The sequence below is a fragment of the Odocoileus virginianus genome, unplaced genomic scaffold (genome assembly GCF_023699985.2).
Source record: "Odocoileus virginianus isolate 20LAN1187 ecotype Illinois unplaced genomic scaffold, Ovbor_1.2 Unplaced_Scaffold_8, whole genome shotgun sequence".
Lineage (NCBI taxonomy): Eukaryota > Metazoa > Chordata > Mammalia > Artiodactyla > Cervidae > Odocoileus > Odocoileus virginianus.
Genome location: NW_027224270.1, coordinates 1,363,526 through 1,940,241, shown reverse-complemented (window position 1 = coordinate 1,940,241; position 576,716 = coordinate 1,363,526). Strand labels below are relative to the sequence as shown.

The window sequence follows — 576,716 nt, the reverse complement described above, 5'->3', positions numbered from 1 at the left end:
TGATCCAACTGTCTATTTGTTTGAACATTTAGTTTAAATATTTAATGTAAAGAACAAAATATTGCAAATGAACAGGGCTAGGTGATGAGTACACAGGTGTTTTATATTATTTTACTCACTTAAAAGACTTAAAAAAGTGCCTAGGCATAATTTTTTTTTAAGTAAGCTTTCTCTACTAGGAATTTTTTAAAAACCAATTATTTTTTTCAAACTGTTACCTCCCATGTGGGTATGGCCTCCGAAGCTTCCTTTTTCTATATAAAGACAATTAAATTCTTTTAGATCTCACATGCTTTTTGTTCTGAATAGAGCCTGTTTTACTCCTGACAGAGACTTCTCTTCGCTGACCTTGCATTTGGAAACGAGTACCTTGAGGAAATAGCATGCAGTACTGCTCTGCTGGGCTACCCAGAGCCCCTTCCCAGGGAAGGACTTCTTCCGCAGGCTCCTTGTAATGTTGCTGAACGACAGTCAGCCTTCAGCCCTCTTTGGAAGTTGCCTCTCTGAAGAGAGTTGCCTTGCCCAAGTTCAAGTCCCCTTTTCAGGGCAGACCATTTTCATTGACTTATCGACACGAGCAAGAGGCTGAACCCTCTGCTACAACCCAGACAAGTCTAATGGGCCATCTCAACATCACCTGATGTTTCAAGGTCATCTGAGGCATTACTGTGACTTCATTCCAACCCAGCTTCTCCCCTCTTCCCTGTTTTGCTTCATTCTTCACAAATGGTGACTCCAAGAGCATTCCTTAATAAGCTTCTTCCTTGCTGATTTACATTATGCCATCTACCTCCCATGAAAGCCACTATAACCAGGGGCAGTGCAGCATGTTGGAGAGGGAACAGATATTAAAATCAGACATGCTTATTTTAATCCTAGCTCAGCTCTGATTTCACAACTTGGACAGCCAGAGTCTTAATATCTTCATGTATAAAAAGAGGATAAGATTGTCCCCATAGATTTTTTTGAGAATGTAGTTAAGTTCTTGACAACTATAACAATGTTGGTGTTGCTATTATTAAAATCAGATCATATCCAGAGTTTTCCAAGAGCAATAATTCTCTCAATCAACCTCCCTCCCTTCCTCTTTTCTGCCCTCCCTGTCTTCCTTCTTTAACTGAAATCATATGCAGGACCCTAACACTTAACCTCTAAAGGACGTCTGCAGAGCTCTAGGACTCCTCAGAACTCGGTAGTAAAACCATCAATCCAGAAGCTCTCTAAGGTACTAGATCTGATATTTCTGAAAGAAGAAAGCTAATCATGACACAGTGGTATGTCACAAGCCAGACATTAGTGGCATTAAGCGTCTGATGTATTTCCCCACAACCACTTCCCTGAGAAAGTAAGCACATACCTTTATCAGAATAATTTGAACCTGTTGAAACATCTGTATGCATTTCAATATATTCCTTACCTCATCGTTGTTAAAATTCCTTTTAGAGAGGAAGATATGAATCACTTCTTAGATGTGAATCATCACTTTCACTATTTTAGTTAAATGTTTCTTTGGGCTCCACTATGAACAGATGGGCTTACAAGTTAGCTTTTTTTTTTTTTTTCTTCCATTTATTTTTATTTGTTGGAGGCTAATTACTTTACAACATTGCAGTGGTTTTTGTCATACATTGAAATGAATTAGCCATGGATTTACATGTATTCCCCATCTCGGTCCCCCCCTCCCACCTCCCTCTCCACCCCATCCCTCTGGGTCTTCCCAGTGCACCAGGCCTGAGCACTTGTCTCATGCATCCAACCTGGGCTGGTGATCTGTTTCACCCTAGATATACATGTTTCGATGCTGTTCTCTTGAAACATCCTGCCCTCGCCTTCTCCCACAGAGTCCACAAGTCTGTTCTATACATCTGAGTCTCTTTTTCTTTTTTTGCATATAGGGTTATCATTACCATCTTTCTAAATTCCATATATATGTGTTAGTATACTGTAATGGTCTTTATCTTTCTGGCTTACTTCACTCTGTATAATGGGTTCCAATTTCACCCATCTCATTAGAACTGATTCAAATGAATTCTTTTTAATGGCTGAGTAATATAGCTTTACTTTATAATTTAAATTTTTTTTTAAATACTCAAAGATTACAGTTCTTTGTTTTCTTTATTAGATTTAAGGTTTATTTGTTGAGTACCTCTCCAACAGGTCTTAGTCGTGGTGATACACACGTCACAACTAAGACCTGTTGGCAGCATGTGAAAAAGCAGAGACATTACTTTGCCAACAAAGGTCCATTTAGTCAAGGCTATGGTTTTTCCAATGGTCATGTATGGATGTGAGAGTTGGACTATAAAGAAAGCTGAGCATTGAAGAACTGATGCTTTTGAACTGTGGTGTTGGATAAGACTCTGGAGAGTTCCTCGGACTGCAAGGAGATCCAACCAGTCCATCCTAAAGGAGATCGGTCCTGGGTGTTCATTGGAAGGACTGATGCTGAAGCTGAAACTCCAATACTTTGGCCACCTGATGCGAAGAACTGACTCATTGGAAAAGACCCTGATGCTGGGAAAGATTGAAGGCAGGAGGAGAAGGGGACAACAGAGGATGAGATGGTTGGATGGCATCACTGACTCGATGGACATGAGTTTGAGTAAACTCCAGGAGTGTTGGTGATGGACAGGGAGGCCTGGCGTGCTGTGGTCCATGGGGTCGCAAAGAGTCAGACACGACTGAGTGACTGAATTGAACTGATTGAGTACCTATCATCTTCTCTACCGGTGATACTTACTAGTCCTCAAAACAATCCTTTTAGGTTTATTACCCCATTTCAGAAATGCAAAAAGTATAACTCAGTAAGGTCAAGAAACTTTCCCAAGGTCACAAAGTTTAAAGAAGAAAGGTATAAATTCATAGGATTTGAACTCATATATATTGACACCAAGATTTACAACACCTTCACTGTGCCTCTCTCCTTCATAAATTAAATATTTACTACTATCCACATGAAATAAGAAAAAATGATTTAAATTCTAAAACAAAATCTATAGTCTTAAAATCTAAAATCTTAATAACACTGGATTACTATAGCTGAATTATGGTTGCAGATAGTTGTGACTGCTATTTTTTATAATATAAGGGCTGTGAAAGTTGCCTAAAATTGAAAAATTTTGTGGTATTATATATATATTTTTCTATGTATCAGTTCAGTTCAGTTCAGTTGCTCAGTCATGTCTGACTCTTTGTGACCCCATGAACCGCAGCACGCCAGGCCTCCCTGTCCATCACCAACTCCCGGAGTTTACTCAAACCCATGTCCATCAAGTCGGTGATGCCATCCAGCCATCTCATCCTCTGTCGTCCCCTTCTCCTCCTGCCCCCAATCCCTCCCAGCATCAGGGTCTTTTCAAATGAGTCAACTCTTCGCATGAGGTGGCCAAAGGATTGGAGTGTCAGCTTCAGCATCAGTCCTTCCAATGAACACCCAGGACCGATCTCCTTTAGGATGGACTGGTTGGATCTCCTTGCAGTCCGAGGGACTCTCAAGAGTCTTCTCCAACACCACAGTTCAAAAGCATCAATTCTTTGGTGCTCAGCTTTCTTTATAGTCCAACTCTCACATCCATACATGACCACTGGAAAACCCATAGCCTTGACTAGATGGACTTTTGTTGGCAAAGTAATGTCTCTGCTTTTTAACATGCTGTCTAGGTTGGTCATAACTTTCCTTCCAAGGAGTAAGCGTCTTTTAATTTCATGGCTTCAATCACTATCTGCAGTGATTTTGGAGTCCCCAAAAACAAAGTCTGACACTGCTTCCACTGTTTTCTATGTATAGGATTGTATAAATTAGTTTGTAAAGTTTGTGTGTGTGTGTATGCGTGTGTGTGTGTATGTGTGTATGTGTATGTTTCTGTGTGTGCCAGTGAGAAGTGCCACGTAATTCTGACATATTGCTCAACCTCCCAGGTGTGATGATGAACTGCCAGGTATAGTAAGAACGTTTACACCATCTCTTACATTTTACATGATATGACCTTTAAACCAAAAATTCCTAAGAAGTCACCATTTCTTAATATGTTGGAATAGCTGCTGTGTAACTTAACCCTCCCACCATATATAACTCTAAAACTGGGTGAAGTTTATGTGGTAACTGTTTTTAGACCATGCAGGAGTGTGATCCTTAAGAAAGGTGTAACACAGAAGGTGAGCCCCACATTCCTTCAGCTTTTTGCCTGAAGGTACTTTCCAGACCAGAATTTGAGGAGGTAGAAGTCAAACTGGAAGATGATGGTGCCACTGAGATGAGGTGGTGAAGGCTGGAGTTCAGTCCAGCTGAAGCAGTGTGGTATCTCCAAAAAGGGAACTCTGAAGAGACAAGTTCCAAAAGTCTTTGTGGATTTTTTTCCTTCAGACTTTTTGTCATGAACTGGGCTATGTATGCACATAAGACCCCATAAAGTGTAGCAGAAAGTGGTTGATGATGGGCAGAGAGCTGAATGCGAATACCACTAGTCACACAAATCTGGTAAAAGTTGGCTATTTCAATCAGTCGGAGCAGAGAGACCTCACTGAGTTTATTAAGCATTCCATTAAGACCTATATTGGAGAAGGAAATGGCAACCCACTCCAGTACTCTTGCCTGGGAAATCCCATGGACAGAGGAGACCTGGTGGGCTACAGTCTATGGGGTCGCAAAGAGTCAGATACAACTGAAGTGACTAAGCATAAGACCTATATTAGTCTGCTTGGGTTACCATAATAAAATGCTACATGTGGGTGGTTTAAACAACACAGACTTGCTTTCTCACAGTTTTGGAGGCTGGAAGTCCAAGCTCAATATGCCTGCAGGATTGGTTTCTGGTGAAACACTCTCTCCAACTTATGGATGGCTGACTTGTGTCTTCACAAAGTCATTCCTCTGTATGCACACAAGCCTTGTCTCTTCCATTTCTTATAACCACACTAGTACTATTAGATGACAACCTCACCTTTATGACCTCATTTAATCTTATTTGCATCTTAAAAGTCTCTATCACCAAACACAGTCATGCTAGAGATTGGGCTTCAACATATAAATTTGGGAAGAGCACTATTCAAAACATAACATGACCCTCAAATAATTGTACTGTAAGATAAAAGACCACATGCCCAAAGCCAATCTTCATGGAAGCAGGATGACCAGCCATTAATTTAACCACTTTTCAGATCTAAACCAATATTGTCTATAGAGGAAATCAATCCAGATTCCCTACCTACCTCACATTATCTGTAATAATATATAAGATTACTATACATGCAAAATATCAGGAAAATGGGTCCCATGACCAAGATTAAAAGCAGTAAATGTAGGTGCAGTTAAGATGACCTTAATGTTGGAGTTAGCATACAGAAATTTCAAACAGGTATATTAACCTTTTCAAGAATTTAAAGGATGGTATGGAAAAAATGCATTATAGAGTTCTAATACAGAAATTCAAACAATAAAAAGAACTGAATAAAAATTACAGAAATAAAAAATAAATGTAAAACAAAAAATTCACTGGGTGCACTTAAAGAAAGATTATGTGCTACAGAAGTAAAGATCAGTGAGCCTTAGGATAGGTCAATAGAAATTAACCCAAAGAGAAGAGAGAAAGAAATTAACAGAGCACTAGTGAATTGTGAGACAATATCAAGCAATTTATAGAGGTGTAACTTTAGTTCCATAAGAAGAAGATACAGAAAATAAGACCAAAAATACTGTCAAAATAATGGGCCCAAAGTTCTCAAGTGTTAGTCTCTTACTCAGGTTCGCTCTTTGCGACCACATGGACTGTAGTCTGCCAGGATCCTCTAGTCCATGGAATTTTCCAGGCAAGAATACTGGAGTCGGTTGCCTACCTTTCTCCAGGGATTTTCCTGATCCAGGGATCGAACTCAGGTCTCCTGCATTGTCAGCAGATTCTGTACTGTCTGAGCTATCAGGTAAGCCCAAAGTTCTCAAATAGGTTGATCAATACCAACTTAAAAACCCAAAGAGCTCAGAAAATCTTAATATGAATAAATGCATAGAAAATCACACGTGTGGTCATTGTAGACAAACTACTGAAAATCAAAGATAAAGAGAAAATCTTAAAATGAGCCAGAGAACAAAGAAATATTTTATGTAGAGCAGCCATAGAAGAAATTTTTAAAAATGTTTAAATACCATTTAAAAGTACCATTTAGAGAGGTTTCTATCTCTCTAAACTCTTGCCTTAAAAGGGTCCTTAGACGGAAAACTGGAGCAAACATGAAGCTGACTGTGTGTCTCTCCTCTCAAGGATCACAGCCCTGTACTCTCTGAAAGCTTAAAATACTTAGGGATGAATTGAACAATGACAACAAAACCCAACTCCACTAAACTGAAAATTATAAAACATTATGGAGATAAACGAAAGTGGTTCTAAGTAAGTGGAAAGATATATCATGTTCATAGAAAAGAAGTCTCAAATTTATTAAGATGTCAGTTCTTCAAAATTCAGCAATCGACTGAACACAATCCCGATTGAAATCTCATTAATCACGTTTTTTTGGTAAGTTGGCAAGCTAGTTTTTAAATGTAAAGGATATGCATAAGAACTAGACTAGTCAAATTGATGTTGCAAAGGAATAAGAAATTTTAGGGACTCACAATATCTAAAATCACGAGTTACTGTGAAGTTTCAGTAATCAAGACAGTGTATAGGAAATGAGATCAAAAAAAAAAAAAAAAAGGAAATGAGATGAATGGAATAGAGTTCAGAATCTCAATATACAGAGTTAATTGACTTTTGGCAGAGATGTCAATGCAGTTCAGTGCAGAAAGGATATCTTTTTAGAATTGAATTAGCCAGAAAAGGATATCTGAAAAAACTGGTCAAATTTGTTAAAATTATTTTTAAAATTAATCTTGACCTCTACCTTATACCATATATGAAAATCTATTTTTGTAGCACCATAGACTTAATGTGAAAGCCAAAGTGTAGAAGTTCTAGGAAAAATAAAAAACGTTTTCACAATTTTGGAGTGGTCAAAAAACAGTAAAGATAAAAGATGAATAGATATAATTGGACTTCTTCAATTGAGAAACTATTCCATATCAAAAGACACTCTTAAGGATATGAAAAATCCCAGCAGAAAGGATTCATAATACTTATATTTGATGAAGGTCTTATATCCAAACTATATAAACATTTCTTGCAACTTAAAAATAATCAGCAGCTCAGCTTGAAAATGAGCAGAGGTTTTGAGCAGACACTTCATAAAATGTAATATTTGAAAAACCAATAAATACTTGAAAGGGTCCTCAGTAGTCACTGGGGATATGAAAATTAGAACCACGAGATGTCGCTGCACATTGACGAGAATGGCTTTAATTAAAAAAAAAAAAAAAAAAAAACGGGAAATTGGACTGAACCAAATGTTGCTAAGGATATAGATCCCTGGAATTTTTGTATTACTGGAACCAAGAAGATTTTGCTAGATATTGTTGTTGTTGTTGTTCAGTCATTAAGTCCTGTCCAGCTCTTTGCAACCCCATGAACTGCAGCACATCAGGCTTCCCTGTCCTTCACTATCTCCCGGAGTTTGCTCAAACTCATGTCCATTGAATCAGTGATGCCATCCAACTATCTCATCCTCTGTCGCCCCCTTCTCTCCCTCTGCTCAATCTTTCGCAGTATCAGGCTCTTTTCCAATGAGTCAACTCTTTGCATCAGGTGCTCAAAGTATTGGAACTTCAACTTCACCACCTGTGCTTCCAATGAATATTCACAGTTGATTTCCTTTAGGATGGACTGGTTGGATCTCCTTGCAGTCCAAGGGACTCTCGAGAGTCTTCTCCAACACCACAATTCAAAAGCATCAATGCTCAGCCTTCTTTATAGTCCAACTCTCATATTCATACATGACTATTGGAAAAACCATAGCTTTGACCTTACAGAACTTTGTCAGCAAAGTGATGTCTCACTGTCTAGATTTGTCATAGCTATTCTTCCAAGAAGCAAGTGTCTTTTAATTTTGTGACTGCAGTCACCATCTGCATTGATTTTGGAGCCAAGAAAATGAAATCTGACACTGTTTCCACTTTTTCCCCATCTATTTGCCATGAAGTGATAGGACTGGATGCCATGATCTTTGTTTTTTGAATGTTGAGTTTTAAGCCAGCCTTTTTCACTCTCCTTCACATCAAGAGGCTCTTTAGTTCCTCTTCACTTTCTGCCATTAAAGTGCTATCATCTGCATATCTGAAACTGTTGGTATTTCTGCCAGCAGTCTTGACTCTAGCTTGTGCTTCATCCAGTCCAGCATTTCTCATGATGTACTCTGCATATAAGTTAAATAAGCAGGGTGTCAAATACACAGCCTTGATTCACTCCTTTCCCAATTTTGAACCAGGCTTTTGTTCTCAGTTCTAACTGTTGCTTCCTGTCCTGCATAAAGGTTTCTCAGGAAGAGACTAATGTGGTCTGGTATTCCCATCTCATTAAGAATATTCCACAGTTTGTTGTGATACACACCATCAAAAGCTATAAATAAAATATGTATATTTATATATATTATTTTTACAAAAATATCATAGCAACTTTATTCAGATAGCCCTTGCTTGGAGAATGAATAAGCTAATTGTAGAATACTGGATGTAATAAAATATTTGTCAGCAAAATAGGAATTGAACTACTCATACACACAATATGAATGACAAAAATGCTATGCTGAGGGAAATAAGTAGACACAAAAGTGGACAAATTGAGTGGTTCATTTACATAATGCTTGTAGACAAGCCCTCTGGTGGTAGAATAGTACATTGATTGCTATTATAGTGTCGTAAGTTGAGGAACTTGACTAGAAGAGGGCATCACAGAAATGTCCAGAGTGCAGAAAATGTTCCATAGCTTGACTGTGATGTTCAGTCCTTAGGTGAATATATTTGTTAAAACTCACTGAACTGTATGATTATCATCTGTGCATTTCACTCTATATACATCTTTCTCAACTGAAATATAATCATAGGGGCCATTGCCCAATTTAAGCATCTGAGAGTATGTACACACAGAAACACTTCTTAATTTTATTGATATCATCAGTCTTGGAGGAATAATGTCATAAGGTAGCTGGCTTCTCCAGTTATTCTTTTCTAGTTACCAGACCATGTATTTCACGGCTTCTACTCAGTTCAGTCAAATCATGAATTATTCTCAATGATTTATATGTTTTCTCTACCTCCAAATTCCTCATGATACATAGCTTGATGGAGATAATGCAACCATTATTGTATGATTATATTGGATCTCAACTTGTACATATGCACATGCTAAGAACATTTTTTCTAGTCAGGACATATAGATTAATCCCATTGTTTTTATTGGATGTGGAGTATGTCACAGCTTGGATATATCAAATGTTATTTAATTCTTTCATTTAGCTTGTTGAACTTGTTAGCATGTTTTATTTTTTGATACTAAAGCTAATTTTGCAATGAACATTATACTTGGTTTTGTGGATTTAACTTTTGTTTCTATAAATTCCACACTTACTATAATTTTTTACTTACTTTCCATATTTTTAGCAATACTTTAAACTCCTTGAAGGCTGACACATATCTGTAGTAAACTGTTGAATCCCTAATTATTAGCCCAGGACTTGGTGAATAGTTGGGGTGATAAATAAATGTTTGCTGAATGAATAATAGATGAGTGATATGTATTCATATACCTATTTGTTTACAAGTCTTAAATAGCCATTGACTAGCTAGGTAGTCCAGTACATTTAATTTCAACACTCTGAAATGAAAATCCTTTGAGGAAAGACATGCCACGTGTATAAAAAAAATTACTGCAAGGAAAGCCTCAACTCAATATGACCAATTTATTTGCATAATAAAAAGTGAAAGGATGAAATAGCAACCACAGATTAAGCAGAGAAACCTGAGGAAAAGCTACTAAACCTAAATAAAAGCTAAACTTCAAATTCATTGATAGATGGTTTAAGTGAACTCCAGTCACATTAATGTGAGGAAGTATTTATTTCAGCTCAATTCAGTTTTAAAGGGAAGTATTTGGAATCCTTGAATAACAGGGTAGCTTGGGTAAACAAGGACATTTCTTTGTTTTGTGTAGTTCAGCCAGAAATGACAAGGAAAAGGGTGACTTCTGAAATGTGACAAAGGGACCAACAGGTGATGTCTTTAACCCAGGTGCCTTCAGTAGGAATGTCTACATGCTTGTAAATGTATTTGATTTTCCCTGGGGCTTTGCAATCATGAGGCGTGTGGTGTGTGTGGGTGTACTTATGTGTGTGGGTCCATGCCTGCTTCTACGCTTTCAAAGCATTAGCAAAGTAGTGAAGATAATTAATATTTGTTGAATTAAACAATCATGTGATCAATTACCTAGAGCCAGACAACCTGAAGTGTGAAGTCAAATGTGCTTAGGAAACAAAACTATGACAAAAGCTAGTGGAGGTGATGGAATTCCAGTTGAGCTATTTCAAATCCTAAAAGATGATGCTGTTAAAGTGCTGCATTCAATATGCCAGCAAATTTGGAAAACTCAGCAGTGGCCACAGGACTGGAAAAGGTCAGTTTTCATTCCAATCCCAAAGAAGGGCAATGCCAAAGAATGCTCAAGCTACTACACAATTGCACTCATTTCACACAGTAGCAAGGTCATGCTCAAAATCTTCGAAATTAGGCTTCAATAGTATGAGAACCGAGAACTTCCAGGTGTACAAGCTGGATTTGGAAAAGGCAGAGGAACCAGAGATCAAATTGCCAACATCCATTGGATCATAGAAGAAGCAAGAGAATTCCAGAAAAACATCTACTTCTGCTTCATTGACTACGCTAAACCTTTGACTGTGTGGATCACAACAAACTGTGTAAAATTCTTCAAGAGATGAGAGTACCAGACCACCTTACCTGCCTCCTGAGAAACCTGTATGCTGGTCAATAAGCAACAGTTAGAACTGGACACGGAAAAGCAGGCTGGTTCCAAATTGGGAAAGGAATACAACAGGGTTGTATACTGTCACCCTATTTATTTAAATTCTGTGCAGAATACATCATTGGAAATATTGGGCTGGATGAAACACAAGCTGGAATTAAGATTACCCAGAGAAATAACATCATCAGGTATGCAGATGACACCACCCTTATGGCAGAAAGCAAAGAAGGAACTAAAGAGCCTCTTGATGAAAGTGAAAGAGGAGAGTGAAAAAGCTGACTTAAAACTCAACATTCAAAAAATGAAGATCATGGCATCTGGTCCCATCACTTCATGGCAAATAGATGGAGAAACAATGGAAACAATGACAGACTTTATTTTCTTGAACACCAAAATCACTCCAGATAGTGACTGTAGCCATGAAATTAAAAGACGCTCACTGCATGGAAGAAAAGCTGTGACAAACCTAGACTATATTAAAAAGAAGAGATATTACTTTGCTGACAAAGATCCACGTAGTCAAAGCTATGGTTTTTCCACTAGTCATGTATGGATGTGAGAAGTGGACCATAAAGAAGACTGAGCACTGAATAATTGATGCTTTTAAACTGTGGTGTCTGAGAAGACTCTTGAGAGTCCCTTGGACTGCAAGGAGATCAAACCAGTCAATCTTAAAGGAAATCAACTCTGAATATTCATTGGAAGGACTGATGCTGAAGCTGAAGCTCCAATACTTTGGCCACCTCATGTGAAGAGTTGACTCATTGGAAAAGACCCTGATGCTGGGAGGGATTGGGGGCAGGAGGAGAAGGGGACGACAGAGGATGAGATGGTTGGATGGCATCACCGACTCAATGGGCATGAGTTTGAGTGGACTCCGGGAGTTGGTGATGGACAGGGAGGCCTGGCGTGCCACGATTCATAGGGTTGTAAAGAGTCGGATGCAACTGAGCGACTGAACTGAACTGAACTGAATGCCCCTACTAGTCCTTGTTGTGCCATATGGATGCTGCTTGCAATTGCTCCATGTATTATCACTTGTCTAACCCATTTTATCTCTGCCCAGGTCAACAAGCTACAACATGCCATGCCAGTTCAATAAGGATGCATAAAACTACAGCTAACCATGGAAAATATCACTGACCCTTAGATGGAGACCTCTATAAGGACTCTAAGACCTTGAGACTAGCAAGAGGGGGAGGCCCAATGCCCCTCGCCATCCCAGCTCAGCAGAAAGTAGCCAGAGAGACCTCAACGCCCCTATTCCCAAAGAATTGGGCCTCCCATCTCTTGAGGGGGGAATGTTAGGTAGTTAGACTAGGAAACAGGAGTCCAGAATGGCGGGGGCTAAAAGACAAGGAAGGGAAAGCGTGAGGACCTCAGGTGGACAAACAGCACTGGCTAGCCCAGTTTACATAGGGCAGGTCTAGGGGGAGAAAAAACATATAAAAAGAGGAGCCAAAGGGCAGGGGGTCCCTCTCCTTGGGAGCTCTCTCCCTGTCTCTCTCCCTCTCTCTTCTCTTCACGTTTTTTGGGTTGGCATGCCCTCACGCCTCAGGGATGTAGTTTCCTTTAATTTCTAAATAAAACTGATCTGTTTGAGAATTATAACACGGACTGTCCGAGAGCTGTGACGCACCGAGGGTTTTAACATCTGTCACTTCAAATCTTTGTTGTGATGAGACAGAATCGAGGAGATTATGCTCCCCGGACACTCTTTTTGGAAACCTCTGGCCATCCTGCCTGTTACCCTCTTAATGTGTATATGCCTAATAATAGAGCATCAAAATAGTTGAAGAAATAGATGAATCTGTTAGTATGGTTAGAAACTTTTAACTATAAGGGTGACATCATTTTATTAATAATTTCTGGTTCCATAGGCAGAAAATCAGTAAGAACATTGTTGAACTGAGCAGCACCATCAGTCAACTGGATCTAACTGACATTTATAGAGCACTTCATAGAACAACAGCAGAATATATTTTTTCTCAAACTCACAGAGAAAGAACATTCACTGAAATAGATCATATTCTGTGTTATAAAACACCTTCACAAATTAAAAGAGTAAAGATCATACAAAAAGAAGCATTTATTGAGAACTTCCTGGCAACCCAGTGGTTAGGTAGGACTCTGCATTTTCACTTCTGTAGTCTGGGTTCAAATTCCTGGTCAGGGAAATAAAATCCCATAAGTGTTGAGTCATGGTCAAAATAATGATAATGTGACTGGTTCTATTATAAGGTGAATACTGGCAAAAAGGAGAGACATTTAACTTCTTGAAGACAGTGATATTTAATATCAAAGCATAGGTATGAGCTTATTAAGGTAAAACTGAGAAGAGATGACCAACAAAATCTAGACAAAGACATCCACAATAGTTAGGGGACAGATGGTATGTTCAAAAAACTAAGAAGTTCTTTATACAGTTGGAGCGAATAATTGAAAGTTGATCAGAGATTAAAATGAAAGTAAGCTAGAAATGAATCATAGAGGGTTTTATAAACTGATAAGAAGATTAAAGTTTTTCCTAAGGACAGTGAGAGGCCGTTCAAGTATTTGAGGAAGAAAGACACATGACTGTATTAATATTTCTATTCCAGGAAAGACATGCTGGCTGGAATATGAAGGATGGACTAGATAATGTAAGACCATAAGCAGGGAGGGCATCAGTTTTTGTATTTTGGGAAATATTTAATAAGAAATGATGATGATCTAACCGAGGGAATAGAGAAAGATTTAAAAGGGGACATATTATGGACGGGAGTCTCTGAATGTATTACTTCTAAGTTAGTGAAGACAATTTCCTGTTTTCTAGCATGAGCAAGTGACTGAATTTATATGACCCTGGAAGAGGAGAAGTTTTCATAAGATGATAAAGACTTGTTTTTCTTCTTAATTTATTTTTTACTGAAATATGTTGGGGTCCCTTAATGGACCGGAACCTGGTGGTACAGAGTCCACGATAAAAAAGGTAAAAGAGAGAAAGAGAGAGAGAGACAAAAAAAGACCCGGGGACCTAAGCTCTAATGGAACAAAGGTGCTTTAATGATTTTTCTATGAGTATATTCAGGCTGCAGTACAAGAAACTTCTTTCGGGAATGATAGAGATCAGAAAACCAAACATACAGCAACCGTTACCAAGGGAACAAGGGGTAATGTTAGTCACAAGGTCAGGACACAATCCATATCTCAAGAAAGGGGAACGAGACTAAGCAGTTTTGTCCTAAAGAGAATGTTTACTAAAGGAGACCCAAGCCTGCCTCACACAATGACCTCAGTCCCTGGGAGCAGCGTGCTGTTCCGCTTGAAGAGGGACAGAGGACTCATGAGAGACAGCACGTAGGAATCCTCCTGTCAAACATTCCCTGACAATTCCCCCTTATTTATTTATAATATTTGTAAGAAGAGTTCTGACCATCAGAGTTTGTTCAGTTTTGACAATCTTTGCATGAAGGCAACAGTAGACAACAAATATAATTGTTAAGACAATCACCAAAATTATAGTTCTAGACCCAATGCTATGAGTAAGGCTTTGAAACCATCCATGTGGGTCTAGCCCAGATAATTGATCAGCTAATTGTTTAGCTAAAGTTCCCATACTAGTGGAAGAGGGCAGATTATTAGAAAAGGTTTCACATATTTCTTTTTTGTAATAACTGTACATTCAGAAAGGCATTATCATATATGTTTTAAAAATGAAACTTGATTTGTTTCCAGTTGTAGCCACTATTATAGAAATGAACAGGAGTAACATGAAATTGAGTAGAATTTCAATCACATTTTAGCATCATCTGTTTTTGTACATTTGTTCATTGATCTCCAACCCATTTGATGGCTGTTCTCAGTTCTTGTATTTTTTTTTTTTTAATATCTCATCTATTTGAGCCTGAGTGGCCCACATAGTATGAGCATCTTTAGTCCAATTTTGGATAAAATTATGTGTTTGAATTGAGGTTTGTAAAGTAATGCTAGTGATGGCAGCAATGGTGCAAATAGTTATTAATCCTATAATGCCAAAAATCAGCCATCCAATGAATCGTTTAGATCACTAGAGCAATTTAGTAAATAACTGGGAAGCAAGTCTAGCCTTGGGACCTTCTTCCCAGGGCCATTGGAGATTTATTGGTAACCATAGATTATGTCGAGATCGAAGAATCAAAAGGGAGTCATTTTTTAAGGAAATAGAGGAGTTAAGACAAGTATATAATTTACAATTTATGCAAGTTACAGAATGTAAAGTCTTATTGAATTGTAAATTTCCTATAGCTACAACAAAAGGAAGTGGAACATAGGCTTGTATAAAATATGATTGATTATAGTGAAAGAAATCATTGCTATAGCTATGATTGGTCCCTGTGGAATGTCTGGTCCAAGTCCCAAGTTCTTCGGTGTTTGCAGCAAGTTTTCAGATGTCCCATTGTTTAGGCCCAATCTGTTTATCAAGGATGATTCGAGGACGAGGTGGGGGCCATTCCATCGTCAAGCTAGCCAAGAAGTCCTCTGTCATGGTAATGTTCCATTGTAGTATTAGTAACCTTCCATGTTACTTGAGTAATATAATCATACATAGTATTGTTAATATCATCTGAGCAGTTCAATAACCACATACTATGGGGTCCCCAATTGACAATTGTATGATTAGCTATAAACATTAATTTTCCTGATTTGGCCTGACATTTGTCTTAATGAACAGGAATATATTTAAAGTTCTTATTAGTAAACCCTTTGCATAGTGTTCTTTGTTTTTTCTTTAATTCTTTTCCTAAAGTTTTAGTAGTATAAACATGATTCATGGACAAAGAAAGGGCAGTAAGTAATCCAAGAAGCATCAGAAAGTCCTCTTTTGGAGGCAGGGGAAGGCCTAAGTTTGTCGGCTAACGTTTATGCATAATTCTGTTGTGCCCATACACAAAGGAAGGATTTCATAACCTAGAAAGATATTAATTAGTTTTTCTTTTTCTTCAGGATGAGAGGGCCCCTCCAAGTTTTAAGGAGGAGGCATATGTGTTGACTCATTAGTGGATATGATTGGTCTTATATCTGTCCATTTTACAACCTACAATAAAAAAGGGGGGTTAGGTATATAAGCCCAGTAAGTGTGATCAATCAAGTCAGCCTGAGCGGGGGAAGCAAAAGCAAGCAAAGCAAGCATAGCGAAGAAAAATATTTTTAGGATTTTGAGGCATTCCCTGTTGAGAAATCAGGTTTTCAGTTTAATTAGTAAGGGTTTTTATCTGTCCCCAAGTAGGGAGATCATAAGGTCGATGACGTCGAGTGCGGCGTTTTTTGGAAATTTTTAATGTCGCCATGGCTTGTATTGGAATTCTTTCTTCCTGGGTTTTTTGCTGTTTCATCTCTAGTCTGAATGCTGGGGGCCCCCTTAGGTTGAATCTTCTGAAGAGGAAGTCATGTGAGCTCGTTGGATCCATCTGGAGAAATAGAAGCATATCCTTTCCCTGTAAGATTAGTTTCTTAGATTTCCATTGATTAGTTAACCCATCTTGATATCAAATGGGCAAAGGAAAGGTGTCCTATAATGTTTCAAAACTTTCTTTTTTGTTTGTTTGTTTTTTTGTTTTTTGCTTTTGTCAAAACATCTCTTTGTGGTAAGTTTAAAAAGTTTAAAACAAATAAGGCTATATTAACAATAGTTATAAAAAGAAAGGAAAGCGATAATGATGAAAACATTCTTAGGAAATATTTCAGTCCAAAAGAAAAAAAATCATTCAGAAATCTGTTTGGGACTGGTATTTGGCTGTGGTTTGTGTTATTTGGGGCAAAGGATTAGGAGTAACCATTCAAATATTTTTTCCTAAGTGAAATTATTGAAAAGGTGATGCAGAACAACTTGACAAATGAAATGTTGCTCACATCCAAATATATTTGACCTTGTCCTTGAAAAAGAAATGCAGCTTAGCAACTGTTGAATCTCACTGTTCAGTGTGTTAAAGAGGATGACTACACTTCCAAGACAGACCTGAAAAGAAGGCAAACATTCCACATTTCTGATATTCTTAGGAACAAATAATCCATTCGGGAAATGGTGTCTTTTTTTATGCCGTTTTCGCCCTGCTTTAAGAATCCTACACATTGGGAACAGAAATAAAGTCACACCAACAATAGTTATAGGCTTAAAGACTACATTACACCAGAATCTAGTAAAGTTTGCTCTGGACAAGGAAGACAAAAGTGTTCCTGTGTATTTCCTCTTATTTAATTTTTTATTTGCAGTTACAGTGTGTAATGTGTTTGTCCAATCATGTCTTGTGTTTGTGGACTATAAGGAATGTCTGCAATCTGTTTAATAGAGAATGAATGTAAAAATTGTTTGAACTGCTTAGAAATATAGGCAGAGTCATTGTCTGTTTTTATAGAATTAGGTGTTCTCATTATCGTGAAGTAAGTTGATAGGTGGGTTATAACATGTTGTGTAGTCTTACCTTAGAGAGAGGCGTTGCCCCTAGAAAAGAAGAATTTGTATTGATCGAGACATGTAAGAAGGAAGAGGAAGAAAGTTCAGGACAATGAGTTACATCAATTTGCCATAAAATTTTCTTTCATTTGTCATAAGCCTTTTTAAAATTCCAGCACTAAATATCTTTAAAAGTTAAAAGGCCAAAACAAAATATGATAGCACAATAAACAAATGCAATGTTTATTTCAAATAAACACATCATACTTTGTGGTTTTCATTGTGATCCACCTAAGCATTTTAACTGCATTTTCCAATATATTTGCAGTCTGAATGTATCTGCTGACCAAAGTTAATTCTGTTAAATATTGTTTTCCCAGAATTTTTCTCTTGTTTCTAATTTGGTTTAATTTGGAGAAAGAACATTTGCTGTAGCTAGAACGACAATGAAAAACTAGTCTAGTAAAGCTTATGTAAATACTACTTTATTCTATAATAAATGTTTCAACAATTAAAAAAATATTTTTGTATTCATCATTTTATTTGCCATTTCTTATATCTTTCTATTAAAAGCATATATTTTACTTTTCTATAGCAACCATGAAATATCTTGTATGTTAGCATTTTATAGATCATTGAACATATTTATCAAATCATATTATATTGTATATACATCCATTCCAGTACAAATATATATTTATATTCATTAACAGCTCAAAATCTCTTCAGCTCTTCTGCAAGAAAAACCCCTTGTAAGAGTAAGCCAGTGTTCACAACAAAGGAAACTATAAGCAAGGTGAAAAGACAGCCCTCAGATTGGGAGAAAATAATAGCAAACGAAGCAACAGACAAAGGATTAATCTCAAAAATATACAAGCAACTCCTCCAGCTCAACTCCAGAAAAATAAATGACCCAATCAAAAAATGGGCCAAAGAAATAAACGGACATTTCTCCAAGGAAGACATACAGATGGCTAACAAACACATGAAAAGATGCTCAACATCACTCATTATCAGAGAAATGCAAATCAAAACCACAATGAGGTACCATTACACGCCAGTCAGGATGGCTGCTATCCAAAAGTCTACAAGCAATAAATGCTGGAGAGGGTGTGGAGAAAAGGGAACCCTCTTACACTGTTGGTGGGAATGCAAATTAGTACAGCCGCTATGGAGAACAGTGTGGAGATTCCTTAAAAAACTGGAAATAGAACTGCCATATGACCCAGCAATCCCACTCCTGGGCATACACACTGAGGAAACCAGATCTGAAAGAGACATGTGCACCCCAATGTTCATCGCAGCACTGTTTATAATAGCCAGGACATGGAAGCAACCTAGATGCCCATCAGCAGACGAATGGATGAGGAAGCTGTGGTACATATACACCATGGAATATTACTCAGCCGTTAAAAAGAATTCATTTGAATCAGTTCTAATGAGATGGATGAAACTGGAGCCCATTATACAGAGTGAAGTAAGCCAGAAAGATAAAGACCATTACAGTATACTAACACATATATATGGAATTTAGAAAGATGGTAATGATAACCCTATATGCAAAACAGAAAAAGAGACTCAGATGTATAGAACAGACTTGTGGACTCTGGGAGAAGAAGAGGGTGGGATGTTTCAAGATAACAGCATCGAAACATGTATATTATCTACGGTGAAACAGATCACCAGCCCAGGTTGGGTGCATGAGACAAGTGCTCGGGCCTGGTGCACTGGGAAGACCCAGAGGGATTGGGTGGAGAGGGAGGTGGGAGGGGGGACCGGGATGGGGAATACATGTAAATCCATGGCTAATTCATTTCAATGTATGACAAAAACCACTGCAATGATGTAGAGTAATTAGCCTCCAACTAATAAAAATAAATGGAAAAAAAAAAGAAATTTAAAAAAAAAAAAAAGAACAAGCCAATGTTCAGCAATTAACGCTTTAAAATCCTAATTCATTTGGAAATGACCCAGCCATTCAACAAACTTCTACTACTTAGTTCAGCACAACTCCAGCAACCTAAGTCACTCTAATCCCAAGAGACCACTCCAGATTATAGAGAATAGATCATTTTATCAAAAATACAATTCTTTTTAATAGAGCTTATCTAAAAGTTTTCATCTCATCTATATATTTATATATATATATATATATATATATATATAAAGAGTTACCTTTTTGTTGACAATCTTATCTTACCCCAAACCAAGGCATAACAAAAGTATTATATAATGTTGATGACTCAAGACATGTCCCTACTAGATTAACAAATAATTATATTGAAATCACATTCACAATTAAATAAACATTATACCCAACATTGAACACCCTTCAGTTCATGTAAAGCTGAATCCAAATAGAGCCCATTAACTCCACACTATCTAAAAACAAAAACATACATTGAGACATAGATAATTTTAGATACATAGACATAGTTCCCCTTATGAAATTTAAAATATCTTTTTGTTTTATTTATTTATTTTGAGCTCCACCAATTTGCTCATTGCTGGAGTCTTAGATAGAGTGGGCTGTGTATCCCCAGGACATGATAAGAGTTAACTTAAGGTTTTTTCTTAGGCCTATTTTTGTTTCCCAGGCAGAACTGGAGTTCCGAAAAAAAAAAAAAATATATATATATATATATATATATATATATTTTAACAAGTTAACCTTTCCTTTACTACACGTGCATCAAGTACCGGTTTTGCAATTTCAATAAAGATTTTATTTTCATCAGTTTTCACTGGAGTCTAAAGAATATCATAGCCATTCAGTGTCAAAAATATCCTTTCTCCTTTTTGTAGCTATAGTATATTATTAATGATATATGCATGAGGGAATTATTTTGTCACATAGGACGTAAAGCCTTGGCTACAAAATTTTGACAAATGCTAGGACTATTATGGAGACGGCAATGGAACCCTATTTCAGTACTCTTGTCTGGAGAATCTCAGGGATAGGGGAGCCTGGTGGGCTGACATCTATGGGGTCGCATAGAGTAGGACACGACTGAAGTGACTTAGCAGCAGCAGTAGCAGGACTTCTAAGCATACCTTGAGGTAACATAGTCTACTGAAATCTTTTATGAGGCCCGATATGATTAGGATAAGGGAGAGAGAAAGTTAGTCTCTCCCGGTCTAAAGGGTGTAAAGGCATATTAAAAAATCAATCTTGTGAATCAGTAATAATAATGTGCCAATTTTGAGGAATAGTAATAGGTGATGGGATCTCTGGTTGCAATGCACCCATAGGTTTCATAAAAGAATTAACTTTTTAAACTCTGTTAAGAGACACCATTTGTTATATTTCCTTTGTATAACAAAAATAGGAGAGTTCCAAAAAGAGCAAGATTCTTCAGTATGTTTCCATTTTAATTGTGTGTTTATAAGTTCTTTAGTAGCTTGTAATTTTTCTTTTGTAAGGGGCCATTGCTTTGTCTAAATAGGCTCATAAATTTTCTCAGTTATTTTAATAACTGTTTTGTTTGTAAAATGAGCAGTGGCCCCTAGGAAAAATGTGGAATGTATATCTGAGTTTGTCATTGCATAAGTAAGTCCCTTCCTATTAGATTAAAGGGTACATTTATCACATAAGGTTTTAATGTTGTAGGTTGGCCTTCTGGTCCCTCACATGAGTATATTTGAACACTTTGATAAACTTCTTGTACTTTGGTTTGAGAAATTTCTGCAATTTGGCAAGAGACCTTTTGTATAGGCCAGGATTTGGGCCATAAATGTTTGGAAATAATAGTAATATCAGATCCAGTGTCGAGGAGACCAGAAAATCTTTTACCATTAATTTTGATATTTATATTTGGTCGGGCATACTCAGATACTAATGATGTCCATAAAGATTGTTTTTGATCTGTACTGCCAAACCCACCTGTCCGTACATTATTAGAGGAATTAATAGAAATGTAAGGTAAAAGAAGTAATTGAGCAATTTTGTCCCCCTTTTTGAATTGTCATAGAATCTGAGATGACATCAGAATTTGAATCTCTCCTTTATAATCTGAATCAATTATTCCAGGGTGAACAGTAATTCCTTTAGAAGTCAGACTAGATCGGCCAAGCAAAAGACCAAAAGTTTGTGGGGGCAGGGGTCCAAAAAGTCCGGTAGGCACTCTAGTAGGGACTGCTTGAGGGTAAAGGAAAAAATCATTTAGGGCTGGTATATCGATGGCAGCACTGCTGGATGTTGAGGGTTTGAGGGAAAAGATAGAATTTGCCCCTGGTTTTTGTTGTAGGGGACCTGGGGGGCCCCTGTTTGGAGTTTCCTGGAATAGGTTTTCCTTCAATATCAAATTTAAATTTACTGTCTTTGGCCCAGTGCATTCCTCTGTGGCAGCAAGGGCAAATTTTTGGAGGCTTTTTATTAGCCTTCTTAGGGCAGTCCCTTTTTAAACGGTTTTTATCTCCACATGTAAAGCATCCTTCATTTCTCTTTTTAAAGGTAGTAGCCATTGTCTCAACCAGCATTTGCATTTTTTGAGTTTCTGATCCTAGATTTCGACAAGCCTTCAAATAATCAATAATAATCCTAGTCTGACAAATTGCAGCTATAGCTCTTTGACATTTCTGATATGCATTCTCATAAGCAAGTAATTTCTCTAGCTGTTTTTTTTTTGTTTGTTTGTTTCTTCTCCGATTACAGTACGGGAAATAGCAGCTTCTAGACTAGCTTAAAAATTAATGTAACTTTTCATTAGGTTCCAACAAAGAGACTTTTGGAGTTGCGACTGTTGGCAGAGGAGAAGCATTTGGAGCAGCCAGGGCAGGGCTAGCAAGACAATTTTGAGATATTTTGTATTGTTTTAATTGAGCCTTTTGTAAAGTTTAATCATTTCAATTTATATGTATATAATAAGTGTTTTGTCTGTTGCTGAATATTGGAAGGGCTAGAATATACCTTGAAATGGCAGAATTACAGCTTTAATAAGAGCCCATAGGGGCTAGAGATCAATTGGAATAGTTTTTCCTTCTTGGCTGCTCATTTAACATTTTCTTTGACCCGGAGCCAAATTTATAAGTCAAAACTGCATTTATCAGGAAACTAAGGATTATGTTCAACTACTGTTTGAAGGCAAGCCTCTATTCATTGGCGTGAAACCAGAAGTCCCTGAAATGTAAAGAAATGGTGAAGTAAAGTAGAAAAATAATGGGGCTGGCCAGCCTTTTAACCCATGCCTTAGTACTTACCGACCTCAATAGGTCCATGAGTCACTCCGCCCGATATGCCACGTATACCAGCGTCCCTGTTCCTTGGCGACATTTGCTGGGGTCCCTGAATGGACCGGAACCTGGTGGCACGGAGTCCACGATAAAAAAGTAAAAGAGAGAGAGAGACAACAAAAGACCCGGGGACCTAAGCTCTGATGGAGCAAAGGTGCTTGAATGATTTTCCTATGAGTACATTTAGGCTGTGGAACAAGAAACTTCTTTCGGGATGATAGAGATCAGAAAACCAAACATACAGCAACGGTTACCAAGGGAACAAGGGGTAATGTTAGTCACAAGGTCAGGACACAATCCATATCTCAAGAAAGGGGAACGAGACTAAGCAGTTTTGTCCTAAAGAGAATGTTTACTAAAGGAGACCCAAGCCTGCCTCACACGATGACCCCAGTCCCTGGGAGCAGAGGGACAGAGGACTCATGGGAGACGGCTCGTAGGCATCCTCCCGTCACACATCCCCTGACAGAAATACAGCTGATGTACAATACTATATAATTTAAAGATACACACTATTATGATTTACAGTTCTTAAAGGTTGTATTTCATGTACAGTTATTATAAAATATTGGCTATATTACTTGTGTTGCACAGTATGTCCTTGTAGCTTATTTTATACACAATAGCTTGTACCTCTTAATCCCCTACCCCTATATTGCCCGTCTTCTCTGCCTTTTTCCCCACTGGTAACCACTAGTTTTTCTCTATATATGTGACTCTGTTTCTTTTTGTTGTATTCACTAGTTTGTTGTATCATTTTAGATTCCACATATCAATGATATAATATTTGTCTTTATCTGACTTATTTCACTCAAGATAACGCTCTCCAGGTCCATCCATGCTGTTGCAAATGGCAAAATTTCATTCTTTTTTTATGGCTGAGTAGTATTCTCTTGTGTATATATTTCATAGCTTCTTTATCCATTCATCTGTTGATGGACACTTAAATTGCTTCCATATCTTAGCAATTGTAAATAGTGTTGCTGTGAACATTGGGTTACTTGCATCTTTTTGAATTAGTGTTTTCATTTTCTTTGGATATATACCCAGGAGTAGAATTGCTGAATCCTGCAGTAGTTCTATTTTTAGCTCTTTGAGAAGCTTCTATACTGTTTCCCACAGTGGTTGTACCGATTGACATTCCCATCGACAAGGTATGAGGGTTCCCTTTGCTCCACACACTCACTAGCATTTGCTCTTTGTGTTGTTTTTGATGGTAGCCGTTCAGACAGATATGAGGTGAGGTCTCATTGTGCTCTTGATTTGCATCTCACTGATGATTAACAATGGGCCTGTTGCCGATCTGCATGTCTGCTTTGGAAAAACGTATATTCTGGTCTTCTGCCAATTCTTAAATTGTTTTTGTTGTTGTTGAGTCATATGATCCGTTTATAAATGTTCAATAGTAACTTCTTGTTGGTCAAATCATTTGCAAATATTTCCTCCCATTTAGTAGGTTGTCTTTTTGTTTTGTTGGCGGTTTTCTTTGTGGTGTCAAAGCTCTTACATTTGATTAGGTCCCATTTGTTTATTTTTGCTTTTATTTCCTTTGCTTTAGGATCTGTATCCAAAAAAGCATTACTATGATTTATGGCAAAGAGTATTGTTTATATGCTCCCTTCTAGGAATTTTATGGTTTCCAGTCTTACATTTAGGTATTTAACCCATTTTAAGTTTGTTTTTGTATATAGTGTTAGAGAATGTTCTAATTTCATTCTTTTACATACAGCTGTTCTAGTTTTCCCAGCGCCACTTATTGAAGAGGCTTTTTTGTTTTTTTTTTAGTATTTATTTACTTATTTTGCTGTGCTGGGTCTTTGTTGTGGCACGCAGGATCTTTAGTTGCAGCATGTGGGATCTAGTTCCCTGACTAGGGATCAAACCCCAGCCCCCTGCACTGGGAATATGGAGTCTTGGCCACTGGACCACGAGACATCCCCCGAAGGGTCTGTCTTTTCCCCACTGTGTATTCCTCTGTTGTAGACCAACTGACCATAGTGTGTGGGCTCATTGCTGAGTTTTCTGTCTTCTTCCACTGATCTATGTGTCTGTTTCCGTGCTGCACCATACTGCTTTGATTACTGCAGCTTTGTAGTATTCAGTTCAGTTCAGTCAGTTCAGTCACTCAGTCGTGTCCGACTCTTTGCAACCCCATGGACTGCAGCACGCCAGACCTCCCTGTCCATCACCAACTCCCGAAGCTTACTCAAACTCGTGTCCATGAGTCAGGTGATGCCATCCAGCCATCTCATCCTCTGTCATCCCCTTCTCCTCCTGACTTCAGTCTTTCCCAGCATCAGAGTCTGAAGTGAAGTCAGTGAACATGATTCCCTTACCACTGTTCTTGTTTCTCAAGACTGTTTTGGTAATTTGGAATCCTTTGGTTCCATATATAAAATTATTTTTTCTAATTTTGTGAAATATTCCCTTGCTATTTTGAAAGGAACTGCATTGACTCTGTAGATAGCCTTGGGTAGTATGGCCATTTTAGCAATTCTTCCTAAGAACATGGTACATCTTTCCATCAGTTCGTGTCATATTCAGTGTCTTTCATCAGTGCCTTATAGTTTAGGTAAGTTTATTCTGAGGTATTGTATTCCTTTTGATGCAATGGTAAATAAAATTGTTTCCTTAATTTCTCTTTCTGGTAGTTTGTTGCTAGTGTACAGAAATGCAGCAGATTTCTATATATTAATTTTGTGTCCTGAAATTTTACTGAATTCATTGATGAACTCTGGTAATTTCCTGGTAGCACCTTTAGGATTTTCTACATAATATCATCATGTCATCTACAAAAAGTGACTGTCTTACTTCTTCCTTTCTAATTTGAATTCCTTTTGTTTCCTTTTCTTGTCTGCTGTGGTTAGGACTTCCAATACTGTGTTGAATAAAAATGGCAGAAGTGGACTTACTGGTCTTGCTGCTGGTCTTAGAGGAAATTCTTGCAATTTTCATCACTGGGTGTGACGTTAGCTGTGGTTTTTTCTTATACGGTTTTCATTTTGTTGAGGTATGTTCCTTATGTGCCTACTTTCTAGAGAGCTTTTTTTTTTCAATCATAAACCGATGTTAAATTTTGTCAAAAGCTTTTTCTACAGCTATTATTCAATTTGTTATTGTGGTGTATCGCATTGATTTGTGGATATTGAAAAATGCTTGCATTCCTGAGCAAACCCCACTTGATCAAGGTATATGATCCTTTTAAATGTATTGTTGGAATCAGTTTCCTAGTATTTTGTTGAAGATTTTTGCATCTATGTTTATCAGTGATATTGACCTGTAATTTTCTCTTTTGTGATATCCTTGTCTGGTTTTGGTATCATGGTGATGATGGCCTCATAGAATGAGTTTGGAAGTGTTCCTTCCTTAGCAGTATTTTGGAATAGTTTCAGAAGAATAGGTGTTAACTCTTCTCTAAATGTTTGGTAGAATTCCCTTATGAATCCCTCTGGTCCTGGACTTCTGTGTATTGGGAATTTTTAAATTACTGATTCAATTTTAGTACTGGTAATTGGTCTGTTCATATCTCCTACTTCTTGGTTCAGTCTTGGGAGATTTTACCTTTCTAAGAATTTTTCCATTGTCTCTAAGTTGTCCATTTTATTGACATGTAGTTGCTCATAGTAGTCTCTTATGATCCTTTGTATTTCTGTGGTGTCAGCTGTAACTTCTCTTTTTTAATTTATAGTGTTATTGATTTGGGTCGTCTCTCTTTTTCTCTTGATGAGTCTAGCTAAAGATTTTTTAATATTGTTTACCTTTCCAAAAAACCAACTTTTAGTTTCATTGATTATTGCTGTTGTCCTTTTAGTCTCTATTTCATTTATTTCTCCTCTGATCTTTGCTAATTATTTCCATCTACCCCCAGGTCTTGGGGTTAATGCCAGACTACCAGTTGCAGGGCCCAGGAGTCCCAGAGCTGGGGTCAGGCCACTGGTGGTGGTGGGGAGGAAGAAATTGCAGACACAGTTAGGTGTGACGTCTGTGGTGTCATGTTAGGTGTGATGTCTGTGGTGGGCTGAAGCTTCTGTTAGCCCACTGGTGTGGAGGGCGAGAGTCCAACTGGTCTTAGATCAGGGGCTGCCATGCTGTGGGCAGACTGGACCCACAGGCTGTGGGGTTGTGACTTTCTTGCCTCTGATGTCTGCCCTCTGATGTGTGAGGCTGGTCCAGAGGCTGCAGCTAGCTTACTGGGGAATAGGGCCGAGGCCCAGGAAATTCTGGGGCTGTGCCTGCCCACTGGTTGGTGCTGTGTCCTGGGTCCTCTGGTGGGCAGAGCTCTGTTTCAAGGTGGCTCTGGGCTCAAGAGTTCTGTAGTCAGTCCATTTACTTGCTTGGCCTGAGGCCTCTCAGCACTGGTGCTTTCAGGCTTCTGGGTCCGGCCAGGTCTTGGCTTTAAAGAGCTAGAGGGAGGATTTCACAATGGTACCTGCCGACACCAAGGGCTGTGGTAGAAGGAACTCCCAGGAATGGCTGCTGTCATGTCTATGTCCCCAGGGTGAGTTTCATTTTACTCCTGTGTCTCCTGGAGAGGCTCCAAGACCAGCTCCAAGATGTCTGACTCAGGCTCCTGTGAAATTACTGCTTTTGCCCTGGGTCTCAGAGCATGTCGGATTTTGTGTGCATTCTTTAACAGTGAGACCTCTATTTCCCCCAGTTCTTAGGACTCCCCAAAGTGAGACCTGCTGGCTTTTGAAGCCAAATGCTCTAGCTGTATCTCTTCCCACTGCAAGACCCCTGGGCTGGGGACCCGGATGTGCAGTTCAAAGCTCTGCTTTAGGAGGAACTGTGGACTATATCCTCCAGTTTGTGGGTCACCCTACTAGGAGTATGGGACTTCACTATATCATGAGCCCATGCCTCCTACTCATCTTGTTGTGGTTCCTTCATTATACCTTTAATTGCAGAAGATCTTTTCTGATAGGTTCCAATCTTTTTAATCTATGGTTGTCCTACAAGTAGTTATGATTTTGCTGATTTCATATACTTGTAGGAAATCCAGAGATATTTAAAGGGCCATTGAATTAAACTGCTTACTCATGAATGAAGCTCAGGAAACATAAGTGAAAGGGAGATAAACTAGCTTAAATTCATCAGCTTATATGGTGGGACTGAAAATATAAGAATGTAGGAGATTATTAAATACAAGTCTGTAGAGGAAGAAGAGAAGAGGGCCCAGGATAGAACACTTAGGAACAGACATTTTACAGAATATCAGAATAAGAGAAGACTTCAAGATAGAATTGAATAGAACATGCCAGAATGGTAGCTAGAAACTAGATGAGATTAGTATCTTCAGAGACAAGCGAAGAGTCTTCCAAGAGGGAATTTGTAAGAAAATATCAAATGTAAAAAAGGACCATGTTGAAAATCTCTCTAATATCAAGTTAGTTTTTCTGAGCATAGCAAAAGCAGTTTTGGGTGGAATTGTGGGGTTAAAGCCAGATTTTGATGCATTTTGAAATGAACTATAGGATAAAGGGCTTCCCTGGTGGCTTAGGGGTAAAGAATCTGCCTGCCAATGTAGGAGACATGTTCTGTCTTTGAGTTGAGAAGATCCCCTGGAGGAGGAAATGGCAACCCACTCCAGTATTCTTGCCTGGGAAATCCCATGGACGGAGGAGCCTGGGATTGCCAAGAGTCAGACACAGCTCAGCAATTAAGCAACAAGAAAAGGAAGAAAGTACACATGAGGACCACTGGAAGTTTGCTTCTCAAGGAGTAAATGGATGGAGAGAGATAGGCTGGCAGCTGGAATCTAGGGAAGTTTTCTTTTTAATGCCTTTAAAATGGACACTGAAATATATTTAAATCCTCTTTGGAAGGTGCCTGTAGAGAGAAACAGTGAATTTTAGGAGTGAGAAGTGATCCCTGAGTAAATGGAGAGCATGCCATTCAAAAATAAGGTAAAGGAATTAGTTTCAAGCAAGCTTAAATAATTCTGCCCCATTTTAACTGTTTTAAGTGACCATGAAAATATTTTTCAGGTTACATAACATAAATTGTTTTATATATATATATGTATATATATATGTGTGTGTGTGTGTATATATATATATATATATATTTTTCTAACATAATTTAAATAGAAGAGTTCACTGGCCCAGGACCTGTGGGAGTGGGAATGTCAAAGATTGAGGAAGATAGAGATTTTCAATAGTTACTGTGAAGAATGGGAGAAAAAAATGAATAGGTAAAAATCAAAGAATTATTGTTTATGCTAGGGTGTGGGGAAAGTCTGAGTGTATTGCATGAATTTATAGTTTTACCTAACTGTATGGTCATGTGTAATGGACTAAATATCTGTTTTCCTCTCAAAATTCATGTGTTGAAGCCTTAATCTACCATGTGACTATATAGCAGCTAGGACCTTGGAAGACGTGATTACAGTTAAATGATATTCTTACAAAAGAGGAAGAGATCATTCTCTCTCTACCATGTGAGAATGGAATGAGAAGGCGGCTGCCACCAAGTCAGCAAGAGAGCTTTCATCAGAAGTCAGACCTTGAACTGGGCTTTACTTCTAGCTTCCAGAGCTATGAGAATATAGACTTCTGTTGCTTGAGATCCCCAGCCTGTAATACAGTTGACCCCTGAACAATGTGAAGGTTAGGTGTGCTCGCCCCTGGGTTCTCACAAATGCATGGACAGCTTTACAGTCCGCTCTTTATGTCCGTGGTCCTACACTCCACCTATTGAGTCAACCAAAGATCATGAAAAACTGTAGTATGTATTTATTGGGGAAAAAAATAGATATAAATGGACCTGTGCAGTTCAATGCCATATAACCATTCTACAAAATTCAATCACTTAGATGTAGGAATGAGCAGATTCATGGCTTGATCCAGAGCTGTGATATTGCCACATTGGTACAACAGAAAGATACTGTATAGGTATTTGAGATTGTTAGCAAAAATTTACATGCTGTGGAAATATATAGGAATTCTTCATCCTCTGAAATGGCATGAAGATTATCTTAAGTTGAAAAGTCTGAACAAATCCCCATCTAAATTCCTTTTGCTGATATTGAAAGTTCCTCCTCAGAAATATAGGTGCCATAAATCTCCTCTCTGGGGGATATACCAGCAAGAAAAGAAGCTAATCATTAACACCAGGATGAGAGGATACATAAGCAAACATTGTCACAAAGTTTCATACCTTCCATTTGTTTCCCTAAAAGGCCATTTGTCTACTTTCCCCTAGTAAGTTCAAAGAATGTTCAAACTAATGCATAGTTGCACTCATTTTGAGCAGGCGAGATAATGCTCAAAATCCAAAAGCCTTTGAGTTACATTTCAGCAGTACATGGACAGAGAAATTCCAGATGTACAAGTTAGATTAGAAAAAGCAGAGGAACCAGAAATCAAATTTCCAGCATCCATTGAATCATAGGGAAAAATAAGGGAATTCCAGAAAAACCTCTACTTCTGCTTCATTGACTACATGAAAGGCTTTGAATGTGTGGATCACAGCAAACCGGGAAATTCTTAAAAACATGGGCATACCACTCCACCTTACCTCTCTCCTGAGAAACCTGTATGGGGCAAGAAGCAACAGTTAGAGCCAGACATGGAACAATGGACTGGTTCAAAATTAGGAAAGGAGTACATCAAGGCTATATATTGTCACCTTGCTTATTTAACTTATATGCAGAGTACATCATGTGAAATGCTGGGCTGGATGAATCACAAGCTGGAATCAAGACTGCTGGGAGAAATATCAACATCCTCAGATATGCAGATGATACCACTCTTAATGGCAAAAAAGTGAAGAGGAACTAAAGAGCCTCTTGATGATAGATGAAAGAGGAGAGTGAAAAAGATGACTTAAAACTCAACATTCAAAAAACTAAGATCATGGCATCTGCTCCCATCACCTCATGGCAAATAGATGGGGAAACAGTGGAAAGAGTGACAGACTTCATTTTCTTGGGCTCCAAAATCACTGCAGATGGTGACTGCAGCCATGAAATTAAAAGATGTTTGCTCCTTGGAAGGAAAGCTATGACAAACCCAGACAGCATATTAAAAAGCAGAGACATCACTTTGCCAACAGAGGTCCACACAGTCAAAGCTGTGGTTTTTCCAGAGGTCGTGTGTGGACGTGAGTTGGCCACACAGAAGGCTGAGTGCCAAAGAATTGATGCTTTCAAATTGTGGTGCTGGAGAAGACTCTTAAGAGTCCCTTGGACAGCAAGGAGATCAAACCAGTCAATCCTAAAGGAAATCAACCCTGAATATCCATTGGAAGGACTGATCCTGAAGCTGAAGTTCTAATACTTTGGCCACCTGATGGGATGAGCCGGCTCCTTGGCAAAGACCCTGATGCTGGGAAAGATTGAGGGCAGGAGGAGAAGGGGACGACAGAGGATGAGATGGTTGGATGGCATCACTGACTCAATGGACATGAGTTTGAGCAAACTCTGGGAGACAGTGAAGGACAGGGAAGCCTGGTGTGCTGCAGTCCATGGGGTCACAAAGAGTCAGACATGACTTAGCAACTGAACAACAATCTCTAGGTGTTCAGAAAGCCACTTCTAATGTGCTCTTCTGTATGCACATGACTGAACTTTGTGTTTTTCCTGTTATTCTCTCTTGTTTGTTAATTTGCAGTCATCCAATTATTCTGACCTAAAATAGTAGAAGAAAAAATTTTCTCCCAATAGAGAGGGGAAAGTGTTGAAAGGGGAATGAGGGAAACATTAATAAGGCATTATGCCCTTCTTCCTATTTATGAAAGATCTACTTTTTCCCCACACAGTTCCTCATGAAGAAGAGACTCTTACTGCTCTGACGAGGCTTACCTGCTTCTTTTATTGTCACAGCAATTGGTACCAAGCAGCTGTGGGGAGCTACACACAGAACCACTCAGACTGCAAAGTGGAGCTACTTGCAAACGACATTGGAAAATTAAATAGGCAACCAGAATTTTCAGAAGTTTGTTTTAAAATAGCATTGCCTGTAAATCAATTGATAAACATTATGCTTAAAGGGTTATTTGACAACTGCTTTAGCAGAGGTTGAGAATAATCTGCAACTAGTTTAAAAACAATTGATTCAAAGAAGCAAGTAATTATGCTCAGAGGTTAAAGTGCAGTAGGAGATTTCAAAGGAGTTCAGAGTCCAGTAGAAAACTGAACCAGTAAGAGACTGGCCAAAATGCCATGCATTTTTATGGTTTTATCAGGGTATTCTGAAAAATGGTTAATTATATATGATAAATATTTATTTTTCTATTTCTATAAGATCTAAGATAAATAAGTGCTGTCAAGCATGTGAAGTGAATGTAGTATCTCTGACCATTATGCTTTTTTGGGTGTCTCTGAGACAAAACCAAATGAGTAGCTTCTCACAGGATTTTGTCTTACTAGATCTTTTTTTCTGCCTGCATGAGCTCCATTCTTTGCAGAACATCCCTGAACAGCACAAATCACAAATGTCTTCACTTGCTGGCTGAAAACTTAAATTCCTTAAATAGAACTGAAAATCTTCTATATCATTATCAGAGGAAAATGTTAATTAATATGTAAATCCTGTCTGAAGGAACATGTTGAGGCAAACGTCTTCATATTAAATTGCAACTTGTCAAAACTCATCACATGTAAATGGCTCATCTTACTATCATTTCCTGTTTGGCCATGAAGAAAATTTTCAGGAGGAGGGCTTTGAGCAACTGAGAAAATGCGGTAGAAGTACTGATATGTTGTGAGAAGCTGGAACATTAATAAAGCATTCCCAAAGTGCAGTGGCGCATTTCCATCTTTCAATAGCAGGATGTGATACAGGAGGTAGAGGGTGCTGGGTGCTTAAAGCAGGAAGAGGTACGCTGCCCCCATGGAGCAGCAAGGAGAAATACAGAGCAGGAAGCTCTTGATGCAGAAGCTATGCTTTGGAGAGTTTCCAGGTTTATACAGAGCTGCACTTGCAAGGGGGATGTGTAAAAGCTGTTCTGAGGGGCCTTTCTCCGTAATAATTGTGCCACTCAGTCTAGTGTAAGCATTACCACTGATTAACACCGCCTGTTAAAGACACCAAACTTTTGCAAGCATAGCCGCATCTAATACAGGAAGTTCCTTTCTTAAAGCATCTATTCCTTCAGGTGCATCTTAGCATGGGTTATCACTTTAGCATAAACGCATATAAATCAGTGTGTCCCCAACGTACATTCATTGTCCTTTTTCTATTAACTGTAAGCATAATGCAAAGCTCCAGCTGTGTTAACGTCTTTCATGTTTACATGTCTCTTGTCACCTTAAAAACATTCTTTTTTAGATGAGTGCTTTATTGATTACTAGAAAAATTACTCACTACAAACAGTGGAAGTCCTTTTGTATTCCAAATAATTATTTAATCATATTTACTGAGGACTTAAGACACATTTTTGACTTCCCTTGTGGCTCAGATGATAAAGAATCTGCCTGCAGTGCGGGAGACCTGGGTTCGATCTCTGGGTTGGGAAGATCCCCTGGAGAAGCAAAAGGCTACCTATTCCAGTATTCTGGCCTGGAGAATTCCATGGGCTGTATAGTCCATATAGTCCATGGGGTCACAAAGAGTCAGACACAACTGAGCGACTTTCACTTTCACTATGACACATTTAGCACTGTGGTGTATGTTAGAAGCAGTTAGGAGAAGTATAAGACATCATTCTAAACTGCATGACATATGCTACCTCAGGAGATGATATAAACTTGAAAATGAACAATAATGTAACTCAGCTAATAAAACGTTCACAAGTGCTGTATAAATAAGAGAAAATCCCCATCCCTACATAACAGCTTGTACTCTGTATACACACACATGAATTCTTGCTCCATTAAAAACAGATATAGTTCCCAGAACGTCAAACTGCATACATGCCCATATGTTTGTATACAGCAGACTTCTTGCCTCAAGTGCCTACCTCGCTGTCCTCATCTTTATCATATTTATCCTTCAAACCCAGCACATCACTTATTCCTGAAGGCCTTCTGGGGGTGAGAGGATGGTTCAGGCACTTCCAGGTTTTGTCTGCAGATACTGTTGGGCCCATGTTATGTGTCCTTAGGCAGTAGTCTTCATTTTCCTCTGAAATAAGAAAGAAGGAAAAAGAAATGTGTCTGTCAGTAAGAATATCTGTGAAGTTTGTGACAAGGTAATGAAGTTAAAAATAAGTAGCTTTGGTTTCCTCTGAGTAGCAGCTAGCCCATTTGTTTAAGGAAAAAGGTACAGTACTTTTTTATGTACAAGGAACTCTCCTGGAAGCTTTATGTCTATTATCACCTTTAATTATTATAATAATCCTGTGATTAATACTATTATGCCTGTAACTATATTATTAAGAATTGTTTCATCATCCTGATTTTATAGATGAGGGATTTTAAACACCATGTTTAAGATTAATCTGGGTTGCAGATTGTAAACCTGGGCAACAGACTTCCTCAAAAGTGTACCTGTAAAGCATGGTAAAGACTTAGAATTTCTGTTGTGGAATTCTAAGAGGAAAGTGATGAAAGCCTCAGAAAATTGAAGAGCCAAACTCATTGGAAAAGACCTTGATGCTGGGAAAAATTGAAGGCAAAAGGAGAAGGGGATGACAGAGGATGAGATAGTTAGATGGCATCACTGACTCAATGGGACATGAATCTGAGCAAACTCCAGGAGACAGAGGAGGACAGAGGAGCCTGGTGTGCTGCAGTCCAGGAGGTCGCCGTGAGGCAGACACGACCTAGCGACGGAACAGCAACAAGTGATGTGGCTGAGACCAGAAGCAAGCAGTAACAGATCTCCTCAGACTCTCTGAAGTTTATGACACTCTCTGTACAGCATCAAAGGGTGCGCCTGGAGGCGAATAAACGGTTAGGGGTTAGTATGCGGGCTGGGAAAATGAGCGTGAAGGAGACGGCATGAGGTGGTTAGGCAAGCGAGTGAGCAAGGCTGAGTAAGTGTGCAGAGAAACTGACTGTAGCTAGGAAGTTAAACACGGCGGCCGGAACACACTTGTTTATCTCTACTCCTTCCAAGAGCCGCTAAAAGAAATAAAATACGACCTTACAAAGATCAAAAGGAGAAGATAACAGCAGAGAAAGAGATGTCAAGAATTTGGGAAAGATGAAAAATGAGTGTAGAATTGAGTTAGAAGAACCAGCCAAAGCCAAACTTAAATCCCAAGAAGGAGGTCAGAGTGAACCAGAGGTAAACACAGTCTCATTACCAGCTTCCCTCATCGAGAAGACAGAGGGGTTGCTGAGGAATTCTCACATAGTTTTGGATGATAAGATTATGAGCATTTTCAAAGTTTCTGTGATGATCAATCATTACTTTCCTTAAAGGAGAAAGAAAATTTCCAGAACACGATTTCAAAGGTGGGATGGTTTTAGACGGTGGCAAAATTCAGACAGTAATAATCAGACCAGGCTGTGGAATAGGGACAGGGTGCCTTCAGTTCAGTTCAGTTCAGTCGCTCAGTCGTGTCCGACTCTTTGCGACCCCATGAATCGCAGCACGCCAGGCCTCCCTGTCCATCACCAACTCCTGGAGTCCACCCAAACCCATGTCCATCGAGTCGGTGATGCCATCCAACCATCTCATCCTCTGTCATCCCCTTCTCCTCCTGCCCCCAATCCCTCCCAGCATCAGCGGTCTTTTCCAATGAGTCAACTCTTCTCATGAGGTGGCCAAAGTATTGGAGTTTCAGCTTCAGCATCAGTCCTTCCAATGAACACTCAGGACTGATCTCCTTTAGGATGGACTGGTTGGATCTCCTTGCAGTCCAAGGGACTCTCAAGAGTCTTCTCCAACACCACAGTTCAAAAGCATCAATTCTTTGGTGCTCAGCTTTCTTTATAGTCCAACTCTCACATCCATACATGACTACTGGAAAAACCATAGCCTAGACTAGACAGACCATTGTTGGCAAAGTAATGTCTCTGCTTTTTAATCACCATCTGCAGTGATTTGGGAGCCCCCCCAAAATAAAGTCTGCCTCTGTTTGCATTGTTTTCCCATCTATTTGCCATGAAGTGATGGGACCATGCCATGATCTTAGTTTTGTGAATGCTGAGTTTTAAGCCAACTTTTTCACTCTCCTCTTTCACTTTCATCAAGAGGCTTTTTAGTTCCTCTTCACTTTCTGCCGATAAGGATGGTGTCATCTGCATATCTGAGGTTATTGATATTTCTCCTGGCAATCTTGATTCCAGCTTGTGCTTCATCCAGCCCAGCGTTTCTCATAATGTACTCTGCATATAAGTTAAATAAGCAGGGTGACAATATACAGCCTTGTCATTCTCCTTTTCCTATTTGGAACCAGTCTGTTGTTCCATGTCCAGTTCTAACTGTTGCTTCCTGACCTGCATACAGATTTCTTAAGAGGCAGGTCAGGTGTGCCTTAAACTTGAATAATTCAGGGAATGTAGCACATTATCAACATGTACATTAAAACTGATCAAGACAATGGTAGAACTGAAAGCTGTGAGAAAGTAAGTCTGGGAGACGGAGAGTGGGAAGGAGACTGATAGCTGATGAAGGGCTGTGAACTGGGGAAAGCACAGACCCGCAAACCATCACTTTTGTTATTTCTGAAGTTATCCCTGTTTTGGATAATGAAACATTTACTATTTAACAAAAGGAGCAAATGCCATTCCTAAACAATATAAAGACCTGGGCTGCAAAGCTGTCTCCTTGGTATTTTTTGGCAAGTCCTGAGGAGGTCTCCCCACACAAACTCCAAACCAGCTCCTATGTATTCTTAAGCATTCACATAAGTGAAGAGCCTGAAAAGCAGTATCTGGCTTCCCAGGTACACCTTAGGCTTGCTCTAGCACTTGCCTTTCCAAGGGAGGCATTCTAGTATTACAGTTTCATCCCTGTGTTTCATAATTTTGGATTATCCTCATCAAGAAACATGAAAGTGGACAGGGACATGAAACAATACATTCCTGAGTATACCAAGTGAACCAGCACTTTTAAATAAGAAGAAACACTGAAAGGAAACATGTCTTCACTTGACAATGCATCTGTAAACTTGCATAATCTCTGGATAATTCAAGAAGAAACACACACCTCTTAAACCCAAGTTTCAAGGACACCATTAGCTCGCTTCACTCATAACTTACTCAGCTTTTCATGTTTTCACTTTCCACAAATGCTTTCACAACTTCCACTTTCACCAAAGTGTTCCTCCTTACCAGATCTCTCAGAGCTTACTCCTCTTTTCACCTAAGGGCTTCTAGCACAAGCCACCTTCTATGTGTATAACGATGTTTTAACCTGAGTTTACTTAACAAGAATGTATTGCAAATACAGTTTTCAGTGCCATGCTGTACACCGAGAGGTTTATCAGAATTTTATTAATGCAGACAATGGTAAACAAGGGGATGGAGAAGCAAAGTGAAATAGAAGTATTTAGAAGTAAAATGAATATTATCCTGCTTTTATTAGGGAATAATTGACTAATTATTGATTAATAAGTTGGCTGTTTATGAAAGCTACTAAATAAGGCGTATGCATGCTAAGTCACTTTAGTCATGTCCAATTCTTTGGGACCCCATGGACTGCAGCCTGCCAGGCCTCTCTGTCCACGTGATTCTCCAGGCAAGAATGCTGGAGTGGGTTGCCATTTCCTTCTCCAGGGGATCTTTTCGACCCAGGGATCGAAGCCACGTTTCTTATGTCTCCTGCATTGACAAGCAAGTTCTTTACTGCTAGCACCACCTGGGAAGCTGAAAACAAATGACACTAACTCCATGCACTTTAGCAAATACCTGTAGTTTCTTTAATCTGACCTATTTCCATTCATACATCTATATCTACTTTGACCTCAGAATGTGCCTTTATGTAGGTTATGAAATACATGTGTGTTTAGATGCTTCTAATTGGATTAGTGGTGGACTCCAGCTTTGAAGTGGCTTTCCCCCAGTTAGTGATGATGACTTAAGTAATGTTGGTATCCACTTCATCTATTGACCATGAATATGATGAGGACTCAAATCAAACTTTTAGAGTCAGTATTGAAATTTCAATAACATGGATAATGCTGAATGTCATTTTTCTAAAATGCATTTAATGCCTTGTTAAAAGATGCTATGAGGATGTTTGCAAACTTTACAACTATGTAAAGTTACTAAAACTGTTGATTATTTTTTTTAGCAGTTGTTTGTCTTTAAGTTAGGTGGGACAGACCTAATACCTGTGTCTTATGATCAATGAGCATCACAGTATCTATAAAACAGCAGAATATTCCATGGATTTAATCAGATTGTGTGTGCCTTCCCTCCATTACCTTCTATCTTTTTAAAAGATATCTTTTCTCATTTCTCTCAGTGTATAACTTCAAGACATCTCAAGAGCTGCTGTTGCTAAGTCCCTTCAGTCGTGTCCGACTCTGCACGACCCCATAGACGGCAGCCCGCCAGGCTCCGCCGTCCCTGGGATTCTCCAGGCAAGAACACTGGAGTGGGCTGCCATTTCCTTCTCCAGTGCAGGAAAGTGAAAAGTGAAAGTGAAGTCAGTCACTCAGTTGCGTCCAACTCTTAACGACCCCGTGGACTGCAGCCCACCAGGCTCCTCCGTCCATGGGATTTTCCAGGCAAGAGTACTGAGTGGGTTACCATTGCCTTCTCCATCTCAAGAGTTAGAATCTTATCAACAAAATACTTGATAGATAACTCTTATTTTAGTGCTGAGAATGTGTTTAAAAAAAAAAAGAATAAAGCAAAACCCTAGAAGAGATAATAAGGAAAACTAAAGCAAATGTGTATACTATGAGAAAGTAGAAATTCCATTTAAGGAGGTAGTAAGGGAATGAGTTAGTGGAAGCAGGAACAACAGGACCGCACTGAGGAGGATCTGGAAGTGAATAGTGAAAGTTCAGTTTCTATTGTTGGCTCAAGCAATGAGGCGACATCAATCAAGGGGCACTTGGAAAGCAGGATGGTCAGCTTTTCCTGGGAACTGAATTTTTCTCTTTGGTTATCCAGCTAAGTCAGGAATGTACACATAAACTTGTGACAAGTGTTCAAAGTTATATTACTCAGCTGCTTCCCAACATTAGGAAAAAGTCTTGTTCAATCCAGACAGTTGGGGGACGAGCAATCCCTTGCAGTCTTCAGAGATTATGCCATTATTTTTTCTGCCACTGTGATTCACACATATCAGAGGCTCAAAATAGTTCATAAGAGTTTTATACAGACAGATTAGGAAGACCTGTGGAAAACAGAGTAATCTTATCTTGGTAGAAGGCAAGAAGGCAATGTTTTCTTGATTATTCATTGAGGTTACTCTTTAGCTAGTTCTAGTTTTAGAGTCAAAAATTGAAACAATACTACTTTCTGCCTTTGATTCATCTGTCTATTTATACTATCTATTTCTTTATGCTTTAAATACTCTGTAGGTTCATCATTTCCCCCTTTTAACCATGATCTTTCACCACAGAAAATGGGTCTGCATTCTTCTACATAAGGAGACTGGCATATTTTTGAGCTTTTTACTTGGAAATAATTTAAGGCTCAATAGAAGCTGTAAAAATAGTAAAGAGTCTTATGCACCTTTCACCCAGCTTTCCCACATGGTGACATCTTCTACAACAGAATTTAGTACAATGTCAAAAGAAAGAAATTAATATTGGTACATTCCTGTTAAACCAGATTACAGACTTTATTCCATTTTTACTGATTTTTAAAATTTCGATTTTTATGTGCTTGTGGGTATAGTTCTGTGCAATTTTATTGCATGCATAACACATGTAACCACCCAATCAAGATATATAGCTGTTCCAGCCCTACGAAGAGCTCCTTCATAGCATCTCTGTATTCTCACCTACCTTCACCCACTCCAAGTTCCTGCCTCTGAGCTGTTCTCCATCTCTGTGGTGGACTAGTATGTTAAGCATTTTTTATGTGTCTATTTACCATCCATATTATCCCTGTGATGAAATATCCATTCATGTATTTTACCCATTTTACAACAGAATTGTTTAGGTTTGTTGTCTTCAATCTACTCTTGAGTTTGGAGAGTTATTTATCTAGTCTAGTATATAAAAATATGTTGAATATGGGGTTTGCAAATATTTCCTCCCAGATGTGCAGTTTAGTTTTTCATCCTCCTAAAAGCTAGAACAAAAGTTTTTTATTTTGAGTAGGTCCAACTTATGATTATTTTCTTATATGGGATCATGCATTTGTTTCATGTCTAAGAAATCTTTGCCCTCAGTCCAAGAGATGTTCTTCTGCTTTTTTTTTTTTAATCTAAAAGTTTCATAGTTTTGCTTTACATTTAAATCCATAACACACTTGGGATTAATGTTGATACATAATATGAAGTATAAGTCAAATTTCATATTTTTGTCTATGATATTTGGTTGTTTCAGTACTATTTACTAGACGACTATCCTTCCTTTACTGAATTGCTTTTGAACCTTCATCAAATAAATTTATTCTTTCATTGAAAACCCTTTTTTATATTTACAGTTTGAACCTCTGTTTTTAGTTCTATATTTATTTAGAGTTTCTGTGTCTTTGTAAGAAATTTCACATTTGTCATGATTCTTTTATTTTTTTCTATCTCTGGTAATTCTTTATGTTTAGAAATCTTCTTTGCCTGATATTGATAACACCACATCAACTGACTTAATCTTCTGCTTATGTGATATATCTTTTTTACCTTTTGCTTTTCATGTTTATGTCATTATATTAAAGTATATGGATTGTAGAAAGCATAAGCCTGGCTATTAATATTCTTATATACAGTCTGTCAATCTCTGTCTTTTTATTGGTGTGATTAACCCATTTAAACTTAACATATGTATTGTTGTTTTTGCATTTACCATAGTGTTAATTTTGTTATTTCATCTTCTTTTTGTTCTCTTTTTCCTACTTACAAACCATTTTATTTTTTCTAGTGATATTAGCTATATTTGTTTGTACAATTTTTTAAAATAATTGTTCTATGAATTCCAGTATCCGTTACTATCCTATCACAGTCTGCTTAGACTTGATATGATACTAAAAAAAAAAAACCTTATCATAGAAAAAGTGCATTAATCTCCCCCATTCTGTATTCTCTTTTCATTTATTTTATCTTTATGTATGTAAATCCCACAATATAATATATTTTATTTAAATAATCACTTGCCTTTCAAAAACAGCCACCTGTTGCTCCTGAGTTTAAATCCATGGTGAGTGCAGTTGAGAGATTAGAGTGCCTTTCCCCAAGCCTTGATTTGTAGGATGGTACTCTATCATGGACACAGCATCCGGAGAATATTGGGATCTGATTATCCTTTCAACTCATGCAGCGGTGGTTACATACCAGAAGAGACAAGCCAAAATGATGGGCCACTTCCCCCACCAACACCAAGTATTTAGCCTCTAGCATGAGCGTGTCACTCAGAAAGAAGCTCACCATTGTCCCCATTCTCCCAGCTCCAGATCCATGGCTCAGGAATTTTCCTGAGTGGAGAAGCACATCATGAAACAGATAACTCCTAGTATCTTCCCTGCAAAGCTGACTTCATTCACAACAGGGCATGCAGAGGTTCGAGCTAAAAGGAAGAGCAGTGAAGGTCACGATGAAAGGCAATGGGAAGAGATTCAGAACACAGAATAAACTGCAGGTTGGCTAGTTTTCAGGAGACAACCAGGGAATAAGACATCTCCTTCTCCTACCCTGTTTAAGTTTTATCACAATTATATCTTTATACATTGTGTGTTTTCTAACATAGGCTTGTAATTATAATTTTATGATTTGTCTTTTAAATCATGTAGAAAATTTTAAAAAGTGTTGCAAACCAGATGTCTTTTAAGTTTATCTACATCCTTACCTTTAACAATGTTCTTTATTTCCCCATGTGACTTTGAGCTGTTGTCTAGTGTTCTTTCATCAAGACTTAAAGCTCCCTTTAGCATTTCTTGTAAAGTCTGGTCTAAAAGCAAAGAACTCTCAAAAAATCTGGGGATGTCTTAATTTCTTTGCCATTTTTGAAGGACAGTTTTGCCAAAAATGGAATTCTTGCTTGACAGCTTTTTATAAAAACAATTTTGAACACGTCATTTCACTGCCTGTTAGCCTCCATGGTTTCTGATGAGAAGTTGGGCGTTAATTTTATTGAAAATTGCTTATACATGATCAGTCACTTCTCTCTGCTTTCAACATGTTCTGTTTGCCTTTCTTTTGATTTAAATGTCTTAGTGTTGGTCTCTGCATTTATCCTACTTGGAGTTTGTTGAGATTTTTTTTTTAATGTGTAGATTCATATGTTTCCTCAAATATGCGATGTTTTCAGCCAGTGTTTCTTCCAATGCTGAGTCACTGCGGTCATGTCCAACTCCTGCCCCATGAACTGCCCACCTGTTCCTCCGTCCTTGAACACTGGAGCGGGTTGCCATGCCCTCCTCTAGGGGATCTTCCTGATCCAGGATTGAATCCATGTCTCTTATGTCCCCTGCATTGGCAGGCAGGTTCTTTACCACTGAGCCACAAGGGAAGTCTTATTTCTTCATATATACATATATATATATATGTATATATATATATTCCTCCGCTTTTATCTCTCTTCGCCTAGTACTTCCACAAAGCATATGCTGATTTTCTTAATGGTGTCCCGCAAGTCCCTCAGATCCTGTTCACTTTTCTTCATTCTTTTTCTTTCTGGTCCTAAGACTGGATAATTTTAGTTGTCTTATTTCCAAGTTCACAGAGCCTTTGTACCTGCTCAAACCTACTATTGAATCCCTTGGAAATTTTTAAATTTAATTTTAGTTACTGTATGTTTATCTCGAGTTTTATTTGGTCCCTTTGTAAGATTTCTATTTATTGATATTCTCCTTTCACTCACATACCAATTTTAAGATTTCTTTTAGTTCTTTGTCTGTGGTTTTCTCCATCACTTTTAGTATATTTAATGCAGCTGATTTAACTCTTTATCTAGTAAGTCAAATGCTGGGTTTCCTCAGGGCCGGATCTATCAACTTATCATTTTCCTCTGAATGGGTCATACTTTACTGTTTCTTTGTATGTCTTGTGAGTTTCTTTTTTTCTTTAAAATTAGGCATTTTGAATATTAACATGTGAAAATGTTGGAAATCAAATTCTCTCTCTATCCCAGGGTTCTCTGTTGTTAATTACTGAAGGCTGCAGGGATCCAATTGTCTGGTGACATTTCCAAACCACTTTTGCACAGACTGTATTTGGTGTCGTGTTTGGACACTAGAGTTTGCTCATTATTTCAGCTGTCAGTCAGTAACCTGGCAGATTTCTTTGTTGGAGCCAGGATGATGATGACAAATACTACTGTCTCATTCTCGGCAGCTCTGAGCTTGGTTACCGCCTCCCCTCTGCCCGAGCCTCTGTCTATGAGCAGAGGGCAGAGCTGTCAGCGCAGTGAGCCTGCAGGCCTCTCGGGTCTGTTCTGATCGTGTCTCTGGCTCCGGGTCCTGCTCCTGCCTCAGGAAATGAGCTGGCCCTTCTGAATATTTGCCTTTCCTTCTGCAAATATTTGGGAAAGAATTCTTTCCCAAAATAATCATAAAGCTCACCCTCTTACTTCCTCCTGATCTCTGCTCATTCACCTCTTCGGAGACAACTTCCTTATTACAGACATCCCCATCTGGTCAGCCTTCATTACTTTGCCTTGCTTTGCATTTCATGATAGCACTTATCACTTTTTAACATATAACCATTCTTTATTGCTTTCTTCATCCACTTTAACGTAAACCCTATAACAGCAATACTTTTGCTTTTCACGGCTGTATCACCAGGGTCTAGAACAGTTCCCAACATGTGAGGATCCCTCAATACTTACTTTAAATGAAAAAATTAATAGAAAAAGCATCACTCATTAATGGATAATTTTAATTTCTCTCAGTTATCCACATCACTTATTTATTCTTGCTGAGACATGGTATAAAAAAGAGAACTAAGAATTTTTAAGAAAATGAAATTCTTGAAAAATTGAACTTGTATATTAGAAAATTTGAAAAATAAATAACTTGATGCATATTTTCTGTTTTACATTTTCATGCACTTTTCTTATTTTTAAAATAATTGATTGTTCAAAGTAAAACAAAATTACTTCATGTTTAAAGTTTTGTAAGAACTTTTCCTGCAACATAATATATGTGTGCACTTATTTGATCACATTACATGTCACGAAGAGAATTGTTACATTCAAATCTGGTCATAACCACATATCTGTCATATGTAGTGTTCTAGTTTTCTTTAACCCTACCTTAAACCAACTCTCTCTATGATTTTTAACTTGTCCTTGTTCTAAGTACTAATACTTCTGAAATCACAACTTTGGTTGTTAGCTGTAGCTTTTAAATCTACAACAGGCCAAGTGTGTGACTGTGAAGCATAAGCCTGTCTGTGTCTGCCCACAGCCTGCCGCGTGCCCTCAGCACGTGGCGTCCGGCACGAGGCTGGAGAATGGTGACGGGCTCAGCATCAGATGAGCACCAGGGCCTCAGCGCCGCTCCCTGAGGCTCAGATTGCTCGTTTACAGAATTAGAAGACAAAGCAGGTGCTCTCCAAGTTCTCACCCTTCTCACAGTCTTCCTTCTAGGAGTGATGGCTGGACCTAGAAAAACTTCTCAGGAAAGCGAACCTTGTTTCCTGGTACCCCAACTCACTCATGGGTAAGTAAATGACTCTCCAGGACCTTTTCTCAACCCTGCATCCTAGACATTGAGAAAACAGGGCTTTGTTATGGAATTCCAACCATATCACATAAATATTAAGTACATCTGCATTTACAATATGACACAAAAATTCAAAGCAATTAGCTACTCTTCCTATAACATATGTCATTTCTCTGGAAATTTTCTTATACATTTTTGAGATAGTTGAATTATCTGAATGAATAGGTTTCATTTTTCCTTCCATGTAGGGACCAGACTTTAGTAAAGTGTTCTCAACTAGAACTTTCCTGAGGGCCACACCCAGAACAAGAAACCCACAAAGAGCGTTTCACATGCATCAGAAAATTTGCTAAATACTGTCTGGACAAGGACACTGTTTCCAAGGCTTATGCATGTTAGGGGAGACATGAGCAAACACAAGCATGTCACAGTCAGTGTGATGTTTTCACAGAAAAACTAGCGTCATGAGTCACCACCAAATGTACAATCAGCAAGTGGTACCTGCAGCTGGTTTCCACTTCACGCCGGGAAATCCCAAATGCACGGTCTCCTTCCACACGGACGGCCTGCTGCCCTGGACTTCTGTCGTTAGCCACTGTGGCAGCGGCAATGGCAAAGTGCGAGCTGGTTCCCCTTGCTCCAGAAGCACCAGCGTCAGACCTGTGGCGAGGAAGGTGGCTTTGAAGCACAGGGCCCCAGTTTCCACAGTGCCTGATGCTCCGCCCACCACAGAACGGCCTCTGCGTAGTCCTCCTTGAATGTGGTAGGGTACTGTATAATAATTCATAGGTGGGGGTTTTGGGGGGAAGCTAACTCCTTGGATAAAGCTTCATTGCTCTTCATTTTTTCTCTCAGAACTTTCCACCACTTGCTCTCAGGGGCTTACTGCCATGGTGTTTTATCCAATTAATTCTAAAAGCTATTTAGTGACAGCTAAACCACACATTCGTATACCCTTCCTATTTTATATGCTATGTAAACTGTTATACTATTATTTGATGTATATACCTTTCTATTTTTGCAAATGTGAACTAATCTTCACAATATTTCTTTGTGGAGAGCAGCTATCATTAACTCCTTTTATAATATAAGGTTTATAAAAGAATACTAAAAGGGCCAAGGTACCTGTGGGGAAACTTGGTTTTCATTGGTGTCCTTTTGCCCCATGAGCATAATTACCATTTATTTCTGGAAAAAAATGATAAAGTATGAAATGTAAAAACATATTCATAGGGAAAACAGGAGCACACATTAGAAGGAAACCTGTCCTAGGAATTCTGGTTACCCAGTTCTGTGGCTGCGACCTAGGGAAAGATGAGCAAGTGGGATGTGGACCTTTCATCAGTCCCTTAGTTTTCTAATCAGTTAGTTGAGCCATTTTTAGTTATGTTTTAGAAACTTAATTCAAATTGCCTTAATTCAAACTTGTTTTAGAAACTTAATTCAAACTTAATTTAATGCAAATGCTAAAGAAGTAATTTATTGAATTGCATTAAAGAAACATGAGCAGTTTCAGGTCAGTCAGGGTGACCAGATATCTGAATCCAGATATCATTTTCAGGATGCTCTCTCTCTTTCCGTCTCTGTCTGTCGCTGTCTCCCCTCACACGTATACACTTTTCCCGTGTACCCCATCTCCCCGCAGCAGTTGTCAACAGTAGCTAAAGATTACACAATCCTGCACCTTTCACAAGGCCATCGGAGAAGCAGTTTCTCTTTTTTCATACATAGATTCATACATAGATTCATACATAGATAACGTTCCTGGACTTGTGTTGTTTGGCTCAGCATAGAATCTCGGCAACATGGAACATGGTGCGTAACCAACCCACCCCTTGAATGAAGGAGAGAGTGGATATTATCCATCTTCACCTCAACCACACACACTGAAACTAGGGAAGGGCGACATCCTCCAAAAACCACCAGAAGAAGAGGGAGACGTGAGCGCCTGGCTTGTGCCCACCGGTCCCTGAGGATCAGCGTGGTGTCCTCGAGAAGCTGCGACCCCAGAGGGGGAATGCCAGACCTCCCCGGGTGCTGGGTGGACTGTGGAGGATTACAGAGAGCATAGCACTGTGGTCTGTAATTCAGGATTTTTACCTTCACACTTTTGAACTTGTCCCTCAAAAAGCGCAGCCTCATTCTGAAACTGTCCCAAGCACTCTGGATGGTGCTGTGAGCTGCCCCAGAGATGAGGCTGAGCGGGGACGACGTTCCGAGACGGACGGGGGTGATGGTCCCCCCGAGACAGGAGGAGCTGTGCCGCTCGGGACGTCCGAGGGCAGGAGCGCCTGCCAGGGGGCTGGTCAGAGCCGGGACCTGCAGGCGGGGGCGGCGGGGGGAGCCTGAGGCAGGCGCTCCTGCCAGGGACGATCACCAGGCCTGCTGCTCGGAAGCCACTTTGGGAGCAGAAGGAAAAAACCTTTGTCCCCTTCCTCCCTACCCCCCGTCTAAACTGGGCTTTAGTTTTAAATCCTTTACTCAGGAGGCAAAACCCACCACCACAAAAGAGCATTTCTTGGCAGCTAGAAAGTCCGGTTCACAGCTGACCTACAGGCAGCCTGTGGTGTACTCCTGGGGAATTAATACCTGCTTTTGGATAATAAGATATGAGATACTAGTAACTGATCTCAGAACTGCTGAACATTCTTTTGCAGAGTTGAGTTTCTTAAAGTTCTTCATCTTTTATTTAGCCTTATTATACCATTATGGGGCTTCCTCGGTGGCTCAGTGGTGAAGATTTGCCTGCAATGCAAGAGCCCCAGGAGATGCAGGTTCGATCCCTGGGTCAGGAAGATCCCCTGGGGGGAGGCATGGCAACCCACTCCAGTGTTCTTGCCCGGAGAATCCCGCGGACAGAGGATCCTGGCGGGCAGTAGTCACAAAGACTTGGACTGAGACAACTGAGCATGCATGCCGGCTGGCATTATACCATGATAAGTAAACGCAAGGGCCTGGCAAAGGCTGAGACCATGGTTATTTTTAAATACTATGCATTTTATTGATATCTAATTGATATATAGATACAGAGCTCAAAGACTATTTCTATGTATTGCACTCCACAAGAATCAAATTCATTCCATTAATCACTCACTCAGTTAGTATTTCTGTATCCTCTGTCAGCGAAAGATAAAATAAAAAGAAAAATTTTAACTTATATTTCTGATCTGATTGCCATCTAGTGGAGGAAAGAAGTATGTAAATAAATGTTTAGAAAGCAATTATAACAGGAATAGTTGCAAAACATTATCTGCAGAAATCCAAGGGAAAAAGCTGCCTTTGCCAGAAGGATTTGAGTAAAGCTTTACTGAAGATTTTATTTGATCTAAATGAAGAGAAAATGTGAAAGTTAGTCATGTCCAACTTGTTGTGACCTCATGGACCACAGCACACCAGGCCTCCCTGTCCATGACCAACTCCCAGAGTTTACTCAAATTCTTGTCCATTGAGTTGGTGATGCCATCCAACCATCTCATCCTCTGTCATCCCCTTTTCAGATGAGTCAGCTCTTCGCATCAAGAGGCCAAAGTATTGGAGTTTCAGTTTCAGCATCAGTCCTTCCAATGAATATTCAGGACTGATTTCCTTTAGGATGGACTGGTTGGATCTCCTTGCAGTCCAGGGACTCTCAAGAGTCTTCTCCAACACCACAGTTCAAAAGCATCAATTCTTCGGCGCTCAGCTTTCTTTATAGTTCAACTCTCACATCCATACATGACCACTGGAAAAACCATAGCCTTGACTAGATGGACCTTTGTTGGCAAAGTAATGTCTCTGCTTTTTAATATGCTGTCTAGGCTGGTCATAACTTTTCTTCCAAGGAGTAAGCATCTTTTAATTTCATGGCTGCAGTCACCATCTGCAGTGATTTTGGAGCCCCAAAAATAAAGTCTGTCACTGTTTTCATTATTTCCCCATCTATTTGCCATGAAGTAATGGGACCAGATGCCATGATCTTAGTTTTCTGAATGTGAGCTTTAAGGCAACTTTTTCACTCTCCTCTTTCACTTTCATCAAGAGGTTCTTTAGTTCTTCTTCACTTTCTTCCATAAGGATGGTGTCATCTGCATATCTGAGGTTATTGATATTTCTCCTGGCAAACTTGATTCCAGCTTGTGCTTCATCCAGCCTGGTATTTCTCATGATGTACTCTGCATATAAGTTAAATAAGCAGGGTGACAATATATAGCCTTGACATACTCCTTTCCCAATTTGGAACCAGTCTGTTGTTCCATGTCCGGTTTTAACTGTTGCTTCCTGACCTGCATACAGGTTTCTCAAGAGGCAGATCAGGTGGTCTGGTATTCCCATCTCTTTCAGAATTTTCCAGTTTATTGTGATCCACACAGTCAAAGGCTTTGGCATAGTCAATAAAGCAGAAGTAGATATTTTTCTGGAACTCTCTTGCTTTATCCATGATCCAGCGGATGTTGGCAATTTGATCTCTGGTTCCTCTGCCTTTTCTAAATCCAGCTTGAACATCTGGAAGTTCACAGTTCACATACTGTTGAAGCCTGGCTTGGAGAATTTTGAGCATTACTTTGCTAGCGTGTGAGATGAGTGCAATTGTGTGGTAGTTTGAGCATTCTTTGGCATTGCCTTTCTTTGGGATTGGAATGAAAACTGACCTTTTCCAGTCCTGTGGCCACTGCTGAGTTTTTGAAATTTGCTGGCATATTGAGTGCAACACTTTCACAGCATCATCTTTCAGGATTTGAAATAGCTCAACTGGAATTCCATCACCTCCACTAGCTTTGTTTGTAGTGATGCTTCCTAAGGTCCACTTGACTTTGTATTCCAGGATGTCTGGCTCTAGGTGAGTGATTACACCATCATGATTATCTGGGTCATGAAGATCTTTTTTGTATAGTTCTTCTGTGTATGGTAATCATGTTTCAAAGTGAAATATGAAATAGTATTTCAAAGCACCAGCTAGGAAATTATGATTGTGTATTTTACCAAGTAAATGAAGAAATAAGGCTACTAGGTCTTAAAAATGTGCAGGTTAAATGCCAGATGAATGGTTTTGAAAATACATTTAATGGATTAAAAGAATATTTAAAATGCTTGATATGTACTTCATAAATACGTGGTTTTCTCCCAAAGTTTGACATGATCTCTTCCTAGATACTGTGAATTAAAATCAGCAGATTATAACTTAGTTTATGTTTACCTTTGTAGCCTCTGTTCCTTCTCAGTCACTATTATTTCCCTTGCTTTATTCTCCAGAGCTTTGTGGCAAGCAGAGAAGCAAAGTTCCATTGCCTAGTTGTTATCATTTAAGAAATTGTTACTAAGTAAATAACGTTTTCACCTCATTTGCTGAAAGTTACTATGTCATAGGCACTGTACTATGTAACGTACAGATATTAACTTATTCTCTTTATTTATTTTTTATTTTTTTTCCATTTATTTTTATTATTAATTCTCTTTAAATGCTTCCCCGGTGGTGCAGTGGCAAAGAATCCGCTTGTGAATGCAGGAGATGCATGAAACGCAAGTTCAACGCCTGAGTCAGGAAGATCCCTGGGGCGGGAAATGGCACCCCCTCCAGTGTTCTTTGCTGGGAAATCCCGTGGACCAAGAAGCGCGGCGGCCTGCGGTGGAATGAGTCAGACAGGACGGAGAGAGTAAACAACAGCCTCAGCAGAAGTGCCATGAGTGAGGTAGCGTTAATGGCCTACTTTTTAGTAAGGAGACCAGAGTCCATCGACTTTAACGAAGGACCGCACAGCTCGTGGGGCGTGGCGTCACCTCCCTCGCGAGGCTCTGTAACTTGGGGTGATGTAAACCCTAGGAGTCAGGGATCGGAAGCTGCACAGCAAACGCTGAGAGTCTTGGCTCTGCTTTCTGTGCTTCTGCCCGCGGCGGAGCCCCAGCCTCGCCCTCCGCACGCTGCAAGGCCCCGGAGAGCTCGGGACGCGCGCGGGCAGGGGCGTGCAGTCCCGGCGCCCGCACATCACACCGGCGCCCCGCGCATCACACCGGCGCCCGGCACCTCGCCTCCGGAGGGGCCTGGCCGAGGCTGGCGCGGTGGCGGGCAGGCTCAGGGCCCGCTTGCGGTGCCGTCTGTGGGGCCGTCCGCAGGACGGCGGGGTCGGACGACTCCGTTCTCAGGCTGACCGAGGCCGAAGGCGTCCTCTCAAAGAACTTCTGGCTGGAGAGCGTCACAGACGTGGAGTATTCGTCGTGAATAAACTGAAAACTCCAAAACGAATCATTTGTTTTGAGATGACTGTTTTAATACTTTCTTAGCTTGAGAAGAGTAAGTGTGCTCTCCCAGATGTTTCTCCCAGTTCATAAGATGCTTCAGTTTCAGGGTAAGTCTTCATGCTTATTTTCCCCAAACATCTAAAGACATGGCTAAAACTAATATCATGCAAAAATATTTTTGGTGAATCACAGATCAGCATAGATCCCAGATAACCAAATATTAACCTACCCTTCCATAGATAGAGTGTATTCCTGAATATGGAAGCCAGGGCATCTTGGTTGTTTATAAGCCTTTTCAACAGCTTATTCATTCTTCTAAATGATCTGTATATATGAGCCCCAAATGATCCTTCGAAAACACTAAAGAAATTGTGAAAACATAATTTCACTTCATTCCTAAGAACTTTTATTAACATGCAGTAAGATTAAACACCCTATGAACTCGCTTGTATGTGGCATCTTTAAAAAGCCCCGAACTCTTGAAAGATCAGATTTGTGGTTACCCGTGAGAAGTGGACTATTTCCTGCTGCATCAGTAAACAGAGGATATCACAGTCATGTGCGTTGGTGAGCCCCGAGGAAACTCAGGATGTGAAAACACAGTATCCCAGCCTCAGATAGGTGATGCGCATCTCAAAGGAATGGTTTCAGTGAGCCAGACTCCTGCATGTTCCCACACAAAGAAAAGTGCTAAATTCCTTAACACGGGATATCTGAATTTCTTTAATTAACAACAATCTTTGATGTTCAGAATACCTGTCCTTTGTCGCAAAACTTCCATGCGATCTGTCTCCTCCCCTCGCCCCCTCGGAGCAGTTCTCTCGGGTTACCCGGGATGCTGCCCCAGGCTTTAAGTCCTAAAAATTCCCACTGAATAAAACCTAACTCTCAGCTATTAGGGTGTGAATATTTCTTAAGTCCACACCAGAGGTGGGGAGTGGAGGGAAGGAGCGCTGCATGAAAGTGAAATGCACAACCTTCTCCTTTACAAGCATCAGAGACGGAATGCAGAACACTGTGACTTGAAAGTTCAGAGAGTAGATGGAAGAGTTTTTATCACAAGGAAAAAACATTTTCTTCCTTTTTATATCTGTAAGAAATGATGGAAGCTAACTAAACATATTCTGGTAATTATTTCACAATATATGTAAGTACAGTCATTGTGTTATACACTTTAAACTTAAAAGTGCTGTATATAAATTGTATCTCTAGAGCAGTGGGAAAAAAATTAAACACAGTTTTTATCAAGTCTCTGATACATAAAGAGTTGATGGCAGATCTGCCAATTAGGTACTGGGCTATACACAATACGACAGTTTATCTGGTTTAATAAGATACATGATAAAAATAATAGTAGCACCAGTGAGGTAACAGCTGGTAGCTCTCATTACACCTCCCACTCTTATACTGGGTGTTGCAACCTGAAGCTAAACTCTTGAATGTTCCCCCGCTTCCTTATTTAGTTGAGCACCCACCAGCTGTTAGATAGGAATGGTAAACAGTCAGCGGAGCCTGATGGCACGAGCTCTGGGAGGACAGCTATGAGAGGTGGAGGTCCAGGTCAAGTCTGGCCAACTTGCTCTACGACCTTGGGCAGACAGCAGGCCTCTCTGTGCCTCAGTTCAGTTCAGTTCAGTGGCTCAGTCGTGTCCGACTCTTTGTGACCCCGTGGGCTGCAGCACGCCAGGCCTCCCTGTCCATCACCAACTCCCAGAGCTTGCTCAAACTCATGTCCATCGAGTCGGTAATGCCATCCAACCATCTCATCCTCTGTCGTCCCCTTCTCCTGCCTTCAATCTTTCCCAGCATCAGGGTCTTTTCCAATGAGTCATCTCTTCCCATCAGGGTGGCCAAAATATTGGAGTTTCAGCTTCAGCATCAGTTCTTCCAATGAACACCCAGGACTGATCTCCTTTAAGATGGACTGGTTGGATCTCCTTGCAGTCCAAGAGACTCTCAAGAGTCTTCTCCAACACCACAGTTCAAAAGCATCAATTCTTCAGTGCTCAGCTTTCTTTATAGTCCAACTCTCATATCCATACATGACCACTGGAAAAACCACAGCCTTGACTAGATGGACCTACCAGGTTCTAAATCTGGTGGAGGCCAAATCTAAAGGAGGCCTGGTGACCCTGCCATCTCTACCTCTAACAAGGGTGAGATTGAAGCTCGGTGCTTAACATGAAAAGACACTGCAGTTATAAGATACTAGCTTTTTTCTTTTTTTGAGTAGCCATAAATAACTTCATTTTATCCTTCTTTCTTGATGAGGGCAGATTCTCCATCAAGGTAGCGCAAAATCACTAACTAAAGGTATGAGTTACCTATTGCTATGTAACAAACCATCACAAAGCTTAGCAGTTGGCCACAACCACCCCCATTATTATCTCACATAGTTTCTGAGGGTCGGGCACTGGGGGGCGCCTTACCTGGCGGTTTCTGGCTCGGGATGTCTAGGGAAACCACAGGCTGGCTCTCAGACAGGGCTGCGTGCATGACAGTGTTTGGCCAGAGTTAAAGGATCTGGTTCTAGATTCTCTCACATGGCCGTTAGTAGGCCCTGGATCCTCAGCAGCTGCTGACCAGATAACACAGTTTCTCAGTATAAGGCCCTTTCCCCTCCATGGCCTTAAGATACGGCAGCAGGCTTCCCCCAGCTGGAGTGGGAGAGACATTTCATTAGCGGAAGATCCTCCAAGGCAATCCATGTTGCAAATGGCAAACTTTCATTCTTTTTCTATGGCTCAGTAGTATTTCGCTGTGTCTATCTTCTAAAGATTCTTTATCCACTCATCTGCTGGTGGCCGCTTAGGTCGCTTCTGTATCTTGGCCATTGTCAATAATGCTGCTATCAACATTGACGTGCATGTATATATTTGAATTAGTGTTTTCATTTTCTTCAGATATATACCCAGGAGTAAAATTTCTGAGTCATACATAGTTCTATTTTCAGATTTTTGAAAAACTGCTATATGATTTTCCACAGTGGTTGCCTCCATGGGCATTCCCACCAACAGTATACAAAGTTCCCTTTTCCCTATGTCCTTCCCAACATTTGTTATTTGTACTCTTTTTGATAACAGCCATTCTGACAGGTATGAGGTGATATTTCACTGTGGTTGTAATTTTCGTTTCTCTGATGATTAGTCATGTTGAGCATTTTTTCATGTACCTGTTGGCCTCTGTATGTCTTCTTTGAAAAAATGTATATTCAATTCTTCTGTCCATTTTTAATTGGACTATTTGTGTTTTTGATGCTGAGTTATACTAGCTGTATGTATATTTTGGATATTAACACTGTATCGATTAGATCATTAGCAAATATCTTCTCCTATTCAGGGTTGTGTTTTCACTTCATTGGTGGTTTCTTTGGCTGTGCAAAAGCTTTTAAAGTCTAATTAGGTCTGAATGTGATTCTGATATATTTCCTTACCAAAAACATCTGATTATTTTTAGTCTGTTCCAACCGCTTAAACCCTGACAATGAAACTAACTTTATCTTTGGGAGAAACATCTTAATAAAAGTATCTATCCACTGGCATGGTATTTTTTTGTCATCTCTCATTAGGGCATGTTTATGACCGACTCCGTGGACATGAGTTTGGGTAAACTCCGGGAGTTGGTGACGAACAGGGAGGCCTGGCGTGCTGCGATTCATGGGGTCGAAAAGAGTCGGACAAGACTGAGTGACTGAACTGATGGACTGGCTGATGACATGTCATAGATTTGTAACAGAACGTATCTCTGATTAAATACTTTCCTTCTCAATTCTCTGAAAATTGAATAACCCATACAGAACCTTATTTTATTTATACATTTATATACATTGTTTATTACTTCCAAGCTCTGTTGGACCTTATCTCATGTTCTAAATAGCAGGGCAACCAAGAGGAAATTGAAATTTCTATTTGATACAAGTTTGTATGTTCTGTATTTATATGAAACAAAACAAAGTTTTTATTTTAAGAGTTGACAGCAGTTGGGGAAAGGACTATCTTTGGGAAAAATATCCTTATAAGTCACTTGTACATCAAAGAAGATTACTGTATAGATAGATATATGGTATAGATATCATTGATATATATAGATATATGAATATTGGTATGTAATTTATATGATATGTTGAATTCAGGAATTCTCTGTTGTAATTCTCTTTTTTTTAAAATTGAAGTGTTGCTGACTTACCATGTATAAATTTCTGGTGTACAGCAAAGTGATTAATTATAGGTTATTTCAATATAGTTCCCTGTGCTATGTAGTAGGATCCTGCTGTTTGTTTCATACATAGTAGTTTGTTTTCTATGTCTGTGAGTCTGTTTCTATTTTGTAAAGAAGTTCATTTGTATCATATTTTAGATTCCATATGATATCATATGACATTTGTCTTTCTCTGTCTGACTTATTTCACTCAGCAGTATAATCTCTAGGTCTACCCATGTTGCTGCAAATGGCATTGTTTCATTCTGTTCTCTGGCTGAGTACTATTCTACCGTATATATGTACCATAACTTCTTTATCCATTCCTGTGTCGATGGACATTTAGGTTGCTTTCATATCTTGACTATTGTTAGTAGTGCTGCAATGAAATTGGGTTGTATGTGTTTTTTTGAATTATTGTTTTCTCCAGATATATGCCCAAGAGTGGAATTGGAAGATCATATTGTAGGTAATTCTTTTATTTTTAGCTTTTTAAGTAACCTCCATACTACACTCCACAGTGGCCGTTCCAATTCACATTCCCACTAACAGTGTAAGGGCCTTCGTGGGTAGCTCAGCTGGTAAAGAGTCCGCCAGAGGGATCAGGTAGAGAGGGAGGTGGGGGGGGGATCGGGATGGGGAACACATGTAAATCCATGGCTGATTCATGTCAATGTATGACAAAAACCCACTACAACATTGTAAAGTAATTAGCCTCCAACTAATAATAAAAAAAAAAAGAATCCGCCTGCAATGCAGGAGACCCCGGTTCGATTCCTGGGTCAGGAAGATGCTCTGGAGAAGGGATAAGCTACCCACTCCAGCATTCCTGGGCTTCCCTGGTGGCTCCGTTGGTAAAGAACCTGCCTGCAGTGCAGGAGACCTGGGTTGGATCCCTACGTTGGGAAGGTCCCCTGGAGGAGGGCCTGGCAGCCCACTCCAGCGTTCTTGCCTGGAGAACCCCATGGGCAGGAGACCTGGGTTTGATCCCTACGTTGGGAAGACCCCCTGGAGGAGGGCATGGCAACCCACTCCAGCGTTTTTGCCTGGAGAACCCCATGGGCAGGAGACCTGGGTTTGATCCCTACAGATTGGGAAGACCCCCTGGAGGAGGGCATGGCACCCCACTCCAGCGTTCTTGCCTGGAGAACCCCACGGACAGAGGGGCCTGGGGGCTGCAGTCCAGGGGGTCACAGAGTCGGACACAACCGAGCGACTGAGCCCACAGCAGTGTAAGAGGGCTCCCCTCTGCTGGGCTCCTTTATGAAACACTTTAGAGACTATTCTTGAGAAACTTCAAAGATATTTCTTTCTGCAGAAGCTGGCTATAGATAAAGTGACAAACATTGAGTTGCTTATTTCCTTCCCTCTAATCATTAATGAGAACCAGTGAATGCCCTTCAATTTCTTACTTTCCAGGGAGATGCTTGAGAAGCAGTGAAAATATCAAGACTGTTCCCATGTGAGCCTCCCCGGAGGAGGCAGGATAGGACATTGGCTCAGTACCTGGAGGCACCCACAGCCAGCCTGGAGACACAGAGCAAGTAGAGCTGGAGCTCTTTGTGAAACAGCTGAAGAGGCATATCTCAAATCATCGTAACAGCAAGCAGTTTCTCTTTTTCTACTTCTGCATGTTCATTCTCCTTTCCTTTCACAACTGATCAGTTATAATGATATATGTGAAAATCGCAGCAGATGGAGAACTTTATCATTCTTTTTCTACAGCTGCATAGAGGTCACAAAGACATGCCATTATTTACTCAGCACATTCCTTGGTAGAAGCACTTGGTGACTTTTAATGTAATTATCAGCAAGCAATCATAAATATATGTATTTTCATTTAGTGACAGAAGCATCTTTGCAGGAAATTACTAGATATGGCATTGCTGAGCTACATAGTAAACACATATTTAGTTTTTTGTTAGGTATTGCCAAGTTCTTCTCCAAAAGAGTTGCAACAGTTTTGTTTCCACCAGAAATGCATGAGAGTGTCTGTTTCTGCAGTATTTAGCCAAAAGATGTAGTCACCCTTTTTAATATTGCTATTCCTCATGTTTGGGAAATGTATCTTAGTGTGATTTTTCAAAAACTTTATGGAGGTTCTTTGTAGTAAGAGTTCATTTATTTGTTTATTTGTTTATTAGAATATAATTGCTTTACAATGTTGTGTGAGTTTCTGTTGAACAGCAATGTGAATCAGCCATATGTATACATACATATATATGGTAGTTCTGTGTTTCATTTTTTAAGGAACTTCTGTTCTCCACAGTAGCTGTACCAATTTACATTCCCACCAACAGTTTGAGAGGGTTCCCTTTTCTCCACACCCTTTCCAGCATTTATTGTTTATAGATTCTTTTTTTAAATATTTATTTAAGTGTTTAGTTAAAATATTTATTTTATTTATTTGTCTTAGTTGCAGCATGCAGGATCTTTTGTTTTGGCATGTGAACTCTTAGTTGCAGAAAGTGGAATCTAGTTTCATTACCAGGGATTGAACCTGGGCCCCTTGCATTTAGGAGTGCAGAGTCTTAGCCACTGAACCACCAGGGAAATCTGGTGATCCCTGTTTGTAGATTTTTTAAAGATGGCCATCCTGGCTTGTGTGAAGTCAGTTCAGTCTCTCAGTTGTGTCTGACTCTTTATGACCCCATGGACTGCAGCACACCAGGTTTCCCTGTCCATCACCATCTCCTGGAGCTTGCTCAAACTCATGTCCATTGAGTCGGTGATGCCATCCAACCATCTCATTCTCTGTCACCCCCTTCTCTCTTCCTGCCTTCAATCTTTCCCAGAATCAGAGTCTTTTCCAATGAGTCAGTTCTTTGCATCAGGTGGCCAAAGTATTGGAGTTTCAACATCAGTCCTTCCAATGAGTATGCAGGGCTGATTTTCTTTAGGATGGACTGGTTGGATTTCCTTGCAGTCCAAGGGATTCTCAAGAGTCTTCTCCAAAACCACATTCCAAAGCATCAATTCTTCAGCGCTCAGCTTTCTTTATAGTCCAACTCTCACATCCATACATGACTACTGGAAAAACCATAGCTTTGACTATTTGGAACTTTGTCAGCAAAGTAATGTGTCTTTTTAATATGCTGTTTAGGTTGGTCATAGCTTTTCTCCAAGGATCAAGCATCTTTTAATTTCATGGCTGCAGTCACCATCTGCAGTGGTTTTGGAGCCCAAGAAAATAAAATCTGTCACTGTTTCCATTGTTTCCCCATCTATTTGCCATGAAGTGATGGGGCCAGATGCCATGATCTTAGTTTTTGAATGTTGAGTTTTAAGGTAGCTTTTTCACTCTCCTCTTTCAGTTTCATCAAGCTCTTTAGTTCCTGTTCACTTTCTGCCATAAGGGTGGTGTCTGTGAAGTAGTAGTGTGTGTGAAGTAGTGTGAGGTAGTACCTCATTGCACTTTTGATTTGCATTTCTCTGATAATTACTGATGTTGAGCATCTTTTCATGTGCTTCTTGGCCATCTGTATTTCTTCTTTGGAGAAATGTCTGTTTAGGTCTTCTGCTCATTTTTTGATTGGGTTGTTTGTTTTTTTGATATTGAGCTGCATGAGCTGTTTGTATATTTTTGGAGATTAATCCTTTGTCAGTTGCTTCATTTGCAAATATTTTCTCTCATTCTGAGGGTTGTCTTTTCATCTTGTTTATGGTTTCCTTTACTGTGAGAAAGCTTTTAACTTTGGTTCCACTTTTTCATTTTTGTTTTTATTTTCATTATTCTAGGATGTGGGTCAAAGAAGATCTTGCTGTGGTTCATCTCAAGGACTGATTCTTTGTGTTTCCTTCCCGGAGTTTGACGGTATCTGGTGTTGCACTTGGGTCTTTCGCCTGTCTTCACTTGATTTTTGCGTGTGCTGTTAGACGTGTTCTAACTCCTCTTTCACGTGCAGATGTCCACATGCAGGGCAGTGGTGCTGCCCGTCTCCTGGGGCCACTTACTGAGGGGCTTTCTTCTCTCCACTGTGTATCCTGGCCTCCTTTGTCACAAATTAGGTGACACAGGGGCGTGGTTTATCTCTGGCCCTTCTATTTTACCCCATTCATCTATATTTCTGTGCCAGTTCAGTCTGTCAGTCAGTTCAGTTACTCAGTCATGTCTGACTCTTTGTGACCCCATGGACTGCAGCACACCAGGCCTCCCTGTCCATCATCAACTCCCAGAGTTTACTCAAACTCATGTCCATCGAGTCGTGACTCCATCCAACTGTCTCATCTTCTGTCGTCCCCTTCTTATGCTGCCCTCAATCTTTCCCAGCATCAGGGTCTCTTCAAATGACTCAGGTCTTGGCATCAGGTGGCCAGAGTATTGGAGTTTCAGCTCCAGCATCAGTCCTTCCAATGAATATTCAGGACTGATTTCCTTTAGGATGGACTGATTGGAACTCCTTGCAGTCCAAGGGACTTCTCAACACTACAGAGTCTTCTCCAACACCACAGTTCAAAAGCATCAATTCTTCAGTGCTCAGCTTTCTTTATAGACCAGCTCTCATATCCATACATCACCACTGGAAAAACCACACTTTAGATGGACCTTTGTTGGCAAAGTAATATCTCTGCTTTTTAGTATGCTGTCTAGGTTGGTCATAGCTTTTCTTCTAAGGAGCAAGCGTCTTTTAATTTCATGGCTGCAGTTACCATATGCAGTGATCTTGGAGCCCAAAATAATAAAGTCTGTCACTGTTTCCCCATCTATTTGCCATGAAGTTATGGGACCAGATGCCATGATCTTAGTTTTCTGAATGTTGAGTTTTAAGCCAAATTTTTCACTCTCCTCTTTCACTTTCATCAAGAGGCTCTTTAGTTCTTCTTCACTTTCTGCCATAAGGGTGGTATCATCTGCATATCTGAGGTTATTGCTATTTCTCCTGGCAATCTTGATTCCAGCTTGTGCTTCATCCAGCCCAGCATTTCTCATGATGTACTCTGCATATAAGTTAAATAAGCAGGGTGACAATATACAGCCTTGGCGTTCTCCTGCAAAAGTAGGAAGTCAGGAAATACCTGGAGTAACAGGCAAATTTGGCCTTGGAGTATAGAATGAAGCAGGGCAAAGGCTAATAATGGCTTTTGCAAAAGAACACACTGGTCATAGCAAACACCCTCTTCCAACAACACAAGAGAAGACTCTACACATGGACATCACCAGATAGTCAATACCAAAATCAGATTGATTATATTCTTTGCAGCCAAAGATAGAGAAGCTCTATACAGTCAGCAAAAACAAGGCCAGGAGCTGACTGTAGCTTAGATCATAAACTGCTCATTGCCCAATTCAGACTTAAGAAGAAAGTCTGAACAAGTGGCTGAACTGGAGCCCATTATACAGAGTGAAGTAAGCCAGAAAGATAAAGACCAATACAGTATACTAACACATATATATGGAATTTAGAAAGATGGTAATGATAACCCTATATGCAAAACAGAAAAAAGAGACACAGATGTACAGAACAGACTTTTGGACTCTGTGGGAGAAGGCGAGGGTGGGATGTTTCAAGAGAACAGCATCAAAACATGTATATTATCTAAGGTGAAACAGATCACCAGCCCAGGTTGGATGCATGAGACAAGTGCTCAGGGCTGGTGCACTGGGAAGACCCAGAGGGATCGGGTGGAGAGGGAGGTGGGAGGGGGGATCGGGATGGGGAATATATGTAAATCCATGGCTGATTCATGTCAATGTATGGCAAAAACCACTACAATATTGTAAAGTAATTAGCCTCCAACTAATAAAAATAAATGGAAAAAACATAAAATAACGTGGCCAAAAAAGAAAAGAAGGGGTGGCAAGAATAATCATGGTGGCAAGAAAAGATCTTCATGGCCCAGATAATCATGATGGTGTGATCACTCACCTAGAGCCAGTCTTTGTGCCAATACCATACTATTTTGATTATTGCAGCTTTGTAGTATAGCTTGAAATCAGGGAGCCTGATTCCTCCAGCTCTGTTTTTCTTTCTCAATATTGCTTTGGCTATTGAGGATCTTTTCCACACAAATTGTAAATTTATGTTCTAATTTTGTGAAAAAGTCACTGGTAATTTGTTAAGAATTGCAATGAATCTATAGATTGCCTTGATAGTATGATAGTATGATATTTTTACTATGTTGATTCTGAGATGTCTGGATGTCTCCAGATCTCTTGCCCACTTTTTAACCTGGTTGTGTATTTTCTTATTATTGACGTTCAAGAGTTCTCTGTATATTTCAAATATAAGTTCTTAATTTGATACATATTTGTAAACATTTCCTCCAAGTCTCTAGTTTGTCTTTTATCTTTTGAAGGTATATATTTCAATAAAAAAGCAGAAATCAGCAGCATTATCAAAATTTGCCCTCTTTGGCCATACTATCTACATAGACATATGTCCCTATAAACATTCCAGTATTAATTAGGATTAGATATTTTACAGAGCCATCATGAACGGAGTCTTTTTGTTGTCTTTGGAAAGAATATAATTTGGCTTGAATCTCATTCAAGAAAATGCTACATCCAAAGTTACCTAACAGAAACTTTTGTACTTACCTTTTTTTTTTTTAATTAGTTGGAGGCTAATTACTTTACAATATTGTAGTGGTTTTTGTCATACATTGACATGAATCAGCCACGGTTTTACATGTATTCCCCATCCCGATCCCCCCTCCCACCTCCCTCTCCACCGGATCCCTCTGGGTCTTCCCAGTGCACCAGCCCTGAGCACTTGTCTCATGCATCCAACCTGGGCTGGTGATCTGTTTCACCCTAGATAATATACATGTTTCAATGCTATTCTCTCAGATCATCCCACCCTCGCCTTCTCCCACAGAGTCCAAAAGTCTGTTCTATACATCTGTGTCTCTTTTTCTGTTTTGCATATAGGGTTATCATTACCATCTTTCTAAATTCCATATATATGTGTTAGTATACTGTAATGGTCTTTATCTTTCTGGCTTACTTCACTCTGTATAATGGGCTCCAGTTTTATCCATCTCATTAGAACTGATTCAAATGAATTCTTTTTAATGGCTGAGTAATATTCCATGGTGTATATGTACCACAGCTTCCTTATCCATTCGTCTGCTGATGGGCATCTAAGTTGCTTCCATGTCCTGGCTATTATAAACAGTGCTGCGATGAACATTGGGGTGCACGTGTCTCTTTCAGATCTGGTTTCCTCAGTGTGTATGCCCAGAAGTGGGATTGCTGGGTCATATGGCAGTTCTATTTCCAGCTTTTTAAGAGATCTCCACACTGTTCTGCATAGTGGCTGTACTAGTTTGCATTCCCACCAACAGTGTAAGAGGGTTCCCTTTTCTCCACACCCTATCCAGCATTTATTGCTTGTAGACTTTTGGATAGCAGCCATCCTGACTGGCGTATAATGGTACGTCATTGTGGTTTTGATTTGCATTTCTCTGATAATGAGTGATGTTGAGCATCTTTTCATGTGTTTGTTAGCCATCTGTATGTCTTCCTTGGAGAAATGTCTGTTTAGTTCTTTGGCCCATTCTTTGATTGGGTCATTTATTTTTCTGGAGTTGAGCTGGAGGAGTTGCTTGTATATTTTTGAGATTAATCCTTTGTCTGTTGCTTCGTTTGCTATTATTTTCTCCCAATCTGAGGGCTGTCTTTTCACCTTGCTTATAGTTTCCTTTGTTGTGCAAAGGTTTTAAATTTCATTAGGTCCCATTTTTTAATTTTTGCTTTTGTTTCTAATATTCTGGGATGTGGGTCATAGAGGATCCTGCTGTGATTCATGTCGGAGAGTGTTTTGCCTAAGTTCTCCTTTAGGAGTTTTATAGTTTCTGGTCTTGCATTTAGATCTTTAATCCATTTTGAGTTTATTTGTGTATGGTGTTAGAAGGTGTTCTAGTTTCACTCTGTTACAGGTGGTTGACCAGTTTTCCCAGCACCGCTTGTTAAAGAGATGGTCTTTCCTCCACTGTTGTACTTACCTTCTATAATATTGTGATTTATAATAAATATGTGTTTGATCCTTATCACCGTTTCTAGCATGCTGCTGCTGCTGCTAAGTCACTTCAGTCGTGTCTGACTCTGTGTGACCCCACAGATGGCAGCCCACCAGGCCTCCCCCATCCTTGGGATTCTCCAGGCAAGAACAATGGAGTGGGTTGCCATTTTCTAGCATAGAGTTCCGAAAACCCCTGGAATTTCCTAAGGGATGAGAGCCTTTAAGGTGTCTTGTGCTGTTAATGAGGTGACTTTTGGAGCCCGCCTAGGAATGGGATCTGGTTCCCATGAGCCCCTGCCATGTAACGGGGGGATTGGAACTTGCAGTCCTGTCCCCTCACCTCTGGGAAGAGGAGATGGGCTAAGAGTTGAATCAATCACCAATGGCCAATGATTTAATCAGTCAGGACTCATTTGATACAAAGCCTCCATAAAACTCAAAAGGACAGGATTCAGAGAGTGTCCAGGCTGGTGAACACAGAGGTGCTGGGAGGACGGGGCCCTCGGAGAAAGCACAGACGCTCTGTGACCCTTCCACACACCTTGCCCTCGGCACCTTCTCCATCTGCCTGCTCCTGAGCTATATCCTTTTATGGTAAACCAGTGATCCAGTAAGGACATCAGCTCTCCGTGCTCTTTGAGCTGCTCCAGCAAAGTAACCCAACCCAAGGAGAAGGTCACGGGCATCCGCAACACGGAGATGATGGGTGAGAAATGCAGGTAACATCCTCGGCTCTCAGACTGGTGTCTACAGTGTAGGTGTGTATGGTGGGGAGGGCAGGCTTGTGGGGCTGCATCCTTAACCTGTGGCATCTGATGCTATTTCCAGGTGAATAGCATCAGAATCGAGTTGAATTCTCCGATGCTCTGCTGGTATGCAAGAATTATTTGTTTGGTGTGGTGACCCATGTTGGAATTGGGCCCGGGGAACTGAAAAGGTCTTCCTCTTGATTTACAGAAGGTTGGGAATGATGTCAGTGTTGTGGGTTTTTCAGTAGCTATTTTGGCAGATGTTGTAACAGAGAATGGGCCTCCTTTTTTATTCAAGGCTTGATCCTGCCAAGTTTATCTTTCCCAGGCCACAGATCTTTCTTTTCTGCTTGGCTCAGAAGTGCTTCAGCCAGTCCAAAGAAGTATCTGCTCAGTAGCTGCGGCAGATCAGTCTTTTTAAAGAAATAAAATGTACTTGGGCCCTCTGCTTCCATTGTTGGAGGCAGGAATCTTATGACTAAATCAGTAATCAAAGAAGTTGCTATTTCAAACACATATTTTCCCTGAGCACTGGTGTCAAAGGGGGTCATGGAAAGTTTTCCTCTCTCAATAGGTTAAATCAGGAGAGTAAGATTTTACAACAGCCAGAAATGGGCTTTGTTTAGCACACATTATACTTCTGTTTAAAAATAGTTTCAGTAGATCCCAGGAGAGTCCATCTGGGGGTACAGAGATTCTCTAAGTAGTCTTAAAAGTCTATGTCTGTTCTGAGGCTGTGAGCCATTCATCAAGGTAGACCTGGGGATGCTCCTTAGCCCCGAGGCTGGGGTTTCAGGGCAGTTGCAGGAATTCTGAACTCACTTTCTGGATTTGAGAATTTGATAATCAAAAGGCCTCGTCTACCCTGTAAAACTATGATCTTAACAAGCTACGTGCTTGCAGTAAATACAGTCTGTATTTTTGAATAGTTCTATGTACTGAGAGATGTGTTAGGTGCTGGAGTGGGATGGAGCAGTGAATCTATTTCTCACTTCAGATGTCTGAGAGGTAAAGAGAGTAAGGGGTCTGTAATTAGCCAGAGCTTCTGCCGCATCAAGTGCTTGACCCGTCTGTGACTCTGGTCAAGTTATGAGTATTTTTAAGCTTCAGTTTTCTCCTACTGAAAATGATATAATAATATATAGTATATTAATATGTTATGAATAGTTATATTTATATAAATGTTATTATATGAAATTATATTACCATAACAATTATTTAATAATATAGAAAATAAAATGAGGAGGATAACCCTCATGGTGTCTCAGGAAAGACTAGATGAGATAACGCTTGTAAAATTTATAAGTAAGATTTATAAAGCATTTAATACTGTGTTTGGCATACATCCAACCCTCAGTAAAAATTAACCTTTATTGCAATGGAGATTACAGTCTTGTCAAAACCGTAATAAACATAGTCATTAAATAAGAAACCCATGATACCTGCCAGAGGTGGTCATGTCTGTGATGCTGGGAAGGACTGAAGCAAAGAGGAGAAGGGGCGGCAGAAGATGACATGGTGACGGCGTCCCTGCCTCTGTGGACATGAATCTGAACAAACTCTGGGAGACCGTGGGGGACAGAGGGGCCTGGAGCGCTACAGTCCATGGGTTTGCAAAGAACTAAACGACTCAACGCTTCTGTGAGACTTCAGGAAGGGCAGGATCAGCCGAGAGAGCCTGGCTGCAAGTCCCTTGTGCGGGCCGGCGTCTCATCCTCGCTCGGCTCCTGGGTCAGAGCGGCTGCCGGATAAAAACGCGCTCGGAGGCCTCGGGCCCTTGAATCACCGGGAATCTGAGCGGCAGGATCCACTCTCAGTGAGCAAGCGGGCCGGCGAGGAGAGGAGCGGAGTGGTGAGGGAGCTGAGGCGGGCGGGGCTGACCGGGATCTGTCTGCTCAGGCTGCGGGGCGTGGTGTCAGAGGAGCCGCGGCGAGACCGCAAGCCTTTGGGAAGGCAGGAGCGTCCGGACGCGGAGGAGGGACTTCGTTTCACGGGCCTTGGGTGGGTAATGGAAGCAGCCGAGCAGGCAGCAGCAGGAATAGAACCGTAGGAAGAGTAACTTCTCCTTGTCGTCTGCTGCTGCTGAGTCGCGTCAGTCGGGTCCGACTCTGTGCGACCCCACAGACGGCAGCCCACCAGGCTCCCTGTCCCTGGGGTCTGCAGGCACGAGCTCTGGAGTGGGCTGCCTTGCCTTCTCCAGTGCAGGAAAGTGAAACGTGGAGTGGAGCCGCTCGGCCGTGTCCCACACTGAGCGACCCCACGGACCGCAGCCCAGCGGGCTCCCCGTCCCTGGGGTCTGCAGGCACGAGCTCTGGAGTGGGCTGCCATTGCCTGCTCCAGTGCAGGAAAGTGAAAGGTGGGAGTGGGGCCGCTCAGCCGTGTCCCACGCTGAGCGACCCCATGAACCACAGCCCAGCGGGCTCCCCGTCCCTGGGGTCTCCAGGCACGAGCTCTGGAGTGGGCTGCCATTGCCTGCTCCATTGCGTGAAAGTGAAAGGTGGAGTGGACCGCTCGGCCGTGTCCCACGCTGAGCGACCCCACGGACCGCAGCCCAGCGGGCTCCCCGTCCCTGGGGTCTGCAGGCACGAGCTCTGGAGTGGGCTGCCATTGCCTTCTCCGCTCGTCCTCTGTAGAATTCTTAAAATGTGAGGCTGTAAGGAAATCCTGCTACACACATGTGAGACAGAGGAGAAGACTCCAGGGATAGAAAGGAGACTGGAGGTGGGAATTCTCGCAGTAGTTCAGCTTATAAGTAACCTGACACGGTTTCATTTAGCCTTCAGGGAGGCGCGTCCCTCCTCATTTCACCGGCAAGGAAACCGAGGCTCAGAGCCTGCGTTGATATGGGACGGCACCATAGTGCAAAGCAGGCTCGGAGCCAGTTTCCAGGCTCCAAGGCTTATTCTTTTTGATAGGCTTTAATAATTGATTGACTATGAAATATCTAGGAAGAAATGAAAGGTTTCAGATTGATTCCATATGACTGGGAAAATGTTAACATTATTGAAAACAGAGAGCCAGTTTGCAAAAAATACTGAATTTAGCTTTCAGTTTATTACATTTGCAGAAACAGTAGGAAACCAAGTGCCAATACCTATGAAGAGAGGTGGGTCTGGAGTTCAGAGAACAGACGAGGGCCGCATAGAAACCCGGGGAAGTCGATGGAAACAGTGCTGGCGGGTTATGTGTCCTAGGCGCAAAAAGGGAAAGCCTCGGGACTTCCCTGGCCCTGCCGTGGTTAGCACTCCTTGCTTCCACCACAAGGGCCCAGGTTAGATCCCTGGTTGCGGAGCTAAGATCTCCAGGCCAAAAAAGAAGTGATGATAATAGTAAAGCCATAGAAAAGGGTCAGGAAAATCCTAAGGACAAGATTAGAAATTGAATTCAGTGAAGAAGACAAAAGTTGGAGCAAAAACAGTGAACAATTGAAATAAGGAATGTATAAGTAAAAAGAAGTAGGCTCTACCAAGTGCCGTGGAGCTCCAGGAGGCCAGGTGCTTGTTTGCACAGACGCAGCGGGAAAGGAGCAAGTCAGCGCGGGGTGAAGGTAATCGGAGAAGCTGATGAGCCTGGGAGAGGGCGATGCAGGCTGCAGCGCCGGCTCTGTTTTCCTGTGACCTTAGGAAAATCACCGAACAGCTGCAGGACTCGGTTTGTAAATTTGTGAAATGAGAGGTTTAGTTGAGATGATTTCCAAAGGTCATGCTCAGTGTTGACATTCTAGGTGAAGAGAAAGTTTCAAAGTATATAGACAAGGTTAGGTACACAAGTTTACAACATTCATGAATGCATGCAATGTCTATTATGCCTATGTAATTTATTATGTCTATGTATAGTGGGGCTGGGGAGAAAGTATGATCTCTAGCATAAAATTAGAGAATTTAAGAGATGTTCACAGATAACTATAAGCTAGAAAGTTCACACAGTATAAGAAAGAATTAAGAGGGTGGTTATGAAAGCTCAGACAAAAAGAAGAAAGTTATTTTCATCCTGGAGAAGGGAGGGGAATGGTGAGGATGGTAGAAGACCCAGCAAAGAGCTCTCAGCAGCCTTCCAGTGTAGACTCCAGTGAAGATTAAACTGAGAATTACTCAAAAGCAAGGCAAACTTTGTAGCCAGGACATGGAAGCAACCCAGATGCCCATCAGCAGACGAATGGATGAGGAAGCTGTGGTACATATACACCATGGAATATTACTCAACCATTAAAAAGAATTCATTTGAATCAGTTCTAATGAGATGGATGAAACTGGAGCCCATTATACAGAGCGAAATAAGCCAGAAAGATAAAGACCATTACAGTATACTAACACATATATATGGACTTTAGAAAGATGGTAACGATAACCCTATATGCAAAACAGAAAAAGAGACTCAGATGTATAGAACAGACTTGTGGACTCTGGGAGAAGGCGAGGGTGGGATGTTTCAAGAGAACAGCATTGAAACATGTATATTATCTAGGGTGAAACAGATCACCAGCCCAGGTTGGGTGCATGAGACAAGTGCTCGGGCCTGGTGCACTGGGAAGACCCAGAGGGATCGGGTGGAGAGGGAGGTGGGAGGGGGGACTGGGATGGGGAATACATGTAAATCCATGGCTAATTCATTTCAATGTATGACAAAAAATACTGTAATGATGTAAAGTAATTAGCCTCCAACTAATAAAGATAAATGGAAAATGGAAAAAAAAAAAAAAAAGCAAGGTAAACTTTGGCCTGGTGACCAGCCTAGGGCTGAGTGAGGTGTAAATCAAATCTGAGCTATGCTACTTACAAACCTAATGGTCTGCTGTTCACTTTCTCAGTCATGTCCGACTCTTTTGGCCTGAAGGACTGCAGCACGCCAGGCCTCCCTGTCCATCACCAACTCCCGGAGATTTGCTCAAACTCATGTCCATCAAGTCAGTGATGCCATCCAACCATCTCATCTTCTGTTGTCCCTTTCTCCTCCCACCTTCAATCTTTCCCAGCATCAGGGTCTTTTCAAATGAGTCAGCTCTTCGAATCAGGTGGCCAAAGTATTGGAGTTTCAGCTTCAGCATCAGTCCTTCTAATGAATACTCAGGATTGATCTCCTTTAAGATGGTCTGGTTGGATCTCCGTGCGGTCCAACGGACTCTCAGGAGTCTTCTCCAACACCACAGTTCAAAAGCATCAATCCTTCGGCACTCAGCCTTCTTTATAGTCCAACTCACATCCATACATGACTACTGGAAAAACCATAGCTTTGACTAGATGGACCTTTGTTGGCAAAGTAATGTCTCTGCTTTTTAATATGCTGTCTAGGTTAGTCATAGCTTTTCTTCCAAGGAGCAAGCATCTTTTAATTTCATGGCTGCAGTCACTGTCCACAGTGATTTTGGAGCCCAAGAAAATAAAGTCTGTCACTGTTTCCACTGTTTCCCCATCTATTTGCCATGAAGTGATGGGGCCAGATGCCATGATCTTAGTTTTTTGAATGTTGAGCTTTAAGCCAGCTTTTTCACTCTCCTCTTTCACTTTCATCAAGAGGCTCTTTAGTTCTTTGTTTTCTGCCATAAGGGTGGTGTCGTCTGCATATCTGAGGTTATTGATATTTCTCCCAACAGTCTTGATTCCAGCTTGTGCTTCATCCAGCCCAGTGTTTTGCATGATGTACTCTGTATATAAGTTAAATAAGCAGGGTGACAATATACAGCCTTGACGTACTCCTTTCCCAATTTTGAATCAGTCTGTTGTTCCATGTCCAGTTCTAACTGTTGCTTCTTGACCTGCATACAGGTTTCTCAGGAGGCAGGTAAGTGAAGTGAAGTGAAGTCACTCAGTTGTGTCCAACTCTGTGGGACCCCATGGACCGTAGCCCACCAGGATCCTCTGTCCATGGGGTTTTCCAGGCAAGAATACTGGAGTGGGTTGCCATTTCCTTCTCCAGGGGATCTTCCCAGCCCAGGGATTGAACCCAGGTCTCCTGCATTGCAGGCAGACACTTTACCATCTGAGCCACCAGGGAAGTCCATAGAGGCAGGTCATGTGGTCTGGTATTCCCATCTCTTTAAGAATTTTCCACAGTGTGTTGTGATCCACACAGTCAAAGGCTTTGGCATAGTCAATAAAGCAGATGTAGATGTTTTTCTGGAATTCTCTTGCTTTTACTTTGATGCAGTGGATGTTGGCAATTTGATCTCGGGTTCCACTGCCTTTTCTAAATCCAGTTTGTACATCCAGAAGTTCTCAGGTTTATGTACTGTTGAAGCCTGGCTTGGAGAATTTTGAGTATTACTTTGCTAGTGTGTGAGATGAGTGCAATTGTGTGGTAGTTTGAGCATTCTTTGGCATTGCCCTTCTTAGGGAATGAAAACGGACCTTTTCCAGTCCTGTGGCCACTGCTGAGTTTTCCAAATCTGCTGGCATATTGGGTTCAGCACTTTTACAGCATCATCTTTTAAGATTTGAAATAGCTCAACTGGAATTCCATCACCTCCACTAGCTTTGTTTGTAGTGATGCTTCCTAAGGCCCACTTAACTTCACATTCCAGGATGTCTGGCTCTAGGTGAGTGATCACACCATCGTGAGTTTCTCAGGTCGTGAAGATATTTTTTGCATAGTTCTGTGTATTCTTGCCACCTCTTCTTAATATCTTCTGCTTCTGTTAGGTCCATTCCATTTCTGTCCTTTACTGTGCCCATCCTTGCATGAAATGTTCCCTTGATATCTCCAATTTTCCTGAAGAGATCTCTAGTCTTTCCCATTCTGTTGTTTTCCTCTATCTGCATTGATCACTCAGGCTTTCTTATCTTTCTTTGCTATTCTTTGGAACTCTGCAGATGGACATATCTTTTTTCTCCTTTGCCTTTCGCTTCTCTTATTTTCTCAGCTATTTGTAAGTCCTCCTCAGACAGCCATTTTGCCTTTTTGAATTTTTCTTGGGGATGGTCTTGATCCCTGCCTCCTGTACAATGTCACAAACCTCTGTCCATAGTTCTTCAGGCACTCTCTATCAGATCTAATCCCTTGAATCTATTTGTCACTTCCACTGTATAATCATAAGGGATTTGATTTAGGTCATACCTGAATGGCCTAGTGGTTTTCCCTACTTTCTTCAATTTAAGTCTGAATTTTGCAGTAAGGAAATGATCTTGGGCAAAGCTTAAAACTGCCAGCTTCAGTTCCTTCATTTATAAAGTGCAGATACTATCTGTAACTACTTCACTCATAAGGTTACTATAGGGAATATATAAGATAATACATTTGAGTTAATGATCAGGCTGTGATACTAAGTGCTCAGTAAGTGTTAGTCATTACTCTTTTACTAAAGGGCAGATATAATTAGACCATCTACTCCTGCCTAACTCTGAGGCCTGTTATGGTAGGCCACTAAACTAGACCATCAGACCCAGGTCTGATTTCTGGCTTTGTATTTAGTTTCTTAATATGGTGGGCTGGTTCTGTATTGGGGTAACCCTTTAATCCTTAGACTAAGCTCTTTAGTTTTGCCTCAGCTTTCACTTCCTGCTTGTACTGAGTTTTTAGATCATCCAGGAATGAAAACTCAGGGTCTTCTTAGTGTTTTTCCGAGCCCATGTCCTTTTCCTGGGCATGTAAGTGGCTTTCTAAATTCCCTCGTGCACATAACCACTTTCAAATGCCCAAACTTTGCAAAGAAACCATCTCCCTGACTGTTCCTCCGTGTCTTAGGGGAGTTTCTTACATGTTTCAGTGAATTCTTAGCTCTTGTTAGCTGCTGGTTTTTCTGATTATTTTAGTATTTTCAAGCAATGCCCACCACCTGTATCTATGTCCTCCCTAAACAGCACTACTCAGAAAATTGCCTGAGGACAGCTTTAAGGATCAAATATGGGTCTCTGTAATAACCAAATACATATGCAATTTTATGTAAGAAATATGATACTTGTTTTGCACACATCACAGACATCAGAATGATTTTTTAAATAATGGGCAAAAATGTTTAACTTTACACAGATACTTTTCTTGATCTTCATTTGTACCTACAAAAGTGTAACTTTTCTTTTACCATTGTCTGTAGGTGTAGGACAACCTTCCCTTCTAGGTCTTTGGCTGGTCTCATAACTCAATTGACATGAGACAGATTAACAGGAGAAAAGTTTTTATATGTGCAGGAGCCACCATGCAATAAGCCTTAAAGGAGGGAACTGGCATTAAAAGCTTTTAAAATTTTTAGATGAAAAAACAACTTATGAAGAATTGACAGGCAGAGGAGTTTGTGATAGGGGTGGTGAATGGTGAAGAAGTAACAGGTTTATTCACACAGCTTCCTCAGCCCCACATGCCCTCTTCCCATACAGGCAGGGCAACTTTCACATGAGCAATTTGCTTTCAGCGGAACAAAGGAGGGTCTGAGTGTCCTTTTGCACTAGCTGTCTCTCAAGGTACCTTTAATTCAAAATCATATGCCAACATCACATATTTTGGGGGGACATATTCTGAACCTCCTCACCACCAGGCTTAGTAGTTTTCTAGCATGAGTAAGAGAAAATTAGTATTTTATTTCAATGTTTTATTTAACCTTTTCATATTACACAATTTGCTGAAAACATTTAAAATACCAGTGAGACAAAAACAACTTTAAAAAAGAAAAAACACACAGACCAAATACCTCTTCTAGCTGAGGTATACTGCATAAGATTCATTGTCAAATCACAAGTTTTTGTTACTCAATTATACAACTTGGAAGCATATCAATGATACTCAGTCACTCAAAAGAAAGACATATATCCAGTTTATATGAGAGAAAGAGAAAAGGAGAGAAATGTACAACTACCTGAAAGAGAAGAGAAACCAGAAATGCCAAAGTTAAGTATTACTTAAATTCTAGTGCAATGTGAGTTGTTACCAATGGGATTTAATTTCCATATTTATTACTGAAAATAACTAATTCAAACCTATCTTTTCAAGAGCTGGCAGATTGTTCATTTCTTCCCCTAAGATCTGGGAAGCAAACTAAGGGCAAACGTCCTGCACAATGTCAAAAACCAAATATCCAAGCAGTGTGTTTTGTTTCCTGGGCAGATGTATGAATACATGGAAAGACTGAAGTACTTGTACCCAGTCAGTTAAGCGAATGCTGTGTGCGGTTTTAACAAGCCCAGTGCTGAAAAGACAGCTGTGGACAGGCAAGCGTAACTTGCAAAAATGAGCAAGACCTCTAGTCTCTCAGTTTCATTTCTGAAAACACTATCAAACCCCACAGTCCACAATCATTTTGAAATTAGTTTGTTTTGACTCATAACATCTAGTGCTGGAGTTTAAAGACATATTATTTACACTTAGAGATTATTTTGCAAGAAACCATAAATAGTTCCTCAAAGGAAAGAGATTTATAAACAGATTTAGTAAACCAGTTCATAAACTCACTTAACACAGTTAAGTAATATTAATCAGATGTTTCCATTTTTAATTCCATTGCTTTCAGACTATAGGACTTAAGAAACCCAACAATGTAAGGCAAGCGTATCACACTTCAGCTCCATGGCCAAACCTAGCTTATATAAGGAGACCATTGGGACTGTGAAATATTTTAATAGAATATTATTCATGATACTATTAATCACACTGAATTAAAAATGTTATTCTAAGGTATTATCATATTAAGAACTATAGCCTATGGGTATTTGACTTTGGCACCTAAAGAAACAAAGCAATTTTTAAAAGGGAAAGAGCATGTCTAATGTTTATTTTGCTTATTCCTTTCTAAATTCAGTTAAACATATTTGGCCAACATTTAAGTGCTTCAATTTTAAAGATTTCTTTTTATATTTCAACTAATTTGGAATGGTAATAAAAAATTAGTATTTTACTTGCCGCATTTCAACTTTAGTTTTAAGTTGTACTCTTTCTCCAAAGAGAAAATAAAACCAACCTACTTGTGTGTGGTTCAGCCTATCAGTCTTATAATGATTCCATAATGAGACAGTACTATATAACTGAATCTTCATGATAACATCCATAAAATAATCTTGAAATATCTAGTTTTTAACTAGATAATGGATCCTAGATTTTCACTAGTAGATACTTGATTCCATTCAGATTCTGTTCTATAAATTTTCTAAAACCTGTAATTTTCAGTTTACTCTTTTCTGAAACCATCTTCTTTGATTATAATAAAAATGAAAGGTTTTTAGGAAGTTGGGCATATTATAAACATCTAAAAATTTACTTAGTAATTCAAAGGCAATGAATACAATTTATATTTAGACAAATCATTATCTGAAAGTATATAACTTATGTTTAATTTTACTTTCCCCCTCTTGGTGGAATGGGAAAATGGAAAACCTGTGTGCTTTAGTCATCAAAAAAAAAAACCACCTTCACAAGATAATTGAGAGAGTTGCCACATATATATTGTTTGATACTTTTTGGATATCATCTTTTGGTTTCAACATTATTAATCACAAAAAGTAACCATTTCACTGACATTCAGTAAGTAAAATACATCTCAGTTTGTATGCATTCTAGGTTGGACAACATCAGTGCAGTCACCATACTCCAGCTTGCTAAGTGGATCAATCAAATGCATATTATTTTACTACACAAAGAGCCTCACCCACCAAATTCAATTTAGGGACAGAATTTTTATTAAACTGATTACCAACATTTTTCTTTATTATTTGTTGAAATTCTTTTCTTCAGCCATTAAAAGCAAGGATAAACTTCCTTTGAAGTTTCTATTTTTCATCAGTATTCATCCAAACAAATTTCAATAAAGGGTGATAAACCTGCATTTCCCTTTATGTATATCTAGTTTGGAGAATACAACTATGAACAAAAACAAGAAAAAAATAAAAATTAAAGCCATTATTTAATGATGACTCTGTGAAAGGCATGAGGCACAAATTCCCAGGTAAATTTTAATTGTGTCTTCTCTAAGACAGGTCATTCAGAAATGAAAGGCAAGTGACATTCCCTTTAGTACACAATTTGTAAATGTGGAAATAGGAATCGTTGTCATGATTATTTTCTGTCTCTGTTAATGAGTGGCTCTAAAAACAGTCTAATGATTCATAAAACTAGGTAAGCAACTCAAACTTTATAAATGTATGACAGATTATAAGCTGCTGGCACTGAAGTGGTGGGTTTGATATGGACAAGTATGCCGTTTGCCTTAATCTTTTGGGTACCTTGGCTTTTAATGCTTTGTTCTGATACTCACGCAGAAAGTACATAACTTCATTTTAGACAGTAAGCTGATCTAAGAGTGGAAAGTATGCAGGGATGGAGGAAATTCCACGTTATATGTATGATATAAACGGCTCTATAATAACAGATGCACAGCCATTCAAGCTCTGCAGGGGCCGTGCGATCGGACTCTCCAGCTTCTGCTTGCAGACTGCCAGATCTAATCCTTCTCGTCTTCATTACTGACAGCATAATCTGCCGAAACTGTGCCCTCCTGCTACTGTGTACTATATTAAGAAGGACATACCAGTATCAATGCAGAAGTGAAATAAACGTGTAATAAATATTAACGTCAGATGAAATAAATTCAGCTCTGTGAAATTTGGTTTTCAGTTTGCTGACAAAATATTTGCTTCTTCCCAAGATTCTTTTTAGTTTGGCATTGTACTATACTAGCTAGAATTTAATTCATACGAGTGTTTTTACTGAGTTTTCAAATCTGGAATACTGTGAATCCAAAATATGCATGTATGCCTTTTTTAAGAGGTGGAGAGTCAATATAATCCTCATGGGCTGTCCCTGCCAGTTTCGGCTCTTACCCACTTTGAACCCGTTTTTCACTTTCGTCCTTCATAATTTCCTAACAGAGCATCCAGAGGATGTCTCTCAGCCTAAGCAGGACTCTGGGTCTCAAACGCCGCTCTGAAGGAGCGTGGAGTAGATGATTTTGGTAATCTGTAGGACAGCGGCGTGCAGCGTGTACTGTGTGACCACCGCGCCGAACCCCTTGTAGAAGCCCAGCAGGCCTTCCTCCTGCCTTATGGTGCGGACGCAGTCTCTCATGCCCTCATACTGCGTGTTAATCGGGAGCACCTCATATCCCAGGTCTGTGTTGTCGATGATCGTGCGCGTTCCCTGCACGTGCAGGCGGTGCAGAACCGTCTCCAGCGGGTACAGCGTGACGTCAGAGCAGAGGCTGGCCGCGAAGTTGGCGATGAGCTCCGGAAAGTAGGCGTCCAGCATGCTCTGCACCGGGCTGGCGCTCTCGGCGAGGTGGCCGTCGTAAGGCTTTCTCTTCAGGACGAGGAGGACGAGCTTCTGGACGACCGAGCTGATGACGTAATGGAGAACCCCGTGCAGCACCGTGGGGAAGACCAAGGACAGGAGCGGAAGCAGGCGCTTGCTGTGAGGCACGCCCAAGCCGATCGCTCTTCCAATCCCCTCCTTCACACACTCCAGAATCCCGGCGCCGTCTCGGATTATCTCACTCTGCGATGAAAAGGAGGAAACAGTAGAAGTCATCAGCTGCTGCTTCTGCCACAGAGGATTCTTTTCAGGTCCGTTTAAGTCCCTTTTAAATTAATGTACTGACTAAAGGGGAGAAACATCAATGGTTTGCAAATGACAAACATTATCTAGGCATTAGATCCTTTTTCCAAATAAAATTTCACAAAACAGCAGCGAAACTGGGAGTTATTCCAATTGGGGAAGGGAGACAGGGGAAGAGACGTGGCAGGGGACACACCAGGTGTCCCCACAAGAAGCTCCCTAGGACTCATCCCGAAAAGCAACAACGACTATACATGAGGAGGCACAGTGCTTGAGTGGAAGGCATGGCTTTACCCCTGGCTCCAGTAGGACTTGCTGGCTCTGTGATCATGCGCACGTGACTACTTCTCCTAAGAGAACTACTCTTCTACAAAAGTGGGATTAGGCCGACCTTTATGCACAGAGCTGCTGGGAGCATTAAACGCAAGAAGGCCTGGTGCACAGAAAGCCTCAGGAGATGTTAAGTCACTATCATCTGCAATGTCTCTACTTTTTATAATTATGGGATGTGTATAAGAAGTTGTGATACTGGTTACAGAGGCGCAGACAGGCAGAAAAGCAGTTCCCTGGTGGCTCAGTGGTAAAGAACCCACCTGCCAACGCGGGAGACAAGAGGTTCGATCCTTGCATCAGAAAGATTCTCTGGAGAAGGGAGTGGCAGCCCACTCCAGTATTCTTGCCTGGAGAATCCCATGGACAGAGGGGCCTGGCGGGCTACAGTCCACGGGGTTGCAAAAGAGTTGGACACTTAGCGACTAAACAACAACAAAGAGGCCAATTTGGCCGCAACAGTGACTGAAGAGAAGAGCAAAGAGTGAAGTTAAAAAGGCATTCTGGGGCCACAGCATGACACGTGCAGACTCTGGTCTTCAGTCAGATGGGAAACAACTAGCTGCTCTGACGCGTAAGATGGGTAAGGAAATTTGTGTTATGCTGGCTGCCGTGCAGAGGGGCATGAGAGCGGAGGCTGAGAGACCAGTTAGAGAGGTGACGGTGGGTTGGAACAGCAGGCAGCAAAGGAAATAAAATGCTTCAACTGTGCTTTTATCATAAAATTACAGCCAACAGGAATTCCTGGTGGACGGGATGTGGGTTATGGGAAAGAGAAGACAAGGATGAGCTCAGAACCACCGGCTAGAGGCGCTAGAGGGACAACAGTCCTCTCGCTGGGCTGGGCTGCACTGCCGGGCAGCAACTGGGCGGCGGTGGGGGGAATCCAGAGTTCAGAAATGTGGCATCTAGGGTGTGAGCTCCAAGCGCAGTTTACAGTCTAGACTAAAAGGAAAAGGTCGGAGCCGGACACATAACTGTGCAAGTCTGCAGTAAAGCTAAACCATGAGACCAAGATGAGCCCGCCTAACCTCGGTCACTTCCCTGCCTCAGTCTCCCTTCCCACTCCAGCCTGCTGTAACACAGCCGCCAAAGAGATCCCACTCAGGACCTAAGTCAGATCATGTCATCCTCCTGCTCAAACCCACCACCGACTCCCCGTCTCCCTCAAAGAAAAGCCAAGCCGCCACAGTGGTCTTCAGTGTCCTGCATGCACTCGCCCTTTCCCAACTCAGACCTCACCTCCTCCTGCTCTCCTGTCCTGAGTCAGCTCCAGCTGTACCGGCCTTCTCTTTGCTTCGCAAACACAAGTCGGATGCAAGCCTCTCGCAGGGTCTTTGCACCCGCGTTCCCTCTGCTTAGAACGCTCTGCTCCCAAATACCCGTGTAGTTCTTATGTTCACACCTTTACTCAAAGGACTTTTGCTTCTGAGAGAGAACTTTCTGGATCTTAAAAAAATATTAATCACTTCTCTCTACCCATTACACCTCTTAATTTCCTTGTTTTATTTTATCTTCTTTGGCACTTAGCACCATGAAGTATCCTTTTATTTATCTTGTTTACTCCGCTGAGAAGTCTGAAATTCATCTCAGAGAATATGAGTCAACATGGATCCTTACTCAGCAAAAGGATATGAGCGTTGCAACTTAAGAACACTAACCTTGCATTGAGTATGTAGAATGGCCTTTAAATCCAGGAAACAGAACAAGGAATCTTAGTAAAAGACAAGTCACTAGGAAGTTGATATGTAAGAGCTTCAGGAAGTGTCCTTTAGGAGATCTATGCATAAATGTGTGATTTTCAAGGCAAAGACTGTTCTCAAAGAGATCTGAGCTCCCCAGACAGGCAATCCTACCCCCGCCCCTCACCCCGACTATGAAGTAGGAAGAAAGCAGCTATGTGACATGAAGGGCTGGGAATGGGGGCCTATCGGTGGGAGCCATCTCAGATACTCCCTGAAGTCAGAACTGAGGACAGGATGACTGATTAGTTACAAAGGATGAAGGAAATACGAAAATCAAGACTTCTCTACTTTTTAAACTCATAGAGATAGGAGAGTTAAAAGGATTCAAGGGAAGGATTCAAGGGAGTACGTGGTACGGAGCAGAGGGCCTCGGACTGCGCCCTGGAGCACAGAGAAGATGTGGTAAAGGCGGCGCTAAAAGCGGGGAGGGCGCTCAAGAGAGAACCGGGAAATCAGGCGGCAGGAAGGAAGCAGCAGGTGGGACCCCGAGCAGGAAACACATCGGAGATTCTGGGTTAAAAAAATCAGAATGAACAGCTAGTGAGCTAGGACCTCTACACAAATAATTCATTTAATCTTTGTAATTCAGTTAATAAAATACTGTTCCCATTTTATGGATGAGAAAAATAAGATTTAGAAAGGTTAAGACATCAGCTCTAAGTTACAGACCTAATTTAAGCAGAGACACGACTATGATACAGGGCTGTCTGAAGCGAACACTTGCTTTCCCCAAGATGTCACCCTGTTTGTTTTCCTTCATTATCTTCCAGATATTGCTTTCCTTATCTTTGAAATGATGTCATCTTATAGTGACAACTCTTTAAGCTGCAGCCCCATACAAGGCTTATATCATTTTCACACTGTCAAGTGCAAGGGGATAGGAAATACCTGGGTAGCAAGACATTAATGTCAAACAATAATTCTACAAAATACATAAAGTCGATGATGTGGCTAGAAAAGCACCTGAGTGGAAAAAGAGTAATTTTAAGAGGTAACGCTGATCCAGTGAGGCTTTTACAGAGAAAACTTGTACACGCCAAAGACAGAAATACGCTAGAGCATCTGCCACTGGAGACGGAAGACGGGGGGCAGACAGCGGGACTGTGTGCAGAGGGTAAAGGAGGCTGGCTCAGTTCTAAGTGTAGGAATGTACGTGAGAAAGGACCCCAATTCAGTGTACCTGAAGCGCCACCACGTGGTTAGAAACAGTGAGACAATGTAGAATGGGAGCAGGAGACTGCTTTAGCTTCTGTAGTACACAGCATCAAATGCTCCCTAAAAGGAGTATGTAAAAGGAATGCTACCTACTGGTAAACTAGCTATGGGAACTACTCTTCTAACTGTTTCATGTTCAAGCAGTCATTTATTATCTGACAGGCCATAACCATTTGACTTATACATAAGCATCTTAAAGAGTTGGGGGGGACTCTGTAGATTTTTTTCTTTTTCGAGAAAGACATAGGCTGGGTTCTGAGACATCTGAATCGAGAGTACAGCTGCCTACCATAAGGGATAAAAAGGATTAACACTAGAGGCGCAAATTAACTTTGCAAAGAAAACTGACACACAAGCAATGTACCTAGTATATGATCTCCGATATATGTATGGTATCTGTGAAAAACTTTGTTTAGGATATTGTCTTAAATTTTTATTACACTATCGGACATACACAATGTACTGAATATTCCAAAAGACATTTTTAATGAAAAAAGTGACAATAAAAAAGAGCTCACCTGTACTGTTTCAATTAGACTTGCTGAATAAAAAGGCATTGCCACTATGTAAGTTAGGCTGTAGAAATTAAAACAAACTTATCAGTACACTGAAACAGGAAGCTTACACTAGATTTTTTTAATACCTATTTTAATATATCAACATAATCTATATCAAGCTTGAATAACAACTTCAAGGTTTTCAACTATTAATACCTATAGCCTAAAGATACTTCAGAGACCTATAACGTAAGATGCTTTACTCAACAATTAGAGATGAAAATCTATGTATTAAAATAACACAGAGACAGCCTGCAAGAAAATAACTTATTTTGGACCAGTAAAACGTAGGCTTGTTTATGATTCACTATTGGAACATCTACCTGCACACAGCTAATGTAGCCTATGAATCAGATACTTCAAATTTAGGATGAGGAATCCATTCCACTGCTTGCCTTTTTAGTGACATCTGAACAAGGCTACTGTTCTGCTATTGTCCTATCTATTATCATTATTAATTCCCAGATTTCCCACCCAGCAGAACTAAGCCAGTCTTCCATGGTGAGTGAAGTCCCCTTTCATTATTAAAAAACAATATTGTACAGCTTTGCAAAGTTGCTTCCTATTGCCACTGCTGAGACATACAACTTTGCAAGCCTGCAAAATATAGTCACTTAAAATGATGTCAAGGTGGGACTTACCTAACCCCATGGGCCAGGTCCTGGCAAGTAGTGGTTTTCAAGGTGAATGGAACATCACTAAGTAATAATGTGCTGGAATGTCCCACAGAGGGAGCCAGCAAGCTGGGGGGTTTCCAATTCACAATCTTCAAGAAAAATTAAAAAGTGAAGAGTAAAATTCTAATCTATAAAGATGGTCAGTGGTGTAATGCCACTAAGTGCCTTTAGGACGACATTTTAATAACACTAAGGTTTCGAGTTTGCTCATCACCATACAAATAAATTTGTATGTCTGCTTACCAATATAATAATGATAATAATTATAAGAATAATAATTTTCCTGGCAATTCAGGTTTAACAAGTTGACAATTCTTGCTAACTTCCTAAGAACACAAAGAAAAATTAAGTTGTGATTTCAGCCTTCCAAATTAGAAAGATTTGAAAGATAACATACATTTCAGGATTTTATTCCTAAACTTTGTTAATTTTCTTATTAAGTTTTAGTCCCATAAACATTTCTTTTGCTCTTATTTTCCTTAACTTTAATAAGCTTTTTTAAGTTCTAACACTATAGAAACTGGTTAAATTTCAATACAAATGCTGCTTTTGATACTTACGATTTCAATAGAAGGTGTTCTCCTATTTGTTTAGGATTCCATTTATGTGAAATCTCCCTAAAAAAATAAACAAAAGCCATGCTATTTAAAATATCCTGAATTAACCCAAGTTTCAAAAAGTTAATCAATTTTTAATTTTTTTTAAAATCTGTAGCAGGAATATATTCTGATGGTGAACAATTTTCTTTCTGGGACCTGTCAAACAATTACAGTGGGTTGAAAAGAGAAAAAACATAGGCGGTCTTTCTGTATGCGCTGACAAAGGAGTAAGCGTTGTAACTGATGATAGAAATGGACACAGGGGAGCTCCCTGGTAGTCCAGTGGTTAGGACTCTGTGCTTCCACTGCTGAGGGCCTGGGTTCAATCCCTGAAGCCATGCAGTGTGGCCACAAAAAAAATGGCAGACAGGAAAACGAGGGATGGGGAAGGGAAAGGCAGACAAGGAAACAGAATAAAGGAAGAAAAGCTTAATTAACTGTAGCGCTGAATGACACATTTGTGTAGCACCTAATTTTCAAAGTGCCTCTACTTATAAAGATGGCATTACTTTTGTGATCTTTATTATATTCTTTTTAAGCTCCTGCTGTATGCCAGACATTGTGCAAAGCACTTCACATATTTTTTTATTATTTCTAATAAATTATTTCTAACCCTCACAATGAACCTATAACCCTCATTTCATAGATGAGGAAACAGGCTGAGATGGTTCGTAACTTACCCAAAGCTATGCAACTAGTTAGTGGTGGAACTGGGTCTAAACCCCGGTCCATATGACTTGAAGTCTATACTATCTGCCTGTACTGCCTCTCATCTCACTTGATACAAGAAGGAATCCTGTGAGATAGACAGATATTGCCTTGTATATCTTACTGCCTTGTAACACCTATAATAAGGTATTGCCTTTTGCTTATGAGAAAAAGAAAGGTCAAAAAGATCACAGGGATATGTTAAAAGGAGAGGGACAGAATGCCATGTCTTGGACCAAGGTCTAGGACTGTGTGCTTCCTGCGATTTAGGTTACCTTGGGAACCCGAAAAGAGAAGAGAGGCAAGCTGAATGAAGGAGAAAAAGGGAGAAAGTTATATCAAGAGTAAGAGAAAACATGGAGAATAAAGGGGAAATCAAGAAAGGAGGCAGAAAAAATGAAAAGGCAGACAGAGAGGACGGAAGGGGGGGGAGCGAGGAAGGCGGCGTAACAGAGAAAGGAAGACGTAAAACCAAGCGGAAGCTGGCGGCCACCAGCTTGCCCAATTACACTGGCGCACATACAACACCCTACAGGCAGAGCCGGAGCCTGAGAAAAACATTTTCTGCTTGAAATGAATAAACATGACATAAGGAGACAAAGGAATACATCTTATATTAAAAAGGCAAAGGAAGCCACTAATATGAGTGTTTTAAAAACAAACTCAGTACGCTTATGGCACGTGTGATACATGAATATTTCTACATTTTCCTAGAGACTGAAAGGTCCGCAGAGAAACTGAGAAAACAAAACCACCATCTCTGATTTATAAGACCTCAGAGAGTGTTCTGGGTCACATTCTGATGCAATTATTACCAGGATACAATACTAGCTCTGAACAATTGTAGAAAAGTAGCTGGAATGACATTTAATGATTACGACAAAAATTCTAAAAAAGACTAGGCTGCTTATCTTCCTGACTTTATGATTATAAAGTAAAATATGCTAAAAGGTTTATAAATCTATTACTCTTGCCTGTGTGCCAAGCGGCTTCAGTCCTGTCCTACTCTCTGCAACACTGTGGACTGTAGCCCGCCGTGCTCCTGTCCGTGGGATTCTCCAGACAAGAATGCTGGAGCGGGTTGCCATGCCTTCCTCCAGGGGATCTTCCGGACTCAGGGGTCGAACCCACATCTCCTACATCTCTTGCACCGGCAGGTGGATTCTTTACCACTAACACACCTGGGAAGCCCTCCATTCTCTTACATGGCCTTGGCACCTGGGAAGCCCTCCATTCTCTTATATTCTCAAACAGGGTTACCACAGGTTATTACGATGTTAATTTTGAGCATTTCATTAACATTATGGATACGTGCGTCTGTAACGTGCCTTTCTGTAAGGACTGGGACACATTTGCTTTGAACACTAATTGTTGTTCAGTCACTAAGTCTTGTCTGACTCTTTGTAACCCATGGACTGCAGCATGCCAGGCTTCCCTGTCCTTCACCATCTCCTGGAGTTTGCTCAGGCTCACTGAATACTAATTACTGCTGCCAATTCTTAAGATCATTAGGATTAAGGTAAAAACAGTGAAAAGAGAAATTTAAAACGAAGTAAAAAAAAAAAAAAATAAGACACTCTTCCTGGTATCTATTCCTTTATAAAATGTGTAAAACTTACTGCTACAGCTCTAGAAATTTAAACTAGCACATTTAAATGCTTCAGGAAAAAGGGTAGTGTAAAAATATACTTCTGATTAAACCTTTTTATAGTCCATCACCAAGTACCAGGATATGTAGCTATTTTTAATTCACTATCTTCACAAGCAAACACTGCCCTTGAAATGAGCAACAAAATTAAAAAGAAGTGACTTGCTTTTTATCAAGACTTTTTATTTGATGTACACACACTCCCATACACAATCAATATAGAAAAGCAACAGAATTTTGAAATAACAGCCTTTATTATTGTGCAGCCTTTACTTTAAAAAAAAAAAAATTTATTTACTTATTTACTGGCTGTGCCGGGTCTTGGCTGCTGTGCTGGTTTTTCTCCAGTTGTGGTGTGCAGGCTTCTGATTGCAGCGACTTCTCTCGCAGTAGAGCACAGGCTCTAGAGCAGGTGAGCTCGGCAGTTGCAGTTCTCCAGCTCTAGAGCACGGCTCGGCAGTTGCGGCTCATGGGCTCTAGAACACCAGCTCGGCAGCTGTGGCTCGCCAGCTCCGGAACATGGGCTCAGCGGTCGTGGCTCCCGGCTCTAGAACACTGGCCCAGCAGTCGTGGTTTGCTGGCTCTAGAACACCAACTCAGCAGCTGGCTCCCGGCTCTAGAACACTGGCCCAGCAGTCGTGGTTTGCTGGCTCTAGAACACCAGCTCGGCAGCTGTGGCTCGCCAGCTCCGGAACATGGGCTCAGCAGTCGTGGCTCCCGGCTCTAGAACACCAACCCAGCAGTTGTGGTTTGCTGGCTCTAGAACACCAACTCAGCAGCTGTGGCTCGCCAGCTCTAGGGCACTGACTTGGGAGTTGTGGTTTGCTGGCTCCAGAACACCAGCCTAGCAGCTGCAGCTCGCTGGCTCTGGAACACTGGCCCAGCAGTTGTGGTTCTCCAGCTTTAGAACACCAACTCAGCAGCTGTGGTTGGCCGACTCTAGGGCATGTGGGCTCGGCAGTTGTGGCTCGCCAGCTTTAGAACACTGGCTCGGCAGTCGCGGTTTGCCGGCTCTAGAGCACGGGCCCAGCAGTCGTGGCTCGCCGGCTCTAGAACACCGGCTCAGTAGTTGTGGCACACAGGCTCAGCTGCTCCACGGTATGTGGGATCTTCCCAGGCCAGGAATCGAACCTGCGTCTCTTGCACCGGCAGCAGATTCTTTACCGCTGAGCCACCAGGGAAGCCCCCAGCCTTCACTTTCAATTGCTTCTTACTGTCCCATGGTCAGAGAGTTACCCTCTTTAAGAAAAAACATCTAACCCAAGTCCCTCATCTTCCAGCTCCTTCTTTTCTTCTCTCCTCTTCCCAGCTGACTGTCTAAACTTGCTGTTTCCATGCCCTAACTTCGTACTCATCACTGAACCCATTCCAAACTGGCTTTCGTCCTATTATTCTACAGCTCCTGCCAAGGTCTCTGTGACCTCCGTCCACATCACTAAGTCAACGGGCATTTTCAAGGTTGTGCCTCATTTGACCTTGCAGCAGCCATCATGCACGTGTGTTCCCTGCTGCTTCTGGAAGCCCGCCCCCCCCACCCCCCCAGCTCCACGGCCCCAGACTCTCTGGTTTCCTCCTCTCTTCTCGTCTCTACTTTTGACTCCTGTGCAGGTGCATTTTTCTTGACTCAGTGATTTACGCACGAGTTCCCAGCCCTTCTTTTCTTCTTTATATGTTATACTCCTTCCCTAGGCAACCTCATCCAACAGGACGCTTCAGGATCTCCCAAATATGCTGTCTTCAGTTTAGACTTCTCTCTGTGTCAGAATGAACTTGTCCAAAATCAAACTTATGATTTTTCTTTCTTAGACTCTTTCAGTGTTCCCTAAGTGAGAACTGTTAATCAGAAAGGAAATCTACTGAGCTGGAGAAAGACTTCACTGTATTTAAAATGGAATGTGATCAAGGTCAGTGAACTCAGAGGAGTCACTAGGAGAAAGAGACAACAGGAGAAGGAAACAGTAACATGTGCGGCCACACACGTGAGGAGTCAGCCAAATGGGTCCGCCAGAGACTCAACGACACAGGGAGCCTTGGGTGGGGTGCTCCTTACGTCAGTGATCTGAGAAACGCCACAGGAAAGGAACGGCCACTTCAGGGTAGAGCAACACCAAGTCTGACTGACTCTGCCTCGGGGAAGGTTTGGGGAATGCCTGGGATGGATCTGGGCAGTAGACAAAGGAAGATCACAGATGATGACCCAGGGTTATAGTCATTTTTTTTTTTTTAGAAGCAATAAATACTGAGAAACTATAAGCTTGGTGACTTAATAAACATTACAGATTTATTCTTTTTCTCAGATGTGATCATCATCAGTATAAAAAGACTAAATGTTGGTGAATCAGTACTGTCTCACCTAGTGATCACCATGCAATTCAAGAACCTCAGTCTCGAAGACCCTAGAGCCCATCCTCAAATGCTAACTTCTGTGAAATGCTTTGGCTTACTACTTCTTACTGCTTTGATCCTTTGTCTGGTATGACTTGGTTTTCCCCCAAGAAAAGTCAACCTTGCCCAAGGCAGTCAGAATTAAAAAAAGAAAAAAGAAAAAAGGTTTATACTCTAAGAATGGCTTTATTTGACATCTAATTGTTGCTCAGTCGCTAACTTGTGTCCAACTCTTTCGCAACCCATGGACTGTTGCCCACCAAGCTCCTCTGTCCATGTGATTTCCCAGGTGAGAAGACTGGAGTTGGTTGCCTTTCATTCTCCAGGGGATCCTTCTGACCCAGGGATCAAACCCGCATCTCCTGCACTGGCAGGCGGGTTCTTTACCACTGAGCCACCAGAGAAGCCTAACATCCAGTTACATAACCCAAAATTCTAGAAGTCACCCTTGACACCTCCTTGTCCATCACTGACCAACTTTAATCCATCACCAAGTTCAATCAATTTTACCTAAATATATCTTAAAATCATCCATTTACACACATCTCAAAGATACCATCCTGGTCCTAGTAACTGTATTTCTTTCCTGGGCTGTGATAGCTTACGAACATGTATCCTTATATCCATTTTGGTCCTCCTGTGGTCTTTTCATCTCCACTTACAATGACCCTTTAAAAACATGCATCTGATTTTGTCATTGACACCTACCTAAAACTCTCCAATATTCTTAAAGTGGTCTATAAGTTCAAGCACAGACCGGCTCTTGCTCTCCATTCTGCTCTGAGTTCAGACTCTATGAGTGTTTCCCTCAATTACCAGGGCTGCCCAGGTGGCTTGGGTGGTAGAGAATCTGCCTGCAATGCATGGGATTTGCATTCAATTCCTGGGTCGGGAAGATCTCCTGAAGGGCATGGCAACCCACTCCAGTATTCTTGCCTGGAGAATCCCATGGCTAGAGGAGCCTGGCAGGAAACAGTCCATAGGGTCACAAAGAGTCGGACACGACTGAATGACTAACACACATTCCCTCAGTTACATGAATTCTTCGCATTCCCCCCGCCACAGTCTGCACAAATTAGTCTGTGTCTCCTGATTGCCATTCAGATCTCAGTTTAAGTGTCACTTTCTTAGCAACATTGTTCCTAACCCTCTAACACTCTCATGGAACCATATTCTTTTCATTTAGAGAACAAATCTCAATTTGTCATTGTTCATTCATTAGGGGGATTATTTTACATAACATGTCTCTTACACTAGATCCCAAGTGTCATGGTCAAAGGTACCTTTTGATTCTTCTCCTCACTGTATGTATACCTTTCTAGCAAGTATTTAGCACATAGTAGGGATCAGGAAATATGAGCTAAATAAATAAATGAAATAATGAGTGAGATTTACCACCAAAACTTAACCCAAGTAGAATATCTCAAAGATAACCTTTTGTGTCTTATTTAATAAGACTGAAAATGACCAGGAGAAACATATACCCACACAACTGATGTGTCTGCATGCCTACAGAATGAGAAAGTTAGATAACAAAATTGTCTTCTCATTCTCATTTTTCTTTTCCCTTCCCTTAACCTGAAGTTAAAGTCACTACTTCATCTCTGCTTTAGAGAAATGCTGTTACATCCCTAAGGTTCCAGAACTGAAAAGTAGTATTTGCGTGTGCACATGCATGCTAGGTCGCTTGCTTCAGTCGTGTCTGACTCTCTGCAACCCTGTGGGCTGCAGCCCACCAGGCTCCTCTGTCTGCGGGATTCTCTGGGAAAGAACTCTGGAGTGGGCAGCCACCCCTTCCCCAGGGACTCTCCCGCCCCACAGACCAAGCCCGTGGCCCCTGGGCTCCTGCGCCGCAGGCAGACTCTTCACCACTGGGGAAGCCCGAAAGCGGCACAGCCAGGAGCAACAGAGCTCCGACTGCAGATGCAGAAGGCTTTACGCTTTGTAACACAGAAACCACTGGACTTTGTTAGGTTTTTATTCACCTCGTATTTCCCGAATTCCTACTACGTGCTCAAAATCAGGTATACAGTAAGGGGAAGAAACAAAGGGAATCCGTGACCCTAAGGGCTGGGACCTAGTGTGAGGGACATAGGTTAAAATAAAACAATCCCACTAATGAATGAATGATGACAGGCTGAATCTTGTGTTTGTAGGAGAATGTCAAGGACATTTGATGACAAGCACTACATTTTGTGAACTTCCAGATGTTCAAGCTGGTTTTAGAAAAGGCAAAGGAACCAGAGATCAAACTGCCAACATCCGCTGGATCATGGAAAAAGCAAGAGAGTTCCAGAAAAACATCTATTTCTGCTTTATTGACTATGCCAAAGCCTTTGACTCTGTGGATCACAATAAACTGTGGAAAATTCTGAAAGAGATGGGAATACCAGACCACCTGACCTGCCTCTTGAGAAACCTGTATGCAGGTCAAGCAACAGTTAGAACTGGACATAGAACAACAGACTGGCTCCAAATAGGAAAAGGAGTACGTCAAGGCTGTATATTGTCACTCTGCTTATTTAACTTATATGCAGAGTACATCATGAGAAACGCTGGGCTGGAAGAAGCACAAGCTGGAATCAAGATTGCTGGGAGAAATATCAATAACCTCAGATATGCAGATGACACCACCCTTATGGCAGAAAGTGAAGAGAAAAAAAGCCTCTTGATGAAAGTGAAAGTGGAGAGTGAAAAAGTTGGCTTAAAGCTTAACATTCAGAAAACTAAGATCATGGCATCTGGTCCCATCACTTCATGGGAAATAGATGGGGAAACAGTGGAAACAGTGTCAGACTTTAATTTTTTGGGCTCCAAAATCACTGCAGATGGTGATTGCAGCCATGAAATTAAAAGACGCTTACTCCTTGGAAGGAAAGTTATGACCATCCTAGACAGCATATTAAAAAGCAGAGACATTACTTTGCCAACAAAGGTCTGTCTGGTCAAGGCTATGGTTTTTCCGGTGGTCACGTATGGATGTGAGAGTCAGGACTGTGAAAGCTGAGCGCCGAAAAATTGATGCCTTTGAAGTGTGGTGTTGGAAAAGACTCTTGAGAGTCCCTCGGACTGCAAGGAGATCTGGTCAGTCCAACCTAAAGGAGATCAGTCCTGGGTGTTCATTGGAAAGACTGATGCTAAAGCTGAAACTCCAGTACTTTGGCCACCTCATGCGAAGAGTTGATTCATTGGAAAAGACCCTGATGCTGGGAGGGATTGGGGGCAGGAGGAGAAGGAGATGACAGAGGATGAGATGGCTGGATGGCATCACTGACTCGATGGACATGAGTTTGAGTAAACTCCGGGAGTTGGTGATGGACAGGGAGGCCTGGTGTGCTGTGATTCATGGGGTCGCAAAGAGTCGGACACGACTGAGCAACTGAACTGACTGACTGACTGACTACATTTTGACATTATGTGTGATATAAAAAGCAATGGGGTAAAATTATTAAAGGTCAGAAATTCACATTTTTTTAGTGTGAGAGGAGCAACTTTTAGCTGATGAAATGTTTTTGTTTGAAACATTTAGCAAAGCTATGTTGAAGGAACTTCAAGGCTATGCGGTCCTTTGAAAGCACTCACAGTGGCAAAAAGCCTGATGTCAGTCTCTCTGTCTTTATTTCCTTCCCTATAAAGACTGAATCTCAAGTCTGAGATGCCCGTGGCTGCACCTTCAGCTCCCTCAGCTCCTTGTCAATCCAAAAAACTAACCCTGCCAGGGGCCAATTCTGGACTAACAAACCATTTGGTCTTTAACTCCACCCCTGGGGTTTACTGTTGATAAAGAAAATCAGAGTCCTCGTAAACAGCACCTAAACAAATTTATGGGATCTCCAGCATTATCTCTTAACGTTATCTCCACAGACCCCCTGCAAAGTCCCCCTCTGTCCCCAGAGCTGTGACCCCCAAGCATCTGTCGCTGCTCTTATGCTCTTTTACTTTGACCCCGTGCTCATCCTTCTTCCACCTCACCCTGTTTCAGGGAGAAGAGAGACCCATAAGCAAACATTCCGAACCTTCCTACCGCCTCCCTCCAGAAGAATCCACTGTTCTGATTCCCCTCTTGGCTTCCAGGCCACCACTGTCCTCGAGCTTACTGCCACTGCCACATTTGTTCTGTGAGCATCTCTTTCTACACATCCACCCACCCAACCACCCCCACACAGAGCCCAGGATTCTGTCCCTGGTTCACTCTGTCATTTAATCTACACTTTCTCCTTAGGGAAATTCACCCACCCTCAAGCTTCAACTGAACATTCAAAGCCACGCCTCCAGGTTCAAATTTCCCTGAACTCTGACCCATAGTTCCAGCCTCTTCCAGGCGTGTCCCGTGGATGTCTCAGACTCCATTTATTGAGAGTTGCTTTCCTCATCTTTCCCACTACAGCTTACTCTTCTTTATGATTCTCCAACTCAGTTCCAATCGAGAAATCTGTCACTGCTGCTAAATCACTCTCCTACAATCCCATTCCCAATATTATCAATTATACTTCAGAAATGTCTGTCCAGCTTCTGTTCTGTTCCATAGTTGAGACCCTTCTCAATCTGGCCTATATTACCATAACAGTTTTCCATAAGTCTCTGTCTGTGTCAATCCTTTTTCTAAACATTGCCACTTGAATATATCCTTGATCGAATAACCTGTGTATTAAAAACAAGAGAACAATCCCCTACTTTAGATTTCCAACTCTAGAGACAATAAAATCTAAGTCACTTATCAAAGGCAGAACCACGCTTTAGTCTAGTACCTCGGCTTTTCATCTTATCCTACTCCACACATGCTCAATACTGTAAGCACAAGACACTTCTTACCACTAAGACCTTCCAATTTCCATAAAATTGTGGACGCTGTCACCTCGAATTGCTCTCCTACTCTGCCAAGTTATTTCCTACTCATAATTCCAGATCTAGCTCAGACTTCAGGTTTTAAAAAGAATTTCTGCCGATAAATCCACGTAAAGTGTCCCGTGGGCTCCAAAAGGGGTCTGTTTAATTATAGCATGAGCCACGATGTGGGCTTCCCTCGTAGCTCAGTTGGTAAAGAATGTGCCTGCAGTGTAGGAGACCCGGGTTCTATCCCTGGGTCGGGAGGAGCCACTGGAGACGGAAACGGAAACCCACTCTAGTATCCCTGCCTGGAAGAGCCCACAGACAGAGGAGCCTGGCGGGCTACAGTCCATGGGGTCGCAAAGAGTCAGACACGACTGAGCGACTGAACTGAACTGAATACATAGCAGTAGGAGCTGAAAGACATATCTCAATAGAGACTAGACCAGGAAGGGTTTTCTCCATCACATACCAATTCCGAAAGACATAATTATTTATTCTGTTTCTTCTCTTCGCTACTTTAAGCAAGTTTTCAAATTCAAGGTATTTTTAGCAACTATTATTTTTTCATATTTTTAATATGAAGTTAATAATGAAAAATGTCAAAAAAGGTACCTTGGTAAAGGTGTGAATTCACTGATTATTCCCTCTGCTCCAAGTGTGATTCCCTGCACAATAAATGTACTTCCCATTCCTTTCCAAAGGGCCCTTGGTCCCTAGAATGACCAAAATTTATTATTATTTCTGTTAATGCCTAAAAAGGAAATACAAAAGTTCTTAATAAAACTTGACATTAAATGTTTTCTGCTATTTTCCAGTAAGACATTATTCTAAGAACATTTTAGTAAAGAATGACAAGTAAATTACTTCCTTTCTTTAATATTTGTTGTGTGAGCTAAATTTAGGCCAAGATAAACACTCCAAATTAATTATCTCTAATATGGATTAAATACCTTTAATATTTAACTAATTTTGGCAAAAGTGTGAAGTTACTGATTATTCAGTGATATCAAAAGGTATCATTACCCAGTTAAGTTACTTTCAGTATAAGAGTTATAGTATCTTCAGTAACTAAAAGATTATTTCTCACCTGGGTTTTGTTGAAGCTGTACATAATATTGATGACTGTAAATGGGGTGAGATGATAGTGCCGAGCATGGTAGTTAACCTGTAAAAAAGATATTTTATGATTATTTTCGGTTATTGTTTTGTCAAGAAATAAGAGCATGAAAGATACACAGTGGAGTCATAGCATAAATAAAAGTTCAATTGTAAAGTCAGCATGAATTATACAGAAGCAAAATTACTTTAGAAAATGCTTTAAATAACTTAAAAGTAAAGAACATGTGCTTATACACACACAACCCTGAAAGACCAATGTATAATATATCCAGGCTTCCCTCATAGCTCAGTTGGTAAGGAATCTGCCTGCAATAAAATACATAGTAAAGAAGGCTTTGTTGTTTGATATTTATGTTTCCTTAAACATCAGCATGAAATCCACTGCGGCAAAATGCTCATCCACTGAACACACAGGAACCATGAAGAACTCTGGGAACAGATTTCTGTCTGCCATGGCAAGCAGTAACAAGTTATAAACAACTGGTAAATTATGAAATCAGTATGGGGGATCAGAACTAATACTTAATAAGTGACATAAAAAAGTATCAGAATGCATCATACACTCTGAAAGTATTACTTTATAAAACATTTTTAAACATCACTCATATATGTATACACTGGATCACAATGCAATATTGTCACAATGTAAAAAATGTGTCTAAAATTCGCTCTTCTAGGGCATATACACTGTTCATGCTACTTAAATACTGAATTCTCTCTATATGCTTACATTTTGGTGCTAAGCATAAAAAAATTTTTTTTTAAAAACTCGTTTATCTTTTCTAACTCAATTTTCAAAGAAGATGTTATACTATAGGTGCTTTTGCCAGTGTGGCCCATTAGCCCTCAAAAGCCTTATTATCCTTTCAGGGGATAGACATGTTCAAAATTATTTTCTTGATACTAAGGCATCATTTTCCTTTGTTATTGTGTTGACATTTTCAATAATAGTGCCAAAGCAACAGTGGGTAAAATTGCTAACTCTGGCATAACTGAAGGCAGTGGCACCAAACTGTATTTTTGTACTTATTGTATTCTTCATCTGACTCACGTGTGAAGAGGCAAAAGCCACTTTCCCTAAAAGATGCCCTTGGTGAAGCAGTAAGATATACTAATTTTATAGAATCTTGACTCCTGAGTACACATCACCTTTGCATAATGAATACACTGTCATAAGAAAAAGAACTTGTCTGATGGAGCTGTGAGTCTGAAAATAGTCACTTTTTTCCACGGAATACCTTTTTTTTTTCTGGAAAAACTAATAAGACTATAGTTACTTGGGACAAACATATTTTTAAAACTAAACAAAGTGGCTCATTGATTAGAAAACAAGAATATTAGCTGCCAATGATAAATTTGAGCCTATGAGCAAAAATTAGAAATCTGGAAACCCTATATCCACTATCATGAACCTACCAAAACTCAAACACTTTTCTGGTGAGATTTATAGTAATTATAATGGTGGTGGTGTTTTAATACATTAAAAGCAAATGTCATAACATTTAGAAGATCTATATAATCAGTAAATCAATAGTTTTCAATTAATCAAGGCATGATGTAATAGAATCACACATGGGTAAAAAGAAACCCATTCAACATGAAGGACAGATCGACAGGTTTTAATGTAAAAGAGTACAAAAACATTTAACCTGTGTGGTTTCAGATTTCACAATGCAAATAACTTTATCTGCCAATTATCTGAAAAAATATAAAACTCCCATTTTTAAATACATATGCATATAAGGCTAGGCTTTCTTGTTTCTTTCAAAAACATGTGCTGCAACAGACTGACTGCAGAAACAGATGTGACAATCTGGCTGCCTTCTATTATGCCAGACATTAAAGATATTTTCAAAAAAAGTTCTATAAAAATGTTATTTATGCTAATACCTCATCAATTTATTGTTATTTTAATGAATTAAACATATATATATGTATATAAACTTTCCCAGTTTGGGATTCTGAAATGGCAAATATTGGTAGATATAATCCATATAAACAATCATTCTTTGGGGATCTCAATAAATTTTAAGACTTAGCTTTCAAAGAGCAAAAAGTTTGAGAACTGATATATTATACATTTTGGTATACACATGGAATAATGGTTACATGGTCTCAGCCATTTATCTGAGGCCTATACGTCAAATCAGGGTCAGGATCACTGTTTAGAAAACCACATAAAGTACATTTACCTGACACTGGCGCCGCAGAACGATGCAGGGATGCGCCAGTACGTTTTCTGTAAAAAGACTATAAAAGGACAATTCATATTTACAACACATGTAAAACTGAATTTATTCTTAAGGAATCATGTATTACTTAAGCGATACATTATTCTAAAAAGTAAAAAAAATACAGTTTTCAAATGTTTCGATGTGTTTACAAATCACCGTATCAATAACAAGATTCAATATGAAAAAAACTAAAGTCAGATTTGCAAACTGGTAAGCAAAGAAACAACATATAATATGTACAGTATAAAGATGAAATTATCGATACACTTGTAGGCCTGATATGGAAAACTTACTTCCTAGACAATTTAAATGCCCCTTCTGCTTTCTTTCAGAGGATGTGCTGTGAACAAAGTTCTTATCAAAAGAGCCATCCACCCTATAAATTTTGGCGTGGATGTACTTTGCACTTAAGTTATAGGGATTTTAATGAACATATTAGGTGAAACCTAGATGCTCTGCTCTTTTTTCCTAACATCAACTCTATCACATCAACACTAGTTGAATCAAATGTCACAAAATAAACACTAAAGGTGTCTCAAAAACTATATTTACACAATATTTTACAGTATATGGAAATGTTGATTCTACAGATGCTATGCTGCTAAATATCTTGTCATAATTCTGATGTTTAGGAAAAAGATTCAATGCAAAATTACTTGTTTTCAGGGGGGTGGGGGAGATAAGATTACATTTTATTTTTTGGACAGACACATGAAAAGTTCTTACAATATTCCTTTAAATTATTTTGTGTTTATAAAATTGAATGAATTTTTACTATCCTTATGGGGGAAAATTATAGGTTTTAAATAATTTTTCTGCACAGAACTTTTTAATATTTAACTACTGCTCCAAAAATCAACCTAAAGGAAGTAATACTAATTATTTAACATTATAAAGAAAAAAACTTTAAATAAAACTTGAATTAAAAATCTTTAGACAAAACATTACCTTGCAAGTCCAATACCAAATCCAGCAAATCTATTCAACTGCTCTAAAATAGAAAGAATAAGATTACTCATAACCATTATTTAGGTTTACCATAAAAAAGAACAAAAAATATCTTTTTACTAACATGATATTCATTTAAACTCCATGTCCCCAAATCGAATTTTGACAGGGGCCAGGAAGGTCATTTGAACGAGTGAAGAGCTCCATTGGAGCTTGCCGTAAGTTGCAAGGGGTAGACTCCCTAACTGCTTTTCAACTCCAAATCATTGTTGCCACATGGAACTCTGAGTCCAGGGTTTCAAAGCAGTGATTTTCCTAAACAGATACTCCTTTTTATACAGTACCTTCCAGTTTTAAAATACTGGCAACTATTTTAAAAAGGGTTAATTAATTTCATGTAGACGAGATCGAACATGTTCTGCAGGTAAACGCCAGGGGCTACTAGCTTTCCACTTCCAACTTTTTTTTCTAGTGAAGACTCTGATAACTTTCACCAACCACACCTCCCGTGTTGTAATCAGTCATTCACTGTTGACTGTTGGAAAGTTATCTGTGTTAAATCAACAGTTGCAAGCAAAACATCTCATGAAGGTAATTAAGTGAAAGAGCACTTAGGGCAGCTAAAATGGGAAAAAGAGGCTCTCCTCTCTCTCTTCCCAAGTTTTAAAGACTTTGATGTGTTGTTATTTAGTTGCTTAGTTGTGTCCAACTCTTTTGTGACCCCAGTGACTGTAGCCCACCAGGGTCCTCTGTCCATGGGATTTCCCAGGCAATACTGGAGTGGGTTTCCATTTTTCTCCAGAATAGTTTGATAGTAGCTGCTTAATTCCTGGAGAAGGATATGGCCACCTACTCCAGTGCTCTCGCCTGAAAAGTCCCAGGAACAGAGGCCCCCTGACACCCTACAGTCCATGGGTTGCCAAGATTCGGACATGACTGAACGACTGAACACGCAGCTAAACCAGGTCTCTCTGATACACTACTGTGTACATACATGCTGCTGCTCATGGCACAACTATAGTCTGATCAGGAGGGTTTACAGCTGGAAAATTCCTACCCATGTGTCAAGAGAGAAAACAATTTTTTTTCTAACTGAAAAACTTAAAATCATAAAAATGAAATATCAAACCCCGAGAGACTAGACATTAAATTTCAGCTATAATATTCACCAGGGATTTTTCTCCCATTCTCTTCTCGCTCCCCTCTTCTCCAATCCCTCCCTCTCATCTCTGCTCTTTTGAATGAAGTAAAGCCCTCACTATTCCCTGAGAGCCAGAACATGACCATGTAAACAATCTCTGGGGAAACCACCATTGCCTTGAAAAACGTACAAGGGCAAAGGCTTCTTTTGCCCAATTAAGATACTTTCCTCCTTTCATCTTTTCCCTTTGTGTTTGTACAGGTCCTCCAATAAACTAACAAAAAATACCGCTGACATTCTCTGAAAGGTGTCAGGAAGGTTTACTAGTATTAACTAAGTCTCCCAGGCGTCTATCCTCTTTGCAGAGTTTTTCACCAGCCTCTTAACTGCTGCAAAACACCCCCCACAAAACCCTGGATATTAGAGATCTCCTCATTTTAACCATCAACGCATAAATTATGAAAAGATAAAACGTTAGCTTTACTGCCTGAGAAGGTAACTGTGAGGCAATCACATATGCATTTTGAATAATTTATAACTTTCCAGTACTCCTTCTGGGACCTATGGGAAAAAACAGCGCTAGAGTGAAAATCTAACTGTATATCACTGATCCTCCATCTATCCTCACTGGATGATAGTACAGTCTGTTCCTCCCCATAACCCAAACCAAATAAATGGTACTGTACTTCCTAGTCAAAGAAATGAGACTAAAATTTATGTCTAGAACGTACATAATATTTAAGGGTATGATCTATTATTCTAACACTTTTAGAACGGGAACATGCAGCAGCCATTATCTCCATTTTATGAATCCAGACTATATTGAAAGTATCTAGATCACATAGAGTTGCAATTAAAACATCTTTGTCTTCTGACAAGGAGGCCTGGCGTGCTGCAGTCTATGGGGTCGCAGACTCCGACACGACTGAGCAACTGAACTGAACCGATCTTCTGACATTGCAAAGAATAATTATGTCTTGATTCCAAATTCTTATCTTGAAAATGTCTTAAGTGTTTTTCATTCTTTAGTGGAATTTTTAAGTAAAAAAAAAAGAAAGGAGGAGGTGGGAAAATACAGGAGTAGTTTGGGATCTAGAACACGAACACAACTCCTGTGATTACAGGGAAAAAAGAAAGATTGACTTTCAGCCTACTGTGTGGTCCACACTGTATCAGGCATTACTGACACCTCATTTTGTTCGTAGGTTTTTTTTTTTTTTTCCCACAAAACCCTTAATTATTCTTCTATACACTGTAAAGATGAGGACAGCAAGAGACCGCAGAGATTAAGAAAGTCTCAGATTTCAAGAGTGGTAGAGAAAGCTCTGAGCCGAAGGCCGCCTAAGGTCTCGGAGAAAGTTATCTGCACAACGCAAAGCCACCACTGATCAATGGAATCAAGGTGATAGAGCGGCCGGTCAATCAGCTATTTCTCACGTGAGTCCCGATAAACAGCAAGCCAGTCTTCTTTGTGGATTCTGGGCATGGGAGGTAGCATGCCGAGACCTTCCGTGATCGCTGCCACGCAAGGATAAGGCAAGCCTCTCCAGAAAACCCTGGGGCAGGGAGAGGGCGGAGGCCCGCTCCGGGGGCAGAGGGCAAAAGGAGCGCCTAGAGGCGGCGCGGCGGGTCCGGTGGGCGCGACCCCGCGCGGGGCCCCGGCCGCCGACTACTGTCCCCGCCCCTCCTACGCCCGGGGTCCCTCGGACCTCACCCCCGGACCCCACCCCTGTCCGCCCCTCCAGCCCCCCGAGACCCCCAGGCTCTCACCGTCGCCTCCCAGCCGCCCCTCAGGCGCCCGCCCCCCAGGCCCTCACCGCCTTCCCTCAAGCGCTCGCCCGCTTCGCGCCCCCCAGGCCCTCACCGCCGCTGCGCGCCGCGCCGCCCGGGCAGGGCCCCTCCGCCGGGCCCTCGGGCGGCGTGCCGGGGGCGGGCGCGCCGCGGGGCGGGCTGCCCTCGGCCCAGTGCAGGTTGCGGCTCCCCGGGATGTCTGGGGGAGAGGTCACCCAGCGGCTCAGGTCCGACGCGGACCTGAAGGACCTGGCCGGAAAGGCGCCGCCAAAGCCCGGCTCGTCTCGGGCGCCACCCCGGTAGCCCAAGCCGTCGAACCCGTCCGGGCGCCGCGGATGCATCGCGCACGGGGCAGGAAGTGGCCAGCCCGCCCCGGAGCCCGCCGCCACCCGGGCCACACAGCCTCTTCCAGCGGCCGCGGCGCCCCAGCAGCCTGACACCCGGAAGTCACGCCGGCAGCCCGGACGTGCAGGGAGCACGTGACCCTGCCACTTCCTGCGGCCGCGGGAGGCGCGGTTGCTAGGGAAACGCGGCAGCACACAGAGCGGCTGCCGGCGGGGAGGATGCAGGGAGATGGGAGCATGCCGGGAAATGGGAGGTGCTAGGGGTTTGGAGGGAGACCTGTGACCCGGCGAGAGGAGCCTGCAGCGAGATGACGCGCGGTGGGCGTCTCAGCCGGAAGTTCCTCGCCCCTCACAGGGGCCCGAGATCTATTTTGCCCTGGCTAATGCCCCGCCAGCTACGAAGGAGCTCTTGGAGGTTCCAGTTGCCGGTGGCCACAAGGTCACACCTGGCTTTCCCTCCCCTACTTGGCGCTCTGAGTGAAATCTACTGAGATGCCTGGTTCGGCCCAGTGAACCCGGAAGTGTGTGGACGGCTGGAGCAAGCCTTAGAATAGAAGGTCGCGGGAGAAAGCCCTCCTAGTTCCTGCCCTCCTGGCTCCACCCCAAGAGTACAAACTGTTCTCCAGGACTTAGGAGTTAAGCATCTTCCTTTGCTAAGGCCACAAAACGACTACGAATAGTTTTCTGTAGTTTTCTTTTTTTCTCCTTGTGCATCTGAATTAGTCTGTGCTTGTGTTCAATCCCAAGCAATGCTGTTCAAAATGGAGACCTAGTTGAAAAATTAAGAGGACTTGTAAAGAGTCATCTACTACCTGTTTTTATTAGCTCCATGGGCTCTTTCGGCAGCATGTGTCTCCCTAGATCTCAACGAGCCCAGCATGGGTTCTTCCTCGGTCCTTCTTCCCCCTGGCCGCCCAGGATTCTGAGGGCTTTCAGAGGAGAACTCTGACGCGCTATTCTCAGTCTTCCACAAGCGAACCTTTTTTTCAGAGTGATCATCCGCTTCGTCTTGAGTGGACTGACATTCTTTAGTTGTAATGTGGCTGGGAAAATGTATTCCTTAGTAAGTGTATTCAGTATTACACCAACGCTAGTACCTAATTACTGGATATCTAATATCCAGTTAGTTACTGGACGTAATAAAAAATATATCTGTGTTCCTTAAGAATGGTGGCTCAAGATTGGGATTGGCTCAGGTCCAAAGCTTATTTATTAAAAGGAGGGAAAAAAAGGCCCCTGTGTGTGTGTGTGTGTGTATATATATATATATACTTTTAAAATAAAAACAAGGGCATCTCACAACTTCACATCTACGTCACCGGAGAAAGGATGCCTTATTAAAAGGAGGATAGATGGGTAGCCACTTAGAGAAAGAAACAACAGCCTCGCTTCACAACCTCCTGTTAAATGAATTCCAGCTGTAATATATTGGTTTTTGTTTTCGTTTTTTAGTTTTTGAAGATTGAATATTGGAAGAAAATACTTGGTGAATATTTTTCAGATAGTGAATTGGAAAACTTTCTTAAGGTGGCAGCAAAGTCAAAAGCAGTGTAGAGAAAGAGTAATCAATTTAACCATACAACATTTAAATTTCTACATGAGGTAAAAAAAACACAGTAATCAAAATTTAAAGACAAACCACAAACTGGGGAAACGACAGTTTAACATGGTTTGGACAGTGGGTTACTTTATTGTAAAAACGAACTCTTTATCAGTAAGGGAAAAGCAGTAGAAATACAAGCAAAGGACATGAAGAGGCAATCTATTTTTAAAGAAATACGAATGGGTAATACTTAAATGAACAAGTATCTGTGTAACAGGAGAAAGGCAAATTTGAGTTATAACCATTTTTCCTCTATAAAAATAACAATGTTTAAAAGGGCAATCCACAATATTGTGCAAAGTGAGAAAAAAGTAGCTCTTATTCATTTCTGGAGTGGTATAAAATATAACAACTTTAAGTGTGTGTGTGATTGTGTGTGTGTGTGCGTGTGTGTGCGCACGCTCAGTTGTCCAGTCGTGTAGAACTCCTGTGACCCCATGGACTGTTCTCACCGGGCTCCTCTGTCCATAGAATTTTCCAGGCAAGAAAACAACTTATGTATTTCTATAGTTTATTTGGCTGTTCTAGGCTTACTTGCAGGGTGTAGGATCTTTGATCTTTGTTGAGGCATGCGGGATTTTTAGTTGTGTATGTAGGAGCTAGTTTCCTGACCTGAGGTCCAACCTGGGCCCCTTGCATCAGGAGCTTGGAGTCTTAGCCATTGGACCACCAGGGAAGTCCTAAAATATAACAACTTTTCCATGGAGGGCAGTTTGGCAATATGTATCAAAAAAAAAAATAAAAATAGTCATAGCTTTTGACTCCTAAATCTTAGGAAACAAACATAGGGTGTAAATGTTTACTTATGGACATATTCATGATATAATTGCTCACGATAGGAAAAATTGTTAGGATTTCAAATAGCAAGTAATTATTACTAATAATTAAAATGGTGCATCCCCATGGTTCTTTCATCAAAATATATTTATTGAGCACTTAACTGTACCAGGTACTATTCTAAGCAATGTGGATAGAGTAATGAATAAACAAGATAAAGTCCCTACATTGTTGAACTGACATTCTTATTGGGAAGCAAATAACAGATAAATTTATCATGTGAAATAAACAACATCTACATTGTCAGGTAATGATATGTGCATTATATTTTAAAACTTAAATGATAGAGGCAGAGTTTTTAGATTGGCTGGTTAAGGAAGCCAATAATCTTTGCAATAATCTTTAAAAAGACATAAATGAAGTGAAAGAATGAGCCATGTGTGACTATCTTGGAGAAACTTTTTCAAAGCAGAGCTAGGTATAAGGTCTGATGACAAACGAGGTACCAGTGAGCAAGGATTCAGTGAGAGCTGAAAGGCCCGCAGGGGCCGAGTTGGACAGGGCCTTGCTGGTGATAGACAAGCATTTAGGTTTTTTTTTTTTGTGGGGGGGGGTGGCCTTAATGATGTTCTAGAAGGAGAAACCTGGCTTCCTTTGGGGGAAAGGTGAAAGTCTCTTCTACTTGGTAGGAAGTTGTAAGCTGCTGATGTAAGTGATAGTAGTAATTTGATCTAGACTGATAGTGGTGAAGGAGCTGAGAAGGGCTTGAGGCATCGTATTGAATGATGACATCAGAGGTAGACAGCAAATGACAAGCGAATGTGTTCATATTAGATTAAAACTATTGTTCATGATATGATTTCACTTTTGTAAAAATAACAACAAAGACACACACACAATAAAAGGATATATGTTATGTCTGGGTGTAGGTTTACTAATGTTTTATTTTTTTACTCTCCACTTTCTAATTGTTCTAATATAGCATTTTATGGTTTTTGTTTTTGCTAAGAAGAAAAATTATTTTAGAAAAAAATACACTAGATTTAGTTATGGGACACGGCAGTAAAGTTTTTTTTTAGATTATTAAATCTGTTCATAGCAGTTAACAGTCTCTAGGGCACTACCAGGCTTCCCAGGTGGCTCAGTGGTAAAGAACCCACCTGCCAATGCAGAAGATGCAGGAGACTCGGGTTCCATCCCTGGGTTGGGAAGATCCCCTGAGGAGGAAATGGCAACCCACTCCCAGTATTGTTAGCCTGGAGCCATGGACAGAGGAACCTGGTAGGGTGGGCTACAGTCCACAGGGTCGAAAGAGTCAGATGTGACTGGCGATTCAGGATTCATGCAAAGCACTAATAAAGCCCTTCCATCATATATTTCTTCAAAACCTTTCTAAAATAATAATGTTGAAAAGGTACAGAATGCAAGGCTTCAAACTAGTTTAAGAAAGACGTCACTCAGAAATTAATGTACGTAATTCTCTGTAGCATTTAAAAAGAATGGCCAATATGTCTTTTATGAGAATATCAGTGTAATATTTTTTGGTTCTATGTTTTGTTAAAACAAATCACCCCCAAACAAAGCAGCTTAGAACATTTATTGTCTTGTAGTTTCTGTAGTTTGGGAGTCTGGAAGTGGCTTAGATTAGTGGTTCTGGCTCAGGGGCTCTCATGAAGTTGCAGTCAAGACTTCAACTTGGGGTCCAGTCATTTTAAGACTTGACTGGGCTTGATCGGAACAGGAGAATCCATTTCTAAGGTATCTTGCTCCGCTAATTGTGGAATTCTTGCTGGTTTGATATCAGAAGGGCTCTGAATACCTTGCCACGTGTATCTCTCCATAGAACTTCTCGAGTGTCCTCATAACAAGACCTCCTAACTCCTCCTCAGAGCAAGTGATCGGAAACAACGGAGACAAGCCACAGTCTTTTATGACCTTATCCCACCTCATCACTCCTGCCGCGTTCTGTTATCCAGAAGTGAGTCCCTAAATCCAATCCAAGGGGAAGCGGTTTGGCTTCCTCTTTAGAAGGGAGGGTTATCAAACAACTCATGTCCATATTTTGAAGTCACTACATTTAAACCATCATATAACAATTAATAGATGGAAGATACTGTAAGCACTAAACATTAATAATTAGGAACATTTTCACAAAAACATTAATAGAATCGTATAGATTAAAATGTTTACCTTGTTCCTTAGTAAATAGATGTGAAGGATTTGGTTTTTGGAAAAGAATCATGATAGAAATATTTATAACCATGAAATAGTTTAATAAATATTTTGAGTCCAATTATCATTCACCTGGAACTTCTCTGGTGGCTCAGAGAGTAAGGAATCTACTGGCATTGCAGGAGACCTGGGTTTGATCGCTAGGTCAGGAAGATCCCCTGGAGAAAGGAATGGCTACTCAGTTCCTATATTCTTGCCTGGAGAATTCCATGGACAGAGGACACTGATGGGCTAGAGTTCATGGGGTCACAAAGAGTCGGACACGACTGAGCAACTAATTTTTTTTTATTATTATTCACTTAGATGTGAGTCAAAATGCAAGTGAAGCTTAGCAGACTATTTTGACAACTTTCAAGAGTTGGCAAAATATTCTGCTAAACAGAAGTATACAACAAGCAGGTCATTCATTTCTATTAATATTTTCACTCAGGAATTCTGACACTCAATAAATTCAGCTCACAGGATGAAATGAAAATCATCTACATTTCTATTCAGGAATTCACCCAACACTATTTATTAAGCATGTACTATGTTTGAGTCACTGAATTAGGTTCTGTGATGCAGCTACCATTTTTGAGGATGGAATCTGAAGATATTTAAAATATTTTATTTCTAATGTATTATGTAGACTAATAAATAATTCTCACAGTAAGTTTTAACATGTGCTAAGACAAGCCCGCCTGCGCTTGCTTCCTTTATGTAATCTTCTTGGCTCTCTTGCCATTTAGTTTTCCAAATGAACTTTAAAATCACTTCATTTTTCACTCTCTCCTAAAATGCACACACACATTCACACATTTTGAGCCTTGAAGTGTAGTTGCATAAAATTTATTTGATAACCCTAAGAGGTTTTTTTTATTTCATGAAATATTTCTTTCTTTACACCACTAAGTGTTCTCTTCCAAAAACATGTTTTTATTTGTTGCGATCATGTATAGTTGAGGATCTAACTGGATTTCCCAAGCTCACAAGAGTGGAACATCTTTATTTTACTTTCCTTTTTGAGTGATTTCTTCTTTTTTTTTTTTTTTAACTGTTTATTTATTTATTTATTTTACTTTACAACATTGTATTGGTTTTGCCATACACTGACTTGAATCCGCCATGAGTGTACGTGTGCTCCCCATCCTGAACCCCCCTCCCACCTCCCTCCCCATCCCAGCCCTCTGGGTCATCCCAGTGCACCAGCCCCGAGCACCCTGTCTCATGCATGGAACCTGGACTGGCAATTTGTTTCACGTATGATAATTTACATGTTTCAATGCCATTCTCCCATATCATCCCACCCTCGCCCTCTCCCACAGAGTCCAAAAGACTGTTCAATACATCTGTGTCTCTTTTGCTGTCTCACATACAGGGTTATCGTTACCATCTTTCTAAATTCCATATATATGCGTTAGTATACTGTATTGGTGTTTTTCTTTCTGGCTTACTTCACTCTGTATAATAGGCTCCAGTTTCATCCATCTCATTAGAACTGATTCAAATGAATCCTTTTTAATGGCTGAGTAATATTCCATGGTGTATATGTACCACAGCTTCCTTATCCATTCGTCTGCTGATGGGCATCTAGGTTGCTTCCATGTCCTTGCCTATTATAAACAGTGCTGCGATGAACATTGGGGTGCACGTGTCTCTTTCAGATCTGGTTTCCTCGGCGTGTATGCCCAGGAGTGGGGTTGCTGGGTCATATGGCAGTTCTATTTCCAGTTTTTTAAGGAATCTCCACACTGTCTTCCATAGTGGCTGTACTAATTTGCATTCCCACCAACAGTGTAAGAGGGTTCCCTTTTCTCCACACCCTCTCCAGCATTTATTGCTTGTAGACTTTTGGATAGCAGCCATCCTGACTGGCGTGTAATGGTACCTCATTGTGGTTTTGATTTGCATTTCTCTGATAATGAGTGATGTTGAGCATCTTTTCATGTGTTTGTTAGCCATCTGTATGTCTTCTTTGGAGAAATGTCTGTTTAGTTCTTTGGTCCACTTTTTGATTGGGGTTTTATTTTTTCGGAATTGAGCTGCAGGAGTTGCTTGTATATTTTTGAGATTAATTCTTTGTCCATTGCTTCATTTGCTATTATTTTCTCCCATTCTGAAGGCTGTCTTTTCACCTTGCTTATAGTTTCCTTTGTTGTGCAGAAGATTTTAAGTTTAATTAAGTCCCATTTGTTTATCTAAACGTAAGACCAGAAACTATTAAAATCCTAGAGGAAAACATAGCAAAACACTCTCTGACATAAACCACAGCAGGATCCTCTATGACCTGCCTCCCAGAATATTGGAAATAAAAGTGCTTTCCTTTTGGAAAATTGAGAAATGGCCCTACTACTTTCTCACACTTCATTATTTTAACTTGAATTATAAAAACTATAAACATCATCTAGTTTAAAATGTTTTTGGCCGTTTCATTTTGTGGCTAAGGGAAACATTTAGTTATTTCGGTACATCTTGTTTTAGGGCTCAGTATCAATTCTTTCTGTGCTGCCCTTGTGGCTCAGCTGGTAAAGAATCTGTCCGCAATGCGTGAGGCCTTGATTTGACCCCAAGGGCTGGGAAGATCCCCTTGAGAAAAGAATGGCTACCCGCTCCAGTATTCTGGCCTGGAGAATTGCACAGACTGTATAATCTGTGGGTTTGCAAAGAGTCAGACACAACTGACAGACTTTCCCACAATCACTCACTCATCAATTTTTACCTTTTAGTTCTTAATTTTGATTAATGTCTAAGTGAGCTATCCTTTGGTTAATTTTGAATGGTTTAATCTTAAAGAGTAAAAGTAGGGAGATTGTGAATACTTTCTTATTCACGTTCATTAGTTATCTTTCCTGTAGAATTCTGTGGATAGTGGCTTTTTTGTAAATGATTTGTAATACCTTTTTAGTTCTTAATTTTGATTAATCTCTAAGTGAGCTATCCTTTGGTTAATTTTGAATGGTTTAATCTTAAAGAGTAAAAGTAGGGAGATTGTGCATACTTTCTTATACACTCATGTTCATTAGTTATCTTTCCTGTAGAATTCTGTGGATAGTGGCTTTTTTTGTAAATGATTTGTAGAATCAACTGACTTTTATATTAAAGAATGTTTTAACTAACCTGCTTTTTATTTCTTTGAAAGTAACCCATTTAATGCTTTGTATTTTTTATACTTTTAACATTTTTCCTGGATCTCTTGAAATAACTCACCAAACTATTTTTAAGTGCAACAGTCTTTACATATTCATCTTATTTGAAATATGGTAGGCACTCTTGATTTGCTATTTCAAGTTTTTTTTTCTTTTGTCTTGAATAAGTTTCCCCCATACTAATTTTTTAATATTTTTATATTTTCTCTCTTTTGGAAACATGTACTATGTGAGTTAGCACTCTAGGATCTGCTAAGAAATACCCTTTACAGTCTCTCTCAATTTCACTTTTGTTCTTATCCTAACTAACTGCTTTATTAGGAGGATGTGTTTCTGAGAAGCCTGGGATCAGAACTGCTTTTTAAGTTATTATTTTCAAATGCTTTATTTTTGCAGTCTGTATTATTACCATTTTTAGAGTATTTCTAGGTTCACAGCAAAATTAAGAGGAGGGTAGAGTGATTTCTTATATACACTCACCATTTCCACTAATGGTTAGTCACCCCCATCATGAATGCCCTAATCAGATTGGTAATTTGTTACAAGTGATGAACCTATATTGACACATCATAATCATAATCACCCAAAGTTGATAGTTTATATTAGAGTTCACTCTTGAGGCATTCTATGGATTTGGACCAATAATTTTTGTTTCAAATATCAAAATGTAGCTTAAAATATTAAAAGACTTATTTGGTGCCTATTATGAACAGAAACAATTCAGGATGGATGCATTTCATCAGGATTAGTTAAATTTTCTTTTGAAGTTCTTAATTTTTTAAGGCGATTTATTTCACCAGGACAATCCCTGTTCCTTAGCTTTAAATTGAATCAGAATTGCTCTTAGTAAAACCTTTGCGAACTTTAGTAGAATATTTGAAAGTGTTCACCTGTTACTAGGCTTAGAGATTTTTGTAAACATATATTTCTTTTTGGGGGGGATACTCACCACTCCAGTATTCTTGCCTGGAAAATCCCATGGACAGAGGAGCCTGGTGGGCTGCAGTCCATGGGGTCTCAAAGAGTCAGACACGACTGAGCGACTTCAATTTCACTTTCACTTTCACTACCTTTAAAACCGAGCATTTGTTTGTGTTTAAATTTGCCCCCTTATAGTTGGCATGTATGGAACCACCTGCCTTTCTTTAAAATCCATGATCCTAATCGAGAAGGATCCTTAGATGCAGAGTACATCATGCAAAATGCTGGGCTGCATGAAGCACACGCTGGAATCAAGATTGCCAGGAGAAATATCAATAACCTCAGATATGCAGATGACACCACGCTTATGGCAGAAAGTGAAGAAGAACTAAAGAGCCTATTGATGCAAGTGAAAGAGGATCGTGAAAAAGTTGGCTTAAAACTCAAAAACCACTACAATTGTAAAGTAATTAGCCTCCAACTAATAAAAATAAATGGAAACAAAGAAAAAACAAACTCAGCATTCAGAAAACTAAGATCATGGCGTCTGGTCCCATCACTTCATGGCAAAAAGATGGGGAAACAGTGGCAGACTTTATTATTTTGGACTCCAAAATCACTGCAGATGGTGACTGCAACCATGAAATTAAAAGATGCTTACTCCTTGGAAGAAAAATTATGACCAACCTAGACAGCATATTAAAAAGCAGAGACATTACTTTGTCAACAAAGGTACCTCTCATGAAAGCTATGGTTTTTCCAGTAGTCATGTATGGAAGTGAGAGATGGCCTATAAAGAAAGCTAAGTATCGAAGAATTGATGCTTTTGAACTGTGGTGTTGGAGAAGACTCTTGAGAGTCCCTTGGACTGCAAGGAGATCCAACCAGTCCATCCTAAAGGAGATCAGTCTTGGGTGTTCATTGGAAGGACTGATGCTGAAGCTGAAACTCCAATACTTTGGCCACCTGATGCAAAGAACTGACTCATTGGAAAAGACCCTGATGCTGGGAAAGATTGAAGGCAGCAGGAGAAGGGGACAACAGAGGATGAGATGGTTGGATGGCATCATCGACTCAACGGACATGAATTTGAATAAGCTCCGAGAGATGGTGATGGACAGGGAAGCCTGGTGTGCTACAGTCCATGGGGTTGCAAAGAGTCAGACACGACTTAGTGACTTAACTGAACTGATTTGAGAAGGACTTGGGTGAATCTCGAGTTCCATGTAAAACTCAGGAACAGCATTTGACTAGAAGACACAGCCACATCTGCACAGTGTGCACACTGATTTTATTTATTTTTGCCACAGAGGAGAGGTGAGGCTTTGGAGGAAGCATTAAAGCATTGGCAAGGCATTTCTTGCTGCGGTTGCTGGCTGGATATCCAACTTACATGCACAGTATTTAAAATAATTCATTACCACTGTTTTGTGATTTGCTTTACAGTTAATAAAGGGCTCACACATGCTTGCAGCTATTCACTAGGAAATGAATGCCCGCAATGGTGACAGTGGGTTGCAGAAGGCAGAACTGCACTGGCGGGCCCTGATTGGCTAGGCATGGTCAGCTGACTCTAAAGAGGCCAGCCTTCCCTTCACTAATGCTGAAGAACCTGCAGTTGAATGGCTCTATGAAGACCTACAAGACTTTCCAGAACTAACACCAAAAAAGATGTCATCTTCATTATAGGGGACTGGAATGCAAAAGTAGGAAGTCAAGAAGCACCTGGAGTGACAGGCAGATTTGACTTTGCAGCACAAGATGAAGCAGGGCAAAGGCTAACAGAGTTCTGCCAGAGAACGCACTGGTCACAGCAAACCCTCTCCTCCAACCACACAAGAGAAGACTCTACATGTGGACATCACCAGATGGCCAATACTGAAGTCAGATTGATTATGCTCTTTGCAGCCAAAGATGGAGAAGCTCTATACAGTCAGCCAAAACAAGACCAGGAGTTGACGGTGGATCAAATCGAACTCCTTATTGCCAAATTCAGACGTAAATTGAAGAAAGTAGGGAAAACCACTAGACCATTCAGGTATGACCTAAATCAAATCCCTTATGATTATACAGTGGAAGTGATAAACAGATTCAAGGGATTAGATCTGATAGAGTGCCTGATGAACTATGGATGGAGGTTCGTGACATTGTACAGGAGACAGGGATCAAGACCATCCCCAAGAAAAAGAAATGCAAAAAAGTAAAATGGCTGTCTGAGGAGGCCTTAGAAATAGCTGTGAAAAGAAGAGAAGTGAAAAGCAAAGGAGAAAAGGAAATATATACCCATTTGAATACAGAGTTCCAAAGAATAGCAAGGAGAGATAAGAAAGCCTTCCTCAGTGATCAGTGCAAAGAAATAGAGGAAAACAATAGAATGGGAAAGACTAGAGATCTCTTCAAGAAAATTAGAGATGCCAAGGGAACATTTCATGCAGAGATGGGTTCAATAAAGGACAGAAATGGTATGGACTGAACAGAAGCAGAAGGTATTAAGAAGAGGTGGCAAGAATACACAGAAGAACTGTACAGAAAAGATCTTCATGACCCAGATAATCACGATGGTATGATCACTCACCTAGAGCCAGACATCCTGGAATGTGAAGTCAAGTGGGCCTTAGGAAGCATGACTATGAACAAAGTTAGTGGAGGTGATGAAATTCCAGTTGAGCTATTTCAAATCCTGAAAGATGATGCTGTGAAAGTGCTGCACTCAATATTCCAGCAAATTTGGAAAAGTCAGCAGTGGCCACAGGAATGGTAAAGGTCAGTTTTCTTTTTTTTTTTTCCCCATTTATTTTTATTAGTTGGAGGCTAATTACTTTACAATATTGTAGTGGTTTTTGCCATACATTGACATGAATCAGCCATGGATTTACATGTATTCCCCATCCTGATCCCCCCTCCCACCTCCCTCTCCACCCGATCCCTCTGGGTCTTCCCAGTGCACCAGCCCCGAGCACTTGTCTCATGCATCCAACCTGGGCTGGTGATCTGTTTCACCCTTGATAATATACATGTTTCGATGCTGTTCTCTCGAAACATCCCACCCTTGCCTTCTCCCACAGAGTCCCAAAGTCTGTTCTGTACATCTGTGTCTCTTTTTCTGTTTTGCATATAGGGTTATTGTTACCATCTTTCTAAATTCCATATGTAAAGGTTAGTTTTCATTCCAATCCAAAGAAAGGCAATGCCAAAGAATGCTCAAACTACTGCACAATTGCACTCATCTCACATGCTAGTAAAGTAATGCTCAAAATTCTCCAAGCCAGGCTTCAACAGTATGTGAACTGTGAACTTCCAGATGTTCAAGCTGAATTTAGAAAAGGCAGAGGAACCAGATATCAAATTGCCAACATCTGTTGGATCATGGAGAAAGCAAGAGAATTCCAGAAAACATCTACTTCTGCTTCATTGACTATGCTAAAGCCTTTGACTGTGTGGATCACAACAAACTGTGGAAAATTCTTAAAGCAGATGGGAATACCAGACCACCTTACCTGCCTCCTGAGAAACCTGTATGCAGGTCAAGAAGCAACAGTTAGAACTGGACATGGACCAACAGACTGGTTCCAAATCGGGAAAGGAGTACGTCAAGGCTGTATATTGTCACTGTGCTTGTTTAACTCATATGCAGACTACATCATGCAAAATGCCGGGCTTGGTGAAGCACAAGCTAGAATCAAGATTGCTGGGAGGAATATCAATAACCTCAGATATGCTGATGACCACACTTATAGCAGAAACCAAAGCAGAACTAAAGAGCCTCTTGACGAAAGTGAAAGAGGAGAGTGAAAAAGTTGGCTTAAAACTCAACATTCAGAAAACTAAGATCATGGCATCCAGTCCCATTACTTCATGGCAAATAGGTGGGGAAACAGTGGAAACAGTGACAGACTTTATTTTTGGGGCTTCAAAATCACTGCAGATGGTGACTGAAGTCATGAAATTAAAAGATGCTTGCTCCTTGGAAGACAAAGTTATGACCAACCTAGACAGTATATTAAAAAGCAGAGACATTACTCTGCCAACAAAGGTCCATCTAGTCAAAGCCATGGTTTTTCCAGTAGTCATGTGTGGATGTGAGAGTTGCACTGTAAGCAAAGCTGAGCACCGAAGAATTGATGCTTTTGAACTGTGGTGTTGGAGAAGACTCTTGAGAGTCACCTAGGCTGCAAGGAAATCCAACCAATTCATCCTAGAGGAGACCTGTCCTGGGTGTTCATTGGAAGGACTGATGTTGAAGCTGAAATTCCAACACTTTGGCCACCTCATGAGAAGAACTGACTCATTTGAAAAGACTCTTATGCTAAGAAAGATTCAAAGTGGGAGGAGAAGGGGAAGCCAGAGGATGAGATGGTTGGATGGCATGACAGAGGCAATGGACATGAGTTTGAGTAAACTCTGGGAGTTGGTAATGGACACGGAGCGCTGGCGTGGTGCAGTCCCTGGGGTCGCAGAGAGCCTGACAACAGGGAGCTTCTGAATTGAGCTGAACTTCCTTGCCGGATTCTGATTGGCTAGCCTTGGTCAGCTGACCCGAAAGTGGCTGGCCTTCCCCGGCGGGCCCTGATTGGCTAGCGGTGTTCAGCTAACCCTAGAGAAGCTGGCTTTCCCTCTCTGAGCACCTCCCACCGCGTCCTTAGCAACCTGCTGGTCTGAGAGCCGCGAGCCCTGGGTGAGTTGCTTCTGGTCACTCGGGAGCTGAGGTTACAGTCACATCCGCCACCCCGGGCCCGCCCGGAGGTCCACAGATGGGGGCACCGAGCCTTCCCCCTCGGGTTCCTTGGCCCTGGCTGTCTGGAGGCGCTCGCTGCCGCGCTCCCCGCCCAGGCTCGCCAATAGGACCCCCGGGCACCCAGGGGATCCCTGCAGCAGGGAGTGCGGAGGGGCCGGGGATGGGGACGTGGCTCTATGCTGGGCAGCTTTCCAGTTGCTGTCAATCAATCGGGGAATTCTTTTAGTTTACTCTGCACTGGGACTTCCTTGTCTTGCGGGAATCCTTAGCTCTGAATCCTGCTTTCCACGCTGGGCAGTTTCCAAGTCCCTACAGACTTGGTGAGATGCGCCGCCCCCCGCCCCTCTCGCAGACTCTTCGAGATTTCTAAAAATTTCAAAAGTTTCGCAAGTAAGGGGGCCAGGGGAGAATCCTTGAGAATGTGAAATGCAAGGATTCTTTTAAAAAGCAATTAATCTTGAGAAAAGGGCACAAGTTATCTCTTAGGAAGAATTTCTAGGAAGAGGTAAGATGATGGTTGGAGAAGGAAATGGCAACCCACTCCAGTATTCTTGCCTGGAGAACCCCATGGACAGAGGAGCCTGGTGGGCTACAGTCCATGGGGTTGCAAAGAGTTGGACAGGACTGAGTGACTAACACACAAGGTGATAGTAGGATCTCCCCCCCCCCACCCCACTTTTTAATCTTATCTCCACAGTGTATCTGAATGAATTCTATCTTTTTGGTTATCTTTGGTCAATTAACCATTGTTTCTTTCTTAAGGTTAGAGTCTAAATCTTGTATTTTCTAGTGCCCATTACCAAGCCAAAGGCTTAGAATAATTTTGTATACTTCTTGGAAATTGTTTTTTAAAATATACCTTTCCAAGTTTATTTCAACTGGAGCTTAAAAAGTACACTAGGGATTAATGTTAAAAACTTAAATTCTGAGTCTATGCTAGATAGGTATGAAACATATCTAATTCATACTTAAGTCTGACTATTCTCTAGATCCTGCTACTGAAAGCTCAACCTCTCTTGTACATGGGTGAGGAATCAAATCTGAGACTAGAGTTTTGAGTGAAGTAGAAAGGCTAGTTTTATTACTTGGCCAGGCAAAGGGTGAGCACAGCTGGCTCTTGCCTTGAAAAACTGTTTTTCAACCCAGGAGGATTTGATGAAGGGTTTTATAATGATGGTTCAAAGATGGGGTCTCTGACAATATTAGGGTTTGAGTAGGGTTTTGTTGTTCAGTTCACTAAGTCATGCCCAACTCTTTGTGACCCCATGGACTGCAGCATGCCAGGCTTCCCTGTCCTTCACTATCTCCTGGAGTTTGTTCAAACTCATGTCCATTGAGTTGGTGATGCCATCCAACCATCTCATCCTCTGCCACCCTCTTCTCTTTTTGCCTTCAATCTTTCCCAGCATCAGGGTCTTTTCCAATGAGTCGGCTCTTCACATCAGGTAGCAAAGGTTTGACGCTTCAACAGGGCTTGCAGGCCCTTGGTCTCATCTTAGGAGGTCAGGTCTCCTAATCTTGATGAACCTCTCTGGTCCCTTTAATCGTGCTTCAGGTGGTTTCTTGGCTGGTCCTCCCTTGATTAGCAACTGTTGAATCTGACCTTTGAAACTCAGGAAAGGTCCTGAAGACTGGAGTCTTGCCTACAAGAAATGGGGGCTAAAAGGGCCTTGGTGCCTGGGGTCTCAAGGCCCCGCTCAGCTTTATCCAGTGTCAATGATGTTTATAGAGCACTGGCACACAGCAGAAATCCAATACAATAATTCAGGGACAGTTATATCCATTTTTGCCATTCTTCCACAAACCATTCATCATGTGAGTAGTTTGCATCAAAGCCAAATGACTTCCTATATTGGGCATCATCCTAAATAAAGAGGGAAACTGAGGCAAGCTGGAATTACCAGCAATTGAGTTTATTTGGGAAGAGCAGAGGAATTGTAATTCAAAAAATGCCAGCCATAGCAAGCTACAGGTGAGTCTCCTGAGGGTTTGGCATGGGCTGTATTTTTGTGGAAAGAGTCCAAAGAGGGGGAAGTCCAGCCAGAGTCCGATCAGTACATTCATGGACTGAGAAGGGGGAAAGATTCTTTGTGGATACTCATTGCTCAGGAGACAAGTTCTGATTTTTTGTCAGTTGGGCATTTATGGAAAACAGTCTCTCAGTTCTTAAGTTTTATTTTCCTAAAGGTACATGTGTGAGATTCTCTGGTTCCATTTTTAGAACGAAATCCTTTCAGTGAGTAAATGAGATTTAAGATATTTAACCAAGTCAGAACAAGACTGTCATTTAAATGTCAACTCATTGCAGGTTTCTTGAATAAATGACTGATGAGAAGTGAATGAGAATAGTTCATGTTTAGACCTTAATGGTACCTTTCACTTCATTTTCCTCATCACCCAAGGCTTTCTAAATCATATGTGAATATTTTAACCACTTCAGTTTTCAGTGTTTTGAATATTACTATTTCATGTTAACTATGGATTATATTTATTTATTATTTCTGGGAAAATGTTAAGTACTTTATTTACTGGTACAAAGATAAAAAGACATGAGGTAGTTATGAATCGTAGTTGAGGGACTTATGTGTGCGGGAAATGTTCCTGTACTTGAATTGAGTGTATACCCTCCAAGCCTCTGTTCTGATTGGATATTCAGTCTTAGTTTCTGTTAAGCCTGTCTCTACCCTGGGGTTATACAAAAGTCCTGGGTGCTCATGTATCGGCAAAGCGCTGGAGGGGCACCACAGAACATTTGGCCAAATGTTGCATCCAGAGCATCTCCTCTGTTTTGTCATCTCTTTTGGACCACAGCGAGGCCAGCAGAAGATTTTCCTACCCCTTCTGTGCCGTGGGGTCCGGTTCATCCACACTTAGTGCCCAGACATTGCTTCTGTGTTCCTGCGGTGCTGCTGCAATAAAGGAGTTTGCTCCGAATGACCTGTAACCTCCATTCCAGTCTCAGGAAACATCTCTCGGATCAGGTAGACTCCAATTAGGGTCTTTCCTTTAGTTCAGTTCAGTCACTCAGTCATGTCCAACTCTCTGTGACCCCATGGACTGCAGCACGCCAGGCCTCCCTGTCCATCACCAACTCCCGGAGTTTACCCAAACTCATGTCCATTGAGTCTGTGATGCCATCCAACCATCTCATCCTGTCGTCCCCTTCTCCTCCTGCCCTCAATCTTTCTCTTCATCAGAGTCTTTTCCAATGAGTCAGGTCTTCGCATCACATGGCCAGAGCATTGAAGCTTCAGCTTTCAAGGGTCTTCCCTTGCCTGGTGTCACTCGGGCCTATTGAAGGAGCCCATGTTTGGCAAAGCAGAGCAGAAAATTTGTTCATAGATCAAGGAATGGGGATGGCAGAGATCATGCCCTAAAGACGTCTTCTCCCCCACGGACGAAGCTGGAAGCTTTCTGAGAGGTGAGAGGTGTGTGTGCAGAGTGCTAAGCCGCTTCAGCCCTGTGTGACTCTGAGAGCCCGTGAAGCGCAGTCCGCCGGGCTCCTCTGTCCATGGGATTCTCCAGGCAGGAACACTGGAGTGGGTTGCCATGCCCTCCTCCAGGGGATCTTCCCGACCCAGGGATCGAAACGCACGTCTCTTACATCTTCCAAATTGGCAGGCAGGTTCTCTACCCCTAACAAACCCGCCTGGGAAGAGGTGGGTAGCCATCATAATTCAGGGAAAGGGGTGGCGAGTTTAAGAACCAGCCGGAGCGTGCGCCGGCCCTTGCGCTCCTTCGCAGCTGGGGTAACGGAGCCCAGCATCGCAGGGGCCCCTCTGGGCAGAGATCGGAACACGGTCATGAGGCAGAGGCCATGCGCCCACCCTTGGTGCTCATCTGGGCGGGCTCTGCCCTCATGGTCCCGCTGGAAAACCTTTGGGTCAGTGTGTTGTCGTTGCCTTGGGCTTTTCTGGCCCAGGCTAGCCCTGTGGTTTATGCAGCCGTCTCCTTTAGTTTCTGTTAAGGAAGCACGTAGGTGAGCATTGATGATGTGATGTAGAAAAAGAAAGAAGGGTAGCCTCTGTGTCCGTATGGGTCTCTCTGTGACGTCGCCACAGTCCCCACGACCTCTGGGAGCCTTCTTCCTCCTGCAGGCCACCCCGAGCAAGCTCTTCAGGATACTAATTGTGTGTGTGTGTGTGTGTGTGTGTGTGTGTGTGTGTGTGTGTGTAAGTAAGGAAAAAGTCAGTGCCTTCAGGCAGTTTCACCTTTCTGCCTTGGAGAAATTCGGATAAGAAAGAAAGGGAAAAACATTACTTATTTCCTCAGAATAGAGAAGTACCAATTAGATGGGAGAGGGGTTCTTAAAAAATGCATAGAGGTTTCACATTTACGAGGCATGGAGGATGACCTACCACCCATAATTCTCTTTTACAAATTAAACGTCTTTAATCTCTTAATTCGTCCCAAAGGGACGTGATTTTACGTGTGCTCCCTTTGCCCTCATGCTAAAACCAGACGGAACACTATGGGATCATCCTGGGAGAAAGCCCATCTGTGTCCCCCATTCTTGTTTGCAGCAGAAAGGCTTCTAGCGTCTGGACTTTCTCTGCCTTCTGAGGCACAGACCGAGGGAAGTGCTCATCAGGGGAGCGCGGGCTTTTCGAGCATGAAGGCTTGTTCCCCGTGCCTGGGCCTGCGATCAGCCTTTCTCTGCTCCAAAATCAAGCTTCTCAGTCTGGCCTCACTGTGTGCAGGGCACACACACTTGGGTTTGACAGCAGCGGGGGTGGAAGAAGCGAAAAACGATCAGGAAATTTATGTTTGGAATAGTTACTCTGGCAGTCACGTAAAAGGTGAGCCTAGAGGAAGAGAGATCCGGAGACTGGAAGGTAAGCAGTCACTGTGTTCATTTAAGACAAAGACAACATCCTGATTTAGGAGAAGAGGAGGAGGGATGCAGAGGAGCCTGGATCAGCAGCGCTCTCGTGAAGAAAGGGGTGGGGTGACTGGTGGCGCCTCCCAGTGACTTGATGGTGCGTGAACTTCCCTGGTGTCTCAGCTTGTGAAGAATCCGCCTGCAATGCGGGGTATCTGGGTTCGATCCCTGGGTCGGGAAGATCCCATGGGGAAGGGAAAGGCTGCCCACTCCAGTATCCTTGCCGGGGAAATCCCATGGACAGAGGAGCCTGACCGGCTACAATCCATGGGGTCACAGAGTCGGACACGACTGGGTGACTGACACGTGCGTTGAACTGGAGAAAAAAACTGAAGCAAGGTAGGCCCGAGAGTCGCCATGATGTGGTTTCTTAGGGCTGGGAAGCTGACAGGCGGACCCTAAATGTGTAGCTTTAGACTTTTTTTTTAAACACTGGGGAGCAATACCTCTATGTTGTCTGAGGTGTTGTCGTTTTACTCCTGTTAAGCGTCACTAAACCTAACTACTGTACTCTCTTACCGTCGGTCACCGAGGCAAAAGTTGCATGCGGTGAAAGGCATTCATGCCCTGGTGCAAGCCGGCGAGTGCCCCGGTGCCCGCTGCCGCAGCCATCACCGCACCCATCACCGCACCCGGGGGCTGACACTACCGGGTTTCCGCCCTGGAGTTGGTCGTTCGCAGCTGGGGGAGTCTCACGTGGGCCGTCGCCTGTGATTTCGCCTACATGTCGGCTGAGGCTCCGGCCTTCTGAGGCCTTGACCACACGGACGGCTCGCTGCCTTGCCTGCGGTTCCGGCGTGCGGTCAGCCGCGGGCGCGCGGGGCGCTCCGGGAGAGCTGCCGCCGGGGCTCGGGCGTGCTCTCCACGGGCTGCTGGGCTGGGAGAGCGCCGCCAGGAGCCCGAGGAGGACGCTGCAAGGACCGCTTTGTGGTCGGGTATCCGAGAGTACGATCCTGCTCTGCTGTGTCGGTCAAGTCCCCGACTTAAGCCCAGAGGCGCGGCAGAGTGGATTCCATTCCATCTCTTTGGGGACGGTGACCAGCCCCGTTACACGCAGGGCAGTATTGAGAACGGGAGGTGCTGTACCGTTCTGAAAACGGCACTCTGCGTTGATACGTGCGTACACCCGTGTTACCCCCAGTGTTTTACCTGTCTGTTCAGCCCCTACTCTGGCCCCATTCTCACGCGCTCTTGGATCAAAACCATGAAATAGTTTTGCCTGTTGTTGAACTTTGTTTATGGCATCACGCACTATGTACACTTCTGTATTTGGCTTCTTTAACTCAACGTAATCTATTTCTGTTGCCTGTTGCAATAGTTTTTTTTTTTTTTTTTTTAATTCCTGGGGAGGAATCCTATCACATAAACAGATCACAAGCTGATCCAGTCTCCTACTGATGCATGTTTCAGTTGTTTCCAGTTTGAGGCTATTGTGAATAATAATCCTGTAAACATCCTTGTACATATCTTTTTGAAACATTTCTTTTGGGGTGAACTTTCTGGATCAAGAGACAGGTGTATGATTACTTTTCTAAGATGGAAATAGATTTCCAAGATGTTTACAGCTTATTTTCACTCCTGTGGCAATGTATGAGAGTTCCATAGTTCTACACATCACAAAACCTAATATTGTCAATTTTTAAAAAATGTTAGCCATTCTATTTGAACATAAAATATAATTGTGAGTCTAATTTGAGCATTCTTGAAGATGAATGATTTTGAGCATACTTGATTTTTTTCCCTCTCAGATTTTGTTCTGTGTATCATTAATTTTTGTTCTGAAGTCTCTTCCACTTTGGGGGAGTATATTTTCTTATTTTTCTTATATCTTATGTGAGCTAATTTTTTAGCTTTTCTTTGTTTGAGGTAAGTGCTACTTTTGTTGCATTTCACAAATTTTTATGTGTGATGTTTTTATTATCATTTAGTTTTAAGTGTTCTTGAAATTCTGTTATGTTTATTCCACAGGTGACTTAGAATTGCAGCCTCCACAACATAGAGTTTTAATTAATTTTTTTACTTTTAATTTGATTGTGTTTTGATATCAGGATTATCTACTCATATAAATTACCTATTCTTGGTAATTTTGACTCGCTTTAGGCTAGAGTTTTTAGAAAATTGTACTTGTGCTTGGGAAAGATAATATTCTCTGATTAAATGCAGAATCCTCTGTGTCCATCATATATTGTTTACATCTTCTATACCTTTGCTGGTTTTCTTTTTGTTTCCTATTGGACTTGTAAACAGTTAAAGCATAGCTTATACAATGTTTTGCTAATTTACTTTCTCAGAGTCACGCTGGCTAACTACTTTTTTGTCTACCCATATATAACTAATTCCTAGTAATTCATTTCCCCCTGTAGATTAGCTCACAGTGTTTTCCCTTATTTCTTAGATTTCAAGTTTCCTTCTTAGTCCTACAAAGTTGCTTTAAAAGACAGAATCCAAAGTCTATGTTAAGTAGTCATCTTTTATGAAACTGAAACCCATATCAGTAATTTTTCTATATTATTTATTGATACGTCTTTTAAAATTGAATGAAATCTATATTTTGTATGTGTATTCTTGAGGTTTTTATGTAGTTCTTTTTCAAATATACTGTCCTTTTTCCCCATGTTATGCCTCTTTTTCCCTTTTCTTATATTTTTGTTGGCTGTGTATCAGTCGCTCAGTTGTGTCAGACTCTTTTGCGACCCCATGGACTCTAGCCCACCAGACTCCCCTCTCCATGGGATTCTCCAGGCAAGAATACTGGAGTGGGTTGCCACTTCCTTCTCCATTTGTTGGGTAGGACTACCTATAAGATTTTGAAGAGTGACAATATTATGGATATCCTAGTATTGTTCTTGGCTTTTTAGATAAAGATTCTAAATTTTTGTTGTTACTTATCATGTTTCTTTCAGATTTTCCTAGGCACCTTTAATTAAATTGAGTAGAACTGTTAACTTGTAGAGTTTTTATTTTATAACCATGAGTGAAAACTGGGTTCAATTGAACTATTCTTTGCCATATACAAAAATATTTTCTTTTTTTGCCTTAAATCCATCAATGTTATGGCTTATAACAATAGATTGTATACTATTACATTATCTTTGCTCTTTTGAGGTTGACCTTTCTCAGTTACAAAGAACCTTTCTTTTTATTGGTGTTGTTGGATTTGGTTTCCTTGTAGTTTCATCTAGGATTCTTACAGGTGAGATTTCCCTATGAATTTCTTTTCCCATACAGACCCAGATCTTCTACCTTGGATAATCTTAAAATGTATTTATATAGGGATCTGATAAGACTGTTGAAATTTTAAAAAGGCGTAAAGCAGTAACTTTATAAAAACACCTTATAAAGGTTTTCTGGAGAGAAAGAATGAGCATAAGAATAAAAGAAAATGATAAACTAAATGATTGTATTAACCTTTTTAAAATAGTTTTTGTTCAAGTGTTAGGGTTATTCTTTTGGTATTGAAATAGTTAGATATTATGTCTATTTTGGTTTATTAACATTTAAAGAAATAGATATATACTATATCTATGTAAATATAGTTGCTTTGTAATTTTTAATTAAATTTTGTGAAAAAATGATAAAATCTATGTGATTGTCAATCAGTACTTATAAAAATTTTATTGTAGGAAATTCCCTGGTGGTCCAGTGGTTAGCACGTGGCACTTTTACTGCTTGAGGCCACGGTTCAATCCCTGGTAGGGGAACTAAGATCCTGCAAAACACTTGTTATGACCAATATATATATATATACATGTCTGTATGTGTGTGTGTGTGTGTGTGTGTGTGTGTGTGTACACATGGGCTTCCCTGGTGGCTCAGATGGTAAAGAATCCACCTGCAATGTGGGAGACCCAGGTTCGATCCCTGGGTCGGGAAGATCTGCTGGAGAAGGGCATGGCAACCCACTCCAGTGTTCTGGCCTGGAGAACCCCATGGACAGAGAAGCCTGTGGGCTGGAGTCTGTGTAGGGTCGAGAAGAGTTGGACGTGACTCGAGTGACTAAGCACAGCACATATATGATTATAAAATCTTTAGTCATGCAGAGGAATTGAGAGCATAGTGGATGAATCTTCATTTCCTTATAACCCCAGAGTTAATTAACAATGATCAATTCTATCCATACCACGTGATGTATTAATTATATAAATTTTTATGTCTAAGGTGTTTATTGTATTTACGTGATTAGTTAGAGCATTACACAAAGAACAAACACTCATGAGTTGTACTCTTCACTTGACTAATGAGTCACTAACAGAAGATGCTTTATATATGAGGAAGGTGAAGCATCTGCAAGTTAAGCAGTTTGCACAGTAACAGATGCAGCCTGTGGCACTGGAGACAGAATTTAAAGTAAGTTGATTCCTGTACTGGCACATCTATCCACTACCCCAGACAAGCGTCTGAGGAGGAGACGTCACAGAGGCAGGGAGACAAGGCAAGGGGGAAATGTGATGAATGAGAAAGACTTATTTCCAGAAGGAATGGTGGAATCAGTAACTATAGAGCAGGGATCAGGGAGACCAGTACAGAAAAACTGATAGTGGAATTGTCCACCTGGAGATCATTGTCAGCCTTGGAAAGATTGTCTCAGGGTGGGGATAACAGAAACTAGATAGCAGATGTGTTTTGTGAACTAAAATAAATTTAAGGGTAGATATCATTTAATATAAAAATCATGTCTGAAGTAGAAAGCAAAAACAAGCTATTTACTTGCCCAGTTCAGATAAATACGCAAGATAAATTTTCAGTCTGTTTAAATTATTGAGAATCATCTCTGGAATGTGGTAGAGAAGGCGTGCCTTCTTGCAGAGCATGCTCTGTAGCGGGCGCTGGATACATACACCAAGAGACTGTATCAAGAGCAGAGGCCGGAGCAGGGTTTTGAAATAGTTGATGTCAGTAATGATTTTTTTTAACTTTTCATTTCAGAATTGATAGACTTTATTTTAAAAGATCAATTTCAAAGTCTTTTGATCTAGCCTTTAAGCTCAGTTTTATTCACCTAAGATTTTGTTTGCATTTCAGTCCACAAATTCAGTCAGTACTCTGCATTTTGGGGTACCATAGAGAATAAAAGGATATTTAAATCTTAAAGATCTATTTACCTTATTTTTTTTTTAAAGTTCATTTTTACACTTATATCAGAGTTTTCTGATTCAGGAAAAATGATGGCTATTCCCTGACAATGATCTAAATGTGGAATGATCCAATTTAGCAGTCCGTTTGAATCTCTACATTGAATTGTTGCGATTTCCCAGCAGAGTCAACCAAGTGCGTTTTTGTATTTGATAGCAGAACACTCGAAAGTATGTGTCCTCGTTTTCATTTTCTCTTCCTCTCTTAAGGTGGTCTGGGTGTTGCTGCGGAGAGGCAGTGGCAGCCCACTCCAGTGCTCTTGCCTGGAGAATCCCAGGGACGGGGGAGCCTGGTGGGCTGCAGTCCATGGGGTCGCGAAGAGTCAGACACGACTGAGCGACTTCACTTTCGCTTTTCACTTTAATGCGCTGGAGAAGGAAATGGCAACCCACTTCAGTGTTCTCGCCTGGAGAATCCCAGGGACGGGGGAGCCTGGTGGGCTGCAGTCCGTGGGGTCGCGAAGAGTCGGACACGACTGAGCGACTTCACTCTCACTTGTCACTTTTACGCGTTGGAGAAGGACATGGCAATCCACTCCAGTGTTCTCGCCTGGAGAATCCCAGGGATGGGGTCACACAGTCGGACACGACTGAAGTGACTTAGCAGCAGCAGGGTGTTGCCGACTCTAGTCCTTGGACTCTCTAATTGGTAGAAATAGGTTAAGAGGCCGGACGAGGAACTCAGGTAGCAGGAGGAAATCGAAGTAGAATCGGGCGCCCTTGCTCGCCCCCGCGGAGGGCGGGCTGGTCCCCTCCGAGCGGTGGCCGAGAAGGCAGGGAAGTGTAGCCTGCTGCAGGGCGGCTTGGGGGCCGCTCACCCCGGAGGCTGTCCTGGGGGCAGCGCTCAGGCACGGTATGCTTTTCCCCTCGGCCCCTCAGATGGTGGTTGATTTGTGGCCTTTTTGTATCTAAGGTTCATCATTTGCCCCAGCTGTGTGGCACGCAGTTATTTTTAGCCCGTTCTAGTTTCTTTGTATTCTGTTGAAGGGCGTGTTTGTCCAGGTGCGATCTCTCCGGGAAGGATGTCCAGGTTACTAAAGACCATGAGAGAAGCCGCTGTTTGTCTCTTTCTGTGCAGCTCAGAGTCGCCGTCACCGCATGGAGCTGTCTTGGGGAGGCATGGAAGGTCAGCTCTCCCCTGGGGGTTTAGTAATGGTTCAAAAACCCTTTTTATCAAAGAGTATATTGGATGCTGACTGTTTTGGCTTGACTAATGATTAATATGTGTGACTCTGGTTGTAGTAATACAGTGCAAAAAGTCCTGTTGCGCATATAATAATAATAATAATAATAATAATAATAATAGCAACAATTCCTTGTTGATGAGTTCAGGTTTTAGAAGGTACTGAGAATTTAAGGAATATTCTTAGGAAAATTTTGTGAAAGTTGATGACATTTATATATAAATATATTTTTATTTTTTTGTGGGGTCTAGAAGGGAAGTCATTTAAATCTTATTTTCTTTGTTTATTTACCTGCCTGAGGGTGTAATTCCACCATCTCTACAGCAGACATTTCTGAAGACATTCCTTTTTTCTTTTTGGAGCTTTGAGATTATTTGGTTACTGTTTCTTTTTTTTAGCCAAAAGCAAGAGTAACAATAAAATAGCCTTATCTCCCTGGTATATCACAGTCCTATTCAAATAGTGGCTCATAAACTAGCGTTGGTTGAGGACTTTTACTACCAAGCTATGCTCTTCTAAGAGTAAGTTTGTCTTTTACAGCAATTTGGTGTTTTCTACCCATCCAGTCTGGGGAGGTCTAATCAACAGGGTGTTATGGAACTTGTATGCTGAGTAGATGGTGCGAATACCCACCACTTTTACCCACAGATGTGAGGACTCTTTGGACAATAGGTTCAGCCATCAAGGGAGAATTTCTAAAATAATTCTAAAAGTCTCTAACTTTTGCAGTTTCAAAAATTATGACTAATACTAGTAGGTCCTGTGAAATGTATCAGGAAACACCTAAAAGCTCTAGGTCAATATGCCATTGGAAGGACTGATGCTGAAGCTTCAAAACTTTGGCCACCTGATGCCAAGAGCCGACTCATTGGAAAAGACCCTGATGCTGGGAAAGACTGAAGGCAAAAGGAGAAAGGGGCAGAGGATGAGATGGTTAGCTAGTGTCATCACTGACTCCGTGGCCGTCAGTTGGAGCAAACTCGGGCACAGTGGAGGACAGGGGAACCTGGTGAGTTGAGTCCATGGGCTCGCAGCGTCAGACATGCCTTGGCAACTAGAGAGCAGTATGCCCAGCACAAGCAGATTAAGATCCATTTGTCTTCAGTTCACTTTCTCATAAATTATTGTTTTTTCTCTAAGTGCCTTTTAAGGTGGAAATAGTCAATGAGATGTTAACTGTTTAAAAAAAAATTCCTGAATATATCACTCCTACTTGGAAATAGCTTACATTTTACATTAAAGTTAGGCTAATTCTGAATGCCATCCCTGTAATAGCTCAGGATAGTTCCTGACTTAAAAATACATCTGCTCTATGTTCTAATGGACATGAATTAATTAGAAGCAGTAACAGATATTTTCTATTTATGATAGACTCAATATGCCAGCAAATTTGGAAAACCCAGAAGTGACCACAGGACTGGAAAAGGTCAGTTTTCATTCCAGTCCCAAAGAAAGGCAATGCTAAAGAATGCTCAAACTACCACACAATTGCACTCATCTCACATGCTAGTAAAGTGATGCTTAAAATTCTCCAAGCCAGCAATACATGAACCATGAACTTCCAGATGCTCAAGCTGGATTTAGAAAAGGCAGAGGAACCAGAGATCAAATTGCCAACATCTACTGGATCATAGAAAAAGCAAGAGAGTTCCAGAAAAACATCTATTTCTGCTTTATTGACTATGCCAAAGCATTTGACTGTGTGGATCACAATAAACTGTGGAAAATTCTGAAAGAGATGGGAATACCAGACCACCTGACCTGCCTCTTGAGAAACCTATATGCAGGTCAGGAAGCAGCAGTTAGAACTGGACATGGAACAACAGACTGGTTCCAAATAGGAAAAGGAGTACGTCAAGGCTGTATATTGTCACCCTGCTTATTTAACTTATATGCATAGTACATCATGAGAAACGCTGGGCTGGAAGAAGCACAAGCTGGAATCAAGATTGCTGGGAGAAATATCAATAACCTCAGATATGCAGATGACACCACCGTTATGGCAGAAAGTGAAGAGGAACTAAAGAAGAAGCCTCTTGATGAAAGTGAAAGAGGAGAGTGAAAAAGTTGGCTTAAAGCTCAGCATTCAGAAAACTAAGATCATGACATCCGGTCCCATCACTTCATGGCAAATAGATGGGGAAACAGTGGAAACAGTGGCTGACTTTATTTTTCTGGGCTCCAAAATCACTGCAGATGGTGATTGCAGCCATGAAATTAAAAGATGCTTACTCCTTGGAAGGAAAGTTGTGACCAACCTAGACAGCATATTAAAAAGCAGAGACATTACTTTGCCAGCAAAGGGCCCATCTAGCCAAGGCTATGGTTTTTCCAGTGGTCATGTATGGATGTGAGAGTTGGACTATAAAGAAAGCTGAGCATTGAAGAATTGATGCTTTTGAACTGTGATGTTGGAGAAGACTCTTGAGAGTCTCTTGACTGCAAGGAGATCCAACCAGTCTATCCTAAAGGAGATCAGTCCTGGGTATTCATTGGAAGGACTGGTGTTGAAGCTGAAACTCCAGTACTTTGGCCACCTGATGCGAAGAGGACTCATCTGGAAAGACCCTGATGCTGGGAGGGATTGGGGGCAGGAGGAGAAGGGGACGACAGAGGATGAGATGGTAGGATGGCATCACCAAGTCAATGGACATGGGTTTGAGTAGACTCCAGGAGTTGGTGGTGGACAGGGAGGCCTGGCTTGCTGCAGTCCATGGGGTGGGAAAGAGTTGGACATGACTGAGTGACTGAACTGAACTGAACTGAACTGATGCCTATTTATTGCTGTGTATTTCCCCATTACGCCTCCAGGTCTACCTTCTACCTTTCTCTTTGCCCTGAGCCTTCCAGCATCTACTTTGGTTTAGTAGATGGAAGCACAGGTAGATGCTTGGAGTGCAGTGCTGGGGGCTCCCTCTTGGCACGCTCAGGTCAGATGCATCTCTCCATCAAAGGCCAAAGATGGTCCTTGAGCACCGCCCTCTTATAGCTATTCATCCTGGGTCCTTCTGCCCATCAGTCCTGAGAGTAGTAATGGTTCCCTCTCTTCTTGCCAGCCCCTGAGAATGGCACATCTTAGACTTTTCTAAACTTTATGTTTTACTTGAATAACTCTGCTCACACATTTGGAAATATCTCTTTATTTAGTTACCCCCATTTAAGGGTGCTGTCCACTTCCTTCTAGAACCTTGACTAATGACCCAGTTTAAAAAATTAGCTATCTTAAAAAATGAAATGCAAAATAATTCAATATAAGTCTATCCATTTCATTACTTCATTATGTGTCTGACTATGCCACTAAACACAAAATAGTATGACCTAGTTTTGGTCATACACTAATAAAATGTGCTCAGAAATATTTCACAAGGGTAATAAATGTAGATGTGAGAGTCAGCAGAGAAAGCATAATCAAAATGGCAGAAAAATAGACATAAAAAGAACTTTACAAGTGATTTAAAAAAAAAAACAGAAAGCATAGTAATCTAATGTTTATCACAAGCACTTAGATAAAGCTTATTATATGCCAGGCTCTTTTCTAACCAATCTAAGTATTTTTACTTGTTTATTTCTTCCAGAAATTCTATAAGGAGGTACTATTCCCAGTGTACAAGTGAGAAGACAGATATAATTCAGTAAATCAGTCTGGTTGTATTCTCTTTACTATGCTGCACTGTTCTTTTAATGGTTTTGCCAATTAAACTGCTAAAGTATAACAAAGACTGAGCATTATATGAAAGGGTTGGTTTATAATGGTGACAAAATATAACTAACATGGACTTCAAAGCTGAATTTGACTCCTAGGTCTGAATTTTAAATTTAAGTTCTTCCTTAATATAGTTTTACTTTTAAGCCTGATTTTTCTCCTTGCCACTCTTTTCCCATTAAATCATGAATTTGCATGAAATGTATTACTGGGTGCTGTGAGTGCATTCGTATTCTAATATAAAATTTAATATTTCTCTTTAGGTTTATGATCTGTCAACATGCCTAACAAATCACCTGTGATTGGTAAATCTGGAGTAGTATCTTCCTCTTATGAAAAATCAAAGTAAGTTTGAAAGAAAGTTTCATATTATTAAAGTAGAAGACCCATATATATCGTAGAATTTAGAAAGTTACAGAAAATTGTGAACAGTAAAATATAATTACTCGTAATTCAGTGTTGTTGTTTAGTCCTTAAGTTGTGTCCAGCTGTTTGTGACCCCATGGACTGCAGCCCACCAGGCTCCTCTGTCCATTGGATTTCCCAGGCAAGAATACTGGAGTGGGTTGCCATTACCTTCTGCAGGGTATATTCCTGACCTAGTAATCAAACCTGCATCAGCAGACAGATTCTTTACCACTGAGCCACCAGGGAATCCCTCATAGTTAAGTAACAAAGAATACAAATGCTAAGGTTTACTATTCTATAAATTAATAACTTTGTAATGATTTTTTGTAAGATCATATATTTAAAAAATTTTGAATTCTATATTTCTTAAACTAAGCCTTGTTCTATAATCATAGTCTTTTAAGTTGCAGTACCATGAAATGCATAAGAGAAAGTATTCAATAACTACTGAATGATGAAGCATCTTAGTTATTTCTAAGCCCTTTGCTGTTTCAAAGTAAGCCACAGTAGACTATTTTTGCACATATCAAAGTATTTCTTTGGGATAGGTTTCTGAAGTGAAGTAAACTTTTACTAGACCAAAGTTTGTTAATTTAAAAATGGTTTGGGATTCTGAGAAATCTAAGAGCTTCTTTAGTTATGCTGGGTCCTTGTTGCCGTGCTCAGGCTTTCTCTGGTTGTGGTGGGCGGGCCCCTCTTCACTGCAGTGAGTGTGGCTGTGGTGGGCGGGGCCCTCTTCACTGCAGTGAGTGTGGCTGTGGTGGGCGGGCTCCTCTTCACTGCAGTGAGTGTGATTGTGGTGGGCGGGGCCATCTTCACTGCAGTGAGTGTGGCTGTGGTGGGCGGGGCCCTCTTCACTGCAGTGAGTGTGGCTGTGGTGGGCGGGCTCCTCTTCACTGCAGTGAGTGTGATTGTGGTGGGCGGGGCCATCTTCACTGCAGTGAGTGTGGCTGTGGTGGGCGGGGCCCTCTTCACTGCAGTGCGTGTGGCTGTGGTGGGCGGGCCCCTCTTCACTGCAGTGCGTGTGACTGTGGTGGGCGGGCCCCTCTTCACTGCAGTGAGTGTGGCTGTGGTGGGCGGGGCCCTCTTCACTGCAGTGAGTGTGGTTGTGGTGGGCGGGCCCCTCTCACTGCAGTGAGTGTGGCTGTGGTGGGCGGGCCCCTCTTCACTGCAGTGAGTGTGGCTGTGGTGGGCGGGCCCCTCTTCACTGCAGTGAGTGTGGTTGTGGTGGGCGGGCCCCTCTTCACTGCAGTGAGTGTGGCTGTGGTGGGCGGGGCCGTCTTCACTGCCTGAGTGTGGTTGTGGTGGGCGGGCCCCTCTTCACTGCAGTGAGTGTGACTGTGGTGGGCGGGGCCCTCTTCACTGCAGTGCGTGTGGCTGTGGTGGGCGGGGCCCTCTTCACTGCAGTGAGTGTGACTGTGGTGGGCGGGGCCCTCTTCACTGCAGTGAGTGTGGCTGTGGTGGGCGGGGCCGTCTTCACTGCCTGAGTGTGGTTGTGGTGGGCGGGCCCCTCTTCACTGCAGTGAGTGTGACTGTGGTGGGCGGGCCCCTCTTCACTGCAGTGCGTGTGGTGGCGGTGGGCGGGGCCCTCTTCACTGCAGTGCGTGTGGTGGCTGTGGTGGGCGGGCCCCTCTTCACTGCAGTGAGTGTGGTTGTGGTGGGCGGGGCCCTCTTCACTGCAGTGAGTGTGGTTGTGGTGGGCGGGCCCCTCTTCACTGCAGTGAGTGTGGCTGTGGTGGGCGGGCCCCTCTTCACTGCAGTGAGTGTGGCTGTGGTGGGCGGGCCCCTCTTCACTGCAGTGCGTGTGGTGGCTGTGGTGGGCGGGCCCCTCTTCACTGCACTGAGTGTGACTGTGGTGGGCGGGGCCCTCTTCACTGCAGTGAGTGTGACTGTGGTGGGCAGGGCCCTCTTCACTGCACTGAATGTGGTTGTGCTGGGCGGGCCCCTCTTCACTGCACTGAGTGTGGTTGTGGTGGGTGGGGCCCTCTTCACTGCAGTGAGTGTGGCTGTGGTGGGCGGGGCCCTCTTCACTGCAGTGAGTGTGGTTGTGGTGGGTGGGGCCCTCTTCACTGCAGTGAGTGTGGTGGTGGTGGGCGGGGCCCTCTTCACTGCAGTGCGTGTGGTGGCTGTGGGCGGGGCCCTCTTCACTGCAGTGCGTGTGGTTGCGGTGGGCGGGGCCCTCTTCACTGCAGTGAGTGTGGCTGTGGTGGGCGGGGCCCTCTTCACTGCAGTGCGTGTGGCTGTGGTGGGCAGGCCCCTCTTCACTGCAGTGCGTGTGGTTGTGGTGGGCGGGCCCCTCTTCACTGCAGTGAGTGTGGTTGTGGTGGGCGGGCCCCTCTTCACTGCACTGAGTGTGGTTGTGGTGGGTGGGGCCCTCTTCACTGCAGTGCTTTGCTTCTTTCTGCTGCAGGGGTTTCTGTCTCTGTGGAGCAGAGGCCCTGGAGTGCGTGGGCTTCAGTCACTGTGGCGTGTGGCCTCAGTCCTCCCAGCTCGTGGACTTGGAGCAGGGGCTCAGTCGCTGTGGCACGTGGGCTCAGTCCTCCCAGCTCGTGGACGTGGAGCAGGGGCTCAGTCGCTGTGGCGTGTGGGCTCAGTCCTCCCAGCTCGTGGACTTGGAGCAGGGGCTCAGTCGCTGTGGCCTGTGGGCTCATCCTCCCAGCTCGTGGACTTGGAGCAGGGGCTCAGTCGCTGTGGCGTGTGGGCTCAGTCGCTCTGCAGCTCGTGGACTTGGAGCAGGGGCTCAGTCGCTGTGGTGTGTGGCTCAGTCCTCCCAGCTTGTGGACTTGGAGCAGGGGCTCAGTTGCTGTGGCGTGTGGGCCCAGTCGCTCTGCAGCTCGTGGACTTGGAGCAGGGGCTCAGTCGCTGTGGCGTGTGGGTTCAGTCCTCCCAGCTCCTGGACTTGGAGCAGGGGCTCAGTCGCTGTGGCGTGTGGGCTCAGTCCTCCCAGCTCGTGGACTTGGAGCAGGGGCTCAGTCGCTGTGGCACATGGGCTCAGTCGCTCTGCAGCTTGTGGACTTGGAGCAGGGGCTCAGTCGCTGTGGCGTGTGGGCTCAGTCGCTCTGCAGCTTGTGGACTTGGAGCAGGGGCTCAGTCGCTGTGGCGTGTGGGCTCAGTCCTCCCAGCTCCTGGACTTGGAGCAGGGGCTCAGTCGCTGTGGCGTGTGGGCTCAGTCCTCCCAGCTCCTGGACTTGGAGCAGGGGCTCAGTCACTGTGGCGTGTGGGCTCAGTCCTCCCAGCTTGTGGACTTGGAGCAGGGGCTCAGTCGCTGTGGCGTGTGGGCTCAGTCCTCCCAGCTCGTGGACTTGGAGCAGGGGCTCAGTCGCTGTGGCGTGTGGGCTCAGTCGCTCTGCAGCTTGTGGACTTGGAGCAGGGGCTCAGTCGCTGTGGCGTGTGGGCTCAGTCCTCCCAGCTCGTGGACTTGGAGCAGGGGCTCAGTCGCTGTGGCACGTGGGCTCAGTCCTCCCAGCTCGTGGACTTGGAGCAGGGGCTCAGTCGCTGTGGCACGTGGGCTCAGTCGCTCTGCAGCTTGTGGACTTGGAGCAGGGGCTCAGTCGCTGTGGCACGTGGGCTCAGTCCTCCCAGCTCGTGGACTTGGAGCAGGGGCTCAGTCGCTGTGGCGTGTGGGCTCAGTCGCTCTGCAGCTTGTGGAGTGCTCCTGGACCGGGGATTGAACCTCTGTCCCCTGCGCTGGCAGGGGGACTCCTGGCCAGTGTAGCACCAAGGAAGCCCAAGAAGTTTATAAGAACTTAAAGAGCACAACAGAGTTTATAATAAAACTTATGTGTTGACATGTTTCTGTTTGTTTCAAATATTTTTCTTTAATAAAGAATGTGTGCGTGTGTGCTAACTCACTTCAGTCATGTCCAGCTCTATATGCCAGGCTCTTCTGTCCATTGGATTCTCCAGGCAAGAACACTGGAGTGGGTTGCCATTTCCTACTCCAGGGGATCTTCCCAACCAGGAATTGAACCTGGGTTTCCTGCATTGCAGGCAGATTCTTTACCAACTGAGCTATGAGGGAAGCCCCATGATCAAGACAATCCCCAAGAAAAAGAAATGCAAAAAGGCAAAATAATTGTCTGAGGAGGCCTTACAAATAGCTGAGAAAAGAAGAGAAGCTAAAGGCAAAGGAGAAAAGGAAAGATACACCCATTTGAATGCAGAGTTCCAAAGAATAGCAAGGAGAGATAAGAAAGCCTTCCTCAGTGATCAATGCAAAGAAATAGAGGAAAACAACAGAATGGGAAAGACTAGAGATCTCTTCAAGAAAATTAGATATCAAGGGAACATTTCATGCAAAGATGGGCTCAATAAACGACAGAAATGGTAGGGACCTAACCAAAGCAGAAGATATTAAGAAGAAGTGGCAAGAACACATAGAAGAACTATACAAAAATGATCTTCACAACCCAGATAATCAGGATGGTGTGTCCCCTAGAGCCAGACATCCTAGAATGTGAAGTCAAGTGGGCCTTAGGAAGCATGACTACGAACAAAGCTAGTGGAGGTAAAGGAATTCCAGTTGAGCTATTTCAAATCCTGAAAGATGATGCTGTGAAAGTGCTGCACTCAATATGCCAGCAAATTTGGAAAACTCAGCGCTGGTCACAGGACTGGAAAAGTTCAGTTTTCATTTCAATCCCAAAGAAAGGCAATGCCAAAGAATGCTCAAACTACCACACAATTGCACTCATCTCACACACTAGTAAAGTAATGCTCAAAATTCTCCAAGCCAGGCTTCAACAGTACATGAACCGTGAACTTCCAGATGTTCAAGCTGAATTTAGAAAAGGCAGAGGAACCAGAGATCAAAATGCCAATATCCACTGGATCATTGTGAGAGCAAGAGAGTTCCAGAAAAACATCTGCTTTATTGACTATGCCAAAGCCTTTGACTGTGTGGATCACAACAAACTGTGGGAAATTCTTCAAGAGATGGGAATACCAGACCACCTGACCTGCCTCCTGAGAAATCTGTATGCAGGTCAAGAAGCAACAGTTAGAACTGGACATGGACCAACAGACTGGTTCCAAATTGGGAAAGGAGTACGTCAAGGCTGTATATTGTCTCCCTGCTTATTTAACTTCTATGCAGAGTACATCATAAGAAACACTGGGCTGGAGGAAGCACAAGCTGGAATCAAGATTGCCGGGAGAAATATCAATAACCTCAGATATGCAGATGACACCACCCTTATGGCAGAAAGTGAAGAGGAACTAAAGAACCTCTTGATGAAAGTGAAAGAGGAGAGTGAAAAAATTGGCTTAAAACTCAACATTCAGAAAACTAAGATCATGGCATCCGGTCCCATCACTTCATGGCAAATAGATGGGGAAACAATGGAAAACAGTGAGAGACTTTATTTTTTGGGCTCCAAAATCACTGTAGATGGTGACTGCAGCCATGAAATTAAAAGATGCTTACTCCTTGGAAGGAAAGTTATGACCAACCTAGACAGCATATTAAAAAGCAGAGACATTACTTTGCCAACAAATGTCTGTCTAGTCAAAGCTATGGTTTTTCCAGTAGTCATGTATGGATGTGAGAGTTGGACTGTAAAGAAAGCTGAGCACTGAAGAATTGATGCTTTTGAACTGTGGTGTTGGAGAAGACTCTGTGGTGTTGAGAGAAGTCCCTTGGACTGCAAGGAGTTCCAATCAGTCCATCCTAAAGGAAATCAGTCCTGGGTGTTCATTGGAAGGACTGATGCTGAAGCTGAAACTCCAGTAGTTTGGCCCCTGATGTGAAGAACTGACTTATTTGAGAAGACTCTGATGCTGGGAAAGATTGAAGGCGGGAGGAGAAGGGGGTGACAGAGGATGAGATGGTTGGATGGCATCACCGATTCGAGGGACATGAGTTTGAGTAGACTCCGGGAGTTGGTGATGGACAGGGAGGCCTGGCTTGCTTCAGTCCATGGGGTCGCAGAGAGTTGGACACGACTGAGCTGAATAGTCAGTTAACAATGGAGTGATAGTTTCAGATGAACAGTGAAGGGTCTCAGCCACACATATACATGTATCCATTCTCCAAGCCCCCTCTCATCTAGGCTGGCACGTCGCATTGAGGGTTTCCCGTGCCATACAATACATTTCTGTTGGTTATCCTTTTTAAATATAGCAACGTGCACATGACCTTCCCAAAGTCCTTAGCTATTGCATCCCCTTGGCAACCAAGAGTTTGTTTTCTAAGTCTGTGAGTCTTTTTCTGTTTTGTAAGTTCATTTGTATCATTAATTCTGTCTTTAATGATTAGTCATTTTTGTAATTTGGTTAAAAATATCTGTTTATACCACAAGATCAGGTGGATATTGTTATAAATTATTTTTTTAAAATCTTATTGTTTTTTTCTTTTAACATATATGGAAATGACTTTTGTTAATGTTGTTAAGTGAAGGTCCAATTCCTCATTTTTGTGTGCATACCAAATTGATTAGTACCATGTATCAAAAAGAATATCTTTCTTCCCTATTTTTCTAGCACAACTGTTACATAAATCGAGTCCACATATAGTGGGTATGTTTCTGGGCTCTCTTTTCTATTTCACTGGTCTATTTGTCCCTTATTATTTTGGCCACACTGTACAGTTTGTGGATTCTTAGTTCCCTGGACAGGGATTGAACCTGGGACCTTTCAGTGAAAGCACCAAGTCCAAACCACTGGACTGTTGGGGACTTCCCTGTCCCTTTTTGTATTAATACCAAACTGGTTTAATCACTGTCATTTAGTGATAATATTTAATAGTCAATATGAAACATTTTCCAAGTTTCTTCTTCAGTAATAATCCTGATATTATGTCTACTTAAAATTTTTATTTTATCGAGGTGTAGTTCAAAATAATACCTGCTGGCATAGAATATAGTGATTTAAAATTTTTGGAAACTGTACTGCATTTAAAGTTATTGTAATATTGGCTATATTCCCTGTGCTGTACAATATATCTTTGTGGCTTATTTATTTTATACATAGTAGTGTGTACCTGTTAATACCCTACCTCGACCTTGTCCCCACCTCCTTCCCTCTCCCCTGTGGTAATTGCTAGTTTATTCTCTCTACCTGTGAGTCTCTTTCTGTTTTGTTACGTTTATATTTTTTGCTGTATTTTCTGTACTCAAAATATAAGTGGTAACATAAAATTTTTGTCTTTCTCTATCTGATTTATTTCAGTAAGCCTAGTAACCTCCAGGCCCATGTTGCAAATAGGAAAGTTTCATTCACTTTTATGGCTGAGCATTATTCCATTTAATGTTTATATCACATTTTTTATCCATTCATCTGTTGATGAACACTTAGATTGCTTTCATATCTTGGTTGCAGATACTGCCGATGAACGTTGAGGTGCTTAATCTTTTCAAATTAGTGTTTTCATTTTCTGCAGATGTGTACCTAGAAGTGCAATTACTGGATCATATGGTAATTCTTCTCCAGTTTTTGAGGAGCTTCCACATTGTTTTGCACCATGGCTGCACCAGTTTCATTCCCAGCAACATTGTATAAGAATTCCCTTTTCTCCACATCGTCATCAGCGCTGTGCAGGAATTCCATTTTCTCCACATCCTCATTAACATTGTACAAGAATTCCCTTTTCCCCACATCCTCATCAATGTTGTACAAGTATTCCCTTTTCCCCACATCCTCATCAATGTTGTACAAGAATTCCCTTTTCCCTACATCCTCATCAGTGTTGTGCAAGAATTCCCTTTTCTCCACATCCTCATCAACATTGTACAAGAATGCCGTTTTCCCCACATCCTCATCAACATTGTACAAGAATTCCCTTTTCCCCACATCCTCATCAATGTTGTGCAAGAATTCCCTTTTCTCCACATCCTCATCAATGTTGTACAAGAATGCCGTTTTCCCCACATCCTCATCAATGTTGTGCAAGAATTCCCTTTTCCCCACATCCTCATCAATGTTGTACAAGAATTCCCTTTTCCCCACATCCTCATCAATGTTGTGCAAGAATTCCCTTTTCCCCACATCCTCATCAATGTTGTGCAAGAATTCCCTTTTCTCCACATCCTCATCAACATTGTACAAGAATTCCCTTTTCTCCATATCCTCATCAACATTGTACAAGAATGCTGTTTTCCCCACATCCTCATCAACATTGTACAAGAATTCCCTTTTCTCCATATCCTCATCAACATTGTACAAGAATGCCGTTTTCCCCACATCCTCATCAACATTGTACAAGAATTCCCTTTTCTCCACATCCTCATCAACGTTGTGCAAGAATTCCCTTTTCTCCACATCCTCATCAACGTTGTACAAGGATTCCCTTTTCTCCACATCCTCATCAATGTTGTATAAGTATTCTGTTTTTTTTCACATCCTCATCAACGTTGTGCAAGAATTCCCTTTTCTCCACATCCTCATCAACGTTGTACAAGAATTCCCTTTTCTCCACATCCTCATCAACGTTGTACAAGAATTCCCTTTTCTCCACATCCTCATCAACGTTGTACAAGAATTCCCTTTTCCTCCACATCCTCATCAACGTTGTGTAAGAATTCCCTTTTCCCCACATCCTCATGAACGTTGTGCAAGAATTCCCTTTTCTCCACATCCTCATCAACGTTGTGCAAGAATTCCCTTTTCCCCACATCCTCATCAATGTTGTGCAGGAATTCCCTTTTCTCCACATCCTCATCAACGTTGTGCAAGAATTCCCTTTTCTCCACATCCTCATCAACGTTGTACAAGAATTCCCTTTTCTCCACATCCTCATCAACGTTGTACAAGGATTCTGTTTTCTCCACATCCTCATTAATGTTGTATAAGTATTCTGTTTTTTTTCACATCCTCATCAACGTTGTGCAAGAATTCCCTTTTCTCCACATCCTCATGAACGTTGTGCAAGAATTCCCTTTTCCCCACATCCTCATCAATGTTGTGCAAGAATTCCCTTTTCTCCACATCCTCATCAGTGTTCATTATTTGTGGTCTTTTTGATGACAGACGTTCTGACAGGTGTGAGGTGACATTTCATTGTGGTTTTGATTTGCATTTCTCTGATGAAAGGTGTTAAGCGTCTTTTCATGTGCCTGTTGGCCTGTATATCTTTTTTTGGAATAATGTCTACTCAGGTCTTCAGCCTGTTTTTTAATCAAGATGTTTGTTTATTTTTGATATTGAGTTATATGAGCTGTTTGTGAATTTGGGTTATTAATCCTTTATCAGTCATGTCAGTTGCAAATAGTGTCTCCTGTTCAGAAGATTGTTTTTCACTTGGTTGGTGGTTTCCTTTCTTAAGTGAAGCTTTTACATTTAATTAGGTTCCATTTGTTTATTTTCGCTTCTGTTTCCTTTGCCTTAGGAGAAATATCCAATAGACATTTGCAATAGTTTACACTGAAGAGTTTTCTATGATTCCTTCTAGGAGGTGTGTTTTTTAAATTTTTACTTATTTACTTATTTTGTCTGTGCTGGGCCTTCTTTGCTGTGCACGGGCTCTCTCCAGTGATGTGAGCGGGGCTGCCCGTCGCTGCACTGCCTGGGCTTCTCATCACAGCGGCTTCTCTCGTGGTGACTCCGCCTGCAGTAGCTCTAGATCATGGGCTTTAGAACACGGGCGTCAGTAGCTGAGGCACATGGGCTTAGTTGTCCCAAGGTGTGTGAAATCTTCCTGGACCAGGGATCGGCCCCGTGTGCCCTGCATTGGCACGTGAATTCACATCCACTGTACCACCAGAGAAGTGCTCTTCTAGGAGTTTTATTTATTTATTTCCAGTATGACATTTAGGTCTTTAATCCATTTTGAGTTAATTTTGTTTATAGCATGAGAAAACATCTAATTTTAATTTTTTGTGGCTGTCGAGTTTTCCTAGCACCATTTATTGAAAAGACTGCCTTTTCGCCTTGTATATTCTTGTCTCCTTAGTCGTAGATTAGTTGGCCATAAGTGTGTAGGGTTATTTCTGGGCTTTCTATTCTTTTCCGTTGATCTGTGTATCTGTTTTTGTGCCAACACCATGCAGTTTTGATTACTGTAGCTTTGTGGCTTTTATCTAAATCAGATCATGTGGCAGTTCCAGCTCTATTCCTTCTCAAGATGTGTTTGGCCATTCAAGGTCTCTTGTGTCTGCATGCAAATTATAAAACCATTTGTTCTAATATTGTGAAAATTGCCATTGGTATTTTGATATGGGTTGCATTGAATCTGTAGATTGTTTTGGGTACTATGGTCATTTTCACAATATTAATTCTTCTAATCTATAAACACAGTATGTGTTTGTGTTGTCTTTAATTTATTCCATCAGTGTCTTATATATTCCCAATACAGGTGTTTTACCTTCTTAGTTAGATGTTATTTTTTATAGAAGTACTGTCTGTCTATTCTTAGATTTATTCCTTTGTATTTGGTATTTTTGATCCCGTTATAAGTTTTATGCACATTTTAAAATACATATCTAGCTATTGCCATTAGAAGGATAATTGATTTTTGTATATTGATTTTACATAGAGATACTGCTAAATTCTCTCATTACTTCTAAGCATATTTATCACAGTCTTGATTTAAAAGGAATGCTATAAACATTTTGTGATTAAGCATGATTTGTTTCAAACTTTTAACACTTAAGTTGTATTTTGTGTGTGTGTGTGTGTTTTTAAAATCTCACTAGGCTTCATTACTATTTTAAACAGTTAATTTCCCTTTATATTTTATTTATGGTTCATTACTTTCCTTTTCATTATTTGTTACTTCTCAGACTGGTTTTTCTTTTGCCAGATGTATAACTTTTTGAGTTTTCCTTAGTGAGATTTTTTTGTTGTTGTTAGTCTGAATGTCTTTTTATTTTATTCTTGAAATAAATGTTATTTTTGAAAGAAATTTAAAACTGAGTATGGAATTATCCTTGGTCTGTTATCACTTTCGTTGTTTTACCCCCCAGTACATTGATATCATTCCACTACAGCTTCCATTTGTGCTATTGGGAAGTTAGTTGAAATTTTGATGCTATCTCTTTAAAGGTTAATCTGTTTCCCCCAACTTTGGGTGCCTTAAAAAATTTCTTTTTCCCTTGTATTCTGCAGTTTTACTCTGATGTGATAAATTATTTAAAAAAATTATTCTACTGGATTTCTTATAATCTTTGTATCTGTGGACTGTGTCTCTTTCATCATTCCTGAAACATATTAGATATCGTTCTTTCAGATATTACCTTTCTTTTTGTGAGACACTTGATGGTGTGCATATTAGACCATCTCATTTTATACTTCATGTCTTTTACTCTTGTCCTCATTTTCCATCTTTTTGGTTTCTTCTATTGTATTTTGAATAAATTATTCTGATACATGCTCTGTTTTCCACATGAATAATTCTCTCTTGTTACCAGTTTATCCACTCAGTTTTCAAAAATGTATCTTAAACTTCTAGCCATTCTTTTATCTTTATTCAAATCTTCTATGTCGATTTATAGTTTCAGGGTTCCAGCATATATTTTTGAGCATATTGTGGATGTAAGTACCGTGGTTTTGTAATTTGTTGATAAGTCTAAAGACTGAGGTATAAATCTATGTTGAGATTGATCATATATATTTCTTTTTCTTTTCTTTTCTTTCTCTTTCCTTCTCTGCTGAGCAGCAAGGTGGCTTTCTCTACGGCTCCCTGAGGTTGGAAGAAGAGGTTAGGATTCATCCTGATTGCTCTTACCTCAGATATTTAGTCAGACAATGTGTAGAGAGTCTCCTGTAACTTTTCAGCACCTTGAAAATCCTGGATTTTTTTTTTTTTAACCATGCAGTCACTTAGAAAACAGTTTGTCCTGTATCAGCGGCCTCTTACATCAAAGTGAATCAGAGTCTCCCCCTGGGATCAGCTCTTTGAGATGAGGTGGAGACCTATGTTGCGTGAAGGGATGTTACCTTTTTTTTTTAAATATGTTGCACGAATTGTCAGACCTCATACTGGATTTGCTTCACTTATTTTTCCTAGAAACAAGAGCTTGGCAGACTTAGTGTGGGATCTGTTAAAAAATGCACGTAGGGCTCCATGTAAATCCTTTAAGTGAGGTGCTGAAGTCCACACATTTCTGGACCAAAGAGAAGCATACAATCTTGCAGTGGATTATTGGTTCAGAACATACTATTTTGTTACTGTTTTATTTTATAACTAAGAAATGTTTTATCGAGGTGGACTATGGTCTTTTGCATTCTCTCCTTCATTTTAGAGATGGAAAAGACCGAAAGATTTTGAAGACTTGTATCAACTATACACATTTATTAGCTGACTGGAAAAAATTAAAAAGAATATAAATCTTACATTAGGAAGATTTAGTCAAATTATTAGATTATTTTACATCTGTCTCACAGAAGTTGCTTGACTTTTTTTTTCTATACCTGGGAGTTATATTCCTATAGTCTTCAAAGCTTTCTGAAATGTTAATAAGCCTGAAAATTTTCTCTTTTAGTAATGTTTTTGATACTCTAAATATTTAAATTTTTTATATATTTATAGTATATATCTATAATGATTTGATATCAAATACTGTTATATATATAAAAATCAATACAAAGATATAAATACTATTTAATAAGATATATCAATATACTATTGTATAATTAATACAGTATACCTCTGTAGTGTGGGCTCTAATTTTGTGCTGTACGCAGTAGGAAGAAACTTTTCTGTACTCCTCTTTATGCACTGGTCACTGTTTATTTGATCTATAGTCCTTATTTTTCGCTTGTCTGAATTGCTGTAATCCTTTAAGTGAAATTCTAATGGTTAAGACCTTGCAATTAGGTCTATTACTTTTAACCTAAAACATCTATGCTTGTAGCATTTGGGTTGGCTGCAAATGATTTAGGCAGAAATATGAATCTGCCTGCAATGCAGGAGACCCAGGTTCTATCCCTGGGTGGGGAAGGTCCCCTGGAGGAGGGCATGGCAACTCACTCCAGTATTCCTGCCTACAGAATCCCATGGACAGAGGAGCCTGGTGGGCTACAGTCCATGGGGCCACAAGAGTCAGACATGACTTAGTGACTAAACCACCAGCATGGTAATTTAAGAGCTGGTTGTCCATAAAGAGCGTGGACACGTTCAATATAATTTCCTTTAGGCTGTGTTGCCCCAAAAGAGATCAGCAGGTACTTATGAGATTATCTGCATGAAGTATATAGGGTCTTGCAAGAGCTTAGAGACAACAATCCTCTTATACTTGGGTGTACATCATTTCTTGGTTAAAATCTCTAGACAGCATGATAAAAGAAGAGGATTCAGATCTTAATATTGATATGAAACATACAAGTTCAATTCAGTGACGTTGGAGAAAAAAAGGAAAATGAGACAAGAAATCTTGATATATTACCAACCACTCCAGTCATTCAATCACAACTTTCCTTAAAGAGACACAGTGAAGAGTCTTGTCTATACTTGACATTTGGGATTAATCAAGAGAGATTTTAAGGAAAAAACGCATCCCAAAATAGACCGTAATGTGGATACTCAGGAGGGGAAGTCACCTCTTCCGTCCACTCCTGTCCAGCATTCCGCCTGGTGGAGATTCACCCAGAGATGCTGACTCATTCCTACTTCCCAGCTGTGCTGCCAGCCTTCCTGCTCCACATGTGAGGGGGGGGGCAGACTCAGCATTTGGGGGTGTGAAGGTCATGCCGGCGTCAAATGGTCCGAGATTCTGCATGATGTCTGTGTCCAGTGCAGGCACTAATCATGAAGACCTTCATTTTGGGAAATGATTTCAGAGATCGGATTTCTCCTAGCCCTCAACTCAACTGTCAGTCATTCATAGCTTAATAGAGAGGAAAAAGTGAAGCCATTCCCAGGTATCCTGCAGTGGTTATTCAGTCTTGAGTCTTCCAAAGTCCTGGGAAGCAAGTTTTCCTACAGTTATCCCTTTGTTTTAAATCTCTCTACATTTGGGCAGGTTCTCGAGTCTTTTTCTCACCATACTGTTCCCTCAGCACAGTCACCAAAGTACCAAACTTTTCTTTCACCATGGAAGGAAGCACATCACATCCCAAATGCTGTCCTTTACCCCCTTTAGGCTCACAGAAAGCTGTTGAGCTGTTGTCAAGAATCACAAAAAAGTGATGGGCTAATGAAATATGAGTCTCTCTTCCACAACCTGGCATTTGCCTCAGAAAGGATATCACTGAAATTTAGTAGGGTAGCAGCAATGAAAATGGTCCAAGGAACTGCCAGTCAGTACTTCAGCGGGTGGCAGCCCGTGCTAGTATTTGCCTCTTTATGATAAGCTGTGATCTCCAATACAAGGACTGCTGATAGTTCCTCCTCCCATTCCCGTTTTCTTCTGCAGTGATAGAACTTGTAGCTGGAAGCATGAGCCATCTTTGAAGACAGTTCTCAGCTTCTCCTGCTGCTGGGTGCGGTCACGGGGGTAATCCTGGCCAATGAGGTCTCAGCAGAAGTGATATGTACCACTGGCATTTGGTGCCTTTTTAACGTGTTTATTTTGGAAAAAGTCACATAATATAAAGCTTACTATTTTCACCGTATTTCACTGCACAGTTCAGTGGCTCTATGCACATTCGCATTGTTGTGCAGCTCCTCCGTCATCCGCCTCCTGAACTTTTTGCTTTCCTAAACTGAAACTCTACCCATTAAACACTTCCCCCTCATTACTTACCCCACCCTCAGCCCTTGGCATCTCCCCGTGTAGTCTCTGACTCTGTGAGTTTGGCTGCTTGATGTATCTTGTATAAATAGTGGAATCAAACAATATTAGTCTGCACCTAATGCCTTGGACTGCAAGGAGATCCAACCAGTCCATCCTAAAGGAGATTAGTCCTGAGTGTTCATTGGAAAGACTGATGCTGAAGCTGAAACTCTAATACTTTGACCACCTCATGTGAAGAGTTGACTCATTGGAGAAGACAATAATGCTGGGAAAGATTGGGGGCAGGAGGAGAAGGGGACGACAGAGGATGAGATGGCTGGATGGCATCACCAACTTGATGGACATGAGTTTGAGTAAACTCCAGGAGTTGGTGATGGACAGGGAGGCCTGGCGTGCTGTGATTCATGGGGTTGCAAAGAGTCAGACATGACTGAGCGACTGAACTGAACTGAACTGAATGCATGTTGGAATGCATTTTTAAGGTTAACTTAATATGTGTCTTACAAATAGATTGTTCCTTCTTTATTTTTTATCTCTTGTACTGTACAGTAGGTTTTTAATAGTTATCTGTTTTATATAAAGTAGTATATGTATGTCAATCCCCATCTTCCAATTGACCCCTCCACTGCCACAACCCCTGGCAAGCATAAATTTGTTCTCTACATCTGTAACTTTGTTTCTGTTTTATAGGTAAGTTCTTTTGTATCATTTTCTTTAAGATTCTACATATGATATTTGTCTTTCTCTGCCACGTAACCCAGTATAATTTCTAGGTCTATCCATGTTGCTACAGATGCATTATTTCTTTTTATGACTGAGTAATATTTCATTTGTGTATGTGTGTGTGTGTATGTATATATATATATATATACACCATATATTCTTTATCTACTCCTCTGTTGGTGGATGTTTAGGCTCCTTCCACATCCTGGCTATTGTAAAGAGTGCTGTAACGAACACTGGAATGCAGGTATCTCTTTGGATTATGGTTTTATTTGGGTGTATATGCAGGAGTGGGATTGCTGGGTCACATGGTAGTTCTATTTTTAGTTTTTAAAGAAACCTCCATACTGTTTACCATGTGGCTGTATTAATTTATATTCTCACAGACAGTGTAAGAGGGTTCCCTTTTCTCTACACCCTCTCCAGCATTTATTGTTCATAGCGATTTTTTATGGTGGCCATTCTGACTGGTGTGAGATGCTACCTCATTATGGTTTTGATTTGCACTTCTCTAATAGTTAATGAGCATCTTTTCATGTGCCTCTTGGATATCTTTGGAGAAATGTCTATTTAGGTTTTCTGCCCATTAAAGAAATTTCATGTATTTTTTGGCTCCACTGGGTCTTCCCTGCTTTTTGCACAGGTCTTCTCGAGTCGCAGTGAGTGGGGAATCCTCTGTGTTCCAGTGGGCAGGCTTCTTGCTGGTGTGGCTTCCCTTGCTGTGGAGCGTGGGCTGTAGGCACTCGGCCTTAGTAACTGTGGCCCACAGGCCCTAAGCGTGAGTCAGCTTCCGTAGTTGTGACACGTGGGCTTTGCAGTGTGAGCTCAGTATCTCTGGCTCAGGGGCCTAGTTGCTTCATGGCGTGTGGAATCTTCCCAGACCAGGGATTGAACCCAGGTCCCCTGCATTAGCAGGCAGATTCTTAGCCACTGCACCACCAGGGAAGTCCTTCTGCCCATTTTTTTACTGGGTTGTTTGTTCTTTTTATATTGAGCTGTTTTATATTTTGGAGATTAAGCCCTTCCTCTCTGCCCAGCTCCTCTGTCCATGGGATTTTCCAGGCAAGAGTACTGGAGTGGGTTGCCATTTCCTTCTCCAGGGATCTTCTTGACCCAGGCGTCACACCCAGGTCTCCTGCATTGCGGGCAGATGCTTTACCTACTCTGCCACTGGGGAAGCCTGTCAGTTGCTTAGTTTACAACTATTTCCTCCCATTCTTGGGATTGTCTTTTCATCTTGTTTATAAGGTTTCCTTTGCTATGCAAAAACTTAGGTTTAATTAGCTATCATTTGTTTATTTTCATTACTGTAGAAGTTGGGTCAAAAAAGGATTTGCTGTGATTTATGTCAAAAAGTGTTCTGCCTATGTTTTCATCTTAAGAGTTTTATATTATCCAGACTACGTTTAGGTCTTTAATCCATTCTGAGTTTATTTTTGTGTATGGTGTTAGAAGTGTTTTAATTTCATTCTTTTACATGTAACTGTCCAGTTTTCCCAGCACCACTTATGAAGAGGCTGTCCTTTCTCCATTGTATATTCTTGCCTCCTTTGCCATAGACTAAGTGACCATAAGTGCGTGGACATATCTCTGAGCCCTTTAATCCTGCACCGTTTGTATATATTTATGTTTTGCGCCAGTGCCATACTGTCTTGATTGCCGTAGCTTTGTACTCTAGTCTGAAGTCAGGGACCAGATTCCTCTAACTCCACTTTTCCTTCTCAAGATTGCGTTGGCTATTCAGGGTCTTCTTATGTGCCTTTCTCAAAAGAGTAGTGTATTTTCCTGTTCCTCACCATGTCTCCCTTTATTTTTTTAGCTGGAATGAGGATGTGATTGCAGCAGTTGGAGCAGACATCTTAGGCCATGAAATAAAAGGTGTATGTTGAGAACAGCAGAGTAGCCAGGGGTAAAAAGTCAGAACTTCCGATTCCTTGGAGCTGCCGTATCAAGCCTGGGTTCCTTATCATGGTCTGCCACATGAAAGAGAAATGAGGTTCTATCTTGATAAATTTATCATTATTTTGCAGTTCTCTAACAGTTAAACTGGTTTCCTTACCCTTGATATAAATATTTTAGGTGTTTTCTCAGTCGAATTTTCTAGAACAAAGCCTCCAAGCAGTGCTCCATAGCTTTGGTTATCATGTCAGCTTTTTTCTATTGCCAGATGACTCATTTATTGTGCAACTCAACAAGAATTAATTTGTTTTTAGGCCTTGATCCAGTTAGATAAGTATGGAAGAGCTGGCTATAATGCCAGCATCCTGGGAGATTGTTGTAAAACACAGTGAATCATTTTCTTGCTCATGTACAGTACTGAAATATTGTCACTAATATTCCTTCACTGACCCCCACTGTGTTCACTCAAACTTGCTGATCCCAGGCCCTAGCATCTCTGTCTCCACTTGACTCATCTGGTCCTTAGGGTTCTCTGGCAGACATGCATCCAAGTTATAGAAGATGAACAAGTGTTGCATGGTTCTACTCCATTTCCTTCTTGGAAATTCTTTTACCCTTACAATTTTGGTGAGATCTTCCTGAAGGAGTGTCCTTGATTTCATTAAACCATTATTTGTGGCATCCGAGGAAGATTAACTCATTTTCAAAGGAAAAGTCAGATTCGTCTTAAACCATGCATTTATCAGTCATTGATTTTTGCTTTTCTTTGGCTAATGGGAGAAAAGACAGAGATAAAGTTTGAAGTTCTTTTCCAAGCAAAGGAATGTAGGCAGAATCTGTCTATCTGTAGTAGTTAAATATGTCAGCTTGAGTACTGTTACCTGTGTGAATCTGTGTGTGCGCGCTCAGTCGTGTCTGACTCTGCGACCCTGTGGACTGTAGCCCACCAGGCTCCTCTGTCCATGGGATTCTCCAGGCAAGAACACTGGAGTGGGCTGCCATTTCCTCCTCCAGGGGATCTTCCCAACCCAGGGATCGGACCAGTATCTCCTGGGTCTCCAGTGCCAGCTAATTAATCCTTTTGGTATCAATAATTACACTTAAAGAGAGATGACATTAAACTTTAGAAGTCTAGATGTTTCTCACAGACAACCTTGAGTGTTAGCATTGAGTGTTAGCAAATGCAGAATAGAATGGTTATAAATAGAGGACCATTCGTTTAGAAAAGGAACTCGGTTTTTATTCTTGTGACTATTTTTCAGCCTTCAGTTTCTCCTAAATGGCTTTCTGCTCAGCACTCAGTCTGTGTTAACAGCCCCCTTCCCCCTCACCTGTTTGGCATTTTCTTTATTAATAACTACTAAGGAGGAGGGTTTGCATTTTCAAGGCTTAGACAGTATTCCATTTGCTGAGACTGAATCAAACTTTAAGACATGAAGAAAAACAAGGACCTAATACAAACATGTCAAACCATAGATATTTTTAGAACTGAACCTGAGGCCTGTATTTCCGACTTCATACCGTAAAACCTCTTGTATATCCATACTGTAAAGGTGCTGCAACCAATTACACAGGCATCAGAAATGACCAAGTGTATTTTCAGTGTCTCATTTCAAAAGTCCAGATTGAAGATCAGTGCATCAGGGCTGATAAATTTGCAGAAGATATTTATAGAATAAATCTAAATATGCCCATATCACCAACTCTCTATTTATGCCCCTCAGGTTACTAAATCTGTCCCTGAATTCCTTATACATTTAGTTGTATCATATACATACCTGAAAGGGCCAGACAATTCTTTAATTATGCTGGTACTTGTGGGTTTTAGGAAGCATCAGCCAGGTACTTATGGGTTTTAGGAAGCATCAGCCAGGTTAATTGTTATTTAAAATTTCAGTTCCATTTTCTTCACCTTCCCAAAATACCAAACTTACCAAAAGTATAGCCAGATTGTTTGTTGATTTTATTAGCACTATGTTTAAAGCATGTCGTGTTTATTAGTTCTAGATTCTGGGTTTTTTTTTTTTTTTTTACTTATTTATCTATTTGGCTGTGCTGGGTCTGAATTGCATCATGGATCTTTGGCTGCGGCACGCGCACTCTTAGCTGTGGCATGTGGGGTCTAGTTACAAGGTCAGGGATCATCCCCACGCCCCCTGCACTCGAGTGTGAAGCCACTGGGGGAGTCCCGGCACACTGTTTCAGCCAGTCAAGCTACTCGTTTACAAAACCTGCACTGACTTCCTGAGCATTATCTCTAGTGACGTTTTCTTTCGCCCTTAGTCTTCATCTCTGCAAGATGTACATTTTTGACCATGCTTTTCATCTTCAGTCTATTCTTCTTTGGTATCTCAGTCTAATATTGTTTGTTTGCAAGGAACAGGCGCATGTTCAACTTAAGCAAAAGAAAAATGCAGTGAAAGAATGTCGGGCTGTTTTGTGGAACGCAAGAGTGGAAGCCATAGCCAGACCTCATTTATTCATTCACTAATTAATATGTGTTCTCCAGGAGACATTGGAGATAAAATGGTCAGCAGATACAGTCTCTGCCTATACTAGGCTATAAACTCAGGCTGTATATGAGCAAATAATCCAACAAACATGGATCAGGTTTACAATGGCAAACAAGTACCTCTGTGCTTTGTGGTATTTTGTTGTCTTGAATGACAAGAAAGCTACCTCATGGCTGTACATAAACTTTCAGCTCTGACATCGCCTAATTAATGTATTATCTAATTACTGGTAATTACTAATTATCAAATCCCTGGAGAGAGGGTTTAATTGGCCTGCGCTGTGCTTAGTCGCTCAGTTGTGTCCGACTCTTTGCAACCCCATGGACTGTAGCCCACCAGGCTCCTCTGTCCATGGGATTCTCCAGGCAAGAACACTGGAGTGGGTTGCCATGCCCTCCTCCAGGGGATCTTCCCAACTCAAAGATGGAACCCAGGTCTCCCGCACTGTGGGTGGATTCTTTTCCATCTGAGCCACCGGAGAAGCCCAAGAATACTGGAGGGAGCACCCTGTCCCTTCTCCAGGGAACTTCCTGACCCAGGAATTGAACCGGGGTCTCCTGCATTGCAGGAGGATTCTTTACCAGTTGAGCTACTGAGGAAGCCCTTTGGTTGGCCTAGTGAGAGTCAAATATCTCTTGTGACTCTGTGAGCTAAGGCCAGGGCAGGGAAGGATGGAGCCATGGTGCTGATATGGAAGTTGGACCCACTGACTGAGCAGGGACTGTGAGTCATGAACAATTCTCATAGAGTTTACACCCCAAGTTGTATACGTGTTTGAATTCCACCATACTATTTCCCTGAATCTCCTATCATATTTATCATTCTTCCCCTCTTGCCTCCCACCCATGGGATTTGTCCAAAGATCTCCCTTGGTTCTACCTGCCCCCCCCCCCCCGCCCCAATACTCTTCCTCTTGAAATGTCATGGCTTTGAATACATAGATTAATCCAAAGGCTTTATTTCCAGATCTTATCCACTTCCTAAAGCCTGCCTCACAAGTTCATCTATATTGTAGACCTCTCCACTTGGTGTCCCACAGGGGAGAGAATATATGTCCAGAATGGCACAGGTTATTTGCCCAAATATTTCCATCTAATTGTCTTGATGCCAACTCTCTACTACTAATCGTGTTGACTCAGAGCCTTAAGATTATCTCTGTGTCCACCCTCAAAATTTCTTTTCTCGCGTCTCATTAGTCATTGAGCCCTTTTCATTTAGCTTCCAACTCATATCTCACATTCACTTATTTTTCCTCAGTATTGTTTCCCAGGCTGAAGTTGAGACCTTTATTACTTCTTATTTAAATTGTTGAAATAATTGCCCAACTGTCTACTAGTAGCCAGTCCTCACTCCAGACTATACAAGGTTCGACTTTCAGTTTAGTCATCCTAAAGCATTGCTGTAATCTCGTCACTCTTCTCCTGGATATTTCTCTTATTTATCAGATAAGACTCAGAAGTCTCTGTAAAATATAGAATTGGTACCCACTGCAACTAAGAGAATCTAAAATAACAATAACAGAAGTTTATTTGTCTGAATGTTGTCAGTCTAGAGCTGGTATGGTGATCTAGAAATTAGATTCCTTGTAACCAGCTGGTCTGATGCATATGACTTACTCTTAGGGGCCTTTCATGTTCTATCATGGCTGCTGAGACTCTGGTGATCACAGTTGTGCTTCATGTGGCCAGAATAGATGAAAGGCAGAAGAAAGGTTTGCATGCATTTTCAAGAGGCTTCCCAAAACTGATTTTTACTGGCTGAAACCTAGACATATGTGTATGTCAAACTGCATGAAAGAGAACAGACATTGATGTACGTAGCTATAAGTCTACCACAGACTCCCATTCAATGTCATTTATACTTGTCTCAACCTAACGGAGAGTGAAAAAGTTGGCTTAAAGCTCAACACTCAGAAAACTAAGATCATGGCATCTGGTCCCATCACCTCATGGGAAATAGATGGGGAGACAGTGGAAACAGTGTCAGACTTTATTTTTTTGGGCTCCAAAATCACTGCAGATGGTGATTGCAGCCATGAAATTAAAAGACGCTTACTCCTTGGAAGGAAAGTTATGACCAATCTAGATAGCATGTTAAAAAGCAGAGACATTACTTTGCCAACAAAGGTCCATCTGGTCAAGGCTATGGTTTTTCCAGTGGTCATGTGTGGATGTGAGAGTTGGACTGTGAAGAAAGCTGAGCACTGAAGAATTGATGCTTTTGAACTGTGGTGTTGGAGAAGACTCTTGAGAGTCCCTTGGACTGCAAGGAGATCCAACCAGTCCATCCTGAAGGAGATCAGTCCTGGGTGTTCATTGGAAGGACTGATGCTGAAGCTGAAACTCCAATCCTTTGGCCACCTGATGCGAAGAGTTGACTCATTGGAAAAGACCCTGATGCTGGGAGGGATTGGGGGCAGGAGGAGAAGGGGATGACAGAGGATGAGATGGTTGGATGGCATCACTGACTCGATGGGCATGAGTTTGAGTGAACTCCGGGAGTTGGTGATGGACAAGGAGGCCTGGCATGCTGCGATTCATGGGGTCGCAAAGAGTCAGACATGACTGAGTGACTGAACTGAACTGAACATTTCCATCTTCATTACCTATCTTGATTTTAAGCATTCTGTTCCTCTGTGCTAGGTTCAAATCATTCTTTTTTGTTTCTACTTGTGTTAGGGTAAATTTGAAGTAACTATAAAAAGAAGTCTCTAGTTTCAGAGATTCAAGTATGATAGAAGTGTATTTATCTGATGTATGAACCAGTGGGTCTAGGCTGACTGGATAACTCTGCTTTTAGGGTCAATGAGAAACTCAGGACCCTCATTATCTTATAGTTGTATTCATCTTCCTAATCAAAGCCAGTCAGCACCATTTTTGTCTTCTAGTCCACTGGAAGGGGGAAATGGTTAATTCTAGGGAAGGTGGCCTGTCTTTAAGTTAGAGGTGACCTGAAATTTGCATATGTTGTATCTGCTCACAAACTACTGGTTTGGTCCTGTGGCCATACCCAGCTTCCAGAAAGACTGGGAATATAGGTGTTGGCTGGATGGTCATCTGACCAGGAAGAAGCATAGACAAGATTTTGAAAAGACAGCTTCCATTCTGTCACATTCCAGTACCTGTCTGCACGTCAGGGTAGCTCAAGTGACATTTCTGCAAAGAAGCTTATTCTGAACATTTAACCCCAAACCATGATTCTTATAACTAATAGTTATCCAGAGCTATTTCTATGCCAGGAACTAGACAATGTGTTCCACTTTAACACTTTTGAAAATTCTGCCAGTTTTGTCCTCATTTCCACAGATGGAAAATTATAGCTCATACAGATTAAATGATTAAGCAAAGATTATGTCCACAAGTGGTACTGGAATCATGGTCTGTACTTCTGAGCTCCACTCAGAATTGTGTCTCCGAGTGGAGTCCTGGGCATCCCCTTTGTGGCGCATCACTTGTGATTTGTCTCAATTCCTTCCTGGACCGTGAGCTCGTGAGGCCAGGCCTGATTCTTCTCTTAGCCCTCATTGTGTCTAGAAAAATACCTTGTATGTGAGAGGCTTTCATTAAATGTTTACTGAACGAATGAATTGTCAGCTTAAAAACAGTTCTAAATTCACAGATAATGTAAATGAAGAATCGTTTGGATTGGATATCCATGCAGTCTGAAGACATCAGTATGTTTCTTTTATGTGAAAATTGGCATGATGACCTTACTGACAACCTGTTCCACAGGACTGTGTCTACACACTTACAGTCAATTACATTTGTCTTTGTGAAATCCTTTGATGTTTTGAAGAAATTGGAATGTATGAAACTAAGATGTATTTTCTTTTAAAATGCCCCTATTTACTTTATCAAGTTCTCTTTTGCTTCTTATCATGGGTTGTTCTTATCATTAAATAAACATTCATTTGTATAACAACCTCTATTTGTATTGGGAAAAGAAATAGTTAAAACAGTTGTATTTATTTCCCATTAAATATTTATTGACATGAGCTGCTGGAGACCAATTAAAGTACTTAATATCTGTATAGAAAGCTGGGAAGCATTAGCTTTCCATATTTTTAATGATTCATTACAGGCCACAGCCATATTGAAAAATAATTGATAAAACCAAAATTATTTAAAAGTATAATCTAAGCATAGAAATTGAATTAGATATTTTCATCCTGAGGCTTTACTCTGCTTTAGAAATAAAATTACAAAAATGCATTTTCCTCAGAGCCTATATATAAGGTGAAATAAGTATATAATTTCAAAAAATATATCTTTAACTTGTATTTGAAACCCTAGGATGCTGTCTATGTGTGTGTCTGTGGTTCTATGGTTGTTGGTAGGGAAATCTACTCAAATGAGATGGTTTAATTTGAGTTTCCCTATTTTGTGATGTTAACTGTGGTTTCACATAGTTATGGATTTCTTCTCTTGTCAGTTACCTGTTTAAGACTTCTGTTTCTATTGCTTGGGAGTTCCTTTTGTATTCTGGTTATATTATGGATATGAGCCCTTTGTCAGTTACATGTCTTGAAACTATGTTCTACCATTTGAAGATTTGCCTTTTAATTCTCTTATAATGTCTATATAGATATGCTTACAAGTAGAGGTGGTAATTAAATATTTAACTATTGAAAATAGTGTGAAGATTGATAACTCAGAATAGTATGCAGCTACTAAATACCAGGCTTATGTACAAGAATTTTAAGAAATTACAGCATCAGTTATCATGGAAGGGATGGGAATTTGTCAAAGACATTGTTATTTGTTGTGTACATCCATACTACTGCATAATAGGATCAGTTGAACTTGAGTAATGTCTGAAAAATTTAACAAAGAAAGCATGCTACAGTGCTGCTTACGTGGTTCTATTTGTTAAAAAGAGTTCACATAGCTTGGTTGGTTTGTGAGCATTGATCTTGGCTGTTTCTGATGGGTACAGTTGGAGACAGTACTGTTGGGAGGCCCCCATGAATGTTCGGTTTGTTACAAATAGCATTATTGCATCAGTACTTTAAAAAAAATCTAATTTCTAATGAAATTTAGAAAAATTTAAATGGATTAAGAGGCTATCTTATTTTTATTCCCATACCCCTCTGTACAAAGGGGAAGATTAAGTCTGTTTTGGACTCTTTGTGCAGAGTAGGTCCATGTTGATCAAAGACGTCATCCCAGATGACTGTTGAGAGTTTTCAGCTAACCTGTACCATATCCATCTAAGCACAGATTTCCAAGAGCAGGAGAGCAGGAAGTTAAGAATGAAGTTATTCATTTCAAATGCCCAATTCTAGCAGACTGTGATTTCTAACGCCTCAACTTGTCCACTATTTTATTATAGGCGAGGTTGTTTGTTAGTTTCATCATGTACCCTAGTTCCAAGGTTAGTGCCTGAAGCTAGGCACTAGAGGTAGTGAATGCTTACTGATTGGTGCATACTTCGGGGTGGTCGTTAAAGAGTGTGTCATTTCTTTAATTGTTCTTCACTGGGTTATCTATTTGGGTCTAGTTTGTAGAGCGCCATGCTTTTATCTCTGCTTACCCTGTGACTGTGCAGCACTGTGATCACTGTTGCATGCACCTGTCTTCACAATAGGACTGTGAGTCACTCGGGGGGCCGAGTCTGATTTTTATTCATGTCCTTTTCTATATCCTACAGAGCGGTTAATTCAGTAAAATTATAAATACAATAAGTTGTTGAAAAATGTGCTTTATTCTCTCAGATCAGTGCTTTTAATAGTATGACTCCAACAATTATTTTATCACACAAGCAACTCATTGATTCTCCTATCAATTTTGTATTCCTCTGATATCACTTTGACCCCATGCTGTTTTAAACTCTATGATATGTCATTATAATCACTTTATTCATTCTCTTGCATACAGCCTCAACTTTTCTCACTTCTTTTTAAAATACTTGTCTACTCTATCTACACTTTACCCATGGGATGCTTCCCACTCAAAAGACTTTGAATACCTTATGTGTGCTAATGACTCAAAATTTATATATTTAGCCTGAACCTTTCCTCCAAGTTCAGACTCCTACATCTAACTGCTTACTCTGCATCTTTGTTTGGATGGCTGTGGTCATCTCAAAACATGTTTAGCGCTGAACTTATTCTTTACCCTTACCCAAATCTGTTCCTCTAGCAGCCTTTCCCGTCTTGGTAAAGAGCAGCTCCATCCTTTCAGTTATTCTGTTCAGTCGTGACTCCTTGTGCTTTTCCTCTTATGCCTACTTCTCATTGGGCAGGCTGGTTGGAGCTAATGTCAAAACACACCCATTATCTGGACACTTCCCTTTAATTATTTTCTATAATTCTGATCCAAGCCAAATTGCCTTTCTCCTAGGTTTGTGTGTGCTCTTACCCTTGCTACCTGCCCAACCGCCAACTCTCAGCACAGCATCAGGATGAGCCAGTTAAGATATAAGTTGGATTATGCCACTCCTCTTATCAAAACCCTACTGTAGCTTCCTGTCTCATCCAGAGTTAATTTGGCTCATTGTCACCTCTCTGACCTTACTACATGCATCTTTTCTCTCCTGCCTACATTTCTTCAGCCATAGTTAGTCTGATTCTACTTTCTTGGAGGAAATAATGTTTTAGCTTAAATTGAACCAACACTGAAATACGTGAGGAGATAAATCAAGTTTCAGCATAATGAAGCGATGCTGGATTTTACCTATAAAGAAGACGTATACCAATATGACTTCTGGCAACTATGACACAGGTTTTTCTTTTTCAAGGGGCTAAAATCTCTTTAATATCATGAGAATTATGTTTCTCAACCAAGAGTATGATAAGATTAATCTAGGAGGCGTTGAGATACATATATATATATATATATACATATGTATATATGTAATATGTTACATATATCTACATATATATATTATTTTACTGATTTTTGTGTGTGTGAAACCTTCTCATTAAGGTAATTTTTAAGGAAATAGATAGCACTGGAAGTTTGATTAATTGAAATTTGGAAGTCATACCTGTAATTACTGTCTTTTTCTTTTTTTGGCTTAGGTCACCATTTTCAATCACAAAAGAATTCATCTTGAGATTCAATCAAACAAAAAATCCAAAAGAGGAGGAAGAACTATTGGACATAGCTAGAAAAAACATTATCAAATGTAAGGTAATGACTGTTTGATTACTTAGTATGTGAACTTTCTCTTCCAGTTGGTGAATGATTACATGTTCTAAAATACTGAAAGAAAAAATAAGGATACATATTTCTTTAGTTATAAGTATACATAGTCAAAAATACTAAATGCAAATTAAAGTTAAAGTTTATGACCAAATTATTCAATGTCAAATGGCTTTGGATGAAAATTATTCATAAAATTATTGGGGAATACAGCTATCGACACTAGTCCAAGAGTCCACATCAAAATATCAAAGTCTGATAAATAAATATTTATTTATGAAAATTCTACATTTTACTGAAAAAGTATTAACAAACATATCTTGTGTTTTTTTTTTTTTAAAAAAGGACAGAAAGGCCTTCTAAACATTCACTATACATGCACAAAATATTCTGTTCTTTCTCTGTAACAAACCATTCACCTAACCTGTTAAATACATTCTTTAAGAATATATCATTAATTCACAAATTTTCAAACAATATAAAAACAAAATAGAATGTAAAATAAATCTTTGTTTTATCTTTTCTTAATTAGACACCATTTAAGTCTTGACAGAGAAATAATATGCACATGATTTTGCTATAATAGTAAATGATTGGTGAAATAAAAACTGCACAAAACAAATGGATAAATCAAGCCATCCTTTTCTGTGGCAGTTATTTCCCAGTATTTTACTCATGGTTGACCATATGTTTAAATTTTTAAAAAAATCCACGGTAAATGTTGATTAGAAAAAAGAATTCAACATCCATTCATGATTAAAACTCTTACCAAAGTGGGTATGGAGGGAGCATATCTTAACATATTAAAAAGCCATTTATGATAATCCACTGGTGGCTCAGACAGTAAAGAGTCCGCCTGCAATGTGGGAGACCTGGGTTTGATCCCTCGGTTGGGAAGATTCCCCTGGAGACAGGAACAGCTACCCACTTCAGTATTCTGGCCTGGAGAATCCCCGTGAACAGAGGAGCCTGGCAGGCTACAGTCCATGTGGTTGCAAAGAGTCAGACAGGACTGAGCGACTTTTACTTTTCATTTTCACAGTCAGTGTAATACTCAGTGGTGAGAAACTGAAAGCCTTACTGCTAAATCCTGGAACACAACAAGGCCGTCCACTCTTACCACTCCTATGCAGCATAGTGTTGGAAGTTCTAGCCTTTGCAGTCAGACAAGAAAAGGAAATAGAAGGTATCCAAACTGGAAGAGAAGAGATAATACTGTCACTGTGTGCAGATTACCTGATACTCTCTACAGAAAACCTTAAAGCTGCCACACAAAAACTATTATAAAGGATAAATGAATTCAGCAATGTAGTAGGGTACGAGATTAATACATAGAAATCTGTTACCTTTCTTTACACTAACAAGGAGATATCAGAAAGAGAAAGCAATGGGAAAAAAGCGAAGCCATTTAAAATTGTGTTTAAAAAAATACCCTAGAAATAAACATGACCTAGGTGATGAAGACTTGCATGCTGAAAACTATAAAACATTGGTAAGGGAAATTGAAGATGATTCAAAAAATGGAAAAGTATCCAATGCTTTGGATTAGAAGAATTAGTATTGGTAAACTAGCTATACTACCCAAAGCAATATACAGATACAATGCCGCTGCTGCTAAGTCGCTTCAGTCGTGTCTGACTCTGTGCGACCCCATGGACGGCATCCCACCAGGCTCCCCGTCCCTGGGATTCTCCGGGCAAGAACACTGGAGTGGGTTGCCATTTCCTTCTCCAGTGCGAAGAGTGAAAAGTGAAAGAGAAGTCGCTCAGTCGTGTCTGACTCTTAGCGACCCCGTGGACTGCAGCCCACCAGGCTCCTCCGTCCATGGGATTTTCCAGGCAAGAGTACTGAGTGGGGTGCCATTGCCTTCTCCGAGATACAATGCAATCTCTATCAAATTACTCATGATATTTTTCACAGAGTTAGAACTAAATCCTGAAACTGATATGGAACCACAAAAGACCCAGAATTGCCAAAGTAATCCTGAGGAAAAAGAACAAAGCTGGAGGTATAACCCTTGCAGACTTCAGACAATACTACAAAGCTACAGTAATCAAAACAGTGTGTTATTTGCAAAACAGACATATAGATCAGTGGAACAGAAGAGAGAACCCAGAAGTAAATACACACACCTATATTTAATCTTCAACAAAGAAGGCAATGATATACAATGGACAGTCTTTTCAGCAACTGTGTTGGAAATACTGGGCAGCCATATGTTAATTAGCAAAGTTAGAACATACCCTCACACCATAAACAAAAATAAACTCAAAATGACTTAAAGACTTAAATATGAGCCATGGAAGACTTAACTATAAGACATGACACCACAAAACCCCTAGGAGAGAACACAGACAAAACATTCTCTGAAATAAATTGTACCAGTGTTTTCCTAGGTTAGTCTCCCAAGGCAATAGAAAGAAAAGCAAAAATAAACAAATGGGACCTAATCAAACCTAAAAACTTTTGCACAGCAAAGGCAACCATTCATAAAATGAAAAGATAACTTACAGACTGGGAGAAAATATTTGCAAGTGATGTAACTGACAAGGGATTAATTTCCAAAATAACAAACAGCTCATGAAGCTCAATATTAGAAAACAAACAAACAAAAAACCCCCAAACAACCCAATCAAAAAATGGGCAGGGACTGAACTAGGCTTTTCTTCAAAGAAGACATACAAATGACCAACAGGCACATGACAAGATGCTCAACATCACTAATTATTAGAGAAATGCAAATCCATACTATGATGAGGTATCACTTCATGCTGGTCAGAATGATCTTCATCAAAAAGTCTACAAATGCAGGAAAGAGAGTGGAAGAAAATGAACCTTCCTACACTGTTGGCAGGAATGTAAATTGGTGCAGCCACTGTGAAAAATGGTATGGAGTTTCCTTAAAAACTTAAAGTAGAGTTACCATATGACCCAGCAATTCCACTCCTGGGCAGGTATCTGGAAAAGATGAAAAGTCTAATTCAAAAAGATGTATGCACTGCAGTGTTCATAGCAGCTCTGTTTACAAGAGCAAAAACATGGAAGCAACCTAAGTGTCCATTGACAGATGAATGGAATAAGATGTGATATATTTGTGTGTGTGTATGTGTGTGTGTGTGTGTGTGTGTGTGTGTATTCATATGCATATACATATACGTATATATATTGCTAAGTTGCTTCAGTCATGTCCAACTCTTTGTGACACTGTAGACTGTAGCCTGCCAGGCTCCTCTGTCCAAGGGATTCTCCAGGCAAGAATACTGGAGAGGGTTGCCATGCCCTCCTCCAGGGGATCTTCCAGACCCAGGGATTAAACCTGTCTCTTACATCTCCTGCATTGGCAGGCAGATTCTTTACCACTAGTGCTACCTGGGAAGCCCCAAACTGTGGTACATCCATACAATGGAATATTACCAGTGATTTAAAAAAAGAGCTAGCAAGCTATCTTCCTCCATGAAGAGTCAGGGAGGAAATTTAGACACATATTGCTAAGTGATAGAAGCCAGTGTGAAAGGTTTGATACTGCCTAATTCCACCAAACAGCGCTTTAGAAAAGGCTCGTGGAGAAAGGCTCATGGTTTTCATGTAGACAGTAAAAAAATCAGGTTGCCAGTGCTTGCATCAGAAGAGAGCCCTAATGTAAAGGATGGACTGCAGTTAATGATAAGGTATCAATATTGGCCCATCAAGTACAGCAAATGCACCTTACTAACACAAGCTCTTAGTAATATGGGAAGCTGTGGTTGTGCTGGAATGAGGGGATGCATGAGAACTCTGTACTTTCTGCTCAGGTATCTCTGTAAGCATTAAAACTACCCTGCTAATTCCAAAAAATAAACTCGCAAACAACAAGTGCTCAACACATTTAGGGGCATTTTGAGTTTGTTTCTTATTTTGATTAAAACTGCTTCACCTACTTTCCCCTGCCCATTCCTTTTTTGTCCTGCTTTTCTGTTAATGTTTACCAAAAAGTTGACCTATATAAAGAGGAGTAAGCCAAGGTGCCTTCCAGAGTAATTCCTTTTTGCATATGAAGGTAAAGTATTCTTCGTAGAAAGTGGGAAAATACTTCCTTCAGTTATTAATCCAATTAAAAATAGTGAGTGCTAAACTAAAATTACCAACCAAAATACCAAAGGTGAGCAAGACAAACATCTCCAACTTTTCCCATGAGAGGAAATCCTCTCTGCCCATATTACGAGCAAAAGAGTCCTGGGAACGCAAAAATCAAACACGTTGATGTACTGGAACCAATAATACCAGATGTGTTCCTAATGTCAGGAACATATACCACAAGTGAAACAGTGATAATATTGAGAACTAGGGTGATTGAAGAATTGTGAATCCTTGAGAATGGAAGATTGGGGAAAAACATCATTAAAGCTTTCCTTGCAGTGAAGTGGATTAGAGGGACCATCAAAAGCCCAGAAAATAGTGTGTATAACGTCACAGTCGTAAGGACAGCATCGTGTTGCAAGTATTTACTGTAACCTTGTAGTAATTCTGATGCTACATTGTCATAAAAAGTGAGGTGCCCAAAGAGTGCAGGTATAAAGTAAGTGAGAAAACTTAAAGGAATCGCTGTACTGGTTACATCCTGCATCCATTTCTTAGAAGGGCTTTGAAGTTCGCTGTTGTTTTTTAAAATTAATTTATTTATTTTAATTGGAGGCTAATTACTTTACAATACTGTGGTGGTTTTTGCCATACATTGACATGAATCAGCCATGGGTGTACATGTGTTCCCCATCTTGACCCTCCCTCCCACCTCCCTCCCTATCCCATCCCTCTGGGTCATCCCAGTGCACCAGCCCTGAGCACCCTGTCTCATGCATCGAACCTGGACTGGCGATTCATTTCACATATGATAATATACATGTTTCAATGCCATTCTCCCAAATCATCCCACCCTCACCCTCTCCCACAGAGTCCAAAAGACTGTTCTATACATCTGTGTCTCTTTTGCTGTCTCGCATACAGGGTTATCATTACCATCTTTCTAAATTCCATATATATGTGTTAATATACTGTATTGGTATTTTTCTTCCTGACTTACATCACTCAGTATAATAGGCTCTGGTTTCATCCACATTAGAACTGATTCAAATGCATTCTTTTTAATAGCTGAGTAATATTCCATTGCATATATGTACCACACTTTTCTTATCCATTTGTCTGCCAATGCACATCTAGGTTGCTTCCATGTCCAAGCTATTATAAACAGTGCTGCAATCAACACTGGGGTACATGTCTCTTTCAATTCTGATTTCCTTGGTGTGTATGCCAAGCAGTGGGATTGCTGGGTTGTATGGCAGTTCTATTTCCAGTTTTTAAAGGAATCTCCACTCAGTTCTCCATAGTGGCTGTACTAGTCTGCATTCCCACCAACAGTGTAAGAGGGTTCCCTTTTCTCCACACACTTTCCAGCATTTATTGTTTGTAATAACAAACTATATAACAAAAGTATAACAAAGGTATAAAAGTATAACAAAAGTAATAACTTTTTGATAGCAGCCATTCTGACCAGCATGAGATGGTACCTCATTGTGGTTTTGATTTGCATTTCTCTGATAATGAATGATGTTGAGCATCTTTTCATGGGTTTGTTAGCCACCTGTTTATCTTCTTTGGAGAAATGTCTGTTAGTTCTTTGGCCCATTTTTTGATTGGGTCATTTATTTTTCTGGAATTGAGCTACAGGAGCTGCTTGTATGTTTTTTAGATTAATTCTTTGTCAGTTACTTCTTTTGCTATTATTTTCTCCCATTCTTAAAGCTGTCTTTTCACCTTGCTTATAGTTTCCTTCATTGTACAAAAGTTTTTAAGTTTAATTAGGTCCTGTTTGTTTATTTTTGCTTTTATTTCCATTACTCTGGGAGGTGGGTCATAGAAGATCCTGCTGTGATTTATGTTAGAGAGTGTTTTGCCTATGTTCTCCTCTAGGAGTTTTATAGTTTCTGGTCTTACATTTAGATCTTTAATCCATTTTGAGTTTATTTTTGTGTATGGTGTTAGAAAGTGTTCTAGTATTCATTCTTTTACAAGTGGTTGACCAGTTTTCCCAGCACCACTTGTTAAAAAGGTTGTCTTTTCTCCATTGTATATTCTTGCCTCCTTTGTCAAAGTGTCCATAGGTGCATGGATTTATCTCTGGGCTTTCTATTTTGTTCCACTGATCTATATTTCTGTCTTTGTGCCAGTACCATACTGTTTTGATGACTGTAGCTTTGTAGTATAGTCTGAAGTCAGGCAGGTTGATTCCTCCAGTTTCATTCTTCTTTCTCAAGATTTCTTTGGCTATTTGAGGTTTTTGTATTTCCATACAAATTGTGAAATTATTTGTTTTAGTTCTCTGAAAACTACCGTCAGTAGCTTGATAGGGATTGCATTGAATCTATAGATTGCTTTGGGTAGTATACTCATTTTCACTATATTGATTCTTCTGATCCATGAACATGGTATATTTCTCCATCTACTTGTGTCATCTTTGATTTCTTTCATCAGTGTTTTATAGTTTTCTATATATAGGTCTTTTGTTTCTTTAGGTAGATTTATTCCTAAATATTTTATTCTTTTCGTTGCAATGGTGAATGGAATTATTTCCTTAATTTCTTTTCTGTTTTCTCATTGTTAGTGTATAGGAATGCAAGGGATTTCTGTGTGTTAATTTTATATCCTGCAACTTTACTATATTCATTGATTAGCTCTAGTAATTTTCTGGTGGAGTCTTTGGGTTTTCTATGTAGAGGATCATGTCATCTGCAAACAGTGAGAGTTTTATTTCTTTTTGTTTTTCCAATCTTGATTCCTTTTATTTCCTTTTCTTCTCTGATTGCTGTGGCTAAAACTTCCAAAACTATGTTGAATAGTAGTTGTGAGAGTGGGCACCCTTGTTTTGTTCCTGATTTTAGGGGAAATGCTTTCAATTTTTCACCATTTAGGATAATGTTTGCTGTGGGTTTATCATATATGGCTTTTTCGTATGTTGGGGTATGTTCCTTCTATGCCTGATTTCTGGAGGTTTTTTTTTTTTATCATAAATGGATTTGGATTTTGTCAAAGGCTTTCTCTGCATCTATTGAGATAATCATATGGTTTTTATCTTTCAATTTGTTAATGTGGTGTATTACATTGATTGATTTGCAGATATTGAAGAATCCTTGCATCCCTGGGATAAAGCCCACTTGGTCATGATGTATGATCTTTTTAATATGTTGTTGGATTCTGTTTGCTAGAATTTTGTTAAGGATTTTTGCATCTGTGTTCATCAGTGATATTGGCCTGTAGTTTTCTTTTTTGGTGGCGTTGAAGTTCACAGTTTATGGGCAGGATTGAGGTGTGCAGAGGAATGAAAAAGTGGTTGGTATGGCATAAGCATTTTCTTTGGAGAGATGAAAGTGCTTTGGTTTACAATCATCTGTAGTATTTGAAATCTGGAAGTACTGTTCTGTATAATTCAATGTTAAGGGACACGAGGTGGAGCATTTTTAATTATTACCACAAGAGCAAAAGTCAGCATAAAGAAAAACGACAAACTCCTTGTGCAGCCGAGACGGCCTGTTTTAGGAGGAAGTGCAAGAGGGACCAACATTTAACACAGACGATCATCAGTGTGTCTCCATCCAGATGCCAAGCCCACCATAGCCTCCAGATAAAGATTCTGAGACAGCAGCAGGAAGCTGTGTTAATGGTTAAAAGAGATGATTACATAGCTCCCAAATGTTCTGAATTACTGAGGTGCTTGCCACCACCACCTTTCCAGGTAGTCCAAATGCAGAGTCCAGGATCTTCGTAAGATGTCACCATGGTCTGAATACACAAACTAATCAGGAGATGAACTGAGTGAGAAGCCGGGAGAGCGACTGTCAGCAGCAAGAAACTAAATGCAAGGGTGCCAGAGTGAGCCACAGAGCCAAGCCAAGGGCGCCACTCCCCGTGATGGCACGATCGCAGCGAACACTGAGAGGCCACGTGGAGCACCGGGGACCTCTGCGTGCGAACTCCGTTGCTTTCCAAGGGCGCCACTCCCCGTGATGGCACGATCACAGCAAACACTGAGAGGCCACGTGGAGCACCGGGGACCTCTGCGTGCGAACTCCGTTGCTTCGATTATGAGTATTCCTCAGCCATAAAAAGGAATGAAGCAATACCATTTTCAGCAGTATGGGAGGACCTAGAGATTATCACCTAAGTCATCCAGAGAAAGACAAATATCTTACAATAACATTTATGTGTGGAATCTTAAAAAAAATACACAAATTAACTCAGTTACAAAACAGAGTCAGACACACAGACATAGAAAACAAATTTGAGATTATCAAAGGGAAAAGTGGTGTGGAGAGATAAAGAGTATGGGATTCGCAGATACACATTACCATACATAAAATAGGTGAACAAGGACTTACTGAAGAGTGCAGGAAACTGTACTCAATATCCTATTATAACCTATAACAGAAAAGAGTCTGAAAACATATAGAGAGATGTATATATATGTGTAACTGAGCCACTTGGCTGCATACCTGAGAGTAAAACAATATTGTAAGTCATCTATACAAAAAAAAAATGATAGAGGATGAATAAATTAGTAAATGTAGACAGTGAAAATAAACCTATACTAAAATTTAAAAGCCGTGCACTTTTGTTTGCTTCTTTTATCTTCCCGATAACAGAGAAAACTGGGCCTCAGGACCTTGGGCATGGGGACGCATGTGCACCTTCCGTCTGCATGGACCCAAGTGGTGTATCTGGCTCAGTGCAGAGGACAAGTCCAGGATGGTATGTCCGCTGACCTAGCACTTCCCAGTCACTCTCAGTGGTATGGATTAGCAGTGAAGGTATAATTTGGCGGCTGTAATATTTAGAAACTGTGCAGGAGCCAAGGAAGATTTGCCTTTCTTTTATTGAAATATCTGACCATGTTTCATTATGAAAGTTCCTCTTGTAACTTTGAATTTATGAATTTGGCTGCTCAACTTTTTAATTACGAAATTGTTTTAAAAACTTTTGCTCAGCAGAGTGGTTATTGCTTTTTTTCTAAAATTAGTAGCTAATTAAAAAGTAATATAAAATGTCATTTAGTGATTTTCAATTACAACAGGCATTATACGTTAGAGAAACTTGTTTTGGCATTTTATAACTCTTACTCATAAAACATTAACCAAATGGCCATTTCTTTCTTCACTTGTTTTAAACAGCCATTTTACTCATTACCTTTTCATTTATCACTTCTTATTTCCATGTCGCCTTTTAAACCCCCCTCCAACCAATCTAAAAGAGAAATTAAGAAACATTATTTTTCAGGAAATAAAGTTCCTTCTATCATTAACCTAAATTTTATGTGTATGCCTTTTAAAATGAGTTTAGAATGGTATCCAGATGAGGTCAGGGAGTGTTTCCCCATGTGAATTGGGGTTTGTAGTGCTACCTGGGAGCTCTCAAGCAGTAGGGAGAATAAGAATGATTCTGTGTCTAACTTGCCTTTGTGGCCCTTCATCACTGCTGTCCACAGCCTGGCCCTGTTAAATGTTTTAAATGATCCTGAGGTCAGCAGACTGGGCTCACCAGCAACCACTTGCTCTTCCTCGTCACTTAACCTCAGTTTTGCCCGTTAACAGTTGCTCAAAACCTTTGCCCAGGGACATTCTTGGAGAGAGTCTGAGTTTGGTTCAAGATCCCCATAATAAAGAAAATATTTCAATGAAGCGAGTCACATGAAGCTCTTTGTTTCATGGTGCTTGTAAGAGCTATATTTATACTGTATTACAGTCTATCAACTGTGCAATAGCTTGTCTGAAAAATGCACCTACCTTAATTAAAAAATAATGCTTTTGGAAAAGTGGCACTTGCTAGATGTTTGATTACTAAAAACCTTCAATTTTTTTAAAAAAGAAAAAACCCTGCAATATCTGCAAAGCACAATAAATGAAATGAAGTATGCCTGTAATGATGTGAAGTGCAGTTTTCTGTAGGGCCTTAACTTTACATTCTTCATCTCTCAGCTCCATTGGCCTTATTCCCTCTGCTTTTCTGTTTATAGCGTTTCTGTTGACACTTCTTTGTCATCCAGTTCTGTCCGATTTCCCCACTATTATATAATGCTGGCGGTAAAGAACCTGCCTGCCGACGCAGGAGAGGTAGGAGATGCGAGTTTGGTCCCTGGGTCGAGAAGATCCCCTGGAGGAGGACATGGCCACCCACTCCAGTGTTCTGGCCTGGAAAGTCCTGTGGGCAGAGGAGCCTGGTAGGCAGCGGTCCACGGGGTTGCAAACAACGGACAGGGCTAGCCGACTGAGCACACACACACGCACATGTGCCCTGATCTCTTTCTGTTGGCTGGAAGAGCTGGAGCGCCTTCCTAGGGCGTTTCTCTCTCTCTCCTCCCTCTCTCCCACCCTCCCCCTCCGCTGTAGTCTCAAGGGGCCGGATTGCCTTTTCTGATCTGGCCTTGGAATCACGCAGCATTCCTGAATGTCCCTTACGATGGGCTGAAGCAGTCACAAGGCCTGCTCAGGTCCAAAGAGAAAGGGCATAGACCTCACCTCTTGATGGGAGGGATGTCCAAGACAGTGAATATTTTAAAGCCACAGTGTGGTTTTGGTGACTCAATTGTAGCATGTAGAAAAACAGCAAGATTTATAAATCATGTTTCTACTTGTTAATATTTCAGAAGCTTTAAATATGCTCTATGCTTCCCTGGACCATGCTTCCTTTGATTGCGATCATCTGCCTGCCTTATTTTTTGTTGCGGAATCAGTTTTATACAGACTCTGCTGTGATGCATTCAGAAAGGCATACTTATACTCAGTTGAAATCCAGCTGGCAAAGGTATGTTTTAAGGTGATTCTAATGTGTTTTAATTGCTACATGCACTACGTCTGGTCACATGATACCTGCTTCAGGATCTAAACAGGCCATTTGGTTTTATTACAGAATATTCTCTTGTTTGGTAGTTTATTTTAATCTCTAAATGTGGATACTACATTATTACTTGATATGCAAATGGAGATAGTTGGAGAAAATACAGTTTTGCCAACTATGTAAGAAAATTACATTTAATTAAGAAATCAAGTTTGTACTTATTTATGAGTGTATATAGCTTTCTCCTATCTATTTTAAGGGTTGCTGAATGCCAGTTTTCCATTTAAAAATGCTGACTGATATACTCTTAAATTGTTGCCCGATTTGAGAAGATGGATTGTTATCTCAGTATTCTATGTCATTTTAGAACCATAAGATGGAAACTATATTCATGTAGCTCATGTTTCATAAGGTCCTGGAAGACAGAACGTTCTACTTCCTGTGATGATCAGGTTGCCTGCTGAAAAATTTATTATTAGTCAAAGAAATTTAGCTTAACTGGTGGTTTTATTGCAAGGAAAAACCAGAAGAATAATTTCTTTATGAATAAAGAAAATATATCTGTATGTATATACTTTAGTTGACATATATGTATATACATATAATTTGAAATTAAGCACAGTATTATTTGCAAAAAATATATTTTCCCTTCTTTAATTTTGATTATGAAATTTTGATTATATTAGAAAGCAGGCATGAAGATATTCATGAGTCATCCAGGGCATTTTGGAAGACACTGTATTTCAGACCTTATAAATTAAGTCTAGATCCTCTCTGATATGTTTGGGGGTAAAAGATTTATGGACACCAGACAAGAAACAGAACACATAATAGAAAATGAACATGCAAAGAACTGAGGCCTTGCATAGAACAGCTGGGGGCAAATAGACACGTAAAATTACAAAGTCCTCTTCTTCTTTCTTTATTTCCCAAACTCTTCATTATAGGGATATTTAAGAGCTTCTATTTATATAATTATTTTGGGATTTCAAAATATAATGTATGTGTTACTTGTATAGAAAGGGTTGGCACTCAGGCAGTTTATGATGGAGAAAGAGTGGAGAGAAAAACATAGATCGTGTGTCACTTTTTTCTGCTTTCCTCCTCATGCTCCTTGGTGACCTTTTCCCATTTCTTGCCTTTTATATTTCTGCTAGCAATAAAAATGGCTATAAAATAAAGTTTTAGTCATTGTGTACATTGCTTATAATTTACATATACCATGGATTCATTTAATTTAAAAAGATTCCTGTATCCTCTCATCTGAGTGGTTAGATTATTTGCATTGCACAATAATTGGTGCTTTAGATGTATTAGACAAAGTAACTTGTTTAATCTTCACAATAATCCTAAAAGGTAGGTGCTATTATTATCCACCATTCCACAGACTAGGCAAAGAGACTCTAACTTGATTACCCAAGATCTCAGCAGAGAAGATTTTGAAACCCAGGATCCCATGGACTCTCAGCCATGATTCTACTCATTTACCTTGGCTCCCAGATTTACTAGGTTTCCCTGGTAGCTCAGCTGGTAAAGAATCTGCCTGCAATGTGGGAGACGTGGGTTCTACCCCTGGCTTGGGAAGATCCCCTGGAGAAGGGAATGGCAACCCACCTCAGTATTCCTGCCTGGAGAATTCCATGGACAGAGGAGCCTGGTAGGTTGCAGTCCATGCGGTCACAGGAGTCAGACATGACTGAGCTACTAAACCTACCTACCTATCACATTTGCTCATCTGAATGCTTACTTTTCATTGTTCCAGATGGTATGGATTAGCTCGTAGAAATCAGCATACTTTATAAGTGCCTTTGATTTCAGGCAAGAAGGCATTTCAGTTATCCACCTTTTATTTGCAGGAATTTCATTATATATCTACTAGTCAGTTGGATGCTTCCTTTTTGATTTTTTCTTGTTGACAGAACTGTATATTTAAGAGTATTGCCGTGGAGGCATTGCTCACCTTCATACATAGCGTTTTGTTTCTCTTCTGACAAAGAAATACATAGCTCAGACTTGGGAAAAGACAGAAATACCTGATTTCTAATGTTACTTATTTTCACATTTTGTGCATATTCTTCTCTCATCTCAGTGTAGAATCTTAACTACTAAAGTCTACTTATTAAAGTACCGTTAGTTTAATATATACGCAAGCTACATACGTGTATATAAACCATATATAAACTATAATTTAATGTATTTTTTTAAACATAATTGTTATTTATCTATTTTTGGGTACATTGGTTCTGGGCTTCTTTGTGGCTCAGACGGTAAAGAGTCTGCCTGCCAATTCAGGAGACACAGGTTCAATCCCTGGGTTGGGAAGATCCTCTGGAGTAGGGAATGGAAACCAGCTCTAGTATTCTTGTCTGGAGAATCCATGAACAGGGGAGGCTGGCAGGGGCTACGGTCCATGGAGTTGCAAGGAGTCGACGCAGCTGAGCAACTAACCCTTCCGCCTTGGCGCTGGGTCTTCAGTGCTGTGCAGACTTTCTCTAGCTGTGCTGAGTGGAGGCTGCTGTCCAGTTGCGACGTGCGGGCTTCTCATCGTGGCGGCTGCTCTCGTTGCAGAGCGTGGGCTCTCAGGCGCGTTGGCCTCAGTACTTGTGGCATGTGAGCTCAGTAGTTGCAGTACCTGGGCTTAGTTGCCCCCGCAGCACACAGAATCTTCCCAGTCCAGGGACTGAATCCATGTCCCCTGCATCGGCAAGTGGATTCTTAACCACTGGACCACCAGGAACGTCCAGTTTAAACGTTTCAGATAGGAATATGAGCAGAGTTCTTCAAGCTTCTAAAAAGAACATGGAACACATAACCAACTATTAAAATGTAATACATAATAAATATTATTCACCATTTCTCTTTCACAATAAGATAACAGTCAGAGAAATGAAGATAAGGGCTGAAAAGAGAAGGGAAGGGGGTGAAAGAGTAAAGGAAGAAGAGATGGGCAGACAGAGAGAAATTGACAGGCGGAAATTTACTCGCGGAGGCAAAGCTTAAGTTGTCAAGCTGCAGAGAGAGTGTGTACACCAGTGAAACATGAGGACAAATGCACAGAGAGTTCAGAATTCTTCAGAGATAAAGAAACGGCAGGTTTTTCAATAAAAGCCTAGCTTTTCAGAATATTGCAGTTGAAAGCTTTTAAAAACCATTTTCCAAGTATGGTTATATAAAGTTTTGCTTTGAGATCAGGGGAAACTCATGATCAAATTGCTATATAATAGAGCAATTATGCAAACTCATATGTTTGTTGATCACATATTTTTCTCTTTTGACCCACATTAAATTTTTAAAGTATTGTTTTCAGTATCCTTCTCTGGTCCCTTCAAAATCTTAGATTATTCTTCTTCTGGTGAATTTATTATTTCTGACTTTAATATTCTCACCTAGACTATTGCAGTATTCTTTTGAATGGTCTGTTGATTTCCACTTCCTTTGTATCTAACTTCAGTCTTTTGGAGAAGCATAGTACTATATCAGAGTGGTTTATATGAAGAGATCCCTTGGCATGACATAAATATTTTATTTATTTATGAATATGTACTGTAAATCGTGCATGTTTATAAGTTATGGACACATTTATAAACATTCATGGTGCATTCTCAAAATTTATTTTGATGATTGAAATTTTTGATAAAAATATTTGGAAATCACTGCTGTCGAAAACCCCATGGACGGTGCAGCCTGGTGGGCTGCAGCCCACGGGGTTGCTGAGACTCGGACAGGCTGAGCGACTTCACTTTCACTTTTCACTTTCATGCATTGGAGAAGGAAATGGCAACCCACTCCAGTGTTCTTGCCTGGAGAATCCCAGGGACGGGGGAGCCTGGTGGGCTGCCGTCTGTGGGGTTGCACAGAGTTGGACACGACTGAAGTGACTTAGCAGCAGCAGCAGCCCATAGTCTGTGTTTTTTTTTTTTTCTTACTTTTCATGAGGTCTTACCTTTTTTTGGTAGATATTTTAATTCTGTTGTCTATGTGAAACAGTTTTAGCTATACATGTATTTTAAACTTCTCAGAAGTAAGATACTAAGTTGTTCATTTAGTAGTGATATTGTGTGTGTGTGTATGTTTGTGTGTAGTTTTATGAGGGAATCACACTATGCGCAGGCAGAATATTTCTCAAAACCGTTACAGTCCAGCAGACACATAATACACATTCATATATAACTGAAACAAGGCACCGTGCATGTTTTCTCTTTTATTTTAGAATCCCCTTTCATTGATTTCATGACTCACTTAAGGGGCATGCCTTACAATTTGAAAGATACTGTTCTAAAGGATATAGAACAAAATAGCATTCAGTATCAGTCATTATATATAATGGAGAAATGATTTATAAACCTTTTTTTATTTTTTGCTGAGCCAGTATTTCAACCTTGATATAAATGTTTTAAAGTTATTTCAAAAGCACATAATCTCAAGTGAATTTGAAACTGTTTCATCAAAAACAATGGTAATAGTAAAATGGTTTATTATCCTTATGGTTTTTAAACATTTATTGATGCAACACAAAAATCATTTTTCTTTCTCTTTGACAGATTGGCTATTTGGTCTTCTTACGACTTTTTATACATTTCCTTCATGGTCACCTGGAAAATTTTAAACAACATTTACTTCGGCTTCAACCATATTTATATGGTAGGCTGTCTTTTATTTTCTATACTTATAAATGTTTTATGTTACATTTTGAGAAGCTCAGACTGTCACTCTAAAGAGTATAAGCTGTATTTTATTTTTTTGTGAAAGGTGATAGGTGCAGTTTTGAGAGCACAGCTTCTGGGCAAGACTGCATGGGTTTTATGTTTAAATTTCCTACTTAACTAGGCATCTGACCTTGTCTGTGACTCAATTTTTTCATCTGTAATAGTATGTAGCTTACTGGATTTCGAAAGTTAAATTTGTATTTTAGTCAGGTAACCCTAGTGGTGATGTAGATGCCGGACTGGGAAAGGAGAGGGTGGATGCAGGGGTCTGTTAGCTATGATGTTAGAACAGGCAAGAGATTAAAGCTATGAGCTTCTACAGTGGGGATGGATAGAGTAAAATAATTTTGAAAAGTATTTAGAAGATAAAGAAAAATTGGACTTGGCGATCACTTGGATCTAAGCTGTATAAGGGAAAGTGAGCAATTTAGGATGAGTCTCAAGTTTTACCTATTGACTAGTAAGGTCAAGATAATGGTACTCTGAACTTAAACGATGCTCCCAACTGGGTATATACACCCGAGTGACCTCCAAATTCAATATGTCCAGTGTTTCTCCAGAATCTTTTCAGTTCAGAGTGCCATTATCTTGGCCTTACTAGTCAATATGTAAAACTTGAAATAAGTCAAGCCTGGGAATCACTTATTTCAGAGGTATTAACATGGATCATTTAACAGTCATCACTGTTAATCTGGATGAGATAAACCGGGAATGTGAGGTGGTGGCGGGGAGTCATTTATTCTAGGAATAAAATCTTGGGGAAGGTAAATGGTTAATAGATCATTGGAGTAACAGATACCAACTAGGAGAGGAGAATGAAGAGAAACAGGAGGAAGTGATATAGAAATCAAAACAGGAGAGATTCAAGGTCACCATTATCGAGAGCTATAAAAGTATTAAACAGTAGGAGGTCTGAAAGTGGTGATGCATTTCTGCAGTCAGAAAGTCACTGTTCTCCGGAGCTGTCCCTAGTGGAAGCACAGCTCAGACTGGGGGGAAATAGAGTGAAGGGAAAGTTCAAGTGTAATGACAAAACGGCGAGCTGTTTTGAAAAGCTGAGCTGTGAAGGAAGAAGAAGTGTGCCAGTGGTTCGAATGAAAAACAAGGTAAATAGAGGAGATGAATGTATTATGGGATAAGAGGTCAAGACTCAGGGTACTAGGAAGGGCGTGCAGTTTGATGGGAAGGCCGTGGAGCGGGGAGTAGGAAGGAGCAGGGGAGGGTTTGGACACAGACGTGCGCAGCTCTGGGCTGGCGGCACAGCGATCTGTCCCTCGCTTTGTCTTCTTCATTTACTGTAAATCTCGTAGCTCCTCACAGTGCTCAGCGTAGTGACTCATCAGCTATTCAGATATTTGTGGCAAATACATTTTGAAAAATTATTTACATGAAACCTCAGGTTCTGACATTAGCTTGTTACTGTTGACCTATCTCAAGAACACCATCATCTTTGCTTCATCTGAGGATAGAATCCCCTATCCACCCTCTTATCGCATGCTGTTTGGTAGAGACCTGCTTAGCCTACGTGTTCATCGTCAGCAGCAGGTGGGTCTACCCAAGGCTGTGTCACTGCTCTCCACCCATATCGCCATCCAACGGAAGAGTGGTTATTCCTAGTTTTTCCACAGTATTGATGGACTGAAAGTTAAAGGTCGTTTAAAAGTTCGTAAAAAGAGCGACACAAAGATATTTCTGTTAAATACCACATTGTCTTATGCGAAATGGCATAATCATTGCTGTCATTAAACTATGTACTTGAAAAATCAATAACAACAACATCTTGAAAAGAATTAACCTGGAATATTGGTTTAAAAGCAATGACATCAATTGCAATTTCAAAATACCCATTATGAAGAGTATATATTCTGATTTGATTCATTTTCAGCTGGAAGTTTCCAGGCATTGTTGTACAGTAACTATACTTAATTGGGCATTCAACCATTATGTAGTTGATGTTTTGAATTATATGAACGCTTAGGTATGAATTATTTACCTTGTAGTTTTCTATTATACCACTAGGGGTCACACATAACATTGTTAATCTTCAGTAGTTGGGGAAATAAACAGCAGTTTCAGCCTCTCAGTACTGAATTTAATTATATTTTAATAGCTAAAAGACAAATGAAACGCAGTGCGAGATGTTAATGAAGTATTTCTCACAAATTATTTTTCTTACGCTAGCACTTTCTTGCTCCAAAGAATTATATTGCAAGTACCCAAACATCTCTTCAAATGTGCAGTGCATTCTGAAAATCATGGAAATTATATGTAACAGAGAACTCCCTTCTGAATCAATTTTTAGCCCTGTGAAAGGCAAGAATACAGATTCTGGGATGGTGAGTATATCCCATGCGTGCTAACTGCTAAGTTGCTTCAGTCGTGCCCAACTTTCTGCAACCCTATGGGCCGTATAGCCCACCAGGCTCCTCTGTCCACGGGATTCCCCAGGCAAGAATCCTGGAGTGGGTTGCCGTGCCCGCCTCCGGGCGATCTTCCCAAACCAGGGATCGGACCCAGGTTGCCTGCGTCTCCTGCGCTGGCAGGCGGGCTCCCTACCACTAGCGCTACCTGGTAAGCCCAAGTGTATCCCAGTGCATGGCAAATCAGGTCACACTACTGTGATTAAAAATTACTGCTTCACATTTCAGTAACACGGCTGAAGATGCACTTAGCTGGGGAGAGGAATGAACAGTACTGACACTGAAGCCGTGCAACCGGAGGCGTGTTTGCACTTAGTAGGACAGCGGTGGAACCTCAGTATCCACCACTGCTGCTTTAGATGGAGCAATGCCTTCCTACCTTCTTCCTTATAGAGTCCATCTCAGCTGATTAATTAAAAACTGCAACTTAATTTAGATTGACTTTTAAATTAACTTTTTATGATATTACATTTTTATTAAAGGGACAGTGTGTAAAGTGCAGGCTATTAATGAAAGCAAGTGTAACACTTTTATGCTCCATAATTCATGTGTAATAACATTTAATATGCTATTAAAACCAACTGAAATTTTTTAAATGGTTCAAAATTGAGGGATTAAAATAATCCTTGGTATATGACAAAACTTTTATTTTCCAACTCAAAAATTAGTGATCCACCTTAGGAAAAACTATCCGTCCCAATTGTATATAATTTCGTGGTATGTAACGAGTTACGTACTATGCAAACAGAACCCCAGTGCTCTTGTCCCTTGTAGACTGATGCGCTTCAGAAGACAGACTTCATTCTTTGTGACTTGCAATGTCTTTACTTCCCTTTCACGCATGTGTTCCGAAAGAAAGCAGCGAACACGTCAGACCTTGATTCTTTAATTATTATTTTTTTCGGCTATATATACCTACTATTTTATAATTTATAAAAAGAAATTCTGTTTCTCTAATTCTTAAAAAAGGAGAAAAATACATTTAGCATAATGCTAGTTGGAACAACAAAGGAAATTTTAAAAAAATGTTTTTAAATAGTTTTGCTTGTGAGTTGCCTCATCGTTTCCCCATGTCTCCTTTGGTTCTTTTATAAAACTACTTAAAATTTAAATGTATAAGGAAGAACATTCAACCACATCTATGTGTGATTTTTCTAGGAGTTAGTGTTTTCTCCTGGGCTCATAACTTGGTGGAGGACCATTTATATAAACAGTGACATATACACTAAGCCCTTCAAACCATTTGGTTATTCTTACTAATGAACACAGTTTGCTTCATGCATAAAAGGAGCTTGTTTTACAGTTTAAAATATATTTTAATAATTTAAATATATAACCTAAGATATTGAGCAACAGAGAAACTACTGATTATGAAAAGGAAGGGCCTACTCACCAACTGACTGTGTGGTCCAGAGTAGGTCCATTCAGTTCAGTTCAGTTCAGCTCAGTCGTGTCCGACTTTGCGACCCCATGAACCGCAGCACACCAGGCCTCCCTGTCCATTACCAACTCCCGGAGTCCACCCAAACTCATGTCCATCGAGTCAGTGATGCCATCCAAACATCTCATGCTCTCATCCCTTCTCCTCCTGCCCTCAATCTTTCCCAGCATCAGGGTCTTTTCAGATGAGTCAGCTCTTCACATCAGATGGCCAAAGTATTGGAGTTTCAGCTTCAGCATCAGTCCTTCCAATGAACACTCAGGACTGATCTCCTTTAGGATGGACTGGTTGGATCTCCTTGCAGTCCAAGGGACTCTCAAGAGTCTCCTCCCGAACACCACAGCTCAAAAGCATCAGTTCTTTGGTGCTCAGCTTTCTTTATGGTCCAACTCTCACATCCACACATGACCACTGGAAAAACCATAGCCTTGACCAGACAGACCTTTGTTGGTAAAGTAATGTCTCTGCTTTTTAATATGCTGTCTAGGTTGGTCATAACTTTCCTTCCAAGGAGTAAGTGTCTTTTAATTTCATGGCTGCAATCACCATCTGCAGTGATTTTGGAGCCCCCAAAATAAAGTCAGCCACTGTTTCCACTGTTTCCCCATCTATTTGCCATGAAGTGATGGGACCAGATGCCATGATCTTAGTTTTCTGAATGTTGAGCTTTAAGCCAACTTTTTCACTCTCCTCTTTCACTTTCATCAAGAAGCTCTTTAGTTCTTCTTCACTTTCTGCCATAAGGGTGGTGTCATCTGCATATCTGAGGTTATTGATATTTCTCCTGGCAATCTTGATTCCAGCTTGTGCTTCCTCCAGCCCGGCATTTCTCAGTGATGTACTCTGCATATAAGTTAAATAAGCAGGGTGACAATATACAGCCTTGAAGTACTCCTTTTCCTATTTGGAACCAGTCTGTTGTTCCATTAAACTCTCTAAATCCCTGTCTGCGTACCTTTAAAAGAGATGCTACCTTAGTCATCATATTTGCCCTAACTAATCTACAGTGCTGTTGTGAAGACTGCAAAAAAGCATGTGCTCATAAATTAGTAAGAGACATGCAAATGTAAAGACTAGTTATTGAAAAACATACTTAGTAACTCACTTAGGCAGTTAAATATAATAATTCTCATCTAAGGCCGTGATTATGTGACAATAATTGTGCTTAATTATGTAGTTAATAGTGCTTAACTTAATGTGGTGGTGATTTGAGTGTTTTTCCTTTAGTCAAATAAGAGACTGAAACCTTGGCAGCCTGCATGTCACAGTCGTGAGGTGCATGACTTTCAGGGTCGATGCTGCTTTTCCTTAAATAAGGCTGTTCTTGTCGGTCTCGGCAGGCACACACAACAGGGAAATGGAGGCGTGCTGTTTTCAGACAGTTCAGATCCAGCTTCAGGTGAACTGAAAGGGGCAAGAATGTCGGCGCATGAAAAGAATGTGTCTGCTTACGACGGGACAAGCCTCTAAACCTCTGCGCTCTTCCGCCTTTTAGAACAGAGGCGCAGTTTCAGTCTTTTTAGATCCTATTTCAGCTCCATGCACGACATTCTATGGAGAGAGTGTAGCAGATTGTAGCCCATCAGACTCACTGCCCTCCTCTTCCTGCTCCCATTGCCTCCTCACGTAAAGAATGCAGAAGCTAGTGTGGCCACAGCGCTGCCGAGAGTCGCTGGTTCGGCGGACTCGGTGGTTGATGGTCTACTTCAACGTTTCGCCCAATTTCAGCCCAATTTCTCTAGCTTAAGTTTAACCTAACCTCCCCACCTCAGCTGAGTATTTACCCATTCGATAGCCACCTATCTCAACTTCTGGGGAACAAAAGTGGGGAAGAAGGGAGAAAACTGGGAATGTAAAAGATAACATGTGTATTCATCCTGTCTCTCTTCTTTATCATTCATATGCTATAGAAGAGGATTTGTGGAGTTATTTCTACAGCTCTTAACCTCCAGTAATGCTCCAGGGCCCATGACAGCATATTTTGGCCACTGTAAAATACTTTGTTTTTAATGTGTTTATAAGCATTGGAGTAGAAACTTTTCAAAGTGCTATTATAAAACCACTTAAAAAAGGAATTCTGTGGGATACAAGCATTAGGATACACACGATATAGGTGCTGGTTCTTTATAAAAATAGGAAATTTCCTTTCCCCTGCTGCTGGAACCTGTTTCTCCTTTTAATGTTCTTTCAGGCTGATCCAGACACAGGGTTTCCACTGACTTTGACAAATGGTACACTTTAATTGGCTCTGTGCATTGCAGAGCCAGAACACTGGATTGAGTTTTCCACTCTGTCCTTTGCTCACCAGCAAAGCTGAATTTGTTAAGCACAGTTGTCACACAATAATAATAACATGGTTCTTTGGAGAAGGTAGATTCAAATTCAGCTAAAATGCAGTAGACCATTTACTAACTAGCTGCATCCACCCTAAAGCACAAATAGTTTTCTGAAACCTTGGAAACATACAGGATTTACATCCAGATGTATTAGCAGTCTCATCCTCCAGTGCTTTAAGTACGCAGTAAGCCGAAAGCATTATCTCAGTTTGGAACATTCTGCGTTGCACTGTAATTATAAATGGTCACTAGGAACTGGGTTAGCCTGAAACACAGGGTCTTTAAAATCCGGAGCGTCACCCTGTGGCTCACGTCCGGCTGCTCAGGCGACACGTCTGTTTTGAGAGGTCCTCTCACGGGAATGACAGCCATCTCCCAAATGCCGGAAAACGGTGGTGAAATTCCAGGTGCTGCCTTTGAGCAGTCACGGTAGAGCCCGTGCTTCAGAGTTCGTTTTTGTTATCAGAGTCTGGTCAGACCCTCAGAGCTTCTCAGACTTGCACAAAATTCAAGCTGATGTGGTTGTCTGAATTCCCAGCCAACAGCACAGTGGCAGCACTTTGGTAGGCGGGCTTCACACCTGTGTGAGTTGGGTCTGCGTTGTGGCATGAGAGAGCGTTCCCTGCCGACGCAGACTCTGGCTGCGGCAGGGGCTCTGGGGCGAGCAGGCTTCGCGAGTTAGTGCACGGGGCCCTCTAGTTGTGGGATGCGGACTCAGTACTTGGAGAACGTGACTTCATCACTCCAAGGCATGTGGGATCTTAGTTCCCCGCCCAGGGATCGAACCTGCCTTCCCTGCATTGCCGGGTGGATTCTTAACCCCCAGGGAAGTCCTCACCGTAAGGTTCTGGAGGGCAGGTGTGGAGATCTACGCAGCCTCCTAAGGGAAGCCTCGTATATAAGCTTTCCTACTTGTTAAAACTGCCACCGGCCCACCTGGAGGGACCGGCCTCCCTCTCAAGTCTTCCTCCCCTTGTCCTTGGGTATGGGGGCGAGTTTGCAAACCAGCGTAGCCCAAAGCTGGGCGGCAGGGCAGGGGGAAATGCAAGAACTATAGGAAGTGGTTGGAAAGCCCGCTGACCTCGAAAGAATAAGTTCCAGTTCTCTGGGAGTCATTTAATGCAGTGCTCCATGCTTGATACTTTTTAAAACTACAATAATATAATTACAAAAACTAAAAAGAAATAAATGTACAGGCATTAATTTTTTATTGGACTGAAAATAAAATTAACAGCCAAATTTTACGTTTTAAAATACGTATTTTAATTTATGTACTCTAGTTAGCAGTTTGTTTGCAGATGGGAGTTATCTGCCAATTGCACCTTGGGTGGGACTGATTTGGTGTAAAAGCAAAGAGCTCTACACCACCTACCGCTCTCAGAGTATTGCTCCCTCTTCATCTAGTACACTGTTGATATACATGATGATGGTGTTAAATCACATCCTCATCATCATTATATTAATTCATTCTAGTTTGACAAATACATTTTTTCTTTTGCAAAAAGTAAAAAGCAGGGAAGGAAGCTTTAGCAAGATTATAGAAGGATCTAACACATAAGGATAAGAGATAACCTCACTTATCTGGAAAGTTCCCAGGTATGGCAGGTTGGGGGAGGCACAAGAAACAGGAGTTCGCTTTAGATCTGATGCTGCCAGAAACAGGGGCAGTTCTGCTTGGGTTTTTTGTAGGGGGCACAGTGACTTTCTGTGTGTGCTTAAAAAAAATGATCAAGTGGCTTTGTTTATTTATCAGAGTAATGTTGTCTGAGTCACAGATATATACTCTGTGAGTTTATATCCAGCAGAATAAAATGACCTGCCTGTGAGCAGCAGACCAGTCTGCAGTCATATTGATGTCAGCTCAGTTCCAGGAGGCAGAGGCTGCTTTTTTCGTTTTTAGTGATAAGTAAAAACGGTGTCATACAAAATTGAAAATCAAGCTGAAATCTTCTTCAGGATCTAAATCCTGATCATTTCTTTACCAAACGCTTTTGCAAGTGTCCTCTGGTGACGGTACATAAGTTTGTTAAAGAGAATTTTTGACCTAATTGAATAGTCTCTGTAGCCACACAATGTAAACGATTTGAAAAAAAAAAAAAGGATCGATTGTTTTTATTCCTGAAACCATCCACAAGGTTCAGAACGTATCTGCCACACACGTGTTCAGAGTGTTTGCCATATGAGGGTTGTCGGGCGTCCAGGCCGAGACTTCTAGAGCGATTTGAGAAAAGAGTTTCAGTCATGTGGGCTCCACGTTGGGGGGAGACTCTACCACAAAGCAGAACATTGAGTTATTTGGATGAAATATGTATATTAACTGAAATCCACACATCTTAGTCTGATGTCTCACATTATTTTAGAACAGGCTTTTTGGGCAGTATTCTAACATTCTAAACCCTGACTGGTCTCCATTTGCTCTTGTGGATGATGGTTCCCTGAGTCAGTAACCTTGTGCAGAGACTTTAACCTACTCCTGCCTTTATTGCCAGCACCTGAGTCCCAGACATAATGTAGATTAATACACATCTGTGAGACTTAACTAAACAGTTGACTAGACTAAAACGTCTTTGTTTAAAATTTATGTATGAACTTCTGGCCTTTTATGAGTGCACAATATGAAGTTGTAGTCTTGATGTTATTTCAAAGAGTAAATGAGAATTATAAAACTGTTTGTAATCTTTAAAGAGATTTTAAAGTGGTTTTTTTTTTTTTTGGTGCACAAAAGAATAAAATACTGGCTAAATTAGTGATTTGAGTACATATCACAGGATGTGTATTTGAATCTTTACTGTTGACAAAAATTCAATAGGAGTGTTACGTCTAATAACTGTTTCTTTTCATATGTGAAACGAATCGCCAGTCCAGGCTCAATGCATGAGACGTGCTCGGGGCTGGTGCACTGGGACGACCCAGAGGGATGGGATGGGGGGGGTGTTCAGGATGGGGAACACATGTACACCCGTGGAGGATTCATGTCAATGTATGGCAAAACCAATACAATATTGTAAAGTAGTTAGCCTCCAATTAAAATAAATAAATTTATATTTTAAAAAATAAATAAAAATAAATGGACAAAAATAAAAACTGTTTCTTTGTACCAATTACTTTAGTAGAATCAATTAAATCTTTGAAACTGTTAGGAAGAATTTTAAGAAAAAAACAGTTCATTCGAGTTCTGATTTTGTAGGCTTTTAAAATAGTTTCTTAGCAGACATTGACCATGTCAAGTTAGGCAATACTTTGGTCCTTAGAGTGAAAATGAGCATTAAAAAATATTTATTTATTTGTTTATTTGGCTGAGTCTGGTCTTAGTTGTGGCCCTTGTGGTCTTCCTTCTGTTGGGGCACACAGACTCTCCAATTGTGGCACACCTTTTTAATTGAAGGGTAATTGCTTTTCAGAATTTTGTGGTTTTCTCTCATACAACGAGAATCAGTCTTAGGTGCACCCAAGACCCATCCGTCCTGGACCTCTCTCCCATCCTGCCCCATCCCACCCTTCAGCCTGTCACAGAGCACTTATTTAACTTACATGCAGAGTACATCATGTGAAAATCCATGGCTAATTCATTTCAATGTATAACAAAAACTACTGTAATGATGTAAAGTAATTAGCCTCCAACTAATAAAAATAAAAATTAAAAAAAAAAAAAAAAAAAAAATATGGGGCTGGATGAGGCACAAACTGGAATCAAGATTGCCGGGAGAAATATCAATAACCTCAGATATGCAGATGACACCACCATTATGGCATGAGGCAGAAAGAGCCTCATGATCAAGGTGAAAGAGGAGAGTTAAAGAACTGGCTTAAAACTCAACATTCACCAAACTAAGATCATGGCATCTGGTCCCATCACTTCATAGCAAATAGATGGGGAAACAATGGAAACAGTGACAGACTTCATTTTCTTGGGCTCCAAAATCACTGCAGATGGTGACTGCAGCCATGAAATTAAAAGACACTTGCTCCTTGGAAGAAAGGCTATGACCAAACTAGACAGCTATATTAAAAAGCAGAGACATTACTTTGCTGACAAAGGTCTGTCTAGTCAAAGCTATGGTTTTTCCAGTGGTCATGTATGGATGTGAGAGTTGGACTATAAAGAAAGTTGAGCACTGAAGAATTGATGCTTTTGAACTATGTGTTGGAGAAGACTCTTGAGAGTCACTTGGACTGCAAGGAGATCCAATCAGTCAATAAGGAAATCAGTCCTGAATATTCATTGGAAGGACTGATGTTGAAGCTGAAACTCCAGTACTTTGGCTGCCTGATGCGAAGAGCTGACTCATTGAAAAAGACCCTGATGCTGGGAAAGACTGAAGGCGGGAGGAGAAGGGGACGACAGAGGATGAGATGGTTGGATGGCATCACCGACTTGATGGACATGAGTTTGAGCAAGCTCCAGGAGATGGTGAAGGACAGGGAGGCCTGGCATGCTGCAGTCCATGGGGTCACAGTCGGATATGACTGGGCAATTGAACAACATTGTACGCAAGGAATCCATGTGAAAATAAACATATAAAGCTCAGATCAACTATATCTTCTTATAAAAATGTGTTTGAGTAAATTGTTCCACTTGGTGTAACATGATGTAGAAAAAAAAGCGTTTAAAATTTATTTCCATGTTTATTCAAGTCAAAGAATTCTTTCTCAGACATTCTTTAATATTTCACTTTCAGGAAGATTTGCAACTTAATCAGAAAGGATATGAAATTAGCCACCTGCTCTGGCACTCTGTTTCTGCCTGGACTTGTGTTCAGAAGAACAGTCCCCAGTTAAATAAGGTGCTTGAACATCTCATCTCTCATAAAACACAGTTTCAAAAGAAATCCTGGTAAGTGGAATCCTATAAATCCAGAGTAACTCATGGAGAAACCTTTGTGTTTAAATGTTAAATAACCTTTGTACTTAAATGTTAATCACACCTTAGTTGACTATGAAAAAAATTTATAATCTCAGTTCCAAAGACAAGGGCAGTTTCTATATTTTGTATTAGTTCATTTCATCAATAAATTGTTCTCACCTTTTTTTGGCTAGATGAGCATACTCGTATTGCCTTTTGTCTTTATTGAAGGAAATTTGTTATTGATAACTCCATTCCCACATTTTTAAGCATCTTTTACTTTTCAAGTTATTTAACAACAGTGAAGTACAGATTATTATCTGTGGAGGAATGTACTATGATTCTGTTTGTTTCCTTATGCCTTGTTTGTAAAGTGTAACAGAAATGACTGTTAAGTGTTAATTTCCTCCTATACATATGGTCATTTGAAAAGGGGAAAAAGTTAAATTACTATGAAAGAGGGCATGAGTTCAACTGAGGAAAGAAGAATTTTAAAGGAGTATTTCTGAGGAAATTGATCAAAGGATATCTCTTTCAGTAGGTGAGGATGATCAGAGAATTTGAATTATTTGTCCACTGCTAACAATCAATAATATGTCACGCCAAAACAATTTGCAAATTCATATATTTTTCTTAAAATTAATTACAGTTTTTAAGCCTCTGACAAGCCCACTCTGCATCAACCAATTTGTACAAATTTTGTCCATTTCTTATGGACAAAAACTATTTTCCCAGTTTCATTTGGATGTTTCTGGCGATTCTAGATCAAGTAATGATTTCTGGAGAATAGCTTAGAGCTTGTCTAATTTCCTTGAAATAGCCTATCAAGACTCTAACTTGATATAAAAATAAATTATATTTCAATATAAAAGTAAATATTGCATAACATTGTCAAGTTTATTTTCAAAATATTGTAATAATTACCAAATAAACATGTTTAGATAAGTGCAGTGGCTGATTAAGAATCTAATTTTGAAAATCAAGAAATTATTTCTTTTACCAATTTTCATTTTCACTATATCAATATTGATTAATTTTTCAGTGATTTCTCTGTGAAAGTGAAAGTAGCTTAGCTGTGTCCACTCTTTGTGACCACATTGACTAAACAGTCCATGAATTCTCCAGGCCAGAACACTGGAATGGGTAGCCTTTCCCTTTCTCCAGGGGATCTTCCTAACCCAGGGATCAAACCCAGGTCTCCCGCACTGCAGGTGGATTCTTTACCATCTGAGCCACAGGGAAGCCCAAGAATGCTGGCGTGGGCAGCCTGTCCCTTCTCCGGCAGATCTTTCTGACCCGGGAATTGAACCAGGGTCTCCTGCATTGCAGATGGATTCTTTACCAACTGAGCTATTAGGGAAGTCCTCAGGGATTTCTCTTTAAGATTTTTTTAAAAACGTAGAATTTTATAAATTTAGGGGCTTGGGGGATTATACATGATTATTCTTACTTTACAGATGAAGAAACCAGGGCCAAGTTCGTAGACTTCGTGGTGACTGGAACCAGATTTCAGGGCCCAGCATAGCATTCTTTTCCGTGTATCATCCTGCTTTCATTCTGGCTGCCTTGGGAGACTGTTTTGAGGCATCATGTCACTGAATCCTGACTTTTCTTTTTCTGGGAGGACATTGTGGAAATCAAGGGTGGGAGGGAAAGGCAACCATCAGACAGTGCTGAATGAGCAGAAGAGTACATTGAAAAAAATAGTGAGACACAGTGACTGTAATGGGAGGGAAAAGGTAATTTTTTCAAAGAGCGCTGCCAAATAGTTTTGTGTTTTTCATAGTTAGTGTTTTTAAAAAATTAATTCACTTGTTAATTTTATTTTTGGTTGCACTGGCCTTCGTTGAGATGGGGGCTTTTCTCTAGTTGCAGGATGGGGACCACTCTCCAGCCGTGCTGGGGCTTCTCGCCGTGATGGCCACTGCTTCTCTTGTGGCCCCTGGGCTCCGGGCCACAGGCTTCAGTCAGTTCAGAGTCGTGTCCGACTCTTCGCGACCCCATGAACCATAGCATGCCAGGCCTCCCTGTCCATCACCAACTCCTGGAGTTTACCCAAACTCACCTCCATTGAGTCTGTGATGCCATGCAGCCGTCTCATCCTCTGTCGTCTCCTTCTCCTGCCGTCAGTCCTTCCCCAGCATCAGGGTCTTTTCAAATGAGTCAGCTCTTTGCATCAGGTGTTCAAACTACTGGAGCTTCAACTTCAGCATCAGTGCTTCCAATGAATATTCAGGACTGATTTCCTTTAGGATGTACCAGTTGGAGCTCCTCGCAGTCCAAGGGACTCTCAAGAGTCTTCTCCAACACCACAATTCAAAAGCATCAATTCTTTGGTGCTCAGCTTTCTTTATGGTCCAACTCTCACATCCATACATGACCACTGGAAAAACCATAGCCTTGACTAGATGGACCTTTGTCAGCAGAGTTATGTTTCTGCTTTTTAATATGCTGTCTAGGTTCCAAGGAGCAAGTGTCTTTTAATTTCATGGCTGCAGTCACCATCTGCAGTGATTTTGGAGCCCAGAAAAATGAAATCTCACTTTTTCCATTGTTTCTCCATCTATTTGCCATGAAGTGATGGGACCGGATGCCATGATTTTAGTTTTTTGAATGTTGAGTTTTAAGCCAGCTTTTTTCACTCTCCTCTTTCACTTTCATCAAGAGACTCTTCAGTTCCTCTTTGCTTTCTGCCATAAGGGTGGTGTCATCTGCATATCTGAGGTTATTGATATTTCTCCCGGCAGTCTTGATTCCAGCTTGTGCTTCATCCAGCCTGGCATTTCTCATGATGTACTCTGCATATAAGTTAAATAAGCAGGGTGATAATATACAGCCTTGACATACTCCTTTCCCAATTTGGAACCAGTCTGTTCCATGTCCAGTTCTAACTGTTGCTTCTTGACCTGCATACAGATTTCTTAGGAGGCAGGTCAGGTGGTCTGGTATTCCCATCTCTTGAAGAATTTTATACAGTTTGTTGTGATCCACACAGTCAAAATCTTTGGCATAGTCAATAAAGCAGAAGTAAATGTTTTTCTGGAACTCTCTTGCTTTTTCGATGATCCAGTGGATGTTGGCAATTTGATCTCTGGTTCCTCTGCCTTGTCTAAATCCAGCTTGAACATCTGGAAGTTCTTGGTGTGCGTGTGGTTGGAGCCTGGCCTGGAGGATTCTGAGGCTCTAGCAGCTGCGGTGAGAGGGCCCACTGCTTGCGGCGAGTGGACTCGGTAGTTGTGGTACCCATGCTCAGTCGCTCCACGGCCTGTGTTATCCTCCCAGACCAGGGACCCGACCTGTGCTCCCTCTGTGGGCAGGTGGGTTCTTATCTACTGTGCAACAGGGAAAGCCCTATGTATGGTTTTTTAAAGAAAAAAATTAATCTTTCTTTTTAAATCCTGTCTCTAGTAAACAAAAATAACCCATTGACATTAAACATTTTTGTCTTTTTAAGTTAGCAATTTGACTATTAGGCAAGTTTTCTGTTAATTATAATGATAACATTATACCACATATTAAAATAAACTTTTCTTTTTAAAAGTATTTAAGTTATTTATGGGACCACCTATGTAGTTTTCAAGAAGTTATAATTCCAGAAAACCAAACTGTGATCTAATCACCAAAATCAAGCCAGAAATGCTTTTGCATTTCTGGAGAAACTTTATTATTCATTTTGTGTACTCAGTTTAGGTACATGTGAAAAATTTTAAAAATGGACTAAACATCTTTAGGATTATGCAAGATACTGAGGCTTCAGACCCTGATAGTAAATTAAGACTCTGTTAGGAAGGGGACGACAGAGGATGAGATGGTTGGATGACATCACTGACTCGATGGACATGAGTTTGAGTAAACTCTGGGAGTTGGTGATGGACAGGGAGGCCTGGCGTGCTGCGGTTCATGGGTCGCAAAGAGTCGGACATGACTGAGTTGAACTGAGGATTTGCTTGACCTTAGAACTGTGACACTTGGTAGAGGATATCTTTGGTCAGGGCCTGAAATTCAAAGGCAAATGACTATTAAGAGAAGTAACACAAGCGATTTCATTTTCCATGCATGTCTGTACAGTATCACACAATAGAAAAATGATCAGAGATTTAACATGCAGAGGGAGGCCATTTAACTGATGAGTCAAAAGAAATTTCTTAATTAATAGTGGCAAAAGTGCTCGGGCCAATAAGGGTGAGTGGTTCTCATCTGCCGATTTCTGATGCTGCCCGTCAAGAGGTAATTCATCACATATGTTCCCACCTGACTTCTTATAACCCCCTTTATAAAGATCATACCACACAAAAGGAAAGAAACAGAAATGAGTGGTTTCAGCAGAGGCTGGAGAAGGGCAGTCCCGAGATGCGTGAAAAGGCCCCAGGAGAGACTCACAGCATTAGAGCAACCTGTGATCAGTGGCCGACAGGGACAGACTGAGGAAAGGAAATGCAGGAAGAACAGTCAGTTATAAAGCAGGGTGAAGAAATGGAGAAGACAGGAACGCGTGAGCCCCTCCAGTGTCCCACACCCGCCTTCACGCTGGAATTTTGGCCGCCCTGTGCCGCAGATCAGCTGCTGTAAGGCAGCGTTCCATGTAATATGGTTAAACTTCACGTGATGCTTCTTACTCTGAACGCTGCACCCTGTGGTCTGGCCTTTTACAAACTGCACCACTTACTCTGGGGAGATAGCTCAAGCCAGCACAAAAGGCTTTCTCATCCAACACGAAAATAATGAATTGTGTTTATAATTGAATTATTAGCCAATAAGGACTGCTGAGAAATGCAGCATGGCATTTCAAAAGAGTGATGTAACCTATAAAATTTTATCTCCCAAAGCAAAATAGCCGATCTAATCGCACTGTGAACGTATTCCGAAAATGCTTGACAATTTAAAATTACACCGACATGGCAAGCGTTTTCCAGACGCGGCGTATTTGTGTTTGTATCGAAATAAATTGAACGAAGAAAGCACTGCCCAGCAAGGCCTTTACTTCTGGCCTTGTTGCTGACCTCCACAATGTCTGTCTCCCTGAACCCTGGTAATTATAATGTCATGTGACCGTCTAACCAAAGCCATCCAGATGCAAGTTTTCACCACTAATCCTCTTCATTCTTCATGAGCTGAGATGTCAGGGTAGGTCCTCAGTCTTCTGATTCATTGCCTGGGTTTCTTATCAATTCTTTAATCCTCTGAGCTAAATATAAACATTTATCTGTATCAGAGATAAATATACAATTTATGCTTTGCACCCTAGTGGCACAGTGAGAGAAACATTCAGCTTCAAATCGTAAGGCCTGAGTTTTAATCTCTGGCTACCTATCTAATATTGATTGGCTCACATAACCCCCATGAACAGCGTCTGTTCACGTTAAACAGAGGTAATAACCATCACAAAGAAAGGTAAGTAACGTGAAAACACTTTTTATACGAAGTTTCCCCATAATACTTCATTTCCTGCCAGTTCAGATCTGAATGAATTTTCCCTGACGCCTACCTACTGAATTGCTGTCTCCATGCCTGACACGTGTCCTCTCCTCAAGTTAACCGAATTGGACACCGGACCCCCTTTCAGGGCCCTCTCCGCGCTCTCCCCCGCCGCTGTCCGACGGGCTTCGGGCCCTTACTGTCATGACTGCTCGCTTATTAACTGGTCTCTTCGCCTGCAGTCTACCATGCTCTGCTGCTGGGGTTACAGCATAAATACGATCGTACCGTTCTCCAGCTTCGCAGTATTTAATAAGCACTGTTTTTACATGGCACAGGGGTCGCAGCTCCAAACAGGGTCTCTTAATTTGCAATGATTAATAAAAAAAGGAAACGCGAGAAAACAAGAGCAAGTGCAAAGACTGAAAGAAAGATCTTGCTGCTGGGATTAATTACCCCCGGCTGGCCACACAGGCAGACCGCGTGTCTGACTGACTGGATGGAAGCAGGCAATTAGGGAGCACCTAGATGCTCAGATGAGACAGCCGTCGTGGTCTGTCGACACCCCTGTCGACGTCCCTTCATTCCCCCTGACTTCCTTCCCCGGCGTGCCGGGACTGAAGCTCTGCGCCCACAAGAAAGAACCCTTTTAGCAGACAGGCTAAAGACCAGATCCTTCTGTAGCTCATCTCTTCTGAGTATCTTGTTCTTTAAACAAGTTTTCCTAAGTGGTCAAAATCAGGAGAGAAATTCTTACTGCTCTGTTTTCCCTGTGCGGTGAAGATGAGACGGGTTTGTTTATGCTAATGTTCACCGTCTTCGCCCGTAAATGTGGTCTTTAGTGTCCAATAACGTTATGGTTAAATCATTACTTAAAATGTTTGTTTTTCTCGAAGAATGGTGTATGTATTTAATTTTTAGATCCTATTTATAAAATAATGTTGACTTACTAAAACGTGTCCTTCCCACTCACTGTCAGTCATTTAACACTGGGATTTTCCATTCTTAAGCTGTTAAATGCTATTCCTTTCTTGGCTGGCTTGAGTCAAGTTCTGAGTGTGGGTATAGGTGACTATTTCATGAGGAGAGCCCCGGGTTACACGCAGCCCTTGGCTGAGTATAGCGTCTGCCACTGTTTTCCCCCTAAGAAGTGTAAGTCCATTTTGTGTAGAAACCGATTGCTGTGCTCACAGTTGTTTTTTTTAAATTCCCCTCTTGAAATGTCTGCATGTTGCTATGCTGTCCCCTACCTTATCGTTGTCATGAGATGGTCAAAGCCCGTCTGCCTCCCTTTGTTTTGTCTGTTTCATTTTCAATCCAGAACCTTTTAGGAATATCTTTATGGTTTGCAGCAAGGAGGTGGATGCCTCCTCTGACGTCTCATTGAGCGATCTTCACATGTGTTCCTAACGCCTGCCTCTCTCTGCCTAGGGTTTTTCTTTCACACATATATGCCTACCGTTACATTTTAAAACAATTTTTGGGCCTCTTGGCACTGGAGACATTTTCCTTCGCTTGGGTCACATTTTCTTTATAGCTTTAAAATCCTTAAAGTTTCTCTTTTTTGTGTGGTACAACAGATTTTTGTTTCTTTATGTCTGGTCGTTTCGATAGGAATTCAATATTAATGGATCTCAATTTGCCAAGGGTTGTCTTCCTCTAAATTATTGAATAATTTTTCAAGTTTGCTCCCTTTTAAGTGCCTTTTTTTTTTTCTTTTTTTTGTGCTCAACAGCCTTCATTAGGAATTTGAATTATATTTTTATAAATTTAATTTTTGGCACTCTCTCTCTCTCTCTTTTTTTTAACTCTTTCGTCTTTCACCTCAGTGTCAAGGCTTTTCATTGTTGTGTCTTCCTTGGCTTTATTAAAGGTGCCTGAAGAGTCTTGTAAAAGTGTTTTCTGGCTTCTGTAAGAGATCGTTTTCAGAAGCATGATCATCCCTTAGTATTCAGGCTGATCTTCTCTTTAGCTCTTGCTATAATGCTTGGTTTTTTTCTTTTTTATTGGTCTCAGGTAGGGCCTCCTCTTCCATTTTCTGTTTCACTTATCTCAGAATAGGACAAAATCATACACATTTGTTATTTTTAAACCGAGAGGTTTGTGTTCACAGTGCATGTTACAGAGGTTAAAGGCAAACGTCACCAGGGACCCCTGGCAGTCTCCTGCTGCCTCTATTCAGCCTCTGAGGAGGAGGCACCCTCAGCACGCTCCGTCCCCCTGTCCTGCACACGTTTGCCACGGGCACTGTTTTCTCTACCTTTTGTCTTCTGAAGGTTGCTATCTCTGCATAAATATGGAGAGATGAGGATAAAGAAGCATAGAAATATCGACTCCTTAAAATTCAGTATCTCCAAGTATAGGATTGGCTGCACTTTTCCTATTTCCATGAAAAACATGATCGAAAGTAGAGATAATGTTTTTCCTTAATTTTTTTCTTTTGACTTACTTTTGGGAATCAGGACTGCTGAGTTTCGTGAAGTGGTGTGTGGCTCCACCTTCTTGCTGTTCTTATTCCAGTTCCATCAACGTTGTGGTTTTTATATTTTGCAGGAAGTTCCCTGTAAGATAGTGGCATCTCTTTCATTCTCCATCTTCAGAGGTGTGGGTTGTTGGCGTCGTCAGTGCTTTTTGAAATGTCTATTGAAAGTTTCAAGTAACTCTTTGTAAGGACTGCAACAGGGAGACAATTTAATTCTCTCCTTTAAAATAATAATTTGGTCATAGGAGAATAAGGAGAACCTAGGCAAAAAGTTGAATGCTGATGTTTCTAACCTTTCTATAAGCTGGTATTCAGATGGATATCTTTTTATGAAGTCTCTAGTTTTTTTTTTGTTAGTTGGTTTATATTAGTCTAGAAGGAGACCTGGACTAGGGTCAGACTTGCTGAAGTCCAGCCCCAGTCTGGTCACGTTTAACTCCGTGTAGTGATTCACGTGAATTTTAAAAGCTAGCACAACATTGTAAATCAACTACATTCCAATAAAAAATTTAAAAAGAGAAGAAAAGAAGCTGAAGAAGAAAAGCTAGAAAGTACATTGAATCAAGTGACTGTGCTATTTTAGACAGCCAGTAAGCTTCTGCCTCCATTTCTTTATTTACATGTTTAGATGGACATTTATAATATTTATAGATTACACATGTTTAATTTCATGGCATGTGGAGGTAAGTCAGTATACTGGTTATTGAGACTTGGTCTGCTGCAATGAGTTTACAAAAAGCTAGTGCTGTATTTAAATGTCTAACCTAAATCAATTTCGAAATTTTCTATGTGCCTCAATTTTCAGTTTTGATTTTTTAACAAACTTCAATTTATGTTTTGCTGCTTTTATTCTGTTTTTGTCAAAGGCATTTTCCCATATTGAAAATTTTGTGATCAACAACATTGATTGAAAATAGTGTGTTTCTGGTAAAGCTTTTTTTTTTTTTTTAACCATAGGTGGCTAACACTGATGAATCTTTTTTCAATTTGTATTTTAATGAAACCGCCCAAGGTTAGTTACAGTTTTCCAGACTTAAAAGGGAACAGGAGAAACAAAACATTTGACTCTGAGGTGTATTCAGGGGTAAAGTTTTGTGAAGTCTGAGGCTATCCCCTCCTTCACTTGACCTTAGTTTGAAGCAGGGGCCATGAGTATCTGGGGAAGGACTCAGTCTTTGTTCATCTTGGAGAGCATCTAGACCTTTTCCTTCAGTCATCATAGATAAAAAAAAAGTTACTGAACTCATATCTATTGACTTTGAAATAACAGTATTGCAGTAATTCAGTTCAGCTCAGGCTTTTGAATCCAGACATTTTATATAAAGTATTTCCTTTAAATTTCATAATAGTCTCTGAAAAGTAGGTTTTGCTACATTTACTTTATAGATGAGTAGATTAAGGTTTAGCTGAGATATGACTATTGCCCTATGCCATATATCTAGTTAGTGATAGAGCTAAGATTACATCTCTAATTTTTTTACTCTAAATTTCATGCTTATAAATATTGTTTAAATGTACCAGTTAGGCTTTAGTCCTCCTGCATGTAACAGTAACCTGACTACAATTGCATTACCAAATAGGGCTTTGTTTTTTACACATAACAAGTAAAGCACTACTGAGACAAATACTTCAAGGAATCCCTGGGAGCCACGCCTCTCCTGGCTTCCTTTTATTCCATCCTTAGTGAATGACTTTTATCCTCATTGTTGCAAGACGGCTGCTCTGCCTTCTGGTGTCAGGTGTGAATGCCCAGGAAAAGGATGAGCAAGGGAGGAAAGAGCACCTGTTACCTGAATTTAAAATCAGTGTTAGATTTTATGGAAGGCCTTCATATTATGCTTCCTCTTATATCTCACTGACCAAACCTATACTTAACGCCATTCCAAACGAGTCTGGGGAGTCACTTGTTCAAAATTAGATGTATTTGGTATAATTCATATATAACAAAATTAAAACAATTTGTGTATACAGATCTATGTACACCTGTGTAATCACTACCCCAGTCAAGATGTAAAAGGTTTCCATCTTGTGGAAGCAATATTCATTGATCACTTTGCCATTTTGAACAAAATTGACGTTTACTTCTGAAAGGAAGAAGGAGACAAGAGAAACTAGGTGTGCAATAGGCAGCATTGTAATACTAAGGCTAAATATTAATGTATTTAAATAACGGCTTAGGAAAGCAAAATTGAAAAAAAATAGGAAAAACACATAGGTGGGAGAAGACTTACATTATCAGTTAACCTAGCTAAAAACATGAACTGAGACAGGTTTCCCAGATCTGTTTGACTCAATTTTTAAAGTATTTTTAAAGTATTTTGAAAAGATCTTCAATGTGTCAAAAATTGTGGTTCAGATTAAGGAGGTAAATTGTGAAAAACTTTGAGATCTGTAAAGCATCATTGAAATGCAAAGAATTATCTTTTCTCCATAGTTAGAGGTGTTTCCTTTTGAAAATCATGATGAACTTGACTTGCTGACCTAAAGTATCACAGTTGTGAAATTCAAATATAATTTTAAAATATATTGACTTTTTAAAATGATTTATGGTTGTTGTTCAGTTTCTAAGTTGTGTCTGACTCTTTGCAACTGCCATGAACTTGCAGAACTCCAGGCCTCCCTGTCCTTCACTCTTTACCAGAGTTTGTTCAAACTCATGTCCATTGAGTCAGTGATGCCATCCAAATGTTGTCCCCTTCTCCTACTGCCTTCAGTCTTTCCCAGCATCAAGGTCTTTTCCAGTGAGTCAGCTTTTCACATCAGGTGGCCAAAGTATTGGAGCTTTCAGCTTCAGCATCAGTCCTTCCAATGAATATTCAGGGTTAATTTCCTTTAGGATGGACTGGTTGGATCTCCTTGCTGTCCAAGGGACTCTCAAGAGTCTTCTCCAACACCACAGTTCAAAAGCATCAATTTTTTTTTTTTTTTTTTGGTGGATACCTGACTGACTCTTTTTTTTTTTTTTCCATTTATTTTTATTAGTTGGAGGCTAATTACTTTACATCATTACAGTAGTTTTTGTCATACATTGAAATGAATTAGCCATGGATTTACATGTATTCCCCATCCCAGTCCCCCCTCCCACCTCCCTCTCCACCCGATCCCTCTGGGTCTTCCCAGTGCACCAGGCCTGAGCACTTGTCTCATGTATCCAACCTGGGCTGGTGATCTGTTTCACCCTAGATAATATACATGTTTCAATGCTGTTCTCTTGAAACATCCCACCCTCGCCTTCTCCCAGAGTCCACAAATGTGTTCTATACATCTGTGTCTCTTTTTCTGTTTTGCATATAGGGTTATTGTTACCATCTTTCTAAAGTCCATATATATGTGTTAGTATACTGTAATATTCTTTATCTTTCTGGCTTACTTCACTCTGTATAATGGGCTCCAGTTTCATCCACCTCATTAGAACTGATTCAAATGAATTCTTTTTAATGGCTGAGTAATATTCCATGGTGTATATGTAGCACAGCTTCCTCATCCATTTGTCTGCTGATGGGCATCTGGGTTGCTTCCATGTCCTGGCTATTATAAACAGTGCTGCAATGAACATTGGGGTGCACGTGTCTCTTTCAGATCTGGTTTCCTTGGTGTGTATGCCCAGGAGTGGGATTGCTGGGTCATATGGCAGGTCTATTTCCACTTTTTTAAGAAATCTCCACACTGTTCTCCATAGCGGCTGTACTAATTTGCATTCCCACCAACAGTGTAAGAGGGTTCCCTTTTCTCCACACCCTCTCCAGCATTTATTGCTTGTAGACTTTTGGATAGCGGCCATCCTGACTGGCGTATAATGGTACCTCATTGTGGTTTTGATTTGCATTTCTCTGATAATGAGTGATGTTGAGCATCTTTTCATGCGTTTGTTAGCCATCTGTATGTCTTCCTTGGAGAAATGTCTGTTGAGTTCTTTGGCCCATTTTTTGATTGGGTCATTTATTTTTCTGGAGTTGAGCTGGAGGAGTTGCTTGTATATTTTTGAGATTAATCCTTTGTCTGTTGCTTCGTTTGCTATTATTTTCTCCCAATCTGAGGGCTGTCTTTTCACCTTGCTTATCGTTTCCTTTGTTGTGCAAAAGCTTTTTAGTTTCATTAGGTCGCATATGTTTATTTTTGCTTTTATTTCTAAAAGTCTGGGATGTGGGTCATAGAGGATCCTGCTGTGATTTATGTCGGAGAGTGTTTTGCCTATGTTCTCCTCTAGGAGTTTGATAGTTTCTGGTCTTACATTTAGATCTTTAATCCATTTTGAGTTTATTTTTGTGTATGGTGTTAGAAAGTGTTCTAGTTTCATTCTTTTACAGGTGGTTGACCAGTTTTCCCAGCACCACTTGTTAAAGAGGTTATCTTTTTTCCATTGTATATCCTTGCCTCCTTTGTCGAAGATAAGGTGACCATAGGTTTGTGGATTTATCTCTGGGCTTTCTATTCTGTTCCATTGATCTATATTTCTGTCTTTGTGCCAGTACCATACTGTCTTGATGACTGTGGCTTTGTAGTAGAGTCTGAAGTCAGGCAAATTGATTCCTCCAGTTCCATTCTTCTTTCTTAGGATTACTTTGGCTATTCGAGGTTTTTTGTATTTCCATACAAATTGTGAAATTATTTGTTCTAGTTCTGTGAAAAATACCGTTGGTAGTTTGATAGGGATTGCATTGAATCTATAGATTGCTTTGAGTAGTATAACCATTTTGACAATATTGATTCTTCCAATCCATGAACACGGTATATTTCTCCATCTGTTTGTGTCCTCTTTGATTTCTTTCATCAGTGTTTTATAGTTTTCTATGTATAGGTCTTTTGTTTCTTCAGGTAGATATACTCCTAAGTATTTTATTCTTTTTGTTGCAATGGTGAATGGTATTGTTTCCTTAATTTCTCTTTCTGTTTTCTCATTGTTAGTATATAGGAATGCAAGAGATTTCTGTGTGTTAATTTTATATCCTGCAACTTTACTGTATTCATTGATTAGCTCTAGTAATTTTCTGGTAGCATCTTTAGGGTTTTCTATGTAGAGGATCATGTCATCTGCAAACAGAGAGTTTCACTTCTTCTTTTCCTATCTGGATTCATTTTACTTCTTTTTCTGCCCTGATTGCTGTGGCCAAAACTTCCAAAACTATGTTGAATAGTAGTGGTGAGAGTGGGCACCCTTGTCTTGTTCCTGATTTCAGGGGAAATGCTTTCAATTTTTCACCATTGAGGGTGACAAAAGCATCAATTTTTATGCCCTTAGCCTTCTTTACAGTCTAGTTCTCACATCTGTGTATGACAACTGGAAAAACTGTAGCTTTATCTCTATGGATCTTTGTCAGCAAAGTGATGTCTTTGCTTTTTAATACACTGTCTAGGTTTGTCATAGCTTTTCTTCCAGGAGCAAGCATCTTTTAATTTCATGGCTGCAGTCACCATCTGCAGTGATTTTGGGGTTCAAGAAAATAAATTCTGTCACTCTTTCCCCTTCTATTTGCCATTAAGTGATGGGACTGGATGCCATGGTCTTAGTTTTTTGAATGGTGAGTTTTAAGCCAGTTTTTTCACTCTCCTCTTTCACCCTCATCAAGAGACCCTTATGTCCTCTTTGCTTTCTGCCGTTAGAGTGGTGTCATCTGCATACCTGAGGTTACTGATAGTTCTCCCAGAAATCCTGATTCCAGCTTGTGAGTTATCCTGCCCAGCACTTCGCATGACATACTGTCCATAGAAGTTAAACAAGCAAGGAGACAACATATAGCCTTGACGTACTCCTTTCTCAATCTTGAAACCAGACCATTGTTCCATGTCCAGTTCTAACTGTTGCTTCTTGTCCTGCATACATGTTTCTCAGAAGCCTGGTGAGGTGGTCTGGTATTCCCATCACTTTAAGGATTTTCCATAGTTTTTTGTGATCCACACAGTCAGACTCTTTCAGTTCAGTTCAGTTCAGTCGCTCAGTCGTGTCCGAATCTTTGCGACCCCATGGACTGCAGCACGTCAGGCCTCCCTGTCCATCACCAACACCCAGAGTTTACTCAAACTCATGTCCATCGAGTTAGTGATGCCATCCAGCCATCTCATCCTCTGTCATCCCCTTCTCCTCCTGCCCCTGATCCCTCCCAGCATCAGGGTCTTTTCCAATGAGTCAACTTTATTGCCACAGTATTGGAGTTTCAACTTCAGCATCAGTCCTTCCAATGAACTCTTTAGTGTATTCAATAAAGCAGTAGTTTTTTTTTTTTTTTTCCCTTGCTATTTCTATGATCTAATGGATATTGACAATTTGATCTCTGGTTCCTCTGCCTTTTCTAAATCCAGCTTGTACATCTGGAAGTTCTTGGTTCATGTACTGTTGAAGCCTAGCTTGAAGGATTTTGAGCATTACCTTGCTAGCATGTGAAATGAGTGCAATTGTATGATAGTTTGAACATTCTTTGGCATTGCCTTTCTTTGGGATTGGAATGAAAACTGACCTTTTTCCAGTTCTGTGGCCACTGCTGAGTTTTCCAAATTTGCCAGCATATTGAGTGCAGCACTTTCACAGCATCATCTTTTAGGATCTGAAATAGCTCAACTGGAATTCCATCACCTCCACTAACTTTGTTCGTAGTGATGTTTTCTAAGGCCCACTTGACTTCACACTCCAGGATGTTTGGCTCTAACTGAGTGACCACATTCATTGTAGTTATCCATGTCATTGAGACATTTTTTTTGTATAGTTCTTCTGTGTATTCTCTGGAGAAGGAAATGGCAACCTGCTCCAGTATCCTTGCCTGGAAAATCCCATGGACAGAGGAGCCTGGTGGGCTAAGGTCCATGTGGTCACAAAGAGTTGGGCATGACTAAGGGATTAACACTTTAACACTTTTCTGTGTATTCTTGCCACCTCTTCTTAATCTCCTTAGCTTCTGTTAGGTCTTTGCCATTTTTGTCCTTTATTGTGTTCATCTTTGCATAAAATGTTCCCTTGATATCTACAATTTTCCTGAAAAGATCTCTAGTCTTTCCCATTCTATTGTTTCCCTCTATTTCCTTGCATTGTTTACATAAGACTTTATGTCTCCTTGCTGTTCTTTGAAACTCAGCATTCAGTTGGGTATATCATGCACTTTTGTTTTGTTTTCATTTATTTTTATTAGTTGGAGGCTAATTACTTTGCAATATTATAGTGGGTTTTGTCATACATTGACATGAATCAGCCATGGATTTACATGTATTCCCCATCCCAATCCCCCCTCTCACCTCCCTCTCTACCTGATCCCTCTGGGTCTTTCCAGTGCACCAGGCCCCGAGCACTTGTCTCATGCATCCAACCTGGGCTGGTGATCTGTTTCACCATAGATAATATACATGTTTCGATGCTGTTCTCTCAAAACATCCCACCCTCGCCTTCTCCCACAGAGTCCAAAAGTCTGTTCTGTACATCTGTGTCTCTTTTTCTGTTTTGCATATATAAGGTTATCATTACCATCTTTCTAAATTCCATATATATGTGTTAGTATGCTGTAATATTCTTTATCTTTCTGGCTTACTTCACTCTGTATAATGGGCTCCAGTTTCATCCATCTCATTAGAACTGATTCAAATGAATTCTTTTTAATGGCTGAGTAATATTCCATGGTGTATATGTACCACAGCTTCCTTATCCATTTGTCTGCTGATGGGCATCTAGGTTGCTTCCATGTCCTGGCTATTATAAACAGTGCTGCAATGAACATTGGGGTGCATGTGTCTCTTTCAGATCTGGTTTCCTCGGTGTGTATGCCCAGGAGTGGGATTGCTGGGTCATATGGCAGTTCTATTTCCAGTTTTTAAGAAATCTCCACACTGTTCTCCATAGCGGCTGTACTAATTTGCATTCCCACCAACAGTGTAAGAGGGTTCCCTTTTCTCCACACCCTCTCCAGCATTTATTGCTTGTAGACTTTTGGATAGCGGCCATCCTGACTGGCGTATAATGGTACCTCATTGTGGTTTTGATTTGCATTTCTCTGATAATGAGTGATGTTGAGCATCTTTTCATGCGTTTGTTAGCCATCTGTATGTCTTCCTTGGAGAAATGTCTGTTGAGTTCTTTGGCCCATTTTTTGATTGGGTCATTTATTTTTCTGGAGTTGAGCTGGAGGAGTTGCTTGTATATTTTTGAGATTAATCCTTTGTCTGTTGCTTCGTTTGCTATTATTTTCTCCCAATCTGAGGGCTGTCTTTTCACCTTGCTTATCGTTTCCTTTGTTGTGCAAAAGCTTTTTAGTTTCATTAGGTCGCATTTGTTTATTTTTGCTTTTATTTCTAAAAGTCTGGGATGTGGGTCATAGAGGATCCTGCTGTGATTTATGTCAGAGAGTGTTTTGCCTATGTTCTCCTCTAGGAGTTTGATAGTTTCTGGTCTTACATTTAGATCTTTAATCCATTTTGAGTTTATTTTTGTGTATGGTGTTAGAAAGTGTTCTAGTTTCATTCTTTTACAGGTGGTTGACCAGTTTTCCCAGCACCACTTGTTAAAGAGGTTGCCTTTTTTCCATTGTATATCCTTGCCTCCTTTGTCAAAGATAAGGTGTCCATAGGTTCGTGGATTTATCTCTGGGCTTTCTGTTCTGTTCCATTGATCTATATTTCTGTCTTTGTGACAGTACCATACTGTCTTGATGACTGTGGCTTTGTAGTATAGTCTGAAGTCAGGCAGGTTGATTCCTCCAGTTCCATTCTTCTTTCTCAAGATTACTTGGCTATTACTTGGCTATTGTATTTCCATATAAATTGTGAAATTATTTGTTCTAGTTCTGTGAAAAATACCATTGGTAGCTTAATAGGGATTGCATTGAATCTATAGATTGCTTTGGGTAGTATAGTCATTTTGACAATATTGATTCTTCCAATCCATGAACATGGTATATTTCTCCATCTGTTTGTGTCCTCTTTGATTTCTTTCATTAATGTTTTATAGTTTTCTTTATATATATGTTGAATAGTAGTGGTGAGAGTGGGCACCCTTGTCTTGTTCCTGACTTTAGGAGAAATGCTTTCAATTTTTCACCATTGAGGGTAATGCTTGCTGTGGGTTTGTCATATGTAGGTTTTATTATGTTGGTTCCTTCTATTCCTGCTTTTTGGAGAGTTTAAATGGATGTTGAATTTTGTCAAAGGCTCTCTCTGCATCTATTGAGATAATCATATGGTTTTTATCTTTCAATTTATTAACATCATTCACTTTTGCTTCTCTTCTTTTCTCAGCTATTTGTAAGGCCTCCTCAGACAACCACTTTGCCTTCTTTCATTTCTTTCTCTTTGGGATGGTTTTGGTCACCATCTCCTATGCAATGTTACCAACCTCCGTCCATAGTTCTTCAGACACTGTCTTACAGATCTAATCCCTTGAATCTATTTGTCACCTCTGCAGTGTAAGAAAAAGGGATTTGATTTGGGTCACACCACTACGTCTAGTGGTTTTCCCTATTTTCTTCAATTTAAGCCTGCATTTTGCGATAAGGAGTTTATGATCTGAGCTGTAATCAGCTCCTGGTCTGGTTTTTGCTGACTGTGTAGAGCTTCTCCATCTTTGGCTGCAAATAATGTAATCAACCTGATTTCGGTATTGACCATCTGGTGATGTCCATGTGTAGAGTCCACTCTTGTGTTGTTGGAAGAGGGTGTTTGCTATGTTCTCTTGGCAAAGCTCTGTTAGTCTTTGCCCTGTTTCATTTTGTACTCCAAGGTCAAATTTGCCTGTTACTCCAGGTATTTATTTACTTCCTACTTTACATTCAATCCCCTGTGATAAAAAGGACCTTTTTATGGTGTTGGTTCTAGAAGGTCTTCATAAAACCAGTCAATCTCAGCTTCTTTGGCAATAGCGGTTGGGGCATAGACTTGGATCACTGTAGGGGCTTCCCTGGTGGCCCAAATGGCAAAGAATATGCCTGCAATGCAGGAGATCTGGGCTCAATCCCTGGGTCAGAAAGATCCCTTGGAGAAGGACAAACTGAGATCATTCTATTGTTTTTGAGACTGCACTGAAGTAGTGCATTTTGGACTCTTTTGTTGACTATGTGGGCTGATTTAACTGATTAATGGCCTATGAGTCAAGGCAGTATGTAGCTCTAGGCACAGATAATTTTACATTTACATTATTATCAGCTCTTTGAAATTTGAATAACAATAACATTAAATGTATAATTTCCTGAAACTGTTAGAATATATGTACACTTATGGTTAATAATATGCCAGCAAATTTGGAAAACTCAGCAGTGGCCACAGGACTGGAAAAGGTCAGTTTTCATTCCAATCCAAAGAAAGGCAATGCCAAAGAATGCTCAAACTACCACACAATTGCACTCATCTCACATGCTAGGAAAGTAATGCTTAAAATTCTCCAAGCCAGGCTTCAGCAATACGTGAACCATGAACTTCCAGATGTTCAAGCTGGTTTTAGAAAAGGCAGAGGAACCAGAGATCAAATTGCTAACATCCGATGGATCATTGAAAAAGCAAGAGAGTTCTAGAAAAACATCTATTTCTGCTTTATTGATTATGTCAAAGCCTTTGACTGTGTGGGCCACAATAAACTATGGAAAATTCTGAAAGAGATGAGAATTCGAGACCATCTGACTTGCCTCTTGAGAAACCTGTATGCAGGTCAGGAAGGAACAGTTAGAAGTGGATGTGGAACAACAGACTGCTTCCAAATAGGAAAAGGAGTACATCAAGGCTATATATTGTCACCCTGCTTATTTAACTTATATGCAGAGTACATCATGAGAAACACTGGGCTGGATGAAGCACAAGCTGGAATCAAGATTGCGGGAGAAATATCAATAACCTCAGATATGCAGATGACACCACCCTCATGGCAGAAAGCAAAGAGGAACTAAAGAGCTTCTTGATGAAAGTGAAAGAGAGTGAAAAAGTTGGCTTAAAGCTCAACATTCAGAAAACTAAGATCATGGCATCCAGTCCCATCATCACTTCATGGCAAATAGATGGGGAAACAGTGGAAACAGTGGCTGACTTTATTTTTGGGGGCTCCAAAATCACTGCAGATGGTGATTGCAGCCATGAAATTAAAAGACACTTGCTCCTTGGAAGAAAAGTTATGACCAACCTAGACAGCATATTAAAAAGCAGAGATATTACTTTGTCAACAAAGGTCCGTCTAGTCAAGGCTATGGTTTTTCCAGTGGTCATGTATGGATGTGAGATTTGGACTATAAAGAAAGCTGAGCACCGAAGAATTGATGCTTTTGAACTGTGGTGTTGGAGAAGACTCTTGAGAGTCCCTTGGACTGCAAGGAGATCCAACCAGTCCATCCTAAAGGAGATCAGTCCTGGGTGTTCATTGGAAGGACTGATGTTAAAGCTGAAACTCCAATACTTTGGCCACCTGATGCAAAGAGCTGACTCATTTGAAAAGACCCTGATGCTAGGAAAGATTGAGGGCAGGAGGAGAAGGGGACAACAGAGGATGAGATGGTTGGATGGCATCACCAACTGATGGACGTGGGTTTGGGTGGACTCTAGGGGTTGGTGATGGACAGGGACGCCTGGCGTGCTGCGGTTCATGGGGTCGCAAAAGTCAGACATGACTGAGTGACTGAACCAAACTCAACAGTTCATAAATTCTCATATGATTTCCCAGTTGTATGTATATGTGTGTGTGTGTGCATGCACACGTATGCTTAGTTACTCAGTCATGTCTGACTCTTTGTGGTATCATGAACCATAGACCACCAGGCTTCTTTGTCCATGGGATTCTCCAGGCAAGAATACCAGAGTGGGTGCTTCAGGGGATCTTCCCAACCCAGGGATCAAATCCAGGTCTCCTGCATTGCAGGTGGATTCTTTACCATCTGAGTCACCAGGGAAGCCCTCCTAGTTGTATAATTATTTCAAATCTTGGCAGTCTTCCATTTAATGTGAAATACAAATTTATTTTGATAAATTGCACTTTTTATAAAAATACTGAGCTTTCAGAGTATTTTGAAAGACCATTTTTTAACTCTCTCTTTTGAGAAGAAAACTCTCTTTTGAAATTCACCAGTTGGAATCAGTTGCAAAAGGTTAAAAATCAAAACCTATTGTGAGATCTTGGGGACACTCTGAGACCAGTGCCTTAGATTGCTCGAAATGCAGGATCTATAAAGAGAAGTGATCATTTGTAACATTTTTTGCTCTCAGTTTTGTCAGCGCACTATTGTGAACTCAACATCTGTCCCAAGGTGGCCCTTTTTTGTAAGCATTTGCCAATGACAAACAGCACTAGTCTTTATTGAAAATAAATGTATCTAATCGTCCACAGAAGTAATTTCTTCTGGCCTATCACCTTTTTCATTAAAAGATTATTTAGTATTATTTTAGACTGAAGTCTTTATTGTTTTCTTCATGAAATTTACAGGTTGGATTTAACCTTGGCTTTGCTGGTCCTTGGGGAGGCTGCCAGATTAAACATAGATTGTTTGAAAGCTTTCATGGACCTAATGAGAGATTTTCTGTTAAGCATTACATCTGTTCAAAATCGGGTAAGAGTATATTGTTAATGAAGGTGCACAGAAAGACCTACATTGAAACAAATTTTACTTCTGACCCTATTTTAATTGTACATTATATTAGGACTTATAATGATTATGAAAGAAAGTGAAAGTGTTAGTCGCTCAGCCCTGTTTGACCCTTTGGGACCCAAAGACTGTGGCCTGCCAGACTCCTCTGTCCATGGGATTCTCCAGGCAAGAACACTGGAGTAGGTAGCCACTCCTTTCTCCAGGGGTTTCTCCAACCTGGGATCAGACCCAGGTCTCCTGCATTGCAGGCAGATTTTTTACTGTCTGAGCACCAGGGAAGCCCCTGTAATGAGCCTGACTTTGTAATAATAATTTTAGTTAAAGGTGGAAGTAAAGCATGTTTACTATACATCCCAGCATAAATAGATAGAGATACAGAGATAGTATATTGTACTCACACACATGCATGAACACAAAAGGAATTTTAAATTTTATTAGCAAACATGGCATCAGATAGTCATGGTTTAGTTTCCTATTTAAAAAAATTTTGCCATTACATGTTATTAAGATTTATTAACACATTTTAGTGAGGATGAGGTAACTGTTTCTCTGTTGTTGAACTTTGAGCTTATTTCTAAATCAGTTAATTGCGTTATTCACAGTTTAGTTCAGTTCAGTCACTTAGTTGTGTCCAACTCTTTGCGACCCCATGGACTGCAGCATGCCAGGCTTTCCTGTCCATCACCAACACCAATTCACAGTTAATTACAAATAATATTGAACTGATAGTCTCATACAAAAAATCTTTACCTGCATTTATGAATATTTCTTTAGAATAGATTTATTACCAAATGATAGACTATATACTTTCTTTTAATACTCTTAAAGCAGCTGTTCAAATTCCTCTCTAGAATACATAACTTTCTTGCTTTCCTATGAAAAAATATATAAAAGTGTACATACAAATTGAACTATATACAAAACAGATTCTTTTACAATATGAAATGGAGAATAGTATGTCATTGGATTAATTGACAATCCATTCATTACTAAGGAAATTGAAATGTTGTACTTTATATGCTTTTTAGTAATTTTTTATTTTTTGAACCTTGTCTCATGCAATCTACCCATGGAAAACTTGCTTTTAATGAGTGCATTTTAGAAATATTAGTTGATTATGGTCTTTTAACAACTCTATACAAACTGAAGATATTTCTTATAAGTATGATATGTAGTTCTCATTATGACAGAACACACTTTGATTCTCTAATAGCTGTTTTCTCATTTTAGGATAAAAGCTGCGAGGTCGATGACTTTTCCTGGGCCCAGAATGTAGTCTCCATATACATAAAAATTCTTGCAGAAATCTGCTTATATGCAACCAATTCTGTTTTGAGAAAGACTGCTTTAATTGGTTTCTGTGACTGTAAAAGCTCACAGAAAGATATTTTACTTGTGGACAAATCACAAGAGCCGGAATTGAAGGAAACGAGTATTTCGGGTCTTTTGGAATATTTCTCTTCAGAAACATCAGATTGTTGTAAGTAAATTGTTTTTCAACTTGAGAAATATTTTTAAGATCTCTCTCTATATATAATAATAAGCTTTTTATGTACAAAATGTTAACATTTTGAAGTGGGAAGGTAATTTCAAATTCACTAGAACTGTCTACAAATTTAGGAAGTCTATTTTATAAGATGGAAATTTTTGATCAGTAATTTTAAAACAGTTGAAATGTACCCTAGGGTTTGTTGATTTATGATTCAAGTTACATTCCTTGGAAATAGGAGATGACCTTAGGAAAACTTATAAAATGTGTGTAAAGTTTGTTTTACTCTTGTTCCATTAGGCCATCTCATCCATCTTCTCCATTTTCATTTACTGTTTATCTTGTTCTTCCCAGACCCCAGAGCGTTTCTCTTTAATCGCTCAGATATTATAGTACATTCTTCACATCTCGCATTTTATGCTCAAAATGTGCCTGACTTGTGTCTCAAAACTAAGTTTATTTTTCTACTGTTGCCTATGCATATTATTAGAATAAGATACTTCTGTTTTTAAAAGGGCACGCCAGGGACAATATAATTCAAAAGCATCCTTTCAGGTTAGCTAGAACTCTTCTTTGTGGATATTGTGTAGTCTGTAATCTATATGTTATTATAGTCTCTTAGGTATATGTCTCTCACTTCCACTAAATTTTAAGATAATTGAGATGGGAGATTCGTGTCTGAATTATATTCGTATTAACCCAGTGTTCACCATGGTATTTAGCACATAGTAGGTGGACAATAATGATAGTGAGTTTATTGTGTAATTAAATAAATCACTGAATTTCAAAGATAATTGCAAGATAAGGAGGCAAATTCATTGATTTTGAACATGTGTGAATATAATTTTAAACAGTAAGACCTTGGTCACAGATAGTTCCTTTCTAAAGAACTTGCTTGCTATTTTTAAAGTACTTTCAATACAGTTCTGGTTTAAACAGTAGATTGAAACTTACTTTGAAGTGTAATTTACTTGACTTTTGCCCACTTTTTAAGAAGATGATGCTAATTTTCTACTAGTGCCAATTTTAAATAGATTTTTAGTTAACAGATAAATTATACTTCTCTCTTGTTTATAGTATTGATCAAGTGAACAGGTATTCACTTCTCTCGCAGTTCACATTTTTTAATATATTTAGAATGGTCGGAAGTCTTCCTATATAGCAGCAGCTCAACAAATGACTTTTAACTTGCCCCTGCATAGATTCATGTGAAACTTTTGGGCCTTCAGGTTTTTCCCAGCTGTGTAGAATTAGTTCTTTCTGCTCTTTTCCTGCTCTGTTCAGTGATGGGTACAGACGATCCAATGTGTGTAGGATCTGTATTCCTAGAAGCTTCTGGGCCTCCCTCTGACCATGAGCCCTGAGCTCTGGTAAAACCTCACAACAATAGGGTTGCATGTTTCTGTGGATCCTACAACTTTTCTTCTTTTTAGCAATCTGATTTTTTTTTCAGCAGATTGATGATTTCAGTGCATTTATTTGTTCATTGTTGATCTTTCTTTGATGCTTCTTATCACCTCCCGATGACTTTGATAGCATAGGAATAGAACATGGATGACTTCTTGGAAGAGATTTTTGCTTTTCCATTTATTATTTACAGCTTCATATTCCTCATCCCCCTGAGCAATACACCCCAAATTTTCCTAGTTCAAATATTGGCCATGTCCCCTATAATTGTTTCTCTACCGAGAGCAGACCTATTGAGAACTTCTTTTGGCAGTTATTTGTGCTTTTTTTCTTCTGAGCAGTGCCTATAGAGAACGATCTGTGAGCTTGGACTTGCTGAGGTCCAGTCATCCTTGGTCATTGCTTTCTCTTCTTTATAAATCTCAATAAGCACACTTGTTTCTGGTTGGTATGAACTCAAACCAGTGGAAAAGTATGATATCCAAGAAACAGCAGATTCTGATGTGTGTCCCTAGGTGACATCGCTGCCTAGATACTTGTCCTGTAACTGATAGTTTTATGAAGGTATGTACTTTAATTGTGTCCTGAATAATTCCTGTAGGAATTTGTAAATTTCACTGTTGGTATAATGTACAATGTGGTTCTATCCATCTGTAGTGTTTTGGATCAAGGAGCCTTCTCTACAGATCACATGGTGTCAGCATTTTAGTCTTAAATGGCAATAAAACAGAGAGAGAGAGAAGGCAGTTTCTAACAGACTGCGGTCTGAAGATGGTACCCTGAGGCTATGGTTGACTCTTTTGCTTTCGTTGATGTTTTTCTTATGCTTATACTTGAACTTAGCATTGAAATCATTAAACAGCATTTTATCAGTATTTTCTCAACCCAAGTGGGAAAATAGATGTTTCGAGCTGTGGAATACCTTTAAAGATTCTATCTGCAGTAAAGAGGAGAGACATAGCAAAGTTGCTTCCTCTGCAGTCAAAAGTCAGTACATTTTCTTTGACCTCGAAGTTGTACAAACCATAAATAATACTAGTGGTGTTTGCCTCATTAACGATTCTGAGTATTTTGAAATCACGAATACTTGAAGCATCTTTGTGCTTTCTTGTGGGGAGTGTTTAAAGTAAGTTGATGATGATTGTTTTGCTGAAGATGTCTCAAGAGTGTCAGAAAATCCTGCAGTTTTTCCCATCTCTATCAGAATCAGAGAATGCACTTCTACTGGACATAAGGTTTAGGTCTCTTCCTTGTGCTCGTACTGAATATCTGGTCTTCCTGCATCAGTCAGCACGGTGAAAAGTCATTGCTTTACATGACTGTTCACATGCAGAGCCACATATGTCACCAAAGGAGAGGGCTTACCATTTTTGTTGATGTGTTTCATTATGACTTGATTCTTTGCAGTGTCGCCGATTGATTCTCCCACAGAGGGAAAATGATTGTCTGGTTTGTCCTGTGTGCATGATTGTTGATAATGATCGCCACTTTATCAGACCACTGAAAATAGGTGCCTCCGAAAGTAATGTCATCCGTGCAGGCCTTGTCAACATGATTACTGGAGAGGATAAGACTGTCTTTTTGGAAAGTGACACAGAGAACAAGGAGTGCTTTTTCATTTAATTGAAAATAACTTTTTTTTTCCTCATAATTTTCCCTTCAAGTAGGTATATTTTTTGTTTAGAGTTAATGAATCAGTTCTGGAGTCGTGCATATTTGTATTTTAATTCTGTCACTTGTATCTCAAACTTGCTGGCAAGTTTGAAGGTCACTATTGGTAAAAGGTTTTGCAGCATATACCTAGAAAAGACAGTTTTGAACTAGAAAGCTATGAGGGAAGTTGAAAAATGTTAATTTATTTAAACACACAGAATTTTTGCCTATTGAAATTATGACTTTAAAAAACACTTTGTCCGGATGGGTAACAGAGTAATAATCATAATGGATATTTGCAAAACTCTTACTATGTGTCAGGCATTGTTCTAGACATGTAGCATGCATCACCTAACACATTAACCATTATAACAAGACTGGATTGTAGATATTCATAGTATCCCCTTCCGGTAGATAAGAAAACTGAGGCACTAAGTGTTTATTTTTCCAAGGAAATTTAGTCTCACGGTATATGTGAGACTTAATCTAGGAAGTCTGTCCTCAGAACCTGCACTAGTAACTACCTCACTGTGCTATGCTAACTAGGCTATTTGACCTTTTGAATGACGTGGAAAAAAACGAATCCATTTTCATGTTGAAGAATATGAAAGAGATGACTGAGAACTTCTGTCTGACAGTCCTTGTCCTACGGCAATGCTTATAAAAGCATTTCCAGACTTTCTATTGTGTCAGTCCTTATTGCCAAGATACATTCCCGGAGCTTGTTTCAGAAATTTGGATTGAAAATACTAAAAGTAAATCCAGGAATAATCTGTATTATTAAACCACTTCTGACTCTGTATTTTGAGAAAACATAGCCTATGTATTTTTCTCTAAGTTAAGTTCAGTTCACTCGCTCAATCGTGTCCGACTCTTTGCAACCCCATGAACCGCAGCACGCCAGGCCTCCCTGTCTGTCACCAACTCCTGGAGTTTACTCAGACTCATGTCCATTGAGTTGGTGATGCCATCCAGCCATCTCATCCTCTGTCGTCCCCTTCTCCTCCCACCTTCAATCTTTCCCAGCATCAGGGTCTTTTCCAATGAGTCAGCTCTTTGCATCAGGTGGCCAAAGTATTGGAGTTTCAGCTTCAGCATCAGTCCTTCCAATGAACACCCAGGACTGATCTCCTTTAGGATGGACTGGTTGGATCTCCTTGCAGTCCAAGGGACTCTCAAGAGCCTTCTCCAACACCACAGTTCAAAAGCATCAATTCTTCGATGCTCAGCTTTCTTTATAGTCCAACTCTCACATCCATACATGACCACTGGAAAAACCATAGCCTTGACTAGATGGACCTTTGTTGATAAAGTAATGTCTCTGCTTTTTAATATGCTGTCTAGGTTGGTCATAACTTTCCTTTGCCAAGGAGTAAGCGTCTTTTAATTTCAAGGACGCAATCACCATCTGCAGTGATTTTGAAGCCCCCAAAATAAAGTCAGCCACTATCTCCACTGTCTCCCCATCTATTTCCCATGAAGTGATGGGACCAGATGCCATGATCTTAGTGTTCTGAGTGTTGAGCTTTAAGCCAACTTTTTCACTCTCCTCTTTCACTTTCATCAAGAGGCTCTTTAGTTCTTCACTTTTCTGCCATAAGGGTGGTGTCATCTGCATATCTGAGGTTATTGATATTTCTTCCAGCAATCTTGATTCCAGCTTGTGCTTCATCCAGCCCAGCGTTTCTCATGATGTACTCTGCATAGAAGTTAAATAAGTAGGGTGACAATATACAGCTTTGATGTACTCCTTTTCCTATTTGGAACCAGCCTGTTGGTCCATGACAAGGGGGTAAAATGTCCTCATCAGAGGAAAATGCTTTTCCTACTTGTCACAGACCTTTATGCATCCAGCCAGTGAGTCCTTATAGCTGATGCTTTATATATGACATTACAAAGAGGGAAGCCCAGCTCTGTGTTTGAATATGGTGTCTAGCGTATACACTATATACGCCATCTTCTATGTCCCTACTTTGGTTTTTAGAGTGATAAAAGAATCCTGCAGCCTACCAGGCTCCTCCGTCCCTGGGATTTTCCAGGCAAGAGTACTGGCGTGGGGTGCCATTGCCTTCTCCAGATAAAAGAATAGCTTTTAATAAAACTTGATTATCTGAAATCTGTTCTGTGAAAGTAAAACTTGAAAATGATCTATCTGGTGGGAAACGGGCAGCAGACCCGGGTTTGGTGTGTCTCATAGAAGAAACAGACAGTGAGTGATAGAATCAAGAGTGTCACAGAGGAGTAGAAGCCTCATCGGTCCTCACCTAGGACACATCCAGACCATTCGCAAACAGTGTATGGCCACCTTCTGCTCAGAAGTCAGCTGAGGTTTGAGTTCCCTGTCTCCCAAAATGGGTCATTCCACTCTTGAACCCTGTGAACGATTCTTCCTTATATCATAGTGAAATCTACCTTTCCATGTTTTCCAAACTTTTGCTTAAATTTTGCTTTCCAGAGGCAACCAAAAATAGTCTATCCCATTTCTCACATTCATGTCCTTCAGATATTTGAAGATAATTGCTTTGGTTCTCTTTCTCCATCTCCACTCTCTCATCAAATCCTATGTCTTTACTTACTGCCGAGTTCCTATGGTAACTTTTTGTAATGAATGAAAAGCATATTTTAAATATGGTTTATAATTAACATGCGTTTGCTGGAAGGTGGTAGTGTTGTTAATTTTGTCTGAATTTGTAGTTATTTATCCTAGTTCAAAGTATGAGGTGAAGAGAGGTAGGTCCCAAGTATTTTTCCATTCAATGTTGTCTCAGAATGGAGAAAAGTAAATATGACATTTTCGCCTTTCATTCTTTTGTTGAGAACTATTTTCTAAAACTGGTTTTACAGTGATGATAGTGAATGAAATACATGTCACAGTTGTAAAATAACCTTGTATGCTTCATTTTGATTCATTTTAACTTAGGGAAAAACATTAGCACAGAGTAATATTTCCTTTTTAAAAAGTAAATGAAAGTTAATTGGAATCTTAGAACCAATTGAAACTTTTAATGATACTCTATTAAATCTTCAATATACCTCTTACCTTGGTGAAGGTTATCCACAAAAATACTCAGTAATATGGTCGTGTTTTTATACATGGAAAGTATTTAACTCCTTTAATAACCCAAATACAGGTTAGCCATCAAATTCAGACAAATATAAAATTATAATTACAGTACTGGTTATATTAATATATTTGTAAAGCAGTTAGACAAATGTATCCATTTGTATTTTTAATTTTTAATTTTATTTTATTGTGGGAAAAGCACTTAACATGATACCTACCTTCTTAGAATTTTACATATACAATGTGTTATTGTTGACTATAGGTAGAGTGTGGTAAACCAGTTCTCTAGAGTTTATTTACTTTGCTTGACTGAAACTTTATGTCTCTTGGTTAGTAACTCCTTGTTTCTACTTTCCCTTGTCTCCTGGAAACCACAGTTTCACTCTTTGATTTTATGAATATGACTATTTTATATTCCTCCTATAAATGAAATCATGCAGTATTTTGTCTTTCTGTGAATGACCTACTTTGTTTCACATAATGTACACAAGATTCATACGTGTTGTTACGTATAGGAGAACTTCCTTCGTTTTTACAGCTGGATAGTATTCCACTGCAGAAATGTACCACACTTTCCTTGTCCACTCATTTCCTGATGGACATTAAAGCTGTTCCTGTCTCTTGGTTATTGTGAGCAGTGCTGTGCTAAAGATAAGAGCGAATGTCTCTGTACGAAATGTAAGAACTGTATATCCTTTCCTTTGGATATATAGCTGTAAGTGGGATTGCTGGATCACATGGTATTCTATCTTTATCTTTTTGAGGAACAGTCCAACTTTTACATAGCACCTGTTACAATGTTTCTTCAAGAAAATTAGAGATAGCAAGAGGATATTTCATGAAAAGATGGGCACAATAAAGGAAAGAAATGGTATGGACCTAACAGAAGCAGAAGATATTAAGGAGAGGTGGCAAGAATACACAGAAGAACTATACAAAAAAGATCCTCATGACAAGATAACCACTGATGTGATCACTCACCTAGAACCAGACATCCTTGAATGGGAAGTCAAGTGGGCCTTAGGAAACATCACTATGAACAAAGCTAGTGGAGGTGATGGAATTCCAGTTGAGCTATTTCAAATCCTGAAAGATGATGCTGTCAAAGTGCTGTACTCAATATGTCAGCAAATTTGGAAAACTCAGCAGTGGTCACAGGACTGGAAAAGGTCAGTTTTCATTCCAATCCCAAAGAAAGGCAATGCCAAAGAATGTTCAAACTACTGCACAATTGCACTCATCTCACACGCTAGCAAAGTAATACTCAAAATTCTCCAAGCCAGGCTTCAACAGTACATGAATCCAAGAACTTCCAGATGTTCAAGCTGGATTTAGAAAAGGCAGAGGAACTGGAGATCAAATTGCCAACATCCGCTGGATCATCAAAAAAAGCAAGAGAGTTCCAGAAAAACATCTACTTCTGCTTTATTGACTATGCCAAAGCCTTTGACTGTGTGGATCACAATAAACTGTGGAAAATTCTGAAAGAGATGGGCATACCAGACCACCTGACCTGCCTCTGAGAAATCTGTGTGCAGGTCAAGAAGCAACAATTAGAACTGGACATGGAACAACAATTAGAACTGGACATGGAACAACAGACTGATTCCAAATAGGGAAAGGAGTACATCAAGGCTGTATATTGTCACCCTGCTTATTTAACTTATATGCAGAGTACATCATGAGAAACGCTGGGCTGGATGAAGCACAAGCTGGAATCAACATTGCTGGGAGAAATATCAATAACCTCAGATATGCAGATGACACCACCCTTATGGCAGAAAGTGAAGAAGAACTAAAAAGCCTCTTGATGAAAGTGTAAGAGGAGAGTGAACAAACTGGCTTAAAACTCAACATTCAGAAAACAAAGATCATGAGATCCAGTCCCATCACTTCATGGCAAATCACTGCAGATGGTAACTGCCGCCGCTGCTAAGTCGCTTCAGTCGTGTCCAACTGTGTGATCCTATAGACAGCAGCCCACCAGGCTCCTCCATCAACAGGATTCTCTAGGCAAGAACACTGGAGTGGTTGCCATGAAATTAAAAGATGCTTGCTCCTTGGAAGAAAAGCAATGACCAACCTCGCAGCATATTAAAAAGCAGAGACATTACTTTGTCAACAAAGGTCTGCTTAGTCAAGGCTATGGTTTTCCAGTGGTCATGTATGGATGTGAGAGTTGGACTATAAAGAAAGCTGAGCGCCAAAGAATTGATGCTTTTGAACTGTGGTGTTGGAGAAGACTCTTGAGAGTCCCTTGGACTGCAAGGAGATCCAACCAGTCCATCCTAAAGGAGATCAGTCCTGGGTGTTCATTGGAAGGACTGATGCTGAAGCTGAATACTTTGGCCACCTGATGCGAAGAGCTGACTCATTTGAAAAGATCCTGATGCTGGGAAAGATTGAGGGCAGGAGAAGAAGGGGATGACAGAGGATGAGATGGTTGGATGGCATCACCAACTCGATGGACATGAGTTTGGGTAAACTCCAGGAGTTGGTGATGGACAGGGAGGCCTGGCGTGCTGCAGTCCATGGGGTCACAAAGAGTCAGACACAACTGAGCAACTGAACTGAACAGTTACCATGTTGCATTCCCACCAGCAATAATTTTTTTTCCCATTTGAGTGAACACATGTTGTATTTGCTTTTTGTGGATAATGGCCATCCTGACAGGTGTGTGGTAGTATCTCATTGTGGTTTTAATTCACATTTCTCTGATGACTCCTAATATTGAGCTTTTGTTTGTTTGTTTGTTTACCTATTGACCATTTGTATATCTGTTGAAGTCCTTTGTTCATGGTGATCCACCTTTATGAAAGTTATTTTCAGTCTGTTAGGTAAATCATATAGTGCTGTCTCACTGAGGTTTGTTCCTGGAGATTTTTCTTTTCTTTTGCTTGGAATTCTTTGCTCAGTTGTTCAGTGAAGAGATATATTACCAGAGCAGGGTTTTCCTGCACCTGTGACTTCAGGCTTGACTGTTTTTGTGCATTTTGGGCAGCACTGAGTACTACTTGTGGTGCACGGGGCTCTTCATGGAGGCACGTGGCTTCTCTAGCTGCGGCGCCTGTTTAGGTGCCATGATCATAGCTCTTTGACTGTTTGTCACTCTCCTCTCTTACCCTCATTAAGATGCTCTTTAGTTCCTCTCCACCTTTTCAATAAGAGTGTTGTCATCTGAATAGCTGAATTGTTGCTATTTCTCCCAGCAATCTTGATTCCAGCTTGAGATTAATCCCACTCAGCATTTTGCATGATGTACTTTGCATATAAGTTAAATAAGCAGGGTGATAATATGCAGCTGTGGCGTACTCCTTTCCAAAATTGAACCAGTCCATTGTTCCATATCCCGTTCTAACACTTCTTTCCTGAGATTTCTTGCATCCAGGTTTCTCAGGAGACAGATAAGAATTTTTCCGTCTCTTTAAGAATTTTCTATAGTCTGTTGTGATCCTCAAAGTCAAAGACTTTCTTGTAGTCAATGAAGCAGAAATAGAAGTTTTTCCAGAATTCCCTTGCTTTCTCCATGATCCAACAAATATTGGCAATTTGATCTCTGGTTCCTCTGCCTTTTCTAAATCCAGCTTGTATATCTGGAAGTTCTTGGTTCACATACTGCTGAAGCATATAGTTTGAAAGGTTTTGAGCATATCCTTGCTAGCATGTGAAATGAGGATATTTGTATGGTAGTTGGAACATTCTTTGGCATTGCCCTTCTTTGGGATTGGAATGAAAACTGACCTTTTCCAGTCCTATGTTTTCCAAATTTGCTGACATATTAAGTGCAGCACTTTAGCAACACTTTAATCTTTTAGGATTTGAAATAGCTCAGCTGAATTCTATCACTTCCACTAGCTTTTTTTTGTACTAAAGCTTCCTAAGGCCCACATGACTTCACACTCCAGAATGTCCAGCTCTAGGTGAGTGACCACACCATTGTGATTACCTGTCATTAAGACCTTTTTTTGTACAGCTCTTCTGTGTATTCTTGCCACCTTTTATTCATCTCTTCTGCTTCTGTTAGGTCCTTACCATTTCTGTCCTTTATCATGCCCATCCTTGCATGAAATGTTCCCTTGATATCTCCAGTTTTCTTGAAGAGATCTCTAGTCTTTCCCATTCTATTGTTTTCCTCTGTTTCTTTGCATTGTTCATTTAAGAAGGCCTTTTTATCTCTCCTTGCTGTTCTCTGGAATTCTGCATTCAGTTAGGTATATCTTTCCCTTTCTCCTTCTCTCAGCTATTTGTAAGGCCTCCTCAGCCAACCACTTTGCCTCCTTTCATCTCATTTTCTTCGGGATGGTTTTGGTCACCACCTCCTATACGATGTTACAAACCTCCTTCCATAGTTCTTCAGGCACTCTCTCTACCAGATCTGATGTCTTGAATCTGTTTGTCACTTCCACTGTATAATCATAAGTGGTTTGATTTACATCATACCTGAATGGCCTAGTGGTTTTCCCTACAATCTCCATTTCTAACCCTGAATTTGGCAATAAGGAGTTCATGATCTGAACCACAGTCAGCTCCAGGCTTGTTTTTGTTGACTGTATAGAGCTTCTCCATCTTTGGCTGCAAAGAACATAATCAGTCTGATTTTGGTATTGACCATCTGGTGATGTCCATGTGTAGAGTTGTCATTTGTGTGGTTGGAAAAGGGTGTTGTCTGTAAGCAGCATGTTTTCTTGACAAAACTCTGTGGCCTTTGCCCTGTTTCATTTTGTACTCCAAGGCCAAACTTGCTTATTTTTCTGGTTATCTCTCTCTCTCTCTCTTTTTTTGGATTCTAATCCCCTATGATGAAAAGAACAGCTTTTTTAATGTTAGTTCTAGAAGGTGTTGTATTAATAGGTCTTCATATAACCGGTCAGCCTCAGCTTCTTCAGCATCAGTGGGTGGGGCAGAGACTTGGATTACTGTGATACTGAATGGTTTGCCTTAGAAACCAACTGAGATCATTCTGTCTTTTTTGCGATTGTACCCAAGTACTTTATTTCAGACTCTTTTGTTGACCATGATGGCTACTCCATTTCTTCTAAGGGACTGTTGCCCACAGTAGTAGATATAATGGTCATCTTAATCTAATTTGCCCATTCCTGTGTGTTTTAGTTCACTGATTCCTAAGATGTTGGTGTTTACTCTTGCCATCTCTTGCTTGACTACATCCAATTTACTTTGATTCATGGACCTATCATTCCAGGTTCCTATGCTGTATTGTTCTTTGCAGCATCGGACTTTGCTTTCACCGCCAGACACGTTCATAACGAAGCGTCATTTCCCCTGTGGCCCAGCCACTTCACTGTTTGTGGAGTTATGTTAATAATCGCTCTCTGCTCTTCCCTAGTAGCATGTTGGACATCTTCCAAAATGGGGGGCTCATCTTCCGGGTGTCATATCTTTCTGCCTTTTCATACTGTCCATGGGGTTCTCCAGGCAAGGTACTGGAGTGGGTTGCCATTCCCTCCTCCAGTGGAAGGACCACGGTCTGTCAGCACTCTGCACTATGACCCGTCCATCTTGGGTGGCCCTGAACGACATAGCTCAAAGCTTCATTGAGTTACAAAAGCCTCTTCACCATGATAAGGCTGTGATCCATGAAGAGGCCTGTTACTATTAAGGGCATCTCCAATTCCATTTAAGAACAATTCTGTTTTAAAAAAAAACACAATTTTGTTTTACTCCCCTCTGTGACATTTAACACACTCTAATTTTAGTAGTATTGTAGGTATCTTCCTTTATCAGTTCAGTTCAGTCGCTCAGTCATGTCTGACTCTCTGCAACCCCATGGACCGCAGCACGCCAGGCCTCCCTGTCCATCACCAACTCCCGGAGTTTACCCAAACTCATGTCCATTGAGTCGGTGATGCCATCCAACCATCTCATCCTCTGTCGTCCCCTTCTCCTGCCCTCAATCTTTCCCAGCATCAGGGTCTTTTCAAATGAGTCAGCTCTTTGCATCAGGTGGCCAAAGTATTGGAGTTTCAGCTTCAGCATCAGTCCTTCCAATGAACACCCAGGACTGATTTCCTTTAGGATGGACTGGTTGGATCTCCTTGCAGTCCAAGGGACTCTCAAGAGTCTTCTCCAACACCACAGTTCAAAAGCATCAGTTCTTTGGCGCTCAGCTTTCTTTATGGTCCAACTCTCACAGCATTTATTTGTCTCACTCATCTCTCCTTTAAATGCATTATTGATCAATGCATCTAAGGGTAGAAATTTGCTGGTTAGTTTGGTGAGTAGTAATTCTCTTCTCAACAATTTCTATTTTGAAGCCAGGTTTCTTTAATAGCCCAATACTTGGGCAATCCTTGTACAACTGTAATTTCATTCCTTTCTCATTCATTCAATGTTTGCATTAGACTGGGGTAAACAGATATCACTTATCAAGATGCAAACTATTAGAAATTCCCTGGTGGTCTAGTGTTTAAGATTTTGCACTTTCACTGCAGGCCACACAGGTTTGATCCCTGGTCAGGGAACTTAAGATCCCATATGGTGCTGCAAAAAAAAAAAAAAGTAAAATTTTTATGGATTTATTATCTTAATTAAGAAAAGGGAAGCTTTTATTGCTCAAAGATGTCATCAAGATTCTGTCTCTTGACATCTTTGTATTCTGACAGCTCAGGATGTTGGATTTTCATTCCTATGCTTGTTACCTCATTATTAAAAGGTGACATTTGGGCTGTAGACATCACAGATCCACAGAGCATTGCAAAGCAAAAGGAAAGAAATGGAATGATGCTGACTCTCTTCTAGAGTTCGTCTATCTTATTGTAAAGTGAAAGATTTCCAGAAGGACATCAAAAGACTAGCCCGTTTGTGAAGTTGTCAGGCCTGGGTACCCTTGTCACCACTAGCTACAAGGAAGGTTGGAAAGGTAAATGTCTGGTAGGGAGCGAGACATTCATAATGGCTCATGAGAATTCATTCCCAAGATCTGGGTACAAAATAGGATTCTGTTTTTAAGGAAGTGTTGCCAGGTATAGCATGTAGGGAGGCAGGCAACTATCTAATGACTTTCTTAGGAAGTAGAAAAGATGGCAAGTTTGTGCAGTCAGCACAACATACCAACACAACTTACTATTTTATCATCTGTAAGTTTTAGTAGTCATAGTGTTAGCAATTTTGAATAGTCATCGTATCTACTATTTTGAGTTTACTGTCTTGTTTGGTTACATATCCAATGTCAGAAGGACTTTGTATTTGTTTGATATTTATAAAAGTTGAAAATTAGTTTGTGTCACATTAGTAAAAAACTTGTAAAGTACATTGCTTTTACATTTGCTTGTTTATTTTGTGCTATTTTTGTTTTGACCTAAATATGTTGTACATATATTCTTAATAAATATGAAACTTCTTTCTTCATGTTGATCCTATACATTAATTGAAAATTTCTGTCCTTATTATTGAAAACTCATGAGTTGTCCTTTTTTGGAATACTGAACAACTTCAGTTATATTTGTCTAACACTATATTTTCAATTTCTCTTTTTATGATAACTTTACAATTTTACCAATGAAATTGTTTTGCTTTTTCATTTGCTCCAAGTTCATATTTTCTTTGTTGGTTTTTAGAAAAGAAGTATCACTCAGAAGCTCAATAACTGTGTTCTTTGGGGAATGTTATGATGTTAGACTTGATCCCAATGCTTCTGAGCTTTGGGCAAAGTAGTGATAAATCTAAATATAAAAGTTTATGAGGAGTAACACGAATTCTACCTCTGCTTATGTGGTTTAAGTTCTTATTATTTTTGTTAAATCTGCGAATAGGATGTGAAAGTCTGGACCGCTTTGTGTTCCTGCGCTCTGTCTTTAGATGAAATCGTCGCTAAACATCTCTGGCTTTCGGCTCCCATGTCTGCTTCATATCAAGAATGTTTCTGATGTAAAAAAAACACTTGTTATACATTTGTATAAGTGTGTGTTTACATGTGTGTGTGTTTGTATGAGTATAGTGTCTAGGTGACATGTGGTAAGGTGGGTTAGGAATGAACTATCAACAAATTATGTTTTGATAAATAATTACACACTTGGCTTCTTAAAAGTTTAAGTACTGCATAAATACCATAATCTCATATCATAAGTTCAAAAAGGAATTTCCACATGAATTAACCTTTAGAATAACTGGAAGAAAATACAGTGTAGTCGTTTTGTAACTTTCAAGCAGGAAAGCATTTTGTGAACAACACGGAAGTCATAAATCATAAAAGTCATGATAGGAAGATAACTACATAGAATATATAATATTTATATAATATATATAATCTATAATACTTATATAATATAATATGCATATATATATATGATATTTGTACAGCCCACCAGGCTCCTCTGTCCATGGGATTCTCCAGGCAAAAATACTGGAGTGGGTTGCCATTCCCTTCTCCAGGGGATCTTCCCAACCCAGGGATCGAACCCGGGTCTCCTGCATTGCAGGTGGATTCTTTACCACTAAGCCATCAGGGAAGCCCACATAAAATAGAGATAATAATAAAAAGAAATATCATTTGCCATCACTATTGCCATCTTCAGTTTTCAGTGGTTTCAGAACTTGTTAGAGGGCCACAACTGGACCAAGACTAAGTCTGAACTTGTATTTCTTTCCCTTCCCTGGCTGCCTTCCCCTGTGATCATCACGTAAATCCATAGTTGGGAACTTCAAACACAGCCTCCTAAAGCTACAAACGTTCTCAGAGGAAATGTCTGCACATCCAGTGTGAAACCAGAGCTGTCGCGTGCAGTGGGACGTTTTCCATTTTTTCACGTTAGTTCTCCAAGGCGGGGATGAGCAGACTACTAGTGGACCTGTACCCGGGCCGCGCTGAGCCGGAGCCCCAGACCCGCCTGGAGCGGCCAGAAGCGCGGGGGCGCCCCGCCTCCTCCGTCCGCTGCCTCCGGCCGCCGCTGCAGGGGAGCGGGGGGCCTCTGTCCGACGTGGGAGAAGTAGAAATTTCAGGTCTGAGGCACGAGACGAAGGGCCCCTGCGATCCAGTGTTCTGAGACTTGTGCTTCGACTTGTGTTTCCATTTTGCACACTTCAGATGTGAGCTATTGAAGTCGCTCAGTCGTGTCCGACTCTTAGCGACCCCATGGACTGCAGCCCACCAGGCCCCTCCGTCCACGGGATTTTCCAGGCAAGAGCACTGAGTGGGGTGCCATTTCCTTCTCCAGAGGATCTTCCCAACCCAGGGATCGAACCGGGGTCTCCTGCATTGTAGACTGACGCTTTACCGTCTGAGCCACGGAGAAGTGCTTGTAATTTAAGATAATACCCGATAAAAATGGAGAAAGCTAACCATTTTCTTCCTTGTCAACACTGCTTCTAGCAATCAAGGCATAGTCTGTAGCGACTGTAGAAAATAATTCATTGTGGAAATGAGACCTCCTCCTCTAAATTTGCATGAGGATCTTCATAAAGTCCTAAATATAATGAAGCGTTATTGTAATTTTTGAAAATGTTATTGCCCTTCTCAGGAAGTTTTGCTCTCATTTCTACAAATGTATCTTCATTTTGTTCTGTACATGTAACTGAAAGATTCCTACTGTCTCATTCTCTTTATTCCCTAGTATGGTTGCTACTGTTTCTTTTGGTTGTGATAGGCTAAAACATGAGCTGGATTTTTTAGTCAAAAGCCTTGCCTATGTAAAAATCATTAGCTATCCAAATAAAGGTGCTGAGACTCTCATGGAAACATCTCCCACGTTTTTAAATCATAAATACAAAGAGGATCCATTTGATCCAGTGGTTTAAGATCCATCTGTAGCTGAACATAGCAGCAAAAGGCCCGTGAACTAGAAATCATGCAATATTTTCAAAAATGTTCATGGTGCTAAAATATACTCCAATGTACCATCTTAAAAATAAATTTCGTAATAATATATCTTAGCAGAAGACAAAAAATAAGATATATTTTGGCTCCCCATCCAAATTTAATTAGGAAGCAATGTGTATACATTAATGAAAATTAAAAAAAAACAAAACTAGGTACTTATAACTTCCATGGTTGTAGCAGTTAGAATTATATTAAGCTCTTCCAGAGAGCTTCAGACCTTTTTTTTCTATCGTTTAGTCTTGTCCAGAAACGCTAATACTCTAGCGTCACTGTCTTCTTCACCCAGCTCTCCCATCTATCAAGAATAGCCTGGTAGTATGTTCAAGGATACAGAAATCCCTGATTTAATCTAACACATTAATTCTGTATGAGGTCCAGGTATTTCTTAAAGGTTTTGAGTGAGTAGTTATTTCATTCAAGATATCTCAAGTAGCTGCTTATTGGAAAGAATTCTAAAAGGTCCCCATGTGGAGAGAAGCGTGAGAGATTTAGAAGATGTTAGAAAACAGCATGAAAGCTGTTCATTGCAGATGAATCAAAGTTCACGGGTCTGGACTTGGTGTCAGGTATTTGGGGTTACTCTCAGCTCAGCTGTCAAGTTCTAGATGACATTAGGTACCTTGATTTATTTCTCAGAATCTTAGTTTCCTTAAGATTACAGATTTTAAGAATGTTTGCATGTAATATACTCATAAACATTGTCATTTTTTTTAACTTCCAAAAAAGATCTTTGCTGTTTCATTCTTTTATTGTTGTTGCCTTTCAGATACAAAAACTTATGAGGATTAATTCCTTCTATTGAGATAGTCCATTTAATTGAATGCAATCGAAAATGAATCCAAGAATGAGAAGCCTGATATTACTTTAATTATATGAATCATGAATGTTCTGACAAGCAAATGAACTACTCTCTTCTTTGGTACCCAATTGTAACTCCAGAAGATAGTTATTTTTAATGAAAAATTTCTATAATTGACTATGAGAAGAGATCATGAAATTTAAGGAAGACAGGTTCTAATCAGTTCCTTAAATATTTGTCAACATTTTGGCATCCTACTTGTCATTACATTTCAATTAACTGTCATAGGCTAATAAAAGCAAAAGCTAACTTTGCTTTGTGCTTTTTATCATACTTACAACAAAAGAGGGCATATTAGTAATACTTTGCTTCTCTTTGGTAGATTCTGTCGGATACTTGCTTAAAAAGTGTAATGATATAAAATAACTCTTTTATCTAAATTTATTTGGGCTTCCCTGGGAAAGACTAGAGATCTCTTCAAGAAAATTAGAGATACCAAGGAAACATTTCATGCAAAAATGGGCTCAATAAAGGACAGAAATGGTATGGACCTAACAGAAGCAGAAGATATTAAGAAGAGATGGCAAGAATACACAGAAGAACTGTACAAAAAAGATCTTCACGACCCAGATAATCACAATGGTGTGATCACTCACCTAGAGCCAGACATCCTGGAATGTGAAGTCAAGTGGGCCTTAGGAAGCATCACTACGAACAAAGCTAGTGGAGGTGATGGAATTCCAGTTGAACTATTTCAAATCCTGAAAGATGATGCTGTGAAAGTGCTGCACTCAATATGCCAGCAAATTTGGAAAACTCAGCAGTGGCCACAGGACAGGAAAGGGTCAGTTTTCATTCCAATCCCTAAGAAAGGCAATCCCAAGAATGCTCAAACTACTGCACAATTGCACTCATCTCACACGCTAGCAAAGTAGTGCTCAAAATTCTCCAAGCCAGGCTTCAGCAATACATGAACCAAGAACTTCCAGATGTTCAAGCTGGTTTTAGAAAAGGCAGAGGAACCAGAGATCAATTGTCAACATCAGCTGGATCATCGAAAAAGCAAGAGAGTTCCAGAAAAACATCTATTTCTGCTTTATTGACTATGCCAAAACCTTTGACTGTGTGGATCACAATAAACTGGAAAATTCTGAAAGAGATGGGAATACCAGACCACCTGACCTGCCTCGTGAGAAACCTGTATGCAGGTCAGGAAACAATAGTTAGAACTGGACATAGAAGAACAGACTGTTTCCAAATAGGAAAAGGAGTACGTCAAGGCTGTATATTGTCACCCTGCTTATTTAACTTATATGTAGAGTGCATCATGAGAAATGCTGGGCTGGATGAAGCACAAGCTGGAATCAAGATTGTTGGGAGAAATATCAATAATCTCAGATATGCAGATGATACCACCCTTATGGCAGAAAGTGAAGAAGAACTAAAAAGCCTCCTGATGAAAGTGAAAGAGGAGAGTGAAAAAGTTGGCTTAAAGCTTAACATTCAGAAAACTAAGATCATGGCATCTGGTCCCATCACCTCATGGGAAATAGATGGGGAGACAGTGGAAACAGCATCAGACTTTATTTTTGGGGGCTCCAAAATCACTGCAGATGGTGACTGCAGCCATGAAATTAAAAGACGCTTACTCCCTGGAAGGAAAAGTTATGGCCAACCTAGACAACGTATTAAAAAGCAGAGACGTTACTTTGCCAACAAAGGTCCGTCTGGTCAAGGCTATGGTTTTTCCAGTGGTTGTGTATGGATGTGAGAATTGGACTGTGAAGAAAGCTGAGTGCCTAAGAATTGATGTTTCTGCACTGTGGTGTTGGAGAAGACTCTTGAGAGTCCCTTGGACTGCAAGGAGATCCAACCAGTCCATCCTAAAGGAGATCAGTCCTGGGTGTTCATTGGAAGGACTGATGCTGAAGCTGAAACTCCAATACTTTGGCTACCTCATGCGAAGAGTTGACTCATTGGAAAAGACCCTGATGCTGGGAGGGATTGGGGGCAGGAGGAGAAGGGGACGACAGAGGATGAGATGGTCGGATGGCATCACCAACTCGATGGGCATGAGTTCGAGTAAACTCCGGGAGTTGGTGATGGACAGGGAGGCCTGGCGTACTGCGATTCATGGGATTACAAAGAGTCGGACACGACTGAGCGACTGAACTGAACTAAACTGGTGGCTCAGCAGTAAAGAATCTGCTTGCAATGCAGGAGATGTGGGTTTGATCCCTGGGTAGGGAAGGTCCCCTGCAGAAGGAAGTGGCAACCCACTCCAGTATTCTTGTCTGGGCAATCCCATAGACAAAGGAGCCTGGGGGGGCTACAGTCCACGGGCACACAAGAGTCAGACGACTTAGCACCTAAACCACCTCCACCACCAGTATTTACTTTATTTATAAACTGATATTGCCATTTGTTGAGGGATGAGATGGTTGGATGGCATCACCGACACAATGGACATGAGTTTGGGTAAACTCCAGGAGTTGGTGATGGACAGGAGGCCTGGCGTGCTGCAGTTCATGGGGTCGCAGAGCGCTGGACACAACTGCGCGACTGAACTGAACTGACCACCATTTGTTGCTTGAGGGACTTGTGGAAGATGTGCCGAAGGACTTGCATAATCAAATATATTCTAAGTTTCTATTATTATATTTTGTATTAGCCTCTGTGCTTATAAGTCACATACTTTTTTAAAAAAATATTTTATTTTGGAGTGTAGTTGATAAAAAATGCTGTGTTAGTTTAAGGTGTACCACAGAGTGATTCAGTTACACATATATTTACTCTTTTTCAAGTTCTTTTCCTATGTAGATTATTACAGTATGTTGAGTAGAGTTCCCTGTGCTACCTAGTAGGTCCTTACGGCTATCGATTTTAAATGTAGCAGTGGGTATGTGTCTATCCCAAACTCCCAATCTGTCCCTCTCCCCTCTGGTGACAATAAGTGCATTCTCTAAGTCTGTTTCTCTTTTGTAAATAAGTTCATTTGTATCATTTTTTTAGATTACACATACAAGCGGTATCATATATTTGTCTATGTCTGAATTACTTCACTTAGTAATCTCTAGATCCATTCATATTTCTGAAAATGGCATTATTTCATTTCTTTTAACGGCTTAGTGATATCCTATTGTATATATGTAGCACATCTTTTTATACATTCAAATGTTGATAGGTGTTTAGATTGTTTCCATATCTTGGCTATTGTGAACATAGGGGTGCATGTATTTTTTTTTTTTTTTGAATTATAGTTTTGTCTGGGTTTATGCCCAGGAGTAGATTGCATGGTAATTCTATTGTAGTTTTTTAAAGAACTTCCATGCTGTTCTCCATAGAGACTGTGCTAATTTATATTCCTGTCAATAGTGTAGGAGGATTCCTTTTTCTCCACAAACTTCTCCAGCATTTATTGTTTGTAGCCTTTTTTAATGATGGCCATTCTGACTGGTATGAGGTGATATCTCTTTGTAGTTTTGATTTGCATTTCTCTAATAATTAACAGTGTTGAGCATCTTTTCACGTGCCTTTTGTTAATCTGTATATCTCTTTGGAGAAGTGTCTACATTGGTCTTTTGCCCATTTTTGGATTAGGTTGTTTTTTGTTGTTGTTGACTCACATGAGCTGTTTCTATATTTTGGATTTAATCCCTTGTTGCTTGCATCATTTGCAAATACTTTCTCCCATTCTGTGGATTGTTTTTTCATTAAGTTTATGGTTTCCTTTGTGCAAAAGTTTTTGAGTTTAATTGCCATTTTTTTGTTTTTATTTCTATTACTGTAGGAGATGAATCAAAAAAGATATTGCTGTGATTTATGTCAGAGTGTTCTGTCTATATTTTCCTCTAAGAGTTTTATAGTATCTGGTCTTACATTTAGGTCTTTAATCCATTTTGAGTTTATTTTTGTGTATGATATTAAAGAATGTTTTAATTTTATTCTTTTACATGTAGCTGCCCAGTTTTCCCAGCACCATTTATTGAAGAGACTGTCTTTTCTCCATTGTATAGTCTTGCCTCCTTTGCTGTAGATTGATTGGCCATAGGTATATGGGCTTATTTCTGAGCTTTGTGTCCTGTTCCACTGATCTAATTATTTCTGTTTTTGTGCCAGTACCATATTGTTTTGATGGCTATAGCTTTGTTGTACAGTGTGAAGTCAAGGAGCCTGATTTTCCAGCTCCATTTTTCTTTCTCAAGATTGCTTTGGCTCTTTGGGATCTTTTATGACTTCAGACAAATTAAAAAAATTTTTGTTCCAGTTCTATGAAAAATTCCATTGTTATTTGGATAGGGATTGTATTGAATCTGTAGATTGTCTTGGGTGGTATAGTCATTTGGAGAATATTGATTCTTCTAATGCAAGAATGTGTTATATCTATCTGTGTCATCTTTGATTTCTTTTATCAACTCTTACAGTTTTTGAAGTACAAGTCTTCTGCCTCTTTAGACAGGTTTATTCCTAGGTATTTTATTCTTTTTGATGCAGTGTTAAGTGGGATTATTTCTTGAATTTTTCTTTCTGATTTGTCATTGTTAGGGTATAGGAATGCAAGAAATTTCTGTGTGTATTAATTTTGTATCATGTAATTTTACCAAGTTCATGGATGAGCTCTAGTAGATTTCTGGTAGCATTTTTAGGATTTTCTATGTATAGTATCACGTCATCTGCAAACAGTGACTGTTTGACCTCTTGGATTAAAAGTTGGATTCTTTTTATTTCTTTTTCTTCTCTGATTGCCATGACTAGGACTTCCAAAGCTATGTTGAATATATGTAGTGGGAGTGGACATCCTTGTCTTTTTCCTGATCTTAGAGGAAATGCTTTCAGCTTTTTCCCATTGACTGTGATGTCGGTTTGTTATATATGGCCTTTATTATGTTGAGGTAGGTTCCTTCTATGCCCACTTTCTGGAGAGTTTTTTTTTTTTATCATAAATGGGTGTTGAATTTTGTCAAAAGCTTTTTCTGCATCTATTGAGATGATCATATGGTTTTTATTCTTCAGTTTGTTGATGTGGTGTATCACATTGATTGATTTGTGAATATTGAAAAATCCTTGCATTCCTGGGATATATCCTGCTTGAGCATGATGTGTGATCCTTTTAATGTTTTAATGTATTGTTGGATTCACTTCTTCCCTTGTGGCTCAGATGGTAAAGAATCCGTCTGCAGTGCAGGAGACCTGGGTTTGATCCCTGGGTTGGGAAGATTCCCTAGAGAAGGGAAAGGCTACCCACTGCAGTGTTCTTGCCCAGAGAATTCCAAGTATAGAGGAGTCTATTGGGCTACAGTCCATGAGTTCACAAAGAGTCGGACACAACTGAATGACTTTCACTTTCATTTTGGATTCAGTTTGCTTGTATTTTGTTGAGAATTTTTGTGTCTTATGTTCATCTGTGATATTGGCCAGTAATTTTGTTTTTTGTGGTATCTTTGTCTGACTTTGATACCAGGTTAATGGTGGCCTCATAGAATGAGTTTCAGATTGTTCCTTTCTCTGCAATTTTTTGGAATAGTTTCAGAAGAATAGGTATTAACTCTTCTCTAAATGTTTGATAAAATTTGCCTTTGAAGCCACCTGGTCCTGGACTTTTATATTTTGTTGGGAGATTTTTTTTTCCTTTTTTCTTTTTTTGAACTTCTAGTCAGAGTTTCCATTTCAGTGCTCATAACTGGTCTGTTCAAGTTTTCTGTTTCTTCCTGATCCAGAGTGTACTTTTCTAAGAATCTGTTTATTTCTTCTAGGTTGTCTATTTTATTGGCATATAGTTGCTTGTAGTCTTTCATGATCCTTTGTATTTCTGCAGTGTTCATTGTGATTTCTTCATTGCTAATTTTATTGATTTGAGTCCTCTCCTTTTTTCTTGATGAGTCTGGCTAAATGTTTATCAATTTTGTCTCTTTTTAAAAAATCAGCTTTTAGTTCATTTGCTTTTTCTATTGTTTTCTTCATCTCTATTTCTGCTCTGATCTTTATGATTTCTTTCCTTCTACTAACTTTGGGTTTTATTTGTTCTTCTTTCTCTAGTTGCTTTAGGTGTAAGTTTAGGTTGTTTATTTGAGGTTTTTCTTATTTCCTGAGGTAAGATTATATTTTCTAAACTTCCCTATTAGAAATGCGTATGCTGCATTCATCAATTTTGCATTATCACACTTTTTGTTTTCCCTTGTTTCTAGGTGCTTTTGTTCCCTCTTTGATTTCTTCACTGACCCATTGGTTGTTTCATACCGTAGTGTTTAGCCTTCTTATGTCTATGGTTTTTAGTTTTTTTCTTGTAGTTTATTTCTCCTGCATTGCAGGCAGATTCTTTTACCACTGAGCCACCAAGGAAGCCCTTGAAGTTGATTTTAATCTTACAGTGTTGTGGCTGAAAAAGATTTAGATTTTCTTAAATTTACTGAAGCTTGCTCTGTGGCCAAGCACATGACCAATCCTGGAGAAGGTTTCATATGTGCTTGAAGAATGTGTCTTCTCCTTTTTTAAATTCTCTACACATATCCATTACATCCGTCTGGTCTGAGGTGTCCTTTAAAGACTGTGTTTACTTATTGATTTTCTGTCTGGAAGATCTGTCCATTGTTCCAAGTGGAATGTTAAAGCCCCTCACTATTATTGTGTTGCTGTATATTTCTCCGTCTGTGGCTGTTAACATTTACCTTATGTATTGAGGTGCTCCTATGTTGGGTACATATATATTTACAATTGTTACATCTTCTTCTTGGATTGATCCATTAATCATTACGTAGTGTCCTCTTTGGTCCTTGTAACAGTCTTTATTTGAGTCTATTTTGTCTGATATGAGTATGCTACTCCAGCTTTCTTTTGATTTACATTTGTAAAGCATACCTTTTTTTAATCTCCTCACTTTCAATTTGTATGTGAAGTGGGTCTCTTGTAGTCATCATGTATATGGGTCCTGTTTTTGTCTCCATTCAGCCAGTCTGTGTCTTTTGGTTGGAGAATTTAATCCATTTACATTTAAGGTAATTATCAATATGTATGTTCTTATTGCCATTTTGTTAATTGTTTGGGATTTGCTTTTGTAGGCCTTTTTTCTTCCCTTCCTCTTTTGTTCTCTTTTTATTTGATGACTTAACTTTAGTGCTTATATTCCTTTTTCTTTTCTGTTTGTGTATTGTCTATTGAAGATTTTCAGTTTTTAGTTCCCTTGGGGTTTTGATATAGCAGTCTTTATATAAACAAAATTGCTTTAAGTTGCTGATCTTTTAATTTCCATTGCATTTCCAATATGCTGCATTTATACTCTCTTCTCCCGTTCCTGGTTTTGATGATGTATTTGTGTGTGGGTGATTTCCGAGCCTTTGCTCTGTGTTTGCCTCTTCCAGTGAACTTTTCCATTCATAATTAGTTTCGGGTTGAAGCCTTTCTTTTCTACCCAGAAAGATTCCTTTGTTGCAGAGTTGGTGGCATTCCTTTGGTGGCATTTGTTGTAAAATTGACCTGGTGGTGCTGAATTTTCTCAGCTTCTGCTTGTTCATGGAGCTTATGACTTCTCCACTGAATCTGAGTGAGAGCCTTGCTAAGTGAATTGTCTTGGTTGTAGCTTTTTTTCTCTCATCACTTTCAATATATCAGGCCACTCCCTTCTCACCTGCAAAGTTTCTGTTGAGAAATCTGATGATAACCTTACTGGAATTCAGTAGTATGTAATTTGTTGCCTTGCTCTTGTTGCTTTTAATATTTTTCTTTGTCTTTAATTTTTATCAGTTTGATTACGGAGGCTTGGTGTGCTCCTCCTTTAGATTTACCCTGCCTGGGGCTCTGTGCTTCCTGGAGTTGGCGACCATTCCCTACTTCCCCAGTGGTTCAGACGGTGAAGCGTCTGCCTGCAATGCTGGAGACCCGGGTTCAGTCCCTGGGTTGGGAGGAGCCCCTGGAGAAGGAAATGGCAGCCCACTCCAGTACTCTTGCCTGGAGAACCCCATGGATGGAGGAGCCTGGCAGGCTATAGTCTATGGGGTCGCAAAGAGTTGGGCATGACTGAGCGACTTCACTCACTCACTCACTCACTCCTTTCCTACAGTAGGGACGTTTTTGACTAGTATCTCTTAAAATATTTTCTCAGGTCATTTTTCTCTTTATTCTGCTTCTGGGACCCTTATTATGCAAACGTTGGTTCATTTACTGTCCCAGTGGTTTCTTAGGCTGCCCTCACATCTTTTACTTTTTTCCTTCTGTTCTGCAACGGTGGTTTCCACCATTCTGTCTTCAGCTCACATATCCATGTTTCTGCCTCAGTTATTCTGCTATTGATTCCTTCTAGTGTATTTTTCATTTCAGTTATTGTATTGTTCATCTCTTCATCTTCACTATCATTACTCTGATTTCTTTTTCAAGTAGATTGTCTATCTCACTTAGTTGTTCTACTGGCATTGTATCTCATTCATTCATCTGGGACATATTTTTGCTGTCTCTTTTTGTCTGATATTCTTTGATTGTGATTTCCATTCTGCGGGCTATAGGATTGTAGTTTTTACTCCCTGGTGGATGAAGCTGTCTAAGAGGCTTGTGCCCACTTAGGAGGGATTCGTTCCTGCCTACTGGTGAGTGGAGGTGGTCCTTGTCCCTCTGATGGGCAGGGCCATGTCAAATGTTGTGTTTACTGGGCACCTGTGTGCTCAGGAAGATTTTAACCAGCCTGTCTGCTGATGAGTAGGGCTGTGTTCCTGTCCTGTCAGTTGTTTGGCCGGAGGTACCCCAGCACTATTGGGTGGGGCCAGGTCTTGATGAGAAAATGTGGCCTCTAGAAGGACTCACTACCATGCGTACTCCCCAGAACTAGTGCTACCAGTGTCTTCATCCTCACGGTGAGCCACAGATGTCCCTGCCTCCTCGGGATGCCCTCCATTGTTAGCTGCTAGGTCTAGCCCAGGTTATTAGGAGGTCACTGCTTTTTTCCCTGCGTCTAGATGCTTGTGAGACCTTTGTGTGCCCTCCAAGTGTGGATTTTCTGTTTCCTCCAATCCTGTGGAATTCCTGCGATTAAACCCTGCTGGCCTTCAAAGCCAGATTTCTGGAATCTCCTTCTCCTCCCATGCCAGACCCCCAGGGGCTAAGAACTTTCACTTCTGTGGGAGAATTCTCCTGGTATAAATATTTTCCAGTTTGTGGGTTGTCCACCTGGCAAGTATGGGATTTGGTTATATTGCAGTTGTGCAATAAAAGCATCTCATGGTTTCTTTGTCTTTGGATATGGAATATCTTTTCTGGTCGGTTCCAGCTATTCCAGCTTTTGTTGTTGCTGTTGATGGATGTTCAGCATTTAGTTGTGATTTTGGTGTTTTTGTAAGAAGAGATGAGTTCACATCCTTCTGCTGCAACGTCTCATCTCTGTCCTCACTTATGATCACACATGCAAGCGCATTTAATGTGTGTGTGTGTTTAAAGTGATAGACACGTCATTATCATTATTATTATAGCATAGCACCCTGAAAAGAAAGAGTTAACCTATAATTTCTGTTTATTCTACCACACATCCAAAATATATCTTAAATTTTCTCCTCATCTCTATCTCTATTTTTAACTCCTTTGAAGTTCAGGAGTTTCCAAGACTATCCTCACTTCTGAAACTACCAGTGAGTTGTGAGGTCCCCAAGACAACCCTCAGGTTTCATGATTTGTGGAAGAACTCACCGAACTCAGCACAGCCATTTTACTTATGTTATGGTTTAAAATAGCGAAAGGATTAAAATCAGCTAGGGACGTGATGCGCAGGGCAGAGCTCTGCCAAGCACAGAGCTAGCCATTGCCTTTCCCAGGGGAGTTGTGTGGATAGCACTTACTTCTAGAAACAGTGTACGACCATTTGCATAGAGCATTGTCACCCGTGGACGGTCACCAAGCTTTGGTTTCCACAATTTTTATTGAAACTCAGTTACATACACCTGGCCATTCTCAGTCTCTGACCCTTCCAAAGGCCAAGTTGATAACAATGGCCTAAAGCTCCCAGGTTAACATTCTTATCTGACAGGACATTCCAGGGCATTAGAGGTGACCTCCCAGAAGCCAAGCGGCAAGATCATTGTGCAGCTTAACAAATCTCAAGTCTGTGCAGTTGTCACTTTGCTTATAGATTAACTTTGTTGTTGTTTAGTCTCTGAGTAACATCCGACTCACTTGTGACCCCATGGACTATAACGCACCAGGCTCCTCTCTCTGTGGGATTTGCCAGGCAAAATACTAGAATGGGTTGCTATTTCCTTCTCCAGAGGATCATCCCTACCCAGGGATTGAACCCAGGTCTCTTGCATTTCAGACAAATTCTTTACTACTGAGCCAGAGGGAAGCCCATAGATTAACTGCAAAAAGGTAAAAATCTTCCTGCCTTCCTTACACTCCTTCTTTTCACCAAGAAGCCAAAGATTTTTTAAGACATAAAGTGGGTCAGTTCCCTTTTTGCCCTTAAATTCTTTATTAGTTTTTTATTACACGAAGAGTTAAATGAAGCTCCTTTCCATGGCTTACAAATTGTCCGTGATTGTTGAGAGTGCCCCTCTGCGAAGGCACGCTGGCCTGGTGTTGTCTGATGGGGCCTCTGGTGTCTCGTCCTCCTCCATTCTGTCCTTTCTCCTGTTTCTCTAAACTTCCATGCTGTGCTAAGTCTGTAGCTTTTGCACTTTCCGTCTCTTCCACTGGGAACACTTTCCCCCAGCTGCTTGGATGGATGGCTCTTCTTTATTTATTCCATCACATTTTAGCTTGAACATTGTGTCCTCGTGGAGGTCTTTCTCTCACTCTGACAGCAGTAGTTCTCTCTTCCTAGTCGTTGTTGGTCTCATTAGCAGCTATTATTTTTACAATAATATTGTTCTGTTTACTTTCTTAGTATCTGTCTTTCTGCACTAGAATTAAGTGTCCCTAGAGCAGTAACGTTCTCTTTATCTTCGGTACAGAGAGCAGTGTTAACACATAGCACTGACTCAGTGAATACATGTTAAACAGATGGCTGGCTCACTCACTGGTCCTTCCACTGTTTCTTGGCATTGATCTAGCTCCTTCCACGCTATGTAGCATTTTATAAAGACGATGTTTTAAACTACATCTTGCATTCAGTTTACCCTACAGTGATACATTTGATTCTGTGGTGCCAAGTTATATTTGTCAAAACTTCAAAGGCTGTATTCTTTTATAGTCATTCATATGAGTAGAAATATTCATATTTCATATTCATCGAATGTGACATATAAATATCTAGACTGCAGTTAAAGGCTTCCAAAGAGTTCAAACACTGAAATAAAGCATTGCTACAAAGAAAGGTTCAGAAAATATTGGTTTTCAAATGGTATAATTTCTCAGTTTTTCAAGGTTTGTTAAGAATTTTGTTTTGCTTCAGTTTGATTTCCAAGCATACTGTCTGCTTAGCTGCAGACAGAGACACATTTTCTCTCACTACATTTCAGGTAACATCTTTGATAGCTGCCACAGGGTCACTCAAAGGAGAACAGAAAAGCGCCTTGTGCTGCAGTCTTGTCCTTGGATGAGAAGTTTCCGAGCAGGCATGCTTCTCAGCCAGTGTCTAAACGTCCATGTGAGAATGCATTCCTCTTTTCATAACAGTTGTAGCGCATCCCATCTGTCTTGATAAGAACTTTTTTCTTCATTAACTGTCAGTCAGTTGGATGTCACAGATTCTCCCGACAAATACCTATAAGCAAAACTTCACTGTTGTTTAAATCTACAGGGTGAACAGCTTACTTTTAAAGTCATCACTGGCATTTGAAAACTGAGTTTTGAGAACACAGTTATCAGAATGTATTTCATGGTTTGTCACTGTTGAAACACACCATATTCAGTTCAGTGATTTTAAGGTTCTAAAACATTGTTGCTCAAAAAATAGTCGTTTAAAATGTATGAAGGAAGGTAATCTGCATGTGTTTCTGTTGATCATTGTGCTTAATGTAAAGAATCTAGGAGTTTAGAAATAAATTTATAAATGGGTTAAAATCTACAGTATACTTTATCATCTTGCTAAAAAAACTGCTTTTTTATTTCTGAGGTTCAAACTTCCAGAATTATTCATTAAAAGCTCATAATTGTTTCTCTACTTATATTGAGTTCTGGCCTTATTTTTATGCTAATGACTCACAAATCCATAATTTCAATTCTGTTCTTTTACTTGAATTATAGCTCTGTTTTTACAACAAGCTATAGAACACTGAATATCAGATTCCCCTCACCCATCATCATGCCACATTAATTTATCTCCTTTCTCTCCAAACTGGCTTTTCTCTATAATCTAATTTCTGCAGGTGGTTTCATGATCGTTTGTTTCCTGAGTGTGAACATGTACATGTCCTTCTCCTCCATAGCATAACAGTCTTATGAGATCTATTCCACGATGTCTTAGCTCTGCCCTTCACTCTCCGGTCTCCTACTGCTCATGACAGCAAAGCCCTAGATGACCTCATTAAACTCCCATATTGGTTTCCCAGTTTATTGCTTGAATAGACATAACATTTCTTAGCAGTGTGAGAATTTCTTTGGTGTAATAAATAAAGGACAGAAATGGTATGGACCTAACAGAAGCAGAAGATATTAAGAAGAGGTGGCAAGAATACACAGAAGAACTATACAAAAAAGAACTTCATGACCCAGATAACCATGATGGTGTGATCATTCACCTAGAGTCAGATGTCCTGGAATGCAAAGTCAAGTGGGCTTTAGGAAGCATCACTATGAACAAAGCTAGTGGAGGTGATGGAATTCCAGATGAGCTATTTCAAATCTAAAAGATGATGCTGTGAAAGTGCTGCACTCAATATGCCAGCAAATTTGGAAAACTCAGCAGTGGCCACAGGACTGGAAAAGGTCAGTTTTCATTCCAATCCCAAAGAAAGGCAACACCAAAGAATGTTCAAACTACTGGATAATTATACCCATCTCACACGCTAGTAAACTAATGCTCAAAATTCACCATGCTAGGCTTCAACAGTAGGTGAACCATGAACTTCCAGATGTTCAAGCTGGTTTTGGAAAAGGCAGAGGAACCAGAGATAAAATTGCCAACATCCATTGGATCATTGAAAAAGCAAGAGAATTCCAGAAAAACATCTACTTCTGCTTTATTGACTATGCCAAAGCCTTTGACTGTGTGGATCACAACAAACTGGAAAATTCTTCAAGAGATGGGAATAACCAGACCACCTGACCTGCCTCCTGAGAAATCTGTATGCAGGTCAAGAAGCAACAGTTAGAACTGACATGGAACAACAGACTGGTTCCAAATTGGGAAAGGAGTACGTCAAGGCTGAATATTGTCACCCTGCTTATTTAACTTATATGCAGAGTACATCATGCAAAATGCTGAGCTGGATGAAGCACAAGCTGGAGTCAAGATTACTGGGAGAAATATCAATAACCTCAGATATACAGATGACACCACCCTTATGATAGAAAGTGAAGAGGAACTAAGGAGCCTCCTGATGAAAGTGAAAGAGGAGAGTGAAAAAGATTGGATGGTTGGATGGTACCATCAACTCAATGGACATAAGTTTGCACAAACTGGGAGACAGTGAAGGTCAGGGAAGCCTAGGCATGCTGCAGTCCATGGGGTTGCAAAGAGTCAGAAGTGACTTAAACTGAACAACAGCATCGCACTGCTGATGAGAGCCAGGTGGAGACTGGCATAATCTTATTCCATAAAGCATGGCCTCTCCAATTCAGGAAAGTACTTTTCTTTACAATCTCACCTTCTATTTCATTCACAGGAAAGGAAGGTGCAGTAGAAGGTAAGAGAACACAGAAAAGAAATGAATTTAGAAATGAGAGGAGGAAGGCTTCTGTCTAAAATTGATATTTGAGAACAGAAAGTGTAAGTTGCAATCAAGAGGCTAAGTTAAGCAGCAAATTCTTCTGAAAATACATTTCTTCCCTCATAAGAATTTTGCCAGTTAAAATCAGTGTACTGCCATAGTTGGAATTATATCTGGGAAGTCATGTCTGTAAGATGGTGGAACAGGAGTTCCTCGGCCTTCATCCTTCCACAGACAGAAACAACTTGGGCAAACATCTGTGAACAAACGCACCTTTGGGAGGACCTCGGAACCCGAGTGATAGGTTGGAAAACGCAAATGCAGCCCAGGACTCAGGAGAGCCTCTTCAGGAAGGCAGGCTGGGCGTAGGTGGCCGGCCGTCAACACTGCTCTGACTGTGGGCCTAGGGTCTCTGCTGTCTTCCTGTGAGCTCAGCTCCTCCCTGCTTGTCTGCAGTCCTGCTGCTAGCCCCACCCACCAGAGGGCTTGGGAGGACCCATGCTGGCCGTGCCCCGAGTCCCAGGCCCACTGACTGAGGCCTGCCTGTTAATCTTGAAGCATCTCTGAGACCTGGTTCTAGCCTCACTCTACCATGGCCCAGAAGCAGTTCTGTGCACGCAGAACCCACCCAGGGGCCTAGCAGGAGCATGCACACAGACCTAGAGGAGCTAAATCCATCCCTACTCCGGATAGCAGGCCTGAGACCTGTGGACCCAGCTATGGTCCCATGACCAGCTCCAGCTCTATTCCACGTGATCCTGGAGATGCTCCCACCCATTCAGGGACCCGCAGGAACCAGGCCCAGTCAGGTCCCCCAGTAACAGGTCAGCTGACCCCAAGCGGAGAGGCAGCTGTAAAAAGAGAGGAGGACAGAGAGGATCTTAAATGGAGCTACCATAGAGAGTTCATGAGAGAAATGGGTAAGGTAAAATAACGGAAGATAAACGAGCTCAGATTAAATGGTAGACATTTGAGCAAAAGACTAATGTTGTATCTGCTCAGTAAGGTGTTATGTTTCAGTTCAGTCACTCAATCGTGTCCAACTCTTTGCGACCCCATGGACTGCAGCATGCCAGGCCTCCCTGTCCATCACCAACTCCCAGAGCTTGCTCAAACTCATGTCCATTGAGTCGATGATGCCATCCAACCATCTCATCCTCTGTCGTCCCCTTCTCCTCCTGCCCTCAATCTTTCCCAGCATCAGGGTCTTTTCCAGAGTCAGTTCTTCACATCAGGTGGCCAAAGTATTGGAGTTTCAGCCTCAGCATCAGTCCTTCCAATGAATATTAAGACTGATTTCCCTTAGAATGGACTGGTTGGATCTCCTTGCAGTCCAAGGGACTCTCAAGGGTCTTCTCCAGCACCATAGTTCAAAAGCATCAATTCTTCAGCATTCAGCTTTCTTTATAGTCCAACTCTCACATCCATACATGACCACTGGAAAAACCATAGCTTTGACTAGATGGGCCTTTGTTGGCAAAGTAATGTCTCTGCTTTTTAATATGTTGTCTAGGTTGGTCATAGCTTTTCTTCAAGGAGCAAGCGTCTTTTAATTTCATGACTGTAGTCACCATCTGCAGTGATTTTGGAGCCCCCAAAAGTAAAGTCTCTCACTGTTTCCATTGTTTCCCTATCTATTTGCCATGAGATGATGGGACCGGATGCCATATCTTAGTTTTCTGAATGTTGAATTTTAAGTTTTTTCACTCTCCTCTTTCACTTTCATCAAGAGGCTCTTTAGTTCCTCTTCACTTTCTGCCATAAGGGTGGTGTCATCTGCATATCTGAGGTTATTGATATTTCTCCCGGCAATCTTGATTCCAGCTTGTGCTTCATCCAGCCCAGCATTTCACATGATGTACTCTGCATATAAGTTAAGTCAGCAGGGTGACAATATACACCCTGTGTGTGATGCTAGAGGAATTTTTATCCAAGTTGAGGCTCATGTGTTACGTTCCCTTCTATTATTCTAAGTATGATATAGTCTTCATAGCAGAATTGTAATAAGTAACTAGAATATGGACACATATTCCCAGGTATTCTATTTATCATAACAATAATAATTATTATTAACCTGGTTATGAAATCCAGATTAAATTAGGAAAAGTTGAAGATCATGACTTTTCAGAGTGTGTTTATCTCTTTATTCAAGAAGGGCATCGATGATTTTCAGAGTCAGTCTAGCTCTCACCAGAATACCTTCCATCTCTCTTTCTGAACCTTTTCTTCCTCTTAGTCCTCTTTCTTGCTTCACGTATAGTCAATATCCTCATGGTGCTCTTTGGTTAAGTTAAGCTCATATACCATTTGAGACATGCATTATTCTCTAAATTTATTTATCCCATCACTAAATTAGAGTTCTCTTTTCTTGAATAGTATTGCATAGCAATATATCATCTAGGTAAGATATAATTAAGATAAAGAGAAACTTTGTCCTCTTTTCTGTAAGAGAAATGCATATTTTAAAAGTATAACTTGGTAACTTATTTAAATTGCTAATTGGTATATAATTTTTAGAAGGAGAAGTGTATTAGACTTTTAAAAAACCTCTTCTGAATTAATTACTCCCTTCCCCTATTTAATTTGATTTATGTATCTATTATTTAAAAAAATCTCCCAGCTTATAATTATATCAGTAGTTTTTGTGTGCTTTTCACATTATTTTTAAAGCTTTTTTCTTGCTTCAGATGCCATATTTCATAGAGTTTGATCATTTTTATAACAGGCAGGATTTTTCTCCTATTTCTCTGATTTATAATGAAAATTCACCATGGTGGTCTGTGTTTATACTGCCTTAAACAAATTCCTCTTTATTTGAATTTCAAAAGTGTGTTTACAGTACATAGTTAAGAGTTTATCTTTTAACTTTTTAATTTATGAGGTATAATATCAGTTAGGTGTAAGTAACTTTTCACATGGTTAGAAGTTTTTAAATCATCTGTGAGATGTTTTAAAATTAAAGGAGTAAAAGTAATCATGGGTAAAAAAAAAATCCAAAGCTCAGAATTTAAAACTTTAAAATATTAATAAAGTCAAGTGTCTTCTTTTTTCACAATAACATACATTAGTAAGATGAATAAGATGCCTTTCTCCCAAAATATTTCTTTTTAAACAGATGATCAGGTGAAATGGGCTGGACGCTATGGCCTAGTGTACAACCTGGTGAAAATGTCGTGGGAACTCCGGGGAGATAAAGAGCAGGATGGTCTTAGGAACAAAATATGGCAAATGTTACAGAAAACCAAGGACAGTGAGAAAGACAGGCGAATCTGTAATGCAGTTAATATTGCTCAGGTAAGATAATATGCTGGGTAATCAATAGGAAATTTTATCACCAGGAAGCATTTGTCCTTTATCTCTGAATATCCATAATCAGTGTGTATCAGTGATTCACAATTGAGAACACAGTTTTTAACATATAACACTGACCTAATTTTAGTTAAAGAAGAGAGTTGGCAGTCTTCTGATTAAGCAGCTTCAAGAAAGGAGTTAATTTTGGGGAGGAGTAATTGTTCTGCTTTGGGCTTGTGACTTCACAACACATCTCTAACTAGGCTGCCTGCACATTCTAATTTGTCGAGGTTAGCCTGGGTCTATGCCTAATTTTCCAGCTTTCTTATTAGTAGTGGATTAATTCATTCTTAAAAGTGTTTCAATTTGGATAATAAATTATTTAGTTATCTTAATTTATAAGTTTACCTTTCCAGCATCAGACAATATAAGTCACAAATTTGGACTCACTACATCTAATGTCTTTTACTTTAAAGTTAAAAATATATTTTACAAATTCTTGTTTTTTTCCATTCTGTTTGAATATATATGTAAAATCATTTTGAAACTAGCTATCCATTCTTCATAAAATACAAATACGATTTTCCAGTGATTTTTTTTTATCTATGTGATACCTGTGATATTTCAAAACTCCACCATTTTTCTCCCCCCTTCATGTCTTATTTTGAAACAGGTTAATTTGTTATCCTAAAGTATGCTGTTTTTCTGTCCCTGAAAATTTCTGGTTCTTTCTAGCTTTCACAGATGCAATTATCCTAACACTGTTAATATCCTGTTTTCTAATAATTCAGGGTGTGAGTTGATGTTAACAAGAAGAGCAAATAATGATTCACTCTGCTGAATTGATTGTCCAAGTGTATGGGTAGGCCATTATTGCTCTACAGAATATCTATACTTCAGATCCTTATTGGAAAACAGAACCTTAAACTCTTTGTTTTTGAATTATACATCTGATCTGGAGTAATGATCTTTATGGAGGACAATATGAAAACACATAGTCCATTCTTTTCCCTAGATTTCTAACTTTTTTTTTCATAGATAAAGACAATCAAATTGCTGCCCTTTTAAACTACATTGTTTTGGATTTCATGGACTTGCTTTTATGCAGTTTGCTCCAGCTTTTCCTTGGTTTTGGAGTGAGGAACACAGGAAAAAGAGAAGAAAAACAAAGACAATTATTGTGCCTATTATAGTGATGACCACTATATCACCCAGTATTCTCTTTACTGGGTTATAGGAAATAAATCCTCCGTGTGCTTTCTGAACCTTATTATTGATTCTGTATAAGCTACTTGCTGAAGCTTAAAAAAATAGTCAAATTTTTAGCCATTTTCTAAGAGAAATAGAGGATGATTAATTCATATTATTCAGTCTTATTATATTCTTTTTTTCCTGCTTCCATGATTCTTTCAATTATTTATGTTATTATCTGATTTTGTACCTATTTTCATATGCCACTTCATATCTCAAGTGGTTTATATTGTAACTACATAAATAAGCTAACTCAAATTTGTCATTTCAGTCATTAGAATTCTATTTATATGCCTGTTTTCAAAGCCAATCACTTGGTGTAAGATAGCTTCTTTCTTCAAAATTTTACTAAATTTCTATAGATAATTGCATTTGAAATTCATAAGTCAGTTAATCAGACATGGCAAATATTTTTTAGATGCTAGATCCAAGTGAAGACCTTATTACTCAAGCAGTCAGTTCTGAGAATGAAGGAATAAACAAAAGCTTAACCACTAGATGTGCTAATTAGTTTTTGGTGCTTAGTGAGACTTCCAAGGGATGCTTTCATTCATTTTAAATAGTCAGTGTGTGAGGAAGGCAAGTTTTCCTTACAGAAAAATTTAAATTAGAAATTTGTAAAAGCAGTTATATCAATTTATGTGTAATACATATTTAATATAAAGCAAACTTAATTTGTATTAGGTAGACTAACAAAAGGTATAATTTACTATAGGTCTGTTTCATATATAGGTTAACTAGAGAGAGCTAGACATATTTGAATTACTAAGCAATATAAATAATGATATAAATGATAAATTAGAAAATATCTAGTTGGTTAAATATCACTTAGTTTAGTTTGATTCTCTTACTTAATATTGAGGTATATGAGTATATAAAGTGAGAAATTATATAAAAGTTCTCACCAAGAACAGTAAAAAATATGAAGCAAATATGAGTACTTACTAAATTTATTTTATCATACTCAATTCTATGGAAGAAGCAAGGATGTCCAATAAATAACCTTTACACAGTAAATTTTACTGTTTCATCCAGAAGACCTATTCTTTAGAAAGATAAGGATTAGTACAAAAAGAATATTCTATATGTGACTGGCTCCGTTAAAGTTCATGGCATAAATGGAAGTTCACATAAATATTTGGTCTCTTTTTTCCTCATTAATATAAGAAAAAAGAGACCAAACATTTTTCCAGTGGTCATGTATGGATGTGAGAGTTGGACTGTGAAGAAAGCTGAGCACTGAAGAATTGATGCTTCTGAACTGTGGTGTTGGAGAAGACTCTTGAGAGTCCCTTGGACTGCAAGGAGATCCAACCAGTCCATCCTGAAGGAGATCAGTCCTGGGTGTTCATTGGAAGGACTGATGCTGAAGCTGAAACTCCAATAATTTGGCCACCTCATGCGAAGAGTTGACTCATTGGAAAAGACCCTGATGCTGGGAGGGATTGGGGACAGGAGGAGAAGGGGATGACAGAGAATGAGATGGCTGGATGGCATCACCGACTCGATGGACATGAGTTTGAGTAAACTCCGGGAGTTGGTGATGGACAGGGAGGCCTGGCGTGCTGCAATTCATGGGGTCGCAAAGAGTCGGACACAACTGAGTGACTGAACTGACTGACTGAACTGACATTACTGTTTTAGCAGTATTTGAGCTGGAAACATAAATGATGAGTTACATGAAATGATTGAAAGGGGGAGGGTCAAAGGACATCTTTAAGATAAGGACATGGTAGGAGCCAAGAACAAATAAGGACCTTTTAAGAGAAAGTCATTGGTTTACTTTCTCTAGTTGAGGAAGAAAGTTTGGACTGTGCAATATGAGGCATTAAATTTGAAACGTGTGTTTGGGTTACCAAGGTAAGGTCTTAGGGACTAAAGGATGATTTTATAAAACTGTAGATCTTAAGAAAACAGTCTGAGGAGAAAATAGGTTGTTCTTACTGGATTTTAATTGTTTGGTAATTTTGCTTTGGAACTTGTGGTACACTGTTAGAGTAATTGTCCCCAATTTATTCAAGGGTCCCTATATCCTATCTTTCTTTCTACACTCAAATTCTTGGCTTGACCGGGTGACCTAACTTAAAGAATACTAATATTATATAAGTAGAGATTTGAAAATGCGTATATATTGGTGCTTGCCCTTTCTTGTTCTCTGGGACCCTGTAACTGATCTGTAAATAAATCAGAGTTAACCAGGTGTATGAGAGAACGTGGCAGAGATGAGCCATCCTAGTTTTTAAACGTCCCCATCTCAAAACTGGCTGGTCCCTGACCAGCTGATTTTTCCAGCAGGTCATGTATGGATGTGAGAGCTGGACCATAAAGAAGGCTGAGCAACCAAAGAATTGATGCTTTCAAACTGTGGTGCTGGAGAAGACTCTTAAGAGTCCCTTGGACTGCAAGGAGATCAAACCAATGAATCCTAAAGGAGATCAGTCCTGAGTATTCATTGGAAAGACTGATGCTAAAGCTGAAGCTCCAATCCTTTGGGCCACCTGATGTGAAGAACTGACTCATTGGAAAAGACCCTGATGCTGGGAAAGACTGAAGGTGGGAGGAGAAGGGGATGACAGAGGATGAGATGGTTGGATGGCATCATAGACTCAATGGACATGAGTTTGAGCAAACTCTGGGAGATGGTGAAAAGTTTTGGAGTTTCTTTCTTTTTTTTTTTTTTTTAATGTTGTAGGAGTTCTCTAGTTGAGCACTAAATAAATGAGATTGTAATCTTCTACAATGTTCAGTGAAAATGTTATTTCTTTCATACTTATTTTTTAGTTTTTAATTGTTTTATTTGGCTGCACTGGGTCTCAGTTGGGGCATGCGGGATCTAATTGTGTTAAGTGGCGCTTTCACCGCAGCACAGGACTCTGGCTGTGGCACGCGGGTTCAGTCGCTGCAGCGTCCAGACTCTCTAGTTGTTTTGCTTGGGCTCCAGGACTTGTGAGCTCAGTAGTTGTGGCATGGAGGCTTGGTTGTTCCACGGTACATGGAATCTTATTTCCCCAACCCAGGATGGAACCTGCTTCCCCAGCATTGCCAGACAGATTCTTGATATTGGACCCCCACGGAATTCTCCTTTCATAATTATTTCTTAAAACGTGTTAGTAGTAATAACTAAGATTTGTTGGGCATTTACTGTGTGCCATGTGCTAAACACTTTATATGCATTCATTATTTACTCCTCGTATGATGTGTAAGTTGTTATAGTCTTGATTTTCTTGGGGATGGTTTTGATACGCACATGCAGTACAAAGTCGCAAACCTCCGTCCATAGTTCATCAGGCACTCTGTCTATCAGATCTAGTCACTTGAATCTACTTGTCACTTCCATTGTATATCATAAGGGATTTGATTTAGGTCATACCTGAGTGGTCTAGAATTTGGCAATAAGGAGTTCATGATCTGAGCCACAGTCAGCTCCCAGTCTTGTTTTTGCTGACTGTATAGAGCTTCTCTATCTTCAGCTGCAAAGAATATAATCAATCTGATTTTGGTATTGACCATCTGGTGATGTCCATGTGTAGAGTCTTCTCTTGTGTTGTTGGAAGAGGGTGTTTGCTATGACCAGTGTGTTCTCTTGGCAAAACTCTGTTAGCCTTTGCCCTGCTTCATTCTGTACTCCAAGGCCAAATTTGCCTGTTAACTCCAGGTATTTCTTGACTTCCTACTTTTGCATTCCAGTCCCCTATGATGAAAAGGACATCTTTTTTTGGTGTTAATTCTAGAAGGTCTTGTAGGTCATCATAGAACCGTTCAACTTCAGCTTCTTCAGCATTAGTGGTTGGGGCATAGACTTGGATTACTGTGATATTGAATGGTTTGCCTTGGAAACAAACAGAGATCATTCTGTTGTTTTTGAGATTGCACCCAAGTACTGCATTTCAGACTCTTTTGTTGACTATGAGGGCTACTCCATTTCTTCTAAGGGATTCTTGCCCACAGTAGTAGATATAATGGTCATCTGAGTTAAATTCACCCATTCCAGTCCATTTTAGTTCACTGATTCCTAAAATGTCGACATTCACTCTTGCCATCTCCTGTTTGACCACTTTCAATTTACCTTGATTCATGGACCTAACATTCCAGGTTCCTATGCAATATTGTTCTTTACAGCATCAGACTTTACTTCCATCACCAGTCACATCCACAGCTGGGTGTTGTTTTCACTTTGGCTCAGCCTCTTCATTCTTTCTGGAGCTATTTCTCCACTCTTCTCCAGTAGCATATTGGGCACCTACCAACCTGGGGAGTTCATGATAAAAGAAGTTCATGAGAAAAGGTAGTTCATGAGAAAAGAGGAGATTTGAAAAGAATGAGAAAAGAAGAGAAGTGGGGAAAAAGGGGGTTTATGAGAAAAAAAGATACCTGGGGAGTTCATTAGAAAAAAAAGGGAAGTGAAAGGCAAAGGAGAAAAGGAAAGATATACCCATCTGAATGCAGAGTTCCAAAGAATAGCAAGGAGAGATAAGAAAGCCTTCTTCAGTGATCAATGCAAAGAAATAGAGGAAAACAATAGAATGGGAAAGACTAGAGATCTCTTCAAGAAAATTAGAGATACCAAGGGAACATTTCATGCAAAGATGGGCACAATAAAGGACAGAAATGATACGGACCTAACAGAAGCAGAAGATATTAAGAAGAGGTGATAAGAATACACAGAAGAACTGTACAGAAAAGATCTTCATGACCCAGATGTGATCACTTGCCTAGAGCCAGACATCCTGGAATGTGAAGTCAAGTGGGCCTTAGGAAGCATCACTACAAACAAAGCTAGTGGAGGTGATGGAATTCCAGTTGAGCTATTTCAAATCCTGAAAGATGATGCTGTGAAAGTGCTGCACTCAACATGCCAGAAAACTTGGAAAACTCATCAGTGGCCACAGAACTGGAAAAGGTCAGTTTTCATTCCAATCCCAAAGGCACTGCCAAAGATTGTTCAAACTGCCACACAATTGCACTCATCTCACATGCTAGCAAAGTAATGCTCAAATTTCTCCAAGCCAGGCTTCAGCAGTACATGAACTGAGAACTTCCAGATGCTCCAGCTGGATTTAGAAAAGACAGAGGAGCCAGAGAGAAAATTGCCAACATCTGATGGATCCTCGAAAAAGCAGGAGAGCTCCAGAAAAACCAACTTCTCCTTTATTGACTATGCCAAAGCCTTTGACTGTGTGGATCACAACAAACTGGAAAACTCTTCAAGAGATGGGAATACCAGACCACCTTACCTGCCTCCTGAGAAACCTGTATGCAGGTCAAGAAGCAACAGTTAGAACCAGACATGGAACAACAGACTGGTTCCAAATCAGGAAAGGAGTACGTCAAGGTTGTATATTGTCACCCTGCTTATTTAACTTATATGCAGAGTACATCATGGGAAATACTGAGCTGGATGAGGCACAAGCTGGAATCAAGATTGCTGGGAGAAATATCAATAACCTCAGATACGCAGATGACACCACATTTATGGCAGAAAGTGAAGAAGAACTGAAGAGCCTCCTGATGAAAGTGAAAGAAGAGAGTGAAAAAGCTGGCTTAAAACTCAACATTCAAAAAATAAAGATCATGGCATCTAGTCCCATCACTTTATGGTAAGGAGATGGGGAACCAGTGGAAATAGTGGCTGACTTTATTTTTCTCGGCTCCTGAATCACTGCAGATGGTGATTGCAGCCATGAAATTATAAGACGCTTACTCCTTGGAAGGAAAGTTAAGACCAACCTAGACAGCGTATTAAAAAGCAGAGACATTACTTTGCCAACAAAGGTCTGTCTAGTCAAGGCTATGGTTTTTCCAATGGTCATGTATGGATATGAGAGTTGGACTATAAAGAAAGCTGAGCACTGAAGAATTGATGCTTTTGAACTGTGGTGTTGGAGAAGACTCTTTGAGAGTCCCTTGGACTGCAAGGAGATCCAACCAGTCCATCCTAAAGGAGGTCAGTCCTGGGTGTTCATTGGAAGGACTGATGCTGAAACTGAAACTCCAATACTTTGGCCACCTGATGCAAAGAGCTGACTCATTTGAAAAGACCCTGATGCTGGGAAAGATTGAGGGCAGGAGGAGAAGGGGATGACAGAGGATGAGATGGCTGGATGGCATCACCGACTCGATGGACATGGGTTTGGGTAAACTCTGGGAGTTGGTGATGGACAGGGAGGCCTGGTGTGCTGCAGTCCATGGGGTCACAGAGTTGGACACGACTGAGCGACTGAACTGAACTGAACTGATGATGTTAGCTATAGGTTTTCATAAATGGCCATTATTTTGTTGAGATATTTTCCCTCTATATCAACTTTGTTGAGAGTGTTTATCATGGATGAGTATTGAATTGTGTCAGATGCTTTCCCTGTGTCTACTGAGATGATCACGTGATTTTTATCATTTATCTTGTGACTGTGGGGTATCACATTGATTTGAGTTTCTTAAGTTGAACTATACTTGTTTTCCTGGAATGAAATCTCACTTGTTCACGGTGTATGGTCTTTTTTATGTTTGTTGAATTAAGTTTGCCAATATTTTGTTGCAGATTCTTACATCCATATTCATCAAAGACAGTGACTTGCACTGTTGTTTTTTGTAATGTCTGGTTTTGATATGAGGTAACGGTGGCCTTGTTGAATGAATTTGGGAGTGTTCCTTCCTCTTTAGTTTTTTGAAACAGTTATAGGTATTAACTCTCCTTTTTATATTTGGTAGAATTTTCCTGTGAATACATCTGTTCCTGAAATTTTTTGGAAGATTTTTGATTCCTGATTCAACTTAATTTCTAGTAATCAATCTGTTCAGATTGTCTATTTCCTCCTGATTTAATCTTGATAGATTATAGGTTATATGTTTCTAAAGGTTTATCCCTTTGTTCTTGGTTATGCAATTTGTTGACATTTAACTATTTATAGTATTCTCCTATGATTTTTCTCATATTATTTGTAATTTCTCCTCTTTCATTTCTTTTTTATTTGTATCCTGTCTTTTTTTTAATGAGCCTAGCTACAGGCTTATCAAATTTGTTTATTTTTCAAGAGAAAATCAGCTCTTGGTTTCATTGATCTTTCCTATTGTTTTATTGGTCTATATTTTATTTATTTTCTTATTACCTTTATTATTTTATTTCTTCCACCTCCTTTGGGCTTTGTTTGTTCTTTTTCTAATTTTGTTTAGATGCTCATTTAGGTTATTTGAGGTTTGTGTTGCTTCATGAAGTAGGCCTTATTGCTAAAAATTTCTCTCAGAAGTGCTTTTGCTATGTCCTATAGATGTGGGAAAGTTCTGTCTTGATTTTCATTTGTCTGAAGGTGTAGTCTATCTCTGATTTCTTGTTGAGCTACTGTTTTTTGTGAGCATTTAGAATGCGGCCCACTCTCCATGTGTTTGTGTTTTTCCCATTTTTCTTCTTATAATTGTTTTCTAGTTTCATATTGTTATGATCAAAAGTCATACTTGATATGAGTTTTATCCTCTAAAATTTGTTGAGACTTGTTTTTAGACCTAGTACATGATCTGTCTGGGAGAACTTTCCTTATGCACTTGAATCCAGTATGTATTTGACTCTTTTGGATGAAATGTCCTGAAATATCTATATTAAGATGAACATGTCTAATATGTCGTTTAGGACCAGTGTTTCCTTACTGATTTTCTCTCTGGATCTCTGTCCATTGATGTAAGTGGGATGTCAAGGTTTCTTACTACTACTTTATTGTTAATTTCTCCCTTTATGCCTGTAAACATGTGCTTTATATATTTAGGAGCCACTATATTAGGTGCATGCATGGTTACGAATGTTATATCCTCCTGTATTGATCCCTTTGTCATTATATAATGTCCCTTTTAGTCTTTTATTATAGAGTTTGACTTTAAAGTTTACTTTTCTGATATGATTATTGCTATCCTAGCTTTCTCTTCACATCTGTTTGCATGGACCATATTTTTCTATCCCTACTTTCAGTCTGCATTTGTCTTTAGCTGTAGAGTCTCTTGTAGGCAACATGTAGATAGGTCTTGTTTTTTCAAAATCCAATCAGCTACCTTATGTACTGTGACTGGAGAATTTATTCGACAGACATTTAAAGTGATTACTGATAGCTATGTACTTGTTGCCATTTTGTTATTTGTTTCTGGTTGTCCTCTAATCCTTTTTTAAAATTAGTTTTGTGTCCTTTCAGGAAGATTTTTCATTATACCATTTCATCCTAGCCTTTCTGCTTGTTTATTATGTAGTCATGCAGTCTTTTATTTGTTACTCCAATGTTTCAAAATGAATCCTTCATTATTTCATTCTAATGTAGGGGGATTTATGTTTTCCTGGGCCATAAAATGGTCTTAAAATATTTTAACAACTTTTATTTCTTTGATACATTTTTCCTGTTGAGCATTTAAATTGTGTTTCTCTGGATGTGTTTCTATATGTGTATGCTATGTGCACATGTGTATGTTTACAGATACCAACATATTAATATTGTTTTATACACTCAATATACTTTTGCTTTACTGATACATTTACTTGTTTCTTTCCTTACTTTTTCTTCTTGAAGTGCTGGCCTTCTATACGGGATTATTTTTCTTTTGCTCAAAGTAAATCCTTTCATATTCTTTTCACGAGCATTGGCTGGTGGCTAATTCTGTCAGCTTTTGCTGACAGAAGGGTTTTATTCAATTTGATTCTAAAGGGTAGGTTTGTTGGCCAAGAATTCTATTTTGGTATGGATAGGAGAAAGTGTCTAATCAATTGCTGCTTATTCTTTTCCTATATAATGTTTTTCCTTGCATCATTTTTATGACTTTAGTCATCAAATTTTTCCAACTTATTTTTAGCTAATATATAAATTTTAAAAATATTTATTTGTTTGGCTATGCCGCATGTGGGATCTTCAGTCTTCATTGTGGCACATGAGTTTTTTTTTTTTTTTTTTTTTTTAGTTGCAGGAAATGGCACCCCACTCCAGTGTTCTTGCCTGGAGAACCCCAGGGATGGGGAGCCTGGTGGGCTGCCGTCTATGGGGTCGCACAGGGTCAGACACGACTGAAGTGACTTAGCAGCAGCAGCGGCAGGCAGGCTCTTTAGTTGCAACATGTGGTATCTGGTTCCCTGACCAGGGATTGTACCCAGGCCCCTGCAATGGAAGCGTGGAGTCTTAACCACTGAACCGCTAGGGAAGTCTCAAGGTAATATAATTTTAATGCCAAGTTACATATTAACATGTCTATACTAGGTTCAGTACTAACAATGTCTAAACTAACTCCTTTAAATTCTACAAAGCTAATTATTCCAAAGGTCAAAGTGATTGCTGTTCAGTTCAGTTGCTCAGTCATGGCCGACTCTGTGCGACCCCATGGACTGCAGCACCCCACGTTTCCCCGTCCTTCACCATCTCCCAGGGTTTGCTCAAACTCATGTCCATCAAGTCAGTGATGCCATCCGACCATCTCATCCTCTGCCATCCCCTTTGATCTTCAAGACCCAGCATCAGGGTCTTTCCAGCGAGTCAGCTCTTCGCATCAGGTAGCCAAAGTATTAGAGCTTCAGTTTCAGCATCAGTCCTTCCAGTGAATATTCAGGGTTGCTTTCCTTTAGGATGGACTGATTTTGATCTCCTTGCAGTCCAAGGGACTCTCAAGAGTCTTCTCCAACACCACATTTCAAAAGGTATCAGTTCTTCAGTGCTCAGCCTTTTTTATTGTCCAACTCTCACATCCTTACATGACTACTAGAAAAGCCACAGCTTTGAATAGATGGACCTTTCCAGGCAAAGTAATGTCTCTGCTTTTTAATACACTGTCTAGGTCATTGCTTTTCTTCCAAGGAGCAGGTGTCCTTTAATTCCATGGCTGCAGTCACCGTCTGTAGTGATTTTGGAGCCCAAAGCGATCAGCATCTATGCAGTTTTCAAGTTTTCTCTCTGCCATCCGTGGGCAACACTCTGTTCTTACATTATTCCCGTGTGATCTTCTGACTTCCTTAAATTCAACAGCTGAAGCTCCCTTTCATGCTTAATTTTCCTGGGGAAAATGATACTCATTTATCCTATATTTAAAAAATCTGCCTATTCTTAAGCGAATTAATAATGATACTGTGGAATAACTTAAACAACTAAATCACATATATGAATAAAACAAAGCAAGATGATTTTAAAAGAATGAGCACATTTGGTCTATAGGTGTAATATGTTAGAGCAAATATTTTGAATTTATTAAAACTGTACTATCTTGTCTGAATACTTTCTATGCAATTTATCTTTATAGGTTAATTTTACAGTAGAACATAAGCATGATATAATCAAGGTTTTCTTTCCTTTTCTTTGGGCCTATAATGGCAACACATTTACAGTAATAAAATAAAAAGGTTACTTATTCCTAAATATCCTTAGTTTTAAGAAATCAGCCACTCATTCCCACATCCCACTGAACCACTTGCATTACTGTCCTGGTGCTTCCGTGCACCATGTGGTCAAGTGTCTGCCTGCAGTGTAGGAGACCCCCGTCTGATCCCTGGGAAAGGGGTGGCTACCCACTCCAGTATGCTTGGGGCCTCCCTGGTGAATGAGACAGTAAAGAGTCTGCCTGTAATGAGGGAGGCCCTGGTTCGATCTCTGGATCGTGATGATCCCCCGGAGAATGGAATGGCTCCTCACTCCGGTATCCTTGCCTGGAGAATCCCATGGACAGAGGAGCGTGGCGGGCTACCATCCAGGGGTCCCAAAGAGTGGACAGTCCACAGGTCACAAAGTGCTGGACACGACTGGGTGACTAACACTATCACCTGCACTTCACCTTCACATCTCTTTGGGGAAACGAATGCTATAGCATAAAATAGAAACTTACTTATACAAGTGGTAAAACCTCTGTTAGTCTTCAGATCTTTCCTCACTGTTCTACGTGAACAGAGAACATATTAAAAAAAAAAAAAAAACCAACTATACAGTGAAGCCTTGTGCCTCAGATTCTTTGATCTACAATATTTATTCTACTCTTATTTCAGTTAATGCAAATAAGTGTGATTATAGAAAACCTTTGTTTATTCTTTCCTTCCTAATACCTTGCTCCCAGATACTTGCTTCATGTAAGGTAATCATCACATTACCTACACAGGGTGAATCACAGCATTAATTATAGGCCACATTAGAGTGGGAAGGATTTATTTCAGAAGGATTGATGATACTTGTATATTTATGGAGTTGAGAGATTTTCTCTTTTATACTTTAAAAATATATATGCAATTCATACGATAATCTACTGAATTTAATAATTTAAGGTTTATATTTAATACCCGAGTTTATCTACATCACTAGTAAATCCTTTACTGTGTTGTGTACTTTACATCTTGTATTTTTTTAATCCATAATAACATTCCATCATCTATAATTCTTTTTATATCTGTTCACAAAATTTGATGCTTAATGAAGGTTAGATGAGAAGTGAGATATTTAATAGCATATTTGAAGTGAAAAACATTTCTAAATAGATCCCTAAACATGAGCCCTTTATCTGACAAATTCAATATAAACCCAACTGTTGCCTGAGTTTTTGGGAAAGAAATCAAAAACTGTCATATACTCACAGCGGCATAATAAACAAATGTTAATTGATGTGCTTTGTTTGAAATACTTCCAGGGAGACTTGCAATGAGCAAGGCTCCGCTGTATAGGCAATTCAGCAGCATATGTTGGCACGTCTAGGAAAAGTCATCATGTATAAATGCTCTCTGCCATCTGTTACATGACCTAAAATATCAAAAGGAAATATGTACAGCTAAAATGAATATGCAACTTTATTCAGAGTACCTTTGACTCATTAGGTAAGCACTTGGTGGTTAACATTTCATGGTGAGATCTTTAAAATAAAATTTGTTTTTATTCTTAATGACATTTCCATACTCCTAATGCACGCTACAAAGCAGCAAAACAGAACCAACAGCAGTGTTTGTCTCTGTTCTCTCAGTATCTCTCTCCCTTCCCCCACTGTGGTTCTTCTTCAGGCATAAATGGAAACTCTTGAGTGGGGAAAGGGAGATGCATTTTTGGAAGTGTACAGTTTCTTTACATACTTATCAATAGAATTTCAGTATAACAGACACATTAAGAAAACAAAAATATTTGTAGGGTTTTTACAATGTGCCAACTGCTGTACTAAGTATATTACCTAAGGTAACTCATCCAAACCTCATAATTCCCACCACCATCACCACTCATACAGGTGAGAATCTGATTCCAAACAAGGTTAAAATAAGTGAGTAGTGGTGGATGCACCTATGAGTGAGCTGAACCCAAGGGTTCTGCCATTTCCGTGTCATCCTGCCTCTAAAATTAGATAAAAACAAGAAACTAGTGTTTATTGAAGAACTTTTGTGTGTCAGACACTATGCTAGAAAATATATTCAATTCTTGTGTTTAACTTTTACAGGCGCCTAGGAAGGAGAGTAGTATTATCATTCCATTTTAGGAACGAAGAAACATGCTCAGAGAGGTGAAGTAACTTGCGCAGGGTCACTCAGTCTGTAAAGTGGGAAAGTGGATATTGCCATCTAGTCCTTTTCTTAATCTACTGTAATGGCGGTTTTTAAACTTTAATACATTTAGGAGTATGGCCTGAAATTCTCTATTTATAACATGCCCCTAGGCGATGACAATAATAATTGTGGTCTGAGGACCACAATTTTAGTAACTGCTGTCCTCCTTTGTGAGATTTTATAACTCCTGGAGGAAATAAGCTTTTGAGACCACCAGTGAGTCACTTTCATTTGCATTTTGAACTTTGAAGAAAAATTATATATATTTTCACAAATAAATTAAATGGTCTCAGCTCTGAGTCTACTTAAGGCCAAGTGGAGACCAAAAACAGAGACACAGGGATGGAGACACTATTTGACTCAGACTATGCTGCAGTGCCTAACACCCTGTTTCTTTCTCTTTTATTCTCTCACGTCAAGGGCAGTGTGAATCAGCTTCAGTTCAGTGTGTTGACTGCAGCTCCCTAAGCACTGATGGAAACACAGAACTCCGGACAGGATTTTGTTTTCTTCTGTGTTGCTGCTGCGTCACAGTTCTTTGGGTGATTTCACCTGCTCTGAGTTATCCATCTTCTTGCCAGCCTAAATGAATCATGATTTTTACCATCATTATGTCCCAAATAAAGACAGAAGGATGAAAATCTGACCTTACATGTGGCTACAATCTGTGTGTGAGAGAAATACTCTTCAGGAGTACCATTTTCCCAATTTTAATACTAAATCAGTAAAATTAGCATAGGTAATCAAAAATTGCCATGTTTCTTAATAAAAAGTATCAAGTTTCAACAATGCAATAAGAAGACTCCTGAATTCTAAAGCCTACATGGCATTGTTAAAAAATAGGGACACATGATAAGAATATTAATGTTAGGAATTTGGGATAATACTCACTGGCAGACTAAATAGTAATTTCATGATTTTGGAGTCTACTTAAAAAGTAGTCATTAATATTTTGGGTAAATTTACTTCTAAGATGTGTCCCTGGTGGCTCAGAGGTTAAAGTGTCTACCTGCAATGCAAGAGACCTGGGTTCGATCCCTGGGTCAGAAAGATCCCCTGGAGAAGGAAATGGCAACCCATTCCAGTATTCTTGCCTAGAGAATCCCATGGATGGAGGAGCCTGGTGGGCTACAGTCCACAGGAGTCGCAAAGAGTCGGACACGACTGAGCAACTTAACTTTAACTTCTAAGATGCATAGATTCATACTTATGCATCACTGGCATAAATAAATTCATAATCTCTGAATTTTAAAATGAGAATAATAGGTCTTCCCTGGTGGCCCTGTGGTTAAAACTCTGTGCTTCCAATGCTAGGGTTATGTGTTCCATCCCTGGTCTTGGAACCCACATGCCTTGCACTGTGGTAAAAAAACCAAAAACCAAAAAAAAAAAAAAACAGGATAATAGCTCTAGAAGAAACAAGATTCTTTAGAATAGAGATGACTCTGGAAGTATAATTATAATCCTATTTGATAAATTTGCTAATATAAAAGTGACTATGTAACAAACTTGTCTTTGGCTGAAAAGGGTAGATGAGGCTTCTTGAGGTCAGTGGTGGGAGCACGTCATAAAAGCAGGGCATCAGCGTCCGTCTTGGGGTACCCCTGAAAGCAACTGATGCCTGTTGAGCGTCTCACTGTTGGCTAGACAGATCACCCTTTGTTATCTAAGTGAACCCTCACAAAACTCTAAGGAGTGGTTATTATTATCTGTACCTCACAAATGAAAAACACGGTGGAACCAAACTGAACCCAAAACGTAGACTTGGAGAGGTTAACTAAATTCTGCAAGTTGCATCCTTAATTAGTAAGTGAAATAGCTAGACCTGATTTCAGATCTTTCTAACGGCAAAGTCCATCTTCTTTTCTGGCTTCTTCCTGCAGGAAAGCAAACAAAACCTTTTATAGATAAGGCCGATATGCATTTGACCAGTATTTGAAACTACATTTCCATAAGTTGAATGCCTTGGAAATCACTGAGGGAGGAAAACTAACCTGAGATTTCAAGTAGGGAACCATGGCGGAGGCTGTGGCAGTCTGCATGCTGCTCTGGGAGAGAGCTGGCCTCTGGGTCTATAACCCGCCCAGGAGGGCAGAAGGCAAAGCGCAGCCCAGAGAGACGGAGTGAGAAGGGCGTGGAGATTCTGTGGTACTCAGCTGTGCTCTCCTGGAAACGACGTAGTTACCCGAAATGATGTGATGAGAAGACACAATTTTTGTTGGTTTATTCATTTACTCAGACACTTATTCATTCATATTCTCTTAGCAATGGAAGAGCTCTTAGTAGTATATTTGTACTATATGGTGTTATTGATTTTGAACTACCTTTTCTTATGAAAAAGTTAATCCACAGAAATGGAGCAGAATAAATAGCCCAGGTATTGTGATAACTATTTTATCGATGGGACATGCAGACTTTGAGACCTTAAATAATGTCCTAAAAATCACCACAGCTAATTAGTGTCCTAGGCACATTTAATTTCTTGTTTCAAATTGAATGCTCTTTCCATGATCTTGACCTGGTTAATAAGCAATATACACAACTGGGAATAGTATAAATGGAATTGTATACTGATTTCAATATACAGAGATAATGGAAATCAAAGATATTTAAGAGTAGGTATATATCAAAAAAGGCTGGTGATAATGTTCTTTTTCTGAAATAGTGAAAATATAGCCCTCTTTTTTAAAGGTCATTATTAATTTTCTAGCACTTAGAGGCTACTTTGAGTCTTCATTTCATTATTTTGATGCTTACCTACTTGCATGATTTTCACTACATCCTTTTTACATATGTTTTGCCTGTTATTCTTTCTTATCCTTTCAGCCTTCTGCATTATTTACTTTGCCTTTTTCGTTTTCCTCATTGCTTTAAACCTTTACTTTTTCAGTCTTTATTATAAGATTGTTTTCATTTTTTCCACTGTAATTTTGTCTAGATAATGAAATCATTCAGTCAGCCATGTCTGACTCTTTGCGACCCTTTGGACTGTAACCCACCCAGCTTCTCTGTCCATGGGATTCTTCAGGCAGGAAATACTGGAGTGGGTTGCCATTTCCTCCTCCAGGGGGTCTTCCTGACCCAGGGACTGAACCTGTGTCTCCTGCATTGCAGGCAGATTCTTTCCCGCTGAGCCATCAAGGAAGCTGAGATAATGCAATAGTTAGTCTTTAAATAGTAATTTCACTGTGCTAGCCCTGATCTTGGAATCCTAAAGAGGTTAGTTAGATGTTCATATGAAGAAAACATTTTTCATTCTTCATTTTCTACTGTAGATCTACAGATACTTAAGATGAATCCCGAGTGACTAGTAATGAGCTGCCTGAAGATGGATAATATTAAGTAAAGCTGTAAAAACAAATAAAAGGAGGCAGTACCTAACTTAGTTATGAGAAAGAATTTTTAATATTAACATATTGTGAACACTAAAAAACATAATAAATGACATTGTGAAACTTACATCTTCATTTATTTTTACTGATTCCAGCTGAAGAAAATGTACCTTCAGCTGTTTCAGAAGAAGGTATAATTAAAAATCAGTCATGGATATTATTGGATATAAATAAGAAAATTCAGAAACTTGCTCTTACATGAATAAAAATTGCTTAGATATTGTGGAGTTTTTGTGTGTGTGTGTGTTTTTCTGTATTAGGACATAATTCAATATAAATCTAAATCCTGTAACATTTCCAATACAAGCTAACTATAAAGCCCTTTTTGTTTTTTACTTAACTTAGATTTCATGCTATAGAAATTTTCTGTTGACTTCGGGGAAAGTTTAGATTACACAGAGAGAAATGAAATTCTGACCTAATAAAACATTTATATTATCAATGCTTCAACTGATTGCTTATTTTCTTATTAAGTTAGTATTATAAATGCTTATGAAATTCTTGTATGGGAAGTATATATATTTAATATAGAAATTATATCATTACATTTAAAAATTTCAAGACTAATCTCCTTCATGCTTAATAGTTTTTCGTTGTTAAAAATTCTTGCTATGATTTTTAAAATCTTTTGAGAAAATGCATTTTTCTCCTTTAAAGCTTATTTTTATTTAATAGGAAAAATATTTCTTTCCTAGTCAAAGAAAATAAATATATATTTTACCTTTTATTTAATAATGCATTATTTTTCTCTCATTTAATTCTATGTTTTTACTTTTTTTTTCTTTAAACAGGCAGAGATAAATGACCCAACTGATCCTTTCACAAGTTATAGTACAAAAGTGTCATCAAATATAGGGGATGAAAGTTTCTCCAAATATATAGGCTGGAGAATTGCCAGCGTGCTTTCCAAACTGTTCTTCCCTTCCGTGGATGCCTGTCTTCTTCCTCTGGAAAAACCACTGAAACGGTATCAAAGGAAAGATATGAACAAAACGCAGGATTCCATGAAGAAGAGAGTCTTACGTTTTACTGTAAGGTAAGGTGATGCACTATTCAAAATATTTCTGTTATTATAACATAACATTTTGGAATCCTATGAATTACTCATAATCATGTGCCACTTTATTTAACTCAGTTTTCCTTTTTTGATTCAAATCTTGGCTTCATCACCTTCTAGATATTTTATCTAGATATTTTATCATGAGCAAGTATTCCTTTCTCAGAAAGTGTTTCCTCGTGCTTAAAATAGGTATTATTGTGTAATATAAATCAGTTTTATTAAAGTGAAAGCTTCTCTTCCATAGTGACCTACATTTGCGTAGTTCACCCCTATTTCTCCCTATTATTAATCACTGTGTATCCTTCCAAGGTCTATAAAATATTAATATAAGAAATGATGAGTACATTTTAAATTTTCTCTCCATTTTTGATTGTGGTTTATGGATTTCTTAAGTCTGTTTAAGAAAATTCTTTTCATTTTGAGATTAAAATATTGTCACATTTCTCCTAGTGTTTATCTTTCCTTTTTAAAAATTGCCTTACTAAGCTACAACTGGTGTGCAAAACTGTACATATTTAATGCTTACAAACTGATAAGTATGCAGTTGGGAAACCATTTATAGCACTTATGCTGTAAGTCTATTCATCACCTCAAAATTTTTCTTCTATTCTTTTTGTTATCATTCTTAAAAATAATTGTTTTCAAGGTGCATTTGAATTTTAGTTAGAAATTTTTGTTTTAAGAAAAACTGTTTCTCACATTTCAAGTGACGTTGCTTGTTGTCACCATGTCCTAATCATGGTTTCAACTGCAGAGAAGCTTGTGGAAACAGTGCAGGAGGCTATGCCTTATTCTGGCAAATCGGTATCTGAGTAAAAATGGACTGGGTGATGTTGGTACTTTGTGTGATACTGGAGTTCCTAGTGTTATCATTTTTTAAAAATTGATGTCTTGATATTAATTCCAGTTAAGCTACACTTACAAACGGCGTTTGAGAGTGCTCTGACATTTAAACATGGATTATGGTTTGTACTCCGTGATTAGGCTCTCACATTTTTATTAACAGCTGTAGTTTCCTTCCACTGGTCTATATTTTCTATATTTTCAGACATGTTTTAATGATGCGAAGGTAAGTCAAAGTGGTGGTGATGTAGCAGAGATGATATTAAAATAGCATATCTTTTCAATACTTTAATAGAAATTGAACTCATGGAGTTTCTTCCTCTGAATTTTAGGAGTGGGGTATGGAATTTTCTAGTACTTTTAAGGATTTATTTTGGATGCTTTAATCATGTGGCTTTTTTTTTTTTTTTTTTGGTATGTGATGTGAAGTGTTGATCTGTGTGATTATTCAATGTTTCAACAGTGTTTATTGAGTAATCTATCTGCTGTCAACATTTTTCCTGATGTTAAATGTCTATCAAATACGAAATGCCCATTTATTTTCTTTTTCTATGTTCTAAAGTAGTTTTAAAATTACTTTAAAGGACAGTAAAGAACAGTGAGGGGAAAGGTAAAGAGAGAGTGAGAAGGAGGATGGAGATGCGCCTGCTGGGGCACCTGAAGGGGCTAGAGAGACAAGGACACGGGTCGGGAATGCTTTCAAGGGCAGAGCAGAGGAATGAAAAGCAGGAAGGAAGGTGAAGGAGGCGGAAAGGGGCGGGAGAAGATGCGCGCAGCGGCGAGCTGCGCGGAGGGTGGAGAGCGCAGCGGGGAGAGACGCCGAGGCCTGGGACCGGAGGAGGCCCCGCCGGGTCGGAGACAGAGGCCGGGCCGGGCCGGGACCACAGAGCCCGCGGCGCCGCAGCCCTGGGGCGCTGTTCTCAGGCCCACGCTTCGTTACCTAAGGGAGACGCATTCGCCACCGATCTGTGAGAAAACGATCTCCTTTACGCATTTTTACTTTTCCACAGCTCATTACAGCCCCTAACAGCCAGAGTCTCCGACCCGAAGGAGAGCCGAGCCGCCCAGAGGCCCTCGGCCTGCGCAGGGCGCCGCTCCATCGCGCCTTCTTGCACAGAGCACGGCACGGCGCCCCCTGGAGTTGTGCACGTGGCCGGCGCCGGTTAGGGCTGAGCTCACCGCGGGGCGCCGCGGACGCGAGCGGAGCAGGACCGCCGCCCAGGGCTTCCAGACGAGGCGCGGGCGGGCCTGGCTGGAGAGTCTCTACTGTCTGTTAGGGGTCCATGGTTTTGCTTCTGGACATTAAATTTGGGGGGGTTGCTTTTTCATGGTACACGCTGTTGGATGCACGCTCGTTCTCCCCTCAGCATTTTGTTAAAAATGAGAAAATCATTGTTTCTTTACTATGAAACAGCAGCCCTAAACCGAGACATAGAATGCTTTCACTTCAAAACATAGTTGTTGTTTTTTCCTTTTCTCTCTTTGTCGGTGAAACTATCTTCAATCTACCTTAAGGCTGAGAATTCAGAACTCTGAAGATCAAATTTTCAAAAACCAGTCTCTACATTTATACTTTTTGGCTTCTGAGGTTTATTGGAGGTGTGTTTTCTAAGCTTATGCCTTGAATCCCTAAAAATTCACAAAGGTAATTATTTGCACTCATGTAAAGACTAGGAGAATATTAACTTAGAACTTTATCTCTGATTAGGCTGTTTGCTCACCAATTTTATATCAGAAGACTTCATTCATAAGACCGGCACCTGGAAGACAGCCCAGATGAAACTCACAAGAATGGGCCGAGAACATCCATAGGTGTACAGGCAGGACCTTTGACATAGCTGACTTCCTGAACAGAGCAGTCCTTTCAAAGGCTACTGCATTTCCTATGCAGCCTCCTTTATAAAAGGAGCCAGTTCCAAGGTAGGGGAACTCAGAGTAGCTAACATTTACTGAATGGAGACAAGGTGGGAAAAGAAGGCTACTGCAATGTCGCACTGGCGAGGCTTTACTGGAGAGACCAGAGAAGACTCTTGAGAGTCCCTTGGACTGCACGGAGATCCAACCAGTCCATCCTAAAGGAGATCAGCCCTGGGTGTTCATTGGAAGGACTGATGTTGAAGCTGAAACTCCAATACTTTGGCCACCTGATGTGAAGAACTGACTCATTTGAAAAGACCCTGATGCTGGGGAAGATTGAGGGCAGGAGGAGAAGGGGACGACAGAGGATGAGATGGTTGGATGGCATCACTGACTCAATGGACATGGGTTTGGGTAAACTCTGGGAGTTGGTGATGGACAGGGAGGCCTGGCATGCTGCAGTTCATGGGGTCGCGAAGAGTCAGACATGACTGGGCAACTGGACTGGCCTGAACTGGAGAGACCAGCGGTGAAGGGGCACCTGGTCCCCACCTCTCACTGTCCCTGGGAGGGATGCCAGGCCTGGGGAAGCAACTGTACGTCCCACTGGATTTGCATTTTGAGGGGAGAGACACTGCCTGAATGCTACTCTACCTTTTAATATGAGTGAAAATTGCCTTCTCAAGGAAGAGATTAATATTTGGGTTCGGTTAGCAAGTCATCTGAGGTGGGCGTGCATGCTAAGTCACTTCAGTTGTGTTTGAATCTGTGTGACCCTGCGGACTGTAGCCCCCCCCGGCTCCTCTGTCCATGGGATTCTCCAGGCAAGAACACTGGAGTGGATTACCATGCCCTCCTCCAGGGGATCTTCCCGACTCAGGGATTGAACCTGGGTCTCTTATGTCACCTGATTGGCAGGCAGAGTCTTTACCACCAGCATCACCTGGGAAGCCCCTGAGGTGGGCATTAGCTGGAAATGTCAGATGCTTTGGACTTGGGCCCTTGGGAAATGCTCTTAATGGTTGTGATAGGAGGCCATTTGGCTCCTCAGGAGTTGGATGTACAAGGTGGGAGACTCTTAGAATCCTAGTTCTAGTAGACAAGCTGCCGGACTATTCAAGATGAATCTCCAGTGTGAAAGTTAGGTAGTTCTGTTTGCCTCCCTACCTGAGTGCATTTTATAAACAAGGCAGCATGCTAAGCACTGCCCTTAGATGTAGACATGATTATTTTATCCACTTTATATCTCGTTAAAATCTCCATTTTGGGACATGAATACTGAGAGATTAAGGAATTTGCCCACACACGTGTAACTGTTAAGTGCTCAAGTCTGAACTTAAACGAATGCATTCGGACTTCTGAGTTGACTGTGCGGATTTCTTCCTCTCGTGTGGACGTCACATGATGGCGAACGCTTGAGCTGGTGTTAAAACAGCAACAGAAACAAACAAAAAACTATCTTGTCATAAGAAAAGACTTGTAAGTCATAAGAAAAGACTTGTAAGTCATAAGAAGAGACTTGTTATAAATATGTTTCGCAATTTCTGCACTTGGTTTTCAGCACTCGGCTTTGACTGGGGAGCGTTTTAACATGATCACCTCCTTAGCTGTGTGGGGTCACTGCTGCCCGGGGCCGGCCTCAGCGGCGGCGGGCGGGGCGCGCGGTTGCGGGGGCTTCTCCCGCTGCACAGCCGGGCTGGCGGCCGCGGGCTTCTGCAGCTGCGGCTGCGGCTCCAGAGTGCCGGCTCGGCAGCTGCGCTGAGCTTCGCTGCCCTGCAGCTTGTGGAGCTGTGCAAGGTGAGGGATCACACCCGTGGGCCCTGCACGGCAGGGCAGATTCTTCGCCACTGGGCCGCCGGGGGGCCCCTGCGGAACATTCGCTTTTTCCTGTGCCCTGCATCTGTCTGCGGAGAAGGCGACGGCACCCCGCTCCAGTGCTCTTGCCCGGAGAATCCCAGGGACGGGGGAGTCTGGGGGGCTGCAGCCCATGGGGTCCCTGAGTCAGACACGACTGAGCGACCTCACTTTCCTTCATGTTTCACTTTCCCACTTTGGAGAAGGAAATGGCAGCCCACTCCAGTGTTCTTGCCCGGAGAATCCCAGGGACGGGGGAGCCTGGTGGGCTGCCGTCTACGGGGTCGCGCAGAGTCGGACACGACTGAAGTGACTTAGCAGCAGCAGCAGCATCTCTCTAGGTTAATATTAGGAAATCTGTGTCAAAGAAGAGGTGTTTCTATTAAGTAGTACGATTTTTGACTAAAGCCGATGGAGGATAAATATATATAAATATATAATAAAATATAGTTAAGTGTATTATCAATATATTTATATATTAATTTATTTTATTAAATAAATACATGTTAATTTATTTTATGGATTTATATGTTTATATATTATATAAATATAATTAAATATATTATTATATAAATAGATAATATATATATTTGGAGAGAGGGAGATATTTTAGAAAGGACAGCTCCAAAGGATTCTTAAATGAAATGCCTTAAACACATCTGTCTAGTTCTGCTTCATGCAGGGGAAAAATGTCTGTGCCTCCTTTATAGAATATCAAGTATGTTTGTCTTATAGCCTTTTCTCCCCCTGATTGATTTAGAGTAAGTTACTTAACTTCTTTGAGCCTAAGGCTGCTAATCTTTAAAAATGTAAAAGTTGTGCGTTCTTCTCAGGCTTGTCCTTAGGAGAGAAGGAGGGAACGTGCGTAACGAGCCTGGACAGGTGCTTTCTGACTACATGTCACAGCAAATGTTCCTCCCAGCTAGCCCAGTTTTTCCTGGGCTGTCTCTAGGTATGAATTTAAATGGTTGGGAGAATACAGAACTCCTAACACAGCATTTAACTGGGCATCTCTGTGTGCAGGCACTGTTAGACCCTAGGAAGACAGAGACAAACTCTGCTTAAAAGTAATTGACGGTTTCCTGTTCAGATGACGACTGTGTTTCCAGCATATTGGCTTGCCACCATAAAGACATGTGAACTTTGCGCCACAGTTTTCTATTTTCTGTATCTTCAGGTGTTCAGTACAATTCAGTATGCCTGACTTATATTAGACTTTAATAAATAACTATTGACTGACCAATGCCAGCAGAAGGGCGCAGGGTGTGCCCGGCCTCCACGGGTGAAACCGATCGCGGAGCGTTTGAGGGGCTGGAACAGTGGTGCGGCTGGGTCACTGAGACCGAGGGGGTCAAGCGGGAGAGATGCTCAGTGTTCTCAGCTTCGGCTTAGGAGGAACGAGGAGGCACCGGCCGTGTGTTACGTGGCAGAGTAGGGAGTGAGGGGTGGAGTTTGTGCGCCTGTGTTTGAGGCTGTGGTACGATCATAGGTGTGATGTGCCCTGGGCAAGTTGCTTGACTTCTCTGAATCTGAGTGTCTTTGTCTAGAAAATGAGGGTAATTATAGCACCTTTCTTGTTGGTGCTGATGAGAAATGAATGAGGTAGTCAACTAAAAGTGTTTCCTATAGTACTTGACCACAAAATGTTCATTATTAGTATATTAATAAATATATAGTGGCATAATTATAAATATACTAAATATGCTGATATATTGATCAATATATTAATTTTTCAAAAATATTTATTTTGTCTGTGCTGAGTCTTAGCTGTAGCTCATGGGATCTTTACAGTAGCAGGAGGGCTTCTTATTAATAGTTGTGGCACGCATGCTGGATCTAGTTTCCTGACCAGGGGTTTAACCTGGGCCCCTTGCATTGTGAGCATGCACTTACCCACGGGGCCACCAGGGAAGCCCCTAAGTGTATTAATTTGATTGTGTATTGTAACCATTTTCACTGTTTCCATTGTTGGCTCTGGTACATTGGAAAAGTGCACAGGTCACTTTTGCAATATAGCACACACTAGGTCTTCCCTGGTGGCAGAGGTTAAAGCATCTGCCTGCAATGTGGGAGACCTGGGTTCAATCCCTGGGTCAGGAAGATCCCCTGGAGAAGGAAATGGCAACCCACTCCAGTATTCTTGCCTGGAGAATCCCATGGACGGAGGAGCCTGGTGGGCTACAGTCCATGGGGTCGCAAAGAGTTGGACACGACTGAGTGACTTAACTAACTTAATACACTAGGTTGGTGGCAATTCAAATGGAAAGGAGGAAAATGGATTGCATGGGATTTGGTACAAAAAGCATTAGAATTTGGTGATGATTAGAAAGAAGAGTGGTAGGAGGTGTGGGGAGGAAAATGTCTTTTCCAGGCTGAACACCAAGTCCGCTAGCGGTGCGGTTCAAGAAGTGAGAAGCGATGGGTGAGGTAAAGGTGTGCTTGGGGGTAAGGGAAGAGGCTGAACTAGAAGCCATACTCTTGACTTCAAGTGGAGAAGTCACAGAGGCAGTGAGTCTCACAGTTCTGTGTGTGATTCAGGGACGAAGTCTGGGCTCAGTCATTGAGTGAAGGTGAAGACTAAGGTCACGGGCACAAGCGACCACCGTGGTGAAGTGCATCACGAAGGGAGGGGAGGACCTGGGGTGGGATTTTGAGGAATGTCACCAGTTAACATCTGAAAGGAAGAGGGTGACAGCAAAATGCAGAGCAAACCGAACCTTAGGTATAGCCAGAAATGGTGGATGATTTATAACAACTTGAGAAAAATTTATGGAAGGATCTGATAACTAACTAGTATATGTGTGCATGCACAGTCACTTAGTCATGTCCAGTTCTTTGCGACCCTTGGACTGTAGCCCACCAGGCTCCTCTGCCCTTGGGATTATCCTGGCAAGAACACTGGAGTGGGTGGCCATTTCCTCCTCCGGGGATCTTCCTGACCTAGGGACAGAATCCATGTCTCCTGTGGCTGCTGCATTGGCAGATGGATTCTTTACCATTAAGCCACCTGGGAAACCCAATTAGTATGTAATAATGCTTTAATAATTTAAGTGTATGGAGATGTTGATTTCAAAGATAGAGGAGAATTTTCAAAATAATCTACCTTGACAGTGATAGACTCTCTCTCTGAGTATTCCTGAGTATCGCTTTCTGCTCACTACACAAAAAATATAAATGCAGGTAGACGACAAAAGAATTGCAAATAGGTGATGACTCTTATTTCCAAAGACCTTGCAGTATCCACCTAATGAGGAAAAGAGTTAAGTGCCAAACCAATGCATGAAACTTTTGAAGTTTGTAGACACGATCTGTTGGTCAGGGAGGGCAGTAATACCATCAACTGTATATGTGTATATCTTTGACAGAAATGGATTTCTAACCTTTAAAGAAATATTTGCATGTATCAAAATTTCAAGAAATAGCAAAGTTAGATTATCACTTAGAAACAAATCTTAATGGTCTTTCTAGTTATTTCATGGGCTTATAAGGCCTTTTAAAAATTTTGCCACTGTTTCCATTTTTTTAAAAAAATATTAGATTCATTAATGCTATATTTATATCATAAGCAATGGAAGAGTACATTGGTTTATCCAACAACCAAAGACCAAGAGATATATTTAAGAGATCAATTTCTCCTTATCATGCTTTTTGGTCCAGGACTTCAGGTCCTCCATTTTCAGTTGGGGAAGTAAAACTCAGACCAAACGAGTTAAACAGACTAGGTGAAGTTCATGCCAAGGACTGCAGGGAAATCAGAGGTCTCAGAGCAGATTCAGAAGGTCCTCCAAACAGGCCCTGGATGTTCTGTAGCATGAAATCCAGTGGGGAGAGCAGTGACCAGGAGGAGGACCTGATGGAAGGTACCAGTCAGGAGTGTGAGGGACAGTGCTGGGGATGTATGAAGAGTGTGTAACACATGGGTTTCGTGTGTGTCTTCATTATTCCGAAACTACCGTGCTGCCACGTTTCTAGAGTTTCTGCATTTGTTCATACAGTTGGTGTATGCTGCATGTGTTTTTCTTACCAAAACTTAATTTTCACATTGTGAATTCTCTTTCGTTTATTTGTTTTTTCTTTCATCTTCTGCCTCCTTCTTAAAAGAGTGCATCTATATCCAATACTAATCATGCTTTATGTCTTTAATAAATTGTCATATCCATTTATCATTCTGAACAGCTTCCAACTTCAACGCCAACTCTGTCACTGCAATATAAGATCAGTAATTGCTGAGCATCTATCATATCTGAAGTGATATGTCACTAAATTCTTGGCTGTTCACAATAGTTCACTAGCCCGAGTCTTGTCAAGTTAAACTAATGTCGATTGGTCCCCTTTCTGTTTTATCTTTTCCTGCATCAAGCTATTCAAAGGAAAATGCCTATCTTTAATTATAATTTTACTAAACCATTTATACAAGCAAACCAACACTGCCACACAGAAGTCTAAGCACAGCTGGTTGACAAATCAATCACCGATTAGCATACTGATATCTAGCAGGGATACCTTGTGATAAGTGAATTATAGCAAAAAAAAAAAAAGCCACATGTAATGCTTTCTGTAGTGTCTTTTCTTGCTGGGCTATAAATAGCATATGTTACAGCTAGTATGATTGTTCAGGAGTCCCTGTCTAAAGGACAAGCATTAAATTAAAAAAAAGAATGACATACTCATCCTCACAAATTCCCAAAAACCTATGGGTTTTATTCCTGTAATGTTCACCTTATGTCCATGGATAAAACATAGGAAGAAGGACAATGAACAGTGAATTCCATCTCGCACTCAGACAACTTCCCCACAGAACCGTGTCTGGTCGGGAGAGGAGCCTGGAGAGTGACCTGGCCCATGGTCTTGGGCAGGTCATTAGCTGGGGGTCTGGGCAGCGCCTGTCTGTTAACATCTGCCTGTTGACTTCTGAGGCGTTTTAGTCAAGTTGTTACCGTTGCTCAATCGCTCAGTCTTGTCTGGCTCTTTGCGGCCCCATGAACCACAGCACACAAGGCCTCCCTGTCCATCACCAACACCCAGAGTCCACCCAAACCCATGTCCATTGGGTTGGTGATGCCATCCAACCATCTCATCCTCTGTCGTCCCCTTCTCCTCCTGCCCTCAATCTTTCCCAGCATCAGGGTCTTTCCCAAGAGCCAGCTCTTCCCATCAGGTGGCCAAAGTATTGGAGGAGCTTCAGCTTCAGCATCAGTCCTTCCAGTAAACACCCAGGACTGATCTCCTTTAGGATGGACTGGTTGGATCTCCTTGCAGTCCAAGGGCATCTCTAGCATCCTCCTCGGCGTACCAGCATGTCACAGCAGTGGCGGGGGAGGAGCCAGGGGCCAGCAGAAGTGGCAGCACAGGCAGCTGTGAAACCAACACCAACTGGCCAGGCCCAGGCTTCTTAAGTCAGCAAGACCCTCTGCTTCGTTTAGGAAAGCTGCCAGCGTTTCTGTATTCATCTGGCTGTCCTCAGTCATCGCCGAGCACTTTGCTGTCACACGGAGTTCTAAACACAGCTGGCCAAGAATCACGCACACGGTGCACATCCTGTGTCAGAGACAGAGGCGGTGACAAGTGCGTGCATATAACAGGAGATGTCAGGTGAAAAATTCACAAGTTTCCTTTCCCCTTCTCTTGTTCCAGTCTGTGTACGACTCTATTAGCGGTCCCAGTGCATGAAAATCTCTGAATTCTTGATGCTAGGAAGTCCATCGATTTATACATGGTCCCAGATACGACTGGCGAAGAAGTACTACTACTATAAATTCCTTTCACTCCTGGCTCAAGAAGCAGTCACTTTAGCCTTGTATTTCAGAGTTGTGTTGCCATGAGGTCAGATACATTCATATACGGGGAGTATGATAAAGTGATAAGCCCCAAGTCATGGTGATTTGGCTAGAAGATATGAAAAAGAAGCATAGAATCGTTTGTGGGGAGAATCTGCAGATAGGGCACTCTGGGAAAGAAGATACTGAAGCAGAAACTCTAAGAGAGTTCTTTCTCAGGAAGGCGTTTTCTTTCTTCCCTTTGCATAGGCAGGGATGCATCTAATCTAGCCATGACTCAATGGGATTTCCAGTGATCAGCAACGGAAATTATTCCCATTCATATGCTGTGTTGCTGAGCAAGCCTCACTGTCAGAAAGCCGTTCCACTTCAATTGTGGCTCTGTGGTACCGCGTGAATGGGAATTGGACAGTTCGTTTGACTGATGTAGACATTCGAAGGTGGCAGTTCAGACCCTTGAAACTCCCTTTAGGACCTGAATGATCCTATTGGGCTGTCTCAGTGACTCACAGCAACGGGATCGCAGGCGTATTTTCCCTCCAGTGTGTGGGGAGCCACCTCCAGTACTTCTCTCAGCCCCCTTGCATTTAGGTTCTGTGGGAGACCAAAATGATGAGAGGTAAAATTGAGGATAAAATATATCATTATTTTCAAGTTCAAGTAGATTTGCAAAATAACTAGACAACAATCTCAGGAAAAGCAGGCAGGCACCAAACAGAAAACAAAAGGGCTTCATCACCACCACAGCAACCAGGTAAGGGTGGTAGAGAAGCAGGTCAGTTTAACAGGAACCGGAGCCTACAGGAGTGACCGACAGTGCGCCTCTCATTTTGTGTAGCTGGGACCACAGAGATGACTGTGGTTGGCACTGCCTCGGGAGAAAACAAGCTATGTTAGTGAGAGTCACTGAGGGTGAAACCAGCCCAGATACATGGATGCTTTCTATGTTTAAATGATCGAGAAATTCACTCTGATTTGGCCACACAAGGAGATAGCAACGTCGTACCAGCCAGACCCCTCCGCCTCTCCTATTTCCTTTCGTCTTCACCGCTCCCTCGCCCCTGCTTAAATTCTGGTAGGCATTTGAACAGAATGACAAAAGGAGAGTGGTTTTGTTTTCTGTAGTTGTGTGAATCTCAGAATACCCGTTTGAGAGCCTCCGGGGGTCTCGCTGGCCTCTTGTTTCATCCACATGTGAAAAACTCCCGTAGTTTCCGTAGAGAGGTGACTGTGTTGTGTTATTCACTTAAGTTGTGTACAACTCTCATGCGACCCCCTGGCCTGCGGCCCACCAGGCGCCTCTGTCCATGGGATTTCCCAGGCAAGAGTACTGGAGTGGGGTTCCATTTCCTTCCCCAGGGAACTCTCCCGACCCAGGGAACGAACCCGCGTCCCCTGCCTGGCAGGCGGGTTCTTTACCACTGAGCCACCACCTTCATGTTGAGGTGGCAACACTCTAATGGTTGAAATAGACTCTTTTAAGGGTACATGAACAGGATTTGACTAAAATTTCTTAAATTTCTGGAGCGAAAATCTTTAGGAATTCTTGAATGAAAATAAATGCCTCATCATATTTATGTGGCAATTTTTCAATGATCTGTGATGGTACAGCTAGGCTTTCCCCTACCCCAGTACCAGCCTCTCTCTTTGAAAGTCCAGCATTTTAAGTTTAGAAGGAACTGCTCTCCTCTGCTCAAGAAGCTGTATTAAAATGTGTCCTCTGTACTTATTTTTTCTGATTGGTCTTCTATAGCTTTGCATCTCAAAGGAGAATTTTAATAGAGGATAGTAAAATGTTCCATGTGGCACAGTGGTGAACAACCCGCCTCCCAGCGTAGGAGATGCAAGAGGTGCAGGCGCGATCCCTGGGTCGGGAAGATCCCCTCGAGGAGGGCATGGCAATGCACTCTAGTGTCCTTTCCTGGAGAACCCCACTGACAGAGGAGCCTGGTGGGCTACGGTCCGTCAGGTCGCAAAGATTCAGACAGGACTGACCATGCACAGCACAGACAGTAAAAAGTCCACGTTATTAGATGAAAACAGTGCAAAAATCTACACTACATAAGTGAAATGGTGCTATCTAAAATAACCATTATATCTAAAGATAGATAAACAGCTCTTTTCATTTATACCTGAATTCATGCACCCTGTTTCATGCTTACAAATTGCCTGATTGATTTAAGCTTATAAACTGCCAAGATAGTCTAAGGAATGCAGTGTATGACTTGGAAATAAGAAATAGGGAGAAGGAAGGAAAAAATAGACACACGTAAAGGATGGATTATCCCACATTCTTATACAAGAGTATAAGAACATGACTCTTATTTAAGAGCCAATCCCTTGCATAGTTGAATCCTTAAATCTTAGTGTCATTTTCCTCTTTAAAAGGTGGCATGGTTCCATTTAATACTCGGTACTTAATTTGACAGCCACGAAGACTAGTATTTTTAAAGCGGAAGATAAGGTGAAGGAGAAACATCTGCTGTCCGTTCAGCAGGAAAGACTGGGTCCTGCTGTGCAGTTTCCAATTGCAGGGCGAGAATAACGGGCTTATGCAAAAGAACAAATATCTTGACTGAATTTATCCTGTAGATTTTCAGCCTAGGCAAACTGGAGCAATCTAGGCAAATAGCTGAAGCAGCTGGGTGAAAAGTGAAATAACTCCTACAATTAATTTGTTAGTGAGGTTCGTAACTTATAGCCATGTTTATGTTGGTCTCTTGGTCCCTTGATACTTTTGAACTGGGATGTTAGAGAAGACTCTTGAGCGTCCCATCGACTGCACGGAGATCCAACCAGTCCATCCTAAAGGAGATCAGTTCTGAGTGTTCACTGGAAGGACTGATGTTCATGAAGCTGAAACTCCAATACTTTGGCCACCTGATGAGAAGAGCTGACTCATTTGAAAAGACCCTGATGCTGGGAAAGATTGAGGGCAGGAGGAGAAGGGGACGACAGAGGATGAGATGGCTGGATGGCATCACCGACTCAATGGACATGGGTTTGGGTAAACTCCAGGAGTTGGTGATGGACAGGGAGGCCTGGTGTGCTGCGGTCCATGGGGTTGCAGAGCCGGACACGACTGAGCGACTGAACTGACTGACTTGGTTCCTTTGTTGTTCAGTCGCTCAGTGGCAACTTTGCTGACTGGCAAAGTGATGTCTCTGCTTTCTAATACACTGTCTAGGTTTGTCATTGCTTTTCTTCCAAGGAGCAGCGTCTTTTAATTTCATGGCTGCAGTCACTGTCCACAGTGATTTTGGAGCCCAAGAAAATAAAGTCTGTCACTGTTTCCATTGTTTCCCCATCTATTTGTCATGAAGTGATGGGACCAGATGCCATGATCTTAGTATTTTTTAAATGTTGAGTTTTAAGCCAGCTTTTTTGAGTCTCCTTCATCAAGAGACTCTTTAATTCCGCTTCACTTTCTTCCATAAGTGTGGTGTCATCTGCGTATCTGAGATTATTATTTCTCCCAGCAATCTTGATTCCAGCTTGTGTTTCATCCAGTCCACATTTCACTGATGTACTCTGCGTAGAAGTTAAATAAGCAGGATGGCAATATACAGGCTCGGCCTACTCCTTTCCCAATTTGGAACCAATCCATTGTTCCATGTCCCTTGGCGCCTTTGGAGCCTGATTTTTCCCTTGAATTCCGTACTCAAGTAAACAACTACCCCCACTCTGTTTTCATTTAGATGGTCTCAAAATCATCTCAAATTTAGCATATCCAAAATTGAACTAATCTATCTCTGACCTCAAACTACCCTTTCCATTATTTTCTCAGTAAACAGAAAATTCATCCTTCCATTGAATCAGACCTTGAAATCATCTTTGTCTCTATTTCACTCACATTCCATGCTTAATCTATAAGACAAGATCATCTTTACCTTCAAAATATTTCCAAAATCTTTCACTGCTGTTTCCACCTGATTCAAAAGAGAAGAAAACAAATTGGCTTTAGGGGCAAGGACAGTCTAGCTGTGGAAGCAGCTTTTGTAAAGCTCTGTAATAAGGGTGAAAACAGTAGGAAGCTAGACAGCTGAAATCTCTCTGTAGGCCAAGCTCTCTGCTAAATCCTGGCGACTTAGTAGGGAACCAGACAAATATGCTGCCCGCCTTCATAGAAGGTATCATCCAAAATAGAGAGTGGATAAATCCAAAATAGAGAATAGATAAATCCAAAATAGAGAATAGATAAATCCAAAATAGAGAATAGGTAAATCAGGAACGAAGGAGGAAATTACAGACTGCTTTTAATCCCATGAGTGAAATTAACTGGGTGATAAAACAGAAAGGAATTGGAGGGTTCCACTTTAGATAGGCAGGAAGGATCCCTTTGAGGGAGTGGTTTTGGGTGGAGACCTGCTGGGGCAGAAGCCTGCCTGGAAAGAGTGTGCGTGGGAGCCACAGGGAGACAAACCAGGGGAAGGAAGGACTCTGGGCGCGGGGACTCAGGGTTGTCCGTGTGATTGCGCTGTTGGGGCGCAGTGAGAGGAGGTGAAGCTGTCTCTTAGGCCAGCCGTCACTGGGCTGAATGTCCAGATCTGGGGTTCCGGTTTTATTCTATCAGAAAAGGAAGTCAGCAGGAAAAGTTTTAACCAGAGGGATAATAAAGTCAATTTACTTTTTAAAGAGAACAAATTATGATCTGAAAGTGAAAACTGAATTGAATTGACATTTCTCCTACTCCTTTTATCTCCTTTTCGAGATTTAAAACTGGTCTTGTAAATAATAGGTAGGTGGGTTTATAACCAATGCCTGCTGAAAATTTCATTGCTGGGACTGACCCTTCCCAATCACTTACTGGAATTGGAGTTTGCATCTGCAACTGTATCCTTTAGCCATAGTTCAGCCCGGGCAATTGTAGAAATTCACTGGTAAACCATTTCTGGCCTGATGAGGGCAACGTTTGAACAATTCATTCAGCGGGACTGGCATAACAGTAAGAATAGAATAGTATTTATGAAACAATTTGATATTTTTGAATTATTATGATCCTAAAAGGTCAGACTCTTCAAATTGCTCTTAATTTTAGGTATATTGCTTTAATGTAGATATTTGCAGGTATTTAATTTGTTTAAGAATCATACATGTACTCACTCCATAGGGAGTTTATAGCATAAACAAAATAAAAGACACACACACACACAAAATACAGGAAATAATTTACATCCTGGCACTCATATATGTTTATACCTATGATGGTTGCCATCCCAACAATGATGATAGCATTGTGCATTTGTATGGTACTCATATCTTTTCTATTACAACAATGTTTCAAGCAATAAGCAAGGAAAATTCCCATTTTCACTTTATATTACGTATACTTGTTACACTTCAGGCTCTCAAATTCTTCTACTGGCTGTAGAATAATTCAATACAGCTTTTTTTGCTGCTGTTGTTTATTTTTCTTTGTTTAGTTTCTTAACTTTTAATTTTGTGTTAGGGTATAGCCAGTTAACTGTGTTGTGATCATTTCAGGTGAATAGCAAAGGGACTCAGTCACACATACACATGTATTCATTCTCCCCAAACCCCCCTCCCATCCAGGCTGCCACGTAACATTGAGCAGAGTTCCATGTGCTGGGCAGCAGGCCCGTGCTGGTTATGCATTCTAAATACAGCAGCGTGCACAGGCAACCGCAAGCTTGTTCTCTAAGTCTCAGCCGAGTTCCTTTAGAAACAAAACAGAGAACTTCCCTGCGGCAGTCTCCGTGCATATTAGACCTCAGCAAATTGGTCATGTTCTTTTCCACTTCCAATGGTGCTCATTTTTCACAACTACCTCTTGTATACTTGGCTGGTTCCAACCAGTGATTTTTGAGATGTTAGTTTACAATTTCTTATGGGGTTTTCTTCCAAGAGTTGCTGAAAATTTCATGGAGGTCCCTTTAGGCCCCAAAGCTATTGACCCTACAGAATGAATTTTTAATGGGGAAATTCCAGGAACGTAGCCAAGTCATGTGGGGCTACTTGGGATCTGGAAGGTCTTTCTTTCCTTAAATTACACCCACCATGAGAACTCTTATACTGCATCCATCCTAAGGCTACACCTGCCTGAAATAAATTTCTCTCATGAAAAGTTATCCTATAACTTTGTAATGTAGGCACTCAAAAGTTTTTATCCTTGATATCCTTCAAATGTCATCATAATTCCCTCTTAAGGGTTATATAACAGTATCACAAGGATAAAGCAGTATGATGATTAATTATAAGACAAATTGGTATTTACATTCCACTTTTGTCTCAAAATACCTTTACAAACAGAAGCTACTTAATAGATTAGATGTCAATATTTTGTCTTCAAAGAATTTAATGCTTTAGATTATGATTTATTTTTAGGTCTAGTGCTTCTTTAGCATTTTAATTTGAGACAGCAGAGTACAACATAAGGCGGATATTTTTCTCTTCTGTTCCACAGTAACCAAGTAAAAGGTGTTTGGAATCACTTATTACACCAGTTTGTGCATAATAAGTAGATTTATCTCAGAAATAAAATGCATATTCCTATAAAACAGGTGAGGAAGATTTGTAAATAAATGACACAACTCCATATCTTATGTTTTGACCAGTTCATGAGGATTTAGTAAAGTGTTCAAAAGTTATTTGCACAGTGGAAGAACTACTTTTATGTCTAGAAATGCTTGCATTTTTACCACACCATTCATCTGGAGGTTTCAGCTCCCCAGGCGGCCTTTTTAGCACCAGGATGGGGCAGTGAAACTGCTATGCTCAAATGAAACAGAGATGCTACTCCAGCCTGTCCTTTATCTTTCAAAGTACTTACTATGATGATTTGGTGTCATAATCCTTTCACTGTTGGGTTTTTTGGTTTGTTTCTCTTAGATTATTGTCTATTTTATTGTTTAACTCTGTATTTACTTTGTCTCCTTTTTTAAAAGCTTTTTGTAGGTGGAAACTTCATCATTGATTTTAAAACTCTTCTTCTTTTCCAAGATATGTCTTAAAAACTACAAACTTCCTTTATACACTGCATTGAGATGACAAGTTGTGTTTTTATTACAACTCAATACAGAATATTTTCTTCTTGTTTTTGTAATCTCTTCTTTGAATCATGGTTAGGTAGAACTATGATTTTAATTTCCAAGTATGTGGGAGAATTTATAACTATCATTTTATTCATGTAGAATTTAACTCTATTAACAGAGGTCATACTTGGTAAAATTTGATTTTTTTCAAATTTTTTCGATTCTGTCTTTAGCTGGAGGATAATTGCTTTACAATGCTGTGTTGGCTTCTGCCACACATCAGCATGAACCAGCCACGGGTACACATATGCCCGCCTCCCCCGTCTTGAACCTGCCTCCCACCGTGTCCTGCCCTTGTAGGTTGTCACAGAGCACCGGGTTTGACCTCCCTGTGTCCCACGGTACGTTCTCACTGGCTGTCTATTTTACAGAAGGTAATTTACATTTTGAAGTTGTAAAACTCACTAAGACTTGATTGAGTACTTGGTCTATATTATTAAACACTCCAGGGTGCTTGCAAATAGTATGAATTCTGGAGTTGTGATGTTGTGTTCTGTAAATGAAAAATTAGCTCAACGTGGTTGATATAATTAAAATCTTTTTCATCCTTACAAATTTTTTTTCACTGTTTTTTTTTTCTACCCATAGTGAGAGAGGGGTGTTAAAGTCTCCAAGTATACTTGTAGGTGTGACTGTATCACCTTTTCATTGCCAAATTTTGCTTTATTTTGATAGACTTTCTCCTATTAAGCACACATATATTTATCATTTTAAAGTTTTCCTGAGGAATTGACCCTTTAAATATTATGAAATATTCCTCTTTACTTCGGGTTAATCATCCTTGTCTGGAAAATTTTAATTGTCTAATGTGCTTTTTCATATATATATATATTTTTTTGTATTTTTCCTATGCTTTTCCTTTCATCTTCCTGTTTTTTCATTTAAATATATCTTTTGCATATAGCACATAGTTAGGTGATTTAAAAACTTCTAGTTCAGCCGTCTTTGTCTTTTAATTGAAATCTTTCATCCACTTTAATGTAAAAATTTTATTGTTGCATTTAGACCTACTAATTTTCTATTTGTTTTTTTCCCACATGTTGCATACTGCTCTCCCCCTGTTTGTCCTTTCCTGTCTTATTTTGGGTTAATGAAATATGTTTTATTATTACATTTTATATGATCTATTGGCCATTTTTGGGGTCACAGTTTTATTTTATATGATTTGGTGGTTGTTTAAGGTACTTTAATATGTCTTTTCAATATATCAAAGTCTTCTAATATTGTTTCCCTTCGTGTAAAATGGAAGAGCATTCTGGAAACTTCCTGCAAAGAGTTTTAATTTTTGTTATTGTTAGCAATTTAGTTGTTGACAGGTCACCTTGAACTTGAGAAGGTTTGGTTTTACTACTAGGAGGGACTGTTTCATTTTGACCTTGGTCTTAAGAAAAAGTTCTTTAGTCCTGGGACGTATTCTTCACTTCTAAAGTGTGATTTTTGGAGTTTAATGGAGTTTAACACTGTGCACCAGTTCCTCAGCTTTAGCAGGATGTAAACCCCAGACTCTCTCCTGCAGCGTCACCAGCGTGCCTTCTGCTTCGCTCTCCAGCTGCTGCTTCTCATTCTGTTTGTTCCACAGAATCTCTTCCATGTGCATACAGGTCATCCGAAGGGAAAGTGGAAGTCGGTCAGTCATGTCCGACTCTCTGCGACCCCATGGACTATACAGCCCGTGGAATTCTCCAGGCCAGAATACTGAAGTGGGTAGTCGTTCCCTCCTTCAGGGATCAATCCCTCCCAACCCAGGGATCGAACCCAGGTCTCCTGCATTGCAGGCGGATTCTTTACCAGTTGAGCCAGGGAAGCCCAAGGAGTGCAGGGAGGTTTGTGCACAGATTTCTCTGGCTTTGTCCTTCATGGTCCCCTGCTTCCTGAGATTCCCTCTGTTACCTTCCAGCCACTCTGGAGCCTCAGACACCATCCTCTGACACCTACAGCAATGCTAGTAAAGGTTTCTGCTTGAGGGTTAGTCATTCTGACTCTAGGAAAACTGGAATGTGCCCTCAAGATAAGTCTTATAGTGTTTCTATCATCCAGTTTTATTCCCTTTCCTTTGAAAGTTGAACTCCTTCAGTTGCCTACTTTTGATTGGTCTCTAGGGCTTTAAATAGGATTTTAAATTTTATCCAGAATTTATTATGATTGTCATCTTGGGAGAGGAATTCAGATTAAACTGCTCCATTATTCCCAGAACTGGAATTGGAAAAGTGATTCTTTTTTGGCTTCCTTATAAAAACAGTCCAGGTAGATTCTGAACCACACATAGTTTGGCAAGTCATATGATTTAGATATACACAAATTCTGTGCAGTGAGATGATCAGCCTGTCTTTTTAAATCAGTTCCATGCTTAGCTTCCTTATTCTTATGTTGAATCAAATGAGGTGACTGTAGAGACATAGCTTATTGAGTAAAGCAGACGTGATTGTTTTCTTCTTGCTTTAATATGAAATCTATTTGATAAGATTAGGGAGTTTAAAAGCTTCCAGATTTGGGGATATCTTATTTTATATCTACTCTAGATAATTTCCCATGCTCATTTCAAGAGTCTTTAACTTAGGTTTCATAAAATAGTTACCTTTAAATTGTTATTAAACACCAAAAGTACCCACTCTTCACTTATTTCCTGATTATCCTTTGTTCTTTTTCCCTCCATGGTGGCTTATAGGACTCTATATCCAGGAGTTGCATTGTCAACAAATTAATGCCTGCAGGCCTAGAAAAATAAAATAGATGTGTACATGAGGCCAACATGGGGAAGCATTAGGGAATTCTAGAGAATGAGGCAACATGGAGAAGGCATGCAGTATCTTTAAGGTCAAGCTTACCAGCTTTTGTAATGTAGGAAGTCTATGGAGCAGCATTGCCAGAACTTCCACTTTTAAGAGAAACTGTAAATATGAATTTCTGTGTGAAACTTTCTGATTATTAATATACCCGTCAGGTCAAATCAAACGTGTTTGATTGGTGTCTTAGTTTGGACTGCTGTAACAGTGCCATAAAGACTGAGTGGCTGAAAAAACAAACACTTATTTCTTGTAATTCTGGAAGCTAAGATGTCCAGGATCAAGATGCTGGCAAATTCAGAGTCTAGGGAGGGCCTGCTTCCTGGTTCACAGCCAGCGAGGTCCTCACTGTGTCTTTACGTGGCAGAAAGGACGAGGTTCCCTGTGTGGTGTCTTGTAAGAGAACAGATCCGACTCACAGGGGCTCTGGCCTTATGACCTAACCGCCCCCCACAGGTCCCGCCTCCGAACGTTATCCCACCGGGGATGTCCCCGTGTGGATTGGGGGGCGCAGACATGCAGTCCATAGGGTGCGTGCGTGGAGCCCGTGTCTCCCACCTGCTCCTTGTTGCCACTGCTGGCTCTGCCCGCGTTGGCACGTTCCCCCTCACGCCCTCGTGATGCTGCCCCAGGCACACCTGCCCAGACCCGTCTGCTACGCTCACTTCACGTTTCCTCTCCTCGTAAAGCTGCTGAGAGTCTTCTGGTCTTTGTTGTTCATCTTCCCCTAATGAGAAATCTATGTATTTATAGTCTTAGGAAACATTTTATGACTTAATTTTGCTGTCTTTGTACGCTAGGAGTTGTGCTTCAATTCCCAATGTCTTTTATTTCTCCCATAGTGTTTCAATTTAATTTTATAATTTATGGTTGGTATTGATGTGTAAGCTTTTTTTCTTTTTCTTCTTTTTGTACACTTTTTAAAGGTTACTTTCCATTTTTAGGCATTACAAAACATTGGCTGTATTCACTGTTGGTACAGTACATCCTTGAACCTATCTTAAACCCAACAGTTTGTATCTCCCACTCCCCAAGCCCTAAATTGCCCCCTCCACACAGGTAACCACAGGTTTGTTCTCTGTATCTGTGGGTCTGCTTCTTTTATGTTATATTCACAAATTTGTTGTATTTTTTAGACTTCATATACAAGTGATACCACGCATTAATTTTCTTTCTCTGACTTATTTCACTTAGCATAATATCCTCCAAGTCCATCCATGTTGTTGCAAATGGCAAATTTTCATTATTTTTATGGCTGAGTAGTATTCCATTATTTATACAATATACAACCACATCTTTATCCATTCATCTGCTGATGGACATATAGGTTATTTCCATATCTTGGTAATGATCGTAGACATTTTTTAACTTTTCATTTTGTATTGGAGTATAGTTTATTGGGGCTGCTGCCCTGGTAGCTCAGATGGTAAAGCGTCTGCCTACAATGTGGGAGACCCGGGTTTGATCCCTGGGTGGGGAAGATCCCCTGGAGAAGGAAACAGCAACCCACTCCAGTATTCATGCCTGGAAAATCCCATGGACTGAGGAGCCTGGTCGGCTACAGTCCATGGGGTGCAAAGAGTCGGACACGACTGAGCGACTTCACTTCATAGTTTATTGGGCTTCCCTGATGCCAGTTTACCAGGGCTTCCCTGGTAGCTCAGCTGATAAAGAATCTGCCTGCAATGCAGGAGACCCCAGTTCAATTCCTGGGTTGGGAAGATCCCCTGGAGAAGGAATAGGCTACCCACTCCAGTATTCTTGGGCTTCCCTGGCAGCTCAGACAGTAAAGAATCTGCCTGCAATGCAGGAGACCTGGGTTTGATCCCTGGATTGGGAAGATCCCCTGGAGGAGGGCATGGCAACCCACTCCAGTATTCTTGCCTGGAGAATCCCCATGGACAGAGGAGCCTGGCAGGCTATAGTCCATGGGGTTGCAAAGAGTTGGACACAGCTGAGTGACTAAGCATAGCACATAGCATAGCATCTGCTTCCAATACAGGAGACCTGGATTTGATCCCTGGGTCAGAAAGATCCCCTGGAGAAGGGAATGGCAACCCACTCCAATATTCTTGCCTGGAGAATCCCATGGACAGAGGAGCCTGTCAGAACCAACTGAGTAACTAACACTTTCACTTTCATAGTTGATTAACAGTGATCCATAAGATTATTTAAAGTGTGAGGGCGGGACTTCCCCGTTTGTCCAGTGTTTGGGACTCTGTGCTTCCAGTATGGGAGCGGGTCGAGGGTTTGATCCCTGATTGAGGACTAAGACCCCGCATGCCCTGTGGCCAAATAAATTAATTCATTTAAAAAACCTGTGAGGGGAGATGAAACTTAGGAGGATATTGACTTGGAGGAGATCATAGATATATTCAATCCAAGCCCTTTAGTTGACAGATGAGGGAACTAAAGCTTAGTTAGTTAAAAGTGATTGAGTATGTAAGCTAATGGACAAGTCTCAGGAGTCTCAACCACCTGTATATTTCTCTTTCCGCCAAAGACACTACGTTCAATAGATTTAGGAAAAGGTACTTTTGCATCCACTCTCAAAGATGGATTTTCTTTTTTTTTCTGTTTCTTCCTCTATGTTCTTCTTAGACTGGCAGAGTGACATAGAATCAGATTCTTTAGCTCCAAAAGAGGTAAAAATATCTTTCCCCTGAGATTGGGAGTATCTGATAGCCTCATCCAATTACTTAATTTTGGAAAAGAGAAATATTATTAGTCAGCTTAAGTCTGTTGTTTACAAGGCTTTGATTTTATAAGGATTTGATTTCCCCTTATGAGCCTGAAAGACAAGGAAGTATCCTGGTTGTGGAATAACAGAATTTTCCTATAATCTGAGCTGTCTGTTCTGTCTTAAATTCTTAAGCAAAATTGAATTTTATTAAGAAATCTGTAGCAATGCTATAATAGATAAATATTGCACTCTAGTATGTAGTTGCCTTTTGAACATAGTCATTATACCACAGGATGGCATCCTAAATCAATTTCTGTGACTCTATGCTGAAGTAAAAGCATAAGGCTTTGCATATATAAAACCTAAGCTTGTCTAATCCAAAGACTTAGATGAATTACTTTATGACGATCTTCAATTCATGAAAATTATTTGTACCTTCTTTCTTCAGTGCCTGATATGAAAAAGGTAGCAACTGTTTTTATGAAGTAAAACTACACTCACTGTCAATTTAAATGGTCAGAGAGCTTAAATATTTACACTGCAAGTAAGTGAAATGTATTCACCTAATTTTTAGCACATTAAAAATGAAAATCTTAGAGAATTCCCTGGTTGTCCAGTGGTTAGGACTCTGCCCTCTCATTGCTGGGGCCTGGATTTGACCCTTGGTGGGGGAGCTGAGACCCCCCACAAGCCACATGCCACAGCCAAAAAAACGAAAAGAGTGAAAATGAACTACAAAACAAAATTATCAAGGTGATTAAATGTTTTTTTTTTTAAAAAAAAAAACCTCTTAAGTTTCCAATAGCAATTGGTAAATAAAAGTATTTTGTTGTATCTTTGTGTTTTCAATGCAGTATTATTAAGAAATCACAGAATTAAATTGCAAATAATTATATCTAACTTCAAAAATAATGCCAAAAGGATAGCTCCCTCTGTGCCTTGAAATGTTTAATTCCCTCATATCTTTGTTGGCATTATAATTCACTGTTTCTTTACTAGCAAAGAGGACATATGTTTGTCCTTTTAAAAAATTGACAAAATATTTATTTTGTTCAATTTACACTCACTGATAGAGTCATCACTCTTTCAGAAAGACCAGCCCACTTTTATTTTGGTGCTAATAAATATGATGGGCTTCCCGGTGGCTCGGATTGTAAAGAATCTGCCTGCAATGCAGGAGACGCGGGTTTGATCCCTGGGTCGGGAAGGTCCCCTGGAGAAGGAAATGGCAACCCACTGTAATATTTCTTGCCTGGGAAATCCCATAGACAGAGGAGCCCGGTGAGCTACAGTTCATGGGGTCATGAAAGAGTCGGACGTGGCTGAGTGAATGAACAACCGCAAAGTAAATATAATGGTTGCAAATCTGGTTGCAAATGGATGCTGTTCATTTTGTTTATTCCCAGAGTAGCTCAGCAGTGTCTGTACTGATTTCCTGGAGCTCACAGAAGTATATTTCATGGAATGATAGAATATGACATTGTGTATTTTTCTGTGCCTCTGTCAATGGACATTCAGGATTCCTTCCTTTTAATTTTCTTATTGCAAACAAAGCTGCCGTGAACATTTCTGTGCTGTCTCCGGGAGCGCACGTGGGCCTGTTTTTCTCGGATGTGCCTAGGAGTGGGTCATGGGATAATGTGCATGTCTAATTTTAAAGATAGTGCTGTTTCCCTCCCTGCTCCCCAGTGGTGGTGTTGATTTGCACTCAGTTGTAAGACTCTCCACTGCTTTTACATTCTTACCAACACTTACTACTCTCAGACGTCTTTATTTGGGGCACTCTAGTAGATGGACTTCCCTGGCGACTCAGTTGGTAAAGAATCCGCCTGCAATGCAGGAGACCTGGGTGCAGTCTCTGGATCTGGAAGATCCCCTGGAGAAGGAAAAGCAACCCACTCCAGTATTCTTGCCTGGGAAGTCCTATGGACAGAGGAGCCTTGATGGGCTGCAGTCCACAAGTTGAACACGACTCAGCGACTAAACGAGCACCACCATCGATAGATGAACACAATTCACTATAGTCATTTTTAATGGGCTTAATTTAACTCATTTTTGTGTGTTTATCTATTTGATAACTTCTGAAATGGCTGTTCTTATCATTTGCCCATTTTTCTTTTGGTGTATACATTTTGTTTGCTGAATTGTAGTTTGCTATTTCATACTTGTTATATTATTTAGTGATTAACATAATTTCTTATTTTAATGAGTTTGAATTATTTCTTATAATAAAGCATCCTTCCCCATACCTATATCATAAAAATTATGCTGCTATATTTCTACCAAAGGTTTAAAAAGTCTTGTATTTAAGTAATTAAAGAATTTGTGGTTATGGTGTGGGATAGGAATCTAGAGATTATTTTCCCATTTGGAGAGCCAATATTCACACACCATTTATAAAAAGCTCTGTTCTGTTCACACTATCAGCTCTGCTGTATGCTAAACAGATATCAATTTTCCATGTAGACAATACATTTATGTGGGCCTTTTGGTCTATTCTATTTGTGAATTTATTCCTTTGTTAATATGTCATTTTAGTTATTTACTACAAATTCAGTCAGCGTTTACATTTTTTGAGCCAATTCCTCCTACTTTCTTCTTCAGCAATGTTTTTGCTTTTTCTGTAGTCTTCTGTGTAAATTTTAGAATTAGGTTGGTATGTTTCTTGGGAAAGTTTCTAGGGATTTTGCTTTAAATTGTACTGTCTATCAATCAGTTTGGGGAATTTTACTCCTTTATGATACTAAGTATACCTTTTATGAATATAGTATAGATTTTCATTTAATCAGGGATTTCAAAATAATTTTCAAAAAGTTTTGAAATTGTTATCATAAATATTACTTCATATTTTGTTGGATTTAATTCTAGAATTTTTTTTTTTAATATTATGGGTGTTCTTTTACAAACTTTCATTATGAAAAATTTAAAACATATAGAAAAGTAGAGAGAAAAGCATAATTAATCCCCTTTTACACAACCTCTAGCCTCAATAGCTGTTAATTATGGTAATTTTGTTTTATGTATCCTACTTCCCATTCTCTCCCAGCAACCTCAGACTATTTTGAGGCAAAATCCTAACATCGTATTATTTCATTTATAATTAAATGACTTTAAAGTATTTTAAAGAAAAGTATGTCTCATAGTCATAAATGTATAGGAGTAAATATGTTTTACAGTAATTATCTTATACATAGCCAATTTTCTAAAATCTCTCAATAAAACTCTAGAGTGCTTTCCATGAAATTTGTGACTAATGAGGTTTTTTAATTTTCCTTTCAGATCCTTAAAGCTTTAATTTGTTTCTCTTGACTCACTGCACTTTTTGGTGTTACATTAAATTTTGAATAGAAGCAGTATTAGCATTTTGTTTCCAAGTTGCATGGAATTGTTTTGAAACTTTCACCATTAGAATGATATTTACTGTAGGTTTTGTTAAACATGATCTATCAGAGTACAAAGAAATCTTTAATTCATAGTTAACTATGACTTTTCATGAATAATTATTTAATTTTATCAAGCTGTATTCTCCATTATTGAGAAGTCATCTTTTTTCTCTTTTCATTTGTTATATAATATTAAATGGTGTTGATAGTAACATTACTGAGATAACTCCAAACTTGTCATTATGCTTTATTTTCCTAATGCACCCGTACTCAATTTACGTATGTTTTGCTGAATTTGGTCCGTTAGTGTTTTGCTTGGGGTTTTCTTGTCTGTGTTATCTGGAGGTATTGTTCTGTCATGTTCTTCTCTTATAATTTCTTTGTCTGGTTTTGGCATCATGATAATATCAACCTCATAGAATAGTGTCCTCTTCTATTTTTTGGACGAGTTTATGAAATACTAATGCTAAGTCTTCTTTGAAGACTTCATGGAATGCAGTAAAACCGTCTAGTGTCAGACTTTTGTTTGTAAGGCTTTGGTGCTGCTTTTACTAATTCAGCCTCTACTTTTTATCTTGTGATAACAGGTCTATTCAGGTTTTTTTTTTCTTCTTGAGACATTTTCAGAAGTTTGTAGTTTCTAGGTACATTTCAACCAGGTTATCTGTTTCATCGGCAAGCAGTTGTTCAAAGCATTCCCTTGTAAATTTTTTTATTTCTATAAGGTCATAGCAGTGTCTCCTCTTTCATCTTGATTTTGGAACTTTGCTTCTTCTTTTTACTCAGTCAGTATAGCTGAAGTTTTTCATTTTTGTTGATCTTTCTAAGAATCAACTTTTGGATCTGCTAACTTTCCCTATTGTTTTTCTACTAAATATGTCATTTATTTTTGTTCTAATTTTGTCTCCTTCTTTCTGCTGGCTTTAGGTTTAGTTTGTGTTAGTTTTTTAGTTTCATATAAGGTGGAGGTTAGATTATTGATTTGAGACTTTTCTTCTTTAAAAAAACTTTTTGCATGTTGTATTTTATTTTTAATCAATTGCAAAATATTTTCCCATTTCCTTTGTTATTTGTTCGTGTCTCAGTTGCTTATTTATGAATGTATTGTTTAATTCTACATACATGTGAATTTTCCAGATTTTCTCCTTTCTGATTTCTCACTTAATTCCATTGTATATTAAAAAACTGTGTATAATTTCAGTCCTTTTTAGTGTGTTTAGACCTGTTTTATGTCCAGGCATGTGATTTATCTTGAAGAACATTCCGTGTACACGTGTAGTCTTGACATTATTATGCCTATATGGTTTATAGTATTATCAAAGTCTTCTATTCCTGTCTAGCTGTTTTATACGTTATGGAAAGTGGGATATTGAAGTCTCCTCTGTTATTGTTGAATCATCTATTATTCCCTTCAATTTTATCAGGTTTTGCTTCATCTATTTTAGGGTCTCATATTTGGTGTACACATATTTGTAATTATTTCTTGATGGATTGACCTTTTTATGATTATTAAATGTCCTTTTGTCCTCTAGTAGCATTTTTGAAAATACCTTTGAAATCTATTAGTTTCATATTAGTATATTTTGACTACTGTATGCATGATATATTTTTTTTCCTCTTTTTACTTTAAATGTTTATAACACTTTGCATCTAAATTGTATTTCTTATGGACAGCATATAAATGTTTTTAAAAGTATTCATCCAATCTCTGCTTTGGCTGGAATATTTGATCCATTTGTATTTAGTATAATTAATGATAAGGCAGGACTTTTATCTGCCATTTTTAAATTTTTTATATATATCTTGTTTTTTATTCATTTCATCTATTACTGTCTTCTTTTATGTTCAGTAGATAGTTTTCTATTGTACTTTTTAATTTGCTTTGAATCTCTTTTAGTTTTTTGTTCAAATTATTTTCTCCAAGGTTGCCGTGGAGGTTATGGTTAATATCATAACTTACAAAACCGCAGTTCACGTTTAGTTCACCAGCTTGTTTTCAATAGTAAACACAACTGCTCTTCTGTAGCTCCATTCTCTCCTCCATTTTGTGTGCTCGTCACGTTCCTAAGTAAAGAAGTGGAAGGTGGTATTCAGAGGATCGCTCCTCAGCTCGCTCTTCACATGCAGTAGCGCCAGGTGCTACTTCCGTCTTCCGAAGAAAGTGTACTCCAGTAATGTAGGCCTTTGGCTGGCTCTCTCCTTCAGTCTGTTAATGTCTCCTTTTCACAGTTCACAGACTGATCAAAATGCATCCCGTTTTGTTTTCAGAATCTTAAAATTGCATGTTGATTGTCTGCATGTGTGTAGTGGGGGTGTATTATATGTTTTCATGGATTTGGCAAGAAAGAGGGAGGAGAAAGACTATACCTTATCTTATCACCATAAGCCAGTGGTCGATGTCTTCATTATAAACATAAAATCTATAGCTGAAAGAAAAGTTTTTTATATAAGAATATTTAGCGTTTTGGTAAGAGGTCTAAGAATGGATTTGATTTTTCTGACTTCTGTGTTCTGTGCTGTGATCAGTCTTATCTGCTTCTTTGCAACCCTGCGGACTGTAGCTGGCCAGGCTCCTCTGTCCATGGAACTCTCCAGGCAAGAACACTGGAGTGGGTTGCCATTTCCTCCTCCAGGGGATCTTCCCGGCCCAGGGATTGAATCTGTGTCTCGTGAGTCGCCTGCGTTGCAGGGGATTCTTTCTTGACTTCTGCTGCTTTCCCGCAGGCATATATTGGTCTTTCCAATGAAACAATAATCTGGAAAGGTGGTTTTTTTTTTCCATTCATATATAAAACAATGCAATTTAACATTGGAAGGCTTATATTATAAGCAAAATAGGAAATTCTAACACTTTAAATCCACAGTTGAAATCACATGAAGGATATAATTTTGCATACAAATACAAGGTCTAAGATTCACTATTAATTAAGTCCCATGTGCCAACTTAGAACAGATGTATGTATTCACCAAATAATTATGAGTTATTTATTAGTAATTAAAGGATAACAGCTATCAAATACATATTAACTAGTTACATAAGACAAAATGACATATAGTAACCTTTCAATTTCAAGTATAAAACAAGTATAAATCAAAGTAGCAGGTATTTGAATGAAAAATAAGCTGTTAATTAACTTGCCATACCGACCAATCTTCAGTGCTAGAGAAAAGACACTTCTTAGTGTATATGCTGGGCTTCCCAGGTGGCGCCAGTGGTAAAGAACCTGCCTGCCAGTGCAGGAGACCTAAGAGACCTGGGTTTGATCCCTGCTCAGAGAAAGATCCCCTGGAGGAAGCATGGTAACCGCTCCAGTGTTCTTGCCTGCAGAAGTCCCTGGAGAGAGGAGCCTGGCAGGCTGCAGCCCACAGGCTTGCACAGAGCCAGCAGGACTGAAGGGGCTTTGCTGCAAGTACAGCGGCTCCCCGGCGGCTCAGGTGGTGAAGAACCCACCTGCAATGGGGGAGACGGGGGTTCAGTCCCTGGGTTGGGAAGATCTGCTGGGGAAGTGAAAGGCTGCCCTCTCCAGTACTCTTGCCTGGAGAGTTCCATGGACAGAGGAGCCTGGTGGGCTACAGTCCATGGGGTCTCCAAGAGTAGGACATGACTGAGCCACTTTCTCTTCACTCACAGTGCATATGCTATGTGAAATAGGTGGTTGTTTTTTTTTCCATGTCGCACCATACTCCAGAGAACCAGTTAAAGGTGAGTTCATAAATACCAAACAAAATGAGTGAGAGACAACTCCCACTGCAGTGAAAGCATTATACTCCTTAGGAAAATGTGGGAACTGGGAGAAGCGCTTCCCATGTACTCTCTTAAAAAACAAATGAACAAAACAGCTCAAATCTTCTACTTAGGTGTGGTCAGTAGCTTAATATGAATTCTGTAACTTTTCATTTTCATTATCTCACTCTACTTTCTTTGGAGCAGAAATATCTCTAAATTATTCACACTAGTAGGGTGAGTTGCTCAGAGGCTTGCATTTGGACCTAAATAAAGGATGACAAAATATAATAGTAGACTATTTCAATAAGAATTGAATATAAAAAAATCCAAAATACTCATTGCTAGTAGATCAGACAAGTAAGCTGTGGTATAGTCATTAATAATCAAATGTTATATAATGAAAAAAATGAAAGGAATATTATTGCATGCAAAATGATGTTGAACCTAAAGAAAATGACAATTTTTAATTAAAAAACAAATCAGTTAAATTAATACCTTAAGCTTTAAAGAAAGTGCTGTGACTCATGAATTCTTGTATATTTTAGGGGAAAACGGAAGTTACAGAGCCATGCATATTGGCCATGGTGTATCAGAGTCAGTTAATGTTTTTCAGAATTTCTAGTTCTAGCACAGCTTTATAGACCTAATCATAGACTTATTGGCAGTTATAGTCTGAACTAAGGATATCATCTATGGCTTTTTACTATCTTATTCTTAAACTGTGAAGAGAAAACAAAATCAATGTCTTCATCTTCTCCTCATCAAAACACTTCTATGTCCATAAAATACATGGACAAAACAGGGTTTAGAATATCATTAGCTAGATGAAATATAGTTACAGGAGTGGTCTAACACAAACAAGGCAAATTTGGCACCTTTAAAGCTCAATAAATTTAAAACATTGTCTTGTGATATTTACATCTTGAAAATTGTGTTAACTTGCTGTGTTCTGCATACAGGCTTTCAACACTGAGGCCCCCAAATGAATTTTCAACAGGTCTAATCTGTCTTGCACTTTGCATTTAATGCTCTGAATTTTATTACTGAATCTGCTTCCATATTTACACTTGCAAAACACGGTAGAGAATTGAAGTCATTTTTCTGCATAATCCAAACCAAATTAGTGGCCTCAGTTCCTAAATAATTCAGATAAAGTTGTATTTCTCTTAGTTTGAGTTTTAGGGTAATTATTACAGTTCTGTATTTGATGTGCATAGGCAAATCCTTAGAATTTAGAGTGTGGAAAAGTGCTGAGGGCAGTGATTTCAAAATGAAAGGAAGGAATCTATTTTAAAGTACAGTAAGAATTTGAATTTATGGTTATAATTTTGGCTTTAAGTCAGAAAACTTTCTCTTTTTAATATTTCATTAACATTTTAGTGATCTAGAGATCTGAAGATCTCTTCAAGAAAATCAGTGATACCAAGGGAACATTTCATTTAAATTCAGTTCAGTTCAGTTGCTCAGTCATGTCCAACTCTTGGTGATCCCATGAACTGCAGTACTCTAGGCCTACCTGTCCTTCACAACTCCCTGAGTCCACCCAAACTCACGTCCATTGAGTTGGTGATGACATCCAACCATCTCATCCTCTGTCATCCCCTTCTCCTCCCACCTTCAATCTTTCCCAGCATCAGGATCTTTTCAAATGAGTCAACTTTCCACATCAGGTGACCAAAGTATTGGAGTTTCAGCTTCAGCATTAGTCCTTCCAATGAACACTCAGGATTGATGTCCTTTAGGATGGACTGGTTGGATCTCCTTGCAGTCCAAGGGACTCTCAAGAGTCTTCTCCAACACCACAGTTCAAAAGCATCAATTCTTCGGTGCTCAGCTTTCTTTATAGTCCAACTCTCACATCCATACATGAATACTGGAAAAACCATAGCCTTGACTAGATGGATCTTGTTGGCAAAGTAATGTCTCTGCTTTTTAATATGCTATCTAGGTTGGTCATAACTTTCCTTCCAAGGAGAAAGTGTCTTTTAATTTCATGGCTGCAATCACCATCTACAGTGATTTTGGAGCCCAAAAAAATAAAGTCAGCCACTGTTTCCACTGTTTCCCCATCTATTTGCCATGAAGTGATGGGACTGGATGTCATGATCTTAGTTTTCTGAATGTTGAGCTTTAAGCCAACTTTTTCACTCTCCTCTTTCACTTTCATCAAGAGGCTCTTTAGTTCTTCTTCACTTTCTGCCATAAGGGTGGTGTGTCATCTGCATATCTGAGGTTATTGATATTTCTCCCAGGAATCTTGATTCCAGCTTGTGCTTCATCCAGCCCAGTGTTTCTCATGATGTACTCTGCATATAAGTTAAATAAGCAGGGTGACAATATATGGCCTTGACGTACTCCTTTTCCTATTTGGAACCCAAATGGAACCCAAGACGGATGGGTCATGGTGGAGAGTTCTGACAAAACGTGGTCCACTGGAGAAGGAAATGGCAAACCACTTCAGTATTCTTGCCTTGAGAACCCCATGAACAGTATGAAAAGGCAAAAAGATAGGACACTGAAAGATGAACTCCCCAGGTCAGTAGGTGCCCAATATGCTCTGGAGATCAGTGGAGAAATAACTCCAGAAAGAATGAAGAGACGAAGCCAAAACAACGCCCAGTTGTGGATGTGATGGTGATGGAAGCCAGGTCCACTGCTGTGAAGAGCGACACTGCATAGGAACCTGGAATGGTAGGTCCATGAATCAAGGCAAATGGAAGTGTTCAGGCAGGAGATGGCAAGAGTCAAGGCTGACATTTTAGGAATCAGCAAACTGAAATGGACTGGAGTGGGCGAATTTAACTCAGATTTTTTCATCTAAAGATGGGCACAATAAAGGACAGAAATGGAATGGACCTAACAGAAGCAGAAGATATTAAGAAGAGGTGGCAAGAATACACAGAAGTATACAAAAAAGATCTTCACGACCCAGATAATCACGATGGTGTGATCACTCACCTAGAGCCAGACATACAGGAATGCGAAGTCAAGTGGGCCTTAGGAAGCATCACTACAAACAAAGCTAGTGGAGGTGATGGAATTCCAGTTGAGCTATTTAAAATCCTAAAAGACGATGCTGTGAAAGTGCTGCACTCAATATGCCAGCAAATTTGGAAAACTCAGCAGTGGTCACAGGACTGGAAAAGGTCAGTTTTCATTCCAATCCCAAGGAAAGGCAATGCCAAAGAATGTTCAAATGACTGCACAATTGCACTCATCTCACACACTAGCAAAGTAATGCTCAAAATTCTCCAAGCCAGGCTTCAACAGTACATGAACCATGAACTTCCAGATGTTCAAGCTGGATTTAGAAAAGGCAGAGGAACCAGAGATCAAATTGCCAACATCTGTTGGATCATTGAAAAAGCAAGAGAGTTCCAGAAAAATATCTACTTCTGCTTTATTGACTATGCCAAAGCCTTTGACTGTCTAGATCACAACAAACTGTGGATAATTCTTCTAGATATGGGAATACCAGACCACCTTAGCTGCTTCCTGATAAATCTGTATGCAGGTCAAGAAGCAGCAGTTAGAACTGGACATGGAACAACAGACTGGTTACAAATCAGGAAAGGAGTACATTGAGGTTGTATATTGTCACCTTGCTTACTTAACTTATATGCAGAGTATATCATGCAAAATGCCAGGCTGGATGAAGCACAAGCTGGAATCAAGATTGCTGGGAGAAATATCAGTAACCTCAGATATGCCAGATGACACCACTCTTATGGCAGAAAGCAAAGAAGAACTAAAGAGCCTCTTGATGAAAGTGAAAGAGGAGAGTGAAAAAGTTGGCTTAAAACTCAACATTCAGAAAACTAAGATCATGGCATCTGGTCCCATCACTTCATGGCAAATAGATGGGGAAACAACAGAAACAGTGACAGACTTTATTTTTTTGGGCTCCAAAATCACTGCAGATGGTGATTGCAGCCATGAAATTAAAAGACACTTACTCCTTGGAAGGAAAGTTATGACTAACCTAGACAGCATATTAAAAAGCAGAGACATTACTTTGCCAACAAAGGTCCATCTAGTCAAAGCTATGGTTTTCCCAGTAGTCATATATGGATGTGAGAGTTGGACTATAAAGAAAGCTGAGCACTGAAGAATTGATGCTTTTGAACTGTGGTGTTGGAGAAGACTCTTGAGAGTCCCTTGGACTGCAAGGAGATCCAACCAGTCCATCCTAAAGGAAATCAGTCCTGAGTGTTCATTGGAAGGACTGATGTTGAAGCTGAAACTCCAATTCTTTGGCCACCTGATGGGAAGGACTGACTCATTGGAAAAGACCCTGATGCTGGGAAAGATTGAAGGTGGGAGCAGAACGGGATGACGAAGGATGAGGTGGTTGGATGGCATCACCAATTCAATGGACATGAGCTTGAGTAACTCTGATAGTTGGTGATGTACAGGGAAGCCTGGCGTGCTGCAGTCCATGGGGTTGCAAGGAGTTGGACATGACTGAAGGAGTGAACTTAACATTTTAGTGATCAGATTTATTTCCATAATGTGAGTACCATAGAGCAGCAAAGGTGGGTCAATACTGATGGTTAACATAGGAAAAATTCATAGCATGGAATACAGTCAGCTTTGCTTTGAATATGTAAGGATAAAAGTTGCAATGCTTGCAAGAGATTCTTATGGCTGAGACTTGTCACATGGTAATACTATTCAGAATATAATAATGAATGCCTTTCCAGTATAATAATACCTAGTCTAATCCTCTCATTTTAAACTGAACATAAATATAAAGGATATTAAGAATATATTTGAGATGTCAATGAAATAAAATGTTGTCACAGGATAATGGTCTCCTGCTGCTTCGTAAAATGCCAAAGGCAAGACTTACATTTTCGGAGTAGAAGACATTAATCCCATGACAGTGTTTTATTGCAGTGATTGTATTTTTATTATATAAAATGAGCATGTAGATTTAATCAATTCACTTGATGTATGTTGATTTAGTAAATTGACAGTGGTTTATCATCATTATGAAATTGTTATATTCTTGAAGGCAATTTATCAAAGAAAATATAAATGTTTTAGGAAACAACTTTCAGGTTGAGGGGTAATAGAAATTTCTGACTAGCTGGAGATTGGTTTTCCTTAAGAAAGTAATAGTTAATATAACAAAAGAGGGACAGTATGATTGACATACTCAAAAAAGGTTTGTGTAATAGTCATGTTAATAGTATAGCTCCACATTTCAATTTGCTGACAAGTAAAACATAGTAATTAAATATAATTATTTGAGAAGAAATTCACAATGACACATCAAAAGTTGAATTTCTTCTCAGAATGCTTTACTAAGTCATTTACAAAACTAGCTTTGTTACTTTGAATAATGATTACTGCAAAACAGCTGACGTCCTCAGATAACAGCACCGTTCCATATTTCTAAGTAGTGCTATATAATACAACAAAGGTCCATTGTGCAGCGTAGGTTAAAGGTTCTTATGGAAGCTTAACCATCTAAGCCAAACCAAGCATTATTCCCAATGGAAAGTGAAAACTAATTTCTTGTTTTTTTCTCTTTGAAAATACATAATGACAAAATAGTTGGATATATTCCATTGACTGTGTTTAGAATATTATATTCCATATAGAAATACTTGTTCCTCATATCTGAAAGAGGCCTCAAGTTTGCTTTGAGAACCTTTTCCAATTTTTTATTTTTGTTTATGAGGATTTTATTTATTTATTTATTTCTATCCCAATTATTTTTATTAGTTGGAGGCTAATTACTTTACAATATTGTAGTGGTTTTTGCCATAAATTGACATGAATCAGCCATGGATTTACATGTGTTCCCCATCCTGAACCCCCCTCCCACTCCCCTCCCCATCCCATCCCAATCACTGCAGTTAATTTACTATTCTCAAAGGTAGATCTGATTTCACTTATCTTTTACTGTTTATTGACTATCTTGAAATAAGTCCATTTTGTATTTCTAAGGCCATCTATGGGACTTCCCTGGTGGTTCAGTGGTAAAGAATCTGCCTGCCATGCAGGAGACCCAGGTTCAATCCCTGGGCCAGGAAGAGCCCGTGGAGGAAGGCATGGAAACCCGCTCTAGTATTTTTGGCTGGAGAATGGACAGAGGAGCCTGGCAAGGCTGCAGTCCCTAGGGTAGAACAGAGTCAGACAGGACTGTGGCAAAAAGATGGGAAACAGTATGAGAGACTTTAGTTTTTTGGGCTGCAAAATCACTGCAGATGATGACTCAGCCATGAAATTAACAGATGCTTGCTTCTTGGAAGAAAAGACCTAGACAGCATATTAAAAGCAGAGACATTACTTTGCCAACAAAGGTCCATCTAATCAAGGCTATGGTTTTTCCAGTGGTCATGTATGGATGTGAGAGTTGGACTATAAAGAAAGCTGAGCACTGAAGAATTGATGCTTTTGAACTATGGTGTTGGAGAAGACTCTTGAGAGTCCCTTGGACTGCAAGAAATCCAACCAGTCCATCCTAAAGGAAATCAGTCCTGAATATTCATTGGAAGGACTGATGCTGAAGCTGAAACTTCAATACTTTGGCCACCTGATGCGAAAAGTTGACTCATTTGAAAAGACCCTGATGCTGGGAAAGATTGAAGGTGGGAGGAGAAGGGGACGACAGAGGATGAGATGGTTGGATGGCATCACCAACTCAATGGACATGAGTTTGAGTAAACTCCGGGAGTTGGTGATGGACAGGGAGGCCCAGGGCGTGCTGTGGTCCATGGGGTTGCAAAGAGTCGGACACGACTGAGCGACTGAACTGAAACTGTACTGAAGGCCATCTGTGTTACCATTGTCTGTCTCCTGGTGCTATAAGGCCCACAAAGCTGAAAATTAAAAGCTTCATCTTCAAAATACAGCAAGCAAGGTAACTTAAAAAGCTAAAAGCTATTCTTTGTCATAAAAATGCAAATCATCTAGCCCATAGAAGGAAAGGCCATTACGGAAAAATATCAACATGGCCAAAGTGCAGTAAGACTGACATCTGGAAATTGCTCAGGAAGTTGAGATTGTCTTTTGTTTTTTAGCATTTCAAAAGTTTACTCATTTATTTACTTATCTATATTTGGTTGCCCCGGGTCTTCGGTTTTGTGGGCGGGCTTTCTCCAGCTGCAGTGAGCAGGGCTCCTCTCTAGCTGGCGCGCACGATCCTCATGGTGCGGCTTCTCTTTTGCAGAACGCAGGCTCCAGGCGTGGGGGCTTCAGTAGCTGAGCTCCTGGGCGCTGGAGCCCCGGCTCAGCAGTTGTGCACACAGGCTTAGCTGCTCTGCGGCCTTCGGGATCTTCCCAGATTGGGGATCGAACCTGTGTCTCCTGCATCGGCAGGCGGATTCTTTCCCACTGAGCCCCCGGGGAAGCCCAAGATACTCTTTCATGACCCTTGTCATACCCTCGTCCTGAGGCTGTTCACTGTGTCACAGGCCACCCACCGTCAGTTCTTTGTGTGAAAAGTTCTAGAATCATCACAACCGTATTTCTCCTATGTTAATCACAAGTCCGTTTTTTATGGTCGTTTTATTATGAAGTGTGTTTTTCATGATCACATGCTGCATAGGGCTGCTATCACAGAAGATCCCAGGCCGGGGGCAGCTCCAGAGGCTGCAGGCCCACGATGAAGAGGTCAGCAAGGCACATCCTCTCCACGGCTTGCAGGCGCTGCCTTCTCACCATGACTGCACATGGGCTTCTGTGTCTGATGTCTCTGTGTGTTAGAAGTTTTTCAGATTGGATTAGGGCTCACCCACGTGACCTCTGGGCTTCCCTGGTAGCTCAGCTGATGAAGAATCCACCTGCAATGCAGGAGACCCTGCTCTGATTCCTGGGTCAGGGAGATCCGCTGGAGAAGGGACAGGCTCCCCACTCCAGTATTCTTGGGCTTCCCTTGTGGCTCAGCTGGTAAAGAATCCGCCTGCAGTGTGGGAGACCTGGGTTTGAGCCCTGGGTTGGGAAGATCCCCCTAGAGAAGGGAAAAGCTACCCACTCCAGTATTCTGGCCTGGAAAACTCCACGGGCTGTATCGTCCGTGGGGTCACAAAGAGTCGGACACGACTGAGTGGCTTTCACTTTATGGGACCTCATTTTCATCTTATTTACCTCTTCAAGGCTCTGTCTCCACATATAGTCACGTTGTGAGTTGCTGTGGCTTAGGGCTGCAGTATATGAATGTGGGGGACACAATTTGGTTCATCACACATACAGATGAGATTTCTTTTGAATTTTAGTGTTACATATAAAAAGAAAACTGAAGCTAGAAAAGCTGTAATAATATATGATCTTTTAAAAAGCATGGAAAAAAAAGATTTTGTGTTGAAAGGACTCTGTCATTTTTATTCTTCTAAAGCTTTATCCACAGCCCCAAGTGTATCATTGTGGTATAATATTGCATTGATAAAGTATTTCTGTGTGTGTATTAAATGCCTTCTATGCTAGTTCTTATCTTTCCTACGAGGAATAAGTTTCTTGAGAAAAGATACCATGTTTCATATAAGTATGTATTATACCTCAAACCTACCACAGGGCCTAGGCACTTGATAATTATTAAGGAAATGATAGTTGGATGGATGGACGGATGAAATAATTTGCAATTCACTTGTACATTTAGAGCTGTGATTTAGATATTTAATACCTGAGATTATTGCTAATGAGAAATACTCTCGATTATGACAAGAGACACCTTAGGAATATTATTCTTTAGTGTACATAAAACTAGATCTTAAAATATGACTGCCAAACAGATTTAAGAAAGATTTTATTACATGGCTACCAGCCAAAACCATTGAGCAGAAAATAGAAAGGAAATAAAATTATACTGTCTTGAAATCCAGGTGGAGTTTTGTACATTCTTTCTCATTAAACATCTATCTTGTTTCCTATCTGAGTTTCAGAGGCAAACGAAGAGCTATGAACATTTGACGTATACTTAGTTCCAAACAGACTGTAAATACTCAGTAGTTTGGGTGTGCAAGCTAGGAAGTGTGTTTATATTATTCACTTTCTGCACCATAGTTCTCTGAACGTAAATCTGTCCTCAGTCTTTACGATTGTTTTGCCCATCACCAAGAAATACCTATATCTTCAGCTTAACAAGAAAAATTTAAAATATCCAAGCAACAGTCATAATTTTGCTTCCTGGTGAAAACTGCCAACAACATTTGTAAAATAAGCCTCCTAACATTTAGGTATATTTAAATATGTGTGTATATTAAATCCATATAAATATGAATGTAAGTGAGAGTTGGACTATAAAGAAAGCTGAGTGCTGAAGAATGGATACTTCTGAACTGTGGTGTTGGAGAAGACTCTTGAGAGTCCCTTGGACTGCAAGGAGATCCGACCAGTCCATCCTAAAGGAGATCAGTCCTGGGTGTTCATTGGAAGGACTGATGTTGAAGCTGAAACTCCAGTACTTTGGCCACCTGATGGGAAGAGCTGACTCATTTGAAAAGACCCTGATGCTGGGAGGGATTGAGGGCAGGAGGAGAAGGGGACGACAGAGGATGAGATGGCTGGATGGCATCACCAACTCGATGGGCATGAGTTTGGGTAATTCTGGGAGTTGGTGGTGGACAGGGAGGCCTGGCATGCTGCGGTTCACTTCATGGGGTCGGAAAGAGTCGGACATGACTGAGCAACTGAACTGAACTGAAGTCTATCTCAGATTCAGCAAGGCTCCACGAGGATGTCCATGCTGAAACGAGCTACTCTGCAGGACTTCTTGAGAAGCAGCTGAAGGGAAGGTCTGCGTACTCGTAGGCAACAGCTGCACTTTGCTGGGGTTCAGCTGGTGGAGAATCTGCCTGCAGTGCAGGAGACCCTGGTTCTTCCTGGGTCTGCAAGATCCCCCGGGGGAGGGCATGCCAACGCACTCCAGTCTTTTTGCCTGGAGGATCCCCATGGACAGAGGAGCCTGGCGGGCTACAGTCGGTGGCGTTAGGACCGGCAGACACGGCTGAGCGACTGCGCACGGCACCCGCAGCTAACCGTCCCTGGGGCCTGCCGGTGGCTCAGTGGTGAAGACTCTGCCTGTCAGTGCAGGAGATGCCGCTGCAGGGCCTGGGGTCGGGAAGGTCCCCGGGAGGAGGGCATGCAACCCACTCGGTGTTCTTCCCTGCGAAATCCCAGGGACGGAGGAGCCTGTCGCCGCAGTCGCGGGGCCGCCCAGGGTCGGCCGGGACGCAGTGGCCGCGGTGCCTTACTGAGGCTCCCCCGGAAGGGTCTGGGGCCGCGACGCCTCCAGGGGCGGCGGTCTGGTCCGCCCTCCGCCCTGCTGTCCTCGCCGGGGGCGGGGAGCCGGCTCATTGAGCGTCTGCGCACTTGGTGAAGGGCGTCAGGCCGGGAGAGCACGTGGTGGTTTTCAGGGTCAGGAGAAGGGGCGTCCGGGAGTGAGGCTTCAGCACGGAGGCTGCAGGAAGGCAGCTGAGGGGCGCTAGGGGAGCCGCGCGTCAGGTGAGGTCCAGCCCCGGAGGATGGCTGGGAACGCCTTCAAGGCCTGTGGCGGGCTCCGAGGGCTTCCCTGGCGGCGCGGGCAGTGCAAGCACCCGCCTGCAGCGCCGGGGACCCGGCTTCGATCCCTGGCTCAGGAGGCTCCCCCGGAGGAGGCAAGGCTGCCCGCTGCAGGGTTCTTGCCTGGAGAACCCCGTGGGCAGGGCAGCCCGGTGGCTGCAGCCCCGGGCGTCACCGAGAGCTGCACAGGCCCCCAGGGCAGCCGCGCCGCGTCAGGGCAGTGAGGGGCAGCGGCAATCGTTCCGGCCTCCGCTCTCCGCCCCCTTCAGCTGCTTCCTTCCTGCCCACCCTGGGAGGGAGCCAGGGGCAGCAAGCGACGCTTCTGCAGAGAACAGAAGTCACTGTGGCCAGCATCCTTAGCACGGTTTCCAGGCTAAGCAGCACTAATCTAACAAAGTTTGCCCGTTACATTTGACTGTTTAAATAATTGAAGCTGAAACTAAAGTGACTGCAGAAATGTTTCTCTACAGTGATCACAATGAAGTAGATCTGGCCTGACCGAGATTTCATCCAAGATAAAGAAAGATCTAGAGCCAACTAAAAACCAGTTGGAGAGGAGAGCCCGGAGGGAATTAAAGTTATCTTTTTTATACACTGTGCAGGATTCTGTTCTTTCAACATTATATATACAAATACCCGCACACAAGCCAAATGTAACACACTATTACATACACACAGTGAATTACACTCACCGCAAGTCTGTGTGTATGTAAAGCGGGGCTGTGTTTGACACGTGTTTCGGAGTTTTACCGCTTGCCTTTTTGGTCGTGCAGTGGTAAAGACTCAGCCTGTCAGTGCAGGAGATGCAAGAGATGCAGGTTCAATCCCTGACTGGGGAAGATCCCCTGGAGTAGGAAGTGGCAACCTACTCCAGTATTCTTGCCTGGAGAATCCCACGGACAGAGGAGCCTGGTGGGCTACATACAGTCCATGGGGTCACAGAGTCAGACATGACTGAGCAGGTATATATGTGTTTTTCACTTATCGATATATCATAATCAAGCACTTTTTTCTGCAGCATTATTTGTAATTGCTTCAAAAAACCCTTGATTGGTTACTCATTTCATTTAACTATTTCCCTGTTGCTGGCCATTTATATTTTGTTAAATCCATACATGTTTAAATTAGTGTTTGCTGAAGGTAATATCCTTATAATGAATAAGTAGTGAATATCTTTACTTATTAGAACAAGAGTGTAATAAGCATGGACTTGTGGTCAGAGAGATGCACAGTTAAGAAGAATTTAATGAAGTACAGTTGACTTACAGTGTTTCAGGTTTATTGCTAAGTGAGTACATTTTATATATATTCTTTTTCAGATTCTTTCCCTTCATAGGTTATTACAAGATACTGAATATAGAGTTCTGTGCTGTACAGTCAGATTCTTGTTGTTTATCAGTAGTGTGCATCTGTTCATGTCAAGCTCCCAATTCTCCCTCCTCCCTCCTTTCTCCTTTGGTAACCATAATCTTGTTTTCTCTGCCTGTGAGTCTTTCTCTGTCTTGTAAACAAGTTCATTTGTATCATATTTTAGATTCCTCATACAGATTATATGATATTTGTCTCTCTTTCTCTGACTTCCTTCACTTAGTATGACAGTCTCTAGGCCCATCCATGTTGCTGCAAATGGCATTATTTCCTTCCACCTTATGTCTGGGTAACATATGCATATTGTATAATTGTATATATATGCTGAATCTTTTTATCCATTCATCCATCGATGGACATTTAGGTTGCTTTCATGTCTCAGCTATTGCAAACAGTGCTGCTATGAACACTGGGGTGTATGTATCTTTTCAAACTAGAGTTCTTGTCTTTTTCCAATATATGCCCAGGAGTGGGATTGCTGGATTATATGGTAACTCTATTTTTATTTTTTTAAGGAACCTCCATAGTGGTTGCATCAGTTTACATTCCGGCCAACAGTGTAGGAGGGTTCCAAGAGGGGCATGTATTTTAATAGTTGTTAAGTACTTACAAATCACCATTCAGAAATCTTTAACCAGTTTGTCCTTCCCACCAGCAGTAAATCATATGCCATTCCCCACACTCTCTGCATTATTAATTTTTAATGCATAGCATTATTAACATATTTTCCAAAATTAAAGTACAAAGTATGGCATAATGATTGTTAAAAATTGTGTATTTCGGATTACTATGGAGCTGCAAGTTTTTGCTAATTGATTTGCATGATGATATTTTCATTTTCTAATTTTACTAGCCACAGCCTCCTGTCTTTTGGCCATCTTTAAAAAAGATAGTCTATTTATGTATCTTTTTCTAATTGACTCACAATTCTTTTAATATGTTAAAAATTTTTAACTCTCCCATATGTTGATACTATATTCCTCTGATAATCATTTACATCTGGCCCTTGAACAATGAAGGGGGTAGGAACACTGACCTTCCTTGAAGTCAAAAATTCTGTGTAACTTAGAGTCAGCCTTCCCTGTATGTAGTTTCTCCATAAGCTTGGTTCCACATTCAGGGATTCAACTGTGCCACCATGTAGTACTGTAGTATTTACTATTGAAAAAAATCTGTGTCCGAGTGGATGCGTGCAGTTCGAACGTGGGTCGTTCAGGATCAACTGTATTTAAATGGCTTTCTTGCTGTATTAGCCATACAGACATTTAATTTTTAATTTTTCTCTGGTCAAACGAGTCATGATCATCTTGTGTTTTTTTCTGTCTTTGGTATCAAAATTAGAAGGCTCTTTTAACCTTTATACAATTACATTTATTAATATATTTAAATCTTAAATCTAAATGTAATTAAAATATTGCAACAAGGCCCTACTGTATAGCACAGGGAACTATAGTCAATATCCTGTGATAAACCATAATGGAAAAGAATATTAAAAAGTATTTATATGTATAACTGAATCATTTTGCTGTATAGCAGAAATTAACATTATAAACCAACTTCAATTTAAAAGAAGAAAAGTAAAATTGATTTAATGAAATAAACTAGCCTATTGAAAGAGTAAAAAATATATTATGTATAAAAAATTGCCAAACATGAACTAAGTATCAAAGATACTAAAACATGCACAGGAGTGTACCCAGCTTGAAGACAAGTGAAATCTTTCTGCATTTTATTCCCTGTTTATATTATTTCTTTCTCTGTCTCTTTAACAACAAAAAATTTATAGTTGCAAGTACATTCTCCATCTATTTACCTTCCCTCTTTCTTCAGAACTAATCATTATTCTATTTCAGGGCATTATTCATGTCCAAGTGTCTATTAGTTATTCTAGATATCAATAAGCAATCTACTTCCTTTCCGTAGGGTTTTAAATTTTTATTAAAATTTTTCTAATATGCCTGTGTATTTTAATATGCTTTTTTAGTCAATATTGTGTTTTTGAAATTCAGTAACATGGGAAATTTTTCCCTTAACGTTATAAACTTTAGAACTACCTATGTTGTTGTTCATAGATCTATTTCATTCATTTTAATTGCTGTCTAGTATACAAATGTGTGACTAAACCTTAGATCATCTCATCTGTTAAAAATGAATACTTAGGTAATTCCAACTTTTTTAATTTTTCAATTCCAACTAATGTTAGGATGAATTTTCTAGCTCATGCTTTCTTGGGAACATGAGTCAGAGCTTCCCTGAGTAAGAGCATAGGTAGAAAAGGAATTGTTGAGTCATACAAGTGTGCATTTTTCTGTCGTGTCTGACTCTTTGTGGCCCGGTGGACTAGAGCCCACCAGCCTCCTTCGGCCTCTGCCCACCGGGGTCAGGAAGCTTCCCTGGTGGTTCAGATGGTAAAGGATCTGCCTGCAACGAAAGAGACTGGGTTCGATCGCTGGGTTGGGAAGGTCCCCTGGAGAAGGGAGTGGCTGCCCACTCCCATATTCATGCCTAGAGAATTCCATGGACACAGTAGCCTGGTGGGCTACAGTCCATGGGGTCGCAAAGAGTTGGGCATGACCAAGCAACCAACACTTTCACAAGTGTGCTTTATTAGGCTTTACCAGCTGTTGCCAAATTATTCTCCAAAGTGATTGTATAATTTACAGAATGGTGTGTAAGAATTCATGCTAATCCAATTTTTTGCCAAAACTTAAGTAGAAGAGACTTAAATTTCTTTACCAGTGTGGTAAATGGTGCCCAGTGTTGCCCTGTTTTGCATTCTCCTGCTACGCCTTCAGTTGTGCAGCTCTTCATAGTTTGATTAGCTACTTTGAATCCTCCTCAGTGAAAAACACGACCATAGCCTGTGTCATTTTCTCCTGTTGTTTGAATTTGTTTCATTAATGCAATTTTTAAATTTAAATTTAAATGTTGCTCGGATATTTCATAAGAATATGCGTTTTTTCGTAATGTTTTTAGAATATCTTTTCATGTATTAAATTTTCTAAGTTTAGTGTATTCAATTTATAATTTATAATTCAATTCAATTTATAATTCTGCATTTTTGTATCTTATTCAAAAAATCCCTCCCTATCTTGATATTCTAAGAATATTCTCCCATATCTTCTTGAGAAATTTTCACAGTCTTGTTTTTCACATTTTGGTCTTTAACCCATCTGGAATATTTTATTTTTGTGCACAGTATAAGGGATCTATTTTCATCATTTTTCCTTATGGAATGCAAATTGTCTTGGCATCATTTTATTGAATACTCTATTCTTTTGCAACAGATTTGTGTCTGTCATATACCATACACATATAGTTTGTTTATCTATTTAGTGCTTTGTTTTTCTGTTTCTTTCCAAAATACTCACTGCTTTAATGATCATAGTAATAGCTTAGAAATGAGTCTTTGAGTATATAGGACAAATCCTCTTCTCTAGTTTTTCTTGTAGAACATTTTATCTTTTCTGGATTCTTCACTTCTTTTGTGGATCTTAGGATCAATTTGTCCAGTCCTACAAGTAGTCTATTTTTAAATGGGAGGATAACTGCTTTACAATACTGTGTTGGTTTCTGCTGCACAAAAGCACGAATCGGCCATAAGTGTGCAGACACCCCCTCCCTCTCCTGGGCCTCCCTCCCAGCCCCTCCCCACCCAGACATCCCCTCCCTCTCCTGGGCCTCCCTCCCAGCCCCTCCCCACCCAGACACCCCCTCCCTCTCCTGGGCCTCCCTCCCAGCCCCTCCCCACCCCCTCCTGTAGCACAGAGGGTCAGGCTGGGCTCCCTGTGTTGTAGAGGAGCCTCCCACTAGCTACTGCTTTATACATGGCAGTGTACGTATGTCGATGCCACTCTCTCCATTCTCCTACCTTCTCCTCCCCCACTGTGTCTACAGGTCCGTGCTCTGTACTTCCATCTCTATTTCTGCCCTGCAAATAGGTTTGTCAGTACCATTTTTCTAGATTCCATATATATGTGTTAATATGCAATATTTATTTTTCTCTTTCTGACTTACTTTACTCTGTATAACAGGCTCTAGTTCACCCACCTCAGTTCAACTCACTCAAATTTGTTCCTTTTTAAGGCTGAGTAATATCCCATTGCATATATACATGACATCTTCTTTATCCATTCATCTGTTGATGGACATTCAGGTTGCTTCCATGTCCTGGCTATTGTAAATAGTGCTGCAATGAACAATGGGGTACATGTGTGTCTTTTTGAATTATGGTTTTCTTAGGGTATATGCCTAGTAGTGGGATTGCTGGATCATATGGTAGTTTTATTCCTAGTTTTTTAAGGAACCTCCATATTGTTCTCCATAGTGGCTGTATTAAATTTACATTTCCACCAATAGTATAAGAGGGTTTCCTTTTCTCCACATCCTCTCCAGCATTTATTATTTGTAAACTTTTTGATGATGGCCATTCTGACCAGCGTGAGATGATATCTCATTGTTGTTTTCATTTGCATTTCTCTGATATTGAGTGATGTTGAGCATCTTTTTATATGTTTTTGGGTATCTGTATGTCTTCTTTGGAGAAATATCTGTTTAGGTTACAAATAGTCTTGTTGGAAATTTTATTTGACTTGTAATGGGTTTGTCAATCAATTAGGAATATTTTTGATCTCCATGATAAGTCTCCATTTTATTAAGATCTTTCATTCTTCAATGAAATTATATAAATTTCTTAAAGCACTTCTTGCTAGATACTGCATTAAATTATTGATCCCTCTGTATTAATATTGTTTCCCAAAAAATATTTAAACTCTCTTAATAGTCTTGATAGATTGTGGATTCTCTTGTTATGTCTAGGTATACATCATATAACCTATAAATAACAATATTATATATACACTTATTTCTTTACCTATGTCTAGACTAGAATGTCTAGGTTTTCTTGGAAAAAAGTTAGGATAATGAGATCTTACCTTTTTCTCAAAAGCAGAAGATTTCTTTTAGAGTCTCACTATTACATTAACTTTTTTTTATGCCATTTTGGACCAATAGTTTCCTGAGTTAAAGAACAAGTGCTGTATTAGTCTATCCAAAAAAATAGTTTTAACTTCTGGCCCTTTAATTTCAAATGCATTTCCAACGTCCTGCATCTGTGCTTTCCTCACAGTTGCTGGTTTTGATATCATATTTGTATGCAGGTGATTTCCTACCTTTCCTTTATGTTTGTCTTTATAGGTAAGCTTTTCCATTCATAATTTTCTTTTTTTCCTAGTAGTGGTCTTTTCTGCCTAGAGATTTAGCATTTGTTACAAAGCTTGACAGGTGATGCTGAATTCTGTTAGCTTTTGATTTTCTGTTGAGCTTTTGATTTCTGTCAAATTTCAATGAGAATCTTGCTGGATAGAATATTTCTGGCTATAGGTTCTTCCCTTTCATCACTTGAAGTATATTGTGCCACTCCCTTCTGGCCTGCAGAATTTATGCTGAAAAAATCAACTGATAACCTTATGGGGGGTCCCTTGTATATTATTTGTTTCTGTTCCCTGTTGCTTTTAGTATTGTTCTTTGTCTTTAACTTTTGTCAGTTTGATTCCTGTGTATTTGGATGTGTTCCCTCCTGGTTTTATATGTATCCAGCGCTTGCAGGAGTTGAGTGACCATGTCCTTTCTCATGTTAGGGAAGTTTCTAGCTATTACAAGCATTTTTCCAGGTCCTTCTCTCTCTCTCTCTCTCCCGGGACTCCTGTTATTGGAATGTTGGCATTCTTAATGTTGTCCCAGAAGTCTCTGAGACTGTCTTCATTTCTTTTTATTCTTTATTCTGTTCGACAGCAGTGATTTGCACTGTTCTGTCTTCCAGTTCACTTATCTGTTTTTCTGCCTCAGTTAGTATGCTACTGATTCCTTCTAGTGTATTTTTCATTTCGGTTATTGTATTTTTCATCTCTGTTCTTTATTTCTTCCAGTCCTTTGTTAAACATTTCTTGCCTCTTCTTGTTCCTTGCCTCTCTTTTCCACGACTCAGGATCACCTTTGCTATCATTACTCTGAATTCGTTTTCCAGTAGATTGCCAGTCTCCACTTCACTTAGTTTTTCTTCTGGGGTTTAATCTTGTTCCTTTATCTCAGACATACTCTCTGCCATCTCGTCTTAACTTCCTGAAAGCGTGTTTTCTATTCTTCAGGCTGCCAAGTTGCAGTCCTCCTTGCTTCCTCTCTCTGCCCTCTGGTGGATGAGGCTATCTAAGAGGCCTGTGCATGCTTCCTGGTGGGAGTTTCTGTCCACCGGTGGGTCTTGTCCCTCGTGGGCAGGGTCATGCTCAGGAAGACTTTAAGTAGTCTGCCTGCTGATGGCAGGCACTGTGTCCCTGCCCTGTGGGATGTTGGTCTGAGGTGTCCTAGCACTGGAGCCTACAGGCTGTTGGATGGGCCCAGGTCTCGGTGAGGAAATACTGATGTCCAGCAGGGCTCACACCAACGACGTCACCAGAACTGCTGCTGCCAGAGTCTGCTCCTGCAGTGAGCCGCAGCTGCGTGCTGCCTCCACAGGAGACCCTCCAGCGCCGCCCGGGGCTCCTATGAGGCCCCTGCTTTTTCCGTGGGTTCTGGGGTGCACAGACCTTGTGTGCGCCCTCCAGGGGTCGCGCTTCAGTCTCCCCCCGTCCTGCGGGATTCCTGCAGTCACACCCTGCTGCTCTCTAAAGCCGGATTCTCTGGGGGCTCCTCCGTTTCCCAACCCCGATCTGGGAAGCCTGATGTGGGGCTCAAGACTGGGAGAACTTCCATGGTGTAATTATTTTCCAGTCTGTGCACTGCCCACCTGACATGTACGGGATTTGATCTTACCATGATTGTGCCCTTCTGGCTGCCTCATTTGGCTTCTTCTTTGTCTTTGGATGTAGGGTATCTTTCGGGTGGGTTCCGGCATGGTTGCTGCTGCTTCTGCTCTTGATAGTTGTTCAGCAGTAAGCAGTGTTTTTGGAGGACTTCCCTGATAGCTCAGTTGGTAAAGAATCCTCCTGCAATGCAGGAGACCCCAATTCAATTCCTGGGTTGGGAAGATCTGCTGGAGAAGGGACAGGCTGCCCACTCCAGTATTCTTGGGCTCCTGGTGGCTCAGCTGGGAAAGAATCCACCTGCAATGCAGGAGACCTGGGTTCAATCCCTGGGTTGGGCAGATCCTCTGGAGAAGGGAAAGGCTACCCACTCCAGTATTCTGGCCTGGAGAATTCCATGGACTGTCCATGGGGTTGCAAAGAGTCAGACACGACTGAGAGACTTTCAGTTTCAGTTTTGTGTTTTTGGTGTTTTTGTAAGAAGAGGTGAGCTCACATCCTTCTACTACATCATCTTGCCAGCTAAATCCAGGAAGTTTTTAAATTATCACCTTGGTTGGGCCTTCAGCCTGAAGAGAATAGGACATAACCTCAGGTGATCCCATTTCCAAAGGCAGTAGTTTAATTGTCGCTTCAGAATTTAAAGGAAATCCAAACAGGTTACTAGAATGAGCACCCAAATGAAGGAGGATGGAGGAGAGCAGTAGGAGACACATTAGTCTGATGCTGTTGTGTTAGGTACATTTCATACTTTCAATTTTCCATAAGCTTTCCTGACATATGCTTCAATGAAGCTGTTTTGAAATTTAAAACTGTCTGGGGCTTCTGTCTACCAAAGTGGTTACAATTGTTCAGGATGAGAGTTCTCTCAATTTTGCCTCAATAAGTTAGAAGTTCTTCCACTTCTAAGGATCCATCATCTGGGTATCGACAACCAGGACCTTAATAGCACTCTAGTGACTAAGATGCCAGAGGCATCCGTGCAAGAGAGGGCAAAGGATGTAGCCCTCACCAGATCAGAAAGTTCACTCCCAGGGAGTCTGAGAAAGAAAGGCCGTCACTGAATGGGCAGAAGCGCTGAAGACCGAGAGAAAACGTCCCCATGAGGATTTATGCCCTCACGACAGTACCCTGAGCCTGGGCTCCTCTCGGCTGGACGGATACCTCAGAGGGTTGTGCTGTGGGCTTGACGCTTGTGTGCTGCTTTATGGAGTGCCTCATTGCATGGAAATTCTGAGGTCGGCGAGTGCCCTCGTGTGATTAACATGTTCTGTGGCCACTCTGGCATTTCATGGGTGCCTTCTTAAGGTGGCCAGTGCTCCGTGACTGTTAAATCCTTCATCTGCATCTGTGGCTTCCAACACGTCCCTCAGGACCAACTTGTCACCTCAAGCTGCGTTAGCCACAGCAAGCTGGTATGCTGACCCCCACAAACTCACCAGCCTGTGGCGCTGGCACAGACAACAGGCGTTTAAACCTGTGCCTGAGTCTTACCCTGTGGAACTCCTTCTACGGCAAATGACACAGTTCAGTTCAGTTCAGTTCAGTCACTCAGTCGTGTCCGACTCTTTGCGACCCCAAGAATCACAGCACGCCAGGCCTCCCTGTCCATCACCAACTCCCGGAGTCCACCCAGACCATGTCCATCGAGTCAGTGATGCCATCCGGCCATTTCATCCTCTGTCGTCCCCTTCTCCTCCTGCCCCCAAATCCCTCCCAACATCAGGGTCTTTTCCAATGAGTTAACTCTTGGCATGAGGTGGACAAAGTATTGGAGTTTCAGCTTCAGCATCAGTCCTTCCAGTGAACACCCAGGACTGAAATGACACAATAGGCAGAGACAAAGAAAAATAAGAACCATTTCTGAGAAGTAAAAGAGCAATAGACCAAGAGTGCTCCACCAAATCCCCCAAGAGTTGCTTACTCTAGGAGCTAGCCCTACAAATCTTTTCTCTTGCCAACCTAAACTGAGAAAACGGAAAAAGAACTCTTACCATCTTGTTTCCAACATAGCCTGCAGGCAGATATCCTGGAGATGGATTTGACACAAATTCTCACCTTCTGCTTTTGTCAAATGTCCCAGGATCTTTTAACAGCAGCAGGCTTGGGGCGGGTGGTGTCCAACCAGTAAACTTGATCCCATCCTCATCACCAAGTTGGAGAAAGAAAGAAATTTTCCTCTTCCTTTCCAGGTTCTTCTGGCTGACCGAAGAATTAAATGACATGAGACAGATTAATAGGAGAAAATAACACAAAAAATATAATAATATTTTTACATGAGAGAGACATAAAAACTTAGTAACCAGCATATTTTTTCTTCTTTAGGAGAATCAAATATGATCTTTTTCTTATTATTTTCTTAATTTTTAAAGCCAAATTGTTTAAGTGATTTTTTAGTTCTATTGTATTTAAAACTGTTTTCTTTGATTTTTTTTGAAGAACATTTAAAACACGTTACTACTTAAGAAGTTTATTTAAAATAGTTCTTGCCGTATAATAAATGTTCAATAAATGATAACTGTTTTAAATACTTATTACCTATCCTATTTGTAACTTAGTATAATTAAAAAATTAAATTATTTTAATTTTCTTCCTCTCCAAACACTCCTCCCATATTTTTGTTAGGAGTAAACTGATTGTTTAGATTCTGGGTCATGCTATTAATTTTTTTCATAATACATTTTTAGAGAAGTTCTAGATTCATGGCAAACTTGATCAGAGATTGTATAATTTTCACATAATTTTAGTTTTTCTAAATAATTTTTTAGAATAACCTCAGATATGCAGGTGACACCACACTTATGGCAGAAAGTGAAGAAGAACTAAAGAGCCTCTTGCTGAAAGTGAAAGACTTGCAGAGTGAAAAAGCTGGCTTAAAACTCAACATTGAGAAAACTAAGATCAGGTCATCCAGTTCTATCACTTCATGGCAAATAGATGGGGAAACAATGGAAACAGTGACAGACTTTATTTTCTTGGGCTCCAAAATCACTGCAGATGGTGACTGCAGCCATGAAATTAAAAGATGCTTGCTTCTTGGAAGAAAAGCTATGTACCAACCTAGACAGCATATTAAAAAGCAGAGACATTACTTTGCCAACAAAGGTCTGTCTAGTCAAAGCTGTGGTTTTTCCAGTGGTCATGTATGGATGTGAGAGTTGAACTATAAAGAAAGCTGAGTGCTGAAGAATTGATGCTTTTGAACTATGGTGTTGGAGAAGACTCTTGAGAGTCCCTTGGACTGCAAGGAGATCCAATCAGTCCATCCTAAAGGAAATCAGTCCTGAATATTCATTGGAAGGACTGATGTTGAAGCTGAAACTCCAATACTTTGGCCACCTGATGTGAAGAGCTGACTCATTTGAAAAGACCCTGATGCTGGGAAAGATTGAGGACAGGAGGAGAAGGGGACGACAGAGGATGAGATGGTTGGATGGCATCACCAACTCAATGGACATGAGTTTGAGTAAACTCCAGGAGTTGGTGATGGACAGGGAGGCCTGGTGTGCTGCAGTCCATGGGGTCACAAAGAGTCGGACACAACTGAGTGACTGAACTGAGCTGAAATAATTATTTTAATGTTTCTATACTGATTTTTATAAGTACCTTGTTGGTGGTTTAGTTGCTAAGTGGTGTCCAACTCTTGTGACCCCATGAACTGTAGCCTGCCAGGCTTCTCTCTCCATGGGATTTTCCAGGCAAGAATACTGGAGTGGATTGCCATTTCCTTCTCCAATAAGTACTTTTAAATTATTTAAAATTAACTTTAGGTTTTATGAATTTTATTTGATAAATTACTGATCCTAAGTCTTTCCTCCTTTTTTATTCTCCTCTTTTTGAGTAAATCCTGACTTTGGTATTCTGTAGCTTCCTTAATTATGGGATATTTAAAACTTTGTCTCTGGTCCAAACTGCTACTAATTAACAGTCTTCTTTACTTATAAATCAAATGGAAGGGTAAAAATGAAGAAATATACAAAGGAAGGTCGAAGCTATGAAACTTGCATTACTCAAATGAACATTACAGCTAAATAATATATGTTGATTTTCCTCTTCAAGTTTTCTCCTTAGCAGTATATTCAATTCAGTAGCAGACTTCTATACAAAATGCACTCATGTACATCCATGTATGTCCATCCCTACTCTTATTCCCAAGTCCAAGTCATCATCGTCTTTCATCTTGGTAATCAAACCAGACTGTGCTGTGCTATTAAACTAATATTTTAGCTCACTGAATGAGTGATTTACCAACGAGGAGAGCCTTTCCTCCTGACTAGAGAAATAGAGGGGATCTTGACATATTACAGATCTCGATAATGATAATAAGAATATCTCTATCCAAGGGTTAAAAAAACCCTAGTTTATCTGTCACCTGGGTAATGTCCATTTCAGTAGTAATTCCTGGAGTCCATGGTGGTTGCTGGATATCCTAGCCCTCATAACTTTCCCAACTCAGAAACCTTACAGCACTTGCTTTTAACTATAGTTCCACAGTTTTGTTGTTATTGTTCAGCTGCTATGTCGTCTCCGACTCTGTGATCCCGTGGACTGCAGCATGCCAGCCTCCTCTGGCCTCCATGATCTCCAGGAGTTTGCTCAAATTCATGTCCGTTCATGTTCTATAGTTTAGACCTAGAATGTTTTAATATGGCTTGTAAGCTGATAATTTTATTACCTTTTATTTATTATTACTCCTATTGTTCAAAGTTAATTTTTCTTTATTTTCGCCTTACCCATTTAAGCCAATATTTCCCCTTGTGTTATATCCAACTTTAGATTGTCAGTCTGTTGAGACCTAGGATAATATATTTTATTCCTATGTTTTATGCATTACTCTGGAAATAAACGTTCAACAGCATTCTAATTGATTTATTAATAAGGCTAAATTGGGACTCCTGGGAAAAATGATTCCTTTAAGGATACAAGAAATTATAAATTGAAGTATTTTATATTATTTTGAAAAAGTAGGAGACATATCATACTGGAGCAAATTTGTTTGAAAGAATGAGCCATTGAATCATGATTTCAGTCTTTACAAGAATGAAAAATGTTTTCTCCAGTGCTTTTGATTAAATTTAATGGATGGCAACTCAATTAGGTTAACATGTCTGGAAAACTGAAATAGTTTGATAGTTAAATAGAGACCCTGATTCTGACATTAAAATCAATACCAAATAAGCCAACATTTTTCTCTGTTATTCCCCTTTAAATTTAAAGGATTATAATTTTTAAAATGATTTTCATATAAGGGTCAATTGTTCAGGTTAAATTCATTAACAATGTATGTCATGGAGTAGCTGCAATATAGCATTAATGATACTTTAATTATTATTCAACAGCTTTAGTTCCAGTTTTAGTTCAACCACTTATTAGCTATGTATGTTTAAGCAGCGGATCTGTTACCTCAGAGCCTCAGTTTCTTAATATGAATCGGAATAATCCTGTCTGCCTTATGTGTTCCACATAAGAGTTTAATGAAATAGTGCCTATCATTAAGGCATTTATACACTCAATAGCATTTCTAGAGAAAAATAATTCTTTATCTCAAGAGCCAATTTCATTTTAATAATTTCAAATTCTTCTTTGAAAATAAAAGGTCAAGTTCTGAAATGTATTTTCTAAATAAAAGCACCTTTCTCCTAACTAAGAAACTTGCTTTCAAGAATCCTTTGATGTGCTAACTAGGCCTTCTGACAATCATCAAGATAAAGGAATTTAATTACAACAAAAACTGTAAGGATAGCCTCTTTCTCTGCTCCCAGGTAAGCTTGTTGAAAGAATGCTTGCCTGCATGTACGCGCAGTAGCTTCAGTTGTGTTCAACTGTCTGCAACCCCAGGGACTGTAGCCTGCCAGGCTCCTCTGTTCTCCTCCTCCAGGGGACCTACCTGACCCAGGGATGGAACCTGGGTCTTCTGAGGCTCCTGCATTGGCAGGCAGGCTCTTTACCTGAGAGAGTGCATGTTATAGTTTATAGACAGGTACTAACCCGGCAAAATGTCAGCGTCTTGTTATATTTGGATCATCGTTTGACATAGAGTGGGTTGGGTGCGGCCACACTAGATGCTACTGTGGAGACAGGTTCTGAGCATCCTGCCCCATCACTGGTGAAAACACTTTCTGCACAATAGCCAAAATATAATGTAGGTTATAACAAAAGATGAAAACACGATCACTGCTTGCTGCAGTTCCAACCATGAAGGCGGAGTAATGAAAAGGAGGAGAGGAAGAACGTGGGTGATGCACTCACATCTGGCGCCCTGCTCACACTGACCTTTGTCTAGACTTTGGGATTCCTTAGGATCGTGGTGCCCGGCCACCAGCTGGTGGTTTCTCCCCCGAGGACAGCCAGATTTTGCATTTGCCCATGCTGCTGCAGTTTCTGGTGCTCTAAATTCCTTTGTGAAATCCAGGGTTCTGTCTGGCATCCTTTTCTTTTTACCTGAAGAACTTCTTTTTATATTTCTTGTGATGCAAATTAGGCAAGCCTGCTGGTGATGAATTCTTTAAAGTTTCTTAAGTTTGGAGAAGTATTTATTTTGCCTTAAACTTTGAAAGTTGTTTTCTGTGGGTAGAGAAGTCTCTGCTGATAGGGCTTTGTTTTGTTTCGGTTTTTTGTTCCAGGACTTTAAAAATGTTGCTCCACTGACTTCCGTCTTCCATTATTTTCTGTTTGCTAGTGCTCTGTAACGATAGGTAAAACCCACTGTCGTCATTATCTTTGTTTCTCTGTACATACTGTATGCTTTTTTCTTTGCTTTTAATCTGTCTCTCTATCACTGCTTCTCAGTAATTTTGTTACACCTTGGTGATTTGCAAGGCATATCGCAAGGTGCGTTACGTATTTGCGTGTCGTGCACATCGTATTTACAAGGTGATTTGCAAAGGTGTTACGTCTTGGCATAATTTTGTTATGCCTTGGTGAATTTTATATTTCTTTGCTTAGGATTTCTTGAGATTATTGGATTTCTGGATCAGTGGTTTTTCAACAATGTGGGAAAAAATCTGGCCATTATTTATTTATTTTTATTTCCCCTCTATTTCTCCTTTTCTCCATGTTCAGCCGTTTGAAAATTTTCCACAGTGTACTGAAATGAAGCTATGTTCATTTTGTCTTTTTTTCCCCTTTGTGTTTCTGTGTTAAGTTTCTATTGATAAATCTTTAAATTTACTAAATCTTCTCTTTTGGAGTGTTTATTATCCCATTAATCCCAGAAAATGGCTTTTCAAATCACTTGACTTTTTATTTCTAGAAGCTTGATTTCGGCCTTTTTTTATCTTCCAGGTTTCTTTGTAGTATGTCCATTCTTTCCTCCAGCAGTTTGAATATATAGAATGTAGTTACAATAACGTTTAATGTCCTTGTCTACTAATTCATTAACCTATGTCATTATTGGATCAGTTTTGGTTGATTTTTCTCCTTATAATGGGATATATTTTCCTGCTTGTTTACATGCCTCATAATTTTTTTTTATTTGATGCCTGAAATTCTAAGTTTTGTTTTATTGTTCAGTTTTATCCTGGTACATAGTTAAGTTACTTGGAGCTTGATGCTTTGGGGTCTCAGTCTTTTTTCTTTTTTAACTTACTTTATTTCTCTGGGGCTGGGCCTTTGCGGCACAGCCTTTTCTCCAGGCGCGGCAGTGGAGGCTGTCTTTGCTGTGGTGCACGCACTTCTCACTGTGGCGGCTCCCTTGTCGCGGGCCGGCCCGGGCGTGCGGCCTCCGGCGGTCGGGGCTCCCGGCGCTAGGGCTCGGGCTCAGCTGTGACCTCGGTCTCGGCTGTTGTGTGGCGCGTGAACCTTCCCCCATCAGGCAGAGAACTCGGGTCTCCTGCACGGGCAGGCGGGGTCTTTACCGCTGAGCCCCCTGGAAGCCCTTGTGTCTCAGTTTAAGCTGTGTCAGGGAAGACGTGTAACCTGCTTTTATTTTATTTTTTCTTTCTTTTTTTTTTTAATTAGTTGGAGGCTAATTACTTTACAATATTGTAGTGGTTTTTGTCATACAGTGACATGAATCAGCCTGGATTTAGATGTGTTCCCCATCCCGATCCCCCCTCCCACCTCCCTCTCCGCCCGATCCCTCTGGTTAGGGTTAGAAACTGGAGCTAATTTGTTCCCACTACTGAGGCAAAAGGATTTGATGTGAAGCTCATGAAATACGAGTTTTTCTATTTCGGATCCAGTGTGAGCACCAAGCACTGATTTCTCTAATTCTTTTCCGGTCCCTGGTGGTGCCCGCAGATGCATGTGCTGACCAGCACTCGCCTGGGGGTCCCCGGGAGGGCTCCGGAGTTCTGTCTGTCAGCTCTCTCCTCTCTGGTGTCCTGGGGGTCCCCGGGAGGGCTCCAGAGTTCTGTCTGTCAGCTCTCTCCTCTCTGGTGTCCTGGGGGTCCCCGGGAGGGCTCCAGAGTTCTGTCTGTCATCTCTCTCCTCTCTGGTGTCCTGGGGGTCCCCGGGAGGGCTCCGGAGTTCTGTCTGTCAGCTCTCTCCTCTCTGGTGTCCTGGGGGTCCCCGGGAGGGCTCCGGAGTTCTGTCTGTCAGCTCTCTCCTCTCTGGTGTCCTGGGGGTCCCCGGGAGGGCTCCGGAGTTCTGTCTGTCAGCTCTCTCCTCTCTGGTGTCCTGGCAGTCCTCGGGAGGGCTCGAGTTCTGTCTGTCAGCTCTCTCCCCTCTGGTGTCCTGGGGGTCCCCGGGAGGGCTCCAGAGTTCTGTCTGTCAGCTCTCTCTGGTGTCCTGGCGGTCCCCGGGAGGGCTCCAGAGTTCTGTCTGTCAGCTCTCTCCTCTCTGGTGTCCTGGGGGTCCTCGGGAGGGCTCCAGAGTTCTGTCTGTCAGCTCTCTCCTCTCTGGTGTCCTGGGGGTCCCCGGGAGGGCTCCAGAGTTCTGTCTGTCAGCTCTCTCCTCTCTGGTGTCCTGGGGGTCCCCAGGAGGGCTCCGGAGTTCTGTCTGTCAGCTCTCTCCTCTCTGGTGTCCTGGGGGTCCCCGGGAGGGCTCCAGAGTTCTGTCTGTCAGCTCTCTCCTCTCTGGTGTCCCGGGGGTCCTCGGGAGGGCTCCAGAGTTCTGTCTGTCAGCTCTCTCCTCTCTGGTGTCCTGGGGGTCCTTGGGAGGGCTCCAGAGTTCTGTCTGTCAGCTCTCTCCTCTCTGGTGTCCTGGGGGTCCTCGGGAGGGCTCCAGAGTTCTGTCTGTCAGCTCTCTCCTCTCTGGTGTCCTGGGGGTCCTCGGGAGGGCTCCAGAGTTCTGTCTGTCAGCTCTCTCCCCTCTGGTGTCCTGGGGGTCCCCGGGAGGGCTCCAGAGTTCTGTCTGTCAGCTCTCTCCTCTCTGGTGTCCTGGGGGTCCCCGGGAGGGCTCCAGAGTTCTGTCTGTCAGCTCTCTCCTCTCTGGTGTCCCGGGGGTCTTCGGGAGGGCTCCAGAGTTCTGTCTGTCAGCTCTCTCCTCTGTCGGGAGGGCTCCGGAGTTCTGTCTGTCAGCTCTCTCCTCTCTGGTGTCCTGGGGGTCCCCGGGAGGGCTCCAGAGTTCTGTCTGTCAGCTCTCTCCTCTCTGGTGTCCTGGGGGTCCTCGGGAGGGCTCCAGAGTTCTGTCTGTCAGCTCTCTCCTCTCTGGTGTCCTGGGGGTCCTCGGGAGGGCTCCAGAGTTCTGTCTGTCAGCTCTCTCCTCTCTGGTGTCCTGGGGGTCCTCGGGAGGGCTCCAGAGTTCTGTCTGTCAGCTCTCTCCTCTCTGGTGTCCTGGCAGTCCTCGGGAGGGCTCGAGTTCTGTCTGTCAGCTCTCTCCTCTCTGGTGTCTTGCCCTGCGGACGCGAACAGGTTCGGTCTTCCCGGACACCCCGCCCCATCGCCGCAGTTCAGCAAACCGCCGAGTCCTGTCTGGGTTCTCCTTTCCGCCACCACGCTTTGCTGACCCGCTGGGCCGTCAGTCAGATCACTCGGCCTCATCTCCTTCCTGTCTGGCTGTGACTCGCCATCGTCACTTGACGTTCGTGTTTTAAAGTATCTACCTAGAGCTATAGGTATACTTTTCTCCTGCTTTAAAAAGCAATTTTTTAGATAAGAGTATAAAGGCCTTTTACTTCATTTTGCCTGGAAGCTGTCATTCTTATTAAAAACTACAGTCTATAAGGAGAGGAATTTTGTGAATGGTGTCATAAGTATCAAAACTTTTCTTTATATGTGAATGAATCCAACCAGTTATTGAGAAAAGGAGAAAAATGATAGCCTTTCCTCATTGCCCTGTGGGGTCACTTTTGTCCTAAATCAAATAACTGTGGATAGGTGGGCATCTTCTATGCTGTGTTTCATTCCAATAGCCTACCTCAATCTTTAACTAATATCTTTTTAATTTCTGTAGCTGTATAATACATCTTGATTAAAAGATTTATTCTTCTACTTCAGGACTGCCTGAACGCTCTTCAGGTCCTTTTAATTTCCGCACAAGTCTTAGCATCAGTTTATGAATTCTGAATATAGGAATTAACTAGAGAATGAGCATAGTGTGTTCCTGAATTTATTGAGATGTTCTCTAATTTCTGATAATATTCAGTATAGATGTCTGAAATATTTTTTGTTAGCATTATGTCTAGACATTTCATTTTTTTATATCTGTAAATGTTATATTTTCAAAATTTCATTTGCTATTTATTATTATAAATAAATGGCAACACTTTTGTACATGGGCTGTGTATACAGCTGGCTAGTTAAGTATAGATATTAAGTCCAAAACTTATCTGTGGATATCTTTATCTTCCATGTATAAAAGTCAGCGAGAGGGAGTTCCCTGGTGGTCCAGTGGTTATGAAAGGTTGTTGCTGAATCATGCAAAGACGCCGGGGTTCTTGGCCTCCGGAGGAGAAGAATTCAATCCGGGGCCAGAGACGAGGCTGGATCGCTCAGAGCTTTTGTGTAATAAAGTTTTATTAAAGTATAAAGGAGATAGAGAAAGCTTCTGACATAGACATCAGAAGGGGGTAGAAAGAGTACCCCCTTGCTAGTGTTAGCACTGGAATTATATACTCTCAAATTATTTATTACAGTGAATCAAAAGAATAGCTAGAAACCTCACCAGACCTACTCCCATGATTTACATTTTGAGATAACAGAATTAGCCAGAAGGTTTTTTCAGAGACTGTCCTCAAGCAGGATACATTATTGTTATATAATCCTAAGGAATGTAGAGGGGGAAAAAAGTTTGTCCTTTCTTCCTCCTTGAGAATTCCAAACCCCTCTCTCCATGGGGACCCCTAGACTTCTTATCAACCTGCCTAGGAATTGACTCTCAGTTAGACTTGGCACTTGCATTGCTGTGGGCCTGGGTTCAACCCCTGACCAGACAACTAAGCAAGTCATGAGGTGTGGCCAAAAAAAATGTTACTAAGGATAATACTGCTTTTCTTCTTTCCTCCATCCCTGCTCTTATGGTTTTTATGCACTGTCTCTTCTCATTACATTGGCTAGAACCTCCAATTTATAGTTGAATAGAAGTGATGATAGTATGCATTCCCTGAATCTTTCCCAGTTCCATGGATAAAGGTTTCAGTAAATCACCATTAAGTATAGGACTTGCTGCAGGTTTTAGAAAATCATCTTTATCAAGTTAAGAAGCAACTCTTATTCCTAATTTCTTTTTTTATTATGGCTTCTTTTTTTATTATGAAAAGATCTTGGGCTTTCTCAAACATGTAATGCATGTATCAAAAGAATCATGGTTTTCTTTTTTCCATTAAATTATGTTAAATTGACTTTTGACTTCTGATCAATCAAACTTGTATATTTCTGATATTATACCCATATGACCATGATATATTTTGGTTCTTACATATCACTCAAATAGATTTGCAAATGTTTCACTAGCATTATTATATCCTTGCTCATCAGGAATATTGTTATTATTAGTCTTTGTTTGCTACATTAATGTTTAAAGATATGCATTTATTCAAGGCATCATTTGTGATGAGTTCACTTGTGCATGAGTGCTAAGTCATTGTGATTTTGGCCAACTCTTTGTGATCCTGTGGACTATAGCCCACTAGGCAAGGATACTGAAATGGGTTGCTGTGTCCTCTTCCGGGAAATCTTCCCAATCTAGGGATTGAACCCAAGTCTCTTATGCTTCTACGTTTCCTGTATTGGCAAATGGATTCTTTACCACTTGTACCAGCTGTGAAGTACAAGTATACTTCTTTCTCCCCCAAATTAATATGGTAAAGCCCTATCCCTTAGTACTCAGAATGTGAGTACTAAGTTTTATTTAAAAATGGGGATGTTGCAGACAGAATTAGTTAGGATAAGTTCATACTGAAGTAGAGTGGGCTTGTGATCCAGTATAGCTAATGGTTTTATAAAAAGGGGTAATTTGGACACATACATGCACACAGGGAGGATGCCATGTGAAGATCAAGGCAGCTATCATGTGATGCAGACAAATCCAGGGAATGCCGAAGATGGCCAGAACACCACTAGAAGCTTGGAAAGAATCACGGAACTCATTTCTCCCTCGTGGCTCTCAGAAGTAAACAATCCCAGTGACACCTTGGTTTGTCTTCACCCTCCCAAACCGTGCAAAGATAAACTTAGATTGTTCAAGCCACTTAGAGGCAGTGATGTTTTTATAGCAACCCCAGCAAGTGAATGCAGATCTTATTTGAAGATTTTTATCTTTTGTTTTCACCAGTTCTAACATGATATGCCTGTGTATTATTTCTTTGTATTTACCTCACTTTTTGTTTGAAGCTTTTTGAAATAGTTCATGAGGTGTAGAACTGAGGGCTTTCGTAGTTTGAAACCAGGCTGCAAATGCCACTCCAACTTTCTGGGCTTTCTGCTAGTGTATGAGCTTCGCCTGCTGCATAGCTCAGGGATTTAGCAATACCTCTAGAGAAAAACTGGCTGGATTTCAAAGCCCATCAGTTATTCCATTTTCTCTCTCCAGTCTTAGAAGAACACTAAAAGTTCTCCTTGTTTTTCTACCCCTGCCTACCCCTTCCCCCCAACCAGTAGGCTTGTACCCAGGCAAAACCTAGATTTTGAGTCTCTACATCTGTGCTCAGAATTGACAAACTACCTGGAAAAATAGTATCTACATAGTGTAAGCCACCTCCCTGTAGTCCTATTCTTTCTTATCCAGTCTTCATTGTTTTAGCAGCACTAGGTGAACGATTTAAGCTTGTTTTCCCCACCTTCATGCTGAGAATATTGTTCTGTCACCCTAGTTATAAACATAATATATATTTTTCATAAAAATTGGGAAAAAGAAGCATGCCCTCAATTACTGCTTTTCCTATCAACCTTCAGTTCAGTCACTCAGTCATGTCTGACTCTTTGAGGCCCCAAGAATTGCATCATGCCAGGCTTCCCTGTCCATCACCAACTCAACTCCCGGAGTTTACCCAAACTCATGTCTATTGAGTCGGTGATGCCATCTAACCATTTCATCCTCTGTTGCCCCCTTCTCCTCCCTGCCCTCAATCTTTCCCAGCATCAGGGTCTTTTCAAATGAGTCAGCTCTTTGCATCAGGTGGCCAAAGTATTGGAGTTTCAGCTTCAACATCAGTCCTTCCAATGAACACCTAGGACTGGATTTCCTTTAGGATGGACTGGTTGGATCTCCTTGCAGTCCAAGGGACTCTCAAGAGTCTTCTCCAACACTGTTCAAAAGCATCAATCATTATCACTGCTTTAGTATGTTCCCTTCAGATCTACTTTTTTTTGGGGGGTAGTTTATCCAGTAGAGACACATACACCATACCTTAACCAACACTAAGATGTCACCATTGTCCTACAAGCTTCAAAGCCTAGAAATAAGTACACATTAATGGATACAGAGAGACATTATACATACCAAAAGATCCTCATTCAATCAAGTCATTTAATTCTGATTGAATAAACTCATCCAAAGAAAAAATGTATACCTCCTAATCCCCTATCCCTAACTGAGAGGTACAAATTATTAGGTATAAAATAAGCTTCAAGGATATATTATACAACATGGGATTACAGCCCATATTTTATAGCTATAAGTGGAGTATAACATTTAAAAATTGTAAATCACTATATTGTACACTTGTTTACATCAACTATACTTCAACTAAAAAAAAGATATAAATTTAGGAGCCCAATCATCAGTGGAAGTAGATAAAAATTAGCACTAAAGAAATCAACTGTCTTCTATTTGCCTTTGCTCTGATCTTTTGCTGATGTACACACTTAAAAAAACTGATTTTATGTGTGGATTTGCCAGAAAAGAGAGATTATGTTGCTAAATTAGTTTTCTTTTTAAATCAATATCTTGGCATTCTGTTTTGTACATCTATTTTTTAAAAATTTGGCTTGTATGAGTTTATATGAGAGAGTGAACAACTTTCCTGCATAGATGTGACCTGCTGTGTCTCAGACATACTGAAATTGAAAGAAAGTGAAAGTTGCTCAGTTGTGTCAGACTCTTTGCGACCCCATGGACTCTACAGTCCATGGAATTCTCCAGGCCAGAATACTGGAGTGGGTAGTCTTTCCCTTCTCCAGGGGATCTTCCCAACCCAGGGATCGAACCCAGGTCTCCTGCATTGCAGGCGGATTCTTTACCAGCCGAGCTATCAGGGAAGCCCCAGAATACTGGAGTGGGTAGCCTATCCCTTCTCCAGCGGATCTTCCTGATCCAGGAATCAAACGGGGATCTCCTGCATTGCAGAGCTATGAGGGAAGCCTTGAGGTGTGGCGATCTGTCAGGGACTATTGTCTTGTCTCAGGGAACACCCAATCTCTCCACAAATGCTCTCTATTCAAATAGCAGTATTCACTTACTAAGTATATTTTTATTCTACATAACTGAGATTATTTTGTATATATATTTTGTGATCTTCTCTTTTCAGTTATTTATATAATGTAAAGTTTTTTCCCAACTTATCAAACCCTTCTAGAATGAAAACGTCATGAGAGCAGGGATTTTTCTTTCTGTTCTTTGGCTTATTGTGCTACTAGAGCAAAAGCTGATGCAGTAAATACTGGGTAAATATGTCAATAAGTGAACTACTGTTTTTGTAATAAATAAATAGTATTGAGTATCATATGGCATGTAGGAATCATGGCTCATTTAATCAATTCTCTATCATTGGTCATTTAGTTAATTTCCAAATGTTTTACTTTCATTAATAGTGCAATAATGAATGAATTTGTAGATACATGATTGGGCACATTTTATTTTTTTATTTAGTTCAAGTTACTAAATTAACGGTTGTGTATATGTGTTAAATTTTTGGAATTGTCAGACTGCTGAAGCAGAAGTTTATTTATATGTTTATTTATATGCCAGAATACTGAGATGCTAGTCAATAATAAATGAATAATATGGAAGTCTTCATTAAATTCTTGCCTGGAAAATCCCATGGACAGAGGAACCTGGCGGGCTACTGTCCATGGGGTCACAAGAGTCGGATGCAACTTAGTGACTAAATCACAACCATCACCTCTATTTCATTAAATAAACAATGTACTAGGGAGGATTAGAACATGATATTCTGGTACATTCTGGTACATTTAGATGAAACTGGACCCATCTAAAATGCGTGGCAGGCTGACTTCAGGGCTGGTAAAGAGACTGGGCTCCAGACTGCCCTCTCATGGACTCTGCTTTGTCATATGACACTAACCACCCATCACAGGTGACACTGACTGAGGAGTGGTTTAAGAAGCTGAATGGGACAGCTGTCAGGTGGAGGTCCCAGTGACAAATAGAAAGCTGGACAAGACCAGGGCTCTGAGGAACTCCCAGTTTGATGCCTCACTGATATAACATTTTATCAAGACAGCTTCCCAGGCAGGCCAGTCTTCTTGACCTGGATTTCCCCGTCTTTTTCTATTGGCATATTCATTTGACAGTGTGCTAATGCAGTCACAGAAAAAAAAAAGACAGCTTTTCACTGTGCATCTACATTGGTACTGCTTTCCTTGGTGTGATCTGTTAGATGGCCTCGCTTTTCTTCAGGACAGCTCTCTGTTTGTAAGGATGTACTGACTTGGGTCAGCCAGTCCCAGGCTTTTGCTGGCTTCCTGCGTGAGCATTACCCAGATAGGCACCAGCAGGCTCCGCTTTTGCTGTATCATTCCAAGGTCCTTGGCAAACACTTGCAGTTTAGTTATCTTGGAAGCAAGGGATTTTAGAGTAGGTTCATGGTATATAATATTTGTTTAGTTCCTGGCATACACAGGTTCAACTCCCAGGTGTTTCAAAATGCTATGGTGATTCACATGATCTGTTAATTCTTTTGTTCAATTATTTTCATATGGAATGATTTCTCTTGTATAAAGATGATGTCTCTAAATGTGAGAACTGTATATCCTGACTGATGCTTGAGGTGCCCCTGCATACACTGAGCTTAAGGCTCATCTGGGGTGCTCGGAGGGCTGGATCCCCGGGCATTTGTTTAAAGTCATTTGCCGCAGGCTTCCGTTTGCAGCCGCCAATCGGTGAAGGGCACTGGGAGCAAACCGGAAGCGGAAGTCCGGACCGCAGCCTCGGCCTACTCGCTTGACGGCTCTTCCGGCCTTGCGGGTTTTCCCTTGCACTCCTCTCCCCGGCTCCTTCCCAGTTCAGTCAGCATCAACGTCGTCAGCGCACTGGGTAGTAAGATAGCACTGTTTAGTGGAAACTTAAGACTGTATTTCCGGTGTAGTTTTTTGTTCATTTGTCACTTCTTTAATAAATTCTTACTGAGCATATACAGTCAGCAGACACTGTACTCTGCTGAGAGGGATTAAAGAGGCAAGTGTCTCCTCTATGGCTATTTTAATGGAGGGATAAAAGTGTCTATATTATCATAGGTCAATGTGTAGTTGGTTCCAAATAGGAAAAGGAGTACGTCAAGGCTGTATATTGTCACCCTACTTATTTAACTTATATGCAGAGTACATCATGAGAAACACTGGGCTGGAAGAAGCACAAGCTGGAATCAAGATTGTGGGGAGAAATATCAATAACCTCAGATATGCAGATGACACCACCCTTATGGCAGAAAGTGAAGAAGAAGTAAAAAGCCTCTTGATGAAAATGAAATAGGAGAGTGAAAAAGTTGGCTTAAAGCTCAACATTCAGAATATTAGGATCATGGCATCTGGTCCCATCACTTCATGGGAAATAGATGGGGAAACAGTGAGAGACTTTATATTTTTGGGCTCCAAAATCACTGCAGATGGTGATTGCAGCCATGAAATTAAAAGACGTTTACTCCTTGGAAGAAAAGTTATGACCAACCTAGACAGCATATTAAAAAGCAGAGACATTACTTTGCCAACAAAGGTCCGTCTAGTCAAGGTTATGGTTTTTCCAGTGGTCATGTATGGATGTGAGAGTTGGACTGTGAAGAAAGCTGAGTGCCAAAGAATTGATGCTTTTGAACAGTGGTGTTGGAGAAGACTCTTGAGAGTCCCTTGGACTGCAAGGAGATCCAACCAGTCCATCCTAAAGGAGATCAGTCCTGGATGTTCATTGGAAGGGCTGATGCTGAAACTCCAATACTTTGGCCACCTCATGCGAAGAGTTGACTCACTGGAAAAGACCCTGATGCTGGGAGGGATTGGGGGCAGGAGGAGAAGGGGATGACAGAGGATGAGATGGTTGGATGGCATCACCAACTCGATGGACATGAGTTTGAGTAAACTCCGGGAGTTGGTGATGGACAGGGAGGCCTGGCGTGCTGTGGTTCCTGGGGTCGCAAAGAGTCGAACACGACTGAGCAGAGTCGTGTCCGACTTTTTGCGACCCCATGGACCTCCTGTCCATGGGATTTTCCAGGCAAGAGTACTGGGGTGGGTTGCCGTTTCCTTCTCCAGAGGCTCTTCCCAACCCAGGGATCAAACCCAGGTCTCCCGCATTGCGAACAGACGCTTTAACCGTCTGAGCCACCAGGGAAGGCCTAAGTTCCATGAAGAGAATTCAAATACTGCCTGGAAAATCAGTCAGACTGGGGCTTCCCTCCTAGTGTAGCGTGGTCAGGAGAGGTAACAAGTGGAGCTAAGGCCTGGAGGAAGCCTGCTTCGGAGCACAAGCGCCCAGGCCCTGAGTGAGGAAGGCTCGGTGACTGGAGAACTCGAGGCGAGAGGAGATGCGGGCAAGGCGGGCAGAGGGAAGGAACCACAGGGCTGGTGGAGCGCGACAGAGGCCGGGAGGAAACAGGAGTCGGGAGGAAGCAGTGGGTCAGGAGCCGGGAGGAACCAGCGGGGCGTGTTCTGAAGGCAGGACTGACAGTGTCCACCCGTGAATCGGTGACGCAGAATAGGAAGAGCAAAGAGGTCTTAGGAATGAGTCCCACGTGTCTGACCTTGGCAACAGGAAGAATTCTGTTATTTAACCAAAATAAGAATGGTTTGGAAGGAGATCAGGGAAAAGATGGGGTTAAATGGGCAAAAATAATGTGCTTGGGACATACAAAATTTAAGGTATCTACTGAACATTCAGTTATGATATGCAGAGTAGCATTTGTGTGCGCATAAGAAATGGCAAAAATAACCTTAAAGATAAAATTTTAAAATATTGTAAAAATGATTAGAGAAAAAGTAATGATTTTTTTTTGGTAATATTTTGGAATAAATGTTTATCCTTCAAATGCAGGTACTTTGGGGGTTAACTTTTTGTTTTGATACAATTTAAAATATAAGAAAATTTTCAAGGGTAGTACAAAGTATATATCCTTTTTCTAGATCACAGATCATTCAGTCCCTACTATTATCTATCCATCCATCCATCCATCCATCCATCCATCCATCCATCTACTCACACAATGAACACTCATATGATGTATGTATGTTACCCAAACATATATATTTTTACTAAACCATTTGAGAGACCACTTCAGACATCATGCCCCTTTATCTATAAACACTTCAGTATATTTCCCCAAATAAGAACATTCTCTTATATAAACATAGAACAATGATCAAAATCAGGAAGTTGAAAGTGATACAATACTATTTTATAATTCCCAATTCATAGTCCAATTTCTCCAGTTGTCCTGATAATTTCTTTTATAGCTATTTTCCCCCTAGATCCAAGATCCAGTCCAGGTTCACACATTGCATTTGACTGTCAAAAGAGTGCGACTCTTCTGTCTCACTTAGTCTGGAACCATTCTTTGTTTCTTTATCTTAACATTTTTACAGACTCCAGGAAATTACATTGTGGAAAAACCAAACTCAACTTGAGTTTACTTTTCCTCATGATTAGCTTCAGGTTGTTTATTCTTTAGCAAGAATAGCACAGACATGATGATCTGTCACGTTAAGGATGATACTAGTTTATTCCATTATTGGTGATTTTAATTTTCATCTCCTGGTGAAGGGAGTGTCTAATGGATTTCTCCACCATAGAGTTACTCTCCATTCTGTTAGCAATTCTTTAAGTTATGGGAAAACATTTTGATACTATCCAAATGTCTTGTTCCCTTTTAAACCTTTACCCACTAGTTTAAGTATCCATTGATATTATTTGCCTAGCTACTTGGCTGCAAAATTGTGATTTTCTACCTCTATCATTTCTACCATATTTATGAGTCAGCATTCTTCCAAAAAAAAAAAAGTCTTCCCTCCCTTCTTGTTTACTGATTTACTTATTCATTTATTTGTATCACTATGGTTTCATTGATTCTAATTTCTCTTCAGGTTTTTTTTTCAGTTTTAATCTATTAATAATATCCTCACTAGTAATGTATGTAACTAGTAATTAGTAACTAGTAACCCAGTCCCATGTATTGCCAACAGGAGCTCCTTCAGTTAGGCTTCTATGTCATTTTTATACATCCCAATTCTTAAAAAGTGTTTCCATACTTTCTGGAACAAAATACTCTCATCTTACATCTTACCAGCCCCATTTCTGAAGTTAACTATTTATTCAAGGAACCCTGTCTTCTTTTGGTGGAAAATTATCTTTAGAAACCATTAAGAAATCAAGGACTCATGGGGTCTTACCAAGACAAGTACTTTGAAAGACATTTGGGAGTTCTCCTTCATAACTACTTATTTTTAGTATCAGTGGCCAGGAGGCATGAGCTGGTAATATTTTAAATTACTAATATTAGATAAAAAGCAGGACTTATTCCTAAGATTTAAAAATACTTTGATTTTATATTTTTAAGATCAAATTCAGTGCTATGTATTTCAAAGCTTTTTGCACCTTTTGACCTTAAGAGATACCAACCTTCTAAAGGATCAGAGAATAAAAGCTTTATTTAGTGCAAATAAGAGTTGGCTTATGTAGTCTAAAGAGAGTTTTAACTTGCCTAGCAGCAGGAGGCAAGAAATGCAACTGATCCAGTTGAGAACAGGAGAAACTTGATATTTACAAGGCCATGGCATAAATTGTGGTCTTTAATATCTGTATGTAATATTACATACAGGGACGTATGTAAACAAAATAACAAGACTGGAAAAGAAATGTGCCGAGATCAATTTCCACAAATGCCATGAAATTTTGCCTACTCAAAGATGCCTGAAGATCCTGCCTCTAAATTAATTATTACTCTCACAGAGAGATGTGTTTTGATTCAGTGCAAAACATAAAGCTGAAAGTAAGTGGGGAAAAAAGAACTCAGTAGAATAACTATAGTGTTTCACATCAGATGTGACTTTATGCAAGTCAGTCTAGCAAATGTTTATTTAGAGTTCTTTATATACAAGACTTCTAACCAAGCCGGTACAGTAAGGTCATGTTTTAAGATCCAAAGCATGTCATCTCTTCTAACTGCTCCAAACACATAGGAAGGATATAAAAATAGTTTTTAAAATAAAAAATTATACTCATACCAAAAAAAAAAAAAAAAACAAGAAAAGCATGCTCATAAATCAAAACCACAAAAGAAATGAATAGAAGTGAGTGGAGCTCAGCATGGCAGAGACTCCCATGGGTTTAGTTACACTGGGCATAGCAAGGAATAAAAGCAGCCTACATAAGCTGGGGCATAGTATCCAGGCTCACTGCCGTAGCATTGTAATATAAATGGGGAAGTGATAATTTCATGAAGAATTTCTGTAGCACTGGCATTATTTCTTCCTTAAAGGTTGGGGAGAATTAATTGATGAATTCATTGGGTGTTTCCTTTCTTGGAAGAAATTTAACTATGAAATTCCATTCCTTTGCATTTATTTGAGTAGTCATATTATACTCATTTCTTCTTGGATGAACTTTGATATTTATGGTTTTTGACTTCAAGGAATTTGCCTTTTGCATCTAAGCTGTTGAATTTATAAGCTTTAATTTTTTTTGTAATACTTTATTGTAACCTTGTTATTTCTGTAGAATCTGTGATGTTTCCATTTTCATTCTGATATTACCAGTTTGTATCTTCCATTTTTTGTTTTAATTTTTGTTGAGTGAGTCTGGCTAGAGGTTCATCATTTTTATTGATCTTTGCAAAGAACACAAGACATTTGGTTTCCATTTACTCTTATGTTATTTCCACTTTCAATTTCATTGATTATTGTGCTAATACTTACACTTTCTTTTACCTGTTAGGGTTTCATTTTTCCTTTGTTTTATCTGTTTCTTAAAGTGGAAGCTTAGCTCATCAATTTGAGACATTTTGCTTTCTGTTATAAGCACTTAATGTTACACATTTCCCTCTAAGCACTGCTTTAACTGCATTCTACACATTTTATTTGTTTTTAGTTGAAAGTACCCATGTTACTGCCTCTTTTGACTTATGGGTTCTTTAGAAGTATATAGTTTAATTCTAAGTATTTGGAGATTTTTCAGATATCCTTGCTGCTTCTTTCTAATTTAAGGGTTACCTTGGTAGTCTTAGATGGAGGATCCTGGTAGGCTACAATCCATGGGGATGTAAAGAGTCGGACAGGACTGAGAAATATAACTTAAAATAAGCTTTTTATGATTTTTATGATCTTCTTGTTCAGTCACTGTCGTGTCTGACTCTTTGCAATTCCATGGATTGCAGTGCTCCAGGCCTCCCTGCCCTACACTATCTCCAGAAGTTTGCTCAAACTCATGTTCATTGCGTCAGTGATGCCATCCAACCATCTCATCCTCAGTCACCCCCTTGTCCTCCTGCCTTCAGTCTTTCCCAGCATCAGGGTCTTTTCAAATGAGTCAGTTTTTGCATCACTTGGTCAAAGTATTGAGCTTCAGCATCAGTCCTTCCAATGAATGTTCACGGTTGATCTCTTTAGGATGGACTGGCTTGATCCCCTTGCAGTCCAGGGACTCTCAAGAGTCTTCTCCAACGCCACAGTTCAGATGCATCAGTTCTTCAGTGCCCAGCCTTCTTTATGAACTAGCTCTCACATCCATACATGGCTACTGGAAAAACTATAGCTTTGACTATACAGACCTTTGTTGGCAAAGTGATGTCTCTGCTTTTTAATATGCTGTCTAGGTTTGTCATAGCTTTTCTTCCAAGGAGCAAGTGTCTTTTAATTTCATGGCTGCAGTCACCATCTGCAATGATTTTGGAGCCCAAGAAAATAAAATCTGTCACTGTTTCCATTTTTCCCCATCTGTTTGCCATGAAGTGATGGGATGGATGCCATGATCTTAGTGTTTTGAATGTTGAGTTTTAAGCCAGCTTTTTCACTCTTCTCTTTCACCTTCATCAAGAGTCTCTTTAATTCCTGTTTGCTTTCCATTAGAGTGGTATCATCTGCAAATAATGTGTTAATTATATAAAGTTGGTTGATAGTGCTGTTTCAGGTTCTGATATCCTTATTGATTTTCTGTCTACTTGTTATAATAATAACTGAAAAAGAATTGCTGAAATGCCTAGGTATTATGGATACTTCAAATCCAAATTATGGATTTATCTTTTTTCTCTTTTCAGTTCCATTATTTTTTGCTTCATGTATTCTCAAGTACAGCTTTTAGGTCCATGGGCATTTAGGATTGTTTTTTATTCTTCGTGAATTGATTTTTTCCATTATTTTGTAATGTTATTTTTAGCCCTGGTAATATTCCTTGTTCTGAAGTCTATGTCACATTGCCTGAGGTATTTATGTTTTATAACATTGGCCTTTATTTCTTGGCTTATGGAATTAAAACTGAGCTTTGGTTGTTATGAAGTGAAACAGTGAAAGAACTGAGCAGGCTGACTATGATGAATAATTCAGGTAAGGAAACCAGGGCTTCGTGAGTTCAGACAAGGAAACAGAGGCTCAAATGCGAGGCTGAGATGAGGAAACTGAGGCCCGAGAGGCTGTATGACACCCAGCTGGTCAGTGGCAGAGCCAGGCTAGTTCCAGGCAAACTGAAAGGCAGTCTGCCAATGGACCTGCCCTCAATGAGCTCCTTACAATCTAATGGTTCTAAAGTTACACAGTAGAGTTATAAAGTCAGGTTGCTTATTCCTGAGGCCCTCAGAATGGGGAATTCACTTTTGTTTGGTAAGAGAAATTACAGGGAACATCTCATTGTGCTGCAGGGAAATGGATCAAAAGAAGTTGTAAAGTCATTGTTCACATTCCCTTTCTAAGATGAAAATGTTGGCAAGGCACAGGGATTTCTCATGACATCAGTGAAGCAGTCACTCTGCAGGAGCAGCGAGGCCCTCAAAGTCAGCTCCAGGCTTTGGCACACTGGCTTCATGGATTTGCTGTTACTTTTTGGTTTTCCAGGTTTGACTCACAACCTGTCTGTTAAGCATGTCACACCTCGAAAAGAGTATATGCATGAATTCAAGTACAGTGCTTTCCATTCTTTTTGGAAATGAACATTGTCCTTTATCACTTTTGCAGGAGAAATTATGATTGTCAAATGCAGTTGTCATAAAGTCATTAGTACATTGCTTTTTAAATTTGCTCTTCCAATGTTGTTTTTCCTCTGAAACAGATCAATACAGAGAATGAAGGCACTAGGCTACATATTGGGAAATCTGTTGTTGAAATGTTTTTTTATCCCCTACCCTTTCTTTCATTTCCTCTTATTCAAAATGCTACATGAATCTTGAGATTTTTATAGCTGTCCCTTTTAAGATACATTTTCAGAATCTTCTCAGAGAAGGTTTGATGGAATCTATTTTCCGTCTCAGTAGGAGAATCCTAATTTACATCTCCTCATGGGTTGTCATGGCCTAAATTGATCTACACTGACCTGCTTTGTTTTAAATCAATTCAAGACTTTTTTCTGTGTGCACACAGAACCGACTTCTACCTGTGCTTCAGATACTGCAAAATCAATCCCGAGGAAATTTAAGCATCCTGGATGGGTTCTTCAAACAAAAATGTACCCTGGGTTGTGCCGTTCAAAATTGAGAGGCGCACTGAGGTGAAACTAAGAAGCTGGAAGAGCTCAACCCACCAACTAGTCAAAAGTTGCATCGGTTGTCTGAGATGCAAGATACATTTTGCCCCACCTAATGTCTAATTATTACTTTTTACCATCTGCAGTGATTGCCAAAAAATCAAATCAAGTAACATTACATTTCTTTCAAGTATATGTTGTCTTTCTGTGGCAAGAGGGACAGTTGTTATTCTACTAGAGTTGTAAAGGGTGTACCAGATGATTTCTTACAGCCAAAATTCTGTAGCCAGCTTTACTTTAGAAGTAAGAGGTGAAAAAAATAAATCTAAACTGAATAGGGGTTTATAGTAGTTTACTTTGCTAGAACATGCTGTGCTATTTAGCAAGATTCAACAAAAATAGCAGTTGGAACTTCTCTCAGTATTTCAGCACTTGCTTGTAAACAAATTTTCCCTTAAGTAAATTGCTGAACTATAAAAAGGTATATTTCTCATTGTATTTAGAAAAAGATCTCATACTTGGAAGTATATTATGTTATTGAGTTTTTAAAATACCAAATGTGCAGTAAGTGCTGTTCATAAATGCTTATAACATTAAGTATTAATATAGTAATACTGTCAGCAAGGTAAAGGGATATGAGTTCCTAGAAGGGAAAGAAAAATTCATGCTGTAAGAAATTAGGAAGTGTTTAATTGATAGTAAGTCACTTAACTTAGGGATTAAGGAGGAAATGGATTTTGAACATGGGAAAAAAATTATATGCAAAAAGAGCAGTATAAACAAATTCATTGAAGCAGAGGATTACAGGAATTTTTGAAAACAGTGACTAGAAAATTTAGGCACTCACTGCATGAGGAAAAAATGAAAGATGAGGTAGAACAGGAGTGCTATGGTCAGATAATGGTGACCCTTGCAGATCACCACCCGCCCCCCCCAAACTTCGCTTTTTAAGCTATGAGGAGTCATTGTTTTAGGGCTATTGAAACATATAAAATAACAGGATTTAGTCTTAAAATCATTATCTAAAAGGCATATTTTCAGGGTGTCTTTAACTTCAGGAAAATATGCTATGTTCTGGAGATAAAGGGGAGTATCTTTGCTTTCAAGGGATTTTGAGTTTAAAGGAAGAGACAGAAAGAAAAGAAAGTGAAGTCGCTCAGTCGTGTCCGACTCTTCGCGACCCCATGGACTGCAGCCCACCAGGCTCCTCCGTCCATGGGATCCTCCAGGCAAGAGCCCTGGAGTGGCGTGCCATTCGGTGTGCAAATAAAAAGCCTATGAAGGTTGACACAGCAGGGTAGGAAGGAAGCAGAGGAGGAAATGATGTCAGAGGACACTTTCAGCTCCAGAAACAAGAAAGTCTAGAATTATCAGTGGCCCTTCTCTCCTGTCCCATCACAGCCAGCTGGGTGTGAACCCGCCTGGGCACTCTTGCCCCAGGCCCTGCAGCTCACTGTCCTGGTGCGGTGGTCCCGGGAGGCAGGGTCTCCCGACTCGGCTCCCACACCCCGTGGTCAGATGAGACCGTGGGCTGGCTGGCTGGCTGTCCGAGACCACGCAGAGAGCTCTGTTGGACATGGCGGAGCCTCTGCGGGAGACCCAGTCTGGCTCGGGGCGGGGGGTGCGGAGCCCCGGGAAGGCGGGGGAGCCCTGGGATAGTCGAGTTGCGTTGTGCGTCTCATCAGTTAGAACCTGTCTGACCCCTGTTCTCATTGTCTAGGGCTCGTGTTAAATTGCTGTTAAATCTTTTGATTAGTTTCCATCTGCACTTGTGAGGGTAAACCGTGAGGGTGAATCCAGGAGATCTGCTTTAGCGAGATTGAACAAGCGACAGGTTATAAGAGGGACCAAAAGTTCAGAGGTTTGGCGGTAATAAAAAGTACAGGTGAATGTGTGAAACGTGATTAGAGCGTAGACATTAGAGACGAAAACCAAGCAAACAACTGGAAACGCAGCTTCAGAAGCTATTTGGATGTGAAGAGCGAGAGGCGGAGAGAAGTAACTAGGGCAAGCCAGGGATGTTGAGTCTAGATGGTTCAGAGGTTGACGGTGCTTTTATGAAAACAGGGAACAAGGAAAAGGGATACATTGTAGAAGGCTCATTAGCCTTTCGAAGGCAAGAATCTGCTTTGTAGTTCCAGAATCTGATACAGAGCTGAGTGCCTGGTAAGTGCTCCAGAAATATTCATTTAATTAATGACAAATTTTAAAAGTTACTTCAGTTTTAGATATACCAAGCTTTTGGTGTCACTAAAATATGCAAGTAGAGATGTCCACCTATTAGTTGCAAATCCGCTTAGGAAGAAGTGTCATTAAATCTCCATGATCACAGTGAACGGAGTGACAGCAAGCAGAGAAAACTCTGGAACAATCCCTATAGTTAGAGGGAAAGAAAATTCAGAGAAAGCATCAACACAGATGGAAGAGGGAAAATGGAAAGGGAAAAAAAAGTCTCAGAACAGAGAAAAAAAAGTCTCCAAATAAAGAATTTTTAAGAGGGGCTAGTTAGGCACATTCTGTGACATGGACTTGTTAAGAACAAAAAATAATCATTTCACTTCACAATTAGAGATTAAAAACTGGTTATATTTTTAGCAACTTTGTAAATGGTTTTCTTCTACATTTTTTCTTTATGAAATTTTAGGTACATGAGAATACAACAGTATATATCATGAAAGTACAAATTATCTATGATCATATATCCTTGAAATAAATGCTGCTAAGTTTGGCATGTTTCCTTAAGGTTACTTTAAATATATGGAACTAGTCAATGGAAAATGCATCAGTTGTCAAATGCACTGTTTGGCAATATAAAATTACCTTTGTTAAGCTGTGTAATGATTTTTGCCTTAATTTCCACTTTGTCTGAAAATAGGACTGAAACTCTTGATATTTTAATGTTTGGGTTTTCCTAACAAATCATTCTTATTCCTTTTAATTTTAATATTTTGTTTTAATAGTCTCTTGTGAGCTACATTTAATTTTTTCTTTGGCTTCTATAGAATTAGTGACCTTTACTTTTATTGTTACAGTTTGGGTGTCTTATCTTCTTTTTGTTTTATATACTATTTAGAGTTTGTTGTTTCTCTTTTGATTTGCCTCAATTATTAGGAAGGCATGTATTCTGGCTTTAATTATTCTCATGAGTATATTCACAGTTCTCAAGAAATGCTATATGTCAAAGGTTACCAAAGGCAATAATAAAATATGTTTTGCATCATATCTCCCTTTTGATCATTTCCCCACTCTATATGAAAGGGAGAATGTAACACACTTTTACTTCCTTTTACCCAGCTTTCTCACATTTTAAAACTATGATGTGTATTTTGAGATCCATATGGCACTTCCCTGGTGGCTCAGCTGGTAAAGAATCCACCTGCAATGCAGGAGATCTGGATTCGATCCCTGGGTTAGGAAGATCCCCTGGAGAAGAGAACAGCTACCCACTCCAGTGTTCTGGAGAATTCCATGGACCATATAGTCCATGGGGTCACAAAGAGTCGGACACAACTGAGCGACTTTCACTTTCATAATACTATTTAAATTTACTAAATATTTTCTCTTTAAGCAGCATTCTAATTTTATCCAACTTTTAAAACTAATTAGCATTCGTTTATTTAGCTGCAGCGGGTCTTGCTGTGGTACATGGGATCTGCGTTATGTCACGTGGGGTCTCTCACCGAAGCACATAGATGCTGATGGTGGTGCCAGGCTCAGCTGCTACTCAGCACACAGGATCCTGGATTCCCAGCTAGGGACTGAACCTGTGTTCCCTGCATTGCCAGGAAGATCTTTAACCTCTGGACCACCAGAGACGTCCCTATTTAACTTTAAGAAAAACTTTATATGCATATAGTTGATTTACAGTGTTGTGCCAGTGTTTGAAGTCAGAGAGTGGGATTCTTCCAGCTCTGCTTTTCATTATCAGGATTGCTTTAGCTCTTTGGGGTCATTTGTGTTTCCATACAAATTAAAAAATTTTTTTGTTCTAGTTCTGTGAAAAAATGCTATTGGTAATTTGAAAGGGATTGCATTGAATGTGTAGATTGCCTTGGGAAGTATAGTCATTTTGACAGTATTGATTCTTCTGATCCAAGATCATGCTGTGTCTCTCCATCTGTTTGAGGCATCTTTGATTTCTTCATCAGTGTCTTATAGTTTTCAAAGTACAGGTTTTTGTCTCCTTAGGTAGGTTTATTCCTAGCTATTTTATTCTTTTTGTTGCAATGGTGAATGGAATTGTTTCTCTAATTTCTCTTTCTGATTTTTCATCCTTTGTGTATAGGAATGCAAGAGATTTTTGTGTATAAATTTCATACCCTGTAATTTTACCATATTCATGGATTAGCTCTAGTAGTTCTGGTAGCTTCTTTACAATCTTCTATGTATAGGATCAAAATAAAAGGTTATATCACTCAGTCATGTCCGACTCTTTGCAACCCCATGGATTGTAGGATCCCCAGGATCCCCCGTCTATGGGATTTTCCAGGCAAGAGTACTGGAGTGGGTTGCCATTTTCTTCTCCAGGAGATCCTCCCGACCCAGGAATCGAACCTGGGTTTCCTGCATTGTAGGCAGATGCTTTACCATCTGAGCCACCAAGGAAGTATAGTATCATGTCATCTGCAAACAGTGACAGTTTGACTTCTTTTCCAGTTTGGATTCCTTTTATTTCCTTTTCTTCTCTGATTGCCATGGCTGGGACTTCTAAAAACTATGTTGCATAAAAGTGACAAGAGTGGACATCCTTGTCTGTCCCTGATCTTAGAGGGAAAGTTTTCAGCTTTTCACCATTGACAATGATGCTATCTGTGGGTTTGTCATATATGAGCTTTATTTTGTTATGTTCCCTCTAAATCTACTTTCTGGAGAGTTTATTTTATAATATGGCTCTTGAATTTTATCAAAAGCATTTTATGGATCTGTTCAGATGATCATGTCTTTTTATTCTTCAGTTTGCTAACGCTTCCTATCACACTGATTAATTTGTGGATATCAAAGAATAATTGCATCCCTGAGATAAATCCTACTTGATCATATGATTTTTAATGTATTGTTGGATTTGGTTTGTAGTATTTTATTGAGCATTTTTTTGCATCTATGTTCATCAGTGATCAGTCAGTTCAGTCACTCAGTCGTGTCTGACTCTTTGTGACTCCATGGACTGCAGCACAACAGGCCTCCCTGTCTGTCACCAACTCCCGGAGTTTATTCAAACTCATGTCCATTGAGTCAGTGATGCCATCCAACCATCTCATCCTCTGTTGTCCCCTTCTCCTCCCACCTTCAATCTTTCCCAGCATCAGGGTCTTTTCAAATGAGTCAGTTCTTTGCATCAGGTGGCCAAAATATTGAAGTTTCAGCTTCAGCATCAGTCCTTCCAATGACTATTCAGGACTGATTTCCTTTAGGATGGACTGGTTGGATCTCCTTGCAGTCCAAGGGACTCTCAAGAGTCTTCTCCAACACCACATTCAAAAGCATCAGTTCTTTGGCACTCAGCTTTCTTTATAGTGCAACTCTCACATCCATACATGACTACTGGAAAACTATAGCTTTGACTAGATGGACCATTGTTGGCAAAGTGATGTCTCTGCTTTTTAATATGCTGTCTAGGTTGGTCATAGCTTTTCTTCCAAGAAGTAAGCATCTTTCAATTTCATGGCTGCAGTCATCATCTGCGGTGATTTTAGAGCCTAAAATAATAAAGTTTGTCACTATTTCCATTGTTTCCCCATCTATTTGTCATGAAGTGATGGGACCGGATGCCATGATCTTAGTTTTCTGAATGTTGTTTTAAGTCAGCTTTTTCACTCTCCTCTTTCACTTTCATCAAGAACGCTCTTTAGTTCTTCACTTTCTGCCATAAGGGTGGTGTCATCTGCATATCTGAGGCTATTGATATTTCTCCCAGTAATCTTGATTCCAGCTTGTGCTTCCTCCAGCCCAGCGTTTCTCATGATGTACTCTGTATGTAAGTTAAATAAGCAGGGTGATGATATACAGCCTTGATGGACTCCATCATCAGTGATATTTGCCTGTAATTTTCTTTTTTGTGATATCTTTGTCTGGTTTTGGTATCAGGGTGATGGTAGCCTGGTAGAATGAGTTTGGGAGGGTTCCTTCCTCTGCAGGTGCTTAGAAGAGTTCAAAAGGTTGGTGCTAACTCATTCTAAATGTTTGATAGAACTCACCTGTGAAGTCATCTGGTCCTGCTCTTTCATCTGTTGGAAGTTTTAAAATCTGTTTCAGTACTTGTGATTTATCTATTCATATTTTTTATTTCTTCCTAATTCAGTCTTGAAAGGTTGTACCTATCTAAGGATTTGTTTGTTTCCTCTATATTGTCCATTTTATTGGCATATAGTTGCTTGTAGTGGTCTCTTGAGATTTTTTTTGTGTTTCTGTAGTGTCCATTGTAACTTGTCCTTAGTATAGAAAGTATAAAGGAGGAATTTATTCTTAAAAATCTACAAATTCTTGAAAGCAAAATTAATTCTTTTATCATTTTTATATTGTAGGGGAGAAATCTAAGACTAGCTTTACTTATGTTTACTTGTTTTTCTATCTCAGCATTTGTAGAATTCTGCTTTTATCCTTGTAGTTTATTTTTTTTCTTGAGTCTCCATTTTCTTTTTTTTTTAGTATTTTATAAAGTTATTTCAGTACATATACTTAATTCATTTATCAGCTTTATAATAGTTTTCTGTGTGTTTTTTTTAAGTTAATAATTCATGGATTGAATGACATTTTATTTATTCCTTTTTAGTTATCTCTTCTCTCTTTATTTTCACTTTATCTTTTCCTTTTAGCTTTGGAAATCTTCTTGAGTTGATAATAACCAATTAACTGATTGGGCTTCCTGGATAGCTCAACTGGTCAAGAATCCGCCTGCAATGCAGGAGAGCCCCATTCGATTCCTGGGTTGGGAAGTTCCCCTGAAAAAGGGATAGGCTACCTACTCCAGTATTCTTGGACTTCCCTGCTGGCTCAGCTCTCAAAGAATCCACCCACAATGTGAGAAACCTGGGTTCGGTCCCTGGGTCAGGATGATCCAAGAGACCTGGGTTCGATCCCTGGGTCAGAGAGATCCCCTGGAGTAGGGCATGGCAATACACTACAGTGTTCTTTGGAGAATCCCCATGGACAGAGGAGCTACAGTCCACAGGGTCCCAAAGAGTGGGACATGACTGAGCGACTAGCGACAGCACAGCACAATTAATATTAATTACATAACACTTATTTTTTGTATAACATGTTCCATTTTTAAAACTGCTTTTACTACGTATTGATCTTTTACAATGGTTTACAATAGTTACCAGTCTTTCACATCTTTATTTTCATACCACTCTTCCTCATTCACATTTTTTTCTAACCTCCTTTATGACTTTCAACTCCTATTTTATAGATGTGTGTGCATGCTAAGTCACTTCAGTCATGCCCAACTCTGTGCAACCCCATGGACTGTAGTCTGTCAGGCTCCTCTGTCCATGGGATTCTCCAGGCAAGAATACTTGAAGGGTTGCCATGCCTGCCTACAGGGGATCTTCTTGACCTAGGAATCAAACCTGTGTCTCTTGTATCTCCTGCATTGACAGGCAGTTTCTTTACCACTAGCACGATCTTATATCCCATTGAGTGTCATGCAGTTTTCTGTATCTTCTTTTTGGATTCCTGCAGTAAATAATTTAAGTTTTGTTTCTTCTGCATATATGGGATGATGTATCATTCTTCTTTCCTCCCAATAGTTTAGAGATTCTTTTGGAAGTTCTCTTCCACTTGCCATGTATTAAAGAGAGTTCTACATACGACTGGTGTTTCCCAACAGATCGGATTTACAGATGATCCTGGTGTCCCTCTTTATACACCTGCATGCTAGTGGAAGCCCTGACTGAGATCTACAGCTTGGCAGCACACTAATAGCCAGAGTGCCAGCATGGTTTCCAGTCTCCAATAGGCTTTTTTCTAACGTGGCTATATTGCAATGTGAGGAGCTTATTTTCCTATCCATCCCACCTGGATCTCAGATCTCTAAACAGTGCTGTTATCCTCAGTCTGTTTGGGAAGCAGGGTCCTTCCCAAATCTGCAAGATTCTTCTCCCCTTGTCCCCACTAGAATTTCATTTGTGGTAAGTAACCTTTGTAAGATATGATACAATCCTGCCGATAAATTTTTAAATTATTTTTTTGTGATCTCCAGGAGCTAACTGTATGTATGGGAGAGATGATAATGGGAGAGGGAAAGTGCCTTTCTCTAAATGCTGAAAAAATCAGTACTTGTATTGATGGCTGGTAAAGACCTTGGGAGCAAATCGTTATAGAATGAGGACTGTCTACTTCCGTGTGAGCATTTCCCTCTATTTCCATTTGAACAGTACTGGTGGGTCCTCATTTCCATTTTGAAATCCAGTTCCAATGACTCGTATGTCACCAAAGCTTGCCTCATAGTAATATAGATTCTGGGTTATGCTCCACTTTTCTGTATCCTCCCCAATCATATCCCAATCTAAAATACATTATAATAGATTAGACTGTTGCTGTTCAGTCACTCGGTCGTCTCCAACTCTGTGACCCCATGATTGCAGCACACCAGGATTCCCTGTCCTTCACTATCTCCTGAAGTTTGCTCAAACTCACATCCATTGAGTTGGTGATGCCATCCAACCATCTCATTCTCTGTCCTCCCCTTCTCTTCCTGCCTTCAACCTTTCCCAGCATCAGGGTCTTTTCCAATGAGCTGGCTCTTTGCATCAGATGACCAGCAAATTGGAGCTTTAGCATCAGTCCTTCCAATGAAAGTTTAGGGCTGATTTCTTGACTGGCTTGGTCTCCTTGCAGTCTAAGGTATTGTCAAGAATCTTCTTCAGCATCACAATTTGAAAGCATCAATTCTTTGGTGCTTAGGGATACTGCAAAGCTAGCATTAGTGTATTTTAAAGATGTGAGTCATTTCCAGAATTTGGTCCTTTTAGCTACATTAATAACAAATTCCAAAGAAAGGCAATGCCAAAGAATGCTCAAACTACCACACAATTGCACTCATCTCACACACTAGTAAAGTAATGCTCAAAATTCTCCAAGCCAGGCTTCAGCAATACATGAACTGTGAACTTCCAGATGTTCAAGCTGGTTTTAGAAAAGGCAGAGGAACCAGAGATCAAATTGCCAACATCCACTGGATCATCAAAAAAGCAAGAGAGTTCCAGAAAAACATCTATTTCTGCTTTATTGACTATGCCAAAGCCTTTGACTGTGTGGATCACAATAAACTGTAGAAAATTCTGAAAGAGATGGGAATACCAAACCATCTTACCTGCCTCTTGAGAAATCTGTATGCAGGTCAGGAAGCAACAGTTAGAACTGGAACAGACGGGTTCCAAATATGAAAAGGAGAACATCAAGGCTATATATTGTCATCCTGCTATTTTAACTTGTATGTAGAGTACATCATGAGACACACTGGGCTGGATGAACCACAAGCTGAATCAAGATTGCCAGGAGAAATATCAACAACCTCAGATATGTAGATGACACCACCCTTATAGCAGAAAGTAAAGAAGAAACTAAAGAGCCTCTTGATAAAAGTGAAAGAGGAGAGTGAAAAAGTTGGCTTAAAACTCAACATTCAGAAAATTAAGATCATGGCATTCAGTCCCATCACTTCATTGCAAATAGAGGGGGAAACAGTTGCTGACTTTATTTTTTCTGGGCTCCAAAATCACTGCAGATGGTGACTGCAGCCATGAAATTAAAAGACACTTACTTCTTGGAAGAAAAGTTATGGCCAAACTAGACAGCATATTAAAAAGCAGAGATATTACTTTGCCAAAAAGGGCCCATCTAGTCAAGGTTATAGTTTTTCCAGTAGTCATGTATGGATGTAAGAGTTGGACTATAAAGAAAGCTGAATGCCAAATAATTGATGCTTTTGAACTGTGGTGTTGGAGACTTGAGAGTCCCTTGAACAGCAAGGAGATCCAACCAGAACAGCAAGGAGATCCAACCAGTCCATCCTAAAGGAAATCAGTCCTGAATATTCAGTGGAAGGAGTGATGTTGAAGCTGAAACTCCAATACTTTGGCCACCTGATTCGAAGAGCTGACTCACTTGAAAAGACCCTGATGCTGGGAAAGATTGAAGGTGGGAGGAGAAGGGGATGACAGAGGATGAGATGGTTGGATGGCATCACAGACTCAATGAACATGAGTTTGAGTAAACTCCAGGAGTTGATGATGGACAGGGAGGCCTGGCATGCTGCAGTCCGTGGGGTTGCAAAGAGTTGGACATGACTGAGCAACTGAACTGACTGAAGAACAAATTATTTGTAACATACCTCACAATTATGTAAACATGCCAGCCTGTTAAGAAACCATAGTTGAGAACTTCTAGAATAAAACAGGACTTCCCTGGTGGCTCAGAGGGTAAAGCATCTGCCTGCAATGCGGGAGACCCAGGTTTGATCCCTGGGTTGGGAAGATCCCCTGGAGAAGGAAATGACAACCTACTCCAGTATTCTTGCCTGGAAAATCCCATGGACAGAGGAGCCTGGTGGGCTACAGTCCATAGGGTCACAAAGAGTCAGACACAACTGAGTGACTTCACTTTCACTTTTTCTAGAATAAAACACTGGTGGAATCTTGATATTTAAGAATTCTCAGTAGTTTAGCATCAAGCCTAAAGTCCTATCCTATTATCTTTTCTAACCAGCAATGATTGAGTCATTCAGAGGCAGAAAAGAGAGGGAAAAAAAATGTTATTTTATATTTCCCCATTAGCCCATCCCCACATCTGTATGCTGCTATGGAAATCAATTGCTCCTCTGGTAAGAACCTCTTCCAGTCTTTCATATTCTCTGACTATTCTGTTTCAATACCTATTGAAATAGTCCCACATCATTAAGTATCTCTTGTTCATTCTGCACAATTGTCAGAGTCATACCTTTGAAACAGAATTTTGATCATACTATTTCACTGCTTAAAAGCCTTCAAAGACTGCAAGGATGTTGTAATGAATGAAGGTAATGTCTTCACACAGAATGGTGAAGTTCAGAGCCCTTATTTCCTATCTGTTATTTCCTTCCTCTCTCTAGGAGCCAGAATGACACCTCAGGCAGGAGTTTGGGCTGTGTCCCTGTCTGATGTTAAGGAGAAGGCCTATAGATATCTGGGGGTTCCCCAAGGAAATTGCTTTACTCTTGTGCTAGACTGAGCCTAAAAAAAGCCCCCAGTGGTCCCTGCTTCTTGATATTTATGCCCTTGTATACTCCCTTTTTTAACTGCCTTTTTAAATTTAATTTTCATGTTGTAGTTGATTTACAATGTTGTGTTAGTTTCCTGTGTACAGAGAAATGATTCAGTTATGCATATATACACATATACATTCTTTTTCAGATTCTTTTCCCATTTAGGTTATTACAGAGTATTGAGTGTAGAGTTCCCTGAGCTATACAGTAGATCTTTGTTGAATGTGTATATGTTAATCCCAACCTCCTCATTTTTCCCTCTCCACCATCTTTCCCCTTTCGTGACCATAAGGTTGCTTTTGGAACCTGTGAGTCTGTTTCTATTTTGTAAATAAGTTTGTGTCATTTTTTTAATTCCACATATAAGTAATATCATGTATTTGTCCTTCTCTGTCTTACTTCACATATGCTAAATATGATATCATATTTGTTTGTGAATGATTTCCTAACTTTACTTTGTTTCTTTTATCACTCTTAATTTTGTTGTTTCTAGTTGTGGCCTTTTTTTTTTTTTTTTTTTTCCACCTAGAGAAGTTCCTTTAGGATTTCTTATAGAGCTGGTTGGGTGCTGCTGAATTTTCTTAGCTTTTGCTTGTCTGTAAAGCCTTTGATTTCTCCATCAAATCTGAATGAGAACCTTGCTGGGTAGGTGTATTCATGGTTATAGGTTTTCACCTTTCATCACCTGAAATACATATTGTGCCACTCCCTTCTGGCCTGCAGAGTTCCTCTTGAAAATCAGTTGATAACCTTATGGAGACTCCCTTGTAAGTTACTTAATGCTCTGTCTTTGTTTTTAATTTTTGTCAATTTGAAAACATGTGTCTGTTTGATTAACAGGTGTGTTGGGTTTATCCAGTATGGAACTCTCATGCATCCCAGGCTTGCATGTGTTTCCTTTCCCATGTTACGAAGCTTTTCCTTTGCTGCTGCTGCTGCTAAGTCGCTTCAGTTGTGTCTGACTGTGCGACCCCATAGACGGCAACCGACCAGGCTCCCCTGTCTCTGGGATTCTTCAGGCAAGAATACTGGAGTGGGTTGCCATTTCCTTCTCCAATGCAGGAAAGTGAAAAGTGAAAGTGAAGTCGCTCAGTCATGTCTGACTCTTCATGACCCCATGGACTGCAGCCTACCAGGCTCCTCCGTCCATGGGATTTTCCAGGCAAGAGTACTGGAGTGGGTTGCCATTGCCTTCTCCGACTTTTCCTCTAGTAGCTCTTCAAATATTTTCTTAGGTTCTCTCTCGCTCTTGCCTCTTTCTGGGACCCTTATAATGCAGATGTTGGTGAGTTTATTGTTGTCCCAGAGGTCTCTTAGACTGTCCTCATTTCTTTTCATTCTTCTTTCTTTATTCTGTCCTGCAGCAGTGATTTCCACCAATCTAGTTTCAGCTCACTTATTTGTTCTTCTGCCTCATTTATTCTGCTATTGATTCCTTCTAGTGTATTTTTCATTTTAGTTATTGTTTATCTGTTTGTTCTTTAAAGCTTTGGTGTGTTAGTCACTCAGTCATGTCCAACTCTTTGTGACTCCACAGACTATAGCCCTCCAGGCTCCTCCATGCATGAGATTGCCTAGCTAAGAATACTGGAGTGGGGATAGCCATTCCCTTCTCCAGGGAATCTTCCCAACCCAGGGATGGAACCCAGGTCTCCTGCATTGCAGGTGGTTCTTTACTATCTGAGCCACCAGGGATGGTCAAACATAGCTGCTGAAACCTGGGGTTGAACCAGAGACTTTGACATTTCTTATATCCTCTTAGTCTGTGCCTCTTATATCCTCTTAGTCTGTGCCTCTATTATTTCTCCAAGATCTTGGATCATCTTCAGTATCATTACTCTGAATTCTGCTTCAGGTAGATTGTCCATCTCCACTTCACTTAGCTGTTCTTTGGGGGTTTTATCTTCACTCTTCATCTGGAACATATTTTTCTGCCATCCTTTTGTCTAACTTTCTTTGTGGTCTCTGCTCCACAGGCTGCAGAACTGCAGTTCTTGTTTTCAGTGTCTGCCCGCTGGTGTGTGAAGCTGGTCCAGAGGCTGGTGCAGGCTTCCTGGCAGGAGGGACTAGTGGCTGTCCACTGGCGGATGGACGTGCAGAGGCACGAGAGCATTCCTTTGTTGGCAGGGTCATGTCAAGCCGTGTGTTTACAGATGGCTGTGGGATCAGGACAGCTTCATGTCTCCTGATAGCTGAGGCTGTGATTTCACCCCGTTTGTTGTTCAGCCTGAGGTATCCCAGCACTGGAGCTTGCAGGCTTTGGATGGGGCCCAAGTGGTGACCTCAGGAGAGCTCACGAAGATGACTGTTCTGGGGGCCTCCGTCACTGTCTTCCTTGCCTCCACAGTCAGCCACCGCGGACGTCTGCCTCCCCTGGAGAAACCCCCAAGCCCTGCGGTCGGTTCAGCCGTGGCGCCTCAGGAGTCCCCGTGCTTTGCCCTGCGTCTGTCTTGGCTTATGTAACATCTATGTGCTCCCCTAGAGCGGAGTCTGTCCCCCGGTCCCCGGAGCTCCCACTGGAGCTCCGAGGCCTTCAAAGCCAGGCGCTCGGGGGGCTCCTCCTCCTTCTGACGTCAGACGCCAGGCTGAGGGGCCTGACGGGGGGCTGAGAACGCACATCTGACTCATCGGGGCTTCTCCTTCGTCGCAGAATGCCTTTTCAGGTAGTTTTGAGTCTTTGTCAGTGGTAACTCAGAAGTTGGTCGTGAGGTTGGCGTTTTCCTGAGAGGAGGTTCACTCGAGTCCTTCTATGCCTCTTGTCTCCTGCCTCCTAGTATTTTCCCTCATGATAATTTTAATCCAGGGTCACGTAGCACGCCAAGGGGAACAGCAGCCCTCCACAGGCTTCCGGTTCACGTGCCCGGAAGTCGCGAGCTGACCTTCGGCTTCCGCCCGCCCGCCGAAGGGCCGGCGCGGCCTCCGCAGTCCCACGCAGCCGCAGTTGGCGGCCGGCCCCCGCTCAGAGACGCAGCGGCCGCCGTCAGAGCCCAGGAGTGTGCCTGCTTCTTTTTTCTAGAGTATGGGCTGGACTTCGTGATTCACTTGCAATGAACAGAGTACGGCAGAAGTAAGGAGATGTCATGTCCGAGATGAGGTTACAAAAGACAGGGGCTTCTGTCTTAGAGACTCTCTCTCTCACGCTCACTAACCCAGAGGGGAATGAACTACCACGCCATCCCAGCGAGCTTCTTGAGTGTCAAGAAGCCAGCAGCATTGAGGACTGAGGCTCACCAGCCCTCAGGAATCTGCTTGGAGGCGGACCCTCCCCCTGCAGGAGCTTTCTGCAGCCTCTGCCAGCATCTTGATCAGCGGCCTGTTGAGAGACCCTGAGCCAAAGGCAGGCCCAAAACCCTGACCCGGAAAAGCGGAAATGATGGGTGTTTGTTGCTTTAAGCTGCTTATTTAGGGGTAATTTGTTATTCAGTAAAAGATCATTAATATAATCACTTCCCAATCCCTGCATGATGAGGCCCATTAATTAATAAGCCTCAACAACCCATCCATAGCTTCCCCTTGCCTTTTTACTATTTTGCGTTTTGTCATGAATAACTGAGAGAAAGGGCATGAGGAATATTTGGGGAATGATGGTTAGTTTTCTCAAAAATAATGATGGTTCCATGGGCATAATATATATATATGTGTGTGTGTGTACATATATATATATATATATATATATATATATGTATATATATATATATATATATATCTATAGAAAAAGAGCAGTAAGGAAGAAACTATTCTCAGAAATTAAAAAGGTAATAATGGAAGCTAAAAATTCAACAGAAGGTTTGGAAGATAAAGTTTATGGAATCTCTAGAAAGTATAATAAAGACAAAGAGGAAAATGGGAACAAAAAGATAAAATTAAAAACACAATTCTGGAAGTCTAACATTTGAATAAAGGGAGTCCTGAGCATGGAGGAGATATAAAGAAGACACAGGGGACTTATTTATCAATGAAATTTGAAAAATTAAACCCACATTTATACATTTAAGTGGCCCAAATAGTGCTCAAAAAATAAATTTGAAAAGACTTACCATAAGGCATTTTGTATTAGTTATCATTGCTTGCATGCTAAGTTGCTTCAGTCACGTCTGACTCTTTGCAACCCTATGGACTGTAGCCCACCAGGCTCCTCCATCCATGGGATTCTCCAGGCAAGAACACTGGGGTGGATTGTCATGTTCTCTCAGGGGATCCTCCCGACCCAGGGATAGAACCTGCATCTCTTATGTCTTCTGCATTGGCAGGTGGGTTCTTTACCACTAGTACCACCTGGGAAGCCCATATTAGTTATCATTGGTGCTCAGATGCTCAGTCGTGTCTGACTCTGTGACCCCATGGACTGTAGCCCACCAGGCTTCTGTTCATGAAGTTTCCCAGCAAGAATACCTGAGTGGGTTGCCATTTCCTCCTCCAAGGGCTCTTCCTGACTCAGGGATCATACCAGTGTCTCTTATGTCCCCTGCATTGGCAGGCAGATTCCTTAAGTGCCACCTGGGAAGCCCATTAGTTATCATTGCTCTGTAATAAATGACTATGAATAAAACAAAACAAAACTACATTATCTCACAGTTTCATTGGGTCAGGAATCCAGACATATTAATAACTTAGCTGGGTTTACTGTTTGAAAATCTCTCACAAGGCTGCAATCAGAGTGTTAGTCAAGACTAGGGTTTCATCTGCAGGCAAAGCAGGGAAGACTCAACTTCCAAGATTACTCACAAATTAGGCAGGATTTAGTTCCTTGTGGGTTACTAGATTAGCATCTCAACAACTTGCAGCCTTCTGGACACAGACCATCCTTAGCTCTTGTCTTGTAGACCTCTCCAATATGGCAACATGACTTGCCAAAGCATAAATGCCAAGAAGGCAAAAGAGAATTTTCCAGTAAGACAAAAATCACATCTAATCATAGGAGTGATAACCCATTACCTTTGTCATGTTCTGTTGGTTAGAAACAAGTCATTGTGTCAGTTGCATACTCAAGAGAGATATGCATGGGGCATGAGTACTAGGAGGCGGGGACTACTGGGGACCTTCTTTGAAATCTGTCACACTCCTCTTTGTGAAAATTGAAAAACTAAGGAAAAAGGAAGCTTAAAACTTCCTGTGATAAGAGAGAACCATTAGTAATCATAAAACATTTCATGTGTTTCTTTATTTTTCCCAGAAGACTTTCTTGCAGTTAGAAGAGTAGTGATTCTTAACCAGGAGTGATTTTGCCTCCCAGGAGACCCTGACAGTGTTAACACTCGTCACAAGTCGAGAGTGTCACTGCTATCTAGTGGACAAAGTCAGAGGTGTTTCTAAATATCCTACAATGTATAGGACACCCCCCCAATCCCCCACCCCCACCCCCACAAGCCCAGCAAAATAATGTATCTAGTCCGAATGTCAGTATGGTCAAAGTTTAGAAACCCTGGGTTTGAATCACTTGTTTTTTGCCAAGTACCATGAGCAGAAGTGACACCATTCAATTTGATTGCCAAAGCAATTAAAAACTAGCCTCTTTCCTCTCAAGTCTTTCTCTGTCAAAGTGAACTTGAAAGCTACATATTGAGATGGTGGCATTACACGATGGAAAGACCCTGAGTTCCCAGGTCAGCAGATGGAGAACCCTAATGAATTATATCAGAGTTTATGGAAGCAAGAAGTAAACACTTGCTTTGTTAATTGTGATTTCAGCATTTGTCTATTAAGAAAATTAGCAACAAATAAATTATACAGTTTCAGAAAGAATAAACAGGCTACACAAATGCCTGGGAATCTGGATGGTATCAGATGCCATGAAAGCCAGCCTCAGAGCCTAGAAGGCAGTGGATCAGTTCCCCAGTGCACTGAGGGACAGAATACCTCCTCTGGGATAAGAAGTATCTGTTGATGTTTAAATATATTTGGTTTATAATGTTTGGAAATAGATAAGATTTCATGTAAAACTTTGTCAAACTGTATGCTGTTAGTTAGTTTGGGTAGAGTTCAGATAACAAATGGCATATGAATTTACCCCTGCCACAATGTATTAAATGTTTGGGCTTCCCTGGTGGCTTAGATGGTAAAGAATCTGCTTGCAATGCGGGAGACCTGGGTTCGATCCCTGGGTTCGATCCCTGGGTTGGGAGGATCCCCTGGAGAAGGGAATGGCTACCCACTCCAGTATTCTGGCAAGAATTTCCTGGACAGAGGAGCCTGGCAGGCTACAGTCCATGAGGTTACATTATTAAATATAAGCGTAGAATAAATGCATTTTCATATTAGTTACCTTCTATTCATCGTCTTCTTAAGAGTCTCCTCCCAAATGAGGGGATCAATCAAGGGTAAGCAACAGACAACAGTGAGTTCAGAAAACACTGGCCCTGACAGAGAACAGTGGTCAGAGAATTCCCAGGATGGCTGTGATGGGAGCCCAGCAGGTTCCAGCTGGTGTAAGAAGACACTTAAATGTAACGTGTTCAAAACTGAAGTCATCACTTATCCTCCATCCAACCTATGTCCCTGAAAGGGCTCTTTGAGACTCAGTTAAGTTTTAGGAAACTTTATTCTAAATCACACTACACTAACTCATACTCATCCTTCCAGATTGGTTTTAAAGGTTTTCCGGAATCTCTCTCTGCCTTGGGGCATGCTGTGTTTTCCCCTGCTCTGTAAAATCATCTCCATAAGTTTCTATAAGCTGTCCTTAAAGACTTTTTATCTTGTTTTGCTATGTCTTTTGGAAACTTTGAGTCAATCACATCACAATCCTGTTGTGATAATCACACAGATTAAGTGTCCAATATTAGATTAATGGCAAGACTCCAGACTCTAGTGACTAAATTGATTTAGGAGATTGTGGACAAGTTGAAATAGAAGATGATTCCACAATGCTGGGGTAGCAGAGGGCCATCCATGGCTCACTATCCTGCAAAATATTGTATTTGGAAATGCAGGAAGAATTGTTTTAGTGAACATGTCCATTTTAACTCAATGAACTGAAAAGAAATTAAAAATCCAGGACTTTGAGTTCCTTAGTTGCACTGTAAGCTCTATTCAGTGTCAAAGTGACACCTAAAACTTTCCAGCATGCAGTGTGTATGGGAACTACTAGATCGATAGTCTGGCTGACAAGGGAAAATGAGACTGAAACGGTAGAATCTGATGTCTGAGACAGACGACGTCATTGGTAATGGCAGAAGCCTAAGGGCCTTGGAGCCTTCCTTGACTGGCAGTTCTTCATGCCTGGAAGAAACGGGATCACTACCCAGGATGAAGGTGTTGGATGGGTGAGAGCAGAACAATTTTTTAGCTCTCACTTAGCAGACAATATCAATAGGGTATTTAAAAATGCAGGAACTACAAAGCAATAGCAATTCAATAGGTTCCACATATTTTTAACATGGGCCCAAGTAATGGTTATATTTCAAGTTGAGAACAAACTCTTTCTTTAGTAACCTACTTTTTAAAAGTAGCCAAGGAGATTTATTTGATGTTAGTTGTTTTGTTTTTCTTTTAATTTTGGAAACTTTCTTGTAAATATCTGTGCTTTAAATCCTGTCCCTTATAGGAAGCTGTGATCTTGAGGCTCTGTTATTTGGGCAAGTTAATTATGGTGAAAGAAAATAAAAATAATGGTTCAAGCACACTTAGATGCAATTTGCTACTTGAAGCAATCAGTCTTCCAATATGAAAAATTAACATTGAGTTAAAAAATCTTCATTCATATGCCCAGAAAATTACTTTTAAACCTCCTGCTTTAAAGATGTATGACAGATTTAATATGATTCAGTTGGGTTATGAGTATGAAAATTATGTTTAAAAAAAATTAAAAATTAAAAAAAAAGAAAATTACGTTTGTGTGTCTCTGAGGACATGATACATTCATGTTTCCTAAAAAATGATTTATGCTTCCTAAGAATGGGTTAAAATGGAATTGGGAAAAATGCTCCTGGAGTGTTAATGGACAGTTCTATGTAAGAGCCAGTTTTTGTATGCAATTGAGGTAATGTTATCAACCTAGATTATTATAATAATGATATGCTTTATACAAGTCCCATGGTAACCACAAAACAAAAACCTACAGTAGATACACAAAAGATAAGCCCTAGCCACAGTAATCAGAGGTAAAAAAGCACTGGGAAGACCCAGAGGGATCTGGTGGAGAGGGAGGTGGGAGGGGGGACTGGGATGGGGAATACATGTAAATCCATGGCTGATTCATTTCAATGTATGACAAAAACTATTGTAATGATGTAAAGTAATTAGCCTCCAACTAATAAAAATAAATGGAAAAAAAAAAAAGATATAAAAGGAATCCACATTGGAAAGTGAAACCATCACTGTTTGCAGATGACATGATACTATACATAGAAAATTCTAAAGTCACCACAGCTCATCAATGAATTCGATAAACATTGCAGAATACAAAATTAATACACAGAAATGTGATGCATTGCTATACACTAACAGTGAACTATCAGAGAAATTAAGGAAACCATCCCATTTACTATCGCATCAGAGTAATAAAATACCAAGACAGAAACCTACCTAAGGAGGTTAAAAGACCTATAGCCAGAAAACTGTTTAAGGCAATGATGATAGAAATTGAAGACAGCATAAAGAGATGGAAAGATAAACCATGTCCTTGGATTGTAAGAATTAATTTTGTTACAATGACCAAATTACCCAAGGCAGTCCACAGATTCAGGGCAATCCCTATCAAAATACTAAGGGCATTTTTCACATAACTAGAACAAATAATTTAAAAATGTATGCAGAAACACAAAAGACCCCAAAAAGGTAAAAGAATCTTGAGAAAAGAAGAAGCTTTGCCTCATAAGCAAACCAGTATGTTACTGGCCCAAAAACAGACACACAGATGAATGGAACAGAAGAGAGTCCAGAAACATTCACACACTTACAGGAGATTAATCTATGACAAACAGTTGCGGATATACAATGGAGAATAAAGTATCTTTAAAAAGTAGTGCTGGGGTAGATGGATAGCTACATGTAAAAGAATGAAATTAGAACATTCTCTAACACTATATACAAAAATAAACTCAAAATGGATTAAAGACCTAAGTGTAAAAATTGAAGTTCTAAATGTAGGACCAAAAATTCTTAGAGCAATACATAGGCTGACCTGTTTTGACATTTTGGGAGGATCTTTCTGCTATAGCAAAAGAAATAAACAACTGTGACCTATTTAATAGCTTTTGCACAAAAAAAGACAACCGTCAACAAAACAAAACAAAAAACCCTGCTAAATGGGGAAATATATATATATATACATGGCCTGACCAGTAAGGGGTTACATCCAGAATCTACAAACAGCTCATACAACTCAACATCAAAAACAATAGACAGCTGTTTCTAAAAAGGGCAGAAGTCTGAATAGATATGTTTTTGTTTTGTTTTTTCCAAAGAGGACACACAGATGGCCAACAGGCACATGAGAAGATGGTCAACATCACTAATCATATGGAAAATGCAAATTGAGATCACAATGAGATATCATCTCACCCTTGCCAGAATGGCTTTCTCCAAAAAGAACACAGATACCAAATGCTAACAGGGATGTGGAGAAAAGGGGCCCCTTAGACGCTGTTGTCTCCTTTATTGAGAATGTGCCCTAGTGTGGCCACTGTGGAAAACAGTATGGGCATTTCTCAAAAACTAAAACTGGAACTGCCATGTGCCCTAGCAGTTCCACCCCAGGTCCATATCCACATGGGGAAAAGCGCTAATTAAAAAGCATCACCCAGTGTTCACTGCAGCATTACTGACAATTGCCAAGATACGGAAGCGACCCAAATGTCCATCAACAGGGGAATGGATGAAGGAAGTGTGGCATAGGTGCACAGTGGAACACTACTCAGCCAGATAAGAATGAAGCTTTTCCATCTGCAACATGGACTGACTGGGAGGAGCTTATCCTGAGCAAAGCAAGTCAGACAGAGGAGGACAAATACTTTATGATATCACTTATATGTGGAATCTAAAAAAGACAATAAACTAGTGAATATAACAAAACAGAAAGAGACTTACAGATATAGAGGATGAACTAGTGGTTACCAATAGGAAGAGGGAAGGGGGCGGGGCAGGATAGGAATAGGGGATATGAGGTATAAACTAATTTGTATAAAATAAGCAACAAGGATATGTTATCTAATAAAGGAAATACCAATATTTATAAATGGAGTATAACCTTTAAAATTATAAATCTATTATAACCTATTATATAATATTGTGCATCAAATATATCAATGAATTTTTTTAATTTAAAAATAAATACAAATTTTCCAAAAAATGGACACTTTAGAAGGATCATAAACCATGATCATGTGGAATTTACCCCTTGAATGCAAGTGTGGTTCAAAACACATAAATCAATAAATGTGATACACCACATTAATAGAATGAAAGATTAAAACCATATGATTATTTCAGTAAATGTGATTATATTACATCTTCATGATTAGAAACTCTCAACAAATTAGGTATGGAAGGGACATGCTTCAGCATAACAAAGGGCATAAATAATATGCCCACAGCTAACATTTTACTCAGTGGTAAAAAGCTGAAAGTTTTCCCTTTGATATTAGAAATAAGAGAAAGATGCCCCCTCTCACTGTTTATACTTAAAAACAGTACCGAAATTACTAGTGATAGCAGTTAGGTAGTAGAAAGAATTTAATAGTTTTGCAAATGATGTGATTTTACATATAGAGAACTCAAAAGAGCCCACCAAGTTAAAACTGCTAAATGAATTCAGTACAGTTGCAGGATTAAAAAAAAAATCAACATACAAAAATCAGCTGCTTTTCTATACACTGACAATGATCTAACTTAAAAGAAATAAAGAAAGCAATCTTTTAATACTATCAAAAAGAATAAAACACTTAGGAATAAATTTAACTAAGGAGATGACAGTTCTGTGCTGTCATCACTTGAATTTAGTGATGAAAGAAATTGAAGACACAAACTGAAAGATATTCTGTGGTCATAAATCAGAAGATTTTAATATTGTTAAAATGTTCCTACAAGCTAAAGTGATCTATACATTCAGTGTAATCTCTATCAAAATTTCAATAACATTTTTCACAGAAATAGAAAAAACAGTTCCAAAATTTGTATAAAACCCCAAAAGACCTCAATTAGTTCAAGCAGTCCCAAGAAAGAACAAAACTGGAGGCATCACACTTCCCAATAGCAAAATGTATAATGCAGCTGTAGCAACCAAGCTTCCCTGGTGGTTCACATAGTGAAGAATGCCTACAATGCAGGAGACCTGGGTTCAATCCCTGGCTTGGGAAGTGCCCCTGGAGAAGGAAATGGCAACCCACGCAAGTATTCTCACTTGGAGAATTCCATGGATAGAAGAGCCTTGTGGGCTACAGTCAACTGGGTTGGAAAGAGTCAGACACAACCAAGCGACTAACACACAGTAAGCCAAGTAATCAAAACTGTTCGGTGCTGGCATAAACAGACCCAGAGATGGCTGGCACAGAAGGAAAAGCCCAGAGATAAATTCACTGGTATATGGGTAACTAATGTTTGACAAGGGGGGTCAGGAATACTCACGGCGGAAGACAGTGTCTTCAATAATTGGTGCTAGGAAAACTGAATATTCACTGAATATTCAGATTGAATGCAATCTGTCCCCTATCTCATACCACCCACAAAAGCTAACCTGAAAGGGACTCAAGTCTTAGATGTAAGAACTGAAACTGTAAAATTCCTAGTGGAAAGCATAGGGGAAAAGCATCTTGACATTGGTCTTGGCAATGATTTTATGAAGTTGACACTAAAATCAACAAGCAGGAGTACATGAAACTAAAAAGCTTCTTCACAGCAAAAGAAACGAAGATGAAAAGGCAGCCTATGGAATGGGATTAAATACTCCCAAACCATCTATGTGCATATATTTTCCCTGCTCACCTGTCACATGAGTTGTTTTCCTATGAATCCCTGTTATTAGCTCTGCTCTGACGACTTACCTCCTGAGGTTGCTGCCTTCTCACTGTACTGGGCACTGCTCTGCTGACAGAGTGTTGTGTGCTAGACTCATCTTTATGGCCTGGGGTAGGCACTGTGGAGACGGTGATTAGCAAACAACAGTGTCCACAATCATGCAGCTCATATTCAGTCAAGAAAATAAAACTCATACAGGCACACAGATAAATGTGAAGTTACAACTGAGATAAGTTTGATGAAGGAAAGGCCCATGATGGGTTGATAGCTGTGGTTACTGGGCTTGAACTAAGAAGAGGAAGGATAAGTAAGCGTTAACTAGCACTGCAGCTAGTTAATGCACTCATCTCACACGCTAGCAAAGTAATGCTCAAAATTCTCCAAGCCAGGCTTCAGCAATATGTCAACCATGAACTTCCAGGCATTTAAGCTGGTTTTAGAAAAGGCAAAGGATCCAGAAATCAAATTGCCAACATCCACTGAATCATTGAAAAAGCAAGAGAGTTCCAGAAAAACATCTATTTCTGCTTTATTGACTATGCCAAAGCTTTTGATTATGTGGATTACAATATACTGTGGAAAATTCTGAAAGAGATGAGAATACCAGACCACCTGACATGCCTCCTAAGAAATCTGTATGCAGGTGAGGAAGCAACAGTTAGAACTGGACATGGAACAACAGACTGGTTCCAAATAGGAAAAGGAGTACATCAAGGCTATATATTGTCACCCTACTTATTTAACTTATATGCAGAGTACATCATAAGAAATGCTGGGCTGGATGAAGCACAAGCTGGAATCAAGATTGCTGGAAGAAATATCAACAACCTCAGATATGCAGATGACACCACTCTTATGGCAGAAAGTGAACTAAAGAGCCTCTTGATGAAAGTGAAAGAGGAGAATGAAAAAGTTGGCTTAAAGCTCAATATTCAGAAAACTAAGATCATGGCATCTGGTCCCATCACTTCATGGCAAATAGATGGGGAAACAGTGGAAACAGTGGCTGACTTTATTTTCTTGGGCTCCAAAATCACTGCAGATGGTGACTGCAGCCATGAAATTAAAAAGACGCTCATTCATTGAAAAGAAAATTATGGCCAACCTAGACAGCATATTAAAAAGCAGAAACATTACTTTGCCAACAAAGGTCCATCTAGTCAAGGCATTTGTTTGTTCAGTCATCATGTATGGATGTGAGAGTTGAACTATAAAGAAAGCTGAGTGTTGAAGAATTGATGTTTTTGAACTGTGGTGCTTGGAGAAGACTCTTGAGAGTCCCTTGGACTGCAAGGAGATCCAACCAGTCCATCTTAAAGGAAATCAGTCCTGAGTGTTCACTGGGAGGACTGATGCTGAAGCTGAAACTCCAATACTCTGACCACCTGATGTGAAGAGCTGACTCATTGGAAAAGACCCTGATGCTGGGAAAGATTGAGGGCAGGAGGAGAAGGGGATGACAGAGGATGAGATGGTTGGATGGCATCACCGACTCAATGGACATGAGTTTGGGTAGACTCTGGGAGTTGGTGATGGACAGGGAGGCCTGGCGTGCTGCGGTTCATGGGGTCACAAAGAGTTGAGCACGCCTGAGAGACTGAACTGAGGTGAGCACTGCGGCAGAGAGGAAGAGGAGGGAAAGGGCGTTGCAGAAAGGGGCGGCAGCGAGTGCAAAAAAACAGTAGTAGGTAGGGCGGAACAGGACACATCACAGCGACTGCAGGAAAGCCCGTGTGTTACGAACGCATGGGCCTCGGGCGATAAGGAGGGAGAGAAGTAAGTCTGGAGAAGCCATGCAACAAACGCACAGTCTATTTCAGCCTTCTTCAACAAGAAATACAATCTTTAAAAAATATATAACTAGTTTTATTTATTTGGCTGTGCCAGGTCTTAGTTGCAGCATGCAGGATCTTATTTTTCGTTGCAGCATATGGGATCTAGTTCCCCAGACAGGGATTGAACCCAGTCCCCTGCATTGGGAGCATGGAGTCTTAGCCACTGGGCCACCAGGAAGTCCCAAGAGATGTAATCTTCATTCTAAAGCTACTGGAGATTTACTGAAGAGTTTGAAGCCAGGGATTGACATGATCCATTTTGTATTTTGAAAAAAAATTCTGGCTACTCTGTCGAGACAAGAATAAAAAGAGTGAGGCATGATGGATGCAGAGATTATAAACAAGGAGGCCTTAGTCCAGGTAAAAGATAATTGTTTAGATAAGGAAAATAATAGTGGAGATGAAGATAAGTGGAAGTATTTGAGAAACATCTAGTGTGGCATCAAGCAACCCAGTGATAGGAGAGAAGGATGCCACAAAGGTTAGAGGCAGCAACTTGAAAAAGTGCTTACTAGACATTATAGTCTTAAAAACTGATCAGGCTTTTTGAATATGGAAATTTTCACCAGCTATATCTCTTCATAGACCCTTTCCCAAGAGCTTCTCCTTTAAACCTACTTTCTCTCCTTCAAAACCATATTCTCTACCACCATTTTGTTGCATAACATATTTCTGCACTCACAATAGTTTCTTGATAATAAATTCAATAATATAATTTTGATGTGGAATGTTTAATGCTCAATCTTCACCAGTTGAGGGCCCAGCTTTGTACTGCCTGCATTTCCACTGAGCTGTTGCTAAAGTCTCCTCCAGTTCCACCCTTAGTAATAGAAAGGCTTGAAAGAAATATTGAAGTTATAGCATTTTTTTGGTAGATCTAGGATCAAATTCTTAGGCTTAGAATTCCACCAGAACTTTCGGGGTCATGGGGCTGTGTACAGGGATGGGCATTTTCATCTCCCCAGTGGACACAGTCTGAAGCCTTTCATAGCATCTCATTCGCTACCGACCAGCTAAAGTATTTATATCTCCTAGGAGAGGTTGCCTTTTTATTATCTTCTTGTTCTCATTCTGTATGCCATACCTTACCCTCAAAATTGTCAGTTTGAATAACCCAAATGGCTTACAGAAACTAAAAACTAATATTTAATTTTCTATACAGAGTAAGTCTCCCATGTTAGCAATATAGAATCAAAATGCTTAACAATGGTGATTTGCAAATCTGTGTATCCTGGGGAGGAGTATCTGTACCTGATACTGGATCTGTTCTTTGCTCTTTTGAAGGGAATGTTCTTCTGTGGCAGAGGCTCCTCTGTTTCCATATCCAGATTTCTTCACCAGGGCAAACAGAGAGTTGGCAAGAATCGTCGACCATCACGTAAGTTTGATTTTCTTAAACTAGCAGCAAAAGCTTTGCTCTCTAAGGGAATTGTTAATCAGAAAGTGTAGTTCTGAGATGGAAACACTAATCACGGAACTCAAAAGTAGATTGAGTTTTCATTGAGATTTGCCAAATTGAATTATATCTCACTGTACTATCTATATACGTCAGTGCCTTCACTGGGTTACAGAAATTTTGGCTTTCTTTCATTTATAAAATACTAGCCTTATTCTGTTTCCTGAATTAGTACCGATTTTTGTGAGTGAGAGGAATCTAATGTTGGACACTGAACACTGATTTATTCTGTATTTTTAATAAAAGAACAAAAATATTCTGACTCAGTTTTTCAGTGCCCACTCTTTACCCCTGAAGTATTAGAATGACTTTAACATTCTGTTCTTGGTGTCAGTTAAAGAAGCAGTAACAAGGCAGGGCCACTGAACAGGTTTTAATCCACTGAGCTCCATATAATCAGTGATTTCTTGCCAAATCATTTATGACTGCTTCTTTTTAGGAGTAGAGTTACTTATATACTTATAAGTTACTTGTATAGAGTTACTTATATAAGTAGAATAATTATATTTTGTTTTTTCTTTTAATATAATAGGGATTACATACTATGTAGAATGTGTTTAAATTAATTTTATCACCAGTTGTGTATTACTTCTCAGATTGTGTTTATATTCCCATGGTTGATTTTTTACATTCCTTTTATTAGTGATATTTTGAGAAAGAATAAGTGATTATTTCATTTACTGATCCCACTAAATAGTTATTTATTCACAGAGCCAATACTTAAGCCACTGTACCAATAGCCACAAGTATTGTGGTTTGGAAATGGAATGATATCCTAGAATTACAAAATCAGAGCTATAGTATTGCTATTTTATTCACTAATAACATTTATGCTAAACCAATATATCATATGTACAAGGCATTATCACAAATTCCTAATAGTTCATCAGTTGCAGCAACTGTAATTTTACCATTTACTTCAACTAAATTATCTGGACTATACTATAGAAGATAGCAATTTGCCAATGTGTATATATACACACATACATAGTGTCATTTTAGTAACAGAATAAAAATCTTTTGCCTTATCATTCTGTACCCTTGAAAGAGTCAAAAGACTTTAATCACTCTGTGATTAAACACACTGGCCTAAAGAGGCAGAGGACACTGTTTTGAGTGATGGAGAGGAGGCTAAGAAATGCCTCCTAAGAGCCGTCATCTTTTCTCCCTTCCAAGGGAATAAGCAGCGACTTAGCAGCAGCAGCCGCAGCAAGCGTTCACTGCCATCAGTCTCTCCATAGACAGGCAAAGCCATCCTTTCTGGAAAATATGTTTGAGAATGGATAGGGTCCAAACTGTTTGATCTATGGCTGGCCTAATCAAATAGTAGTCTGATAGTACTAACTTGTAGAGGTTTATCGAAGTTTCTCTGAATGTCATGTTTTTAAAAAGTATTCATCTATATACATTTCCTTTGAAATAGCTATAACTATAGTGCTTTGCACTAATATCTCACAATTTACAAATGCTCTTACAGTGGTTAATTTAATCCTTACAACAAGTCTGTAAAACATTTACCAATAAGAAGAATGTAGCTTTATGATTCAGTTAATTGTTAAAGGTTTTAAAGATAGTAAGTGACCGAGTCTACATACAAATCCAGATCTCTGGACTATAAATCTACTTTTCTGGTCAATTTTTCATAATTGCTCAATTTCTGGGCTTAAAATTACAAACCTGAATGGGGGAGGGAAGGTGAAGTCTGTAGAATTGACAATAAAGTCAAACACACAGCTGCCGTGTTAAGTGCCCTGCCAAGTCGGCTGAATTTTATCAAGTGTCCCTGACGTACAAGGATTAGGACAGACAGCAAACTGCGGACAGACGCCAAGGTGCCTTGCACACCGCTGCTGCTCCGCAGTGTGATGACTGAAGCCCTGAGGGAACCGATAGGCTTTTTTCATGGGACATCGCATGTAAACGATACCTTCTCTCTGTAACAGTGGGAAGAAGAGCAAAAGATGCGGCAGAAGGAAGACGCAATATGTGAGGCTGAAGAACGGAAAGATAAGGAGTTACAGGAGCAAAATCGCTTCAGAGAAATAATGAAGAGAAGAGAAGAGAAGCTACACAAGCGAACCAAACCTTATGAGCTTCCCCCTAGGACCGAAGAAGTTTCCGTAGAAAAGAAAATGACCCCTGCAACTGAGGTCCATAGGCCAGAAACTCGTTGCATGAAAGAGACCAAGAAAGCTACAGGTCAGGAAAAAATTCATAATTAAATGTAATTTCTTAGAAAGGAGTTTATCTTGGTGCAGGTTCTTTAATAGGCATAGCTTAGTCCTAAAAGAACAGTTAGCACTTAATCACATTTGTGTGACGTGCACTACTAGTTAAATGTTTTCAAGAATGTGGCTAGAGCTAATTGACTCTTATCTCGTGATCATACACATAATGATTCTCAGAGTATTGAAATTCACTGAAGAGTTAGATAGACACAATTATTGCATATAATCGTATATTGCATATAATTATTATGCAAATTATTAATGAGTCACAAATAAGAACTATTTCTTAAAATAGGATGGACATCAATCAGTACTCCTATAACAACTATTACACTAATAAAACATGTAAGCCCCTGCTAGGGTTTGTGTTTCATAGTCAGTCTATGCCAAGTCAAACCACATATCAGAAGCTTGCATATGTGCATATTAAGTCGCATCAGTTGTGTCAGACTCTTTGCAACCCTATGGACCATAGCCCGACCAGCCCCTTTTGTCTACGGGATTCTCCAGGCAAGAATACTGGAGTGGGTTGCCATGCCCTCCTCTAGGGGATCTTCCCCACCCAGGGATCGAACCCACATCTCTTATGTCTCCTGCATTGGCAGGCAGGTTCTTTACCACTGGTGCCACCTGGGAAGCTTCAATGAAATCGGTAGCTATATACAGACAAATCTGGCCAGGACAGTCCTCTCAGGATGACATAATCTCTAAGAGATACCATGGGAGTCTTCTGTGTGATGGTGATTTTACTTTTCGAGGTTAAGTTATGAGAATGGACTTGCATGGTCTTAGAAGCCCTAACTGGAGGGATTCATCCCATCAGGAGACAATTTTAAATGTTGTTTCACTTCTTCTGACACTCCCAGTCTATGGGTAGAGTAACAGAGTGGGGCTCTTGTGATACTTTACACTACTTTTCTAAAAATGATAAATAACCCCACCACAGTTTTGTACAAGTGACTTAGTCATGCTCAAAAGACAGATGTTTTCAGGATGTCAAACTCAAACGGCTTCTGGGTCAGAAAGGTCACGTATTTAGTGATCGACTATAGAAGATCTACTCCATCTAAGAAACTTGCCACCACCTCACTCCACTCCGCAACATGTTGTAGGATCATCTAGTCTTTAAAAAAGATGCCCTCAGTCTTTGTTAAAATACGTTACTGAATTTCAAAATGTTGACAGCCAATTAAAAAAAAAATCACATCCTTTTGGGGTAAATTTGACACGTGAGCCATAAGTCTGTGACCTGCACTATGTGAATTTATAAAATCATTCTTTAAGGTAATAATAACGTGCAGTAGAAATGGATGCAGGGAAGGGTGTTCTTCTTTTGATTTCCTTCAAAGTTGATTCAAACTTAGGTTGCTCCTCATCCTTCTCTCCTCACACAGAGAATATGTAAGTTCTCAGAAATAATATCTCCCAGGGCACCTTTCCAAATACTTCCATCAAGCTTTGCTTTGCTCACGTGTGAGGAAGAAGTCTCTTCAGTCCCTTCCCTGAAGGCCAGCCAGCCCTCTTCTCAGAATCCTGTCCCGCCGAAACTTCCTCCACCAATTGTTTACTCTCCCCCTAGAAGTTTCTCAGGCTTCCGATGTGGCACTGGCAATGAACAGTCTGCCTGCCAGTGCCTGAGACGCGGTTCAGTCCCTGGGTCGGGAAGACCCCCTGAAGGAGACGGCAGCCCACTCCAGCACCCTTGCCTGGAGAGTCCCATGGACAGAGGAGCCTGGCGGGCTACGGTCCACGGGGTGCAAAGACTCGGACAGGACAGAGCGGCCAGCGTCACACTCACTGAAGTCGCTCACTGCTCCGGATGAAGTCTCAGATTTCCACCGTCTTTCCTCCACACTGTGCTCAGCGTTACCAAACCCTCAGTGCCGTTTAAAGTGATAATCTTCTTCCAGGTTGTAGAGATGGAATCACTGGGCTGGAAGTTGTGGGGAAAGGATGCTGGAGATCTGATGGCTCCTTGTAAGAATTGTTCAAAATCCTGCCATATCACAATCACCTTTGAGAAGCCCAGTGCCAGCAATTTCTGAGCCATTCTTGCGCTCTGAGGCCAGGGCTCACCTGCCTTCAGGCTTCTGATCTGCAGGCCTGGGTGCTTCTTTCCTGTTCTGCTTCATCTCTTCCCCCTGGTTCTGCTGCTTTCTGACGTCCACGGCTGTCTTAGTGTTCCAGCGCGCTTTCTACCTATTCTCCTTGTTGACTCATATCTTTTAAGGAAATCCTTCTTCTATCACAGTGGTGGAAATTTGGAAAGAAACTTAAAAATAATATACATATACACTTGCATAAATAAATGAAGAATATATACATTTAAGAATATATATATAAATAAAGGTATAAGGATGGTCATTAATCACCTAGCTAGATGGGTAAATACCTTTATTCTTAAATTATTCTCTAAGTTTTTATGCTTGTTATTCTTTAAAATTCAGCAGCACACACCTCTCATGGTTTTCCTCCTGCCTCCTGGACTGTGAGGCGAGTCCGGGGCATGTAGCTCTGGCTCCACCTTCGCGCTGCGCCTCCTGGCAGCCGTGGAACACTGACCACATGACTGAACCTAGTTGAGCTTCGGTTATTCATAAAAAAGATTAATTTACGACTTAATTCATGCAGAAGCTAATGAGGAAAACAGAGACCTGTTAGTCACTTTTACCCGAGAGAATGTAAGGTAAGGAGTTGTTTTAAAAGGTGTTACAGAACTAAGAAGTGAAAAGGCAACATGAACATGATACGGAGACAGGAGACTTCTCCCAGCTCTGGAGCCAGAGGATCAGAGCAGAGGGCTGGATGGCCGGCTCTCGAAGCGTGAGTGGGAGCCGCACGGCGGGGCTCCGCCCTCCGAGGGGGCCCGGCCCGCTCTGCCGCTCCCTCCGAGGGGGACAGGAGAGTACCCCCGGGTCACACGGGGGTGCAAAGGACCCTGGACTGACTGCTGGCCGCTGACCCAGGCCGCCAGGAGGAGCAGGCGGGAGTGAGCCCCCCTTCCCCGCCCTGGAGCTCTGCCCGAGCGCGCCGACTCCAGCATCACAGAGCGAGGGAAGGACGAGGCGGAGCTCGCTACACGCTGGGGAGAAGGCGCGCAGCCCAGCGCCAAGAGCAGGCTGGGCCCACAGTGAAATTATTCCTTGCTTTCCTTATGCATGTTAGGTCCTCTTTTCTGGTTTTTTTTTTTTTTTTTTTCCTCGTCTAGCTTTCCCTTTTAAGTTAATGTAAGTTACTTAAAAGGAAACTTTTGCTACATTTATTCTTGGCCAGGATTTCTAATGCTGTGTGCTTCGTCGCCCAGTTGTGTCCGACTCTTTGCGACCCCATGGACTGTAGCCCACCAGGCTCCTCTGTCCATGGGGATTCTCCAGGCAAGAATACTGGAGGGGGTTGCCATTTCTTTCTTCAAAGATTGCTAGGGGAAATATCAAAAACCTTAGATATGCAAATGATACCACTCTAACAGAAAGTGAAGAGGAATAAAAAGTCTCTAGGTGAGGATGAAAGAGGAGAGTAAAACAGTTGACTTAAAACTCAACATGTCATCCAGCTTCATCTCTTCATGGCAAATAGATGGGGGAGAACTGGAAACAGTGACAGATTTTATTGTCTTGGGCTCCTACAACAATGCAGATGGTGACAATAGCCATGAAATTAAAAGATGCTTGCTCTTTGGAAGAGAATCTATGACAAACCTAAGTTCATTTCAGTCACTCAGTCGTGTCTGACTCTTTGTGACCCCATGGACTGCAGCACGCCAGGCCTCCCTGTCCATCACCAACTCCCGGAGTTTATTCAAACTCATGTCCATTGAGTCGGTGATGCCATCCAACCATCTCATCCTGTCGTACCCCTTCTCCTCCTGCCTTCAATCTTTCTCAACATCAGGGTCTTTTCAAATGAGTCAGCTCTTCACATCAGGTGGCCAAAGTATTGGAGATTCAGCTTCAGCATCAGTCCTTCCAATGAACACCCAGGACTGATCTCCTTTAGGATGGACTGGTTGGATCTCCTTGCAGTCCAAGGGACTCTCAAGAGTCTTCTCCAACACCACAGTTCAAAAGCATCAATTCTTCGGTGCTCAGCTTTCTTTACAGTCCAACTCTCACATCCATACATGACCACTGGAAAAACCATAGCTTTGACTAGACGGACCTTTGTTGGCAAAGTAATGTCTCTGCTTTTTAATATGCTGTCTAGGTTGTCATAACTTTTCTTCCAAGGAGCAAGTGTCTTTTAATTTCATGGCTGTGGTCACCATCTGCAGTGATTTTGGAGCCCCAAAAAATAAAGTCTCTCACTGTTTCCATTGCTTCCCCATCTATTTGCCATGGAGTGATGGGACCAGATGCCATGATCTTAGTTTTCTGAATGTTGAGCTTTAAGTCAACTTTTTCGTTCTCTTTCACTTTCATCAAGAGGCTTTTTAGTTCCTCTTCACTTTCTTCCATAAGGGTGGTGTCATCTGCAAATCTGAGGTTATTGATATTTCTCCCAGCAATCTTGATGACAAACCTAGATAGCATATTAAAAGCAAAGACATCACTTTGCCAACAAAGGTCCATATAGTCAAAGCTATGATTTTTCCAGTAGTCATGTATGGATGTGAGAGTTGGACCATAAAGAAGGTTGAGCACTGAAGAATTGATGCTTTTGAACTGTGGTGTTGGAGAAGACTCCTAAGAGTCCCTTGGACTGCAAGGAGATCAAACCAGTCAATCCTAAAGGAAGTCAACCCTGAATACTCATTGGAAGGACTGATGCTGAAGCTGAAGCAGGCTCTGGGAGGTAGTGAAGGACAGGGAAGCCTGGCGTCCTGCAGCTCATGGGTTGGCAAAGAATCAGACATGACTTAGTGACTGAACAATATCATCTTTATTATAAACCCTTAGTTCTCTCAGTAAGTACTTCATTTAAGCAAATTTACCTGGTTCTTTGTAGTTCGCTCCATATTAACTCTGCCTCAGCATTCACAAAGGGCTCTGTGAGTTCCAGGATGGGTTTACACCAGGAGGATTATTCCGGCTCCTCTTGTGTTGTTCATTCTTAGTGGTTCGTTTTCCTAGTCTTCCCACTTGGAGAAAGAGGAGGGGAACAAGAAAGGTGCTCCACGGCTGCTTTCCTTTACATCTCTTACGACTCTCATTTATCTTCGGTCTACTATCTGGAAGTGTTGACCTCTCTTAGCTCAGCATCTCCATCTTAGCCGCTTTTCTATGCTACTCTATACTCTTTGCAGACTTTAATTTTGAAAGAACAAACTTAAGTCTTCCTGCATTCATTTATTATAAATTCTCTAAAGGATTTCTGTTAGCAACTACTAAAGCAACTTCTTTATCACACAAACTACCTCATAGGCCTTTTACCTTATAGAGAATGAAATATTTATAGGAATATTAGCTAGTTTCACCAGGGTGTTTGAAATTAAAAGACATATATTGGGGAGGAGAGAGAGAAAAGAGGCATAGTAAATTCTCAGTAACAGAAACATAAAAGTAAGCACTTCTTTTAGTGCACTTAGAAAAGGAAAATAATAAGATTTACAAGGCTTGTAGGCCATGACAAAAAGTTTAAGGAAGAAAATATGCAGAACAAATATTTAATTTCACTAATGTCACTAATTTTGACATTAGTGAGTGGTTATTTGGGAGAGAGTGGTATATAGAGGTAATTTAATAATAATGTAAAAGGAAATTCACAGCAATAATTTGGGAAACTATGTAGTATGTTTACAATTACAATTCAAGTAATTGATTCTTCTGCTTTTACCAGAAAAAATCCTCTCTGGGACATATGACTGTAATTGCCCACTAGTTGATTTTGAATGACCTTCCTAATTGAAATAGTTATCATATCAAAAAATTCAAAGGGACAGAGTCCAGAAGGACGACGGACTTGGAGGATGTGGGGCTCACCTCCCCCCACAAGCACGTCAAAAATGCATCTGCAGGTGGAAGCGTTCTCACAGAACACTATCCAGAAACTGGCAGAAGATCTCCTACACAACCAAAATGCAAGATGGATCTCCATGAATCCAGGTAGAACAGAAAATAAAAAATCAAAAAGGGTTAGGATGGGACTGGTGTCCTCTGGGAAGGATCTGTAAGGGAGAGAGGGTCCACGTGGGCAGACCCTCGACCTGGGAAGTACCCTATCCTGCTGGGCCATCCACTGGGCAGATGGAGGGGCTGGGGACACCTAGACTCTGTTCTTAGGAGTGTGCCCTCGCAGGGCAGAGGGAGACTGGCGCCTTGACACATATTGCAGATCCCAAGAGGCGAAACCCTTGGACTGGGAAATGCAGCCCTGCCTGCTCCACATTGCAGCTTGGCACGGAATCAGGGCAGAGAAGCTGCCTACTTGCAGACAGACCAGAGCCCCTGAGTATGATCCTGGCCAGACCTGGAGACCGTGGAGTGAGTGACCGGGGCGGGCTTGTCAGCCTGCACACCAGTGGCGTCACGAGGACACGCAGCAGCTAGGCTCTGCGTCTCCGGCAGGTAGACCCGGGAAGAGGACTCAATCTAGGAGCGAGAGACCAGCCCAGGGGCCCGGGGCGTGGTCCTCGGGGAGGCGTGGAGACCCCGGCAGTGTCCACCCAGCAGCAGGCGTGGGGGGCGGGGGCCGGCAGCTGCAGCAGACGATGTCAGCACCCGGGGCGCCACAGACACACAGCCTCTGCGTGCCAAGCCTCGGCCGGACCCGCCCTGGGCAGGAGGGTGCAGCGTTTCACTCCCGGTGGGGCCCCGGGGCTCCGCGCACTGCGCGCTGGTCGGGATGGACAGGTGCTGGGGAAGGTCCGCCCAGCGCAGTCCAGCTCCCCGACAGCGGCGCCGCCCCTGCAGTTCCTGTGGCCACGGCGCAGCGCCAGGGCCGGGACGAGCACGCCGGGGAAGATGCAGCTTCGGGCTGTCCGGTGGGACCGTGGACGCCCACACGGGCGGCACAGATGGGGCCTCGCAGGCTTCAGGGGTCACCTCCTGTGGGGCAGGGCGCGCTCCCACGGGCAACAGAGCCTGAGCAAACCCTCCCCTCAGCTTCCGCTTCCACCCCGGGGAGCAGACCCAGCCGCACCAGAGCAGGAACAGCCGCGGGTTAGAAGCCGTGCCCCACTTCCGGTGTCAGATCTAGACACCCAACCACGTCCCCTAGCAAGGAGATGACGGCCAGGGCGCTCTGAGGAAAGGGGCTGCTGGTATCCAGACAAAAACTGGCCCCTGAGCCAAAAATACTGGACCCACACAGTCGCCACAGGGATGTTCCCATATAAACTATCCATTCGAGACCACAGTAGATAAATGCTTCTAACTGATAGAGGCAGAGGAACTGAAGTAAAATTAAAAAGCAGAGGAACTACGCCAAATGAAAAGAATAAGAGAAATCCCCTGAAAGAACAAATAAAGAAACTGACCTCATCAGTCTATTAGATCCTTAGTTCAAAATGAAGGTACTAAAAATAATGAATAAAAAAAGATTACTGATAGAAATGCAGATAACTATAACCGAAGTAGAACTGTGAAGGAACCAATCAAAATGAGGTAGTTCAGTTGTTGAGATAAAAACCAATTCTGAAGCAATGGATAGCAGAATAAATGACACAGAAGGATAAGTGATCTGGAAGCAGAGTAATGGAAATTACCCAATCAGAACAGCAGACAGACAAATGAAAAGGAAAATAACATAAGAGTTCTATGGGGTAACACAAAGCGTGCCAACCTACACACAACAGCATTTTCAGAAGGAGAAGAGAGACAAAGGAGAACTGAAAATATATTTAAACAAATGATGGCCAAAAGTATCAGAAACATAAAGAAGGAAACAGATATCCAGGAACAGGAAGCACAGAGGGTCCCAAACAAGATGAACCCAAACCAAGACATGCCGTAATTAAGATGAAAAAGTTAAAAAGGGGATAAAAATGCAGCAAGAAAAAAAAAGACTTATAAGCAAACCTCCATAAAGCTATCATCTGATTTCTCTAAAGAAAATTTGCAGGCCAGAAGGGAGTGGCAAAATATATTAAAAGTCTTGAAAGAGAAAACCTTGCAACCTAAGATACTCTTCTCAGAAAGATTACCATTTAGAATAGAACGAGGGATAAATAATTAGTTAGAAAAAGCCAAAAATACTGGACTCACACTGTCTACACAGGGATGTTCCTATCAAAAATCAAAGTAATTCAGCAATACTAATCCCACCCTAAAAGAAATAAAGTTCTTCTCTATGCAGAAAAGAAACAAGAATCTATAGAAAAGGAAAAATCAGAATAGGAAAGGCAAACATATAAAAGGATTGAAGATCACTTAAAAAAACAATAAAAATCTTTAAAAGCCATCAAAAATTGTAAAAGCAATTATAAGTACAATTAATAGATACAATAAAAGAATAAGCATGAAGAACTACAATTAAATATATATATATATATATATATATACACCTATAATTAGATATATGTATAAGCACTTTGCTATACACCTGAAATTAACACAACATTGTAAATCAACTATACTTCAAGTAAAAAATAAGTGCTTAATATGAATTTAAAAAGAAAAAGAAAAATCTCAAATTAACAATCTAACCTATCATCTAAAAGGATGAGAAGAACAACCAAAACTCAGATTCGGCAGAAAGAAGAAAATAATAAGGATTAGAAAGAAAATAAAATATAGATAGAAAGCAATAAGAAAGATCAATAAAACCAAGAGCTGACTTTTATAAGTATAAACAAAATTTATATTTATAAAATAAAGAAATTAAATTTAATATAAATAACATTTATATAATAATAAATGGTATGTTATTTATAAATTAACTATTTTATTTATTAATTATTAAATATATTTATTAATTTATAACAAATTATAACATAAATAAATATAAATATAATATAGATGGATTTATAATATAAGTATATTTATTTATTAATTATTAAATATAAGCATTTATTTTATAAATAAATTTATACAGAATAATTATACATAACACTATCCAGGTTCACCAAGAAGAGAGAATCCAAATAAACAAAATAAGAAATGAAAGAGCAGAAATAACAACTAATACCAGAGAAAATTTTAAATCCTAAGAGAATACTATGAACAGTTACAACCAACATATTGGAAAAACTAAAATAAATGGACAAGTTTCAAGAAACATACTGACTGCCAAAATTGAAGAAAAAAATAGATAATTTGAACAGACTGATCACTAGAATTGAAATAGAATCTGTAAAAAATCTTTTTTTTTTTTTTTGCAAACAAAATCCAGTACTGAATGGTTTTGCCAGAGAATTCTACCAAACATACAAAGAAGAATTTATGCCTCATCTTCTCAACTATTCCAAAAGACTGAAGAAAAAGGAACACTCTCAAAGGTATTCTTTGAAGCCACCATCACCCTGATACCAAAGCCAGACATACTGCAAAAAAGAAAACTACAGGCCAATATCTTTGATGAATATAAGATGCAAAATTCTCAATAAAAATGAGCAAACTGAATCCAACAATTCATAAAAAAGCATCATTAACCATGGTCAAGTTAAATTCATTCCAAGGTCACAAGGATGGTTCTAAGTACATAAATCATTCCATGCGATACATTAACAAAAGAGAAGACCAAAACCACATAGTCATCTTAAAATGGAGAAAAAGCATTTGACAAAATTCACTATCTATTCATGATAAAAACTCTCACCAAAATGGGAATAGAAGGAACATATCTCAACATAATAAAAACCATTTATGACAAACTCACAGCCAACATGGTAACTCAAAGGTGAAAAGCTGAAAACCTTCGTGCTAAGTTCAGGAACCATACAAGGATGCCCACTCTCACCACGTCTATTCAACATAGCATTGGAAGTCCTAGCCACAGCAACCAGACAAAAAAGGAAGAAAACATCCAAATTAAAAGGAATGAGGTAAAATTATCCTATTTGCAGATGACTTGATAGTGTATAGAGAGAACCCTAAAGTCTCCACACAGATGTTTTTAGAACTAATAGATGATGTCAGTATGGTATCAAGAGACATGATCAATATACAGAAATCTGTTGTATTTATTTATATTAGCAATGAAATGTCAGAAAATAAATTTTTTAAAAACTCCCATTAAAACTCACATTTAAAAAATACCTAGGAATAAACTTAACCAAGGAGGTTAAAAAACTTATATGTTGAAATGAAGCATCACTATGAACAAAGCTAGTGGAGGTGATGGAATTCCAGTTGAGCTATTTCAAATCCTAAAAGATGATGCTGTGAAAGTGCTGCACTCAATATGCCAGCAAATTTGGAAAACTCAACAGTGGCCACAGGACTGGAAAAGATCAGTTTTCATTCTAATCCCAAAGAAAGGCAATGCCAAAGAATGTTCAAACTACTGCACAATGCACTCATCTCACATGCTAGCAAAGTAATGCTCAAAATTCTCCAAGCCAGGCTTCAACAGTATGTGAACTGAGAACTTCCAGATGTTCAAGCTGGATTTAGAAAAGGCAGAGGAACCAGAGATCAAATTGCCAACATCTGTTGGATCATAGAAAAAGCAAGAGAATTCCAGAAAAAAACATCTATTCTGCTTTACTGCCAAAGCCTTTGACTGTGTGTATCACAACAAACTGTGGAAAATTCTTCAAGAGATGGGAATACCAGACCACCTGACTTGCCTCTTGAGAAATCTGTACGCAGATCAAGAAGCAGCAGTTAGAACTGGACATGGAACAATGGACTGGCTCCAAACTGGGAAAGAAGTACGTCAAGGCTGTATATTGCCACCCTGCCGATTCTCCAGGCAAGAATACTGGAGTGGATTGCCATGCCCTGCTCCAGGGGGTCTTCCCAGGCCAAGGATGGAACGCTGTCTCTTGTGTCTCCTGCACTGGCGGCCAGGTTCTTTACCACGAGCACCACCAAGTGAGAAGGACCTACTGAATGGAACAGGGAACGTTACTCAATACTCTGTACTGACCTATTTGGGAAAGGAGTCTTAAAAACGCATGTATGTATGTGTATAACTGATTCACTTCACTGTATACTTGAAACTAACCCAGCATTGCAAATGAACTATACTTAAAAAATACAAATGTGTCTATATACAAAACAGAAATAGACTCACAGACATGGAAAACAAACTTATGGTTACCAAAAGGGAAAGGGACGGGGGAGGGATATATTAGGAATATGGGTGTAGCAGACAGAAACTACTATATATAAAATACACAAGCAACAAGGATTTACTGTTTAGCACAGGGAACTGTGGTCAGTATCTTAAAGTAATAATCTATAATGAAAAATAATTAAATATATATACAAATACACACACATATATACATATATATATGTGTAATTGAAACACTTGGATGTGAACCTGAAATTAACACAATATTGTAAATCAACTATACTTCAAAAAAGTCAAAAGAAAGTAACAGTGTATCATCTATAAATTCTTGAATTGCTCAAAGTCCTTAATTAGTAAATACAGTCCCTTCTTCCCATATACCATGGTATCCAACTCACTGAGTTCACATCACAAGGGTCTACAACAGGGTTTCTACCACAGTCGGACTTTTAAAACTGGGGGCTGGAGAACTATTTAATATGCGGGCATTTTGTGCATTTGAAACCTGTTTGGTAGCACCCTTGGTCTGTAAGCTCTAGATACCAATAGCAGTCCCATCCCTCATCCACTGTGAGTCTTGACAACCAAGAGTGCCTCAAGGGGCAACATTGCTCTTGGTTGAGACTGAAGGCTCTGTCCTTTCATTAAGCTTGACTTCCCTATTTCCAGCTTAATTTCTTAGTGACTGTTTCCAGGTTGCTTCCAGACTTCATCCCACTCCTTGCACATTGAGCCCTCGCTTTTGGTCAGCCGGTGACTCTGAGAATCACCAGGGGTCTCACGAAGCCTCTTTATCCTTCCTTACTTCTCCATTTGCTGAAGTGGCGACATGGAAAAGAGCATCCCTGTTTGTTTTCTATGTGATTAATCAACGATACCTACCATCCTCCCCGCGAGCTAAGTGCAAACAATGACAGGAGGTTATGAAAACCTGCGCTGCCAGTGCCTGTGTGGAAAAGACATGTCTGGTAATAAATCCAACCCACACTGTGTTTTCAGCCTTAGGCTGGCCACTTGAGACTTAAAGTGTTTGTAAGCCTCCTTACACCAATTCTAGCCATTTTCTCTGACACGCAGTGTGTATTTGGAAACTTAAAGTAAAACTCATTTTGAATTATCATCTTCTATAACATAAATCCATATACTTACACAGTTTTGTGAGTTTTGTTGATGATTTGGTTACTTTTGAGCTACATGCATTTTTGATAGTGACACAGATTTCAAGGATAATTTGCCTTAATGTTACTCAGTCTCACTTTTTCCTCCAATCATTCCAGCTAAGGGAGCTGTTTACGTAATACCTAGTGCTTTGTTATTTTTTTTTTATTCCTGCTTCATTGCAAAGGCAAAAATAAACAAAAAGAAATGAATTTCCAAAGCATTTTTTAGTTGGAAGATCATTTTGGTATCCACCTTTCCAATGAATTTTCCCAAGCTGACTCTGTTTTGGAAAAGGCAGGTTCTCTTTTATGAATTAATGAACAAGATAGATGCTAAACATTTTAGAATCACAAATGCAACTTTTAAAATACACAGTCATCCTATTAGAAATCCAATGATGCTTCGACTATCTACTTTCAAGTTTCTTTTTCAGGACATTCATAACTTTATTTCATTGGAAAACTGAATTTGAATAAATGCTAAGTTCTCAGGAAGACTGACCAGAGATAGCTCCTGGTAGACTCACTCAGTCAAAAGTCAAAGAAAGAAGAACACAGCTCTCAGAAATAGTCTTTCAATTAAGTTAAACAACTATCAATCATTCCCCTGACCTTGTTGTGGGAGGAGGGTGAAAAGAAAACTAAAACCTAATTTTTCTTAATTACCAAATAATAAATGTTTGAAGCCCCTTGAAGAAGAGCTTGAAAGCCAATCATTAATACAACCCCTGGGGAGCCCTTTCATATGAGAAAAGGGAGATGACAAGAGGAAAAAAATAGCTCCTTAGATGTCAGTCCTAGAAGAGTTCTTAGAATTAATCATCTGATGCTTTCATTTTACAGATGAGAAAATTGAGCACTTCCAATTCACCAAGCTAAACATGAAATATTCATTAGTTTATTCAGTACAGCTAAGCTGTGACTTAGGCACAGTTATTTCTGCTGAATCATGAGGAAACAGAGGCTTCTAGAAGTTAAGTAAACCAGGGCTTCCCAGGCGGTGCAGCGGTAAGGAAATGCCTGCCAACGCAGGAGACGTGGATTCAATCCCCGGGTTGAGCGGATCCCCTGGAGTGGGAAACGGCAACCCATTCCATTATTCTTGCCTGGGAAATCCCATGAGCAGAGGAGACACGGGCTGCAGTCCATGAGGTCAGGGTCACAAAGAGTAGGACGTGATTAAGCAACTGAGCATGCGCGATGTGTGTTAAAATGTCACTTAAGGAAGTGATGCCGGTCTGTGGTTCTCAAGCACCACACTACAGTCCCTCAGAGATCTGGCAAAATAGTAGCAATCAGGAATGGTACTCAGGGCCCTGGCTTGGCATTCTGCTAACAACACCATGATGCCATTCTGAGGCGCTGTCTGTCCAAACACGCAATGCCATTTATGAACATACACTATGAACACAGGGGGCTCCCCTGGTGGCTCAGCTGGTAAAGAATCTGCCTGCAATGCAGGAGACCTGGGTTCCGTCCCTGGGTTGGGAAGATCCCCTGGAGAAGGGAACAGCTACCCACTCCAGTATTCTGGCCTGGAGAACTCCATGGACAGTCCATGGGGTCACAAAGAGTCAGACACAACTGAGCGACTTAACATTTTCACTTTCAACAATACAGAAGTAAAAATGGCAGTATATAAAGTTGAATTGATAGTGCAGTTTTAGGTGAGCACTCAAAAGAATTGAAAAGTTCTTACCAAGTCTGACAATTCCTGAAATGTGAAATTACGGTTGATTTTACTGATCATTCAGGAGTGCATAATAAGATGTTCCTCTCTGTTCATGCCACTGCATGGCTAGGACTCTGGTGGTCTGGTAAGAGTGAATCATGCCTGGGAAGCAGGGGTGCAGCCAGTGAGAACAGTTTTGGTTGTGCCATTTCTGTGTCTTGCAGGGTCATCCAGTTCAGGCACATGGGGGCTATTCCCCTGTGCCTTAGTCTGTGTCGTTGACACATTATATTTGTCAACTAGACAGCATTTGGACCTTGGAGAAAATCAGTTTTTAAAAAGGGTTTTGGTAACAGTCGCAGTTAGATATGAGGCCCCCCCATATTTAAAAGGCAAGTCTAGGATTTCAACTCATCTTTCCAAACTCCTATTCTCATGTCTGTAACCATTCTACATGAATATAACTCATAATTTTTAACACCACCTTACCTCTCTTGTGGCTCAGCTAGTAAAGAATCCTCCTGCAATGCGGGAGACCTGGGTTTGATCATTGGGTTGGTAAGATCCCTGGAGAAGAGAACAGCTACCCAGTATTCTGGCCTGGGGAATTCCATGGGCTGTACAGATGAGCCAGTGCTTAGAGAGGCCGATGAACTCGTTAAAGTTAAACAGCTCCTAAGTAGGCCTTTTTGAAGCTCCCTTATCTAACTCCCAGTCATGCCTTCCTAAGCACTGTACTACAGTGAGTATGCAATGATATCAGCAGGTTAGTTAAGATTGAAAATGCTAACAGTCATAAGGAAGATGAACAGAATAAAGTTCCTAAGAGCAGAGACTTTGTTACTCAATTATGTATTGCTCAGAATTTAAAACAGTGTCCAGTCCATAGCAAGTTCTCAGTATTAGGTTTCTGAAATAATGGAATGAATGGATGAATGAATGACCTTAGAAAGTACTTAAGATATTTGTATAAAAATAGAAAGCTCGGTTTTAAAGGATCCTGGTGTTCCTTTGTTGTGCTGTGGTTGTAATGATGAGCCTACTCTCATGGGGATTACCATCTGCTCACTGCTTTAATAGCTGTTACAGGTTCAAAAGACTTGACATCATACATAACATACGCAAAATAAAGGTACTTTAGCCTCATTGTAACTGGCATAAAAGCCAGTATTCATAACACTGGAGTCAGGGCAGGGGTGGGGAAAATGTTATGAGAAAGAAGAATCATCTGGGTTATCTAGGAAACATAACGCAATTTACAGGCTACCTGATTTCAGCTTCATTAACAGAGTCTGCTGTGCTTTTTCTTTACATATAAATTCCTTTGTGAGCATACTGAAACCTTTAGAAAATGAATTTTTATAGGGATTATAAGTAATGGCATATTTTGGGCATTATATAGATATACTGAATCCCGTCCATCTCTAGTTCTCATTCATCATTTGACTTTCCAACCAAAAGCTTCCTCATCAAAAGCAAAGGCTAGAAGACACATATATTACACACTCCAACATGATCCCTTGGTCTTGAGACTTACATCCCTAGAGAAGAGGAAAGGGGGTCTTGAGAAAGAGAAGGCCCAGCCCTGTTTCAGGCAGAGACTGTTTGGCCCCTGAGAGTGAGAAGGGCCAGAGCCGAGGGTGCCTGACGCACTCACTCCCACACCGAGGGGTGTGGCTGTGCATAGGTCGCACCTCCCTCTCCTCCACATCAAACAGCATCTTGGGAAAGAGAACTGGAGATGGGGGAGACTGCATTCAGAGCAGTTATCCAAAAGAAACCAATTGACATTGAATACTCTTTTGATTTCCAAGATTTGGAGAATTTTTAAATTAAGTTAAAATAAAGCAGGAAGTCAAGAAATGCCTGGAATAACAGGCCAGTGTGTCCTTGGAGTACAAAAGGAAGCGTGGCAAAAGCTAACAGAGTTTTGCCAAGAGAACTCGCTGGTCATAGCAAACACCAACAACACAAGAGAAGACTCTACACATGGACATCACCAGATGGTCAATAGTGAAATCAGATTCATTATATTCTCCTCCTGCCTTCAATCTTTCCCAGCATCAGGGTCTTTTTCAATAAGGCAGGATCATGCTGAAGCTGAAGCTGCATACTTTGGCATCCTGATGCTAAGAGCTGACCCTGATGCTGGGAAAGATTGAGGGCAGGAGGAGAAGGGGATGACAGAGGATGAGATGGCTGGATGGCATCACCGACTCAATGGACATGAGTTTGAGTAAACTCCGGGAGTTGGTGATGGACAGGGAGGCCTGGCGTGCTGTGGTCCATGGGGTCGCAAAGAGTCAGACACGACTGAGCAACTGAACTGAACTGAACTGAACTGAGAAGTCTCTTCAAAGAAAATTAGAGGTACCAAGGGGACATTTTGTGCAAAGATGGGTTCAATAAAGGACTGGAATGGTATGGACCTAACAGAAGCAGAAGAGATTAAGAAGAGGTGGCAGGAATACACAGAAGAACTGTACAAAAAAGGTCTTAATGACCTGGATAACCATGATGGTGTGGTCACTCACCTAGAGCCAGACATCCTAGAGTATGAAGTCAAGTGGGCCTTAGGAAGCATCGCTATAAACAAAGCTAGTGGAGGTGATGGAATTCCAGTTGAGCTATTTCAAATCCTAAAAGATGATGCTGTGAAAGTGCTGCACTCAATATGCCAGCAAATTTGGAAAACTCAGCAGTGGCCACAGGACTGGGAAAGGCCAGTTTTCATTCCAATCCCAAAGAAAGGCAATGCCAGAGAATGCTCAAATTACCATACAATTGCTAGCTCATTACATTCTAGCAAGGTAATGCTCAAAATCCTTCAAGATAGGCTTCAATAGTATGGGAACTGAGAACTTCCAGATGTTCAAGCTGGATTTAGAAAAGGTGGAAAAACCAGAGATCAAATTGCCAACATTCCTTGGATCATAGAAAAAGCAAAAGAATTCCAGAAAAACATCTAATTCTGCTTCATTGACTATGCTAAAGCCTTTGACTGTGTGAATCACAACAAACTGGAAAATTCTTAGATGGGAATACCAGATCACCTTACCTGCCTCCTGAGAAACCTGTATGCAGGTCAAGAAGCAACAGTTAGAATTAGACATGAAACAAAGACTGGTTCAAAACTGGGAAAGGAGTATATCAAGGATGTACATTGTCACCCTGCTTATTTAACCTCTATGCAGAGTACATCATGTGAAGTGCCGACCTGAATGACACACAAGCTTTAATCAAGATTGCAGGGAGAAATAGCAACAACCTCAGATATGCAAATAACACCACTCCAGCTGTCATTTATGGATGTGAGAACTGGACCATAAAGAAGGCTGAGCACCGAAGAATTGATGCTTTTGAACTAGACTTCCCTGTAGCTCAAACGGTAAAGAATCTGCCTGCAAGGCAGGAGACCAGGGTTCGATCCCTGGGTTGGGAAGTTCCTCTGGAGAAGGGAATGGCAATCCACTCCAGTATTCTTGCCTGGAGAATTCTATGGACAGAGAAGCCTGGCAGGCTACAGTCCATGGGGTCACACAGAGTCAGACATGACTGAGAGACTAACACACAATTGTGGTGTTGGAGAAGACTCTTGAGAGTCCCTTAGACTTCAGGGAGATCCAACCAGTCCATCCTAAAGGAGATCAGTCCTGGGTGTTCATTGGAAGGACTGATGCTGAAGCTGAAGGTCCAATACTTTGGCTACCTCATGTGAAGAGCTGACTCATTAGAAAAGACCCTGATGCTGGGAAAGATTGAAGGTGGGAGGAGAAGGGGACAGCAGAGGATGAGATGGTTGGATGGTGTCACTGACTCAATGGACGTGAGTTTGGGTGAACTCCAGGAGTTGGTGATGGACAGGGAGGCCTGACAGACTGCAGTCCATGGGGTCACAAAGAGTCGGACACGACTGAGCAACTGAACAACAACGAGCTTTTTCTTTGCACTGTCCCAAGATCCAAGATAACCAGTATAGGAGGCTTCATGAAGAAGATCCAAGTGAATTTATACAGCCTCAAAAACTAACCTTCTAAATTAAAATGTTGTATAAAACAAAATTTATATCCTGCAGCACTGATATGAAACAGACATTTCAACACACAGATTTTGTTGGAGAGATAGTCTAAACAGCTCTTCATCATTCTGATATATGCCTTCATTTATTCACTCATTGAACTAACATTTATTGACTTCCTACTGAGTTCCAGATACTCTACTAGGCACTGGGGATATATCAATGAAACAATGAACATGACAGAAAATATAGCATTTTACACTTTAAAAATAATAATAATAATAATAATAATAATATGTGCATCTGTGTGCCTAAAATCAGTAACAAAATATAATTTCAGATAGGGGTGAGTGAAGGGTAAAAATACAGCAGGAGTAAGGAGAAGAGGACTGTTTGAGGAAGAGTTAATAGGATGATCCTTCCAGGGGTTTCACAAAATTGAAATGAAGTACAAACAAGGATAAACAATACAATAATCGAAAAGAAACATACACTGGAAAGTCGATAATAGAATAACTGAGGCGGAAGGATGAATAAGTGAGCTGGAAGACAGAATGTCGGAGGTCACTGCCATGGAACAGAAGAAAGAGAAAAGGATGAAAAGAAATGAGGACAGTTTCAGGACCTCTGGGAAAACGTCCAATGAGCAGCATCTATATTATAGGAGTTCTCGAAGGGAAAGCCTTCCCTCGTGTTCACGCCACAGAGAAGCTGCCTGCAATGCGGGAGGCCTGGGCGTGATCCCTGGGATGGGGAGAGCCCCTGGAAAAGGGAATGGCAACCCGCTCCAGTGTTCTGGCCTGGAGAATTCCATGGGCAGAGGAGCCAAGCAGGCTACAGTCCATGGGGTTGCAGAGAGTCAGACACAACGAAGCGACTAAACACAGGCAAAACAAGAAAATTATGAATGGAAAAACTCACCAGTAAAGGTAAATGTGCAGAAATGAGAGGAAACCATCCATATACAAATACAATATCAAAACCAGCAAATCTAAGAAGTTCAGTTTAGTCCAGTCGCTCGCTCAATCGTGTCCGACTCTTTGAGACCCCATGGACCACAGCACGCCAGGCCTCCTGTCCATCACCAACTCCCAGAGCTCACCCAAACTCATGTCCATCGAGTCAGTGATGCCATCCAGCCCTCTCATCCTCTGCCGTCCCCTTCTCCTCCTGCCTTCAATCTTCCTCAGCATCAGGGTCTTCTCCAAAAAGAGATGAGGACAAATGCAAGATATTGGAAATGCATTTGAAATTAAAAGACCAGCAACTTAAAACAATCTTGTTTATATGCAGACGACTATTTCAAAACATCATGGGGTCCACAAACTGAAAATCTACAATAGATATACACACAAAGAGAAAAAGGAATCCAAACACAGCACTCAATTTAGTCATCAAACCACAAGAGAACAAAAGAAAAAGGGAAGATAAAAATGCCTACAAAAACAAATTCAAAACAATTAAGAAGATGGCAATAAGAACATACATATCAATAATTATGTTAAACGTAAATGGACTAAATGCTCCAACCAAAAGATATATACTGACTGAATGGATACAGAAACAAAAGACCCATATACATGTTGTCTGCAAGAGATCACCTTCAGATCCAGGGACACATACACACTTAAAGTGAAAGGACGGGAAAAAGTGTTTCACGCAAATGGAAATCACAAGAAAGCTGGAGTAGCAATACTCCTAGAGGAAATAGCCTTTAAAAGAAAGACTGTTACCCAAGACACAGAAGGATGCCATACGATGATCAAGGGGTCAATCCAAGAAGAAGATGTAACATTTGTAAATGTTTATGGACCCAACATAGGAGCACCTCAGTATATAAGAAAATATATATAATACAGAGAGAGACAAATATAATGTGAAATCACTTATAAGAGGAATCTAAACAAATTATACAATGAAGTTATTTACAAACAGAAAGACTTACGTGCTTAGAAAACAAAATTATGGTTACCGGAAGGGAAAGATAGAGTGAGGGATAAATTGGGAGTTTGGGACTGACCTGCATACATTACTATATTTAAAGTAAATTGCAAAATTAAAGCAACTTTTTAAATCAACTATACTTCAATAATTTTTTTAAGTAGGTAACCAGCAGGGACCTACTGTATAGAACAGGGAACTCTGCTCAATATGCTAATAACCTAAATGGGAAAAGAATTTGAAATAGAATCACTCTCTGTACCCCTGAAATGAATACAACAAGTTAATCAACTATACCTCAGTATAAAATAAAAATGTGCTAGTCCTCAGCGGCCAAATGAGGGATCCTTTAAATTGTAAAGAACCAAACTGGCAAATTTTAGAGAGCTCCCTTTATAAACAGCTGTTTTACTGGTCTCTATGGAAAGACCAAATCAAACGGTGGCTATAAAGAAAAGTCCAACCTTAAGAACGTCCTTAGCCTAAAACAAAGAAACAAAAATTTAAAAACAAAAAGAAAAAATTATCGAGTCCTCTGTCTCCCTTGCTCTCAATAAAAATGTCTCCCATTTTCTCAATAAAAATGATTTTTTTCTCAATAAAAGCCTTTAGGTTTTGAGAATTTGAGACTTGAAGTTACTCGTTACTACAGAATAACAGCATGTCCTGGTGTGAGAGAAGTGAGTTCAGTCATCCATGGGGCTGGAAAAGAGTGGATCCCAGAGATAAGAAGGAGATAAAATTAGGTGAATGGGGACCAGATCAGGGAGAAGTATGCAAGTCAAGGTTCCAGATTTCGACTTTTTATGGGCGTGATGGAAAACCAGGGGATGATGAAAGAAGCAGACACTCTTAGCCTAATCTGTGATGCTTTGAAACTTATGTTAAAAATGTGATGATGTCTTTCTTTTGAATTGATACTCTTTGTACCAGAAGTTTAATATGCTTTGATTATAACTTAACAAATTATAGAACTGAGATTGAGGAGCTGAAAGGATTTCAACTTTTATATCTTGAATACTTTATAATATAAAATGAGAATGGATCTAAGTATATTTCCATTGGAAACATTCAGGAATACATGAAAGTATGAAACTAACTTCTTAAAAGTAAAATAAAAAAATAAAAACTTATTAAAATTTACTCAGCTGTGTTAAAATTTTGTTAGAAAAGGGTGCATTATAAATAAAAATATGCATAGCTTTCTGCTACAGAAAGATGCTCCTTTTGTTCTGTTCACAAAAACGTTTGGCCACTTGATTTTTCTTTGGAATCTGATACAGCAGCCTTGATTTTTTTTCTTCTCAATAAAAAAGCATCGACATGTCAATGGCCATGATTGCTTCCACCCAAGCAGAGATGTGGAAATTGAAATAAGGGCCCAGTGGAGCCTTTACAGAGTGTCCACGTAGGTGTTGCCGCAGTTTCCATTCATTCGTAGCTGCCGTATCAATGGCAAGGAAAATAGGTTTGATTAGATTTGGCAGCAGTTTTCCTCTTATAATATTTTCAAGAGATGGGGTTGTTCAGGGTTGAATTCCCAATTATTTCCTGCTGTAAAAAGAAGTATAAAACAATGTCTCCAGCATCAAATGCAATTAGTTCTTCTATTGACTTGTGTTTTTAATGTTAAAATTATATTCCTCTGTGGGAGGAATTGACAGATACCATTCTTCCTCATATATGCACGAATATCCTTGAAAACTGAGTGTATGGTTTTGACAACTTCCTTCTGTGTCTCTGAGATCAAAGCTCTGAAGAGCTCTGAGATCAAAGCACTAAGGAGGTGGGACACAAGATGTAACAAGAATAGTATTTTGAACGTTTTCAACTAATAGAGACTGTGGATTTTATTCTCCGCTACATACCGTGTTCCTTTGTCATCATTTAAGTAGTGTGGCGCTCAAAGAGAAGAGGGAACGCTCTCGCTTATACCAGCGTTATTCACAACGGCCGAAAGGTGAAAGCAGCCCAGCTGTCTATTGATGATGAATGAATAACTGAGGTTGATGCATATGATGGAAGAGCATTCAGGATTGAAAAGGAAAGGAATTCTGTCAGATGCTACAGCATGGATGAACCTTGAAGATGCTATGCTAAGCGAATAAGTCAGACCCAGAAGACAAATGCTGTATGATCTCACATATATGAGACCAAAAAAAAAAAAAAATGCAGTTAGATTCATAGAAACAGTAGAATGGTGTTTGCTGAGGTCAGAGGGGAGGGAAAGATAGGGAGTTGTTTCATGTCTACAGAGATTTCGTTTTGTAATATGAAAAAATCCCTAAGATTTGTTGAACAACAGTGTGAAAATACTTAACATTCCTGTACTGTATGCTTAAAATGATGAAGATGGTAAATTCTGGGCTATATGTATAAATGACTGTAGCCCACCAGGCTCCTCTGTCCATGGAATTCTCCAGGCAAGAATACTGGAGTGGGTTGCCATTTCCTTCTCCAGGGGATCTTCCCGACCCAGGGATTGAACCCAGGTCTCCTGCATTGCAGGCAGATTCTTTACTCTTTTAGCCACCCAGAAAGTCTCTCTGGACTCTAAATTTCTACCACTATATACAACGTACTGAATAGCAAATCAAGAAGGAGAAAGAAAGGGGATGCCTCTTATTGATAGAAAAAGGAAGAAAGTAGACAATCACCACCGACCCCTGGAAAAGTTGGAAAAGAAAAAGAGAAGCATTGATATGAAAAGAGGTCAGTCCAGATGTCCTTGTTTCTTCTGTGGGGATGTGTCCTGACATGAATGTGTAGGAGGGGAATGGAAAGCGCCCTGAGTACCAGGGAGAGCTGCCCTGGGGTGGACAGGAAGGATGCAGGCCCTCAGGAAGATGCCTCATCCTCTGTATCCAGCATGGCCCAGGGATGCCATCGCAGCTTCTGCAAGGAAGGGGCTGGGTGGACACCTCCTTCCTCTTTCCTGTGTGGGGCTGGCGAGGGGTGGAAGGGTTCTTGTAGGCTGAGAGGCTTTCAGAAAGGATGCTAACGTGGTGTCCCAGGAAACCGTATCTGCAGATGTCACCTGAGAAGCAGAAGAGCACCATGATAAAGAAAGACTGAATTCTGAAGTCAGGCTACCTTGGTTTTTACTTTTGGTTTCTCTACTTTCTATCTATGGAAATCCGAACAAGTTAATTAACTGCTGTGTTCTTAAGCTGTAACAATAATAATGCCCACCTCACACTGAGGATTACATGGTTTTGAACTCATGAAAATCCTAACACAGAACTTGACACACAGTCCTCAAACTTGTCAGTGATTATTATTATTGAAAAGGGATCGGGAAGAGAGGGCTCAAACATGTGTTTGTCAAAACTGCCTAAAGAAACTAAGTCACTCACCTTCACATGGAAATTCTAAAGCTTCCATCTTTTGCCACCTAAGTGAATATAGGCTAGGGAAAACAAGATTTGTTATAAAAAAATAAAAAGTAAATTTTTTTGTACGTTGAGTGTAATGGGAATAAATTTTTGATTCCATCATTTTTAGAGGCCTCGAGTGTTCCTTGTCTGAGTCCTGCATCTAATATTTGTCGGATTTGAAAGAAAGATACAACTAGAGGCCCATGTGCCACCTGCATAAATATCTAAATGATGCAAATAAAGCTAATAACTTTAAAAAATTTTAATATTTATTATACCTTTGGTTTGAAACCTACACAATGAATAGGTTCATTGAAACTTTACAATGAACTGGAAGGACAGGCTCAACTTTAGAATTAGCAGAAAGTCCTGTGCTAGAGCCTGGGGGTGGGGGTGCGGGGGTGCAGGGCAGGGAAAGCTGTGCTCCCTGCTCTCACCACCCTCTTCTTCCCCATCTGTCTGTGACCTGCACCCAGTTCAGTTCAGTTCAGTCGCTCAGTTGTGTCTGACTCTTTGCAACCCCATGAATCGCAGCACTCCAGGCCTCCCTGTCCATCACCAACTCCCAGAGTCCACCCAAACTCATGTCCATTGATGCCATCCAGCCATCTCATCTCATCCTCTGTCATCTCCTTCTCCTCCTGCCCTCAATCCCTCCCAGCATCAGGGTCTTTTCAGATGAGTCAACTCTTCCCATCAGGTGGCCAAAGTATTGGAGTTTCAGCTTCAACATCAGTCCTTCCAATGAACACCCAGGACTGACCTCCTTTAGGATGGACTGGTTGGATCTCCTTGCAGTCCAAGGGACTCTCAAGAGTCTTCTCCAACACCACAGTTCAAAAGCATCAATTCTTCAGCACTCAGCTTTCCTCACAGTCCAACTCTCACATCCACACATGACCACTGGAAAAACCATAGCCTTGACCAGACGGACCTTTCTTGTAATATTAATTGAATATGCTGTCTAGGTTGGTCATAACTTTTCTTCCAAGGAGTAAGCGTCTTTTAATTTCATGGCTTCAGTCACCATCTGCAGTGATTTTAGAACCCAACGAAATAAGTCTGTCACTTTTTCCACTGTCTCCCCATCTATTTCCCATGAAGTGATGGGACCAGATGCCATGATCTTCGTTTTCTGAATGTTGAGTTTTAAGCCAACTTTTTCACTCTCCTCTTTCACTTTCATCAAGAGGCTCTTTAGTTCCTCTTCACTTTCTGCCATAAGGGTGATGTCATCTGCATATCTGAGGTTATTGATATTTCTCCCAGCAATCTTGATTCCAGCCTGTGCTTCATCCAGCCCAGCGTTTCTCATGATGTACTCTGCATATAAGTTAAATAAGCAGGGTGACAATATACAGGCTTGACCTACTCCTTTTCCTATTTGGAACCAGTCTGTTGTTCCATGCATAGGTCTAACTGTTGCTTCCTGACCTGCATACGGGTTTCTCAAGAGGCAGGTCAGGTGGTCTGGTATGCCCATCACTTTAAGAATTCTCCAGAGTTTGTGGCGGTCCACACAGTCAAAGCCTTTGGCATGGTCAGTAGAGCAGAAGCAGATATTTTCTGGAGCCCTCCTGCTTTCTTGGTTTGCACTGGCACTGACTTGCACTGCCAGAAGCCCAGCGCACACACACTTGGTCATTCACGTCGTCAAGCTCACGTGTATGCACGCGTGCAAACTGAGCCCCCTTGCATAGCGCTCAGGCCAACAGTGGCAGACACGGGCCACCCTCCCCAGGCTTGGGGAAGGGGTCCGGGCTCCAGGGGGCCACAGCCCTTTAGTCCAATCAACTCCAAGCCCCGTAGAGGAGACCTCGGCCTGACGACCATGGCTGCGCTGGCTCGCGCCGCCTGAAGTCGGGGTCCTCTGGCCTCGTTTGTAAATGGCAGCGTGCACCAGAAATTGACTCCAAACCCTTCAGTTACAACCGGGGAGCAAAAGCCTGAAGGAGAAAGTGTACAGTGCGGGCCGAGAGATATTCAACAGACAGAGGAGTGAAAAGTGACAGAGAAGATTCTCTCTCAAACCGTCTTTAAAATCAGGCCCTTTGAGAAGAATGGACCTCTTCCAGAAAAAGAAACCTCACCCAGGCATCAGCACCTCGGACTGTGAATGTGGTGACTGGAGAGGCATCATTTGCCAGTGATCCTAAGGAGCACACCTTCCGTTCCAGCATCCTGAGATCACACTGTCTCCTCTCACCGCCGGCACGTCGCAGGGGCCACCAGCCAAGCAGCAGCTGTGGCCCGGCCGTCCGCGCCTGTGCACACACACGTGTCATAGCTGATCACCACCAACTGTTCACTGTGCGCGTTGTCAGCTCTGTGTACCCGGCTGTCCGCGCCTGTGCACACACACGTGTCATAGCTGATCACCACCAACTGTTCACTGTGTGCGTTGTCAGCTCTGTGTACCCGGCCGTCCGCGCCTGTGCACACACACGTGTCATAGCTGATCACCACCAACTGTTCACTGTGCGCGTTGTCAGCTCTGTGTACCCGGCTGTCCGCGCCTGTGCACACACACGTGTCATAGCTGATCACCACCAACTGTTCACTGTGTGCGTTGTCAGCTCTGTGTACCCGGCCGTCCGCGCCTGTGCACACACACGTGTCATAGCTGATCACCACCAACTGTTCACTGTGCGCGTTGTCAGCTCTGTGTACCCGGCCGTCCGTGCCTGTGCACACACACGTGTCATAGCTGATCACCACCAACTGTTCACTGTGTGCGTTGTCAGCTCTGTGTAAACTGGCGTTCACTGCTAGTTAAAAATCTCATCAAAAAGATCCCACTGTGATTGGGCACTGGAACAAGTTAGCATTGTATGCAGGAAGACATAGAAACAGAACCGCAGGCCATAAATTGGATGTTAGGGAAACAAATGCTCATTATTGGAGGAATCTCTACAACTTTGTGTTTGTTTGCAAAGTGACAACAAAGTGAATTAGAGATCTTAACGGGAAGATATGCCTGCGTAGAAGCAAGGGTAATATTTTGTTAGTGAGTTTGTTGGTTAGCTGCTGCAACAATAAGGTTGCATGACCTTGTCTCAAAACTCAGTGGTTTAAAACAACTCATTTGTCATGTGCTTGTAGCTGAAGGTCATCTGGGGTTCAGCCGGCCTGGGGGGACTTACTTAGATGTCTCAGTTTCTCAAGTTTCTGCTCTACTTGTTATGAGATTATAACAAGAGTTTATTTATCCATTCCCCTATTGATCATTGCTTCTAGTTTTGGCAATAGACATTATCGTACAAGACATTTCATGGACAAATATTTTCATTTCTCCAGCTAGATAACTGGTAGTATATCATCTTTGTGCTCAGTCACTTCAGTTGTATCCAGCTCTGGGCAACCCATGGACTGTAGCCCGCCAGCCTCCTCTGTAGGATTCTCCAGGCAAGAACCTTGGAGTGGGTTGCCATGTCCTCCTCCAGGGGGTCTTCCCGACCCAGGAATCAAACCCCTATCTCTGGCGTCTCCTGCAATGGAAGCGGGTTCTTTACCCACAGAGCCACCGGGGAAGCCCTAGTATATTGTCTAGGCCATAGATAAATAGAAGTTGAATTATGTACGAGAAACTTGAAGATTTTCACAGTTGGTGTGTTGTTTCACACCTACCCCAGCAGTGTATAAAGGCTCCATTTGCTACATATCCTCACGATGTTTGGATGAATCAGCCATCCCACCGTTGTTTGCCCTGCAGCGTTTTTGATGAGAAGGCAGCCTTTGTTTTACGGTTACTCCTTTGTATAAACCGCATCTTTCTCCCCTTGATTTAAGATTGTCTCTTTCTTTTAGGCTTTCAGCAACTTGACTCTGATATGCCTAGGTATCAGTTTCTTTATTCTACTTGGAGCCTGTTACTTGGCATTTGGTAAACTTTGTGATCTGTGGATGGATATTTTTTGTTAATTTTTTTGAATTTTTGGCCATAAAACATGCTTTCTGCCTCATACTTTCATTTGTCTCGATTCCTCACTTCCAAAGCAGGGGCTGTGGGTTTGATCTCTGGTCCGGGAACTAACACCCCACGGAAGACAGACATGAGGTGACTCCGTGAGGCCCTGTGTAAAGGTCCGTTCTGATCACACACTCCCTCCTCCCACCTACCGCTCACTCCCTTCCTGCTCCACACACCACTGAGAGTCAGTTTAGAGATCCTGTCAGCTCCCCTTGACAGGCCCAAGCTACACTTGGAATATTTCCAGTTTACTGTTTTCAAAGGCTTTTGGATTATATTAGGAAATAGAGGTTCCTAGAATATACAAAATTCAGCTCGGTTTTGAATTCATTAGCTCAAATCCCTATGTGTTTCTATTGTAATTCTTCCCTCCGGCATAAATAATTCCTCTGCTTTTAACAAGTCTTTGTAGCAAGTCTGCAGCTCACAAGCTTTAGATATCCTCTGATATCAGTTTTAAATCTCCTGAGCTGTGAATGGTCCCTGGCAGCAGCTCTCTGCCAAGCAATCGTTTTAGCTTCTGACAATCTGTGGATAGCTGAAGTTACCGATCAAAACAAGAATATGGGGCATCTTTAGTTATCCCAGAAAATCCTGTGGGGAAAATGAGTGTTCTGTCCCAAGGCCACCATAGATTAGTAGGTTTTATCTAGCTGAGGGTAATGGTAAAGAGGGCTATTCATATTGAGGCAAAACTGTCAAAAATATTTTAACGCTTAGATTTATTTCTATACCTTACAGTAGTTTAAGTAGGCTTTCTAATTCTGCTCACAATCTAAGAGATTTATTACTTACAATTTTCTCCGGTATTGAAATACCAAGACAGATCCTTTTCTATTCACACGGGGGGGCCTCAGAACCTATGTAAGAAGTCAGGCTGTCAGTACATGTCTTTATATCCACAAAGGCAATCTGTGGAGACAGTGTCAAAAGCACAAGGTGAGTCATCTTATGTTTCTTTATCAAAAGGTTGCAGAATTTAAAGACGGTGGATGTCATCTGCTAGATTGCAATGAACAGATCCTCTGGTGGGTGGGAAATGCTCCACGAGCAGCTTGGAGGAGCTGAAGAGATCTCTAAACAGACTTTCATTGTGTGTGTGGCTGGGTGGCGGTGAAGGAAAGAAGTGTGAGCGGTGGCGAGTGTGTTGATCGGGGCCAGGGCTACCCCTTTAAGCAAGTTCTCTGCCTGGGAGCTAGGAGGGCAAGGAAGATTCGGTTCCAAGACGGAACAGTGTGTGGGCTGTGAGCTGCGGAGAGCACTTCTCAATCCAGTCTCCATCTGACTTTGCACCTTCACCCCAGCCTCACCTTCCTCTCTCCGGGCCTCTCTCCGGGACTCCCCGAGGGCTGCCTCCCTCCCCACCCCTCTGCCACCTCGCCATCTTTAAATTTCCAGCAAGGAACACCGCGAACTGTAATAGATGACTTTAATTCCAACATCTACATCTGCTAGAGGCTTAACTTACAGCCCACAATTGTTTCTCTTTCTCTACTATCCTCCCCAGATCTTCACCCCCAACACGCTTCTTCCTTGCTTTCTGACTCTGCTCTGCTTTGTTATATGATCTCTTCCCCTTCTCGCTGTTTCTTTTTCTTGAGTGAAAAACGGGGAATGGAAGGGAGCAGAGAAGGTGAGAGATGAGTAAGAAAACATGATACAGATTCCGTGTAGGATTGACCTTGTGTCTGTCTAAATGATTCCTTCATCTAAGAGAATTGCCCTCTGAAGTGTTTTAATTCTTTCAAGAGGTATCTAGGGATGTGAGCCATAAAGCTTATTCAATTGGGGGGATTTTTATGAAGAAAAATATAAGACTGGAAATACAAATCAAGTACATAATGTGTCAAAGCATAAAGTGAGTCATCTTATTTTTTTCTTTACAGCAAAACATTGCAAATTTTAAAGACATTCCAAGTTCCCTGCTAGCTTACAGTGAACAGAGCCTGTAGTGTGTCTCCCCATATTTGGGAAACCATTCTCTTTTTCTTCTGCTCACAGGCATTTGGATTTTCTTTTGCAAAATTATCTTTGCTCTACTGTGAGTGACTGTGGTGCAGCTGTCAGTCAAGGTACCCTGGCCGCCCTCAGGGACGTGTTTCATTCACTTCAGCCCATCTGGCCATCTGAACTCTGAGTCTTGAGTTAATGGATAGAAGAATAAAAATCACAGCCTTTTAGAGATGTTTCTTGTCGTCAGCAGCATGTTGATAAAACTGTCACTCACTCCTGCCATCCAACTCCGCTGAGCTGTAAAACTGTTCCCACCCTGCCAGACCCAGTTCTCTTCAGTCCTCTTAATAATTACAGTCCCATCGCATACCCTTCTAATAAGCTCACTTTGTTTTTATGGTTTGCAACCAAAGAAAACCAACTCACACAAGCTAGTGAGGTGGTAGGTGATTTTAAGGGAAGCTAGCTGCCCCAAATATTCTTCCATTTTTCTAAGAGTACAAACATTATTTTATTCTATTAAGCTCTGAAAGAGCTGTTTAAGTAGAAGCTGATTCTTTGTAACAGTGCAACAAGATCTGAAAGACTTAGGAAGCAATTTCAAGCACCTATAACAGATGTGGAGAAAGTGATGGATCACTAACGCAAGCCTGGGGTTCTTAAATCCAGAAGAGTTTAGATGAGGGATTACCAGTTGAAATACCTATAGAGAATGAGCAATGATGCAAATGAGTCTTCTTATATCCACTCACTTCCGGGAACACACAATCTCGCCCGTGTCACTTTGGCTCCTCCTGTCTTTGTTTCCGGTCTCCACCTCGAATACAGACATGTGTCCAGAGACATGCTGCTGTATTCTAAAGAAAACACCAACGCCAGTGTAGTGACGAATGGCAGCTGAAGCTCGTCTTCCTTTTCAGAGAAATAATAGGGTCATAAAGACTCAGGAAGTGGTGAACATACGCCCTTCACATGGGGCAACATTCCTGAATTTTTTAAATAGGGAGAATTATCAGTATTTTTCTTTAACGTACAATCACCTGCTTATTATATATTGGTAACTAATTTGATTTTAAAAAAGAATTGGGTCAGGCCAGGAAAACAAGAATGCATTCTATTCCTGGGCGCTGCTGCTGCTGCTGCTGAGTCGCTTCAGTCGTGTCCGACTCTGTGCGACCCCATAGGCGGCAGCCCACCAGGCTCCCCCATCCCTGGGATTCTCCAGGCAAGAACGCTGGAGTGGGCTGCCATTGCCTTCTCCAATGCATGAAAGTGAAAAGTGAAAGTGAAGTCGCTTCAGTCGTGTCCGACTGTGCGACCCCATAGACGGCAGCCCACCAGGCTCCCCCGTCCCTGGGATGCTCCAGGCAAGAACACTGGAGTGGGCTGCCATTGCCTTCTCCACTGGGCTATACTAGGGCTGCGGTAATCCATATAGATTTAAGGCAAGTAAAACACTGACTGGGGCTTCCCAGGTGTCTCAGTGGTAAAGAATCCACCTGCCAATGCAGGAGGCCTGGGTTCTATCCCCGAGTTGGGGGCAGATCCTCTGAGGAGGGAAATGGCTACTACAGCAGTATCTTAGCCTGGGAATTCCCACGGACAGAGGAACCTGGCGGACTGCAGTCCACGGGGTCGCAGAGTTGGACATGTCTTAGTGACTAAACAACAGCAGCAAAACACTTACTCAACACAATATTTGAGTGAAGAAAATATTTGAGAAATTAAGCTCATAAACTAGAGCAAGCCGCCGCAGTCATGGAATACATACTTGTGGGTGTCCTGATGGATCCTGTGGGCCCAGCAAGTGATGGCAAATAAGATGAGAGGAAATTTTTCTGCTGGCAGCCCTGGCAGTGCATTTGGATGCCTTTCTAGAGGCCAGGCTGGTGAGCCATATCTGAATCAGTATGTAGTTTGATCATCTCATTATATATCCTAGAAATAATTCCAAAAAAATATATTGACACTCTAAATTTATGAAGTTACTCATCCCAGATCTTGGAATTTCCAAAAGTTAAAAAAGTATGTTGTGTCCATGTCAAGTTGCTTTTAGATGACTGCATTTTACTACACAGGTTGCCTAGAAAAATGAACCACGGTTTTGCCAGTGAGACTCTTCAAAGAAGCGAATAAGATTGACATCACTGTTCGGATGTTAGTTAAACTACAGTGGCTTTGGACGCGTAGTTTCCAGAATACATCAGCCTCATTTACACCCAACGGCAGCAAGAGACAGCGGATATTTTTCTACTGTGACGTGGGGCTCCCAGATGCTAAGACAGTAAATGGTTTTTGACATACACTGGTTTGAGGGAAAGGATTGTAAGTGGGAGGTGAGATGACAGAGTGGATTTCTGTATCCTGATGATTATAAAGGACAGAGAAGCAATCCAATTTTACTTACCCCTAGATTAAAATAACTGAGAAAACAAAATAATACAGCAGGAAATCAACCAGTATGATACATAGTGACCTTCTCAAAAGATATGGCACATACGTTTAAGTATGTCTATGAAAATAGATTCTGCGAATTCTTGGAAATTTTTATTCTGATAAATACCACTGCAGTATTTACTGGTTTTAAGTGGTTCATTTCTTATACCCCAGGCATCCTGCACGCCTATATTTAAAATAAACCTAATTGATTTGGATTTCAGAAATATGCAAACTGAAAGTGGAAGAATTTGCTAATTTGACTTTTCTGCTCACTGATGCACTGGGCAGTACATGTATTTTGTCTGTTTCTCAGCATGATTCACCCTGAGTTCTCAGGCTTCTACTGTTAGTTATTCGCCCAGTTGTGGCTGACTCTTTTGTGACTCCACGGGCTTGGATTTTCCAGGCAAGAATACTGAGGTAGGTTGCCATTTTCTTATTCCAGGGGATCTTCCTGACTGAGGGATCAAACCTGCATCTCCTGCATCTCCTGCATTGCAGATGGAGTCCTTCAGTTCAGTCAGTTCAGTCGCTCAGTTGTGTCCGACTCTTTGTGACCCCATGAACCTCAGCAAGCCAGGCCTCCCTGTCCATCACCAACTCCTGGAGTCCACCCAAACCCACGTCCATCGAGTCAGTGATGCCATCCAACCATCTCATCCTCTGTCGTCCCCTTCTCCTCCCGCCCTCAATCTTTCCCAGCATCAGGGTCTTTTCAAATGAGTCAGCTCTTCCCATCAGGTGGCCAAAGTATTGGAGTTTCAGCTTCAACATCAGTCCTTCCAATGAACACCCAGGACTGATCTCCTTTAGGATGGACTGGTTGGATCTCCTTGCAGTCCAAGGGACTCTCAAGAGTCTTCTCCAGCACCACAGTTCAAAAGCATCAATTCTTTGGTGCTCAGCTTTCTTTACAGTCCAACTCTCACATCCATACATGACCACTGGAAAAACCATAGCCTTGACTAGACGGACCTTTGTTGACAAAGTAATATCTCTGCTTTTTAATATGCTGTCTAGGTTGGTCATAACTTTCCTTCTAAGGAGTAAGCATCTTTTAATTTCATGGCTGCAATCACCATCTGCAGTGATTTTAGGGATTCTTTACTGCTAGGTAAATAGGTGACCAGGGAAGGCTTCTATTACTTAGGTAAAATATACCAGCTCTAGGAGAATATATCTGATTTCTTATTAATACAGAAAAATAATGTTGTATATGTGAGCATATAATGGTAATATGGCAAGTAATATGCTCACTGTCTCATTTAAATTTTAATTCTCACATCAAAATGTCAGCTAAATCATGGTATGTTACTTCTATTTTTACATTTGAGAAATTAAATTATTGGCTCAATATTGCACATTTTGTAAGTAGAACAGTCTAGACTTGATCTTAAGTCTGCCCGATTCTAAATTGTATATCTGACCTGAAGCAGAATGACAGAGATGACAGATGAGAGGAGAATAGTTCTAAACAGGTAGTCAGTATTTAAACATAGATCACAGCAGAGGGTTAAGGAGGGCAGGTCACAGGCACATAAAGCAATTCCCCTTTGTAGAGAGGCATGCCAGGGACCGGAGGTCAGGGCTAGTGTGTGTGTGTGTGTATGTGTCCCTGCTTCGACTCCCACCAAAGTTCACAACTTAGTGGTTTTTACAAAAGGCTGTCTGGTAAATATGCAGCTATTAAACATCAGTGTCGCTGAATGTGGGAGTGTGGGAAGAAGAGGCTAACACTTGGTTGGGAGTGCACACATAATTCCTCAGTGGCTTTAGAGTATCCAGAGAGACAGGTCCGGGGCTAGTCCTCTGGTCAGAGAGAGGAATCTGTTTCGAACCTGCACTTGCTTGGAAAGAACGCGGTTGACCGCACTGACCTGGACTGACACAGGGGCCGCTGGAAATCAGGAAGGGCGCACGTGTCCCGAGCCCCTGGCCGAGAAGGAAGGGCGATGGGAGAAGTACAGGGCGTGAGGGGCAGGGTGGACGGCCGCACGGCGGCATGCAGACGGCTTTCAGATAAGCAGGAAAGCGTGCAGGCTGATGCTGGAAGAGGGGGAAAGTGGGCATTGTGAGGGAGATGGACGGGCATGACGGGGTCTGCACAGACCCCTGGTATTACCTTTGGGGATGGGGTGAAGGAGAAAGCAGAGGAAGCCGTGGTTGGTGGGCAGTGAGGATCACACCGCTGGAACTGGCCTGGGTTACTGAGTCCGACAAGGACTCTCACAGAGATGGATGGCGGCCCTGCACAGCACAGAGATCTGAGAAGTGCGGGGGTCAAGACGCAGCTAAAGGGAATTTTGGCAAAGCATACATTGGTCCTGAGTGGATAAAGCAGTACCTGTGGGAAATACGTTGTCCTCCTTTTTCAAAGATATACCCATTTGAATGCAGAGTTCCAAAGAATAGCAAGGAGAGATAAGAAAGCCTTCCTCAGTGATCAGTGCAAAGAAATAGAGGAAAACAATAGAATGGGAAAGACTGGAGATCTCTTCAAGAAAATTAGAGATACCAAGGGAACATTTCATGCAAAGATGGGCTCAATAAAGGACAGAAATGGTATGGACCTAACAGAAGCAGAGCAACATTTTAAGAAGAGGTGGCAAGAATACACAGAAGAACTACAAAAAAGATCTTCATGACCCAGATAACCATGATGGTGTGGTCACTCACCTAGAGCCAGACATCCTGGAATGTGAAGTCAAGTGGGCCTTAGGAAGCATCACTACAAACAAAGCTAGTGGAGGTGATGGAATTCCAGTTGAGCTATTTCAAATCCTAAAAGATGATGCTGTGAAAGTGCTGCACTCAATATGCCAGCAAATTTGGAAAACTCAGCAGTGGCCACAGGACTGGAAAAAGTCAGTTTTCATTCCAGTCCCAAAGAAAGGCAATGCCAAAGAATGTTCAAACTACTACACAATTGCACTCATTTCACATGCTAGCAAAGAAATGCTCAAAATTCTCCAAGCCAGGCTTCAACAATACATGAACTGAGAACTTCCAGATGTTCAAGCTGGATTTAGAAAAGGCAGAGGAACCAGAGATCAAATTGCCAACATCTGTTGGATCATCGGAAAAGCAAGAGAATTCCAGAAAAAACATCTATTTTTGCTTTATTGGCTGTGTCAAAGCCTTTGACTGTGTATATCAGAACAAACTGGAAAATTCTTAAAGAGATGGAAATACCAGACCACCTGACCTACCTCCTAAGAAATCTGTATGCAAGTCAGGAAGTAATAGTTAGAACCAACCATGGAAAAACAGACTGGTCCAACTTGGGAAAGGAGTAAGTCAAGGCTGTATATTGTCACCCTGCTTATTTAACTTCTGTGCAGAGTACATCATGCGAAATGCCAGGCTGGATGAAGTACAAGCTGGAATCAAGATTGCTGGGAGAAATATCAATAATCTCAGATACACAGATGACACCACCCTTATGGCAGAAAGCGAAGAAGAACTAAAGAGCTTCTTGATGAAAGTGAAAGAGGAGAGTAAAAAAGCTGGCTTAAAACTCAACATTCAAAAAACCAATATCATGGCATCCAGTCCCATCCATCCCTTCATGGCAAATAGATGGGGAAACAATGGAAACAGTGAGAGACTTTATTTTGGGGGGCTCCAAAATCACTGCAGATGGTGACTGCAGCTATGAAATTAAAAGACGCTTGCTCTTTGGAAGAAAAGCTATGACCAACTTAGACAGCATATTAAAAAGCAGAGACATTGCTTTGCCAACAAAGTTCTGTCTAGTCAAAGCTATGGCTTTTCCAGTAGTCATGTATGGCTGTGAGAGCTGGACTATAAAGAAAGCTGAACGCCAAAGAATGATGCTTTTGAACTGTGGTGTTGAAGAAGACTCTTGAGAGTCCCTTGGACTGCAAGGAGATCAAACCAGTCCATCCTAAAGGAAATCAGTCCTGAATATTCATTGGAAGGACTGATGCTGAAGCTGAAACTCCAATACTTTGGCCACCTGACGTGAAGAACTGACTCATTTGAAAAGACCCTGATGCTGGGAAAGATTGAAGGCAAGAGGAGAAGGGGACACAGAGGATGAGATGGTTGGATGGCATCACCGACTCCATGGAGATGAGTTTGGGTGGACTCCAGGAGTTGGTGATGGACAGGGAGGCCTGGCGTGCTGTGGTCCATGGGGTCACAAAGAGCCGGACACGACTGAGCAACTGAACTACACTATTGTTCTCAATGGGACTGAGACAGAAAGAACTTAACCTTTTGTCTTCTTTATGTCCCATTATTTTCTTAAGAAAATTTATCCTAACCCCCCCTCCAAAACAGTGTTTAAATCAGTCAGTACAAATATTTTGGATTTTCTGTGAACTCATTATCTCCCCAAAAGATTAAGGATGTTTTCTGTAACTCAAAAACAAACAAACAAAGAAGCTTACTTTACTGGAGTTTTGAAGCAAGTCTGGAGCAAAGTTAGCAAACAGGAGGTGAGGCGCTCCGAGGGGTTATTCTCATTTGCACGTTGCCGTTGCTCAGTTTACAAGGATTCAGCTCCACACCCTCTTCAGGAAGCATGTTTATTCCTGCTGACAGTAGAATTAATGGCTGTGCTCAGAAGAAAATCAACTGTCAAAAAAGCTTAATTCTTACAGTAATTGTCTTCCCTTTCTTTGTGCTGTGTAAGCTTTTTTTTCTTTTCTGGATTGAATGATGTATTATTCAGGGCTCTTCATGGCAGACCCCAGAAGCTGCTAGATTAAGCAGAATGGGATTGGTTAAAGGATGTAGGTAGCTCACAGAATTTTTGGAGGGCTAAAGAAACAGTCTTTCGTCTGAGCCTGCAGAAATACGCCCCATGTTGACTTTGCCACATGACTGAGGGAACTCAAACAGGGGCTCGGTCACAACCTAGACAGGTGGGATAGGGAGGGAGGCGGGGGGGGAGTTTCCAGTCGGGGAGACATGGATACACCTATGGCTGAGTCGTGCTGATGTTTGGTAGAAACCAAGACAGTACTATTAAGCAATGAGCCTTCAATTAAAAAGAAATTAGTTAATTTTTAAGAAATACGGTTAATTAAAAAGAAGGTCTTTTCCAATGAGTCAGCTCCTCGCATCAGGTGGTCAAAGGATTGGAGTCTCAGCTTCAGCATCGGTCCTTCCAGTGAATATTCAGGACTGAATTCCTTTAAGGGTGACAGTCCAAGGGGCTCGGGAGAGTCTTCCCGACACTCCAGTCCAAGAGCGTCAGTTCTGCGGAGCTCATGGTGGGCTCAGAGATGCGGCTGCTTCTGCCGCACCAAAGCCACCACTGTGACCGCCAACACCTGAGTCACGCAGCTTCCGTTGCTGTTTTTTATCATTTGTTTGCACACTTATTTATTCATGGGCCACAGAGCTACGTGGGTACATAGATATGGCCTTTTCATTATGTGGACACATTCTGAGACTAGCATGTCTTATATTTTTTACAACCTCAGTAAGCATGCAGCTCACAACCAGACTTAACCACGGCAACTGGTATGTGGCATCGGGGCTCAGGGATGTGAAGTGACCCGTCCCGTCTCGTCTGGAGCGAGAAGCGGGGAGGCCGTGGACTCCGTGGCAGCTTCCGCTCCCAGTCTCCAGCCTCAGCTTCCCCGGACGCCCACGGGACCTGCAGGCAACCTTTCCCGAACCTTCTGGAGTCCGTGACTCATGGTCAGAAGTCACTGTGTTAGAGGGCGGCATGCCAGGTTTATGTCAGGATAACATTGAAATAAGGATTAAGGAGAACAATACACAGCCGTTCCTTTTCAAGGGAGAATAAGACCTATTTTTAGAATACATTATTGTTTACTACAGTAAAGTCCATTTCCTGAGGGATAAAAGTCAAAATAATTAACGTAAGTCCAGAAGAAAAACAGTGTCATGAAACTTAACCCAGAAGGTGTCTCTTGTTTCAGCCACTTAACCTCCATGTCCTTAGGCTAAATGAACGATTAATGATCTATCCCAAACAAATCACAGTTATAACTTTGGTTCAAATAAAACAGTCTATTTTTAACTGATTATACATTTATAGAGTACTTCTTAAGAACATATGATCTGTATCTTTAAGGAGCTTTATCTCTTTGGAGGGAAATAAGACTAACAAAGAAGAAAATCTTAGCAAAGAAGAAGTGATTTTAGTTCAATTACTGTGAGAGCCAGAGTGATAAGCAACAGGCAAAACTCGACATTATTTAGGTTGGAAATCAGATTGCAATGTGCTGCATTCAGTTTCTCAAAGACTAGCATTCTATCTCTTAGGAAAGCATGGTCATAAAGCAGTCATTCAGAGAAGACTTGTCGAATATTCAGGCATTACACTCATGATACAAATAAATTTCCAAGGCTGAAAAAAAGATGGGTAGAAGAAAGAGAGACCACTCATTTGTTACCCTCACTATGGCTGCGACCTTCATAATGACATCAGCAACTCCCAGAAACCTCAGCAAATATGTTCTTCAAACAGGGACTTTGATCCCAAGTATCATTGATAAGTGAGAAGTCTCTACCTGATGTACTGACATCATAGGAATGTCTTATATCTCTAAAGAAAGATACGTCGTCCTTGTTCAAAGACATAAAAGAGCGATGCAGGTATAAATATGGTTGCTTTGCAGATGGGCATTCTTTTGTGTTATACGTGTGTTGCAAATTTTGTCTAGTAAAGGACATGAATTATACTAAAGAAAAACTGACATGACCTCTTGCTTATGCAAAGTCTTTGCATTTTCAAATAACTTTCCACTGATTTAAGTGTCTTTTTGTTTCTATTTTTGTCAATTTTCTTAAAGAGACGTCTCTCTGTTCTATAAGGAAATTTTCATAAGTGCTCATTCTGGTTCCACAGATACTCTAGTGTCTTACTGCTACTATAACCAATTACACAAATGTAGTGGTTTGAAACAATGCAAATTTATTATGCTACACTTCTGGAAGTCAGAGGACCAAAATCAGTCTCAAGGGGCTAGAATCACTGAATTAGAATATAGATATCTTAAGGGGGGGCGGTGGTATTCAGCCTACCACAATGGGAACCACCAATCATTTATGAACTGGGTCTTCTTCTTACAGAAGTTTGTTACATAACAGTAACAATTTTAATGTTCATTTTTTTGTGTCAGCCTAAGTTGTTTAGTTGCTAAGTCGTGTCCAACTCTTTGCAATCCCATGGACTATAGCCCGCCAGGCTTCTCTGTCCATGGAGTTTTCCAGGCAAGAATACTGGAGCAGTATTGCTATTTCCCACTCCAGGGGATCATCCCAAAGCAGGGATCAAACCTGCATCTCTTACATCTGCTGCTGCACTGTACGCAGATTCTTTACCACGAGCGCCATCTGCGAAGCCCCTATTCCAGCAGTAGTCATGGGTAGGAAAAAAGGGAAAGGTGAAACAAAAGTAAATGAAGAAATGGGGTCTAATTAAACTTAAAAGCTTTCCACAGCAAAGGAGACTGTCAAGAAAACAAAAAGATAAACTACGGAATGGTAGAAATTATTTGCAAATGATGTAACTGACAAGTGGTTAATATCCAAAATTCACAAATGGTTCATAAAACTCAATATTTAAAAAAAAAAACCAAGTTATTCAATCAAAAATCAGGCAGAAGAGTTGAACATTTTTCCACACAAGACAGACAGATTGGCCAACAGGCTCAAGAAAGATGCTCAATATTGCTAATTACTAGAGAATGTGAATCAAAACCACAATGAGGTATTACTTCATACCTATATCAGAATGTCGAAAAGTCTATGAATAGTAAATGCTAGGGAGGATCTGGGGAAAGGGGACCCCTCCTGCATTGCTGGTGGGAATGTAAAATCTATGCAATCACTGCAGAAATCATTATGGAGTTTTCTTACTAAACTAAAAAGAATCACCATATCATCCCGCAGTTCTACTTCTAGGTATATATCCAGAAAATACAAAAACGCTAATTCAAAAAGATACACGCACCCCAATGCTTATAGTAGCATTATTTATAAAAACTAAAATGTGGAAACCACCCAGGAACTGGTCAACAGACAACTGGCTTAAGGTGTGGTGTGGGTGTGGTGTGCGCACGTATGTATTCACACACATACATGTATATATAGATATGTACATACATGTATACATACACACATATACATACATGTGTATATAGTTGTAGTATATATATGTATATGTGTAGTATATGTGCACATATATGTAGATGTGGTGTGTGTATATGCATATGCATATGTAGATGTAGTATATATATAATGTATATGTAGATGTGTATATATATGTACCTGTGTGTGTGTGTGTATATATATATATATATATATATATATATGTGTGTGTGTGTGGAAAGACAAATACTGTATGATCTGACATACAGAATCTTAAAAATAATACAAATGAACCTAACACAAAAGAGAAACTGACTCACAGAGACAGAAACCAAATGTGTGGCTAGCAAAGGGTGAGGGAGGGGAGGTGGGCCAAGTTAAGGGCTTGGGAAAAACAGAAGTAACTATCTATGGTTGGATCTACATCCATACATGAACAGACAAGCAACAAGGATTTATTGTGTAGCATAGGAGCTACACCCAGTATCTTATCCTATAATGGAATATAATCTGAAAAAAAACCGAATCACTATGTTATATACCTGAAACTAAAACCACATTGTATATCAACTACACTTAAAAAAAAAATACAGGACTAGGTACTGATGTCAGCTGAAGCTTGGGAATAAGGTAACTTGAAAATGGTTTTAATAAGATGCTTGGAGATAATTTGTGAATTTCATTTACGAGACTGCACCTGTTCCCTTTTCTGTAAAAACTGGCAGTCTGTGGAAATCCCCAGCCTCTCCTACGGTGAACTATGTTCACCTGAGGTGGCAAGTTACTGAGAAGAGAAGAGACTATCAATAATAGTTTTATATTTTTAAAACAATAATTTCCTCTTAGTTCAGACAGAAGCAACATGCTGTGCAAAATTATATATCATGTGGAAACAGCTGAGAAGTCAACATATATCACTATCAATGCTGCTTCTATAGAAGCAAAAAAATCACCATATCCAACAATAATTTTTACTTTAATAGAGAGAAAAGGGGACACAAAAGGAAAACCAACTTATTCTTATAAATGGTTGGTTTAACACATAGTGAACAAACTGATGTATAAATTGGCTTTGATGAATGTCTGTGTTAAATGTGGTTATTTATTATGAGTTCCATTACATAAATTGGTTTCAAAATTATAACAAATGTTCTTTATTAATCTTACCTTCTCCGTGGCTAGAGAATGACTCAAGGCAATTATCTTTCATGGACTTCAGCGTCTTTAGTGCCGATGTACTGAGGAGGGCAGACAAATTCTAATAATGCACAGACAAGAGAAACATGTCTTTTCTTTGCTTCTTACATGAGAGGCATTTTTCTCAGTGCAGTTTTCTTCGACTCTAGTGAAATCCCTCAAGTAGTTAGTTTCTGGTATTTTTGCAGTAACAGTAGCTGTAACTGTAAGAAGTATCTTACATATTCTGTTCTTTATGGCATGGCATTTGAGATTTCAGCAGATGGCGTGGATTCTGGTCTTAAGGAACTTAGAGTTCCTCCACGACAGCACCAGTGCTCTCAGGCCGCCTTTGGCTACACGGGAGAGCTCGGAGCGTTCGCCCTGTGGTCCAGTGACAGATCGCAGAGCTGTCTTACTGCTTTCCTCTTCAGCCTGGGATATATAAATAACTGGGAGACAGTAACCTTCTCAGGAAGAAAAGAAGCTATTTCTTCCAAGATCTCTTTTATGGCCCAACACACAACAAAAACAGGAGCAAAGGGTTAAAGAGTTACCCCAGCGATGACCTGAAGCCACACTTTCGTTGTCAGAGGCCATCTTTTTCAGTTATGAGCTTTTTCAGCTTTTTCCTCTCCCCTGTAGACATGTTCTTGCCTTTTCAGCCCTTCTCACATTCCTAAGAGAGGAAAAACCAGAAGGAAAGAAAAATAATCCATTCTGTTAACTATGTGTCTCTGACTGAAGGTTGAAGGTGGGGTTCAGTGGTGCAAATAAAGAGGTGCTTATAAGGCATGATTATATAAAAAGGTATAACAAAAACAGGCAGGCAGATTGATAGTCTGGAGAAGTCGCAGTCAGTTGGTATGCCTGCAGTTTTCCTTTTTGGACGTATGGTGAGCGCCGTATTGAACACACATGTGAGCCCCCAAGCTGGGTGCAAAGGCTGAGGGAGCGCGAGGGAGAAAGTCTGCTGCAGCAGACGCAGTCATCGGCGGGCTGGCGCCTGAAACTCGCCACATCGTGATGCCACTCATTCAAAATTGACATGAATGCTTGTAAAACTTGTAAGTTAGCACTAGCCTCAGCGGCGAGAGAGGATACCCCTCAAATTAACACATCCGACGTTGTTTTGCTTGGTTGCCTCTCGGGTGCACACCTGTACGGGCTGCCGTGCCTGTGTGAGGTCCCTCCTGCATTGTTGCACCACCACGTGTGGCCTCTTTCCCTAAGTTCACTTCACAGTGTGAGCTGCTTGCATCAGCTGCAGATTTCATGCCTGTATCTGAGTTAGCAGAACAAGGAACAGGCTGCAGAAGGGCGGGCCTCCTCGCACTTTAGAAATATTTGCTGGAAGGGTTAGCCGTAGGAGAGGCCAGGAAATGGAGCTTTGCTTCCAGCTGCTTACATGCCCAGCTAACAACTGTGTGTTCTGCTACTGCTCAGGATGTAGCAGTAAAAGGTCATAAACAGCATCGCTCCTGCACTTAATAATAGCAGCAGCAATGGCAGAAATGCCAAACAACCCCAAAACCCGTAACTTTCCTAGAGCCCAGCAGAGAACTGATCATTGCCCATTAGCCTGCTGCTGCTGTCACTTCAACCATGTCCGACAACCCCATAGACAGCAGCCCACCAGGCTCCCCCGTCCCTGGGATTCTCAAGGCAAGAACACTGGAGTGGGTTGCCAGTTCCTTCTCCAATGTATGAAAGTGAAAAGTGAAAGTGAAGTCACCCAGTCGTGTCCGACTCGTAGCGATCCTATGGACTGCAGCCCACCAGGCTCCTCCGTCCATGGGACTCTCCAGGCAAGAGGACTGGAGAGAGGTGTCATTGCCTTCTCCATATCCATTAGCCCAGAACCTGACAAAAGCACATTTAAGAAGAGTTAGGACATGAGAACTTGCTTTCCTGGGAGAGATGCTATCACAGGTAAGAATTCAACTTAATATTTCAATAAACCACTAAAGCCCAGCTTTGGTCTGACAAAAAGATGTGAACCCCGGGACACAGGAGAACTGACGCCCATCTCAGGTTCATCTGCAAAGAAGCAGGCACTGACACAAAAGATCAGCAACAATCCTAAAAACGCCTTCCTTGTGTGCAGGCCTGGAGCAGCAACGGCACCAGAGGGGAGCGTAGACCATTCTCCCCTCGTCTTCTGTGAAAGAGAAGGTTTAAATCCTTGGAGGGAGGGAAGCAAAACCTGATGCCCTGAAAGTGAAAGTGTTAGTCGCTCAGTCCTGTCTGACTCTCTGCGACCCCATGGACTGTAGCCCGCCAGGCTCCTCTGTCCACGGGATTCTCCAGGCAAGAATACTGGAGTGGGTTGCAATTCCCTTCTCCAGGGGATCTTCCTGACTCGGGGATCAAACTCAGGTCTCCCACATTGCAGGCAAATTCTTCACCTTCTGAGCCATCAAAGGAAGGCTTTGATGCCCTTAGGGCACTGATAAAAACTCATTGATTCTGAGAGAAAGGAACAAAACCTTTTCGATCAAAATAAGGAATGGAAATACTGAGTCCAGATCTACAGCTGGGAGTGGGGCAGAATCACCAAGAAAAACCTATGCCCGTGACTCAGGAACACAGTGACCAAGACAGAGACATACACAGGACAACAGAAAACGTCACCCTTCTCCCAGGCTCATCAGCATCGAGTCACAAGCAACAGCGCTTGACTGCTTGCAGAGGGCCCAGACCTGCAGAGATCCTCCATGAGACGAGCGCAGGGGAAAGACAAGGCTGAAGATGGAGCGGACATGGAAGAAAAGCCTTCTGGTAAACCAGGCCACATGCTAAACAGTAACACTAGATGACTGCAAGTCGATCTTATACCGAGTGATCATAGCAACCACTCCAAAACCCAGTTAAATTCCTAACAAAGGACCCTACCACTCCTTCCACACAGACATAGACACACACCACACGAAGCCTAGCAGGAGAGATATGTCTCTTTCCAGCCTAAATATTTCTGTTTTTTTAACCTCAGACTCTACTGTCCTCCATAAGAAGACAAGGTTGCCTTGTCTTATTTTTTAATTGTTCATAACAGAGAAATGACTGCCTAAAGCAAAAATAATAACAATGCATTGTGTGTTTATAGCATACATAAAAGTAAAATATGTGACAATAATAGCACAGAAAATGAAAGGAAGGAATTGACAATACATTATTATAAAAGCTTTTTAATATTGTGGAGTGGTAATAAATTATTTGATGTATATTGTAAATTCTAGGGCAACCACCAAAATATTAACAAGGGGTATAAAAATAAGCTAACTGTGGTGATAAAATAGGAAAATTTTAAAAATTTAAAGCAAGGCAGAAAAGGAAGGAAAAAGAACAAAGAATAGATGTAACAAAAAACAGCTAAATGGATAGTAGTTTTTAATCCAAACATATCACTAATTACATTAAATGTAAACTTTCTAAAAACACCAATTAAAAGTTAAAAAATTATTACAACAGATTAAAAAAGCAAGTTATAATTATATGCTATCAATGGTAAAGAAATTTTAGTTATAAAAACATAGGTTAAAAATAAAAGCAAAAATGGAGAAAAGATTTTGCCATGTAGCTAATCAAAAGAAAGCTAGAGTAGCTGTGTTAATAGCAGCAAAAGCACCTGGTCTTAGTCTCTGGATATGCCCTAGTGTCTCTTATAGTCTATGGGAACTTCAATGGAATTTGTATCCTACTGTTGTGTGAAAATTGTATAAATCTTAATCATGTCCAATTGGTTCATAATGCCTTTCAGATATACTATATTCTTCCACGTCTCTGTACATTCATTCTATTAATTTTTGAGTTTGATATTGAAACTCCAACTAAAAATCTTAATTTATCTACTTAAAAAATAATTGTAATATATAGTGGAACTATATGTAACTTTGTTCTGTATTTTCCAAGTCTCCTTGGAGGAGACTTGGAAAAATTATAATATTTTCATAATTTAAAAGTAAAGAATATTTTAAAAATTATAATTATTCATAATTTAAAAATAAAGAATATTTAAAAAATTTTAAAAGCAGCTGAAAAAGAGCTATCACCCAGAACAAAGAGATACATAATATAATGCCAAAGAGGTTAATACTTCAAGAAGAACTGAATATTTATATGCCTAATAACAAAGCTACAAAATATATGAGGCAAAATCTGATGAAATTGAAAGGTGAAAAAGACAAATCCAGAGCTACAGCTGAATACTTCACTTTTCACAGTTGCTAGAACAAGTAGACAGGCAGTTAGTAAGGATATAGGAGATCTGAAGAACACTACTAACCAACTTCACCTAACTGATATTTCTAGAGCATTCTATCCAATTATAGCAGAATACACATTTTTTTTGCAAGCGCACATGGAACATTCCTCAAAATAGACCATGTTCTGCACTGCAAACAAATTTTTAAAAGTGAAATTAGTCAAAGTATGTTCTTAACTCCAAAACAGAATTAACTAGAAATCAACGAGAAAACTATCCAGAAAATCACAAGATACGTGGAAACTTAACAACTCACCTTTGAATATTAGATATCCCACTGTCACTGAAAGAGAGAAAATGTGATATCAGGGGCAACAAACAACCGTTTCTAGATAGTCATAGAAATGCAGTAATTGACAGAGTGACTCCATGTTAGATCACTGAAACAAAAGTATTTAATGCAATTGTTATGGACTGAATTTGTGTCTTATAAACTCATATGTTGAAGTCACCTAATTTGGAGATGGGGTCTTTGGGAGGCAATTGGGTTTGGATGAGGTCGTGAGTGTGGGGCCCACAGGCTGGGCTTAAAAAAGGGGGAGAAAGACCTGAGCTCTCTCCCCACTGTATGAGGTCACCGTGAAAAGGCAGCTGGAAGCCAGCAAGTCAGGAAGCAGGTTCTCACTGAGGACTGAGCCTGCTGGCGCTTTAATCTTGGATCTCCCGGCCTCCAGAACTGGGAGAAATAAATGTCTGTTGTTCAAGCCCCCAGGTCTGTGGCGCTTTGTTAAAGCAGCCTGCATTAACCACGATGGAAGTTCATATGCCTGAGATGGAGAGAAAGCCCCTCAGTCTCATTCAGCCCATCTCATCAGGCACGCGTGTTCTTCTGAGAGGTGCGGGGCTTCCGAGCTCTGTCTCGCTCTTCCCGCTCGTCAGCTCACTCATCACGGCTGTGGCTCCTTCGTGTGGGCGCCACCGTGAGCACGTGGAAACACAAGCCACAGATGGGAGAAAACGCTTGCAAATAGAGTGATCGAAAAGGTGCTGGTCTCCAAAATATACACACAGCTCCTGCGGTTCCCTGTCAAGAAACCCCAAACTACTCGGTCAAAAAGTGGGCAGAAGATGTAAACAGACGTTTCTCCAAATACAGGCCAAAAGGCACACAGAGAGACGCTCAACATCACTACTTACCAGAGAGATGCAAATCAAAACAGTGAGAGATCGCTTCTCACCAGTCAGAAAGGCCATCATCCGAAGGTCTACAAGTAATAATTGCTTGAGGGGTGTGGAGAGAAGGGAACCCTCTTACACTGTTTGTGGGATATAAATGGGTACAGCCACAGTGGAGAATGGAATGGAGGTTCCTTAAGAAACTAAAAACAGAACTGTCATATGATCCAGCAATCCCACTTTGGGGCGTATTATCCGGAGAAAGTGATAACGTGAAAAGGTACATGCACCCCAATGTTCATTGCAGCGCTGCTTACAACAGCAAGACATGGAGGCGACCTAAGTGCCCGTCAACACGTGCGTGTTCAGCATGCCAGCTCCTCCATCCACCAACCCTTCAACGTTTGATTTCTCACTCTGCCCCTGCCCAGGTTCCTGCAAAGTCCACATCAATAATTCACATGCTTTTGTGATAAGTGCAATATCATTTGCACACTTTTATCTTAATGTTTAAATATCTTGATCAAGACATGTTCTTCCTCGGAAAAAAAACAATTCCTTCTAATTCCACCAAGTCAATAGATTCTACTTTTACCAGGAAAATACAATATGTACAATATTCTTAAATATGCTTGAGCACATAGTTTTAATGTTTTCCAAAACCTCTAACCAAAATAATTTCATTATTATTATTTAGCCTAAGATCTGAACATTCTCCAGCACAGCACATCTCTTTTCCAACTGATGCTATCACTTATTTGTTACTGAGTAATATCTTTTGTTCCAATTGGATGATAAGCTCTATAAAGGCATGGATAGTCACATTTTTTCCTGCTCATTTTATTCCCAGTATCTCAATATACTCAATTATTCCCAGTATAATTCCCAGTATTCCCATAATGGTGCAGTAAATATTGGTTTCATGAATGAACGAATGCAGAATCCATCCCACAGATGTTTCTCTTCACACACACAGACACACACACACACACACACACACACACTTAATCATATGGGAATCTCAGACTTTTTTGCTAACAGACATGCCCCAGGCTTTCTCTAGCAGGATTTGATGCAGTTATCACGGTTATCTCATCATATTCATCAGATATGCCCATGCTTATTAGTTTCAGGCATACTTGAAAGCTTTTGAACTGTGGTGTTGGAGAAGACTCTTGAGAGTCCCTTGGACAGCAAGGAGATCAAACCAGTCAATCCTAAAGGAGATCAACCCTGAATATTCATTGGAAGGACTGATGCTGAAGCTGAAGCTCCAATACTTTGGTCACCTGATTTGAACTGACTCATTGGAAAAGACCCTGATGTTGGAGAGATTGAAGGCGGGAGGAGAAGGGGACAACAGATGGTTGGATGACATCACCGACTCGATGGACGTGAGTCTGAGCAAACTCCAGGACATGGTGAAAGACAGGGAGTCTGGCGTGCTGCAGTCCATGAGGCCGCAAAGAGTCAGACATGACAGAGGAACTGAACAGCAATAACACACTTACAAGCAATGCAGCAAGGAGAAGGAAAAAAAAGCCATTCCTGCCATGATAGTTTACGGCAAAACAGAGGGATAAAAAAATAGAAGCATCTAATGCTACATATACACAAGCTAATAAACAAAGCAGAGGCCTAAAGTGCTGTGCATCACTGTGACAGCAGTGTCCTGAAGATATTCCGCTGGCTCTAACTCACGTCAGAGGCAGCGGATGCCCATGGTGTGTGTTGCAGGGACAGAGCTGGGCAGAACTGTGACCAGTTCTTTAAAACTGTTACCATGCAAGTAACTGCTGAATCTTCCCGAAGGTGAGTATGGCCAGTATCCAAAATCTCTGCTCTAGTCAAGGTCATGGCCTGTGTGCTACCACATTATTATCACCAAAGAACATTATTCCTAAAATATCGCATGATCAAAACATTGGACTTTAAGAGGAATTCAAGGTCTAGCAGATTAGATGGAAGTTTGCTCATAACCAGCTTTTTGTATCCACAGAATCACTTTGGCTGCCCCGTGGCACAGGGGCGAGGCACTCACAGGGAAGGTCTCAATTCTTCCTGGGCCACTTATTACCAATTATTTGATCTTGTCCACTTCAACATTTTCCTTAGAGGCCAAAAAGAAAAAAAAAGACGAAAGACATGCTGGGGTGTAAAAAGAATGCAAGAGAGATAACATCTGACATGTTGGATTCAGCTCAGGATCTCTGTGCAAGATACCTGATCTGGGGCAGGACTGCCACACTAAGTCAAGACTGACCCATCCCCAGAGAGCAGGAATGGTCACTCTGCAAAGCATACGAGGTGGCAGGCTATGATATCCTCCAAACCTTCTCAAGTGCAGGGCTCAGGGAAAACACTTTTAGCCAAAAAACTGACCATTTCTTCTATTAGGCAGTCCTCTCCTGCAGAAATAGCAATCCACTCCAGCACTCTTGCCTGAAGAATTCCATGGACAGAGGAGCCTGGTGGGCTGCAGTCCATGGCATCGCAAAGATTTGAACATGACTGAGCAAATTTCACTTTCAGTTTCTCCTGGAGAAGGATGACATCATTTGAACCCTACACTTTCCATTCTTACCTACTAATGTTTAACAGAGTTACAATGGTCGTGAAATGTGGGAAGTAGCCAGGAAAGTAAGGAAGAGACTAAGCACTTTAAGACATAAAAAGCTCAGTTGTCTATGGGAACAGTCAGGGAAGAACAATCATCTTTTATTTCTTAATGTTTCCCCAAGGACAGCAGATGAGATTCTGCACATCAGTCCTTCTCTCTCACAGGATGAATCTCTCTCTGAGAGATATACAAATGTACAAGAGTTGTCAGTGGTTTAGGGGGTAGGATCATCTTAGCAGACACTTATTCCGTACTGATTTGGACAGGTCTGACCTGCTCTTTATCCTATTGGCATTTAATTATGAATTTCACTGTGGCAATGGAAAGGATGAAGCTGAACTTTTCAGCAATGGCAGCCAATGGCCCATTTATTCCTAGTGTCACTCTTCCTGACCTCCAGGAGAAACAGGGTAATCTTAATCCCTGATGGATATTAGCATTTTGAAAAGAGCCTGATTCTTGCCCAATTTATAGTACATCCAGTCCTTTGAAAGACTTATTTTAATACAAGGTCATCAGTATGTTCGTGTGCAATTGATGTTGAATTTTTTATGGCAGCTGAGCTTCATATCAGAATCCATTGCCATTGTTAAAAGAAACTTCACTTTTATTTCAGCACAGACTTTGCATCCAGAGTTATCAAATGCCTTGAGTTTGTTTCCAAAGAGAGTGTTTTCAAATTCATTATCCTGTGACCAGGGACTCTAAGAGTTCTTTGCTCAGTCATGTATTGGCCTGGTCTTTGTTGGTATTAAGAAAAACACATGACTAATCAAACTGGATCTCAACCTCCTACATGTCTTGTGTCTTGAAAACCTTTTTTTTTTTTTTTAAATATTTTTAATGTTAAACACTCTTCTGCTTTGAGATTATTTTCCCATCATCTCCCTTACAGTTCTCTCCATCAAAATTAAGCTCACACTACACTTTGTCTCATTCAGTCCGACCACAGCCACCCCGCATCACTGCCATCGTTAAATCCCTTGCTCAGCTTCACTGCATAGGCCATCCTCTGCTTTTGCCTGCCGCATCCATACTCTCCACGCACTACTTCGACTACTACTGCCTGGGAGTCCTGGCTCTTGTTTTTATTTTCTCTTAACAAAACTGTGGTGTACATGGTCTTCCCCCACTTTGAGTGCAGTCCTCCTTCTATGGAAGTAAATGCCGAGTAGGGACGTGAAGAAGGCTTCCTGGATTTGCAGCTTGTGGTCGAAAGATGTAGTGACGCTCGCCCACGTGTTTAGTGCACGGAGCCAGAGACAATTGTCAAAGCCCATCTCAGGGTTCCAAAAGTTAAATTTGTGATGGGCGGGGCAAAAGTCCTTCAGAGCAAGGGAATCTGACCTATAGGTCCAAGACGATGCTGAGCAGTCAGAGTATAAAAGGGGTAAGCTGAAAATCTGATCCAATAAATGGGAAGCCAAGGAGAATGAGCAGAGGGGCTGGGCCACAGGGGGCGGCCGGGTTTTCACAGGCGTATAGAAGGGTGACTGCCTAATTCTTATGGATATTTTCATTGATTGATGAAGACCATCTGTAAAATGCGGGGCGGTGGCGTTTAACCTGCCCTTTCCACTTTAATAGAACGTGAGATAAGTGAAATCACTTTGGACTGGTGAGTTTAATCAGGATCTGTAAATATTTAAGGAGGAGGAGGACGAAGAAAAAGAGCATGGCTTTCCCCGCCTTGGCCCCCACGCCCACCCCCAGGCTTAGGAGGAATCCTACAGGCATGTGGAACAAGAAGCATAATTAAAGGAACGTTGCTCTAAGCTATCCAGTCTCTCAGGATTCTTTTCTGTCTTTCTCTTTGTTTTGAACATGATTGTTCATTGATTTGCTGGTGACATCTCTATTCCACTGGCATGGGGATCTAGGAGAAAAGGAGAAGGTACAAGACAGCTGAGAGAAAGAGAAAATGAAGCAGAAAGAGGAAACTACTGAAGAATTCTGAGACAGCCGAAATCTTGCAACCGAGTGGCTCTTTGCCAGACTTTTTTTTGAGCATCCTTTCTCACCCTGCAAGGCAGAGCAGGGCAGCCTTATAACTTCTGATGGTGTACATGGGTTACCTTCCGATCTCTGAATAGACTGAGTATCTCTTCAGCAGGACCTTTTCAGGACATCCTGAGGATATGTCTCATGATTCCTCAGATGCTTTGCTGCATCCCAAGCCACTCTGGTTTGGGGGCAGGGAGGCATACATCTCATTCTCTGAAAAGCGGAACCAGATTGGCTTGTCCTCTGGCAGCTGTTGACACCTGTGTGGTAACCCACCAGGCGATGCTGGAAGAGGCTCCCGCCCACCTGCTCCATCCCAGGGAAGTGCTGGGATCACAGAAGGCCTCCGGCGACTGTGTGCTTGATCTGCAGCCCTAAAGAGGCATTAAGCTGATGCCCTTTCCTTCTGTTTGCCAGTCACCTTAATCTAAAAGTGAAAAAAAAGAAGCAGCAGTCATTTTCATATCCAATATTCCACATCTACTTTAATTAAAATGGATATCTATCTAAATTATTTAAAGAAGGTAGCTCTTTGATCATGAGTGCTTATTTCCAAAGACTGAAGACAGCAGAACTCAGCTTCCCCAAGTCCTAATTAAAGGTGATAGCTTGCATCAGCATGTAACTACTTGCTATGTTTGTCGCATCACTAGTAAAAGTAGTTTCATTGCTCTTATTTTTCTTGCTTAAAGAGATTGCTCCCACACAAGCAAACCCATCTCTCCCTTCCCAGAAAAGGCCAGTGGATCTTGTTGCAGTCTGGAGGATTCCTGAGGCATACAAATGGCGATAATTGTTTAGAAACAATATAGAAACCACTTCAGAATTTCCCAAGCATTTTAAAACTCTTTCTCTGTCTAGTCTTTGCTAAAGACTGACTATTTGAAATTTGATGTCACCCACTAATTTCTAAAACAGCTGTATGCCTCTTGCTAGTTTTATTATTGTTGTTCAGTTGCTAAGTCACATCCAACACTTTGTAACCCATGGACTGCAACACTCCAGGCTTCCCTCTCCTTTACTAACTCCCTGAGTTGGCTCAAACTCATATCCATTGAGTCCGTGATGCCATCCAACCATCTCATCCTCTCCAGCCCCTTCTCATCCTGCCCTCAATCTTTCCCATTACCAATTTCTTTTCAGATGAATTGGATCTTCATATCAGGTGGCTAAAGTATTCCAGCTTCAGCATCAGTCCTTCCAATGAATATTCAGGTTTGATTTCCTTTAGGTTGACTGGTTTGATCTCCTTGCAGTCCAAGGGACTCTCAAGAGTCTTCTCCAGCACCACAATTTGAAAGCATCAGTTCTTCAACACTCAGCCTTCTTTATGGTCCAACTCTCACATCCATACATGACTACTAGAAAAACTATAGCTTTGACTATACAGACCTTTGTTGGCAAAGTGATGTCTCTGTTTTGAATATGCTATCTAGTTTTGCCATAGCTTTCATTCTAAGGAGCAAGTGTCTGTAATTTTGTGACTGCAGTCACCATCTGCAGTGATTTTGGAGCCCAAGAAAAGAAAATCTGTCACTGCTTCTACTTTTTCCCCTTTTATTTGCCATGAAGTGATGGGATGGATGCCATGATCTTAGTTTTTTGAATGTTGAGTTTTAAGCCAGCTTTTTCACTCTTCTTTATCACCCTCATCAGGAGGCTCTTTAATTCCTCTTTGCTTCCTGTCATTAGTGTGGTATCATCTGCTTATCTGATGATGCTGATATTTTCTCCTGCAAAATTGATTCCAGCTTGTGATTCCTCCAGCCCAGTGTTTTTCATGATGTACTCTGCATATGAGTTAAATAAGCAGGGTGACAATATACAGCCTTGATGTACTCCTTTCCTAATTTTGAACCAATCTTTTCCATGTCCAGTTCTAACTGCTGTTTCTTGATCTGCATACAGGTCTCTCAGGAGACAGATAAGGTGGTCTGGTATTCCCATCTCAAAGAATTTTCCAGTTTTTTGTGATCCATGCAGTCAAAGGCTTTCACATAGTTAATGAAGCAGAAGTAGCTGTTTTTATGGAATTTCCTTGTTTTATCTATGATCCAATGGATATTGGCAACTTGGTCTTTAGTTCCTCTGCCTTTTTTAAATCCAGCTGGTACATCTGTAAGTTCTAGGTTCACATACTGTTGAAGGCTAGCTTGAAGGATTTTGAGTAAGAACTTGTTAGCTTGTGAAATTAACACAACTGTACAGAAGTGCTGGGAAAGATTGAAGACAGGAGGTAAAGGGCAGGACAGAGGATGAGATGGTTTGATGGTATCACCAACTCAATGGCCATGAGTTTGAGCAAGCTCTGGGAGTTGGTGATGGACAGGGAAGCCTGAAGTGCTGCAGTCCATGGGGTCGCAGAGAGTCAGATATAACTGAGTGACTGAACTGAATTTGAGCATTCTTTGGTATTGCCCTTCTTTGGGATTGGAATGAAACTGATCTTTTCCAGTCCTGTGGCCATGTTGAATCTTCCAAATTTACTGGCATATTGAATGAAGCACTTTAAGAAGATCATCTTTTCAGGTTTTAAATAGCTCATCTGGAATCCCATCACCTCCACTAGTTTTGCTCATATTAATGCTTTCTAAGGCCCATTTGACTTCACACTCCAGGATGTCTGGCTCTAGGTGAGTGACCACACCATCATGGTTATCAGGTCATTAAGACCTTTTTGTATAGTTCTTCTGTGTATTCTTGCCACCTCTTCTTAATCTCCCCTGGAAAAGGGAATGGCAGACCACTCCAGTGAGCCCCAATGAACAGTATGAAGCAGAAGTAGATATCTTTTTTTTCTAGAATTCCCTTGCTTTCTCTATGATCCAAAGAATGTTGGCAATTTGATCTCTGGTTCCTTTCTTGCTATCTAGGCACCACTGAAATTTGTAACTTCTTTCTGAAACAGCAGGTAAGTGGGCGGGGCACAACTTTGAAAGAATGACATACCTCAAAGACACAACATAAACCGATTAGAATCAAATGGGTCCAAGATGGCAGACAAGTCAATTTGACTAGACCTTGATCCTCAGTCAGCAAGCTAAATGAAACCCTCAGAGGTGCCATAACAGTTCCGAGGCACTGTCAAAGGACCAAGATGTAGGCAGTGGCCCAATCCCTGGAAATCTGCACCCCTTCCTCAAAATAGTTGGAATAATCCTTCCACTGATTAGCCAATGAAATTACCCAACCCATAAAAACTTCAAAAGATTGAAGGCAGGAGGGAAAGGAGACAACAGAGGGAGAGATGGTTGGATGGCATCACTGACTCAATGGGTATGAGTTTGAGCAAGCTCTGAGAGATGGTGAAGAGGCAGGGAAGCCTGGCGTGCTGCGTCCATGGGGTTGCAGAGAGTCGGACACAGCTGCGTGACTGATGAACACCAACAACATTCATGGCAATGTGTGGCAAAAATCACTACAATATTGTAAAGTAACTAGCCTCCAATTAAAATAAATATATTAATTTAAAACATTAAAAAATAAAAGGCAATAAACAGCAAAAAAAAAGGAAAAGGAAAAGTGCCAACCGCATTTCACAGCCCCCTTGTCCTCTGTGATGGCCCACACTGTCTGTGGAGGGTGCTTCTCGCCGAATCTGAATAGATCATCTTCTTACCTTTCAATCTGTCTCTCACTGAATTCTTTCTGTGATTAAGACATCAAGAAGCTGAGTTTCATTAGGTCCAGAAACCAGGTACTGTGGGTTTTGACTGGGTTCAAGTCCCAGCTATGTCAGCATCCCAAACTAGATTTTGCATGGGTTTGAATCCTGGGACCTGGGTTCAAGTCCCAATCTGAGGTGAATCCTAATGAATCATTATTTGAGGATTTAAAAAGAGAAAAATAGTTAAGACTGCTGCAGATTTTTTTAATGACTCCCTTACAATTACAAACAAGGAGATCAGCTATCCCACAGCATGATGTAACCTCATGGGGACTGTGACTTGATAGGGTATATCCAAGGGAAGATGACCATTGTGGGAAGCAGGGGTTTCTCTAGAAGCTCTTGAAATAGAATCCCATGGTGAGTCAAAGTTCCTGAGATATTACTGAATTATGCAAAGGACTCAAAGAACAAGAAGTTTTTTGTCTCCTTTGTATGCTTTTGTTTGGCCTTGACCTTCCACACACACACACACACACCCCACACCCACCTCTGAACCTAGAGATCAATAGTTCTTTCAGTTCAATTGCTCAGTCATGTCTGACTCTTTGCAACCCCATGGGCTGCAGCATGCCAGGCCTCCCTGTCCATCACCAAGTCCCAGAGCTTGCTGAAACTCATATCCATCGAATTGATGATGCCATCCAACCATCTCATCCTCTGTCATCCCCTTTTCCTCCTGCCCTCAATCTTGCCCAGCATCAGGGTCTTTTCAAATGAGTCAGTTCTTCAAATCAGGTGGCCAAAGTATTGGAGTTTCAGCTTCAGCATCAGTCCTTCCAATGAATATTCAGGACTGATTTCCTTTAGGATGGACTGGTTTGATCTCCTTGCAGTCCAAGGGACTCTCAAGAGTCTTCTTCAACACCACATTTCACAAGCATTAATTCTTTGGCACTCAACTTCTTTTGTTGTTGCTTGTTTGTTTTATTTATTTTTTAAGTTTGTTTATTTTTTTATTGAAGAATAATTGTTTTACAGAATTTTGTTGTTTTCTGTAAATTTCAACATAAATCAGCCATAGGTATTCCTATAACCCTCCCTTTTCACCCTCTCATCTCCCTCCCCATCCTGGAGGTTGATACAGAGCCCCTGTTTGAGTTTCCTGAGCCATATAGCAAATTCCCATTGGCTATCTATTTTACATATGGTAATGTAAGTTTCCATGTTACTCTTTCCATACATCTCACCCTCTCCTCCCCTCTCCCCATGTCCATAAGTCTATTCTCTATGTCTGTTTCTCCACTGCTGCCCTGTAAGTAAATTCTTCAGTACCATTTTTCTAGATTCTGTATATATGCATTAGAATATGATATTTATCTTTCTCTTTCTGACTTACTTCACTCTGTATAATAGGTTCTAGGTTCATCCACCTCAGTTAGAACTGACTCAAATGTGTTCCTTTTTATGGCTGAGTAATATTCCATTGTGTATATGTACCACAACTTCTTTATTCATTCATCTGTCGATGGACATCTAGGTTGCTTCCATGTTCTAGCTATTGTAAATAGTGCTGCAATGAACAATGGGATATATGTGTCTTTTTCAATTTTGGTTTCCTCAGGGAATATGCCTAGGAGTGGGATTGCTGGGTCATATGGTGGTTTTATTCCTAGTTTTTTAAGAATCTCCATACCATCTTCCATAGTGGCTGTATCAATTTACATTCCCACCAACAGTGCAGGAGCATTCCCTTTTCTCCACACCCTCTCCAGAATTTATTGTTTGTAGACTTTTTGATGATGGCCATTCTGACAGGTGTGAGGTGATATCTCATTATGGTTTTGATTTGCATTTCTCTAATAATGAGTGATGTTGAGCATCTTTTCATGTGTTTATTAGCCATCTGTATGTCTTCTTTGGAGAAATGTCTGTTTACGGTTTTTCTCCCCTTTTTGATTGGGTTGTTTGTTTGTCTAATATTGAGTTATGTAAGCTGCTTGCATATTTTGGAAATCAATCCTTTGTCAGTTGTTTCATTTGCTATGGTTTTCTCCCATTCTGAGGGTCATCTTTTCACTTTCCTTATAGTTTCCTTTGCTGTGCAAAAGCTTTGAAGTTTAATCAGGTCCCACTTGTTTACTTTTTGTTTTTATTTCCCTTACTCTAGGAGGTAGGTCATAGAGGATCTTGCTTTGATTTATGTCATCGAGTGTTCTGCCTATTTTCCTCTAAGAGTTTTATAGTTTCTGGTCTTACATTTAGGTCTTTAATCCATTTTGAGTTTATCTTTGTGTATGGTGTTAGGAAGTGTTCTAATTTCATTCTTTTACATGTAGCTGTCCAGTTTTCCCAGCACCATTTATTGAAGAGGCTGTCTTTGCCCCATTGTATATTCTTGCCTCCTTTGTCAAAAATAAGGTACCCATAGGTGCATGGATTTATTTCTGGGCTTTCTGTCTTGTTCCATTGGTCTATATTTCTGTTTTTGTGCCAGTACCATACTGTCTTGATGACTGTAGCTTTGTAGTATAATCTGAAGTCAGGAAGGTTGATTCCTCCAGCTCCATTTTTCTTTCTCAAGATTGCTTTGGCTATTCAGGGTCTTTTGTGTTTCCATATGAATTGTGAATTTTTTTTTTCTAGTTCTGTGAAAAATGCCATTGGTAATTTGATAGGGATCACATTGAATCTGTAGATTGCCTTTGGTAGTGTAGTCATTTTCACAATATTGATTCTTCCTACTCATGAACATGGAATATTGCTTGATCTGTTTATGTCATCTTTGATTTCTTTCATTAGTGTCTTATAATTTTCTGTGTACAGTTCTTTTGTCTTCTTAGGTAAGTTTATTCCTAGATATTTTATTCTTTTTGTTGCAGTGGTGAATGGGATTGATTTCTTAATTGCTCTTTCTGATTTTTCATTGTTAGTATATAGAAATGCAAGTGATTTCTTTGTATTGATTTTGTATCCTGCAACTTTGCTAAATTCACTGATTAGCTCTAGTAATTTTCTGATACTATCTTTATGGTTTTCTATGTACAGTATCATGTCATCTGCAAACAGTGAGAGCTTTATTTCTTCTTTTCTGATCTGGATTCCTTTATTTCTTTTTCTTCTCTGATTGCTGTAGCTAGGACTTCCAGAACTATGTTGAATAATAGTGGGAAAGTGGACACCTTTGTCTTGTTCCTGATCTTAGGGGGAATGCTTTCAGTTTTTCACCACTGAGAATAATGTTTGCTGTAGGCTTATCATATATGGCCTTTACTATGTTGAGGTAGGTTCCTTCTATGCCCATTTTTTGAAGAGTTTTAATCATAAATGGGTACTGAATTTTGTCAAAGGCTTTTTTGAATCTATTGAGATTATCATATGGTTTTTATCTTTCAATTTGTTAATATGGTGTATCACATTGATTTGCATATTTTGAAGAATACTTGCACCCCTGGAGTAAACCAAACTTGATCATGTGGTATGACCTTTTTGATACATTGCTTAATTCTGTTTGCTAAAATTTTGTTAAGAAATTTTGCAGCTATGTTCATCAGTGATTTTGGCCTGCAGTTTTCCTTTTCTGTGTTGTCTCTGCCTGGTTTTGGCATCAGGGTGATGGTGGCCTCATAGAATGAGTTTGAAAGGCTTCTTTCTTCTGCAGTTTTTAAAAAGAGTTTCAGAAGGATAGGCATTAGCTCTTCTCTAAATATTTGATAGAATTCTCCTGTGAAGCTATGTGATCCAGGACTTTTTTTTTTTGGGGGGGGGGGGGATTTTTGATTACAGCTTTAATTTCAGTGCTTGTAGTTGGGTTGTTTGTGATTTCTATTTCTTCCTGATTCAGTCATGGAAGATTGAACTTGTCTGAGAATCTGTCAATTTCTTCCAGGTTGTCCATTTTCAGTTCAGTTCAGTTCAGTCACTCAGTCATGTCTGACTCTTTGGCGACCCCATGAACCACAGCACACCAGGCCTCCCTGTCCATCACCAACTCCTGGAGTTTACTCAAACTCATGTCCAGACTCCATGCCATCAGTGATACCATCCAAACATCTCATTCTCTGTCATCCCTTTCTTCTCCCAACTTCAATCTTTCCCAGCATCAGGGTCTTTTCAAATGAGTCAGCTCTTCACATCAGGTGGCCAAAGTATTGGAGTTTCAGCTTCAGCATCAGTCCTTCCAATGAACACTCAGGATTGATCTCCTTTAGGATGGACTGGTTGGATCTCCTTGCAGTCCAAGGGACTCTTAAGAGTCTTCTCCAACACCACAGTTCAAAAGCATCAATTCTTCGGTGCTCAGCTTTCTTCACTGTCCAACTCTCACATCCATACATGACTACTGGAAAAACCATAGCCTTGACCAGAAGGACCTTTGTTGGCAAAGTAATGTCTCTGCTTTTTAATATGCTGTCTAGGTTGGTCATAACTTTCCTTCCAAGGAGTAAGAGTCTTTTAATTTCATGGCTGCAGTCACCATCTGCAATGATTTTGAAGCCCCCCAAATAAAGTCTGACACTGTTTCCACTGTTTCCCATCTACTTGCCATGAAGTGATGGGACCAGATGTCATGATCTTAGTTTTCTGAATGTTGAGGTTTAAGCCAACATTTTCACTCTCCTCTTTCACTTGCATCAAGAGGCTCTTTAGTTCCTTTTCACTTTCTGCCATAAGGGTGGTGTCATCTGCATATCTGAGGTTATTGATATCCAGCTTGTGCTTCCTCCAGCCCAGTGTTTCTCATGATGTACTCTGCATATAAGTTAAATAAGCAGGGTGACAATATACAGCCTTGATGTACTCCTTTTCCTATTTGGAACCAGTCTGTTGTTCCATGCATAGTTCTAACTGTTGCTTCCTGACCTGCATACAGGTTTCTCAAGAGGCAGGTTAGATGGTCTGGTATTCCCATCTCTTTCAGAATTTTCCACAGTTTATTGTGATCCACACAGTCAAAGGGTTAGGATTAGGGTTTTATTGCCATATAATTGTTTATAATAGTCTCTTATTATTCTCTGCATTTCTCCATTGTCTGTTGTAACCTCTCCTATTTCATTTCTAATTTTGTTGATTTGATTCTTCTCTCTTTTTTTCTTGGTGAGTCTGGCTAAAGGCTTGTCAATTTTGTTTATCTTCTCAAAGAACCAGCTTTTAGTTTTTAATCTTCACTATTGCTCCTTTCATTTCTTTTTTACTTGGTTCTGCTCTGGTCTTTGTGACTTCTTTCCTTCTACCGATGTTGGTTTTGTTGTTGTTGTTCTTCCTCTTCCAATTGTTTTAGGTGTAAAGTTAGGTTGTCTATTTGATGTTTTTCTTGTTTCTTGAGGTAGGATTATATTGCTATAAACTTCCCTTTTAGAACTGCTTTTGCTGCATCCCATAGGTTTTGAGTTCATGTTTTCATTGTCATTTGTTTCTAGAAATTTTTTGATTTCCCTTTTGATTTCTTCAGTAACCTGTAGGTTATTTAGAAACATATTGTCTAACCTCCATTATTTGTGTTTCTTACAGTTTTTCTCTTGTAACTGATACCTAGTCTCATGGTGTTGTGGTCAGAGAAGATGCTTGATATGATTTCAATTTTTTTTAATTTACTGAGGCTTGATGTGTGATCCAAGATGTGGTCTATCCTAGAGAATGTTCATGTGTACTTGAGACGAAGGTATACTCTTCTGCATTTGGATGGAATGTCCTGAAGATATCAGTGAGATCCATCTCATCTAATATATCATTTAAGACTTGTGTTTCCTTATTAATTTTCTGTTTTGATGATCTGTCCATTGGTGTGAGTGGGGTGTTAAAGTCTCCTACTATTATTGTGTTACTGTCAATTTCTCCTTTTATGTCTGTCAGTGTTTGTCTTATGTATTGAGGTGCTCCTATGTTGGGTGCATAGATATTTACAATTGTTATGTCTTCCTCTTGGACTGATCCCTTGATCATTATGAGGTGTCCTTCCTTATCTCTTGTCATCTTCTTTAAGGTCTCTTTCATCTGACATGAGGATTGCTACTCCTGCTTTCTTTTGCTTCCCATTTGCATGGAATATATTTTTCCATCCTCTCACTTTCAGTCTATAAGTGTCTTTAGGTCTGAAGTGGGTTTCTTGTAGACAGTATATTATATGGGTCTTGTTTTTGGATACATTCAACCAGTCTGTGTCTTTTGGTTGGAGCATTTAATCCATTTACATTTAAAGTAATTATTGATATATATGTTCCAGTTGCCATTTTCTTAATTGTTTTGGGTTGATTTTGTAGATCTTTTTTCTTCTCTTGCATTTCTTGATGATATAAGTCCCTTTAACAATTGTGTAACACTGGTTTGGTGGTACTGAAGTCTCTTAACTATTGCTTGTATGAAAAGCTTTTTATTTCTCCATCAATTTTGAATGAGATCCTTGCCAGGTACAGTAATCTTGGTTGTAGATTTTTCCCTTTCAGTACTTTAAATATATCCTGCCATTCCCTTCTGACCTGCAGAGTTTCTACTGAAAGATCAGCTGTTAAGTGAGTGGGGTTGCCCTTGTATGTTACTTGTTGCTTCTCATGTTTTTTCTTTGTGTTTAGTCTTTGTTAGCTTGATTAGTATGTGTCTTTGTGTGTTTCTCCTTGGGTTTATCCTGTATGGGACTCTTTGTGCCTCTTGGACTTGATTGACTATTTCCTTTTCCATGTTGGGGAAATTTTCAACTATAATCTCTTCAAAAATTTTCTCATACCCTTTCTTTTTCTCTTCTTCTTCTGGGACTCCTATAATTCAAATGTTGGTGTGTTTGATAGTCTCTGAGACTATCCTCAGTTCTTTTCACTCTTTAATTTATCCTGCTCTTGAGAAGTTATTTCCACCATTTTACCTTCTAGCTCACTGATTTGTTCTTCTGCTTCAGATATTCTGTTATTGATTCCTTCCAGAGTATTTTTTTTCCAGAGTATTTTTAATTTCAGTAATTGTGTTGTTTGTCTCTGTGTGTTTATTCTTTAATTCTTCTAGGTCTTTGTTAATTGATTCTTGCATTTTATCCATTTTGTTTTCAAGTTTTTTTTTTATCATCTTTACTATCATTATGGATGTGAGAGTTGGACTGTGAAGAAAGCTGAGCACTGAAGAATTGATGCTTTTGAACTGTGGTGTTGGAGAAGACTCTTGAGAGTCCCTTGGACTGCAAGGAGATCCAACCAGTCCATCATAAAGGAGATCAGTCCTGGGTGTTCATTGGAAGGACTGATGTTGAAGCTGAAACTCCAATATTTTGGCCACCTGATGTGAAGAGCTGACTCATTTGAAAAGACCCTGATGCTGGGAAAGATTGAGGGCAGGAGGAGAAGGGGATGACAGAGGATGAGATGGGTAGATGGCATCACTGAGTCGATGGACATGGGTTTGGGTGAACTCTGGGAGTTGGTGATGGACAGGGAGGCCTGGTGTGCTGCGGTTCATGGGGTTCACAAAGAGTCAGACATAACTGAGTGACTGAACTGAACTGAACTATCATTATTCTGAATTCTTTTTCAGGTAGTTTGCCTATTTCCTCTTCATTTATTTGGACTTCTGTGTTTCTAGTTTGTTCCTTCATTTGTGTAGTATTTCTCTGCCTTTTCATTATTTTTTTTTTTTTTTAAACTTATTGTGTTTGAGGTCTCCTTTTCCCAGGCTTCAAGGTTGAATTCTTTCTTCCTTTTGGTTTCTGCCCTCCTAAGGTTGGTCCAGTGGTTTGTGTAAGCTTCATATAGGGTGAGATTTGTGCTGAGTTTTTGTTTGTTTGTTTGTTTGTTTTTCCTCTGATGGGCAAGGCTGAGTGAGGTGGTTTGTTTGTACTAGTGATTGGGTGATGCTGGGTCTTCAAGTGGTTTCCTTTGTGCGAGTTCTCACAATCTGATACTCCCTAGGGTTAGTTCTCTGGTAGTCTAGGGTCTTGGAGTCAGTGCTCCTACTCCAAAGGCTCAGGGCTTGATCTCCCTGTCTCCTCGGGTCTCCTGCGTGGAACCTTAGGGCCAACAGACTCTGTGACTGAGCCCTGAGCTCACCTGCTGCAAGGAGCGCTCAGCTTTCTCTGTGGTCCAACTCTCACGCCCATGCATGACTGCAGAGGAAACCACAGGTGTGACTACACAGACTTCTGTTGGCAAAGTAATGTCTCTGCATTCTAATATGATGTCTAGGTTGGTCATAACTTTCCTTCCAAGAAGCAAGCGCCTTTTAATTTCATGGTTGCAGTCACTGTCTGCAGTGATTTTGGAGCCCCCCAAAATGAAGTCTGTCACTGTTTCCACTGTTTCCTCATCTATTTGCCATAAAGTGATGGGACTGGATGACATGATCTTAGTTTTCTGATTGTTGAGTTTAAGCCAACTTTTTCACTCCTCTTTCACTTTCATCAAGAGGCTCTTTAGTTCTCCTTCACTTTCTGCCATAAGGGTGGTGTCATCTGCATATCTGAGGTTATTGATATTTCATCCCAGCAATCTTGATTCCAGCTTGTGCTTCATCCAGCCCAGCATTTCTCATGATGTACTCTGCATGTAAGTTAAATAAGCAGGGTGACAATATACTGCCTTGATGTACTCCTTTCCCTATTTGGAACCAGTCTGTTGTTCCATGTCCAGTTCTGACTGTTGCTTCTTGACCTGCATACAGATTTCTCAGGAAGCAGGTTAGGTGGTCTGGTATTCCCATCTCTTTAAGAATTTTCCACAGTTCGCTGATCAACACAGTCAAAGGCTTTGATGTAGTCAGTAAAACAGAAGTAGATGTTTTTCTGGAACTCTCTTGCTTTTTTGATGACACATGGATGTTGGCAATTTGATCTCTGGTTCCTCTGCTTTTTCTAAATCCAGCTTGAACATCTGGAAGTTCACAGTTCACATACTGTTGAAGCCTGGCTTGGAGGATTTTGAGCATTACTTTACTAACATGTGAGATGAGTGCAATTGTACAGTAGTTTGAGCGTTTTTTGGCATTGCCTTTCTTTGGGAATGGAATGAAAATGACCTTTTCCAGTCCCGTGGCCACTGCTGAGTTTTCCAAATTTGCTGGCATATTGAGTGCAGCACTTGCACAACATTGTCCTTTAGGATTTGAACTAGCTCAACTGGAATTCCATCATCTCCAATATCTTTGTTTATAGTGATGTTCCTGAGGCCCACTTGACTTCACATTGCAGGATGTCTGGCTCTAATCAAGTGATCACACAATCTGTGGTTATCTGGGAGATGAAAATCTTTTTTGTATAGTTCTTCTGTGTTTTCTTGCCACCTCTTCTTCTTAATATCTTCTACTTTTGTTAGGTCTGTACCATTTCTGTCCTTTATTATGCCCATTTTTGCATGAAATATCCCCTTGGTATCTCTAATTTTCTTGAAGAGATCTCTAGTCTTTCCCATTCTATTGTTTTCCTCTATTTCTTTGCATTTATCACTGTGGAAGGCTTTCTAATCTCTCCTTGATATTCTTTGGAACTCTGCATTTCCTTTTCTCCTTTGCCTTTAGCTTCTCTTCTTTTCTCAGCTATTTGTAAGGCCTCTCAGACAACCATTTTGACTTTTTGCATTTCTTTTTCTTAGGGATGGTCTTGATCACTGCCTCCTGTACAGTGTCACAAACCTCCATCCATAGTTCTTTAGGCACTCTATCAGATCTAATCCTTTGAATCTATTTGTCACTTCCACTATATAATTGTAAGAGATTTGATTTAGGTCATACCTGAATTATCTAGTGGCTTTCCCTACTTTCTTCAATTTCAGTCTGAGTTTGGCAATAAGGAATTCATGATCTGATCCACAGTCAATTCCCGGTCTTGTTTTTGCTGACTGTATAGAGCTTCTCCAACTTTAGCTCCAAATAATATAATCAATCTGACTTCAGGATTGACCATCTGGTAATGTCTATATGTAGAGTCATCTATTGTGCTATTGGAAGAGGGTGTTTGTTATGACCAGTGCTTTCTCATGGCAAAACTCTGTTAGCCTTTGCTCTGCTTCATTCTGTACTCCAAGGTCACATTTGCCTGTTACTCCAAGTGTCTTTTGACTTCCTACTTTTGCATTCCAGTCTCCTATGATGAAAGTGAAGTCGCTCAGTCATGTCTGACTCTTTGTGACCCCATGGACTGTAGCCTACCAGGCTCCTCCATCCATGGGATTCTTCAGGCAAGAATAGTGGTGTGGAGGACATCTTTCTTGGGTGTTAGTTCTAGAAGGTTTTGTAGGTCTTCATAGAACCACTCAACTTCAGCTTCTTCAGCATTAGTGGTTGGGGCATAGACTTGGATTACTGTGATATTGAATGGCTTGCCTTGGAAATAAACAGAGATCTTTCTATTGTTTTTGAGATTGCATCCAAGTACTGCATTTCAGACTCTTTTGTTGACTATGATGGCTATTCCATTTCTTCTAAGGGATTCTTGCCCACAGTAGTAGATATAATGGTCATCTGAGTTAAATTCACCCATTCCAGTCCATTTTAGTTCACTGATTCCTAAAATGTTGATGTTCACTCTTGCCATCTCCTGTTTGACCACTTTCAATTTGCCTTGATTCATGGACCCAACATTCCAGGTTCCTATGCAATATTGCTCTTTACAGCATCGGACTTCCCTTCCATCACCAGTTACATCCACAACTGGGTGTTGGTTTTGCTTTAGCACCATCTCTTCATTCTTTCTGGAGTTATTTCTCCACTCTTCTCCAGTAGCATATTGGGCATCTACAGACCTGGGGAGTTCATCTTTCAGTGTCCTATCTTTTTGCCTTTTCATGCTGTTCATGGGGTTCTCAAGGCAAGAATACTGAAGTGGTTTGCCATTCCCTTCTCCAGTGGACCACGTTTTGTCAGAACTCTCCACCATGACCCCATCTTGGGTGGCCCTACATGGCATGGCTCATAGTTTCACTGAGTTAGACAAAGCTGTGGTCCATGTGATCAGTTGATTAGTTTTCTGTGATTGTGGTTTTCATTCTGTCTGCCCTCTGAAGGATAAGGATAAAATGGAAGCATCCTGGTGGGAAAGATTGACTGTGGGGGAAACTGTGAGGGAAACTGTGGGGGAAATGTTCTTTACTTATTCCCATCATTGTGCTAAGTTGTGTTCAACTCTTTGTGACCCTATGGACTGTAGCCCACCAGGTTCTCTGTCCCTGGGATTCTCCAGGCAAGAATACTGGAGTGGGTTGCTATTTTCTCCTCTGGGTGATTTTCCCATCCAGGGATTGAACCTGCGTCTCTCGTCTCCTGCATTGGCAGGTGGGTTCTTTACCACTAGCACCACCTGGCAAGTCCCCCTCCCCATCATTACTCCTTCTCATATGATAACAGCCTCTACCCTCTGGAGATAGGAAGTGACCATGAACCAGGTCAGAGCAACATCCTTCAGGACAGAATGGTCAACACAGGATATGTTATCAAAGTAAGCCAAATTGTGGTGCTCCCTGGGAATGTTTTAAATTGAAGTTGCCAGAGAAGTGCTCATTTCTTTTCCAAATGTGCAGTTAAAAGAAAGAGAGCCAAGAATAGCAGAAAACTATGTTCCTTCTGCTTAGATGAGCTGAAGATTAAAAAAGCCACAAAGTAGAGAAAAAAATCATAATTGTAACTGAGGTCCCAATTTCAGTTGTTTGAAAGGTCAGCTGCCCCCTCCTCTTTCCACAGTCCAGTTCTATGAGTCAGTACAGTTCTCCTTTGTTTAAGAAGTTAGTTTTTGCCACTTGCAACCAAAGTTCAGTTCAGTTCAGTCGCTCAGTCATGTCTGACTTTTTGTGACTCCATAGACTGCAGCAAGCCAGGCTTCCCTGTCCATCACCAACTCCCGGAGCTTGCTCAAGCTCATGTCCATTGAGTTGGTGATGCCATTCAGCCATCTCATCCTCTGTCATCCCCCTCTCCTGCCTTCAATCTTTCCCAGCATCAGGGTTTTTTCTAATGATTCAGCTCTTCGCAAAAGGTGACCAAAGTATTGGAGTTTCAGCTTCATCAGTTCTTCCAGTGAACATTCAGGATTAATTCCCTCTAGGATGGACTGGTTTGATCACCTTGCTGTCCAAGGGACTTCAAGAGTCTTCTCCAACACCACAGTTCAAAAGCATCAATTCTTCGGCACTCAGCATTCTTTATAGTCCAACTCTCACATCCATACATGACTACTAGAAAAACCATAGCTTTGACTAGACAGACCTTTGTTGGCAAAGTAATGTCTCTGCTTTTTAATATGCTGTCTAGGTTGGTCATAGCTTTTCTTCCAAGGAGCAAGCATCTTTTAATTTCATGGCTGCAGTCACTATCTGCAGTGATTTTGGAGCCAAAGAAATAAAATCTGTCACTGTTTCCATTGTTTCCCTGTCTATTTGCCATGAAATGATGGGACCAGATGCCATGATCTTAGTTTTCTGAATGTTGAGTTTAAGCCAACTTTTTCACTCTCCTCTTTCACTTTCATCAAGAGGCTCTTTAGTTCCTCTTCACTATTCTGCCGTAAGGGTGGTGTCATCTGCATATCTGAGGTTATTGATATTTATCCCAGCAATCTTGATTTCAGCTTGTGCTTCACCCAGCCCAGAATTTTGCATCATGTACTTTGCATATAAGTTAAAATAAGCAGGGTGACAATATATAACCTTGACATAGTCCTTTCCCAGTTTGTAACCAGTCTGTTGTTACATGTCCAGTTCTAACTGTTGCTTCTTGACCTGCGCACAGATTTCTCAGGAGGCATCTCAGGTGGTCTGGTAATCCCACCTCTCTAAGAATTTCCTAGTTTGTTGTGATCTACACAGTCTTAGGCTTTGGCGTAGCAATAAAGCAGAAGTAAATGTTTTTCTGGAACTCTCGTGGTTTTGATGGTCCAGCGTATGTTCGCAATTTGGTTCCTCTGTCTTTTCTAAATCCAGATGAACATGTGAAAGTTCACAATTCATGGGCTGTTGAAAACTTGCTTGGAGAATTTTGAGCATTATTTTGCTAGTGTGTGAGATGAGTGCTATTGTGCAGTAGTTTGAATATTTTTTTGGCATTTGGAATTGGAATGAAAACTGACCTTCTCCAGTCCTGTGGCTGCTGCTGAGTTTTCCAAATTTGCTGGCATATTGAGTGCAGCACTTTCACAGCATCATCTTTTTGGATTTGAAACACCTGACCTTTACTGTCTTCTTTTCTTTCTGTATGTCTCTGTTCCACTCTTAACCAATGTTTCCTACAATTCCTAAATAAGCAACGCACACTTGGGTTCTGATCTTAGAATTTACTTCTAGGAGAATACGACCTAAAACAAGACTTGAACACCATAGATAAATAATTTCTAGTCCAGAAAATGTGTTTTGAGTTTCTTAAGATAGACATACTTGAACTTATACTCCGTAATCAAGGTATTTTCAGAAGATAAAGGGACAAGAAATTGTTTTATGTCAGAAGTAAGCCCTAATTCCTATGGTCAAATGATTTTTGACAAAGAATATCAAGACAATTTGGTTAAAATAATGATCTTTCTAATAAGTGATAATCTACTAGATATCTATATGAGGAAGGATAGAAGAAAAGAAAATAAATTGTCTTCCTACCACATACAGAAATTTATTCAACATGGGTCATAGATGTGTGTGGGAGAATGAAAACTATAAAAAACTTTTAGGAGGGAACAAAATTGTAAATCTTTGAGATGTCAGGTTAAGAATTGGTTTCTTAAATATAGCACTAACATCATAAACAATAAAATTAAAAATAGATAAATTAGACTTAATCAAAATTTTTAAAAAATAAACTTTTGTGCTTTAAAGAACATCTTCAAAAAAGTAAAAAGACAGTCTACAGAATGGGAGAAAATATTTGCACATTGTATATCTGATAAACTTTTATTCAGAGTTTATAAATAATTTTTCAACCCCCAATAAGAAGATAATAAACTCTGCTTAAAAATGGGCAAAATATTTCATAGCTATTTCTCCAAAACTATGTACAAATGTCCAATAAGCACATGAAAAGATGCTCAAAATTGCAACCAATGTTCAAGGCAGCATTATTAACAATTGTCAAGATATGGAAACAATCTAACTGTCCATCAATAGTTGAGTGGATAAAGATGTGATACACACACACACACAGAGGAATACTACTCAGCCATAAAAAATAATGAAATTTTGCCATTTGCAATAAAGATATTATGCTAAGTGAAATGAGTCAGACAGAGAAAGACAAATACTGTATGATACCACTTATATGTGGAATCTAAAACTAAAACAAACCAGTGAATACAACAAAAAAAAGGGACCCATAGATACAAAGAACTAAACAGTGGTTATTAGTGGGGAGCGGGAAAGCAGTACAGGAAAGATAGTGGTAGAGGATTAAGATACATAAACTACTGTATAAAATAAATAAGCCACAAGGTATACTGTATAACATAGGGAACATAGCCAACATTTTATAACTATAAATGGAGTATAACTTTTAAAAATTATGAATCACTATGTACATCTGAAACATAATACTGTACACCAACTGTATCTCAATAAAATATTCCCCAAATCACTAGTCACTAGGGAATTGCAAATCAAAACAACAATGAGACACCTCTTCAAACTCAATAGTATGACTAAAATTAAGAAGATGAACAATAAGTATGTTGGTGAGGATGTGGAGAAATTAAACCCCTATTCATTGTTGGTAGAAATATAAAATGGCCTGTCATTTTCCACCAAATTGAAACAGAGTTATATGACCCAAGAATTCCATTTTTAGGTATCTACCTAAGAAAATTGTAAATGTATGTCCATGCAAAAGGTTGCACACAAGTGTACACAAATGGTAAATAGGACCATTATCCATAATATTAGAAAAATGAAAACAATCTACATGTCTATCAACTGATAAGTAGGTAAACAAAATGTGATATAGGGAATATTATTTGGTTATATGAAAGGAATAAAGTACTGATATCTGCCATGATATGGATAAACTTTGAAACACAGTACATGAAAGAATTTGGACACAAAATATACATATTTTATGATTTGACTTATATGAAATGTGCAGAATTGAGTCAGAAAGCATATTAGTAGTTGTCAGGGACCACGGTTAAGGCAAATGGGAGAGAGTGCTAATGGGATTTCTCTGGGGGAGAAGAAGATGTTTTGGAATTAAACAGTGGTGTGGTGGCACTCTGCATAGACTCTGTGAATAGACTCAAAACCACTGAACTGTACAGTTTTAAAGGGGAGACTTCATTGTGTGCGACGCATACATCAACAAAGTTGTTATTAAAAAATAACAACAACGAAAGACAGAGCTTGGGCTTTATATATCCCACAAGCAAAATTTAAGATAGAGTTTTTCCTGTTATTTTTTAAAATTCATTGGTTTATTTTTTAACATGGCAAGTTCATAAGAGGAAAAATATTGTTGAGATAGAGCTCTGAGAGTTTGGAAAGAAATTGTCGAGATAAATAATTAGCCGCTGATCAACTTGTGTTTAATGTGAGAAGCTCTATGAGTAGATGAGATTTCCTGCAGAGACTTCAGAGCAATTCCAAGGGGAGAGGGCCCCAGCCCTGCGGTCATCGGAGCGTGGGAGCGGGCATGCGCAGTTGTGCCAAGCTCAGCAAACCGGGCCTCAGGTCCTACCACCGCCGTTTAGTCCTTACAGACGCAGTAGAGCTGCTGTCCAACAGCCTGACTGCCCTCGAGGGGTGCACCCGGCAGCGTGATGTGGGTGTGACATCCTCTCCGCCTTAGCCACCAGGATGACCAGCAGACAAGTGGCCGCTTCCTCCCTTTCCACGCCATGCAAATTCCTCGCAGCGGGTAGACTCCGCCAAAAGAGGAAACGCCTCCGGGAAGAGAAACACGCGGGAACTGCTCTGGCCTCCCGACCAGCAGCTCTGTTAATGGATGTGCCTCGTGCCATGAGCTGCAAAATGGGTGCTCCTTTTCGATTCGAATCGATCAGCGTGACTTGTCTAAAGGGCCTGGTGCTTTCAATCCACTGAGGCCGAGCACCTGGGCCATGTGGGAGATGGAAGCACTATCAGAGGAGCTCTCAGGCAGGACTGACCTAGGTGCTACCGGCAAAGCCCCAGGAAATGGGATCGCAGATAGAGGCCAGTCCAGTTCTGAATCCGTCGGTGTTTCTGGCTGCTACTCCTGGTGATACGCCGCTCTCACCTGGAGGACCAATTATCCTCGGTGACTCTCAGCCTGGCGTGCTATCACTCAAAAAAGGAAGCGCAGTCACTACTGCACCGACTGTAATGGTCAGGCCTGCGGGGAGGGGACAGTGACACGTGCTGACAAGTAGAAAATGGAAAGCTCCCTTTTATTTTCTTATGTCCAGCATTCGACGAGGAATTTTGCCTTTCTAGCTTGCCCTCTCCAAGCGAAGACCGATTTACTCATTTTTTTGCTTTTGCTAAGGTTGTGAGTCAGGAGTGAGAGCTACTATTCTGACTTTGTCATCTCTTTTTATTTAATGTTCCATCAACTGTCAGACAACAGAAACAAATCTACGTATTACTGTGTGTGTCAGGAAAGTGGAGATTATGAATCCGGGAGGAGGCGATGAGGAAGAAGATGGTTTAGTTTAATCTATAACTGCATAAAGAAGCTCAGAGTTTGGAAACTGTGGCTTGGGAAATCGTAACTCCTTTGAAGAATGAATCTGAAAGAAAAAAAGAATGAATCTGAAATGAGCTTCCCATGCTGTGTACTGAATCTAGGACCAAGACTAGCCAATTATGACTACTTGATGAGATTGTATCTTAATCATATTTATTATCAACACCCAAAAATGTACATATGACCAAAGTTTCTGAGAAATATACTCTTACAGTGTTTGGTTTTGTGTGAATCTGTGTTTCATCATAGCATGGCAATGTTAATTGTATAGGCTGAATTTCTAATATGATTTGAAGTGAAATTGTGGTCATATTTCATTATGCTGTTAGCTGTATGCATGATAGTTGCTGGTGAGGGAGAATTTGGTGAAAGGACTGTTTTCAAGTGACAGGCTTCAGTAAATGAAGGTAGAGACAGTCTTCCTTTGTGTTTTCCAAGTCGGTTTTAGCCTCCCTTTCTCTAGAAGCCCTCTGCAATCACGAATGATTAATGAGCCCAGTTCTTCCTTGACCGAGCATAGTCCACGGCATGGCCCGCCGGCCCAGAGAGGTAAGTCAGCTCTGGGCTCTACTCAAGCTATTAGAAGCATCTCATCTGATCTTCTGCCATATCCTCAAAGTGACCTTTCTTGTGACTTATATTTGAAACAACTTATGAAAACTCTTCCATATGTCAAACTTCATGTCATTCAATTTTCTCCTAGTTGAAAATTGACACTTAAAGATGTTTTGTCTTTCAGAGCATTTTCCTTTGTGATGATGTATAATCCTTCCTGAAGGTTTTATGGCAGGGCTTCACAAAGCAAACATTTCCCCCCTTATGTTATATCACCCTGACAAACAGAAATGCTGCGCCGTTTGATTACAGAGCCTGCCTGACACATCCAGAGTCAGATACTCTGGCGGCGTCTAGCTGAAGGGGAAAATGCGCTGAATTCCCAGAGCTTCTTGTCAAGACAGTGACACCGCAGACACTAGTGAGCGATCTGGCCCAGCGGTGAGCGCTGCCCTGCACCAGAGTGGGCCCCGCGGCGCTGAGTCCGCACCACGAGCTCGGCAGCATCTCACCCCACGAAGGTTAGGCTGAGCAGACAGGAGATGTCAGGGCAAGAGGGGAAAAACAAAGGTCCAGCCACAGCCCTGTATGCCACGAGCTGGTCTGAGCGTCACAGAAACTTCCAGATGGAGAGCTTGCACTCTTAATTCTCTAGCTCACAAAAAGAATCTGCACAGAGGCAATTGAATAGCCCTCCCTCAAACTCCAAGGCGTAACACACGGTCCCAGGCCCATGCATGAGTGCACAAAATTACTATATCCTGTATTGCTTCAAAGCTCCAACACATAATCAAAATGTGTCAGTTTACTTTTGTTTAATGCCCTTTCTTCCCTTTGGAATAGTTAATCCCTGTGATAATTTCCAGTCCATTTTACAGCAATAACTAATGTATGAAGGTCACTCTCTTGAATAGTTTTTGTTTGCATGCTTTTAATTTTTCTCTTTTTCTTCTGTCAATCACACAGCAAAAAGAAAAAGAAATACACCTAACATGAGGCAGGCACTGGGATTGAGCAGTGGAAAACATAGACAAGGCCACTGCCTTGAAGGAAATTACACTCAAATTGAGAGCTGGGAAACAATATAAATAAGTAGAAAGAGAAGATTGTTTTGGGGTTGTGTTTTGAATAAAATAGTTTACAGAATATATCTATACAGATATAGAGTAGTTATAGTGATGACAGACTTTCCCAGGATGGCCAGGGAGGTTTACTTTGAAGTGATGGTTTTTGATTTGAGATGTGAAGGATGAAAATGGTGGAAGGAGGCAGCCATGAAATATTTGGGTGATGAGTGTTGCAGGAAAAAGAGATAACATGTGCATGTCCTAAGACAGAACTGAGAGGAGAGGAGCTTTACAGAAAGAAAGGTCAGTGACTCAGGAAGAGATGAATGAAGAGCAGAGTAGACAGAGATGACAGTGGGGAATTTTCAGAGGTCAGATCATACAATGCATTGTAGGCATATATTTAGGAAGGGAAGAAGTAAAACTGTCTTTACTTACAAACTGTGTGATTCTGTATGCATAATACTCTAAAGCATTCACCCTAAACCCACTAGAGTCCATAACCAAACTCAAGAAGATATCAGAATACAAAATGAGCAGATATTACATTTCTGTATACTAGAAAAAAAAATCCAAATGTTCAATTAAGAAAATTATGTTCAAAATCACATCAAAAGGATTTAAGTGCTTCTGAAAATTTTTAACAAAAAAGTGTAAAACCTGTACATCAAAAGCTATAAAATATTTCTGAAGGAAAATTTTGAAGATGACTAGAAATTGAGAGGCATAGCATATTAGAGAATAGGAAGACCAAATATTTTAAGATCACATATACCTGTTAAAGGCTAATCTATATCTATAGATATAGATTGTCCTGGGTTTTGGCAGACAAGCACCTTTTGGCTGCCCTGGTCGTTCAGTAGGTAAAGAATCTGCCTGCAGTGTGGGAGACCTGGGTTTGATCCCGGGGTTGGGAAGATCCCCTGGAGGAGGGCATGGCAACCCACTCCAGTATTCTTGCCTGGAGAAGCCCACGGACAGAGGAGCCTGGCGGGGTACAGTCCAAGGTCGCAAAGAGTCAGACATGACTGAGCAACTTTCACAGCACAGTATAGATATAGAAAGTTGATTAGCGATTGTCTGGGGCTGAAGGTCTGAGCATAAGTTGGCTAAAAACATGCATGAGGGAAATTTTGAGGTGAGAAAAATGTTTTAAAACAGGATTATGTGCATAATTATACTGCTATGTAAATTTACTCAAATTTGTCTAAGTGTACATTCATAATGGGCAAATTCTGTGACATGCCAATTTTACCTCTATGAAGCTGTTTAAAAAAAATCACAATGGTTTTATTGCCTGAAGTTATAATTATAACATAAATGTTAAGTATTAATTAAATTATTTTCATCAATTTTAGTTGCATTTTCCAAGATTAAATCCCAATTAGACATTTTGTCCTTATTCACTGTGATGTTGATGCCCATGCTATATACAGTTTCACATCAAGTGGCCTTTCTCAGCACCAATTATCCTCAAACAATGAAGAAGTTTTATATGCACTTACTACTTCATAGTGTGCTGTACCCGTTAGGAATAGTTTAAAATACAAGTAACATAAAACCCAATTTTCAGCACTGTAAGATGAAATGGGCATTTTTTGTTGGTTTGTTTCATGCAACAGGAAGTCTGGAGGAGGGTGGCTAGCAGGTTCAGGGGCTCAGCATGAAAACAGACGAGGCTCTTGTCTCAGCTCCCAGCCCACCATGTGAATGTTTAAAAGAGCAATACAGGTGGGACAGAAGCACAGAAGGAAAGGAAAACTCGCCCAGCTCACTCCACTAAACTTTCATTACGTTTCACTAACCAGATTCGGGTGACTTAGCAGCCTCTGGCTACAGAGGAGGCTGAGGACGAGGATGTGGTTTCCCAGGCTATGATGAAGATGGAAACAGAGCAGAAGGTTCAGAATGTGTCAGCCCAGGCAATAGACACAGACTAGCACTTCTGTCACTTGGAGACTGTCAGAATAGGTGCTAACTGGACGAGGACCAGCTCCCAGCGTATGGGATGCTATCGGTAACTCAGGTAAGAAGTGAAATAGGAAGAAACTCCTTTTGTATCACCTCTGTCTTCAGAAACATGATTACATTGGAAATCAATGCCCCAGTATTAGTATAACACTTTAATTTTGTACATGAGGCGTGTGCAGTCCAGAGAGGGACATGATTTACCGGAAGTGAAAGTGAAATGTTCATCGCGCAGTGGTGTCTGACTCTTTGCAGCCCCGTGGACTCCAGCCCGCCAGGCCCCTCTCTCCACGGGGGTTCTCCAGGAAAGAACCCTGGAGTGGTTCTAGCACAGCCCGGAGACCCACCCAGGGGTCTGGAACCCCAGTTTCAGGCCCTCATTCCCGCAGTACAATCACTGTTCCTGGTTCATCTCTGACTGTTTGCATCCTGGTTTTCACTCCTAAACACTAAGGGAATGACTTTTTCTACCTTTTGTAGACTGCCCTAGTTGTAGCCACAGTTTCGAGCACAAATACCCTTAGCAAGGATTTAGCTGAGTCATCGTATTATAAAGATAGCAAGGACCATCAATGAGTTCATGAAATGTTTGAAAGGTATAATAGCTATTTTCAATTTTTATATGGAAAATTGCTGTGATCTACTGGATGGTGTTCACTGAGAAAATTCAAGTCCGTGGGATATTAGGTATTGTTCAGAGCCCTAGAAGTCTCCTGATAATCACAGTTGGAGAGATCCATTTGCAGAGCATCTTCTGTTTCTGAACTAACTTGCTTTCTTATTCAGGGCAGCCTCAACTTTAGAGCAAAGAAGCCACTCTGCTTTGGGAAAGAATGGATGTGAGTGAATCACTCAGGCAAGCCAGCCTACGTAAAATAACACGCCTTCATCTTTACGGTCCCTGTGGTCTTGGTAGAGCCACACTACACGGCACCTGGAACTGAAGAGTGCTTCTGTCGAGTGACAGAGAGCCGGTCTTGGAGTTCTTTGACAAGAAAGAGTGAGCAATGTGAGCCAAGGCCCAGGAGCCTGGCTCTGAAGGGAAGACGCACTGGGAGAACGGCTTACATTTGCGGATGAAACCTGCACCAGCTCGCAGGCCTAGGGCAGCAGTTCAGTGAGAGAGGAATCTGTGGGTCAAGGATAGCTAAAGAGTCAACACTTTGGCGCCAGGCCAGCACATTTGAAACCCTGCAATTCAAGTCATCTTCCTATTTTTGATTCCGAATTCAAACACCCGCATTACCTTTCACTGAAATACTCTCTAATAACAGCAATGATTTCATATGTTTCATGAGATAATTACTCAAATCTCATAAGTGTTGGAAACAATGTAACTGGTTTAAGTTCACAAACACCTGGGAGATACCAATATCCCGTACCAATCATGCAATTTCTTTGTTGCTGTAAAGCACCGCTGATCTGTAACTGTATAATATCATTAATATCAACAAAAAAATGTCATCTCACACTAAAGACAAAAATACAAAGAAAGATCAGGTTTATAGAAACAGAAGACAAATCAGTACCTCAGGCTAACAATTCATACTTCCATCTGCATACTAACTCAGTCACTGGAATCATCAACTGTACAGAGAAGACGAAGCATTTCATATATCATCATGAACTGAGCACATTCTTGAAGGAGCTTCAGACTTAAAAACAGTAAAAAAAAAAAAAAAAAAAAATGGCGTAGACAGACATGACACACAGAATCCTTCTGAATGTCAGGGCTAGGGCTAGCTTTAAATGGGGGGTAATGAAATAGTTCTTGAACTTATTATTTTCCATGCTATGTAAATGCTATTTATGCCAAAGCCTTTGACTGTGTGGATCATAATAAACTGGAAAATTCTCAAAGAGATGGGAATACCAGACCACCTGACCTGCCTCTTGAGAAACCTGTATGCAGGTCAGGAAGCAACAGTTAGAACTGGACATGGAACAACAGACTAGTTTCAAATAGGAAAAGGAGTACGTCAAGGCTGTGTATTGTCACCCTGCTTATTTAACTTATATGCAGAGTACATCATGAGAAACGCTGGGTTGGAAGAAGCACAAGCTGGAATCAAGATTGCTGGGAGAAATATCAATAACCTCAGATATGCAGATGACACCACCCTTATGGCAGAAAGTGAAGAAGAACTAAAGAGCCTCTTGATGAAAGTGAAAGAGGAGAGTGAAAAGTTGGCTTAAAACTCAACATTCAGAAAACTAAGATCATGGCATCTGGTCCCATTACTTCATGGCAAATAGATGGGGAAACAATGGAAACAGTGAGCAGACTTTATTTTGGGGGGCTCCAACATCACTGCAATTGGTGACACAATTAAATGAAATTAAAAGACACTTACTCCTCAGAAGAAAAGCTATGACCAACCTAGACAGCATATTAAAAAGCAGAGGCATCACTTTGCCAACAAAGGTCTGTCTAGTCAAGGCTATGGTTTTTCCAGTGGTCATGTATGGATGTGAGAGTTGGACTATAAAAAAGCTGAGCAGAAGAATTGATGCTTTTGAACTGTGGTGTTGGAGAAGACTCTTGAGAGTCCTTGGACTGCAAGGAGATCAAACTGGTCAATCCTAAAGGAAATCAGTCCTGAATATTCATTGGAAGGACTGATGCTGAAGCTGAAGCTCCAATACTTTGGCCACCTGATGTGAAGAGCTGACTCATTGGAAAAGACCCTGATGCTGGGAAAGATTGAAGGTGGGAGGAGAAGGGGACAACAGAGGATGAGATGGTTGGATGGCATCACTGACTCAGTGGACATGAGTTTTGAGTAAACTCCAGGAGTTGGTGATGGACAGGGAGGCCTGGCATGCTGTGGTTCATGGGGTTGCAAAGAGTCGGACATGACTGAGCGACTGAACTGAACTGAACAGAATGTAAATGATCCACTGATAGAATCCTATAATCATAACTAAAAGTCATCAGTTAAGTGTTAAAGCATGAATTCCCAGCAGGCACTCTCAAGCTTTCAGGACATACTAAAAAGCCACTGTCTTGGTTAACCCCTTGGCTCGGAAAATTATTCAGAGAATTATTCCCAGGAACATTTATTACCACTTACTTAGCACTTCTGGGTGATCACACGGGTTCCTTACTTCAGTCTTTCCACTTGAGAACCACCCTTCCGCTTCTTACGTTAGTCTTTACAGACAGAGAAAGCCAGGCTTGTATTGTCAGCTTTGTGGATCGCTCATGAACTTTACTGGATATTGCTACTACTCTCTCCCTCAAACTCCGTAGACTCGAGGAAATACTGTAACATCAAGTGTTCCGCTTGTCTAGATCCCTTCTCTCTCTTACACTGGTAATAACCCTTCCAAGCTTTAGGGAACTTTCTCTCCCCTATTTTCTGTGGCCGTGATGGAAATTCCCATGATTACATCTCTACTCTCTTGATAAAGAATATCACAGGACGATGATTGGCAGGTGATAGGATTATCTCCCGATGTTTTATATATGCTATTGGAAAGGAGATGTTTGATTTGTCTTTTCCACTGGATCATGAACTGTAAATGTGTGTTACCAGAGCTGGGGCGGCCTGACTACACTGGTTTTTGGCCACATCGAGTGTTGGGATGACATGGAGCAGCTGGACCTTTTATGCATGGCTGATGATAAATGATAAAACTTCTTTGGAAAATATTTTTGTTTCTTCAAATATGAAACATATCCCTACAATGTGACACTGACATTTCATTCCTGGGTATTTATTCAAGAGAAATAAAAGCATGTGTGCACATAAAAACTTGTACACAAATATTCATAATATCTTTATTGGTAATAGCCTAAAACTAGAAACAACCCAAATGCCCACAAAATGGTGAATGGATGAATTGTGATACATAGACACACAGAGAGACACACAGAAACACACTGAATTACTTACTACTCAGTCATCAAAAGACCTATTAATACACAAATGGATGAATCTGAAGTATTTATGCTCAGTAAAAGAGGTTAGATATAAAACAGTCATTGTATGACATTTCCACCAATTCTAGAAAATTCCAATTATACATTCTATGCTAATAAACAGCCAAACTGCCCGTGATGAAAGTCAAACTAGGCTGGAGAAGCAGGTCCGTAGAGAGTTCTGCCAGTGACAGATAAGGGAGGTCAGTAACAGGAGGGCTGCACCATCCGTCTCCATGAGATGTGAAGGGACTGGATCTCTCAGCCCTTCCTGGAGAATGGCAGGAATACCCGATATCTTAAAAGCATTGTAGCAGAGACCAAGGTGCCGCAAGTTAGTATTAGGATTAAAGTTTCTTCTGAGCAAGTTAGTCCCTGCAAATTGACAAATGCAATCTCTAGCACTCTAAAGGAAGGTAGGAAGCAGGGAGCCCACACACTCGGGGCCAGACAAGCAGGGAGATGTCACAAGTTTTCAGATGTCTTTGTTTCACTTTGCTTTCACTTTGGCTTAGAAATCTAGCTTCCTTCATGTTCCTTCACTAACAAGTGAGGGTCTTAATGGGCATTCGACCACTTGCTATGAACTTGAAGTAACTTCTTGTAGAAGAACAACAATCGTACGAACACCTCCAAGAGAGCAAGCATGGACATTTATTTTGGTGCTGTGCATTGATTCGGCCTCTCAGTATGTGACCTGCAGGGGAGAAACTTCTTTCCAAGACAAATGCTCAGAAAAGCTGTACTGATTCATTCAGGCTTCCAGAACACCAAGCAGAATAGTTATAGACGAAGGAAAATGCTTGTGGAAATAGTGGACTTGGGACCTTAAAGAAGTTTTCAGATATGGGGCAAATGTCACACTAGATAAGACAATAAGCAATTTTGAAAGCTGATCTTTTCACCTCCACCGTGGCTCAGAGGGTAAAGCGTCTGCCCACAATGCGGGAGACCCAGGTTCAATCCCTGGGTTGGGAAGATCTCCTGGAGAAGGAAATGGCAACCCACTCCAGTACTCTTGCCTGGGAAATCCAACGGACAGAGAAACCTGGTAGGCTACAGTCCATGGAGTCACAAAGAGTCGGACACGACTGAGCGACTTCAGTCTGCTACATATCTCAGATCTATCCATTCTCTTCACCTTCCAACCCCCTTCAGCTTTTAGCTGGATTAGTGGCAACTAATTCAACTGATTCCGCTTTTGTCCACTAGCATCCATTTGTCACAAAGAAACCAGAGAGCGCTTCCCTGCTGACAGCATTCAAATGGCTTCTCAATACATTTGGAATGAAATCTAAACTTCTAATCAGGACTTCTGATGCCCCAACATTACAACATTACTGATGACCCGACATTACTCTCCATCTCAGCCCTTATCATTCTTCTCTGAGCTAACTCTATCCCAGCCACACTGGGCTTCTATCTGCTCCTTGATTACAACAAGTTCCTACATGAGGGCCCATTGTCCCCAAGAAACAATTTTCCTCATATCCTCAAGTAGCTGATTCCTACTTATGAATCAGCATTCAGCTCAAGTATTTGCTCTTGCAGAAGCCTTTGCTGAGCACTCACTGTCTAGTACACATGGTCACATAACTGTGTAACTGTCTTCACAGCACCCATCACGATCTGAGACTGACCTTATTTTTTGCCTGTTGCCCTTACCAGAATTAAACTGTTTGAGAGCAGGAATCTTGTCTACTTCAATTATCACTGCATCTCCAGCATCTACAACAGTGTCTCTAATTCACTTATCAGTTCAGTTGTCGCTCATTCGTGTCCGACTCTTTGTGACCCCACAGACTGCAGCACGCCAGGCCTCCCTGTCCATCACCAACTCCCGGAGTTTACTCAAACTCATGTCCATTGAGTTGGTGATGCCATCCAACCATCTCATCCTCTGTCGTCCCCTTCTCCTCCTGCCTTCAATCTTTCCCAGCATCAGGGTCTTTTCAAATGAGTCAGTTCTTCGCATCAGGTGGCCAAAGAATTGGAGTTTCATCTTCAACATCTGTCCTTCCAATGAACACTCAGGACTGATCTCCTTTAGGATGGACGAACTACAGAATTCATAAATAAATGAAGAGCACAAAGAAGACTGAATCCCAGCTGCATTAATCATTAGTTGGAAGTCCACTTGATATAGGAATAGCATTTACTTCTTTGCAGCCTCCTATGCAGAATGATTGCTCCTGACATCCAGTGTCAAACCACTAATGACACTTAACAGATTATCCAAAATCAAATATTTCAGTGCATGTCCTTAGGCTGATCTAACATGTGCTAAGTCACTTCAGTCATGTTCAACTCTTTGAGACCCCATGGACTGTAGCCCACTAGACTCCTCTGTCCATGGGATTCTCCAGGTAAGAATACAGGAATGGGTATCCATCCCTTTCTCTAGGAGATCTTCCCAACCCAGAGACTGAACCTGTGTTTCCTACATTGCAGGTGGATTCCTTACAGCCTTAACCACTAGGGAAGCCCAGGCTGACCCACTATTTTTCATCAAGTGCAAATACTGGCTTATTGTAATTAAATATCAGAGCTGAAAGATATCTTTTGTTTGTTGTTTGTTTTAGTTGCTAATCATGTCCAGTCATGTCTTTTGCGACACATGGACTATCTATAGCCCACCAGGCTTCTCTGTCCTTGGGATTTCCCAGGCAAGAATACTGGAGTGGGTTGCCATTTCCTTCTGCAGAGGATCTTCCCAACCCAGGGATCGAGCCCACATCTTCTGCTTGGAAGGTGGACTCTTTCCCACTGAGCTACTTGAGAAAGAGATCTTAGGTATACATACTTGAAATGTGACATTAATAACAATGAAAATAACAGTAGGTAACATTTACTGGGTGTACACCATGATCCAGTCACTGCACTAAGTGCTTTATATGGATCGTCATATTTAATTCTCATGTCAACTTTGCAAAGTAGATATTGTTATACTCATTTACAGATGAGAAAACCAATTTAGTAATTTGTCCATGGCCACACACCTAGTAAGAACACAGCTGGTGTATGCACAACCCTCAATTTGCAAACTCATCCTTCCACCCAGACAACAGACGTCATATTCATTTTCTGAGCCAAAGTGTGGCCTCCCAACTTTTAAAAGTACCGTGCTCCAGGCAGGACCTGCCAACGGAGCAGTATTGGTACCAAGAGAAATCCTCAGCCATTCTACTCTTAGAGATGATCTGTTCCAAGTTGCACAGATAAAGAAATAAATGTCCAACCAAGTTAAGTAATTTTCCTGAGGTCACATAGTGTCAGGACAGAACCCAGTGAGTCATTCTACTCTTTACAAAGCTCTACAAGAAGTCATCTGGGAATGGTAAACACTAGAGCAAGAGTGTTGATTTGGGTTGGAAAGGGCTACATTTACTGTGAAAAGGTGACTCTGACCTGGTACGGAGTGCTGCTCCCCTAAAGATGCCTAGAACCCCCCTAGCCACTACTGCGGATCTCTCTGACTCAAGCAATTTTGTCTTGTTTTGATTGGTACCCAGGAAAATAGCACCACTGAGTAAAGTATATAAATATTTACTGAGCCCTACATGCCCAGCGCCCTACTAGGTGGTGGTATGAGCTCGAATGCAAGCAGGTGAGATGAAAATTGGTCCCTGATCTCCTGCAAGGCAAAGCAGAATGCTTTTCTCCTGCCAAGCAGAGAAGATAAATGCAGCGAATAGGAAGTGGGGATATTATCCTTCCAGGAACTGGTAATGGCCTTCAGACACACAGGCAGCTGTGCATAAGCTTTCCAGATGAATCGTTTAAAAACTACTTAGGGTGCATCTTCTTTTCTTCTTTTGTTCCTCTATTTTCATTTCTCCTGTTACCTTTTGGAAATCATTAAGAGCAGGGAGCAGATCACAGTGGGCAGGCTCTATTTGAGTTCAGTCTCACAGCCAGCAAGATGAGCAGGAGTGCGTTTAAGGTGGAGCTTGTGAGGCAGAGCAGGCAACCTCCGCTTTTTCGCCCCAGGAAGCTTCGAGGCGGCCCACACCTACCTGCCAGGGCCTGAAGACAAGACCCCTGAGGGCTTCTAGGAGCTAATCTGCAGCAGCTGCTGACTCTCAATGGCAAAGGAGAATTAAATATCTATCTGCTAAAGCTCCAAAGACCAGGATACCTCTTCTGCTTACCTCATGCTTTATCTCCAGAACTAACTATAAAGAAAAATCTTGGCTTCATTTACTGGATCCTTAACAATTATTTATTGGATGAATGTGTAGATCATTTCTGCCTCCATAGGAGCCACCATTAAACCAAGAAGTCCATGAAGTGCGTCTAAATTCTACAGAGGTTCTTTTTTTTTGTAAACAATTTCCTCTGCAGCAAATGGCAACATCGAAGTTGATTTCCCTATTCTCTGATAACAGAGGGGAGTAAAACGAAGCCTGAAAAAGATGTTGTAACTCCCTGACTCCAGTGAAGAGAAGAGGAAGCCCAGATTGCCTCTTTATTTATTTATTTTTTTATTTTTTTAAACTGAATAGACCTGTTTTTCAAATATATAGCAAGTTGCCAAGTTTGACAGAACGGCTTCTTGCCTTATCCCTGCCAAGGTTTCTAACCCGCAGCAGTGTGAGTTACAAGGCAGACGGGAAGAGGACAAAACTGATTAGCATTCCTTTGTAACCTGGAAAACTGAAACTCAAAGACAGAATAATGATTCTTAAACTGGGAGTTCTGTGTGGGCTGTCATGACTACCATTGTCTTCTTAAGCCTGAGGCCTTTTCTTCTTTCATTCAACAAGCATTTTCTGAACAGCTACCATGGGCCAGGCATTGCATTAGGCTCTCAAGGATGCAGAAATGAATGCATCATGGCATTTGGACTTGAGGAGTTCAAAATCTGGTAAAGAGAAGGACCTAAAAGCAACTAATTACAACACATTGTGATAAACACACTGAAGAAATATACTTTCCAACACGGGATACTTTTGGAACATAGATTAAAAAGCTGCAAATTCTGCGAGCTGAGCATATTTGTTTTTGAATATGGTAGAGGGGTTTGGAAACTTTCATAAGAAAAACACTTTTGTATCAAAATTGTTAATATAATAGGAGTTATTATTAATAACTAGGAATAAATGGAGCCCTCAGTAGTTGTCAGGTTATTATTATTGACTTGCATTTGTGACCAAACACCTTGCTCATGCTTAAGTTCTCCATTTTGCCCAAGAGGAAGTTGAGGTTGAGAATTTAATAAGGCCTTATAAACAAACTGTCTTTACATTAAATTTCTTCAGGGGAACTCAAGACATTCAAACCTTAAAAATGTACAAAGGGATTAATTTCTGAAACGGTCATGAAAACGGAGAGCTAAGATAAGCCAGAGAGGAGCGGAGAGGGCTGCCGCCCCCCAGAGAGCGTGAGAACAGACTGAGGACAGGGTCAGGAGCCACCATCCGCCCTAGGCCAGCTGCTCTGCCAGACCCGGTCTAGAGAGGAGAAGGCAGAAATGGAAAATGAAGGGGAAGGAGTGGCCAGATTCCATAGCTGCAACAACCTGGTTTTTTTTTTTTTTTCAATTTTTTTTTCATTTATTTTTACTAGTTGGAGGCTAATTACTTTATGATATTGTAGTGGTTTTTGTCATACATTGACATGAATCAGCCATGGATTTACATGTGTTCCCCATCCCAATCCCCCCTCCCACCTCCCTCTCCACCCGATCCCTCTGGGTCTTCCCAGTGCACCAGGCCTGAGCACTTGTCTCATGCATCCAGCCTGGGCTGGTGATCTGTTTCACCCTTGATAATATACATGTTTCGATGCTGTTCTCTCGAAACATCCCACCCTTGCCTTCTCCCACAGAGTCCAAAATTCTGTTCTGTACCATCTCTCTGTGTCTTTTTTGTTTTGCATATTGGGTTATCGTTACCATCTTTTTAAATTCCATATATATGCGTTAGTATACTGTATTGGTCTTTATCTTTCTGGCTTACTTCACTCTGTATAATGGGCTCCAGTTTCATCCATCTCATTAGAACTGATTCAAATGAATTCTTTTTAACGGCTGAATAATATTCCATTGTGTATATTACCACAGCTTCCTTATCCATTTGTCTGCTGATGGGCATCTAGGTTGCTTCCAAGTCCTGGCTATTATAAACAGTGCTACGATGAACATTGGGGTGCACGTGTCTCTTTCAGATCTGGTTTCCTCGGTGTGTATGCCCAGAAGTGGGATTGCTGGGTCATATGGCAGTTCTATTTCCAGTTTTTAAAGAAATCTCCACACTGTTCTCCATAGTGGCTGTACTAGTTTGCATTCCCACCAACAGTGTAAAAGGGTTCCCTTTTCTCCACACCCTCTCCAGCATTTATTGCTTGTAGATTTTTGGATAGCAGCCATCCTGACTGGCATGTAATGGTACCTCATTGTGGTTTTGATTTGCATTTCTCTGATAATGAGTGATGTTGAGCATCTTTTCATGTGTTTGTTAGCCATCTGTATGTCTTCTTTGGAGAAATGTCTGTTTAGTTCTTTGGCCCATCTTTTGATTGGGTCATTTATTTTTCTGGAGTTGAGCTGGAGGAGTTGCTCGTATATTTTTGAGATTAATCCTTCGTCTGTTGCTTCGTTTGCTATTATTTTCTCCCAATCTGAGGGCTGTCTTTTCACCTTGCTTATAGTTTCCTTTGTTGTGCAAAAGCTTTTAAGTTTCACTAGGTCCCATTTGTTTATTTTTGCTTTTATTTCCAATATTCTGGGAGGTGGGTCATAGAGGATCCTGCTGTGATTTATGTCGGAGAGTGTTTTGCCTATGTTCTCGTCTAGGAGTTTTATAGTTTCTGGTCTTACATTTAGATCTTTAATCCATTTTGAGTTTATTTTTGTGTATGGTGTTAGAAAGTGTTCTAGTTTAATTCTTTTACAAGTGGTTGACCAGTTTCCCAGCACCACTTGTTAAAGAGGTTGTCTTTTTTCCATTGTATATTCTTGCCTCCTTTGCCAAAGTTAAGGTGTTCATAGGTTCGTGGATTTATCTCTGGGCTTTCTATTCTGTTCCATTGATCTATATAACTTCACAAAACAACTTCTGACTCATAACCTGGTTTCTTAAAGATTTGTGAGAGGGCATCTTTGTTCCACCTCAGCTCAACCAGCCATGTCAAAGGGTGACCACTTACTACACAGGTTCCACAGTATGTGGACCAGCAGTGGTTAAATGAGAAAAGATAGCTCGGTTGGTCATCTCAAGGACCATTGAATCAGTGAGATAAATGAGGTGCATTCAAAGAATTTCCTGTCTTGTCCATTTTCTCTTGAGAATCTCTTGGGTTCTTTTGGAAGCATATTACCCAGTGACCTGGGTATTTTTTTTTTTTTTTTGCCATTATGATATTGCAATGTTCTTTTCTATGATTTAGAATAAGCATTAGAGTCTACATTTTCAGTTACATGTTAAAGAAATCATTTTAAAATTCCCCAAAAGATAATAGTATCAAAACCAACTGTTTGAAGGAGCTATACCTAAGTGGGATTCAGAATGGCCCTGGGAGTCAGAAGCCTGTTCTGCCATTATCCAGCTGAGCCACTTTGACAGTTGTTTTCACCCTTTTGTCTCTTAATTCCCTTAACTATGAAATGTGGGGTTTGGACCAGCTCAATGTTCTCCAAATACAAATTCATGAAACAGTTGCACATGGGTAATTTAAGAAACTCCCAAGCTATACTGGGTGCTTGGGGGTGAGTTCCAAGATGCTGTTTTTTTCCCTAACTCCCTACAAAAGCTAGGATGTACAGCTGGTTTGGAAAACCCTGAATTTCCTTCACCTTTGTCAAGCAATGTTTCAATGAGGTAGACAAGCATGAAAAAGGACCTAGGAAGAAAGCATTTTTCAAAGTGTTAAGTCTGCGATCAAGCATAAAAAGCAGCAAACAACTTACACAGAATGTCATGGATATTTCTCTAATAAGTTTTAGGCATGAGAGTTAGATTTTATAAGGTTTTTTTTTTTTTTTTTTTGCTTTTTTATTTTAAATGAGGTATTAATAGCTAAAATAATACCTTTTTTGCTCACAGACAAAACAAAAGGCAAACCCAGCAATGGAGAACAAGGCAATTAAGTGGGGGCTTATGATGAAGAAAGAGTTTTATAAAGCCAAAGTCATCCCCAACCAATGAAGCAGGTGCCTTGATCAGCAAGCATAGTTAAGAGAGAAAATTGAATTCTTTGAAAACAATCTGGAAAGGAACTTGGAAGCCATATCCAAACAATGCTCTCGGGCTGACATTTCAAAAATGTATTTGCTCTTTATTCTAATCACTGTGATCACTGTGGTACTTTCATGAAAGCGAAGGCATGACATATGGAACAGAAGATATGCAGCGAGATGAAGGAGTAGTCAGATGCAAGTGGTTGGAAAAGACCCAGAGATTACAATCTGGTTCACCTTACACATCCAATCTCAGCTCCCTGAAGACTCAGAAGAGCTGTCATTTATGGAGAGCCTCTGGTAGAACAGGCTGCCTAGCTTTCCACAATCCTCAAAGGAACATGGAAGAGACTGATGCCCAGAAATATTACCTGTTTCATACAAGGTCTCAGACTGGCTAAGAGATGGAACTGGGATTCGAACTCAGTCTGAACTTCCTCCTGCTTCTGAATTCAATTCCCCGCTGACATCATTCAAATACTATTTCTGTCCTGTTGAAGTCAGAGAGGCAAGTGGCAGAATGCTGAGTGTCTCCTTAGTATGTTTCAGATATTTACAGACAGAATTTCTCTGGAACAGTTTAGCATCAATAAGGACTGTTGTTGAAGGACTGCTCTCTCCTTCCGTCTTTATTATTGTGGCTATTGCTTGTTTTCTCTGATACCCAATATAGCTCCCATTATTTCTGATTGCCTATTCTTTATGAGATGAACACTGTGCTGGGAAATAAAAGACAGCATTTTCTTAAAACCGGATCTTTTCTTCAGGCTGTTGTTGTTTAGTCGCTCAGTCATGTCTGACTCTTTGCAGCCCCATGGACTGCAGCATGCCAGGTTTCCCTGTCCTTCACCATCTCCCAAAGTTTGCTCAAACTCATGTCCATCGAGTCAGTGATGCCATCCAACCATCTCATCCTCTGTTGTCCCCTTCTCCTCCACCTTCAGTCTTTCCCAGCATCAGGGTCTTTTCTAACGAGTTGGCTCTTCACATAAGGTGGCCAAACTATTGGGGTTTCAGCCTCAACAGCAGTCCTTGAATGGATATTCAGGGTTGATTTCCTCTAGGATTGACTGGTTTGATCTCCTTGCAGTCCAAGGGACTCTCAAGAGTCTTCTCCAACACCACAGTTCAAAAGCATCAATTCTTTGGTGCTCAGCTTTCTTTATGGTCCAATTCTCACATCTATACTTAAAGTCAAGTGGGCCTTAGGAAGCATCACTACAAACAAAGTTGGTGGAGGTGATGGAATTCCAGTTGAGATATTTTATATCCTAAAAGATGATGTGTGAAAGGGCTGCATTCAATATGCCAGCAAATTTGGAAAACTCAGCAGTGGCCACAGGACTGGAAAAGGTCAGTTTTCATTTCAGTCCCAAAGAAAGACAATGCCAAAGAATGCTCAAACTACTGCACAATTGCACTCATCTCACATGCTAGTAAAGTAATGCTCAAAATTCTCCAAGCCAGGCTTCAGCAATACGTGAACTGTGAACTTTCAGATGTTCAAGCTGGTTTTTAGAAAAGGCAGAGGAACCAGAGCTCAAATTGCCAACATCTGCTGGATAATCACAAAAACAAGAGAGTTCCAGAGAAACATATATTTCTGCTTTATTGACTACGCCAAAGCCTTTGACTGTATGGATCACAACAAACTCTGGAAAATTCTGAAAGAGAGGGGAATACCAGACCACCTGACATGCCTCTTGAGAAATCTGTATGCAGGTCAGGAAGCAATAGTTAGAACTGGACTTGGAACAACAGATTGGTTCCAAATAGGAAAAGAAGTATGTTAAGGCTGTATATTATCACCCTGCTTATTTAACTTATATGCAGAGTACATCATGAGAAACGCTGGGCTGGAAGAAGCACAAGCTGGAATCAAGATTCCTGGGAGAAATATCAATAACTGCAAATATGCAGACATCACAACCTTTATGGCAGAGAGTAAAGAACTAATGAGTCTCTTGATGAAAGTAAAAGAGGAGAGTGAAAAAGTTGGCTTAAAGCTCAACATTCAGAAAACTAAGATCATGGCATCCCGTCCCATCACTTCATGGCAAATAGATGGGGAAACAATGGAAACAGTGGTTGACTTTATTTTTCTGGGCCCCAAAATCACTGCAGATGGTGACTGCAGCCATGAAATTAAAAGACGCTTACTCCTTGGAAGGAAAAGTTATGCCCAACCTAGACAGCATATTAAAAAGCAGAGACTTGACTTTGCCAACACAGGTCTGTCTAGTCAAGGCAATGGTTTTTCCAGTAGTCACGTATGGATGTGAAAGTTGGACCATAAAGAAAGCTGAGCACTGAAGAATTGATGCTTTTGAACTGTGGTGTTGGAGAAGACTCTTGAGAGTCCCTTGGACTGCGAGAGATCCAACCAGTCCATTCTAAAGGAGACCAGTCCTGAGTGTTCACTGGAAGGACTGATGCTGAAGCTGAAGCTGAAGCTCCAATACTTTGGCCACCTGATGTGAAGAGTGATGCTGATACTGGGGAAGATTGAAAACAGGGTGAAGGGGACAACAGAGGATGAGATGGTTGAATGGCATCACCAACTCTATGGACATGAGTTTGAGTCAACTCCGGGAGTTGGTGATCAACAGGGAGGCCTGGTGTGCTGTAGTCCATGGGGTTGCAGGGAGTCAGACATGTCTGAGCTGAGCTGAACTGAACTGATACTTGACAACTGGAAAAACCACAGCTTTGACCAGATGGACCTTTGTCGGCAAAGTAATGTGTCTGCTTTTTAATATGCTGTCTAGGTTGGTCATAGCTTTTCTTCCAAAGAGTAAGCATCTTTTAATTTCATGTCTGCAGTCGACATCTGTAGTGATTTTGGCACCCAAGAAAATAAAGTCTATCACCATTTCCACTGTTTCCCCATCAATTTGACATGAAGTGATGGGACTGGATGCCATGAACTTCATTTTTTGAATGCTGAGTGTTAAGCCACTTTTAATTAATTAATTTATTTTTTCACTTATTTTTATTAGTTGGAGGCTAATCACTTTACAATATTGTAGTGGTTTTTGCCATACATTGACATGAATCAGCCATGGATATACATGTGTTCCCCATCCTGATCCCCCCTCCCACTTCCCTCTCCATCCCATCCCTCTGGGTCTTCCCAGTGCACCAGCCCTGAGGACTTGTCTCATGCATCCAACCTGGGCTGGTGGTTTGTTTCACCCTTGATAGTATACTTGTTTCAATGCTATTCTCTCAGAACATCCCACCCTTGCCTTCTCCCACAGAGTCTAAAAGTCTGTTCTGTACATCTGTGTCTCTTTTTCTGTTTTGCATATTGGGTTATCGTTACCATCTTTTAAAATTCCATATATATGCATTAGTATACTGTATTGGTCTTTATCTTTCTGGCTTACTTCACTCTGTATAATGGGATCCAGTTTCATCCATCTCATTAGAACTGATTCAAATGAATCCTTTTTAATGGCTGAGTAATATTCCATTGTATATATGTACCACAGCTTCCTTATCCATTCGTCTGCTGATGGGCATCTAGGTTGCTTCCATGTCCTGGCAATTATAAACAGTGCTGCAATGAACATTGGGGTACACATATCTCTTTCAGATCTAGTTTCCTTGGTGTGTATGCCCAGGAGTGGGATTTCACCTTTTCCTCAAGTGCACATGGAACCTTCTCCAGAATAGATCACATCCTGGGCCATAAATCTAGCCTTGATAAATTCAAAAAGTTTGAAATCATTCCAGTCATCTTTTCTGACCACAATACAGTAAAATTAGATCTCAATTACAGGAAAAAAAAAAACTATTAAAAATTCCAACATATGGAGGCTAAATAACACGCTTCTGAATAATGAACAAATCATAGAAGAAATCAAAAAAGAAATCAAAATATGCATAGAAATGAATGAAAATGAAAACACAACAACCCAAAACCTATGGGACACTGTAAAAGCAGTGCTAAGGGGAAGGTTCATAGCAATACAGGCTTACCTCAAGAAACAAGAAAAAAGTCAAATAAATAACCTAACTCTACACCTAAAGCAACTAGAGAAGGAAGAAATGAAGAACCCCAGGGTTAGTAGAAGGAAAGAAATCTTTAAAAATTAGGGCAGAAATAATGCAAAAGAAACAAAAGAGACCAGAGCAAAAAATCAACAAAGCTAAAAGCTGGTCTTTTGAAAAAATAAACAAAATTGACAAACCATTAGCCAGACTCATCAAGAAACAAAGGGAGAAGAATCAAATCAACAAAATTAGAAATGAAAATGAAGAGATCACAACAGACAACTCTGAAATACAAAGGATCATAAGAGACTACTACCAGCAGCTCTATGCCAATAAAATGGACAACTTGGAAGAAATGGACAAATTCTTAGAAAAGTATAACTTTCCAAAACTGAACCAGGAAGAAATAGAAGATCTTAACAGACCCATCACAAGCATGGAAATCAAAACTATAATCAGAAATCTTCCAGCAAACAAAAGCCCAGGACCAGATGGCTTCACAGCTGAATTTTACCAAAAATTTAGGGAAGAGCTAACACCTATCTTACTCAAACTCTTCCAGAAAATTGCAGAAGAAGGCAAACTTCCAAACTCATTCTATGAGGCCACCATCATCCTAATACCAAAACCAGACAAGGATGCCACAAAAAAAGAAAACTATAGGCCAATATCACTGATGAACATAGATGCAAAAATCCTTAACAAAATTTTAAGCCACTTTTTAAATTCTTCTCTTTCACTTTCATCAAGAGGCTCTTTAGTTCCTCTTCACTTTCTGCCATAAGGGTGGTGTCATCTGCATATCTGCGGTTATTGATATTTCTCCTGGCAATCTTGATTCCAGCTTGTTTTTGAGGCTGTATTATGTGTTAAAATCTACTGTATTTACACACATAGTCAAGCAATCAAAACTATCAGCAATAAGCAACTTGTGCCTGAAATGGTCTTAATTCACTGAAATCACAAATAGCTGACAGAGTTATTTTCCATCGAAAGCAAGCTCATCGTGTGTTGCTGAACGGCATAGACTAGAACATACAATGGCTCACCAGAGAAAGCTGGTGGGAGGAGATGAACTCAAGACGTTACTTCTGTCTCTGTGTCAACAGCTCCTTTTTCAGGAGGGGAAACAAACCCCTTTAAATGGATTGTTGATTCCATACTATATGCACCAAAATCAGAAAAATCAGTGAAAAAAATGCACAATATCCCTCAATTGAGAATGAATCTGGAATTAGTCACTGATGCTTGGGCCTCACCGGCAGAGCACTGGATCCTACCGTGTATTTCTTATCCCTAGCAGATGAATTCTGGGTCTCCTACACCCCATCCTTTATCCTACAGGAGTTAAGATTAGCCCTGGGCAGAGGATGAGACGGTTGGACGGCATCACTGACTCCGCGCACATGCGTTTGGGGACATTCCGGAAGATGGTGAAGACAGGGAAGCCCGGCGTGCCGCCGTGCGCGGGGTTGCGAAGGGCTGCGCACACGGAGCGACTGAGCGGCCAGGCAGCGCAGAGAGGCTCAGCGCAGCGCGGGCTGGCTGCGGCCGTCTGTGCCCCGGAGCCCTGGGGCTCGGCTTTGCCTGCCTCTGAAACCCAACCAGCGCCTTTCCCGGAGGGAAAGACACGCTGTCTCTGGGGTCAAGCGTGATCCTTGGTGCCCCCAGGGCCGCGGGAGCATGCTGCTCCCCTCTGCCACCCCGCCCGCCCCCCGCACCTCCCCGCCAAGGCCGCGGGACCCGAGCCCTGGGGAAGCCCGCACCCCGCCAGTCTCCGATGCCCGTTCCTTTTATTTCCGTGAAGCTACTTAATGAACTTCTTCATGCATAAAATTAATTTTTGCCCGCTCCTCTCAGCTTTTACCACTAAAGGATTTGCTTACAGTTTTGTCAGATTTTATTTATAGGTGGAATAAAGTGGACCCAAACCATAATGAAGGCTTTTATGGGTAATGATGGGAGATACAGAGGGGAGCGGAGAGTGGGCAGCCGGCCAGGCCCCCTTTGGAGGCCAGGATGCTTTACGCTCGAGGCACCCCCTGCTGAAACACGCAAGGCCCTGCCTTCCCAGGGCGACACCTCAAGTCAAATCCTAGTTTTTTGCTGGGGGGGCGGGGGTGGGGAGGAGGAGGACTATGAATAAACAGTGCAAATAATTAGGCTTCCAGGGAATTTGGCTGTTTTCACACACATTGGATTTTTCTCCAACCCTCACACACGTGTCCTGAGCCGCTGCTTGGAAGCCAGTGGGCTGCGGCCTCAATTGCCCCCCGGGAAGCTCTCTGGAGCCTAGATGGGGGTCAGGAGACCTGGCCTCTAGTTTTGCCCCCGTTTTTACTACTAAATGCTGTGTGTCCTTGGGCAATCACTGCCCTTTGCTGGCTGTTACCTTCTTCCTTTGAAAAACACGAGGATGCTCTCAGGGAGCCCGTAGAGAGCTGGTGTTCCTATTCCGGGAACAAAGCCGGCAAGAGAGTGTGTGCAAAGCGCCTGCTTGACTCAGACAGGGACGGAGCTCAGTTTTTAGACTAAAACACTTGGAGCTAGGCCACGGCACAGACAGAGCTGGGATGGTCTCCGGATTCCCCGAGCTGGGAGTGACTGCCAAGCTGCCGTGGAACATGAGAGACTTTTCTCTTACCCACTCTTCTCGGGCCAAGACTCGGAGAATCAGAAAGGCGACCGAAGTGAAAGTTGCATCAGACGGCTCAGGGCTGACCATCGGCATGAAGAACAGGGCACAGTTCAGCCCTTTCCAGGATGAGGACCTTGCTGTGGAGTGCCGAGGCTGGGCAGGGCCTTCGTTTTCAGGAAAATTTGTTCCTATCGGCAGCTTGTATGTCCAGTAAGGAAGAGGTGTAACTGGGTAACTGGGAACGTGAATCACAGTGAGGAATTTTTGTGAGACGGTGTGGCCTTCTCCCCTGTCCTGGGTTCTGTCTTCGACACTTCAACAGAGTGATCAGAGCCAGAAAACTTTATCCATCCATCCCACCTTGCTGATTCTACTGCTATAAACAGCTAGGTGCTCCTAGCTCACGCTAGATATCAAGGACAAGAAGAAAAGGAAGACACAACACTTTCTCTGAAGGTGCTCACATTCTAGTGAGGACTGTGACAAAGAAGGTGTTGTACGTGTTTGGAGCTAAAGAGGAGTGGGCCATGGAGAAAAGTATGTACTGGGGTTAAGGCAGGAGAAAGCACTTCTCAAGAAGACAGGCGTTTGAACTGGACCTTGCAGGATGGGTGGAGTCCGGCAGCTAGTTGTGCAGGGGAAGGTGCTCCAGCAGAGAGAAGGCTGGACGCCCCTTCACTGGCCACGCCACGTCTGACGGGGGAAAGGGCAGTGATTCAAGCGTCAGGACGGTTTCTCTCAGTGGAGTTTCCAGAGCTGCAGTGTGGACTATCTGAGTCTCTAATGCACAGAACTTTTCCCTGTCTTAATGGGCAGCTCCTGTCCATCTCCCTCCTAGGAGACTGACTGTGAAATCTCTTTCCAGCAATCTCACTGTGGATGTTCTTCAATGAGATAGGATGTCGCAAGGTTCTCTTTCTAAAAGGTGAAGAGGAAGAAAGGATGGGAGAAGAATGAGGTCTGGTGAAGCCCCAGCCACACCCAGATGCTCTATATAGTGGGGGACCAGGTTCAATAAAGCCAAGGACCAATTCCCAAAGGGAGATTCAGGGGTGGAGAAGGCAAACAAGTTGCTTACTAGGCCAGCAACACTCCCCAGGCAACTCATAGCCCAGATGTTGAGTCAGCAGTGGAAACAGAAAAGGTAAGGAGGAGAGAAAAGGCATCTTTGCTGTCTTCTAAATTGTTAAGAAATAAACATAAAAGACAGGAAACTGGTTGCCAAGAGCTAATAGCTAGGCCAGGTCGAGCTTGCTGCGGTAGCTCAAGCATTTCCCATGTCTTTTGGTGATGGGAGAAAGAAACAGCATCACTGACACCCAGTCTAGAGACGACGGCGGGGGCAGGGAGGATGTGGGGCGGTACCTGGCTCTCCTCTTTCAGCTCCAGGCCCAGCCACAAAATGTTAATTGAGCAGATGGGGGAGGGTAAACAGTGCATTAGAGTGTCTAGAGTAGCAATCAAGGCCACAAAGTCGGAAGACGTATTTCGTACTTCTTCACTGACAAATAGCATCCTTCTTTGTCCCTCCATGAGCTATCTTATTTTAAGAGTAAGCAGAGGTGATGGATGAGGTGAGGCCATGGAGAAGAGAGGTGATGGAAATAAGACAACAAAGCACTGAGCCATTTCTGGTGACTCACATGCAGAGAGAGAATGTTTTCGTGGAAGAAAGCCAGAGACGGCCTCACGGGAAGCATTGTGAGCTTTTCTTTTGCAATCCCATTATGACTTTAATAGCCTTTTCTGATTACTACAGTGATGGAGGTTCTTTGTATAATATTTAGAAAGTACACAAGAGCACACAAAAGCAAATAAAAATCACTCACTACCTTAAAGGAAAGCACTATTAACATTTTAACTCTTAAAGATCAAATAATTTTTTTAGAGAAAAACAAGAAAGAGGTGGTGAAAAGCTGTGAGAACTTGGAGGGAATTCCCTGGTGGTCCAGGAGGGAGGATTCTTCATTTCCAATGCCAGAGCCCAGGTTTGGTCCCTGGTCGGAGAATTATGATCCTGCAACTTGCATGGTGCAGCAAAAAAGTATAACTCAAAAGCTATGAGAACTTTGAACTCTGAATAGATAGCAAATAATTTAGTGACATAAAGCGTGATCTCTGCTAATAAAGCATTGAAGCACATAAATTCTTATTAGGAACTTTATGGCTAAAAATGAAAAGAACTGAGACAAGGGTATTTTGACTTGGTGGTCATTTACATCAAGGCATTGATACGGCTTTACGATCGACTGTTGCACAAGGCGGAGGTCCCTGCCATCACAGCCCTGAGTCTCGCTCTCGCCCCTTTGTTGTGTCCATCACTCTTTCCCTGCGGGATAGTCCAGCGGTGAGGTGAGTGACCCAGACTTGGCAAGGCCCAGGGGTAGAGTGGGTATCAGGAAGGGATGAGGATGAGTGCCAAGAATGACTTTCAGGCAGATTAAAACTTAAAGCAATTACTATTCTTGGCACCCTTCTTATACATGCAGAGATGAGCAGAACCAGAAAGCCTCTCTTGAGTCTTAACAGGACAGATTCTTTTTTGGTGACTTCCATGCTCCCCTCTGACACTCACGTTGAGGATGCTTTTGCCTACTGATAAGCTGGGCTCCCTTCTCCCCTACCGTCATGACCGCACCTGATAGCACAGATTTTCCCAGTGGCCCTTGTCCAGGCGGCACCTCTCCCGCCCACTCACAGGCTGACAACTGGGTTAAGCTGTGCCCAGATCCGAGCCTTGGGTTGTCTACAGAAAGTTCAGAGACAAGGATTGCCATTGCGTCCCCTCACTGACGGCCGCAAGTTCTAACCAGCTATCCCCTCATCAGACTTCATGTCCTAGTGGTCTCCAGGTAGCGATGTTACTATAATCCAGGGAAGGACTGGGAAACCACAGTGACGCCGGAGCTCCTGGAGAGTGGCGAGTGCAGTCAGGCTTAGGAGAGAGTCCTGCCGTCCACAGCTGTATCACCTGGAGACTGTTGTCCGTAACATGGGTTCATTGGTAGGAAGCTTGTAAGCAAGACCCAACAAAGTAATGTAAGAAGGTTATCAAGAAGTTCAAGATTTTCTCCTTTATGAGGGCATCAATTTTCACAGATTTCTAGCCTATGGCATAGGGAAATCAGATACCATCTTTTCAATTTCCAGCCAAGTTTGGGACAAAAATTTCTCAACTGTTCAGGATTCACACTGTGCTTGAGTGCTGACCCCATGACATTTGCTCATTTGCTCATTATTTATTCATATATGCCCATTTATTCATTCATTTAGAAATATTTATTGATCGTATGATACAGTCAGTACCCTCCTGGGGCTCCCCAGGCGGCTCAGTGGTAAAGAATCTGCCTGCCGACGCAGAAGATGCAAGAGCTGCAGGTTTGATCCCTGGGTGGGGAAGACCCCCTGGAGGAGGAGATGGACACCCGCTCCAGTACTCTTGCCTGGGAGTCCCATGGACAGAGGAGCCTGGTGGGCTACAGTCCATGGGGTCACAAAGAGTCAGACACGACTGAGCACACACGCATGATGAAGACCCAGCTAGTTACCGAAATTAATGAGGAAAATTGCTTTTTCAAATAAAACTCAAAGGTTAATGGAGAAAACGCTCCAGTAATAGCATGTGCATCAGTAATAGCAATGATAATAAACATTCATTGAACACTTACTATATGTAAAGCATTACGCCAGTGTTTTGTGTGATTTAACTCATCCTTTCCTTATAACAAGCCCATAAGCTATGTATTATTATTGGGTTGACCAAAAATTAGTCAGGTTTTTCCATAACATATTATGGAAAAACTCACATGAATGTTTTGGCCAACCCAGTATTATCACCCTTTTAAGATCAGAAAACAGAGACCTATAAACATTAACTTGCCCAAGATCACCCAGATAAAACAGGGAGATCTCAAGACCTATGCCCTGGTTAGTATGCAGTGTGAAGTGAGCTCTGTGGGCACACAGGAAAGAATCATTCCCTTACAACTCAGTGTCCAGGCTTTGTCTCAAGGGTTGAGATGAGAATCCTGTGCAGCAGATCCACACCCTTGATCACCGTAGAATTTAACTCCCACCGGCCACGTTGAGGGTACATTCAGGCCTGCGTGTGGGAGGCGAGAAGGCATGATTCCATGCCTGATATTGGGAACAGATGTGTCCCCAGACGACTCTGACTCAGAATTCCGCTTGCCAAGAGAATGAGTCTGGATTGTTTGTCCAACCGACAGATGATATGCTTAAGAAGAAAGCAAGGTTATTCAAGAAGAAGCTTTTCTGCAAGTCATTGCTGGGGATCTGAAATCTTTGGCAGAGTGATTCCAATGAATGAACCAGCCCAAAAGCATGTTAGATGGTGCACCCAACCCGAACAGGACAGTATCTTACCTATTGCTTTGAAGTCACAGCGAGCCTTAAGGAATTAAAGGAATTTTTTAAAAAGTTTTTGTGATATCGAATTTTCTAATCCAGAAACCCAGCTCAAAAATTTCAAACAAAATCCACAAAATTCATGTTGGGCACTGGGGTTATCAGATAAAATTGGTATTTTCTACAAAGAAGGCCGTGTATTTGGGGCTGTCTTCTGCTCTCCCTTTCTCTTTAATAGAACACTTCCTTTTGTAGCTTAAGTCTTGATTTATTTATTTTATTTTTTCTTTTCAGTTCAGTTCAGTTGCTCACTCGTGTCTGACTCTTTGCAACCCCAAGAATCGCAGCACACCAGGCCTCTCTGTCCATCACCAACTCCCAGAGTTTACTCAAACTCATGCCCATCGAGTTGGTGATGCCATCCAGCCATCTCATCCTCTGCTGTCCCCTTCTCCTCCTGCCCCCAATCCCTCCCAGCATCAGGGTCTTTTCCAATGAGTCAGCTCTTTGCATCAGGTGACCAAAGTATTGGAGTTTCAGCTTCAGCATCAGTCCTTCCAATGAACACCCAGGACTGATCTCCTTTAGGATGGACTGGTTGGATCTCCTTGCAGTCCGTTTTACTTTCAGCAAAATGCAAATAATATATATATATATATATATATATATATATATATATATATTTAGAATAACTAAGTAAATAATTTATAACCTGAGGAGTAAATTATTCATTTACTCCAGGAATACATATTTCGCACATGAACATAACTATTTCGTAGTCTGTGCCACCACTAACGAAAAATCAATCAGCCTGCTCTCGGCTCTGGCTGGTGCTCTACCTTCTCAGCAGCGCGAGGCCCGCCCAGCCTCGCCCCGTCCGCGCTCCATCACTCACTGCGCCTGCAGGACTTCCCGAAACAGCCTTTGAGGTCTGCTTCAGCCTGCCTCCTTCACACGCCGCCTGCTTGCTCTCACTCACCCTTCCCCTTCCTTGATCTTTCTCTCATCTGGTGAGCTTCTGATCAACAAATATTTATTGAGCACTGACCATATTTAACGCTTGCTAAGAATTGTGGAGGAATACGAGGGAAGTTAACTGTGGGCCTTCTTAGAGTTGATATTCTGGCTAAGTTAAATACATATTCTGCAAACAAGCAAGCAAACAAAAAAATAACAGAACACTTTAAGTAATTGCCATGGATACTTTTGAAAAGTGATAGCATTTGAGCAAATTACCTGGACATGATTTGGCAACTGTGGGAATTCATAAAACCTGAAAATATACTTGGGGAAAAATTGATGATCTCTGAATAAAACAGCTTCTTCTGAATTTTAGAACTGCTTGAAAACCTTAGTGCACTTATTATCCAGCAGCAACTGGCATTATTATGCTCAGAAAATAGAATACAACTGTGGAAAGTCCAGAATGGGAAAATGATGATGACTGAAGCACCAGGAACAGAAACTTTTGGAATTAAGTATTTGATATTAAATGTTGGACTGTAAAGCATAGGAGAGAAGCAGAAAAAAGAAAACATGAAAATGACATAAAACCTTAAAAAGTAGGGACAAATTGAATATAAGGTCATTTTACAAATCATTGATACATTAGGACAGCTTTAGGAAAGGTCTTCTCTTTGAAACTTGGGTGAAGGCAGTACTAGGATAATGCACAGTTACCATTTCCTCAGTAATTGCTTGACATATGTTGCTTAAAGCAATCCTCCCAATAATCTTACAAGATAACTGCTATTAGTATCATTCTAAAGGTGAGGAAATGGAGATTCAGAGTTTAAAAGCAAACCCAAGGTGCAGAAAGCCAGGAAATGACAGAGCTAATTTTTACACTTTTACCTGTTTTTGAAAAAAGTGAGCCATCTGTATTGGTTAGGTGGAAATGTCCTTAAGTGTTTATTATTTCCAGCTTATTTGCTATATTTTTTTTAAATTTTCTATTTTCTTACATACTTATTTTGTCTGCTTGATCTTTCAGTTTCTGTGAGGGGTATGTTAAAAATCTCTCTCAGTTAAAGAGTAGACTTGAATATTTCTCCTGAATATTTTCTCTTAAAATTCTGTCACGTTGGGGTTTAAAAATATGAAATGGCATTAATAAGTTAATAAAAAATTTAAATTGTTATATATTCCTGGTGAACTCTTTTATCATTATGAAGTGACTCTCTTTATCTCTATCAATGAGTTTATTACAGGCTATTTTTTTCTAAAATTAATGTGACTCTCTAAAATATCTTTTATTAGTGTTTTTATAATATATTCAGCACTTTTAGACATTTTTAATGGGAAATGTATTCCCATTATTCCCACCATGTTGCAAACTCAGAATGCCATGGTTTATTTTTATTATAAGATGATCACTTGGATTACTTTTTATTAGTAGTTTTCTGATATTTTCTTTCCAGTCTTCTTCAGTTCAGTTCAGTTCAGTTCAGTCACTCAGTCGTGTCTGACTCTTTGCAACCCCATGAATCGCAGCACACCAGGCCTCCCTGTCCATCACCAACTCCCAGAGTTTACTCAAACTCATGCCCATCGAGTCAGTGATGCCATCCAGCCATCTCAATCTCTGTCGTCCCCTTCTCCTCCTGCCCCCAATCCCTCCCAGCATCAGGGTCTTTTCCAATGAGTCAGCTCTTTGCATGAGATGGCCAAATGTATTGGAGTTTCAGCTTCAGCATCAGTCCTTCCAATGAACACCCAGGACTGATCTCCTTTAGGAAGGACTGGTTGGATCTCCTTGCAGTCCAAGGAACTCTCAAGGGTCTTCTCCAACACCACAGTTCAAAAGCATCAATTTTTCGGCACTCAGCTTTCATCACAGTCCAACTCTCACATCCATACATGACCACCGGAAAAACCATAGCCATGACTAGACAGACCTTTGTTGGCAAAGTAATGTATTCCTACTATCCCAATAAAGATGTTGTAGAATATTCTCTAGTTTGGGTGATTATCAGCTGTAACCTATGACTCTGTGGTTAGCACGCCAAGACAAGCTTACAGTGACTATAGATACACACATACAGGCACAATCTGTTTTCCCTTTCTGATGGTTGAAGAACCCTTCTTGTCCATATTTTATTTATGGAGATTTCTAGTGTTTTCTCTGTACTAAACTTAAAACATCTTAAACTATACTGTTAAATTTAGAATCATCTCAAGATCCCTAAGAAGTCAGTGATGCCAAAATAAAAACAAATTTTGAGCCAAGCAAACAGAGCCAGCCAAAAAAAAAGAATCAAAGAAGTAAACTGAATGGCCCAGAGAAGAGCTTGCCCACGCTTAAATTCCAGGTTTTGCTCTCCTGTGCCGGCACAGCTAAGACAGGTCCTTGCCAAGTAGGTCTCCGTTTCACCCAGAATTAGAACTCAACCTGGCACTGCTAAGACTCTCCAGCACGGAGATCTTCAGCCATCATTTCCCACCTCCCTTTTCTTTAACATAATTGCACCCCTTCGGCATTCCATTTTTAGTTTGTTTCCATTATGGGATGGAAAACAACAGCAGCCTCACCAGGATGTTGAAGGAACTGTGAAAAAAAATTTACACAGTTTCTGTAAATAGCAGAGAACAAATTACTAGCTTACCAACTGACTTGGAATCAAATTTCAGCTCTCAGTATCACTCCTGATTCCCCTTCTAGGGGTTAGATCACGGAGCCCCCAAATCCTCAGGACGCATTTTGCAAACACCTAGCATGCTTTCTAGTTGATCTTTCAACTTAGATGAGTCCTTACCAGGTTTGCAACCATGTACAAATATGTAGACATATATATATTCATTCAAGTGCATACACACCCACGTACAGTCCACCAACTACAGTAAACATTGTGGTGGGGACATAACGGTGCTATCATTCAATCATTAAGAACAGAGTCTATGCCCCAACCACTAATTCCAAAGATGCTGAAGTTGACTGGTTCTATAATGACTAACACGACCTCCTAGAACTAACACCAAAAAAAGATGAATGTTTCAACACAGGGGACTGGAATGCAAAAGTAAGAATTCAAGAAATAGCTGGAATAACAGGGGAGTTTGGCCTTGGATTACAAAATGAAGCAGGGCAAAGGCTAACAGAGTTTTACCAAAAGTCAAAAGAGTTTTACCACTGGTCATAGCAAACACCCTCTTCCAACAACACAAGAGACAACTCTACACATGGACATCACCAGATGGTTAATACTGAAATCAGATTGATTATATTCTTTGCAGCTGAAGATGAGAAGCTCTATATAGTCAGCAAAAACAGACCAGGAGCTGACTGTAGCTCAGATCATGAACTCCTTACTATAAAATTCAGACTTCAGTTAAAGAAAGTGGGGAAAACCACTGGACCATTCAGTTCAGTTCAGTCGCTCAGTCGTGTCTGACTCTTTGTGACCCCATGAGCTGCAGCATGCCAGGCCTCCCTGTCCATCACCAGCTCCCGGAGCTTGCTCAGACTCATGTTCATTGAGTTGGTGATGCCATCCAACCATCTTATCACCTGTCCTTCCCTTCTCCTCCTGCCTGAAATCTTTCCCAGCATCAGGGTCTTTTCAAATGAGTCAGCTCTTCACATCAGGTGGCCAAAGTATTGGACTTTCAGCTTTAGCATCAGTCCTTCCAATGAATATCCAGGACTGATTTCCATCCTTGATAGCTCAGATTTAGGTATGACCTAAATCAAATCCCTTACAATTATACAGTAGAAGTGACAAATAGATTCAAGGGATTAGATCTGATAGAGTGCCTGAAGAACTATGGACAGAGGTTCGTAACATTGTACAGGAGGCCATGATCAAAACCATTCCCAAGAAAAAGAATGCAAAATGGTTGTCTGAGGAGGCCTTACAAATAGCTGAGAAAAGAAGAGAAGTGAAAGGCAAAGGAGAAAAGGAAAGATATATCCATCTGAATGCAGAGTTCCAAAGAATAGCAAGGAGAGATAAGAAAGCCTTCCTCAGTGATCAGTGCAAAGAAATAGAGGAAAACAATAGAATGGGAAAGACTAGAGAGCTCTTCAAGACAATTAGAGATACCAAGAGAACATTTCATGCAAAGATGGGCACAATAAAGGACAGAAATGGTAGGGAACTAACAGAAACAGAGGATATTAAGGAGAGGTGGCAAGAATACAGAGAAGAACTATGCAAAAAAGATCTTCATGACCCAGATAACCACGATGGTTGTGATCACTCACTTAGAGCCAGACATCCTGGAATGGGAAGTCAGGTGGGCCTTAGGAAGCATCACTACAAACAAAGCTAGTGGATGTGATGGAATTCCAGTTGAGCTATTTCAAATCCTGAAAGATGATGCTGTGAAAGTGCTGCATTCAATATGCCAGCAAATTTGGAAAACTCAGCAGTGGTCACAGGACTGGAAAAAGTCAGTTTTCATTCCAATCCCAAAGAAATGCAATGCCAAAGAATGCCCAAACTACCACACGATTGCACTCATCTCACACACTAGCAAAGTAATGCCCCAAATTCTCCAAGCTAGGCTTCAATAGTATGTGAACCAAGAACTTCCAGATATTCAAGCTGGATTTAGAAAAGGCAGATGAGTCAGAGCTCAAATTGCCAACAACCCCTGGATCAATGAAAAAGCAAAGAATTCCAGAAATACATCTACTTCTGCTTCATTGACTACGCTAAAGCCTTTGACTGTGTAGATCACAACAAACTGTGGAAAATTCTTCAAGAGATAGGAATAGCAGACCACCTGACCTGCCTCTTAAAAAATCTGTATGCAGGTCAAGAAGCAAAAGTTAGAACCAGGCATGGAAAGACAGACTGGTTTTAAATTGGGAAAGGAGTACATCAAGGCTGTATATTGTCACCCTGCTTATTTAACTTACATGCAGAGTACATCATGTGAAATGCCAGGCTGGATAAAGCATAGGCTAGAATCAAGATTGCCAAGAGAAATATCAATAACCTCAGATATGCAGATGATACCACCCTTATGGCAGAAAGTGAAGAGGAACTAAAGAGTCCTCTTGATGAAAGTGAAAGAAGAGAGTGAAAAAGCTGGTTTAAAATTCAACATTCAAAAAACTAAGATCATGGCATCTGGTCCCATCAGTTCATGGCAAATACATGGGGAGACAATGGAACAGGAAGACTTTATTTTCTTGGGCTCCGAAATCACTGCAGATGGCAACTTGCAGGCATGAAATTAAAAGATGCTTGCTCCTTGGAAGAAAAGCTATGATCAATCTAGACAGCATATTAAAAAGCAGAGATATTACTTTGCTGACAAAAGTCCATCTAGTCAAGGCTATGGTTTTTCCAGTGGTCATATATGGGTATGAAATTTAGACTATAAAGAAAGCTGAGCACCACTTTTGAACTGTGGTATTGGAGAGGACTCTTAAGAGTCCCCTGGAAAGCAAGGAGATCAAACCAGTCCATCCAGAGGAGATCAGTCCTGAATATTCTTTGGAAGGACTGATGCTGAAGCTGAAGCTCTAATACTTTGGCCACCTGATGCGAAGAGCCAACTCATTGGAAAAGACCCTGATGCTGGGAAAGATTGAGGGCAGGAGGAGAAGGGGACAACAGAGGATGAGATGGTTGGATGGCATCACCGACTCAATGGACATGAGTTTGAGTAAACTCCAGGAGTTGGTGATGGACAGGGAGGCCTGGCGTGCCTCAGTCCATGGGGTCGCAAAGAGTCAGGACACGACTGAGTGACTGAACTGAATTGATACAGTGTATCTAAAGAGGATGAAGTCTTCTAATATACATATAAATCAAACTCATAGGAACACTCAGTCAGTTTTCTCAGATTTAATTCATGTTCAATGGTATATATTGTGTACCATGCGATGTTCTCTTCATTCCTCAGAGGTTTTTTTATTGCCTCTTATCAGAAACCATGAGTCCTTCATCAGGATCAATGAAGGAATCTAGGATGAGGGATTTTCATAGTCAGCTTAAGAAGATGGACGGCTGCACCGAGTTGCTTTAGGTGCTGTTCCAGGATTGACGGTTCCGTTTGTATTCTGACTTTTCTTTCTCATGGTTCACTTACAGGTAGCAAGTATAAGCGCTGGGGATACAGTTACTGGTTCTTCTATTGCTTTGGAAACAAAAGCATTTTCATGCTTTCCTCAGTTGACATTTTATCATTATTAACAGGAATGATTTATGTTTCAGTGAAAGATAAAAATCTCTCTTTAAGTATACGACTCATTATTTTACCCTAATTGTTCTATTTGAAGAAAAGTCACAATCAAAAGATCCACTCATGCATACAAATCATATGTTTGCTTTTTCCTTTTCTCCTCTGGGTCTTAAACTAAAAGGCTGCAAAATGCACCAGAGCTCTGTTACATTTTTTAGTCATTTTAACAGGATCTGTTACTGTGAAGAAATGGCATTTTTTTCCCATAAAAATATGTGAAAATTATATAGCCATATTATAAAGTGCTATTATTTTAAATGACCATTCTCTAGGAGAGAGAACATCGTGCATAAATAAAAACATTGTTCTAACTCACGAGAAGGTATAGTTCAACCTGCATGATTGCTTCATGTAACAGTTAGGCCAGAACCTTCATATTTCTTACTCTAGTTTCCTCATCCTTGAAGTGAGAAATAGGACCAGGTGAGGCCTAGTTCTAGAGGCCTCTGGTTCTAGAACGCTGTGATTCTGGTCTCCTTTATTTAGATAAGGTTTCCATAATTTGAAACGCCCGTGTGATTCTCCCTGTGGGGTTGCTCTCGGAGCGGCAGGCTCCCTTTTGAAAGTCCCACATTCTTCCCCTTTCACACCTTCTGCTCCGAGGCTGCTGCTGACGGCCCCTTCTCCGGGGCTTGAACCAGCCCCCTCTCACTCCGCTGGCCACGAGCAGGGTGCCTGGCGAAGGCCACAGGGCAGCGTTGCAGGGGCGCTGCTTCCTGCTGCGCTCCGCCACCTCCCAGTCGAAGTGCTGGGAGGCTGGGACTGTGCAGAGTCCAAAGAGCATTGGGTCCACATCGAAAGGCTGAAGGTTCAAATACTGGCTCTGCTACCAGCCTGTGTGGGCTGGAGGACATGCAGTTAGCCCTCATGAACCACAGTTTTCTCCTTTGTAAAATGAGGGCTGTTGTGAAAATTGATGAGATAAGGTGCATGTTCCTAGCACAGGGTCTGCTACACCGTGGATGCCCATCAAGCATTGCCTGAATCTGGATCTGATATTGGCACTGTTGATTGAACACCTGAACCGTGAGCATTGCTTTTAGGCCAGGACTGCGTACATTTGTTAAAGTCCTACACTGAAGTGGCTTCCCATGACTGATGTTCCCTGGGACTTGCAACAGGAGTCCCATAAAACAGTGATCTATTTCCCAGAGAGACTCACACACAGCCTGGTCTCCTCCTGGGATTTGTTGACAGAGAGGATGCAATAGACATTGGCCAAGACCTTGTTTAAGATCATCTGCTATATCCAAGTCTTCTGCCTGCACCTAAAAACATGTAAAGATTTTTTCAGTTTAGAATCTGTGAAGGAGAAGGGCTTCTGAAATAGGTTAACAAGTTGTGCTAACAGACCGTTTCCTCCTTTGGAGAATATACGCTGACTGGCATCTATGAAAGGAGGCAGAGCGCAGGACAAGAGCCAAAAGTAGTGTGGGTGCGGCCAAGGGATGGCATTTGTCAGAACCACTTGATCTGCTGGTCAGACATCGAGGAGCTTAAATTCCAAACTGGAGCTCTGAGCTTAGAGCTGACAGTCCCCGTCCTCTGAATTTCTTTTTATTTTGTGTCTCAAGGGGTAAACCACAAAGCAGAAGGCACAGCAGCATAGACAGCTGGCTAAGCACTTGCTGCTGGAAGGGGAAAGAGTTATTTTCCTAGACAAAGAGAGCGTAAGTGTGGATAGGCAGAGCTTGGTCCTTGGAAGCTGAAGAGTGTTGCTCTGGCTTCCTACGCCTGCTGTAATAAATCACCACAAACGTGATGGCTTAAACCAACACAGGTTTGTTATCTCACAGTTCTCAAAGTTAGGATTCCAGCGTGGATCTCACCAGGCTTAGATCACGGTGTTGGCTGGGCTGGTCCTTTCTAGAGACTCTAACGGAGAATCCACCTTCTTGCTCTTTCCAGCTCTTAGAGCCTGCCCGCATTCCTTGGCTCTGGGCCCTCGTCTGTCTTCAAACCCGGTGGTGGCCGCCTGAGTCTCTTTTCCTTCCTTCCATGCTAACACTAACTCTTCTGTCTCCTCCTTCCACATCTGAAGGAACTTTGTCATAATCAGGCTCACCAGAATAATCCAGGATAACCTCTTGATTTTAAAGTCAGCTAATTAGCAAACAATTCCGTCTATAACCTTAACTCCTGCTTATCAAGCAACATCATGTATTTACAAATTTTGGGGATTAGGACATGGACATCCTGGTGGAGGGGTGTCATTCTGCCTACAAACAATGCATGGTGGGCACATGATAGCCCATGGTGGGCACAAAAATGGGGAGGGTCTGTGCGTAGTGCCTTTTAAAATGTGCAGTAGTTTCTGGGAAGTCACAGGTTTAAACTGATCCCTGAATGTGGGGACTAAATAACAGAGAGAGGGATACAAACATCCAGCTAGTATTTGAGGCCGTTACTCCATGAAGAGAAGATAATACTTCATTTCTAATAGTTCACATCCTTCAATATGATGATTTCACTCCAGAAATCCAGTCTGGCTGTGACAGTAGTAAAGACATGTGATGAAGAACTCAGCAGAGTGCTACGGGAAATAGACAAGACATCCAACAATAGCAGATTATTTATATACACCATGACACATCAAATCGCTAACATCTGTTGGCTCACAGAGAAAGCCAGAGAGCTCCAGAAAAGCATCTACTTTGTTGATGGTGCTAAAATCTTTGACTGTGTGGATCACAACAAACTGGAAAATTCTTCAAGAGATGGGAATACCAGACCACCTTACCTGCCTCCTGAGAAATCTGTATGTAGGTCAAGAAGCAACAGTTAGAACTGGACATGGAACAATAGACTGGTTCCAAATTGGGAAAGGAGTATGTCAAGACTGTATACTGTTGCCTTGCTTATTTAATCTATATGCAGAGTACATCATGTGGAATGCCAGGCTGGATGACCAAACCACAAGTGGAAATCAAGATTGCTGGGAGAAATATCACTAACATCAGATACGCAGATGATAAAGAAAGTGAAAGTGAAGTCGCTCAGTCATGCCTGACTCTTTGCGACCTATGGACTGTAGCCTGTCAGGTTCCTCTGTCCATGAGATTTTCCAGGCAAAAACACTGGAGTGGATTGCCATTTCCTTCTCCAGGGGATCATCCTAAACCAGGAATAGAATCTGCCTCTCCCGCATTGCAGGCACACTCTTTACCATCTGAACCATGAGGAAAGCCCAATCAGATATGCAGATGACACCACCCTTATGGGAGAAAGCAAAAAGGAACTAAAACAACTCTTGATGAAAGTGAAAGAGGAGAGTGAAAAAGCTGACCTAAAACTCAACATTCAAAAAACAAAGATTATGGCATCTGGTCCCATCAATTCATGGCAAACAGATGGGGAAACAATGGAAGCAGTGACAGACTTTATTTTCTTGGGCTCCAGAATTACTGCAGATGGTAACTACAGCCATGAAATTAAAAGACTCTTGCTCCTTGGAAGAAAAGCTATGACAAACCTAGACAGCATATTAAAAAGCAGAGACATTACTTTGCTGACAAAGGTCCATCTAGTCAAAGCTATGGTTTTTCCAGTAGTCATGTATGGATGTGAGAGTTGGACTATAAAGAAAGCTGAGCACTGAAGAATTGATGCTTTTGAACTGTGGTGTTGGAGAAGACTCTTGAGAGTCCCTTGGACTGCAAGGAAGTCAAACCAGTCCATTCTAAAGGAAATAAGTCCTGAATATTCATTGGAAGAACTGATGCTGAAGCTGAAGCTCCAGTATTTTGGCCACCTGATGCGAACAGCTAACTCACTGGAAATGACCCTGATGCTGGGAAAGATTGGGGGCAGGAGGAGAAGGGGACGACAGAGGATGAAATGGCTGGATGGCATCACCAACTCAATGGACATGAGTTTGAGCAAATTCCAGGAGATAGTGAAGGACAGGAAGCCTGGCATGCTGCAGTCCATGGGGTCACAAAGAGTCAGACACGACTGAGTGACTGAACAACAATCACGGCACCGTTCATAAGACTGCATATTATGCATCCATAAGGGACCATTTTTTTGAGAAAGAAACTTTGTCTGGTTTGAGAGAATCCATTGTAACTCTTCCATGTTTCCTTATGATTCTCTTGCCTTGATCCAATGCTCTTGAGCTTAATTACTAAATGCTAGTCTCTGTGTTACATGAGAGAATACATTACTATACATTCCAGATCAAGTTTTTAACGGAGCTTAAACAGAGAAATTAGAACTACTCAGATAACCATAAGTATGGTGAATATTTTGAAAGAGGTAGTGGGAGATACTTGTGGATAAAACAGAATGGGAATCTGTCTACTTGGCAGCCTCCTAAAGTATAAAAACCTTATCTGCTGGCTAAACCCTACTACCCTATCCTTACGAGGGCTGGAATCATCACTGCCTGCAGGAGGCACATTAGCTGAATCTGGCGCTTTAGAATAAACAACTATCTCATAGGCATCATTTTTCTCTACTTTTCTTTCTTCCTACCTTATGATCCCTGGCCCTTTTTTGGAAATTTGTCACCTGCTTTCAATAAATGTTATCTCATTATATTTTACATAGCTTATAGTCTGCCTCAAAATCTGTCTAGAACAAGATGGGAGAAGCCAATTAATATGTGAAAATAAAAAGGGCCATACCCACCGAGTTACTGAGTCATCAGCAAATGGGCTGAAGACCATCAGTATCTGACTCTGAGCAATCTGTCCTTTGTTCCTCACCCTTCGCTTCTCCTTCCATCTGTTTCTGAAGCAGGCAGGCACCCATTCCTGGAAATTCTCCCTAGCTCCTTGAGTTCTCCATGAATTTTTCTGTTCAGAGGAATGCCTGAATACGGACCTCTTTTCCTCTTCTGCAGAATGACTGAGATTAGATTTGCTTGACTTTTCTTGTGTACTTCAGGTCATCTCTAAACATCATAGTTTTTGGCATAGCACACGTGCCCAGTGAAGGTCAGCTTGTTTTTGTTCACTCTGTTGAGGCATGCAGGGGAGACACTTCCCCAGGAGCGGTGGGTGAAATGTTTACCACGAATCCCTGCAGCAGCAGCAGCAACAGAGGAACCCTGGGGTTTGTTTTAACAAGGTCTGCGGGCCATCATTGTTTAGTCTTTCGTGGGGAATCCCCTGGACCATACCACCTCGAGGGCTATCCTTCTCTCTTCTCCTGCACCTGGAAAACCTTCTAATGACACAGAAACATGTTTACCATATCATGTTAGCTTAAAAAGGAGAAATATCCACCACCGAACCTAATTCTCAGCAGTGGCATCTCTGCCCAAAACTTCCTTATAATTAATTCATAGGAACATTTTCTTGCATTTTTCCATGCTATATACAGTGATGACTGAGACCAGAATCTTGAAATTTCTTTAAATTCCCCCCAAAGCATTCATCTACACAAGAAAATATTGGATAATTAGGAAGAAGGCACACTCTGCAAATAATTTTTGGTCAAATTCAGAATAGTCTGATCAAATTCAAATTTTTCATCAGAGCAATGGAAAATCACTGAATTATTTTATGCAAAATATCTGATATGCATTTTGGAAATATAACTGGTTGCATGAGAAGACATGCTTTTGAGAACCAGAATGAGACAACATAGGAGGCTAATGACATAGTCTATGTAGACTATGACAGTGACTTAGACAGGGGCAGGAGGAATAGAGAGGGAAAGAAATAGATTTAATGTCTTAAGACAATATCATTGGCAGAGGTTAACGACAGATAGAGGATGAGGAATGAGGGAGAAAGAGATATCTAGGGTGCCTGCCAAGTTTCTGGCTTGGTAACTACATAGACTGTGTATGAGTGCCTTCACAAATCCTTTAAGGGGGACAGGAAAACAAAGCCTTACAATTAACTGGACCCACCATTCCCACAGCAGAGTAAGTGTTCTAACTAGGTTTTTTGTCTTTGCGAGTGCTAAGTCACTTCAGTCATGTCCAGCTCTTTGTGACCCCATGGACTGTAGCCCGCCAGGCTCCTCTGTCCATGGGATTCTCCAGGCAAGAATACTGGAGTGGGTTGCCATGCCCTCCTCCAGGGGATCTTCCCAACCCAGGGATCGAACCCACATCTCTTATGTCTCTTGCATTGGCAGGTGGGTTCTTTACCACTAGCACCACCTGGGGATCCCAATGTAAATGGTAAAATTCCAATTATTCTGTATGTGTATTTATGTTCAGGTCCGTATACATATATATACACATATATATATACACACACATATATATGCACACATGTACACATATGAACAGAATACAAATGTATATGACAATTGTAACTGCCATATTACAAATGTACATATTACATATTACAAGTATACATTTGATGTAATATACAAATGTATATTACAAATGTAAATGACAATACAAATGTATATGTATATGTATATATACATATATATATATACACACACACTTGGAAAGAATTTAAGTAATATTATAACAATATGATAGTAGTAACAAAGAATGTTGAGGTTTTAAGTCATTACATTTTCTTCTTTTATTTATATTGTTACTTACTTTCCAGAATTTCTGTACTGAATAGAAGTTATTTCTAGAATCAGGAAAACAACACATATATAAATTTATTTTTTTAAGTTTTATTTTTCTTTTAAAGAAAATGGCTACTCTAGGGCCACCTGCCCATGTTTTTGTACTTCACATCTTGGTGACTATAGCACATTTGTATGTCCAGGATAGTAAAATTTATCAAAGACGTTATCTACATTAGTTCTTATTACCACGGTAACAAACTGGCAGGAATGTAGCAGCTTAAACAGTACATATTTATAATCTACAGTTCTAGAGGTGAGGAATACAATAAGCTCTCACTGGGTAGGGGCAAAGGTGTGTTCCTTTCTGGGAAGTCTAGGGGAGAATCCATTTACTTCCCTTTTTCAGATTTTAGAAGCCACCTGCATTCCTTGGCTCTAGCCTCTTTCTTTCATCTTCAAAACTAGCACAGTAACACTCTCTCTGACTTTTCATCTATTGCCACAGCTCTCTCTGTTCTAGCTGGAAAGGTTTCCACATTAAGGACTCATGATTAGGTTGGATTCTCCCGGATAATAAAGAATAATCTCCCCGTCTCAAAGTCCTCAACCTTCACTGTATCTGCAATGTCCCTTCTGCCTTGTACGGTAGTATATCCACAGATTCTGGGGATGGGGAGGTAGACATCCTTGTACAACTATTACCATCCCTACCCCAAACTTCAGAAGACTAGACTATTTCTATGCTTCTTAATTGCCTCTCCAGTCTCTCTGTAATTGTTTAACATAGGATTCGTAAAATGTATGTGAAGCAAATAGCACTGCACACAATGCAGAAAGTTTCTTCTAATCCTAATTCCCCAGTTCCCAGTGTTTAGCTGCCATCTATATTCCCTCCTCCCAATGTATTCACTGACTGAGGTCTTTATTCTCTGAGACGGCACTTTTTCACTAACCATTTTGGATAACTTAAGGCTCCAAGTTTGACTGCTTTGGGTAATTTCTTTTCCATCTTGAATTTTTCTAAATTATAAAGTATCATGATATGATGCCAGAAACCACCAAATGTAGGAGAATTCAAAGTGTAAAGTACATTTGAGACTCAAATCTCTAGTACCCCAGAAAAGAGAGTTTTAGTAAACAAGCAAATAAAATTAGCATATCCTCAACAGAAATTGGAAATGCCTCAGCTCAGTTGGTAAAGAATCCGCCAGCAATGCGGGAGACCTGGGTTCAATCCCTGGGTCAGGAAGATCCCCTGGAGAAGGGAAAGGCTACCCACTCCAGTATTCTGGCCTGGAGAATTCCATGGACTGTATAGTCCAAGGGGTCGCAAAGAGTCAGACACGGCTGAGCGACTTTCAACATTTGTCTGGGGGATATTGGAAGGGCTTCCAGCCTCTTTTCTTGTGTAGTCCTTCACAAATGGGCTAAAATAAGCCTTTCAAAGGTGTGACATGAAGTGTGCCCGGCTTCTTTGCATCGTGCCCAACTCTTTGCAACCCCGTGGACTGCAGCCCACCAGGCTCCTCTGTCCATGGAATTTTCCAGGCAAGGATACTGGAATGGGTAGAGGTGGAGAACTAGACCATTAAAATCTACTTCTGCCTATAGGATCTTATTTTCAATCCGATTGTCATCATGTTATCAGCATGCCAATAAACATAGGTGCTGTCTAAGTCAATTTCTTTCCTATATTTTTCTATGCCACAGGACAGATTTCCCTGTAACTGATCCCAAACTGACCAGCTCTTTTACAGCTTTGGCGTTTTTCAATATGAATTTAGAAAAATCAAAAACTTCTTCTTACTCCCTCATTTCCCCATTTGTGAAGTGGTGCGACCATTTCCTGCTTTCTGACATAATCTGCTCTGTCTAAAAGCCAGGCTCTTAATGAGGCAGCTGGCTCAGTCTCCCCTGTAATCAGTGAGGGGAAAGCTTGCTGACAAACTAGCATTTCAATCTGATGGTTAATTCTTTCAAGGAAGCTGTGGCGGTGCAGTAAGGAGAACTAGCTACCCCATCAATGAGTCAGGAAGAGAAGGTCAGATTTTCTAGCCCCTGAATAATATTAGAGCCGTTTCCAGTGGAGTATGCTCTTCAGAGATGTGTCTTACCTAATTTCCTTGAAAATCCATGATGCATAATGGCAATGGTGCTACCTTCTCCCTCCATCTCCTTCTTAAAATCATTCCCCCATGCAGATGTTAAATCCTGAAAGGCAGCTGCTTCCAGCCGCCCAAGAAACAGAGCCATATGGAATATTGAGAAACACGAAGAACTGGAAGAGTGCCAAGCATCTTGACTTCTTCCTTTATCTCATGTTTTACCACCACAGATGTTGGTTTGATTCAGAGTCAGACCTTGGTAAGTAAGCTCCAATTAGAGATAGATGATTATTTTCCTAATATGCCAGGCTAACCAGACAGACCAAAAAATAAGCGGTTGAAATGTAGCAGGGTTATATGCAAAGTCTTAGCTTCCAGCAAAAAAATAAATTTCAGCTCTACAAGTTTCCATGCTTTTCCAATTTCCTCTTCCACCAAGCCTGCTACTCTTGCAGATTCCAGTGTGGTGGTGAATAGGCACATCTTAATCTCATTGTTATAGCCAAAAATCTAGCGGTCATCATCATTTCTCCCTTTTTCTCATTCCCTACTCAAAATTCACCAGCAGATTCTTTTGGTACTCCTAAAAATAAATCCCAAATCCAGCCTGTTTACGAAAATGATAAGAAATGGAAGTTGTTGATAAATTCAGCTGTGCCTGTTTCCTGTGCTTCAGAGCTGATGATACAAAAATCTGTTATTTCCTAATAGTAAGTGGGATAAAGGGATTTCAACACAAGAGAAGTCAGATGATGATGACATTCATTCATCATAAGCAAGGTGGACACAATTATTTAAGTGAAGCGCATGTTCAGAGTGGCATCCAGGGTACCCTAACCCAGAGGAGTATGGAATCTGAAATTGCTAGGAGCAAAACAGACGGTAGCCAACAAGTTTATGGTTTAATTTATACATTCAAAATAAAAGTGGAAGATTCGGAAGCCAAAGGGAGTCACCTCAAGGAAAACTCATGATCCCTTGGCCAAATTCTGAATGTAAGCTCAAGTTTAGACAATTGAAGGAGAGAATCAGTCCCCAGGAAGAAGGACTCTGCAACACCACTGAAATGATTGTGATTTACCAAACTCTTCCCCAAAGGAATCAAGGGCTATTTACTTTGCTTATCCACACGTGTTACAGACTGATTGTTGCTGTCCCCACCAAATTTATATACCAACACACTATCCCGCAGTGTGATGGCATTAGGAGGTAGGAAGGTGATTAGAATTAGATGACACCATGAAAGCGGGGCCCTCGTGAATGGTATTGGTGCCTTATAGGGGTCACCAGGGAACTTGCTCCTTCTCTCTGCCCTCTACCAGGTGAAGAGATGATGGAAAGGCAGCCACCTATAACCTGTATTTTGCTATAGCAGCCCGAACTAAGATAATATGTTAATGAAATAAAGTGTTCAATACAAGCTTAGCAAGTACCAAGCTGACAGTTATACCTGGGGACTCAAAGGGTCATTACAGCCCTCCCGCTGGGGTGGGTCTCACCAGGTAAGGAAATGAATGGAGTGCTGGGTGGGGTCAGCTCACAGTCGGTGCAGTGGGTCCATAGCCCCTGCGGTGGTCACTCCCCAAGTCCCTGAGTGTCACGGCCCACTTGGTGGTTGACAGTTTGCTTTCTTTCTCCCCTGGTCTGTAGGGTAAAAGCTAGCATGAAGGAAGGCTAATGGGAAGCCTCCGAAACTACTCCCTACCTCCATCCCCCGCCAAGACAGTTAAGTTGAGAACAGCAGGGCATATAGGCGGAATTGAAGAAATTAATGCCACTCTTAATGGCCTGTAGACAGGTCAGGCGGTGGCCACGTCACATATCCATTGCTTCCCCAGCGTGACCTACATAAGCGACGCCCTGGAGGATAACAGCAGACCACGTCTAACTCACCCAAGGCGTCACCTCTGCTGCCGCTTATCAGTTGTGGCGTCTTTAGCAGAGCAAACCAGCGGGGCTCCAGACGACCACTAAGACAGAAGAGCTATCTTCTGTCCCAGTCAGGATGGAGGACCCGAAGAGGTCTGCATTCATGGGAGAGTCACAAAAGTACACGCTTACAGTCTTACCCTGGCCTATGTTGGTCCTCTTGCCCTCTGCACAATGTAACTCTTCGCGACCCCATGGACTGTGTAGTCCATGGAATTCTCCAGGGAAGAATACCGGAGTGGGTAGCCTTTCCCTTCTCTCAGGGATCTACTCTATTTGGACAGCCAGCAGCAAATTCCATTGGTCCACATGTCTATGACACTGCATTAATCAAACTGGATGAGTAAGAATTGGCAAAATGGCCAAGGTGTCAGTAAGAGACGTGCTCCAGATGGTAGGAGATAAACCTGGCCAAGTTTCAGGCTTGTCACATCAGTTAACTTTTTTAGAGGCTCATTAATGAGGGGCATACCAGCCACCGTACAAAGCAGAAGACCCATTTTTGCGTTTAAAGATGCTTGTTACTGGGTGGCCTCTTTGGGTTCTGCAGCCAGTGTCTTGGACTCTTAGGAGCACTGCTCAGCTCATGTTTAGGACCAGGCGGCGGCTGACCTTCAGGCCCGGCCAGGGGTGACCTCTGACGGGGCCCGGCCACTCTGCTCGTGCCCCTGGGTCGGTCCAGCGGCAGCGGAGGCGCCCACGGTAGGACATGGCCTTCGACATCATGGCAAGCCCCAGTAGCAGAATCACAGCCCAAAGCCTTGGGGCCTGGAGAAAGGCTACACCAGCAGCTATTTAATCCATAGCTTCCGGCGTGTTGCCCAGTTCTAGGAGCAGCAGAGCAGCATCTTGAGACATAAGTGGCCACGGAGACAGACTGACCATCGTGAGCCGCTTTCTCTCCGACCCACCAAGTCACATGTTTGGGGGTGCCCATCAGTGATTCATCACAAGATGGGAAAAGCAGCTTTGAAAACTGGCGTGAACAAGGCCAGAGGGTGGAGGCGGCAGCGTACGCTGGTGTTGCAGATCCCACGCCGCCCACCACGGGAGCACTGCCCTACCCCTCTCAATGCCTTCAGAGGAGTCCCGGCGGCCAGGTTAGAAGGGGCTGGACTGGGGAGTCCAGGTAAGATCGATTGCTTGATTCATGGGTAGGTTGGCTGCATATGTTGGTACAAGCCAAAAATGAACTGTGACTGCACAGTTACCCTAGTGTGGTATGCTGCTAAAAGACAGTAGTGAGAGGAAATTCTCCCAAGGGGCAAGGCTTTAAATAGCGAGCTTTGTCATCTGTTTTACATATAAGTAGAAAAGTAGACTAACATAATGAAAGTGAAAGTGAAAGGTGCTCAGTCAAGTCTGACTCTTTGAGACCCATGGACTATACAGTCCATACAATTCTCCAGGCCAGAATACTGGAGTGGGTAGCCTTTCCCTCCTCCTCCAGGGGATCTTCCCAACCCAGGATCAAACCCAGGTCTCCTGCATTGCAGGCGGATTCTTTACCAGCTGAGCCACAAGGGAAGCCCACGAATACTGGAGTGAGTAGCCTATCCCTTCTCCAGCGGATCTCCCTGACCCAGGGAATCGAATGGGGTCTCCTGCATTGCAGGCAGATTCTTCACTGACCGAGCTATCAGGGAAGCCAACCTGACCTAATAATACATATTAATTTACTGACAGAGGTGAATGGCTTTGTTTATTAATTTGGGGGTGGGATGGAAAAGATGATTGTTAACAAGGAAAGTTGAAAAGAGGCATCCTATGGCAACAGGCACAAAGGTGAAAGTCTTGTGAAAGTCCACCAGATCTTATCCACTGTGGGAAAGACTGAACGACTTCGCCAGTGGATTTTCTCCTGTATTCACTACCAGCTTCTTCACTGCCTGTAACAGATTTTGTTAACACAGTCACTCTAGTGACAGGAATGTCGGCTAGGCATGTAACTCACACTCTCGAAGGCCAATCTAGCTTCTGTCGCTGCCGAACATCTGACCTGCCAGAAACAAAGACTCAAGCTGTCTCCCTGATACGGTTGTACACTAGTGCTGTATCCCTGTCTCTCAAGAAGCCAGTCACCAGGGGCAAGTTCATTGCATCGAACCTCTTTCATTCTGATGGAATCACTTGAAGAGTCAGCATTTCATCTTGACTATAATTGACACATATTCTGGGTACAGGGCTGCCTTTTATGTTCTCTGCATCTCAGCTAGCTGGCTTATCTGAGGATTTAGAGTTTTGATTCACTGAAGCAGGATCTTGTTTAACATGGCATCTGTCTAAAGACCCTGCTTTATAGCAAAAGAAGTTTGTCAGTGGGCATATAACTCTGATAGCCACTAATCCTACCATGTATTATATATCAGCCCTCAGAAACCATCAGGATGATTGAGAAATCAAATGGTCTTTTGAAGACACAACTGAAGTGCCATGTTGGTTATGATACCTTGTGATGCCCATCCATCTGAACAGAATCCGTGCCTTGAATCAACCACCATTATAAAGCACTGTGATTATAAGGTTGTCAAGTTCACTCAATATGTCAAAGTCATAGGTCCTGGAACCGAAAGATAGAAATAATGGAACTGCTTAGCATTACTCCAGTGACATACCTGGAAATTTTGGGTATTTTTCCCACTCGTCTAAGCTGTGTGACTTGGGTCTTAGTTCCCAAGAGGAAATACATTTGCAAGGAAACCCAGAAAGCGTGAAGTTAAACTTTGAGCTATGTCTGCCACCCAGTTGTGTCAGGTTCCTCATGCTGACAGACAAGTAAGCAAGGAGGTGTTAACTCCCTGTCAGGGCAAATCGAGCTGAGTCGTAAGGATGAGGCAGGTGAGCTGATTCACAGCTGGGGAAGGGAGACCACTGGACAGCCAGATGATACACTGGAGCATCTCTTTCTTACTCTCTGCCCAGTTTGATCAGGAAATGGAAAACTGCAGCAAATGTGTCCTGAAAAAGGCAAGGCTGACTAGGGGCTCGAACCTTTCGGTGATGAGGATTTGAGTCATTTTACCAAATAAACAGCATATTAAAAAGCAGAGCCATTACTTTGCCAACAAAGGTCCGTCCAGTCAAAGTTATGGTTTTTCCAGTAGTCATGGATGGATATGAGGGTTGGACTACAAAGAAAATGAGCACCAAAGAATTGATACTTTTGAACTGTGGTGTTGGGGAAGACTTATTGAGAGTCCCTTGGACTGCGAGGAGATCCAACCAGTCCATCCTGAAGGAGATCAGTCCTGGGTGTTCATTGGAAGGACTGATGCTGAAGCTGAAACTCCAATACTTTGGCCACCTGATGCAAAGAGCTGACTCAATGGAAAAGACCCTGATGTTGGGAAAGATTGAAGGCAGGAGGATAAGGGGACAACAGAGGATGAGATGGTTGGATGGTATCACTGACTCAATAGACATGAGTTTGAGTAAAACTCCAGGAGCTGGTGATGGACAGGGAGGCCTGGCGTGCTGCAGTCCATGGGGTCGCAGAGAATCGGACACAACTGAGAGACTGAACTGAACTGAACTGAACCAAATAAACAATCTAGACCAGCCGAGATGCTAGCTGAAGGTGAGGAGGATCTAAATTGAGCAATATAGGACAAAAATGAGTACAGGTTGCATCCTGAGATGAGTATCAGTGGCTGCAGTTTATGTCACTCTACTTCCTCTCTTCAGTTCCGCAGGAAGGGAAACCGACCGGAATCCTGGAACCGCTCTTCGCTGGTGGGATGGAGCGTTTCTATGGAGCAAGTGGGTCTGAGGAGCACAGGAAGAGGACCCTAAGAACTCTCGTGGTTGCCAGCTCAGACCCCTGAGACACCCCTTCCCCAGCGGCCCGAGGCCCATAGATTAGTCCCTCCCTGGAAACCAGCCTCGGCTGATGGTCTGGCATTTACCTCCTCCCCAGGAGCCGGCTACACCCAGTGATTGGTGGATGTCACAGTATAAAAGGCCCTTCTCTTGGCTCAGTTCGGGTCTGCTCTGCACAGTCATCAGGATTCCAGAGCTTTCTGGGGAGCAGGCTGAGGTGCCCACTGCACCTACGTTGCGTGTCCGCGATCTCCTGCGCCTCGCTGCTTCCCCGGGACCCCACTCCTGCTGTTTCTGGGCGCACCCACCATTAAACACCTTACAAGTGAAACTCTAAGTCATGGTCTGTTTCCCAGGGCCCCTAACTTAAAATAAACTTTATCACATTCTTAGTTGCTCCATATCTAAATTAGAGAGGCTATGAAATCCCAGGATCCACACTCATAAGACCCCAGCTTGGACGATGTTCTGGGTCCCCAGTTTTAAGAGTGTCTGACAAATCCGAGTGTGTCAGTTGATGAAATATCTGGAAAAGTATCAGATAAGGGCGGTCCAGGAGTCTGAGTTCTTAAACAGAGTACATTAGATCTAGTCAGATTAAGCTGTCATTCTTCAGATAACTGAAACACTAACATATGGTGGAAGAATTAGGGATTTTTTTTTTTATGACACTGCAGAACATGGATTCAACATCAAAAAATAGAAATCACAGAGTGGATTTCAACCCTCTATGAAAAAGATTATAATGTCTAATAATTAAAAGCTTTTCTAGCAAATGAGTGAGCTGCTTTGAAAGAGAATGAGACCCTTGAACTGAAGGTGAATAAGGAGAAGCTGGGTGATCACCTTCATGGATACTATCAGTGTAGTTTTTACATCATAAACCAAATGCACTTTGAGGCATATATTAGTTTTCTACTGCTCTATAATAAGTTACCACAAAACTAGCAGCTTAACACAATACAAATCTATTATCGAACAGTTTTCACAGGTCAGGAGTCTGGGTGTGAGTTAGGCAGGTCTCACCAGATTCAAAGAAGGGCGCTAGCCAGTCCAGGGGCCTTGTCTGGTGCCCGGGGCTCTCTTCGAAACGCACTCAGGCTGTTCGGCTCCTGGCAGCTCCTGGACCAGATGCCCGTTGTCCTGCTGGCTCCAGGCCAGCAGCCACTCCAGGTTATTAGAGGCTCTCCTTGTCTTGCCCTGTGGCCCACGGTAACCCCTCTCACACTCTCCTGCTTCAAATCCCCTGTCAGGCAGGGCCAAGGGCCTTTGAAGGCTAATTTGATTAGGTCAGCCCCATCTAGATAACTCCAGTTTCGATCGTCTCAAAGTCAGCTGACTCGTAACCTCATCATGGGAGTGATACCCCACCACGCCCACGGTTTCTGGGCATACTCGGGAGAATTACACAAGGCGCGTGCCCCAGGGGGCAGAGTTTGGGGGCCATCTCCCAGCCTGCTGCCTACTGCAGTGCTTTCTGACCGAAGGCCCAGGAGTCAAGTCCCAGGACCACGCAAAGATCCTCACTAAATCAAACGCCTCCTGGGGGTGCAGCAGGTACCTCCTGGGCTGCTTTTCCAGTCCGGGGTGAGCCTCAGCGCCGCGGGGACAACCTGGCCATCTCCACATCGGCGGTGCTTCGGAGGTTCCTGCAGAGGCTGCGGCCGGCTCTGGACGGGCGCAGCAGCTCCCATCGCCCTCCTAACCTCCACAAATGCCTCAGAAGTGTCTCTGAGCTAGAGACACCTGAGAATGGCCGGTATTTCTGAGCACCAAGATGAACTGCTGAGCACCCAGAAGGATCTGGCGCTACTAGACACGCGCTTCTAGAGCATTTTCAGGGGTGAGCCACGAAAAGGTCCGAAGCTCCTTATTTCTCTCAGCTTTTCATCTGGGCACGAAGCGGTTTAGGATTTTGTGCAGAATCACGCAAGAAGCTCAGCTGAGACACTACTGAAGAGAGGAAGGATGGAGTCCAGGGCAAGTCTGGAGACAAGGCCACGCTCACCAGGAATCTGGCTGAAACGCCGCCAGGCCCTGAAGGAGCCGTGAGGGACGCGTGGCCGTCCCCACGGTGCGCCAGCCCCAACTGCTCGCTCTGTGTGGCTGCCAGCCCTGTGACCGCGCCCTCCAGATCAAACGGGAAAAACCTCATTTGGCCTCAGCAAGGTGAGGGACTGGGAGAACAGCTGGCCCTCCTGACGCTTTGGCTTCCAGTACTGGTCTCGCCGGCCCAGGAGCCCTGAGCTGGGCAGGGAGTCTTTCTCTTTGCTCAGCGAGCCGCGCTTTGCACCCTCGAGCAGGAACCAAGCAGCCTTTGTAAGGACGGCTGCTCTGCTGGGCAGACCCAAAACAATGAGCTTTGCTTTGTGTAGAAATAAACCTTCTGTACAGAATTATGGCCAGATGAACACAGATCTACATTGATATTCAAATGGAATCACAGTGTTATTTTCTCAGATAAGCAATGAACAAATTTGAGCTATACTTTTTGATCTTGTCTTGAAACTTACACTACAGAATTTGAAATATACTTTACCCCTTTTTTTTTTTTATGCCTTGGGCATGTATGTTTGCGTGTAGAAGTTCACATACATGTGATTATTCTGATGAAAAAAGATCATTATAGAAAGCACAGAAGAGCTTCAAGAAAAACTAACAAAAGTTACCAATGCTTTCTCCATTACAGATAAGCATTCTTAATGTTTTGTTACATCCATCATACCACTGATGTATTTTTTTTCATGTATATCATGCATGCTGCTTGGTAGACTGAATTTTTTTAATGTAAAAATATATCATGCGTGTGATTGAGAGACAGCAGGGCCCATAACCTCCCCAAACCTCAAAGCAGAGACTCTCATTGTTACTATCAGGCCCTGGCTTTGTGCTTCTTTGTAGAATCCCATCTCTGGGGAATCTGACCATATCTGATAGGTGACAATTGCTTTAGGATTAGACTAACAGATTTGTTTTTCTCTTTCCCCTGGACCACTATATTCACCATGTACTTACTAAGAGAGAGAGAGAGAATCTAGAGAGAAAAGGGTTCCCAGAGCAAGTGTGAAAATTCAGGGGAGCCTTTGATTACTGCCTTTTTCTTTGGCCATACCCAAGCAGAAAGGCCAGGGGACTGGCCATCCTTCTGTGTGAGGACCCTTCCCACAGAGTAGAGAGGAATCTTTGATCACATACCTCCCTTCACCTGAGGAGTGAACACATGTCCTTTGGGGTGAACATTTTCTCAATTAATGAATCTTCGAAGGCTGGTTTTTCACGGAACAGCATCCCACTGCTTGGATGCACCACAATTTAATCTACTGTGTTGGAATATTCATGCTTACCATTTTTTTCTTTATAGATAAGGCTATGATAAATGTTTATGTACATGGATCTTTAAAAATGTTTCCCCCATCATTTTAAAGGACGAGCAAACAATTTTGTCGCATGCTGACAACTGAAAACCATTTTTTTCTTATATAAACTGTTAAAAATAGAGTACATCATTCTAAATGATCTAAACAGAATTATTTCTGGGCTTAAGAGTAAAGAAAATTCAAAATGAGTATAGTACATAGAGAACTAATGTTTGGGAACCTCTTGGTACCAATTCTATACAAGTCTTTTACAGAGAGGATATTAACTACTGACTATTCAAAGTTGTTGGAAGAAAAGAAGCATTACATTCAAACCAATAAATTGTCAGTTACAATGAATACAAATGATGGATATCAGATGAGAATAGATCAGTGACACTAGAATGTCAGTAAACTAGACTGTTGTCTATTCAAACTTTTCATAATTATAAAACAACTTGAAACACTTAGTTGCTTTGACCGCCTAAAAAGTACCAGCGATTAGAGAAATCTGTACTTCCTCTAGTTTGTGGTCTTCCTTTGCTCCTTTTCAGAGTTTAGTGACATTCTTTAATGCCTTAAAGAAGGAGTTTAGAAACTCAAAGTCTTCATCCCTTCTCAAGTGAGACAGATACAGATTAGACTTGGGGGAAATAGGAAGGAAACTAAGTACCAGTGATGAAGAAGGAATAAGAAAAGGTATATACAGCTTTAGGGAGGATGTTCCAACCAGTCAAAAGCAGGATTTACATACTTAATGGTGTAGCAGGAATCCTAAGCTTTCTATCTATCTATAGTTTATCTGCTTATCTATCCATTCACCTACCCATCCAAGCATATATCCCAAACAATTTGAAGTGGTTCATTTGCCAGATGTTAAGAAAATGTCTGGTGAGAATTCATGAATGCCAATCTTTCTACTAGAGCTTTGGCCCTCACCAGTATTTTTGAATTAAGTTTGAGAATAACAACAATAGTTTCATGTAATCCTTCTATTTTTATAATGATCTATTTTTTAAAAAGGTCTTTCTAGTAGTCATGTACAGATGTGAGAATTGGACCATGAAAAAGGCTGAGCACTGAAGAATTGATGCTTTTGAATTGTGGTGTTGGAGAAGACTCTTGAGAGTCCCTTGGACTGCAAGGAGATCAAACCAGTCAATCTTAAAGGAAATCAATCCTGAATATTCATTGGAAGGATTGATGCTGAAGCTGAAGCTCCAGTACTTTGGCCTACCTGATGTGAGAGCTGACTCACTGGGTAAAAGACCCTGATGCTGGGAAAGACTGAGGGCAGGAGGAGAAGGGGAGGACAGAGGGTGAGATGGCTGGACGGCATCGCCGATGCGATGGACGTGAGTTTGAGCAGGTTCCAGGAGACAGCAGAAGTCAGAGGGGACTGGTGTGCTGCGGTCCACGGGCTCGCGAAGAGTTAGACGTGACCCAGCAACTGAGCAACAACAGCATTTTCTAAAGTACTATTTGAAGGGAAGAGGGTAAAGGATGCTGGAGAATACCTACTACATCCTCTAACACTATAAACAGTTATCTTTGACTCCCTTATCTCAGATGTTCTCTTTTTCCAGCAGACACGATACCAAACATTTTGCTCCTCTCTAGGTCATCTTGAGGACCAAGCATTTAGGAAGCATTGGGAGGGCAGGGTCTGGTGTAAAGCACTGAATCTTTGGCATTGTTGCTTAAGGTGTTTGACTTTGCAGACATATCCTTCATTTCTTGTGCCTGATTTCCGCATCTCTATGTGAGATGACTATATCTCATCTTCCCTTAGGACGTACCCATCCTGAGTCACTTGCTAGTATCAGTAAATTGCCCGTCAATAAATGGCTGTTTGGAAGAGTTATCCTGCTTTTTAAAAGGTCAAATGTATAAAGAATTGGCTGAACTAAGAGAAGACTTTTTTTTTTTTGCATCAGGAATAGCAAACTAGCAGCATAAAGAGAGGTTTGGGAGGAAGCTAGAAGGTAGATACAGTAGAACCTTGGAGAAGAAAAGTTCTGGCTCGGAGACTTCTCCAAGGCAGCTTTCCTCTGAGCTCTTCTCCCCATCACTGCAAGGCAGGCTGCCCCGAGCTCCTCCTCTGATCTCATTCCGAGGGTCTGATTTCTATGGGAAACCAGTCAAAACACAGTCAAGGCACAGTCTGAGTGTTACCCGAGGGAAAAACTTTGGAATTAGACATGCCTGCTCCTTAAACAGGTGAGGCAAATTATACTGCCAAGAGCATGGCGTCAATGTCAAACAATCTCAGGGCTTTTGAGAGTGGGAGAGAAGACAAGGAGAAAGTTTCACATGTAGATATTGCTATAGCCAAATGCTGGAAATAGAAAGTACATATCCAAGTGTTTATTAGTACAGTTGAACCTCATCATAACAGACTCCACAGACATGAAGTTTTCTTAAAATAAGCATTCCTTGCTAGCTCTTCTCTTCCTGTAGCTTTTCAATATTACACCCACAGTGCTATAGGGTCCTGTCTAAAAATACTGCAGCATATGTTTATGTAAAAATACTGTGCCATGAGGATAATAAGGGAGGACTCCCTTGAAAGTTACCACGGGATAGTGGAAAGAGATCCTCAAAACCAAGAGTTTTGGCTTCTACTTTTGATTCTACCTGTGATTGGGCCTGAAGATGTGACCATGTCAATGGCCTTTCTAAACCTTGCTTTTTTTAATTCATAAATAATAATTTTTTTGAACAACATACAATCTAAAGCTCTTCTAGTTCTGCTGCCATAAGATAGCAAAGGTTACAGCACTATGTTACATGAAGTCTTGTTTATATTTTCTATTTTTTAAATTTCTTTCTTAAAATTATTAAATTCAAAAGTCATTTATTGGGGTCACCAAAAATAGCACTGGAGTAAAATGCATTAAAAATAAGCAAATACATCTGTTTTTATAGTTCTTGAAATTATAAATTTAAATTTTAAAGTGAAGAAGCCTTTTTTCATTTAGATGGAAGGCAAATCTAGGTCATGAAGATACCCTCAACTATGAAAGGGCAGAGAGAAGAACACTATGGGGACAAAGTTGCCTTAGAGAAACTTTTTTCTAATTACCAATTTCTTAAAAGCCGGTAGTTCTCATCTGGGGGCAATTTTACCCCAGGGGACAGCAGGCAATGTCTTGAGACAGTTTTTGGTTCTCAAAACTGGTGAAAACTATTGGCATCTGGTGAGAAGAGGTCAGGGATGCTGCTAATCATCCTACAAGGCACAGAACAGCCTCTATAACATAAAATTAGCCAGCCTAAAATGTCAGTACTGCCAAGGTTGAAAAACCTTGATATGACGCTCTCAAGACTACTAACCACATTATGTTGAGCTTGAAATACCCAAGTTGACATTGAGAGCAGTTGCTTCACCACAAAATGGTTATTTTAGTTTTGCCTAGAGAGAAACCATCCTCTCAGATGAAATTCTCTAACCGAGTTAGGCAAAAATATTACTTTTGTGCATACAGGCATTTATTCCTATACTCTGAGTTAAAATCCAGCAAACTCAGCTTTTTTGTGTTTCCTATATTGCTATTTCATATCTTGGTTTCTAAATATTCTTTTTCAATCTCAAGCAAAAAAAAGACAGCTAATATTAGTTAAAGTCATATTGAAAAATATGACAATCCAGGAAGCTAGTCAGATTTTCAGGCATTCCTGAGGACTATCAGATCAGAAGATATTAATGCAGAGCCATGCTGTAGTTTCAAGTACCCCCATCTGCAAACTACTTGTGTTCTCTGAGTCTCATAGACTTTTATGTTGGACATCAGTCTTCTCTGTCTCTCAAATAAACATTGGCAGCTGACATTTGGGCTTCCCATGTGGTGCTAGTGGTGAAGGGCCCATCTGCCAACGCAGGAGACATAAAAGACATGGGCTCAGTCCTGGGTCGGGAATATGCCCTGAAGGAGGGCATGGCAACCCACTCCAGTATTCTTGCCTGGAGAATGCCCATGGAGAGAGGAGCCTGGAGGGCTACGGTCCATGGGGTCACAAAGAGTCGGACACGACTAAAGCAAATTAGCATGTAGCTGACATTTACAAAGGAGAAAATGATTAGTCAGTAATTGAAAGAGAGTTTCAAAAATCTCCTGAAATGAAGACAGGGGACTCTACTGACCAGAAATCAAAGGTCTAATGCTACTCATTCCTAGATTCAAACCTACCATCCTACTATTAATCACAGTGTGAGGGCTTGTATGCAAAGATGGACACTATCAATTTGTTCCTTTCCTATACGTGCAAGTCCATAATGAAGGGAAATATTGACAGCAGTAGAAGAGGGCATCAGAGGATGAGATGGCTGGACGGCATCACTGATGCACGGACGTGAACTTGGGCAAACGTCAGGAGACGGTGAGGGACAGGGAGACCTGGGATTCTGCAGTCCACAGGGTCAGAAAGTGTTGGACACGGCTGGGTGACTGAATAACAACAGTGCCTGGATGCCAGTTTCTTATCAAATGCAGTCTATTCCTTCACCTTCCTGAATTTTAGCTGACCTGGGATTTCTTTGACTGTTAAAATACAGAAGAAATGATATTATGCCAGGCAGAGGCCACATCTTTAGGAAGACTAGTGTTTTCTGCTTTCTCCTTAGAACCAGCCCTCACGCTCTGAGAGGCCCACGTGGACAAGTCCACGTGGAAAAGAATCAAGGATTTTAGATGACAATCCTAGGTGACCCACCAGCTGAGAGCAATAAACAGTTCGTTCATCCTGCGGGTAAGCCAGCTTAGAAATGAATGTATCAGCCTTGTTTGGTCCAGCTGATACCACACAGAACTGAAGCAAACTGACTACACGTAATCGTGGCCAATTACAAATTCATGTGCTAATAATTGTTTCATTTTATTTTCACTTTTTTGAGCTTTATTGAGGTATAATTTTCAAAAATTGCATATATTTATGGATATTTTAATATATGTATACACTGTGAAACAATTACCATAATCAAGATAATTAACATATCATCACCTTATATAGTTATGTGTTTCCCCCCTGTGCCTTTGTGAGAACAATAAAGATCTACTCTCCTGGAGGAAAAAAAAAAAAATCCATTTAAAATGATGCCCCCCACACACACACACAATAAAATCCTAGGAATAAACTTAACCAAGGAGGTCAAAGACCTACATGCTAAAAAAAGAAAACACTGATAAAGGAAGGTTAAGATAATGTGAAGAGGTGGAAAGCTACTCTATACTCTTGGACAGGAAGAATTAATATAGCTAAAATGGCCATGCTACCCAAAGCAACCTACAAATTTAATGTCATCCCTATCAAAGAGTCCATGGCATTTTTCATAGAACTAGAACAAATAATCCTAAAATTTATATGGAACCACAAAAGACCTAGAATTGCCAAAGCAATCCTGAGGAAAAGGAAGCAAGTTGGAGGAATAACCCTTCTAGATGTCAGAGTGTACTACAAAGCTACAGCAGTTAAACAGTGCAGTATTGGCACAAAAGAGACTTACAGGTCAGTGGAACAGGGTGGAGAGCCCAAATATAAGCCTACACACCCACAGTCAATTAATCTATGACAAAGGGGGCAAGGATATACAGTAGAGGAATCACAGTCTCTTTAGGAAGTGGTGCTGGGAAAGCTGGGCAGTAGATCAATGAAATCAGAATACTCACTCAAACCATAAATAAAAACAAACTCAAAATGGCTTAAAGACTTAAATATAAGACATGACACCATAAAACTTCTAGAAGAGTACATAGGCAAAACATTCTCAGATGTAAATTATAGCAATATTTTTAGATCAGTCTCCCAAAGCAAAAGGAATAAAAGCAAAAAGTAAACAAATGGGACCTAATCACACTTAAAAGCTTTTACACAACAAAGGAAACCAACAAAATGAACAAAAAACCCTATGGAATGGGAGAAAATATTTCCAGAAGATGCAACCAACAAGGAGTTAATATCCAAAATATAAAAACAGTTCATACAACTCAAAAAAGCAAGCAACCTAATAAAACAAATGAGCAGAAGACCTACATCAACATTTCTCCAAAGAAGATATCCAGGTGGCCAATGGGAACATGAGAAGATGCTCAACATCCCTAATTGGAGAAATGCAAATATAAACCACAGTGAGGTATCTCCTCACACCTGTGAAAACGACCATGATCATAAAGTCTACGAATAACAAACGCTGGAGAGGGTGTGGAGAAAATGGAACCTTCCTACCCTGTCGGCAGGAGTGTACTGGTGCAGCCAGTAGAGAAAACAGTATGGCGGGTCCCCAAAGACTAAATGTAGAGGTGCCACATGACCCAACAATGCCACTCAGCCCTTTCCACCTGCTTGACCTGGGTGAAAAACCAAACGGAAACACTACAGTTTGCAGATGAAAACACTAATTCAAATAGGTACGTGCATCCCAATGATAACAGCAGCACTTTTCACAACAGCCAAGACAGAAACGTCCAAATGCTCATCGAAAGACACTGGCTTGAGAAGAAGTGTATATACAATGGAATAGTGTTCGGCTATAAAAAAAAAGAGTGGGATATTGTCATTTGCAGCAACATGAATGCTCATAGAGAATATTTGTTATCTTGCTGTTGAGTTACCTGAGTGCCTTATATATTTTGTATATTAACCACCTATCAGCTACACAGTTTGTAAGTATTTTCTCCTATTTTGCTTTTAAATAGCTAAGTTTTGGAATAGGTTTTATACAGTAATCAAGTACCAAAACATGCATAGAAACTTGAATTTTTTTAAAAAAAATTCCAATTAATGGCCCTTGCTAACATCATATAAAGTATGATTTTATTTCTATGAATAGCAGATGTCCTATAATTTATTGTCTTTTTTAGAAAGTGGACTCTTGGAGCTTTGAGATATTCAAATATACAAACAATACCAACCTTATTTTCTATTGATAAGTACATGGTTCTACTATGAAGCATGTGTGTGTAGTGTTTGGTAGTGTTCTAGGACCAAAATGGTCCACGCCCAGTTTCAGGTCTCTTTTGCGCTGGAACAGACTAAACAAAATGCAGCACTCTGTGAGTCAGGAAGGAATCCTCTACCTTCACCCCAACCCTCACTTCACTTAGACAGGAATAAAACTCACCGCACACCCTGTCGAAATGCACAGCTAGAAAACGGTTGGTGTTGGAAGTAACATAAAGCCACTTGAATTTCTCTTGGTAGCAGGCACTCACCATTGCTATTATATCTTGCCTTTTAATTTCATGCTCACCATCCCTAAGCTAGTGAGCATTTAATCAAATGTCTTCAACTATCAGTCAATGCCTTATATGTTAAGTACAACTTAAGGACCTTATGTTAGGGTGAAAGCACCAGGAAATCTGGAAGGTGTTTCTTTTTCTTGCTTTGTAAGAACATTCAGAACATTAATAATTTTTACAAAGTCTAGCTGGCTGTCCTTATGTCCTTTAAAGTAGGATTTAAGCTGATAAAGGCTAACTTTATCAGGGACTACAATCAACTGTGACTGCTGCAGATCTGACAACTCTAACTTCTATCAAATGCAATAGCAAGTGTGGAGCTCTATTTATCTGTATTTGAAACTCATACACTTTAGAGAAGATAAAATATTCAATGAGAATATCTGGAGCAGACTTTTAATATAAACATGGAAATTACATTTATTTTTTGAATCACAGCTTCTTGAATATGGAAAGGCACAGGGAAATTTAAAAAGTAGGTGGCTCATGTCAGGAAAAGGCATTCTATCCGCTTTCGAATGGCGATGGCTGAAACCACCAAAGTGCTGAGGAGCAGCTATTTTTATTGATTCCTCTGTGGCTTCTGTGTGACTAGGAAGTCATTTGAACAAATGAAAACAGAAGAGTTTCAATTCCACCTCACTGAAGAAAGGTATCCACTGGACTTTTATTTCAGGGACAAGAACTTGATGTTACATAAAGCTTTGTGAAGTATGGTTGCTACAAGAGACGGAATAGTTTGGAGGAAAATGTAAGACAATTTAGAGGGAAATTATCAGAATACATCATTGGCATAGCGTGGACGAATGAAAATCTCTGCTAAACCAGCAAACTTGGATTGGGGACTGAAATGCAGTGGGTCTTTTGAATGCACCTCACTCCACATGACTAACCTTATTTTACGTGCCTTCCATAGATTTGCTGTGTGTACATCACCGGAATGTATTTAATCCGTGAATAAGATGATCACTCAGTGTCAGTTCAGAAATCAAAATAATGCATATTATAAGTAATTAGAATAAATATTGTATCTATTCAGTGCTCAACAGAGCGGTTGACAATATGCATGTGTACATTTGCACATCTCCGCACATTTTGTGAGAAAACCAATTTCTCACTGTTTTCTGTTTTTTATTGTAGTAAGATCATTAAATACGAGACCTGCTCTTTCACCATAACAGCACAGTGTTTTTAACTATAAGTTGATTGTATTTCTAATCAGTTTTTACACATCATTGTAACCAGTAGAATATATAAATTTCCATAAAATCAGGAAAATCACCCCTCGTCTGGTTGAATTTGGCACATTAGCCTCCGGGCTGAGGAGCGTGTCTTATTATGACCTGGCGAAGGCAGAAACGAGGAGCGCCTGCCAGAGAGGAAGCCTTGCGCGGCCCGCACTGAGCGGGCCGGGAGGACTGGGACGCGGGGCGGGGCGCGAGCTTCGCGGGCGGCGTGGGTGAGCAGGACGCACCCGCGAGCGGGCAGCGGGGCCAGCGCTCCGGGCCGTGGGCTCGCCGGAGTCTGAGCCCCGCCCCGCCGCCCGAGGGGCTGCGTTCGCTTCTCTGGGCCACGGCCTCCGTCTATCAGACAGCGCGAAAGACGCGCCTCTCTCCGCATGAAAAGCGTGCCGTGTGGTGTGCCTTCCATAGACTCGTTATGTGCACATCGCCGGAATGTGTTCAATCAACCTACAGGGTTGCTTAGATGGTTAAGTGAGAAGACGTACACGTGACAAATATCCACATAAATATGTAAAGTCTCACCCCCTCCATCACCCATCAAAGACAGCGTGTGAGTCAAGACAGGCTAGGTTTTGGGTGATAAGAAGCAAAACAAACCAAACCCCCACCTCCAACTCTCACGCCCCTTCATTAAGTTCTGTGCAGACAGGTTTCCGAGGAGCAGTCCCCCAGGTGCCGGCTTAGCATTTCAGCGCCTTTGATTTCACTGAACCTTTATGTCAACACTTGCTTCGGCAACACCAGCGCGGGGACAGAAGGCTAGAGTCTCAAGTACCAGCGGCGGCGTGAAGACGGAGGTGGGGCTGGAGGGATGCGTGTGCCCAGGAACGCTGACGACTGCCCCGAGTGACCAGAAGCTGAAGCAGGAAGGACCCCTGTACAGCCTTCAGTGGGATCATGGCTCTGCTGACAGACTCGTTTCAGGCTTGTGCCCTTTAGGACTGTGAGAGAATAAATTTCCATTGTTGCAAGTCACCCGGTTCGTGGCGAATGTGTTCTGGCAGCTTTAAGAAACTCAGATTTTAAAGCCAGTGTCTCTGGCAACCTCTCGATCTTTCCCTCTTTCTGTGAAGATGGCTGCCACGCCTCCAAGCATCACATCTATGTCCCAGAAAAAATAATAGGGAAAGAATGCTCAAATGCCATTTGTCCCTTTAATTGAGGAAGTTAAAGCTCTCCACGAAGTGACCCTCTCTAGCAGGCTTTCCTTATTTCTTCCTTAGCTGAGTCACTAATAATGAGATGTTCCTAGTTCAACCAAACCGCGAGAAGGCGAAGGACGCACTCCCGGTGACTGGCTTAGCTCCGGCAGGTCTCAGCAGAGAGCTGTCCCAAGCGTCTGTGCGCTGCGGACAGGAGAGCAGAGGATGATGAATGTTGAGCAGGAATAAAGTGCCACCCGGATCAGTGTTAGCTGTTACACTGTCTCAAAACGGTGGCTCTTAAGATATTAGAGGAAGATTTGGGGGTTCAGGACTTCTCAAGCAGCAAACCAGAGGTGCTGAGTGCGCCACACACGGGCTGCAGGCTGTCACCGCGCTCCCAGAGGCCAGGGCTGCTCACCTCTAACGTCCCACAGCTCATCTCATTACCCTGGTGGTGCACTTAAGTGTGACCACATCTTGTGTGTGGAGTTATGTAGGAAGGGTCGGGATCATTTCTAATTGCTAGAGGGTGGTGGCAGGAACTTCATCTACACTCTGGGGAGAACCAAAACGCAGTCTAGAGAATAAACGATGAAGCAAAGCAGAGTACCAGAGCCAGGATACAGGAGGGCTAGAGTCGCCTGGGCCGGCGCGCCTCCCGTGGTTCGGTTCCCACCCCTGCCTTCAGTGAGTCCCGCCTCCAGCTACCCTAAGCCCGGCGCGTCCTCCTTCCACCTCGCCCTTGGGCCCGACCTTGCGATCTGCTTTGGTCCTTGGGACGTCGAAAACAGGATGCAAGCGGGAGCTGGTGAGGCGGTTGGGAACCGAGACGCGTATTCTGGGAATATGGTCACCATCCCGTGAAGAAACCTCAGCGGGCGGCACACGACTCAGCCGGGAGCCAGCCCTGACCCTCGCATACGTGAGTGAGACCATTTCAGCCCAGCAGACCCAGGGAGCAGAACCACTCCCCTGAGCCGGCCCAGACTGCAGAGTCGTGGCCAAACATTTGGCTTCTGTTTCCGGAGACAAGGTGCGCATGAGAGAGAGCATTAGAGAACGGATACAGCTCTCCACGCTGATCTCCTGCCATTTTCTCTTCCCTCTTGCCGTCTTGGCCTGAGGTCTTCTTTGTCTTCCGTGAAGGCAGCAGGCTTATTTCTGCCTCAGGCCCATTGTCGGGGTGCTGGCTCCACCTGGGAAGCTTCGGTTGCGTCCTGCCTCACAGGCTCATTGCCTTCAAGACTCGGATCAACCACGACCGCCTCGAGGAGGCCTCTGTTCACCACCACGTCTAACAGACCACTCCAGTCCCTGTGCGTTCCTTCTCCATTTCCTTTTTTCCACTTTTTCTTGAGATCTTTTTTTGAAAATACAGGATTGTATTTCTTGGATTATGAGGTTATATTCTGTCTCCTCCATAAGAATGTAAACTCCAGAAGGACAGAAAGCGTGTCTGCTTTGTTAATAGTTCTATCACCTGCAGCTAGAATAGTTGCGGCATATGGTGGACTCCTCGGGAATGTCTTTTGAATGAACTGAAAAATAAAATGAAATTTACAAAGTGTGGACTTGGGCAGGGCTGGAGGGAATCAGGGGGATCCCCGGGTGGCTCAGTGGTAAGGAGCCTGCCTGCCAGTGTACTGGGGCAGGAGACAGGCTTCCACCCCTGGGCTGTGAAGGTTCCCTGGAGGAGGAAACGGCAGCCCACTCCAGGGTTCCTGCCTGGAGAATCCCACGGACAGAGGAGCCTGGTGGGGGCTCCAAGGGGTCGCAGAGTCAGACATGGCTGAGTGAGCACAACACAAGATGGAATAGATGATATTCAGAGCAACGACTCAAAGACTCCTTAACTAGAAATACATTCCTAATCATTTTCATATGAATGCAATTCTTACCCTATGATTTTTTAGGTTGACATGTCAAATTTTAAACCCTTGTTTAGGACAGAGCTCTTACAGTGTATGTATAATACTTTGATTATATATTTAGTCACATGTTTGTTATAATTTATAAATAAAATTCTTAATAAAGGCTACCATTTTAAATGTACCATTTCTTCATGTGATTATATATATATATTGTTTCTAATCAAAGATCACATTGCTGTTATTTTACAACTTCTTGAACATAAAATTTCCAAGCAATTATGAAATTATACTTTACTTGTTTTGAAAAGTTCATAATTCTTCACACTCCTAACTTACTCCTGTTCAACAAACATTTTTAATATATAATAAAATTCACTATTTTTATATATGAGTGACATACCTTAAAATCCTTACTCTCCTGGAATAACATGAGGATCCATTATATGTATCAAACCATCTGTGGATTAAATCCTATGTAATTCCACAATCTCATTCACAATTTTTGTATCTTTAATGTGAACAGTAGTCTAATAATTTTCTTATCTAGATCTCTAATCCCTAGCAGACTATAAGCAGAAAGCTGTATGGAAAGGGAATTTGAGGGTCTTCTGGAAAAGGCAAATTGGCAGATGCACCCTGGTCCGTTCTGGGTCCTCTAAACTGCTTGTGTCCATTAACATAAAGTTATCCTTCGTACACAAATGACCAGCCAAAGTCATCCAGAGTCACTCACATTTAACCAGGAGGCCTTCAGTTCTCTCACTCTTGAATCTTCAAGATCCCAGTCTTCTCCATCCTCACACCCATCTTTATCGCCCTGCTGCCTCTAACAACCTTATGACTTGAGCATTACACCTCCCTCTCTGTGAGTCTTTCTCTCAGTCACACACACACACACGTGCACACACACACACACACAATTTTGGTGCTTCCTTTTGTCACTAGGACTGCATATTAAAAGAAGCCCCATCTTTGGTTTTGGCCTTCCCTGGTGACTCAGTGATAAAGAAACTGCCCGCAATGCAGGAAACATGTGTTTGATCTCTGGGTTGGAAGATTCCCTGGAGAAGGGAATGGCTACCCACTCTAGTATTCTGGCCTGGAGAATTCCATGGACAGAGGAGTCTGGCAGGCTACAGTCCATGGGATCACAATGACTCAGATGTGACTTGGCGAGTAAGCAACAGCAATAACCTTTGTGATTTGAGGTCCTTAGGACTCATAGGAGTCAGCATAGTTTTTTCCTTTTCTTTCCAGTGGGGGAAAACCAGTTAATACAGAGAGAAGGGGTTGATGGGCAAATAGGGAGAAGGGAGACCATGAACACTTAAAAATCAACAGAAAAGCATGCAGAAACTGTGTGTGATACACACACACATATTTTGATTCTACCAAGTATATGTGCATATACATAGATAGATCCACACATACTACATAAATAAACATGAGTTGCGCTTTATTTTCCAGTTTTCTGTGTCTTCTCCTCACCACTGACATTATGCTCACAGTTCACAGCCACCTGGAACCACTCAATGTAGAACAAACAAATCTGTATAGCGTTCATGTTGACCAGCACTGATGGTGTGCGTGTCCGTCAGAGGAAGTATGGTGACTTATAAAAACAGCCATTGCTATAGATCAATTCAAGTTAGTCTCATCCTTACTGAGTTACTGGTGGAAGACGGCAGGCCCTCAGTGGTTTGGTTCATGTGAGACCTCCTCTGAAGACAAGAGATGCTGCTGTCAAACTTACCAGCCTGATCTGCAAGAGCAGAGACTAACTTATACCTGGCATCCAGCATAACACACAAATACTAGAAAACACACCAGGAAAAAGATCCCGTGTCATGAGCTCAGCCCAGTTGTCGGTGCGTGAACCTGTTCGCAAATTGCGGCCTGTCATTCCACAAAAGTGAGGTGATCCCAAGCATCAGCTTGAGCAGATGAGAGTTTTATGCCTTCACAGTATGATTTAAGGATGTGACAGAATTGTTACAAGATCCACGTGTAAGGACGTAGACTCTTCAATTCAACAGGAAGAAAAGGGAGCAGTTTCAGAAAGAGATAAGCAGAAATGTTTGACATGTTATCAAGGTTGGAAGCAACATTTCTCTAGTCAAGTATAAGTCAAAGAAAAGAATGAAAGAGGGTAATGAAATGTGTAATCTCCTTTAGAAAGGATTCCAACATAGGCAGTTAAATTTGGAAAAAAAATTGGTGTTCAGAAATTCAGTTATCTTAAGCTGGGTAACTTAAACGTCACTGTGACTTGTCATAGATTTTTAAATGGACAGAGGGCAGAATGAAGCACATTAAGGATCCTTTGCTGTAAGATGACAGATTTTACTAAAAACCAGCCCAGGCGGCTTCACACATTCACTCACTCTCCCGAAATGACCACCTCCCCGCCTTCCCAATGCACACTCTGCTCTCTTATCTTCCTAACCGGGTCCCTTTTATTCCCTTCTTTCGCCGTCCCCCAAGGTTCGACACTTTGCAAGGTCACTTTTCTTCTTCTTCTGAATTTCACCTTCTTTTGTTTTTAAAAAATGGTAATAACTCTCATGTACTGAACACTGCTAGTCGCTCAGAATCTTTCAGTGGCCCATTTGACGTTCATTAACAACAGCATAAGGTGGACACTTTCTTACATACATGTCACATATGAGAACGTGAAGCCTAGGAAGAAGGCACTAATTCACTTAAAACAATACAGCGACTAAACAGCAGAACCAAAATTTGAACCTGACTTCGTGAAATTTCCAATCTCCTGGTTCTCACGCTGCTTTAACGGCAAACCTCTTGCCATATTATGGCAGTGAGTTAAATCAAACCAAGGCACAGTCATGGTGCATAAAAGCACGAGACATCATTCTAGACCACAGGGGCCAAAGCAGGGATGCAAGAGCAATTCCCACCGTGCCAGAGAGGGTCCTGTCAGGAGACGGAAACCCTACCTGTTGCTTTATCAAAGAGAGTATCATGTAAAGAATGTATAGAATAGCATCTAGCTCCTGAAGAACTGAAAGATCACAATGAAATAAATGCCTGACTCTCACAAATGTAGTGGGACACATATTTGGCCCCTGGAACTGAAGGATCAGGGGAAGAAGTTTAGAACTTCTGAGACTTGGACGTTGAAGGTGGGGACCCACAGACCTCCCAGGAGGAGTCGTCAGCAGGGCTGGGGTCTCACTCAGAAAGGCTGTGTGATGCTGGGGGGCAGACGCCGCGGAGGGCAGCCGGACGGGCGGGAGCCGGGTCTCAGGGGACACAGCGTCCCTGGCTCTGGGAAGCCGCAGGTGTAACATCAAGTGCTCCTTCCAGAATGACCCGCCACACTGACGTGCAGAGGTGTTCCTGGGGACACTGACACGGCTGTGAAGCCAGCGGGAGGCAGGTGCGCCTTCCTCCTCCGCCACCAGCTTCCCTCTGCCTCCAGCTTCCCTCCGGGCAGAGCCGGCAGAGACAGCACACACGTGACTGGCGAGTTTCAGCCAAAAGCAGAACATGGAGGGGCACGTTCGCAGCGGAGACAGAGGCTCACTCATTACCATACCCTTGCAGCTACAATCTGGCAGAATGATTTATGCAGACTATTACGCAGGGTACCACATAAGGGCTAGGACACACACGCAAAATGAGAGGGCATGAATCTCATCCCATAAACTTGTGCATAGGGGACAGTCAGAATATCTATTTCAAATATATATTTAATACATTACATGTTATATATGTAATTTACTATTTTACATTTAATATATTTACATTTAGTATTTAATGTAAATAATTACATTTAACAAGTTACATAATATATAGTTCAAAAGAGATATTTAATATATTTTAAAATATATTCTATAATATATAATATAAATACTGTGTAATTTAATATAATATATATTTAATTCAAAGTATGCATTAAACCCCGTTCTGAGTCCCACTGCAGCCGGGCCTCTCCCCTGCCCTTAGGTTCTGCTGTGGGTGCTGCAGCAGGCTTGCACCAGTTTCTCCCGAGAAGCCCATTTTCTCCTTCTTCCCTCTGAGATGCAACCATCACTCCTTCAAGAACTTATGCACTACAAAAGGGGTAGAAACAACCTCTGACTTCTGCTCTGGGGTCTTCAAAGACATCCTAAAGTGGGAAAATACTAAGAGGTTGTCCACCTGATTGGGAAAAAACTTTGGAAAATCAAACAAAAATTATTTAGCATACTGTCCTGTTACGCACATACAATGCCTATGGGTCTACAACAACAACGATATTCAAAGAGACAAAACTGGAAAATGGCAAGTGTGCCTGTTTTAAGGCACGTGAACTACTTTTTCCTACTGGGTTGTCCTGAGTGTATCAGCCTTGAGGGACAGCTGCCGAATCTAGAATACTCCTCCTGCTGTGCTGTGTAAAAAGAGCAGGTGATAAAACGCTTCTCATGATCTAAGTTCCATTGATATGATTTACCTGGCCAACTGTGAACTTGCTGAAAAAGGAATAACAGGTTTTTTCTTTGGTTGCAATCATCGTTACTATTTTCAAAATGTACACCTCACTAGTTTCACTGGGGGAACGTTCCTTTATGACAGTATTATTGGTGTCCACAAATACATTTCCAATTCCCTGCTGTTTTCCTCAAAGCAGAACAGAGGTGGCCTGAAACTCAACTTAATTTCCAGTGCTAATTTCAAGGTCCTTGGAGATAATGAACATGTTATTTGATTTATAAATTAAATGTAACCTGCCAACGTGACTCATGCTCTGGAGATGCTGGGTACATTCTAGAGCATGCCACAGTTAGAGTGTTGCCTCAAGAGCCTCTGCTTAGGAGGGGCCTTGTGAAAGCAGGCTGATGATCTGCAAAACAGCGCCGGGACACCTGTTAAGGGCAGGTGTGAGGGCTGGCAGTGCACTGTGGACGCTGAGCAATCACTTTCCAAGGGACTTCCCGCCGCTCCAGATGTCTGACGCCACCGTCTCAAGTGCAGAACATGAAGAGATGCTACAGTGTCTGCTTCGGGTTTGCTTCCTGCCAGAGATGACTTAACGTTGCACCTCCAGGATACCCGAGAGGAATAATGCGAACAAGAAGGTGCTACCCACAGCGCTGAGGATTGGGAGCAGAGGGCACTGTGAGAAATAAACCCACAGTCCAGATGCCTCAGGCCCTTTTGTAGCACATTGCAGACAAGGGTGGGGGCAGAGTCCTAAGAGGTGGTACTCTGCTTCACGATTTTCAAATTTTGAAACTTCTCCCCTCGGAATCATGATGGACTCCAAAACAGAAAGGAGGGTACGTGATCCGCCTCTGCCTATTTTGTCTCTCACTAGATTCTCAAGCCCGTTTCGTCTCTCACACACTTGACCTCAAGAGACACTTTCCAAAAATGGGTTCTCATGAAACAATATACCCATGAAAATGGTTTTCTTCAGTTTATCCTGACATAACAGGCCACTTAACCATTCAAAACACCAGCCTACTGCTTCAGCGTATACATGCAGTCCAAAAGAAAATGAATGACGCTCTAAGACTTCTCAAACAATTATGCACAAAGATTTTACAATAGCTAGTCTCCTTGATAAAAAGCAGGTGCACGGTGATAGCAAGCCCTGAGTCCTCTCTCACATCCCTTCTTTTTTCCAATAGAAGAACAGTGCTCCTTGTAATAAGACTTCCTCTTCCTACCGCCCCTCAGTGGCACCAAGGAAAAACAGTAAATTAAAGTTTGTGCCCATGAATCACTAAGATTTTTCCAACCTTGCCGAGGCGAAGTGATTTATGTGATGAGAGCAACCGCCTTTTGCAGCCTGTCTCACCCCGTGCACTCTCCTCTCGGTAAGACATGTCTGTCTCTCATCCTCCATGTTAGCTGGCCGCTAAAGGTCACAAAGCTAAACCCAAATATAATGACATCCAGTAACATTTCTATTGCCAGGAGACTCCTAGCTGACTTTAATGTGATGCATTCGTTAATGCAGAGTAGCATGTCTCTGAGCATTTATGATACTCCTGTGCATAGACCCAAATCAGTTTATGTTTGCTCTGAAGAATAAAGCTATTCCGAACTGAAAGGAAAGTGAAGGTGTTAATGACCATCACCACCAGGCTGGTTTGGATTTTGCTGCCGTTTCCGTTTCAGCAAGAGATTTCAGAAGAAATTACCCAACAGATGACTGTGTTTTAATCCCAAGAGCTAAATCCTATGTGTAGATAAAAAATGTTCATTCCCATGGAAGTGGATATTACCTTACATAAAATTCTAAATTGAATTCTCAACAGAGCTATTAGTCTAGGTGCTCATTAACCTGTTGGAGCTCAGAAATCCCGAGAACTGGAAGTCCATTTCAGTCATCCCGCTGGCGCTAGGCATAACTGAAGAGTGCTGTTGGAGTTCTCACCCAAAGCACTAAGAAAAAAGGGAGGGCTTGTCTTCCTGCTGTTCTTACTTCCCCCCATTCTGAACCCAGTAATTTCTCTTGCTCTCTCCATAGATACAATCTAACATCTATAGGGAGACCGAGCCTGGGTGGCTGAGTTCTCAAAAGACTCAATGAACTGTAATCACCATTGTGCAGTATGTTATTTGCAATCCCATAATAGCATAATGTAAGTGGAGAACCTTCTCCTCTCCTTCATAAGACCACAGCTCCAATAAACATGAAAACCACCCATTTCCCTTCCCAAAGAGGGCCCTTTAATAGTAAGATGAAAAGATTCCATCCTTCCTCCACTGCGGCGGTTCCCACACCTACCTAATTTAACGACACTGTAAAGCTCTGGTAGTTGCACCCAGCAGATGAAACGTTAAAGTGTGGCTCTAGGTGAGAAATAACTAGACATCAAAGTCTCTCGAGAAACACGCATTCGTGAGGCAGGAAAACAACATGAGAGGCAAACACAAGTGTGCCCTGGAAAGAAACACGCAGAGTCAAGACTCTAGGTCACCCTGAATCCTAGAAAGCCAAAGAAAACCTGTGTTTGACAATGCTGCTTTGGTGTGAAGAGACTATTTATGGAATTGTATCGCATTTAACCTGAATCAAAGGGTATGGTCTCTACTGAATGCCTGCATACTGTTGTGTCTGCCTCTTTCCAACCCCAGGCTCCTCTGTTCATGGGATTTTCCAGGCGAAAACACTGGAGCCGGTTGCCATTTTCCTCCTCCTGGGACTCTTCCCCACCCAGGGATCAAGCGCCTGCCTCCTGCGTCTCCTACATTGGCAGGCAGACTCTACCGCTGAGTCACCCAGGAAGTCGCATGGTGGCCACTGAATGCTCACACTTAAGGTCCAACTTAATCACGGCCCCGAGGAGAAATGAAAATGATGCTATCTGCAACTTTGAGTCCTACCCGGAAGGAAACAGGTGATGCAACAAGCCTTCCTCTGAGGAGAAAAAGGAGCCATTTAAATAATTCTGAACCTCTCAATGGTCTATGAAATAAGGCATGCTGAGATGAATGAATTTCCTGTTTTCTCAGCTCGGTTTAGAGGAGGGAGGCAGACTCAGAGCCAAGGATCCTAGCTGTCATTTCCATTTATAATTCTGGCTCATTAAAACCTCTAACTCGGTTTCCTTGTCTTGGCTTCCATTTATTAAATTCTAAAATGTGTCTTGCTGAAGTTGTTCCCAAGTTACTCAGTCCTTCTGAAAGGCCTATATAGCCCTATATAGACCATTATTAAGCCCCTAAATAGTAAGGATTAAACTCAAATATAAAGCTGGTGTTTGGACACCTAATAACAATGTATGAGATATAAAATTTTAAATATATTTGTGTAGGATATAAGATTAATATAAATTAATATAAATAGAAATCTATTATATTTAAATTATTAATGACATCATTCAAGATGCTCCTATTCTTATTTTTTTCTGCACTTGATAAAATATTCTCAGAGAAATGTCAGTATGTCTCACTATGATTATATATTTTTTTCTTTTCCCTTCTATTTCTTCTGATTTTTGCTTTATGTATCTCATTTCTTTGTTGTTAAGTGTCTAATGGTTTATGATGTCTATCTTCTTTGTCAATTGTACCTTTTATCATTAAAAATATTCCTCTTTGTTCCATTTAAACAAGAATAAAACTGGCGCTTTTGCTAAGCTGGAACTACGCTCCCCAGGTCTCCCTGCATCCCATGGTTCACGTAGCATCGCCACAGAAGAGTCTGCCTGAGACGCAGCAGTGGGGCGTCGTAGCAGTTAACAAGCTCAGAAGGAGTCTCTCAGACACCTGTCCTGTCCTTGCTGTTGGATCGCTGGCCCCCCGCCACCCCCGCCCCGCATTAGGCAGCAGCAGGGACTGTTGCCCTTCAACTGTCACCAAGTCTTTCATTTTTTCCCAGGTACATGTGCAACTCTGCAGTGAAGGGCCCCCGAGTTTGCAGATCTCCTCCATCATCTAGGCTGGTCACAACTTTTCTTCCAAGGAGCAAGCGTCTTTTAATTTCATGGCTACAGTCACCATCTGCAGTGATTTTGGAGCCCCCCAAAATAAAGTCTGTCACTGTTTCCACTGTTTCCCCATCTATTTGCCATGAAGTGATGGGACCAGATGCCATGATCTTAGTTTTCTGAATGTTGAGTTTTAAGCCAACTTTTTCACTGAAAGTCTTTGACTTTCATCAAGAGGCTCTTTAGCTCTTCTTTGCTTTCTGCCATAAGGGTGGTATCATCTGCATACCTGAGGTTATTGATATTTCTCCTGACAATCTTGATTCCAGCTTGTGCTTCATCCAGCCCAGCATTTCTCATGATGTACTCTGCATTTATAAGTTAAATAAGCAGGGTGACAATATACAGCCTTGATGTACTCCTTTCCCAATTTGGAACCAGTCTGTTGTTCCATGTCTGGTTCTAACTGTTGCTTCTTGACCTGCATACAGATTTCTCAGGAAGCAGGTCAGGTGGTCTGGTACTCTCATCTCTTTAAGAATTTTCTACAGTTTGCTGTGATCCACACAGTCAAAGGCTTTGCCTAGGCAATAAAGAAGAAATAGGTGTTTTTTTGGAACTCTCTTGCTTTTTTGATGATCCAACAGATGTTGGCAATTTGATCTCTGGTTCCTCTGCCATTTCTAAATCCAGCTTGAACATCTGAAATTTCATGGTTCACATACTGTTGAAGCCTGGCTTGGAGAATTTTGAGCATTACTTTAGCGTGTGCTGCTGCTGCTGCTAAGTCGCTTCAGTCGTGTCCGACTCTGTGCGACCCCATAGACGGCAGCCCACCAGGCTCCCCTGTCCCCGGGATTCTCCAGGCAAGAACACCTGGAGTGGGTTGCCATTTCCTTCTCCAATGTATGAAAGTGAAAAGTGAAAGTGAAGTCGCTCAGTCGTGTCCAACTCTTAGCGACCCCATGGACTACAGCCCACCAGGCTCCTCCGTCCATGGGACTTTCCAGGCAAGAGGACTGGAGTGGGGTGCCATTGCCTTCTCTGACTACAGTGTGAGATGAGTGCAATTGTGCAGTCATTTGAGCATTCTTTGGCATTGCTTTTCTTTGGGATTAGAATGAAAACTGACCTTTTCCAGTCCTGTGACCTCTGCCGAGTTTTTCAAATTTGCTGACATGAATATAGCACTTTCACAGCATCATCTTTTAGTTTTTGAAATACCTCAACTGGAATTCCATCATCTCCACTAGCTTTGTTCATAGTGATGCTCCTTAAAGCCCATTTGACTTGACATTCCAGGATGTCAGGCTCTAGGTGAGTGATCACACCATCATGATTATCTGGGTCATGAAGATCTTTTTTATACAGTTCTTCTGTGTATTCTTGCCACCTCTTCTTAATATCTTCTGCTTCTATTAGGTCCATAACATTTCTGTCCTTTATTGAGCCCATCTTTGCATGAAATGTTCCCTTGCTATCTCTAATTTTCTTGAAGAGATCTCTAGTCTTTCCAATTCTGTTGTTTTCCTCTATCTCATTGCATTGATCAGTGAGGTTGGCTTTCTTATCTCTCCTTGCTGTTCTTTGGAACTCTGCATTCAAATGGGTATATCTTTCCTTTTCTTATTTGTCTTCTGCTTCTCTTCAAGTCACAGCTATTTGTAAGTCCTCCTCAGACAACCACTTTGCCTTGTTGCATTTCTTTTTCTTGGGGATGGTCTTGATCACTGCCTTCTGTACAATGTCATGAACCTCCGTCCATAGTTCTTCAGGCACTCTGTCTATCAGATCTAATCCCTTGAATCTATTTGTCACTTCCACTATATAATTGTAAGGGATTTGTTTTAGGTTGTACCTGAATGGTCTCGTGGTTTCTCCTACTTTCTTCAATTTAAGTCTGAAGTTGGCATGATCTGAGCCACAGTCAGCTCCCAGTCTTGTTTTTGCTGACTGTATAGAGCTTCTCCATCTTGGCTGCAAAGAATATAATCAATCTGACTTTGGTATTGACCATCTGGTGATATCCATGTGTAGAGTCTTCTCTTGTGTTGTTGGAAGAGGGTGTTTGCTATGACCAGTGCGTTCTCTTGGCAAAACTCTTAGCCTTTGCCCTGCTTCATTCCGTACTCCAAGGCCAAATTTGCCTGTTACTCCAGGTATTTCTTGACTTCCTACTTTTGCATTCCAGTCCCCTATAATGAAAAGGGATTACTGACCTCAAGAATATAGTTCAGAAAAAAAAATGGTAATACCATAATTTAAAAACTGGTGAGTTGTCAGTATTTACTTTTAAAGTAGTAATTAACATTTAAATAGCAGGTTAAAGCATTTTAAAATACTAGGCCGGTAAAATTTAGTTTTTAATAACGGCTGTGTTTAAGAACCAGTTTTCAAAATTCCTGAAAATTTGGCAGTTGTCTCTTCTGATCTGGAACTAGTCCTCCCAGCCCACCCGCTGGAGGACGGCGAGTGGCGGGAAGTGGCCTGGAGCGCCCGAGCCCTGTGGCAGCTGGCCGGGCCCCTCCGGGGACAGTGGGCCTGCAGTCCCCTTGCTCCCGGACACGGTCGTGTGCGCTGATTCTGCTGGCAGAGGAGGAGTGGGCGGGACTGATCACTCTCAGGTGTAACTGATGGCGCTCCCCCCCCCCGCCTCTCCTCCAGGACACGTGAGCTCTCTGCCCATCTGCCCGCTTGGTGGAGAGGACTCAGCGGTGCCGAGACACAGAGGCACAGCAGCAGGAGCCTGGCTCCTTAATAATAAGTCCTGAAGAACACGATCTCCCCTCTCGTGGCTCAGACCTACCTGTCACGGCAACTAGTTATTTTTTTTTAACCTCGATAAACACAACATCAACGCAGAGTTTCCTTTTGTTTGCTCTGTTGTGTTTCTGCAATGAGAATCTCAGCTGTGTTTTGCGTCTATTCATTGTTTTTCTATCACATCTGTAGGCGTAGGCTTCAGGTTGGAGACTCTATTGAAGATCAGGGACCAGGGAAATGGATCTTTCCAAACAGGCCCCCATAGAGTGAGAATTATATTGGAAAACAAATTATATTGTCAAACCCACCTGAGGTTTGACAGCCTTTTTTTTTTCTCTTTTTTTAGGAGAAACAGGTTCTAAGCCTAAGGGTATGAAATTCTTTAGGACCATGAATGAGGGAGTGGGAAATCTTAGATGCCCCAGGAAGGAAAGCATGTCCTTCAACAACAGCATGTCAATTTCTTATACTTGAATAGTGACACGAAAAGAAGTACCAAATAAGGGCAGAATAAAGAAGTTACTTTTAGGAAATCAGGCTTCCACAAGAAACACCGACCAGTCCTCCAGAGGACAGCCGTCCCCGCAGGACAGCCTGTAGAGGCCGACTCAAACTCAGATAACTTCTGCTTCCTCTGTCGCCGCTCCAGGTGGATGTAGCTCTGCCATCTGACCTGTGAGTGATATGTGCAATATTATTCTTCTCTGCCCGGGGTATCCTTATTGCTTGTTTCTTTACCTCTTTGACAGGAATGCTTCCACATACCATGAGCAACACTGTTTCACAGTCTGGGGTCTCCTTTTTTATCTTTTAGTAGGATCCTTTTAAATGCTTCCTGGCTTGAGTTCTTTCTCTGTGCTTGCTGACCCTCTGCTTCAGGGAAGACAGACACACCTCTCCGAGTCTCACCTTGTTAGTGATTCCCAAACACACACACAGGTGTCTCACTTCTTTATTTTCACCTGCAGTGTCGGGCCCTCCAGCATCAAAACATATCCTGTGTCCACCAAGCTCATTCCTTTTTTTTTTTTTTCAAGAATAAGAGGTAGGTTCTTTGAAAGTAATCTGAAGTTAAAATGAGTTCAGAGATTATTTTATGATATATTCAGATCCAAATTAATGGAGAAATATGAAATAGTTAAAGTCCCGCTTTCAAAATATAAGCCTCCTTTCATAGGTGCATAAAATGCTAAATCAATGTCCGGTTCTATAATATATTGCTCAGCAAAAATTACCATAATCATGCCATCTAATCACATCCTGAAGGGTGTCTTCTTAAAACTTGCTATCAGGGTTTCTACTTTCAACATTTTTGTAGCATCAATGCTATGTGTCTGGGCTTTTTCATCTGTATTATTTAAATACAACAAGAATCAAAAGCCCATCACTTAATATCATAGGAGAATCATATAAAGAATTCCTGATACGTAAGGCCCAGATGCTGTAATTTGGGCGCAAATTTCTAAGGGTTTTAAGGAAGAGAAAGTGTGAAGATGGTCTGCTGCTCACAGCGTCTGTCATCTGCTCATCACTTTTGCTAGCTGGCCTCAGCTCCCCTCTGAGCCACCTCGCCCCCGTCAGCGCCCACACTCTGGGGAAGTTCTGGCTGCTGACTCGAGCACTGGGATGTGCCCCAGTCACATGCAACCAGAGGATTTCCCTGAGTGAGTGAGCGGGGCAGAGAACCACAAGGAGCCCCATGGGAGCTGGTGAGAGGCCGGGGCTGGTTTCTGCGAGGCTGTTTCCTTCACTCTGGCCCCTCCCTCGGGCTCCTTGGCTCCGCCTCCACACGGCCATCACCGTCCACCCCCCACTGCGTGGGCCTTCTCACCCTGGGCCCTCCTTTGGGGCGCACGGGGAGCGGTGGGCGGGGGGACCAGCTAGCACGGCTACCGCAGTCCGTCTTCTTCCGCGCAGCCACATGCGGCTTTCGCAAGCTGATTCCGTCGCTTCCTCCCCGGCTGCACTCACTCCTGCGGCTTCAGTTCCCCGCGAAGTAAAAACCTCAGCCCCTCTCCGGGATGCTCTGCAGGGTCCGCAGCACGTGACCCGCCGCCCCCCCCAACTCTTCCGACCCTCACCTGCAGTTCCGGCCCCTCCAGCCTTCCCAACGCCCCAGAACACGTCCGACTCCTTCGGTCTCAGGACGTTTGCAAGTGCTCTTGATTCTGCTTCAAACAATCGTTCTCGAGATGTTTTCAGGGCTGTTTTCTCAATCAAGCCTGACTTCAAACACCGCCTTCCGAAAGGCCTTACCCCGCTATCCCGGCTGAAGAACACACCCTGTCACCCCTGCTCCCTCACACGTCTGTGCTTAATGGTGCTTGTAAAAATCTGAATTTGCTTCACTAAGATGCTCTTGTTTCCCCTGGACTGCAGGCCGAGAACGGAGTGCAAACTGATGTAGGATGTTACGGACGCGAAGAGAGAACCCGGAGAACGGTGTCAACAGGGGGAGAGCAGACCAGGGTCCAGAGGAGAAGCCAGTCCTGGGGGGCTGCTTGACTCGTGGCTGAGACAACGCCCAGGGCCGCCCAGCTTCCGCGCTTCCAGTTCAATTACAGGTTCAGTCTCTTAGTAGGTTTGAACTGGGTTTTCTGTCACTTGAGTTTACAGATAGCAAGAACTCGAAGGAAAAACCAGTGGGATATTATTTAAAGACCAAAAACAAACCAAAAAAACAGGATACGCCTTAGAAAAATTGTCTTAAATATCTTAAGGAAATGTCTTAAATATCAAAGGAAATAAAGAATCATACTAGAGCAAAGAGTGGCAAAGCTAATCAGACTTGAAGATATTTGCCAAACAAAAATTCTATTTGGTACTTTGACATAAGTTACAAAGGCTGAGGTGCACTGCCCTTCCCTGGAGATGCTGTTAAATAGTGTCTTACCTGCTTGAGGTGACTGAATTGGCATCAGGCTCACGGCAGGGAGAATCTGAATGATCTCAGACTTCTTTTGACCCTGGGATACAAACAAACCAGGGAAAATGAAAGTTGTCTATAAGAAAGCAGGCATTTGCAGGATAACACACTGTAATCAGACTAAGCAAGGCTACATGCTTACAGCATGAAGGGAAAAAAAGAGTAATAAGTATAAGCAAGATAAGATGCATAAGCTGCAAAATATAAAACAGAGTGAAGAATTTAACAGCCAGTAAATTTACCAAATTTAGATCTGATCATATTTTGAACCTCAGCTATTAAAAGTATGTTCTTGAAGTTTAATACTGTGAGCAAACCAGATTAAATCTGAAACTCTAGTTTTTCATAGAGCTAGAACGTGGTAATTTATATTCAGCATAAGGCAAAAACTCTTAATGTCAGAGAAGGGGCTGATGAAGCTGGGCTACTTGAGGAGACAAAACGGCAAGGAATGCGAGAGGCCAGACTATGACTGACATGGGAAATGACAATGTGCCAGTGAGGGAATGAAAATAGGGAAGCCCAAAGACCTTAGTGTATGCAAAGGGTTTTTGGGTTTTTTCCCCCTGCAAAATAAGTCAATTTGAAAAGCTTCAGGGAAAATAAAATTTCTGTGTTGAGATGAAGTTTTAGATGAATGAAGAGCTTAAAGTACTTTTAGCTTGACATGGCTTGGCTTCCTTATGGGGTACAGACTACGCTACTAAAGAACATCTCTTATCATGAACCAAGAGAGACCCAAAATGGTGAGGAACAAGGCTTGATTGCAAACATGCGTGCCGTGCTTGCTAGCTTCCTGTATTTTAAAGGGAAAACGCTTCTCCTCTAAAACATGTATACTCCCTCACATACAGGACATCTTTCGTAACAATGGCATGACCCTTCAGGACCAACTCTGCACTCAAGGGCCAAATTACGGGTGAGCATTTGGAGCAGAAGATCCCAAGGAACAGAAGAGCATCTCCCAAGGGTGCACACCAGTGAGACTGGCCGGAAGGATGACTCAGGGACGCTCCTTTCATCCCCTTCTTTCAGCTTTTAGCCTGTATGTGCTCCAGTGCACAACAGGAGGTAGTGGGAAATAAGGTTTGACTTTTTAAAAAATATCTGATTTCCAGGAATCATTTTTAAAATAAAACAGTGCATCTTTCTGGGTGGCTAGGTGCATCAGTGTTCTGGAAAAAAATGGGGGTGAGGGCTTTTGAGATGTTGCTTTCCTCTCTTACTAAGATTCAAAACAGTGAGAATTTCTGGAATATCTCTGCGCTGAGTCATTCTCTCCACAGGCGTAAGGGTCTGGGAAAACAGGTTGGGTTCTTTCTTTCTTTCAGACAAGGAAGGGTGTAGAGGTCTGCAGAAAGTAAGGGATCTTACAAAAGCCTCAATAGGTAGGACAGTCTGAAGCAGAGGCTGTTGGAATCTTGAATTCTCTAGCTCTCAGCTTGTGGCCTCAGGAACATAAGATCCATTCCTTTCACTAGGGCTGTTTGATTCTGCTCTTCTTATATTTTCAGTTTATTGTGATGAACAGTAATAACCACCTATGAAATACCAAAGTACAACTACAGTAAACCCATTTGAAATGCCTGATGGGATTCCAATCTGTCTGCCTCCTTTCCTTACCGGCTGCTGCTAACACACCTGGTGAAACTCAGAAGGTGCAGCTGGGGTCCTGCTTTTTAGTCTTTTTTTTAAACATCAATTGGAAGTTGAAACTCAAAGCAATGTGACCCCTGCACAACCTGAAGCCTAGAAGTTTCCCAAGGCTCTTCTGTGAATTAAATGGCCAGGTTTCAAAAAGACGCACATGGCATTTGAATGAGGTTCAGGGCAGCTGGTCAGAAAAGGAAATTGAACAAAAGAAGGGCAAACTTAAGCTCACTAAAAGAGCAGGCAGACCAACAACAAAAGCAGGCAGACAATGGCGACAGGACCAGGCAGAGATTCCCAGGCCTCTAGCAGAGGGAGGGCTCCTGAGAGCTCGGCAACAGTGTAACTAATTAGGGAGCCCAGGATGCTGGGAGTCAAAGCGCTGTTTGGCCTCCCAGACATGACCTGGACAGCTTCCTAGCTGTCATCTTTTCCGGGGACCCCTTGAAGCTTTCTGGGTCAACCTTCAGCAGTTCAATGGTGCTTCTAGAGGTGGCTCGCGTGACCCTTTTCTTGAAATGTGCCCTGAGGTTAGAAGAGAAATTCTGCCCCATCTGCCATTCCTTTCCGTTAATAAAAAGAGCAGCCTAGACCAACGTCTGCAGGGTTCCATAGCGTTCAGGGGCCTTCCCCACGCCTCAGACAGTAAAGAATCTGCCTTCAGTGCAGGAGACCTGATCCCTGGCTGCGGGAGAGCCCCTGGAGAAGGGCCCGGCAACCCACTCCAGCAAACGCCGGGAGATGCTGAAGGACGGAGAAGCTGTGTGTTGCAGTCCACGGGTCTCAAGGAGCTGGACGCCACTGAGTGGCCGCCCAGCACCACTCCAACTGCCGCTTTCCCCACGAGGGTCGACTCTGTGTCCAGAACTGTGCAAGTTGCTGCCAAAAGTCTAGACTTCCACGTATCCCTGTAATTTACAATTGCTTTTTGGACACAAGATTTACAAACCCGAACCAACGTGGGAACAATACAATACTGTGCTGAAAACCAGCCTAGCCTTAATCAATATAATGTGTGTTAAATAGAGTTGGTCTCATAGCTCCTCTGAGAATGTGAAATCTCAGAGAGCAAGTCCTTGTCATCTGTATCCCCTAGAGCATTAGCACTGAAGCTGAGCACTGCAGTCCACAATGAATAATGGATGGTTTTAGGATTAGTCCACTGGGAGCCTAAAATGCCTGTGTTTCTTCATGGGTTAGGTCCCGTGGTAGCGCTAGAGATGGAGACGGGGTGGAAAATGGCAGTGGCTGATACAAAGAACTTCACTCTGGGTTGCAAAAGGAAGTTTGTCTTCTTTTTGCCTTCCTGTTTTAAGGTCTGAGGGTGGCCTCCCCTCAGGCCTGGGTGGTGTCTGGTGAGGAAGTGTTCCAGTAGGGAGCTGCCTGGCGATGTTCCAGGCCCACCGAGACCAGCATCTGGCTCACGTCACAGGCATTCTCCTACTGGATTTATCAGTCAGGAGGGCATTTAAACACCTTCTAGGAAGGACAGTGTGTTAGCTGTCGCCACATCTGTGTGTGCACGCCCATGTGCACACACGCTACTGACACAAAGAAAGTACACGGCAGGTGTTGAAAACAGCAACCTGCTCAAAACGAGGTTGTCATTTTTCCTCCGGCAGAATGGGGGGAGCAGGACTGGGGGAAAGCAACAGCCCCCTCCCAGGACTCCCGGGAGAAAGCAGTTTGGCCACACCACGCCGCACGTGGTTTCGTCAGCTGGAGGAGAGAGTCTCCCATTTCTGAACTTCGTTGCAAAGGGAGGTGTGTGTTAAAACTGTGTGCAGGTTTTGTCAGCTCTAGCTGGTTTTTACAGACTGTTTTTTCTAGTACTGTCCAAAGAAAATGATGGGACTTGATCGTTCACCCATGTAACCAACATTTATTAACCACCTTCTGTATGCCAGGCACGACTCCAGAGCTGAGGATATACTGTTGAACAAAAGACCCCTGTTCTCAAGGAGACTATAACTAGTTACTCATGAGCTATATCATTAGATACCACTAGTCACATCATTATAACCAGGGGTGTAACTAGCATATATCATTATAGCTAGTGGTATACCATTGCAACTAGTGATGATCACTAGTGATGTCATAGAGCAAAAATGCTTTCTTTGAAGGAAATTAAACACGCTGGGTTGGTATCAGAGGGCAATATTTAGGACGGCTGCCCAGAGCAGTCCTGGATGAGGAGGTGTCACTTGCAACGATAAGGACAGAACATTCCTGGCAGAGAGAAGAGCAGGCACAAGGGCCATCGCTTTCCTTGATTTACTCATGAGTACGATCGGCCTGCCGCCCGGCCCAGTCATCTGTGGCGGTGAAAGCCGTGTGTTAGTGCGGCCGCCATTCAGAGGGTCTTTCTTTCAGCTGGCCCAAAGGCATGAGAGCTGAGGGCAGGGCCCCAGCAGAGAGACTGCTGCTCAGTTTCCCGGGAAAGGAGAAAACACCAGAAGGGGCAGGGTCTGCCTCCCTCCCCTCCTTGCAGTAACGGTCCCTGAAGCCCTGAGGTATGGAAATCACCCGCAAGCATCCAGAGGGCGGAGGCCGGCCAGGGACGGAGGGTCCAGTGCTTTTACTGGTGATGGAACACGGCCTGCCACGCGAATCACAAGTGGCCTGGCCAAGGTCGGCTCAGAGACGGCCGCTCATCTCTGCTCTGACTTAGAGGAGCGTGTCTTCCGGTTTCCCTCTGCAACATTCTGACCTCCCATACTGGTGTGATACAGGGAGAAGGTGGAGAGGCAGCCTGCCCCTGGGGCGCTGGTCTCTGATCCGACAAGCCTCCGACCCTTCCGTGTGTGAGCTGGGGTCATTTTATGCAGCTCCGTGTCGCGGTGAAACGCACAGTTCTGGAGTCACGCTGCTGGGCCCAAGCCCTGGCTGCACGTCTGGTGGGGGGACCTAGGAGAGGCCCCTTCCCGCCTCCGAGCTTCAGTTTCCTCCCCTGGAAAGCAGTGGTCACGTCACTCACGGGGTGGCTGCGAGGGCTGAGAGAGCGCTCATGCACAGCCAGGAGGCGGGCGGCCCCGAGCACACAGTACTTGATAGACTGGCAGCAGGGTGGTCACAGACGAGGAAGGGGGCCCGTCAGCGTCAGCGACGCACCTAGGCTCAGCACTCGGTGCCCGGGCATAGCATCAGTGACGCTCGGCTCCAGACTCGGAAGCAACCCCAGCATCCACCGATGAAAGGAAAGAACGTGCGGTGTACACATACAAGGGAACGCCACTTATCCATAAGGAGAATGAGATGATGCCATTTGCAGCGACGTGGTGGACTGAGAGAGTATCACAGTGAGTGAAGGCAGGCAGAGAAAGACACGTATGATACCACTCAGGCGAAATCTAAAAGCAGCGATACAAACGAATCTATACACTAAACAGAAGCAAACTCACAGGCATAGAAAACAAACCTAGGATCACCAAAGGGAAAAGGTCCAAGGGGGAGCTGTATATCAGGAGCGTGGGAAACAGACGCACATCACTATGTGCCAAACAGACAAACAAGGACTCACTGTGCAGGGTAGGGGACTATATCTAATATCTCATATAATGTATATGGCATATAATGCATTATACACAATATATAATGGAAAAGGATCTGAAACAATATACGTGTGTAACAGAGTGACTTTGCTGTGCACACCTGAAACTAACACAATATTATAAATAAACTATACTTCAATTAAAAAAAAAAAAGAATGCTTGGCTTTACTGGACATGTTGGCCCTTAAAAAAAATCTCAAAAACCTTAAATTAGAAAAAGCAGGAAAAAATAACTTTCCCCTGTTCCACTTTCACTCATGTTTTCAGAACCCTCTAATAGGACTCAAAGACTGAAAGTACCTTTCTTTGAAATAAATATTAAAACAACTGCAAAGAGAAAAGGAAAGCTGTTTTGCAGCTGTCTGGCTATCCATAGTCGTCTTTCCCTGGTGACTCAAAAGGCAAAGAATCTGCCTGCAATGTGGGAGACCCAGGTTGGATCCCTGGGTTGGGAAGATCCCCTGGAGGAGGGCATGGCAACCCACTCCAGTATTCTTGCCTTGGAGAATTCCATGGACAGAGGGGCCTGGTGAGCTGCAGTCCAAGGGGTCACAAAGAATCAGACACAGTTGAGTGACTGGCACTCTCACTTTCCTCTTGGATTGCACCCTGCCAGTGAGGGAAGAGGGAGTCCAATTTGAAAGTTGTTGGGCTCCTTATGAGGTCATTGCTGACTCTGTTGTAACAGTGGACTTCCAGAAGCTTATTAACTTTTCAACAATAAGCCTGAAAGGAAAAGAAGCACAGATCTAGCTCTGCCGGGATCATTTTATGCCCGTCTGTCCTCCTTTCCTTCTAAGCTGAACTTTTCCCAAAGCCAGAGACCAGGCCTACTCTTTTCCTATGCTGGGAGCAAGGCTGACTTGTATTGTAGTAATCATCAGAAGTCACTCAACTGCACTTCTTTAGGAGGGGGATGGACTAGTGAATATCTCACACACATGACATATAATTAACACATCACTAATCTTTGTTTTCCAGGCGCCTGACATAGTTCCTGGAGCACTGGTTTCCGCTGAAGTTTATTTAAGGGAAATTTGAAATAGAAGAAGGTGTGTAAAGATGTTAGAAGCTACCACAGAAATTTAGCACTGAATAACAATAAGAGAAAAGTAAACCCAGTATGTTAGCACATGCTGACATACTATAGTTAATGTAAGACTAAAAATAATATTACAACTGGACTTGCAAGGGCTAGCAAATATTTATTTCTCACAAATAAACCAAAAAGCATGGATGTCATTAAGCCTGGGCTGGAATGACAATTCCACGGTCACCAGAGACTCAGACTCTTTTTGCAGTTACTAGGATGTGGCCCTCATCATCACGGTCCAAAAACGATGCTGGAGTTCCAGCCATCACAGCCATAGGTTTGCATCAGTATGAGAAGAGTAGATGGGAAGAAAGAGACTTCCCAGGATTTCTACACATGTGCTTACTTTTCAAGAGCAAGATCTTAATCGCCTGAATCAGCTAAACACAAAGAAGGCTACTGCCATTACTCGCCTCATAACAGTAGTGGCCAATGTGTTTGGCAACGGAATCATAAGGATAATCACTCCAAGTATAAAAATATTTAGCATCTTGCACAGGATCTCACGTGTGCCTGTGCTGTGAGACAGGAGGAAGGAGGGCAGAAGAGAGAACAGGCTCTTAGTAACGTAGCTAAAAGTAGCCAGAAGAGCGGCTTGCCTGGGGCCTGTCCTGACAAAAATAGATGCTCTCACAGACAGTCAGGGAGGCTGCATTGAAGGTAAACAGACCGTCTTCAGGGGTCGCTGGTGACGCTGTCCAATCCCGTTTATCACAGAGACAGGAAGAGATTTGGACAGAAGTCTCCGGTCCGGATAAAGACTCAGTTCTTGGCCTGTGTTCTGAATCTCTTTGAACTTGAGTATGACCTTGGGGGTGAAAAGACGAAGGGCCCTAACTAACCCTGAGAGACCCCAGGAATGGCTGGGGGGAACCCACGGACCCTGAGACCCCGAGAAGGGTGGGGGGGAGCCAACTGACTCTGAGAGACCCTGAGAAGGGTGGGGGGGAAACCCACGGAACCTGAGACCCCTAGAAGGGTGGGGGGGAACCCACTGACCCTGAGAGACCCCAAGAAGGGTGGGGGGGGAGCCCACTGACCCTGAGACCCCGAGAAGGGTGGGGGGAGCCCACTGACCCTGAGAGACCCCGAGAAGGGTGGGGGGAACCCACTGACCCTGAGAGACCCTGAGAAGGGTGGCGGGGAGCCCACTGACCCTGAGACCCCGAGAAGGGTGGGGGGAACCCACTGACCCTGGAGACCCCGAGAAGGGCGGGGGGCCCACTGACCCTGAGACCCCAAGAAGGGTGGGGGGGAACCCACTGACCCTGAGAGACCCTGAGAAGGGTGGGGGGGAACCCACTGACCCTGAGACCCCAAGAAGGGTGGGGGGATCCCAATGACCCTGAGAGACCCTGAGAAGGGTGGGGGGAACCCACTGACCCTGAGACCCCGAGAAGGGTGGGGGGGAACCCACTGACCCTGAGACCCCGAGAAGGGTGGGGGGATCCCACTGACCCTGAGAGACCCCGAGAAGGGTGAGGGGATCCCACAGACCCTGAGACCCCAAGAAGGGCGGGGGGCCCACTGACCCTGTGAGACCCTGAGAAGGGTGGGGGGGAACCCACTGACCCTGAGACCCCAAGAAGGGTGGGGGGATCCCAATGACCCTGAGAGACCCTGAGAAGGGTGGGGGGAACCCACTGACCCTGAGACCCCGAGAAGGGTGGGGGGATCCCACTGACCCTGAGACCCCGAGAAGGGTGGGGGGATCCCACTGACCCTGAGAGACCCCGAGAAGGGTGGGGGGATCCCACTGACCCTGAGAGACCCCGAGAAGGGTGGGGGGGAACCCACTGACCCTGAGACCCCAAGAAGGGTGGGGGGATCCCACTGACCCTGAGAGACCCTGAGAAGGGTGGGGGGAACCCACTGACCCTGAGACCCCGAGAAGGGTGGGGGGATCCCACTGACCCTGAGACCCCGAGAAGGGTGGGGGGAACCCACTGACCCTGAGACCCCGAGAAGGGTGGGGGGATCCCACTGACCCTGAGAGACCCCGAGAAGGGTGGGGGGATCCCACGGACCCTGAGACCCCAAGAAGGGCGGGGGGCCCACTGACCCTGTGAGACCCTGAGAAGGGTGGGGGGGAACCCACTGACCCTGAGACCCCAAGAAGGGTGGGGGGATCCCAATGACCCTGAGAGACCCTGAGAAGGGTGGGGGGAACCCACTGACCCTGAGACCCCGAGAAGGGTGGGGGGATCCCACTGACCCTGAGACCCCGAGAAGGGTGGGGGGATCCCACTGACCCTGAGAGACCCCGAGAAGGGTGGGGGGATCCCACTGACCCTGAGAGACCCCGAGAAGGGTGGGGGGGAACCCACTGACCCTGAGACCCCAAGAAGGGTGGGGGGATCCCACTGACCCTGAGAGACCCTGAGAAGGGTGGGGGGGAACCCACTGACCCTGAGACCCCAAGAAGTGTGGGGGGATCCCAATGACCCTGAGAGACCCTGAGAAGGGTGGGGGGAACCCACTGACCCTGAGACCCCGAGAAGGGTGGGGGGGAACCCACTGACCCTGAGACCCCGAGAAGGGTGGGGGGATCCCACTGACCCTGAGAGACCCCGAGAAGGGTGGGGGGAACCCACTGACCCTGAGACCCCGAGAAGGGTGGGGGGAACCCACTGACCCTGTGAGACCCTGAGAAGGGTGGGGGGGAACCCACTGACCCTGAGACCCCCGAGAAGGGTGGGGGGGAACCCACTGACCCTGAGAGACCCCGAGAAGGGTGGGGGGGAACCCACTGACCCTGAGACCCCGAGAAGGGTGGGGGGGAACCCACTGACCCTGAGAGACCCCGAGAAGGGTGGGGGGGAACCCACTGACCCTGAGACCCCGAGAAGGGTGGGGGGAACCCACTGACCCTGAGAGACCCCGAGAAGGGTGGGGGGAACCCACGGACCCTGAGACCCCGAGAAGGGTGGGGGGGAACCCACTGACCCTGAGACCCCGAGAAGGGTGGGGGGGAACCCACTGACCCTGAGACCCCGAGAAGGGTGGGGGGGAACCCACTGACCCTGAGACCCTGAGAAGGGTGGGGAGGAACCCACTGGCCCTGAGACACCCCGAGAAGGGTGGGGGGGAACCCACTGACCCTGAGACCCCGAGAAGGGTGGGGGGATCCCACTGACCCTGAGAGACCCCGAGAAGGGTGGGGGGAACCGACTGACCCTCTGAGACCCCGAGAAGGGTGGAGGGCCCACTGACCCTGAGAGACCCCGAGAAGGGTGGGGGGGAACCCATTGACCCTGAGACCCTGAGAAGGGTGGGGAGGAACCCACTGACCCTGAGAGACCCCGAGAAGGGTGGGGGGAACCGACTGACCCTCTGAGACCCCGAGAAGGGCGGGGGGCCCACTGACCCTGAGAGACCCCGAGAAGGCCGGGGAGCCCAGTGCTGTCCCTCACCGCTGCCCACGTGCAGGGTCTGCCAGGCACTGTCTTGGCCTCTCATTCTAGAGTCCTTTGCCGAGGCTTCTATAGCCCCGAGTGCTGTCACACTGTGATTTTTGCAAGGACAATTATCAGCCAGCACTACTGCTGAATGGCTGAGTATTCAACCCATCACTGTAAATACACCACCCCTGCCCTGACACCCTCCACCACCACACTGTCATACACTTCTAATCTCAGAGCAAGCAGGCTTCTGGGAATTAATCACAGAATTTGAAGACAGACTCCACAACCTGGAAACAAGACTTCTGTTTCCCCAGTGAATAACCATTCCACCGTTGTCTGCAACTGGGAGAAGAGCATCACCTTGACCCTCCTAATTCCTGGCAGGGACAGGAGCGGGGTCCAAGACAACTTATGGCCATGGGAGATTCTGCCACACTGAGGCTGCTCCAGAACGGTTTGCCCTCGGGGAAACAGCCCTGAGCAAAGGCATCACTGGGGACTGGAATGCAAAAGTAGGAAGGCAAGAGATACCTGGAGTAACAGGCAAGTTTGGCCTTGGAGTACAAAATGAAGCAGGGCAAAGGCTAACAGAGTTTTGTGAAGAGAACGCACTGGTCACAGCAAACACCCTCTTCCAACAACACAAGAAAAGACTACACATGGACATCAGGAGATGGTCAATACCGAAAAACCAGATTGACTAGATTCTTCGCAGCCAAAGATGGAGAAGCTCTATACAGTCAGCAAACGCAAGATCAGGAGCCAACTGTGGCTACGATCATGAACTCCTTATTGCCAAGTTCAGACTTAAATTGAAGAATGTAGGGAAAACCATTAGCCCATTTAGGTATGACCTAAATCGAATCCCTTATGGTTACACAGTGGAAGTGACAAATAGATTTAAGGGATTAAATCTGATAGATAGAGTGCCTGAAGAATGATGGATGGAGGTCTGCAACATTGTAGAGGAGGTGGTGACCAAAAACATTCCCAAGAAAAAGAAATGCAAAAAGGCAAAGTGGTTGTCTGAGGAGGCTGTACAAATAGCAGAAAAGAAGAGAAGTGAAAGGCAAAGAGAAAGGGAAAAGTGAAAGTGAAAGTCATGCAGTCCTGTCCGACTCTTTGCGACCCCATGCACTATATACAGACCATGGAATTCTCCAGGCCAGAACACTGGAGTAGGTAGCCTTTCCCTTCTCCAGGGCATCTTCCCAACCCAGGGATGGAACCCAGGTCTCCCACATTGCAGGCGGATTCTTTTCAAGCTGAGCTGTCTGGATAGAGTTCCAAAGAACAGCAAAGAGAGAAAGGAAAGCCCTCCTAACTGAACAGTGCCAAGAAACAGAGGAAAAGAGTAGAACGGGAAACACTAGAGATCTCTCCAAGAAAGTTAGAGATGCAAGGGAACATTTCACTCAAAGATGGATATGGACCTAAGAGAACCAGAAGATATTAGGAGAGGTGGAAAGAATACATAGAAGAACTACACAAAAAGATCTTAATGACCTAGATAACCATGATGATGTGATCACTCACCTAGAGGTAGACATCCTGGAGTGCAATGTCAAGTGGACCTTAGGAAGCATCACTACAAACAAAGCTAGTGGAGGTGATGGAATTCTATTTCAGCTATTTCAAATTCTAAAAGATGATGCTGTTAAAATGCTGCACTCAATATGCCAGCAAATTTGGAAAACTCAGCAGTGGCCACAGGACTGGAAAAGGTCAGTTTTCATTCCAATCCTAAAGAAGGGCAATGCCAAAGAATGTTCAAACTACCGCATGATTTCACCCATTTCACACACTAGCAAGGTCATGCTCAAGATCCTTCAAGCTAGGCTTCAACAGTACATGAACCAAGAACTTTCAGATGTTTGAGCTGGATTTAGAAAAGGCAGAGGAACCAGAGATCAAATTGCCAGCATCTGTTGGATCATAGAAAAAGCAAGAGGAATTCCAGAAAAATATCTCTGCTTCATTAACTACACTAAAGCCTTTGACTGTGTGGATCACAACAAACTGTGGAAAATTCTTAAAGTGATGGGAATACCAGACCAGCTGACCTGGCTCTGGGCTTCCTTGGTGGCTCAGCTGGTAATGACTCTCCCTGCAATGTGGGAGACCTGGGTTAGATCCTTGGGTTGGAAAGATCCCCTGCAGAAGGGCAAGGCTACCCAGCCCTATGTTCTGGCCTGGAGGATTCCATGGACTGTATAGTCCATGGGGTGACCTACAGTCAGACATGACAGCAACTTTCACTTTACCTGCCTCCTGAGAAACTTGTATGCAGGTCAAAAAGCAACAGTTAGAACTGGACATGGAACAATGGACTGGTTCCAAATTGGGAAAGGAGTATGTCAAGGCTGTATATTGTCACCCTGCTTATTTAACTTGTATGCAGAGTACATCATGCGAAATGCCGGGCTGGATGAAGCACAAGTTGGAGTCAAGATTGCCGAGAGAATCACCAATAACCTCAGATATGCAAGTGGTGGAAAGTGAAAAGGGACGAAAGAACTTCTTGATGAAAGTGAAAGAGGAGAGTGAAAAGCTGGCTTAAAACTCAGAGTTCAAAAAACTAAGATCATGGCATCTGTTCCCAAGACTTCATGGCAAATAGATGGGGAAATAATGGAAACAGTGAGAGAATTTATTTTGTTGGGCTCCAAAATCACTGCAGATGATGACTATAGCCATGAAATTAAAAGATACTTGCTCTTTTGAAGAAAAGATATGACCAACCTAGACAGCATTTTAAAAAGCAGAGACATGACTTTGCCAAGCAAGTTCTGTATAGTCAAAGCTGTGTTTTTCCAATAGTCACATAGAGGTATGCATGTTGGACCGCAAAGAAGACTGGGCACCAAAGAACTAATGCTTTCAAACTGTGGTGTTAGAGAAGACTCTTGAGAGTCCCTTGGACTGCAAGGAGATCAAACCAGTCTATCCTAAAGGTATTCATTGGAAGGGCTGATGCTGAAACTGAAGCTCCAAGCCTTTGTCCACTTGCTGTGAAGAGCTGACTCACTGGATCTTGATGCTGGGAGGGACTGGGGGCAGGAGGAGAAGGGGACGACAGAGGATGAGATGGCTGGATGGCATCACCGACTCGATGGACATGGGTTTGGGTGGACTCCGGGAGTTGGTGATGGACAGGGAGGCCTGGCATGCTGCGGTTCATGGGGTCACAAGGAGTCGGACACGACTGAGCAACTGAACGACGACAGGAGAGCAGCAGTGCTGTTGTGAGGCGAGTCCTGTTGGACCCGGCTCGAGACCCAAACCAAGAACAGAGAGAAATGGAGATTGCTGAGCTGGGGGCTTTGTGCTGTTTTTTTGCTTGGTTTTGGTATGACAGAAGAGAGAAGGGAAGGGAGACATTAGTTATGACTGTGAATTTGATCTCCAATCTCCTCTTTTCTGCTCTACGGACTGGGAATCATCTAAGGCATCAGGGGCTATGAACCAATACCCTTAAAGGAATTCTATAAAATTGATCTACTCTCAGAAATTAAAAACAAAACAAAACACCCAGAGACGTGCTCCCTCTGTCCTTCCGCAGGTCTCTGAGGCCTCTGCCCCTAGCAGGCGTTCTGGCTTAGGAGGTGGGCAATCTTGGTGCATTTTACTTTACTGTCCACCTCAAGACTTACAATACACTGCCTGAGTTTTGGATAGCTCAAAGTTTTGAATAAGACCTATCCCTTCCCTCACCACCAACTTTTCCTATTGGCAAAAATCAAGAATTCTCTGAGCATTTTCTGTTCTGACTTTGTCTTGCTGGGAGGATCATAATGATCATGGTAGGAATGCATGGCACAGTAGTATTTTCACAATTTTTTCAGAATTCAGTATGAGCTGATCTCCAATGACTTAAAGGGAGAGAGAGTTTTTAAGAGGTGGGATGGTGGGAAATCATGGGTTATGTGGATTCTGAGGGGACCTGGGTGAGAAGGAAGTTGGGCCATGGTGCAGAAAGAAGCCTTTCTAAATGCTAGTCAAGCCAAGAGAAACCTTAAGGTCATCATGGTCACTCCTTACTGTAACACCATGGAGCCATGTATTAATATGCTCATTGTAGGGCAGATTAAGGACTTCTAAACAGACATCATAAATAGCCATTTCTCCAAATACTATATGTAGATGGCCAACATGAACATGGAATGATACTCGACATCTCTAATTATTAGAGAAATGCAAATCAAAACTACAGTGAGGTATCATCTCACACTGGTCAGAATGGCCATCATCAAAAAGCCTACAAATAATAAATGCTGGACAGGGTGTGGAGAAAAAGGAATCCTGTTACAGTGTGGGTGGGAATGTAAATTGGTGCAATCACTGTATAAAACAGTAAAAAACACTAAAAATTGAGCTACCACATGATCCAGTAACACCACCTCCCAAGAAGACAAAAACTAATTTGAAAAGATACATTCAGTCCACTGTTCATAAAAGCACTATTTACAATAGACAAGACGTAGAAACAGCCCAAGTACCCGTCAACAAACAATTGGCTTAAAATAGAGTAGTATATATGTATACAATGGACTATTACTCAGCCATAAAAAAGAATGAAACATTTATAGCAACATGGATGGGCCTAAAGAATATCACAGTCAGTGAAGTCAGACAGAGAAGGATAAATGTTATACAATATCACTTATACATGGATTCAAAATTAATACAAATTAATCTATATACAAAACAGAAAAAGATCCACATGGAAATAAAACTTACTGATACCAGAGGAGAAAGGGAGGGGAGTAGGGATAAAGTAGGAGTATGGGCTTAACAGATAAGAACTCTTATATATATATAAAAAAAATAAGGATTTACTATAACACAGGGAATATTAAATATCTTATAATAATTTATAATGGAAACTAATCTGAAAATATGTATATATGTGTAACTAAATGACTTGCTATATACCTGAAACTAACCCAATATTATAATCAAGCTTATTTCAATGAAAAAGTAAATCTTTCATAATGCTCATTTCACAGATCAGGAAGCTGAGATATAGCAAGGCTGAGACCTGCTGTATTTCAGGAAGCCTCACACTTCCCGAGTCATCCTCCAGCGTACACCCCTCCCACAGCTCTCGATTTCCCACCTGGTGAACTAAGTTTCTCTTCATGTGCTTTGGGACCAGGTCAGCTGCAACGCACCCAAGTGCTGCCTTGATGATAGTACCTTCAAAGACTGAGCCCAAAGACAGTTCTTGGAAAACAGGGAGAAGGAAGGATGGGTGAAGTATGCAGGTGAGGATGAGAACAGTGATCCATCATCCCCTCAACCGCAGTTAGCACGCGGACACAGTCTCCAACAGCAGGTTCAGAACTGGCATGGCGGGAACCTAGGAGCAATATCCTGGATGAACTCAGTGGAAATAGGAATAAGATGGATGGTGCAAATTTCAGGGACCCATCAGAAGAGTGGGAGGAGCAGAAAGCAGAGGCTGGAAGGGACTCTGTCCAATAGGCATTAGTCCTGAAAAGACAGGGACTGAAATGGTTTGGGAGAGGGAACAAAACTTCAGGGGAAAGAGATGAATAAAGAATTACAGCATGTTGTCTTTAACATAAACTTAAACATAACATAATCTTATGTTTAAGATCGGGAATCTTAAAGAACTATCATCTTTGAGGATCAGTCAAGGAGAGGCAAGAAAGAAAAAAAACAAAAGAAATACAAGAGTCCAGAAAGGATCATATCATAGAAATTAAGGCAACAAGAAGTTTATGAAACATATTCCAAAGAGTCAAATAATGCAGTTAAGGAGAACTGTATTTGATAAGACAGAGGACTATACTGATGACTTTCAAGAAAGAAGTCTCAATATAGTTATGAGGATGAAGACCAGACTCCAGTGGTTAAAGAAAGGGGTAAATGGATAAGAACCAGAAGCATGGGGTCACAGCTAAATACCAGAAAGAAAGCTTGCATGCTAGTTGGAAAAACAAAGATCTTTTTCAATAATGATGGAAAATGCATTAAGAACTTGAAGCATTAGCCCTAGATCCAGGATATTCATCAGGGCTCCTATACAGATTGCTGTTGTGTTCACAAAAAGTGTATGGTCTGTAAGAATGGTCTGTTTCTCTACCATGTTGTTGGCTCATCTCGGACAAGCAGCGTTCACAGTCGGGGAGCTCTAGCCAGGGTCCTCCAGCCTGTGGTGAGTGGAGAAGCCTGTTGCTCTCACCCTGGCTGCCAGTCCGAGGCCCCGTGGCTTGTAACCATTTGGAGAGACTCTACTCTGGGCCTAGAGACACCTACAGAACAATCATTTTAGGCTCTTATAACAAGCTATCACAAACTGCGTGGCTTCAACAGCAACGCATTTCTCACAGTTGTGGAGGCTGGGAAGTTGGGATCAAGGTGCCGGTATTTCTGGGGCCCAGTGAGATCCTGCTTCCTGACTGGAAGGAGCCAGCTTCTCACTGTACCCCGCTTAGCAGAGAGCGCAGAAAGGAAGCAGGCCAGCTTTCCTGGGACTCTTCCTATAGAAGCCCTACTCCCCTTTACGAGGACCTACCCCCTGACTTAATTCCCGCCCAAAGGCTCCACCTCCTAACACCACCACACAGGAAGGAAAGACCTCTGCACATCTGCTTTGGAAGGACACAGGCGTTCAGTCCACAGCACTTGGTGAGATGAGCCAGCGATTCTGAGGATTCAGGGAAGGGTGCTGGAGCTCGTGAGAGGGCTCAGGACACGGAGGTAGGGCCACACTCACAGGCGACGCACAGCATTACGAGCGAGGGTTGTCACTCTGTCTGATGTGTGACCGTACTGCAGGGAGCCGTTTCCGAATGGTGATCATTTGCTCGCTTTCTACAATCCCCAGCTATTTGCTCTGAGGCTACCGGGCATATATCTTGTCTTATCAACTTCTGTTGAGCGTACATATATCTTTTTTCCAGCTATGGGCAGCAAACGCACTTGGAAGAAGGTGACACATCTTTCCACCCCTGCCTTTCCACAGCCCTTAAAGCTCTCTGCTTCTGTAGAGCCGGTCCCCACCTGATCGATAGCTCAGGAGATTTATTGCAGGCCCTGCCTCTGATCGTTTCCTGCCCTTAACTTCTGTGTGCGTTTCTCCCCTGCGGTTCTCCCGAGAGCAGGCCTCTTCACACCTTGCCCCCTCTCACCGGGCAGACTGAACTCTGCGTTGCTCCATCTTATGCTTTCCCTTCATCTCTCCCAGTAACCATCCTAAATCTGCCCGCCCTGGAAACACTCTCAATGATATCTCTGTCCTCCAGAGCCTGGACAGAATAGACTGAGGGGCAAGGAGCAATTAAAAGCAGAGACCAAGTGCTTCCAATTACATGATCGCTTTCGGCTATAATGGAGACAGCCGGCGTATCAGTTCTGCACGTGCACACAGAGAATCTTTTCACCACGTGAGCCACAACAGAAGTTATACTCTAAGTGCTATGAACTGGTTTTGAAAATCAGTGAAAATAATTAAGTACAAAAAGTATGCCTGGTTCAGACTTGAATAAGCCCTGTGATTTCTTCAAACGTGCTATCTTTAGGACAGAAGAAATTGCCCCATCAGGGAGCAGGTCGAGGAAGCTGTGACGTGAGTAGCAGAGATGTTAATAAATGTCCAGATGATATTTGAAAAGTTCAAAGCTTTCCAGTATCTGTTGAAGTCATGGGTCAGAACTGAGTATGCTGTTTGGGGCCATGCTCAGACACTGCTCAGGATATTAACTGTCTCCCCAAATTACCCATGCCATGTAGTTAATACGGGGCACTGGTTTGTCCCGGAAGGGCGACGGGAAGTGGAGCAGGGACGGCACAGGTCAGTGCCACCCTGACCGCAGGGCACCAGGGAAAGGCTGATACCCCCGGCCTGGCCAAAGAGCAAAATGCAGGCTCGGAGTTCTTTTTGTTCACACCTATGCGTTCCGGAAATTTCCATTACCGGGATGTGCGTCTGCTCCCCTTTTGAAAAGCCACAGAATGAAAAAAGTTCTATCCATTTTAAAATGCCGTCTGTGCACAAAGCGAAACCTGTGTGCAGGCCTGGCTTAGAACCTTGCTGTTTCTCTGAACATTGTAAAGCCTACATGATCCAGGCCGCTTGCCGTTTGCCCTCAGATGCTCAGACCCTGGCTGGTAGGGGCAGCTAATGTGTGCAGTTGGTTAGCTTTTGCACGGCCTAATGAAGCTGAAGAATAACGGTTTCCCATGTGAGTTTTTTCTCCACCTCTGAGGCACTGAGGAGGTGTTTGCAGATTCTGGCGGGTCCAGGGTACTGTTGTGTGCACCTGCTGAGTTCCTCCAGCTGCAGGAGCAACCTGCAGGAGGCGATCATGCTGAGGGCCTGGCACCCCTGAGACTGGTGTGTGAGGTCTGTGCTCCTTCCCAAGCCCTTCAGAATCACCCCGCTAGAGTGACCTCCTCCACAGCTTAACTCGGCACATCACGGGTGACTCCCAGGGAACTGATGCCCCCTGAGAGAGAGACAAAGAGAAAGCGTTGGTCTGAGAAGCGGGGACTCAAAGGAGATGAACCAGGGAGCAAGACAGAGAGACCACGAAGGGCTGCTCTCCCCAGGCCTTCAGAGAGAGGTTTATGCCAAGACTGAAGGTCTGTGGAGCTGCGCCATGTGCAGAACATGTGCAGACCAGCTAGTGCAAAAGCAGGGACGAGAGCTGGACCCGGGAGCAGCCCCCACGGCTGCCGCCGAAACACTCGCAGGCCAGCGTCAGCTGCACCCCAAGCATAGTGGAAAGGGCAGAGATGATGGGGTCCTCATCCCTATTAACATACAGTGACAAGAGGCTTTCAAATAGTGTAGGGATAGCAAGTATGAATCACCTCATGTCTCTAATGTGATAGCTTGTGCATGGGTGTGTGTGTGGCCGTGTTTTCCTGGGTGCAGCAACTAACTACTGCTGCATTCTTCAGGGAAGCATTAATAAATTAAACAGTTTGGAGCAGAAAAATATTACCAGTGGGCAGAGAGTCCAGAAAAAGTATTAAAATGATGAAGGAGCTGGCAGCAGCACTGAACCACGCTGGGAACTATAAATGTGGAGAGCAGAGGCAATGAGTGAGGACTGGTTGCTCAAGCCTCCCCCTAAACACCATGTTCCCCAAGCAGGCAGTCCGAGCCCCCCGCGCCTGCTCCCAGTGGGCCCGCCCACGGCCTCCATCTCCAGGGCTGCGGACGCTGTCACAGGGCTGCGGATGCTCTCACAGGGCCGACCACTCAGACAGAGATGCTCAAATTGGAGTGTGCAAAGGATCACACAGGACTTACACAAACTTGCACAGCCTGAGTCCTGCCTACCCCTCCCCTGACACCCAACAGAGAACTGAGTCAATGCCTGCGCCACGGGACTCAGAAACATGAAGTCTTCAAGCTCCTCAAATCTTCAAGAGACACTGTTCTCACGGATGCAGAGACTGACGCTGGATGAAACTCCATGACAGAGCCGCCTGCAGAGACCTCACTGTTTTCTCTCTTGTGGGCACCGTACTTACCATCAGCTCTCATGGGCCATCCACAGATAAAAAGGTGTTTCAGGAAATTAGCAGCTGATGTAGACATTTACTCCTTAGGTTAAATTTAAGTCAACGTATTTCCTACCTTTGGATCAATGCTGGGCACATAAATCCCAACAAGTGCTCATGTATAAAATGAAACTGTTTAAAGAAAATAAACATACATCAAGGAGTCCATTAAAGATGATCAGTTTCCTCTACAATCGTTGGTACATCCGCCTCCTTGCTGGTCTGGGGACTGTCTTGGCAAATGGGGAAACCCGACTCCATGAAGCCCTACCACAATGACTGTCCACCTCCCCAGCCCTGGGCCACGTGGGAAGACTGTGTGTTTCCATAAGAGCATATTTTTATGCCTGAAGCCACCAAAGGAAAGCAATAAATATTAATTTCTGTTCTGTGCTTATTTGTTGGAAATCTAACTAAATTTAAGTAGACGGGGAGCCTTGCTATCGTGGTCAATCTCACTGTGCTTTAGAACATCCTGCTGGCTAGACCAGATAAGGAGGCCAGCAAGATGAAATGACCTCCAATTTATTTTACCCAAGTGTAAAAAAGAAAATGCTTGTTGAGAAAATAGTGGTTACTGGGTCATATAAAGATGTCCTCAATAATACCGAGATGGTGAGAATTATGCTTCTTTTGTTGTTTATAAGAAAGTAAATAGGAATAGGATTATTATATAAATTAATGTTTATTGAGCACATAATATGTATGCACTGGTCACTGTGTTAATAGTTGTACATGAATCTTGTTTTCATTTTCCTAAATATTCAATGAGTACACTACTTTTAGCATTCTAATTTCACAGATGAGAAAAATAATTGATGGATATTTGTTTGATGGAGGAGAGGGTCATTCCACTGATTTGTAAGAAGTTGTACATAATAGTAATAGAGCTTACCAGGGCCCAAATTCCCCTTATAAAATAAGCAAGGTAAAAAGGATTTGAGAAGAGATAAGCTAGATTATAACTAATGCAAAGCAGGGTAAAGATTCACACATTGGAATGGTGATGCCAAAACTCATGTTCTTAACAACTGCCCTGTACTGTCTTCTATGTTGTTTCACGGTTTGGATAAATCAACAGTGGGGGATGTTAGAGTCTATATGTTAAGTACATACATAGATCATCTTTTGAAAAGTCTCTTAGTGTGTATATTTAGGACAACCACAATCAAATAAATAGGTAAGTGCTATATTCCTTTGAAGTAGAAATTTTCTTAAAGTTGGGCATATAAGGGAGTCAACAGACTATAATTTGCTTTGCTATTAAAATTGTGAACCACGGGCTCAGGGAGTTAGAAGCCACAGCAGCCATCTTCTTGTAGGACCCTGGATCCAACCAGGAATTCCACTCACAACATCCCCAGTGGAAAATTCTAGTACCTCAGGCAACAGGCACTTGAGTCTGCTTTTACAAATGCTTCCAGGTCCAAATCAAAGGATAGTTCCTGCATGAGAATCTCCCTGATGGATGAGTCGGAATTTCTTTTAATGTTTTTAATCATAGTGTAGGTTACATGAGATGATCCTATATTCTTTTCTCTCTCTCATTTTCTTTCCAGCTTTACTGAGCTATAACTGACATGTATCTGTTTGGGTATAAAATACAATGCCCCTTCAGGGATCACAGCCTTATCATGGCAAAGGGTCTTGCATAATGCAGTCAAGCTAGGAGCCATGATGTGTAGGGAACACCAGAGAAATCTGTATGCAGGTCAAGAAGGAACAGTTAGAACTGGACATAGGACAAAAGACCTGTGCAAAATTAGGACAGGAGCACATCAAGACTATATTGTCACCCTGCTTATTTAACTTATATGCAGAGTACATCATGCAAAATGCTGGGCTGAATGAAGCACAAGCTGGAATCAAGATTGCCGGGAGAAATATCAACAACCTCAGATATGCAGATGACACCACCCTTATGGCAGAAACTGAAGAGGAGAGTAAAAAAGCTGGCTTAAAACTCAACATTCAAAAAACTAAGATCATGGCATCCAGTCCCATCACTTCATGGCAAATAGATGGGGAAAAAATGGAAACAGTGGCAGATTTTATTTTCTTGGGCTCCAAAATCACTGTGGATGGTGACTGTAGCCATGAAATTAAAAGACACTTGCTCCTTGAAAGAGAAGCTGTGACAAACCCAGTAAGGTTTTTAAAAAAGCAGAGACATCACTAGGCCAACAAAGGTCTATATGCATAGTCAAAGCTATGCTTGTCCAGTAGTCATGTGTGAACATGAGAGTTGGACCATAAAGAAGGCTGGGAACCAAAGAACTGATGTTTTCGAATTGTGGTGCTGGAGAAGCTTGAGAGTCCGCTGGACTGCAGGGAGATCAAACCAGTCATTCCTAAAGGAAGTCAACCCTGAATATTCATTGTAAGGACTGACGCTGAAGGTGAAGCTCCAATACTTTGGCCCCCTGCTGTGAAGAGCTGATTCACTGGAAAAGTCACTATGCTGGGAAAGATTGAAGGCAGGAGGAGAATGGGACGACAGAGCATGAGATGGCTGGATGGCATCACCGACTCAATGGACATGGGTTTGAGTAAACTCTGGGAGTTAGTGAAGGACAAGAAAGACTGACGTCCTACAGTCTATGGGGTCACAGTCAGACATGACTGAGCAACTTTCCAACAACAAGTAGTTAGTTGCAATTTCTTATAATAGTTGGGTTCATATCTAACATCCTGCTATTCATTTTCCATTTTTCTCAGTTGTTCATTGTTCCTCTATTCTTGACTTCTTTTAGGTCATAGCCAACATTTTCTATTAACTTTCATCACGCATTCTTATACTCTTCTGTTACCAGTAGCCATAGACACTACAAAAAATAGTCTTGAATTATATAGTTCAATTCAGTTTCTTACATCTACCACTCTGTAATACTGCTATTACTTCAAGACTTTTAAACTCCTCTTATTGTTGTGATACATTTTAGTTCTACACATAGATGAAACTCCACATTCAATATTCATGTATGATGAATATGCATATATTCATATATCTATCAATACGTTTATCTTTTATTCTTTCTGCCTTTTTATTCCTTCCTCCACTTCTGTTTTTGATCATCTTTCTGCTTGATAAATTCTAAGGTTTTGCTATTTTTTTTTTTTACTAAAAGCTGATTGAAGAAAATTTCTTTCAGTCTTTGTCTGAAAACATTCATGCTATTCTAAAGGATATTCTTCCAGAAAACACAATTCTTGTGTGGCAGTTATTTTCATTCAGCACTTTAAAGATATCATTCCACTGTTTCTGACTTCTATTGTGTTTGTAAAGAGGTCAGTTAACGATCTAACTTTATTTTCTTTTAAAGCAATGTGGCTTTCTTTCTCTGAATGCTTATAAGATTATTTTCCTTTTTAGTTTTGTTTGGTTTTGTTTTAACAGATTAATTGTATATGCTTATAATTATTTTTTCTACTTTGGACTTGCTAAATTCTTGAATCTTTGGATTGGGTTCATATCTAACATCTTGTTATTAAAAATTATTTTTTTTAATTTTGAAAGTTTTAAGTCATTATCTTATTAAATACTACTGCTGTACTATTATGCATTCTCCCTTTAGGATTCCTTTTACACATATGGTACACACTATATATCAATATTTTTAAGTATTTTAAAGTATGTTTTAAAGTCTTTTACACTCTATTCAGTTTTCTCCATTTCTTTCCACCTGTGTGTCAGTTTGCATCTTTCCTTTTGACCTGCTTTAACTAATCTGTGTTCTATTGTATCCAGACAAACTTCAGGGTTGTTTTTGTTGCTACTGTTTAGTTCCAGGATGATTATTTTATTTCTTGAGATACGCTTCATGTATTTGGCCCTTTCCTCTAATTTCTTTAATATATTGCTTGTAGTTATTTTAAACACTTTGTATAGTAACTCTGTCACCTTGATCATCAGAGGATTGCATATATTTTATTTCTCTTAATCATTGGTCATATTACCTTGTCTCTTCATGGTGCTATTAATTTTTAATTGTATGCCAGATATAATAAATAGAATGATCATAGATTGTTCAATATACACAGATCAATGTTATATACCACATTAATAAAGAAAAGATGAAACCATAGGATCATCTCAATAAATGGAAAAAAGCATTTGATAAAATTCAACATCCATTCATGATAAAAACTCTTACCAAAGTAGGTACAGAGGGAAGGGAACATATCTCTACACAATAAAAGCATTTATGACAAATTCACAGCCAACATAATACTCAGTGGTAAAAGCTGAAAGCCTTCTTGCTAAATTCAGGAAGAAGACAAGGACGCTTACTCTCACCACTTCTGTTCAATAGTGTTGGAAGTTCTAGCTACAGCAACGAAATAGGAAATAAAATGTATCCAAACTGGAAGAGAAGAGGTAAAATTGTCATTAATTTCAGATGACATGATATTCCATATAGAGAACTCTAAAGACTCCACACAAAATCTATTATAACTAATTAAGAAATTCAGCAAGGCAGCAGAATACAAGATTCATATACAGAATATGTTGCATTTCTTTACACAAGCAATGAAATATTAGAAAGAGAAAGTTAAAAATAATACTCCCTTTAAAATCATATCAAAAAAATTACCTAGGAACAAACTTAACCAAGGCAGTAAAGTCCTATATGAAAACTATAAAACACTGATAACATAAACTGAAGATGAGTCAGAGAAATGGAAAGATATTCCATGTTCTTGGATTGGAAGAATTAATACTGTTAAAAAGGGCATCCCACTTCCAAAGCTATCTGTAGATTTAATGTGATCTCTATCAAAATAGGCAGACTTTTTTTTTTTTACAGAACTAGAAGACATAATCCTAAAGTTTATACAGAACCACAAAGACCCAGAATCGCCAAAGCAATCTTGAGAGAAAATAACAAAGCTGGAGGCATAACCCTTCCAGATTTCAGACACTGTTACAAAGCTATAGTAATCAAAACAGCATGGTATTGGCACAAACAGGCATATAGAGAAGTGGTACAGAACAGAGAACCCAGAAATAAACCCACACACCTATGGTCAGTTAACCCATGACAAAGGAGGCATGAATATACAGTGGAGAAAAGACAATCTCTTCAACAAATAGTGTTGGAAAAGCTGGACAACTACTTGTAAAATGATGAAGTTAGAACACTCCCTCACATCATATGCAAAAATAAGCTCAAAATGGTTCAAAGACATAAATATAAAACACGACACCATAAAACTCCTAGAAAAGAACACAGGCAAAACATTCTTGGACATAAATCATAGCTGTGTTTTCTTAGATCAGACTTTAAAGGCAAAAGAAATAAAAGCAAAAGTAAATAAGTGGGACAGAACCACACTTAAAAGCTTTTACACAGCAAAGGGAACCATCAACAAAATGAACAAATGACCTGTGGAATGGGAGAAAATATTTGCAAATGCTATGACTGACAAGTGGTTAATATCCAAAATACACAAACATCTTATACAACTCAATACCAAAAAACAAATAATACAATTTTGGGCAGAAGACCTTAATAGACATTTCTCCAAAGATATTCAGATGGCTAATAGGCACATGAAAAGATGCTCAACATAGCTAATTATTACAGAAATGCAAATAAAAACCACAGTGAGGTATCACCTCACACTGGTCAGAATGACCATCATCAAAAAGTCCACAAATAGTAAATGCTGGAGAAGGTGTGGAGAAAAAACACCATGCTGCTGGTGGGAATGTAAACTGGAACAACCAATATGGAAAATGGCATGGAAGTTCCTTTTTTAACTAAAAACACAGCTACCATATGAACAAGCAATTCCACGCCTGGATATACATATACAGGAAAGACAAAAATTCTAATCCAAAAAGACACATTCACTCTGATGTTCACAGCGCTGTTTACACCAGCAAAGACACAGAAACAGTCCAAGTGCCCACTGACAGGTGATTGGTTTAAGAAGTGATATATGTGTATGTATGTGTATATATATGTAATATATATATAATGGAATATCACCTGGCCATAAAAAAGAATGAAATATTACCTTCTGCAGCAACATATATGGACTTAGAGAATATCATACTAAGTGAAGTAAAGTCAGAGAAAGACAAATATTATATGAGATCACTTATATGTGCAATCTAAATAAAATACAAATGAACCTATATACAAAACACAAATAAACTCACAGACATAGAAATCAAATTTGTGGATAACTAAGGGAAATAGGGAGAGGGGGCATATTAGAACTAAGGAATTAGCAGATACAAACCTCTATACACAAAATAGATAAGCAACAAGGGTTTACGCTATAGCACAGGGAACTATATTCTGTATCTTGTAATAACTTATAATGGAAAATAATATGAATATATGTAACTGAATGACTTTAGCTGTATCCCTGAAACTAACACAATATTGTATACCAACCATATTTCAATTAAAAAAATCATAGAAGGTCCAGATAATTTTATTTTTCACCATAGGGTGCTCTCTCCACATTTAAGCAAATGCAGTGAAATATCATCTTAATCCATTTAGAAATTTATTATGGACAAAACTAGATTGCAATACTTGTAGTATTCAGCACATTTCTAATTTTTACTGCTTGAAGGGCATAAATCTCTCAGATTTTTTTTAATGGAACCCTGATAGGATTCTGACTACTGAGCCCCAGAGTAGTAAATTGTTTCCATCTCTCCTCTTTACAAGTTTCAGGCAATATATCCTTCCCCCGAGCAAATGTCCTGAATTCCTGACACATATTGTTGTTGATGAATGCTCTCTCACTGGCTGGTCTTAGTTCCTAGGCATCAAGAAACTCTAGATACTTTAGTCTGCATTTTAAAATGAAGCTTTTAGCTTAGCTTGCCTGCAGCTCCAGAACTTGTCTGGAAAAAAACATGTTTGAGTTTCTTGAATTGCCACAACAGTCGCATTAAACTGCTGAAAGCTTAGGTGGTTACCCTCATCCCAGCAGAGTCCTGCTGCGTCAGCAAGACTAGTGCTCGGGTCAGGCCCCACACCAGGAGACGACTCAGGGGACTGGAAGGGGTCAGCGTACTTCTCCCCTCTCAAGAGTTAATCTCACCTCTGTTACTTCTATAGTTCTCTCATGCATTCAGAAATACGAAATTCACAGATTATCTTTTTATGTTAAGTTGTTGCCTTGGGAGCATCCACTGCATTCTACTTAGAAGCAGAAACCTACCATACTCTATCTAGAAGTAGAAAAAGCCCAGTTAAGAATCTTTTGGTTGCAAGTAGCAAGCAACCCAATGCAAACTGGCTTAGGAAACATGAATTTGTTTCACCCAAATGAATAGTTCATGCGTTAGGCTGGCTTCAGCTATAGGCAATCCACACTTTTTTTTTTTTTAAGTCTCATCGACTATAGTCAGTTATGTGCCCATTCCCGTTTTAGTCATCACCCAAACTAAATGGCCTTAGAATAGGGGGGAATGCATGATTCCTGGGAGCAAAGTCTGCATCGTGTTATTAGAAAAAATGAGCAGATTGTGGGCATTCAGAGCAACTGTGCACTATGCCCAACCGGTCTAGCTGTTATTCATCTACTTGTCTTCTCAAATGCCATAGATTCTACACGCCTTTCAGCACCGAAATGAATTCCCTTCCCTTGTGTATAAGTGGAAACCTTGTTCTCAGTACTTTTTTGATATGCAAAGCACAAAAACCATGCTGGACCGCTAATAGATACCTAATACCCTGTGTCTTGGTTGGTTCTAGGAAAGTTATGTGTCTGTGTGTGTGCTAAGTCACTACAGTCGTGTCCGACTCTTCCCAACCCCATGGACTCTAACTCTCCAGGCTCCCCTGTCCATGGGGATTCTCCAGGCAAGAACACTGTGTGGGTTGCCATGCCCTCCTCCAGGGGATCTTCCCGACCCAGGATCGAACCCATGTGTCTGGCATCTCCTGAATTGGCAGGTGGGTTTTTTTGTTTTTTTTTTTTACCACTAGTACCACCTGGGAGGCCTCCGAGGTGGGTCACCTGGCTGCATTTTACACTGCAGGTTAGCAACTGAAGGATTCGCTTCTCAATTTCCAACTCTAATCATGTGCTGATAAGCTCTATCAGAAGAAAGCACTTTAAAATAAGCTGTGGGCTACTGTTGTGCATTTTATACAGCGTTCTTTTAAGAAAAGCTAAGCATGACCTCGCTGCCTTGCTAGCCTCTGAGCCTCTTCCCTGGCATGGAGTCTGCCCTCAGGCCCACTCTGGGTGCGACATCGCAGGCCCCTTTCCCGCCTTCCAGGCGGCAATTACGGGAGCGCGGCAGTGCTGCTCTCCGAGACGAGGCTGTGGGCTGCGCGGAACTGTGTCAGAGAGGCAGCCCATCTCCTCCCACCTGCTTCACGGGTCTCTCCCAACAAAGGAAATGGCTTGGAATTCTTTCTTTCACCTGCCTGCTGCCAGAAATTGCATAAAAGAGTCTACCCTTTGAGCCTGAGCTTGAAACGAGGAACTGACTTCAGTCAATGGAGGGTTGGGATTACCCGATCATGCTTTTTCCAGTAGGTGTGCAGATCCCACCGTGGCTGTGTGAACTAAAGGCATCTGAGAGAGAAGACCTAACGGAACTAACAAACGAGAACAGAGGCGTAATGTGATGACGTGGAGCAGTCACTGGGGTCAGAACCCTGGCTCTGCCGCTGGGTGGCCTTGGGCCTCCACGCCTAGATAGAGCCATCGTGACTAATCGGGCTAACGCACGTGAAGGGCTTAGCACGGTGTCAGGCATAGCTGATAAAAATAGTCATTATTGATATTTTTATTGAATTACACAGGGAACTTTAGGGATAGCTATTTATCACCATGGTAATGAGCTAGCCTGGCAACAGCTACAGATAAGCAGAAAAGGCTTAAGGATTAGGCTTTTTGAAATGTGTCCATGTATATTTTTTCTGTACATTAAAATGCCCAAATTATTTTGAATGGCTGCAGACCCAAGAGCAGAGGGTAGCATTAAAAGTTAGCAGCACTAATTAAAGCAGGAACAACTAGAGGTATGTACCTCAGGACTAATACAGATGCCAAAGTCTCCTTAAACTGCAACATACAAACTCTTATGTTAAATGCATTTTTTTCTTCCCAAAAAACAAATTAGGAAGAAGCTAGGTGGAATGACTAGTATTTTATTTACTTATATACCCTGCATCAATGGTTATCCAGAACCATCCTAGATTGAAAGAAATTAGTATCCAAGCTTGATCCATCTTCTCTTTTCCAAGTTTTTACTTCTTCTTCCCTGTTGTGGATCTCATCCATAAGAACATTCTGCTCACCTAGTCATCACAGATACTTATTCATTTGTAATTGATTTGAAAAACCAATATAGTATATGCCATGCCCTGTGCTATGGACATGGTTCCCTGATGGCCCAGCGGAAAGAACCTGCCTGCCAATGTAGGAGATGTGGGTTTGACCCCTGGGTCAGGAAGATCCCCTGAGAAGGGAATGGCAACCCACTCCAGTATTCCTGCCTGGAGAATCCCACAGACAGAGGAGCCCAGCAGGCTACAGTCCCTGGGGTTGCAAAGAGCTGGACGTGACTTATCAGCTAAACAACAACGGCAGTGTTACAGACGTAAGTGTGGAGGTCCTGCTCACAGTCCCCTGGAGGTGAAGGTAAGGAAACTGGTTTAGCACAATGAGAGACGTGTGCACAGACGGTGAGAAACCAGGGCATCTGAGTCTTAAACGACGGATGAGAGTCAGGCAGACGAGTCAAGGAGTGGGGATCTTGGCATGAACAAACACACAGAGGCGAGACATAGCTCAGCATGGAAGGAGACTAAAAATCATTCGATGTTACTCTCATAGGAATTTCAAAGTAGTCCTTGGCAAAGGAATTCTGCAGAAGTGGACAAAAGCGAAGTTGTGAGGTGCCTCTTTCGCTTGAAGAACTTTTGAGTTCTTTTCTGGACACAGTGAGGAGCCACTGAGAGTCCTGAAGCAAGAAGTGACCTGGTCAGATTCGACCAAAGAGACAGATTACAGAGTGGAGGCAACAAGCCCCGCGGCGAAGCCGCTGCCGTGCCCCAGGCTAGAAACCCGAGGGCGTGAACGCTGTTGACACATTGGGGGCCAGGGTTGCTGACACTACCGCTGAGAGGAGACGAGGAAAACATCTGTCTAGGGAAGAGGAAACGAAGCTTTTCCAGAAAAACCTTTAAAAGAAAACTCAAGGGAAACACTTAAAAGAAAGATAAGGTATAAAAATGCAGTGACCGATGAATCTACACAACACGCGTCTAAGGTAGTGAAGTCACACTAACCTCATGTCCTACCAAACGCTTAAGCCCCGGTAGCCTGCCTGACGCTGGGACCGACTGCGGATGGCACTGCAGCCAGCAGGGGAGGCTGCCTCAGCGGCCTCCGTGTTTCTCCTCCTAAGATCCGTGGAGCAGGCCTTCAGGCCTCGGATCGCAGGGTGATGCTGTGTGTCCTTCCCTCTTTCCTGCAGCTGACAGTCCGGGTCCCAGGCTCGAAGCCCTCAGAGCAGAAAGCTGCCTCTCTCTCCTTCCCAGCACTTTTTTTGTGGACTTTAGGCCACTCTTCTTCATTTTTATACTGACTTCCAGCACCTGGCCTGATATCTTTCTTCAGAGTAGAACTTCTAGGAGTTCTAATCAGAAAAGCTCTTCTTTGAACCCTGACCAGTATCTTTTAATTCAGCAGTCTTTAGGAGAATCACAGTAAATGGCAGGGAGAGAAGCTACACTCTTCAGTAGCACATGTTTTGCTCACTTATGGTCCTGAGCCGAGGTCCCACAAACGATAGCCCTCAGGCCAAATCTGGCCCACTGTTTGTTTTAATAAAGTTTTATTGGAACGCAGCCACACTCATTCACGCAAGCATTTCCTCAGTGGCATGTGCACTACTGTGGCTGAGTTGCCCGCACAAGTTGAGAACATGTGTCCCAAAACATTAAAATTTTACCATGTGGCCCTCCACAGAGGATGTGGGCTGGCCCTCTTTCTAAACCATTCACAGGACTGACTTTTCTAAGTAGTGCTATTTATGCAGCAGTAAATGCCCATATGTTTAGGGTCTTTGGAACTCTCCCCAACTCCCCACCACAACTACTATGTCCCAACCTCAGTGCTGGATTCTTACGTGAGGATAATCTTCAGCTTCACCAACTCCTCCCCACCCCATAATCCACCCTAGTGATCATCAGAACTCCATTAATAAATTCTACAAATTATCTGCACAAAATTACTTTTTTCCATATGGTATCAACTTTTAAAATTTTCCAGGCAGTAGGAAATGGAAGAGTACTGCATGGTTAGTGAAAGGCACTCAGTCGTGTCTGACTCTTTGCAACCCCATGGACTATACAGTCTATGGAATTCTCCAGGCCAGAATACTGGAGTGGGTAGCCTCTCCCTTCTCCAGGGGATTTTCCCGACCCAGGGATGGAACCCAGGTCTGCATTGCAGGCGGATTCGTTACCCGCTGAGACACCAGGGAAGGCCACGGTGTGGTTAAGCCTCTAAGAAATCATGCAATTAGCTTTTCCCCTTTTTTCTCTTTCTTACAAGACATGTCAGCAGAGCAAAAGACAGAGGAAGCAAAGTTGAAATCTTTCAGTAATACATATTCCAGAAAATCAACTCATAACTAAAATTTAGCTGAACCACATATAAAGTGTCCTTGATTTTCCTGTAATACAGTAAGATAATTTACATCTGTTTTTACTTAAAGAACTGTTTTGTTAAGAGAATATGTCATTTAATATTAGCTTGGCCAAAAATTTCACTTGGGTTTTTCTGTAAGATGATATCAGTTCAGTTCAGTTCAGTCGCTCAGTCGAGTCCAACTCTCTGAGACCCCATGAACTGCAGCATGCCAGGCCTGTCCACTACCAACTCCTGGAGTCCATCCAAACCCATGTCCATTGAGTCAGTGATGCTATCCAACCATCTCATCCTCTGTCATCCCCTTCTCTTCCCACCTTCAATCTTTCCCAGCATCAGGGTCTTTTCCAGTGAGTCAGCTCTTCTCATCAGGTGGCCAAAGTACCTCAACATCAGTCCTTAAGTGAATATTCAGGACTGATCTCCTTTAGGATGGACTGGTTGGATCTCCTTGCAGTCCAAGGGACTCTCAAGAGTCTTCTCCAACACCACAGTTCAAAAGCATCAATTCTTTGGTGCTCAGTTTTCTTTATAGTCCAACTCTCACATCCATACATGACTATAGGGAAAACCATAGCTTTGACTAGACTGACCTCAGTTGGCAAAGTAATGCCTTTGCTTTTTAGCATGCAGTCTAGGCTGCTCATAGCTTTTCTGCCTTTAATTTCATGGTTGCAGTCACCATCTGCACTGATTTTGGAGCCCAAGAAAATAAAGCCTCTCACTGTTTCCATTGTTTCCCCATCTATTTGTGATGAAGTGATGAGACTGGATGCCATGATCTTAGTTTTCTAAATGCTGATTTTTAAGATAGTTTTTTCATTCTCCTCTTTCACTTTCATCAAGAGGCTCTTTAATTCTTCACTTTCTGCCATAAGCATGGTGTCATCTGCATATCTGAGGTTACTGATATTTCTCCTGGCAATCTTGATTCCAGCTTGTGCTTCATCCAGCCCAGCATTTTGCATGATGTACTCTGCATATAAGTTAAATAAGCAGGGTGACAATATACAGCCTTGACATACTCCTTTCCTGATTTGGAACCAGTCTGTTGTTCCATGTCCAGTTCTAACTGTTGCTTCTTGACCTGCATACAGATTTCTCAGGAGGCAGGTCAAGTGGTCTGGTATTCCCATCTCTTTCAGAATTTTCCACAGTTTGTTGCAATCCACACAGTCAAAGGCTTAGCATAGTCAATAAAGCAGATATATGTTTTTCTGGAACTCTCTTGCTTTTTCAATGATCTAATGGATGTTGGCAATTTGATCTCTGGTTCCTCTACCTTTTCTAAAACCAGCTTGAACATCTGGAAGTTCACAGTTCACATACTGTTGAAGCCTGAATTGAAGAATTTTGAGCATTACTTTGCTAGCGTGTGAGATGAGTGCAATTGTGCAGTAGTTTGAACATTCTTTGGCATTGCCTTTCTTTGGGATTGGAATGAAAACTGACCTTTTCCAGTCCTGTGGCCACTGCTGAGTTTTCCAAATTTGCTGGCATATTGAGTGCAGCACTTTCACAGCATCATCTTTTAGGATTTGAAATAGCTCAACTGGAATTCCATCACCTCCACTAGCTTTGTTTGTAGTGATGCTTCCTAAGGCCCACTTGACTTCGCATTCCAGGATGTCTGGCTCTAGGTGAGTGATCACACCATCGTGATTATCTGGGTCATGAAGATCTTTTTTGTATAGTTTTTCTGTGTATTCTTGCCACTTCTTCTTAATCTCTTCTGCTTCTGTTAGGTCCATAACATTTCTGTCCTCTATTTTGCCCATCTTTGCGTGAAATCTTCCCCTGGCATCTCTAATTTTCTTGAAGAGATCTCTAGTCTTTCCCATTCTATTGTTTTCCTCTATTTCTTTGCATTGATCACTGAGGAAGGCTTTCTTATCTCTCCTTGCTGTTCTTTGGAACTCTGCATTCAGATGGGTATATCTTTCCTTTTCTCCTTTGCCTTTAGCTTCTCTTCTTTTCTCAGCTATTTGTAAGGCCTCCTCAGACAACCATTTTGCCTTTTTGCATTTCTTTTTCTTGGAGATGGCCTTGATTACTGCCTTCTGTACAATGTCATGAACCTCTGTCCATAGTTCTTCACGTCCAAACAAACCTCTTGGCTAACCTAATACTTAAGAACGACTCTTTTTCTACCTTTACTCAATCCACCTTTGTCACTCATTTGCTTACATCACTTCTTTGTACTTCAGTCTTCTCCCCTGTAAAATGGGAATACTACTATTTATGTAATAGTGTTTTATAAGTTGAATGTATGCAAAATATTTAGAACAGCATTGTAAGATAAATGCTGTTTATTGTATTTATTTTTCTTTCCCACATTTTGTTTGCCTTTATTCTCAAAATGATGAGCATTTTCATTTAGCTAGATTCTGACAAGCTTCCCCTCTTTTCTTGCTGGGCACGCCTCTCTCATGCCGCTTCCCCCCACTTTATCTGCCTCACCAGCCACGCCGCACCCTCTCACCCTTTCACACTTACTGATGACCAAGCTCCCACTCTTGGCCACGGACGTCCCCCGAGTGGACTCGGGAGAGCAGGGGCCCCGCAGCCAAGACCGCAGAGCAGCTGCGAGTCTGCAGAGCCCCTCCCCCACCCGCGAGACGAGGCACCGCCCCTCCGGCTCCAACCTCGTGGGGAACACACTCGCTGAGGCCTCGCGGGCGTGCCCGTGGGTGCCCACCGAAGGATGCGGCACGCAGCAGGGCAGCGGAGGCCGGGAGGCAGAAGAGGGCGAGGCCGAGCGCTGCGCCGCCACCAGCCCCTGTCCCCTGACCTCACAGCCAGCGCCCAGTGCGGACAGGGACTGCACCGGAGGGACGCGGATTGTCGAGAGCTGCAGCAGGCGGTGAAGACGGCCGCTGAGCCAAGGTCAGAGGGACGCGTTCTGAGAAGAAGGGCTCAGGGGCCAATCTCTTTTTTTCTTTAATTAATTTGTTTTCATTGGAGGCGAATTGCTCTACAATATTGTGGTGGCTTTTGCCATACACTGACACGAATCAGCCAGGGTGCACCCGTGTCTCCCATCCTAAGCCCCCTCCCACCTCCCTCCCCACCCCATCCCTCTGGGTTATCACAGTGTGCCATCTGTGAGTGCCCTGCTTCATGCACCAAACTTGGTCATCTATTTCACATACGGTAATAAACATGTTTCAATGCTATTCTCTCAGATCATCCCACCCTCGCCTTCTCCCACAGAGTCCAAAAGTCTGTGCTTTACATCTGTGTCTCTTTCGCTGTCTCACATATAGGGTCATCATTACTGTCTTTCTAAATTCCACATATATGTGTTAATATACTGGATTGGTGTTTTTCTTTCTGACTTACCTCACTGTGTTTAATAGGCTCCAGTTTCATCCATCTTATTAGAACTGATTCAAATGTATTCTTTTTAATGGCTGGGTAATATTCCATGGTGTATATGTACCACAGCTTTCTTATCCATTCGTCTGCTGATGGCATCTAGGTTGCTTCCATGTCCTGGCTATTATAAACAGTGCTGCAATGAACATTGGGGTACACGTATCTCTTTCAACTGAGGTACACTGGGGTACACATGTCACGTAATTCTGGTTTCCTCGGTATGTATGCTCAGCAGTGGGATTGCTGGGTCATATGGCAGTTCTGTTTTCAGTTTTTTAAGGAATATCCACAATTGTGAGCATTACTAGCAGTTTATAAACTCCAGATTTTATACACACACACACACACACACACACACATGCACGCACATGTGTGTGTACAGTCTGTAATTACTTTATATATATGAGAGGGAGTGAAAGTCACTCAGTCATGTCCTACTCTGTGGACTGTAGCCCACCAGGCTCCTCTGTCCATGGAATTCTCCAGGTAAGAATATTGGAGTGGGTTGCCATTCCTTTCTCCAGGGGATCTTCCTGACCCAGAGATCCAACCTGGGTCTCCTGAATTGTAGAATTTCTTTACCACCAGGGAAGCCCTTGCTTTTATATATATATAGTAATTATATATATATAAATATATATATACTATATATATATATATACTTTATAAAGTAAATATATATATAAAATATTTATTATAAGGACTGATACTGAAGCTCCAATACTTTGGCCACCTAATATAAAGAGCCAACTCATTGGAAAAGACCCAGATGTTGGGATGGATTGAGGGCAGGACGAGAGGGGGCAGACAGAGAATGAGATGGTTAGATAGCATCATCGACTCAAAGGACATGAGTTTGTACAAACTTTAGGAGATAGTGGGGGACAGTCCATGGGTTGCAAAAAGTTAGACACAACTGAGCAACTGAACCACAAAACAAAGTAATTAGATGAGAATCACAGATATTACCTCAAGTAGTAGTGTTAGTCGCTCAGCTGTGTCTGACTCTTTGCGACCCCATGGACTGTAGTCCACCAGGCTCCTCTGTCCATGAAATTCCCCAGGCAAGAATGTTGTAAGTGGATTGCCAAACCTTTCTCCAAGGGATCTTCCCAACCCAGGGATCGAAGCTGGGTCTCCTGCATTGCAGGCAGATTCTTTACAGTCTGAGCTACAGGGAAGACTGATATTATCTTTAAGTAAATAAACATAATTTGTCCCTAATTTGTCTGATAATGTTCCCACTCTTCTGGTGTTTGGTAATCTATTTATGTTGCTAACCATTTATTTGCTATTATTAACTCAGCATAAGCCTATAAAGTACATTTCTGAATCACACAGTCTTCCACAGGTTGGAGGCTCTTTTGAAAAATGAGTAGCACGTTGTTCTCGCTCCTGTTCTGAAGGAATGCCACTTAAAATTAAAAATGACAAATGATACAATGTGTTAAGTGCTAATCACAGCAAGGAAGAAAGGCTATCGGAGGATGGAGGAGAGACAAATTATTCTCTTCTGCAAAGGAGACATCCAGGACCAGTTTAGAAACTGGAGATATTTCAGAGGAACTTTGAAGTTGAAATTTGCCAGGCAGTGAAGGAATGAAGGAATAAGTCAGACAGACGTGGATACGGTAAGACAAAACAAAGTTAGAAAATGGCACAGCATCTGAGTGCCTCGAATAGAGAGGATGCACTGTGTAGTAACAGGGGTTGAGACAGAAGATGCTTGGAGCCGGACTGGTAAAGCTGACACATGCACTGGAAGTCATCAGCGAGATTTTTAAGGAAAGGGTGTTATGCCCCATCCCAGAAACTTCAGCTCTGTGACTTGGTAAGATGCCTTGAGTTCTACCTATGAGTTAGTTTCCTCACCTTTAGGAGATCCTAACCGAGGCTCTCTTTGTGGTTGTTGTGAGAACTAAATGAGTCAATACATGCAAAGTACTTAAAACAGTGCCAGATTCATGTGAATTCACATTTAAAAAGATTTCCTACTATTGTCTTCAAGAGTGAACTTCTCATCCTTGACCCGTTGTTGAGGCATTTTGAAAGATCTACCATGTCTCTGCTCCTAGGTCACCCAGAACGGTGCACCAACAGAATATAGGCTCTGTCTCAGGTACTATTCCCGTCAAGACCCAGTGCCAAAGCAAGATCTGTGTTGCCTGCACATACATCAGCGTGCCAAAAGCCCAGCATGTGAGATGACAAATTATGTGCTGAACCCGCTATTAATCACTCATGCCAAAGAAAAGGGAAGACTGTCTATAAGTTTCTGCAAGGTGAACCCGAACTTTGTTACCTGGACCAACATTATTTTTTGCTGTTTTCTGCTTCCTTCAGGATTTCCTTCTGGAACATTTTTTCAAAGAAATCTTGCTTGTCAGATTAGTTGTAACTTTTAAGAAGCTTCCCCCGTTGGTGTTTGTTTTTTATCACACAGCTCCCTCTGAACGTGCTGAGTGCTGAAGTTCTAGGGATTGTCAGCAGAACAAATTGATTTCCTTTATTATATGAAACTTGACCTTTATTTCCCCCTATATTATATTGGTATTTGATGTGGTTTTCCATTTTTAAAAGCACCAAAATGGTAAAAAGAAACTATCAGTGTCTGATATGCTCAATGCCAATTCTAGGAATTGACTGCCCAGGGGCTAACTTGGAAACAGCTATCTTTGTTTACACACTGCAGCTCCTTCAACTGAGAAATGATCTCATCATGATGCTCATCCAGGTTATAGTCCAAAGAGCAGACTCCTAAGATGACCAAGCTTCAAAACAGTTCTATTTAGCGCAGAACATCTGCCTTGGCCCATCGCCACACCATGGGGCCGCCCTCCTGCTCTTCCTGCAGGCCTGTCTGCTCTTCCCAGGAAGACCACCTGCCCAAGGGCCACCGACCTGGCTTTCGGGGGCCCCCAGTATCGCCCCTTGTCTGGACTTCACTGAGCTTAAGGGCTTTGTTCCCAAATTAAAATGACTGGTGAAGGGATGGCCTTGACTGGACTCTGCACTTGATAGTGCTACTATGTAACTAGACTTTGATCAACCTTGTATGCAAGAGAAGCTTCAAAATCAATAGTAGGTTCAGGATAGAGTAAAACTAACTGCGCAGATATAAATGACACATGTTGGTAGAGAGCACATTTCTAAGTGCAGCATCCGACTGTTTTATTTATGCGCCATGTGAGAAATGGGTTTGCAACAGCCCTGTTTTGCTCATTCATTTGCTCATTTGTTTATTATTTACTAAATCAATATTGGGGGAAAGTTACACTCTTACCAATGACTTCTTTGCATTCTCCTCTGAATTCTCATAGCTCTCTGCAAGTCACTTATAATGCTATTCATTTTTAATAGACAACCCCTAAATATCTTTAAAGAAATAATATGCTAAGAATTTTTTGTGAAGATTTTTGTGCTATTATTTTTGTTGCAGCATTATTTATAGCAAAGAATCTAGAAACAACCTACATATTCAGGAATAGAGCGATTGTTCACTGATGGCGCATGTGTTCAATAAAATGCTACAAAGCCATCTCAGTGTTCATGTGAGATTTTTAACGACGGCAAAATGTTTCATGATGTTAGTAGGAAAAAGTGATACACTTTATTCCTATTCCTAATTCAACTTAAATTTAAATATTCATGAATAAAATGATTCTTATTAACTGGTATGTTAATAGTGATTCTTTCTGAATTAGAAAATTGAGAACAGCCTCTGCGGTCTGGTGGTGCCTCGCCTCCTTGCCTATTGATGACCGTGTGCAAAGCCACGTCCTACGCTTGGAACCTGACCCGGTCCCCGTGGCCAGGAGGAACCATGCCCGGCAGGCGGGAGACCAGGGTCTGGGACCTCAGAGCCGACCCGCTGGGGTCAGCCCGCCCCCAGGCCGGGCGTGGCAGCACCCAGGGAGGGGACTCTGGCAGAAACTGGGTGGAGCGGAGTGAGGGGCCGGATCCTCTAGTGATGCGCCCAGTGACAGGCATGGTCCCCTCCGCGGGCATGGGGCCGGCGTCTGGCGCACCGCCTGCTGAGTGCCCGTTTCCAGACTCCTCCTCCTCCGCTTTTCCCCTGGGCTTGGGGGCCAGCTGGGGGGTCGTGGCACCAGGACAGACAGCAGGCGGGGGGCAGCCCTGGAAGCCCCAGCCAGAGAATGCATCTGCCCCTGCCATCCACAGCAGGTCTCTGGTGGAGGCGGCCCCAGAGCCAGGCTGGGGAGAGCCCCGGGAGAAGCGCTGCCCAGGAGGCCGCGGACCGCAGCCCCCAGGCCGCTGAGGGGCTCAGTCTAACCCCGGCTCCGCCTCGGCCCGCTCCCCTTTACCCAACACCAGCCTCCAGGCTCAGCCCCTGTCCTCCGGCCCTCGGTGTTCTTCCCAGATCGAAGGTTCTCAGAGGCCCTGCAGAGCAGTGACTGTGGGCAATTCTGTTGTGGGCCTTCCCTGTGTCTCTCTCAAACGGTAAAAAATCTGCCTGCAATGCAGGAGACCCCGGGTCGATCCCTGGGTTGGGAAGGTCCCCTGGAGGAGGGCACGGCGACCCACTCCAGCGTTCTTGCCTGGAGAATCCCACGGACAGAGGAGCCTGGCGGGCTACAGTCCATGGGGTCACACAGGGTCGGACACGACTGGGTGACTGACCCCACTCCCGCTGCTGCTGTGGGCGCTGTAGGGCTCTCCCCTACCCTGGGCAGGGGGCCTGGGGCTGGGCCCAGGGTCCAGCCATCCCGCTGCTCCTTCCCAGTATAAATTCAGCAAATCTGCCCACCCTCCTTTCATGGGAGTGGACATTTTAACAGCCAAAAAATATAGATTATGTTACTTTCTTATTGCTTGTGGTTTAGTCGCTAAGTCGTGTTCTGTGGTTTAGTCGCTAAGTTGTGTCCGACTCTTTGCGAACCCCATGGACTGTAGCCTGCCAGGCTCCTCTGTCCATGGGATTCTCCAGGCGAGAACACTGGAGTGGGTTGCCATTTCCTTCTCCAGAGGATCTTTCCTGCCCAAGGATGAAACCCACGTCCTCTGCTTGGCAGGTGACTTCTTTACCACTAAGCGACCTGACTACTGCACAAGCGCACTCACCTCACGCGCTAGTAGAGTAACGCTTGCAGTTCTCCAAGCCACGTGCTCGGGGCTGGTGGGCCGGGAAGACCCAGAGGGAGCAGGGGGAAAGGGAGGTGGGAGGGGGGGTCGGGATGGGGGAAGCATGTAACTCCATGGCTGACTCATGTTAATGTATGGTAAAAACCACTACAATATTGTAAAGTAATTAGCCTCCAACTGATAAAAATAAATGAAAAAAAAAAAAAAATCTCCAAGCCCACCTTCAGCAATATGTGAACCTGGTTTTAGAAAAGGCAGAGGAACCAGAGATCAAACTGCCAACATCCGCTGGATCATCAAAAAAGCAAGAGAGTTCCAGAAAAACATCTATTTCTGCTTTATTCACTATGCCAAAGCCTTTGACTGTGTGGATCACAATAAACTGTGGAAAATTCTGAAAGAGATGGGAATACCAGACCACCTGACCTGCCTCTTGAGAAACCTGTATACAGGTCAGGAAGCAACAGTTAGAACTGGACATGGAACAACAGACTGGTTCCAAATAGGAAAAGGAGTACATCAAGGCTGTGTATTGTCACCCTGCTTATTTAACTTATATGCAGAGCGCATCATGAGAAACACTGGGCTGGAAGAGGCACAAGCTGGAATCAAGATTGCGGGAGAAATATCAATAACCTCAGATATGCAGATGACACCACCCTTATAGCAGAAAGTGAAGAAGAACTAAAGAGCCTCTTGATGAAAGTGAAAGAAGAAAGTGAAAAAATTGGCTTAAAGCTCACCATCCAGAAAACTAAGATCATGGCACCCAGTCCCATCACTTCATGGCAAATAGATGGGGAAACAGTGGAGACAGTGTCAGACTTTATTTTTCTAAGCTCCAAAATCACTGCAGACAGTGAGTGCAGCCATGAAATTAAAAGACGCTTACTCCTTGGAAGGAAACTTATGACCAACCTAGACAGCATATCAAAAAGCAGAGACATTACTTTATCAACAAAGGTCCATCTAGTCAAGGCTATGGTTTTTCCAGTAGTCATGTATGGATGTGAGAGTTGGACCATAAAGAAAGCTGAGTGCTGAAGAATTGATGCTTTTGAACTGTGGTGTTGGAGAAGACTCTTGAGAGTCCCTTGAACTGCAAGGAGATCCAACCAGTCCATCCTAAAGGAGATCAGTCCTGGGTGTTCATTGGAAGGACTGATGCTGAAGCTGAAACTCCAATACTTTGGCCACCTGATGTGAAGAACTGACTCATTTGAAAAGACCCTGATGCTGGGAAAGACTGAAGGCAGGAGGAGAAGGGGATGACAGAGGATGAGATGGCTGGATGGCATCACTGACTCGATGGACATGAGTTTGAGTAAACTCCGGGAGTTGGTGATGGACAGGGAGGCCTGGCGTGCTGCAATTCATGGGGTCGCAAAGAGTCGGACACGACTGAGTGACTGAACTGAACTGAACTAAAGCCACCTGGTTAATTTCTTATATATGCGTGTATAATAAGCAAATATAACTTTCATAATTAGAGAAGAAAACCACAGAGTGTTTTTTCCTTTCTTTCTTTTTTGGAAATTCTATTATATATATCATGACGTGTTGCCTCTGTGAAGGAATCAGAAGAAAAGAAATTTTAAAGAAACTGGTTCTCCTGGAGCTTACCATTTAAATAGGGTTACTAAAGAGACAGATGTGATTTAAAAGAAAGAACAATGCAAAAGAGGAACAAAATTGAAACTGAGCAATGTTCTCTGTAAGCTCCTACCCACTTGAAGAGCTAAGAAATATGGATTCAGTGGGGGGGGGGTTCAGGAGCAGGAAATGTAGTGTGGAGGCTCACCTGGATGGATTTGAAGAATAGGAGAGACAAGAGAGTCCACCATTATATGGAATAAGGCCATATTTTGTCTTTGGCCTTAGATAACTTCATTAGAGGAGGGTTTATATTATAGTCAGGGTTCAGTTAGAAAAAGAGAAGTCACTCTATGTATTTAAAGTGAAAAGAATAGACTAGTACAGGAAATTAAGAGCTTACAAAATTATAGAATGGCCTGGACAGTCAGGCACTCAGGTCCAGAGGTTAAGAACGTGCAGAACCACGTTTCTGGTGACATCAGTTTCTCTACACACCTATAGCAGGTGAAAAGTAAATGAAAACAGAGAGCACTATACCCCTCATCTCTGTAAAGCACCAAGTCTAGAGTTAGAGGAAGAATAAAATAGCTGCTGCCTCTCCTTCTTTCTTAATCTTGCATAAGTGTGTCTACTTGGCAAAACATCACCCTATCTAAAACACAGGAGCCAAAGTGGTCTAGAAAATGTGCTTGCAAGGCTTGTGTAGCCTCTGACACACAGGATAAAGCAAAAAAAAAAAAAAAGGTGTAAAAATGAGTGCTGAGTGCCTGACTCCTTCCCCAGATATTTACTACAGATAGTTCCATAAATCCTTGAAAGCCAGGATAAGAAGCTCAGCCATAAAAACCAGAAGGTTTTTTAAGCACATAGGGAAAAAAAAAAATACAATGCTTGTAAAGTAAATTGGTTAAGAAAAACTATCTCACTGTGGTAAATATATTTCAAGTTGCTTCATCAATACGAGTACCAGGAACAACACAAACAATCTCAAAGAACTAAAGGGAAATCAAAAGAGCAGTAAAAGTTACACAGAGTCAAGCTAAGGGCCACGTGCCCAAACCTCACTGCGGGTCTGGAGTTGGTTTACATGAATCACTCAACCACGCTGACCCTTTTACAAGTCTGTTTGCTGAAACAATCAACTCAGGGGGGAAAGCATTAAATCCAACTGGGTTTTAAACCACTGTTCTGGTTGTACCATGTAAACCCAACTTAATAGCTTCTACAGTCAACTCTGGTCAAGTGAGAAATGTCACACTCATGCATACGAATCCTCTACTGTGATGTTTCATTCAAATACTATTTTCATATCATCCAATGCCTGGTTTTCAATTTCTTCCAATGTGATTTAAGAACATGATATTTTAGATTTCTAATGCATTATGAATAGAACGAATTTAATATAAACTCCCACTTGCTGAAAGATAATTTCTGTTTAGAAACAAAGAAATTTCAAATCGACAAAAAGAAATGAAACCCTTAAACTCTCCTCTCTTTTGGGTGTTCCTGTGGTGAGGTAACTCTTTATAAGGGAGAAAGTCATAAAGGATTTTGAACAATTTACCCTGCTCTTTTACTTTTCCATCTTTACAACCTTGTTGTTCGGTCACTAAGTTGTGTCTGATTCTTTATGACCCCGTGGACTGCAGCACGCCAGGCCTCCCAGTCCATCACCAACTCCCGGAGTTTACTCAAACTCATGTTCCTTGTGTCGATGATGCCATCCAACCATCTCATCCTCTTTTGCCCCCTCCCCCTCTGGCCCTCAGTCTTTGCCAGCATCAGGATCTTCTCCAATGAGATGATTTTTCACATCAGGTGACTGGAGCTCCAGCTATAGTATCAGTCATTCCAATGAATATTAAGGATTGATTTCCCTTAGGATTGACTGGTTTGATTGCCTTTCAATCCAAAGGACTCTCAAGAGTCTTCTCCAACACCACAATTTGGAAGCATCATTTCTTCAGCACTTAACCCTCTTTATAGTCTAGCTCTCACATCCATCCATGACTACTGGAAAAACCATAGCTTTGACTAGATGGACGTTTATCGGCAAAGTGATATCTCTACTTTTTATTATGCTGTCTAGGTTGGTCATAGCTTTCCTCCCAAGTAGCAAGTATCTTTTAATTTCATGACTGCAGTCACCATCTGCAGTGATTTTGGAGCCCAGAAAAATAAAGTCTGACACTGTTTCCACACTGTTTCCCCATCTATTTCCCATGAAGTGATGGGACCAGATGCCATGATCTTAGTTTTTGAATGTTGAGCTTTAAGCCAGCTTTTTCACTCTCCTCTTTCACCCTCATCAAGAGGCTCTTTAGTTCCTCTTCACTTTCTGCCATTAGAGTGGTGTCCTCTGCATATCTAGGTTGTTTATTTCTCTCCCAGCAATCTTGATTCCACCTTGTCATTCATCAGCCTGGCTTTTCACAAGATTTACTCCTCATATAAGTTAAATAAGCAAGGTGACAACACATAGCCTTAATGTACTCCATTCCTAATTTTGAACCAGGATGTTGGTCCCTGTCCAGTTCTAACTGTTGCTTCTTGATCCGCATACAGCCTACTGGTCTGTAAATTCTTTGGATACAGATGGTGTGCTTTATATTTCCCAAGACAACTGACTTCAGACACTAGCCTACAAGCTTGTTTGATGAATAAATCTATTCTAATAGCCTCCATATCACTGATGCTATATCATAGTCCACAATGACACTTAAAAGGATGGAAATTTCTTAAAAGTCTGGAATTTTATTATGTTAGAAGGTCCTCAGTAGCAGCATTAAATGCAGTGGATGAAGAAGAGGAGGCATAGGAAGAGATCAAAGAAAGAATGAAGGATGATGAAAGGAAAGGAAGCATGATGCAGAACTTTTCCAAGAGCTAGAACAGTATCTTACCCAAAGGAATTATAATAAGAGCTGATATGAAACAGAAATTGGGCAAAATGAAGTTATTTAGAGTCCTGACCAGACTCAATTGAAAACGATCTGTGTTTCACCTGCCCATGTGTGGAAAGCAAAGCTGAAACTTATAGAATGTCTCCTAAAGTATGTTTTTGAAGACACTTTGAATGATGACAATTCTCTTGAGTGGGGGTAAACAGAAAATTCTATACAAAAAGTCATGATAAATGGATAGTGGTCTCTGTGATCCATAATTCCTAAATTAATTTTTTAATAAGTGTTCATATTATTGTCATTAATACATGTCTTATGATCTTATCTAATCAGCTCATCTACCAGAAACTACAATTAATGTGAGCAGTTCTGTTACTTTTGAAGAAATTCTTTCAATTTTCCTTGGATCTGCCTTCAACATAAATTTGGACCCTTGTAGCGAAATTCAGTACAACGTATGCAGACCCATAAAGCAGGAAAGCCTACCTTCATCAAGGAAGTGGGGCGCTGCATATTTATGTACAATGCCCCATGTAAATCAGGAAACCACACAACTAAAGGCATTAAAAACTCCAGGTCTTTCTACAGAACACTGTGATTGGTGCATTTTTCTGTGAAACAAAGTTAAAGCTGAGACTCAAATTCTTCTGTGTTGCTGCAGTGCTTTTGCCTTAATAAAGATCTGCGGCCAGAAAGAATCGCCATCCATTCACAACACATTTTTCTTTCCAAAATTACATTTCTCTTATAAATATCCCTGGGAAACAACGTTAAGAATCCAATAAAGCCTGAATCACTTTGCCAGTGACCTTATTTCTGGTTGAATGTTCTCGTCAGGAACCTGGAGGAAAAGCTGAAATTTGTGATCTTGTGAAGAGCCATGCAGATGGAACCTGTGATTTAGAATCGAGGGTTTGGGGAGACTTTCTGAACAGAAAGCAGAGCTTTTGTACCCTGGATTCTCTAAAATGTCTGCCTGTGCAGTCTTGTCACTCTGCTCCTTTTTGGTCACCGACATGGACTTGAAAGGATTTAGTGGTAACACTGTAATTAAACGTCAGGCTTAGGTTTTTCTCTGACCCTCCCCTCCTCAGTGTTTCACCCCACGGGCAGCAGCTTTGCAAAGCACGTCTTTATTGTCCACAAGGTTTGCAGTTTTATCTGGCTGGGGATGACATACCTGCAGAGGCTTTGCTTTTTTTTCCTCTCCTATATTTCAAAGCTTGTTTCTCCCTCAGTCCTGACATCAGCAATCCTTTGTGGTTTTTCTTGGCCCTCAAAGGCTTAATGGTCCAGCACAGAACTTGAATCTTTGGAAATAGATCCCAACCACCTCTAATGGCAGCTTCAGATAAGTTCAGAGAGCAGCCACTCAGAAAAGCAAAAGTGGTGCCCGTGGTTAAAAGTTCCAGGGAGATTTTTGTCTTTAAAATCAAGTGAATATATTCAAAGATGGCTTTAAAACCTGCAGCACTCACCCAGATAGCACAGAGAGGTTTCTAGATTCACTGCGGGTAAGAAGATGAAACCAAGCTTGAAAGCTAATTAGTTGGCTCTCTTCCTGAATGTTTGGTGGCCCCTTCCCTGGGGAAGGGGGAAGAAACAGCATAATTGGGGAGGGGAACTCGTATGAAACCAGTTATTTGGAAGTCGGGTAATATTAAAAGCCTAGCTACCTTACAGGGGCACAGACCTAACTGCAGTCAATGCAGCTAAACAGGTATGATAAAAGAGGGCCAGCTGTTATTCTCATTAAGGCCCTCGTTTGATACATTTTTAAGACTTCAAATTAATTAAGCTACCATTTAAAATCCTTGGAAGTTAATATTTTGCTCATTTCTTTGTCATGGATTATCTCTTAGGGAAGGCCTCACATGGGAAGGGCGTGGTGAGAGAGAGGGAACTGACATTTATGTGTTATCTGTGTGCCAGACGCTGCTCTTACCACTTGACAGATGTTAACTTGTTTACTCCGCACCAGTGCTATGCAGAAAACTATTCTTCCTCCCATTTAAGTAGAATTTATGTTGCTTCCAAGTAAGGAAATTCGGGTACAGAAAGACAACAGCTTGCCCAGGACTGCATAGGTGGTCGGTGGCTGGTGGTGCCCCAGCCCAGGAAACCTGGCCTCAGAGTCTGGGCCCTGCAGCTCCTGGACGCCTGAGAGCAACTTCAAGCTCTGTCTCCAAGGCCTGATGAAGTCTCTCTCACACACACACACACACACACGCACACACACACGCACACACGCACACACACACACACACACACACACACACACACACACACCACGCACGCGCGCGCACACACGCGTGCGCACGCACACACACACACACACGCGCGCGCCCCTCCCAAGTCTCCACTGCTAGGGTAGACGGCCTCTCAGTCCCTCTGCGTCCTGCACAGGTTGGGAGGGAAGTCCTGTCCTTGGACTCGGGCTGGCAGAGGCAGGCTTCATCTTTGCTCCCGCGAAAACCACTCCGGTGGGAAGGTGGCCGGTGACACCATGACCCTTAAAAGTCACACGTATCACCCCCGCTCACGCTGCGTGTGTCAGCGTAAGTCCTAAGGCTATATCCAGCCTGAAGAGCACTGAGAAGTGCGATCCTACTGTCTCCTCAAGTAGAGGAGATACACTGGACGGGATTAGAGTCTGGATGTAACCAGGGACTGGGGCTGAACGGCTCCGATGACCCCAGCACGCCTCTTCGGGACGCCCTCAGGTCCCTGACCTCAACAGTTCCCCTCCAGACCTTCCTTCCCTCTGACTGGGAATTTACCTTTAAATCTTCAGGAGGGGACCCACTTTCCTTAAACTTTTGGCTCCCTAGTGCACATTTACTGAGAACACTTTTGTCCGTGCTACCTTAAAGCCCGAGGATTTTGAACACACAATTCAGAAAGAGACTTAAAATTGATGGGCTTTCTGCTATACGTTTCTTCCCTGTGGCAATGTGTCCAGGCTATTATCTGCCTGAAAGGGAGGAGGAATGCAAGTTAACATGTTGAAAATATTACTCGATCACAGTGCTACTGGATGGTACTAGAACCTGGGAGCTTTAGAGCTTGGTGCAAAACTTTTACTTTTCAGTCAAATTTCCTCTCAGCTCAGTAAATTCAGTCTCAGCTGGCAATTTATGAATCGCTGCTCCTTCCTAGTCTTTCTCTCTCTTTAGGAGTTATATGCACTTTCAGTTCCCCACCTTCCACTGGCATCACTGCCAGGATCCAAGCTTTTAACATCCAGTTCTCAGGGGCAAGGGTAGACCCTGCAGGCCCTAGGCAAAACTGACGGAGCCTTTAGCAACTTCAAAGTGAAATTTTCTATGGCAGAAAATAAGCATTTTTCATGGTAATAGTGATGCTCTTCTTCAGACTGTCCTTACACTGTTATATTGGGTTAGCCAAAAAGTTCATTTGGGTTACTGAATACATTGTTGAATAAATTTCTTTGTAAAATAAAAAGCGTGTACTTTATTTGTACTTAAAGCCAAAGGAACTTTTTTGGCCAACCCAATACAAGCCGGATTTGTATCCCTTCCCTCCATATGGCCAAGAGACTCCCTTCCAGGAGGACTGAGGTAACTAAGCCTGCAGCCTACCACGGCTGTGGGAAAGGACTCGGCATGTCCCGGGTACGTGATCAATCGTCCTCCACACACACCCCCGCAACTCTTTAACACGGGCACCTTCCTGACCCATGAATTAAGTAACTGAGACATGGGCAATGTCTCTTTTCTAATATCTTTGCAATATTACCTAGCTCAGTAGTTTTAAATGTGCCTAGGTCAACAGTTTTAAAATATAAGGACTCCTTTCAAGACAACAACAGAGTTACAAAAAGATGGCAAGCAAGCCTATAAAAGATGCTCCATGTCACATGTCATCAGGGAAATGCAAATTAAAATGAGATATAATCATATGCCTACTAGAAGAGTCAATCCAGTTGACTCTTAAAGCCAAAAAGTTCCTTTGGCTTTAAGTACAATCCAGAACACCGGTCAACCCCAAATTCCAATCAGGATGTGGAAGAACAGAGCCCTCGTTCACTGCTGATGTGAATGGAAAATGGTACAGCCACTTGGAAACCACTTGCACGGTTTCTAACAAAGAAACAAAACAAAACATACCCTTACCATAAGATCCTGCAATTATTTTTTTTTGGCATCTATCCAAAGAAATCGAAAATTCATGTCCACAAAAACCTGCATGCAGATGTTTGTAGCAGCTTATCCATAATTGCCAAAACTTGGAAGCAACCAAGGTGTCCTCTGCAGGTGGATAGATAAATAAACTGTGCTGTACCCAGACAATGGAATATCACTCCATGCTAAAAAGAACTGAGCTCTCAAGCCATAAAAAGGGGTGGAAGACACGTAAATGCATATTACTAAAGTGAAGAAGGCGGGAGGGAAAGGGTCTCAAGATTTACACCAAGTCCAAATGCAGACCTCTGGACACAACTGTTCTTAATCTAGAGATCTATGAACTAAAACGCATAGGATAGCTGACACCTACACACCTAAACACAAGGTGAATACCATCTTTATATGGCATCAATAGCATTCCAACTCCCAGAGTCCAATTCATTCAAAGCTGAGAATGTTTTTCTTGGCATCCTTTGTGCAATAGTACGAAAATAAAATAAGCAAGCAAAGCTCCATGACACTCTACTAGCTTCTTTCATTCTACTTTGTTTACATGGGAATTTCCCCTGGTTTACTGTTCATTGCTACGTGACGTGACAGAACTAAATGTATTTGATAATGCCTGATACCAAACTAGAAGGGCACTGGGTTATAAATGAGAAAGGCAACATACCATTGCACTCGCTCTGAGGCCCCCAAAGAGACTTTCTTGGGAGAGTAATAAAGGTCATGAGAACAGGTATAGAGGTAGCTTTTGGTACTAAGCTAGGGAAGAAAAACTAAAACCTCAAACACTGACATGGATTCTAAATTTCTGGATAGTTGTGTTTATAAAGACTTTGTTGGACTTCTAAAACTCTGTTTTAACACGAATTTCTTTTAAGAGGAAAGAAAGTATACAGCACAATAGCACCATGGTATAGTTGTTATGTTTAATAGAGGTGCTGCTGCTTGATGTTAGTTGTGGGTTTATTGATCCTTTTCAGTTACTGGTGGTAGCTCTCTGTAAGAAGTTTAGAGTTATTTCCCAATGAAGCTTTGTTCATCCTTTTTTTTTTTTTTTAACTGCTTCTCAATACAATATACTTTCTAGCAATGAGAATGGGAAATTCTCTTGGAAAAAGAAGACAAAAGCAAGCAGAACTAATTTATCTTCAATAATTATTGGCAAGCAATTGGGTAACAGAGTCAATAACTTCTGTTGAAATTTCTGGTCTTAACCTGGAATTATTTTCTTGCAAAGCTGAAATTCACAAGAATTGTCTTGAACACCAGCTCCAGAGTAGTGCAGAGGAGAGAAAACTAGCCCTTCTTCTGTAGCAGTCATTCATTCTCTGATGCATGTCTTAGGCTGAAATAATCTCTTCTGGATCTCTTTTGTTCCAGAATTACAAGGACTTCTGCTAAAAAGAATAAAACATTCTAGTAACAGGGAGAGTTGATGACATTAGAATGGTGAAAATTAAAATAATGCCCCCCCCCAAAAAAAACCTCACCGATCTCTGGACTTTAAAACAATCTAGGTTAATCAACAAAAAAATATTTCAAAATCACATTGAACAAAAAATGAATGACAGGAAATTCCCTGGAAGTCCAGTGGTTAGGACTCCAAGCTTCCACTGCAGGGGGCCCACATTCCATCCCTGACTGGGAACTAAGATCTCACAAGCTGCACAGTGGAGCCAAAAAAAATTTAGAAAAATATATACCATATATTTATTTGTTAAAACACCATTTGTGAATACATGTGCATGGAGATCACATACACCACTTTCAGCCGGGTAGCTATCTCTGAGCAGAGCACACAGCAGTTCTGGGAAGCTGTAAGAAATGGTTTCAACAGAATCGGCAAGATTTTACTTGGTGGGTATAATGGATGTCTGCAATATCATTCTCTATATGTCTTATATATTTCATAAGTTTAAAAACTTACAAAGATTCAGAATCTTTCCAAATAATATGTCAGTCCTGATAGAGGACCTGGCACTGGATATAAATTAACACAGAACCTAACAGAAAAGTTCACAAAAGGTAACGAAAGAAGAATGATGGGGAGAAAATGGGTAAGGATGAAGAGAAAGTGACTCCTGTAAGCCTGACCCTCTAGGTTTCATCAGTTTCTAGGAGTCTTTGCCCATGCTCACCCAAAAATCAGAGCGCAAAACAAGCGCATATGTGCCATCATTTTACTTAGCTATTTCACTATTCATTCTGGATTGTCTTGCCTTTAATCAGCTCTCAATTGTATCAGCAGTTGATCTAATTTGCTTGCCTGGCAAGGTGACCCAGACCTTCAATCCTGAGGCTTCAGAGTCCTCAAGTGCTTTTCCCTGGTGTTATGATTGCTATGATTTTCAATGTGTGATTATCACTGAGTTTGAAGGCATCAAAAGATGACTTGGTAAGTTTCCTGCATTTTAAACCTACTTCTTTATATCCATATTTGTGTAGTAATAATTCCAGATCCTCACTGGGACATAATGATAAAGCTCACTGAAATTAAGATGAATTTCCCCCACCAGTTGGGTAATTCCTTTCTTTACTGGTTCAATAGCACGAGGATTCCAAAATGTCCAAATAGGAGTCATGGCTTCAAGTTTGATGGATCCACTATTGCACCCCTTTATCAGAGCATTACTTCATCAGCCCTGGAAATGAGGGCCTTTAACCCAGCAGATCCTGAGATTGCATAGAAGAGAAACAGTGATGATTCAGGCTTGTCAAGCTGTTATATATTGAACTCTGTTGGCTGATGAAGGAAACCACACTGAAACCATAAATGTTTCTTGATACAGGTGACATGGAAATTTGAACAACCTGTTTATGCAATTAACATGTCCTGACTCTGCTTGAACATTTCTATCACTGAACCGGGATTCTTCTTCATGTGGTACATTGGGCCGTGCTCTCAGGAAAAGGGGAGTTATGGTGAAAGATGTATTTAGCTCTTAACTCCAGTGCATCAGACCTTATTTGGAAATAAGGTCTCTGCAAATGTAGTCCAGGTGAGACTATCAGACTCTCACGAACTATAACCCACGTCCTTATAAAATAGGGAAATTAGGATGCAGAGACACAGGCACAGAGAGAATGGCATGTGAAGATTAAGGCAGAGATCAGGTGATTCATCTACAAACCAAAATCTCCCAAAGAATGCAGCAAGCCAACAGAAGCTAGGAGAGAGACAAAAAATGGGTTCTTCTTGACAAGCTTTAGAAGGAACCAGCACTTCTAACCATCTTATCTCAGATTCCTAGCCACCAGAACTGCGAGACAATACATTTCAGGATTTAAGCCACTCAGCTTGTAGTGCTTTGTTATGAAAATCCTAGCTAATTCACATGGAGCCTGAGGGAAATGGAGGGTGTGGTAAAAACATTTCTTATCTTAATTAGTATGGGGACCCAATGAGTTAAAAACTCACTGAACTCCATACTTAAAATGGTTTCATTTTGTTGAGTATATTATTCTTCAATAAAGTTGATTTTAGTAGGTAATATTAATGGATGAGTCAATATTTCAAATGTGATTACCATTAGTCTTTTTCAACTTCATGCCAATCACTACTCTGATTACTAATTGCAAATGAACTCTATCACCAATGATGACTACACAGTGAGGTAGGAAGGAGTCTGTCTGGAACTCAGTGATTCTCTGAGTGCCTGTGGGCGTTTCCAGTCAAGTGGCAATTCTAGCAAAACAGATCCACTCCCCATCAGTTCTACATAGACAAACATTTCAGATACACAGAATTCTGGGTAACTGCATTTAATTTTTTAAAAATCTCCAGGAGCCAGATTGTTGTTCCTAGGGTCTAGGATGAGGTTTGAAGGAGGTGATATGAGAAGGTTAGGACAAAGGAGGAATTAGAAATGCTATTTCTTAACTAAAGGCTGGGGATTTATATCTATTCTAAGTCAGGAGTCATAGGGTTTCTTTGAATATAGTAGGAAATCAGGACTAGTCCTCTTATAAAACTGGGAACAGGGATAACACTGTCCTGCCCCTGAACTTAAAATGTATCTTTCTACCCCTCAGATGTGAGGCAATTACTAAATTACTCTTTATAAATCTCGGTTCTTTTGAATTTCTAAAGAAATACTGGTAGAATAGTGAGTCTAAATTCTAGTTGGCAGGATGAATAAGTTTCATTTGGGACGTACTGAGTCTAATGAGTGTTTGGGACACCTACATGTCCCAAATGTCCAGCAGGTTTACCTAGAGCTCCATAAAGAAGAGTGTGGCCTAAAGAGACCCCCTCGGGAGCCATGGAGGAGAGGGCAGGGACCGGGTGACGTCACTAAAGAGAAACAAACAGACTGACAGGGACACTGGGCAGAAGTTGGAAGCCTGGGCTTAACCTGGGCTTTGACAAATGAGGAGGAGCGTAGATGGTCGGAGACAGGAAGGCAGGGGGGGGGACAGATGCTGTCACCAGCACCAAGCACACAGAGCAGTCTGCACGAGAGAACTCTGGAAGCTGCAAGCTGGAAAAGGTTACTGGGATTCACACCTGGATGCTAGTTCATAATCTTCAAGCGCAGGTTACAAAGAGTATGGGAGGCTGAAAGCAAATCATAGCAAATTTAGGCGTAAACGGTGGATAAAAGAATACAGTTAATATTATAGGCAAAGAGAAGTAAAGGTGGAGTAAGAAATTCACATGAGAAGAGTTTGCATAGTGTCAGGTGGGAAACACAGTGTCAAGGTAGGTGGTTGGAGAACAGGATACATTTGGGTCTCTTGAAAGGTGAGGAAAGTGAGCCAGAAGATTAATGGTGTGGGAGACAGAAATGTTTGTAAACAGAATGCCTGTATGGACGAGCAATGAGAGGGATTTAAGGGAATAGATGAAGAAATAAGCTGGGATGAGAAGAGAGGTCCTAATTTTCAAGAATTGGATGAAGCTCCGTCCAAAGGATGTTAAGTACAATGAGCATCTTGGTAGGGAAAAGAGAGGTTATCAAAAAAAGAAGGTGTATTGAGTCACTGCAGTAATCAAAGATGCTTGAAAGTCATCAATCCCAAAAGAATGCTTTGCAAGACAAAAGTCTATTCCTTTGGTATGAGAGTCATATTACCTCAACCATGCTAAAACCAGCACACTTTGAAAATAATTGTATATAAAAACATATAACAAAATAATTCTCAGGGGTAAAATTAACCAATCATACTAAAAGGTCCACATAGGAATACAAAACATGATTTTCTGTCTTTCCCAAAGGGACCTATTTTGATAGAAGATAAAATGTTGGATGGTGGTGAGCCATGTAGCATCTCTTAGAAACTTGCTCTTACAGAACAATATCCTTCCTCTGGTTAAATATATCAGATAAGGGAGTGTGTATTCTATGACAGGGAGCATGAAAGTTGCATGTTCGTGCATGTACGCCTATACAGAAGAAAGACATTGGTCAGAAAAAAGTCCTATCCTACTGTATGTCTGCATTTCTTACTGCATGGATCACAGCAGAGAGATTCAACTAGAGTCACAGCCATTGCTACAGAAATGGACTCTCCGTTAACTCTTTAAAGAGCTAACTAAAATCCTTCTTTCTTGAACTTCTTTAGACCAGATACCTGGTTCCATCCCCTTCACTAGACTGCTCCTGTAATCCCTCTTATAGAGGATGGAGGCTTCCTTGTCTGCCCACAGTTAAATATTGTTGCCTATTAATGTAGAATACATACACATTAAACTATATGCCATAAAGGGCAATGAAAATGGTTTATAATGGTTGTTTCTTTGTATTGGCAATTAGCATTTTTAGTCAGTCAAAACCCATTTCCTCACCTCCCTCCCTTTACTAGCGTGTAACTATTTGAAGCATTGTGTTTGTTGTTCACTCGGTCGTGTCTGACTCTGCGACCCCACAGCACGCCAGGCCTCCCTGTCCATCACCAACTCCCAGAGTTTACTCAAACTCATGTCCATTGAGTCGGTGATGCCATCCAACCATCTCATCCTCTGTCGTCCCCTTCTCCTCTTGCCCCCAATCTCTCCCAGCATCAGGGTCTTTTCCAAGTCGGCTGTTTGGATCAGGTGGACAAAGTATTGGACTATGTCAGTAAATCAGACAGTTTACTGACCTGATTACGATGTTGAGCCCATCAATTTTACTATTAAGCCCTTTACCCAGATGGGTTGTATACGATGGGGAAAGTTTTAACAGCTAATGTGAAATAAATGTTTCAGCAGGTTAAACACTTGATCCTTCAGTGAAACATCCATTCCTGCTGTGATGATGGTCTGTAACAATCAACCGTTTAGGTGGGGATTTGGGGAAGCTCTCGTCACCTAACAAGAATGGCACCCAGCTGGTCAAGTCACACACTGAGTCCCAGACTGCACGTCTGGGGTTTTCTAGAGCACAGCCTCATATCGCCTTCTGTACCTGCACACACCCAGAGGCAGAAGTTCGTTCACACTGGACAGCGTTTCCCACAACTCACTGTGGTGAAGGAACCAGGTCTGAAGCCAGTCTCCAGGCCAAGAGTAAAGGCTGCAGCTGCCCACAGAGGGTGGTGAGTCTGCTTCGCGGTGCCGGGCCAGAGGGGGCGGAGCCGGGCCAGAGGGGGCGGAGCCAGCGGCCTTCTCAGAAACGGCGCCCCCCCGCGGCCCGGAAGCGGTCCCCCGGCGCCCCCCGTGGCCCGGAAGCGGCCTCCCAGCGCCCCCCGCGGCTGGCTGACGTCCCCACGAAGGCCAGCTCCAGAGGACTCAGCAGTGTGCAGGAGACGGGATCTTGAGTTCTGAAACGTCCAGAGGTAGGCGAAGGCCCCTTTTTTCCATCTCTGGAGCATTTTTAATCACGGTTTTCTTAGCTAGATGCTGAAGATGAACCTAACTGAAACTCTAATAATAGTATCCTTTGAGCTACTTTTCTGTCTTGTGAGGTTCCCAAGGGAAAGTTACTGAGTGATTTGCAGCTCACTGCAACCAAATTCTCCACACATGGGGAGCTGTTGGGGCTTAAAAAAAAAAAACAACAACCCTGGAAGATGCAGATGGACAGTGTCTGTGGGGTCTTTGGAGGCGGGCTGCAGTGACAGTGAGTCGCTCGGCCTCTGCCTTGAACAAAGCACTGGAGAAGCGTTTTCTCAGTGTAAGCTGAGAAGGGTAGTGTTCACATTTGTGATCTGGCCCCCTTCTCAGGGGCCAAAGGGACTCGCCAGATGAGACAATTAGGGCGGAGCCAACGTCTCTGCCTGCTGGAGAGTGAAGCCTCCGGCGGCTTAACCAAAACTGAGGAGCAAGTCGTCCGTTCTCCAGTGTTTCCTCTATGTCACCATTCATAAATTATTATAATAAATTCTTTATAAATTCATTCATTATTATTCCTGGCCTATAATCATTGGGCTATTTATTCCGGAAATAACATATGGGGACATTGAAGGAGGGGAGAAGGATCTTGTTTCCTTCCCTGTCCTAACTAATTAGCTCTTGGCTTTCCCATTCCTGAAACAAAGGAGCGTGAGCATGAGAAATCCTTAAATCCACGTTCACTGCTCATTCTTTCCACTGCTCACAGAAACTAGCAAACTGTTAATCGTGTAGCAGTTAGAACGGCATGAACAGAATTTCTAGAGAGTGAGGGGATGGTCTAGCAGTTTCTGGGGAGCTTGCTAATTATTTTTTAGGGATGGTTTTAAGAATAACCCTACTACTAACAACATTAAAACTGGATGGGAAATCAACTTCAACAAGGAGAAAATGGTACTTGTGAAACTTTTAATTAAGAAATCTCCTTATATCAGGAAAGTAAAAAAAAATGAATATTCTCCTACTGATGGGAATACAACTTCTCAGAGCATGTGAATGCTTCCTGTGGAACCAGCTTAGCAAGGCTGTCACTCTCCACACTGCTGGCTGTGCTGAGCTGTCTTCAGGCACCATGGTTTTGGCACCTTCTCCTCACCCCACTAGTTCAAAAACAAACAAAAAAAAATGTAAATAAACAATGCTTTCCTCATCTACTGTACTGTCCACTATATTTCCCTGCATAGGATATTAGCATTTCATTTTCCCAATTAAAAGGATACCCAGTCCGATACCTTTGCAAGGTAGACATCAGGACCATACTTGAGATCTGGTTTTGATAGGCCACAGGACCAGATGGCATAAGGGTAACTGTTTCGGAAGCACAGATGCTGGACTGTGGGGAAAATGAGAAATAGACAGGAAGTTAAAGAGTATTTAAGACAGAGTCTGCGCGTCCCTTAAAGTAATCCAAGGCCAGATTTCATGCTAAGGGCAGCTTCTTAGAGAAGTTCTTGGAGCCTAGGCATTTTAGGACTGATCAATCAATCAATCAATCCTAAAGGAAATCAACCCCGAGTATTCATTGGAAGGACTGATGCTGAAGCTGAAGTTCCAGTACTTTGGCCACCTAATGCGAAGAGCTGACTCAAAGGAAAAGACCCTGATGCTGGGAAAGATCTGAAGGCCAAAGGACAAGGGGGCAACAGAGGATGAGGTGGTTGGATAGCATCACTGACTCAATGGACGTGAATCTGAGCAAACTCTGGAAAACAGTGAAAGACGGGGAAGCCTGGTGTGCTGCAGTCCACGGGATCAGAGTTGGACATGACTTAGCGACTGAACAGCAAAGGCATTTGTAGTCAGACACATTTTGGTCTAAATCCCATCTTTGTTGTACAGATCTTTAAAACTTGAAGCAATTCATCTAATGTCTCTAATTTTCCTCTTCTATAGAGTGCATATCAGCTACCTGGCCTTTACCGGGTATTTCAGTAAATGATACTCATTGTAGATACATCACTGGGTCAGAGATGCATAGTTGGGACCTAGAGAAACATTCATATGACATTGACTATTCATTCCTAGAAACAGAGCTTTTTCCCTAAAATTCTTAAAAAAGTTTGGAATAGTTATTAAAATATCAAACTGTTTAAAGTATCCTTCTCTCTGATAGTCATTATGTGAGGAAGATGTCTAGCTTAGGTGGCCCTGTGCAGAAGTATCTAATAGGGTGTTTTGCTTCTGGACAGCTTGATCAAGATGGTCTTAACCATCCCCTTAGCCTGACTAAACTTCAGACAGTCATCTTCCTCCCTCAGTCAAGAAAAGTATGACTTTTCTTGGAGCATTTATTTTCGGAAACTGGCCATTGTAAATCCTTTCTCGTCCACTTTGAATTGTATGTAAATCTTTTGCCAGCCTCTTGCCAATTTTACAACCCAGGAAATGCTCTTTTCAAGGACTTACGAAGCATTTTGAAAAGTCAACATTGAAGGATAAAGTGCCCTACTCTCGCAGTTTCTGTGAAGGGTAGCAGTCAACTTCCATGGGTGCCAGTTGGCAAACACAGGTGGCCTAGTCACAGAAAAAAACCTTTGCAAACTCAGGAGTAACTAAGTGTGCTCCGGTACTTTTCCACTGGCTCATCCTCAGGGTTTAAAACCTTCTGCTGTTTGTGTCAGTGAGGCTAAGGATCCAGGCTTGCTCCAGGCACTCTGCCCTGCTCCTGGCAATAGTGTCAGAATGAAATCAACTTCTGTCTGCTCATCTTATCCTGTGCCCATTTTTTTCTTTATTAAGCTCCAGTCTTGCTTTGGTGCACCACCCCCCCCCCCCCACCTTGGCCATGAGCTCCTCTGTCAACATCTGGTCTTAGTACAGTTTCTAAAAGCTTTAAGGAGTGAGGAAGTGCAGAATGAAGAAACTTGCAGTGGAGGTGAGCTTCAAGGACATCCATCCACACTAGGCACCCTTCAAGGTACAAGAGGAAATGTACCATTTTAATGCTCAAAGCCCTTCAAGCTAGGCTTCAGCAGTATGTGAACTGAGAACTTCCAGATGTACAAGCTGAATTTAGAAAAGGCAGAAGAACCAGGGATCAAATTGCCAACATCTGTTGGATCATAGAGAAAGCAAGGAGTTCCAGAAAAACATCTACTTCTGCTTCATTGACTACACTGAAGACTTTGACTGTGTGGATCACAACAAACTGTGGAAAATTTTTTAAATGATGGGGATACCAGACCACCTGACCTGACTCCTGAGAAATCTGTATGCAGGTCAAGAAGCAACAGTTAGAACCGGACATGGAACAATGGACTGGTTCCAAATTGGGAAAGGAGTACGTCAAGGCTGTATATTGTCACCCTGCTTATTTAACTTATATGCAGAGTACATCATGAGAAATGCCAGGCTGGATGAAGTACAAGCTGGAATCAAGAGAAATACCAATAACCTCAGATATGCAGATGACACCACCCTTATGGCACAAAGTGAAGAGAAACTAAAGAGGCTTTTGATGAAAGTGAAAGAGGAGAGTGAAAAAGCCGGGTAATTCTCAACATTCAAAAACTAAGATCATGGCATTTGGTCCCATCACTTCATGGCAAATAGATGGAGAAAAAGTAGAAACAGTGACAGATTTTATTTTCTTGGGCTCCAAAATCACTGTGGATGGTGACTGCAGCCACAAAATTAAAAGATGCTTGCTCTTTGAAAGGAAAGCTATGACAAACCTAGACAGCATGTTAAAAAGCAGAGACATTACTTTGCCAACAAAAGTCCATCTAGTCAAAGCTGTGGTTTTTCCAGTGGTCATGTATGGATGTGAGAGTTGGATCATAAAGAAGACTGAGCGCTGAATAACTGATGATTTCAAATTGCGGCATCTTGAGAGTCCCTTGGACTGCAGGGTGATCAAACCAGTCGATGCCAAAGGAAATCAACCCTGAATATTCATTGGAAGGACTGATGCTGTAGCTGAAGCTCCAATACTTTGGTCACCTGATGTGAAAAGTCATCTCATTAGAAAAGATCTGGAGCTGGCAAAGATTGAGGGCAAGAGGAGAAGGAGGCAAAGAGGATGAGGCGGTTGGATGGCATCATCAACACAAGGGACATGAGTTTGAGGAAACTCCAGGAGATCGAGAAAGGCAGGGAAAGCTGGTTTGCTGCAGTCTGTGGGGTCGCAGTGAGTCGGACACAACTTCGTGACTGACTCACAGCAGCAACAAGGTACAGGAAGGTCAGTCCCCTAACACCGTCCTCCATGAGGCCCCCTCCTGCCGGCCTCTCAGCTGAACTAGTGAGGCAGAGGATGGTGGCAGCAGCCTCGTCTTGACTCCTGTATACACGGCCATTTGCAGTGTGACTGCCGTCTCCCCTGCTGAGTGATACCACCTTCTCCAACTCTCGAATTGAATACGGTCTCTTGCCTTGCTTCAGTTAAGGGGACACCAGCCAGTGAACTGGGGGGAGAGTCTTGATAAGTGTGCATTCAGGATTGCCCTTTCTTGCATGCAATGGGGACCCAAACTGCTTCCAAAACATGAGAAGCCACAGGGAGAGACCCCAGCCCTCCCAGCTCCCCAGCGGAATTCCCAAGCATCTGAATGAGGCCAGTTTAGCCTCAGATGATCAATTACACGCCAGAATGTGTAGCTAGCCTACAGAATCATGATACATACTTATGGTTTTAAGCATCTGAGTTGCACTTAAAATATATATTTATATAGCAAAAGTTGATAACAGTAAGATGTTACATTTACCGAGAAAGCATGAATGAGTTCCCAACCAAGAGCAATGATGAGAAATTGGTGGGAATGGAGGGGTATCCAAGGAAACATTCCTTCATATGGTAAGTTGCAAACTTGAAATGTTAGCTGGAGTTTAAAAGTTTTTCTATTTTAAGTCAATTCAGGATCTCATAGAAAATCAATCTCTCTGTCAGACTAAAAATATCTCCAGCTTTGAACACTTTTCCTTCATTCTTATTAGACTTGAAAGCATGCCCATTGATCTAGCAAGAACAATTTGCTAATAATTAGACTGGCAAGGCAGGTTCAGGATTGTTACCAAAAGGATGCGTGAGGCCCTTCAGTTCACAAAAGTCATGGCCCTAGTGAGAGAGGAAGGATGAAGCAGCAGTAGCCACCACAAACGCCTGTTTCCTAAAGTTCAGGTGAGATTAAGCTCTAATGCAGAAAGAGTCACCTCGTGCAGCATCCAGTGGTGTCTGCAGAGGAGAGCCAGCCACGCTCCCCTCCCAGGGGCCCCCCAGCTCTCTCACACGCCCTTCACTGCCTCAGCTCTCCTTCCCCTCCCCCGTCCTCGTCTGTCCTCCTCTCCCTCCTTCCCCTCTGCTTCTCTGAGCATAAACAGTGCACGGGTCCACATCTCCCATAGCCCTCAAGTTCACTGCGGGCAGCGTCTGTGCTTCATGCACGTTTTCATCTCCTGCAGTACAAGGTACACAGCAGGTGTTCAGCACACACGTTACAGAAGTGAACGGAAGAGGACGAGCTCTGTGGAACAGAGGGAGTCGTGTCCTGATAACCCTCTTTCCATTCCCAAAGCCTGAACGGGGAGCTCGGCAAAGAGTGGCCATCTTCTTCACATGAAATAAGCTCATATTGTAGAACACTCCATAAAGGGTTCCCTGGTGGCTCAGAGGTTAAAGCGTCTGCCTGCAATGCGGGAGACCCGGGTTTGATCCCTGGGTCGGGAAGATCCCCTGGAGAAGGAAATGGCAGCCCACTCCAGTACTCTTGCCTGGAGAATCCCATGGACGGAGGAGCCTGGTGGGCTGCAGTCCACGGGGTCTCACAGAGTCGAACGCGACCGAGCAGCTTCATTTTCACAGAAAGCTGCATAATGCGTGAAATGTGTCATTTTTCTCCAGATAAGGGCGCCTGGCTTCCACCAGCAATCATGCCACTATCCATCTGTGATTTGTCCCTTTGAACGAATCCCTGTGAGGGCATTCCAGACCCTCTGTGCTGCTGTGCCCCCTCCTCTTGTTTGGGAGGACAGAGGCCTGAGCAGTGGATAGACTTCACAATGCGCCGGGGCAAAACCTCCTGAGACAGCACCTGTCGAACAGGTTACATCCTGAGCTAAGTATTTTTTGGAAGCTCAGACTAAAAACAGCATTGTTTGCTTTCAACTGTTTAATAGGCTGAGATTATTTTTACTGCTTCAGTTTGCTTATACCCCAAAAAAGAGAAAAAATCTATCCCTCCCCTTATAAAATATTTATTGTTTTATATTTTAAAAGAAAGAACCAAATCAATTCTGTTTTGAAAGGCACATTAAAAATGCAAGCACAAAGCATGGGGCACATTTCACAGAAGATTGGAACTGCTAACGGTTTTTTTTTTTTTCCATCTACAAGAAGAAATCAAATGAAGCCAGCTTGCCTCTGGGGTTTTAAACATCGTTACAATTCATCTTAATAATGAAGTTAAAATTAACTGAAAAAAGACAAAATGAAAAAAAAAAACCCTCATATCACTTATATGAGTTTATTCATGGGAAAATGAATAAAAGTAATATCCTTTGGGTACAGTTAAGAAAACAATCAAAATTACCAGTACATAGATGACCCATGATTGAAGCACACCTCATTTTGTATTTATGGAAACATAAACTAATTCATAACACACACACTTTATACCCACATAAAAACATATGTTCAAAAACACACACCCAACAAAACCAACAGCCCTTTAAATTATACTCAAAAATGTTACACTCATTATGATCTACTGACCAGGGAATTCTGTTCCTGATATCACATATAACTAACCTGGAAACTCCAGTCAGCTCTGCTGTGTGTAATCTTCCAGCTGCATTTGTGGATCTTTCTGCTGAAGAACAGAAGAGGGGTAGAAAGGTCGGAGGGGACACCTCCACTCCATCAGCTCAGTCGCTCAGGTGTGTCCGACTCTTTGCGACCCCATGGACCACAGAACACCAGGCTTCCTGCCCATCACCAGCTCCTGGAGTCCACCCAAACCCATGTCCATTGAGTCAGTGATGCCATCCAGCCATCTCATCCTCTGTCGTCCCCTTCTCCTCCCGCCTTCAATCTTTCCCAGCATCAGGGTCTTTTCCAGTGAGTCAGCTCTTCACATCAGGTGGCCAAAGTATTGGAGTTTCAGCTTCAGCATCAGTCCTTCCAATGAACACCCAGGACTGATCTCCTTTAGGATGGACTGGTTGGATCTCCTTGCAGTCCCAGGGACTCTCAAGAGTCTTCTCCAACACCACAGTTCAAAAGCATCAACTCTTCAGTGCTCAGCTTTCTTTTTAATCCAACTCTCACATTCATACATGACTATTGGAAAAACCATAGCTTTGACTAGACAGACCTTTGGTTGGCAAAGTAACATCTTTGCTTTTTAATATGCTGTCTAGGTTGGTCATAACTTTTCTTCCAAGGAGCAAGCATCCTGACTGCAGTCACCATCTACAGTGATTTTGGAGCCCCCTAAAATAAAGTCTGACACTGTTTCCACTGTTTCCCCATCTATTTGCCATGAAGTGATGGATGCCATGATCTTAGTTTTCTGAATGTTGAGCTTTAAGCCAGTTTTTTCACTCTCCTCTTTCACTTTCATCAAGAGGCTTTTTAGTTCCTCTTCACTTTCTGCCATTAGGGTGGTGTCATCTGCATATCTGAGGTTATTGATATTTCTCCTGGCAATCTTGATTCCAGCGTTTCTCATGATGTACTCTGCATGTAAGTTAAATAAGCAGGGTAACAACATACAGCCTTGACATACTCCTTTTCCTATTTGGAACCAGTCTGTTGTTCCACGTCCAGTTCTAACTGTTGCTTCTTGACCTGCATACAGATTTCTCAGGAGGCAGGTCAGGTGGTCTGGTATTCCCATCTCTTTAAGAATTTTCCAGTTTGTTGTGATCCACACAGTCAAAGGCTTTGGCATAGTCAATAAAGCAGAAGTAAATGTTTTTCTGGATGTTTTACTTTCTTGCTTTTTCAGTGATCCAATGGATGTTAGCAATTTGATCTCTGGTTCCTCTGCCTTTTCTAAATCCAGCTTGAACATATGGACGTCCACTCCATAGGGCCCTTAAAAAGTCTCCAGGAGCACTGCTGCTTTGACTTCCATCCTGCTCCTCTGAGAGGAAGAACAAAATAGGTACTTGCTTTTTGGAAAAGAACATGGATTCGTTGTAACAAATGAAAATCTTTTCAGAAAACGACAGTTGTCACATTGGGGGTATAATGATGGTAACAATAAGGAAAGGCAGAGGCAATTTATACACTAGAAGATACAGGGTTTCCTTGGCCTTCAGGTGGGAACTCTGCCAAGTCATTCATTCTTTTCTATGGTCAAGTTTGGAATTCAATCATTTCTTTTCAAACTAGCTAAGTTATTTTGATTTTAATTGAAAAAAAAAAAATACCCTGTAAGTTTCCTGAGTAAGTATGCAAAGCTATAAATTATAGGAATGAGACCATATTTTTTATGTATGGTTTTTTTTTGTTTGTTTTGGTTCTCTGTTGTTATTCTTGAAACTGGAAGAGGTAATTGATATAACTCAATGTATCTTAATATTAAGCTCAGTATTTCTTCAATGTTTTGGAAAAATCAAAGATAAATGGCAATGAACATTAGGAAACGGAGGAAGCCTAAATTCTCTAGTTTTTACCTTTTCAACTAAACAGTTCCAGAAAGGTTGAGGATGAAATCAAGAGTATTTGTTCCTAACACAGAGGGATCATCCTTGCTGTCTCTTAATAACCATCACCTTCAGTTAATCTGAGTTTTCACCCTGTCATTCTGATTCTTTTAAATATTTAGCATCTTTTCACATTATAAATGCAAAAGAATAATAATAAGACATTAAAAAGTCACAATTAACACATTATCTATATTCTAAGATTTTACCATTGGTGACCTGATTATATGGTTAATTCTAAGTATGATTTGAGCAAATGCTCAAAAAGTTCCATGCCACCCATGTAACTATGTAATATATATGTGGAAAATAATACATGCACAGAAAATTTTTCCACAAAGTATTTATTTACATAATAAAACCACAGATGACTTAGGCAGAGAAATTAACATGATTAGGGGGCTTGATATCTAAGTCAAGATTTTAAATGATTTAATAATACCGTTCCACTGAAAAGATAAAGAATCATAGCAAGTGAGCAATTCAGAATATATGTGATGAAAAGCTATAGAATCATAGAGATCTAACATATATACATAATGGCTTAGATGTCAACCCCAAGTTGAAAAGTGAAAGCAGTAGTCACCAGGTCATATCCAACTCTGCAACCCCATGGACTGTAGCCCTCCAGACTCCTCTGTCCGTGGAATTCTCCAGGCAAGAATACTGGAGTGGGTAGCCATTCCCTTCTCCAGGGGATCTTCCCAACCCAGGGATCAAACCTGTGTCTCCTGCATTGTAGGTGAATTCTTTACCCTACCCCCCCCAAACTTAAGAACAAATTTTAAAAGTGCTTCATATTGCTCAGTTGGTTACTTCATAGAACACAATATATTCATTATATTTTCCTGTGGAAGGCAGTTTGCACAGTGGTTAAATGCATAGGCTCTGAATTCACACTGCTTATATCTAGATCCTAGTTGCCTGCTAGCTGTCTGATCTTGCACAAATTAACACTGCCTCCTGACATCAGTTTCATTTGTGGATTGGAGAGAATTCTCTCAGCTAGTGTCCAATCTGGAGAGAGGAGTTACATGATAATTTGAATGGGAAACGTTTAAAAAAGAAGTGACCGTAGCAGGGTACTGGAGTGAGGAAGGAATGACTAATAGAAAGCATAAGGACTCCAAAGGACAGAGGAACAGTACAGATAAGGGGCAGCCTTCAGGCTGAGGTTGAACACCCAAGGAAGCAGTTGCCCTTGGGCTAAGATCCAGACCTCAGGAGAGAGGACACACCCGCGGCTCACGGGATCAAAGAGAAGTCGCTGCGTTTGTTACTAGTGTAACTTGCTGAAGATCCACCATCTGCAACTTAGCAAAAACTTAACCTTCTTAGGTTCCAAGGAAAGCTGTATGTGAAGAGGTGTCTCAATGAAATCAATCCACTAGAAATTTTCTTTTATTAATACATTTTGATCCTGCCACTGCGTTGAAATTTCTTTAGTTGTAGTCGTAATAACTGCATCTTGACAAACCTGCCGTGATCACTTCTGCCTTGACTTTTCTGCTCCTTCAGTGCCACTGTTGTGTGTTTCAGCTGCTAAGTCAGGTCTGACTCTCTGGGGTCCCACAGACTGCAGCACACCAGGCTTCCCTGTCCTTCACTATCTCCCAGAGTTTGCTCAAATTCATGTCCATTGAGTCAGTGATGCTATCTAACCAGTCTCATCCTCTGCCACCCTCTTCTCCTTTTGCCTTCAGTCTTTCCCAGCATCAGGGTCTTTTCCAGTGAGTCAGCTCTTTGCATCAGGTGGCCAAAGTATTGGAGCTTCAGTATCAGTCCTTCCAATGAATATTCAGGGTTGATTTCCTTTAGGATTGAGTGGTTTGATCCCCTTCCTGTCCAAACGATGCTCAAGAGTCTTTTCCCAGCAACACAGTTCAAAGGCATCAATTCGATACAGTGATACTGAACAAAGTGAACACATTTTCTTTCTTGAAAAACGTTCTTCAGTCAGCTTCAAAAGTATCAGATTTATATGGACATTTCCCTATTCACTGATTATATTTGATGACCCCTCTTTCTCCTAATGTTACAGTGCCCCGACCCTTAATCCTAAAATGGTTATTTGCTACCTAAATAATCTGATCCAATTTCACTACATATACTGATGACCTCCACATGGATATCACCATCATTTACTTCTTTTACTTTCAGACTCATCTATACAGCCCTCTCCTTAGTACTGAAATATTTGGTAGGAAATTCAAAAGGAATTCTTGGTTTCTCATACCCCAGGCACAAATCTCTGCCTATCGCTGTGTCTGTCTCATCTCAAACACTGGCGCTGCCCTTTAACCACCTGCTAATGTCAAAACTCAGTAATCTTTGAGTTTTCTATTTTCTTATAATCCCATGTCTAGTCCATCGGCAAGACAAGGTCCTCTGGGCCCTGAACCCATGGCTTCTTCCCACATCTGCTCTGAGCTCTCTGGCCCCAGAAGCCACCATTCTATGGCTGTCCGACTTTCTGCCAGCTTCTGTTTTTCCTTCCACAGTTTCTGGTCCGCATGAAGGTTAACAGAAACTTTCCAGTCACCCCACATTCCACAGCAGAGAAGCGCTAGTTTGAAAATGCAGCTTTTCTTCTCCCTGCCTTCACAACTGGAGTACATTGTACAGCCTCCCTTGCAGTTAGGTTTGGTCATTAAGGCCTTTTTAGCCGATGAAATACAGAGAGAAGTGATGCTTAGCACTGCCACATCTAACCCCCAAACCCTTCTCTGTGTGATTCCCCATGCATATTTTCCTTCCTCCAGCTTGATGCAGTAAGCATGCAACTTGCCTGCATGTGAATGCTACAGGGAACAGCTTAGAATTAATTCTTGTGTCCTACCATTCTCAGCTATCCTGGGTGCAGGGCCTGGGACCGTCAGAACAGACCATCAGAGCCGCACCAAACCACATCCTCCCTTTATCCGCACAGCTGCGTCTCTAGGAACACAAGCATTAAGGCTCTCCCTCTTCGCTCATATTGCTTATATCCTCTCCAGGTTTGTAAGGAAGCTTTAGGGGGAGACGTAGTGTGGAAATCTCAGGTTTTGTTTCAAATATATTGATGATGTGGGGTCTGGTTGTGCATTTCCAAAGCACTTTGTACCATTTAACAATATTTGAGAGGTACAAGTAAAAGTTCTCGATTCAAAATGTTTTATTCTATGTCAGAATATTCCAAAGATGAAAATGAATCTCTACTCTAGGAAGAGAATGATATCAAAAATTGAATTAAATGGGAAAGTAGTGACACATTTTCACTCTGAAATAAATGTGTGAGATGAGCTGACAATAGGAAAGCCAGTTCAGATTCTCAGCCCTCCACTGTCACGGCTTAAACTCACAGTCTAAAATAGGCATTTAGCTGGCGGAACAGGGCAGGAAGGAGGGTCTGCGGCCCCTAATGCCTGCATCTGAGAATGGACTGACATCGCTAAAATTAACACTGAAGACGAGGTTACCACCAAATTTGGGGATTCTTTTCTTCTTTCAAGGTGAGTAGGCCAGACAAGCAGAAAATTGTCTCAGTGGCCCAAAGGCTAAGTGTTGGAAACTTAAAATTATCTCTGATATCGTGAATGTGGGCTTCCCTAATAGCTCGGTTGGTAAAGAATCTGCCTACAGGGAAGGAGACCCCGGTTCAGTTCCTGGGTCAGGAAGATCCCCTGGAGAAGGGACAGGCTACCCACTCCAGTATTCTGACCTGGAGAATCCCATGGACTGTATAGTTGATGGGGTCGCAAGGTGTCAGACTCGACTGAGTGACTTCCACAACATGAATATAAATGATCAAAATTGCTGTGTCTGCACAAAATGTGGAAATTCTCATTTCTCACAATCAAGTGTCCACTGGAGATTGTAAAGCATTTTCATTTTGCTATTAGAAGAAAAATGAAGTCTAACACCTGCCTTCAAGGAAGCCACTAGACAGTGACTGAGGTCTAGAAAACATAATGTTACACTGCACATTATACCAGTAATTATACACAGTAATACCAGTCCTCCAGTGTCTGGAGGGGAGAAGAATACTACAGCAAAAAAAAAAAAAATGTACATTACTTTTGGTTTTTGATTTGATTTGGTATTTGGATTTTTTACTCTTTCCACAATTGATTGCAGATGCAGCCAAAGGGGGAGAACGCATCACCTAAGTGGGTGTTTTAGCTGTGCTATAGAATTTGTGTAGGTGAAAAGGAATTGCCAATTAATCAGACAGTAAAGGTTAAACTTTCTCCTCAAGGAAAAAAAATCTATGGACATCAAGTCATGATCCAGATCCATGAAAATGAAAAGAAGGAAAGTTAGGCATTAGGGCCTATTTAAACACCTTCTATCTGCAGGGTGAAAGCAAGGCTAGAAAGAGTATTCCATCTAATAAAAGATTAATGTGCGAACTCTTCTGACTGATAACCACATTAGTTCCTCTCAGAGCTAATTATGTCTTTGAATCATATCCAAAAAGGAAGACAAAAGTTATCTTCAGCAAATGCTTATTTTAATTGTTTAATAGTGAATACTTTTTTGAGCTAATTGACTTATTTTTTCTGAGAGGTATAAAAGTCCATATGTCCTCAGTAGAATATTGAAGATGAACAATGTTATTCCTTTAGAAGAAAGGTTTAGAATATTGTAAATACTGACATCAAATTGTTTCTGTCAAGAGATCATTTTAAATTGAATTTATTTTTGCCACGAAATTATTCTGTGGAGTTTGTGAATGTACCAAAGCTCCAGAACTAACTTGCTGTTGGGGTCTGTATCTTCACATGAAAACAAATGAGGTCTTCTGTAACCTGATTTCTGTACACCCATACAGATCAATGGAAAGCTAGGGCTGAGACTGTCCTATCATGCGTTCTTCCTTGGACCGTCAGGAAAATATATACACACGTTAATACCGTTTATAAGACAGGCTGACATTTTCTAACTACTCAGTGGTAGTTGAAGCAGGTGGAACTGATGGCAGTGGGGTATCCGGCAGGGTGGAGTCCTTCGTTACTGAAATGGTCTAGAATTTATGCACGCTGATATTAAACTACAGTCCCACTTTTAATAGGTGTTATTATTTTTACATTCTCCTCGGGCACTGCATCCCCACAAGTGTGCGCGGTGACCTACGACCCCCATCTGGGTGTACCATTTATAGTAACCCCCTGATGTGCGGGATCACTGCAGTTCTCTCAGCCCGGGAAAGGAAGCTCAGAGGCAAGCAAGTGGCCTTACATAGTTACTCAGCTAGTAAACAAATGTCACAGCTACTCAACAGTTTAATCAAGTTACTTGACTAGTAATGGAGGGTCAGGATTAACATGGATTAAAACCCAGAACTTCCTGATGCTGAGGCCTTTACATCAACCATAGTTGGGCCGCTCAAATCTGAATCTCCGATCATCTCCTCCTTCATTCCTTACATGTGGCTTTTCCAGTAGAGAAGTACTCAGTCTGATGCAACACTAGCCAAAATGATATTTGCACCCCAGTGTTCCTAGTGATGAGGGAAATGTTTTCTCCTATGCATCCTGTTGCAGGAAATGCTTGTTAGACAGGGAGTGCCCCACCCTTCTCCCCTCTGCCGAGGTCAGGGCGGTGAGGCAGTGAGCCTGCAGGTACACTGCGTATCCTCAGCCTGTGACCGTCCACGAAGAGCGCATCCTCCCCTAATTTGAAGACAACACAGACCCCTCGTTACCGAACTGTCTCAGGCTCAGTGTACTCTCCCTGAAGTCAAGGAAACACTGCGGGGAGGAAAACGCCAGATAAAAGGATACAGTGAATTTCATACCACAACAAGGATGAGATTCAATAACCACATTTTAAGAAATATGCTTCTGAAGACCTCTATAAATTCTTCATCAGGCTATCTACTAACCAGACCATTCCCAAGTGGGTGGTTTACCTAAAAGGGGATGGGTATGTCTTTGCAGCCTACATGGTGGGAAAGATAGGGCTGAAGTCTTAGACCGAGGTGGGGAGAAAGCTGCTGCTTTCTCCGGGAGGGGGTGGGTTCAGTCTGCACTCCTCGCTGTGAAAGTGCATGGCGTGCTCACGGCGCTGGTTAGCGAGCTGCCCGCAGCCCTGCAGGGCTGAGTCAGGAAGGCAGCTCTCTGAGGCCCCTTGCCGAGGTGTGGGCCGCAGTCTGTGCTGTGGCCGGAGTCCGTTAACACACCACACAGCTAATTAGGCCAAGACACTGCCCGTAGGCGCGCTCCCCTGCAGCCTGTGTCTTTATCACGGATACGGGGCTCGGAGGCCGCTTCCTGCTGCTTCTCTTCGGTTAGATTTCCCTGGTGCCCTCGGCTGAGGCCTTCCCCGCACAGCACACCCGTGTGATAACCAGCTTTACCGCCTGCGCTTCTGATCCCGAGACACTGAACAAGCCTTCGTGCACGGCCTTTCTTTGTGTCTCCATTTTCTCTGCTATGAGCTGCAGAAGATTCCCTTTCAAACACTGGAGACCTAAACAGCCTCTCTGGAGAGACAGTTGACAGTATCAACATAAACAAATACAACCTATGATCCAAACATCTCACTCCTAGCTACAAACTCAAGAGAAATGTGCACTTAGGTTCACCAAAAAGCCTTCACAATAATGTTCATAGCAACACTATTTGTAATCGCCGAAAGCTACTGGAAACAATCCAGAGAGAATGGATATATAGAAAGGGTTATATAAAAGTAACGAATTGTTACATAGAAAGAAGAAAGAACAAACTACAGCGTACAATAACATGGGTGGATCCATGAATATAAACAGCAAAATTAATAAAGGCAGAAACAAAAGAGTGTATGTTGTATGATTTCATTCTTATAATGTATAAATACAGCAAAACTATTTCATGATGTTAGAGATCATGGAGATAGTGGTTACCTCAATGGAGAAGGATAAATATTGACTAGGAAGGGGATTAAAAAGGATTTCCTGGTGTGCCGGTAACACTCTGCTGAGAGCGAGGTCTTTTCCATGGGTTTGTTCAGTGTGTGAGCATGTTGTTTTTGTTCAGTCTCTCAGTCGTGTCCAACTCTTTGTGACCTCATGGATTCCAGGCCTCCCTGTCCTTCACCATCTTCCAGAGCTTGCTCACACTCATGTCTATTCAGTTCATGACGCCATCCAACCATCTCATCCTCTGTTGTCCCCTTCTCCTCCTGCCTTCAGCCTTTCCCAGCATCAGGGTCTTTTCCAATGAGTCGGCTCTTTGCATCAGGTGAATTGTGAATATTCATGGAACTATGTGTTTAAGACATGTACACTTTTCTTAAAGTTATTATATGGTGCTACAATACCTGAATTTTAAAAATATACTTAAAACTAATACAATATTATAAATTGACCATATACCAATAAAAATTAAAAATAAATAAAAAGTACACTCAAGAATGGCAAGATTGGAATCTTCCTTACTCTTGCCAATATCCTCCCCACCCCAGTCCTCACCACCTTTCATGTGGTTTATTTGTTTCTTTTTTTGAGAGTCATAAAAACCCTATGAATAGAGGAGCCTGGCTGACTGCAGTCTATGGTCTTGTAAGATAACTTAGCATCTAAACGCCACCACCAGGAGACCGAAGGACAGATCCTCTGGAGTGAGGCTTGCTAACCTCCCTGCATGTATAAATCCTGCCCTTAACCAAACTCAGATCAACAGCTGGAATCAGGATATGCCTCACTTTTACTATAGTGAAACATCAGATTCCATGGAGACCACATCTTGCTTTCTCAGCTGAAAGTCTAAAGTCAGCTCAACATACCTCCATCCTTAGTCTTTCATTTATTCCTAAGGTTCTTATTAAATTATCCTTTAATTATTTTGGCTATGTTGGGCCTTACGCACAACCATGGAGATGACACTGGCAGATGCATGCATGGTCCATGTAACATTCCTCCACCTCCCTTGGTCCCTGAAGCCTCACCGTGCGGGACAGAAGCTGCCCTCACACTGACCCCGGCGTGGCGGGCATCGCTCCATCCACCACAGCCCCCGACAGGAGGCACAGAGGGGCAGGTGGTCCACAGTGGCTCCAGGGCCTGCAGCGGTCAGTGAAGCCCCTTTGGAAAGAGGTGAGACAAGCGTGTGAATTGCATGAGTCCATTATATTATTCTAGGATGTGTAAATAAAATTCCCTTTAAAGAAGTTAGACCCAGAGATGTACTTTTAGTGTCTGCTTATAATTTATTTTTTCTTATTTAGGAACCATTATGTCCTAAATGCCCAAGCAGTTTTTAAACATTTTTTCCATGAAGTAGGGAGTCCATTTAAGTGGAATGTAGACTCCAGGAAGCATATTTTTAAGACCTAAAAAAAAGGAGTCCATAACATTTTTCTGTAGCTTTATCAGCTTCATTAATTAAAAACTTACTCACTGAGTTCAATAATGTCAAGTAATAATACAGCCCATTAACTATGACTTCAGCTTTTCAGAATGACATGCGTAGCTATATATGTACCAATCTTGTGGGCAGAACTCATAAAAGTGGTATAATATTGCCCTGTTGCCAGCTTCACTTTCATTCCCAACAAATCTAACAACTGAAAACTTTAAAGATACTTCATATTTGTTGAAAATTTTTACAATATGTGGCATATCAACCATCAAAGCGAATTATAAACATCCTTTTGAACCTATCACTTTTCAGGCCAGTCTTGGTGATGTCTCTCACTTAAATTATAAATAATGTTAGCACAAAAGAATAACCAGACTCTTAAGACTATAAATTATCTACATTTTTTCCTCCAAGATGCTTTGACATTTCCAGTTAAATACATATTAACTGATGCACTCTGCCCTTTGCTTAGAAAAGATGCATTTCCAGACATACAAGCCCAGATGACAAAGATGTTACTGTACCTCTGACCTGATCTTTATTTTAAATTCTCTTTATTAGTGTGAGGAATTTTTAGGCGACCTTACCAAAAATGGTCCCCTCCCCCATCGGTTTCCTTTCCGCCAACTCTGAGTGCTTCCTGTGTCCCGGGCATAGGTGATACACAGACAGACAGACATGACTCTCTGGCTCCTACCACTGGACGATTTCCACCCATCGCCCGATTTCAGAACACACGCATTCTCTTAGCGCTCTGGAGTCTGGTTGAGTAGTTTCTAATAAGGAATCGGAGCTTCTTTTAGAATGCAGCTTTGTGACAGATCTTGCATGCTGCAGTGAAGCAGTGGGTGAGCGCCCCTCCATCATCTCCTTTCTTTGACCTCCATCCTCTCG

The 576,716-nt window shown here is 41.4% G+C and overlaps 2 protein-coding genes across 7 annotated transcripts; one reads left to right on the top strand and one right to left on the bottom strand.

Moving 5' to 3' along the window:
* Window positions 1-71,781: 71,781 nt before the first annotated feature.
* SLC25A46 (solute carrier family 25 member 46) lies at window positions 71,782-98,929 on the bottom strand. 4 transcript variants are annotated; one of them, XM_020913269.2, is made up of 8 exons: window positions 98,827-98,929; window positions 94,739-94,781; window positions 93,749-93,806; window positions 91,525-91,602; window positions 91,050-91,150; window positions 80,828-80,884; window positions 79,552-79,609; window positions 71,782-75,683 (listed from the first exon to the last, which is right to left on the bottom strand). In XM_020913269.2, exons 1-8 carry the CDS (start codon window positions 98,861-98,863, stop codon window positions 75,105-75,107), a joined length of 1,011 nt encoding a protein of 336 aa, XP_020768928.1. In that variant the 5' UTR covers window positions 98,864-98,929; the 3' UTR covers window positions 71,782-75,104. The 4 variants fall into 4 exon arrangements, with proteins under 4 accessions (XP_020768928.1, XP_070318784.1, XP_070318785.1 ...); XM_070462683.1 differs by lacking the exon at window positions 98,827-98,929 and adding an exon at window positions 97,911-98,268; XM_070462684.1 differs by lacking the exon at window positions 98,827-98,929 and adding an exon at window positions 97,744-98,111.
* Window positions 98,930-111,250: 12,321 nt separating this feature from the next.
* TMEM232 (transmembrane protein 232) lies at window positions 111,251-355,729 on the top strand. Of its 3 annotated transcripts, XM_070462673.1 has the most exons (14): window positions 111,251-111,347; window positions 126,572-126,653; window positions 153,482-153,593; window positions 162,275-162,380; window positions 164,272-164,429; window positions 169,004-169,103; window positions 171,350-171,504; window positions 180,045-180,199; window positions 200,473-200,596; window positions 201,866-202,115; window positions 235,776-235,954; window positions 253,894-254,138; window positions 353,319-353,412; window positions 355,434-355,729. In XM_070462673.1, exons 2-14 carry the CDS (start codon window positions 126,589-126,591, stop codon window positions 355,710-355,712), a joined length of 2,022 nt encoding a protein of 673 aa, XP_070318774.1. In that variant the 5' UTR covers window positions 111,251-111,347; window positions 126,572-126,588; the 3' UTR covers window positions 355,713-355,729. The 3 variants fall into 3 exon arrangements, with proteins under 3 accessions (XP_070318774.1, XP_070318777.1, XP_070318775.1); XM_070462676.1 differs by lacking the exon at window positions 126,572-126,653 and having other exon boundaries at window positions 153,482-153,588; XM_070462674.1 differs by lacking the exon at window positions 126,572-126,653.
* The last annotated feature ends 220,987 nt before the right edge of the window (window positions 355,730-576,716 follow it).

Coding starts and splice junctions, on each gene's coding strand:
- SLC25A46 (XM_070462683.1), bottom strand. CDS start 98,253: ATGCTCCCATCTCCCTGCATCCTCCCCGCCGGCAGCCGCTCTGTGTGC. Junction 93,807..94,738: donor TTTGGTATTGGACTTGCAAG/GTAATGTTTTGT, acceptor GTCCTTTTATAG/TCTTTTTACAGAAAACGTAC. Junction 91,151..91,524: donor ACAGCTTCAACAAAACCCAG/GTGAGAAATAAT, acceptor TGGTCATTCTAG/GGACCAAGGGCCCTTTGGAA.
- TMEM232 (XM_070462673.1), top strand. CDS start 126,589: ATGCCTAACAAATCACCTGTGATTGGTAAATCTGGAGTAGTATCTTCC. Junction 171,505..180,044: donor AGAATACAGATTCTGGGATG/GTGAGTATATCC, acceptor TTTCACTTTCAG/GAAGATTTGCAACTTAATCA. Junction 202,116..235,775: donor TTCAGAAACATCAGATTGTT/GTAAGTAAATTG, acceptor CTTTTTAAACAG/ATGATCAGGTGAAATGGGCT.